The 576,716-nt window shown below is 34.7% G+C and overlaps 31 protein-coding genes and 3 long non-coding RNA genes across 58 annotated transcripts; 16 read left to right on the top strand and 18 right to left on the bottom strand.

The window, feature by feature from the left end:
• Nucleotides 1-18,775: 18,775 nt before the first annotated feature.
• LOC106135880 (glutamate receptor ionotropic, kainate 2) lies at nucleotides 18,776-31,845 on the top strand. The gene is made up of 16 exons (XM_060945399.1): nucleotides 18,776-18,848; nucleotides 18,969-19,124; nucleotides 20,131-20,315; nucleotides 20,610-20,767; nucleotides 21,939-22,080; nucleotides 22,440-22,607; nucleotides 23,462-23,614; nucleotides 23,746-23,964; nucleotides 24,295-24,545; nucleotides 25,113-25,292; nucleotides 25,749-25,880; nucleotides 27,465-27,663; nucleotides 28,272-28,503; nucleotides 28,856-28,971; nucleotides 29,600-29,755; nucleotides 31,322-31,845. Exons 1-16 carry the CDS (start codon nucleotides 18,782-18,784, stop codon nucleotides 31,472-31,474), a joined length of 2,667 nt encoding a protein of 888 aa, XP_060801382.1. The 5' UTR covers nucleotides 18,776-18,781; the 3' UTR covers nucleotides 31,475-31,845.
• A 23,166-nt stretch (nucleotides 31,846-55,011) lies between these two features.
• LOC106136456 (uncharacterized) lies at nucleotides 55,012-57,920 on the top strand. The gene is made up of 2 exons (XM_013337009.2): nucleotides 55,012-56,278; nucleotides 57,784-57,920. Exons 1-2 carry the CDS (start codon nucleotides 55,345-55,347, stop codon nucleotides 57,843-57,845), a joined length of 996 nt encoding a protein of 331 aa, XP_013192463.1. The 5' UTR covers nucleotides 55,012-55,344; the 3' UTR covers nucleotides 57,846-57,920.
• Nucleotides 57,921-63,310: 5,390 nt separating this feature from the next.
• LOC106134961 (glutamate receptor ionotropic, kainate 2-like) lies at nucleotides 63,311-71,737 on the top strand. The gene is made up of 16 exons (XM_060945403.1): nucleotides 63,311-63,389; nucleotides 63,498-63,641; nucleotides 64,577-64,686; nucleotides 64,982-65,138; nucleotides 65,339-65,547; nucleotides 65,790-65,975; nucleotides 66,208-66,360; nucleotides 66,704-66,910; nucleotides 67,202-67,432; nucleotides 67,735-67,958; nucleotides 68,046-68,183; nucleotides 68,727-68,925; nucleotides 69,214-69,445; nucleotides 70,429-70,538; nucleotides 71,162-71,317; nucleotides 71,555-71,737. Exons 1-16 carry the CDS (start codon nucleotides 63,326-63,328, stop codon nucleotides 71,735-71,737), a joined length of 2,703 nt encoding a protein of 900 aa, XP_060801386.1. The 5' UTR covers nucleotides 63,311-63,325.
• A 93-nt stretch (nucleotides 71,738-71,830) lies between these two features.
• LOC106135773 (glutamate receptor ionotropic, kainate 2) lies at nucleotides 71,831-78,099 on the bottom strand. The gene is made up of 16 exons (XM_013336154.2): nucleotides 77,871-78,099; nucleotides 77,658-77,795; nucleotides 77,404-77,507; nucleotides 76,948-77,110; nucleotides 76,660-76,874; nucleotides 76,429-76,578; nucleotides 76,053-76,250; nucleotides 75,695-75,898; nucleotides 75,216-75,440; nucleotides 74,744-74,967; nucleotides 74,389-74,526; nucleotides 73,867-74,065; nucleotides 73,134-73,368; nucleotides 72,945-73,060; nucleotides 72,591-72,743; nucleotides 71,831-72,264 (listed from the first exon to the last, which is right to left on the bottom strand). The coding sequence occupies exons 1-16, from the start codon at nucleotides 77,965-77,967 to the stop codon at nucleotides 72,061-72,063; spliced, it is 2,763 nt and encodes a 920-aa protein (XP_013191608.2). The 5' UTR covers nucleotides 77,968-78,099; the 3' UTR covers nucleotides 71,831-72,060.
• A 538-nt stretch (nucleotides 78,100-78,637) lies between these two features.
• On the top strand, nucleotides 78,638-88,286 carry LOC106135648 (glutamate receptor ionotropic, kainate 2). Of its 2 annotated transcripts, XM_013336008.2 has the most exons (16): nucleotides 78,638-78,790; nucleotides 79,029-79,169; nucleotides 79,432-79,803; nucleotides 80,276-80,367; nucleotides 80,533-80,652; nucleotides 80,994-81,179; nucleotides 81,890-82,042; nucleotides 82,296-82,496; nucleotides 82,912-83,157; nucleotides 83,397-83,620; nucleotides 84,035-84,172; nucleotides 84,339-84,537; nucleotides 84,868-85,096; nucleotides 86,117-86,232; nucleotides 86,574-86,729; nucleotides 87,738-88,286. In XM_013336008.2, the coding sequence occupies exons 1-16, from the start codon at nucleotides 78,697-78,699 to the stop codon at nucleotides 87,918-87,920; spliced, it is 2,850 nt and encodes a 949-aa protein (XP_013191462.1). In that variant the 5' UTR covers nucleotides 78,638-78,696; the 3' UTR covers nucleotides 87,921-88,286. The 2 variants fall into 2 exon arrangements, with proteins under 2 accessions (XP_013191462.1, XP_060801537.1); XM_060945554.1 differs by lacking the exons at nucleotides 78,638-78,790; nucleotides 79,029-79,169 and adding an exon at nucleotides 79,174-79,283.
• A 1,465-nt stretch (nucleotides 88,287-89,751) lies between these two features.
• LOC106136946 (uncharacterized) lies at nucleotides 89,752-103,221 on the top strand. Its single transcript, XM_013337640.2, has 7 exons — nucleotides 89,752-89,866; nucleotides 95,136-95,287; nucleotides 96,301-96,545; nucleotides 97,737-97,949; nucleotides 100,908-100,995; nucleotides 101,616-101,850; nucleotides 102,557-103,221. Exons 1-7 carry the CDS (start codon nucleotides 89,803-89,805, stop codon nucleotides 102,898-102,900), a joined length of 1,341 nt encoding a protein of 446 aa, XP_013193094.2. The 5' UTR covers nucleotides 89,752-89,802; the 3' UTR covers nucleotides 102,901-103,221.
• Nucleotides 103,222-103,380: 159 nt separating this feature from the next.
• On the bottom strand, nucleotides 103,381-108,803 carry LOC106136953 (palmitoleoyl-protein carboxylesterase NOTUM). Its single transcript, XM_013337653.2, has 3 exons — nucleotides 108,644-108,803; nucleotides 104,945-105,048; nucleotides 103,381-104,597 (listed from the first exon to the last, which is right to left on the bottom strand). The coding sequence occupies exons 1-3, from the start codon at nucleotides 108,710-108,712 to the stop codon at nucleotides 103,454-103,456; spliced, it is 1,317 nt and encodes a 438-aa protein (XP_013193107.1). The 5' UTR covers nucleotides 108,713-108,803; the 3' UTR covers nucleotides 103,381-103,453.
• A 4,906-nt stretch (nucleotides 108,804-113,709) lies between these two features.
• LOC106136387 (protein unc-13 homolog 4B) lies at nucleotides 113,710-156,191 on the bottom strand. 5 transcript variants are annotated; one of them, XM_060945545.1, is made up of 20 exons: nucleotides 156,051-156,191; nucleotides 143,970-144,950; nucleotides 129,140-129,404; nucleotides 126,223-126,387; nucleotides 125,550-125,731; nucleotides 125,110-125,157; nucleotides 124,045-124,204; nucleotides 122,816-122,995; nucleotides 121,935-122,136; nucleotides 121,344-121,770; nucleotides 120,780-121,037; nucleotides 120,161-120,452; nucleotides 119,550-119,782; nucleotides 119,143-119,233; nucleotides 118,587-118,796; nucleotides 117,586-117,657; nucleotides 116,064-116,370; nucleotides 115,781-115,904; nucleotides 115,481-115,674; nucleotides 113,710-114,912 (listed from the first exon to the last, which is right to left on the bottom strand). In XM_060945545.1, the coding sequence occupies exons 2-20, from the start codon at nucleotides 144,866-144,868 to the stop codon at nucleotides 114,800-114,802; spliced, it is 4,422 nt and encodes a 1,473-aa protein (XP_060801528.1). In that variant the 5' UTR covers nucleotides 144,869-144,950; nucleotides 156,051-156,191; the 3' UTR covers nucleotides 113,710-114,799. The 5 variants fall into 5 exon arrangements, with proteins under 5 accessions (XP_060801528.1, XP_060801527.1, XP_060801530.1 ...); XM_060945544.1 differs by lacking the exon at nucleotides 156,051-156,191 and adding an exon at nucleotides 146,344-146,484; XM_060945547.1 differs by lacking the exons at nucleotides 143,970-144,950; nucleotides 156,051-156,191 and adding an exon at nucleotides 139,771-140,114.
• Nucleotides 131,118-133,249, bottom strand: LOC106136432 (glutarate-semialdehyde dehydrogenase). The gene has a single exon (XM_013336986.2). It carries the CDS (start codon nucleotides 133,079-133,081, stop codon nucleotides 131,564-131,566), a length of 1,518 nt encoding a protein of 505 aa, XP_013192440.2. The 5' UTR covers nucleotides 133,082-133,249; the 3' UTR covers nucleotides 131,118-131,563.
• LOC106134971 (uncharacterized) lies at nucleotides 152,166-155,762 on the bottom strand. 2 transcript variants are annotated; one of them, XM_013335128.2, is made up of 3 exons: nucleotides 153,740-155,762; nucleotides 152,831-152,969; nucleotides 152,166-152,266 (listed from the first exon to the last, which is right to left on the bottom strand). In XM_013335128.2, the coding sequence occupies exons 1-3, from the start codon at nucleotides 154,491-154,493 to the stop codon at nucleotides 152,245-152,247; spliced, it is 915 nt and encodes a 304-aa protein (XP_013190582.2). In that variant the 5' UTR covers nucleotides 154,494-155,762; the 3' UTR covers nucleotides 152,166-152,244. The 2 variants fall into 2 exon arrangements, with proteins under 2 accessions (XP_013190582.2, XP_060801532.1); XM_060945549.1 differs by lacking the exon at nucleotides 152,166-152,266 and having other exon boundaries at nucleotides 152,276-152,969.
• On the bottom strand, nucleotides 155,852-158,716 carry LOC106135900 (ribonuclease H2 subunit A). Its single transcript, XM_013336305.2, has 5 exons — nucleotides 158,490-158,716; nucleotides 158,066-158,295; nucleotides 157,828-157,971; nucleotides 157,024-157,171; nucleotides 155,852-156,194 (listed from the first exon to the last, which is right to left on the bottom strand). Exons 1-5 carry the CDS (start codon nucleotides 158,632-158,634, stop codon nucleotides 155,926-155,928), a joined length of 936 nt encoding a protein of 311 aa, XP_013191759.2. The 5' UTR covers nucleotides 158,635-158,716; the 3' UTR covers nucleotides 155,852-155,925.
• A 4,710-nt stretch (nucleotides 158,717-163,426) lies between these two features.
• On the top strand, nucleotides 163,427-169,105 carry LOC106137288 (protein FRA10AC1 homolog). 2 transcript variants are annotated; one of them, XM_013338104.2, is made up of 5 exons: nucleotides 163,427-163,540; nucleotides 166,389-166,673; nucleotides 167,783-167,942; nucleotides 168,238-168,471; nucleotides 168,977-169,105. In XM_013338104.2, the coding sequence occupies exons 2-5, from the start codon at nucleotides 166,401-166,403 to the stop codon at nucleotides 169,045-169,047; spliced, it is 738 nt and encodes a 245-aa protein (XP_013193558.1). In that variant the 5' UTR covers nucleotides 163,427-163,540; nucleotides 166,389-166,400; the 3' UTR covers nucleotides 169,048-169,105. The 2 variants fall into 2 exon arrangements, with proteins under 2 accessions (XP_013193558.1, XP_013193551.1); XM_013338097.2 differs by lacking the exons at nucleotides 166,389-166,673; nucleotides 167,783-167,942; nucleotides 168,238-168,471; nucleotides 168,977-169,105 and adding an exon at nucleotides 163,625-166,323.
• Nucleotides 169,106-169,353: 248 nt separating this feature from the next.
• LOC106136816 (cytosolic purine 5'-nucleotidase) lies at nucleotides 169,354-189,320 on the bottom strand. 6 transcript variants are annotated; one of them, XM_060945663.1, is made up of 13 exons: nucleotides 188,971-189,320; nucleotides 187,841-188,050; nucleotides 178,754-178,827; nucleotides 178,528-178,645; nucleotides 178,251-178,346; nucleotides 178,020-178,166; nucleotides 176,635-176,911; nucleotides 176,078-176,252; nucleotides 173,465-173,687; nucleotides 173,062-173,209; nucleotides 172,346-172,500; nucleotides 171,781-171,877; nucleotides 169,354-171,081 (listed from the first exon to the last, which is right to left on the bottom strand). In XM_060945663.1, exons 2-13 carry the CDS (start codon nucleotides 188,017-188,019, stop codon nucleotides 170,968-170,970), a joined length of 1,803 nt encoding a protein of 600 aa, XP_060801646.1. In that variant the 5' UTR covers nucleotides 188,020-188,050; nucleotides 188,971-189,320; the 3' UTR covers nucleotides 169,354-170,967. The 6 variants fall into 6 exon arrangements, with proteins under 6 accessions (XP_060801646.1, XP_060801645.1, XP_060801647.1 ...); XM_060945662.1 differs by having other exon boundaries at nucleotides 169,354-171,084; XM_060945664.1 differs by lacking the exons at nucleotides 187,841-188,050; nucleotides 188,971-189,320 and adding exons at nucleotides 182,334-182,575; nucleotides 184,025-184,237 and having other exon boundaries at nucleotides 169,354-171,084.
• A 778-nt stretch (nucleotides 189,321-190,098) lies between these two features.
• LOC106137015 (BRISC complex subunit FAM175B) lies at nucleotides 190,099-193,417 on the top strand. Of its 2 annotated transcripts, none has more exons than XM_060945396.1 (3): nucleotides 190,099-190,306; nucleotides 190,864-191,832; nucleotides 192,176-193,417. In XM_060945396.1, exons 1-3 carry the CDS (start codon nucleotides 190,253-190,255, stop codon nucleotides 192,284-192,286), a joined length of 1,134 nt encoding a protein of 377 aa, XP_060801379.1. In that variant the 5' UTR covers nucleotides 190,099-190,252; the 3' UTR covers nucleotides 192,287-193,417. The 2 variants fall into 2 exon arrangements, with proteins under 2 accessions (XP_060801379.1, XP_013193206.1); XM_013337752.2 differs by having other exon boundaries at nucleotides 190,103-190,471; nucleotides 192,176-193,405.
• Nucleotides 193,418-193,467: 50 nt separating this feature from the next.
• LOC106134983 (BLOC-3 complex member HPS1) lies at nucleotides 193,468-203,672 on the bottom strand. 2 transcript variants are annotated; one of them, XM_013335140.2, is made up of 12 exons: nucleotides 203,636-203,672; nucleotides 203,395-203,554; nucleotides 203,114-203,257; nucleotides 199,979-200,091; nucleotides 199,110-199,331; nucleotides 198,752-198,861; nucleotides 198,313-198,448; nucleotides 197,835-197,958; nucleotides 197,376-197,656; nucleotides 195,336-195,483; nucleotides 194,723-194,922; nucleotides 193,468-194,527 (listed from the first exon to the last, which is right to left on the bottom strand). In XM_013335140.2, the coding sequence occupies exons 2-12, from the start codon at nucleotides 203,488-203,490 to the stop codon at nucleotides 194,356-194,358; spliced, it is 1,746 nt and encodes a 581-aa protein (XP_013190594.2). In that variant the 5' UTR covers nucleotides 203,491-203,554; nucleotides 203,636-203,672; the 3' UTR covers nucleotides 193,468-194,355. The 2 variants fall into 2 exon arrangements, with proteins under 2 accessions (XP_013190594.2, XP_013193215.2); XM_013337761.2 differs by lacking the exon at nucleotides 203,636-203,672 and having other exon boundaries at nucleotides 195,336-195,447; nucleotides 203,395-203,621.
• Nucleotides 203,673-205,350: 1,678 nt separating this feature from the next.
• LOC106137144 (dihydroorotate dehydrogenase (quinone), mitochondrial) lies at nucleotides 205,351-207,098 on the top strand. Of its 2 annotated transcripts, none has more exons than XM_013337925.2 (5): nucleotides 205,351-205,449; nucleotides 205,649-205,858; nucleotides 205,998-206,392; nucleotides 206,474-206,811; nucleotides 206,887-207,098. In XM_013337925.2, the coding sequence occupies exons 2-5, from the start codon at nucleotides 205,712-205,714 to the stop codon at nucleotides 207,096-207,098; spliced, it is 1,092 nt and encodes a 363-aa protein (XP_013193379.2). In that variant the 5' UTR covers nucleotides 205,351-205,449; nucleotides 205,649-205,711. The 2 variants fall into 2 exon arrangements, with proteins under 2 accessions (XP_013193379.2, XP_013193370.2); XM_013337916.2 differs by having other exon boundaries at nucleotides 205,365-205,569.
• LOC106137165 (ATP synthase subunit s, mitochondrial) lies at nucleotides 207,094-208,625 on the bottom strand. Its single transcript, XM_013337950.2, has 4 exons — nucleotides 208,460-208,625; nucleotides 207,906-208,197; nucleotides 207,525-207,788; nucleotides 207,094-207,223 (listed from the first exon to the last, which is right to left on the bottom strand). Exons 1-4 carry the CDS (start codon nucleotides 208,484-208,486, stop codon nucleotides 207,192-207,194), a joined length of 615 nt encoding a protein of 204 aa, XP_013193404.2. The 5' UTR covers nucleotides 208,487-208,625; the 3' UTR covers nucleotides 207,094-207,191.
• Nucleotides 208,626-211,646: 3,021 nt separating this feature from the next.
• On the top strand, nucleotides 211,647-216,046 carry LOC106137156 (ras-related protein Rab-4B). Its single transcript, XM_013337937.2, has 4 exons — nucleotides 211,647-211,905; nucleotides 211,988-212,068; nucleotides 212,151-212,483; nucleotides 213,555-216,046. Exons 1-4 carry the CDS (start codon nucleotides 211,890-211,892, stop codon nucleotides 213,767-213,769), a joined length of 645 nt encoding a protein of 214 aa, XP_013193391.2. The 5' UTR covers nucleotides 211,647-211,889; the 3' UTR covers nucleotides 213,770-216,046.
• On the bottom strand, nucleotides 215,024-237,568 carry LOC106136177 (hexokinase type 2). 4 transcript variants are annotated; one of them, XM_013336659.2, is made up of 9 exons: nucleotides 237,452-237,568; nucleotides 226,921-227,083; nucleotides 226,644-226,825; nucleotides 226,387-226,560; nucleotides 225,243-225,342; nucleotides 224,323-224,512; nucleotides 222,779-222,984; nucleotides 220,080-220,306; nucleotides 215,024-218,095 (listed from the first exon to the last, which is right to left on the bottom strand). In XM_013336659.2, exons 1-9 carry the CDS (start codon nucleotides 237,458-237,460, stop codon nucleotides 218,006-218,008), a joined length of 1,341 nt encoding a protein of 446 aa, XP_013192113.1. In that variant the 5' UTR covers nucleotides 237,461-237,568; the 3' UTR covers nucleotides 215,024-218,005. The 4 variants fall into 4 exon arrangements, with proteins under 4 accessions (XP_013192113.1, XP_013192105.2, XP_060801485.1 ...); XM_013336651.2 differs by lacking the exon at nucleotides 237,452-237,568 and adding an exon at nucleotides 235,563-235,720; XM_060945502.1 differs by lacking the exon at nucleotides 237,452-237,568 and adding an exon at nucleotides 231,191-231,412.
• Nucleotides 237,569-240,820: 3,252 nt separating this feature from the next.
• On the top strand, nucleotides 240,821-275,029 carry LOC106134990 (proto-oncogene tyrosine-protein kinase ROS). 2 transcript variants are annotated; one of them, XM_060945514.1, is made up of 39 exons: nucleotides 240,821-241,167; nucleotides 244,633-244,692; nucleotides 256,244-256,303; nucleotides 256,395-256,485; nucleotides 256,687-256,904; nucleotides 257,328-257,576; nucleotides 257,836-257,983; nucleotides 258,111-258,230; nucleotides 258,307-258,631; nucleotides 258,975-259,184; nucleotides 259,341-259,539; nucleotides 259,962-260,164; nucleotides 260,727-260,821; nucleotides 260,948-261,086; nucleotides 261,760-261,967; nucleotides 262,129-262,318; nucleotides 262,640-262,758; nucleotides 262,898-263,093; nucleotides 263,241-263,407; nucleotides 263,985-264,169; nucleotides 264,439-264,631; nucleotides 264,777-265,046; nucleotides 265,406-265,602; nucleotides 265,836-266,653; nucleotides 266,999-267,139; nucleotides 267,646-267,883; nucleotides 268,050-268,246; nucleotides 269,436-269,571; nucleotides 269,922-270,046; nucleotides 270,359-270,568; nucleotides 270,958-271,094; nucleotides 271,406-271,573; nucleotides 271,768-271,962; nucleotides 272,217-272,436; nucleotides 272,740-272,837; nucleotides 273,150-273,259; nucleotides 273,585-273,751; nucleotides 274,167-274,220; nucleotides 274,315-275,029. In XM_060945514.1, exons 1-39 carry the CDS (start codon nucleotides 240,982-240,984, stop codon nucleotides 274,701-274,703), a joined length of 7,431 nt encoding a protein of 2,476 aa, XP_060801497.1. In that variant the 5' UTR covers nucleotides 240,821-240,981; the 3' UTR covers nucleotides 274,704-275,029. The 2 variants fall into 2 exon arrangements, with proteins under 2 accessions (XP_060801497.1, XP_060801498.1); XM_060945515.1 differs by lacking the exon at nucleotides 274,167-274,220.
• Nucleotides 275,030-275,064: 35 nt separating this feature from the next.
• Nucleotides 275,065-284,644, bottom strand: LOC106136679 (smad nuclear-interacting protein 1). Of its 3 annotated transcripts, none has more exons than XM_013337314.2 (12): nucleotides 284,144-284,643; nucleotides 283,504-283,594; nucleotides 282,737-282,871; nucleotides 282,000-282,122; nucleotides 280,836-280,924; nucleotides 280,669-280,753; nucleotides 280,499-280,585; nucleotides 278,557-278,619; nucleotides 277,362-277,607; nucleotides 276,958-277,149; nucleotides 276,399-276,613; nucleotides 275,065-276,115 (listed from the first exon to the last, which is right to left on the bottom strand). In XM_013337314.2, the coding sequence occupies exons 1-12, from the start codon at nucleotides 284,508-284,510 to the stop codon at nucleotides 275,871-275,873; spliced, it is 1,938 nt and encodes a 645-aa protein (XP_013192768.2). In that variant the 5' UTR covers nucleotides 284,511-284,643; the 3' UTR covers nucleotides 275,065-275,870. The 3 variants fall into 3 exon arrangements, with proteins under 3 accessions (XP_013192768.2, XP_013192761.2, XP_060801500.1); XM_013337307.2 differs by having other exon boundaries at nucleotides 283,504-283,597; XM_060945517.1 differs by lacking the exon at nucleotides 282,000-282,122 and having other exon boundaries at nucleotides 283,504-283,597; nucleotides 284,144-284,644.
• A 95-nt stretch (nucleotides 284,645-284,739) lies between these two features.
• LOC106136694 (armadillo-like helical domain-containing protein 3) lies at nucleotides 284,740-292,947 on the top strand. The gene is made up of 13 exons (XM_060945516.1): nucleotides 284,740-285,497; nucleotides 285,997-286,157; nucleotides 286,438-286,605; nucleotides 286,863-286,974; nucleotides 287,896-288,066; nucleotides 288,450-288,591; nucleotides 289,055-289,134; nucleotides 289,214-289,346; nucleotides 289,415-289,499; nucleotides 290,102-290,334; nucleotides 290,588-290,714; nucleotides 291,077-291,231; nucleotides 291,544-292,947. The coding sequence occupies exons 1-13, from the start codon at nucleotides 285,229-285,231 to the stop codon at nucleotides 291,760-291,762; spliced, it is 2,055 nt and encodes a 684-aa protein (XP_060801499.1). The 5' UTR covers nucleotides 284,740-285,228; the 3' UTR covers nucleotides 291,763-292,947.
• On the bottom strand, nucleotides 291,797-297,973 carry LOC106135622 (coiled-coil domain-containing protein 149). Of its 2 annotated transcripts, none has more exons than XM_013335979.2 (7): nucleotides 297,505-297,973; nucleotides 297,120-297,365; nucleotides 296,677-296,853; nucleotides 296,235-296,522; nucleotides 295,890-295,968; nucleotides 295,358-295,496; nucleotides 291,797-293,787 (listed from the first exon to the last, which is right to left on the bottom strand). In XM_013335979.2, exons 1-7 carry the CDS (start codon nucleotides 297,571-297,573, stop codon nucleotides 293,412-293,414), a joined length of 1,374 nt encoding a protein of 457 aa, XP_013191433.1. In that variant the 5' UTR covers nucleotides 297,574-297,973; the 3' UTR covers nucleotides 291,797-293,411. The 2 variants fall into 2 exon arrangements, with proteins under 2 accessions (XP_013191433.1, XP_060801501.1); XM_060945518.1 differs by having other exon boundaries at nucleotides 297,922-297,967.
• A 940-nt stretch (nucleotides 297,974-298,913) lies between these two features.
• LOC106136715 (protein Daple) lies at nucleotides 298,914-309,741 on the top strand. The gene is made up of 7 exons (XM_013337346.2): nucleotides 298,914-299,136; nucleotides 299,821-300,237; nucleotides 303,338-303,621; nucleotides 303,803-303,973; nucleotides 304,237-304,453; nucleotides 304,645-307,255; nucleotides 307,331-309,741. The coding sequence occupies exons 1-7, from the start codon at nucleotides 299,080-299,082 to the stop codon at nucleotides 307,681-307,683; spliced, it is 4,110 nt and encodes a 1,369-aa protein (XP_013192800.2). The 5' UTR covers nucleotides 298,914-299,079; the 3' UTR covers nucleotides 307,684-309,741.
• Nucleotides 309,737-313,421, bottom strand: LOC106136723 (threonine aspartase 1). Of its 2 annotated transcripts, none has more exons than XM_013337366.2 (4): nucleotides 312,736-313,421; nucleotides 312,524-312,652; nucleotides 311,499-312,313; nucleotides 309,737-311,248 (listed from the first exon to the last, which is right to left on the bottom strand). In XM_013337366.2, exons 1-4 carry the CDS (start codon nucleotides 312,761-312,763, stop codon nucleotides 311,105-311,107), a joined length of 1,116 nt encoding a protein of 371 aa, XP_013192820.2. In that variant the 5' UTR covers nucleotides 312,764-313,421; the 3' UTR covers nucleotides 309,737-311,104. The 2 variants fall into 2 exon arrangements, with proteins under 2 accessions (XP_013192820.2, XP_013192812.2); XM_013337358.2 differs by having other exon boundaries at nucleotides 312,740-313,420.
• Nucleotides 313,422-316,119: 2,698 nt separating this feature from the next.
• On the bottom strand, nucleotides 316,120-317,000 carry LOC106136328 (HIG1 domain family member 2A, mitochondrial). Its single transcript, XM_013336851.2, has 2 exons — nucleotides 316,677-317,000; nucleotides 316,120-316,396 (listed from the first exon to the last, which is right to left on the bottom strand). Exons 1-2 carry the CDS (start codon nucleotides 316,810-316,812, stop codon nucleotides 316,233-316,235), a joined length of 300 nt encoding a protein of 99 aa, XP_013192305.1. The 5' UTR covers nucleotides 316,813-317,000; the 3' UTR covers nucleotides 316,120-316,232.
• A 310-nt stretch (nucleotides 317,001-317,310) lies between these two features.
• LOC106136314 (uncharacterized) lies at nucleotides 317,311-335,779 on the top strand. 2 transcript variants are annotated; one of them, XM_013336820.2, is made up of 7 exons: nucleotides 317,311-317,497; nucleotides 318,322-318,645; nucleotides 326,474-326,712; nucleotides 329,205-329,290; nucleotides 331,234-331,442; nucleotides 333,643-333,785; nucleotides 334,126-335,779. In XM_013336820.2, the coding sequence occupies exons 2-7, from the start codon at nucleotides 318,578-318,580 to the stop codon at nucleotides 334,299-334,301; spliced, it is 921 nt and encodes a 306-aa protein (XP_013192274.1). In that variant the 5' UTR covers nucleotides 317,311-317,497; nucleotides 318,322-318,577; the 3' UTR covers nucleotides 334,302-335,779. The 2 variants fall into 2 exon arrangements, with proteins under 2 accessions (XP_013192274.1, XP_013192292.1); XM_013336838.2 differs by lacking the exons at nucleotides 317,311-317,497; nucleotides 318,322-318,645 and adding an exon at nucleotides 326,114-326,367.
• An 18,432-nt stretch (nucleotides 335,780-354,211) lies between these two features.
• LOC106136757 (cytochrome P450 6B7) lies at nucleotides 354,212-357,869 on the bottom strand. The gene is made up of 2 exons (XM_013337402.2): nucleotides 356,385-357,869; nucleotides 354,212-356,018 (listed from the first exon to the last, which is right to left on the bottom strand). Exons 1-2 carry the CDS (start codon nucleotides 357,715-357,717, stop codon nucleotides 355,840-355,842), a joined length of 1,512 nt encoding a protein of 503 aa, XP_013192856.2. The 5' UTR covers nucleotides 357,718-357,869; the 3' UTR covers nucleotides 354,212-355,839.
• Nucleotides 357,870-358,358: 489 nt separating this feature from the next.
• Nucleotides 358,359-364,236, bottom strand: LOC106135010 (cytochrome P450 6B7). Its single transcript, XM_013335173.2, has 4 exons — nucleotides 364,217-364,236; nucleotides 359,576-360,106; nucleotides 358,767-359,266; nucleotides 358,359-358,545 (listed from the first exon to the last, which is right to left on the bottom strand). The coding sequence occupies exons 1-4, from the start codon at nucleotides 364,234-364,236 to the stop codon at nucleotides 358,382-358,384; spliced, it is 1,215 nt and encodes a 404-aa protein (XP_013190627.2). The 3' UTR covers nucleotides 358,359-358,381.
• Nucleotides 364,237-365,636: 1,400 nt separating this feature from the next.
• LOC132902032 (uncharacterized protein K02A2.6-like) lies at nucleotides 365,637-369,686 on the top strand. Its single transcript, XM_060945618.1, has one exon. The coding sequence runs from the start codon at nucleotides 365,637-365,639 to the stop codon at nucleotides 369,684-369,686; it is 4,050 nt and encodes a 1,349-aa protein (XP_060801601.1).
• A 7,593-nt stretch (nucleotides 369,687-377,279) lies between these two features.
• On the bottom strand, nucleotides 377,280-378,832 carry LOC106135608 (uncharacterized). The gene is made up of 2 exons (XR_009656977.1): nucleotides 378,344-378,832; nucleotides 377,280-377,913 (listed from the first exon to the last, which is right to left on the bottom strand). It is a non-coding gene; the product is annotated as an uncharacterized LOC106135608 (long non-coding RNA).
• Nucleotides 378,833-379,547: 715 nt separating this feature from the next.
• On the top strand, nucleotides 379,548-380,461 carry LOC106135952 (uncharacterized). Its single transcript, XR_001228643.2, has 2 exons — nucleotides 379,548-379,754; nucleotides 380,166-380,461. It is a non-coding gene; the product is annotated as an uncharacterized LOC106135952 (long non-coding RNA).
• Nucleotides 380,462-383,058: 2,597 nt separating this feature from the next.
• On the top strand, nucleotides 383,059-384,058 carry LOC106135584 (uncharacterized). The gene is made up of 2 exons (XR_009656980.1): nucleotides 383,059-383,172; nucleotides 383,720-384,058. It is a non-coding gene; the product is annotated as an uncharacterized LOC106135584 (long non-coding RNA).
• Nucleotides 384,059-414,225: 30,167 nt separating this feature from the next.
• Nucleotides 414,226-565,965, bottom strand: LOC106136767 (protein couch potato). The gene is made up of 9 exons (XM_013337413.2): nucleotides 565,783-565,965; nucleotides 424,665-424,742; nucleotides 423,724-423,777; nucleotides 423,574-423,636; nucleotides 422,473-422,617; nucleotides 421,600-421,727; nucleotides 420,932-421,119; nucleotides 419,282-419,492; nucleotides 414,226-418,713 (listed from the first exon to the last, which is right to left on the bottom strand). The coding sequence occupies exons 1-9, from the start codon at nucleotides 565,840-565,842 to the stop codon at nucleotides 418,678-418,680; spliced, it is 963 nt and encodes a 320-aa protein (XP_013192867.1). The 5' UTR covers nucleotides 565,843-565,965; the 3' UTR covers nucleotides 414,226-418,677.
• Nucleotides 565,966-576,716: the final 10,751 nt, after the last annotated feature.

Here is a 576,716-nt window from a genome sequence, read left to right on the forward strand (position 1 = left end):
TAGTAATAAATTTGAAAACACGTAACGAATTTAAAGGTTCACGAATTTATGCCAAATAATAAATTTGTTCAGATACACTAAAATATGTATTAGATGTATTTCAGCGAGTGGTCGACTCAAGTCTTTAACTTAATTACTTAGTAAAGTTTGTCTACTTTTTGGTAAAGATCTTCAGAAAACTAAGATCCATAATAATAATTTAAAAAAACTACACAATTATATTTCACGCTTCTTTGCTATCAGTGTAGACTGCTATACTTCTTATTAGCCTCGACCCCTGCATACTTTTTATTCAAATTTTGTTCTCAGAACGATGAACTTAGGTTTTCGAAAGTACAACAAGAGCCCTCTCTCAGACCGAGCTGTGACAAGTTCGCAACGTAGCCTGAAGAGCTCTGGAATTACGCCTCTCGCCTAAGGGCAGAGTTGAAAGTGATTCGAAGAAAATGTGATAGAGGGCGCTTACATTCACTTTGATTTCTTTTTCGTGATTTCATTTGGATTAAAAATAGTTAAAAAATAGACAATACTAAATTTGTTGAGGTTTGCAAACAATCAAATATTAATAGATCAAAATATGAACTATATCACGTTAAGATTTTATAATTTGACAATTGAGTAATTATTTTAATTTTATCCTAAAATAAGAATTAATTACTAACCACTCACAGAATGTCTATGACATCATCTTTGGTACTTGGCTGTTTCATATGAACTCAAACACTTTCTACATGTTTCCATATTCCTATGATTATACCTACAATAGATTCCATTTAAATCGTAAGTTAAAGCATCGCTAATTTAATAATAAGACGCCCTTAAATGGTTATAAGGTACATTGAAGAGGTCGAAAAGTACCTTCAAATTAACAAGAGCCAATGGACTTATTGAAGCATCCATTGGACATAAAAGTAATCAAACTTCTGATGTAATTCTTTTAGGACTTTGTCCACGATCTGACCCTCATCAAGCGGGAATCCTTAAAAAACCTTTCATTAGTTTCCGATGAGAATAAATGACAAACAAACTTTAATATATATTGTAATTAAGAGTATATAACTTCAAATATTGCAAGAAATAAATGTGATCAATCAAATCTGTCATTCCACAAGATTTCCAATTCAATATATGTACCTATTTATAAATTGGTCATGGTTGTAAACTTCTTCTAGTGAAAGATTTTCGTTAAATCATTTTCTTTTCAAATTTGTCACAAATATTTTTACTTCATTTGCAGTTTGGACAGATCTTAGAGGACCTATATATTCAAAGAAAATAAGTAAAATTGCGAAAAGTTTTAGAAAAAATTTGATTAAAATCATTTTTGTTTAGACTAGGTGGTAAAAGAAATCAGAATCTGTTATCAGTAATAATATTTCGCGACCAATGTTGGAGTAAACACGACAAAAAGTTGATTTACGGACGTAGTGACAAGTTGGAAAACGGCAGAAAAACATTGATTAATGCTCTGCTTTTGGAGAACAAACCGACGTTTGACTCAACCCACGGCCAGTGCTCTCGAGTCCATATAATTTTATCCCATTTGCTTGTATTGCTACAAGTGGGTAATGTTATTTTTTCGTTGTTTTGAAGATTAAAGTAATCCTTCCACACGTTTATATATTATATGGCCTTTTCATCACTATAAATGTTAATAATCGTCCAATTGGATAACGATCCAATTTTTCTAACAGTATTTCTTATGGTGTTTGCGTAAAAGTTGATGCCAATATGAAAATTATCTCGGTGTTAAACGGTAATTTTAATTTACTGTCATCGGTCAGTTAGTACTTTGTTTCATATGAGTGATTCCATAGCGTACCTTTCTGTGAAGATATAAATATGGTTTCCATATCAGCCCATGAAATACCTCCTGCTTGTGGATTATAAACTTGCTCTATGTCAAAATATTGCCGGTGTGTAACCCTTATCAGCCTGCTCGGCTTTGTACTAAATAATTTATGTAGGTGAGTTCACATTTCTGAATATATTGTCCCTATAACCGTTGGAAGACCGTGGGCTATCTGATTTTTTATTACAGTATCATTCATTCATTCATAAAATCACGTCTAAATCCCAAAGCGCTAGTAAGAGCCAACATTCTCATAAAGACTGAAATCCACGTTCAGTTGTATTAATTAGCTTAAATATGAAATTGTGATCCAAATACTGACAGGTTGCCATCCGTGGTTTGGTTTCCTCAGAATTTACTTCATTTTAATTTATTTATTTTGCTGTTAATAATGTTTTGAACATTAAATTTAATTTTAAAAAATTTATCAATATAGGGAGACTGGGGATACTTGATCCCCAGGGAGACTTGATCCCTTGTCAATAAATCGATAAGCACACGGTATTTTTATTTTAAAGACTGGCAATACTGTTGCTTTTAATCATTGTCTATGGCTGAACGTAAATTTGACGGTTCACAATTGACAACTTCAAAGCAGTGGTGCCATTTTGTTTTCGCCAGGTGAAAATATTTTTCTGTGAGTATTTAAATCATTATCTATAGTTATTATTAATTATAAATTAGTAACCACATTCTAAAGACTAGAAAAGTTGTTAATTGATGATTGTATTGATGGGTTTTTCATCTAATTACCGCTTTATTTCTTTAACAAAAATTTGGTTTTTGAAAAAATCAGTTCCGGGTACACTTGATCCCTGCGAGCGCGGGGAGAGTTGATCCCGGGATCAAGTGTCCCCTATATTTGGTTAGGTATAGATAGCTCAGTAATTTTACTTGTTTTAGTAGGAAGAAAAATATTAACGTATATTACGTATTAAGAGGGCGCTAAGAAACCATAACCATAGACAAAACAAAACTTGAATTAGCGGTTAAAGAGATTTTGAAAGGAAATACTATCAAAGGAACTGCAAAACTTTATGATGTGCCTTTGATGACACTAAGAAGATACGCCAGGAAACAACAACGACAGCCAGATGTTAAATTTCCCTATAATGATGTAAATCATTGCGATAATAAAAATAAGATAAAAAGTTATAGTAGGTACGCATTTAGTAAGGATTGTGATTATTAAGACTCAAATTATCTTTAAGTAAACACATAGGGGTCTAAAATAATAAAACCAGTGTAAGTGTTGATTTTTGTTATGTTTATATGATTAAATAAACAATTTTTATATTGTAAAATGCATTATTATTATTTTATAATGACGTAGGTACACTTGTTCCCCTATAATCAAATCTAACCTACACAGGGATCAAGTCTCCCAGCATAGGGGACACTTGATCCTTTTGTAATGTCGTAGTAAATTAAAAAAAAAAGTAATAATTATTAATTAATTCCATAATTTGATAATGTACAAAGTTAGATGAATAGTTTTTCTAGGTAGTCACCAAAAATTTTCTGAAAGCCATTACTATAGCCTAAGATATGGGCAATAAACTAAAATGGGGATCAAGTGTCCCCAGTCTCCCCTACTAATTTTAATCATTGCATTTTTTAACTTCTATAATTACTACCGGTGTCTTCAAAACGCCAGTGGAAGTTGCAAGAACAAATATTCCTTTTTATTTTTCACTTCATTACCAATTTCTCTACAAGTTAACCTAGAAACTACGTCTATTTAAGACGAATGAGTTCTCAAAGCAAACGTTAACAATGTAGTGCTAGTTAGCTTGAGGTCCTTAATTAAATCACGTGCAGGCTGCGGAATAATTACTTTAGATGCACGAAATTAGTCTTGAATTAACAGTTCGAGCCAGTAAACAGCGGTTCAGGAAATTAATTTGTACATTTTGTTTGTTTTTCATTTACTTTTCTAAGAACTTACGTGTAGGAAGTATAGTTGCAAAGTTAATTATTCACTACAGATGATAGAAGGAGAAAAGAGGAGAGAAATAATCAGTTTTAAAGTATTATATTGTTAGTTGTATGGCGTACGGCGTACCTAAGACCTAAAGAAGGTTGCCTACATACGCATTATTTTAGTATCGTTGAGTACAATGTGAACGCTTCATCTCTTCTTTCAGAAGTTTTCTCTCTCTTAGTTCAGAAGCCTGACTTCTCCAAGAGCGTCAAAAGCGATTTGATCTCGTTCAATTGCTTTGAAATTGCTACTATGTTTAATGAACTTAATCCCGCGCTGCTATTAACTCACGTTTGGTGTGTAGAAGACTAAAAAGTAACAAGTAGTGGATCGAAACTTCCTTACTCTTACAACTTTAACTACCCAATTTAATCGGATGCATTGTTTGATATGTATGACTAAAGAAGTACGCAGTTAGACTATTAAGTAACTAAAAGTGTTGTGTTTAATCGAAATCAAATATACCTACATCTCAAAACTCAAACAAGTAAATTTAGACTAAACTGTTATGGATAAATCAGAGAGAAAGGTCAAAACAACAGATGTTGTACTGGTTTACATACAAATGTCTTCGGGCCGATCGTTTGAACCCGAATATATCAGATGTTTAGCATAAATTGTTATGGAAATAAAAACAAGGCCGTTCCCAAATGCGAATAACCTGCATATCAAGTGATTTCATAAATTTTAAGGCGAAATAACAATATCTCAACCAGTTTACTTTCTTGATAATGAGAAGAAACGTTTTGATATATCTAACTTGAAATTCTCAAAATAGATTATACGCACACTTAATATGTTTTGTTACAAGCTTTGCCTAAACGATATAAATAAACTTGATGGTGCCCACATAAACTAATAATTAACACCGTCTAGCCGTATCGCTGTCAATTATTTTTTTTTTTAAATATTCGACAAATAAAAATAACAAAAACATTCAATCTTTCTGTGGATGATAAAGAAGGCGACTAAAGTACAAAAGCTCTACTAAAATTTCTGGGCTGGTTAATATCTGGTAGATATAACGTATCGAGTACACCAACCAACCGAGCCGGGTGGTTCCCGGCCCCAACAGAAAAAAGAAAAGGACCACTCCGTCTCTTTCCCATTGATGTCGTTAAAGGCGACAAAGAGATAGGCTAATAAACTTGGGATTCTTCTTTTAGGGGATGTGCTAGCAACCTGTCACTATTTGAATCTCAATTCTATCATTTAGGGCCAAACAGCTGAACTTGGCCTCTGAACGTAGACATTCAGTCTTTTCAAAATTGTTGGCTCTGTCTACCCCGTAAGGGATATAGACGTGATTATATGTATATATGTACACCAACCAACATTATGACTCTACCAATGTTCCAGTAATACGAGTCAAATCATGGAAGGGCTTCTCTTGAGTTCGCATTCTCTAACAGCGATCCCTTTCTTCGCTTCCCAAAAAATTAATTTCTTTAGTTTCCCTAAAGTTCTATATTACTCACTCCCTTTTCCAGGGCAAAGGGAGTCAGGTAGTGGAGCGTGTAAACTTTTACAAATAATATTCCCATGCAATCTCATGCAATCCCATGCTTCAAAGCCGCAAGCATACGTTGAGTAGATTTATCTGAGATATATCTATGATACAAATTATATATTATCATAAAATATGTAATCGATAATCCAATCAACAGCTTGTAATCCTCGGGGCCAGTACGTGGCATTGTTCACCAACTCATAAACTGCCAGATTACCCGCACCCAGAGATAAGCCTCAATTTATAGAACCCCCTATTATGGGTAGTTGCAAAGGTGGAGTCGCGTTGGTGCTTTTGAGTTTGATCCTATAAGTTTTCTTTATAATTAAAAATTTACACAAATATTATTTTCAAGACAACAATCGTGAAAAGACTGAAAAGCTGCTTTTAGCTGAATGGCTTAATAATGGATTTGAGATTTAAATGCCATACATATAAAGTCGATAAGGGAAACGTGATAAGTGAAAATTATGTATTTTTTTTTCAATATAAATATTCTTTGTTTGTGTCAAAAACAGATATACGTAAAGAATGTAGGTATTACCATTTCTATTATACAGTACTATCTGATGTTAAAATTTTATTTTCGCCATTTTGTGGCTATACAAGGAATAAATCAAAATTACAGGAGCCTATCAAAGTAGCTCTATAAAAGAAATAAAGTGTTTTTCGCAGAAAATTAGTCCCGTAATGTCCTTTTTGATCCTAATGCTACTATGTCACGTAATTTGGTGGCCTAAGATGAAAGATATGGGGCTATAAATCCTGAAAGTAAAACCAGTCAACCAATACGTATTATCGTAAGTAGTAATAAATTTCTTTACGGAAGTAATTTTATTTTTGACAGACCTTTAGTGAGGTTATACGGCGTTATATTGCTCTCTGTATTTTCCTCACGATAGTTCATATTTTCTCATATTGGCTGTGGAAATAGAAACATAGAAGAAGAAATTCAAAATTTCAATAAATACGTGTAATCCTAACAATTGTCCTAGTGCCATATGCGATAGTAAGTTTGTTTGTTTGTAACCTCTTCACGCGTTATCTTCTAAACCAATCTTTTTAAAATTTTATCGCGCAAATAGCGTGTATGTATAATTAAGATTCTGGGGAAGGACATACCTTTCGTCACGGTAAAACATAAGCTCAAGCGCGCTTTTTTGCGAAAAACGTACATTATTTTGCAGGTGATGCTAAATTCAAGAGAAAATGCTAGTATCATATATACGATTCTTACTTCAGCAACTGTAAGAATATACTCCAGTAAATCCTTCGCGCCGAGTCCTTTATAAATATCTAATTCTTTATTCATTATTATCCGTCGTTGTCCGCAAATTTCCCTTCTCCGGCATTAATGTTAAACAATACAAACTGACCCAAGATAGGTCCTTCCTTCTTTTCATTTCTCTAACCTTTTTGTTGTCAAATTTCATTTAAAGCTTCCGGGTAGAAGGTAGGTGTAGGTAATCGTGATGATTAGTAAATTTCAAAATGAAAATTTTGGTTTTCTTAAGGTATCTAGATTTCAAGCACAAAAGAAATTATAATGGATAAGGGCGTTAGTCGGAAAAACTTTGCTGTAATGCAATCAATGCAATATATATAAGATCGGTTGCTTTCCTTTTGAATATTAAAATAATATATATCTAAAACATGGTCTTTGACATGATTTTTCCTATTCAGAATAAGTCAGGCTGTAAAACAGGCTTGAATAGCTCAGCTCTAGCATATGGTACGTGACTCGACCGTATATGAACAATGCACGGAAATGCATCATCCATATAAATGGGAGAAGACTTAGGAGTTTTACCCTGATTGCAGATTCATGTGCAGTTCCGATTTCTATGCGGGTTTGTTTTAGCGTTCTCGTTGAAAAATAAGTTCTGGTTCTCGCCACTTTTGAATAATACCACTCAGGACAGGATGTCTTAAATCGTGACCACTGGAAAGGTCAATAAACTTGGGATTCTTCATGTAGGCGATGGGATTGCAACCTGTTACTATTTTAAACTTAATTTCATAATTTACAGCTGGACGTGGCCCATCAGTCAGTTCAAGACTATCGGCTCTGTCTACCCCGTAATGGTGAATATATGTTTATTGCACAATATTACCAGCTACTCTCCAAAACGCGGTCCTATACCTCTATGTGATGTCATTATATAAATGATATTAATATTTAATTAATTGACCTGACTTTAACACATAGGTACCCGTCACAATTATTTCTGGACTTTTGTAACATTTTTAGGCGAAACAAAAACAACTTCATTAAAATCCACAGTGAAAGCAAGTGAAAAGCGCACAATAAAAAATTTACGCCGAAAGGGTTTCCTGGTGGATTCAGTAAAAAAATCGACTGGTCCGAAACGCAGACGAAGTTTAATTTGGACGCTTTATGAAATGTGTAAAATGCGGCGGGGACTTGAAATTAAAAGCATGACAGGGTCGTGTCAGACGTGACTCGTGATACGAATTATATGGAATACGACCGCGACCTGACTCGACGGAACGCTAGCGCCGGCTGGCTGACGCTAATGAAAACGTGTTAGTCACTAAAATATCATTTGTCTATATCCATATTTATATTATCAATGTGACCAGTGTGTTTGTGTGTTTATTTGTCCGTATTTCACGTTAAAACCACTAAACCGATCTCCAGGGATTTTTGAATACATATGCATAGAGTACGAAGAAGGATACAGGATATTCAAAGGATTAATTAAAACTGATTAACTGACAGGGCAAGTTTGTGTCAAATGTGACTTGTGATACGAATGATATGGCATACAACTGCAGCCTGACTCCACGGAAAGCTCACGCGCCGGATGATTGACGCTAATGAAAACGTGTCTTTCAATATATCATTTAACCATTTGGAATAATCCATGTTGTTCTCGTAGCAAATAAAACATATGTGTTAGTTGCTTCTATTTCCGCGGAGGCTGTAAAGTTAATCAAGGCAAAGGCTTATATTATAAACTAAATATTCTTCTTTTAGGCGATGGGCAACCTGTCCACTGTTTGAATCTAAATTCAACTATTTAGCCATCCAACTAACCAAAGTGAACCAAGTTAATCCAAAACCCTAGATCAAAAATATTGTGTTACGCTGAAAAGGACAAAGTCAAAAATATCAAACAACGTCGTGAGGCGATGATGAATTTTAGCGAGAAATATCTTGAGGAAATAAATAATATGGCCCATTTTACTCATTTACGGCATAATTATGATAAAGGTATTGTTTCTATCTTTATACATTTCCAGAGAATCAGACGTTTTTCCTCGTTCCCTCGTTAACACTGAATAAAGTTACACTAAGCTTTCTCCATGACGTTATTCATGCCCGTAAATGTTAAAGACTGTATTCCATTATAATGTAGGTACATTTTTACAGAAGATAATATTACGTTTTACAATTCACAGGTTTCAAATGAAATTGTGTATGGAAGCGTATTTATTTATACAGTTTTATTGCAGTGAGACAGTTGTTACAAAAAATGTTAATTTATACATTTTAAACATCAGTTTTACTTAAGTATTTATCAAATGAAAGATAACAATGTACTTACCTACCTATAGAATGCCATGTTTAAGATTTGGGATTAATTTCTTTAACGCTCTTTTTAAATTTTAAAATAACTTCAGTGTTTGCCACAGTATGCTGCCAGCCAAGTTAACTCGGTGCGTAAGGTTGCTGAAGATATAGCACCATAGCTTAGCAATGGAATTAAGCCCTAATGTGAACTTAGGAGTGAAGTGAAGACACGCCGAGTTATTTATTCATTAGCAGCGAGCCCGAAGCATCGCTTGTTTCCTTTCTTGATATGAAATCTCATATTAACTTGTCTACTTTCTCAACTTGTGGAATTTATGTAGCAAGGAAAATTGTCCCGTACCTCGGTGATGTACGACTTTATCAAGTCTCATATGCATAACTCTGCTTTCTTCAGTCATTGTTGCTTTATTTATTTTACGTTACACGTGCGCGACGCTGGGAGATTTCCACAATGAAGATATATTACCTTAGTGTGTTGCAAGAGTGATGTTTTAAATTAAAATGCAGTCAAATGGAAGGGGGTTGTCTAAATGTAATACAAGTAGATGTTTTTTAACAGATAAAACTAAACTCTCATGAATTCTTGGTAACTAACTTATCTGAACAAATTCTTCTTGAAATCAAGTTACCTTTAAGTAGTAAATAGTTGGAGACAAACTAGAGGTCAGTCTTAAACACAAGCAGGAAGTTGGACATGGGTCAAGCTGCGATTAATTAAGGCAGACGTAATACCCACATCTTGCAAACTGCGGCCTGGCCAGAACTCCACAGGTCTGCATTATATGCCCGGTTGGTATGGGATATTTACTTTTTTACATTTTGTACAAAAAACAAGGATATAGGGTAAGTAGGCCGTTAGGGTACACGCACAAGACAAGCTGGTTTAAAAGAATTAATACATGTATATGATGAGGTACTGGCAGCCGCGTTTTCCTCGTGGATCAACTGATATTCATACCTGTATGGCACAACTAGTAACCACATATTTGTCATTAATTTTTATTTCCCTAATCCGAATCCCGAAATCTAAATAAGTAATATTATGTAATAATGTCCTGGAAAATTATTAAATTGTTTGTTACTTGTCCAACTCCACCTAGTTCACCTATCTATTTTAGATGAAACTAACGTTACACGACCATTTACAAACCAAATGTGAGTACCTGAGAGAACCATCCTCTCTAATGTTCAATGCAAATAAGTAATAAGGTCTAACTGCACCGAACACTTAAAGATGGCCACCTAGTAATGTCGTTACAGACATTGGGTAAAATGCAAGAGGATAATGGCCACCGAGATTAAAGTATTTATTGAAGGAACCTAAAACCTTTCGAGCCAGAGCCTAAATAGATGCCTTTTATTATTAAAAACTCGAAATTCTAATCTATCTACAAAGGTAAGAAAAATTCCGTCAGAGTTGCTGCAGGTATAAAATTTCTTGGTGCCCTGTGGTTCTCGATACTTTAGGAAAGGACCACACCATCTCTTTTGCCCACGGATGTCTTGAAAGGAGACTTAGATTATAGGATTTTTCGTCCAGTGCAGCTTAGGTATATCATGATTCAATATGGGTTAGGCTCCCCTGCAAAGGTTGCGGAGATCAGACAGGAAGGGCTTTCTTATCCAAATAAAGATCATAGTAAACGTAGCCACATGCTTTTCTTCGGATAGATGAGGAAGTAACCGAAAGTAAAGCCAAGACGGGGAAGGCTTTTAAATTACTGTTCCTCTTCATAGAGGTGAGGATGTACTTACGTCAGGACAAAGAAGGCTATTATGTGAACACTGTATTATGTGTATTGTAAAGTGCTATTTCAAATTCGCAATCCTACGAACCAATATCGCATAAGCATCAGCATTCACACAGGGATTGCGTAATTGGATTCTTGATCGAGCCCCCTTACTAATGGCTCGTTTCAATTTTGGAGCCCAATAACAATTGTTGGTTTGGTTCTCCTTGGTAACGGAGGTTTTTGGAGGAGGGTAATACAAATAGAAATAGAATGACCTCTTTTTTTTACGTTGTAAAAATGTATCTTTAGGACCGATTTTCAACACAGATTTGATACTTCAATTTAACATTTTTTTCTTTTTGATTTCATTTGCGAAGCTAAACGAATAACGAAATATAATCCAAATAAAGAAAGTAAAGTAGTTAAATAAATAGATATGTGTCACTTTTTACCTTAACGTTCTGTCCTTCTTTGTCAGTCCTTAAAATTTGAATTCGTAATTTATCGAAGTTAATGTTTACTGACAGATAGTTTCTGATTTATTATGATTTAAGAAAGAGAGAGCTCAATTCCACTTACACCATTTCTGCGAAAGAATACCATTTCATAGGTTAACCGAAAACCAAAGTGTGACTTTACATTAAAAGCCTTTGATTTAAAATTTTACCTACAACGTGTAATTGCGGTTCACTCTGGCGTTATCATAGTGCAATGTGCAGACTCATGTGCGCATGTCGCACATTTAGGCATCATTGAGATTACTGTCGCAGTCAGCGTTGTCGTAATGGGATCCTAGTGAAACCTCAACTAGATCGGTGCTATAGAAATTAAATTACGCCTTTGCTTAAATTCATGCATCATTAATATTTAAATTTTGATTAATATTACATTTCATGGTTAAACCGTGTCGGAGCTCACAACAAATAAATTTTACATGGATGAAGTTAACTAATAGTAAAGATCAAAAAGCCTTTTTCTTGAAATTTCCTACGGAAACTTATATTTCATTACTGAGTTAGATTTAGCAAAACTATTATTAACTGTTAACAAACTTTTTAATGATTAATGTATTTTATTACGCTAATCTTGTGTTAGCACTTTCTTTGTCTTACTAAAGCTTATGCCTACGCAAATATCTTATTTTTAGCTTCAACGCGCTAATGAGCTAGTTAGCGAACAAGCGAGTGAAGCATCCAGCATTTCTTTGAAGAAGTACTCACCTAAATAAAGCAACTGTACAACAATGGTGTCGTGCCTTAGCTCTGAAACTGTAACCAAGTCGTTAATGTAAAATATAAAGCTACAGAATTAACGAGTGCAATTAAAATATTTTTGACAACAAAATACAATGAGTAAGTCTGTTTAAATCGGATCGTAATTGGTGTACCACAACGTGAACAAGATGATCAAGGATAGATCAGGAAGTATGAAAAGTAGCAAGGCTAAAATCAGTACTCTTAGACTAAGCTGATTTTAGTTGATCATGCAAAAATATAGGTAAATTACACGGGACAAGTTACAGTGATTGAGTTAGCCTCGAAGTTAGTTCGAAATGTGTGTTACAAGTAACAAATAGAATTGAGAATGAGTATTTTTTGTTTATTAAAGAAATCGTTGGTACATTTTTAGAAGAAAAATAAAATGTCGGTACGAAAATACAAGGAGTAAACTTCTACCCTCTCTTTAAATTGAAACGCCCCCCTCCGAAACTTTGCAACTTGAACTTTTAACAAAAGAAGGTTTAATGAAATTCAGTCACACTTTAAAACTGAAACAAGTGTACTTATCTATCGAAAATTTCTTGCAAGTTGAAGGATTACGTTTATATACAATAATTGTTAGTAATTTTTTTCTTGCTCACTGTAAAAGCTGTGCGCGAGCTGACACCCTGGCTGTGATCTAACATAACGTAATGCAGTTGCCACATAGAAAAGTATACCATCTTCGTGTTTTTCGGGTTGGTGTGATCTTAGCTTTAATTTTCTATGTGGCTTAATGTATGTTCGAATACTAATAATAAAGCTAGTTAAAACAATTTCATTGGAAGTTTCAATAAAAAAACCTACAATACCACTTAGAAATTAAGTACGTCAATAGCATATCATAGCGTCATAGTTTATAATGTATATCAATTCGTGGCCCTTCCAATCTACCAGTCTTTATATAGAACAAACATTATCCCGTTAAAATGTGACGTTGGGTTGCGGCCTACATCTCCGCTCTTTAATTCCAGGAAATTGTCCGCTGTATTTCAATCTCACCGAGACGTGATTGTTTTCTATATACGGTCACGATATTTGTTCTGCTTTTGTGATATATAATTGAAATTTTATTCCTCATCATAGAACGCATGTTACATTGATTACTTTGTTAATCTATATACAAAAAAATTTATCATACAGACTATTGTAACTTTACATACATACATATATTCACGTCTTAATCCCTTCGGGGTGACATAGTTTAACTATAATTCATTATATTTACATGTCCCCATACACTTATCTATTAAACACTGAGAACCGTGTTGATACTTAATAGGTACCTATATATTAAATTTAAAAAAAAAACTAAATATTAAGTTTTATATATTAAGGTAAGTTATTGAAATAAAAAGTTGACTCATTTTCAAAATACCACAAAAAGAACAAATTATGCGACATGTAAAATCCCACAGATTGAGGTAAATCGGGTACACTTCTCTCCACAGTCTGGTTGCGGTCAAGTTGACTTTTATCTTTTGGAGGGAAGCCAACGGGATTGGCACTCGTATCAACTTGTCCTACGAGACTAGCACTTCTGCTGTTGAAAACTTCGCTTAAAAGCATAACTCTCAAATATTGAATACATATCCTTTTTGCAAGGTAGATTTGTTTTTTAAACATTAAATTTTGAGTATCTTTTATTAAATGTAGGTCTTGTAGGTCTTCGTCATCTCGTTAGTTAAAAAAATATCAAGTTCAGTATTACTGCTTCCATTGGGTGAGCAGTTATACTGTATATGTGCTTGAACGTTTTATATTATTTAATAACTTTATTACCTAGTACACATTTCTATCACAATTTGAAAAAGCGAATAAACATTTTCGAGTTTCATAGAGAAGGCATTGAAAATCCGTTTGATATCAAACAAAGGTAATTTTGGGTCAATTTATAATTTAACCAACCCTTAAATTTCTGTCTGTAGAGACCTAATCTCATCTCCATTGGCGGGCTTCCAACATAAAATTGACGGCGGTGAGAATTGTCGATCGCATTTTATAAATCCTCTCTTTGTGGAAAGGGATAAGCGTGCAGTCTACAATGAGGACGAGTTTCCTATCGCAAACATACAGTATATTTTTAGCGAGGACGTTGTGATAATGATACTTATGACAAAAATCTATCCTTTACTTAGCTACCCACTGGTCTAAGTGGAAAATTGGTAAAATTAGAAAATATGAAATTTTTTTCTTTGTGAAATTCGATGTAAGCACTGACTTAAAACTGTGAAAACTATTTATATAGTAAAATAAATGAAATTAGAAATTGTAATAAATAAAGATTACTTAAAAGTTGTATTCTAAATGACAAAATAGAATGTTTAAAAGTGTCACAATTAGATTTGTTTAGCTCTATCCTTAACGTTACTTAGATAGCAGTCGACTTCTGATGTGCTTCCCGTTAATTTACCTGTGAATTACCAAAGAAACTATAGGGGAATCTATTTTGTGAGGCAGGCAAAACTATTCTACGCAGAACTGACCAATATTCTGATAAAGGCGACATCCTCGTTCGAAAAACTTATTGTGAGATGTCAAAGAACGAAATAATCGCGGTGTGAATAATGAAAAGACAATTTGCGTTGACTACGCGAATCCTCGCGCGAGTTCAACGGACGACGCGGTGCGTGCGAAGTGGCAGCCACTGAGCCGCCCTCCCATCCACTTGATGTTTTACTTACTTATAATATGACTTGGTTGCTCCGATAGATGAAAGCAATTTTTAGTTGTGACCTATTCTGTTCTGTTAAATGTTTTGCAGCCTAGATCTAGATATATGAAATCAAATTTGAAAAAAAAAGAGTTTAGAGTAAGAGAGAATTTAAAATTGAATAATAGTATCGGTAGCATAAGTCTGATCAAGGTTGATTAATAAGGAAAAATGCACCCAACTTACACAGCAATAGCCACGCAAAACCTAAAGAGAATAACTATGAGAAGTTTCAACATTTCATTTCATCCATGTGGATGGCATCGTTTTCAGGGTGTACGCACGCAGGCGCGGTAAGGCTTCTACGCCCCTGCCCCCCAGATGTCAGCTTGCTTACGCCAGCCGCGCGGCCGGACGCTCGTCGCTCGTCGTTGGCCCACACTCCATATGACTCGATTCCAATACAAATCGATACCAAATTGATCGACTAACCGACATCGAGTCACACGTGCCAAAAATTAAGTGCTCAATGAGTTAAACAAAAACAAAGCGGAACAAATACTGCCCAATGACAACGAGATATAGTAATGAGTAGTGTTCTATGTTAGTGAGTGTTTCATTGATGTTTTAGTGGTAAATTAATTAGTGCGTCTCCAAATAACCAACGTCTATGTGTGCGAATAAAAAAATACAATTGAAAGCAGGTAAAAAATTAATTATTTGAATAATTAGTACGTACATAATTTTTCTTGTAAATAAGATAAAATAAAAAATATCTACCAATTATATTATATCTTACTACTTTGTGATTTAAAAGAAAACCCAAACTTCATGAGAGTTTTCCATTTGCCTTTCTTTACTTAATAGCGCTATTGTTGGGTTATGTTTTGAATCAAATATATTATCATAACTGCAAATAGTACCTAGGTACAGAAATACTGCCAGAATAATGTTGTTGTAAATAATGACAATGAATTTTTATAAATCTTGAACGATCTTACTAATTGTGATTAACTGTGTCTTAAAGACATCGTAGACCATATTTATTTTAATTAAATACCTCCGTTAACTAGTAGTCACAATGCCAAAGTGAAAATCATTAGGGCATCGGGTTATTATAACTAATCCCGATCAAGTGGAGGTAGGATTTAAACAAAAAATAAATAAATATTAAAGTATTTTTATTTTGTTAAAAAAATGATCTGAGAATAAAAAGGCATAAAAATATACAGGACAAAACTTGAAGAAATTAATGCATACTCAACATTGACTTTAATTGCAAACATAAACATTTCAAAATCTTAATAAATTCGGGGAAGGTCCCTAGTATTTATGTTTTTTTTTTCATGGTTTTGTTTACTGTTTACATTGCCTCCAATTTAAGTAAATGTCAGATAAATATTTCTATTTCGTCATTATATCGACATAATAGTGATCTGATTAGTGATAATCCTACAATATACCTAATAATGTTTAGTATACCAACATAATAATATGTAGATAGCTATTGAATTACTGATGTGCATCGATGCACAAGTTTGGCTATGTAACCAATGACCGTTTTCTTTGTTGTGTACATAAGATTTAGGGTTAAGCGATGCTCTTACGATAAGGGAAAACCTTGTGATATAATCTACTCTTTCGGGCAACTGGAATTGTGTAACCATGATCCAATACGGATTCGGTTCCCTTGAAAAGGTTGCGGGAACTCAGACGGGAATCGCTGACTTACCCAATCCGAATCCAAAGACACACCCCGAGCTCTTCTCAAAAGAAGTGAAGATGTAACCGGGAGTAATGCCGAAACAAGAATATGGAATTACAGATATTTATATAGTATATATTTATATATAGTCTATAAACAACATTGTACTTTGTACCAGTATACGTTCTTTGTGGACATTTATTTTTGCTTTTTTACACTACTTAGGTACATACATTTATTTATAACCCTATATATATACCTAGATCCCTTGTTAAAGATCCATAAAATAAATTGTTTACTCATATTACTCTCATAGAAACCTGAATAAAGAAAATCTTATTATAAAAATTTCTAGGCTAAACAATAGCTTACTGTTGACTAACTGTCTGACTCCCACCTTCTTTGGGAATTTTCAATGAAGTTTCCTACGACGGTTAAGTTACATTAGCAGTTCTATTCTCTTAAACACATTTTATTTATGCTCAACAAAAAAACATTTATCCCTTACTTATTAGTTACACTGCGACAAAGAAAATTAATTATGCGGTCCACTAAATGGCTGTGAATAAATCGTAGAAAATGGAGAAGCATCGCTGTCAAGCTTAGTTAGTACCTTAGTAATATTTCATTCTAAATTGTTTGTGTCAAATCGCTTTGGATTTTTGTTTTAGTCAATGGTAAGAAATACAATAGATGGCCTTTAAAATTTCACAAAGATGTAGAAATATCACTTATACTATGATGATAACGTATAATTATAAAATATAATTATTCGCTATTGCCGTGGCTTCGCCCATGATTTATGAAAGAAAATAGCCTATGTTATTATTGAGGACCGAAAAATAGGCTAATTTCTTCCATAAATTCCCAGGGGAGCGACAGATATAGACTAAGTAGGTGCATCACATCAGAATGATTCTAGTAATTTCTCACTTTATTTTTACAAACGGAAGCAAGAATCTTCCTATTATTTTATCTATGGATGGATTATCAGGTAGTCCTTTTCCATACTCGGCTTACCTGAATGCCAACCTTCACTAATTTCACCTTGGAGAAAATTCAACCACGACCAAATGTTGTATACGATTGCATGTACGAGTATGCATGCAACGCTTAAAGTGCTTAACGACGTTCTTCGAGAGTCTTGCAGGATATAATTTTATAATGATTAAAATAGTCGCCCTAGATTTTATACATTCACGACAAACTTAAACTTGTAACAGAAACTTATTGACAAGGAATTTTCTGCTATTTTCTATTCTCATAAATTGAAAAATAAATCACTCACTCAAAATTGTACCTCTATATCTTATCAATCGTAATTTTTGTGTGCTTTATGTACATTATATATCATCGAATAAAGTATATGTTGGAAAAATCAGCGTATAGGATAAACGTGTCATGAAATAATTTGACAAAGATTTCACGGTCAACCTCTCCTGTAACTGTCACTGTCCCTGCGAGGGAATATAATGGCGTCATTATATTGTTATATTGGTGTTTCCGCTATATGATCTGACACAAATAAAATTATAAAAAAAAAAACAGAATAAGATAATACTTAGGTTTATGCAAGTCAGTCAGTCGTTTTATTTTGTAGAATAAAGAAAATAATATGATAAAATTTACAGGGCATTGGCTATGAGAACTTACCTATTGTTATCGTCATCATTCTACAACCACACAAAACCTTTCGTTTTCCATACGAAATGAAATGACTACTAAACGTATTCCCACCAAAATAAACAAAGGCTTTGAATTCATTGTTTGCTCCATTTTTAGCGACACGTGCACAAAGATACGCAGATCACGTATTTTGTTTATTTTTTATTAACAAATCCTCATACCTACATATTTCAAAAATATATTCATAGGTAATGTATAAAACCAACGCATACACTTCGCTATACTGTATGTAGTTTTATACATATTATTATTACAATCCTAAGTACCTATGCCATTCTCAAATTTTTTCTGCGGCTGGCCTACTTTCTACTAGAAGAAATTTCGCAAAAGATTTCTTTTTCTTAAGCTTTTTTATGTTTTTGCACAAAAATGTATTTAACATGAATAATAAACCTCGAACCGGGTTACTGCGAACTAAATATTCAAATAAAATAAGTAGTTAACTAAAATTTTAAACACAATTTAAGGCTATGTTTTACAGCCCTGTTGCTGTAAAACATTGCCTTAAATTCGCTGTTACAATCTCATACACTTAATTTACTCATTTGATATTTTCATTCCACTGAAATCACATAATACACATTAATGAGTGTTTGGAATATGCTATTGTGATAAATTTATTTACTACCAACTACTTAACTTCCTCTTACCTGCCTCTCTATTATTTCTTATACCAATTCATCCACTTTCAATAAACTCTTATCCACAAAGTTAATAATAAATTCTACCTTTATTACACTTCAGTGGGCTATATCGGTCAGATGATACAGAACGGCCCTGATGACTGCACCAAAACTTTCTATATTGTAAAAGTTTCTCCGTTGTTACAGAATGAGAGGAATGAAAGCGATTCTGTTCGTTTTATTTTTTGGACGCCTCTCTGCCCTGCCAGATACAATAAGAATAGGTAAGTGAAATTTAATTAGTTCGAAGATGAAACTCTTTTATGCCATGAAAACGGTCATATAATTGATAAAATTATATTAATATTAAATAAAAGAATGCTAAAAAAAATTATCTATACTAGGTGGTCTCTTCCATCCTGAAGATGATAAACAAGAAGTGGCATTTCGATACGCGGTAGAACGCGTAAACGCAGATAGAGCTGTCCTTCCAAGAGCCAAGCTATTGGCGCAGGTCGAAACCATCTCACCTCAAGACAGCTTCCATGCTTCTAAGAGAGGTATGTTATGTTATAACTAAGACTATTTTATAAAAATAATCACATCGAGAAAAAACAATAGAAGAAGAAAATACTAACCCAGTTGCGTCTGTAACGAAGCCATTAGATGGATCTTATCTATAAAGGTGCCAACACTCGATATTTGAATACAAGTTCTTGTCAACTTCATATATCTACTAAAATTTTAATGTTTGAAAGTGACACTTTTCTTTACAAGATTATTATTTTATAAAACAAAATTTGCAACAGTAATGAGTTTATTAAAAATATTTGTACATATCATATAATGGCGAATACGTAAAAAATATGCTCGTCCTAACGATGACGAAACTTCATTACCATGAATTCACTACTTAGAGCAGTCCTGAATATTAAAATTTTGATGTGGCTTTGCTATGGACGTGTGATTCATATTAAATTTTGTGTGTTGACATGCCGGGTAAATTAATTTTGCCTTATGAAAGTAAAGTAAAAAGAAATGGTATAAATAAATTTGGCAGTTCATCGCAGAACTTTTTGACAAAATCTACGATCCTTCTATAATTATATACTTGCTCAGTAACCGAAGTAATTCATATTTATTACGAGCTGTGCCCGCGACTTCGTCCGCGTGGAATAATTATTTTGGGCATTATTGAAGCCCTCAAGGATAAAAAATTTTCCCCGTTTTTTTCACATTTTCCATTATTTAGTTGCAACGTGATCTTATATAGCCTAAAGCCTTCCTCAATAAATGATCTATTCAACGCAAAATGAATTTTTCAATTCGAACTAGTAGTTCCTGAGATTGCTTGTACTTGTATTGTACAACAAACTCTTCAGCTTTATAATGTTAGTATAGATATAACGAACAGTCATTATGTATATCTTAAAATTTTGACACACGACTAATTTTTAAATTCCATTAAATCAACTGCTGTAAAATCACCATACGAAACGCAAAATTCGGAATGCTATTACAACGAACAAATTCAATGTTTATACCGGGTGTTGTTTATTTATACAGTGTGTCATTTACTGCGGAGTGGCGTGGCCGCAATATTTGGACCGCAATCTGCCCCAGCCGCTGCTCATGTGCAATCTATATGCGACACGATGGAACTGCCACACTTGGAGACCAGATGGGACTATCGCACGCGACGGGAATCTTGCCTTGTCAATCTTTATCCCCACCCGGCGGCGCTCAGTCGCGTAAGTACACGAGGCACTATCGCAAACTAAATCGAATACAGAATAGATACTTGTCAGTCGAAAGGAACTAAAAAATCCGTTCAAATATTTGTACGTACATTTTATTATACTTTCGAATAGTGCTTCTTCAAATACCCAATATTCAAAAACAAAATTTGCTCAATCACTTCGTTAAAAAAATTCAGTTACTTTTTACACAAGCACAAGGTTAAGTTAGGTTCAGTCAGACTCGTTTTTATATATTGTTGTAAACATATCGAAATGACGTTGAAAGTAATCCGAAGTTTATTTTAGGCCTATGTGGACTTGGTGCGAGCTTGGGGCTGGAAATCCTTCACCATAGTGTATGAAAACAGTGATGGGTTGGTTCGTCTTCAAGAGTTGCTGAAAGCACATGGCCCTTCTGAACTGCCAGTGGCAGTGCGGCAGCTACCAGATTCTCATGATTACAGGTAATTGATTTATTAATTGGTGTGCACTAAATCTAGTTAGATTAATTGTTCAGGGTCTCACTGCATACTGATACACTATATTGTAATGTGTTTATTAATTATTGTGTATATGATACACTTTGTAAGGGTTTTAGGTCCCCGGTTAATCAGAAAAATTACTTTTTCTGTATTGTTCGAGTTTTTGAGTCTAATGTAGTTAAATTATTGAAGGTGCAAATTTTAACCTAAAAATTTAAGCAAGTATAAAAAATTATAAATTGTAGAATATTCCAAAACAACAAGAAGAGCATATTTAATTTAACGTAAAAAATAAATATAATGGTAAAAAAGAAATAAGTCAACCAGTCAGAAATACCTATTTGTACGGGGAAACAATGTTTTCTCCATATTTCACTTCTTGTTTACTGAAAAAAGTTCTTCAGAATCCTAAGCCGAATCTACCCTAAAAATACTAATTAGCACATACTTTGTACGTACTTTACATAATGTAAACATGGTTGATATCTTAATTTTTTTATGAAAAATCATTTCTCTGAAAACTTTTTCATTCATAACCTGTAACGACCACAATTTTACTTATACTTGAGAGCATTACTGCTGAATGTTTGAAGTTGTACAAAAAGTTGCACATTATTCACACTCTGTTGTTCCTTTATTAAGTTAGGATTCTCCTTTTAGGCTACATGCTACTATGCGAATCGCATCACTCCATCATTAAGCCATTCAACTTAGCGCGGCCTTTCAGTCTGTTGGCGACTTATACGTTTGTGTAAGGTTGCCTCTGTGCGCAGCGGCAGTGAGCTTGTTTGTTAAGACATCCCGGGTTCGACATCATGCCCAGCCAGGGCATGATGGAAAAATAACTTTTGTGATACGCTTGGGTCTTGGATTTTTATCCACATAAGTATTTGTTTTAAAAAATAGTGTTGTTGAGTTTGGTTCTCATAACAGAATTGTCCAAATTAAATTGATGCTAACTCAATCCGTGTAATTTGTCCCGTATTTATTTATTGGCTTTCGCTCACGGCTCTTACTGCGTAGAAAGTACCCTATGTCTTTCTCCGTATTTCAAATGAATTCATAAAGATCGGTTTGGATGTGATTAAAGGTTAAACAGACACACTTTCACATTTATAATACAAGTATTGTTATGGATTAATGTTGTTCGCAGGCCACTCCTGAAACAAATAAAGAACTCGGCGGAGTCCCATATAGTCCTGGATTGCGCCACGGAGAGAATCAGGGACGTCCTTCAGCAAGCACAACAGATTGGGATGATGTCGGATTACCACAGCTATCTTATCACGTCACTGGTATACTTCTTCGAAATTGATTACAAACGTTTCACTAATATTATGCTTCCGCTTTTATAAAATCACAACTTTGAACTTTTTGTTTAATGAATGAAAACCGCAGCTTTGCCCGCGCGAAATTCGCGCAATCTACACGCCTCACCTCCTCACCTCCAAGACGAATTTAGCGCCACCAACAAAAGATTACATCAACCAAATTAATTTACTTTAGTATTTAAAGGAATGGTCAACTAACGACAATATTTACCAAAGCCGCCACAGCTTATAAAAGCAGCAACAAAAAGATTATCACTCTTTTTGGCATGTTTATCCTATAATTAAAGACAAATTATATTCACATACATTTTATTTTCACACAGGACCTGCATAGTGTGGATTTAGAAGAGTTCAAATATGGGGGCACCAACATCACAGCTTTGAGGTTACTTGACCCCGAACGAAGTGATGTCCAAAAAGTCATAAGGGACTGGGTCTACGATGAAGCTAGAAAGGGCAGAAAATTACAACTAGGACATACTTCGGCTAAGGTATTTAAGAAATATTTACATAGGACAATCAAAGTAAACCAATAGGTTTACTTAGTACAGGGTAACATTAAATTATTCGTTCTGTTTGCAGGAAAATATGACCTTTATAAAGGTGAGTGAATTAATCTTGTGAAAATATTTTTGGTACAAATATAATACATAAGTTAACAAAAGTAAATTTATTTATATGAAGCAAACATAATTCGATAAATTCAGTTTGTAAATTTGCTGAAAACTCTGTGTTAAGTTTCTTAAGTTGTATTTTCATAAAAATTGTATCGTTCAAACCATATTTTTTTATATGTATTATAAGTTTGCACTTACTTATTATGACGCAACTTCTCATAATCTTACTTTAAAATCCATTTTACAATGGTCTTATTCTAGAAAGGCAAAAGTATTGTTAACTAAATATGAACGGAACCAAAGTGATCCTTTTCCTTTACTTAATTTCGTTTGTTTAGCTATTCCTTTTCTATTCCGATCTCTGAGTGTTTTCCTTTGATAGTAACAGTTCACTTATTGACAATGTTTCTAAGATTCTTGTTATGTGTAAATTTTCCTTTACATCGTGTTTCCAGTGATTCGATTCAAAATAAACTAAAAGCGCGTCTTTTGAGACACAGTGTGATCTCTTATACCTAACATCAAACTTCTAACAAAATTTTCATACGAATTTTGTTAGAAGTTAGAGAAAACAAGACACTTTTGCTGAAACCTGGCTTGTGATTGAGAATCACAGCTCTTACTCAAAATAATATCACACACACTATCCAAAATATGTTCTTCTATATTTATTTACCAGGACATGAAATCATGTTAAAAATTTACTTACGTATATTTTGTATCGACAGACGGAAACAGCACTTATGTATGACGCAGTACATCTGTTCGCAAAAGCCTTGCATGATCTAGACACGTCTCAGCAAATTGATGTGAGGCCTCTCTCATGCGAAGCCGAAGATACTTGGCCACATGGCTACAGTCTCATCAATTACATGAAAATTGTAAGTCGATATACTAACTTGATTGACTTTTACATTATTTATACAAATTTCTATATTTACCACAAAAAAACTTCGGTTTATTCAAAATTCTCAGACAATTTAATACGAAACTCGTTTATTTCAATGAACAGGTTGAAATGAAAGGCTTAACCGGAGTTATAAAGTTTGACCATCAAGGATTCCGAAGCGATTTCACTCTAGATATAATTGAACTGACAAGGGACGGTCTTCAAAAGGCTGGAACTTGGAACTCCTCAGAGGGGGTAAATTACACGAGATCTTACGGCGAGAATCAAAAACAGATAGTCGAGATACTTCAAAATAAAACGCTTATTGTCACAACAATTTTGGTAAGTATTAAATTTGATCAAACAGACAGATTAATTCTCGGGAACGTTTTACGGTTCTCTTGGGTCCCACAAACGCGAAATTAGCGTATCCTACACGTATATGTTCATAAATTATGAGCGTCGTGAAGATATGAACGTGGGTGTTCTGTAGACTTGCATGCATATATAGCAAAAAAAATATTTATAGAGGGATTATTTTCACAAGAGAGTCATTATTAGAAAATACCGTCATTTAAAAAGTGCTTAAAAAAAATACATGATACGATTATTCGAGCTTACTTAATTATCATTTGTTGCAACAGTTTTAACATTACAATGTTTGTTCCCCAGAGTGCCCCGTATTGTATGCGCAAGGAAGCCAGTGAAAAGCTGACTGGAAACGCGCAATTCGAAGGGTACGCCATTGATCTCATTCACGAGATATCTAAAATTCTGGGCTTCAATTATACATTCAAGCTGGCGCCTGACGGTCGATATGGCTCCTACAATCGTGAAACTAAAGAGTGGGATGGAATGATAAGGGAATTGCTGGAACAACGAGCCGATGTTGCTATCGCAGATCTAACCATTACTTACGATAGGTAAGTACCTACCTAGAATATTTGAGCGGTCACTATCGGTAAAATAACCGTAATATCGCAAATAATATTACTTCTCATGTATTAATAGAAACTGATATTTTCATTGCCTGAAAAAAAATTAGCGGTCTGAATTCATACACTTTTTTTTTTATTATTTCATAGCACTTTTAAAAATATTCGTAATTCGTAAACATATAATCACTTCTTTATCCTTTGCGAGGATACACAGACCCAACAGTCTTGAAAATTGAGATTTGTATAGTGACAGGTTGCTCCACTCACAACTAAAATCAGAAGTTTATTACTCTTTCCTCTAGTCGCCTTTTATGACATACATATGAAAAATTAAGTGTTCATATTCTAAAGTGTCGGCAACCACACGACACTTAATAAATCAAAAATATTTGTGATAGCTTTCCTGTTCCGAATTATCGACATCAGTAAAGTTCGCAAATCTTACACTGTAACGCTATACCGAATCCAATTATGCTCGAAATACATGCGCGGAATTTAAATTCCCGGCGAAACCGCAGCGGACGAATCATGGCTAATTTATTTCACCAACAGGGAACAAGTGGTGGACTTCACAATGCCGTTCATGAACCTGGGAATTTCCGTGCTGTACCGCAAGCCAATAAAACAGCCACCTAACCTGTTTTCCTTCCTTTCGCCCTTGTCACTGGATGTTTGGATCTATATGGCTACAGCGTATTTAGGTGTGTCGGTATTGCTGTTCATTTTGGCAAGGTATGTGATATCTATTATAACGTTGAAAAAGATTAATGTAACGTAAAAAAATTGTAGCGTTTAAAGCCGTAAAGAAAGAAAAGTTTAATGGAAGGCAAAGACTTTTTACATCATATAATCTTCATCTTATGATTAAATTAAAATATTATTCCCATTTATGTTTAAATGTTTATACGTCTATATAGGAAGATGGTGCTACTTCATGTCTATACCTCTATATATGGAGATGCTGCATAGCAACGTGAATCTTCTTGTATCGTTCTAACGAGTATTTGACTCTAGGTAATCTTGTTGAGAACTTGCTCCGCTAAGAACAGCCGAGATCGAAGAAAAATCATTAACATTTCGGACTAAAACAATATTTTTATGTATCATTTTTAGTTAGATTATTTATTTGCTTTAGCAAACTTTGATCATTGGGGTGAATTGGTTTATAAATGTTCTTCACTCTAATAGGTTTACTCCCTACGAATGGCATCAAACGCACTCTTCAGATGGCGATAAAATGGAGAATATTTTTTCCCTCGCCAATTGCCTTTGGTTTGCTATTGGATCCCTCATGCAGCAGAGCTGTGATTTTTTGCCCAAGTAAGACATTTTAAAGTCCCCGTTATACCGGCGGATTTGGAAACTAAGTTTCTTACATTCGCAATCTGTAGTGAACTCAGCGAAGTCCACATGTAAAGGGGGTATCAAATTTCACCAGTACAATGATACGAGTTTCGGAATAGGTATTACAAAGTTGTGTTGTTTGAGTTTCCAAGAAGCAAGTCCGATCTCTGATACGAAGTTTTGACAAACTCGCAAATGTCTGTTGATAATGGTGAAACAGAAAGTGACGTGAATGACGGGCAGTATTTGGGCGCAGGTTCAGTCCGTACGAGTGGGACAGCCCCCGGAACTGCCTGGAAGACCCGCCGATGCTGGAGAATCAGTTCACATTGTTGAACTCGCTGTGGTTCACTATCGGATCATTGATGCAGCAAGGTTCGGATATCGCACCGAAGTAAGTCCCCTACTCAAACGAAACAACCGACGGCTACTATTCCAAAGGCAAACTTAGCTTTGATCTCAAATATCGGTTCCATTTAACTTCATCTGTACAATCGATAGCTATAAAGATACTATAATAAGGAAATGTAGCCTTCAGTTGCAGACCTTGGATGAAGAACTCCCTTCACTAATTAGTTTCAAAGCGACCACAGCCCTTTGTGAATTTCAAGCATCGGTAGTCGTCGAGCGTCCAATTTAAATAGAGACGTGTCGGCAATTTCAACTAGCTTTGTTTTCCACCATAGTTGGCTAAAGACTTTGTAATTTAGTTGCTAATTGAATATCTAGGGTAATGTGTTTTCCACCGTGCACCAGAGGTACTTCTGTGCTTGAGTAGTGTCCATAGCTTGCTGCATCAAAGTTTGGAATTAATTTAGTGTTTAAGTTACAGAGATCGATTTCGCACTCTCGTTTGAATTTGAATTAATTTTACAGTTTACTTGCTATAATTTTCTTGTGAAATCCATCTCTTTATTGACCTACTTTTAAAGTGGTTCTTAATTAATTTAATACGTTTTATTTAGCATAATAATACCAGGTCACAGAGATATCAATAAAGGCTTCCAAGGCACATTTTGATGACTTATATTTTCAGCGTAAGATCACTATTAAATAGACAATTTCTTGAAATCGAGGAAAAATCCATTTTACTGCCGTAGACATGTTATTTGATTGGCAATTATCTTTCGATTTATCGAGATTGTTCTTCTCTTCTTTAAAATAAATATTTCTTAGTATATACGTGTTCGCGTGACCATTTCAAATAATCACTACATAGTATAAAACAAAGTCGCTATTTTAGTTTGTGTGTCTGTATGTTTTTTGTAACAGGTAGAGTGATTCAAGAGGAAGGTTTTTATGTATAATTTTTTCTGAATTTTGCACCCGTGCGAAGCCGGGCGGGTCGCTAGTTATGAATAATTATAATAATTACAGGTTTATAACCTGCTGTCTATCAACAAAATGAATAAATAAAACAAAAAATTAATTCAATAAAATAAAAACATCTTAAGATAAGACATAATGATAACCAACTTTTTTTTCGCAATTACCTATTTAAAAGTCATCAAATTTCCATTCTCATAGTCATAAAATATTAACTAATTATTTTTCAAACAGAGCGGTTTCAACGCGAATGGTGGCGGGTATGTGGTGGTTCTTTACCTTGATAATGATATCATCATACACTGCCAACCTCGCTGCGTTTCTGACCGTGGAGAGGATGGACTCGCCCATAGAGAGTGCTGAAGACCTGGCCAAACAAACTAAAATCAAGTACGGTGCACTCAAAGGCGGATCTACGGCTGCTTTTTTCAGGGTGAGAGCAAATAATGTTAATTTATTTTAAGACTTAACGACGGACTTGCAATATTAAAATTATCATTGTAGTTACTCGGTTCTTTCAAAGCATTTGCGATGCAACGTAACGCTACGCATTATCATTATCGATGAAAAACAAAAACAAAAGAAACGCATTTTCTTTATGCGACTTCTGATATCGGCATTAAATGTAATCATAAACTTTTATTGACTCTTGAATCGGGCTCGCAACATAATTGGATATTCGTCAAAGAAATTTAATTATGTATTAGGAGGAAATATTACTTTTTTATTATTAAATCTATAACAAAGGGGAAGATAGAGATATACCTAAGATAGATAGAAGAGGATATTATGAGGCGGATATATAACTCTAGTGAGGTTAAGATAAAAATAGAAATATATATTATATGATCGAAGGATATTTTCATCGCAGAAATTAAAAAGATAATTCCAAATTTATTAAAAGAAATATAAGTCTAAAGGAATACAGTAACTTAAAATTCATATTATAACGAAAGTAATAAATCTGGGTGCAATTAAGGAACAGGTAAAGACGGATCAAAAGACAGAAAATAACCTTGCTACTATTTTACATCAAAACAGGACTCAAACTTCTCCACATACCAGCGAATGTGGTCGTTCATGGAGTCTGCTCGACCTACCGTCTTCACTAGTAGCAACAAGGAGGGCGAAGAGCGAGTTATGAGGGGCAAGGGCGCTTACGCGTACTTGATGGAATCCACTACGATCGAGTACGTCGTCGAGAGGAACTGCGACCTCACTCAAGTGGGAGGGATGCTCGATTCCAAGGGATACGGGATTGCTATGCCGCCAAGTAAATTCTATTTTAGTTTTGATTCATTCAATTTTATTTTGAAGTTATTTATTTTTGTCGTAGTTAGTTCGGAGATTTCAGATTTCCGAGAAAACATTTTTCAAAGGACAATTTTCCAAGGATTGCTTGTACATTTATAAACTTTTTTCAGAAGTATGTTGTTGCATTCAGAGGCTTGAAAAATCGGACGCTAACATTGGCTACTGTCATATATAAAGATGAAAAAGCAAATGTAACGTGAATATACGAATTCTGTACAAAATAAAATTAAAACGAATTTTCAATTTTCACTGCAATATTTTGTTTAGTTTCATTTTAAAACAAAGGCAGTAACAATATCGTTTTGTTTTAGATTCTCCATATCGTACTGCAATAAGTGGGGCCGTTCTCAAACTACAGGAAGAAGGGAAATTGCACATTCTCAAAACAAAATGGTGGAAGGAGAAACGTGGCGGCGGCTCGTGCAGGGTAAATGCGGTCAGACTAGAACGTTATTATGAGAGCTAATTATATTTTACTGGGGATTTATTATTTTTATGTAATGTGTTTAGTTAAAATATTTTGATGATACGGGATAACATTCTGAGTAGAGTTACTTCATGATCTCATATTTTTTCCATAGATTTAAAGCGATAATAAGAGAAATTTTTGGCAAATTGAACGATCACCTGATAATGATGAACTTTTACAAAATCTTATTTGAAGTATATACATACATACATATGGTCACGTCTATATCCCTTGCGGGGTACACAGAGCCAACATTCTTGAAAAGACTGAATGGCCACGTTCAGCTATTTGGCTTAATGATAGAATTGAGATTCAAATAGTGAGTATCGTGAGTGAGTATAGTAAGTGTTAATAGTGAGTGGTTGCTAGCCCATCGCCTAAAAAAGAATCCCAAGTTTGTAAGCTTATCCCGTAGTCGCGACATAATTACAAAAAAGAAGTAATTTGAAGTTTTCTTTTTAATTGCATTAGAGCTGAATTTTTTTGATCATGTGACCTTGATCACTTTTCTCTACCAGAAGAGTGGCCTATATTAGTAGTAAAGCTGGATAAAAAGTCAGATATAAATATATTATGTTTACTTCAGGATGAAACGTCAAAGTCATCATCAACAGCCAACGAGCTAGGCTTGGCGAACGTTGGCGGTGTGTTTGTAGTGCTCATGGGAGGTATGGGGGTGGCCTGCGTCATCGCCGTCTGCGAGTTCGTCTGGAAGTCCAGGAAAGTCGCTGTGGATGAGAGGGTATGTTCAACACACGGACACACATACAGACACACACGCATAGACACATTTTTTAATTTTAGGAAGATGAATTTAAATATTACAATTTTGTACGAAAAACCAACAAGCATTTTTCATTTCTCCTTTTTCTAAAGAAGTTTATCTTCTTTCTCACTTTGTATTTTGCTGGATAACAATTCACTAAATGTAGGTATGATGTTGTTTTTTATTTCTAGGAATCATAATTGAAATCAACAGTGGTATAGTATCCAGAATACTGGATTGTTAACAATGATAATTGATATTTTATGTGGTTGAACTAATTAATTTCCTATAGGTAGATGAGGCTTAATTTGACAAATAACATTTGATAAATAAACTTGAACAATCACCTAATAAAAGTACGTTTCAGATAATCATTAATATCGTTTTTGATTTTATAAGATAAGGTTGTTGCCTTTTTTATTTAACTCAATAATTGTTTGTTCTAGATTTACTTTTAAATATAGGTAAAATTTGTTGGGATTTCGTAAAATTGCTCAGTAGTTTGATCCATTTTAATATAAAATAATATATCTATTTTAATGAGATCTAGATTTTTTTGTGTAGTAATTTATGTACTTTGAGTATATTAATAATCATGTAAGTGTATTTATTGTGTGTGATAAAGTATGTCACAATAAGAATCCTACGAATGCGCTACGATCGCCTACGACTGAAACATTTTATATGCAGAAAGACTTGTATTAACTACGAATAACTTTTCACAAATATTTCCTGTTATATTTCTATGTAGTTCTCGAACAGTATTTACTAGTTGTGTTTCTATTTAGAACAAATCATGTGTTGAAATAAGCTAGAATTTATATTTTCATAGTAAATGAATTAAATAGTAGCTAGAGGTATACATATGAGGCACTTTATTTTCTATGTAATTGTTAAAATTTGCTTAATTTTCTTGCGGCTGGACTTAGAAGGAAGAGGTAATTGTTCTGTTCCTTATTAATTTATGTATACGTTCTATAAAAATCCACTTATTTAGATTTCTCTGAGAAAGTCCCAATCTCAACTACCTTATAATTTTTCCAGTGTTAACTCCGAGGTTCGGATATAATAAAATCGGGCTATCCAAAATCCATACTATTATATCTCAGTTTTGAGACTCCCAACCATGTGAAATTATCCACAAATTAATAACAAAAACAAACATGAATATTCATTACAAAATGCCATAAAATAGTTGGTAATCGTGTTAAATGCCGTCGCAGGCTGCAAAGATTATTGATGGGCTTTACCTCACATGTAATTTATGCATGAAGAGAATAATGAATGTGGTTAAAGCGAGAGACTTATTTAAGGATAGTGTAGCAAGTGTAAATACGAAGTTTCTGACTACATGAGAAGAGCCATGTTTTTATGTATGCTTGTATTAAAATTTATGTAAAATCCTAACTTACCCAATCTAACAAGGGAAATTTTTTGCAGGGAAACTTGTCCCTTATTGGATCATAGTAAAGCTACACGTGGATGAATGTACCTATTCCTTTAGTCGCCTTATTAATTAAACTATATGTGTCATGCGCGTAGGCATCGCTGTGTTCGGAAATGGCATCCGAGCTGCGTTCCGCGCTGAAGTGCCCCAGCGGGGCGGGCAGTGCGGCGGGCGCGGGCGGCGCGCGGGATGGCGCCAGCTCGCCCTACCTTCACTATGGGTTCACCACCAAGAGCCAACTACACTAGCGCCCAGCTTCTGCCTCCTCGCCACCCAGCGATGTGTAGGCAAAAAACTTTAAGTGAACTGTGACTAAATAAAAGAATGAAAAGGGTCATAGACAATATGTAAATAAAATCATATCCTAAAGTTGTTGTGCAATGTATTTCACAGCATGAACAATTGAGTTTTCAGAATTTACACTTCATTACTAGAAAAATGTTTCAAGTAGTTGTATATGATATTTACAAAACTCCGCGCGAGCCAAAGAAATAAAACTTTTGTGCCAAATTTCTCATCGCTGTATAAATTCTCGTTCGAGTTTAGAAACTCATCTAATGTTTTTTGTAAGTACGTTTTGACTTAGAATAATATACTTAGAAATTGATGTTTTATACATATAAACTTTAATTAGAAATACGAAGACATTTCATAAAATAGATAAGTAAAATTAAAACAAAATGATATATATATAAGTAATTGTAAATACATGAAATAAACTACTGCCGTAACAATACTCTTTTCTGCCAAAGTTGAAATTTAGATTAGTTATTAATATTTTTCAAAACTTTATGTTCTTTTAGAAAATAATATAATGATATAAATTGTTTTATTGTTAAATCAATCTAAGTATTATATGCATAATATATATATTAAAGACAATCTAATCGATTTGTTAACAGCTCAAATTGTGCCAAAGCGGTCTGATCTCATTCTATATAATGTTTTGTAAATTTACATTTTTAAGCTGAATAAAATAAATTGTTTTACTAAAAATTTGTCTTTTATTTGTTGTTTCTCATGATTTATTAATAATTCTAAATATACTTTCGATGAATTTCAGCCAATTAATTAAAACTAAAAAAGCATGAAATTGGAAATACTTTATAATGAAAAAGAGATATAAAATCACAAAAAAATCACACAGAGTCTATTCAATCCAACCATATCGTAACTCAATCCTATCTTGTTTATTATTGCCAAAGTAAGTTTATTTATTACCTCTTGAACCGATCTCGATGAAATGTTGCATGTACATATAGTACGGACAAGGACATTTGTAATAAGGCTCGTAATTATAAACAATCCTTTAACACGCATACATACATACTTATAATTACGTCTATTTCCCTTGCGGGGTGGAGAGCCAAAAGACTAAAAGGCCACGTTGAGCTGTTTCGCTTAATGATAAAATAAAAACTCAAATAGTGACAGGTTGCTATATCCTTCTAATTACTTAAATCCTGTCTTGGCAGCCGGCCGCAAAATCTTTGCCTTAACTTTTTACAGTCTATAGAGAACGCTGAACTTATAAGCTTACAGCTATAGAAAGCTATCAGGAATACTTCTGAATACGCTAGACATGACATACTGTTAAAAGGTTTTACCGGCCGATTGGCTGTGTTTCAAACGGATCTGATAAAATAATGGGGACAGAATAATCTATATCCCCATTCATTCAAAATATGACAAACAAAAAACAGATAAAACGACGATAAAATAGACATAAAAAAAACCAAAACTATTTAGAAAATCAAATCTATCTTTCATACAATCCAATGACAAAAAAACTGATAAACGATGGCAAATACTCTCATGAAAACAGTAAGGAGCGAAACGTCACACGGCCATTTGAAATGATAACCCGTTGGATAGGCTTTCCGGTTTCCGGGAACCGTGCGCCGAGAGGGATTTTTCGGGTTGGATCTGCGGTGATAATAATCCCAGAGCGCCTACACGCCCTTGTAGCACCTGCTACGACGTAGCCCTGCTACGAACGCTACGCAATCCACTTTTTTATAGCTTATGTTTTTATTATTCCTCGGCTTATCTATTTATGTCAAATTGGACTTTTTATTGTTTCATTTATATGAGCGCTTCGCGAAATTTTGATGTTCGTTTTCACATCGACTGTGAACAACTTTTTCTTTGTAACATGATAAAAACTACAAACAATAAACCAGTTACAAGATAAATAGCTATTAGATTTTTATGACTCAAAGATAAATTCTATGACAACTTTTCTTGTTATTTACAATACAATAAGATCAATCTAACCCTTTATGCAGATGTCGTAGGAGGCGACAAAATAATAAAAGCGCTGATGTCAACCAGGCAGCCGACCGTAAAACTTTGTCAAATTTGTGTGACATACCTACAATTGATACAAAATTTGTGTCGTAAAATATTCTACAATGTAAAAGATTAATGTTGCCAAGAAGCTCGATCAAAATGGAGTTTTATGGCTCCTGCAGAAATCGCAGATTAGACTCAAGTTCGTCGGAGCGGTATTATTTCCAACTCAGTGGCTTGATCAATAGCTTTGAGAAAGGAAACATTTTTATAAATTTTTAACGTAAACCAACCGCGATAGCATAGTTAAAATATATTTGTCACAATTTTTTTTGTGTTACCAATATGAAAAGTTCAACATTATAATCTCAGAGAAAAGCAGACAACTGAAATATACAAGTTATTGAAAAAAATAAAAAAATATCCAATTATTTTTTAATATTTTTTTGGATTTTTGTTATATTTTGCTACGAGTATAAACAATTCTGGCTTTGTCAACGTTTGTTTGTGCGTGTTTGGAGTTACTCGTAATTTAAAAATCAGCTAACATAATAATAAAGATTTGTTTAAAACGAACGAAGAAAATGTAAACAACACAAGCATCTTATAACTTATCTCTAAGAATATACCCAAAGGCTTTATTTATAGTAGGCCAGCGTCAAAGAACAAACACTTTATCGTTGTTGTCGCAGTCTGAAAGTTTAGACTACGCAACAGTTCAGTTAAGCGCAGATCCCGCCTGTTTGGAGTCAAGAAAAATCCTACCATTATTTTAAACTGAGCTCAATTTAACTTTCAAAATAATTCCGCCGAGAATTCTCTCCTTTGCCCAAACAAAATTTTAAAACAACCGCTTCATATAAATCGCAACTGGGGCAGACACTGAGCTTTTTCATTCTTTTGAATACGCTATAATGAATGAAATATCTGGTTGCTATCCGCATATTTTACAGGTAAAAATGAAGGTGCTTTAATAAATTAAAAAGTCTAGAAAATATAGTTGTGTATATATAGTTTTAAGTCTGGCAAGAAGATGATGCCAAAACAGGTCAACAGATAAGTAAAATTTCTCAGAAATCCTTATGATAGCAAAGCTTCGGCTGAATAATTTCTTAATGAGCTTTAATTTTCTAATAAAATCTGTGTTATTGTTTCTTTGTCAGATTGATGATAAGTTTGAAATGATTGCGCATAAGTTACACCGAAAACCCTAAATGTACCCGATTTTCAAGCTTACTTCTAAATTTAATCCCCTATGCAATACATTGACAGAAACTCAAACGTTAATTATCAATCCAATTCTTATTTTTATTTGTTTTCTCATTTTGCTATTATCATAAACAGACGCATAACACCACACTTTTCAATAGGGCATTAATAAAATCAACACCCCACCGCCAAGTTGCTAAACGAAAAGTCCCCAAAATGACGTCAGCAGTTGCTGAAAATACGAATCATACGCAGGGATGGAAACACGGAAATTAATTAAAAAACGCAAGCTTTGTACCTGCAAAGTTCTACTCAAATTTCATCAAACCAGCTTTTTTATTCGGTTCCGTTTTCCTCCATCTACTCTTAGTATAGAATATGATTGAAATTAAGAAAATTTTAAATAAAGTTTTCATGATGTGATACTATGCGCACAAAGCACCTAACTATTATACTAATTATTCAGATTTACTAACCAGTATGTGGGTAAAGCATATTAAAAAAACATGTTCAAACAAACTTGATTGCACTTAAATGGATATTTATTTAATTCTTAAAACAGCATCTAATTTATAAAATGTTTGATAGACTAGTTTATGGATTAAAATATTTTTCTTAATTTTATATAAGTAACTAGGGATGCCAAAGTCAGCCAACCACAATTTAAAATTTACGTAATGTTTTACTGACAGGATTGTTGTATACTTCTTTCAAATTACGAATTTCCAAGAAATTGTATAGGTACCATAAAATCAACGAAGAATTTAAATTTTAATTAAATTAGAAACATTTGAGAGAAACAAACATAAATTAATTACTACAAATCTGGACAAGGTGGTTCATTTTTTGGTTTACAGGAAACGTTTATTTTGGTAACGGTATTTGAATTTTATTTAAATGTTTGTAGAAGATTAATAATGTAATTTTCTTAAGTTTAGGGGACATTTTCCTTAGACAGTTACATACCTTAGATAGTTTTTAAATATAATTTTCATAAAAATCTGCCCTGTATCTGACTCTTGACCAATAATGAGGAAAAAACAACGATGCACATACGAAACTAATATTCCTAAAAACAGGCCTAGATTATTATTTGTATGTATCATACGTAGGAACGAAGAACTTATGACGAATTGTGACATTAAACCGTAAAAGGCAGGAAGTGTGTGGGTAGATGAAGGCAATTTCTGTGGTGCCGCCGTGCTCTCGAAAGTAAGATAAATATGAGTACTTAAGACGACTTTATCGCAGTCTTTACCAAATAGTAGATTTTTTTACCAGTACGTTTTTGTTACACTATCTGTTTTTATTATGTTAAAAGTAGTTTAGCACAGTATTTTAGAAATATCCTCCATTCGCTCCATCACTTGCCAATTCATTAGACACGCCTTTCAACTTCATGGTTTCTTTTACACTTTCAATATTTTTCTTTAATTGCCTACATATATTACATACTATTATTATTACATAGATACTACATACTATTATTATTAGAAATGATACACATTTCTCTATATTTTCTAAAATTAAAGTCAGACATTTAATTCAAATCCAGTAACTGGCGTGAATAGTCAAGTAAAAATACACTTCTATAACATTCACGACAGAATATATTGTATATGGATCTAAAACAATAAGTTATGGCGAACTAAAACTTCCTCTTTGGGGTTTGTGGTTACGTCTGTTGATCCTGTTATTTCTAAGTTTGTTAGTTTTGTGGATTTCGGCACAATTATCTTTTGTTATATCGTACTAACACGTTATATTGATTAAAATAATATTTCTATCTGTGTATAATGATGTTTCATTGACATTTTGATTGTGATTTATTTATAAAAATTGGGGTTTCACCTCAGTCGTCCAAAAACAATTCTTAGTAAATGATGAGCGCCAACCCTACCCATATAGCCCCGCAACAGAGATACGCAAAGTAGCTGGTTTGAGCAAAAGTATCATGAAGATACTTTGTCTAATTTAAATAATCAAATAACGATACGCTGCTAACACGTAAAAATAAACGAAAAATATGTATGAAAACCGTTTCACATTTATTTCATAAGAATCAATTTAATTTAAGATAACAGGCAAATTTAATATTTGCTATAAACTGAAGGGATAATGTGTCGTTATCTTACATCGCACTACCACTACTATCGATTTCACCATCATAAATTCGCGATATTACATTCACCTTTCCATTTCTATTATCTTATTTTGTTTCGTATTTTATTGTTTATCCTCAGTTTTCAGCTGCCCTGAAACCCATTAAAGACAGTCCATGAATACCTGTACTATACCTACCTCCTCTCCTTCTTAAATAAAACCATTATGCCCATTAACTGTAACATAATGAGGATGTAAATTGTCTGAAAATGTGATATTGTGGGTCACCAGGCTGCAATGCAGCGTCAGAGTGCGAGGCATCCTGATTTACATATAAAGTACCTTGCAGCAATAACTAGACGTGGGCGTTATTTAACGTCACTCGTTTTAGTTGCAACTTTTCGTTCGGAATACCTTTTGTCTGGACCACCATGGCCGACTTGAAAGTCTTTAAATACACTCAGCACTCTAATTGATTGTTGCAGAAAAAAAGAACGGTTCGGTGCCGACAGAAGTGAAAACTTGAATTTCAAATTAAACTGACACCCATAGATATTTATCTATGCGGACACCGGTTGCCGGTCTTATGAATTTTTGTTCCGTTTACATGAATTGAAGCGAGTTCAATATTTTTTAACAATCAAATATAGTCTATAACGCCGCTGAAGAAGTTTTCACTTCAAAAATCGTGTCCAGGTGCGGTCATAGCACGGAAATGGGTTGCCTTTGTGGCCTACATCCTGCCATCTGCACACTGAAGGATCTGAATGATGCATATGATGGTGCCGATGTACTGATCCACAAAAATATCATCTGCCAGAGTTGATAGCCAAGAAGAAGTAACCAGCTACGTGTCAAATAACCAAATTATTGGTTCCAGGGTGTTTAACGAAATAGTGATTTTGGTAACTCGTTATTTGGCTACTCAAACGTCTTTCTATTATTTTTAAATATTAATTTATTTCTATAACGAGCTCCGTTACCCATCGTTATATTGATCATGTTATTACTAAAATATTTTTTTTCCTAAGTTAAAAGGTAATATCTATTGCAAAAAATTACGAATAAAAATAAACAGTAAAATCACTCGTTTCAAACCGGTGACGTAAATGCCTTTTTTCCCGCGTGTAACAATAGCAGTTTTTTAAGCAGCACGAGGTTCGAACCCGTATGACGATATAAATTAAACAGATTGAAAACAATTCCAAGGAAAGCCCGAGCTTGGCTATATATTACGAACATTTGTAAGGACGTTACAGTAAAGATTAGTACGCGGCATGAAATGGAACGGTCATACTGCATATTAAAAACCTAAAGGTATCTCTAAATATGTATTCACGCGAGTAGAGTTGCGGGTGTAGTTCAATATATACAGAATTTAGCATCTAAACTATGTTCAAACGAAACAAATCATACCTACTTAGATAAAACAATTACTTAAAAAATGGTTTCATTTATACATAAAACTATCTAGTTTGGTTTTATATAATAAACAAGCCTTTTAACACTTACTTCATCAATTTTGTATTAAATATTAAATTATCTCTAATTATATTACTCATACTATTAATTAATTAACTTAAGATTAATATTTATTTTACTCTTACTCTATCATAACCTATGTCCTAACTGCGACCCACGTGATTAGTCTATTTAAATTAAAATCCTTTTCCCTAACCTAAATACATCAAGAGGGGTTTAATTACATTTTTAAAATGGTTAGAATCTCTTTGTCTGGTCAACAATAATTTATGCTAAACGATGGTGGGTGTAACACAATGGTATCACAGAACAAATGCTACATCAGAATATTAAATTGTAAGTACTAAATATTTCTTGTCAATTCTTTTTATCGAATCTAGAACAAATTTCAATTATTTTAGTTAGACAAATTGTAACACTGTTATATTGTTAACACTGTTGACAAGTACCTAAGTATAATACCGGTTTTACCCGCTTCCGTTACGTTACCACAATCAAAACAATTAGGTAATCGTACTCGAATCTAGAATTTGGCACCTATATAGCTTTATTTTAAAACTTTCGCCGAATAACTAAGACGTCTAATTCGAGTATTCTATTCTATTCGATAAACGAGAACAAAATAAGACAAGATTACTATTAACGCCGGCAAACACTGCAAAACATTTTAGTATAAAAAACCGTTCAGCCTAACAATAGATCTGTGGACACTTCTAATTGTCATTTCGACACTTCGAACAAGGAAAGTAACGGTGCGAAGCCCCGTGAACCAGATTCGCTATATACCCGTGGCGTCCCCGGGGCAATAAAACGGATCAATGGCGACGATTCGTCCGCGGATACACTATAAATTCGGCTCCATGTTACCGATGTGCGACCATTTGCGACGTCACTGCATGCAGCAATGCAAATCCATTACCGATCCCAGACATTGCCGTTTATTTGTTTACCTATTTGACATATATATATAGTCACGATTTTATCGCTAACGGAGCTGACAAGGCTCGCAATGTTGCACAGACTTTTAGATGTATGGCTTAATAATAGAATTTAGATTCAGATACTGGCAGGGTTGCTACTCTATCTCCTAGAAAAGAATCCCAAGTTTATATGCGTTTTCCTTAGGTGCCTTTGACGAAATGGTCGGATTTGGTTACTATGCTAAAGTTAAACAAGTTTAAAGAAAAAATTAACATTACCCAATATGTTTTTAATACAATTTCCCAATCCAACTACTTTCTCCGATACTTAAATCCTATTCTTTCATACTTTTATCTTTCAGGGCAGCAAAATGCTAAAACAGCTTTTATTTTTTGGAGTTTTCATTAATAAAATTTCACGTCTTTTATGAAACTGAAATAATAACAATATAAATTACTCACGATAAAGTAAAAAAAAAGCTTCACTATTTTATGGGAGAAAAAAATATGGCGAAATTTAACTCATCTAATCGATTTATTCGTGGTAGTTTGCGAAGGGTTAATATTTCACACCAGACGTATGACGTCATCACCCGATGATAGGAGGAGAGGACGTAATCATGACACGTGCATAATTTATCAAAAGGGATTACGCCATACGTTTCATATAGTGTTGGGTCTACCTCCCTTGATTTATAGTGAACTTAAATAGCCTGCTTGGCTGTGTCCCTTCATTAGTACCCCAGATATGTTACCCTTATGCCATGAAATTGTGTGAAATTGTTTAACATTCTACATAGACATAAACTGATCCCGAAGACCTACAGGTACATTTTTAACTTTTCAAATGAATTGAATTCAAATGCCTTGACTTCATGAAATATGAAGGAATACCCATTGAAAAAGTCAGCTTTTAATCTCTTTTTAATCACAATGAATCAACGTCAAAATAACAAAAAAGCTTTTACGTTAAAGTATTTTAACGCCATTTTTGCGCCATTAAGAGTTTTTATCGGGGATATACATTATTTAGGTTTGATCAATGTAAAATTATATACAACGCTTGTCAGTCACTGTCGTGATTAGTACCGAAAATGTTGGCTAACGGATAGTTTATTATGAGAGAGAGAACTCTACATACATTATAATAAAGCATACAAATATAATAGAATGACTTGATCGTGTTGTTCTGACATTTGGCTCTGCCTACTCCACAATGAATAAAGACGTGATATGTGTTTGAGTGAGTATTATTTGAAATGAAACATTGAATGCAAAGCAATTTATTTTAAATCCTTTTTAGAATTTTATGAACTTTGGAGACATGTGAAATGGTTACATAACCATTTTACAAACATGTGATCAATGTGCCACCTCTAGGTGTCTTAATTATCTCGATTTTGTTTAAAATATTTATTACCTGCTTATCTACTCATTTGAATCAATTTTAACTAATAATGTCAAAACACAATCGACTTATCAAAGCATTTAGTTTTAAAGCTGTACTTCTAAGCTTTCGAACTTTTTTAAATTTTAACGAAGTATTTTTTTTTTATTATATATTTATTTTTTTTATTTAGTATTCTTGATTTAGCACGTATACATTTTCTTTGGCACTGTCAACCTAAACGTTACGACACAATTTACAATAATTTTAACCAATTAATTTAAAAAGGTTTATCCTAAAGCCAAGGTAATCTCCTCGACTTAAATTCCACTCCTGTACCATTTACCACCTTTGTAGATTTAGAGGATTGAACTGAGGCTCGATTTTCTCAAATGAACGGATAAATGGCGAGACCACAAACAGTCTGACCAGAAACAACAACCAGTTTAATCATTGATCTCTCCCTCTGCGATTACACTATAAAAATCTTGTGAAATGCATGAAGTTGAGAGCTCAGTTTATATTTGCTAGTGATCACATCGGACGATCACTCCGCCCCAACTAATCAGGATATTTTGGGGTCGGATTTGGTTACCCCAGTGGTCAGTGAAATCAATCAATCTATTCAGCTTTTACTCATGCATCTTGACTAATAAATGACAACGGAAACCGAAGGTGAATTAATCAGAACAAATGATCCGCAACCGTTTTCCGGAAATGGATCCATTTTATATATTCAACACAAACACATATTAATACAAGGAATAATCGTTCATTTATTATTTAATAGTTTTATGCAGATAATTTTAAATTGTTGTATATTATTATATTTGCCTTTCTTATTATTTACTACACTCAGAGACTTCTAAAATCAAACAATCAGTAACTCTTTGTATCTCACCTCTGCTTTTTTGGGTTAATGTTCTATGATTCACTATTTTACTTTATAACAATACTTTTACAATAAACCAGTTTAGTTTTATCAAACGCAAACTTAACAGCAAAGCTTCAAAGGTCTACTTTAGGAGAGTATAAATCTTTTCGACACCATTACATTTTGCGAACACGCACACTTACGTAAATGCCGCGCCGCTAAGCTCTGACACCGACACGAAGGAGTCGTTTAGCATCTGACAGATTCGCACTATTGCTTGAAACAAGACAATCATTGAGATTCTTTTATAAATAGTCATATTCATTGCGTTTGTTTTCAACGTTTGTCAGAATATTATTAGTCTTTTCTGTGCCAAATTGTGACATGTCTAATTTTTGATTATTGAGGTTGTAGATTTTTTACAAATAACCTCATAAAATATTAAAAGGTTATTAAAAAATTTATATATTGATACTACATAGTTACTCTTAATATACTGCCTTTAAAAATTACATGGCATTTTAACTATACTTAGGTATACAGGAAAAAGAAATTGATTTTTAAATTTCAACTAACCAACAAATTAAGTTGTAATTTTTTAATTTGAAATAATTAGTCTACTTTTGCCATACATAAATATTCAATAATACTCATGACTTTTATGATAATTGACTATGAAAATGTCATTGTCTTAAAAAATTAAAAATTTGCTTTATTTATATGAAAATCAAATGTTAAATTATGATCAATTCTATTTTGACTGAACAAATCAGCGACAGAGAAAATGTGAGCTTTCTGTTTGTCGCACAGCACTTATGTCTAGAATGTTCAGGCGTTACTAATTCGGTATAGTAATGTGATTTAGACAACCCTCCCTTCGTCTTGTTCCCCTTGAGCACCATAATGCATAAACTTAGGTTCGCTATTTGGAAATATCCTGGAATATACAATGATACTTGATACATTAAATTGTCACTACGTAATTATTGTACTAGACGCTTTAGAGTGTAAAGGATTACTACTATATAAATTTTACTGTAATTCTATGTTGTCAAAAGTAAATCTTAACAAACTAATTTTAATTGAAGTTAAGGAATTGAAATGCTTTTTTGTATATATTTTAATATTAAAATACTTTTAGATCACATGGGGCCCTGTGTGATAACAAGACTTACACCCTCTTAGATCGCTCAAAGGCGGATCCCGGCTCCTCCCCAGGGCAGACGCAACTGGGACATGAACCAGACAGATGATATAAATTTCTATTTCATCTGTTGGCCATTCGATACAGGCGATCAAGGTGAAATCGCAGACACATGTAGTCCCAAAGGAGGAACCGAGGATTTCAGATTTTGAAAGGTCTAGCGAAACTTATGTTACATTCAAACTTAGGTTGAACTGAATTAGTTAAATCGTAGATTTTCTCCCAATTTTAAGTTGTGTAACCAGATGTGTAACCATGATCGATCCAATACGGATTAGGTTTCCAAGAAAAAGATATGGTGCTGACGGAAGTCGCTTCGTTTAAATATTTGACTCACCCAATCCAGGATCCATGGTCAAAGGCATACCCCGGGCTCCTCTCCAAAGTGGTAAGACCGCGACTAAAACCAGGATAAAAAAAAAATTTTCACTTAATATTTACGAATGCACAACTGAAATTTATCTGTGTTGGTAGGCGTGCTTATGTTATTTATTATGTTTTTGTGCACTGGTGACTTGTTTCTCTATTTGTTTTTAGAAAGTCACGAACTAAACTGATCTAAAATTCGAATGCATTTTTATGTCTAACATGCTTCGATAGCACGTTTCGACAATATTTCAAATAATACGGAATTTCAGAAACTTTGCGAACTTAAATAAGCGAAAAATATCATACTTATAATCTTGTTTATCTTTTAAATATACAAACTTATAAATAAATATTTACATTCCCATACATCACATACAGCCCTTTAATGTTAATATTTATTTAAATATACACTTAACTTCGGCGTTAAAACCTCAAAATATTAAAAATTGACTTTTTGTCTAGATCTTATATTAAAAACGGCACAACAATTGAAAACCTATTGTACGGATCGCAGTCAACCTGCCAAGTAATCCCGTGGGACACAAATAAATAAATGATTTGTACTCTTTGAAACATTCCCACGGCACAAAGGTACACTTCCATAAAGAGATTTCTTCGTCCCGACGACGTGTGTTTAGAGGGATGCTATCTAATACCCCTTTGACAGAAAGAAGGATTGCACTGAATACATTCAAAGGAGAGCGTAACGAATATTACACACGTTTTTTCCACCTTTCATCCCCTGAGGTTCAAGGGTCGAGTTAAGGGTAAAACACATTGACACTATACATTACAAATTAGAGTTTACCTAAAGGTAAATCGTATCGCATAATCTATGTAACTAGTGATATCTATAGCTAGGTAGTCTCTAAATACTATCTACTTCCTGTAGATAGTATTTAGAGACTATATATATATATCTACAGAAATAAAGTGTACAACCATTTACTTTATTTCTGTAGATAACAATTAGAGCAAATCCTATTATGCTAAATAAAAACTGCCTAATCTGAGATGGCATGTAAAGTATTACCAACTAAAGTGTCTGGAAATGTTCCTTAAATGAATTGAAGCTAACAATGCAAATAGGAAGTAATAATAAATAAATACACTATACCTAATATTAAACGTTTTCCTAGGACCACCAAAATGAGCACAGGAATATAAGATCTAGTTTTTTTTTAATATATAATAATTTAATGATTACTGACTTACAAAAGAAAAAAAGATGATTAAAACTAAAAATAAAAACACAAGACCTGGTTTTGATAGTTTTGCACCAAAAATAAGAGCAATGGTATTTCTTACCTTAAAAGCTTTTAAACGTTCTGCGAAATATCTTTTACCATAACAAATGTTGACATCGGCTTTCTGCCGAAAAACGACGTAAGCAACATCGACATTCCGTCGCATTCACACGGAATGTGTATGTGTTTCGGCCCTATGAATATCTTGCCAGTGAAAGCAACAAAACATAGCGAGCTATTTTCGGAAACGCTCTTCAGAAATAAAATTTATTTTATCTTCAGGGAGTTGCGAAGGGAAACGTTTCAATTTTGAATAAATATTTCAGTTTTCAATTACGTGTATTTGAATTGAGACCTTTTTTCTCGATAGCGTGGGTCCTTTTTTTTTAATATATTAGGCACTGTATACACGGGTTAACATTTAATTAATTACGCCTCCATTTGCCTTTTGAAGCCAATTACGAAATCGAAAGGTACTTACCAAAATGTTTACATAGTACGTAAAAGGTTTGAGTCTGTTACTATGATGCTAAACGTTACTCTGCGACTAGAGTGAGAAAATGAAGGTATTTCGATGTAGAAATCATCGAAATACCTAAATTTTCTCACTTCGCTTTGAACTCAAGTTCTGTGTTTGATAGTCTCTCACTATAATAAAATGCAGATTTTTACAGAACATTAGACTTTAGTTGCACAACATTTTATCAACATTTACTCCTTTGAGATCACCTAAAGCCCACTTTACCTCACCATAGCATTTCTATCCGCAAAATTTATTCAGAGGTGTCGGTTTTCCTTGAAAGATGTGTCAGTCATCTTCGCGTTTTTTGTTTAATTATATACCTATAGATACTTTATTGTGAAGTTTTCTTCTTATTAAGCTTCCAATATTTGAAATAATTTTACCTGTTCTGTTTGTGATACACCTGAACGTGACATTCGAATCTTTACGAGACTAGGCTCTGTCTTCCCCGTTAGAGATAAATACGTAATTTTTTTTTTGTTTATCATCCAGATCAAACCAAGTTTTGTTACACTACAGCAAAATTTTAGACAGCCAGTTAGTGCTCAAAGTAACTCGTAATTTTAGGTCATTACATTAATTAAACCCGTGCTCGTACATAACTAACTACTCCGCGAGTGCCTTCCCGCTGTAATCCTTCGCCGTAACCTTGTACAAACGGCCGAATTGCGCCAAAATTAAATTATACTGTCTACAAGTGTTATTAATATGGACATTCCCCGAAAATTGCGCAAAATTTAGCGTTTGTAGTTGGTAGCCGACTAGTTTTGGCCTCCTTTGGGAACTTACCCAAACCTACCTAACGTGAAATTGAAATCTTTTAAGTAGTTACTTTTGGTTGGGCGTCGATTAGATATACTTACTTATTAAGAGCTTACTTATCTTCTAACTCAATAATTAATGTTATTATCTTAATTTTGGCCGAAACCACATTCTCGCAAAGCGTTACGATTTTGGAATGAAAATTCATACAATTACTTTATTTCACAAGTTCAAAACAAAATGTCTGGGCAAGACATACACAAAACGTGTTCTATAAGGCTGGTTTGTTTGAAAGTAGTGTAAAAATGGTGTGGATGCGTTTTCCTGGCTCCGGGCCAAGCGGCTACCATCGCATGTCAACACTGATATTAGATTTTTTATATCCACCAATTTAATTAAGTTTTGGTGCAGTTTTTCGGTGTCAATGAAACTTATTGATTATCTACGTGATTTTGTATAATTTCGTGTTAAAAAAATACCTATATCTTTAATACAAAAATGTCAATCAAGTTATACAATTTGGATTGCATAAAGATGAGATTAAATCAAATATAAAGGGATATGGTAACTACTTAGGTATTACATAAACATTGTTGTAATTATGAAACTTACCGAGCAAACATTTCTGTTCTTTGATCTAAATTAACAAATTACCATCTATTGATCTATTAAAATTTGTTAATTGAATTGTTACATAAGAGAGAGTTTAATTAATTTTCAGTATCAAAGAGTTTTGTTAAACTCCGTTTGTCGGTATAACAGTGAATATGTTATATATGTTAACACGCTTGTGATTAATAAGGGCTTGACGAACGTACCATGATCAAATCGGAAACGTTCTGCCAAAGGTCAAGTCAAGAGTATTCTGAAACTGACGAGCTTATAAGAAAAGAGTTATGAATGTGGATAAAGCCTAAAAAGTATCCAGGGATGGTGACAAGTGAGAAGATGTAGTCTCTACCAGGCGTAATTTTATGTATGTACATATGTAATTAATAACGTCAACAACACTAGAAAGATCACAAGAAGCAATTCGATTCGGGGAATTCATTTATTGTTCTGTTGATGATACGTAGATGAAACGGCTCAATTGTTTTTGCGAATAGGTTCAGTTAACTTACTTCAACTTGTCGTTAAACTCTTGGATGTCGTTTATTCTGAATTATTGCGCCCAAAAAGTTTCTCGTTCGGAAAGAGCAGCTTGGAAAATTATCTCGTTAAATCTAAATAAAAAACCTCTTCACTTGTCATGTTCACGAACGAGGTTCAAATGCTCTGTAATGAAAATTATAGGTATTTAAGTTCACAGGTACAACACTAAGAACAATTTCGTGCTAATATTATAAATACGAAAACTAGTCTGTCTCAAATTTTAATAATTCAGTTTAATGCGTACGCAGCTACCAACTATATCTAGTAAAAATATTGGACTTGAACTAGACCTTTAGTGAGCCTTTACGTGTAGACCACGAAGAGCAGAGGTTTAATAGACACCAATTTTGTTTTAAAAACTAGATCAAAACGTAGCCACTATCTCAAGTCACCAGGATGATAACCAAAACAGCTGTTTATTGGCGAAGTTTTCTAAATAGTAGTCATAAATAACTTCAAGACGAAACACTTTCAGTAAAACATAGCCCTTTTGTACTCTTGACGCCAATCATGGAGTATAATATCGTAGTGGAGAAGGCATGTGTACGTATTTTAGATTTAGATCACCTTTCCATATAAGATAAGAGGAACAAATTCAGTATCGCGAAAGTATAGCTGATCCAAAAACCGTAAGTAGGAAAGATTACTACCAGTGAAAAGGTTGTCTTTTCACTGGCACTTTGCCTTGGTTCTGCTTGCTTTCAAAAACTTCAGTTAATTTCCATCTCGATGGCAAATTTGGGAAATAATCTTACTACCTACCTAAGGCACCTACATACGGTTTTGGTTATGCGTTTGGTAGAAAATTAGTATCCTGTTTTATATATTTAAATGAAATTTTCCTTTAATATTTTTGTGGTAAAGATCAAGAAATTTGTTGTAAGGCAGAATTTTTATTGAGATCAACGAAAATCTCTCTCATAACAAACGCCTTATTCCTGCATGTTCCCTCCGCCAAACCTTACCCTCAAAGGGCCCAAAGGCGATGCGTGGGTCGAGAGGCGGAACCGTAACTGATTTACGCCGGTCAGTAAATTGGTTCCATCCTAAAAACATTCACACATTAATGGCGTGAATTGTGAAAATGTCCCTTCCAATATTTCCAGTTGTTATTCAACGATTAAAGCCACTGAAATTGGTACGGTTATTGATTTCTATAGAATGAAGATAGAAGTTTGATAAAATTAGTTCTTTGGAACTAGCTCTAGAATAATAAAGTAAGTAAGTGAGATAAGACAGCTTAAAATTCCATAATATATTCTTCGTAAGATAGAAGAATAGATCGTTCAAAGATCCTAACTTTCACCATACGCTACGATTACTACCTACCAATATTAAATCAATATTCGTATATTTAATATTACTCTGCAATGACAATTTTATTACTCGTACCAAGAAAGACTGCATAAGAAAAGAAGAAAATATGAACTTATTTATTAAAAACTTAAAATTACTTTTGACCGATAAATGCTACTATACACTGGACGAGTTTTTAAACGATAGAAATATTGACATTTAAATTATTTTTCATTATTATATACATACATATACTTTTATCAATTAAATACATGTTATAAATTATATTCATTTTGAATTAGGTACTTATTAATGTTCTCTCCAAATATAATACGACACATTTTTATTGTTAGATATATTCAACACATTAGTCGACATAAACCTGCCCGCCGTTCCATATTATTTTATAATTGCGATGCCCAACAGGGTTCATATTGTACCTATTTATAAGCAGAATTGTAATTTAACTGATGTACTTCATGATATGCAATAAAGAATTTGAAATTGAAATTGAAAAGAAGGGGGGGGGGGGCATTTTAGTACAAAAGTTGTTATAGATTACGGTTTCTGTTCTTGATATATTATTATGTACCAAATAAACATTTTTTCTTTCTTTCTTTTATTTGGATTAATTGAGCCATATTAATGTTTGCGCGGGAGCTATGATTACGACTCGACCGCCACCAAAGGGAAGATCTTTCGTCAGGCTAGGCTAGGGAACCGTGGCTCCAACGATGTACAGTCGGAGGTTGTATTTATGCTCCAATCCGTGAAATCTTTGTTATTAGATTCTCCGCTGCTACCAGTATTGGCTTAGCGCATCATTTTCTTCGCTATGATTGACAGTTGTTGTGTGCCATTTTAGTTATGTCGCCAAAAGTTTAACGGCTAATATCTCGTCGACTTTTGATCATATCTACCATAAACCAATTCCTTGTACTCTAGTTCTAAGTATGCTCATATAATATATCAACCTTAGCAACAGTCCGGGGACTCTCCAAGTTATTCGCACCGCGTCGCCGAACACCGGGCTTACCAACTTTTTATGGCTCAGATACTTCTGCTGTGAATGTTCCTTTTACTCAAACAATATTCGAGTGTAGGAACTTGTTTTGTTAAAGAGACATATCGTTTTATCTCTTGCGGGGTAGACAAAGCCAGTAGCGGATTTATTATAATGAGGTTCAAAATGTGACAGGTTGTAAAAAAGCCATTGCTTAAAAGAACAAGCATACTTACACGCATATCCTAGAAGGAAGACATAAATACATGTTACGTTTTTATCCCTTATGGGATAGACAACAAAGCAAGGATAAATTTATTTAAGTAACTATATTATTATTTAGGTAAAGGGTCAGGTCAAAAGTACCCGAAACCGCCGAGCTTGCATGAAGAGAGTTATGAATGTGGATGAAGCGAAGGAAGTATGCAGAGATTGTGGCAAGTGGAAAGTGGTAGTCTCTGCCTACCCCTCCGGGAAAGAGGCGTGATTTTTATGTTATGGTATATTATTATTCCAATTACAAGTATTCGAAAGTGTTAATAAACAACCGAAGTTGTTTTTGCCGTCGACTGTACTCTACGGGAATTAATTCTGGACAAGAAAAGCCTTTTCAATCATTGTTCTCGGCTATTTATCTCCCGTCAGGCGGCGGATTACTCCATTATTGTTTTTATTGCGCCTTTATAGTTATGAAAGGACGGTTAAGTGAATTAAATCACATTGGTTTGGGTATATATCTTCTACTTGCAGCGAAGGTAAATTGAAATTTGATTATCACAATACCATCATCAAGCCATCATAGCCTTCGAGTCTGCTGAGTGTAGAAAGACTACCACTTTAAGTGATAAAAATAATGATTTAAGTGTTATGTATGAGTTGAAGGAGGTGGACACCAAGTTGGTGAAAAAGGCTTTAGTAAAAGTCTTAAATTTAAAAAAATTGGGCATCTAAGTAACTGATTACTGTAGTGTTTACCAATTAAATAGTGAAAAACAATTATCTCACCTCTAGCAAAAACCAGACAACAACAGGAAAACAAATCCACCAGGTTTTCATGTTTATTAACTTTCTTCTTATGAAACTGAAATGAAAGAAGCAATCAAACGACTGCGAGCTCACACAAATGGATATAAAAACATTAGGCAATGTGTTTGCCCTCAGCCATATACTTTTTCTTTCGACACCGAAGTTGAGTAATGTCCCTATTCACTAACCTTAAATTGAGAGACCTTTGTCTTGAGACCTTTTCGCTTTTTCATTTTCGGGTAAAAGAGTACCAATATGATAGGTTTTATTAAAATATTTTGAATATGTTTCTCTTAAACAAATATTAATAAAATCTTATATATCTCAAATCACTTAATCTGGATTTTTACAACAAGCATAACACAAGCTAAGCAAGGTATTAGTAATATGACCACTTTCGGGGAATTTCATCTCCCAAGAATAATCTAGTTAAAATCACAATGGGGTAGTAGAATTTATAGTATGTTTATTTCGTTAGACAATTTCTGTCGAAATTAATATTTGATCAAGACTTAGGGTACCCTAAGTGCTAAGCTTGCATAATATACGTAACTCTACCTATTCGTCCGAAATAGACTAGGGATCAATATGTAACATATGAATGTTACTATACATATACATGATCAGATCATGTAGGTAAGATGTCACGCAGCCAGCCAAACCGATAATTATGTTAACAAATGATTTCACATTAAGTACCTACTTATCACTAGTGCCGTGTGGTTCCCGGCAGTGCCGTGTGGTTCCCGGCACCAATACAAAAAAGAATAGGACCACTCCATCTCTTTCCCATGGATGTCGTAAAAGGTGACTAAGGGATAGGCTTACAAACTTGGAATTCTTTTTTAGGCGATGGGCTAGCAATCTATCACTATTTGAATCTCAATTCTATCATTAAGCCAAATAGCTGAACGTGGTCATTCAGTCTTTTCAAGACTGTTGGCTCTGTCTAGCCCACAAGGGATATAGACGTGACCATATATTATATATACTTATCACTAAAATGATAGGTTTTGTGTTAAGCAAACTAATGTGTGAAGCGAACAGCTGAGAAGCTAGTGAAGCCACTTTCACAGAAGTTTCAAAAGCAATAAGTTAACCTTATCTTAATTGCAATCTTATCTATAGTGTAAATTAAAATTATTTTTTGAGGGCATGAAAAAAGTTAAAGATAGAAATACCATTGCAATGAAATTAAAAAAATACTTACTACTTGTACACATCGTGTACTCTGTTTTTGAAGTGGAACTAATTAATATTAATACATGTAGTAAAGGAATTCTCAGAAATTTCGCCAATAGTATGTAACCTCGTAATAATTTTCAGAATTCCGTAACTTTCTACATCCTTTTGGGGAATTTCATATCTCGCTTGATTAACGATCAAACCATGTTAATCTGAAAGGATGGTTCATTCATCTTAAGTTTCGTAAAATAAAATTATTTTTATTTGATAAACTTAGATTTGCAGATAACGGATTATATGTCACGATGTCAACAAAAAACAAAGAAAATGTTTATACCATTTTGTTTCGCAAAAATTTTACAACATGAGGCTGAAAATCCTTTTGAAGATATCCAATATCATTCTGCTAATTGGAAAACATGCGACATGTCATTCTCGAGCGAGATGGCTAAAATATTTTAATTAAAACAGCGGAGAAAAATATCAAATGACAGTTCCTCATCAGTATTCTTCCTCTTTGCTTTAGTCCTGGATATTTAACCAGTATATTTAAGTTATTTAACCCTCCTCTTTCGACCATGATGACATTAGGGAATCAGTTCTCTTAGTCACCTTTTATGACATGGAAAAGCGATGGAGTGGACCTATTCTAACGTGCCGGAAACCACACGGCTCTCAGAAAAATATCATATGGCACTCGTACCTTATCAGTATTCTGTCACATATAATTGCAGATATGTTGGAAAATTTGCAAAAGGAAATGAACCCACACCCCTCGCCTTCCATACTCCCCGCGCGGCGGAAAATGTTAAGTGCACGGAAATTGAGTTGCGTCGAATTACGTGCAGCTTCGTAGATGCAAATGTGTGCTGCTAATGAATCATTTATTCAAAATGAGTATAGTCTTTGGTAAGCCAGAAATAACGTAGTAAATATATAAATACCAAAATAATGCTTAAAAGCAACTAGTAGTTACTAACTTTTCTTACGCTCATTCCCTTTAATGATTCAAAATTTGGAAAGTTTAGAAAAATGTTGTGTTCTAACAAAAATTATTTGTAAACATTACTCAAATAACCGGAAATACACGTAAATCTGTAGGTATGAAAAATGGATACCAAGGTAAAGTAAAACTAAATAAAATAGATCCATCCATTATTCAACAGGTAAGGGCTTATTGGTACATTTGGGAGGATATCGGTTGAACCCCGGGTCCGACGGATACTGTCCTTGAATTGCGATCTAATAGAATATTCGAGATACAGATACGAGTATTCATTGTTTTTTACAAAAATATTGTTGGTTTAATAGGATTTTTTTAAAATAACTCTTTCAAATAAATCCCTAAAAGTTCATTTTCCATCATTCCCTGACCTGGATTTGAACCTGGGACATTCTGTGTCACAGACTGCGCACGCACTACTACTGCGCCACAGAGGCCGTTGATTGTATAGTAGGTAAATTATTATCGCCTCCCCACATTGCCAATACTTTGATAAAGTTTTTCTCGATTTTCATTAGACTCCAATAATCTTTATCCGTGTCAACAACCTCCGATAAATTTCACAGTTCACGAGGTGTATTTGTCGTGGCTGGCTAGTAATTCGCCCTGGTCCGAGTCAGAAGTTCCCCGTAATGAAGCCGTTAAGAACGGTATAAGTTCCAGCATCCGGCGCCGCTGCACAATGCTCGGAGCAGACCAACTCGCAAACTTTGTTAGTAAACACTTTGTTTCCTGCTAAATAAAAACTTTACGATTATTAACGATGAATGGTTCTTTACGTAACTTAACATTTTCGTTATGTAATTTTTTTAGGATTGGAAAGGCTGGAATAAGCAAGTAAACCTAAAATCTACGTTAAAACATTACTTTACTTCGGGGATAAATCCACTTAATTTAAGTATAATCACAGAATAGATTTTGATTGGAAAGACAATGATGTTACACTCACACATTTCATTTATGAGATGTAATTGAATATAAGTAAACAAAAATAACAAACTTTATTACAGCATTTGTAATTGTTCTTCTGTATAGGTAGCATACGGCTTTTTTCAGGCTTCTCCGTTTCCATTAATTATTTAAATTTTGTCAGTTGACTGGGTTTTCTAATTTGGACGACTGTTTAGTACAGTTAGTAAGAAATACCGAGGAAAAGGTAAAATCTCTGTAACAAAACTTATTTTTATTAATAAGTGAAAAAAAAACTCTGATAGTGCCTGAAAGACGAAATACTGCTGTCGGATCAATCTACCTTTTGTTTCATCGATTATATCGAAATAACTTTGAAATAAAAACACTAAAGATCCTAGTGATCTCAATAAATTAATATTCTATTTAATAGAATGCAATAAATTACATTAAACACATTATACGAGACTTTTCTTATAATCATTTTTATATTTGAAATTAATTCCATTCCATTATTATCATTCTTATATTTAAAATTAAATCCAATACGATAATATTTTTGCGTTTACGATTTTCTCAAGACTGCTCGTACAATATGAGATGATAATAAAACAAGGCACTATTTTATTTCAGAAAACATTTCAGACCAATGTTTTCCAGCTCCGATGATATTCCACAGAACCCTAAAGAGATTGAGGCGCGACCATTAACGCCTCTTGGACTAGAATACGACCGAGTTTATAAGTCTTGAGGGAAAACTGCGACTTTATAAAATACTCCATCATGTCTTTATGATCAGTGCGCTTTTATTTTACCTCGGTTATGAAAGTTTCGATGTTATGGTTGTAAGCATCTTATTATTTAGTGTGCTTATATTAAATTTTATTTTTTAAGATAAAATAAAGAACTTTCTTATTTACAGAAGAAATCCAAACCAAAACAGGAGCTTTATTATTAAAACACTCCCAAGTATTAATATGATTAGTTGCCAAGGAACCAAATAAAATCGAAGCGGTACCTCAAGTTTTTAATTTACGTTATTGTTTTCAAGAATAAAAAAGTTTGCTTGAAACTTATCAGGCTTAAATCGAGTTGTTCAACATTCGAAGTTTGGAACACGTCTATATACCTTTCTTGTATATTGTTTGGTACGAAGGGGAGACGACAAGATCTAGCCGAAAACATGGATTTGTTTCAATTTGAGATTACGCTTCGTCGTAGAAATTAGTTAAGAAGTTTATTCTAAACTAACGTGTATACTTATTTAGTAGACAGTTCAAAAGAGTTCATAAAACTACTCGTACATATACTTACTACTCTAAATATAAACCTTCTCTTTCCCATAGATGTCGTAAAAAGCAACTAAGGATTATGCTAATAAACTTGGAATTCTTCTTTTAGGGGATGGGGTAGGAACATGTCACTATTTGAATCGCATGTATCATCAAGGCAAAAAGCTTAACGTGGCCCATCAGTCTTTTTAAGACTGTTGGCTCTGTCTACCCCGCAGGGACTAAAGACGTAATTATATGTATGTATGTCTAGAAATCGACATAAGATAAACAATTTAGTCTACCTTTGCGAACGAAATGTGTTTTGTTCATATTTATGTATGGAAAGGTATTCAGGTCAAGAGATGATTCCCAACATCACCCATGTCAAAAGTTAAAAGCTGTTGCGTAATTGAGTGTCAAATTCAGGTGTCTAATCCAATACGTAGAGGTATCAGGTATGCGAAACCGACGGAATGAGAACAATTAGGGAGTTCGAGCGTTTTATTTCACACACCAAAGTTAACCGGCGTGAAGACCCTTTACAAATTTGTTCAATTAAAAAAAAAACATAATATTTGTTGATGGCAACATTTTTGTTTTGCTGTTTCCTTTTCCGTTTCTATTCCGCTTTGGTGTGCGTCGATTTATCTTGTTAAATTAATAAATAAAACATTTTAAAGATTTCAAACGTTTTTATGTTCTTTCCCGAACATAAAATTGGTGCCGAAACCCGGGAACATATAAATATAATCTCAAATTTAGTAAAAAACACAAAATTGTTAAAAAATAAAAATCCGACGCCGTGCCGTGCCGCCATTTTTGACGCCATTCAAGGAAAAGCTTTATAAAACACGCATACCAACAATTCGGGAAGCCAAGGCAATATTATAATTATAAAATGGCGCATAAATCTGCGATTTCAAATGATCCAGCATTCCAGAGAACCAAACTAATAGCCCAAATTGGACAATTTAAAGGGCAGCTAACAAGGGCGCAAAAATTCGCCATGGAACAACAAGAACAAGTACTCGTCGATTGCGAATCCATCGAGCTACGAATTAAAGGTCTCCAAGATTCGCTGGTTTCTTATAGAAGCCACAAATTGAGTTTGCAGCTTCTAGATGATAAAATTGACGACTCTAATTTTGAGGAGGATGACTTAGAAGAACTGTGCTTATTTACAATAAGCAGCATGAAGAAAATATTAAATTCTGCGAAGGGGCCTGAAAACCACAATAGCACGATTTTTAAGGATACCACGCCGGAGTATAGCGCCATGACCAGGAAGTTACCTCAGCTTGAAATACCATACTACGATGGAAAGGATGTGGTGCAGTACAAAACCTTCATGGATATGTTTATGGCAGTAATCGGTGGTGATACTAACCTTGCTCCTATACAAAAGCTATTCTATTTAAGAAAATATTTGAAGGGAGATGCGCTAATGCTGGTTGAAGGTCTACCTCTAGTAAATAGCTCTTATGATGATGCATTAAGGTTGCTAAATAATAGATATGACAATAAATGTATTCTAGTAACTCATCATATTAATAAGCTGCTAGACATACAAGCAATCTCTAAAGGTACTGCGCAGAACTTAAGACAGTTTGTTTCATCAGCTCGTCAACTACTAGGAGCTTTAAATGGGCTTGGTCAAAAGACGGAGCATTGGGACATGATAGTTATTACCATTTTAATGAGAAAGTTAGATTCTTATTCTTGCAGGGCTTACTTTACAGATAGAAACCAAGATGCCTTACCAACCTTGGATGATTTTTTCAAGTTTGTGGAGAAGAGAGCTTTGAGTTTTGAAGAAAGTCAGCATTCAGAAGGTAAGTCTCACATTCTTTCTAAACCTCATGTCTCAAATCATGCAAGTACATCCCCATCTTGCAAGTTTTGTCAATCATCTGATCACAAGTTGTTTATGTGTCAAAAATTTCAATTATTAGGCATTAATGAGAAGCTAGAATTTGTTGAAAACAATAAACTGTGTAAGATCTGTCTTAACCTTCATAATAATAGATGCAAGTTTTTCTTTAAATGTGGTATTTGTAAGAGTAAGTCGCATCATACAGTATTGCATGAGGATGATAAGGTGTGCTGTCAAAATAGTGCTTCTTATGGGAGTATGGTGTTGTTGCCTACAGTCAAAGTTAAGATTTTTAAAAGCGATGGTTCCTTTATATTAGCAAAAGGTCTTTTGGATTCTGGGTCTCAGATTTCATTTATTTCTTCCGATTTAATGTGTGAGCTAGGTTTGCCCACATTCAAACATGAAGTTAATGTATCAGCCTTAGGTCAAAAACAGCAATTAATCACCAAGGCTGCGAATATTATGTTAAATTCATTGCACAATGATTATATATGCAATGCAATGTTTTCTGTGGTAGACAATATAACTACCTATCTGCCACAAAACAAATTCAACTTAAAAGATATAAATTTGCCAGACAATATTAACTTAGCTGATGATGAATTTAATATACCAGGCCAAATATCTTTCCTTCTCTCCTCTGACATATTCTTTAAAATTATGTTACCGGACAAAATTGAATTATGTGAAGGAAATTTATGTCTGTTATCAACTAAGTTTGGCTATGTTCTTTCTGGAAATATAAAAAGAGACGATATTTGTCTTGTCAATTATAATGAAAACCCTGTTGTTTTAAATGCTATTTCTAGTAATAATGAGAGTGTAGATTCCCTCCTTCAAAAATTTTGGGACGAACAACATATTCCTGAAATTGAGAAAGAGGGTATAGCAAAGACCGAAGTGTGTGAAGCCGAATTTAAAAATTCGGTACAGATAATCGATAATCGATTTCAGGTGCGGTTGCCACTCAAAATACCAATCGAAGATTTAACATTGGGGAACTCATTCAATTTAGCATTGCAACGATTAAATAGTTTAGCGAAAAGATTTAGCAAAGATCCTGAACTAAAGAAGAATTACACTAAGTTTATTCAGGAGTATTCTGACCTAGGACATGGCAGGTTTATCGATTTAGCATCATCAAAGATGCCCATCGATCAATATTACTTTATGCCCCATCACCCTGTCATAAGAGAGCATAGTCAGACAACCCGTCTCCGAGTTGTTTTTGATGCAAGTGCCAAAACAAGTTTAAATTTAAGTCTTAATGATGTTCTTTATAATGGGCCCACAGTGCAAAGGAAGTTGTTCGAGATATTAGTATTATTTCGCTCATATGAATTTGTAGCTTTGTGTGATATCCGTCAAATGTATAGGCAAATAAGAATTGATCCTTCACAAAATCATTTACAAAATATCCTTTGGAGAAGTAATGTTAATGATCCATTATTGTGCTTGCAGCTTCAAACTGTTACATATGGTGTCAGGAGTTCCAGTTTTCTCGCCACGCGATGCCTGGTTGAGCTAGCAATAAGGTATGGAGACAAATATCCATTAGCAGCCAGCGTGTTGTTGAATAATACCTATGTCGATGATTGTCTTTTTGGGTCTTACAGTATTGAGCAATTAAAGCAGGTATGTAATGAATTAATTACTTTATTAAGGCTTGGAAGCTTTGAGCTACATAAATGGAGCTCAAGCAGCAATAAGGTATTGTCTGATATTCCAAAGGATAAGCAAGTATTTTCTGAACATCATCAATTTGATAACAATGAAGCTGTTTTAAAGGCTTTAGGATTATCTTTAGATATGAAAAATGATCAATTTAGAATATGCAAGCCAGAAGGTAAACTCCCTAAAGAGTGGACGAAACGAACTGTCTTAAGTTGTATTGCGACATTTTTTGACCCTTTAGGCCTCGCTGGCCCTATTGTCACAAAGGCAAAAGAATTTATACAAAAACTATGGATTGAAAAACTGTCTTGGGATGATCCACTACCTGATAAATTGTTATTATCTTGGAATAATTTCTTTTGTGATTTAATGAATATGGATCCCCTTATAATAGACCGAAATCTTAAAATATGTAATGCTGACCATGTAGATCTAATTGGCTATTGTGACGCATCAAATATTGCATTTGGCAGTTGTGTTTATATAAGAGCTATACATGGAAAAATGGTGCATGTATCATTAGTTTGTAGTAAATCAAGAATTGCCCCTGTTAATGCAAAAATATCCATACCGAAACTAGAGTTAAATGGTGCAGTATTGCTGGCCAAATTGTTTAAGAAAATATTATCATTATTTCATAATGTTAATTTTAGATATAAGTATTTGTTTACTGATTCTCAGATAGTACTTTGGTGGTTGAAATCTGATAATAAGCCACAATATATTCAAAATAGAGTACGTACTATCAATGAATTAACGAAAGAATGTAATTGGTTTCATGTTAATGGGTCAAACAATCCGGTTGATTGCTTGTCTAGGGGTTTAAATCCCACTCAATTGGCTTCTTGCCAAATTTGGTGGCAAGGGCCACAAGAACTTTATGATGTAAATTTCATTCCCAAAGAAATTAGTTTAAATAAGGTTATATCAGACGATATTGATGATCTCAATGTTGTTAATTGTAGCATACAACAAGAAATGTTTCCTATTTCAAATGTATCAACGTTAACTAGGTTGCAACGTATATATGCTTATGTTCTTAGATTTATAAATAACTGTAAACTTGCTAAAGATGATAGGAATTTAAGAAATCTCACTGCTTCTGAAATTAGATACTCAATGTCACGCTTGATTGTGTACATTCAATCTTTACACTTTAATCAAGAACTTAAATGTATGGCAAAAAACATACCTATAAAAACAAATGTTAAATCTCTTAATCCTTTCTTAGACAAATTAGGGATAATGCGCGTTGCGGGAAGGTTGGAAAATGCCAATGTGCCTTATAATCAAAAGTATCCAATAATTTTACCAAATAAATGTCATTTTACAACACTTATCATACGCAATGAGCACTTGTCACTATTGCATTCAGGATTAAAATTAACTTTGTCTAGTTTAGTGCAAAGGTATTATATTGTAAGTGCAGTAAGAGAAATAAAAAAGGTAGTTCATAGATGTACCATATGTTTCAAATTTAGAGCAGAACGGGCTAGCCAATTAATGGGATCACTACCTGGTGCTCGAATTACTCAGGATAGGGTGTTCAATCAGATTGGAATGGATTATTGTGGGCCATTTCAAATTAAACAGTCAACTCTTCGCAGATCCATTATTAGTAAAGGCTATGTGCTAGTAATAGTTTGCTTTGTAACTAAATGCATTCATTTAGAGTTAGTATCTGATCTCACTACTGAATGTTTTTTGGCAGCTTTTAAAAGATTTTGCTCCAGGCGAGGAATCCCAGCTACCGTTTTCTGTGATAATGCATCAACTTTTAAAGGTGCTAATAATAAGTTAAGGCAATTATATCTTTTGAATAATTCTCAAGTCCACAAGGACAATGTTTCAGATTTTTGTACAACAAGGGGAATTGAGTTCAAATTCATTCCATCTTATAGCCCTACTTTTGGAGGACTTTTTGAAGCTTCTGTTAAACTTTTTAAATACCATTTTAAGCGCGTTATTGGAGAAATTTGCTTCACATATGAACAGTTCTACACATTAATGGTTCAAATTGAAGGAATATTGAACTCAAGACCTTTGACATCATTATCACAAGATGTTAATGATTTTTCTTTTTTGACTCCGGCTCATTTTTTGTGTGGAGCTCCAATAAATAGTATTCCTGAACCAGATTTGACCTCTAACAGTAACACAAATATTTTGAAGTTCTGGAGAAAATGTACAAAGATCCAACAGGATTTTTGGAAGGCGTGGCATAAAAATTATTTGTCTCAGCTTATATCACGGCCCAAATGGCATAAGGCTAAGCAGAATATTAGAATGGGGGATTTGGTTTTATTAATTGGAGATAACTGCTCTCCACTTAAATGGCCTGTTGCTAGAGTCATAAATTTATATCCAGGCTCAGACGGTAAAGTAAGAGTAGTGGAGGTCAAGTATGGTCAGAGTGTTCACAAACGAGCCATAAACAAGGTAGCTGTATTGCCAATTTATGATGATTAATAAGTTTAATATTAAGAATATATATGTCAACGCTAAGTTTATTAGTTTATAATTCAGGAGCGATTAGTTTTATTTTTTTGCAAGGCTCCTCGCCAATTTATGTTCAATTAAAAAAAAAACATAATATTTGTTGATGGCAACATTTTTGTTTTGCTGTTTCCTTTTCCGTTTCTATTCCGCTTTGGTGTGCGTCGATTTATCTTGTTAAATTAATAAATAAAACATTTTAAAGATTTCAAACGTTTTTATGTTCTTTCCCGAACAAATTAAGGAAACTCGGATGTTAGCGTTAAGTCGTATTTATTGAAGACTTATACCTAGTTTTTTTAATAATAAAGTAAACAAGATAATCATGAAATTTCTTATCAAAAACGTATTCTAGCACCTGTAGTCACGACTTTTAGTTTTACGCTAAACAAAAAGAACAACATTGTAAAGTAAAAATACCGACTCTACAAAAAAAAATTATACAGCTAATTAACAGCATTCGTCCCATTTGTACGAACTAAGAAGTGAACTGTGTAACAAAACATAAAAAATGGTTGTCATTTCTTCACCAGATATTAAACAAGTTTGAAAAGCGACCGACATCACAGGTGGTTGCCATTTAATTTATTTTAATGAGGGACCCAGCGTTACGGCCTAGAGCCCCGAACCCGAGGATTCGCAACTACCCCCATTACACGAACTTCTTTAGATTTATCTCATTAAATTAAATTGCTATGTGTCGGCATTTTTATAGATTTTAATAACATTGCCTCTGTGTATTCTGCGTGGTAATTACGTGGGCGCATTTATTCATTGAATTTTCTTTTCTTTTTCACTTTGTTTAGATAAAAGTTATGTTACGATGTTGCTATGCAGCTTTTATACATATACATTATAAACATGGCTTTTAACGACCTTGTTTTTGTTAATTATAATGTTCTTATTTTATGCCCTAAAAATCGACACCAATTGTTTAAGAATCGAAAATATATACTTACGTGTGTTTGGCACCAACTCCATAAGGTATAATCGTGATAAGTAAGAATTATAGGAAACAAAAACGTGTCCGGCTGTGTGTTTGCCAAATTCAAAAAGCTTTTTTTTTTAATTTTATAAATTCTCATTTATTAGTATGATCAAGTGCATATTGATACCTATAATAGCACCGATAGTAGGCCACCCTATTGGAACGACGCCAAAACGCAGAGTAACCGTGGCGAGTTGCTTCACCTGCTGTTTTCATACGTTAAAAATTCCGTTGCTTAATGAATACTTTTGTTATTGAATTCTAGAATACTACTATAGAACAGAAGGTCCTTCGTACTTGTAACATAGTATAAGAGATTTGAGTAATGACCGTAGCGCCTCATATTTTTTCCTTCTTTTGAGATCCACATAACTATTTTACGTGATAAATAAAATTTGTATATTTTGGTTTGTAAAAAATGAACTTGGGCCATAAAGGTATAAGACGAAATTATCTTACCATTTCGTAACCGAATAGTATAAATATAGATAATGGTAATGTAATCATTATAATTAAATATGATCGTTCTACATTGGTCGGAATTAAAAAATTAAAGTAATTGATAATAGTGAGAAATCCCTCAGAAGCAAATTAATTCAAATTTTGATTTTACGCAATCTGATTAAAGCTGTAATATTTTACTATCAGTTATACCGTGCGCCGACCAAAGGGAAATCACGCATATACACGCGATACCATCCGCTTTTCGCTCATATGACTTTCAAAGGATGTATTAGTTTTCTTCTTTTAAATTCTACAGCAGCTACCATAGTTTTTTTTAAATCCGGATTTTTTTGTACATAAAAATGTGTTCTCAAAATTTGTTCGTATTTAATACAATATTTTATTTTTCAAGTCTTTGAAATAAAATTATACAATTTAAAATTCATTATTCTGATTTTACTCATTTCAGCAACACAATTGTTAAGCTAACATCATGTTTAATTCAGCATATAAGTTATACAAAAAAGCCGACCTAATATCTGAGAAGTACTGTTCTAATTACGTATTAATAGATACAATTGAGTTGGCAAAACAGCTGTTGTGATAACGTATGCACCAAACTGTTGAGATCAACTAGCGCGAAATTTCGCGTCGCGCGCGTACTCAACAATCACGCTACGTACTCGTTTATTTGGTACATTTAGTGCATTTTCGGTGCATGCGTTTTGGAGAATCCGAAGTGATGTTTGCGATGTGTCGAGTCGGGTAAACAGTGGCGAGCTTGTAATGCGACAGCTGCGCTCGCTGAATCCCATTGTTCCAATTTCACTACTTTTGTTCGCAAAATCTCCGCTAGAAAATGCTGCATCAGGGCGAGTACCTACTTTTAGTACAGTCTAAGGCTGAGACGATGATATGTATGTTCTTCAAAGAAAACGCTGAATGATCGATTGAAGATAAACACCTGTATATATAATTTAAAATATCTTTTACCACATCACATGGCCGGTAATACTAAACGGATTAAACTAAATATCAATTGTATTATTTTCTCCAAACCTGAACTTATTAATTAAGGATATACTGAGGATTTTATCTGTAATAATAATATAATAATAAATTATACATTAAAAAATACAGCGCTATCCTAAATCTGTTTGTTTCCAATAATAGAAAAAATAATTGTAAAGCCGAAACTCGTGAGAAGACGAGGTTCCTAGTAAAACTGAAAATCCTTAATTAATATGATGACTGTACATCTTTATCCCCATCCTCACTTTACTACTGTTGTAATTTATATTGCCAAGTATTAAATTGTCGGGACCGGGTTTCAAAACGGGGTTTACGGCTGTTTCTTATTTTGCAGGAATAAAATACGTGACAGTCGTATTAATAGGACTTATGTTTGGTGGAGCAAAAGGCGTATTAAAACATTTTGAATCACCTAAAACAATAATTAAAATTGGTGAGGATTTTTTATCAACTTTGTAGCAAATATGCTATCGGTGAACATTGAATTTTGATTATCTCCAGTTATATACCAAAGTATCGTGTGATTTCTTCTTTCTTTAAGGTGCTATATTTCCACAAGACACTGTCACAGAAGTAGCATTCGCGTCTGCCCTTGCGCAAGCGACTATGGAGAGCGAACATTACAATTTTGAAATGGTAGTGGAGTACTCTCCTTACGGTGATAGTTTTACGGCTTCTAAAGCAGGTATATTTTTCTAATTTTAACTGGGTGTAAGTGCTGTGAATTACCTCCTACCTTATCAACCTCTTGATGTCTCGATTGTGTACTCCTTAGAGAGTAGCCCGGGGTGTGCATGGCAGAATTTAATTTCATTGATTGTATTCAAAGATTGCAATCCAGTCATATTAGTTCTAATGCACAAAATATTTTAATTTGTCTTGTGTAGCAATCCAAAATGCGTGCATATATGTTGTATATCGAAACAAACCTACATATCAACTTTTCCATTAAATTACTATACCAAATGAAAATATTACCAGCAATTTAAGCTGACAGCGAACAAAAGACCTCATTATCGAGTATCAAGCCTGTTAACGTATAATAACGCCACAAATTCAATTGATAGTCGCCAAATAATCCATTAAAGCGGCAATGGAATATTGAAATTGCCGTGATTCACGAACCCGATGATTGCTTTTATATATAGTATTAGCTTGTAGTGGTATTATGCTTATGTAGAATTAAACATTATGAATTACATAGTTACCAAGCCAGCCCACCTACGTCATATGCGATATTTTCAGTCTGTTCTTACCAAATAAGGTTTAAGTTAAATAGAATAAGGTCGCAATAAAACTTCCTCCATATCGGTATCATTACATGTTCTGTGCATTTTTTCGATATGTACTCACATATACAGTAAAAGAGTTCCATATCATCCTCATTATTTCCGATTGCGTCCGCACCTCTTGAGAGGAGACCGAGCCGATCACAAAGCGACTTCCATCAAACTTCCGTAATCTTTACAAGTGAACCATATCCATATTGAAGCTTTGTTGATTAAGCATGCTGAGCATGCAGTTGCCTGAATATGTATGTTATCTCGCCGTTTGTCTCGCCAAAAGAGCATAGAATTGTCCTCTTAAATTCGTTTGCATAAAGTGATATATTAATTGCAGCTTGTAAACTTATCTCCAGCGGAGTGGTGGCCATTTTTGGCCCCACCGATGAGACATCAGCAGCAGTAGTTGCTGCTAGAGCCAGAGCCGTAAAGATACCACATATCCAGGTAAGTTTTTATATATTTTTAAATACTATTAAAACAACAGAAAATAATTACCATGAATTAGTTTCAACAAGGTAGCGTGCTTAAAAGCCTGATTGAGCCCGTAGGACTCAGGCTCAATAAGACTGTATAAAATATTTTATATCTTTAAATCGTTCTTCTTAAATTATTAATATTACTATCAATAATTTTAATTTGGTTTTTTTTTTATTTTAATTAATTATCGGCCAAAGTATGTGCTTCTAAAAATAACATATCAACTCATGAATATTTTAACACATCATATTATCCAATCCAGGCTGTATGGCGACCGCCTCCCGTGCGTTCCTTGGAGCGTCCCAACCCGCCCGGCGTCAACCTATACCCCGAAGCTGTAGCGCTTTCTAAGGCGGTCGCGATTTTCATAAAGGACAGCGACTGGAACACCTATACGATGCTATATGATGACGATCAAGGTATTAAAACCAGAAGATGTCTTAGTTTTGTTAGTAAGTAGGTATACGTATTTAATAATGTCTCATTACAACTCAATTAAACATGTTTAATTTAGTAACAATACCCATAGTAGAATGACAAAAGCGCAGAGAAGTGAGGATGTAACCGAAGGTAAATTGCTTTTTTAACCTTTTAATGCAACTCTATTGTACTTATGTAGGTCTCATAAGATTTCAAGAAATTATTAAGCGCGCGGATCCTAATCATAGATGGATTATAAAAAAACTGACACCTGGCGAAGATAATCGCCCACTTCTTAAGACTCTGAAAGCTACTGGAGAAACCAGGGTTATTTTGGACTGCGCAGCTGACAGAGTTCTGGACTATTTACGACAAGCGAATGAAGTGAAGTTCTTTGAAGATTATATGGTATGTATGAAAAGATATCGTAATTTTTGTTTTGAGTTTTGGATTTTCGTACCGCTATGAAACTTTTGCTAAGTCGTAAACTTTATCAATTTCAATCACCGCAGCTCCATAACTTCCGTTCAGTACATTTAAACTCCATTTCTTTTCGTTTAGGAAATGTGTATCTCTCGCATGTGAAAAAAATCGTATTGTTTCAAAATACTCTAATTAAATTATCCATGTTTAATATTTTGATTTTTCAGAGCTACGTCCTTATGTCCTTGGATGCCCACACATTAGATTTGGAAGAACTTCGCAATGGTTTATCCAATGTTACTTGTCTAAGGATTTTTGATCATTCCGATCCCAGAACGGAATCTGTCCTATTAAACTGGAAAACAAGAGAATCTTCTAACGTGAAAATACCTAAAGAATCACGTAAAATAACCGTAAGTTATACGTTTCAACATGCTAATTTTACCATTCAAGTTTGCATTAAATATTTGGTCTATTTCTATAATCATACTTATAAACTTAAACGTCACATCATTACATAGAAATCATAAAAATAGCAATGGTAAAAAGTGCGTTGTTAAATTGTAAATAAACAAATATCATCATGAAATATGTTACTCCGATTTCATCAACATAGCACCAATAAATGGTTATATGTTTATTTAGGTAGAAGCCGCTTTAGCTAATGATGCTGCTAGACTTATAACGGATGCTGTAGAAAGTGCTCCAGAAGAGTTTAAAATAGAAGCGCAAGAAATCAAATGCGGCTCAGAAAATAAATGGAATATTGGGGACGATTTCTTAAAACATATAATGACGGTACATATTTAAGTACATACTTACTGATACAGAAATGTTTCATTCACAGGACCATACATATTTCACGTTCCCCTTATCAAAAGATACGAGTCTCGAAAATATTTAAATTCCATTAAATTCCAAAGTTAATTAATCAATAGACTGAATCTCAATTTTATCATTAGGCAATATCATTATATGCGTCACAAGTTACTTTTCTATCGTCTAAAAGAAGAAAGTCAAACCATTTCCTTGATTGGATTTTTACGGGAAGACACGCAGCTACCAGAAAACACAAACACTACCAGATCAATAGGGAAGTTTCTTCTATAAAAACATGTTAAAAAAAAAATAACTTTTTCAGAATCCGATCACAGGAATTACAGATAAAGTAACAATAGACAGCGTAACAGGTGAACGAACGAATTTCAGTGTAGAAGTGATGGAGTTATCCAATAGTGGATTTAATAGCATAGCGAAATGGAACCCTGATAAAGGTTTTGATTATGGAAGATCTGCCAGTGATGTTTCTAATCTTTTAGCGGAAAAATGGCAAAACAAAACTTTTAAAGTAGGTATAGTAAAAACGTTTGTTTGCATGAAGATCAACTACGTATAACCAATCTAGAATGTTTTGTATTTTTACAAAGCTACGGATTTTAATTATTTTTTCCAAGTAACATTTGTAGTAGCGTATAGCTAGGTACTTAACTTATTATTCTTTCAATTCTGTGTATATAAAAGTACTCTGTAAGGGATAAAGACGTCACTTTGGGTGTGTATGTAAGTATGTATACTAAAATAATTAGATTAATTTTTTTTATCCTTAAACATGGATTAATTAACAATTTTTTTACCAAAGGTAGTTTCTCGTATTGGCGCGCCATACCTAATTGAACGGAAGCCTAAAGAAGGAGAAACCTTGACTGGAAATGATAGATATGAAGGATACTCGAAAGATCTGATACATGAAATATTAAAAGAAACTTTACACTTGAATTACGAAATTGAAATCGTGCCAGGAAACGGATATGGCTCTTATTCTAAGGAGAAACAAAAGTGGGACGGCCTAATCGGACATCTTTTGGAAAGGGTTTGTACTGATATTTCTTATGAGTTGGTAAGAATAAAACGCCTTCTATGACAATGATTTAGGGCTACAAAATTAAAATGTAACGAAACGTTGACTGAAACTTTTATTTTGTACTGAAAATGTCAGGGTTCTATAAGTTTTATATTCCGATATGGTAAAAAATGCCTATTAAAATACGTACTAAAAAGTTTCACCTTTAATCTTACAGCAATTAGTAAGGTTCGCTTTTATAGGTTGCATCCTGAGCTGTTTCAAACAGAAGTCCGACTATTTTTCTAACAGATAACTTGTTTGATTTCCAGAAAGCAGATTTAGCAATTTGCGATCTAACCATCACCTATGACAGAAGGTCTGTGGTGGATTTTACTACCCCTTTCATGACATTAGGTATAAGCATTTTATACGCAAAAGCAGCACCACCTCAAACTGAACTCTTTTCATTTCTTAAACCATTTTCTGTTGATGTGTGGATTTACATGGCTGCTGCTTATTTGATGGTGTCTTTGATGCTTCACATCTTAGCCAGGTAAAATATTATTTTAGGGTAGGATACATATATAATATTTATAATGCTAATTATGAAGCTATATATATATAACATTACTCCTTTCAGATTGGCTCCAAACGACTGGGAAAACCCTCACCCTTGTGACAAATCACCAGAAGAGTTAGAAAATATATGGCATATCAAAAATTCCTGTTGGCTAACGATGGGATCCATTATGACACAAGGCTCGGATATTTTGCCTAAGTAAATATCATTTTATGTTTTTATACATAGTATTATCATGTCATTATTGCGGTTTCTAATATAACAGCTTGAAATCTCCCAATAATGCCAGAAGATTTTGTTAGATTGGAACACATTGCGTAGTTATCGCTAGTCAAAATTATTATTTTATAAACAGTCTAAGTCATCTTATTCGACTTTCACGGAAATACGGGTAGTATAATATTTGAATCTCAACTCTCTTATTAAGCCACACAGCTGAACGCGGCCAATCAGTCTTGATAATATTGTTGGCTCTGTCTACCCTACAAGGGATATAAACGTGACTATATGTATGTATAATAAGTAGTAATCAAATTCTCATTCTTAATCTGTTCAGTCTTGATAATATTGTTGGCTCTGTCTACCCTACAAGGGATATAGACGTGACTATATGTATGTATAATAGGTAGTAATCAAATTCTCATTCTTAATCTGTTTTATTTGTTCGAAATATATTTTTAATATTCAATGAATTGGTATTATTTTTCTCACTTAGCATAACAATTGTAAATGTCCTTGCAGGGGGTATTCGACCCGCTGGGTGTGTGGTCTTTGGTGGTTCTTCGCCCTGATCATGTGTTCGTCCTACACGGCCAACCTGGCCGCCTTCCTCACCAACGCTGCTATGGACGACTCCATCAAGAGTGCAGAAGATCTGGCTATGCAGACTAAAATCAAATACGGCACCGTTTTGGGAGGATCGACGTATTCGTTTTTTAAGGTATAGTGTGAATCAGTAAAGATTTAATACTGAAACAAATTGTCACAAACCTATGTATTTGACATTATAAAATCCAATATCTCCGAACCCGAAATAATAAAAATACTCATTCCGAATTGTATGAGTAATACACGTATTTTCAGGACTCTTGAAATAAGCTCTTTCAAAGTGGAATTTACGAAATTACTTATTTTCACTTGTTTTGGTTCTTGAAAAAATTATATTTAATTTTTATGTCCTGTTTTGATGTCCAAAAAGTGTTTTTTTTTAAATTACATTACTTTGCAGAAATCAAACGTATCCACATATCAAAGGATGTGGGCGGCAATGGAGTCTGCTCGTCCGTCTGTTTTCCTAAAAAATAACGACGAGGGTGTGGACAGGGTGTTGAAAAGCAAGAGGACATACGCCTTCCTAATGGAATCCACAGCTATAGAATACCAGTTGGAGAGGAAATGTGAGCTGATGCAAGTGGGAGGTCTACTCGATTCCAAGGGCTATGGAATAGCAATGCCGTTTTGTAAGTTAACATATAAATTGCATGTCCAATGCTTCTTACTATCCGTTTTAAATGATATAAAGGTTCTTATTACACTTTACAAACAATTAAATAATTTTAAACGTCATTAGGGAATAGTTAATGGAAATAATGTTTTTAAATAACCAATTTAATTCATAGTAAAAACATCCAAATAAAGGGTTGATCTATGCAAAATGAAATACTTTTATGATTTGAATAAGTTAGTCACCAATATACCTTTTTTGTTTTTTATTTGAAGTACTTAATAAAATTACCAACAGTTATTTCATTTTCGGCCAATTAATGCAGAAACGTCCATTATGTTATTTCCTTAATACTGACCTGTTCAACATACCCTGGGGCTTCGAAAGCTTAAATTTTGCATGAAAGTTTCAAGAGGTTTCGTCTATAATGTACTCAACCAAAATACCGGCTTTCTAAAACTCTCTTGAGGGCTCCGCACTGAAAACCTGGGCTTTCCTGAGGGAACAGAATAAGGTTGCGTTACGGGTATATAATCTATAATTAAATTTAATTATATACTCTCTATTTTTTACACATACATACATAAAATATCCCAGAGAGGTTGGCAGAGATATCTATCCACTTTCCACGATCCCTGCTTACTTTTTTCGCTAAATCCACACAACTTATTTTGGAGGTAAATCAATCTGCCTATTTTGACTCTGGCTCTTTATTAAAAATGGTAATAACATAGTAGAAAAAATATCATCTTAAAAATTTATATTGTACTACTAACGCCATCTATGATTTAAGATGTGCAACTGTAAGAGTAAACTTAACGTACTTAGTAATTTGTTGGGTAAAATAAAACTATTTATAAAAACCCACCCATATTAATAATATAGATATACAGAAAAAAATATTTATACCGGCTTAAAAAATCACGCGAGCCCCTATCAAGCTGCCCTTTTTCGCTAGTAAAATACCTAGGTATGTATGACAATTTTTGTTATTTTCAGTTTCTTCGTACCGCACAGCCGTCGATAATGCTGTGTTGAAGCTAGCAGAAAGCGGCAAACTGGTTGAGCTCAAAAACAGATGGTGGAAACCTGAAGTGGAAGTGTGTGTGGTAAGTAATGCCAACCTATTCAAATCCCAAATGGAGAAAATAAGGTAAAATTTATTTATATTTGTTATGTACATTTTCTATTTTTGTATTGTACATTTTCATATTCAATTGCCTTTTCAGTAAAACTGCTAGACAAAGTTCGTTGCAAAAATGTTCAATTTATATTTAATATTTCTCCAAATTCAAAATTTTTATTCATTACTATAGGATACTTCATGTCGCTTAATAATTATCAAAACGTATGGTTTAACAACATTGGTTGACGTCACATTTCTTTCTCCCTTAGGGAAGCTCTATGGACAAAAATAAATCCATAATACCGTTTGGCTAAACGACAGGCTGTTGTTGACTACGACCTACAGAGTATTTTGTGAAACGAACGGATGATTTTAGTAAAAGGGTTATCAGTAACTGGATTTCGCATCGCAGCTGAACTCGCATGAAGCTTATAGGTATTCCTAGTATAATCGTTTTCAAAGAAATATTCGGAAAAAAGTAACCTATGTTTAACCTCGGGTAATTAAGAATAATCATATACAATTTTAATAAAATCTTGGTACTGGTTTGAAAATCGTATCAGACAATTTTATCATTTATATAATCAATATTTTCTCTAATCGCAGTCCGTGGAGGCCGGAGAAGAAGGAGCAGCGGCCGAGTTGGGCATAGAGAACGTGGGCGGCGTGTTCGTGGTACTCGGCATTGGATGCGGCATCGCGGCGGCCATGGGATTTCTTGAATTCATGTGGCATGTCCGGGAGGTTGCTATAGAGCAGAAGGTACATACATAAGACCATATCCCTTACAAGAGACAGAGCAACGAGTCCCGAAAATCTTTTAAGGCCGTGACTATCAGGAGTAACATGTATTTTAACAGTTTATTTTCTAAACTCGGTATTCACTTACTACTTCAGTTACCTCTTACATCTCAGACTAAGTCTACACTATAGAAACAACACTGTTAACCACTCATTACTATAAGTAGTATCATTACCAACATTTAAATAATATTACAGATGACCCAGTCCGACGCATTTTGGGCAGAATTGATATTTGCTCTAAGTTTTTGGGAAACTGAAAAGCCAGTTCAACATTCGCGTCCTTCTTCTTCGGCGTCTTCATCAAAACATGGCTCCAGAGCTTCATCCGTCCTCAGGTCAGCTGCAGACTTGTTCAAGATAGACTTCTTAAATAAATAGGTGTTTGATTCATTAATAGGTGTTTTATTAAAAAAAAATATGATTTATTTACTTTGGTAGTATAATTATCTTTGGCTACACAACATGCTTCCACGTAGTCAAAAGACGATGAGAGCGGCTGCCGCTGTAAAGCGGAGCGTAGCGCGCTTGTCTTAGGGCGCCTTTTTGCTTCCTTATTTTGTTATTTTTAGTATATCTATTTTGTTAATCGATGACTTTTCAATCAACGCAATAAGTAAAATAAAATAACTAAAAGTTGTAAATACCGATACCTATTTTTAACTTATTTTTACCCACTATAAAGCCAGTTTATTCTTATTTCTTTAATAAGTATCCTCGAAGTTAATAAACGACGATGCCGCCCGAATAACTGACACCGCTCGTGACTGAGAGCGCTCGCGGAGAGGAGACGGCGAGCCACTACCGCTCGAAGGCGGGGCGGAGCGCGGCGGCGCCACAGGCTTGTGAAGCACACGTGGGTCGCATGACGCTTTCCACTCGCTCTTTATTGCTTCTTTAAATGTTACCTGGAAGTTTATATTTTCATTTTAATCATCTAATTGAGCGCTTCTCTTGTGGTGACTAGTTGAAATGGGAATCAAACAATCTCATGTCAGACTTTTCAGAATTACTTATAAGTAAAAATAAAAGCTTTTAACAAATAACGGAATTTGATATTTACCTTATCATAATTTATGTATTTGTACTCAATTTGTGTAAACCTTGTATTTTATCTTAAATAAACAGCTTAAATGAGAAGGAAGCGAATATTCTACCAGTATACAGAGAACGTTCGAACAATATCCCCAAAATCCTCGTATTCTTGTTGAAAATTATCATCTTGTCAACCTACCTTCTCCTTAACAGCAATTTGCCTTGCATGCAGCAAGAAGTCAATGATCGCAATGCAGAGACCCAAGAAACCGCCCAAAGCCAACACCATGAAAATACCACTGGTGTTCTTCATTTGCAAGGAGCCACCGTCATCCTCCACTTTGGGCCTGTCCTAGTATAACAAAAAAAAACAGGTTAAATGTCCGTATTTTATACAAGCATGACTTTTCTTTATGATCAAAAGTATCTTGATCAGTACAGAATAGCTTTATCTTGCCAGCCCTTTTAAATACCAATCCATATCTATCCAATTTGAGGGATTTGAGGGACACAAAGTCAAATTTCTAAGACTGGGGAATAGTTAAGGTTCTACCTGACACCGCTTTTCGTTATCCTCGTCTTCCCACCACTTCTTCTCCAGAGCTGTCAATACTCCAAGTTCTTGTAGAGATAAAATCGCATTATCGATCCATTCTTTACGTGGGTAATCTAAAACAAGGATTATTTACTAATACTTTCTCGAACTTGCCCGTGAGACATAGACATGTAATTAAATACATACTTTTCGGCATTGCAATTCCATATTCCTTGGAATCTAATTTCGATCCGACCATCTTCAAATCACAGTTTCTCTGTATGTAGTATTCGATAGCTGAGGACTCCATGAAAAATGCAAAGTTGCCGGTTTTACTTCGTAATACACGTTCTTTGCCTTCATCGTTGTTGTTAAGGAAAACGGAAGGTTTCGCTGAGCTCATTACTGACCAAATTTTTTGATACACGGAATCATTAGAATTCTGAAAAAGCAATAAATTTACATTAGCTGACGGCCTCTGTGGCGCAGCGGTTATACGCTTGTCTGTGACACCGGAGGTCCCGGGTTCGAATCCCGGCCAGGGCATGATGAGAAAAAAGAACTTTTTCTGTTTGGCCTGGGTCTTGGATGTTTATCTATATAAGTATTTATTATTAAATTAATATAGTATCGTTGAATTAGTATCTCGTAACACAAGTTTCGAACTTACTTCGAGGCTAACTCAATCTGTGTAATTTGTCCCGTATATATTTATTTGTCCCGTATATATTTTGTTGGGACTGAAATTGCCTTTTTCATTACTCAGTGAATGAAAATATAGAAACTGTCGTTGCTTCACCAATAAATCAATAGCTACTCGTGTCAGGCAACTCAAATAAGAAACCATCGACACGAAAAAAGAAAAGTTGTTTCAAAGCACATAATACAGAGTTTGATAGATACCTATAGATAAAGTAATATAAAAGATCGTTTAAATTACCTTGAAAAAGAAATACGTAGAAGAATTATAGACAGCGCCATATGAGACTTTATTCTGCTCAGACAAACTCTTCACGTCAGTAATATCATTGCTTCTACGGTCGTTACTGATGAAGGTGGACATATTAGCTGTGTACGAAGCTGTAATAATCATAGCGAAGAACCACCAAACACCTGATGTCCAGCGAGAACCCACTCCACTAATAAACAATTAAAATAATAAAAATTATAACTAAGTACCTATTGCGTTAAAGAACCACAGACACAAGCTAATACTGGTCTATTGAATGTTCAACATTTTATCAATTGCAAAAATAGCGTTATTTATTTGGGTATCTCATAAACAAAATCTACTTTAGAAAATTCTTAAGCAAAAGCTGGTTTAGAAGTAAAAGACAAAGTATGAATTGAAAGATTTCAATAAGCATAAACAAAATGAAGTTTGATTCAGGAGTTATGTTATAAAAAAATTGAATTAATAAGAACAGTCGAGTAAAATATTCAGATATTATGTCGACAGTACCGAGGCAATATATCGCATCCCTGTGTCATAATAGAGCCCATAGTGAGCCACATACAGTTATAAAGACTCCAAATATTCTGCAAGTTCTTAGGATCTTGATTACAAGGGTGAGGGTTCACCCAGTCGTCTTGACTCATTCTGTAACAAAATATAATACAGATTAAAACTACCTTAACCATGTAATCTTCTTGAGGAGAAAGAAATGATTTTATACATTTATAATGATTTTATACTTCTTTATTTAGATTTTGAAGAAGTTATTTAGTTATTTCTTATTTAATCTTAACCTCTAAAGCTACAAGTCCAGTCTTTTCAAAAATAAAAAATAAAAGAGTATATTTATATTAATAGTTACCTGGCACACAGAAGTAATACAAATGAAACGATGATATAAAACGTCACTAGGTACAACCACACATCCAACGCTAGTGGTTTGATGAAAGAGAATTTGTTGGGATCTTCTGGTGGAGGTTCTCTAAATAACATGCTGATCCCCAATGTCATAAAGGGTATCGAAAAGTCAACCACAGCGTTTCTTTCTGATGTAATAGTAATATCACATATTCCCAATTGGGCTCTCTGTAATAAGAAAATGAAAAATAAATATTAACTGAGACATTTGCTCAAAATCAAAGTCTATCATCAAAGACGGTCTTGTCAATGTTGATAAAAGACTTTAATTTTAAGCATCATAATATTTTCTGATATTTGAAACTAGTATATTATCATTTTTTAATTAAAGAGCCTTAAAGGTCTGTAAAAAAAATTGTTCTCTACTAAAATAGATATTGGTGATACTCGTAACTTAATTTCTTAATGTTACTTACATGGTCCATTAACTCGCCAATAATTCCATTCCACTTGGAAGTTCCCTCAATTTGCTTGCCATAATTGTCGTTAGGCGCTCTATAAAACTCGTATTCCAAGTTGAGACCCTTCTTACGGTTTATCTCTTTGAAAATAGCGTCCATCAAATCTATGGCGTATCCACGATACCCTTCTGTACTATTCGGAGAATCGTAATAGTAAGGTTTACCGTACCTAGTTACGATCTACAATAACAATTGAAATTTAAATTGTTATGTGTATTAAAAAATAAAACTATATTACACAATATGTTTTCTTTTAAAAAGCCTGATTATGTGTTAATTGAGACGTTTAGCTTAATATATTTAACATTCTTTTAATGCGTAAAGCAACATTTTCTAAGTTCATTAGTTTAAAATAAAAGGACAGTATTCATATATTATGGTTTCTAAAATTATATTAGTAAACCCTTTTTTGGTTTGATTTTTATTTATCCCACCTTAATTACGTTGGATTTCAACGCGGTAGAGCGATCCGAAACATTCTCGTTTACTTTCGTTATGAGGTCAGTCTTTGAATCCCAGTAGCCGACATTTATAAAATTCATGTCCTGGTTTAACTTGGAATATTGTAGAACAAAGTTTGTCCGTTTTCCTTCATCGTCAAATTCAATGTTGCCTGTGAAACCTTCTCTAAGTACTGTCTGAAAGTGTTCAAATAATGTTTTCTTAAAAAAGGTATGTCGATTTTATACGTTCCTTTATTTCATTATGCATAGACTTGTCTTAGGAATAATAAAGGAACGTATTACGAGTAGTACCTAGGTATTGGATAGTTTCAAATCAAAATTTTCTTACGTTCTTAAGTGCCTGCCTTAAAGATTCTCCCATAGACCACGGCGTATAATCTGCTTTATTTTCTTTAAAACACATTGCCGGTGGGTCTTCCAGTGGGACTTCTGAATAATATCTCATGCCGCTATCACCTTCGCCTTGCATACTTCTTATTGCTGTTTCTACATGTCTTAGTGCGTCGATAAGAAGCGCTGTTTCTAGCTGCAAATGATTTAAACCAACCTTTTTCAGAACATTTACAAAATTCGCTTCTATTAATTGCGAAATTTTAATGTTCATAATAGGTAAGCGAAACTTTCAGTGGAAAGTAAAATTGTACCATATAGTACAAATTTACTTCCCACTGCAAGTGGAAGTAATGATGGTGGTTAGAACCTACCTTTGTTGGGTCTTTGTCTGGATTTATTTTTATCTCTCTCCACCTATCTTCCCCAGCGGTTGTCAAATAAAATGTTGATACATTTGCTCTAAGCTCAGGAACTTCTGCTAGGTTAATTTTGTACGAGTCCAAGTTGGTTAATATGAAACTCTGAAACGTAACCAAAATATGGGCCGTTGTTTGTAAACGATATAAAAATAAATTTATGACACAAGTTATAAAGAGTCTTACCAAATATTCTGTTGAATTTTCTACTTCAATTATTTGTTCCATATATTTATTTACATTCTCAACTTTACAGTCCAAAACGTGGTAGCTCATGTGAAGCACTTTTATCACGTGCTTTAACGTCTCCTTATTATCTTCTTCTGGGTCTAATTTTCTAAACAATATTGGAGTGCGATCTTGAGGCCACGTATTTACTATTTCTTGTAAACGTATAAAACCTAAAAAGTACATTATATTGGACTCGTTAACTAAATAATATTGTATTAAATAAAAAAACAAGTAAATACTTACTACTGTCATCCTCATACAATATAGTAAATTTGTCCCATTGTAAATCCTTTATAAGTCTCGCGTATGCTTTCGATAGTATTTCAGGTGGTGGATGATAAGAAAAGGTAAAAAGATTTTGTTCTATCTTTTCAATCGGTTGCCAGCCTAAAGCCAGATGTGTAATCTGGAAAATAAAGGACATTTTTGTAGCGAGCATTTTTATATTAGATCCGTAAAAATTTGCTAAAAGTATGAATGTAAAAGAGTAAGTACTTCAGTCGACTCAATATTGATTTTTTTTTAATTATGAACCTTAAGATCGAAAATGTTTTGACTTCCCAATAAAATCGGTTGGGCAAAATACTTGATTTGCATTAAAGCGTCGGATTTTTGATTAGAAAAGCTGTTTAGTATTCTCTACCAAACCCAACCTTAAGATACTTGTAATTAGTTTGATTTTATTGAAACAGTACTTACATTTAATCTATTGCATAGTAAACAAGACGTATCGCAAATTCCTTTGGTGGGTCTTGAATCAATTAAGGCTACGATACCTTTGTTACCAGATGTCCTGGGACACACTGCAAAATTATAGTAGATAATTCCTCAAAATAGGATTTTTATGGATTTGATTGGATTTAACAGTTAAAAACAAAATAATATTATTTAAATAATTATGGAGGTACATACTATGATAAAGAACATTTTTTTGTTGTTAATCATAAACTTACTGTCTAATGCAATAGAATAACTATCTTCAGCAACCGAACTCATTGTTCGCCCATAAATGGCCTTAGCCCCACTCGTTTGTGTAATAATCTCAAAAGCCCTCTTGGAAATCTCATTTGATTCACTATTAAACAAGCCACCTGTAAACAAACAAACCATGAATAACTCAATATATTTAATACATTTAAATTTAAAATATTGAAGGAAGAACGTACCGATGGGGAAACTACTAGTGGTCATGGCTTCTACTTCCATCATTTGATGGAACAGAATGATAGATAAAAGATTTAACAGATACATGTTTATATTCATTCATTTATAGTATTGTTAGCCTACAGATGTGATGCGGCTGCCGCCTCCACGGCGTCTGAGATATTTTTGGAGAACAATTTTAGGTCGCGGCGCTGCGAACACACGCCGGCGTCGCGACGTTTTCGTCATTAGATGCTGGGATTCCAATATTTGGTGACCGCGGAAATTCTTTTTAGATGAATGAACTTTCAGAGAGCTAAAATAAATTTTAAAATTAAAGATAAGACTTTTTATTACTAGTTATTAATATCTACACAGTTATCCCTAAATTGTTAAAATCACTGGCTTCAAGATATCATTCTTCAATATAAACAACTCTTACATTCTTTCAAAATATTCTTGCATATTGCTGGAATCCTAGAGAATTTCCTTGATAGAGTTTTGTGACAGTAATTCTTCACGTTTATAAGTATTTAATAACATAATTATATTATTAATATATTCAATTAAATAATGAAAATTAATATAATAAAATAATAAGTTAAATTATCGTTCCAAGTTTGCATATGACTATTTATATATCTTTATTATAAGACATTGCACCATTAGCAACAAAAACAATCGTTTAACTCCATCTGCCTAATGTTTCCGCCATTGTGGCTTCGCCACTTCCAAATATTCCTAACTCTATAACCATTTAATTTTGTTTAGTCGTCTGACCAAACTTCAGTGCGCTCCACCGTTTCTAAGAGAAAGCAAACTCGCATCAATTATGATAAACATTAAATAATGTGGCAATTATTATTTTTACTTTGTTTAGTAAACAAAAGTGCATCTCAGATTATAACTAACGAAAAAAAGGAGGAGGTTTCTTATCAAATAGGTGAGTAAACAAATACAATAAGTATTTGTTTTGAACATATTCTACTTACTCCTTACACGCATTAAATATTATTTTGATAGCCCAAAACTCGTCTGGTTTATATGGAATTTTTAGAAAATTTAGCTACGTCGCAAATGAAGTGTTTCAATACAACCACAAAAGTTGTTTATCCCCCACGATGAAATTTACGTTTTGCAATCAACTAAATTTATAATAATTTTATTTATTTGTATTTCAGCTGGTATATTCGAGCCAAACACCTTAACTCAGCAGCTCGCGTTCAACGAGAGCGTTTTCGACGTCCACCTCCCGGACTACCACCTAACAGCAACCATATTGAATTCGTCCAGATCAGACAGCTACTCCGTGTGGCAGACGTGTATGTATTGTTTCTACCATTTCCCCATAAATTTAAATCAAAAAAAAATTAAGAACTAAAGCTAAAGGTTTGACCAAGAAGATCGGTGTAGTAAGAGTAATGCATTTATTTAATGTGTGTATATGTTTATTGTATATGTAAGCGCAGTACGCGTGTAAATGTTATGCATAATCAAATTAAAGTATTAAAAATATAAAGATTATACTAAGTGAAAAGGAATTCAACATAAATTGTAATATGTTGATTTCGTTTTTAATTTTAGTATGTTCAAACAAAGAAATGCGGCCTATAGTATTGATGGGTCCTCAAGACACCTTGACCAACGGAGCGGCTCGAGATCAATGCTTTGTCGCTAACATACCTTACATCCATACCAGCTGGCAGTTTCCTGATCCTGACTTTGACATTGAAAATATTGAAGAAAAAGATGACCAAGCCAATGAAAATCTAGATACAGAAGAAGAGGAGGAAAAAAAGGGAGACAGTGAAGAAGGAGATAGCGAGGAAGAACTTATTTATAAAAATATAACGATAAATTTCTATCCAGATCCTGACGAAGTATCCGTAGCATACGCAAAACTTCTAAACTATTACAAATGGGAAAGCTTTTCAGCTCTCTACGAAGATGATTTTGGTGAGTATGATATGCTTTTGTTTACTTTAAAATGAACATGAATTTAATGCAAAAGCTTTTCTGGGCGGAGTTTATGTATTTAGCTTTGATTTCATTTAAGATGCGTTATCACGCACGCATTTTGAGTTATGATATTGTAACTTATCTAATGTTTACAGTAAGCCTGTCCCCAGATATGTAAATTAGCAAATTTTATGCCTACCTTAAGGCAGGCAGTGTATAGATATTCGGTAAACTGAATGTTTATGTTCTACACTACTTCACTTAGTAATTACAATAAATTAAATGATTTTAAAACAACAGTCTATAACAACAACAATGCATAGAAAACGGAATATAATTATGATCCATGACTATGAGAAACAGACCAACCAACGTGAGTTTGAGTTGATTTATGGCAACTACTTGTAAAATCAATCAAAAATATACTCGAATTTTTTTTTATAAAATATGTATGTTTTCGGTGTTTCAGGTTTGATAAGGATTCAAAAAATATTAGCCGAACACACCGCGAAACACCCTGTATATTTACGAAAATTAGATCCAGAAGGAGACAATATCAATGTAAATACCAATTTTTATAGTTATTATTTTTTCCCTTACTTTATACTTTAATCCTTATTTATTCGTTCTCAAAATAACAAAAGACGTATACGACATAAACTTATTGAAATAAAAATTAAATCTAGGTTATACTTTACATAACATTTATTAATACTTAATTCACAGGTATTTAAAGACCTGAAAAAGTACCAAGATGCCAGTCGTTTTTTGATGGACTGTCGCGCAGATCGAATTTTGAAGTATTTAAATGATGCAAGTCAGTTGAAAATGGTGGACCATTATCAAGTAAGCAAAAACATTGATCTTATGTTGTTGTTATCAGAATTCGTTTTCAAATTAATTTACTATAAAATGTTACATCGATGGGAAAAGTTTTAGGAAGTGAATTAGAGTTTAATGGACCTGTTAAGTGCTTGAATCTTAGGTGCTTTATATAAACACAGACACTTGGGTACTTTATATAAGCACAGATTGCCGCTAATCCCATTTCACACCATCACTAGTAACATGAAAGAACTTCCGAACATTTTTATAAACCATAGCTTTTTGCTGCAATTTCGCAAAGATATTATAAATTGAAGTAAATTTAAGAATTGATAAGAAGTTAAAAATATATATGGTTGTAGCATTACATTTTAGTATCTTTGGATGCGTCTACTGTAGCCGATAGTCTGACCAAGTATGTGTCCAATATAACTTGGCTGAGCATCACAGAGCACGACATATTGAGCAATGCCCAGCATTACTTAGCTCCACGCGTGGCCAAGTGGTCCAGCCAACGATCGCAAGCTCCTCTGGTGACCAATTTTACGGTATGTAATTCATTCATTCCTATAATCACGTCTACATCCCGGCCCATAAATACGGTACATATTATATGTACAATACATTTTCATCCTCAACTATATAACATAAATTTACGAAAGCGCAAGATCAAGCTCTGAAATAGCTCTTGAAGTACCTATATTAGTTTTTTATTGTTTATATATCACTTCTTTGCATTTCATGTATTTAATCAATCTTCTTGAAGTTTACTAAAGCATGACAATGGCATTCTTACACCACAAAATCTGGTACTTTCACCTGCGATTTGAGATAAATCACTTTTTCGCGAGCATTACAATAAATGATGAAAGTTCTTCTTTAACATAGGGTTTTTGAACTGAATCAAATTCGTCTCTCAAATGTGTGTCTGTATGCAGGTCATACCACCGCAATTTCTTGTTTGCCCGAGAATTTCCAAAGTTATATTTGAGTACCAAACTGAAAATGCAATACTATGGGATGTAAAATTTTCGTGTTTCTACTGTCTTCCTATACTTCCTTTAAAAATTAAGCCAATTTTTATATTTCTTAACTTCATAATACATTTTTGTTAGCAAATCTAAAATCAAAATAGAGGCCTCATCATCATTCGGTTCCCATACAAAATCCCTAATGAATGGACATTTCTCCGCCTCACACCTGTCACATTATACAAAACTGTAATAATAAGAAATTTACTATGTACTTATTTTTAAAGCTCGAGTCGTTAATAATGGATGACATGGCAAACCACATTCTGAAAGCGGTACAAACACTAGGCGATGATTTTGCAGAACCAGAGAATCACGTTTGCGATGCTGAAGCCACTCCTTGGGTTTATGGAGCGAAACTTCAAAATGCGACATTACAGGTAAGTGGAAACTTTTTTGCAATTGCTATAGATATAATACTTGGCCTATGTATATATATTCATAAGACAATATTTCAAGCTAGATGACTCCTCGACCGCAAATATGCCTAATAAGATTAATATTGTAAACAAAGTTATCATAAATACTATGTTATTACATTAATACAATTAATAACAATATAATTAATATTAATATAAATAAAAATGAATCATTCACCTCTGTCTGATAACACCAATCGTCGATATATTTCAGATAACAACAAAAGGTGTAACTGGAAACATCACGTTTGATGAAAATGGAAAACGTGCTAACTATACCCTGTTCATCAATGAGATTTACGGGTCTCAACGAAGAACAATCGGTAGGTGGGAGTCTAATAATGGTACGGAGATCATCGAAGATCGTCCCACTTCCGATATCACTACTAGCCAGCTCACTTCTAAACATTTCATCGTAAGTTCCAACTAAATTGATAATCTTTACAATTTCTTTATTACAAAAATAAAAAAAAAATGATTCTATTATTGATATGATCTAGTCGCATGATAAAATGTTTTTTTGTTTTGGTAAAGATATCCTAAAAATATTTAGTAACAAGACTGTTACTAAATTAAGGACGTCCTGGTAAAGGGTCAGGTCAAAAGTACCCGAAACCGCCGAGCTTACATGAAAAGAGTTATGAATGTGGATGAAGCGAAGGAAATATGCAAAGATCGTGGAAAGTGGAAAGAGGTAGTCTCTGCCTACCCCTCCGGGAAAGAGGCGTGATTTTATATATGTATGTATGTACTGTTACTAAATTTTAACATACTTTTCCCTATCACCATTACAGACTAACCATTTTTACACGTAACAACTTTCTCTTTAGGTGATTTCAAGAAAATATAAACCATATTTTTATGATAAAACACCATGTGAAGGAGAAGGCTGTGATGACAGTGATGAAAAATACGAAGGTTTTTCCGTAGACCTAGTGAAAAAGATCTTCGAGCTACTGAAAGAAGAAAAGTTCAATTACACTTATGAATTTGTTCACGAGAAAGACAAAGGTTATGGCAAGTACGATCCAAAGACGAAAAAATGGGACGGCCTCATTGGAGACTTGCTGGATAAAGTAAGTATCATATTTACTCATTGTAAAAATGCTTGTTCTTAATTATTTTTCTTTTGCAAAGTTTATTTTAAATAATAATTAGATACCAGATCAGTTTATGGCTGATACCATGTGGCTTCTACTGTGGAATAAAAGAATCACATTATCAACTAAAATACTTTAATAGAGAATAATCATCACTTTTAGCAAATATGGGGATTGAAGTAACTGAATATTTACGAAACTTATAAATATTACAGAAAGCAGATTTAGCAGTATGCGATTTGACAATCACAGAAGAAAGGAAGAAAGTGGTTGATTTTTCCGTACCATTCATGTCTTTAGGAATAAGTATCTTGTACACAAAAGAGAAACCAGTTCCTCCGCCAATGTTCTCTTTTCTTCTTCCCTACACATTTGAGGTTTGGATGTACATAGCTACTGCCTACTGTGTTGTCTCTATCGTGCTATTCGTTTGTTCGAGGTAAACAACTATTTTTTAGGCTTTTTATGTTTGTTTGGAAATTCTCATTTATTTCAATAAAAAAAACAGGATCTTGAATGTTCTAATAGTTGTTAATATACTAAACACGTCTTGGTCTTTAATATGATGTGATAATAAATACTTTTGTACTTAAGTACTATTCTATATTTTAAATTATTTCATAAAAACGCGTATACTTACAAACGCCTGTTCTGATAAAATATTTTATTCTTACCAATAAATGTATAGATAATGTTAATTTGTTACGAGTTTTTTGCCTATTTATGACTTGGTTATTTCTTCTAAATAAGAAAAATTCAATTCTTTGAAATTCATAACTCTGTTAAGAGTAGTTAAAAAAAATCTTAAACTATTTCTAGCAATTTTTAGCAATGGTTTTAAATATGTTTTAAGGATATCACCTGCCGACTGGGAAAATCCTGTGCCGTGTGATAAAGATCCAGAGGAATTGGAGAATATATGGAACTTCAAGAATTGCGCCTGGCTCACTATGGGCTCCATCATGACGCAGGGATGCGACATTTTGCCTAAGTAAGAAATAAACTTCACGACTTGTTATCGTTATTATTATTGCTGTTGACTTGTTCATACTCTGCATGGTAGTTTATTTTAACAAATAAATCCGTCTTCTAGACTATTAAATTTTAATTAATTTCGAAAGTAGTTTGTATAAAGATCCATATATTCTTTATTTCAGAGCTATCGGCACTCGTTGGGTGTGCGGCATGTGGTGGTTCTTCGCCATGATAGTGTGCCAGACTTACATAGCCCAGTTGTCAGCTTCCATGACCACAGCCCTGGAAAACGAACCAATCAACAGCGTCGAAGACCTAGCCAAGCAGAACAAAATATTGTACGGAGCCATCGAAGGGGGATCTACGTACGAATTCTTCAAAGTGAGAACACCCCTACAATTTCGTACCTCTTTCAACATTTTGCAAACACTCAAGTAATTTCTATACGCTTTTATTATTGGTGGTGCATTTTCGATGAAACGATAATCGCTTTAGTGCCCTGCGATCTAATATTTATATATTAGAATTTAACGTTCTACTAATAAAATAATGTCATTCTGAATAAAGAAAACTAGTGGTTAATATTGAAAACTTCCCAGCCTATTTATGAGCGATTTCAATATAATAGTAATAGCAACAACTAGAACTATATAACTCTAGTATTCAATTAATAATGAAATCTATAGTCAACTACATTTAATTCTCTTTTAGTCATCCAAAGACAAAATATACCGTAAAATATTTGAGACCATGGAAGCCAACCCTAGCCTCCTAGTCAAGACTAACGATGAGGGCGAGAGTAGGGTGCTTAAGAACAACAACAAATATGCATTCTTTATGGAATCTTCTACCATCGAATATAAACAGAAAAGAAATTGCGACCTCCAAAAAGTCGGAAGTCAATTGGACTCTAAGGACTATGGAATAGCTATGCCAGCAAGTAAGTTTACAAAACAATTTTAGCATAAAAAATATATTAATCAATATTCTATGCTGGTATGGTATCAAATATTATACAGTATTTGCTAAGTGCAAATTGTAAAAGTCAATCAAGGTAAAGGTGCCATTTAGGATTCGCTAGCAATGGGCTAGCATTTCCTGCCACCATCTCTGAACCTTGATTCTATCACGGGCCCATCCGACTAAGTGACACTTTCTATTCTTCTAACTATTCTATTATATCTCTGTCTATCACGTAAGGTACAGCGACGTTACATGTGTGTGTGTGTTAATTAAACTTTATGTCTACCCTGTTTTGGTTAACTCTTCATACCAATGGAAAAAATGCCTCTCCCTTAAATAAATAAATCATGTTACTAGATTTTGAATTATTAAATAAATCAAGGTCAAACAAATGACATTCCCTTCAATTTTGCGAATGAAGCTTGTTATGAACGGTGGAACAAACACCTAATTCCAGTTTAATTCTTCATAAAAGCACCCAATTATCATAGCCTCAGTTCGTCAAACATCAAAGGCAGCATACGTTTATTCACGAGACCACATTATGAGTCTGATGGAATGTAGGTTACGGAGAAACAGTTTCAATTTGATGTATAAATAGGTTAAGATGTGATAACCATTTCAATTAGAAATGACTTTATTTAGGTATTTATTTTTTTACCTAGTTATTAATTATTACCACCACCCACCACCCACACGCTTAATTGATATACAATTATGTGCAGTGCAATGATCTTCTATATTCTTATCCATTTTCTTAAGAAGAATGATATCCACACCCTAGCCTGAAAATTGATCCTACTATTCTTCTACTACACAATTATTGTATAATTACACTTCAAAATTCTTGCGTAAGTTGAATTCTGGTCAAATGTGAACTACATTTCAACTAAATAGTTTTGTTAAAAATTACATGTTTGTTTCTTCTACACCGAGTTGAAGAAAATAATACTTTAAAGCTAGAAGTATAGTTCCATTATTTCTATTTGTTTTCCAGATTCACCGTTCCGAAGTCACATAAACAGAGCCATTTTGAGATTAAAAGAATTGACGATTTTGGAAGACATAAAATCGAAATGGTGGGACAAAAGCTACGGAGCTACCGATTGTAATGTATGTTGCTTGCTTTGCTGTTTACTCAATAGATATTAAGATGTTATAATGACAGATAGATAAACCTACTCTCAGGGGTATTTTTATCTTTACTGGTGATTCGATACATCTCCATCAATTACAATGCGAAAAAGTTTTGTTATTTTAGCTTTTCAAATATTAACTTTAACATTACATAAATTTTAGGGGTAATAAAAGTGTTGTAAAAGTTTTGTCAAGAAAAGTATACAAATTTTCCTATTACGCGAGCTTTTCTATAATTTCTGTCGAACAATTAGTATTATTTAAAAAGTCTTATATTTGTCATATTCTGTAACCTCGATTCATTCATTTTTTATCAGGAAAAAGAAAATGAAGACACTGATATAGAAGGTAACCTTGAGATGGAAAACCTGATAGGGGCATTCGTGGTCCTTATCGTAGGGTTGTTCTTCTGTTTGTTTGTCGTGGCCGCGGAGTTCATGAACGAGATTCGGAACATTGTCGTTCGTGAGCAGGTCCGTATTTCATCATCATCATCATTTGAATCGTGCATGAAGACTAATTTTTGTTTTGGCGTTTCAAAAAATTTGTTTCACATCAACTCAGAAATGAGTGATGTAATCACATCAATTAACAAAAAACTACCTGAGATATAACGAAGTACATAACACATTATTTGAGAAGAACAAAAGGCCTGAGAAAGTGTGACATCACAACTGAATTTTTAGCTAAGTAGGTAAATCTTTTTCTTAGCCAATTTTTTTTAAGACAAAGGCCCTATATTTTTATATCACTGATTCAGGAAGTTTTTAGTCATAAATAAATAATTTGTGGCGTCGCCGTGTGACGTTATTTATCAAGCTAATTTTCGGGACTTGTTTTCCTACGAAATACTTGCTTATTAATTCAAGAAATAACAAGGGCTCCTAAATAGAAAACACACCTTAATAATAGTTTGTGAATTGAAGTGTAGTTGACGATGATAGAATGCAAAACACAATGACCTGCTAAATAAATTATGTCACGACGACCCATTCGGTGGTCCTATCGCTTGGCTAAATCGTGCCTCTTATAAAGCACGTGTTTGCCGTGTGGTTCCCGGCATCAATACAAAAAACATAGGATCACTCCATTTCTTTCCAGTGAATGTCGTTAAAAGCGAATAAGGGGTAGGCTCATAAACTTGAGATTCTTTTTATTAGGCGATGGGCTAGCAACCTGTCACTATTTGAATCTCAATTGTATCATTATGCCAAGCAGCTGATTGTGGTCTTTTCAAGGCTATTGGCTCTAACTACCCACAAGGGATACCTATAGACATGACTTTATGTATGTATGTTCCTTGTCGGGATTTGAACACAGACATTTCAAGTGTTACATTACGCTTTGACTGCTTTGTCTCCAAATGAGCTTACCTATCCATTTTCGTCATGTCATAGCGCATTTTGAATTAACGCAAATTGAATAACTCTTATCAAGATTAATTCAACAACTATGAATTAAATAATATTAAATGAATACAGGTAACTCACAAGGAGGCTATAATCAAAGAGTTGAAGGCGTCACTGAACTTCTTCCAACTTCAAAAGCCAGTTCTCCGCAATCCGAGCCGTGCGCCCTCCGCCGCGTCCCGCAGGAGTGAGAAACAGGACCACCTTGCCGCTCTCACGGAAAATTTCATGGACTTTGAGAAGGAACTTCGCTAACTTGCAATGTACACACATCCCATACACCAATCAGTTCGAGATAGCCCAGCTCTTTAGCCCTTCAGTATCTTCATTCTGAGTAACGCATTAGAAAATTTATCCTTTATGAGGTCGGCACCGAGTATCGAACAAATTGGAATTTTGCATCTTTCTCGAGTAAGTAACCAATATTGGTTTCAGTTTTTTTTTTAGGCCGCCATAAGACATGCGAAACCGCCTGTCTAGTATGACCAACTTAACAGCTTTAAGTGTCCTCCGATGCCTAAGTAAAAGTTAAAATTATTATCCGATGTGTAACTTTTAATATAAAGACATACCTTAATTACAACTTATGTGTCGAACTATACCATAGCATACAAAATTTATATACCGTATATACATAATAAATCTAAATGAATATATGAATTTTTTAATAAATCTGCTTTGTCTGTTTTTAATATTTGTTTAAATAAATTATTTGTTACACTATGAAATGATTGTTTATTGTTAATTGTCTAAATAAATCGTCGTATTCTTGATCGCATCAAGTTCTAAAAAGATGCAATGCATCGCGTTGAGCGGCTGATATGGTTTGCAATGTGTAATCTTAAATATCATTTATCCGACCACCTTGATCTGGGAAATTCTTATCACAAAAACAATACGCAATAACTAATGCAAAATACCTAAGTCGTTCGTATAAAACCGATTGACTCGATCGCAATCTCAGCCACCATTATCGTTGTTTTTAATGACATTCGATCTATCTTGTACCCAAAGTTAATATCACATCACATCATCTTGTCCAAATTGATTAGAATTTGCATACATATAATTATATCTTTACTCCTTACGGGAAGAAAAGCGCCAATAGTCCCGGAAAGACTAAAACAGTATCAAATAGTGACGCAGTTAACAGACCGTCGTCTAAAAGAAACTCAAGATAATTAGCTCCTCCCTTGATTGGAATGTTATTAAATAAATAGATTACACTAGCATTAGGATTAATAAATGAAGATTTTTAAATTAACCGTGATAAGGACCTTATTAATAATAACGTATCTACCTACTGATACACATTCAAAAAATTTGATATTATGAGATGGGCCAGGATATGAACCAAAAACAAATAAAATAATATTTCCACACCACGAATCCTTTCTTCAGTAATTATGAAATAAAATAGATAAAGAACTCAAACATAGAGATTATATACATTAGTGTGAGTGCTAACCGATGCTCTTATGGTGACTTAGAAAAACCTGCACATTCGGGCACCTAGCAAATAATTATGACTCAATATAGGTTAGGTTTCCCTGCAAAGGTTACAAAGCTCAGATAGGAGTCGTTTCGTGTAAAAAGGCAACTTCGTGCTTCTCTCCATCCTTGGAGAGAAGAAAAAAATACCGTCACAAAATGACTGCCAAGTATAAAGTTTTTTTTGAACTCATTAAACAAAGGGTCAGACTGTACTCACACTCACTTCACAATTACAATCAAAGAAACAAAACCATTATCTCATACGCTAAGTTATGTACTAATACTACTTCTTATATACTACTTAAACATTTCGGCCGTAGATAGGTCACATCCGGGGACCTGCACGTGCTGAGCTGAACTCTTCAAACGTACGCGACTCCCGATCGGAAACGAGGGTTCTGTCGGAAGCCCACACTGTCATTAATACTACTGGAATCAATACAACTACGAACATTGATTGACAAGCATAATCCATTGATTCCTATAAATAATAATTCAAAATTGTAAGAGCTTGAAATACAGCAATGGGCTGTAGGTTTATCGGTTTAAACGCGTGAGCTCATCGCTTGCGCAGTCAGTCAATTGTAGCGAAAGAACGCTAAACAAATCTGCTGGTTCAGTGGCGCAAGAGACACCGTGTACAATGGCCGTGTCGGTGATAGCCGTGGTGGCACTGGCTGCCACCGTGCTTGGCGCGACCATAGTGCGTAAGTTTAAAAATTAACAAAATATTTTTCTTTTTCTGCTAACGATTATCCAAATATTTGTGTGGTGAGAAATTAGAAATTAAAATACACCATAGTATCACTGAACTTAAAAAAATACGCGCTCTGAAAAGCCCTGTAGCGATATTTTTGAATTATTTGGTGTATTTTTTTCGTTTATACTCGGTAAGTACTGAGCAATTTTAAAATGCAGCCTCAAGATTTTAAATATTTGCAAGACTAAACAGATACTTTGATTTGTTGTTATAAATTTATTTCATGATAACCTTTGATAAAACTGCGATCATTTAGAGCAGCGACGCATTTGCCGACGACAACCAAAACATTTCCCATTATCACTCCACTTTGACAGTTCAAGGTTACTGTTATATCCTGATATAGCGCCTCAAACTAATTTGTGCCGTGTGGTTCCCGGCACTATTACAAAAAAGAATAGGACCACTCCATCTCTTTCCCATGGATGTCGTAAAAGGCGACTAAGGGATAGGCTTATTAACTTAGGATTCCTCTTTTAGGCGATGGGCTAGCAACCTGTCACTATTTGAATCTCGGTTCTATCATTAAGCCAAATAGCTGAACGTGGCCATTCAGTATTTTCAAGACTGTTGGCTCTGTCTACCCCGCAAGGGATATAGACGTGATCATATGTATGTATGTATGTAACTAATTTGTACCGGGTTGTGGTGATACTAGGACTTACCTTGTGATAAAATTTGATTTTCACTATAAGAATTATACTTAGTATATTTCAACTTCCAAGTGCCAGCTGCTTCTTTTTCCGGACAGACGTACTTCACATCTCTTAAAACATGAGACAAAAAGAAAATACTTAATAATTTTCGGAAAAAAATAAATGCAGTTGATATTTCAACGCGATTGAGTGACGATTTCCCCATCTAAAATGTTCGACCAATGAGTTTATTTTTACTATAATACCATATTAATAAAAAGAAGTCCTTTTTTGTGCCTTTGCCTGGTCGCGATGGGTTCGCGCATGGTAGTATAAATAAAGGCTGAGAAACGCTTAATACTATTTATAAATTATTCTTTAGCATTGTTTTCTTGGTGTAATAAAACTTGAGCAATTTATGTTACATAAGAGTACGTATATGAGTACGTATTCTGTGGTGTAAGTCACACACGCTCGCTAGTCATAATTAGATATTGCTGAGACACGCTTGCTAAAATAATTATACATAATATTCGCGGATACGGATACACATACAGTACAGTCATAAGTATCTATAATTAAGCACGCTGGTCACTTATGGTTTAACACGGCTGTAACAGAAGAAGCGTAAGGTGTATCGGGTATGTCTCTCTTGCATATTCTGAGGATAACTAAAAATATACATATAACAAATCCCTTGTCTTTTTAAATTCTTGATGATCCAAACTGGGTAAAGTTATCAGTGTTACACAAGTCTCTTCGTATTAAGTACTCTTCATTGAATTTTGGTCACAGAAATTTAGACATTAGGCTAGGAACCGAAAGGAAAGCGTTTATCAATCTTCTCTTCTGCTTTACATCAATTTATTTTTAAATTTCTTTTTTGTAAGCACCTATTTTTTAAGTTTACCGCTCAACCAACCCAATTTTTATTTTTTAAACATACTTGGTCAATGGACACAATTTTCCACTGACCAACTTTATTTAACCTTTAACGAGACATATAAAATACAAGCTATCGTAAACCCTCATAAAAATATTAAGTAACCGTAAACACCGTGTTTTGTTTATCTGAGGTTTCTCAATGTACGAGGTCATAATTCTTATTGTCTGACTTCTAACGGTAGATAAGAATACATGCGATGCAAAGTTATATTATTGTGAATCCTTTTTAGGTACTATGGTTAGGGTAGATTTAAAAAAACAATTGAAATATTAATTAAAATAATCAAATTAATAATTATAAGTTATGAAAATTTTATGCTATTTAGTATATTTTATTCTCTTTTTGTCACATTTTATTCATCATCATCCGTTCAAAATCCTTTAATCTTGAAGTAACGCTTTGCATGTTCATTTCCAACTTGCTAGATTAGTGATGAGAGTAAACATTATACTAAACCAATCGTTAGATAATGAGTCGATTGCGCTCATCTATTGCATCAGTATTACCTCAGATTGCAATAAAACACATAATCAACTAGAACCATCCACAAAAAGCTAACGCATTTCCGCAAAATGGTCGTTTAATTAGCACCCACTTGATAAAAAGTGTGTGTGTGTGTTCTCCGTTAAATAACTTTTATAGTTTACGACAGATTCTGTCCTCCATGCCATTCTGAAACTGGTAATAACAGTTAAATGTTCACCAAAAATTACTAATAAAGGTTGACTTAAGGCGGGCCTTAAAAACTTTTCCAAAAGTTTCTAAAATATATCATCACGACTTTCTATTCTCAGTACAACCTCTTCCTGATATTTACAATAGAAACAAATTTATCATTTTTGAACATTGTCCCATTGGTCAGCATTTCTCTAATACGAACACTTAAGTACATAATATGTGTATTGAATACATACATACATAAACTCACGCCTCTTTCCCGGAGGGGTAGGCAGAGACTACCTCTTATTATTATAAGTGTATTGAATGTTAATAATTATACTTAAGAATATAGAGAGCAACTCTCATAAGTCTCTTAAGAGTGATGAATGTGGGTTAACCGAAAGAAGTTCCGTGGCAAGTGGAAATATGTGGTCTCTACTTACACCTCCGTGAAAGAGTCGTAGTTTTTTGTAAAACGTATGTAAGAAAGCTACTACGAAACTCACTAAGGTAGGTCACGAGGGTGGCACTCCAGGCGAGAGTATTCTACAAAATAACAATCGAGCAAATGTAATGTACAACATAAAATAATGGCAAACAATATGCTGATGATATGGCAGCTGGTGACAAATAACTTCATGCAAATAATTTTCAAACAAAAACAAATGTTTCATTGCGCTGTTACAACAAAAATAAAAAAAATCCACAATTCAATTTGCACAGATTTTCTTCAAAGATTTTACTTAGATTATCACTCACATATACAGCCTGCAATCTAATGCAACAGAGGCGAGAGAGAGAGAGAATATTGACCAAATTATGTAATTTGGCAATGTGCAAACCAATGTGAATACATTAGCCCACATTCTTCGCAAATGCTGAATGAACGAAGTAGGGTACCCCTAACAGTCAAGTGCAATGGGCATGACGCGGACACGGAACGTCAAAGTTACGATATCGACGAGCGTTGTATAACAACGCTAGTTTGCGTGTTGCATACCGATTATCGTTTCCAAATAGAATGTATCGACGATTCAATCGGACTCTTGCTTTGACATAATAGTTGGGAATTTTCTAGATACGTACGCCTGGTTGGTTTGAACTGAAAGGAATAGTAACAAGGTATTGCTAAAATCATCAACACTTGGTAACCCAACGTGCCTCTTCAACCACGATCCTGTATTGAATAAGTCAGGTTTTTACACGAAGCGATTCGCGCCTGACCTCCACAACCTATGCAGGGGATTCTCACCAATATTGGTTACGTCCAGCAGATTTCCTCTCCTTACTGCAGTAGGGAAATGGTTAAGCAATCAAACGAAAGTGCAAAGTTATTGTAGATTAAAATAAGGGGCCTTGACGTCACATTTGCATATATAATTTTAAAATCCTTAATGTTATCCACAATATCATCAAAATTGACGTTCAATCATAATGTCGTTTATCTACTTATCGTTAGAAATCACAGCAAACAATTTAATTATCCATGATGAATGTGTTTTTGTATATTTCCCTTATTATTATTATTTAAATATTTATCAGGATAAAGTACTATTATTCCGTTGGTTACAAGGTATATTTATTTTCAATTTGACTGCAATTTGCGTATAATTTTAATGAATAACAGATATTATCAGTTTGAAACAACCTGTATAAGGTTCAAGACCACCCCTCTAATCTCTCAATAAAAACATAATTATTATTACCTTTTTCTGATAGCAAAATCCTAAGTCAATATGTCACCTTATAAGTACAAAAGAATTTTAATTAAAAAAATCGTTTGCGCATAGAAAAAGACTGTGTCAAATACAAAGGTCTCTACAGACAGGATACATGTCCTCGAAAGCCTGTCTTAGCTATATAAAGTCCAGGTTTAACCTGCAAATAATTCAATACATTTCAAGAAAATTATCCCAAAGTAGACAAATCACATTTATGATAGGATAATGTAATTTTATTTAATTCTTTAGGTAAATTTAATATGAACGAAACCACGGTATATTTATATATTCGCTTAGTGGCGACTCTAACACAGAATTTTGGAAATCATTTAAATAAGTATATCAAATCATTAATTTAAAATGTTCAATCGTTTCTTTTCCAGGTTTTCACGTCATTAATCATTTCATGTATCATTTCAGTGTCAATGCTGCCACACCGCGCTCCGCCCTCTGATTCCGCGGTAAAAACAAGCCGGTTGCTAAATCTCGAACGTGTATGTACGTACTGTAAGCTGCCCAAGGCTTACATAGGCGTCTAGAAAAGCACAATTGGTACTTGGTGGCACTCATATAATTCACTTTATTTCTACTAACCTGGAACAATCTGTAAATTTCGTCATATTTGTAGAGTAGTCTCTGTTCTAGCTTATTTATGTGATTTTTGTGCGTCAAATAATCTTCAGAAAGCATACTACATTCACGTGCCGTGTTTAGATCGTCAACTACGTAGGTAATTAACATAAATTTTGTAATAAAAACTTAAATGTAGCCTTAATGCTACTGATAAAGTAATTAGTCGTTCCCATGCTTTTTACTAATATATCTGTTCAGTGTAGATCTTTCAAAATATAACGATGTAAGCAATAAAAAATTTAATTACCGTTATTCACGTTATAATTTATTGTAAAATTTGATATAAATGATCTAATATAGCACATAACAAACATCCATCTACTTTCGCCTTTTGAAAAAATATTAATTACATTAAGAAACTTTTCCAAGGGCAAAACAATTCCTAAAGTTCTTGATGCTTGAAATTTTTATATTAAATCTCACGTCTTATTTATTAATCAAGAACACAAACCGGCCCTTGGTCCCGACCGGTCATTGCGGTAACTTTTTCACAAAAATATTTTCATTTCCTTTGATCGCCGAACAATAGAACAAAAGGTACCTTCACCATTTGAAATACTTGCAAAGAAAAATATTTCATCAAGTGTAATAGAACCAGTTTGAAATTGTTTATAATTCCAGCGTCAAGAAATGATCCCTTGGAGTTTTCGACATGTGGCCGAGTGTGGGTGACTGTGCACTCCCCGGAGATCAAACAGACGAGACAGCCCGACCTGATTGACGCTTTGGAAGTCAACTGGGACTTCAGCAGCTGCTCGTCAATACCAAAAAATGTAAGTTACTAAATACACCTGTTCTTTTCGAAGAATTATACATACTTTATACCGCAAATTTTAATGTTACGTCTTTTATGTATAGAAATTTTTTAATGGAGTCGTAGAACTCTGATTCACAACCAGCCTACAAACACAAGAAAAGTATATCATCGTGATGCCTCAGTCATCCTCTGATGACTTTACCTTCCAGCAGCCTACAGCAGTTGGCTTACAATGAAATTTTTGCAATTTTTTTTTGGTGATTTTGTAAATATTCCCGCTTACTTCGTCCCTGATATTCGACGTACTTTTTGAATCAGACCCCGCAATTGATCTAATGACCGTTCAGAGTCATTGTACTCGTCCGTGTTAACTCTTTACGAACAATTTTCTCAGCAGTATTACTGCTAATTGCAATAACAGAGAGACAGTTTTAAGAAAATCAAAATTATTATAACTTCACTAAATTAAGGTACCGGTCTTCACGTTGTTAGAGTAGACAATCTGGAATGGATTTCTTTTTATTATTTTATAGCACATTGACCATCAAATTGCATATGTAGCATTTTTTCCTTATCTTTTACATACATATCATATCTATATCCCTTGCGGGGTAGATAGAGCCAACAGTCTCGAAATCTTCTTCGAAAATGAGTAAGTATCGAAAATATTTAGCAATTCAAATCGTATTATTTGTCTTCTTTTTATTATGCAATAACTTGTTCATCATAGCTAAAACAAAAACCAGTTTATTAAATTCGTTACCCAGTCGATATGTAGGTAACAACATCTATTTGGCAATTACTCCTATTAATAATTTTACTGAAGTAATATAAATGTGAAAAAGTGCTAATGAAAATATGAAATCTGCGCGTTCTGATATTTTTTTTACTTATTTTTGTATTACTGATAATTTCCATACTTTTCAAATTTTATACACCATTTTGATCATTTTTTTTTTCTATAATTTTTTAACAATCAGTTCAGTATTTAAGTAGGTATACAATACATTGAGACGTTTCTTTCTGCAGATAGCTATCTTCAAGAGTAGGCCATTAGCCTGGAAAGATGCGGAATGGTTCCACTCCATCAACACACCCCAGGGCTACATCCTGACTGATGTGACCCTGGGCGAAGGCGCTCTGCCCGGTGGCTGGCTCACGGGCCCTGGGCTCAAGGGGCCCCATTGTCTGTGGCCCTGGGTGGCTGCTGGGGACGATGAGATACAGGCCTACAACTGCTTGAAGATACAGCCAACTTGGATGGAGGATCATACGTAAGTCAACTTTAGATATTTTTATAATTTATTACCATTATCTTGGTCACTATCTGAACCTTATTCCATCATTAAGCCATTCAGCAGAACGTGGCTATAATTCTTTTCGAATCTGTCGGCTCCGTCTACCCCGTAAGGGATGAAGACGTTAATAATTTGTATGTATTTATTAGTATGCATGAATATTCTATAGCCATTTCTCCATGAATAATGATCATCTGACTATAACTCAATTTGATTATATAAGGTGAGAAAGTGACTTAAATATTTAAATAATGAAGTTTCCCAGATATTGCTTATTTTAAATTACTAAATAATTTGAATCTCAATTCCATCTTCAAGCCGTACAGCTAAACTTGATCTTTCAATGTTTTCGAGACTTTTGTCACTGTCTACCCCGCAAGGGATGTAGATGTGACTGTAAATATGTAAGTAGGTGTGATACCCAATACATCATTCCCATTTGAACTAGACAAGAAGCCCAATCAAAATATCTGATTACATTAATTTCCATCTAAAATTAGGGCACACGCTAAGTAACACATGCTTCGTTCAGTTGCAACCAGTCAATACCACAATTTGTACTAAGCAATCATTCAATTTAGGCTAACGTACCTTGATCAAATCGGTGACGTTCTTGTGATACATCAGGTCAAAAGTACCCTAAAAGCTTACGTGGGAAAAATTATAAATGTGGATGAAACAGAAGATTTTGCCAAAATTACATAAATAGAGTACACAATATATAAAATTCCAGAGTCTGCCCTAATGAGCACCGGATGGGCACTGAACTTGATTTAATTCTGTATCGCAAACTCAAAGCCCTTCTAACTCCACACTGACTGACTAGAGTTGGAATGTTCTTGAGTATATTCCATAACGCTTATAAAAACTAGCATTTGCGCGAGGCGAGGGACTGCCCTCGGGAATTTTCTTACCTATGTTACTCCTGAAGGTCTATTCTATTTACGTGTTAATGTTCGTCAAAATCGGTTCAGTAGTTTTTGAGTTTATTCGTTACAAACAAAAATAAAAATCTTTTCTCATTGTAATGATATGGAGCGGATGGCAATTAAATAGCATAACTATTACAAATTGCGCTAAGAGAACTTCCAAAACTATAAGTAAATAATCTCGGTTTAACCCTCCGGAAATAGGGTATGATTATTATTATTTTATCATTAAATCAAGGGACAAGATCGGCCACCTGCGTATAGGCGAGCTGGCCATCGCCGGGACCCACAACGCAGGCGCCTGGAGATTCAACACAGAGATCAGCAACCTGGCCCGGGACAGCTTTGTTCTATGCCAGGACCGCTCCGTTTGGGCACAGCTCGTCCACGGCATCAGATACCTGGACTTCAGAATCGCTTACTACGAGTTCTACCAGAATGTGGACGATAGGTGAGTGTGACAAACATTGTTTAGAAATATAGACTATTTTAGGTTTCTAAATAACCCATATGTTACGTTTATTTAAACTACATTGTACAATATAAGTACATGTAGGTACATAGCACAATAGGTGGACAGCATTATCTACCAGTCGCCATTGGATCTCAAAGAGAACTTCAGAATGCGACCAAACCAAAAAACTACTAAGTAGTTAGGTACTTTTTACAGAAATTAAAACATTAAATATTAATTATAAAAGTTGATGTCTAGAAATGTACTTTAACACGTGAGTACGTTGTGCATATCATAAATTACAATATACGATTATTGCTACAGAATTAAATGTGAGCAACTATATGCATTAACGTTAATAAGTATTCAGGCAATGTTAATTAGAAAAAAAACTTAAATGTCGTATAATTTTATGAGGTGACATCGTGTGAAACTAAAAAAATACCTACTTCTCCAAACGTTTCATTACTATTCTTCTGCCTAACTGTACTCCCGGACTGTATTCTCATCAGAGGATGGGGCACCACCACCTCTGGAGAGAAGCCCGAGGTGTGTCTTTTACCATGGATCCAGGATTAAGTGAGTTAGGATTTACACAAATCGGATCTCATCTGACCTCCGCAAAAAGCTTGCGGGTAAACCCAACCCGTTTTGGATCGATTATGGTAACACATCCAGTTGTCTGAATGTAAGGGTTTCCCCGTGATGTTTTCCCACACATTACGAGCATCGTTTAGCTTATTTAAACTTATTTACATGACTATGAAAATAGTCATTGGTCACATGGTCGGGGTGTGATTCGACCTTTCGGCGCATCACGCATTTTAACAGCGCACCTTACCGATTCGACTACCGACGTTCCTTAACATTACATTACATTTCAGCATAATCGCAATTTCTCACTAGCATACCAACTATATCTGATAAACATAGCTTAATTGCCAGTGGTTTCTCATTACTGCCTATAAAATTGTTAAAAGGAGAACAAAATAGCCTAAGATCTCGTAAAATATTTTCACCGCAATAATGAACATGAGCGCACATAAAACATACAGTTGTAATGTAACTAGACAGTTACGTATCACAATACATTAAGCTGTAATAAAAAAATATGTTATTACCAGCAAATGATAACCCTTATACTTTAAGTCGAGAGTAAAATTTTGAGTAAAATTTCGAGAACGAAAGTAAAATTTTGCTTCGTAAAAGATGAAGACACAATTGCTATAATTTTATAGATAACTAGCTTTCCGCCCGCGGCTTCGCCCACGTGTAATTCGGTTATATATAGCGTTTTTTAATGATCTCGACAGGGCTTTTTCTTCCACAGGCTGAAATCTTGTTACAACTGGAATTAAATATAGCCTGTGTTACTCAGGGATGATGTAGCCTCGTGATAGTTAATAGAAAATAAAATTCGGGTGTTTTATTTATGCATACCGATTACGCCGAGATTTATGGACCGATTTACGTGATTCTTTTTTTGTTCGGTAGAGTATACTTTCAAGTTGGTCCCGTTGTTACCTAGTCAGGATCTGATGATGGTATTCCAGGCAAATCAAGGGCAAACCTCAAATTTACAGGCAATTATGTTTTTGACAATTTCATAGATCTGTTTAAGTATTTGCGTCTGATAGTCATCATCCCATGTGAATGAGCTGATGATGGAAGGTACAACTCCTCAACGGTTAGGAGTTGAAAGAAAATTCTTACGAAGTTATACGTACATGTGAGGCTATTAGGTTGACCTGATAATAAAAAGTAAATCTCATTAACGTTAAGAATTTAGGTGAAAATGGATGCGGACAAATTTCGTCTCTTCACTTGTTTCCTTTTAGCTGTTTGTATGGGTAGTGTTAACACAAAATAGGGATTTAAAGGCGTGATGTTATTAATGTTATGCATGTATGTACATAATTATGTATGTTATTATGTATGTTAAAGAGACGACTGAAAGTTGTCATACAAAGTCTTTTTTTTTAAGGATGGGAAATCATCAAATGACCTCTCCCGCTCTGGGTGGAACGGAAGGGAGTGTCAGACTTTTACTGACTAAAACCCAACTCGTTCCTTCAGTTGCCCTTTGCGTTCCGGGGCCTCGGTATCTCGTTAGAACTTTCCCGCAGCCCCGGCTCAGTTTATCCCGTTTCCCCCCCTTGGGGGTTGACATTTCAAAAATCCCTTCTTAGTGCTCACTTATGTTACTAAAGGAACCTCTGTTCAAAATCTCAGACTCCTATACCGAGCGGTTTCGGCTGTGCGTTAATAAATCAGTCACCCAATCGCACCCCCTAAATCACGATTGGAGGGTAGTTTGAAAAAACTTATAATGTCAAACATATTTACTTGCCTATGTACGTGTTCATGCCAAGTTTCAAGTTTATAAACCCAAGGAATAAGATTTTTCATAGAAACGTTTTTACCCCTTTTCCCCCCCTTGGAGGTTGAATTTCCAAAAATCCTTTCTTAGTGCTCCCCTACATATCCCAAGGAACCTACATTCCAAATTTCAGCTGTCTACGACCAGTAGTTTCGACTGTGCGTTGTCTGTCAGTCAGTCACTCAGTAACGGAAGAGTTTTATATATATAGATTAACTTCGTCCCATGATTAATTCCCGTAGGATCCACAGTAAGTTAGAAATTATAATTATTTTCGGCATAATATGATAGCTACAAAGGCACAATACATATAGTACTCGTAGAATACAACCAGTGGATAGGAGGCAATTTTAGGACAAAACTAGGTTCAATAACTAGTAAATATCTATTCAAAACTCGTAGGTTGACACCTACGAGAGAGGCAGTCGCCCGTAAAACATTACCGAGCCTTTTAAAAGCCTGAAACATTTTTAGCTTCGAAGCTATAGAGAAAGATGACCAAGGCTAACACATACACCTACATACTTTGTAAGATAAGTAAGTATGTATTTTAATGACATTAACCTTATTTCCAGATACTGGCTGAACCATAACTTAGTACGAGTCCGTCCGTTAGTACCGCTACTTAGAGAAATAAGGATTTTCTTAGACACAACTAAAGAGGTTAGTAAGTCATTCAAAACCAATATTAATATTCTGTCTTCCAAACATCAAAAATTCTTAATATTACAAAAGTGCTCTGAATTTCATAATTAAATGTAATATTATCTAAACGTAGACATTATTGGTATAACATTATAATTTTCGGTTACGCTAAGCCTAAAAAAGATTATTATGTTGTATCAGAAATTGGGTAACATGTCTTATGTTAATATATTTTAATGGATTATTTCCTAATATTACAGCAACAACACAGAAAATGAGCGAAAAAGATTGTCAAATAATGGTTGCAATCTAGAAAATTACAAACATTTCCATTCTATTATTAAACGTTCTCGCGGGAATCGGTATAAATTTATTTAAGTTGGAAAAATCTCATCTTCTTCTTAGGTCTCGTAAATTAAAAATAAAATATTTTTCCATTTTAACACTTTGCGATTAAGTACGCAAATCAAGTGTTATGCAAGTACCTAAGAACTATATTTTCCATACATACAATCGCGCCTCATTCCCGGAAGGGTAAACTACATATTGCTTGCCACTTGCCATGATTCCTGCATTTTTCTTTTATTTCATCCACTACCATATTTTCCATTAACTTATTAGTCTATCCTTTATTTCAGATAGTTTTCCTGGATGCCCACCATTTCCCAATGGGTTTCTATGACCAGACAGGGGCTCCTTTGCAGCACGTGCACGCTGGGTTACTTGAGATAATCCAAAGAGAACTTGGGCCCCATTTGGCATTTGCTAATGATTTTGCCACAGGAGTTGGCACTAAAGGACCCACAGTCCAGACTTTACTTGACGCTGATAAACGACTAGTCTTCAGCTACGTAGATAATAGTGTAGTAAATCGTAAGTAACCTTTATATAATTTATGTTTTTATATAACAAGTTCACAATACGAAAGTATACTTTCCTATGTAGCCCACTGTACACTGTACATATTTCAGCGGTATACTCTCTCTCTCTCTCTCTCACACGCACACATCATAAAGTATTTAATAGATGTCATACTCAACCCACGAGGTACGTTAAATGTGATAGTTTACTTGCTCCACCTAAAGATTTGGCAAGGATTTGATGAAATGGAGGATACATTTGTGAAGTGAACCAAGTCAAAATGATTTTCTTAGGTATTTTGTACTTTTACCGTTTAATAACGTTTGACTTCCTTCACCTCTACTGGCTAAGGTTTTTATTGATCCGTTCAAACAAGCAAATACATCTGCATCGATATCATCTCGCCCTATTATGTCAGCATGACATACCTACATCAACAAATGTCTTGGGTCTCAAATAAATATATCCGTAACCGTAGAATCACCTACAGTCTGTAAGTGTGGGTACTACTACTGTATACTCGTATATTACATACGCACTAAAACATGAAACATAATAAAAAATACTTACGCAGCTTGAATGAGTTTTTTACGAGCAACGTATTATTTTTTATTACACTTCCCACTACAAACCATTTCACCATTATATTTTTATATCTGAGTTAACAGTTGCTTTTTTTACGTAACGTATTTGAACAAATAAACATTATTTATTTCAGAAAACAATTGGTTGTGGCCAGTTCTACCTCACCTGTGGGCGAATACAAACAATCCCACGCAACTGTTCGAGTACTTAGACCAAGCCATCGCGAATTCCCCGCAGCCCAACGCGCGGTCACCTTTACACTCCGCCATGGCGCAGACGACTCCCACCATATTAGACATAGTATTCCTCCGAGGGTCTCTCAGACAAAACGCCGATGCTGTCAACCGCAACGTCACGGCCCGTTTAGCGACCAAATGGCGACAACAGGCCAACATCGTGTCCACAGATTTCTTTCTGGGCGACGACGTCATAGACCTGTCCATTGCTATCAATGTAGAAAGAGGTAGCCGATTATGACGTACCAAATCGAGATCAAGAAGCGGTGGTTTGAACGTCAAACAACGCAGTCGCTTCGCCGCCGCTATCCGCCGCTCACCCTGGCTGCCCTTCCGCAGCGGATTGAGGTCCTCGCGGGGTCCCTATTTTCCACGTCTATTTATCTAATCACAGATTTCTTCCACGATACGTCACTGCCAAGGGATAACGTGATGTGTATATAGTGAGATAGATTTAAGAATTGTTATTGTATTATAGACTCAAACTAGTCCATCCCTGAGACAATGTCTTTTGTAAATAATATTTATACTTGCGTAATATACATAACTATTTATTGAATAATTAAGAGATTTTATTTTTATAAAAAAATCAAACATGTTATTTATCCTACATGGAAGACTTAATGAAAAAAGAGCCATTAAAAATCGATCTTTACTTCTATAAATAAAAATACAGCATTATTGGTAAACAATAAATAATAATCTAAACATAAGTAAATTGTACTTCCGCAACAAGTAACGAGGTAGATTCACCGTGCCGTAGCACAAAAAGTCTTCTAAAACATAAGCCTCAGTCAAGTGTGTGGCGCTAAAAGCGGTAGAAGTTCTGCGCGACTCATACGAGACAAAGCCCGAGCATCTAAGCCCATAGCAGCAGCGGCTCCACTGACGTCCAAGCCAAAACTTTGAAGTAAAGATGCCAGAGCCACTTCTTCGCCCGTCCTCGGATCACGAAGACGAGGGCATGAGCCGTTGCATTGAGGCCATGAGCAGCGTTCAATGAGCCGCCGCGGAGCGCACCCCTCTCGCGCTCGCCGTCCTCCATTCCCCAGTCGCTGCTCCCAACATTGTATTGCTTTCGGCAACGATATTCCAGATACGTTTATTGCCAGCCACTCTGGTCGAGCTAGTGCACCGTGCGCCAAACAAGCAGGCGCAAATGTTGCACGCACACTTTTGAGACTCGATCGTAGAGCAGATCCAGTAGCGTGTACGGCATCCCACTGTGCCCTAGTCCTTGGAGCACGAACACCTTCAGCCGCTAGTTGAGCCGAATCAAATAAATACTGAAATACAAACAGTGGGGTTCGTATATGTGGATATAACCTATATCCAAAATAACATAGCCACGGCTCCTTGGGGTATTTCCGGACGCAAGATGACGGCGGGTTACCCTTCCAAAGACTGTGACCAAGTCTAGCGACGGTGTCGGCCGAGACTCGCCTAGCCCTTGCCGGTCGGTCTAGAAACCATCCTGAGTCGGCGATTGCGGCTACTCGAACGCCGTGTGATCGAAGCATTCTCCTCGCAGGATCGGCATGGAACATAACGCCTGCGCCCCCAGCGCTGGACCCGACCAAAAGCAGTCGGCCAGAGAGTCCGTGCTGAATCAGTTCTGATAGTACTGCACGAACGATATATCTTCCAGCAAATGCGAAGGTACTCGTTGTATTGAGCTTGCTGACGCGAGTACCTGCCCACATGTCGCTAGAGCAGTAGGGCAGTAAAACATGGTTAGAGTTGTGCCACAGAGGGTTGGTGGCTGGATCTGAGGAGAGCAGGGCGGGGGCTCGTCGTGTGCGGGGCCAGCGCGAGGAGGACATGAGCCCGGGCCGGCGTCGCCAACGCGCACTGCATGACGTCGAGTCCCAGCAGTATCCACCTCCTTCTAAGTACACTACCCAATGCTGCGTGTCGCTGCCCCTTCGTATGTAATACCTGTAATTATAGATGTTTATCATTGATTGGTCAACTGCTTGGAGAAAATAGTACATCTTACATCTTACGAGTATCTTTACTAACATATTGTCAGGTTCTCTGTAATGGATTGGTGTTTAAAACTGAATACTAAAAGACACATTCATCTAGTGTTTTTACAATAATCCAAAATAGGTAGATTATGTTTCCATGTAAAGTTGCGGATGTTAGACGAGAATGGCTTCGTGTTAAAACCTGTTTTAACCAATTGAGAATCATGGTTAAAAGGCACACACCGGGCTCCTCTGCAGGGACATGAGGATGTAACCGGGAATAATACCAGGAGGAAGGACAAGAAGAAAACATACCCAGCCGGAGAGCCATCATTGCAGGTCAGCGAGGAGTTTGAGAGCCAGACCAGCTTCAGATTATCTGGTGAAGCCACGCTCCCGCCCACTACACTCAACACTGCCTGGAAATAACAAAATGGCGTTTCATTATTTTAAAAGATATTTTATTATTTATAGCCTGGGGTAAATCTTTATAAAAAGAAACGTTTCTTCTGTTAAAAAAAGGCAGAGTTTGTAAACTTAGTTTTTGGTTTGTAAGTGCTAATCTTTGTAAATAGTGAACCAATCATGAAAATACTTTCACCGTTAAAACAATAAATTATCTACGATTTTATAGGCTCCGCGTTATAGGCGAATCCTTGGTGTGCCTCTAGTCTTAATTCATAAAAGTGGAAATTATCTGACTAATTGGCAGACATATCAACGCACAGCCCAAATTGCTGAGCCTAGGGATTTAAAATCCGGCATGTATACCTTGCAGTTTTAAGGAGAGCAGTTCCCGAAATTCCGGGGCGTACCTACCTACTCTAGCGTAAACCTACATATAAAACATAATATAGGTATTTAGGATCATCGTGACTAATAATCGTATTCTATTTAAATCGAAAAACTACTGGTAATATATATTTATATATTAAGTATCTGTAATCCATGGAGAGTGGTATTTTAGATTCACGTTATTTATGTTACAATTGCCTAATAAAGCTGATATTATGAGAAACAGATAAATATGGATCCAAATTACCGAATTAAGTAAAATTGGGAAAAATTCCACGCCACACGGCCATACCACGAGAAGCAATGCAATTATTGATAACATTGACAAAAAAAACATGGTTTAGGTATTTGCTTTGCGAGTTATTGAAAAATTACTGATAATCCGAATTGCCGTTAATTTGAGTAATACCTATGAGCTAATTCCATTGTATATGAAACAAAAGCTGCAACAAGCGGGATTATAAACAACATGTGCAGCTGAACCTGAGCTGCGAAAACAACCTACGATTTTCATATTCGTATTTTCATATTGCTAACATTTTCGATATTTGAGAGCGTCTTTGGTTGAATCGGTAAGGTTAAATGCGTGATGCACAAAAAGGCACAGGTTCAAATCCCACCTCGGCCATATACCAATGACTCTTTTCAAAGTTATGTACATTAGTTTGAAAACTAATCGATGCTCTAACGGTGAGGGAAAACATCGTGAGGGAACTTGCACATTCTAGCAACTGGATGTATAACCATGGATCCAATACAAGTTAGGTTTACCTGTAAAGGTTACGGAGGTCAGATGGGAGTCGCTTCGTGTAAAAACCTGACTCACCCAATCCAGGTCAAAGACATATCCCGGACTCCTCGCCAGAGACGTGAGGATGCAAGCGAGACTAAAGCCAGGAGGAAGAAGAACATTTTCAATATTTACCAAATACCTACTGCGTCATAAAAATGTAAATTGTAGGTATGTATAGTCCATATCTTTAAGTAAAGGTTAACAATCTTCAGATATTTACAAAAAACTTATTTAACTCGTAAAAATATAATGTGGTCAAAGGCAAAAGTAACATCTGTTATGTTAATTTTTCTTTGTTATCATGGTTTAGTAAAGCTTTTTTCAACAAAAATACATATGAAAATTGTTTACTTTATTTTAGTAACCTACCTTTGTATGTAATATACATTAGGTAGTCTAATTATTTAGGTATATAAATTAATGAACTGTAATTTATATTACATAATGATGTATATTTAGGTATCTAAATACTATAATGATGTACTAGACTATAATGTATATTATAAGTACATAAACATTACAGATAGGGGATCTGTTTGTTATTTTCTAATGAACAGACAGTCATTACTAGGCAGATAACACCTAAAATGATAATACGATTTGTTAGTAGGATTTACAATGATATTAGCAAAATTTTACATTTGTTTCATTCCTACGTATATTCCCGTTTAATACCTACCTACTTATCTGATGAAAATGATTGAAAGATTCAAAGACAGCTCTCTTGACTAATTAAAACTCCGTTTAATACCTACTAATGTACTGAAAATGATAGAAAGATTCAAGGACAGCTCTCTTGACTTGACTCATATGATATAAATTTTATGGCAATGATAATTTCTTTTACTTTAGCCTTTTTTAATTTTTTTGACTATCTTACTAATAATTTTATTAGGTAGGCAGCTACTCCTTTACCCGCTTGTGTAAAAAAATATTAATAAATATAAAAAATATGGAATACTTGATAAACGACCTTTAAATCGAGTATCTTACGCATTTAATACAATGTCTATTGCCGCCTTATTGATTAGGCACAACAAAGAGCCAGCTGTGTGGCTCAGTGACTACTAAACACACGGCACTATCGCTCTTAGCTGTGATTAGGTTAATTATTATCATAATTGCCAACGTCTAATACATTTGTTGCGGCCGTTGTTAATCTCGAAATCTTTAAAATTTCATTGCTTTAGATTTATTATTGAAACTTATCGAAAGAAAATAAGAATAAGTAGGTATGTTCCCGATCAATAAATTGTATCTACGTAGGGTAATTGCGTCGGTTTGGCGTCCAGTTCTACTTTTCGTCCATTTAACTTCTAAACGCATATAAAAGGAATATAAACACACCTATGCGCGCATGTTGCATCTTGTCACGATCTTTCATACTTAAGCAACAGTTCTAACAGCCACAAAATCCAATTTGTCAAGTGAAAACTTCGAAAAAATTAAACTCAGTGGCCGGCGGCATGTGTTCGTGTTTTGTAGACGTCATTGCCGATACAAAAAAAATAGCTGGTGCAGGAACACTCCGTGGTGGGTTTTATGACTATTTCACATAGATTGAGTAATATTTTGGCATGTAAGGATATTTAAGAGTATAACTAACATTATGTTTAGGTTATTTTACAATGTTTTTGTAGTAATCTTAGCAAAAGTTTGCGGACGAATACTGACATGCCTATTTTACCAATTATTTGGTATCCGTCCACGTGGACGGAAACTAAAACAGCAAGCTAAATATTTGGAATGTTCATTTTACTTTTTCAGACCTATAAAAAAATATGTGTTTTTTTAATTTTTTTTTGTATTAGTTTTCGTCCATAATAGTGTGGAATCTACTTCTAACACATTTTCTTGTTACTTCGTACAGGTTTTTCTAGTAGGTACTAAACTATGAAATTAATTGTTATAGATGGATTCGGGGAAATAAAAAAAGCAGGAAATCTACTGCTGAAGAATAAATATTTTTGTTGATTAAATAAAAGATTAAGAAAACAGTTTTTATTTAACATTGCACTTTTACTCTTTTTTACATACTGGACGGAAACTAGATCACACCAGGGCGAAAACTAAACTTTTTTGGACGAAAACTAGTGAAATCTGCCATTTAACATTTAATTATTTTTATAAAAAAAATGTAGTTATAATTAAAAGTTTCTTAATTTTTATCAAAAATAGACTATATGAGGTGTATATAAACAAATATGAGCTATTTTAATTAGGATACTTTATCATATTATTTTTACGTCTGTAAGCTAGCAACTCCGCTAATTGGACGAAAACCAGCGCAATCACCCTATTGTATGTACGCACTCACAAATGCGATATTGAATTAAATCATATTGTTGATAATTAAAGTATTCCACGTCAACATGCATGTCACTAAAATAAGGTGAAATATCACAAAATATAAGAATAATGCGTACACAAAACGTCCAAGTGATCCAGTTCCAATAGCCGCGGCAAGGTCCGCCGCGACGCCGGCGCGTCTTCATCGCTCCTGGTGACCTCCGCGAGGGTGAACGCAGGCAACAGTTCGCAGGCGCGGACGCAGGACGCGAGCTACAGCACACCCCATACTGACCAGCGCGCGCACGCCACTGCCACAGTCCCGGCCTCCGAGCGTACACGGTAGCGCTCCCGCTGTTTACAAACTAAAGCCTCTATTTAGAGCGAGGGCGAAGGGCCTACGACTCGCCGCGCGGCGTCGAACTGAATAAAGGTGAGCGCGGCTCGTTTGTAAGCAGGGGCAGCGGGACCGGCTCCGGCGGCGAGATCAAAGACGCCGGAGATCAAAGGAGCCGCCGCGCGATCGGCATCCGTCATTATTATTATGCAAGCATTACGAGGCGCGCGTGACTCGGGCGAGAGGGCCACGCGAGCGGCGCGGGCGCGTCCCACCCCGCAGCGGCGGCCCTTCATCTTCCACCCTCCACCTGTCATCGCTGGAACAAAACAACCGTCCCTGAGCCGCCGACCGACCTGCCTCTTACCTCTCAGATTAGACGCGCAACGTACACGTGTTATTTTTTCCCCATAATAATTTTTGCACCTTATTCAATTTTATAACTCTGTTTGGCGAGCAGTGCTGTGCTAAAAGCGGGTACGGAAATTGAAACATCGAACTTGTTTGTATTTTAAATTTGTAGTCCGAACCTGATGGGTTTACATGGTGGTTGCAGACTTGCTGATTGCTATTGTTAATATTATACGTTAAAAAATATAAATATAATAGAGGCCTACAAAAAGATTATATGCAATTTAATTAATTTATTATCTTTGACTTGGAAGTATTTTCGGATCTGCAAGATTTTTCATCAAGAGTTCTTAAAAATGGGAACGAATTATATACTGAAAATGCTCTTTGTTCATATTATCTTGCCCTTATAAACCAGATACATACTTGTTCTAATGAAGACCACTTCATTAGAACAAGTATGTATCTGGTACATACATAGTATCTATTGGTAAGAAAATTAAACAATTTCGTGGAACATAACGATGACGGGTCAAAAGTATTTCGTAAAACCCTGATTATTCAGTGCAAACCTTGATTTTGTGGGGCACCCTTTATGGTCAAAACAGTGGAAATATTCGACAAGAGGTAACTTTTCCAGCCCATTACCTCCAGGGCCATTTCCCCGCATTCGACATTTAATATTATAAAAGGAAATAAATGTGTCGAGTCGAGTCCGATGGCTGGGGTGTAAGTTAAGTATGGTTATCCGTAGATCAGTGATCTTAGCTTGGACGCAAGTTAAGTAGAATATAATTGCCGGTCGGCACGGCAGGCGCTCAAAGCCAGTACCTGACTGTAAAAATGCCATCATAAAGGCGAACCGGCACAATAAGCCCTTTGACAGTTGGTACCTTTATGATGCCGACTCTGATATACGACCCCGGCTCATTAAACTTATTTTATCGGCTCCCGATATACCATCTCTTCAAGATAGTAAGGCAAAGATGCACAACATATGGGAACTAACAGATGCGACATTACGATGTTGTGTAAATTATCGGTAATCGGCCAACTGCTAAGTCAACAAGTACCTACGTGAATATGTAACAATAGTATAACATCATCCACATCACCACACATCTATCTTTGTAAAGCACAAACATAAATCTTGTCCAGTTATTCAGCTACTAATTTCTGAAAATTGGCGTTACATCTCACAACGTTATATTTGTTAATTATCGTAGGAACGTTCTGCAGGAGCTCATCCGTCGATTCCATACGTACCAGACTTTCAAGAAATCAAGAATTGGTAACTAGTAATAATTATGGGGATGACAACAATCGGTGGCCAAACACAAAGGAAAGAAAAACAACTCATATTTGATATACACGTTGGGCGGAACCTTACATATATATTCAATTTTGTGCGGGAGGCTACTACTTCAAACCAGCCAGAAAGAATAAAACCATTCAAAAATCTTTATTGCTTATTATTCAATCTCATTAAGGACTTAGTGGAACGGCTCTTTTATACCTCTTTAATATAAAAGACTATTATACAGCCCATTTTCCACAACAATGAACATAATATATTTTTATTATTATTTCGGTTCAATCGTTAAATGCCGCTTGTATTAAATTATCATGAACTTTAATGGATCTTTACAAATTGGTTACGCCACAATAAAAGATTTTGTTAAGGTAAGTACTTTTCATATAGCTTTTAACTATATAATAATTATTATGATGATTATGGCTGTGATAAGAATCTCATTAAAGCTATAAACTAAATAGGTGAACAATACTACTACTAAATCGCCAGTCACCTTCCACCGCGGCGCAGGCGCAGACGGCGAGATAATAGCGTATTTTTTTACAGAAGCCACAGATTGCTACCGGGGTCCGCACTGATTGGAACAAAAAATACAGTGGTCATTCTCCCTCGATGACGATGCCACCCAACGGTACAAAATAAATATAATACAGATAGATTTTGCAACCGCAAAAACGGTAACACGCAGAGGTTCAGGTTCAAACCGCACTGCGGCTATGTACGAATGACTTTTCTGGATTATGTATGTAAATATATAAATAAATATAAATATATACGGGACAAATTACACTGATTGAGTTAGCCTCGAAGTAAGTTCGAGACTTGTGTTACGAGATACTAACTCAACGATACTATATTTTATAATAAATACTTATATAGATAAACATCTAAGATCCAGGGCAATCAGAAAAAGTTCTTTTCTCATCATGCCCTGGCCGGGATTCGAATTCGGGACCTCCGGTGTCACAGACAAGCGTACTACCGCTGCGCCACAGAGGCCGACTAAATGTAAATGTACATATGTATGTATTTGCTTATTTGGCTACCGATGCGCTTACTGTGCAGGATTCCCTTCAGTTGTATGTAGGTAATTTTTGTTTATCGTCTACCAAAATAATTTTGTAAAGGTAACAAAATAGCCTTTGCAATATATTCAGTTATAATTTTACAAAATTCCGATGGCTCATTAGGCAAGGTATAGCATCTGTGAGTTTGTAACTTTCCTTAATTTATGCTTGAGGAGTAAGCACATGCCGATAAAGATGTTTTAGCACGCGTAGATGTCGTTTCCAATTCCAATAACATTGGAAAATTCATATTAATTGTATATTGCTGGTCATTGAGCCATATTAAGAAAAAAATGATCAGTAGTTTTAAATCTTGTTGGTAATAACATTTTACTTGTTGTTTACCTTACGTTACGTTGGTTATTTATAACTCAACTCTTTAATTTTGAAAAATTTACTTATTCTTAAACCAATCAGATTAGCTCTGTGCAAAACTATCATAGTCCCAAATAAAGAACAACTCTATCTCTTCCCCTATCCAATTCCAGGGACAAAAGGACTTTTACCAAGTAAAAAACCATGATCCAAGATTTGTTAGGTTTTCCCTGGTAAGAAGGTCACGGAGGTCAAAAATGATTGATAATGCTGTGGTTCAACGGCAAATGTACTTATATGCCTTATGACCCGAAAGTCGTGAGTTGAAATCCCACAGGATGCGTACTTTATTAAAACTGTTTTCAGTCTGGTTTGGTAGAGGCTGTATCAAAAATGTAGAATCAATTTATATGTCATATATTATGTATATGACTCACAATCATAGAAAATAAGAAGCATGAACAAATTATAGAAACGGTTAACGATTTCTACCTAACATTTGCACCTCACAGCCAGTAGCCGGAACCAAAGTAGTATCCCAAGAAGAACATAAAAAGCATTTACGAATGGCCAAGTATCGTACGTGCAGAGCTCCCCACGGGCGCAGCCTCCAAATCACAATAAATCCGAACCGATAAGTAGTCGGCAGATTGTCGGCGCGGCGCGATCAAAGGGATCACATGAAAGACGCCGCCCGCGCACTCCGGCTACATGTTTCATTTGACGCTGTTTCCATCGTAGATATACCTATATAAGCCGCTTGCTGTTTCCACAAACCGTTACGATACGACTGGGACCTTTGTGAACTGACGTTTTAATTAATTTGATCATATTAAGGCTATTAAACTGTGACACGGGGCGGACGCCAGAACTAATCGAGGTTGTTCGTAACGATAAATTCCTTTGCGAATGTTTTCCATGACATTTAACAAACGCCTAATGTATCTTAAATTATGGTGCCTAAATAGATAACGCATTTCATGGAATTTTCCATTGGGGTTTTTTTTAATTAGGAAATATATTTATATTTTTAACTATTTTTAGTAGGAAGTAAATAATATAAAGTATCTACTAACATAACCGGATCACGGTGGTCTGACGGCTGTAGCATTTTACCTGAGCTGACCTTTCCACTGCTGGATAATCCAATAGTGGAAAAAATAAAAAGTGATCCTTGGTTCAAATTGAATGAAAGAAGTGTCACATACTAAAAACATAAAAATGCCTATTTTTTGGCTCCTAAAATATACTTAAATATTTTTATGGAATTTGATTGCGTGGGACTTTTTGCATGTCAAATAATGCCTATTTATTCTTTTACCGCACCGTACACTACAACGGATTCGCGCTTTATTGCTAGTAGGTGCAATTATTACTTTATATGCATGAAGCAATAACACTAGCTTTGAGCCGTCCGCTACTGGCGTCGCGTAATTAATTTGCCATAAACTAGACATGTACCTACCTACATGGTTGAAGTAAAATGAAGCTTTAACTATGAAGTGAGTAGTACATACATTATAATCACATTGTTAGTTCTTTAAAGACTGAATGTGAGTGTCTCTGTCTTTTGCCGCCACAGCCATTTCACATAAGTACTTATGTCATTAAATAAATAGTTAATAGTCATTTTAAACATTATATTCTATTCTATTCTATTCTATTCATAGGTTGGTATGTACGAAAACGTATAGCCACTTTAAAGTGAAAGTTCGAAACCGTCAAAAACTTGACTTTCCTATATCTAGACCGTCGTCATTAGTCCCCAGGGAGGATGCATTGAAGTATCATGTACATTCAATCAGTAACACAACTGTGTATATCAACATGACTTTTATTATTTTATATGACAGTTTAAACTTTTAAATGATAATACATAGCATTTCAACATTCAAATAATATTTCCAATTATACATAGGTACATACATAAAAATTCTAAAAAATACAAAAACATACACATTCAATGGAATATGATATTCTAGGCGAAAAAAAGATAAATGTTGCGACAGATTAAATTAATTTAAGGCACATTTGTCTATCACAGACGAAGCTACATATTAGTAGATTAATGAATTCTTGGTTTAAAATATTCAAATTATTATGCGACTAATTTCTTGATATTTACAACGTCCTAAAAATTGATTTTGAAGTGCCAATCCGAAAGATACTTTCTACTTTGATAAGCCTTTGCTTACACGACACAAATATTTACTTACAGACAAATATTTACTTAATTCTTAGTAAAAATAAACTTTTTCAATAATTTCAATATTTTATTTTGCGTAGTTTCAACCAATCAAACACATTATTTAAGGGACAACACATAAGTAGAACTGGCCCCGAAGTAAGTTTTCTCCATATTATATTATACCTATTGTATATCTCAGTGAAGCGAAAAATTATATACCAAAAAGTAATCAGAATAACTACATTTTAAAATATTTATTTCGAGATTCCATTACCGTATCTACTCATGTATTTAAATTTTACGCAAATAATAGGTAACAAAAACGTTGAAAAACGCTACGGAATTAAATTAAATTATTTTCCAAACACATTTTAATGTGTTTCTGATTTCTGATACAAATAAATATTATTTATTGTGACATTAACTTTTTCCAAAATAAGTAATAATGCACTGTATTACTAATATGTATCAGTCTAGTTTTTATTGCCAAAAACACATAAGTGACAACATATATTGCTACTTTAAAATTTAAAACTTTAAAATAGATATAATATCTACCTTAGTTAAATACAAACATACATCAGCCTTTTAACACTTTGACAGCTTAGATACGTTTTAAAATCAACCATTACTTGGTTGAATAATAATTTAGAACATTATCTTACGCTGTCCTGTAAGGATTTTCGTAGTATGAAGGTTGAAACTGCTACAACTATGGGTTCAACCAAGTGAGAAGAATTGTTTGCTGGGCAACTTTTGTCTCTGTTTCTTGAGGAATTCCCGCGCTTGTTTGTCTCCTTGTCTTGATTCTAGGGCTTTGATGGCATCTCCGTCTGAAAAAAGACGAAATAAATAAAAAAAATTAAACACGACGATGTTTATGTATTTAAAAACTCATAATTCGGCGGTGATTTTATAACTAAAAAGTTTTTTTTAATATAAGGGGCTCCCAAAAATACTTTAATAATAAAGGGCAAAGGCGTTTTTTTACTACCTACATTATAGGTATAATGATATATAAAAAGTGGGCGCTAAGAATTGATGGTAGGACCCGCTATGAATTAAGTCTGCCTGTTTGTAACCCAACTCTCTTTACCGGGAGGTCTCGCCTGTTGTATTGCCCACAGAGATGTTTAACGTGTCTTTTATTATCTGTGCCATTCGTCACAATACTGTTATCCGACCACCAGCCCTCCGATGCGCCCTTCTAGCCCAAGGCTCTACAAAACTTCTGATTATACGAGTCGAATCAAGGGATGTGACTACTAATAGCTTTTACTTTATCTAGCAGCATACCCTTGACTCCCTACGAATTCTTTTCAGTCTCCTTAGTTTTGCATTACTAACACCCTGTACAAGGGGACGATAAGAGCTGTTGAAAATTGTAAAACATACACTTACCGATACTATTAGGCTTAGTGAGTGGTAGATGTTGCTGTGGCAAACTGGTGATGGGCGCGGGAGTGTCGGGCACCTCGCTGAAGTGGAGGTAGGCCTCGCCCACGAATGTATTGCTCACGCTGAACATATCCTTGTCTTTGATCACCATGTGTAGGAGGCCGTCTTGCGTGTTACGCTGCTCGTGTGACAATGGGCTGAAGAAAAAACAATAACAATTATATATAACTAGACAAAGCCAAGTAACTTTTGTGAAATATAGAAACGTTCACTACTAATTTTTACTTGGTCAGATTTACTCACATTAAAAACATTTCATCGTACAAAGGGAAGAGATTCTTGTTGTGTGTTTGAGTTTTTGGCTTCACAATATTTGCGAATGTGTCCTCGGGTAGCAACGCAACTCGTACGTAGGAATCACATAAACCTGAAAAATGTATTTCGTAAATCAAAATTGCATGATAAAGGTAACGTTGCAATCAACAATATAGGTATAAAAGGGCAACATTATACATTAATTTTTTTTAATTTTACAACACAGCACTAGTCCTTTTAAAGTGAACTCCATGATCGTAAGACAACTCACCATTAGAATCCGTGGGCACTAAATTTCTAGCATTCATAATTTCTAATTTCAAATTGTCTTCCATGAACTGCGCTCGCACAGTCAGCATTCCCATCTTTGGTTCAGTGATTGCTTGCTGTTCCTGCCATCTTTCCAAATGGTACTGATGAATTAACTCCCGTGTCTCCATACCATGGATTTTAAGTAGATATTCAACACGTTTCAAAGTCTCTGACGTGTAAGTCTCTCTACTATCTTGCCGGAATGATTGTATCATAATTTTCAAACATTCGTGCAGATTTGAAAAGAATGACGGCGGTCGACGTTTCTGTAAAGTGAAGGCATGTGTTACTTTACATTTTCTAACTACTTACTTGAAACAAACATATTGGACATATAGGTTTTCACAATGCGCATGACATTACATGGTTAACCCTTTACAACACTGTTCTCTTCGATCTTACAAAAAGAACATAAAGAAATAGGGAAATAAAAATGCTTATAGCTTTTGTCCCTATCTTGAACAGGGTAATACCCATCATAAGAAATTACTATGCTTGACCTATTTGAAAAATATTTATATATGATGAATTGATCACACTGTATGTTATGATTATCTAGAATAGCTTTGGAAATAGGTTTGACATTTTACTTACGTTGTAATTTATTATTGACTGTCCAATGCCAAGTAACCATATTAATTACCCATTCTAGGCATACTTACTTAAAGCCCGTTAATTTTTCCAGCTTTCCAGCACCATGATTATTTCCCTGTTTCCTAATTTGATCGACACCACCATAAAAAACTAATAAATGACTCCCATACATGCACCCACCACCACCATCACAAATGAGATAATCATATCTATTTATACATATAGTTACTACTTGCATACATTTTCAAAAATATATATCTAGGTAACGACTTCAATAGCTGTTGTTCTAATTAAAGAATCATGCACAGAAACAGATGATGTATGTTAACCAAATCAAGGATCTATTTTCGATCGATTTGATAATCTTTCGAGTATTTTCAACCAAAACATACATCTATGTACTTGCAATATCTAAAATAAATGTAACACCAGACTTCACAAATCCATCAGTGCCCCATTCGTGGATTCAAGTGGGTAAGATAACATCTTAACACATGAATTGAAAAGGAACTGAAATTCATAAAATAAGCGGGGACTTGACTTATGATAGAAGGTATCTTCTAGGTAGGATATATTCTAAGTAAGCATTGCAAACACTTCACAAAATTCATATAACGCAACAGCATTCACACAGAAAGACCTCTTTGTTTTTAATATTTTCAGGCTCTGTCTGACCCATCAAGGACAAAGACGTGACAATGTTTATAAATGTAGAAAAGCTACGTCTACCAGTTTTTAAATACATTTCATTCTATCAATAAATATAAACTATAATATGCATTTCACGAGACCTAGTAGTTATAAAGATACTAGTAACAAATACCAAGTGAATATTGTTGCGTTACCCACTATACAAAAAGCGTGTGCTATCTAAGTGTTCTGTTTACCGCAACCAAGAAGGCGGCTGTTGCTTTGCTCAAACGGAGACCTTTAAACAAGGCTACCTTGGGCCTTCGGTTCTATCAAACAACAACAAGTAAATTAGGTTAAAGTGATCAGTGGCCAAAACTCAGCATTGTGTAGGTGATTTAGTATCCATTGGAACATGCCTTTAAATTGTGCAAAAAATGTGATCCTTTTTTGAAGTCGGTTAAAAATAAGAATTTATCACAATAAGTTGTAAATACTTTATGTATTCTGTCAAATTCCAAATCTGATACTCTACCACCATTTATGTAGTTTTAATTTGTCAAAACCAAGCTAAGAAAACCATGGATGTGATTGTTCTGATGATGATTTTGCAGTTGACACCCTCAATCAGTAACTGAATTTTGTCAACATTGAACCCGTAGATTTAATAACGATTAACGTTAATATTTCTAAAACACCCAATAGGTATTCAAAATATCTTATTAAATAAACCATATTACTGACTATAAATAAATACTAAAAAGGTACACTAAGTGTATAGGTAGGTAGCTAAGTTAGGTGTCGTGCATTTTTTTTATTTGCGTGCGTTACTAACTCAACGTTATTTACCCGAAACAACATAGATTTATCAATACAGCCGGGGTATACTTTATTTTTTCCGAAATATCTACGCCTATACAAGCGAATACGGGTGACGAGAGTTTCTTTCTACAAAATGAAAAATTAGTTATTAGTTTACAATAAATAACCAGATTCCGTAATATATTTTGTCAATAAAATACTAAGTTCTTAATTGCTGTGACAAATTAATAAAAAAGTCTTAGTAATAAACACATACAAAAACATCTCAAAATATACCATGAAATCCAGTATTAATAACGAAAAGAAAATTAAATATTAATAACTGAAAACGCATAACACAGAATAGCCAAAGAATGTTAAAAAGTAAATTCCAAAACATTAGTTAGTACTTCTGAGACCAAACTGTTCTAATTTTAGGTTATGTCAAAATTCTTACCTCGAGATTAGACTGTATAAGTTCATACAAAACGTCTCCTAATTGTTCCCAGACAATATCTAATGTTCTGGAGAAGTTTTCGTTGTTGAGGTGCTGGTAGAGAGTGTCGAGGTTGGCCTCGATGTAGCGCATCACGCGGTCCATACTCGAGCAGTCCTGGTGCAGCAGCTCCGCGCCTTCCAGCAGCAGCCGCGTGATGGACGGGATCATCTGGCAAGGCGTACAACAATTAGCCTAACATGCCAACCTTCATAATCTGATTCCGGTTGCGTCCTTACCTCTATGTGATATATGTAAGTACCTATACATGCATACATAGGTACATAAAATAAAGCTTCTTTCCGGAGAAGTAGGCAGGGACTCATTTTTCCACTTGCTACGATCTCTTCATACAGCATATCGTCGCTAAAGTGATATTTGTATGAATATGTGGTCAAAGGACTGGGTGAAAGTAAACACCTGTAGGTAAAGCTTTAAACTATGTGATTGTCAAAATTCGGGCTCCTAGAGCCCAACTGATGTGCATTGATACGAGTAAACACACATAAGCACTTACCCTTTTGACCATCATAGCCAGCAAGTCGACAATATTATTCTTCACCGTATCGATGGCGTTACTAATGACGTTGTGTAAGGTGTCTTTGCATCTGCAACGAGAAACTGGACTTTAGTCATCATCATTAACAGTTTTTGAATTACACCGCGAGATCAAACTCCTTTTTTTGGGAAAAAGAGATAATGTTATAATAATGTTTTAAAGTAGTTTATATTTAATTTTGTTTTTATTGACCTTTCTTATTATACACAAACGCCTCACCAACCCGCCAGACAAAGGCTGTCATGCGGATTTCAAAAATTACATATACCTACAGAACCGCAACTTTCAAATTTAAGCGGGATTGTTGCTAAATGTATATTAGCCGTAATACTAGTATATAAAAGCTTTTTTATTTTACTAATCACCTCTGTGCTTCAGCCGGTGTTCTTGTTTCGCACATCTTCTCTATGATCTCATCCATCCCCAACTCTTCTGCGAAGGGTCGCAGACTCTGGCGCACGTAGTCAATATTGTTGATGGCCACGCACCATTCCGTGGTCACCTCGAAGCGCTCCTCGTACACGGTGGTCACCACGCCAATGTTGTCCACGCGACCCGCCATCTTTTCCGAGTAGAATACGCAGCAGCGGCAGATGTCCTGGATTTTTTTATAAATACTTTACGTTTATGATTAAACAGAGCAAACAGTCTTAAAAAGATTAAAAATCCACGTTTCGAATCTTAATTCTTAACCTTCGATCATGTTAAGCAGTCCTAGGAACTCAGTACTTTTGTTTGTACATACACCTCTTTACAAAAACTTACCCTTTAAAGCGATTCTTAAGGAACATTTTAACACAAAAATTACATCTCAGTATGCTGTAATAGCCCTCTACATCGGGCCACACTTATTGCATCAAAAAAATTACATCTTGATTTTGAACTTTAAGCATCAAGTTATCAAGTTCCACAGTCTTGTCGATATTTCTAATCATTGAGCTATTTCTAAGAAGTATCAAGCTAAAATAGCACTTACATCAATAATTTTGGCCACAAAAGTGTAACAGCCTTCCACGTCAGGCCATGCCAATTGCTGCCAAAATATCTTGATCTGATAGAAGATCGCGAGGGTATCGACCCCGGAACTGCTGTATTTGACATTGGCGTCCACTGGCACCAAGTTGTCAAGTTCTACAGCTTTCTCCACGCGAGTCAACGCCTTATAAGCCGCGATCTCCAACCACTGAGCGACCCCTCCGAAGAACCACGAATGGAACTTTGATATGGCGTACGAGTTCCAATCGGTTTCGTTTAAACCTTGACCTAACCTGGAAAGTAAAAATAGAAAAATAAACTAAACATCAAATTTTTGAAAGTCGTTCGATATGTAAAAAGCAATAGCTTGTTTAAAAACTACATCTTAAGAACAGTCAACGGTTTGAGGCATGTAAGAAGATCACGTTTCATAAATGGTTTGAATTAACCACCATAAACTAGCGTACAGGACAACATACTAGCTTAAATAAGTACATTCAAATATATTTCGTTGCCTACTGTTATGAAATCTTTGAAAAAATGTAGGGACGATACTTGTTTTTTTTTTAACCTGTAGAATACAAATTTGATATAACATAGATATGAGGAGTAATACTTACGTCAAAAATCTCTGCAAAGTCAGATACAATTGGAATAGTGTTGTACCCATTGCTAGCGGCTCATTGTCGACTTTAGGGTCTCCAAGTCTGGTCTCTCCGTTGATGCCTCCCGCCAGGTGTACGCTTTTAGTCGAGCCTTCATCGTATTGTAATCTTTTCAGACTTTTACATACTTCCTTCGCTTCGGGCTCTACAAGCGAGGCGATTTTTTGCTCATATAAACCATACAGTGCTTTGGAATATGGAAAATTCATTGTTCTGTAATAGAGAAAAGTGTTTAGATTAAAATAGTTCCATTATTTAAACAAAGAAATTTAAGACCGAAACATTTGTACCTTTGATAGCTACAAACTTTTTTTACCAATATGTATAGAGCAGTAATATAATTTTACTATTAGTTCTTACTTCTACTTCTTGCGTAAATTCGGTTACATTCTCACCTCTATGGAAAGGAGCCTGGAGTATGACTTTTATCCGTAAAGCGCAGCCACAAGTAAAATGGCATTACCACATCAACTTTTCTACCCTACTACTGAGCTATCTGAATTTTGAAAAGTAACTTACTCAACAAAAACTCTATCGTAATATTCGAGGGCTCTCTGCAAGTCCGACCGCACCAACTGTATCACCCTAATGAGATGTTCCAATCTTGATTCCTCTGTCTTCTCCTTACATTCGTTATTGTCTAGAATATGCACGAACCAATCAGAAGCCCCTTGCAACACAGCCTGATTCAAGACTTCATTTATATCCAATTTTTTCCCTTCAGTTCTCAACCAACCGTAAGAATTTACAGGGAATAACTCTATGCTCTCTGGTGCGTCTAATACTGATAAATTGTAAAGAATGTGTAACACTTCTCGTAAAGTCTTCATGGCAGTTTTCTCGCCAGCAGTCTTTTTCCTCAGTTTCCTTATGTAACTGAAACAGGTTGGAAGCAGTTTCTTCGCTCCATCCCAGAATAGCTTGACGTCTTCTTCCTTTACTAGACCTGAAATGAAAAAAACTTTTCTTATAGTATCTTGACTTTTCAAATTTACCAAACACTAAATGACGGATTGCATGCAAGGATCATAGCAAGTTGAAATGATCTAGTGATCTCTGCTTTCCACTCCGAGAAAGAAGAATTACGTATGTATGTACTCGTATATTTACCGGATTGCAGCGGTTTGGTGATCTTCTCCAAGAGTTGCGTAAAGAGGGCGAAGCTGAGCGGATGGTCGACGGTGACGGCGCAGTACACTGCCCACTGCGCCAGCGCATTGTCGGCGGCGGACAGCCCGCTCTGGGCCGCGTGCTGGATGATGATGGCTTCAGCAGGCGCGCTGAAGTTGCCGCACCACCAGTATGGAGCCACCTGGAAATACGTATTTATTCGCTTTTAGTCCAGACGGTGGACTGGCAGCGAAAAAAAAAATAGTATGTGCCGGCTGCTCTCGCGCAGATTGTAAAAGTCAATCTGGAGAAAGGTTTATTAACTTAAATTTCTTCTTTTAGACAGTGGGCTAGCCATGCCATTGTCACTATTCCTGAATCTAAATTCCATCAATAAGCCATCCGACTGAACGTCGCCTTTGCTCCATAAGTAATGTCAAGTCTTAAGTGGGTTCTAATCTTTCATATTTTCCCTATGACATTAGCAAAAAATACAATAGCAAAAAATAATTGCAGAAATCATTGGTTAAACCATTAATTTTAAGTCTATGTTGTAATTTAATAGGTGATCGATCATCTTGGGTAATTAACCACACGCGAGTCATTTTGCTGGGTTGTAAACATTCGGCCTTCGACCATATGCTGGTTACTTAATTAATTACTCCTCCTTTTTAACAGTAGAAAATTAACTGAGAATGTGTATACAGTGATTAGTGAAATATCAACTTAATTTAAAATAGAAAAAATCAATGCATTCACTACTATGAAATTACAACTAAACGATATAATCAAATATTTCATTTCAGCTTAATTAAAATCAGTGTTTATCTTTGTGTTAATAGATATGTATCGTTTCACTTATATAGATTACAAATGCCTACCTTTGAGTTCTCCAACTCGTGCAATAACAGTATCCTGAGCAGATGTCGATGCTCCTGCGCAGCCACTTGCGAGTTCTTCTCTGAAGAGAAGCCTAGTCGTACCTTCACGACGCCCTGTCGCCGCAACTTACTCTTCTTACTTAGATTGAACCACATGGTCATGCCGTGCGCGGGGATCGACTGAAATTTTCGTGGTTTAATTTAAATTGGCATTGCATTTGAATTGATCGAATAAATTAAGCTAAATATGTGAGTTTTAATCAAAATTTGGCCGTTTGTTACTTTAATAGTAAGTTTAATAGCATGGCACTATTAACAACTAAATGAACATCGTCATTTAGCCCTATCCTGGTCCTGTTTGTCCCGATTATATATATGTATGGACATACGAGTCCAAATCCACTTTATGAAGTGGTGATAGTTTTTAAGAAGAGCCGGTAACCACACGGCATGAAGGTAAATATTTATAAATTCAAATAGGTTCATGACAAAAATATGAATGTAAAAGCAGTTTGCGAGATTATAAGGCATTCAAAGGCAAAATAAGCAATACATGTAGGTACTTAGTATTTTAATAGGTATGCGCGATTCGCATTGCTGATGACTTATTTTGCATATTTCTGACTTGTTATCATCACTATTTGAGTTCACTCCGTCGCATATCGTCGAGGTATAATTAAAGCTAACCACATTTGTCCCGTATATATTTATTTATTTATTATAACCACATAACAAAGCATTCAACAAACAATAGAAATAATATACCTACGCCAAGTTATAATTAAATCAAAATATTTTGTGAGCACATGTTCATTTAGGAATTGGTTATTTAACTACTCTGTCTCAACCTTGCGTTTGAGCTCATAATCTTCATATAAAGCGGATCAAATAAAACTACTAAGATGTTTCATATTACTTCGAACAGCCAGGAAATAAAAAGAGAAACCTTAAATGGTCCTTTGATTTTTAAACATTTTAATTACTTTTTTCTAAAATATAACCTGCCTCAATGCACATAATATATACCTAATTTTTTTTCACTAGGGCTTATTTTTGAACGCAGCTATTAACATCTATTTTTGTCGCTACGTAGATAGCATTGGAACTTCTCTTTTGGGAAATATTCAGTAAGTTATCCAACAAAGAGTCTTGTGACCTATGGTCACAAACAAGGTCAAGAGTCCGTATTCTATCTACCCCGTAAGCGGTAATGACGTGGAGTGGCTTACATTGAGCGGTATGTTGGCAGTGCCTATGAGTTCATTGTCGTGTTTCCCCGTGGAGGCTGTGATGGCGATTTCCTTCATCAACTTGCGAAGACCCTTGACGCCCTTAACATCGAACAACTTCGTCATTTTCTCCTTTACCGTTTCAGCTGGGTCGAAGTCCCTGTAAACAATTCATTCCATACTTGCCAATTTATTTTATTTTTACTTTACCTTCGGGGACCTTAAAAAGACCAAGAGAAAAGACTATAAATTGTGGTTAATAGGACTTTTTTATAATATAAAACAACTTCGATAGGCACGAATGCGAAATGGCGAGAAAAGGCGTAGGTAACATTTTTTAAACCAATAAATTGAAGAAAAGTTCCAACGACTGAAAACCAATCAGCCTTATATGATTGAGGACATTTTGTTTATTTCGACGCAACATTACAGCTATGATATATTTATTCTGTAAATATTTTATAAAAGAACTTTCTATGTCTAACTTATTTGCGTAGTGTATATCAAAGTACTTGACTCACCATGAATTACTTTTCATGTCTCATACTATATACATACATACATACATACATAAACTCACGCCTCTTTCCCGGAGGGGTAGGCAGAGACTACCTCTTTCCACTTGCCACGATCCCTGCATACTTCCTTTGCTTCATCCACATTCATAACTCTCTTCATGCAAGCTCGGCGGTTTCGGCGGCTCATACTATATAACTGACATATTTCACAGACAAATTATACGGGCCAGGCTCTAAAGATTTTTCAAAAGATTCTGCCTAAAGAAATATGTCTTTACAATAATACCGTTCCTTAGTTATATTAAATTTCTGCGGAATGAACCCATACACCAGATATTATTTAAATTTCATGAAATGAACCAAGTTTATGGGGAAGTTTTGAAAACCTATTCGTATGAGAAACGAAAATCATGTATTCATAAACTATTCACGGCATACAAAAATAAGGTGTACCTACTCTTGCATTAAACACATTTAATAAAACTGACTAGACAAACTCAATACATATTAGGATTTATGAATCATCATTGGTTATTCCAAAACTTACCAGACTTCTAAACAGAGCGAGTCCTCCTGCAGGTTCCCCGGCATCGGCCTGTAAACAAACGCATGTTATTGCTGCGCAGGCGCACCGATTACAACTAATTACAAACGGAGGAATAAACTTCCTGAAACTGGGCCAATACCAAGGACTCGTTTATTATTACATCTTAGAAGGTTACAAATTAATAATAAACCTTTAATTAAAACAAAATAGTGTGTTTAGGTAAAGATTGATCGTTTATTTTAATTAACAGTTTAAAAAAGTAGATTTCATTTATTAACATTATTTATAAACAACCATACATTTGAAAAGCTTTGTCGAAACCTTAAAAAATTATAAGCACTTTTTCTAAGGACAAGTCTAAATGTAGATAGTTTTATATGCGTGCCAGCGTAAAAAGTTTTTCTGCAGTTTATTACAGCCTTTACAAAATGAATACTTACAAAGAGAAATGTTCTTCCCACACCGGATTTAAGGTGGTGGACTTGACAGACGTGTTGTATCTGTGGGCCGTGTTGGACATCAGGTAGATCGTGACGAACGGGTCGCTCATGCCGTTGGGGTCCTTGGGCATCAGGTCCTTTGCTTCCACCACCTCCACATTCAGCATCAGCTCTGGAGGTTCCTTTAGTTATAAACATTATAGTTCTTCCATAGCCTAGTAGCTGGTAGGTAGGTACCTTAACAATTATTATATTCCTTACGTCTGTCTCGATTTTCTTAATCTATAGTGCCACAAATAACTTTGCTTTGCATTACTTAAACAAGATTATGTATCATTAAATTTAACTTCTACCACAAAAGGGACTAGGCGACTATATGTATATAAATTTAACTTTATAATGGAAAACGTAATAAAAAAAAACGTGATTATATGTAATAGTATGCGTTAATGTATGCGCGCACGGGAAAAAGGGGTCAAAAGACATCAACGCGTGTCTTTGGAAAAATAAATATGTTTTTTCCAGCCTACGATTTCGACTCAATTATTATTCGAAAAAATCAGTCTGAAAAGTTGCGTCTTAACAAATCGGTTAAACTTTTAACCCTGAAAATGAGACTAACAGAAAAACTATTTGTTTTTAGAATTAGTATGAATGAAAATTAAGGGTTTACCTTAGCTTCTGCGGTGGTGAGAAGATGTTTGTGCTTGTCATTGGAAATCTTGAACGCTTCCTGCACGTAGGATAGCATGGCTGTGGGGCCCACTTCACTGGACGCGTCGCAGCCCCCCACATTGTGTAAGATCTCATATAATATTTCCAGGTAAAGCTCATCGATCTGAAATTTCAAAACAATCAAAATTTTAATTAATACATTTTTATCTTAATACCTACTTAATTCCCTTTTTTAAAAAAATGTTGAATTAATTTATTATGCAAAGGTAAAATACGTTTAAATAATAATAAAAATGATGATTAAAAGTTCATTTTTTTTAATTGAGTAGGTACTAATATATAACTAAGGTGGATATAAGTAATTTCTGTATTAGGTATATCAACCAACCGGAAGTAAACTTCAATTACGATCGTATACGAATAAAAGCTTAGTACCTACACCTAAATGTATCTACATACCGAGGCATCATAGTAATATCTTAATTTCATCGACGTGTTTACTGCAGTATCATACAAGTATCCCACAACCAACACCCCCAACTACTGAATCAAAGGGTAACACCGTAACCACGGCACCACTGGAATCAAACGAACACGCGCCCAAATTCGATAGTCACGACATGAGGAAGCGACACTTTATCGTCGCAACACTCGTAAACAGACAGGGTTACTGCGCCGCCGTGGGAAACTTATCGATCAAAGCTGTGGTGATGTTTCCAATTTGTCGGCAGACTAGCTACTGAACACTCACAGCTTGTCTGTGCCTAACAAAGCAAATTCTTTATAATAAATCCCGGGATGATTGTATTCCAACTAGGCACCCTTGTATCAGTCGATGACATCATTGTAGTCAATAAAAGTTACCACAATATGGTTCACTATTCAATAGTCGTTAAAATTTAAGCTCAAGTCATTAATCGACTCGATTGTTTACTGAGTTTAAATTATGCAATGGGTAACCTTAATAGTGTCGTTTCTGTAGCCGAGAGCGTCATACGATTATCGCCCTAGAACTTATGGAAAAGTGACAAATTTCTGTTGTTATCGTTCAAATTATGCAAGATTTAGGTATAAAAGCAAAATATATTTCTTAGTTCACATGCATTAATATTTGATTCATACACATAGTGATGGACATCAAGAATCCCTAATTTCAGGAAAACTAAAAAACATACAGTCATAGACTGGATGATCAGGCTTGTCTGTCTCTCCAACAGCTCCTTCTTAATGCCCCTGAACTTAGTCCGAAGTGTTCCGGTCCCCATGCCATTCATTTTCGGTGATTGCACTACACTACACTCACAAGACTCATATTTTAAATCAGTTACACTTCGCGCGCTCAACATATGAATTATGCGATTCGCTCTATGGGAGATACGGGAGCGAGTTCTGAAACGGAAATGTGAAATGTATTTGGTGGGAGTGAGATCTACACTGCGAAGTCGACCGGCGGGACTCCGCGGGCTGCTCAAAGCCAAATTCTATTTTTGCAAGACGCCGCCAACACGAATGCAAACCCGAAACAATAAAAAAAATACCCAAACTTCTTGTCTGGAATAACTTCCGTTAAAAAAAGTGTTACTTTTTAAATTTCCAAAAATGAAACTGTAGAAATTAGAATTGATAGAAAGATAAACATCTTCTGTGACTTACATCAGTCTATGAAACATCCTTGTAGGACTCGTAAAAGTCGTATTTTTTCTTCTGACGTGTCCATATCTTTTATCGCCTTAATGCAGATGCTAATGGAGGATTTCGATTTATGAATTGCTTCAGCCACAGACATAAAACTATAAAGCAGTATATTAAATGAAGTTTTATGGAGTAAGGCATTCCAGCCGGGCAATAAAAATGAGCACATTAATCATAATCCATTCATCCTATCTCGTTATAGTAAAAGCACTAGAGTTGTACATTATAAAGCTGGTATATCTACAGTGTCTTTTCAAGGATTTACCAGCAAAAACGGTGCAGTAGTACTATCAACGCTTAGCTATATTCATATCAAGATGAAAACTTCCAGAGCAACTAGCTTACCTATACGTAGTTACCTAATCTCTGACATAAACAGCGGCTTTCAATTTGCACATGCAGGCAGATACAAATTCACACTGTGAAGTTTCTTGACCTCTACTCTTACAATGAACCTTGAAGAACAGCATCACTTCGTTCCAATTTTAGCTGCAGGGGAATGACATTGGAAGTAGACACGATAACGACACTGGTCATTGAGACCAGCCTTGATGAGAAGTTGACAAAATATAGGGGAACAGTAAAAAGAACGGCTGGCAGCGTGCCAAAATTGACGAAAGTTTTGATGGCTCTTCAACAGATTCTCTTTGCTTCACAATACGACTAATGACACAATGCATCGTAAAGCAACATAATGTAGATTTTCTTCCTTTAAAATTCATGCTTACCTACCGCTGCATATTTGTTTGCCTAATACAAAAATAATATTTCCTCAAACTGATTCGACCACCTACAACGGCTATTTTTTTAGTCAGATGACACAACGACATTCTCTTGGAAGTCTGCCCGACGAAAGTAAGCAGGTTACGTCGCCCAAACGTCTCAGGAATCGCGACCCACTTTCCTTAGAATAACTTTACCCAATGTCTAGTTCAGTTAGCAGCAACGATAAACCTGACCGAGATTTTCGCGTATATCTGCCTAAAAATACTTGCAATTGTTATTGCAACAGTCCCTTCAGCTACCCACGCGCCGAGTTTAACACGGCGAAACGTTTAATGTTTTATAACAATAAACACATCGACAGCTATACTGACTTCGCTCACCTATTTAAATTGAGTAAAGTGGAATATCTTTATACCCACTCTCCAAAATAAGGAGGTTCTGGCTAAGTATGTTAATAAAAATATCAAAACAAGAATAGGTTGGTATTCTCTACTTACATTCCACCCCACAGCCTCTTCATACAGATCTATTTTCTCCAAGTCCCCAGGCTCGGAGTCGGCATCCACAAGTGTCCCGAGTCCACTGTCAGCCAGGCTCTGGCTTTCAATTTGCGAGTCCTCGTCAACATTCCGCTCGGAGTCTTGTTCCTCTACTTCTTTGAAAGGCGCCAATGGGGTGGCCTCTTCTAGGGCGGCCCTTTGTGACGCTTGCTTAAGAATCGATCCGAATTTCTCAAAAAAACTGTCGTCTACTTCTTGTATTCTGTAAAGAAGAATATTTTTATCGTTGATTATATACCTATCTACCTCTGCTGCATTCATTCACGCCTCTGTGCTGCCCGTTACTTTGAAGGCAGCATATTTCTTGGGGCAGATAATGATAAAAGCATTATAAGAAGTTACCTACATCATACACACTTAAGCAAGTCTTGTCTTTTATCCCTTACAAGGAAAACAGAGCCAATAAATAGTCACAAGACCCAAGGGCCCCTAAAAATCTAACCAAGTTAATTACCTTTCCCTTGATTTTTCGCAGCGCATAATATTTACAGTTAAATAATTTACTAAAGAAAAGAGATCTGTTCCCCCACATTCAGGATACCGAAACGGTCGCCTCCCTGGGCCATGGATTCGTTTTCTTCCTTTAACAGCATGTTTGCAACCAATGCAATGTTTTGAACCCTTCGGGGGAAATTGTGAGGGAAAGTAAAAAATTCAGATGATTATATTTTTTGCTGTTTTTCTGCAATCGCAGATCGTGTTTGAGTGTAACGGTATAGAATCATAAACCGAATATAATCTTACGTTGAGGAGAAATGTAGCTCAAAGTTACGTTGCAATGATTATCACTTCACATTACGTAATTTAAAATATGGCTCAGGACATATGTACCTACAATGTTTTACCTACTGACTTGTTTGTTATTCTAATTGATATGATAACTAGCAAACCGGATTTACTTCAGTGTCCCTTCCGAAATAAATTGTCTTAATTATCATGCATATAGTACTTTAGTTTTATTGGTACTAGGTATGTTAAGGGCTTCAAAACCTCAGACTCAAAAGGCACCTTTCATCCTGTAAACATTATCTAAATGCAGTGTTTTAGTTAGGGAATCGTTCGCATGTCCTTTCTTCCGTACTAATATCGATAGTTATTTGCTTTTTTTTGTAACAAATAAACTCTAAAAAACTTAGAAACTACGAGCTAAAACTACTTAGTCGGAAATAAAACAATTTTTTTCTTCCTATATGTTAAAGAGCTCCAGAGTAATGACTTGACCATCCAACATCCTTGGATTGTGATCACAGGCGAACACCGAACCTAGTCCGGTGTTCGCCTGTGACCACAATCTATACATATAATAAAACAGTAAAAATATTTTGTCTGAACATTTAGTATTTTGACTGAAATGAATAGATTTTTTTTTCATTCTTTTTTTCCGTCTTTTTGTATCTGACTATATCAAGATGATGATGATGTATGATCAAGATTCAACTCGAAATTTACGCGGACGAAGTCGCGGGCAAATCTCGTCGATAAAATCCTCGGATTGCGCATCATATTCTCTCCGACCCATGTGATCTATTGAGTACAAATGGTTATATTAAATTGCTTAAGTGAACTTGGTTCAATTGAAACTGTGCCTCTACAATCTACATATATCACCAATCTGACGGTTTCATTTCGACACGCCGTCGTAATTTCGTCGTTATTTTCTTGCCCTACTAAATACTACTAATATATAATTGTAAAAGTAACTATGTCTGTTTGTTTGTTGATTTTGATGAAATTTGGTACAGATATAGAGTTGACCTTTAGGAACTACTACTACTTTTTATTGCTAAAAAGGGGGAGATGGAGCTAAAACAGGGGACTAAAGATTGTCAGTGAACTTTTACGTCGAACGAAGTGGCAGGCAACATCTAGTAGGTAGTTATATTGAAATACAAATGAAAAATAAAAAATACTGCAATGATAACAAAAGTGTATATTTAAAACTCAAATTAAATAATAACAATGAATAATATTATTGAAAGGAATCTTAATTGCACATTTTTTATGTATACATTACAGGTAATTGTTAAAATTATATTTCTAAACAATAGTTTAGCAACCTTATAACTAATCTTAGCGCTATGACACACATCACAATATAATGGAAGACTGGAATGGTATTCAGCTAAAGCTGTGTTACTGAATGTTGCTACAGAACTGACAATCACACTACTTCATTACGCACTTTCATTCATGCATGCTTACTTTATGTTCCCAGATTTCTGTATAACTTTAATTAACATCATTTTATTTGTATAGTATTAAAAGTTAAATAATGAATAAATTTACTGAGTACAAATAAATTGGTTAAATACTTAAATTAATATGGCAACAAAATTAGGCAAAACCTAAATATAGTGACTTTTATTTGTCCAAACCAGACATGAGAGTGTATTTCAATTCAGTGTATTCTTCTGCCCCATGTTTGCTGCCCTCTCTACCAATTCCAGATTCTTTAATTCCTCCAAATGCTGGTTCCGCAGCTGATAATAACCCATCATTGATTCCAACCATTCCAAATTCCAATTTGGTAGACATTCTAAAGGCTTGCCCAAGATCTTTAGTGAACACATAGGAAGCCAAACCACTGCGGGTACTATTAGCAATTTTCAAAACTTCTTCTTCAGTACTGAATTTGACACAAGACACAACAGGACCAAAAACCTCATTAGTAAAAACTGACATACTTGGTTTCACATTTACCAATAATGTTGACTCATAAAATTTGTCACCAAGTTCTTTTCTTACTTTCCCTCCAATCAGTGCTTTGGCTCCCTGTGAAATAGCTTCATCAACTAACTTAGACACATTTTTAACTTGGTTTAAATTTATCAGAGGGCCACAGGTTACACCCTCTTTTGTACCAGGGCCCAGTACACATCTGTCACTAATTCTATCTTTCATACCCTTCACAAATTTGTCATACACATCTTCATGTATTAAAAATCTATTTGCTCCTACACAAGCTTGACCATTATTTCTGAATTTAGCCAACATAGCTTGATCTAGTGCATGCTCAATATCAGCACTTGGAAAAACAATGAAAGGTGCATTTCCACCTAATTCCAATGCTACTTTCTTAATTCCATTAGCAGCTAAGCCATATAATATCTTCCCCACCTGTGTAGAACCAGTAAATGATATGCAACCTACAGCATGATCTTCACATAGGACTTTACCCACTGATGCAGCATTCTTTCTGCTTGTTGTAATGACATTAAAAATTCCTTTGGGCACTCCAGCTTGTTCAGCTAGTTCAGCAGCAGCCAGGGCAGTCAATGGGGTGTCTTCTGATGGTTTCACAACACAAGTGCATCCGGCTGCCATCAATGCACCTACTTTTCTCGTTATCATAGCAAATGGAAAATTCCATGGTGTTATCACAGAAACCACTCCAATAGGTTGACGGGTCATCAAAATATGCTTGTTGGGCCATGGACTGGGTATTATTTCTCCATTAATGTGACGAGCGGTATCAGCATACCATTCGAGGAAAGAATTTCCATAAGCAATTTCACCTCTTGATTCAGCTAAAGGTTTCCCAGATTCGGCTGTGACTAACTTCGCTAATTCTTCGGTATTTTGTTCACACAAGTCATACCATTTTCTTAGAATGCGCGAACGTTCCTTAGCAGTAGTCCACCGCCAAGTTACGAAAGCATTCGCCGCAGCATCTATAGCACATTTTGCATCCGATGCATCCATATCCGGTACTTCAGCTATCACACTGTCATCCGCTGGATTTTTTATAGAATACACTACGTTACTACCGGCCTTTGCCCATTCTCCATTCACGTAAGCTAAATTCTTCAGTAGATGCATTTGTCTGTATTGAGACGAAGTTATAAGGTTTTTTATGATTCCAACTCGTAACAAAACCATTTCTGAACCAAGCACACAGTATAACAGTTAGATATAACGTTTATCAATATCACGAATGATAAGAAAAACTGGTAATAATTCTTATCACTGCAAAATATTTTGTAAATAATCAGTCACACACATTCGCAAAAGTCAAAGACTAAGAAACTAAAGACTTAGATAGATAGAATACAAATGACTTAGATAGATAGAATACAAATGTTATAAGTCAAAAGTACATTTAATGAGTGAATGTGTGTGATCGCATGAATGTCAGTGTCAGCTGTCAACTGTCAATGTGAATGAATTGAACGAGATGGAGCGAACTATTGAATTTAGAATAGGGATAGGATAATAAATCGATACAATATTTTTATCGATTCAATATTAAAAAAATATGTATCATTAATCCCAACATTTTTATGTAAAAAATAATCGTTACTAGGTTTTAACATTTATTTACAAATTATACAATTTATTAAGCTATCACAAGACCATTGATCAGCTTTATCCACAAAACATAATAGGTTCTCCAATTTTAAGGTTCGATATAATTTATTGTTATCGGTAAGTATATCGTCGAATAAATAATATTGTGTTCTCTGGATATATGCGACTGCGAGATCTGAATTTCTTATTTCGCCTCACTTGCATAATTCGTGCCAGGAAAACCAACTTTATCCAATCATGAATTTTTGCTATTTATGCCGTGTGGTTTCCGGCACGAAAAAAAAAGAAGAGGACCACTCCATCTCTGTCCCATGAATGTCGTAAAAAGTGACTAAGAGATAGGTTTATAAACTTGGGATTCCTCTATTAGGCGACAGGCTAGTATCCTGTCACTATTTGAATCTCAAATAAATAAAAAAAAAAAAAAAAACGTTTATTTTCTCTTCACAAATAAATACATAAGGAAGGAAGCGCTATAGATAACTTAACTAAGTTCTGAAGTCAGAGACTTGAACGAACTTGAGAATCTCAATTCTATAATTAAGCCAAACAGCTGAATGTTAACTTTTTAAGACTGTTGGCTCTGTCTACCCCGCAAGGGATATAGACGTGATGATTTTTTGTAATGCGAATAAATTTTTTTTACAATTAAATTAAACATCATGAAGCCGAGCCACTCGATGAGTTATCGCTAACATACATTTAATCACATCTTTCTCTCTTACGGGGTAGACAGAACAAACAATTCTGAAAAGACTGTAAAGCCACATATAGCTGTATGGCATAATGATGGAATTGAGATTAAAATAGTGACAGTTTGCGAGCCTGTTGCTAGTCCATCGCCTAGAAGAAGAATCACAAGATTATTAGCATTTACAGTCTGCATGGGAAGAGAAGCAGCTGGCATGCACTACTTTTAGCTACGCTACCGGTATGGAAACTTGCACCGTAAAAAGCGACTAATGAATGCCTATTCTATTAGTCTTCTTTTGACCAATTATGAAGTAGGTAGTATACTTAGTTATTTTATCATACACAAGAATAATAGGTAGGGTTACATGGAAAGTTTTGTAGGTTACAATACTTTATCGTCCTTTTACAGATTTTTATGTCGGTTATAATGAAGATTTCATATTCTGTAATTAAAATTTCTTATGAGTGGAAATGTGAAGAAAAAAAAGGAAAGCAATGCACATTTTCCTCACTCACCTACTATCATGAACTTGTTCTTCTACTGATTTCTGCTGCTGTAGCTTTTCGTAGAAGCCTTTCCACATAGATTCTTCATCCATTTTGTTAACTGCACATTCACTTACTTATCCTTAAAACTCTCTTTAATATTTATCACGTTTAACTCTTGTTTAACTTTAAAAACTACCTTCGGCTTTTCATTGTTTAAAAAAACAGTCAACAGGTAGGAAATGCCTACATTTAATGAATCATCAAATCAGATGGAGTCATAAAGTGGGTTGGAAAGCTGGATGACGTCAGATCTCTAAACCGGCAACAATAATACCAAGAGCACGGAACAAAATAACGTTACACACTGCGTCTGAGAAACTGCGCTAAGGTCACTGACACGTGTGTCCAAGTCTCGTCTTTATCAAATGTATTTTCGGCTGAATATAATGATAATATTAATTTGATATTTTATTTTAACCTTATACCGGCGAATATAACCGAAATGCGTATCTGACTAACGATAGTTTTGCTTTGCGTGGCTATGGCTAGTCGGCAAGCGGGAGTGACGTAATCTTGGCTGGGGCACGTAGGTCGACATCCAGCCGCTACCGCGGAATATGAACTAGCTGATCTGCATCATGGCACGTGCTTTTGTAATGTCCCATCAACAGTGTAAACAATACGTATCTATTGAACATCAAACAAGTAATACTATCAAAATATTTAAATATTCTATTTTTAAGCAGTCAGCAGCAGACGCAGATAGAAATAGTGCAGCAGAATTTGCTGTATTGTTATATCTGGCGACTAAACAGAGATAGTACAAAAAGAGTAATTTTATTTATGTTCAAAACAAAGAACACGTGATTACAATGTGAAGTACAATAATTTTGTTTACATTTATAGTTATATCTGGCAAACATTAATGAAGAAAGTATGAGAAAATCTATACTATACTAATATTATAAAGCTGAAGAGTTTGTTTGTTTGAACGCGCTAATCTCAGGAACTTCTGGTTCGAATTGAAAAATTACTTTTGCGTTGAATAGACCATTTATCGAGGAAGGCTTTAGGCTATATAACATCACCCTGCAATTATTAGGAGCGAAGAAATAATGGAAAATGTGAAAATAAAACAAGGGCTTGAAGGCATCCTTGAGGGCTTCAATGATGCCCAATATAACTATTACACGGGGTTAAACGGGGACGAAGTCGCGGGCACAGCTAGTACTATAAAAAAAGATTATATCCACGATAACAATATAATCCTAGTTATAAATACTTTCTATCTAATTAGATGAACTTTTTGTAACTGCCACTGGTAAATTGCGTATAAGGTACAAGACCTACTTACTCCGCTGTGCCTGTTCTGGACTAGGAGAGAATTTGCACTATATATATAAATAGGTAGTATTTTATAATTTTTTAGCAGTTTTTTTTTCGAAACTAATTAAGTAGAGTGTCAATATGAAATCATTTTATATCAGTTTGTCATATCCAAAAAAACCGACCAATTGCGAGTCGGTCTAGCGCACGAAGGGTTCCGTACTATTATCTATCAAAAATGACTTTGTTGTATGGGAATTTTATTTTTAAAGGTAGATAATGTACAACATAAATATGTATATTCAGTAAAAATTATAAGAGTCTAACTGTCATCGTCATTAATTTTGTACAAAAAAAAACGAAAATGAACGAACGTACCTATTTGTTGTTATAGTGGCAACAGAAATACATAATTTGTGAAAATTTCAGATTTCTAGCTGTCACGGTTTATGATACAGTCTGGTAATAGACAGACGGACAGGCAGCGGAGGTTTAGTTACAGGGTCTCGGTTTTACGTTTCAGGTACATACTCTTATGCAAAATATTAGATAACTCTAAAAAGGCGGGAGCGGGATTTTTTTAAGGTAAATTAAATATCTGACTACTTAACTGTGGGGTACAATACATCCAAAAAAGCAGCAGCAAACAAGTGCAACATCTACAGATATACCTTTCTTTAGTTACTTAGAACTATTTGCATTTATAGAGAGGTCTTAAAAGGCAAAGTTGACCAAATATATGAATATGCTCGTTTACCAAAAGTTATCCCACCCACTTCATCTCTTCCTCTATTCACCACGATATTATAATCATGATCTAAATAAAACATTGATGACAAAGGCTAAGATCAAGTATGAATCATATTATTCCGTACATCATCTTGTAGCTTTAGTAACGTGCTAATGAGAACCTAATCACTGTATCTTGTTTGCTCCAGTAAAGTATACAGCATTATCATTTGGCACTGATAATGACATCAGGGAGGTAGATGCGTGATACCACATTTTGCCCATGCTCGTCAAGGTAACGCTGCCTCAGGAAGGGAGTTCAAACGCACGTATTACAAAGCCTTGAGACATACTTTTTGTTTGTTACCTTTTTTATTACGCAATCACGATAATCACAATAAAACCTGTTGTACCTATTTTTTATGGCTTTAGTTTCAAAACTATTATTGTATGCCATATTTGCGATTTGTATGTGTATTGAGAAACTCATTTATAGGACGATGCAAATATTTTCAAAAGTATCCTATTTGTTTCTTTGTCTCTTTCTTCCTGCCGATCGTATCGTATGGTCATATAAAAAACGTATTATTTTTTTTATGAAAGTTTATATTGCAACTTGTATGTACCTACTTAATATTGCGCGAAGAGTCACTAAGTCAGTCATAAGGTAGTTAGCAGTAATTAGTCACGACATGACTAGCTTAGTTTTAAATAATTGCTATGTCTAGCGTTCTTTTTAGTTACGAAGTGACACGACGGATCAAATCAAATGTATGATAAATAAATTGACATAACAATTTATCTCTCTTTTCATTATTTTGTAACAAAAACGCGTACAGTTTTTATAACTATGTACTATTTCTTGGAACTGTGTAAATTTCTGTGCACAAACTAAAATAAAAAGTAAATAAAAAAGGTCTGACAAAAACAAACGCATAATTAACTGTCTGTCAGGTTCTTAGGTAAAATTGATAAACTGAATTTTTTGTAACATTCCGACTCCACGTTTGGTATACTGAATGCAATCGCATGAACAATAAGACTTATCTGTCTAACTAAATATTGAAGTCATTTTATTGCATTTTATCTGAACATTTAATTATGTAAATAAGCTATCTAAAGTATAGCAATGATCTCATGCATTTGCGGCCTCTGTGGCGCAGCGGCAGTGCGCTTGTCTGAGACATAGGAGGTCCCGGGTTCGAATTCCGGCCAGGCCATGATGAGAAATAAACTGTCTCTGATTGGCTTGGGTCTTGAATGTATCTCTTATATATAAAATTCTCGTGTCACAATGTTTGTCTCCGTACTCCTCCGAAACGGCTTTTCCGATTTTAACCAAATTTTGCATGCATATTCAGTAGGTCTGAGAATCGGCTAACATCTATTTTTCATACCCCTTAGTGATAAGGGTTGTCCAACCTTAACAATTTTTTTAACTAGAAATTACTTATATGGCAAAACAACGTTTGCCGGGACAGCTAGTATCAATATAAGTATTTATTATTAAATATAGTACCGTTAAGTTAGTTTCTCGTAATACAAGTCCCGAACTTACTTCGAGGCTAACTCAATCTGTGTAATCTGTCCCGTATATATTTGTTTATTAAAGGCTTTTATTTAGTTTGTTTTATTAATACTTGTTCACCTAACACGTGAAGGTGAAGGACAGATCGAAATTATATTTATCAAAAAAAATCCTTTTTATTTCATAGTTGTACTACTTATTCACATTTTAACACGGGTAAGCAATATAACATCATAACATCATGACTTCTTTACCGGACCGGACCTTTGTCCGGCTAAAAAATTTTAGCTCTGTGGGGTTTTTCAGGTAGGAATTACAAATAGTTTCCTATTTTTCTCAATCAATCAGTACATTTTTAATTACTCTTACTTCTCTATTTTCTGTGTCAAACTTCATCAAAACATATCCTTGGGTTTAATTCCTTAATACTTACAAATCTTTTCTTTTTGTAATATAAATTTCAAGTATGATTTGAAATCAGATGGTTATAATTCTTTGTTACAACTAGTATCTACTATAACTTTACAACAATGCTGGATGTTAAAGAAAAATTACTGCATTAACATACTTTAGTTACTTAGAAATTTTAACGATATTGCCTATTAACCTTGTTTACCAAATATCATAGTCGTAGTATTTCGGTAGTGATTAAATACAATTTACACGCACTTCGCATGTAGTGAGAAATATGCTGGCACTCTACAAAGTTTTAAAAACGTAAATATTACAGGTCCTATACACGCAATGAATAATGACCTTTGAATTTCAATAAGTACATCATTTTGATATTTAAATTTATTTAATCCTTTAATTTAGCCAATTACTTAAATATTTTTAAACGTAAGTAGCCATTTTTATCAATCATGTTAGAAATGTACTCTTGCTATGAGGGGCACGTTCAAATATTCATATGCACATGACTCTTATTAAATTTACCAAAATTCATCAAATTAATATAAGGAAATATGTATTAAAATTCCAATAAGGAAAACAAAAGTGTGGCCCATAACGACAAAGTTAATCTGTAGCTAAACTTGTTATTACAGCGTCTCTCCCATTGTCCTGATGAAGCGATATAGGTAGGAGGGAAAATAATTTATCGAGAGATCGGAATCGTTATTATGAAATAGTATGTAGGCATGAATTTTAGAAATGGTTTCTAGGAAACTTTACTTTGCAATTTAATCCAAAATTTTCAAGACTGTTTTAGGAATGTTTTGTGTTTAAGGGACAAGTTTTGAAGTGAAATATATGTGCTCAACTCAAGGCTTGCTGCCTTGGGCATCGCAACAAATACGGCCAACAAATACCCCTTTCTCGTGTTCGAGAAAAACTAGTCCGAATTGCTTAAATTACGAATAGCATACTCGTAAGGTAACATTGTATGTTTTGAAGTGAATTACTTCTGATTACATAAAAGTAGAGTTATTAATCACAATAACAAAATTTTATTCACAAAATGACTTTTCTATTATTTGGACTATTTTGGACTTACTTTTTTCGACTAATAATTTCTTTTTCTTGGAGCTTTTTGTACACGAATTTCCAAGGATCATGGTTCACGTCAGCCATATTTACACCAGTATCATTTACACAATCAGTTAATTAGTACTACAAAAAATTTCAAACACCCGTTTAAGATATTTTTTATAAAAGTCACTACCTAACTATGCCAAAATTTAAAGGTCACTTTATAAATTGCTTCTAATTTTTCAGGCTTCAGTGCGCACGCCCCTACAACCGTCAGTCGACTGTATTGTTGGTATGCCGCTATAAGCTTTGTTTGTCAGAGTATTAACTTCTCAGTTTTTTAGAGATCCAAGGCTGGTAAGAACCTCATTTGTCTGTAGTTTACTTATTTGGTATCTTTTATCTATTCCCACGGCTTAAGTTATACGATGTAAGAAAACGTACAAGTCAAACGTTGAGTCAAAATTTTAAGATAAATATTTGAAACTCTACCTACATTTGCTACTTAGCTTTTCAATAATAATAACCACAATTCAAAGAATTTGTAGAAGATAAAGTAATGCAGTTATTTAATTAATAAACAATTTTCAATATTGCGTTGAGTTTCGCTGATAAGTAAAGGAGATAAGAAGTGAGGAGATGAGGGTGGAAGTCGTATATCCAGGTGTGAATCAAAGTTTGAGTTTGAACCCAGTCCTGGCCGATAATTTATGCTCTTACGTCAAGACCTGCATATTAAGACAACATAAGAAGTAACTATGATTCTATCTGTTTAGGTTCCTTGTTAATAAATAAATTTAAAAAAAAATAATGTAAAAAAACCTCAAACAGATTTTCTTTCTGAACCGCCCCGAACCGTATCCGAAGAGGGCGCGTAAGAAAATCCAAGAAGATGATCATAAGCGATACTTTACAACAAAACCCATCTGAAATGCTTGTTATAAATCTTTTTTTAATAAATCTATTCTTCTGATGATTTTTTCCAATTACCTTTATCAAATTAAAATTTATCATATGGGATATATTGCATTATTTTATATATTGCATTTCGTACAAACATTTAAATACGTATTCCTTGAGAAAACCGGTAAAATAATATATTATATTTTCATTTCAGTCTGCTGCTGTGAAATGAAAGTGAATCTGTAAGATTTTTTCATGAGACTAAAATGTATCACACTCTCATCAATTTGAAATTAAACTAAACTTTTACCAAACTAAATGTACAGAACCCAGTGTCCAACCAAATTGAAATACTAAGTGTAAATATGTGTCTGGGCGTAGGGAAACCCAGCCCACGTCTTGCAAAACTTGATTCACGCAGCTAAGGCGCGAAACAATAAGAAAATTGCCAGTATGCGCGTTATATTATCCCACGGTATTAACTATATTAGCATACCCAACCAGGTAATTTCTTTTTTCCTGTAAAATACCCGATGGCATATTGGATTTCGTGCTTGTATGACAAAGCGTCGAATTTATTATTAACTTACCTACCGTGGAATGATAATGCTCTAAATTCGTTTCATGAGTCACTTATATTTTGCATAAGAATAATTTATTAACTTTTAACAATGTTATTCCTGTGTGTAAAATACACTAACTGAAAATAAGTAAATATAATAAAAGCAAAAATAAATTATTCTGCCCAATTTTCTGAATTTTTCATAACAAAATAGTCTTTTCTGTAAAAAGGTAAGTGCATATTTATTATGGTCTATATTTATAATCATAATTCTGATTTTTCGTCTTTGGCTTTTGTTTCACACTTAATTATAGTCATAAGCATCGCTTCCTTTTGTCCACTAGAACAATCATACGAAGCAATTATAGATAATCGCACGAGTCGAGAGGCGGTTTCCTACTTACTCGCTCTAATGTGCAACGTCTGGTTAGTGATATCACAATACAAGTGCACTCGCCCAAGAATAGGAACTAGTAATCTTTGCACCACAGCATCACACAATTCGACTTGATTACACAACTACCGCTTCTTTGTAGATATAAATGTTATTTAGGTAATAGCACCATGTATACAGGGTGACTTTTAATTCAACTGTATAAATTTAACTGTTAAGTGTACTCATCTAAAGGATATTTAAAAACGTTAAAAGGAAAATATCGGTTCATATTTCAGAAAGTACGAAAAAAAATAAAAGTATGAAAATCCACGATCCTATACGTAATATCACCCCGGCCGGTGGAAAAGCGACGCGTAAGATTCAGAGGTCAACGACACAAATCATTCACCTGAGCGATCTCGACAACTCTGTACTTTACTTGATCTTGATACTAGAAAAATAATTTATTTTTCAGATATTTATTTACATGTTTAGTTTTAATTTATTTTTGGAGTATTGGTCTTTAATAAAGCGTGTGACGTAGTTTTTGAGGGTTTCTTAAATGTGAAAATGATGACGTTCAATTTAAATAAAAATAGGCTCAAACGGCTCAGAAGCATGGGTATAGTCTTTGTTTAAAAGGATGCAGTTGTTTTAAATGTCACCCTGTATATAATAATCATAAAATAAAAGAATTAAATGACAGTAAACATTATAAGAACCAACATAAACAAGATTACAAAACACAAGAGAGAATGGTACTCGTAACGAAAACAATATTGAAATAAGAATCAATAAAAAAAATAATCAATATTAAATACATTAAATCTTGGTTCTGTAACAAACAAGATACCAAAATGCAACATCGCAATTAAGGAAACAGCTACATTTCAATAAATCCTAAATTGTGTTATCTTGACGATAAGTCAAGAATATACACGTCAATCATCAAATGCTAACTCCAGCTGCAATAAACGTCAAAGAAATTGTAGCATATTGTATAAACTAAACTAATGTAACTAGTGCATAGTAATGAGTACCTATTACACAACCACGCACAGTTCAGCGAGTGCCGAGTGGATGACCACACTCAGGGTCACAAATTAGTCAGACAGCAGTTAGCGTTCTTAATTTTACGCTGTTCAATCTAAATAGGCATTTACTAAAATAAAAGAAGATAACTTTTAACATTACGATGCTCTTTATGAAAATGCGCCTGAACTGCCAATTTACAAATAATGAACCAATAACTTATTTGGCAAACCACTAAATAATATGGATCTCAAAAGCTGATTTTTCCCAATTTTCACAACAAAGATTAATTTTCTTTTGCCAAAATTAAATTTTTGTCAAAAGTTTGAGTTCAACTATTAGCAAAATAAACACGTATTATTGTGACCAAATATATTATCAAAAAATTTAATATATAAATTATTAAGATCTACAACATTACCGCCATCTACTAAATTTTGTTGACTCTCCGAATGGTTTGAATGTGTACACAAATGCAATTGAGTCAATGATACTTGTTACAAGAACATTGCGTTAGATGGCGTTAATAATACTAGCGAATATAAAATTTAAGACCCAGTGTATTTGGCTGTACTGAATTTTTTTTTTCTGATAACCCTCGCGATAGAGCTTAAGCTTACTATGTAAACTTTTTCAAGAGTGTAAATAGACGAACTAGGGGATGAAAATGCATAAGACATGAAAAAGCTGAATAGCAAGCTGATAAAGTATGACTTCCATACAAAAAGGGATAGATCAGGTAGATTAAAGAAGATGAAGTGATTTTCTACACAGATACGCATTCAAATAATTAAATATTAAGTTTTTTCGTTTCACAATTTATGATAAGTATGGGTAACAAACAATTAAAACGATTAACCGATCACTTGATCCAAATATCTTTTCTCAAGTGCATTATCGTCACGAAGTAGGTATTTTATTTTAATATCAAGAAGATTGATAAGCTGCAATCATAGTCAAAGTTGACACTGGACGCTAGATGAGCGTATGCTTCATATCTGCAGAGTAAACTGAAGGTTATAAAGAATTGTTTAAATAAGGACGACCTGAATTTTAATAAATGAGTCATTACCTAAAGATTTTATCATTCAGAAACGGTAAGAACTGTTAGCTTCAGTCGATGAAAACTAATTTATGTGGAGCTGATAATTAACATATGTAGGTAAATTAAACCACATCAACAGATTCCCTGAACGAATTTTCCAAATCATCTTGAGTTCAAAGCCCCCGGTAAAAGCAGGTAATATATTTGTCTTCAGACATATATTATTCTTCTTATAAGAAACTTAAATTCCTTGGCATTTTAACGTAAATACAAGTAGGTATTAATGATGTGAATAAATATACTTACTTACGAGAACTCTCTTTGCGCTCTTCTTTTCTTGGTTTCTTTCCTCGCCACTTTAATATAGCGTCGAAGGCCGCCCTTGGAAACTGTGGCCGTAAAAGAGACCATCGTTTCTTATCTCCATTTTTTGATGAGTCTAATGTGTCCCTTCTGCTGTTTATACTTAAAATGTCCGGTTCGGAACTTCCTTTCCTTAGGTCGTTCACACTATTGTAATTGGTACATTTTTCAAAACCGTTCACTGGCACTGTTTCACTAACCGGTGGACACGATTTACGTTCTGACAACGGAGTAGATGTCACAAATTCATTCTGTTTATTTACATTCACGTTTCGGTCACTAAACACTGAATAGTCAAATTTGTCTTCACTTATACTATAAAGCTTTGGTCTTATATTCTTTGGCAATTTTTTCTCATTCAGAATACTGTTTTCTTTAAAATTTTTACTTTTGACGTTACGGTCAACATCAACAAATGCTGTTATATCTTCGTAACTTTTGGCATTATATTTGAAGAATGATGATTTATTTTTAGTGGGAGACGAATGGGGCTCCATAATATCTACGACATTGGCTAAATTGTCCTCGCTTTTCGAAAATATCTTGCTAATTCTCTTAGTCCTCGGCGGTCGCGTCGGCGGAGTTTCAGGTTTATTAATGGAAGTGCAGTATCGTTCGTCTGTCCTCTTGATAGGTTTGGAGTACTTTGCGATAATTCTATTTATTTCAGCACTGTTTTTGCGTCTGTTTGTGTGTCGTTTAAAGTTGTGTGATTGCTGATAAGACTCTGCTACACTTGCGCCTCCGCTGACCCGCGCCGACCTCGCTCGCCATTCGGACACTTTGTCTTCGATTAGCCTCTGCAATTCCAGTGTGCGCATCATAGGCCCTAACTCTGGCATTTTGATTTGAACCGCTGCAGCACTGAAGATATTGCGTAAAAATGAATGAAATACCGACTCAATAAGGCTTCTTTATCGGTCTCTGTAATAAAATAATAATAACAAATTATTGTGTGGGATAATGCATTGAACATCCGCTTATGTCAACATTTAAACAATTATGTAAGATAAAAAACTAAATAAACCAGACAATCTTTTATTTTCACAGAATGTTAACAAAGGTCGTTTGTAAACATTCTATGAAAATTAAAATCATTTTTTTTTAATTTCATATCTGCCAGCCTTCTGGGCAATTACCTCGGAACTCAGATCTGCCGGGACTAGCATTTTTCTAGCATAAGTGTTAATTAATATTAAGGTGTATTTGAAGTTTATATTTTAGATTAAATGTTATTTAGTTTAGGTTTATTTTAGTTAAATTTTTAGTTTTAATAATTATCATCCAGATATTTTGTGGAATTTGGTCATTAAAATTAATCTTAATTTTCATAAGTAAATATATAAAAGTAATTACTTATTTTATATTTCGCATCCCCTGTGTCCTAGTGTTTCAGCTGCAAAAAATGAAAAGCCAACGAAAGGGATTAAACTAAACACCTACCTCCTTTCGTTGTAACCTTGTAACGACTAGTTAAGAAAAGAGACATTGTAAGTACTTCGGAGCGAAGTTAATTTATTCAATTAATCTCACAATTAAAACTGTTATGAGGGGCCAGTGAGGTACAAAAAAGTTTTGAAGAAAAATGATTCATTTTTCGATTCCCAGTACTAAATCAGGAAGACAAGTGTCTAAATAACATTTGTTTCAAGTTTTTATGAACTAAAAAGGATTTAAACTCTATATAGCTGATTAATGTTTTATAGTACAAAATAAATAAAAAAAATTATGATATCAATGTATGTAGCTGAATCGCTATGATTAGACTCAGACTTACCACTATTTCAATTTTATCAATTATACAATAATATTTTTAGCAAGCACAAACTTATCACTACTTTTACAATTAACACTGAATAAATAAAGTTTCCAACACTCTTTGAAACACAACGCATTAATGTATGCGTGTAGAGAACATGAGGAGAGTTACGGACGCTCGGATAGCGTCCTTCCGAAAACAGTTATTTTGTATCCGTCTTGATAGGCAACAGATCATTATAGTGTTTGCAACAATCGGATATTACAAAATCCTCGAAATTTTACATGATTCAAGTATTCAATTTAATAGTTTCCCTCAACTTAAAGGGACCTTGTTCAGTGATTATATTTCCTGAATGTTATTTACAAATCTTACGTTATATAATTGCATCATTTTCAAACAAAAATTGAATCAAAGAATTAATAAAATTGATGTTTATATTAACCGCTGCTTATCAGTGCTGTAATTCTAATCTCAAATATTTAGGTACGGGACAAATAAATATGACCCACCACAGTTAGAAATTGCGCAAAGAAGACCCGACAATTTAACACTTACCTTATTAATACTTATTATTAACACATGCAGATAAATTATACTATTTATTTTTGATTGTTGTTAACGAACCGCTTTCCGAGTCACAATCTTTCTGTTCTATGCTATGTTTAAAATACTCAAAACTACATTCTTGTTGCTGCTTTAGCGAAATACTGGAGAAATATTAATCAGATAAGTCTGATATCCGAGCAAGATTTTATCAACAATGAGATATTTGAAGGGATACTACGATACATTTTTCATTGAGCTACCTATCTACTAGATACCCAGTTTATAACAAATTTCATCTAATGATTCCAATTCAACATTCTCAAAATTATTTAAGACAATGGATCTTTAAATTTTACTTTGTTCCACAAAGTAAAAATCTTAACCTTAATTAAAACGTCACATAGATATTTATATTAAAGTTATTTTTATTTTCGTACGAGCTTTTATAATTTAAAAAGAAAGGAAAGTTTGTTACTACATTCGAATTATTTTTTTGTGAAAAGTTATATTGAACCATTTATGATTTCAAAATTTTATGAAAAGTTATTACCATACCTACGTAGAATATTAGGGTTATTCTGCAAAAATATTTCTATATAACTAATTTAGTGAATCTATGAGGTAATCAAACAGAATGGGTTATTGTTAGGTAATGTGCGTTCTAAGCTGATGAATATATAGGCTGAACCTTCAAAACTACAATAGTACCTACATATACAATCTCCTTTTTTATACACCTTTATTATAGTATAAAACAAATATATCCAAGTTTATTAGTAGATAGGTTTATTTATTACCAGCCAGGCCAGCCTTCTGGGCAATTTACCTCGGAACTCAGATCTGCCGGGACTAGCATTTTTCTAGCATAAGTGTTAATTCATATTAAGGTGTATTTGAAGTTTATATTTTAGATTGAATGTTATTTTGTTTAGGTTTATTTTAGTATAATTTTTAGTTTTAATAATTATCATCCTGTCATTTTGTGGAATTTGCTCATTAAATTTAATTTAAGTTTTAATATAAAACAAATCTTTCCAAGTTCATTAGTAGGTTTATTTATTGACTAAGTTTTAACAAAATTTTCGGCTAAACTTGTTACCAAAACAAGTCAAGCATGTGGGTATGGCCAAATACTCTACTGACATAGATATGAATGATAGCAGATAAGATGGGGATAAGAGAACTTTTACTTACTCGAAATATCTAGACGCAACACTTCACCCCTAACAATCACGACTGCTATATCATTTCACTGTATACCAGAGTTCCTTAGCGGCACTTGTTACACTGTTAGACGCTGGACTACACTACAGCCTCATTCTCTATCGCATTGTTCCCTTGTTGTGGTGCGTCACAGCACGTGCGGTATCGCCACGTGCGGGTTCCGTAGTGAGTTACAGAACCCACGTTCCAGACGGCTGCTCCTGCACTTGACTCAGACACCGACCAGCCCATCCGCTCCAAGCACAATACTTTAAATAGAGCACGGTACAAACACCGCATTATTACCATAAAATGTGTCAGTTTTCCACGGCGCGTTTGCTCGATGAGCCCACTGCGCAGGTGTTTTCCGTCATGGTAAAGCAGGCTTGATAAGCAACGGTACTGTTCGGAAATATTGATAGATAATGTGTAAATTGCGTTGGAATAGAGGCTAAGGGCGAGCTTTCAGCTTTGTCTGATCTTAAACTAAATATGGAATGACAAAATTTAAAGAACTTTCTTCGAAATGCTGTCGGGTAAAGCCCCTTTATTTTATTTAACTTGCAAGTGTAACTATTGTTCTGAAAAAGGTAAATACCATAAACAAATAGAATCCAGGATCTATGAAGGAAAATTTTCCACCTATGGTCTTCAAGATAGATAAAATTGTCATTCTATTGATCTTGTGACCCATTAAAGTCTATTCCAGTTCCATTAGAACGCTAATTAACTAAAATATGTGAAATATGCATTGCATAATTATGATCACATACGGGTGCCTATTTACTTGTACGCATTTACCTACAATGGATTGTTTATAGTACGTCAATGTACAATTGCCATACATATTTATAATTCACAATAATTTTTTATAAGCGCATCTAGAAAATAAATAAAAGAAGCTTTCTCGATTTATATAGCCTAGTTAGTAAAAAGCTTTGTATAGGTACCTACTTACTCAAAAATGATAGGATTATTCTAAGTCAATCAATCGTCTTTCGTAGAGACGTACCGTACACGTCTCTATGAAAGACGATTTACCACATCATCATCCTTCTGTCCTAAAAGAAAGCCTTAGTCACCCTAAATGACTTAAAATCTACGCGGGAAGAGAAGCGCGGCGGACTTAAATTCTTTTTCGCTACCAGACTAGCATGGAAGCTTGCACTAAATGAACTTGCTTATTCCATTAAACGACTTACGACCTTTTATGTCCTAGTAACTCAATAATTGTCGCTATTTAGTTGTAGTTGTATCGGGGCATTGTTCGCCAGTGCGGGCGTGACAAGTGCTTCCGCCAAGTTCATTGTCGTGCGCTGCATTGGTGTCGTACCCTGCGCCTGCGCATCCACTCTACGTGACCCTGCCTTTTTTTCATTTTACATAATAATGTGCAAGTGTTCGATGTCCACACCCAATTAATTCGCTAAATAATTTTAATGCGATTCCTAATAATTTAAAAATTTATAATATTCCTTGTGTGTCTATTCCACGATACCTACAACTACAGCTTTCTTGTTCCACCTCAGACCTCATCTTGCTTACCATCAGGCAGATTATGGCCAAAAGCCAATTCTCATAAAAAAAATAATGGGTGTCGTCATTTTATTTTAGTTTTAGTTCATTGAGTTTTGGACTCCCATAGGAAAACGCAATCAATATTAAGGTATAGATACAAACAAAAACAAAAGAAATGTCTGCGTCATACATACATTAAATCACGCGTTTTTTCCGGAGGGGTAGGCAGAGACTACATCTTTCCGCTTGCCTCGATCTCTGCATACTTCTTTCGCTTCATGTAGTCACCGATCAGATTATTTCAATAGTTTGCACCTTTTAATTGTGTAACCATTGTTGGTTAGTAGAGAACGTCGTCGGGTAATATTACTAAAGGAATAGTTATGTTTGTAGGGAAATAATGGTATGAGTCACCACAATACAATGGCATGGTGCGCACTAAACCAGAACTGCAGAGTTGATAGATTACACCGGATGGGGAAAAATCTGTATAACTTTCACCAGTACAAATCGAAAACTAGAACAAATTAAAACGTAACATCCTACTAATATTATAAATGCGAAAGTTTATGAGTATGTCAGGATGTTAGTATGGATGTTTGTTACTCTTTCACGCAAAAACTAATGAACCGATTACGATGAAATTTGCTATGTAGGTAGCTGAAGACCCATAATACCACATAGGCTACTTTTTATCCCGGAGTTCCCGCGGGATTGGTTGTTACGTTATGTTATGATAGGGTTTTAAAGCGGACGAAGTCGTGGGCGGCCTCTAGTATTTCATGTAGAAGCTTCCTAAATGCAAAACGCATTCACTACTACTATTCTTAGGTATATAATCTTCTATCCTTTTATTTGTACAAAAACATAAATTATGTATTTTTGTAACATAAACAAACCTAATAAATAAAAGATGTGTTCATGCCACGTATGCTCCTGTTTTGTATTTTATACTTTTACATCTCTCACCTCTCTCTTATTTATCCTGTCCTTAGGTAGTTAGTCCACTCCAGTTACTTAGATAATATATAATCTGCTTAGGATTAAATCAGAGCAAGGCTCCAATAAAACTGTGTACAATATGTCATCGATCGCGTCAACACGTGATTAATTGCAAGGCTAAGCATCTGCGATAATATTAGACGTAAGAGCATACGTCGCGGAAATTTAGGTGGGTCAAGTGTGCCTCACGTAAAAAAGATCTAGGTACAATTTTAATATTTACACGGAAAATTTTTACCGAAATCATTTCACGGACTTTTTAAAGAACGATTATATCATGATCATTTCAGAACGTAGAGTTCGAAGCAAAAAAATCCTCTACATAAGAAAGGCGACTAACAGAAAAAGTCACTAACAACTATACTGGATCGGAAATCAAGGAATATCCCATAAAGAAATTGAAATATTTCTCATCACCTAAACAAAATTTAAAACAGGGATAAATATAAAAATAACAAATAAGCCAACGTAGGTAATTGGTATATCCGTCACCATTTCATCTTAACCCAGTGCAATGAACGAACAGCCAGTTCAATTGTTTAAATTGTCTTGATAGACAGATAACTTCGCCCGTACATGTTAGGCCCATAGCACACGGCGTATTTTAAACGCGCAGGCGAAGCGCGTATTACGAACGCGCGTTTTCGGCACCGTATACGCCGATTGTTGCGTTTACATTGATGATATAAAGCAGCGATACAAACGCGGCGCGAATAAAGGAGCGGCCTGAGAGGGGGAAGGGGGTGCGCGTATACGTGCAGAAGAGGCGCGTATCACGATCGCCCCGTGTGCTTAGGTTACAAAGTTGCGTCCGAATCGCGTTTGAAGTGCTTATACGCGCGTCTCCTGCGCGTCTTCTGCGCGTTTAAAATACGCTGTGTGCTATGGGCCTTAGCGCTTACATCATTATCAACTTTTATTAACTTGACTTCTACGAATTCATAAGTACTTCTGGGAAAGACATGTAAATATTTTACTTCTTTAGCCCTTTTTAACCATTTTGGCGTAGGCCTCCTTCAACTTTTTATTCCTTTTTACATTGAGTTCTCTGGATCCAATTCGAGCCGGCTTTCTTTTTTACGTCATCTTTCTACCACATTTGTGGTCTTCCCACGATTATGACCCCTCGGAAATTTTCATTCGAGAAGAAGTTTGCACCACGACTGTTTCCGCAACATGTCCAGCCCATTTGAGGTGGGTTACTCGTTTAGTCACATTCACATCTGCTTGTTTGCTTAGCTGTCACAGTGATTCTGCATTGTCAAGTGCCAGTTTTTTTTTCTCCTATAATTTATTCTTAAGTGCATTCTAAGTTCTTAGTTTTAAAGTTGAGGTCCGCTGAGGCGGCATGTGAATTGATTTTTGTATGAAATGGTCGAACCAACAAAGTCTTTATGGCAAGCTACTAACTTTGATATCGCAAAGCTGAGTTGACCCTCTGCTGACTTAGGTTCTTCGTTTACTTATCAAAACAATGTTAAGGGCATTGATTAGAAACCACTTAAACAAACATGAACCTGACCAAGTCGCCACTTTCCCCGTAGTGGCACGTCGCCCTCGTGGCGCATACCAAGCAAGGAATCATAAAGGATCACCCAATTTTCTAATTGTCTCTACTTTGTTCGTATTGACAAGTACATTAGTATGCAGCTCGAATCCTGGCGAATCGTGAGAGGCATTTTAAGTTTTCGACGCATCGGTCTTTGATCCCGAATTCGATAAGGAGAAAGTAGAATTTCTCCAAAATAGAACTCTCGCTGGCGCGCCTAAATGGCGTCCTAAAAATTTTTGGACCTACTCCAACTTACCTGACAAAATGACTTTCGCTCTTAAGTTGTTGTTTTATTTCAAATCGAAGATGAAATTACAATATATAAATAGTACCTAACCTAATTTTGGAAAAAGTAATTTGGTTTCCTGGAAGAGAAAGCTTGATACATCACCTTAGGATAACGTTTAGGAAAAAATATTTTTAATTTTATGTGCAATAAAGGGTATTGTATCAACCTATCCACCTAACGTATGTCATTATGGTATCTGTCACGTTTTCAACAGGATCAAATAGAAAACACACCATAAATTATCAAATCTAATTTATTTATAAAAATTTGCTATAGCTAGAATAAATAAACATTTTCAGACTATTCCAATGGCACCTATCTTCACTTTCCCGCTTAATTTACGCACTTAAGCTGAGTCACGAATCCCCCTGAAAAAAAAAACACGTTACCACTATTATCTATATATCATCCTGTCCCGGTTGGATCCTCTTTGGAAAAGAGCCCATGTACACCTATACCTTGTTACCTAACCTATTACCTTGATTCTGGGTAAGATTTTACACGAAGCGACTCCTGTCTGACCTCCGCAACCTATGCAGGCGAACCTAACCCATATTGGAATTACTCTAACATCCTGAATATGCAGGTTTTGTGAGGTAGACATTGTGAGGATAATTATGTTTTCCCTCTCCGTAAAAGCACCGGTTAAAGGAGAACTAATGTACGTACGTAACTCGAAATCATAGCTGTGGTAGGACTTAACTATGCATCATTTTATTCGGGCACGTTAACCGTTCGACGTGATCACCACATTTTAATATAGATTAATATAGGTATGCCAAATAAACTTTAACAACTTTGATTAAATACATTATTACTTTACAGTAGCAACAATTACAAAAGAGTATAAATTATTTACCTACTGATTACAACAATTTATCTTCAACAATCGACCCTTTAAGCTTTGGCGCCGTAATTTAATCGATATTCACCTGAAATAGGGTTGGAAATCGTAGATATCGTCTACGACTCGGCTCACACGACACGTGACTCCGCAGCCAGGCTCTTGACGCCCGTACACTGAGAGTGCTCGCTCCAACAACTGTTGCATCGACGTCAACTCAACCGGCGCTGGAAGATAAACATACTTAATAGTACTTATATCCGTACTAATATTATAAAGTAGAAATATTTAAGGCTGGTATAGGGTTAGAACCTTAAAGAGTAACATTGGCTATATTATACTATATTTAACGATTTAACGATCAACCAAATGAAAAAATGGGCAAGTTTACATTTTCTAAACTATGGTTTATTTTTTTTACTTTATCCGAAAAAATCTACCTTTTAATTTCAGAGAATTATATGATACTATTCAAAGGTTAGAATAGAAGTTAAAAGATTTACTTTGTAAATATATCATTATCTTGCTTCTATCTTGATTTCATCACAAATATCGTTATCTTCATTGGATGTATGGAATGTTATTTATCTTGGCCGCATAAACAAATAGGTATATTTTGTGATTTATTACACACCAACAAATATGTCCTACACTGAGTTACGTCAACTTTGTTTGGTGATAAAAAGTAGCCTGTTGTTCTTCCTTAGGGTCAACTCTATCTCTGTACCAAATTACATTAAAACCGGCTTAGTTGTTTAGGCATGACAGCGTTAAAGACAGATAAACAAAGAGCGTCACTTTCGCATTTATAATATTAATATAGTAAGGATTTTCCATCTATATAATTCAGCAGTTTAGATTTAAATTAAAATTTCGTATCACGATATGTTATTGAAAACTCCCAAACTACTGAACCGATTTTGATCAAATTTTACACGTATTAAGCAGTAAAAAAGTATCAGTAATGCAAAATAATATCACTACACTAGGTACTTACAGTTTCTTTTTCCAAAAGTTCGTTCATCTTCATCGTTGGAGTTCCCGCCATCTTTCTTGAACGAAATTAATTTAGGAATCACTAACAACATGCACACCACTGCCAACATAGTGACTAGCTTTTTGAAGATAAAAAACTTCAGTAACAGCTTGGCAATCGTCAAAATGTCCAACTTCAGAGCCAATTTATCAAAGAAGCCCAGGCTCGGAGCGGTGTATGGGACACCGTATACCGGCTTCAATGGCGGGCCCGGAGGACCATAAACAGGAGCTAGGGGTTTGTGGACCGGGGGGCCATACACTTGCGCTGGCGGTCCGTATGCCTGTGCGGGGGGGCCGTACGACTGCGCAGGAGGCCCGTAGCTAGAAGATGGTGGGCCATAAGAATTCGCCGGTGCATTGTATGTGATGTCGGACTCGAATTTAACTGGCGAGTAGCTTGACGGCGGTGGCAGGTAATTATTCGAATTCGATGGCCCGGAGAAACCCGATCCCGAGGAACTGTCCCCAGCGTACGGCGGAGAATAATCGTATCCAGAGTTGTAGCTGTCGTCACGATTCGATATCCTCTTCTCTCCGTCCTTTGCGGTTATTATAACGACACCTTGTTTTGCCTTCTCAGCTTCTATGCGAGACTTTGAATATGCATCTAAATATGTGTCTGTTTTCATAGATTTTGTGCTGTTGGGTCCGACGATAGCGGAAACACATACACATAACGATAATACGACAGCATAATAGCGTAGCAGCGCCATGTTGCACTAATCCGGCTGTCGTGTCAAGAAGCTGCCTCCATCGACTGCGGCTGACGAATGACAGGCGCCGGTGACTTCCATTCAGTTTTCACTTTTGACTTACAGTAAAAGAACCTTAATATGATAATGGAACACAATTAAATTCTCTGAGCGACCCTTGCGTTCCGCATAGCTCATGGTAAGTAGGTGGCGTGCACGTGGTTTGCATGCTAATTCTCTTTTGAGGCGCACGCGCCTACCTTCTTGGACGAGCCACCGAACCCCTGGACATTTCATCGCTAAAACGGATCTTTAGATCGAGTAAGTAATTGCTGGGGAAAGTTTTATATTATTCTTCGTTATTGTTATGGACATCCTAAATAAGACCTCAATCCTTATTTAGACATTATAACTGTAGGCAAGTGCACGCACGAGCAGTACCTAAAATCAGTTCCCCGAAAAAAACAGCTTAATGTTTGTTTCAGTTTGATTCAAACCTTCCAAAGTAAATTAAATTTTATCCTAACTTTCTCACTTTCAACTTCAAAAAATAACGACAAAATGTGCCTGCACTATGCTGCTAACATGTCTTTAAAACCTTTGGAGCTATCAGAGCTACCTACTTACTTTTCGTTAATGTTTGTAAAATTGGATTACGAATCACAACCTTGTAAAATTCGAGTGCCCTTTTCTAAAAAAAACAACGTAAATAGCAGTCTTTATTCGATTTCTACTAATCTGCAATGCAACAAGTCATTTTCACTTGCTAAGAACATTTCCAAGTGACATTCGAAAGAATATAAGCATGTCAATATTCACTAATTCACCATACGTAGCGCCGCTGTTTAAATACGCATAATTTATGTTGGAAGAAGGTACAAGTAGTTAATTTAAATATTAACATTAGTTTAGTATATTACTTAGATGGGTAAATTTGTGACTATGTGGCGTGTCGTTTATATCATGAAAATAGAGAATGATATCTGCGCGCGCAAGACGCCGCTCTGAACATCGCCGAGCCGATCCGACAATCCACGCCAAGCTCCCGTTCATGTCGCATGTCTATATCATATTTCTCTGTCTTGTTTTTGTTAGAAGGTTGTGAAACTAAAACCTAAACTCGAAGCATCACAATCCTTCTACAACTAAAATCATTTTATAGGTAGGCTTACTTATTTTGATTTGTATTGTTTTCAATAAATTTATCAGAATCCATCAGAACTATTGAATAAAAATTTGACATTACTTCTTTAAGATAACTACACCAGCATTTCAAAATAAAACTGTAGTCAAAATATTGATAAAAAGACTTAAAATGAATCAAATAATGCTACTAAGTCGCGTTTCTAACTTGACTAAAAAGCAACAAAAACAGTTAGTATGATTATGATCAATGTATATTTCATAAAATTATCCTTAAAAATACTATGAATTATTCTTAATATAACTTCACTCATTCAAAAGCGTTGCCTAAAGTCAAATATCTTTCTTCAAAAAATTTATGTTTCTTTCGTTTCCGTTCGTTACTACTAGTTGAGAAGAATGAGCTGATTGATTTAGTGGGTTTCTTTGTGGTACCTTCATCATCTACTTCCTCGAAGGTACAGATGGCAGCTTTTTCTTGCAGCATGAGCTCGGCAGTGGACCAACTGAACCTGACCAGCAACGGATAGCCAAACACACGGTCAATTTGCTCTCGAATAAACTTCTTAGTCAAAGGATCTGTAATGATGAAAAAATATATTTTTGATTTGAATAATGCAGGGCGCAGCACACCTTATTCCCGGAGAGATAAGCAATTAAAAAGCAAAAAGACTGCATCTTTCAATTTGATATTCATAGTTATTCTGCCTAATCAACATTCAAAAATTTTGTACATGATATTGACACTTTTACAAGTAACATGTCTAACTGTAATAACCATAGAAATCAAAAACTACTGGAATAATGTGTCGTCGTCATGCATAGCAAGCAGTTTTCTGTGCAGTTATAAAGCTGTCCAACTCAGAATTTAGATCCAATATGAAAACATTATAGTTCCTAGTGACTGATTTTTTTTTTATAAAAATTTTTATAAAAATTTTTATAAAAAAAAAAAAAAAAAAAACTGATAGTGGTGTTTACACTAATTGTGACGACACATTTCCCGGTAATTAGGAACAGTACTACTGCTTTTAAAAGTCGCATCTGCAATATTCGAAGGCGCAACTTATTACCAATCTTACTGCGAATCGAAAGAAAACTCAATAAAATAAAACTTTTACAAACAACATGTCTGCTGCATCTCGCTCGTTACTGTCATACAATAGCGGCAATGTTTAGTTCACGGATTTAAATGGCGTGCTCTGATAGCTTAAATATTTTCGCGCCACACAAAAATTTTACTTCAGCGCAGGTACATTGGTGTCACCTATAAAATGGATACCTACTATAGTGCATACCATTTTTTTTATACTTATATTATGTATTTTGAATTATATGGTAGTAACAAAAGCTTTAAGCAAAAGAAACATGCAGGTACTACATAAGTGTGAATATCTTATTAGCTTGCCTCCAGGATATCCACTCCCGAATTCACTACAATCCATTTCTAGGCCTTCTAGAAATGTCCACACCTTTAGAGCATGATCTCTTGTCACTTTGGCTACAATACTGGCAGCAGATACTATGGGGTATATTGAATCGGCTTTCTTTGCTACCTGAAATTTTTTAAGATAACAACTATCTGTACTAAAAATATTTTTCAAGAGTGATGTGAGTACAACAAAGAGACAGGCAGAAATTCTAAAATTCACATTGCCATTTTCATCATCAAACAAGTGCTGTTGAAAAGAAACTGATAGATACGGCGTCGGGTGAGCTACAGGGCCTGAAGTAAAAAATGTATGTATTTATGTATGTCTGCGCTCCCATTAGGGTTAAATTATTCATGTATTGAGATATAGCAAAATATTTTAAAATGTTTGTAATGAATAAACTCAATATTTACTAGACCCATTCTGATACTTGGCACAGAAACAGACAAAAGAAATAGGCACATTTTTTACACAAATGCTAGTCTCTTATGAAAGCGCATTGAATGTTCAAATACTACAGAATTTATTTATTTGTGAAGCACTTATTTTACTGAATATAATTACAATACCATTTTGTGATCATAGCTTTCCTCAAAAGGCATGATAAATAAACCCAGATCAATTCAAGGACATCCTGACAAAAGATCAAGACAAGAGGGACCTGAGCTTACATAAAGAAAGTGATGAATGTGGAGAAAGCTAGGGATGTCCATAGAGTTCACAGGAAAGAGGTGTAATTCTTAAGTACCCATGTATTTATGTAAAGTCATAATACTAACGGTAATCTTTTTGTCAGGAAATATTAAAGCAAGTTTAGCTTGGTACTTCTCAGGTGGACCAACTGTATCTACATACACTTCAGTTATATTTGCTCCAGATGCACATACTTGTTTTATTAAATCTATGGCGGAATTCATAGATACCTGAAATGAAAATATTTATTTCATAAATTAAATTGTGAATTTGTAAAGTTAGGAGTCTAAAGTTCATAATAACAACAAAATAACTCTAACTTACCTCATTCAGAGAATGCTTTGCTCGTTTGTACATTGAATTAGATATGTAATTTGGAGATATCACTTCTGATGTCCACCCAACATTTTGCAACGAATCACTTTCTGTTAGCATTTTTGTTAATATGTCATCTCTTTTTTCTTCAGTAAGTGCTTTAGAATCAGCACAGCCAAGATCCACTAATACACTTTTTTTATCAACTGGGCAATATGCAACTCCGTACACCATAGGACCTGCAAAAATTAAGCTAGGAATTTCTATATTTTACTAGAATTTAGCCTGGACTCTGCCTATTTGTTTAAACTGGGCGATGTTCTTATTAGATTGTAAATTCATAAGCTCTTGAATCTTCTTAAAGGGAATAATAAAAATTCAAAATATTGGTGATTGAATAAAAAAGAACACCTACTAATTCATGAATACCTACCTAGAACTGGACCACGTCCGGCTTCATCCACACCAAGCATACATGGTTGACTTTTACAATTTTCCGGAACAAGTGACGCGTTGAAGAAATTCTTAAAATTGTCGTTGGACTTAATAACATCTTTTAATTCTTTGAGCGATTTCATATTGTTTTATTTTAACACTAGGTAGGTACGACAAAGCAAACAAACATAACATGTAATATCAATAACAACCACAACGCATTTCCCGCCGTTTATAATGTTTACCTATCATTGTCAATGTCAGAAAACTAAACTGTCAAAATTATTATTTTTTGTTCCAGCGTTTAAACTTAAAAATAAAAAATTTTTTAGAGCCACGGACATTTGTCGGAAGTGGTGTCTCAATCTTGTTATCTTGGCTATTATTTGTATATATCTGATGTAAACGGAATCTTTGTGGCAAATTGTCAATATTTATGCAGAATATTGTTTTAAGTGTCTCCGCACATAACAGTGCTGGTCCGTACCGGTCAGTACGTACGACCGTCAGTATCAGTTTAAAAAATATAATGTAACATACATTATATACGACACTATTCATACTCGTTAGTCACAAGGAGTTCGACGCGCACAGTTACTGATACACTAACAAATTGCACTGCTACATTATTACGAAAAAACCTAGTACATAATGCTTGACCATAACATATACCTCGCCATATTGCGGCATATTAATGTATATATTTGTAAATTGACATCCGGTGTAAATTCTCCAGTGTAGTTTGTTTCGTCGTTTCTTCTACACCTGCGCTTTAGAAGCGGTAGTAGATTTAGTAAAAAAAAAATACTAAAGTTATGTTATTAAATTGTATCCTATTTTAAAAAATAAATCTATTTATAATTATATACGAATCTCAAAAATAGCGCCCTCACTCAATGACGGGTATGTGGCGACATCTCTCTCTACAAGTCACAACAATAAATTACGCATCAGTCAAAATCAATGAAAAAGTCTTAATCGCACAAGCAAAGATTTAACAAAAAAAAAAAAAAAATTCAAAATTTTTTATTCATTATTATAGGATATTATTATATCGCTTAATAATTGTCGTATGGTTTAACAACTTGGTTGACGTCAAATATATTACTTAAAAACTAAGTTTACTGCCGCTTCCAAGGCGTCAGTGCAGAAGAAGCGGTAACAAACTGCACTGCAGCATTTTCTTTAACAACGTCAACTTCACAATATTAAATTATACTTAGAATATAATGTGGACGGGAGAATACATTGTTCACGGTAGATTTATATATTTATGAGATTTAATATTGAAAAAAGAAAAAAAAAAATATATATATATATATATATTTTATGGATTGCCAATTTTAAAAAGATTTATGTACAGAGTGTACTGAAATTTTGATTTAAGTTCAAATTAAACTACAATTAATTACGAGGTTCCTGTGCCAAGCACGAGCCAGATGTTTTTATCATTAAGGTAATCATCAGTCCTATAATAAGCCTTCTCACAAAGTACTTTCTTTACATACTCTTTGAATTTTCGGTAGGGCATATCAAGAACAGACTCCGGCAACCTATTATAAAATCGTATACAGTTCCCCATAAATGATTTACTGACTTTGCTAAGCCTATGAAACGGCATGACTAATTTATGTTTATTACGTAAATTTCTATCAGTTGTGGCACTAACTTTTTGAAAAAAAGAGGTATTTTTCCTAACATACATTATAAGATCAAAAATGTACTGGGACGCTACTGTAGGTATGTTTATTTTCTTAAAGAGTTGTCTTAACGAGTCTCTTGGTCCTAAGCCGTAAATTGCGCGAACGGCCCTTTTCTGAATTATAAAAATAGTTTGTATATCAGCCGCGCTACCCCATAAAAGTAAACCATAAGATAACAAGCTATGAAAATAGCTGAAATAAACAAGCCTAGCTGTAGCTACATCTGTCAATTGTCGGATCCTCCTAACAGCATAAGCGGCAGAGCTAAGTCTATTGGATAGTTTAGAAATATGAGCACCCCACTGTAGCTTTGCATCAATTATAATTCCTAAAAACTTTGTATTTTCAACAAATTCTAATTTCTGGCCTTCCAGTATTATGTCAGTATTGGCCTGCCTTACGTTTGGAAGGGTAAATTTAATGCATTGGGTCTTATTAGCATTTAAAAGAAGATTGTTGGTTGAGAACCAGATAGATATGGCCGACAGTATATTATTAACCGAACTTACATTTTCGCTATGGCGATCTAATTTAAATATTAAAGAAGTGTCATCGGCAAACAGCACTATACCCGCCTGTTTTTCCACCATAAAAGGCAGGTCATTGACATATACCAAGAAGAGGAATGGTCCTAAAATTGAGCCCTGAGGAACACCCATTGAGACGCTTGATCCGCTTGACTTTACTCCATTAATATCTACAGTTTGAAGCCTATCAGTCAAATAGGATGCCATTAGTTTAGTTGATTTGTGGTCAAACCCATATTGACGAAGTTTACGCAAAAGTGTCTGATGATCTACGCAATCAAATGCTTTAGAGAGATCGCAAAAGACTCCAACTGAATCCTGTGAACTCTCCCACGCGTCATAGATTTGAGTAACAAGTGCTACTCCCGCATCAGTGGTGGACTTCCCGGCAGTGAACCCATATTGTTGGGAATGGAAAATGTTATTGATTTTAAAATATTGTTGCATTTGATTAAGCATCATCTTCTCAAACACCTTGCTCAAAACTGGCAATATAGAAATAGGTCTATAATTGCCAAGGACTGTTTTCTCCCCTTTTTTGAATAGAGGTATTAATTTGCTACATTTCATTAAATTTGGAAAAATACCCTCATCAATACATTCATTAAATATAAAAGCTAGATCAGATGCAATAATATCTATGATTTGACTTATGATACTAACAGACATACCCCAATGGTCTTCAGACTTTTTCAAATTAAGTTGTTTGAACGCCTTTAATATATTATCAGAGTTAACATATTTAAATTTAAAGACAGATTTGATGGGAGTTGTGTTATTATTAAGTAGGGTTTCAGCGCGCAATGGACAAGAGTCAACGTCAGAAGTTAGCTCCACAGGGATTTTTGCAAAGAAATTATCAAAAGCATTTACTATGTCCTGAGTTTTAGAAATACTTTTGTTACCGGATGATATTTGTTTAATACTGTCTCTATCTTTGATTTTGCCAGATTCTTTATTAATAATGTTCCATGTTTCTTTAATTTTATTTGGTGCGTTGTTTATTTTACTACTTATGTGAAAAGACTTGGCTTGCCTGCAAACTTTTTTAAATAATTTTGAATAATTTTTGACATATTCTACAAAACTGGGGTCAAAATTGTATTGTTTCTGGGCATATAAGTCATATAACTTATTCCTACTCTTGTGAATACCTAATGTAGCCCATTCACTGAACTGTAATCTATTACGAATATTGACTTGTTTCTGCTTGAACCTTTTTGAGTATTCAGCAGAAATCATATTAAATAAATTGTTATAATGGTCATTAGGATTATTTCCAGAATATAACGGATTAGATCAAATATACAACCTCCAACACAACATCATCGGAGCCGCGATTCCCCAGGCATGACAACTAGCCTGACGGAAGATATTCCCTTTGGTGGCAGTCGAGCAGAATTTTAGCAGCTCCCGCTACAGATTTATTGTATTTAAGCGAGACTAGCACAGCACGCGCGACGCCCTTTCGTCATGTGATGAGCTATTTTTCTTTCGCTTTTTTATGACGTGAAATGGGACAGACAATGTTAATTGTGCGATTTTTTATGGAACAAGAAACAATGTACTATCGCGCATTAAAGTACACTTTTATTCTACGTACAGATAAGACAAATAAGTCTTAACTTTAGCACGCTCGCCACGTCTATAACATTTATTATATTATAGTTCATTATTACAACCAAAACCAACTCATTCAAAGACAACGCATATTTATAAGCAAATGGATGGATATGACCATAGACAAGAATATGTACTGGCGTAGATATGACAACAAAAAAAAAGAGCAGAGAGCATAGGGATGTGACATTGCTGATAAAAAATCGATTTTTATATAATCGATTTATTTTTTAAGTATGAAAAATCGTATAACAAATAATCGATTTTTCTTAAGAAAATAATCGATTTTATTATATTGATAGATTTTTCCTAATTTTTCAATTTATGTCAAAATAAACGCCATATAAATTATATCAATAGATTTGTTCATTAAAAATAAACAATAGAAACAGTAAGTTCTTATATAATCAACACAAATTAAAGTTTTTAACAATCAAGTTTGAAAAATGAAGTTTCAGCAACGAATAATGAATAAAATATCAACCGAATGTCGGTAAAATACTGTTCATCGACTAATTCCATCTAGAGAATGTTTGATTAAATAAATAAATAAATATAAATGTATACGAGACAAATTACACAGATTGAGTTTGCCTCGAAGTAAGTTCGAGACTTGTGTTACGAGATGCTAACTCAACGATACTATAATTTTTTAACAAATACTTATATAGATAAACATCCAAGACCCAAGCCAATCAGAAAAAGTTCTTTTCTCATCATGCCCTGACCGGGATTCGAACCCGGGACCTCAGGTGTCACAGACAAGCGTACTACCGCTGCGCCACAGAAGCCGTCTATAAAGTAAATTAATCATCTAAACTGTTTTAAGAGCACAGAAAGAATGCACAGATGGCGTTAATGTAATATTATGGAGCTATGATAGTATTCTTTGGCAGTTCGCGTTCTGGGCTCCAAGCCAGAAGACAAAAACGTAATGTTGGAGTGCATATTTTGTATGATTATAAAAATCGATTTTAAATCGATTATTAATTTAAAAAAAATCACATAAAAAAATCGATTTTTACTTTAAAAAAATCGATTTTTAATCGATTTTTTCCATAATCGATTTTTTTTTCACATTCCTAAGAGAGCAGGCTTGCCCATAGTCAAAGTTAGAGCATAATATTTTTAATTTTAGATGTAGAAAATAAAGGTGTCAATTGCTTATTTTTTCAGATTATTTTCACCGTGTAAATAAGGTAAATGTATAATTAATTTATTATTATTTTCCACAAAAGGTTAACAGGTTGTTACAGTCCAATAATCGCTTAATACGTTTGTAGGTTAGAATAGTACGATCTAATATGCAGAACAACCCCCAAGAGCTTTCATGGCAGGCAATACAGGCTATCGTGGGGGTCAAACTTCCACCTAATGTGCTCCGTTTTGACGATATCGGATTTCATTTAGTAAATAATTCTAATTCGAGTGCAGAAGATTCTGATTCAGATGTGGAGATTGTGGAAAATGATTGGGAATCTGACAATAATGTATCCTCGAAACCCGAACATTCGGACAATGAGAAGACTTCACCTGACAGAGAACAAAGTGAGTCGCCCGTTCTTCATCTCGTAGAGCCTGATAACAATAACTCACGTAAAGACTCATTAGATTACAGAGATTATATAGAAAGAATGGATACCAAAGAATCTCTTGACAGAGAAAGATTGCCCCAAGTACCAAATGACGATGTCGACAGCTCTAGTGGAAATGTCATGTCTATTGAAAACTACTTGGAAGTTACTCTATCTACTGAATCCGAGACTAGTCATACTTGTGGCCAATGTAACCAAATGTTTTCCAGTGAGCAGTTATTATCTGCACACAATTGCAGTGCAAAATCAACTGAAGAGAAAAAATATCCTTGTAATATGTGTGCAGAAAAATTCCCCAGTTACTGGGAACTGAGGAAACATATGAACAGTCACTTTCCTGGGATGCTGGACTCTAAATCAAGCTTTTGCCATCTTTGTCAAAAAGATTATACAAAAACAGGGTTTATGAATCACTTGAGAAAGCATACAGGTGAAAGACCATTTGTTTGTGAGCTGTGTCACAAAGCATTCTCTCAGTCCAGCTCCCTTTCAATTCACATGAAGTTCCACTTAAATGTGCGGAAACATGCTTGCACAGTTTGTGAGAAGAAATTCGTGACTAAAAGTGAATTGTCCCGTCACATGACCGTCCACACAAAACAAAAATCATACTACTGTGGTGTCTGTGACAAAGCGTTTACTCGTTCTGATAATATGAAGAAGCATGAGAAAACTCATGGGTAGATGAAATGTGTAATCAAAGTGAAGTGCATCATGTTAGCCAAGATTGAATCAAATCAATTGTTCTAAATGATGCATTTCACAACTGCCAGATTCTCTTATTGCCAAATATTTAGTTTTATGTTTATTATTACTTGCATTGTTTTATACCAAATCCAAAAATATGATCTAGTTCATAATTTAGTCATTATGGTGTGTTTATGAGAGTGTTTCACACTCTGTGTGCTGCTGTAGTTGCTTTTTCTATTAGGGATTTTATTTATGCAATGTTTTACTGCATGTTTGGGTTATATTAGTAATATATAATTAGTTTTATAAAATGCCTATTCAGGTGCTCTACAATAAGGTCATACATATCTCGATCCAAAGTTGCCTTTTAGATTATGATAAGGTGGAGTTCTAGTTTGTGGACACAGGTTGGATATCCTAAATTTGATAGACATAGTATATATTTACATTAGATAACTGACACTTTTCAAAAGATTTGAGGCCTTCTACTAAATATCACAAAGTATAAACTTGTTCCTGCTATATTTGCAAGCTTTAATATAAATAATGTGTAGATATATTTTTGACCTTATCAGGTATTTAAATACCAGTTGTAAAGCATACCTTTACCTAAGCCAAATTTTAGATTAAGTATTTAAAGTGATTCATATGAACTGTGTTGTAACCAAAGCAATAATATTGTTAAATGTGCCTATTTTTGCACATGTATACCAAAATAACTTCTTAGATATTAAGGTATACAAATTGCTACTGTTAATTAATTCATTCTTAGAATCAAATCTTTATCTCTTGAGGGGTACATAGAGCCAGCAGTCTTGAAAGACAGATGGACCACATTCAGCTGGTAGGCTTAATGATGGAATTGAGATTCAAATAGTGACAGGTTGCCAGCCCATCGCCTAAAAGATGAATCCCAAGTTAAGGCGACTAGGGTATATAAACCTAGTCGCCTTTTACGACATCCACAACAACTACTGTACTTAAATAATGTATCACATTATTTAAGTACATTATGTGAAAAATAATATTAGAACATTGATTAAAATCTTGTGCTTAAGGCATTATTTCCTTTTTATGGTCTCAAAAACTAGTTTAGCCATTTCGATCAAGTAGAATATTTTTTATATTAATGTAGCACCAGTTGAAGTAAAGAATTTAATCATCACATTGTTATTAATAATTCATGGATTAATTTAAAATAGTAATTTACTTTTTAATTATCACATGAAAAATAATGCCAGGCACCTTAATGTGCATCAGATATTCCAAAGATAAATTGGCAAAGAAACCAAAGTTTATTGTTACTTTTTTATGTGCCACTTCTAAATTGGATGTAGAATTTGGTCTAATGTTTATTTAGCTGTAATAATCATATTTTAATATATTTATTTTACTATTTAATTTAGATATTTAACTGCATGATTTTTTCATAGATTTAGAATTCTATGATGAAGAGCCAATTAAAAAAATTTCGCAAAAATCTACAAGACTGACAATAATATTCAGAGTAGATATTAACTTGTGCACAAACATTATTTATTATTAATAATACAAAAGATATAAATAATTTTGTAACTATTTATCAAAATGCACTTTGTTACTCAACATGACAATTAGAAATAAGGGCCATTTTAATATGTTTATTATATACTGTGGAATATTGTAATAATTTGACGATTTTATTAAAGAGTTGTTTGTTGAAAATTAAGTTTTATTTTATCTGTCTGCATTAATTATATAGGCGGTTTTCCCTTTGTTCTAGGTTACGCTAAAGATGTCTTCAAGATTGCGTAATTTAAATCCGTATGAATTGCATAAGTATTTAGTTAATGTGTATTGTTTGAACACGAAAGGCGCTACGCGTTTATTAAAACGCGACACCTCCAAAGACCGTACTGATCTCGACGTTATCAGAGAAAACCATAAATTCCTTTGGGAAGAAGATGACGTAGCAGATACTTGGGAGAAGCAGTTGGCTAAGAAATACTATGATAAGCTCTTCAAAGAGTATTGTATTTGTGATTTATCCAGATATAAAGATAACAAAGTAAGTTTGACAATTTCCTAACTACCTACCTAAATGATCTTGTAATGATGTATTAAGTAGTACTTAGGTATGGTAGACTGATAATATTACGTCGGCAAAAGTAAGGTTTAATCTCAAAGCTACATTTCAAATGATAGGACAGCTGTAGGGAGGGGCTTTTGATCAGAGTGTAACTATTTACAACAAAGGGTTTGTAAAGGCACCGTTAGAGATAATTCATGAGTTCAATGGTCCCCCAAACTAAGCCTGAGATAGGGACGAGCGTCCCCCTCGTAACTTGATTACGTTTTTTTAACCACGAGACCTTTCTTTGTGTGATATACTGGCTGGGGAGAGCAACAAAGGCCGCGCGGTACTGCCTTTCTGTAATCTAAATATAGCGGCGCATCCACGCCCGGTGGCTGGCCTGGCTTCGCTCTATTACAATAACAACATGCGTAGTCGCACATCTGCTCTGTCGATCTCCTTAGTTCGTGGCATTATTATGCATGTATGTAACGTACACGGATGTATATTTCTATGGTTTGGTTGGAAGGTATAAAGGTGAAATACATACGGATGAAATTATTTTTAAAGATTTGATTATCGTGTCAGATCGTTCCAAGTAGGTAGATATCTTCCTAAGAAATGAGTTATCTGAAAAGGACTGAATCTTGTTTTCTCGGGACGTCAGTAATTTATGCCTGAAATGTCCTGTCTGAACGAGAAGCAACTATTCGATTAAGGTATATGTACTTATGTATGTTCTCCGAATGCTTTGAACTCGTGACCTCCGGGTCCATTTTTATATAGAATGGATATTTTTTATCCAGAACATTAGGTATAATTTCTGGGAAATATCTTGGAAATAGTAGGTAATCTAGTCTTCGACCAGAGGTTTGGCTTCACCCCAAAGAATTTCCAGAAACTTAAGTAGCCCTAGCCAATGTTACTCCTGAAAATCTAAGAAGTCTATAGCATGACATGTTAAACTGTTCTGTCTTTATTAAAATAGTATGGAATGGACTAGGCACTCGCACTTACTAATGACACTATTTGAAATGCATTCTGCATTGTTTTTTTGCAAGCATTAAAATAAAACTACGATAAGTGTTAACTCCAATACTTAGGTGGCTTTGAGATGGCGTGTGGAAAAAGAAGTGGTGATGGGCAAGGGGCAATTTCAATGTGGAAACAAACACTGCAACAGTGATAGCGGCCTCAAGTCGTGGGAAGTGAACTTTGCTTACGTGGAAGACAACGAGAGGAAGAACGCACTAGTGAAACTGCGTAAGTAGATGCAAACCAAAAAGTCGTTAAAACCGTAGAAATCGGAATATATCGTTAAGACTACATCAGCTAATTGAGACAGATTAATAAATCGTCGTGAAGACGATTCACTGTATTTGATTCCGATTGTATGACCATCGCTCCGGATGGTTCAAAGGATTTTTAGTTAAGAATCAATATTCCGATTACCGAAACAAATCGGAATATTAATTCTTTCGCAACTGAAGTACGCTTCGGTACGTCTGTTGGAGCCACGACACAAAACAATAGCTTAATGGAGCTCTTTTTCCACCAGGTTTATGTCCAGAATGTTCAGACAAATTAAACTACAGATCAAAGAAACGCGAAATAAAAAGACTGAAGAAAAGTCACAAAAAAAGAAAAAGAGGGAAATGTAGCGAGCAGCCTGATGAGGAAGACGAACAAAGTCACAGCCCGCATACTCCGGAGCCCGAACAAATATCTGAAGAAGAACCATCCACCTCCAAAAGCGTCAAAGATACTAGTGCTGAGTCGTTGTGGAAAAAAGGTACCATCCTTACTAATATTATAAATGCGAAAGTAACTCTGCCTGACTGTTACAATTTCGCGCCTAAAGCACTGTACAGATTTTCATGAAAGGTACGGAGAGAGGTGATCCCTTTTGGACTCTAAAAGTCTATATTTTATTGCGAAAAAATTTGTGGTTATTATTTTTGGGGATAGGTTAGCACTATCTGAATCTCAATTCCATTATTAAGATAGATAAATAAGACTCTTTATTGCACCATAAGAAAAGAAAAACAGAAAAAACATTACAGCTGAACGTGACCTTCGAGTCTTTTCGAGACTGTTAGGTACCCCTTAAGGGTAAGGCACGTTGTTTGAATTAAATGAGTTATCTTGTAGTGGTATCGACCTTTCTCCACTGACCAAACAAAAATTGTTATAGGAAGTAAGTAGGTAGTTACATTTTTCAATAGAAAGGCTCAATAGGAGATTTGTATCAATAAACGCACGATGATTTGCAAGCCAATATTTGTTTTTGTTTTCAGCTCCTCAAGAAACCGAAGAAAAAACACGTGAGGAAGAATTTGAAGAATACTTGGAAGACTTGTTATTGTAATCATAAGAAACACAATTGTTAAATTTCTATTAAAACGCAGTTAACATTCTGATATTAATATTTGTTTTATATTAAATCGTTCTATTATTATGAAACTACAAGTAAATACCTAAATCAAACAATTTATCATGACAGCATGTCACAAACTATTTATCTGGGGTGCAAAATCTTTACAGACATTCCATTTTGCAACCTATTTACCTTGATGAAATAATTAAGAACCTATTACGCAAATCTTACGCAACATTAAAATACTGTCACGCTTTTTTGAAGGAACTTGAAAAAAAAAACAAATAAAATTCCAAATAAAGTAACAAAACATTTAATCACTGATTAACATAAGCAATATTATATTAATTTATTTATGTACATACATTCGAATCATTAGTTACCTACATTTTACAACACACGTCATCACAATGTTGGGAATTGGCTTCACCAAACCTACGAAGTTGTAAGTTCATAACAACTGAAACTTTCGTTTCCTAAGTGAAGAGCTACAAACACGATAATATCCAATCACAACTCAAGGTAACCCTGTGGTTTCTTACCTGACTAAAAAAGGTTACAGAACGGATACTATGATCGAAACTTCTGCTTGTTTTAGGAAATGGTTCACGATTTAGTTACAGGGACATCTCACATTCTTCTTTTGTGTTTTTGCTTCTATTATGTGTATATCGTGTCGATGCGGCAGAGATCGTATCAAACCTTAAAGGTTATTCTTTTTAATTTAACAAAAAGAAAAAAAAGCAGGAAGAAAAAACAAGTTTGAATGGCTGCGTGGGTGATTGCGCGATAAAGAAACATGAAAGATAAGGTAAATGCTTAATCACTGTGTAAAGCCCCATGCCATGAACTCATGAAAATTCTAGAGTCTTTGCTTGAGACAATTTTTTGGAAAGACTACTGTTTCATGTAAAGAAAAGAGATACAGAAAGAATTCATTTCGGTTCCTAGACTATCAAACAAGTAGCCGTACCGAACCGATACGATACTGAGGCAACAGTCGATTCAAATTGTCATATCAAGACAAAATAAAGGCTAACAGTGTAAATTATATCGGTAAAAAACAATAGTTTATAAACGTGTACCAAAACAAAACATTAGAAGTATTAACATTATTGTGATGATCTAAATATCTTTTTACTTGTTAAAACATCTATTCAAGCCTCAAACATTTAGTCAAATAATAAATACATTTTAATGTCAAAGAACATTAAAGTACCAATTATGTAACAAAAATCAATTGAAAATGTTTCTGCGTGGGTTGGTATATTGTATTGATTAATTTTAGTAAATTGACATAATAAACTAAACATATTAGGATCATAATTTAAAATTATTTTGACTCTTACTGTAAAGCAGAATTGATTATACTGTTACTGAGCTAATACATCACAGAAGTGACTTACCACTTAGGAATTGTTTACCAAATTATCTCTGATAGGATTTTAACCATTTGTCAGTATTGAATTAACGCCACTTATCAAGCCCATAAACTTTTAAAATAGATTCAATGCATGAAACAACAACTCCAATCAAAAATTCATAGTCGAATCAGAACTTGAAATGTCAACTAGCTAGTAAAGGAATTTTTCGGCTCCAGGAAAAAGTTAGTTTTATATGTATTTAGGCAGCATATATATTCATTTCAATCTAAGCTATCTTGTGCTTTAATTATATCTTGACGTAAATTGAATAAGGAACATTTCATGTTTATTGGTTGTATGTTGGCAAAGCCAGACCAGAAGGTCAGACCTTCATGTATCAGCATTCTGTTCTTTTCTTTTTTTATTATCGCAGCGTAAATTGAATAAGGAACACTTTTAGGGGCTGCATCTTGGACAAGATGTTGGCCGTCATGTGTCAGCGTGTTGAACAGTTTCAGCAACATGTCGGCGATGTGTCGCGTGTCGTCTACTTGGCGGCGGCGGTCTTGGCGACGTCGTCGTCGTCGGAGCAGTCCTCGTCGTGCGTGTGCGTCAGCTGGCGCGGCGTCTCGGGCCGCGCGTGCGGCACGGACGCTGGCGTCTGCTGGAAAAAATGTACAAATGCTTATTTATTTGCCAATTTATTACAGAAAAATCCATATTATTAATACATACATACATAAAATCACGCCTCTTTCCCGGAGGGGTACCTAGGCAGAGACTACCTCTTTCCACTTGCCACGATCTCTGCATATTTCCTTTGCTTCATCCACATTCATAACTCTCTTCCTGCAAGCTCGGCGGTTTCGGGTACTTTTGACTTTAATACAGTAAAGCTTATTTTAATAGATATCCGTTTCGGCAGACCAGTGAGTAGAAGTTAAAGTTATCAACACCTGCTTTCAATACACTATTTTAATACTCTACGCCGGTGATGAATAATCATAAGTAGTTATTTAATTAAATAAAATAGTAAATCTTACTCAAATGCAAACTCATAATAGAAACACAGAAGAGCTGCATAAAATTTTAAGTGATAGGTACTAATATTCATACTATCTATCATTATACTAAATATAATTCCAATATTTATTTTTTCACAGATTAGCATCAAACTTTACGCAGTGACAAAGCTTCTATATCAGAATTAATAAATATTACTTTGACTACCACAAACAAAAATTGCCCTTACCCCACTGTAAGTTGTGAAATTGTGTGTCAAGAATAAATTACACAAACAATAAAATTTACATTGATGGGAAGCGACGTGGGGGGCAGGTGCACTAGTATGTTAAAGTACCTTAGCATCAGGTAATTCTGGTGCAGCCACCACGTGGTCCTCGGAGGAGTCCTCCGATATCACGTTGTAGGCGCGCACCGCGCTCGGGTGCCGCGATCTGTGGGGAAACATAACATTGTATTTTATTATAATAAAGAAAATCACGATCAAATCGGGTACGTTACGGCGAAAGTTCAAGGTGACGATTGAACTTGAGTTTAGTTCATCATCAGGTACAAGAGCAGCGATCTTTTCACGAGGTATTGAGTTCAAACGGTGAGACGAGACACTATTAGACTCATCGCTGGACTTTTTATCCAAAAGCATGAGCGTTGGAGAGTATTACGATTACGATAATACATACATACATACATACATAAAATCACGCCTCTTTCCCGGAGGGGTAGGCAGAGACTACCTCTTTCCACTTGCCACGATCTCTGCATATTTCCTTCGCTTCATCCACATTCATAACTCTCTTCATGCAGGCTCGGCGGTTTCGGGTACTTTTGACAATAATTTCGATTACGATAATACTGGATTAAATGTCTTTTGATGCTGTCCCACAACTAGAACACACACACACCTGTCGATGGTGGGGGTGTCGACTGTGAAGTGTTGCTCGTGGGCGACGGTGGACTCGTGCGGCATGAGCATCGCCGGGGCGCGGAACATGTAGCAGAACGGGTAGTACATCAGGTTCAGGAACGACGCGGCGTATAGGTCCGCGTACCTTACCACCTAAAGTAAAATGTAAAAAATAATTGCCTTACAAATGGAAGTACAGTTTTTCTCTAAATATACAATTTTTTTTTTATTGTGTTTGAAGTTAGACTAGACTAGATCACTAGTGTTAGATATTTCAGGCCGCATAAAGGCATCTGACATCGTTTTACGACTGCCATCAAACGATGATAGCCGAGATTGACGCTTTAATGTGCTTTCAGAACTTTGAGGAGGCCGAGAAAATTAATTTCGATTTATTTATTGCATATCATATTGTACAATTCAGTTCTAACTACTACAATAGTCACTGGTATATAAATGGCATATAAAAATGATCATAAAAGTAAACTGAATTGATGACAGTGCATACAGTCATGTGACTGACTGTAACCAGATCAAATGTGTCTATGATTTGTTTCTAGATAATGATTCTGCGAATCATTCGTCAATCTTCATACAATCTATACAGTGGGCTTATTCACAAACATTAAAAGGCAATATCGTCTCTCTCTAGCTTTGAGATTAATAAGAGTGGTAGAAAAGAGAGAAGATAAGACAAATTCGTGACATAATTACCTGTGAAGAGAAGAAGGTCTGCCTGGATCCAGATCGGAAGAGAGACCCGAGCATGCCGTACGCGAGGTCCATTTTGTGCGTCACGTCGCGGATCGCCATGCGCAGTTTAGATATGTCCGGCTTTTCCTTAGTACTCGAGTCCAAATCTCTGGAAACGAGAACATTTTATTGATTTTCAAATCCGTTTTTGTTGTTATGCTATTTTCGTGTTGTTTCATTGGTAGATCATACCTCCAAACAGAGATTTATTATTTAAACTAAGAATGTAGGACTTAATGCCACAAGGCATTTCTGCCAGTCGAACCCTTTTCCAATGTGGAAAAGTATCGAGTTCGTCGCCGTATCTAATCATTGTTCAGCTTTATTTTTAACACAGTCAATAATAAAAGATGAACCTACTCACTTGTACATATCTCCTAGTTGTACATCCAAGGTCTGCAGCTGTGCGAACAGCGAACATTTGTCGGTCCACACATGAAGCTCTTGCACCAACTCCGGCACGATGAGGAACGTGCGCCAACCGCCGATCTTCTTGGACTTGAGAATATCGCCGAATATGTGGTCGCCGATGTAAAGGACGTCTTTGCCTTTAGCGCCGATCAGCTCGGTGAAAACGTCGCATGAACCTGCAAGAATAAAGAAATAACTTTCTTGATATTATTGTATTAGCTGCCAATATTTTGTCCGTGTGACGCCGGCAGAGTAGAATAGCATCACACCATATCTTCCCGTGAGTATCGTAAGAGATAAAGATAAAGATTAAGCGGGAGGTGGGCAGCAGAGCCTCCTACACTGATATGACAACATAGTCCAGAATCAATAGACACAGCGGTCACCAACCCGCCTGCTCAGCGTGGTGACTATAGGTAAAATCCCCCTATTTCACAATATAGAGCATTAGGACGAATCCCAGAGACTAAAGATAAAGTCCTGGAATGTAAAATTGTCGTAATAGAACAAAATAAAGTTCTTGCGCGGAACAATACCACAGGTGTAATTTAATTATGAGATTTTTATACAAAGTTGGCGATGGGAACTTACTCCCTATCTTTCATCATGGAATATTTTAGTTAAGCTGTAGTTAGCCAGCACAATAATATATCATAGATAAACACCGATAATAGATTTTTGATTACATAGATCGTAGATATTGAGTTATACAACCTAATCGGGGGTAATAAAGTTTTCCTTCTCGCTATATATTTGACTAGCTTTCCGCCCGCGGCTTCGCCCACGTGTAATTCGGTTATATATAGCGTTTTTTAATTTCATAAATAAATTTTAAATTCGTAAATTTCAAAATTATAAAAAAATATTTATAAAATTAAAAATTTATAATTTAAAATTTACGATAAATTAAAATATTTTACGCTACCTAGCTAAATGACGGTAACGAAACCATAGCGCGATCTATCTCGATGCCAACGCCATCTATCGAGCATCGAGACAACTCGTGATAGTTAATAGAAAATAAAATTCGGGTGTTTTATTTATGCATACCGATTACGCCGAGATTTATGGACCGATTTACGTGATTCTTTTTTTGTTCGGTAGAGTATACTTTCAAGTTGGTCCCGTTGTTACCTAGTCAGGATCTGATGATGGTATTCCAGGGAAATCAAGGGCAAACCTCAAATTTACAGGCAATTACGTTTTTGACAATTTCATAGATCTGTTTAAGTATTTGCGTCTGATAGTCATCATCCCATGTGAATGAGCTGATGATGGAAGGTACAACTCCTCAACGGTTAGGAGTTGAAAGAAAATTCTTACGAAGTTATACGTACATGTGAGGCTATTAGGTTGACCTGATAATAAAAAGTAAATCTCATTAACGTTAAGAATTTAGGTGAAAATGGATGCGGACAAATTTCGTCTCTTCACTTGTTTCCTTTTAGCTGTTTGTATGGGTAGTGTTAACACAAAATAGGGATTTAAAGGCGTGATGTTATTAATGTTATGCATGTATGTACATAATTATGTATGTTATTATTTATGTTAAAGAGACGACTGAAAGTTGTCATACAAAGTCTTTTTTTTAAGGATGGGAAATCATCAAATGACCTCTCCCGCTCTGGGTGGAACGGAAGGGAGTGTCAGACTTTTACTGACTAAAACCCACCTCGTTCCTTCAGTTGCCCTTTGCGTTCCGGGGCCACGGTATCTCGTTAGAACTTTCCCGCAGCCCCGGCTCAGTTTATCCCGTTTCCCCCCCTTGGGGGTTGACATTTCAAAAATCCCTTCTTAGTGCTCACTTATGTTACTAAAGGAACCTTTGTTCAAAATCTCAGACTCCTATACCGAGCGGTTTCGGCTGTGCGTTAATAAATCAGTCACCCAATCGCACCCCCTAAATCACGATTGGAGGGTAGTTTGAAAAAACTTATAATGTCAAACATATTTACTTGCCTATGTACGTGTTCATGCCAAGTTTCAAGTTTAAAAACCCAAGGAATAAGATTTTTCATAGAAACGTTTTTACCCCTTTTCCCCCCCTTGGGGGTTGAATTTCCAAAAATCCTTTCTTAGTGCTCCCCTACATATCCCAAGGAACCTACATTCCAAATTTCAGCTGTCTACGACCAGTAGTTTCGACTGTGCGTTGTCTGTCAGTCAGTCACTCAGTAACGGAAGAGTTTTATATATATAGATTGAAATAATACTCATAAGACTAGAGAACCATTTCTCAGAACTAATAATGTTCATAAACGAAACCACACCCTCAGATAAGGCAAGTACAATGAGTTCGAGTCGAGTAATGTAATCGAATCGGCAATACGTTATTTCAGGATTTATCATCTCACTCAAAACCGGCAAAACAAGTAGTTCCTAAACGGACTTACTAAAAAAGTTCAAAAAGTACGTCAAGTAAAGTCAAATATTTTTTAATTAATTTAATTCTTCATGAATCACCGACGAAATGAGACCAGTACGAGTATTATGAGCTATTTCTAATCTAAACAAGGCCAGTTTAACCCTTCGTTCTAACTATCATCGCATCGAATCATTCCCATACCTCCGGAATAGACGTGCTTTTCATGCAAAGGTCCGACGTGGTGACCCATCTTGAGCGCGCCCGTGCGGGTGTCCACCTGCCGCAGGGTGGTACCCTCGCCGAAGAATAAGGGTTTCTTCGCGTCCACTACGATCCAGTCGAAATAGGTCTTCCAGTTCCTGTGTGGGTCTTCGGGCTGGAAACAAAAGGTTTTCGTTTTCTTTATAACCAAAAATACATATTATTCGTAAGTCCACTACTTGTTAAATTTATCTTCACATTCATTTATTCTTTTTATTGCAGTTGATGACGCAAATCTAATCCAATCTAGTGAGTAAGGAGTAATGTTGATAAGCCATAATCAAAGTCGACAACTGGCACTACAAATATTTTCCTTATCATTAGACGCGTAATTAAGAAAAGAAAAGCAACGCGGAAGTCGGTTATTTTTGCGCCGAATACTGCTAAAGCAATAAGAATAATATTTAAGTGCACATGTTTATTCACGAGCCTAACACGTGTATGCTATATATAGAATAGGTCTATATGTCATTATACAAGTCTGTTGCATCACTAACCTTGGCACCGTGAGGAAAATCAAACAGGTAATTCATAATTTTGTCGGTAAAATTGTAATCGCTGTTAGTTAGAATGAAGAGCTTAGCTCCGCTTTCTGTGATCCTAGACAGGAACATAGGTAGCCTCTCGTCCTTCTTCAGATACAAGTCTAGATTCTCTATGGTTTTCTTTTTCAGGTCCCCGTGGATGTGGACGTAGTCTACGGCGCTTCTCACGTCTTGGAAAATTGATCTGAAGGACATTGCTAGATCGCCACATCGTACGCCTGTTTTCTCTCTAAAAAAGATGTTTCTATTAGTGTGGTGAATCTATATTATTTAGTATGGGTTTCTTATATTCTAGCAAGAAAAATTCAAAACGAAGGGATAAAGATGAAAAATGTAAACCAGTTCTCAAATAGCGCTTCGGAAGTAATGCTCGTGAACCTTAGACTATCTCAAAGATACGGAACAAGTATCAATATGAGGATAAATTTATTTCGTATAATTACTGGAATGGTATCGTGAACGACAATGACAAGAGATTACAAGAAACACCTTAATTATCAAAGGCTAGCCATATTGTCTGAATATTGGACTAGCGTTTTTAGGAGGTTTGCATGATATTTTCAACCTGAAGTAAAAATACATATCGCCTAGTGTAATGAGGTTCCGGCCCACCATGAAAATGTTGGACAAAGTTTGCAAATGTTGGTAAAATTACTTTCAAAGGTATCAAAAGTATGTTTTTATCTTGACAGCCTAGATATGTTTTATTTAAAACAAGCGAGATACAAGCTCTAGAAGATAAAAAAATGTTAGATTGGTTATAAAATGTTGAATATCTAGAAATATACTTGAAGATTAAGATTTGAAATGGTAATCTATATCTAGAGCAGGCAACAAAAAGGGTCTTTTATCATATGAGGACCTCATACCTCATAATGAGGTACTGCGCAAGTTCATTGACCAGTATTTTCAGAGGATTTCCTCTGGCGCAGTAATTAAGGTCACAGTTTTCCGAGCCCTCATACTCAATGGTGTAGAGATTAATATCATGGGCAATGATATTGTAATGAGTAAATGAAAATAGTATAATTTCTGGAAAGGCAAAATATCAAGCGACTTATTGAGCTTTTGTGAGTTTTCATGAAGATTTCTAAGAAAATCATTCGACTTAATTATGCAAGACTTGGCAAAGAAAATACTTTGTGCGAAACCCGTAGATATACCCGTTTCGCAAAATTTCAAAATGTAAAAGTCAATGAAGATTATTTATACCTGCTTCTGTAATTTCTTATTTTGACGAATATTTAGCCCTTTAATCTTATTGAGACCGTAGACTGTTTTACCTTGAGGTTTCCCAAGTAATAAGAAGTTAATTTACAAATAAAAATGACACTTACCTCGTATACTGTGGTGAGTTGGTGAAGAAATCTATTAAACACGCTATGAGATATGTTTCTGGCAAGTTGAATAATGTGTTCAGAACATAAACTCTCGACTCGTCCAACGTCAAGAACTTATTTGGATATAATTCGTATACTTGTGAACTGGAACAGAAATACAAATTAGAAGAAAATTCTACAAAAATTAAATGTACATATGTATTATAAGTTTTCACGCATTATACTTACTGTTTAAGAAATTCAAAACCATGAACACAAACTAATATATTTCCGTATGCATCTACTTTTAATAGATTACCATATAAAGTGTCGAACCACAGGCCTCTGAAAAAATAAAATTTATTTACTTGATGTGTATAATTGATCTAATTACAATGATGTGTTTGTTGTGCTTCGTATAAACCTCTTTATGACTACAATACGGTACAAAAAAAAACCTTATTTAAGACTTATTTGTGTTGTTAGCCTAAAGTAAAACATAAATAATTCATAAGAAATATCTTACCTTACTGGGAAAGATGGGTCGTATTCAAATTCTAATATTTCTCGAGGGTATCCTTTGGAAACTAATCTTTCTTTCGTTAAATTAAATCCTAAAGTTTCATACTGTGGCGATTTATATTCTGAAATAGAAATTATGGAAAATTAATATCCATAACAGCATTAATTAACGTGTCTACTATCTTATCACTACATAGTTAAGTGCATTTCATAACGTGTGAAGTACGTACCGGCCAGTGTGTAGTCCATATCAAATCCGTAAAACTTAACATTTTCTAAATGTAGAGATCTATTTACGAAGATTCTGCAACAAAAAAATGGATTTATTCATAGCTGCTCTATTTATGAGTCAAACATTCGTAATTAGTTTGGAACGTCGCTGGAGCGTGATGTAACCTAATACCTAGTATTATTGTTTAAACCATACTAATTTTTAAAATTCGAAAGTGAATTTGTTGTTTTGTTTATTTGTTACCTCTTCACAATTAAACCGGTGAACCGATCTGCATGAATTTTGCATAGTACCTAAGGAGAAGGATATAAGGAATTTTCACGCGGACGGAGCCAAAAGTAGAAGCTAATAGATAAATCATATGCTATTAGATCTTCAAAACTACACTAGGGATTTTGATGCAGTTTTTTATAATATATGGAGTGTTTCATACATATATGTATACATATAATCACGTCTTATATCCCTTGCGGGGTAGACAAAAGATTGATTGCTTGAATGATCAATAGGAAGGTTTATATATATGTATAAACGCTCCCCGAGGAAGCCAGGGAGGGGCACTAGTATTCATTAGAAGTTGGTATTGTTCATTTAGGAAAACGTGGTCTAAAATCTCCAAAACTAGAGCAGCACACGCAGACACAAATAAGTATATCTATTTATGGAAAGTAATTCATTATGCTAGTTGCCAACTGACATGTTCTGTTAGCAGGCGCAATGCCATTCACAGAGTTCATTTATCATTGTTCAGCTTTTAAAATATCATCTATTTAATTACCCAACAGGTTATACAATTTGAGAATTTATTTGGAACAATTTTAAAAATAACGAGAGTCCAGCCACATAGCCATAATTGGCGTTAAAAGAAGCATACATTTAATGGAAACGAAATTAAATATGAAAAGAATATAGTTAAGTATCACTACCAAGACGAAATGGGAAATATTTAGTAACCTAACCTAAAATAGCATTCAACACCTAAAATCGGTCATGAAAGAATGTTTATTCTTAATTTTATTTTCAAGGCAAGGAACGGTTGTAACTGAAAGTTTGCATTGTTGAGTGTTGACCATGAATTGTACGGAAATTCTATCCAACAACCAATTAAGTACTTTCAGTGAAAAAAATCTTTATCATGTGGAGTTAGTTCACACTTCTTTTGATTTTAATATGTAGAATATAGGACATGAATGTCTTCATTAACCTACGAAGATGTTAATTACACTGGTATAATGCAAAAAAAAAAATATTTAATGAAAGACATAAAATACAAACAATTTAAGCTCAAGCCCCTTAAATTGCTATGTCGTAACTTAGAAGGTGAATATTTTAAGAAGCTAACACTTTAATAGCAGCATTTAGCAGTTGAAGATTAACTACATCAAGCAAAGCACGCGATGGCTAGCGGATATCCGCCGACGCATGCCTGCAGGCACTAACTTACGTCAGACTGAGCCACGATAAGGAACATGTACGGTAAACAGTAAAGTAGGCCAAAAGTCACAGTAATTTTACTTGTGTCACCAGTACATAGAAGTTCGTGCGGGGTGCGGCCCCACCCACCCTTGCAACGTTACATGCACACGAAATATTTCAATTCAAATCGAATATTATATCGTAAAGTGTTGGGAACAGCCCCGCAATGATTGAAATTTGTCGTTCATACACAAAATTATTTTTCTACTACATAGCAGCTTAAGTCTTTCTATGTCATCAGATTATATGGCTTTATTCAGAAGCCAAATCTTCCATCGTGTTAACGATTAAAGATGCTTAGTTCTAAATACAGGATGGATCAATGTGTCATAAATATTTTTCATGACGCGCTTGCCATATTATTCTAAAACTGGAGAGTAGTTTACGTTTCTATTTTGTAACTATGTTAGTCCTCAATTTTAAATTTCTGGTATTTTTTTTTTACTACTATACTGATATATCATTTACGACTATTAAAATTTAAACCACAACAAAGTTACGACTATGAATGGAACGTGCGAATATAAAACTTTTTTTGAAATTAAATCAACAATACATATAAAAGGGTAAATAAAAATCTTCATTATGCTTTGAAACGATTTTAACACTGCACTGACCTTCGACCTACATTAACTACTTTCGGGTAAATATCGTGACGTAACGTTAACTACGTGTTTCCATAGCGGTAAAAATTTCCATTACAAATCTTTAGTGAAACACCGCATATCGAATAAATATAACTGGCATTGAGAAGCCGGCAAGCCAGGTGTTATCCAGAATTAAACCTTGGCGCCTGACCGTAATGTCCAGATTGGTGACACTGTGTCCCACACTCAGCCCAATACGAATACTCTACGACATCAAATTCCAGCAAAATGCCAATACTTTTATTAGATGAACATCTGCCAAGATATTAGATATTGGAATTTACGTGTAATTCGATCTGATAATGAAACCGAAAGAATCACATTCTGTAAGTACCGAACGTAGCGGTACCACACCCAGATAAGTACTTTCTTTATAAACGCCCAATTATATAAAACTCATAACATGAGAATTTTATAGTACTGATAATGGCATAGTATTTTCTACTCCTTTGTTTTTAAAGAAGAGGTTGCCCCTTGCATTCTACTATTTGTCAAATCAGTCACTGCGTATAATTCACAATAAATAATTCAAAATTAATGTATGAAACCTAAAATCCTAGTTTTAATGGAATGTCCACATTGGTGACACTGTGTCCCACACTCAGCCCAATAGGAATACTCGACGACTTCAAATTCCATCTGCTGATGACAAGATATCTGAAATTACGTGCAATTTTGTCGAATACGACCTAACAATGAAATTTCCCCTTTTATTCTTCCATTTGTCAAATCTCTCAATGTGCATTATTCCATTAAAACTAGGATTGTATATATGAACGTGCATTTTAGGCATGCGTGAATCATTCCAAGATGTAAATTTAACCATAGTTAATAGGCATGTACAGAACCTGTTTTCACCTTTCACAAATTTATTAAACTTTTTAAATATTTTTTATAATTGCTGTAAAACTTGAATGTGAAATTGTCTAAGATAAATCTCAGAGTAAAATGGTTAAATATCATTATACGTAAAAATGTATTTGTATTGGTGCCGGGAACCACACGGCACAAAAAAGAAAAGGACCACTCCATCTCTTTCCTAGGGATGTCGTAAAAGGCGATTAAGGGATACTAAGGGATAAGGGATAGCAACCAATAGCACTATGTGAATCTCAATTCTATCATTAAGCCAAACAGCTGAACGCGGCCTATCAGTATTTTCAAGACTGATTAATAGCCAATTAAAGTCCAAGCTGCATGGAATTACAAATATTAAAAAAAAAACATTATTTCCAAATTGTGCCGCAAAGTTTAAAAACCTTATTTCAACGTCAAATAGTATAAAATAGACATCAAAAATATTATACACGATTTTTCGAATCCATTAATTATTATGAACATCATGAATTCGGCAAGTTCCACTCATGAAGTACCTACCTTTGTAAACATTGCATTGTATTGCTAAAACAATGGTTTCAAGGACGATATACCTACTACTATGAATGATTTACTCACTCGTTGGGTGCTGCGGTGTATCTGTCTCCTGTTCCATATGATGATGCTTTATGGTCCGGCAAAAAATGGACCAACTCTGTTCCATTTGCCATTGTACCGAGTAGCTTCATGGCAAAGCAAATGCTATAGTTTTCTAACACGACCTACTTACACTAACTTTGATTCACAAATGTTTGTTAAGACAGCCCACGTTTCGGAATGCTAATTACGGTTAAGCAATTCTTGGTATAACTCCTGTATCACTAAGTATAAACAAAATAGTTGTTAAATATAGAACGACGTGTGTAATATTTGTGATTGCACCAACATATACCGGCGTGTGTAAAACGCAGGAAGCATTTGACTGGATATCCTTGACAGTAACAAGACATGTAACAGGGTCACGCAGCAGACCGGTTCAGATTACTAAATTAGGTACTATGTTAAGTACGTAGTTATATCATCTTAATTGATCAAGGCTGGGAAAGTCTGAAATAACATATTCGGATAGGTATTTTACGGTATTTTGGTTTATGATATTAGAGTACCCGGCTGCCCGGCACGAAAGTTGAACAAAATTCCACTCTATGAACGCTGCGCAGAAGATAATTTTAATATGAAAAATTGCTACTACGCATGCCGTTAGTGTCAACTTCTAGTCTACTTATTGCCGAAGATCAACATTAAACATCAAATACCCTCATAGTTTTATCAATAAGAAGCAAGAGCACTTTCACAAAATTAACAAGGTATAACCATTGGATTCGGAAAAAATATTCTGGTATTAATAAGGATTGCATAATTAAGTAATCCCACGTCTTTTACGCAGCTACGCCGGACGACACTTGTTGATGACGATGGCTACAATAATTTAGTGTGACGTAGGTTCATACCATAAATTCCTACCTAAACTCGATATAGGGAATAATATAATGAGTTGTCGGGGAGACCGGGATGGGATGCAAGGCGCATGGGGACGCGGGTGCCAGGAAGGTCGCCAATCGATATAATTCGCCGGTTAGACACCCACGTTTACTACTATATTTTAATAGGTACATCAATAACAGAGCAATTTTGTTGTTAGCTCGATTTACGAGTTATTATATACTTTATCATCTATGCGGGAACTCATATTTGTTGTCTTCCTGTTGACGACGTGTTTTAGATGAAGTGATTTATATTGTTATGATAAATACATCTTTTCATGCATTCTAACTTTCGCGTTTATTCCCGTTTGCATACATTAATAATCTTTTCATGATTATTTTAACTTGATAACTACTTTTATTTTGATTCTGCTAGAAAACTCGCGGTTGAATTAAATAATAGAGGTGAATATACTTTTGTTTTATATTCAACCGTCATCAAAACAAACATAAGAATCGTAGAATTGAAAACAAAGCGATCTAAGACAAAGGAAACAAATACGTAGGTAATTCTTGACTCATAAAGTGATTAACTGACTTCTGAGAATATAGAACGGAACTCGTAGATATTTATTAAATTTAAAAACTCATTTAGGTGTTACACTAAGGCACATTAACTTATAAAATTAAAGTGCACAAAAATTTCTTAATAACTTAAATTAAACGCAGAAGCGAACTTTCAAAAGCCCCAAAGTAACAATTTTCATGAACTGAAAATGTTTGTAACTGTCAAAGTATCCAAAATGCAAATCATCGTTTGGTATTCAACAAAGCGAAAATAAACACCGTCGAGAAAGCGAAAATGCTTGAGTCTATACACGCTGTGGGCGGATGTTCGTTAGCGAACAAAAACAGAATTGACAACACTGAAGGGAAATCGCGTCACAAAGTCAAGATCACAGTGATATTGATAAGAGATAACAATTATTGGGAGTAGGTTTCGATGGCGACGGCGGCGGCGTCGTCGCAGACCATCACGTATACACTGACGCTTTGCCGGTGTGGCGATAGCATATAGCCTACATTGCCGCTTCCCCCACGGCCCGCTGACTCCTAACAGCTGATTCATATGCCGGCGCACTCATTCAACTAGTTACGTAGCATGCATAGTACTGTATTTTTTATATATATTTTTTTTTATATTTCGATAAGTATGTGTGGCAGTTCTTGTCATCGTGTGGCACCGTAGCAATAGCAACCAAATCAAGTTCAAACCTATGGACCCGACTTTGACATTTTTTCAATCAAAAGCATTCTTTCTCGGATTCATAGTTCTTGACTACTTATAACGACTCCCATAAGCGGTTAAAATTATGATTGAGAGAAATTAGAGAAACGAGAAACAGTCTAAAGTATGCGAATAGAGTGGAGTGAGGATCTAAGTATGTGGAGGAGGAGTGACAACAGGAAAAGGTGAAGGAAAGGGCTGATATTTTTCTTTCTTGACGATATTTTTTCATGAAAGTTTTCATGTCAGATTTTTTGAAAGCCATTTAATTACTAAATTCTAGTCTAATCCCTGGGCAGAAGCAAACTGGATATTTCCATACGGAACAATTCCTAATTAAATATGGAAAAATTCTCAATGCGTGATGAAACATTGACTCAAAAGTTTAATGACATTATTGATAACCTCGTTTGATAAGGGTAATTCATTAGAACATTTTCTTACTGTCTGGTCTCAGTCGAAGTATGTTGTACGAAGTGGTCCCAGGTAACACAAACTTTTGAAAATCTATCGCACACGAGGCCCTTTAATAAGAATAAACATGAGTTTGTTTATCACTAAACGGATACTTAACTTACGTAACTAGTTGATAATGATGTATAAATTCAATGCAATTAGATACGAGTACTTTTTTGATTTCAACAAGGCTGTAGTTATGATGCCATCTATTTATTTGATTTTCAGCAATAAATTTTAAATGACTGACCTAAAGCGGCAATGATTTTAGAATTACCAGACAAACAATAAGGTTCTGCGAGTGAGCTATTTGAAAAAAAAAATTAGCTAAGTTATGTAATAAAAAAAATATAAAGAACGGTAACATAAAACGTATGTGATAGGCTTTGTGAATATGTATCCATACTAATATTATAAATGTAAAGGCGTATATGTAAGTCCGTCTATCACGTTAAAAACCACTAAACCGATCTTTATAAAATTTTTATAAAGAAATGGGTAGTATTAGCCTTGTCTTCGGTTTATTTTATAGTCTTAATAAAGCTTTCCTTTGTTCAGGACTTTTCTCAATAAACAAATGCCCATTATGTTAAAAACTTGCTGAGTATGTAAAATAATTTGGCACGAACTACAGAACTTGCTTCCTTTGCCTTATACTCGCCAAAGTACTTCATTTATCCGGCTGCCACTCAAACACTCTGTCCTGTCTGTAACGTTAGTCAGGTAAACATACCTTTATAGTCCATATCGATTAATTGACGGAAGCCGTGAATTTTAAAAACAAACATACTTACATAAATAAAGTCTCGTCTATATCCCTCGTGGGGGATAGACAGAGCCAACAGTCTTAAAATACAGAAAGGCCACCTTCAGCTGTATGGCTTTCTGATGAAATTAAGAGTTAAATAGTGACAGGTTGCTAATGCCCATCGCCTACGAGAAGAATCCCAAGTTTATAAGCCTACCCTTTGTCACCTTTTATGACAACCATAGGAAAGATATGGAGTAGTTCCATTCTAAAGTACCGGAAACCACACGGCACTCTAGAGTAGCACTCCGGTGGAGTTTAAAATTTTATAGAAATACTAGCTGTCCCGGCAAACGTTGTTTTGCCATATAAATAATTTCTATTTAAAAAAAATGTTGAGGGTGGACAACCCTTATCACTAAGGGGTATGAAAAATAGATGTTGGCCGATTCTCAGACCTACTTAATATGCTCACAAACTTTCATGATAATCGGTCAAGCCGTTTTGGAGGAGTACGGAGACAAACATTGTGACACGAGAATTTTATATATAAGATATTGAAGACCAGAACATAGCTATAATGGCAGATGATCGAACGACACAAACACCGACCGCTGAAGAATAAATTCATAGAATAAGTATTCCAACAAGTTTATTATTATGTACTTTGTCCAGTAAACTGTAATCAAAAAAAAACCTAAAGTGAATGATGTGACTGAATGTAGTATGACCTTTTGCCGATCACGAAATCTGACTAAAATAAACTGGAATTTTAACAAGATAAAATAACATGACATGAATATAAAATTAATAGGCATACCCACGAAGGTTTATTCATATTTAAATACGCGTATGTAGTAGGTATCGTAATATTCGTAGTCTCCATCCAATCTTAAATTAATTGAAAAACAAACCTGTGTTCGAGGGCTCTCTTATCAAACCAAGTGCTATGCATAGTGGTCAGTGACTCTGCGAAGCTGTCCAATTCCACCTCGCTTTTATCGCTTCTCACTAACGGCTTGCTCACACCAACTAATGATTTGTCAGGTATTTCTACGGATTCATCGCCGGCGATGAACGCAACCACTGGCCTCTTCTTTTTAGACGAAGAATTTGCGCGTGCGCGAATATCTTCCGGACTCACTGACGGCGACAACGGGTAAGCACTTTCAAACCCGTCAGGCATTTTTATTAGAATCTTTTATATTTTCTTTTTATGAAAAATCTTCAACAACGACCTCCTTGTAAATATTCTGTAATAGAACTGACGAGGACGACGCTCGCGCACGCAAAACAAGCTAGTAACGCCTTGTGACCCCACACTGTGATAACTTTTGACTGGTCACATCTGATGTAAACAGTTTAACAAAAGCAATATGATATCTTATCAAATAAATTTATTGTACGCATCTATTCAGTCCAGCTAAGCTATATCGACATTTCATAAGAAAATACATTTGTCTCCGTGACGAGTAGCCACTTGAGATAAACAATGTTATTTTTCAAAGTTTCAATAGCCAGAATCATAAATTGCATCTAAACAGATAATGAAATTTGGTGTTAAAATTGTAACCTATATATCCCAATCCCAACTAATATTATAAATGCCAAAGTTTGTTTGTGTGTTAGTGACTTAATATAAAGTTCCCGTGGGAACCTGTTGCGAAAAACTATTCTTTTATAGATGGCGCTAATTTCGCGCGGAAGCCGAAATTTGTCATGTATGGTTGAGAACCAACCAAGAGAACCAAGAGAGGATTTCGAAAAATTTCCGCGGGAATGGGAATTATCGGGACTTTGGGCGGAGCCGCGCACGTCCTCTAGTTAAACATAAACTAGAGCCAAACATTTCATATTTTGAGGGATTAAAGCCATGATTTAATTGAATACTAGATATTTTTAAAATATGAGTACATTTTAAGTCTAAGGCCAATATAATAATTTAAGATTGACATAAATACCAAAAAGCTTTAAAACATACATATCTTGCCTTATGATGATGCGGGGTAGGCTGTTTATTTTACTGAATTTCTTTGTCTCTTGTGGCTTTATATTTGACAACATTAAAGTAGTGATGAAAAAAGGTCCTCTAATCAATAACTGCAGATGAACTACATGAGTGATTAAGCTAAGATTAAGATGTTTATGAACTAAAATTTCACGAACTTACCTATGTTCAGCACGCCGATAGTATTTCTTATAGACATATGAGTTGTCTTGATTCATCAGTGCCGAAATTGTGTTCTCCATTTCGAAAAACCTTTGATGTCTTCTTCGTTTAGAAATTAAATAGAAACAAAAATGTTTTGTGCTTATCTGTTTACTCAGAATTCCTGATAACCTAAACATGCACTATCTTGTTATCTCCGAGTGTCAATATCTGTAAAGATGAAATACTATCAGAGGTAACTAAAATAGTAAGAGTATTACTTAATTACATTTTAAGTGCAATTACTTCTGCCTTAGAACTCCAAATGGTTATGAAACACTGCTGAAAAATCTCAACATTTTATGAGTTTTTAAAAAAAAATTATTGTTGGGCCACAACAACAAACTAAAACAATGAAATCTGCAGAAAAATCTTATTTGTTTTCAATATTTATGGGCGTACACACTGGGTAGTGCACACTTTGTATGATGATAAACGGCTCTCTATCATTCCATTCAACATACAAGTAATGTTATAAAGAGAAAGTCGAGTTTGTTTTCTGTCATTGCTACATGTTTCTTCTCAGAAAAATAGCACTATTCTATTTGGCCCTGAAAAAAGTACTGATCCCTTAGGGTTTTTAAAAATGAAAATGGAGTGTATTTGACCTCAATTTTACTGATGGTCAAGATAACTAAGGTTATACAGACAAGGTCAAATAATGCATTGCACTTGCTCTCCTTGTATTTAAGAAAATGCCAACAGAAGAGAAGCCACAGTAAAAAGAATATAATATGAACTGAACTCAAAAATGTGATTAATAAATTCTTTGTCTGCTTTTTGTACAATAATCATCGAAAACCCCTACAGCCACACAGTTTTTATTTTTTATCACAGCAAAACATACATAATATGTACACAATAATGCGCGCGAGCAAAACCGCGGAGTAAACCTAATTGGTATTATAAGTACAGCTACATATTTGTCAAAGAGAATATAACCACTACGTTTTTAATAATTGTATTCATAACATAAGCGATGATATAACAGAGACACTTATTTTATTGCTAGAAGTAGACAAACTTATTGTTTTGCTATGTTACCTAGTAGGTACTTATACTAAATAATTCAGTATGTATTTGTGTCTTACCAATTTTCTTCGCAAGCTTTATAATTAAAACACATAAATATTGAAATCACATACGCATATTCACGAATTAAAATAGCACGAATTGATGAAATAGGTTTATTTAACTGAATCTGCACTGCAGTGTACTTAAAGGGTAAAAAGGTTATCGATATTAAATAACACTGTGTATTTCTAATTTTGTCACCAACGCAAATGGATGGAATAATTAAAAAAATCCCAAATAATTGTATGTATCTTACTATCTCTTGAAAACTGACTAAACTAAAATTACTAAGGTACTTTCAGAAAAAAAACAGAACGGATTCGAGATGTGAACCTTCTTTTTGTACAATCAAGTAAAACGTCAACGAAGAGAAGTGTCAACCAACCAAGTGTCAAAACATTAGTGTTGCTACCCGAGGTTTCCGTTTGATAGACTTCTTATCGATAAAAGACTAATCAAATCTATTATCACGAGAAATAACCAATTAAATATAAAACTACTTATAAAAAAGATGATTACAACTTAAATAAAAACTAGGGCACTTTACGTCAAGACTATGTGGCGACATGTTTACGCTTGGCGTAATCTTCCGTGATCTTCCGTGGCGGTCGAGCCGAAACATCGCTTCCGCTTCAACTCCGTCCGAAGATAATCTGCCGGGACTTGCATTTTTTAATAAAGTGTTAGTTTTATATTTAGGCTTTTTTCGTTTTATTAAGATTTATTTTAGTTTTATTAAGGTTACTATCACTTATTACTAATAACTACTTACAAATTTTAATAATTAATCATAATTATAATATTAGATGTATTTATTATTAAAATTAAATTTACAAATTGTATAGTCCCTGCATAGTATCAATCTGCGGGAGTGTGCCCAGAAGGCTGGCAGCATTGCCATTTCGAATGGCAATGCTGATTCTCTGCGCCAGATCATTTCCAGCCCTCCGGTCTCGAGATACCTTAATCAGCTTTTTTTGACAATTGTCGGAAAAGACATTATTTTAAGTCAATATCATCTAACAAAACAGTGATGTGATACAAGGGAATTAAAAAAAAACTAACTAGAACTATTGGATGGCTTCGAATTAAACATTTTTTGTTATGTAGCTATTGGGCCTGGATAACATTATAGACTTAAAACTATTGATAGTGATATCTATTGTTTACCTTATATAGCACAGCAGCAATAGTATCGTTACTATCAAATTGGTTAAGGACAATGATCGATAGGTCATCAGTAGTGGATGGACTTTCGTCGTAAACAATCGAGGGACAACACTAATTATACAAAAAAAAATGTGTCAGTATCTCAAGATTGGCCGAATATTGTCGAAAATTACTAATAATCAGGTGTTTCTAACAATTTTTAAGTTCTGTTAACTTAGTTTTATAAGATAAGATATCTTTGTCGCATCAGTTTTTAGTAAAACAATGGCATACACGGAAAAAGTGTCACTAAGTGGCACTGCGCTGTCGTTTTTGTTATACGAATGTGCAAATTCTGTGAACAGCCAGGTAAATATTTAAATAATAATATATAAACCTATATTCAGCTATACTTACATAGTCATTATATTTCCGGCGAGCTCCACTCTACTCCAGGCAGGTAAGGCAAACTGCCTCAACCCGAGCCATGTGATCGCGATCCTGGATTAGGTAAATCAGGTGTTTATACTAGACGACTTCCTTGTAACTGTAACCTTTACTGGTGAATTTTCACCATAAAAAATTATATTATGAATGATTTTACATCCTGTTGATTAAATGTGCAGGAGTCCACACTATATTTTTACTCAGTATAAGTTAACTCAGAAAGTGTTTTGTACATGATAGTAATGGAACAGGTGCAAATGCAATGTTTCCATTGGAGATTACATTAAGTCACAATAATGTTATATTGGTTTCAGGAAGGATTTCTCATTGGTGATATAACTTCTGAAATAACTAACCACATATCAGACTCACAAAGTGATAATGCCCGACTTGATACTCAAATAGTTATAAGGACTGTATTGCCATTACCTTCAGTTTCATTATTTTATCTGCCAACTGGCAGGATAAAAGAGGATATTTTATCTGGTTTTCTTTCTAATACAGCAAGCGAAGTGGTTGGATGGTACAAATACAGAAAGAATACTAATATAAAACCTACTTTTCGAGATAAATTAATATCTAAAGGGCTTCAAAAATATTTTGAAAGACATCACGGAAAGAAGACATTTGTGACATGTCATTTATCCAACAAAAGTTCTTCATCAGGATCAACTCATACATTTACATATAGATTTGGAAAAATAAATTGTTATGATATGTATGAGTACATTGAGGATGTGACTGCTAATTTAGGTGAAAAATTAGCTGGGTATAAAAAGCCCCATAGATTGCCACCTCATTGTGTATTTAATAAGATTGTAAAGGAAAGCTTACAAGAAAGTTGTGGTTCAGATGCTATATTACATATTCAGGAAGCTGTAGATGTCAGATTAATAAAAGAAGCCAAAATTGCTGCCAAGAATGAGAACATAATTAGGGATTTAGAAGCTGAAATCAAACAAATGACTGCTATATTGGCTGAAAAGCAAGCTGTAGATTTACAGTCTGCATACAATAAAGCAATGGAGGAGAGCATCAAAAACAGAGAGGCAGCAATGGCAGAAGCTTGTATTGATGCCCTGAAAACAGTGCATGAAGTAAATATACTGGATGTTCCTGACCTAGTACTGAATAGCAACCATGTGTCATCATTTAGAGAAAACATGGAATTTACAAATGAAAGTGGTTTAAAGGAGAGTCCTATTCTTATGCCATCCACCTCCAGTGAACCTGTCAAATATGCTTCTGTTTTAAAGAATAAGAAGGAAGTTGCATCTACCAGTGTAAGTATCAAATACTTGAGTATATATTATTCATGAACATACTTTGCATAATTCAGTTTCTTCTTCAGACTAGTTAGAATCTCCATGGAATCCTCACGGATGCAACCTAGATTACCACCAAAAGGATGATGATGTATGTAGGATAATCAATATCACAGCCACATTGTATACAATTGATTGGTTTTATAACAATAATAACCTTAAAGATAATAGTAGAGTGTTTGCTGTATTTTTTTCTACACTACACCAATAAATGAAAACAGTGGTAAACTAATATTAAAATTAGTATTTGATGTCGATATATGTATGTATGAAATCAAAAATGTCTTAACTTCTTTTCCAGAAACAGAACCATTGTGATGACTTGATTTGTTTTTATGTGGAAGACAAGAAAGTGAAGAAGCTAAATGTTGTGAATGACAATTGTTTAGGAGACAGTTCACCAGAATATTGATAAGTGCCTTAAGAGACCATTTAAGTTACCATAATTTGGGATATTAACATACTTTCTGACCACTTTGTTATCTATGTAAATAAAATTTGTTATATTACTTTTTGAAATGTACTGTTCATATCTTTCTATATAGCAAACGTTTCTGAACTCTTATGTAAAGATAAAATCATTGTTATAGTTAAAAAATTAAACACAAATAACTACAAGGTATTTTGAGTGCATATTTGTTAATCTGTACTTTAAGTTCAAATTCAAAATAATTGTGTCATGCTCAATCTAGACTAAAGATGACTATGTTGGGTTATTTTATTTGAAAGTTTTAAACTGAAGTTTCATTGGTTGGTAGGTACTTAGTACTGCTTGTTTTCAATTCAACGAAACTCGTCACATAGTTTAGATTTCCTAGTCTACCACTTGAACTAACATGAAGATTGGATTTTGATATAACTTATATTTGATTTCGCCGTACTTGTCACATACTCCCAGCAGATTTTAGTACCTGCCTTTTCTAACAGCCACTGACTAAATAAGTAATTTGCCTTAAGCATTTCATTTCACAAGTTTTGATTGAATTGAAAGTTTTACTAAATAAAACCTACTTGATACTACACAATTATTTATTATATAAAATATTTAGGATTTCCAAAATAAACTTTTTTTTTAAATTGCCGATTGAAGTAAGAGGTATTGAAAAAGATTAAGAGATTAGTAACTTAAAGGCCCCGTTCAACTTAATGATGGATTTATCTTCAAGAAATAAAATGGAAAAAGTTCTGTATAATAATTGAAAGTATGAGAAGTGTTTTGATGCTTATTCTCAATTTTTCTTAACGTTCCCCCGTAGCACGGCATGCTTTTATTATGACGTGATACACAGCAGCAGTTAATATAATTTCTACTTTATTATAATAATGGCTTATTTAGACAAAATTACCAATAGACAAACTTTTACAAAACGTACCATTACACATCCATATGATTGTACCAAAAGGCTTTGTCTAGTTAATCTTTAGTCTATGCTCCCCGCCCATTCATGTTTTAATTTAAAATAATTACAAAATATTATTATAGTATTTTTCACTAAGATGTTATTAAATCTCAATTCTTTCTCTGTTATAATGGTAAGAATAATTATATTTTTGTAATTACTAATATTAAACATACTCTGCAAATAAAATATGTTTAAAATAAAGGTTTTTTTTTATTATTTGTTAATTACAATTTTCTTAACATAATGTACAAACATTATTAACAATATGACAATAAATTAGTAATTTAACCATACTTAACAAATACAATAAAATATAAAATAAAAAAAAATATAACTGTATTTCAGTGCAAATATAGATATAGATGAAATATATAAATAGCAAACTTCATTCATTATAAGCATTTAATAAGTACTTACGCCTACGGAACATACTTATCTAGATAGGGAAATATCTGTGGAAAATATTGTTATTTTTAATCGAGATCCTGACGGAATTTGAGCAAAAAAAGAAAACAAAAATCTTTATACATTTCTACTTAAATTCTCTATTTACTTAAACTTGTATTTTTGGCAAGAAAACATAGGGAGCTGCTCCTAATACCAATAAAAGGTTTATATTAATAAACCATTAATCCACACTCATAAAAAATATTTCATAATTTAGTCAAGTCATTTTGTCACCTTAGTCAAACTGCTTATATTTATCCTCGCCACATGTCCATAATTACTAAGCTTATCTTTTCTCTCCAAAACATCTCGCTCTTCCTTACTCTCTCTGTTACTGTTACTGCCTATTCTACCGCGTTTATTACGGCTTTTCTTTATTGTAAAGTGCCAACCTCATAGGGAACTTCAAAGAGCTGTCATCTCGCAAAGAGTAACGCTCCTTGATACATCTCCACAACAAAAAAAATAATTTTGCCCTCTGTTAAAATGGCTCACTCAACGTAATGTCAAGTTCTCCATTACCCAGAGGGATCCAGTTCTCCATTATTCAGAGGGATCCTGGGTAGAAGTTTGTTAATTAGATCTTTGTGTCTTTTATTATATTTTTATAAGTATTATTGTAACTGCAGTTCTATAGCAGTGTCGCAGCAGCGGGGTTGTCGTGCGCGAGTTCGAGCACGGCGTGCGCCAGGCGCCGCGCTTGCTGCACGGCCGTGGCGGCCGGCAGCAGCCCGAGGTGCACGCAAATTAACTCCTTCAGGCTGACTCCCGTGTCCCCGGGGAACGATAGTTCCGTTAGTTGCCTGCAATTACAGATTTATTAGCGTGTCAAGAAAGCGTAGAATACAACCGAAAATAAAAAAATATCGATTCGAAAGAGATGGCGGAGTACGGAATTTACACAACTTTGATCAGCAAAACAAAAGGATTTCCCGCACTACTCCCGCCCGCGCAGGTAGCTACACACATGGAACAAGTATGTGACAATACGATCAGACCTGTAGAAAGCCCCCCGTATATCTCCGGGCGGCGGCAGCGCCCGCACGGCGGCGGGGTGCGGCGGGCAGGCGGGCCGGAGCGCCGCGCCGCGCCGCTCCCACCACCACACGCAGCACACGTGCAGCGCGCCGCGCCGCCACGTGGCCGCCGTGTAGCCCTCGCGGCACACCGACAGGCTGCGCGACACTATCTGCTTCACCTGCGACGATTGTATTGTAGGCTTCAGTCGATAAACGTCACCGCGCCGCACGCACGCAATATATAGCGCGGTGCGCGAGGTTGCATACAACTTCATTCATGTCAACTGTGGTGCGTGCAGCGCGGCCAAATGTAGGTAATTAAATAAAAAAAAAATCATCAAATGCCAAAAATTAGATCAGAATCAGAATATCTTGCTTTCTGTTCTTCCTTTCTTAAATCCTTTATTAATCTTACATTTATTTTCTTTTGTTTACATAAATAAATAAAAAAAAAGTTTTCTCAACTAAAATTTTTTGTTGTCTTGCTTTTAATTATTATAATATTTACATATATTATATTGTTTGGTAGATCGCTATATAGTTTTGACCCCAACACATTACTCACTATCATCCAATATATCTGTTCACTCACCGTTTGTGGTGACAGCATGTCCACGCAGTCGGCCATATCAGGCGCGAGGAAGCGGCCCGCCGTGCGGTCCACGTGTATGAAGTGCACGAGCCCCGGGAACTCCTCCACATACTTGTGCAGCGTTAGGGAACTCACGTCTGTGTCGCCCGTGCATCCACATACCCACATTAAGCGAAATAATTTGTTCCATGACTTGTTACATTGGTGAGATGATACAAATAACCCGCGTTCGTAAAACAATATTATGTAATTTCTTTTATAATAATTAATATATAAACAAGTTCTTTAAAAACTGTGTAATACAGGGAAAACACGATTAGTTTTATCACAGGCAATTGTAACTTCCATATATGACATCATAACAAATGTTTAAAAAGCACATGAACAAAACAATGTAATGATTATTGTGATCTGATATTAAAGTGATGATGAACTTTTACCATACCATAACAAAATTTAGATGCATTTTGATGCATCTTCCCAGATTTCAAAGCAGTAAAATATTTTCTGTCATCATTCCAAATTATTATCGTGACCATATTAAGTTCAGAGATTTAAATTAATTCATACATCCATGTATAAAATCGCGCCCGTTTCCAGAAAGTGTAAGGAGATACTTCATCTTTCCACTTGCCTCGATCTCTTATAATTAACCCTTTCCATGCGGAAGCATTATTTCAATTTCGCCGTCTCTGTACGGGCGGTTTTGTATTAAGGCCCTTCTATAAAACGATGGGCGAGATATTACGTCCTAACAAAACTGGTTCTACTGTACGGAAGGCGTATTATTGCGTCCTGTAATTTTTTTCGCTAGACGCGGATGGCGTATTATTTCGTTTTCAAAATTATATAGACAATTTTGGTGTTGCCATACCTTGAAACAATAACGTCTTTATAAGCAGAAATGAGCAAATTGAATTATGATTAAGAATAATGAACATTTGCTGCAAAAATACAAAAAGAATATCAAATATTTATATAAAATTACTTGCATATATATTTTTTTTATAAAAAACTGAAATATGTAGTAAATTGAAATCAAATTTTTATTAATCATAATAATTTTTTGGGCAACTGGGTATGAGCAAGCATATAAGCAAATTAACACTCAGTTTTTTACATACTCATTTTACATTTTTTTTATATTACTTTATCATGCTTTTAAAAAAAATCTATGGTTATAATAAAATGTAACGAGGGTAGCTTAAAATTTAATTTATGAGGGTACAATAAGTAACTGGCTAGTTGACATATCTTGTACATTGTATCGTGTTTTTATTGGACATGGTGTTATCGGATTTGGAGAGTCATCATAACATTTCACTTTATTTTGTAAAATTCGTTGCGGTATGTTAAATACTTGAGATTCTTTGACCTCGTCAATAGTTTCGTGAGAAATTTCATTGTTTCTTCCTCGTTTTCTAAATAAAATACTTTGCGACATCTCATCATCGTCGATAAAATTTGGTTGCGAATATGGTTCATGCTCGTCAATTTGAGTCTCATCTGAAGATTTATCTTTAAAAATATTATCGTCGAGGTAAAACACATTATTAAGAATTATAAGTAATAGACTTACCATTTATATTATTCTCCTTTTATTAGACTTTTGATATAAAAAGCTTACAACACTATCGGCGTAAACCATGCACTCGTATCTACATAATAATAAGTAAGTATTTTTCCACCGTTTCACGTAAGGTTGTTGAGTTTATAACTACAGTACAGGGGAACCAACTTTCATATTGGTCTAATCGTTTAACACAAGGATTTGTTTTTGACGCAATAATACGCCCACCGTGTGGCCAACGGTTTTTAGTTATACGTGATATTACGCCAGCCGCATGGAAAGGGTATGATCCTGAATTCCCATTTTCTCATGACAATAGTTAGTGAGAAATATAAAATTCGGCCACAACTTATTTGGCAAACTACTGATTGACAAAGCAGTCGAAGACTAAGACATCACGCTAAGTCATAGATACATCTGTCATATACTAACCTTACCTTTTAACCAAGCAAATTAATTGAAAAGGATATGATCCCAGGCTGAAGTATCTCATCGCTTTCACTCGGAGGAAATCCACGTACGGGTCCATAGCTGCAGCGAGGCCCTTCAGCGGTTGTGTCAACTTAATACTAGGTATATCCGGCTTTAGTTGTTCTATGACAGCTTCTAATGCGGTGTGCATCGCTGTGGCGGTGGTTTCGGGAGTGAGGGGCGTGGTGGTGGTGCACGACTTGCGCAGTTCTAGCATTCGTGAAGTGACGCGCGCGCATAGAGCAGTGTTCGCTTTGTTTTTGCGAAGCGCGTCGGTTGTCTGAAAGAGATGGATATCTTTATTTTTTAATGAAGCCTAAAATATTTATACTCAAATTCATACTTATGTTGTTTTACCTTTGTCCTTCCTACACCATAATCATATAGTTGTCGTGCTTTTAAGCTAATCAATTATGAAGTGTTTTTAAAGAACTGAACAACAATAGGTACCTACACACCTTTTTCAATGAAGCCTCCAGAGCGTCCAAAGTACTTGGAAGCATTTCCAGATTTCTTTGGAGCAAAAGCCTGCGTAGATTCGAAAGGATTTGACTGGACATATAAGTAGAAACTCCAATTTCCCTGAAAGAATACGCCAGAAAATAATAAAGTTACGTGCGTTATTAGTTCAACAAAATTTACTGTCATTTCATAAAAAATCATCCTATTGGTGTTTTATTCCAGTTTGCTTCTCCAGGATTTTTATTCTTGGAGAAACATTAAGTCTCGTTATGACTTTCATACTGGAGTGGTTAAGACGGCAAATTTTCATAAATTTACATCACTGCAAAAGTAGCTTTTGCGTGAAAAGTGATCAGCAGGATGGACTGCGGCATTTCTGTCGAAAGTTTCAAACTTGAAATCAGAGTTAGCTAAAATTCAAGAACCTGGCAACTTAATACCAATAATGTTTTGATAATTACAATATGTCTATACCTCAAGTCCATATCGATAAGCATCGCGAAGGTGACCCTGGGCGCGAGCTCGGCCACGTGCAGCGAGTGCGGCGCGCACGGCGCCCCGCCCGCCGCGCCCAGCAGCTCCACCACCGCGCTGTTCTCGCACGACAGCCCTAATCACATTCTATATTCTAGTTGCAACATTTATTTTTAAGTACAAAGCAAAGTTATTTAGCGACTATGTGCACTTTTCGTTATGGGTTAAAAATAAAAATAATGATATAACATTTTGTAGCATGCGCTGCCAGTCTATGACCATAATCCAGGAGGGATTTAATTACTTAATTTATCATCGTAACTTAGGCAATTCATTCAAGTGGCTGCTGTCTTTCTCGCTGACCAAACTTAATCTTTTTGGAACATGGTTATTTGTGCTACTATCATAGTCATATTTTAAAAAATCTGCGATAACTTACAAGGCAACCTGCTATTGGATTCTTCAGTATCTTTCCAGTACTCTTGAGCAGCAATACACTGAATACTTAACAGTTTAAGATCTGGCGGCGTCAAATCTTCACTGCCACGACTGTAACATTTTATGAACATATAAGATTACTTTATTTTAAGTATATGCTAAAATCAAAACTAATATTAACCCCAAGATAGATACTTATCTAACATTAGGAATATATCCTACATCGATGATATGCAACATACAAAATATTTTTTTTCACCACACACATCTTATAGAATCTTTTCCACATATGTGCTGTGATACATGAAAAGTATTTTTTTGTACATTTATCCAAAATATATAAATATATATAAACTTGCCTCGAATAAAGTGCTAAGATTTTGTCGCCAACAATAAGCATCAGATGATAGTGTTGATACGGCGACGTCTTGATGTCCTTAGCAGTTGCTTTTAAAGCGTTGAGCGCGGCTGTGGAAGCGCCACTCTCACCTATGAGACCAATGGCACCGGCGATAGAATCTCCTTTAGTTCGGCTCTCTAACAGCACTGACAACCAGTCTTGATACACTGGCGATTGAAGACTGTAACATAGTACATATAATCACTCCACTACTCTGAAATAGGCAGAGACAACATATTTTAATCCCGGCTAGTCTGCTCTTCAGAGAAGTGTCGTTGAACCAGGATAATTGACGGCCTCTGTGGCTCAGCGGTAGTATGCTTGTCTGTGACACCGGAGGTCCCGGGTTCGAATCCCGGCCAGGGCATGATGAGAAAAGAACTTTTTCTGATTGGCCTGGGTCTTAGATGTTTATCTATATAAGTATTTATTATAAAATATAGTATCGTTAGTATCTCGTAACACAAGTTTCGAACTTACTTCGAGGCTAACTCAATCAGTGTAATTTGTCCCGTATTTATTTATTTATTATTTATAAGTCCAGGACAGGTAAAAAGAAGACAGGGAATATGGCATCATATATTTTTTCATTCAAAATTGTACCATTATTTTTAAACATATGATATGATGAGGCTACTTAAAAAAATACTGAATATGTACTTAAAAAATACATATATTTTGAGTAACAACTAATAATTTGGAGTTTGATAAATGTACTTTGATTTTCATGATTTACAGTCAGCCAATTCAAGTAGCTACTTACTAATTTAAAGTATTTTATAAATAAAACAAAATGATCAAATTAATTGATGGAAAAATTTTACTTACAGATTGATGTTTTGTCCACATATGTGTTGCAAAAAAGTCTTGCAATCCATTAACTCTCTATGAGCTTCATCCACACTATCTTCGCAGATAATCATGAAAACATGATCTAACCACTGAAATCATTATAAGGATATCTGGCCTTTCAGTCTTTTTAAGGCTGTTGGCTCTGTCTACACCGCAAGGGATATAGACGTGATTATATGTATATATTAAGGGTTCTTGGGAACTTCAAAAACAAAAGAACATTCACGTAGACATAAAATTTTCAGCACTTTTCAAAATGCCAAAATGTTAATGTTAATATGTATGCACTAAAAAGGGTTCTAATATGCATAATAAAAACCATTTGTAATTAGAATTTATGTTTAATTATTCATAATTAGCATTTTGCACAGGCTAGCGTTCTGTGGAAAGTTCAAAAAAAAGGTAGCCTATTTTATTCCTGAAAGGTCTGTTGTATATTTGTGCCAAATTTCGTGAAAATCATTGCAGTAGTTTTTTAATTCAATTGCGATAAACATAAGAAATACGAATCTTTTCGTTTTTTAATCAGTGTGGATTTATTCTACTATTATCTTATACATGTGAAAGGTTGTGAGTAAGTATGTATGGAAAGGGTTCAGCCCGATACGTATGACGAATCGGCCCCCAAATGTATATGGGTAATGGAGCACACAAAGGAGCATAACATATATTATTTTTGTGATTGTAAGTCACAGAGAACTCAGAAAAAAAATTGATATTTTTAATTTTTAATGTAATTTTTTTATTCTAAAATATATAAAAAAATATATGTTATATACTCTGTAATGTAACCTAACACCTCGCGTTAGTTTCACATCTCTATCTTAATTAGCTTCAGAGATATATATCACATTCAGTAATAGTCAAGCATACGGATATTTTGCTCTCTATCTCAATTTGCTCTCTATCTCAAGGTCAAAGCGGAAGTCGGTCGCGAAAAGTACATAAATCGTGTTTTAACATCAAGTTGATATTAAAACAAAAGTTTCGATATCGATTCCCATTTGGGGGCTGACTCGTCATAAGTATCCCGCTAAAACCTTTGTCTGTGTGTTGTGGATATTTGTACTCTTTCACACAAAATAAATATAAATGAACCAATTACAATGAAATTTGTTATGTATGTAACTGAAGACCTAGAATAACACAACATACATACATACATACCGTCACGTCTATATCCCTTGCGGGGTAGACAGAGCCAACAGTCTTGAAAAGACTGAATGGCCACGTTCAGCTATTTGGCTTAACGATAGAATTGAGATTCAACTAGTGACAGGTTGCTAGCCCATCGCCTAAAAAAGAATCCCAAGTTTGTAAGCCTATCCCTTAGTCGCCTTTTACGACATCCATGGGAAAGAGATGGAGTGGTCCTATTCTTTTTTGTAATGGTGCCGGGAACCACACGGCACTAACACAAAGGCTACTTATTATTCTAAAGTTCCTGGGTGATTGTTATGATAAGGTTTCCACACAGACGAAGTCATGGGTGGCCCTGTGTAAGTTATATTAACATAACTAATTAATTATAATTTTTGTGACACACAAACACAAATATATTTTCCCAGGTTTTCTACAGAAAAGTTGTACATTTGTCACTTAATATCAATTTATAGGCTGAAAATGACATATCAACATCAAGTGCAACTGATATTACCAAACACGATTTATGTACTTTTCGCGACCGACTTCCGCTTTGACCTTGAGATAGAGAGCAAATTGAGATAGAGAGCAAAATATCCGTATGCTTGACTATTACTGAATGTGATATATATCTCTGAAGCTAATTAAGATAGAGATGTGAAACTAACGCGAGGTGTTAGGTTACATTACAGAGTATCACTACATAGTATAAAACAAAGTCGCCCATTTTGTCTGTAGTCCCTTCGTATGCATAAAACTTTAAAACTACGCAACGGATTTTGATGCGGTTTTCACTAATAGAAAGAGTATTTTCTCCGACAGGTTTTTATATATAATTGAAATACATTGAAACTATATTAGCTGAGTTATAGCGATTTATGTCCAAGAAGTCAGAAAAAAATCTAATTGAAGATTGCATTTGTGCGTGCGCCGCTTATACCGTTGGATACAAGTAAGAACAATGTATAGCAAAAACATTGGTCTTTATTAGTTCTACAAAAAAGTCCGCGATGACATATATCCAGCTTTTTTATTTAAGTCACAAAAACTACTTTTCTGTATTAAAAAAACATTTAATTCGTTGGGTGATGTTTAACTGGTGATATAACCAATAATACATATATCCTTATCAAAATAAGTAAGTTCATCATCACGAGCATTTAATTTAGATTATTTTTGCAGTTTACAGTGTGTTATTTAGACATATAGTTTAGGAGATATCACGATATTAGTATTGCGGCACGGTACGGGCCGGCCGCGGCGGCGGGGGCAGCGTCCCTATAAATAGCGCGTCGGCGGCAGGACTTTGATCTATACATATAAGACAAAAAAAAAATCTGTACATTACTTAAATATTTTTTCCAAAAACTGATAGGGGGGGCGATCAAAGAAGAGTCACAGAAACCAAAACACATTTTAATATTTTAAACGCGGTTAAGGGAAAGAGAAGTTATTGTGAAATGAAAATTAGTATCCAATATGTGTTGGTGCGTTGACTGTATTTGTCGAAGTAGCGGGGCGGGATACACGCAAACGAAGTTGCGCGGGTCAGCTAGTATAACATATATTTTTTTATATATTTTAGAATAAAAAAATTACATTAAAAATTAAAAATATCAATTTTTTTTCTGAGTTCTCTGTGACTTACAATCACAAAAATAATATATTTTATGCTCCTTTGTGTGCTCCATTACCCATATACATTTGGGGGCCGAACTTGAAATTTGGCACCATTCTTCACCATTCTTAGGTAGATAACTACCTACTGAAATAAACACTGCATATAAGCACTGTTTTATTTGCATATAAAGCAGACAAAGTTCCATGAAAAATGATAAGAATGTGGATGAAACAAAAGAAGTATACAGGGATTGTAGCAACTGTAAAGATGTAGTCTGCCTACCCCTCCAGGTAATAGGAGTGATTTTATGTAGATACCTATGTAGATTTAAATAAATATGAAGATACCTCGTCAAATACAATAGTTGTATTGTCTTTGCATTGCATGGAAGAATATGTATTTCCAAATTGAGCAGCCATAACTCTTTGGGAAGTTATAATTGGAGACAAAAGCTGCGACACAATGTGGCTATCCGTAAGACATTCAGTATCCTGCAAGCATCAAATTAGATTTCTAATTTTATTATGAAATATTATCATAAACATGAATGTGTGGAATTCTTTGTTATAATTTTAATTCTATTTTCTATTTTTTATCTTAAAAGACCTATTCTATTTTCAAGACTGACCTGTTCGTTTAAAGATTTCAGACGCTGTATAAATAATTCATCCCATTTATAAAACAACAAATTGTTTACACTGTCGAATATCAAAGCAGCTTTCATTTTGTTTCGGATTATATTATAATCGGTCAGTCCGATAATATATCTAATATGTATTTGTAGAAGACTGAAACAAACAACAAGTCTTATTTAAAAACCAAATTGTTAGAATTTGATTAATTACAAATAGCAAATTATTTTAATTTACCGAGTTCTCCGGTTCCAATAGTAACAATCAATAAGGGACATATACGTCAAAAGTATTTGACTTTGACAGACAGCCATTGTCAGTCATACATGCCTTTTCTCAATTTTTAAGGCTATTTAACAAAGTTTATCTTATAAAATTTTGGAATAAACAAAATTAAAACTACTCATAAAAATAAAATAAGATATTATTATATAATTTGCAAATTGTACAGTCCTTCGCTGCATAGCATCAAGTTGTGGTGTGGGAGTGTGCTCAGAAGGCTAGAAGCATTGCCATTTTTACTACGCTTTTATTAGCTTGGGTTGTATCTATGTATGTAACGGAATCTTTGAGCTTAATTTTCACTGGTTTCTAAACGTCTGATCAACTTGGAACTTTGCACACGTATCAAGGACCGATGACAATGCAATATTTTGATAAGAGTTTCTCATTATCCTTATTGAAACTGCCAGGATTAATAAATTCATTTTTAGATAGCTCTGTCTCTACGCTTTTTACTCCGATTTAAATTGTTTTGTTTATAATTTAATTTTGTTATAATTTTAATCGGAGGTAATTGACTATAACTGATTGTTCGACTTGCTACTACTGTTTTATAATTCCTTTGTCATTAATTTTTATTTTCTATTTTTTAGTTTGATTAGCAATAAAAGCGTAGATTTTTAGTTTTTTTATTAAGGCAAATTTCCTCTTTGCGCCAAATAACAACATGGAAGTCAGCTATTTTTAGGAATGTGAAATCGATTTTATTAAAGTAAAAATCGATTTTTATAATCATACAATAAATGCACTCTGACATTACGTTTTTGTCTTCTGGCTTGGAGCCCGGAACGCGAACTGCCAAAGAATACTATCATAGCTCCATAATATTACATTAACGCCATCTGTGCATTTTTTCTGTGCTCTTAAAACAGTTTAGATGATTAATTTAATCAAACATTCTCTAGATGGAATTAGTCGATGAATAGTATTTCACCGACATTCGGTTGATATTTTATTTATTACCTATTCGTTGCTGAAACTTCATTTTTCAAACTTGATTGTTAAAAACTTTAATTTGCGTTGATTATATAAGAACTTACTGTTTCTGTTGTTTATTTTTAATGAATAAATCTATTGATATAATGTATATGGCGTTTATTTTGACATAAATTGAAAAATTAGGAAAAATTCTATCAATATAATAAAATCGATTATTTTCTTAAGAAAAATCGATTATTTGTTAATCCATTTTTCATACTTAAAAATATATCGATTATATAAAAATCGATTTTTTATCAGCAATGTCACATCTCTAGCTATTTTTAAGAGTTTTATAAAGAACTAGAGGCCGCCCGCGACTTCGTCCGCATGGAAACCCTATCAATCCCGCGGGAACTCTGGGATAAAAAGTAGCCTATGTGTTATTCTGGGTCTTCAGCTACCTACATACCAAATTTCATGGTAATCGGTTCAGTAGTTTTTGCGTGAAAGAGTAACAAACATCCATACATCCATACAAACTTTCGCCTTTATAATAGTAGTAGGATATTATTAATTAAAAGGCTGAGAAACAACACGCGAGGCATCGACGTAGATGAAGATGCGACGTTGGCGAAGAACGAAGAACGCGACGAAAATCCTTGTATTCATGCTGAGTTTTGGTACAATTTCTATATTTCACAGTAGAACCTTTCATAATCTAAATTGTTACTGTCATTCATAGTAACAAAAACAATTGTCTGTCACAACGGTTAAATAAATTGATTGCATGCAACATTGCGGGCAGGCAATCAGCAGATTTGTTTGTATTTGTTTGATAGAATTGAGAAGTAATATTTTTATCTTACGACTATAGTTTTATGCATTCTATGTAATACATTATATTTTGTGCGTTGGAAGCTTTATATTTAATTAAAACAAGTAAAATGAGCTCCAAAACTCAAGCATTGGTATCAGAATTTCTAAATTTTGTATTCAAGAACCTAATTATTTGTTCTATCTAAGATTAAAATTGTTAAATTTCCGCAGAAGAAAATCAAATCCCTATGTTATTTAACGATTGGTGGATCTGTGGCCTACCAGTTTACATACATGAAAAAAGATTTTAATGGTTACTATCAATCATTTCTGCAGCCTGCTATCCAGTATTTAAGCCCTGAATTAGCACACAGACTTGGAGTATCGGCTGTAAAGTATGGTTTCTTTCCACCAGAAAAATATAATGACCCAAATATACTTGTAAGTACATATTATTTCCATAGAAAAGGTTCAATCTGAACGTGAAGTTATATATATGAAACAAAAATATCAAGCATCTGCTACATCAGACTTCTTGCATAATACATATCTAAGTACCTATTATTACTTTTTTTTACAGACAACCAAATTTTTAGGATTTGACCTTAGCAATCCAATTGGTATTGCAGCAGGTTTTGATAAACATGGGGATGCCATAGTTGGTCTACGAAATATTGGATTTTCTATAATTGAAATAGGGTCTGTTACACCAGAACCTCAACCTGGAAATCCAAAACCTCGTGTTTTCCGTTTACCAGAAGATCTGGCTGTGATCAACAGATATGGGTTCAATAGCGAAGGCCATAATGAGGTTTATAGCAAAATCAAAGATATTGATAAAACCATTTTGTCAAGAGGAGTATTGGGAGTTAACTTAGGAAAGAACAAAGAGTCTAATGATGCAATTAAAGATTACACTTTGGGAATTAAGAAGTTTTATGATATAGCTGATTACTTTGTTATTAATATCAGCAGGTAGGACTATATATGTAAGAAGAATAGTGCTTTTATTTCAATCTTACAATGTTAAATTTCACTATTGTAATTTTTTTACAGTCCTAACACACCCGGCCTGAGATCATTACAACAAAGAGGAGAACTAGAGAAACTTTTAACTGAAATAAATAAGGAAAGAAACTCTATTCAAGCTAAAACTAAACCTCCATTGCTCTTGAAACTAGCTCCAGACCTCACAAATGATGAACTGAAAGATATCATTGCTGTTGTTTCTAAGAAAGAATGCAAAGTAGATGGTCTTATAATATCTAACACAACAATAGATAGATCTTCTCTAGTGAATCAAGAGTTTTCAAATGAAACAGGGGGACTTAGTGGGAAACCATTGACCAAGAAATCAACAGAAATGGTGAAACAAGTGTATAAATTAACTAAAGGTATGTATTTTATTTTTACTTTGTTTTATTAAAATTTTATATTTTTTTATATGTTAATCATAATCATTATTTAAGGAAAAATACCAATAGTTGGTGTTGGAGGGGTATTCACTGGCCAGGATGCCTATGAAAAGATATTAGCTGGTGCAAATGCAATTCAGATCTACACATCATTTATTTACGAAGGACCACCTGTAATCACTAAAATAAAATCAGAACTTGCTGAATTACTGCAGAGAGATGGCTACAAGAGTGTCAACGAAGCAATAGGAAAGGCAGTGAAATGATGCACACTCATTTATTTAGATACATAAAACATTTCTCAATACAGGATTATTCTAAAGTAATTATTTCTGTACAATAAAAATATTATCTTTTGTTTATCTTTCATATTTAATTTGTTCAGCATCATCTGAAATTTCATCAAGTTTTGGTAAGTAATTTAACATAAAACATGAGATTATTTTGTGAATATATGGAAATGTTTATTGATGAAATCAGTTTTCAGTAGATTAGTACTTTTATACCTAATTCATAACTAATCTACCTCATATTAACTATGTGTCATAGTAAAAGTTTTAATAAAAGTGTTAGAAGTACTAAAACATTGTCTTTTCAGAGGTATTGTAATTAATATTTTTATGACCCATTGAGGTTTATGGATATAATTGTAAAAGGCAAGTCAAAAATATGAAAAAAAATTTAGGACCTACCTTGTATTTTACAATTTGGCAGTTGTGTTTGAAGGAATTGTTTACATTCATTAAGATTTGATACATTTTCTAAATCAAAAAGTATTAATGTCTCCAGCTTATCCAGTATCTTTATCTCTTTGACCCCAGCATCAGTGACACTTCCACACTTAGATACTTGGACATGAGTGAGCGTGCTTTTTCCATATGACAAACCTTTCATGGCTCTATCATCTATGTAGTTATCATTGTGTAGTATAATTCTCTTCAATTTTGTACATCCACCTGTAATATATGCAACAGCCTCAATAATTAATACATAGCTCAATACTCAATATTCAATTGCATTTCATTAAGCTCACAATGTAAATAAAAAGAGTAAAAAGCAATTAACAAACATACTTAGGTGTGGAAACCCATAGTGTGATATAGAAGAGTCTGATCCATCAATTTCTAAAAGTTTAGGTACAGTTTCCTCCTCAGGTGGTAAACTATTGTAATCAGCCAACTTTCTCCCATCTTCCCAGACAACACGGCCACCATTTCTAAGCACCCATTCAGCACAAGCTCGATCCGGGCCCAATAATTCAATTCTTTTTGGGTCAGGTTTATTAAACATCATGTTCACATATTCCCAAAAGTGCCGTACTTGGTAATTAAATGAAAAACCAGTTTTCGTAATTGCAGATTTATTCTGTAACAAAAATGGGGAACTAGACATCTGGTATTTATGTAAATCAAACTATCTTTTTTTGAGGACCAGTTTTCTTTGGATCTTCATTAGTTGAATCATCCCAGATGAGAAGCCTTGCCTATGGAGTCTAGTAGATATCACTAAAGGTTCCTGGATTTCCCTCATAGATGCAGCACCTCTAGTAGGAGATGGTTGTAGTTTCGTCAATCTCATGCAAAATATTGCGACCAGTATTTTTTTATTTACTACGACTAAAACTTACGTGACGTAAATTCGTAATTAGTGACATATCAAATTATTATCAATCAATGTTTATTCGGGACAAAATTTTATCAACATTCCAATTTCCACAATCAGCCAATTGATAAGGTCGCCAGTCGCCACTTTGACAGTTGCCGACTTCACCGGGTTTGGCAACTGTCAAAGTGGCGCTATACCTATAATAGATTTATTTTCAAAATTCAATATCATCATTAAAATTCATCATCATTCATATCATCTAATATAACTACTACCGCTTCCAAAGCGCATGTGTAGAAGAAGCGGCGGAACAAACTACACTATCTATACTGCAGCATTTTCACCGAATGTCAATTTCCAAAAATAGATCTCTTAAATCTAAATCGTGGACGAATGCACATTGTCTTCATTAAAAAACATGAATGAATGTAAAACTAATTATTTCAATACGATTATTTCGTCAAAATACTAAGGTCATCATCATCAAAGTAAGCTCTGAAGAACTATCCTAGAGAAGTGCCCTATGCAGGTAATTTTCCTGTATACCTAAATAAACAAACCGGAATACTAACATGGCGGACTAGAGTCGATAGTCGATAATATTTTATCGATAGATAAGGGATTTAAGATTGTTCATTGCCAATCACAGTTGTAAATATAAAGTTAAATACGTCTGTGATTTGGTTCTACATCGGGAATCCTAACTATCCTGGCTATAATCTATGGTCCAACAATATTTTATCTATCACCTATCTATGATTTAACTGGGAATATTGATTAATTATTCTACAATTTTAATTCATATATGTTGTACTAGATGCCGCCCGCGACTTCGTCCGCATGGAAACCCTATCAATCCCGCGGGCACTCCGGGATAAAAAGTAGCCTATATGTTATTCTGGGTCTTCAGCTACCTACATACCAAATTTCATCGTAATCGGTTCCTACTGAACCTACTGAACTTTTTTGCGTGAAAGAGTAACAAACATCCATACCGACAACCTGACACACTCACAAATTTTCGCATTTATAATATTAATAATAGGAATTACATATTTTTGTGCGCCTTATGTACTGAAATTATTAATTATTCATTATATGTTTCATAATAAGTCTGAAAATAATTATAATGGGCACAAAATGTTTGTCGGATGACTCCGACATTCACGTATAAGGGTTAAGAGATAAATGATATCAATAAATAATAGAAATTGTTCGTGTGTTCTTTGAAATATTTATGTTCTTTTGAATCTTCGTGATTTCGTTTTGACTAATTTATAAAAACTTTATGATAAGCGATTGCCAAAAGATTGTTGTAAAGTCGAGTGCTCTTTCGTGGCCCTTAAAGAGACCTTTAGCGGGAGCGATGATTCGGGCTTGCCCGCCACCAAAGGGAAGATCTCCCGCCAGGCAAGGTATAATGCCTGGAGAACCACGGCACACATGGATATGTTTTGTTCCTGGCCAGATATTTTCTATGCCAATCATTTATATTCCCTTCGCCAAGATTCGTTCCTTTGTAAACTAAAACGAGAAAAAATACGTTAACATTACAAAGACCCTAATTTCGATAAGATTTTATGTTCGATGATGTTCATGTTTATGTTTTCGATGTGAATGAAATATTGAGATTGTTACAAGTTTCTAAAGCTCACAACAAAGGAGATACACTTTATGATAGACAATAATTTAACGAAATATTTACCACTTACCGGTGAAAGGTTAGGTTCGGCCTATTTTTGCTTTGGCATAGGCCACAATATGCTATAGAATACTTCATCCTATAGTTTATTTTTTATTAATATTACCACAGCTTCGTACAAAGTCTAAAAACACGGGAAAACGTAAAAACATCACGATGACAACTTTCCACATGTAAACAAAGCGGTAAAGTTCGATGGCGTCAGCGGCAGTAAAAGCACATCGAAGTCAATGAAGAGGGTGCTGATAAAAGAGTGTAAATGTTTTTTCTCCCGTAAAACCACTGTTGTGAGAAAGAGACAGATATATCATTGTTATTTCTGAGTCAAGTTGAACAATTACGGCATTTCCTTATGATAGTTATTCATTGACCAGAAGCCTATAACAAAGCACATTTTTCAAGTAGCAAGAATTTTTCTTTAATATAGCGAAGTAACACTGAAAAATGTTACAGATTAACAGAAATGTTACCTTAATTTTGTAAACGAAATTTTCGCGAAGGAACGTCGAGAAAATAGAAATTACGGCGACCTCTGATGTGCAGTCAGTTGTATCGATCACTAAGTTTCGAAATATGATCGTATTTACGGAGACCGAAAATATATCTAATTCAAACATTTGTAAACAGTCCAGTTTATTGAGAAGCTCTTCAGACGGATCCAAATAGACTATACCCTAGTTATCAAGATGAGGTAGTAAGTGAGCTAGCCAGCTTCATATTTCAAGGCGTGTAACGAGTAGAAAATCTTTTGACTTATGTCATTGATCTGAGGGACCTAGGACAAAGTCTGATTAATAAAAGCTTAATTTTTTTACTTAATCAGTAAATGGGATAATTACACCATTTAGTAGTACAGTCAGATGTTGAGTACCAAGGATTAATAATTCAATCTACTAATAAATTTTTACCGATAACAATTGCCTGAGGTTTGTACGCGTTTATCGTAAGTTCAAAACTCCGATCCTAATTCACATTGTTAACGCCGACGGCGTTAAACTACTTCTTTTGAACTACAACAAACCTCAAAACAAACAAGAGAACAAGTTATAAGAGCGCCATCTACTTTTATCACCGGCCGGCCCCGTTGTAGTCGAAAATAGGCACACGAAAATAGAAACCGCTTTTGAGGAGTTTGTGCTTGTGATATAAGTAACACTTATATAACTACTAACTTTAAGCTATGAGATGAGAGTGAGTGGAATGGATGGATTTTAAAATTTTTATGATTTTATCAAAGACAATTTGGAAAAATTAAAACTTATTAGTTTTAGGCAGGGCTTGATAACGTTACCAATATAACAATAACGGTAAATAATGTTATTTAAAAATCGGTAATGTAATCTTAAAACGTGAAAAAATGACATTAAATTACGTTATTATATCGTTATCAATTCATCCAAAGATTTGCCAAAATTATTTCGAGAAATCTCGCGTGTGTGGTGTGACAAACTGTCATTAAGAACTTTAAGCCCGCTCGGCTTAAAGTTCTTAATGTCAGTTTGTCTTGTCCATGTCTTGTCACGTCAAATGAAAATCAATGAAATGTTGATATTTTTTGTTTATTGTTGACGTTAGTTTAATTCCTCCACTTTTTAACATTAATACCAACTTATTAAGTCATCAAATTTCGGAATACGATTTTCTTTTTTCTGCGTATCTGAATTTGATATAGTCATTTGTGCTAAATTTACTGTACTGTTATAAGCTATTTTTCTGCGACCTTTTCGTCTGTGGTGAATTTTACGCAACCATGTCGGAAACTTACGGTATGTATCTTGACCATTCATGCAAATAGTTTTTTGGCATCACCTTTGTTTTGAAATCATTTAATAAATGTCAAATTTTCAGAATACCTTTTCAAATTTCTGGTGATTGGTAGTGCTGGTACAGGGAAATCAAGTATACTAAATAATTTCATTGGGAATAAATGTAAGTCTTTTTTCATTGGAATGCTTTGTTCATACATATATTAGTTTCATTTATTACAAATTGCTTTTTAATTTTTTTATAGTCAAAGAAGATAGATGCCACACTATTGGTGTTGAGTTTGGTTCTAAAATAGTTAATATTGGAGGCAAGTCTACAAAACTACAGATATGGGATACTGCCGGGCAAGAAAGATTTAGATCAGTAACCCGTTCTTACTACCGGGGTGCAGCTGGAGCCCTATTAGTCTATGACATAACTTCCCGTGATTCTTTTAATGCACTTGCAAATTGGTTAAGAGATGCACGAACGCTGGCTAGCCCTAATATTGTCATCTTACTTGTTGGTAACAAAAAGGATTTGGAAGAGTCTAGAGAAGTGACTTTTACAGAGGCTAGTCAATTTGCCCAAGAAAATGGTAAGTTTAAACTGTTTCAAGGAACTTCTGTATGACAAATTTTGTAATTAGCTGGGTACAATAGTTATTTGCTAGTACCATAACCATATTTTTTTACTTACTTTAAATCTATGTTGTATGAAATTAGAAATTAAGATTACTGAATTAGTAATAATGACATAGGTACAAGATATCATTTAACTGATTCAAGAGTTGATCTTTTACACTAATGGCAGCTAGTACTATAACTTGTAAAGCCTGTTTGTCTCAAGTATTATAATAATACCAACAACTTATTATACTCACAGTAAATAATTATTAACTGTGAGTATAATAAGTTGTTGGTCCCAGTGCATCAGCTGGCTAAGGTACAGAAATAATTTCTGATTAACTGTGTATGATTTTATAATAAACCAGATCAGATGAAATAAAGGACGTCCTGGCAGAGGGTTAGGTCAAGAGTATCCAAAATTTCCCGAGTTTGCATGAAGAGAGTTATGAATGTGGATGATCGAAAGAAGTATGCAGAGATTGTGGCAAGTGGAAAGATGTAGTCTCTGCCTACCCGTCTTGGAAAAAGGTGTGATTTATGTATGTTTGAAATAAATTACCAAAAAGTGTTCTTGTAATGAATGATAGAAAATTATAAAAGTACATTAACGAAGAATAATAATAATGATAAACATGTGAGGCGGGAGCTTGACATAGCAGCCTTTAAATGCATGTGTATTTTTGACATGGTATTGACATAAGCAGTATCTTATTTTATCTATATCCATATTCCAATCATTAGTTTTATACTCATTCACATTTTTAATGTAAATTTAGATTTAAAAGATCTATATTTTTAAATTAACGTCCAGTGAAAATGCTGCAGTGTAGTTTGTTCCGTCGCTTTTACTCATGCACTTTGGAAGCAGTAGTGGATATAACTAGATTTAAGTGATGTGATGTCAATAAGTGAAACCTTGTATCCAATTTTGAAAACAAATCTATTCTAATCTTTTCTATTTGATGCTGAAAGTCAGTAGGTACCTTTTTTCATTTTCTTCCAATAGTTTTATGATGAATGCTTTCCCTTAACATTTTCAGAGCTGATGTTCCTTGAGACCAGTGCTAAAACTGGTGAGAATGTAGAAGAGGCCTTTTTGAAATGCTCCAAAACAATTCTAGCTAAGATAGAAACTGGAGAGTTGGATCCCGAGCGCATAGGATCTGGTATCCAGTATGGAACTAGCACATCCAAGAGATTGAGTGCGCCCAAGAAGCCTGCAAGAACACCTTCCGAATGTGCCTGCCGTGTCTAGGGTAATAACATTAATATTTTTAAGTATTCAAAGGATCTGTTTTATATTAGTTATTATTTCCTCCAAATTGAGTTCTTTTTATTCTTATAATAGATGTGATAAATATTAAAAGATCAAGTTTACTCTATATATTTTTGGTATACTCTAAGTTTGTTTTATTTATGTATGAATGAATATAGTCTTTTTAAGACTGTTGGCTCTGTCTACCCCATAAGGGATAAAGACCTGATCATATGTATGTTTGTATGAATATATACTGATACTCGTATAAACAGAATAATGATTTTTTTTAATCTTATTTGGATTCAATTTATGTGTAATATGTTAAATATATCCATACCAGTGAGCATCTGAATAATTTTGTAAGTAAAGTCAACATAGACGTGGAAAATTACTTAGATAACAATATGAATTGGGAATATTACATAAAAAGAACCAAAAAATATTGTTCATTCATTTTCCGTGATACACACAAAATTTGCTTTATGTATGTAAGTATGGTAGTTACCTATGTCTTAATAAAAATGATGTATATATTGAATTTCATTTATTATTAGAAATGATCACTTGACTCAATTAATTTCTAGAATGATCTCAATTAACAATACATTTTTAAATTGATGTCTCTCTATATTTTTTATTTTATTATGTCCAGTATGTATATGGTAACAGTTATTGATTATTGTTTTCCTTTAACTACTGTAAATGATATTGATATAAAGTTCATTTATGCAACTTATTTTTTTACTTCCTGATTATGTGGTTAATTGGAATATTGTGGTCTGGTTATCATGTTTTTATGATTGTAATTTTTTGGATCTTCAGAAGCTATTTTTTACATTATTTTGGTTAGTGTCACAATAAGTAAGTGGATCATCAGCTATCACCAACATTTGTATAAACTCACTAGCACTACTCATAAGTGTAAAAGTGGTGTAAAATTTGTAATTATAATGGTAAAATGAATTTGTTTGAAACTAAGTATTCAAGCAATTTTTAGAGTTTATTATCACGACGATCTATAGCCGCACTTTAAGAGTACCTAAGTGTGACAATAAAGTCTTGCAATGTTTGTTGGTATTTTAATATATGTCCCACAAATTAATAAAACAATTAGTTCAGACTAGACATAATTTTGACGTCATGATTTCCTAGGAGTTTTATTCATTTTATATTTATTGAGTTTAATTTGGCGAAATTGTACGCGTATGTAAGCGTTGTGGTAAAGGGTTTTAGAAATAAAATATGGTAACATTCTCAATATAAATTTATTCATGATTAAGTAACATTGCTAATAGCTTTACAAGGGTAGAGCTACATTAGTTTTTGCAATAAACTTCCTAAAGTTACTCAATAAAAATCTTTCCAGTTGAATTATATATAAAACTTAAAAATAACATTCAATTTCACTATGAGTGATAATATCTGCAGCTTTAGGCTATATCTGTGGATCGACGTTTCAACTACTTGGACTTACTGTTTTCAAAATCATAGGAGTATAATATTCTGATATGTACTGTAAGTTTTGTTGAACTTACTACTTAGTAATTTACCCGTGAATTATTTCAGACATACATTTATTTGTATATTTTCATATTATCAGTGCCGACCCTCTTGCGCTCTGAGCAGACTAATAATCCATAATCAGTACACTGACTGACTGACAGCTCTATACTTTTGAATTCATAACAATTACAACAATATTTTTCAATGTCAAATATTTCGTATGTATGGTAGGTACTCCATTTCCACCTCAATTTGAGCAAATAAAAGTTTGTATGTCAATAATAAAATATATATTTTTCGGACTAAATATTGTTATTTCTCTTATCTCATTAATCTTTCAAAGATGGTCTTAATCATTTTGAACTTTGAATAATAATAGGGTTTTAACATTCATCAAATAATATATATTCAGATTCATAAGAAATAATATAAAACAATAATATCTATGAATTATAAATATAATGTAAATAATATCTAAAACTATGCTTAATTTTAACTGTTACATACATACATAAAATAGCATGCAACAAAGAAATATTGACAAACAGATTAATTAAACAAAATGCACCTATTAATAAAATCTAGGAACTATACATATTCTTGTGTGGGATGTAACTTACAGTAATTTCAAATGACTAATATTTGTCCGACATGAAGTAAAAGAACATTTAGGATGAATTTGTGTGTAAAATAAATACACGTAGCAAGAACCAAATAAAACTTGCGTGTACTTTCCTATTTCCGTTAATATTTTTAACCGATAAATGATAATGTCGTAGGAAAAAAATATCATTATAAGAGAAAAAGTTTTTTTCCATCATAAATATAGTCCTAGTTCTATCACAGTAAAATATCAAAACACTTAGATAACAACAATCTTAGATTCCAATAATTTATTTTAAACGATTCTATATTTCCACTTCGCGAACTTTCGAGAATGGTGATATCAAACTGTTTCCGTAAAAGCTACAAATTATACTAAAACTTTGTGATCCATAAATGGAATGATCAAAATGATACACTACATGCATACCTAATGTGATTTTAAAGAGGAACCACCTAACACGAACAGGTTCCTACATGGTTGTTATTTTTTATTAGCGTAAGATATTTCAGAGTGATTTTGCTGCAAGGTTTCACTCGAGATATTTGGCATCATTTTCTGTTGTTTTGAATATCAGCACCGGTGCTGCAGAACTACCCAATGGACATAGGATTTTATTTACTTGAACTAATTTTTACACACCACAGGTGATTCGTGTTATTGTGGTAGAACTTGAATAAAAATCACGCGTATAATGCTACAGTCAAAATATAGTGGCGTATTTATGTGCCGTTTTCTGTGCATAATAATGTAACTTATTATTATTAATACAAATAGCTGTGTATAAAAATTAATTACATTTTACCTCTTTGCTATATTTTAATCTAGGTAGATAAATAATAAGTTTTCCAAAAACAATCGTCGTTTTCGTTTTCACATTTTGTACATTTAGTGTATACAGAAAAACAATCGTGCTTTTATTTTTATTGCAAATAGCAAATGTTTGTCCACGTGTATTAATTACTGTAGGTATCTCTTCTAAGTACATACGTATATTTTATTGTTTAAAAATAACAAGATCTTTCTATTATTAATTAAAATTAAAACAACTTATTGCTAAATATCGCAACAATGTAGTCACTGAAAGCTATTGAAGGATTTAGCCAAATACCTACTTTTGTTGGCTAAGATAGGCACTCGAATCGCGAAAGATGCGTATTTGCATTTTTACCGACATAAAAATTTGAAATCTATAGTGTTTTCATTGTTTTACTTTTATTTGTGAATGATTATTTTTAAAAATGATCAAAAATCAGTCTTGTTTGTATACCAGATTAAGTATGTAACGGGACAAAATATATGAAAACGTCTATAGACAGAAGTATATATCAATAATTAAGTAGCAAACTCCTATAACCTTTTTGTGACTAGACAGGTTTTCATATGTAAGTACACCTGAACCCTAATTTGATATAAAAGACGTCGACCAAGTTACTGTAACTCAGTGCCTATCTCCATTAGCATTACTATGTATAAAAGTAACCTTTGGATTTCCCTGAGAAGAGAAGGTACCTGTACTTTGTTTTCAAATAAAAATGTACAAGCCATACCGTTGTTGTATGACTACAACTAGTTCTACGCCCAATTAGTTACGCGATTACTTGCACGAATCGTGACACCATTTCAGAGTATCAATACAAACGAACTAATATTATCAACCTAAAAGCAAACTATTAAAGCAACTAACCAATCAATCATCGTGGAACCCGGAAATATCAAATTTTGGGCCATTATTCACGGTTACTTATTCTCACCAAAATAGTATAAATATAAAATAGTACGTAATAAGTAACATTTCACAAAAGAAGGAATAATCCGTAATTGGCTGATGTAATACTTTCTAGTGTCACGATAATAAAATTAAAAGCTTAGAAGAAATTCGGCTTTTACGGCATATGTAACGTAACTCGTGAACATATATACATACATATATCACCAAAATAATAACACTAATGCATTTCACTACGCCATTGCTTGCAGCTGTTCAAATTTAAAGTAGGTGTGCCTATTTTATTATAGATTACTCATTTCTGGTGCAATTGGCGTAGTGAAGGTGCGTTTCGTGTCTCGTGTGACATTTTTGGTTCACAGAAATGGGTCGTCTCGATGAAATGTTGTTGGAGAGCCTACGCGCATCCTAGGCTCTCGCGACAAGCCACCGCCGCTACCAGCGCGGCGCCACGCCCGCTGCCGTCTTCTGACAGCATCAGATCAAACTGAAACAACAAAATGATGCAAGTGAGGACAAAGTAGTTGTAGTAGCTATAATAAAATTTTGGGTGACTTTATGAGCGTCATGTTTTAATATAAATCTTTCAAAGCATTTCAAATTTAATTTACCTGTAGTGTGGTGCTCAAAAGGTCAAAAGTAGATCCTAGTATGTCTGAGTAGTGAATATATGTATGTACCTAGCAAACTAGACAAATAATCGTTTAATATTCATAGGATATTTGAAGAATAAGTTAAAAAAAATCAATAGAGTATCAACTCTAAATAGAGTAATAAATAGTAAGTACTTAGTCTGCATGTATACTTATAGCTTAAATAAGCCAGAGTTTGATTGTATAAATGAGCTTGTCCGTGATTCTAAACTTGACATACTTTTCTAAAAGGCAGCGGCTACGCCACAATTACGCTAATACCAAAATCACGTGGAAGAAACCGCAGGTAGCTAGTACTCGATAGAACTGTACTGTAATTTGATGAATTGTATTCCTGTTTTTGGCAAATACGAGCTTATGTTAGTTATATTACTTAGGTATTTGATCTACATCACGTTTTACCTTTATTAAACTCATTAATGATTGCTGGTGCGTCAGTGGCGAACATGATGCAATCCATTCTAGTAGGTAGGTATAGAACTTTTATAATTGACTTGTAAAAAGTAAGTTTGCCGTTCATGTTTATAAGGAAGCTCTACATTTTCTGTTTATTATATGTACCTACTTTAACATACTCTATCAGTCATTCTATACCTAGACTGAAAGGGGATGTCAGCATACCATCACAATACTTCTTTACATATTTTAAAGAACCAAGAATAGTTTTATTTTACATAGGTACATATACAAATGTATCACGTTATTTATCTCTTGTGGGGTTAGGCAGAGCTAACACTATGATCAGCAGCATAGCTTAAACGATGGAATTCCAAGTTTTCATTACACTACCAGTTTTTGCATTATCTTAAACAACAACCAATGTGTTTAAATTTGTATCTATTTCTTTTAAATAAATTAACGAGGGTGTGTCATGATACCGAGACAAGATCCGCCTGCTAAGACGTCAACAAGATAAAAATTGTTTTGAACTTGATAAACGACAAAGTTCAACATGTCATCGAACCAATTTCATACAAACAATGTATTATCTGTAGTTTGTACTGGCCAGCAAGGACTTGCAAAGAAGGGGGCTCGCCTTTGATATGTACATATTATCTGTAACGCAACTTAAATATTAATTGATGTACCTACCTACTTACAAAATATCTTTGATAACATAAGCGGTATGATATTTCTACAATAATGTTTTTAGCATAATTTTTTATGATCATTAAAATAAGCTTAGCACTATGTGGGATGTTTCAAATTTCTACATTGACGTGATTGATATAGTATATTCAAGTATGATTTTGTTTTATTAGGTACTACAAAAATCATATTTTTAGGTAAGTAGGTACAAGCTACCTTTAGACACCTCCAATTCTTACTCCAATTGTACCTATATCTAATCATTTTATTGATACTAAATGTGCAATTTATTAAAACCATAAAGTCACGGTGACGTGATGTGCGATGTGGCTAAATAGATATCTATAGTCAAGTGGTGCTACTGCCACACATGATGTGGCAGACCTTGAACTTTGTTCGTGGTGTCGTTGACTGAACAAATCTGTTCTTTATTAAAGTTAAATCTATGTACTTTGTACCGGACAATAAATATAAAACAAGTTTTATTTGATTACCGAATTGAAAACCCTATAAATGTACCTAATATAAATATGTAGCTAGGAGAAACCATTTTATATAATGCTTATTTATGTTTATAAAATAATATTAAATACCTAGGTATAAGTTAGTGTTTTTAAATCGATCAAAAAGTTGTTAATATACCTATATATTCTTATTACGCTGTCACTTGAAAATTTCCAATTGCGCTATAAAAAAAAAAAAATGGGTCTATTAAGAAAAAGTACTTACTGAAATACCAGGTTGGACCAACTGCGCTATCTTTTCGCACATGAGCGTGTGGAAATGTGGGTGGAAGCGGTAGACAGAGCCATCAATGCCTACGGTGACTCTAGGTTCGTTCATCTTGTTGAGCAGGGTGGCGATTCCGGCCGACACCAAGTGAGCGGCGCGACGCGACACGCACTCGCACACGTGTCGCACCGCGGCCATGTCCGCCTCCGTCGCGTGTGATAACCCTGCAATGTAAACATTGGTGTTGAGCAGAAACCCTGGCTTGGCCTCGGCAGAAATGATATACAGTTTTACGTAATAGGATGTATAGATATAAAAATATTATTAGCATAAAGAAAACCGGACTAGATGGAAAGATAAATATCGCAAACTGTAGCTTGGGCCCCGATGGCTCAGAAGCATAGCAGAGGAGGGTACAAATAATAATAATAATAATATATATTTTAATTTACTGATCATCGCGAGGTTTCGTAGACCTAACTTCTTTTACAAAATATGGTAATCTTAACGATTAAGGGGCACTTAATTGGAACGGACTCTGATTTAGGTATGTACTTAATAATTACAATAGGTGATAGAGCACATGATAAACTTAAACATATAAGCATTCGCTGGCTATGGTAGGTAGATTAAATGTACCAACCGAAAACAATTTGCATGCTTAAGTAATAACACATTTTGAGCTGCAGATTATTTTAATTAGAGCTATATTTAGATCTTAGGAGCAATAACTATTTGGTTAAACAGTCTGTCATGAGATGTCGAATTTTGTAACATAATTGCCAATGACCATATTCGAAAAGGTAAATGATCGGGTTTCTTTGAACATCACCTAGAGTAGGTGGCAGGTAATACCTATTATGGGGCCCGTCATTGAGTTACACGTATGAAGGTTACTGGAAGCACGTGTCTCTACACTATCGTTGTTTATGGTATTGTTATGGTCAATTTAGGTTTTATCAAAATTTTAGATGCCGATTGTTTAAAAAATACGAGTCTACCTATATGTTGCACAAAGCGTATTCCATTTTAATTGCATAAAATTTTCAATATATTGTTATTTGTTAGCACGTGATACATGCATTGCATACACACGAGGAAAGTAAAGTTTACTGCAAACGTGAATGTGAATAAAAATAAACAGTAACTTCTTGTATGTTAACAATGTATGTTCTATGCGATACGGAATGATTATTCGGATATTGGTTGATTGTAATAGTGAACGCACCCTTATTAGCCTTATAGTTTATGAGTAATATAGTTAATGAGCTGTAGGTATAAAATATACTGAAAGTAAAATAATTTCATAAATATTTTACTTGATTATCTTATACACAATTATATAGCTGTAGGTATACTCCATTTACGGAAATCAGTCTCAGTCATAAAAGTAAATAAAATAATATATGATATCGAACTATAAAACTATAAGTACATTAATTAATTGCAGTCAAAGATCAAATGCAAATTGAACTGTCACCTCATTATATGATTTCTCTTAGATAGGTATGTTTCAGCAACACCAGCATATAAGTAAATTGTAATTTTTATTGTAAGTGCTTTTTCATTTGCCCAATTCATATCAAAATAATATACGAACTATCAAAATTGTAGTTCCTTTCTTATTTTTTTTCGGTTTTTATCTATGTTGCCAAAAAAACGAAAGGAATATTTTCTTACGATTTGACAGTCTGACCCGTTTTTAGAGTGGTTCACATTTGATAAGTCCCATTTATTAGCTTCAATAAAACCAATTACTACTTAAAGACAGGGACAAACAGACAAAATATGTACGTAAAATGGTTGCCGTTGGCTTATTTCCTCTTTCATCGCTTATCCTACTACTATTATAAAGGCGAAAGTTTGTATGGATGTATGGATGTTTGTTACTCTTTCACGCAAAAACTACTGAACCGATTACCATGAAATTTGGTATGTAGGTAGCTGAAGACCCAGAATAACACATAGGCTACTTTTTATCCCAGAGTTCCCGCGGGATTGATAGGGTTTCCATGCGGACGAAGTCGCGGGCGGCCTCTAGTATTTAATACTTTTGTGATGATTCATTTTACAGGGTAAATCGTGTTGAGAAAACTAATATTTCTTCTGGTATGAATCTTTACTACGATCAGATGTATAAAATTATTTATTATAGAAGGGTTATGCAATGTACAAAGTATGTGTTCTATGCGACGATCAGGTTGCGCGTTCAGTTTATTATCATACAGTGTCGTCATGATTGATGAAAGTTTGGGTGTCTGAGTGATGGAACTAATTTACGTTTTTTTTTGCCAAGCTATCATTATGATAAGATATCAAATTTAGACGCCATTGCCCGAGCACGTTGAAGTCTTTTATAGGTTTTTTTGCGATCAACCACATTGCATCATTCGGGTATAAATTCGAAGTTTTGATAATTATGATATCTTGTAAATAATTATTTGATTTCTTAATTTAAATCAACTTTTTTTAATTATCTGAAAAACAGAACTGATTACTTATCTTTTCATAAATTCTAAGATCGGTTCGGATTTCATCAGTTTTAATAAACTAGGTACTCATTGTTAAATAATAAAATGTGTCATGTGGGCCAAACTGTATGCACAACTAGCGTGTAACGTGTTCATATTTAAAAAGATATCATAAAAATAGTCATTATTATTTTTTAGAAAGATACTTATATAAATTGCAATTACCGAGTTCCTCCAGTACATCCATACAGCTGGTAAAGTCTCCGGGTTTGTCGGACTCGATCTCAGATACATATTTGGTGTAGAAGCTGTTCCTCTGGAACAGAAGGTCGGACCCTCGTCCCCCGAAGAGCAAACCCATCCTGGTGAATTTGACCAGCGCCAGTCGTACCAACTCCCCCATGTACATTCCTGATATCATTTTTTCTTGGCTGAAATAGAAAATTTTAGAGCTCTCAATTAAAATTTCAACGAGTTTATCGTTGGCATAAAAAAAACTTATTCCGCAATACTTTGGATGGGTACCATAACTATAACACACGAAGTAGGGCAAAATTATGTGTTATCACTTCTTGAAAAACATTATACCTACATACATACATACATACATATGGTCACGTCTATATCCCTTGCGGGGTAGAGAAAGCCATCAGTCTTGAAAAGACTGAATGGCCATTTCATTTCAGCTATTTGGCTTAATGATAGAATTGAGATTCCAATAGTGACAGGTTGCTAACCCAACACCTAAAAAAGAATCCCAAGTTTGTAAGCCTATCCCTTAGTCGCCTTTTACGACATCCATGGGAAAGAGATGGAGTGGTCCTATTCTTTTTTGTATTGGTGCCGGGAACCACACGGCATATCATGAAAAACATCATTATTTTAAAATTTATAAATTTTGGAAAATCCAATCTTCAGTATCTACTCTCAGAAAATTTCATAAGTACTTAATTTCAATACGCGTAGGTATAAAATTATGTAAATCAGTACTAAACTGAATATGTAAAACACTACAGAATGAACATGTATAGATACCTACCGATCCACCTTACAGTCATTGAAATGTAAATATTGGTACCAAGATATTTTAAATATCAAATTACTATTAAAAATTATAAATTAAACTAATATTTTCAAAAGTCTCACTTGTTCAACGTTAGCAAAATGTTTATGCTGGAGTAACTTAAGGTCATTTTTGCTGATAGAGACGCTGCAAGTAAACTGCATCATTTCGTTCTATAGCGATTGTTATCGATCCACTGACCTTGTTGTTGTTTGGTCGTAACAAGTACCTTCAATTAATTAGTTAAGCTAATTGTTCAAACAACAGTTAAAATTGTATGATTAATTGTAAATCTGTGTTTTCGCAAAAAATGCTGCTGCAATTAATTGTTTTTAAACTATGACCTTTTTATCATGATTCTGTTACGTGCAGTTTAATTGTCATTTTATTACGCAAAACAAATATATTTTATGTGACATTATATTTATTTTTATTATAATTACCTTTTTAATTACTTATAACAAAAAACGGGTAATTTTTACAGTAGTTAAGGTGGTTTTAGGTAATTTGACTTAACAATCCTCATTTTATAAAAATAATTTATAAGTTTTTACATACCATACGCATATACGCTTTATTCCTTACGAGTTAGACAGCCAGTAGTCTTAAAAAGATTGAAAAGCCCACATTCAGAAGATGGCTAGCGATAGCGATGAAGAGATTCAAACAGTTTAAATCGTAAATTAAAAAAAATAAGATCACTTACATCTGTTTTCCAGGGTTGATGGAGTTGGAGTCGACCTCCCTATCGAACTCGGTTCTTACGAAGTCTAGAGCACCGTCGTCTCCAAAAGCGCCCCATTCCGTGTTGATCAGCATATCCGACTTGGACATGTCGCCTTCAAACAATTCGCACTGGCCTGTCTTCTCCACGTAGCAGGCGTTGCTTCCAGTACCTTCGGAATTAAGGTAAGGTTAACCACTGAATCTTTTCATGACTTGAATAAACACAACTTGTTATGACAGAAGACATAGCGATACGCTTTAGTTAAAAAATATTAAAAAGAGTTTGTCAAGAAAGTTCAAAAGTAGCACAGGCATTTATAGTATAATTAAAATATTAAAAATACATTGAAAATAATAATATTAATAAGGATGCAGAAGATCGTAGCAATTACAGCAGAAATAGTTCGTGATGGTCATTCAAATGAAAAATGTTGTTTCAGGATGACTTTAAGCCTTTTAATAAAGTCATATTGAGTTCTTTGTGTTCATAAAGAAGATTATACTTTTTATATATATTATAATGAAGTCAATTAAATATCAGACATGCAATTTTAAGAGTGTAGTTAAATAACAAAAACAAAACACGCCCAACAACACAAAATGTAAGTAAACAAATTAAGTATTTCTTGGTGTTCAACAACAGCAAATTTATGATTTTATGATAAAATTAAAACAAATATTTATATAAGACCTACTGACTTCAGTTGGCGAGGTATTTCCCAACGAGAAATCAGCTGCAGTAAGCTCATAATAACACCAACACCACTTGCGATTGAGATCACAATAGCCCACAACCGAACACAAAAGCCGGATAAACCAAAAATTATTATTACCAACACACAATTATGAAATAAACTAAACAGCAAAAGCTACACAGCAGCAATAACCAATGAAACCTACCAACGATGAGTCCTATTTTGCAGTTGTGGTTTTTCCACGCGCAGGACATTAGAGTTCCCGTCGTGTCATTGAGAATAGCGCAAATGTCAATCTGTACATCCTACAAGATTGAAAACATGCTATCAGTTTATGATGAAGTTCTAGATTTATTCCAGATGTTTAGTGTGATTAGACCAGCGATACGTTGATGATGATAAGAGGCTTTCGTGATCTAGGTGGCACTTTCGTCAGTAAATTTTATGTTCATTTTTGTAACATAGTCTACTCTTACCATCAAATCAAGTATGATCTGATACCTTATATTTATTACGATTGGTATTAATGACAAAATTGTTACGCTGGTAATAAATATGGAAGTATTTATCCGTTCTTTTTTGTAAAAAAAAAAACAACTTTACTGAATAAAGAAGAAAATAAGCATTGGTTTTCTTGACGAACTATTGAAAATAATTAAGAATTTTACAAATGCTTTTCGAAAATAGAAAATAATAGTCACTTTAATACTTACATCCAAGCGCGTAAATTTACGATAAATTAAAGTATACTAATAGAACTTTCAAAATCAAGCCCGTAATATTTGTCCGTAATGAAAAATCTAGTAAATGTGTGACAATGTTAGAATGAAAAAAAAAATGTTTACCCTTTAAATGAATACCTTTGGAAATTGTGATACTAGAGTTAAGAAGTTTATCTAAGTAAGTAATTATATGAGAAAAAAAAAGATCGTCATGATCGATTTTTTTATTGTTATTTTGTTTATAATGTGCTCTTTCTTCAATTAAACCATAAAGATCACTGACTAAGAAATGAAAGCGAAAGCCTCTTTCTTTGCTCTCATTAAATCTTAAGAAGACGCATGCCTTAGTTTTCTAGAAGAGAGCTCTATCATCGTCAACTCACCAATAATAACCCCTACTCGGCAATTTTTTTCTTTGTGTGCACATGACATAAGGGTACCAGTAGCATCATTAAGAATACCCGTCACTGATAATTTAAGGTCCTGTAAAATCACTATAACTTATTCTTGTAATAAAAAAAAAACTGCAAGTTCATTCAGTAGTCAAGTACGAATTTTTACCAATATTTGTCAAGTGTGCCTGTATTGTATTCTTTTAACTTATATAGTAAAAGAAGGAAAACTTACTCCTCTCCTTGCAATAGCATCTTTTAATCCTTGAACAACGTCTTCTCCAATAGCGCCGCTGCATGAGAAGCCTTTGGTCCAACGTTGCAGGATTCCTTTCGTGAGACCCATTTGTTTTAGAGGAAAACTAAAAGTGAATCCAAGAGCCAACCTTTCTTCATATACATTATGTTCCTATAAAAGATGAACACAATTAATAGAATCGAATAATGTATGAAAAATTAAAAGATGTAATAAAATTAAACTTAGCAAATTACCTTCATGAAATTAGCTAAGCACTCTGCTATATGATCAAATAAAGCGATGCCTGTTCCGGTCATGATGTGATTAGGTATGGCATAAATTTTCGACTGCATATCGAAATGATTTTCTCCCAAGTTTATTATAAGAACTCTGAAGTTTGTGCCCCCTAGATCTAATGCGAGGAATTTTCCACGTTCTGCAAAAAAGAAAAATATATTTTACCATATGTTTTAGTATATACCTAGTAGGTATAAATGATATAATTTGTTGTTCGATATTTGAAATATTTACCTTTTCCATTTGGCAAGTCTTGTATGTAAGTTAACCAACATTTTACAGTCGCCGTAGGATGAGTATCTTTACTAAGTCCTTTTACTAGATCGTTATGTAGTCTAGTCATAATTTCTCTGAGCTGCTTGTCTGTCATATGTAGTATTTCGCATTCTTCGCGAATCTGCAACAAAAATGTTACATAAATAAATAGCATGGCACTCGAACCACACTGCTATTGACGTTTGAAAACAAGACAGTATCTAATAATAGATTTCGTTAGGAAGCCTGTGATGTAGGAGCGCTGTGATAAAAAAAAGGAATGTACGAACCTAAAAAAAATTTTTTCCGCTGTCCTGCTCTGTAATTCAAGTCAATAGTTATAAAGAATTTGCTACCTTTATTTATTTTTGTTAAATGGCTTGACATTGATGCTAGTGCAATATCCTTACATATAAAACTAGTAGTACCTAGTATGCAACCCGTTCATTATCGCCAACGAGTTTCACAAGGTCAAAGCGGTCATTACAACACTACCGTTGCTTTCCAATTTAATGCCGGTTTTGAATATTGAAATTGTTAAAAATATTACTGTACTCACCAAAGGCAAATTATTGATAGCCATACCCATTTTGTTATTGTTTATTTTACAACACTTTAACAACTATAAAAATTTTTGTTTAATAAATACACTGCATGAGTTGCAAGATTTGCCACACGTCTTGCCAATGCCACCAGTAAATGAGGAATACGGCCACGATCGGCGAGCGCGGTATAATACTAACACGCTCTTTTTCATTCATGATAATAAACTGTTGTTGTCTCGTTTCTATGAGCACACGTACGCATTTGACAGAACGGACAAGCTATAGAGGATGAGACAAGCTAAATAAATAAGGAGATTGTCAAAAAACTTTGAACTTTGAATAAAAAAGTTTGAGCATGTTAAAGATTCCCATTATTCAATCTTGTATTAATAATCATGGTTTTGAAATTCTAGAATAGATATACTGACAAAATAGTTTATGATTTGCCAAGCCTCTCGACGTAGGGTTCTGATTGGATGACGCGTGGGCTCGCTTATGACGTCATGAACATTCTTCGATTCCTATAATTACCTACAACTGCATTCGTGCCTGTGATTTTTATAAATATAAAGTACGAGTAGCTATGAGTGCGTGAGTTGGGTGGCTCACATTAGTGTTATTAACGCGTATTATTAAATAACATGAATAACGTGTAGTAAGCTATTGAAATGATTTAGGGTCAATATAAGTCTTATGTACTACAGGAATAATTTCGTTAACTTTTATTAAAGTTCTGTTTAATTTTGTTGTCTTGGTTATCCTTTTCACATTTTTAGTAAATTTTAGTATTTAGTAGACAAAACTCAACTATGATTTTCTTTTTAATTTTAATTTATATTTCAGTACATTGTCATTTTACTTCAATTAGGAGTATCCCCACTTTTTCTTGGCAATATGTGTTGTTTGTTTCTGCTATAGATTAAGGTTTTATTTGACGCAGACAGGACGCAATAGATTTGCGTTTAAAAATAGGTTATAATATACCCCATATAGGTTTCGTCCCACGGAAAATAAAAAACCGATATTTGCCATTTCTGCAGGAATTTTGGGAATCTTTTAGATCGACAATATAGGTACTTATAGACTAGCATAGAGAAAAAAATCTGAGCGATGAAATGAGAAGTGAGCTTAAATGATAGAGATATTACAAAGTTTAATTGTCAATACTGGGCTAAGCATGTGAATTGCCTTTTTGCTACGCTGCTTTAACTTAAAAAGTTAGTATCATGCCACTTCAGCGTAAAGTATCGCGATAAGTTTCGTTCATTTGTATGAGTTTCCAGATAATATCAACTTTATTGCGATTGTATCTGATACGGACACCAAACCCTGTGCTAATCTAACAATTACTATCCTATTTACTGACATTGTAATATTTTTGTTTTATTTGCTAGATTGCGATTATTATGGATATATTTTTTATTAAGGTGTCATTTTGAATTAAAATTTATTGCACCAAAAAAACCATACAATAGGGGTTAAATTATGATATATTATATTATTTGTATGTATAATAGATATAGATAGACCGTACAAATATTATTAACTTGACTTATCTATTTTGGTACTACATTTCGTATTGTTTTTTTAATGATGAGCCAAATAAACAAAATAATTTTTAATGAAAGGAAAATATATTTGATTATTCTATAAAGCCTCAACAGGATATAATCTATTTTGTATTGATCAAAATTATGAAAACATGATAGTTATCATGCCAAATAAAGAAAATGTCTTTATGTGTGGGATGTCAACTATCATGTCCAGCAACACAACACTTGTATAAATCAGTATGTATATTACTCGTTGTCATTTAATTTTCATAGTTTTGCTAATGACGGACTACTAGATTATCGTATGAACACCAAGTAGCGTCATAAAGTAAACATTGTAACTGGTTATATCCCGCGCGTGTACGCTCTAACTGATATGTTAATTGGAGTATATAAAGACATCGTGAAATCAAAATCAGAAGACAATTATTATTTTGTGGCAAAAAGTCTGTTCAACAATACACGCAATTTTATTTAGTACGATCTTGTAGAAAATCATGTCATGGAAATTTTGTTAAGTACTTCAATTCCAAGACTTGGAATCAATCAATTGGAGTCAATTAATAGCGACATCGAATTTTAAGTAGTACTCATGAATATTTCAGAATATTACATAATGTTTTGTAATTTATTGTATATTGTCTTGTAGGTATTTACGAGTAGTCCAAAAGATTTTTAATCATTTAAGCCACCGAAGTTCTTAGGCATTATTTATACATTACTTGACATTTTTGTTTGATAAGGAAAAAATCCAAGGAATTTAATAAAAAAATCTAACCTAAGAGCATTGGCAGTTTTTCATGGTAGATACCTGGCACGTAATGAATGTATATAATATTAATAATCACAATGTGTGTGTCTCTGTATTATTATTATATATATATATACAAGGAATTTACTACAGGCAGTCCTTCTCTATTTGTCACAAACTGAACTGTAGTGACCAATGGAAGTGACAAAGACCTATGAAGTTACTGCTAAAATTTACTTTCAAATGCTAAAAATGCCTTTAGCCTTAAATGTCAGGGCTAAACAAGGAGATTTTGACGCCCTGAATTATCAATAGCCGAGCTATCGATCCGAGCAATCTTCGTATGTTTATAATTTAGATCTGAATGCCACCAAACATTTTTATTTTAAATATATCGTATACAAGGTACACAAAACAACTTGTCCGGTAATGTGAAGTGATTACAAATAAAAATTATATTTATAACCCAACAATTTTTAGTTTAAAAATCCTAAGCCTGAATATTGTCATCAGATTATTGTAATCCACCGATCCTGTGGTGTGTTTAAAATTTCTATATCATTATTATCTTTTTATTTGTTTTCAATGGTGCAGCTAGTGCAACTAGGAAAACAAATGGAACAATCGGGGGCTCTTTAAGATGTTTCATGTATGTGTGGCCTCTAACGATAATGGGACCTTGTCTGACCTTGTGATAACTGTGATCAATGAATATATTTTGTTATGTCTATTTATCCTTAGATCAATTCAAATTGACAGACGTAATAACGTTTAATTTTTGAACCTACTAAAGAAATATTTTGTCCCGGGTTAGCACACCAAAGGACCTACGGTTATTTTTTTTCAGCAAATCCTTTGCTGGATGGGAATGATCACCTATAGATAATGAGTTTTTGAAGTGCTTTAATAATGATGAAAATCCATTATTGTCACGTTACTGGGCATAAGTACCTATACTGAATTAAATTTTATATTGCATTGTGTTGTTGAAATGCAACAAATAGTAAAACTAAATAATCAATTATTTTATTACAACAAATATTAAAACATTATTTTGATCGACCCTAGTAGAAATAAGATTTTTTAAATATTTTTCATCTTTATTTTTACTTATGAGGGAATCCCATATAATCATGGCCTTGTATTATAGTGTTTTGTGTGTAACCTCTAGCCGACATAACCTAAGTAGTTTCCTACAAGGAGCACTAACGACTACCTTCATTCTTGCCGCCAAACGAATATGCGCAGAATGACAGCAACTGCCTCGTATCAGCCACATTGTGACGAACTTTATGTTATAATGAAGTATGTATCGGCAACGGCATCACCGTTTTTATACTGTATTGAGTTGAAAGGAAATTTTGTAATTAATGCAAATATTTGATGTGATATGTACTCACAATATCTCTCGCTTGACGCATATCGATTTGTCTTGTCAGTCGCGACGACTGAGATAAAAGGTGATGAACGAGTAACGTTGGCGTCCACAGCGTGCTGGCATATAGTAACACTGGTTTAGCGAAGATATCCGCGTTCTCGCGAATACCGGTATCGGAAGCCGTGCGAAGTGAAAGGTATACGATGTGGTATGAGTTGCGACTGTCTGAAACACGCGGGGCACTCGTTAGGCGAGTCGCGTTGAGGTCACCTTGAGACTACGCGGCTGGCGCATGTGCACCACACCCTCAGACCGTCCCTCCCCTTCGCCTCGGTGCCGTGACGTCACGACCCCTGCCTGGCCCGGCCCGCGTCGGCAGTCGGCACCGCTCACGTGATGCCCTTCACGCACGCAACCGACCAACGATGTACGAAATACTTGTGCAAAACTGAAAGATATAGCGAAAAAACCACGATCGATCTTTAAAATATCAAATGCAATGAAATTCTCCTATAAAGATGATCAAAATTCTAACGACAATTCGTGGATAAGGAAAAGTCTCGAAATCCATTGTCATATAATTTTCCTCGTAAATGGGTACTTTTAAAAACCACGACCGCACTATACAAAGCAAAGAACATTGTTTTATACGTTTCTAATATTTTTATTTTTCTGATTCATCAATAAATTTCCTTATACAATCGATATTTCGGAATTAAACAATACATGTAATAACGGACTGATGCCCTCTATTGCAATTACTAAATTAAAAAAGGCACTTGTGTCTTACTATTTCTTTTACAATATTTTGGTTGAAATTGTTCCAATATCTTCACCAGTTTTAACTGGATCATATCTAAGAACAAAATTCGACGTATTTATGGACGATAGTAGTTGATAGGATTATAAATTTAGCTTCGGTTAGAGCCTCCTCAAGGTTGTTCACATTCTTACAGCGTATTATGGTTTATGCATGCAAAGTACTAAATAAACCGAAGCTATGTTGACAAAATGTCAACTGACCAAAGTAGGTGGTGTTTTTTTTTTCTTTAAATTGGAATTAATTCTAATATTTCAAAAAAAAATATGATCATAAAGTTTCCACTGTCGACCCATAACCATGTCCGATTAGATAAGTACTTATTTGAGTACGGAATAGTACAGGGATGTCCACAATTAAGTTTTCTTTCCTTTAGTAAAACCTTTACATATAAAGAAACACATTAGTTCTAGTAAGTATCTCCAATATTGAATATATTACAGTGCGCAGGTTAAACTAATACAAATTCTACATACGTGCAGCATTTCAACATGGACTTAGATCAACTCTGCAACTGGTAGTTGGTAACTGACCGGTCCAGTCCAGTGGGATGATGTCATGGGACGTGCCCCCAAGCATGTAGATAACTGGTGTTGGTCGTGGTGTGTGAATCAGTAGGCGTATTACTCACAGCTGTTTAATGCTTAGCAATCTCGTACAGTCTGTAGGCAAGGTCCATTTCCATAACACGCATACTGCGTTTTCCATGAACGTTGCTAGTCATTTCATCAGATTTAAAGAGGTTCATTTGTTAGGGATTTTACAAATTTTTGAGTCAGTCCATTTTTTATCAAGTCATAGAAAACCTGAATGCTTTCCGAATTACACTGTATCACTGTTAAAAATTGCATCAGTTTTTTTTATTATGATAGTAGGAGAAATGAGCCATCAGATAATTTCAGCTTCAGCTGCGCATTCTGATGAATAATCCATATTCCATATTAATAATTTATGTAATCAGATGATTATTTTCAGTAATTATGTCAAAATATGTTATTACCTTTCATCAGCTACCTATCTGAAAGTTTACTCTTAAACAATAGTAAAACTGCATATTCAAGATTTAATGACATATTTTTGAAAATGCGTTATTTTCTTATTTAAATGAGAACATAAACTTTTTTAATTTAAAAGTTCATGGATCAACTGAAAACTGAAATTTACAAAAGGATTGACGCAATGACAAAACGCGCATGCGCGTCTTTGAACCGTCCATGTGCGCACGCGCGTATTGTTTCATATAGGTAATTATCTGAAATTCACTTATACCTAAAATAAACTTCAATATATAATATTCAGTAGTTATTTCTTCTTTTTATATAATCGTTCTATAGAATGCAGGAACATAATTGTAAACCATCGCAGAAGCATAACCTGTGTAGTATATTTTATTTATATTTTTATTATAGGTACTTGATTGATATGTAATTATCGTGTTTGTAAATTATTTCATTATTACAAGGAAAATGAATTTTACCTGCTAATGACTCATACATACTGCATATCAAAGACCGAGATAATTTTCTTGGGGATTCCCTTTAATCATATCATATTTTGAAAGGTTATTATATTAAATTTATCTTCCTTCGGGTTCTCTAGGATGTATGGAATTAGGGAGAAAGGAAATATTGTATGCCTATTCAACAATAAAAAAATAAAAATATAAATTTGTATACATACATAGAATCACGTCTTTATCCCTTACCGGGTAGATAGAAACTCTACACAGTCTTGAAAGACTGAAAAGCCACGTCATACATCACCATGATGGAGTTGAGATTCAGATGTGCCCTGTACGCATGTTCACCAATAAGAAAAAGAATAGGACCTCTCCATCTCTTTCATGGATGTCGTAAAAGGCGACTAAGGGATTCCTCTTTTAGGCGATAGGCTAGCAACCTGTCACTATTTGAATTCAATTCCAACCAGCTGAACGTGGCCTTTCAGTCTTTTGATGACTGTTGGGTCTGTCTACCCCGCAGGGGATATAGACGTGATTATATGTTATGAGATTCAGATACAGATTGCAGATACAGTAACAGGTTAGAATCTAAAGCTTATTAGCCTTTTACTTTATTGATTTAAAAAATATATCTAAGTACGTATTATTTGTGTAAGAACATTGTTTTTACTAATTCTATGAAAATGTTGTTATCTGACTATTTATGTATCATATCCTATATCTTTATTACATTCGACTAATAAGTCGAGAAACAATGTCGGAGATAGCCAAACAAAAATATGATACTCTTGTCATGCAGCGTAGTGTTTTCAAATTCTTAAGTTCTAAACTAGTCGTAGTGATTGTATTTTTTCAGTTCGACTGTTCGATGCAGTTTCGAACTTTGAGGCCTCGAGTATAGCTTCTAAACCTAAGCTGGATACAATACATCGGATTATATTTTTTTTATTATAATTTATTTTTTATATATACCTTTACCTTACGAAAATTTTATTTATGAAATACTAGGCCTGTTGCTAGCGACTTCGTTCGCCGTTAAAGTTCACTGACAAACTTCCATCTCCCTCTTTTAGTCCTTTATCCTACTTTTTTGTCCCATTATTAAAAAAACCTTTGCCCTTCCTCAGGGTTAACTCTAAACTCTATCTCTGTAATAAAATTCATCAAAATCGATTCAGTGGTTTAGGCGTGAAAGCATAAAAGACAGACATAGATGTTATATACAATTAAAATATAAGGATAAAATATATAAAACCTAAGTTTTGAATGTGGAACACAATAAGAACAACATACATATATAAGGAACCTTGCTTTCATAATTGTACGGAAATGTCATTCAGCGGAAACGTATATTCTGATAGATATTGCCAAAATTAGATAAGAAAAATTAAAAGGAATCCACATTTCCAAATCTGGGTTTGGATTATTGTAAAGTTGACGTTCTGAAGAAAATTCTGCAGTGCAGTTAGTTACCGCACTGTTTTAGCACTGGTGCTTTGGACGCAGATAACTAAACTTTGCTTGAATTTATTTATTCGACGTTGACCAATGTGATAACTATCAAGTGATGTTCTCAAATGTCCCATAATAATGATTTAAACAAAAATAACGATTTGAATACGATAAGAAGAAGACTGCAGATAAGAAAAAGAAACTTGAAAAATTAAACATGAACAACAATTGCTGTAAATAATCTAAAATCTATCTGCCGCTTACTAAAAGCGATGATACACTTCAATGATTATTTTTTTTTAACAAGGGGTTTACCTTAATCAAAGATTACAAAAAAAAAATCAAAAATAAATCGAACTAGTAAATATAAAATGGCAAAATTTTCAAGAACAGCTGTTTTATTTTATTCGCACAAGTTTTATTTTCAAACCTACTCCAGATATGCTATGTCAATCATTCAGAAAATCATCTAGTGAAGTCTTATTTTCTTTTGTAATATATACACCTATATTATATCTTTATAAATTGTAGTTTATTTTAATTTTCATTCAGTTACTTAATACATTCAGGTACATACCTACATATATGATATGTTACCTACCTGCGTTTGATGACACCTGAATATGTCGTGTGTGGTAGAAAAGTTTAAGAGTAATTTACCTTAGAAGGCACCATGTCGTCGGCCATACTATCCAAGTGACGAGCGAAGCACCCAATAAATAACACAAGCAAACGCGAAATGAGCTATGTAATATGCCGTCACTTATATTCTAAGAAACTCTTATCATTACCACAATAATACCTATCTTTATCTAAAAACAAACTGAGCCAATTACAAAGGCGCCGTTGTAATTTAATATAATGGAAATAAATGTTTTATAGGTAATAATAAACTCATTCACTTTAATATAATGTTATAAATGATGACCGTTGTTTAATGGTCAGTGGAGTACTGGATATGATGCATGTTGTTGACTGACGTTGGTGGTGGTATTTGGCACGTGGTTCAGGCAAATTTGGATATGTACCAAACAACCGTTTAGATAGGTCACATCTCATTTACTCAAGGGTTTAATGCCTGCCTGCATTCGGAGTTTCCATTCCCTTTCAATGTTCGTTCTTTATATGTTCCTATCGTAAGCCTAGCGTTTTAGTTAAATGTTGATTCGTGCAATTAGCCAAGGTCTTGCATATCTCTCTTTGACGATAATATCCAACAAAGTAGTTATTTAGAATCTATCTAGTAATGCTGTTCTTACAAAGTGAGCAGAATAATTATAAATCCTTAATATGATTTTTTATTTTGTTTTTTAAGTCATTAAGACTTTAAATTAAAAGACACTATATTAAAATCAATAAATTAAAAAAACCTATTGTATTCACCTATAAAATAACCAATTTGTTAATCTTATCCGCAGTTACTAATTTAATTGATTTTCTTTGAAATGAATTAGGTAAATAAATTACATAAGACTACCAACATTGATGTATAAAAAACAAGAAAATTACGAATTGTTTATATATCTTCAAAATATATAAAAGCGCACACTGACTGAAAATTACATCCCTTCTGAAGTGGTGGGGTACTCATAAGAGGGTTTCCTGAAATTTTTGTGAGATCGGTTTATAAGTAGTTTTATGCGGACGGATCCGCAAGTGTAGTCTAGTACATAATAATATTTTGTAATTGCTCCCCTCCTGCCGAGACCAGTTCATGGACATATCGTTTATTGATATGCCCGGGAACGGGTTTTGGCAGGAGAACAACATAACATCAACTTCTCCAAAGGGCCTCTACGTGTTGGATTTATATCCCCACGCAAGCCTCCCAAAAATCCGGATTGTATAGACCTGTGACATCCAAGAGGAGAAATTAATACTTAATAAGTAATATCTATTTGCATGCATAGACTCTGGATGCATTTCTGCCAAATAAGTAGGTATTTCTGGTATTTAAAAAGTAAAAAAAAAAGAATTAAAGCGCAGAAAATCTAAGTAGGTAAATAATTAAATCTATGAATAATCAAACATAACAATAAATTGAGGTGATTGGAGAGGGGCCATTTTTTATCGCATAAATTATTTGTCCTATTGTTTTTTAGCATGATGATTTCGGCATAAAAGTTCTATGGCAAAATAGGCTTACATATTTTGGCATAAATGTGACACAAAACTAAAAAGGCGAAGTAGACTTTTTGTTAACTACCACAAAGCGGAGCGAGCGAAACGAGCGAAGCTTCAAACTTTGCTAATAAAAGAAACTAGGATCAAACAACAATATTAAACATAGGAACCTTACCTAGGTTTTATATTGTTGTTTGATTACGCTTGGATATTATGCTTCAAATAGTTTTGCGAAAACCGTTGTGCAAAAGAAAGTTATGCTTATAAATCATTATGCCCTTAATCGGTATGCTACATTACACTATGGCTTATTTTTATGCTAATAGATAGAACATAGAGAGACACTTGCTCAACAGTAAGTTACAAAACCATGAAGCCATATGTATAAAATAAATGATTTAAAAAAATTGGGAATTCAAACGTACCTTAGCCATAGTTATTTTCCACTTCCGTTACCCTCCACCAAATGCTATAAAGATTCAGAGTCAAGTGTCGTATATCGAGATAATGTTTCGTGATAATGTTTCATGTAGGTATCAGAATGTGTATGATAATTTTAAAATGTTATATAGATTTACTTAACTTCATTATCACCATTTCCGCAAACCTAAATCCTGTTAATCCAAGTCCCATACGTCCACAAATGATCATGTAACAATTTTCATTGTTCAGTAAAATCACTGAAAAGTTATTATAAAAATGTTGAGACTAATAAAACCTATTCCATTTCCACTATAAAACTTTATTACATTGCGTAAGTTTAAATAAAATTTATATGGTCGACCCCAAAGAGCATGGCACGTCACATCACCTTTTCAACCGATTACCAAAAAAGGAGGCTCAATTAAACTAAGTAATTCCTTTTTTCCTTAAACGGTACCTTTGTGTGATTTAGAGTCAACACTTATTCTGTTATAGAAGTAATTCCATCAGCTTCCATTTCTACATTCTTAATACCAGCTTTGGTGCGGGATTAGCGCCCGTGGTAATTTTCAGAAAAAAAAATTGCTTATTTATATAAAATTAGAGGCCGCCCGCGACTTCGTCCGCGTGTAAAAAAGTATTATTATGGGTCATCAGCTACCTTCATACCAAATTTCATCGTAATCGGTTCAGTAATTTTCGCGTGAAAGAGAAACATCCATACTGACATCCTGACATACCTACTCACAAACTTTTGCATTTATAATATTAGTATGATGTAATATGTAATCACACCTCCACAGAAGTGTTTCGGGGCCCGGGGTCTGCGTTCAGACTTTTCTCTCTCCACTTGGTCCGGTTTTCTGTGTCCTCGGATTTCAGTCCATTGACTCGCATATAATGTTCTGGGCTTTAAAACTTCAATAGTAAAAATATAAAAAGGAATACTATTTCATAAAATTGTGCTAGTGTTTGTTCTTGGAAGATGTAGCGTCTATAGTACGGACATAGTAGAAGTATGACTACGTCGGATTACGGCTAACTAAATTGTGACTAACAATTGTCGCAAAATAAAAAGAATCAATTTTCAATGGTAAGGGGGGACAATCGCAGGAGGGTGACAATCTTATATAGGTAATATAATATTATGATATTAGATAATATAATGTTATTAGATAATTACTATTAAAAAAAAATTAAAAAGTTTTAAGTTTCTATGAAAAACCTATAAATAACTAAAAACAACTGAAATTTTTAGTTATTTATAGGTAATACCAGGATTGCCATCTCTTGTACAGTTTGGAATTTATTTATTGCTGTCATACTGGATAACGTACAAATCTTAAGCGTACGTAGCGCCATCTTTCCATCTTGTGGCAAAATATGAACCAAATTAAAGACCGTGCTTCTTTTGCCTTTATAAGATTGTTGTAAAATAACAGATAGAGCTACGTGTATGTTCGGCGCTGTTATAATTAACTAATTACTTTAAAGAATTTCTTTGTCAAATTAACGAAAGGAACACTAGTTTCGACATGCCCGTCTGTCCATCTGTACGCGTCAAGCGCTACTATAAGGTAGAATTTGGGGAGGTATCTACCTAAGTACCTATTATTGAACCGATATAAATTACCCTACATGCTAGCTGCCACACTCAAAACTACAAAACGTCGCGGCTCCGCACGTGTAAAACGAAAAATCACCATAATTCCCGTTTCCTCGGGAATTTAGAGAAATCCTCTCTTAGTGCACATCTAGACCATATAAACAACCTATACGCCAAATTTCAAGTCTCTAAATCCAGCGGTTTGGGCTGACCGTTGATATGATGTCAGTCATTCACTTTCTTCTTTAAAATAAGAACCTTAATAATTGAGTGGGATGCGAAATATAAGCCGAAAACTGATTTGCCCAAAATCACTTAGTTCATTTATGAGATATGCAATCGTTGCGATACAAACGCATACAATCATCTCATATCCGTTACAAGGTTGATAGAACCAACAGTCTCGCAAAGACTGAAAAGCTACGTTCAGTTGTATGGCTTAATTCTGGAATTGAGATTTATATAGTGACAGCTTGCTAGCTTATCATTTAAATGAAAAATCCCTACCCAAGCTAGCCTTTCCCTTAGTCGCCTTTTTATATCCATAGGAAAGAGAGGTAGTGGCTCTTTTCTAAAATGCTGGGAACCATACAGGACTTATGCCAGTAGGAAGAAGAATAATTCTATATCAGTATAATCTTATTTCCGGCCATTAAGACAAGGCTGTACAGACAGTTCACATTATCAAAGCTTATATTTAATTTTGTAACTTATTTGTAGCGCGTTCGTTGCGGCTCTACGGAATAGGTCTTCATTACGATAATAGATTACCTCATCAAGACATTGTAGAACTTTACTAATCAAATATTTCAACACAAGCATCTGCCCTCTCTTTAGTGTTGATTGTAGGTAGTCTTTGTGTTATTTTGATGTATGTATTTATGAGTAGGTATTATAGCTTTTATCAGGAGATTTCCATGATAGGGTAACTAATGTTCTCACAATCATTACAATTTATATAGAGTTTTACAATAATTATACCTAGAATGATGCATTCAATATCCTTCTTGCAAATCTTTACAATTAAAAAATTTAGTTATATGTACTCCTTAAGTGGTTCGATTCCATCTAGTCCTATCGATAGTTCGATAGTCGAACTCGGCTATTTTTTATAATAATCTTTTTAAACAAGTGTTTTATCTTTGAGCCAGTCTTCTCCCGTCGACACCATCGCAGTTAACCTCTTTGATCCTAATGTTCGGTTTATGGCGCCGTTTATTACAGCCAACAAGGTCGCAATGATACCGAGATCTCTGCTCCTACGGCGGTACTAGCTCATTCAATTTAACTGCACCAACAAGATATAACTTCCCACGTCTTTACAGCATTCCACTGAGCAGATGATTTCATCTACTTTCATGTAGCGTTATTCTATGTCCTTTATAACATTTGCAAAAGGGATGCTATTCTATCTGTTTAATGAATTTCTGTGTAAAACAAACGCCAGATTTTTGGTCACTTTTATTGATATATTTCTATACAAATGAGATATTTTGAATTGCAACTATTACATACAAAGGCTAGTAAACCTAAATCGAATGTACCTCTTAGTACCTACGTGGAAGTAAGTTTTGTAAAAACATGTTCGTTGGCAAAGTGATTTTTAAAATGAACGTACAAAAAATAACCAGTAACGACAGAGTGTAACAAGAGCAATATACAGGTATTGGGTCATAATAGCCGTAGCGCCCAACCGTAGCAAGGCTTGTAGCGCGTGCGGGCTGTGGCGGCGGGCGGATGCGCACGATTCAGTCCGCCACTAACTTTCGGTGCGTATGCGCAGGGTCCGCGGAATAATACCCGCGCTCTTTCAAATACGTTACGCCGACTCGTATACCGCAATTTAACACCCCTTGAGTGGAACACTGATTATGTTGTGATGTTATCTGACTTAATGAATGTGGACATGTGTGGTGATTTACGTGGATGACGGTGCGCAGTGATCGCCTCTGGCTGAGCACAATGAGCGAGCTGAATTGGCACAAATGGCTAGTGTTGTCGGTACTCGGATTGGCTTTGTCCGCCTGGCCAATTGCCTGCGATTACAGTTCCATCACTGAGAAATTTGGAACGGAAGCTGTCGCTCGATGCTATGAAAAATGTCCATTTCAGGTTAGCTGCATGCTTAATTATCAAATAATCCTTATGATACACCTACTCAATAAGAACAACATTGTTTGTACCAATGTTGTTTTCGACAATCCCAACTATTACTACAAATGCGAAGGTAAGTTTGTTGGTCATCTCATAGTTAAACCACTGAACCGATTTTTGATGAAACTTGGTACTTAGAAATATAGTTTATCTGAAGTTGGTCCACTCAAAAGGGCAGTGAGAGCGGCTCAATTGCGGATACACTAAGTCCTCGAGGAAGGCAGGAGAATAAAAGTACATTTTACAACTTGGAAAAAGACATGCTCGAAGCTGCGGGCTAGAACTAGTCGATTAAATATTTTAAAATAAACAAGATAGGCACCCATAAGTGAAAAGATAAAAATTCATTTTAGTATTATGCACAATTTTCTGTGTCACTATGCGTCGCGAAATATTTTTTTAACGTTTATCAATATTATTTTAAAGCTATATATTGATATGTTTTTGCTTCAAGATGTTCTCGCTAACCATACGCGACGTTTATGATAATAAGTAGGCTATCGTTGTTTGATAAGCTGATCTTTATGACCGAGGTATCATTAATTTTTAAAGTTAATATAAAACATAATTGTTAAACCATTGAACTTACTTGATATTTAATTTTTATACTTTAATTAATTATTTTTCAAATCGCGGACAGGATTTAAAAAGTATTTAAGATGATATGAAAACGATCAACGTATGTTGAACGATATGAACATGGATAATCGCGGTTTTTATTATTTGTTTGCGGCGCCCGCGCAGGTTCAATGCACATCTAAGCAATTGTGAACAATTAGCCATCTTTTAATCAACAGTACGCTAAATATAGAGTGTCACTATACTACACCCACTAGGTTTGAATTATTTTGTGGATCTTTCGAAGCCCCGGAGCTAATCTGTTTCTCTATGCGGAATTGGCCCTTGAATTAACAAATAATTCAAAGCTCAAATATCTTTTACATGGTTCACTACACTAAAGAGTATTTAGTATATAGTCCGCTATTGTTTTATATCCGCAGATATTTTGATTTGACCTGTGGATGCATACTTATATATTGGGTACGTACGTATTTTTTGTTTTTGGATTCATAGGACTCGCCCCACAATAGGCGCGTATTGTAGACATAACATATTTTGGTCATGGTACCTTATGAGGTTGGTTTTACACTGTGAAATTCTGTATCCGTGGTTTTGTTGTTGATCCGTCAATCTCCATTATATTGGGTATAAAATCCAAAACGCTGGACCGCAGGGGATCACATTTCGGCGTGAAGCCCCGAGTGTGCGGCCAGACCAGTCGGGATCCGGTCGCACGCTCGCAAAAACTACCATACCAATGAATCATATCGATCGAAACTGACAGATTTTGTGTTCACGAGACTTACCCCCTCATTTACGAACGTTGAAAGGTATACATATGTCATTTTTCTAATTCTACCACTCCCGTTACCCTCAAAGTTAAAACGAGAGGGAATTTAAGTGTTTTAAAGTTCTTGTATAAGTCCCCAGGTTGATTTTTTTGGCACAGAAAGAAATCTTGGAGATTCTGAGAGATCTGTATTGGAATTAGTATCAAGCTAACACAAGCAAATGTAATAGATGTGAATCGATAGCTTTACTAATATATTTATATATTATTATACCTTCGCTTTATTTGCAAATGATTTTTACTTCGACATCAAAGTCGATAAGAACATTCAACTCACTTAATTTTAATTGTATTTGATGATATCTACCAGATGTAAATTTCTTATAGATTAATAGTTATTCTTATATTAAAACAACTGTTTTAATAAACTATGTAGCATTTATAATATACTATGGATAGAAAATTTTTAAAAATGATTTCTCCAATCTTGACGTGATGAATATGGGGCCACATTTAAACCACAGTTCTAATTTATGGATTGACTTATTAGTACAAACATACTCATTTTAACAATATCTTTAGTCGATTTTGTTATACATATAACCCTTTCTTCAATAGTTAAGTAAAAATTAAAACATGTAGAGCCGCAGACCGCAATACCTACCACCAAAAACACTTGGTATTGCCGCTTGGGACAAAATGGCGCGAAATAGTAAATCAGTTATTTATTTCTACATATTCGTTCCATCGGTATTTATCTATTTTAATTAGGAAGGTAAGTTACCTTACCAAGTACCAACAGCCATCCCCTCGACAGCTTTGTTGGACATTCGTAACAGTGAACGTCGAAATATCCGGGAATATTGATATGTCGATATATTTATTTTTACCTTGACGTGCATTAATTTAGTTTGGGCTACAATAATATGAAGATAAACCACTAATTAATTACTTTTTGTTACGTGTAGTTAGGTACTTATTTAATAAGTGCATATAAGATAGAGCTTTTGGAAGCGAACGAATAATGTTAATACAGCATGAAGTGACTTTTACCCTTAGATAGCAGACATAAAGCAATGTTCAAGACTAGTGAAAGCAATGTTCAAGACTTAGTTTTAGGGTTTTGTACCTAAAAGGTTAAAACAGGACTCTCTTACTAAGCCTCTGCAGTCGTCCGTCCGTCTGTCTGTAACCAGGCTATATCTTATAAACCGTGGTATAATTTTTTTTTATTGAGGGGATACATACAATATACGTGTATTATTCGTATTTTTTGCTCAATATTAATAACAGGTAGACGCTTAAAATTTTCACAAAATATTTACATGTACAATGTAAAGTACTTTAAAAAAATACAATTTAGTAAAAAATATATGTACTTAATTACAACTAATCTAAGGTTCTACTTATGTAGATTTAATAGTTATAAAACTATTAGGTTTTTATTAGATATTTATCAATAAAATACCTTGATATTGTAAGTTAAATAGAGTACTTCGCAAATAAACAGTTTGCAGTTTCACGCACCGTAAGCACCTATGGTACACAGAGTCTAGTTTGACTTTAAATAGGTTTAACCCAACAATATTTTTACATACTTTCTTTTCTACTGTGAAGCCTTTATCAACCTAAATCATAATTATATCCTAAAATACTGGGGAAAAAATGTTCTTGCGGCCATTAGAGCAGGTAGAGTCAGGGGGTCTGCCTTGATTGCTACGCTTCGCTTCGGTGCGCACGCGCGTCGCACCGGAAGCAACCAGATCAAACCCCGGTGGCGCATCCTATGACCAAAGCGAAAAAACATTACACCTTCATTTGATGAAACGGCGTTTAAAATCTGTCTTTAGGGTAATCAGTATATCATGCGGAAGGAGACCGCGTCTTTCTCTCAATTTCAACTTAATATGTTTTATTATTTACAAACGACAATCAGATTTTAAATAAAAAACATTATAAAACAGCAAACGTTCGAACAGAAAACATAAGTTGCCGTGTTAGGCTAAAAGTATTATTTAGTCAGTCGGTGTGTGTGAAAGCTTTTTATTAAATTAAATTTTATTTTGTTTCAGAATCGAACTGGCGAAGGACATTTTGATGTCAATTGTGGTTCCGTGTGCAGTGTTCAGCAGGTTAGTGTTGCCACGTAAGAAGTTTTAGCAATGTAACATTCGTGTATTTTTTTTTCACGAATGGTAATGTTATGGTTTACATTTATTTATATAAGTAAAAGTGTATGTTTCCAATTAATCACATTTTACACTTCCTATAATAAACATTACAATAACAACTGGAGATCTTTAGCTGATGTCATACTACGGATGCAAATTACGGATTATGTAGTATTTCATATCAATGTAAACATTTTTTACGCTGTGCCGAAAGTCGTCGTAAAGAGTACCTCGTGTCGATAAGGATTTTATATTTTAATATTTATTTTATTACCAGTTTCCCAACTGAAATAACTTAAGTTTTATTGTCATGTCCATACATAGCGCTTCCGGTAGTTGGCTTATTATGTTTTTATTTTAAATATCCGCTGTCTAATGTTTCAATTTTAAAGAAATTAATTTCCGTGTGGTTCCCGACACCAATATAATAAAGAATAGAACCACTCCATCTCTTTTCCATGGATGTCGTAAAAGGCGACTAAGGGATAGGCTTACAAACTTGGGATTCTTTTTTAGGCGATGGGCTAGCCACCTGTCCCTATATGAATCTCAATTCTATCATTAAGCCAAATAGCTGAACGTGGTCATACAGTCTTTTCAAGACTGTTGGCTCTGTCTACCCCGCAAGGGATATAGACGTGACCATATGTAAACCCCATAGTTATTAATATTCTTATTTTCCTTTCTGACTCTCTCAATCTCTCTCCCTCTCTCAAAATATAAAATTTTTGGCATTTGATTTTTACTTAGTTCACAATTACTACCAGTAAAACGCAATAATATATAAATATTAGAGCTCAACCCCGAGGCTTCGATCCAGCTCAGTTAGTAATCAAGAACGTATGTAGTATAAACAACATTTTGACTTAGAACTCGACGCAGTATTTATTTTCTATTTTACCAGATTGAATAACATATGCTCAATTTTTTAAAGGGTCCTCCAATATTCTTTTTCACTTATCTCACTTACATTGTCCGTCAATATTTCGTAAAGTACTTACACGTGTATTCAAAACATATAAAATAATCTCAGTAGGTGATAGAAATAATTGTTTTGGTATTTCTTTTTTATACAAAGAGATAAGTAAATTGCACATTTCAACTGCGACCTGTTAGCGACGCCATATTTCGCATTTAATGAAGTCTGATACAAAAACAATGAGATAAATTACACATTAAGATATCGTGGTACCTAACTAAATATCAATACTTAGTTGCGGAATTAACGTGATGTGACTGACTTGACTTCCCTGAAATATAGTAACAGATTTATTTTGTACCATGATGTACTACAAACAAATGCCTGCCTACAAATTTAAAATATATTTTGGATATATATTTTGGATTATTTATAAAATTAAACCCATAACAGAATGAAGAAAGGGATTTAGTGATTTCCTGAAATTCCCGCAGGAATTGTGGTTATTTTTGTTTTACGCGGGCGCCCTCTAGTTATTATTAAAAAATAAAACAAATAATACAATCTGAAAAAAAAAACAACCCTGAAAAAGCTCATTTTATTTAGTTTGCCCGTTGAAAAATAACGTCTAGCTTCGCAACCAAGAGTAGCTGTGGTGATAATAATATTATCTTTGTTATCGATCACCCAAAAGCACAAAAACTGACATAAACCGTTTGGTTCCCGCCAAACTCTGACAGTTACTGCTGTTTAATGTCAAAATTATCAGTTATGTCCAATTTACGCCACTGTGCGTGCGGCGCAAAAAATTGAAGTGGCCAGACAAGGCGGGCGGCGCGCACCCCTCGACTCAAATTTAGAATAAATGAAGTCAATTGACTTGTTACCATTATTATTATTACTGCCACCATTTCAATATTTCAGATGCTTTTGTTACAACGGACACATTTATACAATAATTACGACATTTCACATTTTATTTACTCATACCAGTCTGATTTAATAGGTACTGATACCACCTACGTTGCGTTTATCTTCAGGAGATAGCTAGGTATGTTCTATGTGTAGGTACTAGGTATACTCATTTGTTTTTAAAAGCAGAGATAGTAAAGCTTTGGAAAATTAATTAATTACGAATACAATGTTTTTATTATGCTTATGATAATTTCATTATCATTGAAAAGCAAGGTAGTACTTTAATTAGTTTGTTTTTTCCATTTCCAGTCGCCACATAAATATGATGGCACAAGTTAATGCTTAAACACGGACTACAAGTAAAACGTCTAAAATTTTATAACTTTATATCCCAACATAAAGTAGGTACAAGCTTTTATTCAGAACTTACTACTCTGACTGAGTATTAAAATAAATACTTATATAAAAACCTTCAACTGTCATGTTAAATTCTAGATTATTACGTTAATTTGTTTGGGAGTGTATCGATTAATATCTCAGTCACCTTTTCCTTTTACATATACAAAATCATCAGTCTATATTTTACGGAAACAGATCAAGGAGATAGTTTGTTAGGGTGTTGGTAACATCACTCGTCGGCTTGCAAAGGTGTGGCGTTGCAGTGTTCTGTTCTGCGCCCCTACAAACTTGCCCGTGATGCTTGTTGCATCTCAACTTGTTTACGCTGTTGCAGTTCCTGTGAAGTGTTCCTATATTTTAACATTCACCTTCGTTTAAACAGGTTATTTTTAAAAGTTACTTCTGTAGTAAAATTATTTCAACTCAGTTAACTTTACAAAGTATACTATAGGCGAAAGAATTAAAATAATATATTTGTAGGCAACCTTCATTTAATATCTTAATTATTTATTGTAAATAAATATAAACAAGCAAAGCCAGCTGGCATACATATGCATATGTATGCCATGGCATCACTTGCCATGACTTGTTTGGTGAGAAAAGAATACCTACCAGATTTTTATTGTTAAATATTTTTATTTGATTGCCAAAAATATAGAGCTTTTCATTTCATTATTTTTCACCAGATTCACTGTACTGTATATTTCCGATATTTCCACTATACGTACAACAATATTTTTAATTTTTAGGTCAGTTGTAATAAACAGGTTGAAACAATAATATAAAAAATAAATATTTAAGTAACCAACGTGACGATGGTACGGAACCCTTCGTGAGCGAAACTCACGATTACGATTTAACATTAATTATTGAATTTGTTTTAGTAATAAATTAAATTGATAAAAATTAATTAATTATAATTGTATTGTTATTATGTAGGGAAATTAATAATGTGTTCGGGTTAATAAACTTAATAAACCATTGGGATACACTAACGAACATTCCTCTACAACTGCCAAAATTACAGGGATTTACTTGGTCTAGGTCATGCGAATAGTGTAACTGTGTGCATCTGTGTGTATAGCGCATGTATGTATGTATGTTCCCCAGGAGGTAGGTCCGTGGTGTCGCCACTCACCAACGGCTTCGCCACAAGCGGAGTCGACTGCACTGGGAAAGAAACCCTGCCTATTATTATTATAATTATTTATTCTTTACTAAAACAAATTCTCATTTATCAGTATTTTATTTATAATTATCTAAACATTATGATTCAATTATTATTTTTTTGATTAGGTACAATTATATTATTAATATCATTTTACTTCAAATTTTTCAATCGGTTGCGTTGTGGGGTTAAATAAAAAAAAAAGATAGATAAATAGAATGATTTCAATTACCAGCCGTTAGTACTGCCCATTTATGCATATCGCAAGTGGGATCGATTGAACTATTGCGTTTACCCTTTAATCCATTGGTACATCCTGGTGGTGGTCATCCACCATCGCTATGGCACGGGTCGCGTGAGACCCGCCGGCCGGATGGGCGCAGGAAGGAAGCTGCTAGTTGCCAGCACGCTCCCCTCGAATCTATTTTAGAGTTCGTTTATTTCACTCCATTATTTTATAGATAGCTTTATTTGCATATATCGATACTAGCAGATAAAAAATACACCTTGTGACTAGGCGTCTGTTCTACTTTTAGCCTTTGAGAAGTTTCGAGAAACTTTCTTTATAATTATAAGCAGTTACTAATTATTTCCTTTATGCAGTCTCATTTTTAGACCTCAGACGGTACTTACCACTACTTAAATTATACATGTATCTCTATTTAAAGTGTTCCTAAAAATGTACATTGTGACGAGTTGTCCGATCAGATTTCTACTGTTTGTCCTTTAAAAGCCTTTTCAAAAACTTTCCAAAATAGTATTTTTTACGGTGGCGAGCATCGTTTAATATGTAGTTCCCCATTGAAATCAGTCATGTAAAGGAATTCGGTCCCCATCGCGCTCCGCTGCACTGTATTAGGAAATGGACAATCACACATCGGAACTAAGGTTAAACGGCTCCATAATTTATGTGTGAAAAAAGTAACGTTCCTTTTTATATTTTAAAGGTATTTGCCTTTGTTTGGTAATAGTGTTAACAAATACTTATAAAATGTGTTATAGATATGCCTGGACATACATTATAGAGTGATCCCTGTATTATATCACTACGTGTGTGTACTCTATGGAAAACATAACAGTTGAGGCTGTATTTAAACCCGTACTAGTGAAGTACGGAAAAAGACAAGTGTGGCTTTATTAAGTGGAAATTTGATTTAAAAATATTGATAAAGCACAAAGAAATCTTACTACATAAATTGGGTGTGTATACTGGTAATACTATTTATATTGCAATAAAATTTCGTAATATGGAGTAAATTTTATTAAATTGGATCTTTTTAAAAATGCATATGAGACAGTTATGAATATGTAACTAGAAGGTAGTGTGGGAAATATGATAACATATTCAAATGTCGGAGCGATTATAGTAATTTATTCGTCAAGCCAGTAGAGCAAAACCATCAAAACAACGTTCAGCATTGGCCTAATGAGAGCAGCAAATGCGTCAGGTGAATTCATGAATATTCCAATACTACCATATTGTAACGCAGATTGTATTGTAATGCAGATCCATTCTGTTTACATTATTGTTATTATTAGAAACAATATTATATGATATTTTTAGAAAGTTTCTGAAAAACTAAATTACTACCTTTATCTATAAAAATACCAAAAAATATATTAAAGAATAATTAAAAGAAATACAATAATCAAATCACCAATAGTTGTAAATTTTTGAGCTACTGAATGTAGAGCCAATACTCCTACTACTACTACTACTACTACCCTAAAATTTGGCATTTTCATTCTTAGTGAGAAAAGTAGCACTAAAGAAGGATATCATGTAATTAACAAGGGATCGGGAAAGTTCGAACTCTATCCTGTCCTGTCTGTTCGAAGTCCAGTTGTACATGCATGTTCAATAAGTAGATTTAAATAAATAGTATTTTTGTTAATAAATAATTACTTTTTTGCAACTTTTAATTAAGAGAAATGATAATATATTAATTTCTTAACTAAGTACTTAAGAGATAGTGGAATTAAATAAAATTACGGCATAGATGCAGCCTGTTTCAAATGACAAGCGACGACGGGTCAAATCTTATGAAGTTATGATCGTTTTCTTTCACACGAGAACTTTCACCAATGAAGCGTACAATGCGCAGCGCGTGAGCCCTTCAATTATGCTGCTAATTGAAATATACGCGATATTAAAGGACTCGATGGCCCTTACGAACGCTGATTACATTTAGTTATTTTTAGTTAAACTGACAGACAATTGCCAGTGCAGTAATATTACATTATAACAGCTGTCAGTGTTCCGATTCTGACTAATTATTTACGAGCTTACATCTCGTTACTATTTGAATAAAAATAACTTAGATTAAATATGTACCTATGTTGTTCTGCTACAGTAAAATATATTTTATATACGGCCGTGTGGTTCCCGGCACCAATACAAAAAAGAATAGGACCACTCCATCTCTTTCCCATGGATGTCGTAAAAGGCGACTAAGGGATAGGCTTACAAACTTGAGATTCTTTTTTTAGGCGATAGGCTAGCAACTTGTCACTATTCGAATCTCAATTCTATCTTAAAGCCAAATAGCTGAACGTGGCCTATCAGTCCGCTCAGGACTGTTGGCTCTGTCTACCCCGCAAGGGATATAGACGTGATTATATGTATGTATGTATGTATGTAAAATATATTATATGTTTAAGCTGGCAGCTTATTAATATGTCCAGTGATGTTGTTTTTTGTAACTTAAATATTTATTTTCTATATATTTACGTTTAAATACTTGTTTATTAAAATCCACTGATAAATTGGTGTTTGTATGGGAGCTCCCCTTTAATATATTTCATTGTTATTAAATTACAAATTTTGAAAGTATATTATTGCTATCATTAAGTAAACCGCTGAACATGGCCTATAAGTCTTATCAAGACGGTTGGCTCTGTTTACCCCGCAGGGGATATAGACATGATTATGTGTATGTATATATATACAAGTAAATATTCTGTGCAAATTTTAAGCGTCTATCATCGTCGTCTGTTGCCGTTATTAATATCCTAAGCAAAAAAATAATACGAAATAAATCACGTTTATTGTAAGGGGACCGTAATTGGTGATATACCGGCAACGGAATTACAAAATTTATAAGAATTTGAGCTTTCTAGTTTTCACGGTTTATGAGATAAACGTGGTGACAGACATACGGGCAGATAGCGGAGGCTTAGTAATGGGGTCCCGTTTTGACCATTTGATACGGAACCCTAAATAAGGAATATTATCTAAGTACCAAAAAAAGGTGCAAAATGTATGCCAATCGTATTTTGTTGTAATTGGGATTGCACAAAAACGATAAGCAATTTTTCGTTAAACTAAAGCTGCTAATTTAAAATGGTCTCTCGATGCAGGTACCGCCAATAATTATTTATTATCAGTCTTAAATAAATACTCGTATTTTCTAATCGATACTACTTTTTGGTCTTGGTTCTTTTTTTTTACAGATAAGAAAACGTCTCCGTTTAGGTACTGATGCAGCCTAAATTTAGCTTCTACAATTTAGGCTAATCTAGTAGTTTCGTCACACAACATTCTTGAGTTAGTTCAGAATTGTCTGCTACTGTAGCTTTAATTGAGAGCCAGACAGTATAACTCTAGATGCAGCTTGATCTAGTTATTTTGTAAACAATTTTACATGTGTAACGCCTTAGTAACTTTCGGGTTGCACATATTTTATTTAGAGAAATAAGTTCAATACTTATTTATATTATTATTCATTTGCTTTAATATAATTACTTTTATTAATACCTATTCACTTTTTGACCCAGATTTCTTCTTAATTGGGTAGTAAGAAATAAAAGTCATTATAGCTGTGGAACAAATAAGCTATTGCTGATGGACACTTAAATTATATTAATAATTCCTTTAGGATTAAATTTTCTTTATAGAGACTGGTACCTAGTAGCCTTTGGTAAATTTTATCGTTTCTAAAAGACTTATCTTCGTCATCGAAATTATTATTTTCACAGTGTAAACAATCCAACCAAAAAAGAATCTCACATATTCACGCGTAATAATCTGCCTTCACATCCCTTCTGTTCGATATAACTGCATAGGTATGCAGTATAACTTAGCACGTTGAAATGATTGGTTATCACGAAGAACTGCAGCAAACTCCGTCGGCCGCTAATTCCTATTTCCTCATTAGATGATCTCCACTTGCCGAGTTGTGCCCGCGCTGCGCCCATTCAGACTTCGTTCCCTGCCCCCCGAGCCCATTACCCAAGTCTGCCCACGTCCCCCAACCTCACAAACCATCCGCTGAGCGAAATTGCCAGAGTGCACTCTACCATTGTGAAGTGTTTTGATTTATTGTCCATTTATTGGACTCTCAACGGCTGCAATGTAGTTTGGTTACACACAATCTTTTATTTAAAAATTGCTTTCTTCCTTTAAAATACTTGTTTATTTATAGTTTTTAAGCATTGATGTATTTTCTATCAATGTAAAAAATCTTTTATTATGGTATTGAAGTTTCAACCTTTCGTCCTCTCACAAGTGATGGCAGAAAAAGGCTAGCAGTGAACAGTACTAGAGAGCCGAGAGCCCTCAAATGACAAGAGGTTAGACGGCAAGCGCACCGGTGGGCCCCAATTCGCCTCAGCATTATCCAATTGCGGACGCAAGTGGTTGGCGTGGGCTAACGCGTGACCTGATGCCGTGTTTGGGACGTTTTCTATAATATAAAATGAAACTTGAAACATTCACTAATCTTACGTCTGGCAACATTAATTTATTCAAATAATTTTAATTTTGAAATAAGTCTTAAGTTTGAAACCAAACTAAACAAAATACATCCTTTACAAAGCACATATAATATGTGCTTACACATATACAGCTCAATAGTCATTTATTATTAATTACTATTATTATATGCGAATCTAATTAGAGCATTATCTGTTATTAGTCGGATCGGCTTAACACGCACTCTCAGTATAACTCATAGCTGATGGACTCGTGTAAATAACTTGCCAACAATCTGTCTGTTACATAAATGTCTCTATCTCCCGGTTTATCTGGGGTCGGTATTACGACCGTTAGGAAAAACAGCATCGTTGACACAGTCTGCTCTCCGCTGGCGCCAAGTTGTTGAGAAAAAGTCGTAGTATCGGATCTTTCCGCAATAATAAACGAAATAATAAGATAACGTATCTAAAAATATTATCAATTGTTTTGAGTTTCAAATGTTTATCTTGAGAATACATTCTAACAAAGCTTACTTTTAATCGACTAGCTACTGCTCATCTGCTGTTTTCCGTGACGAATAATTTTAGATGTATTTCATAATAATAATCCTTACTTTGATTATTTCAGACAAATTTATAAAAGTAATCCTTCATTTGATTACATCCCCCTTTTGTATCAAAAGAATATACATATATAAATTAGTAGAAGGAAGTAGCCTATAGACATAACTTTTCTGCGAGACATCGATACGCTACTGCTTCATTGTTTTGCCACCATCAATAATTTGGTGATCTTAATATCCGGTTGTGTATGGTGATATTTCAAAACTGTCACAACTATGCATGTACATAACTAAACGTGACAATTAACAAATAAATGAGCGAGTGCTTTCACAGCGCCCTGCATCCGGCGTCGTCTGGTCCCAATTGGACTTCCGACTCGCTTCCGAAACCACCGACCATTAATGACTCCAAAGGGAGAACTATTGTTTTGTTATTATTACGGCACGAGACAGGATGCTGGCTAATTAGACACTAATTTACTTAGCTTTTTATTGTTTTCGGTAGTAATTGTTTGATTAAAGAGCAGCGCGTGCCTTTTGAGATACATGGCCAGGAATAATCCAATTACAACTTGTAAAGAAACAAACGTGAGGTGTAAGTGTAATCGGTTGTTTATAACTGAAGTGTCCTATTCCAATTCTATTTGGTCAATGAATTAACAAAATCATGGGATTATCTACCGGCGTGCCTTCTTAGTTTCTATTAGCAATGTTTACATAGGTATATATTGAAAAATATCATCACTTAAAAATGCTTATCTCCTATAATATAATAACTAGAAACGGTTAGCCTGCTACAAATTGTTGGCCCGATAACTATGATTAATATGGATTGACATGTTACATGCCGAAACGAGCTCTTCCGACGGACATCTATGAGTTGAGGGCCTGGGCGTGGTGTTGTGACAGACAGCGGGCGGATGAGCGTGTTAGCGAGGGATGCAGCACGCGACTTTACGACCACACTTAATGTTAATAAAGTAACATATTTAAATGATACAAGAAAAAGCCAAAAGCGAATGTTTGAAGATTCGTTAATTATAAGTATAAGTAGAAAGGTTTCATGATGAATGGTGGCTCTAAGTTGGTATTCTGAAGACAAAAAATGATTCTAAACGCCATCCTGGTTTATAACATTTCTTGCGTTGCCCCCTGCATACTGTAGGATGATCGTCATAATCGCACTGATTTGTATGTCTCAGTTAGCCATATGGGAGTGCGGCCGGGGCGCGACCCGCAATTAGCAATTACGCGCCCGAAACAACCACACTGATCACCGCACTCTCATCTACATATCTACAGGTTTATTCTTATTTGAACTTACATTGTTCTTAACTTCAAGGGCAATTTATTCATATGCTTTCGTTATTATTTTATTTTCTGTTACTAATAAGTATCACCACTCGCCCAATATTATAATGCGAAAATCTGTAAAGTGTTTAAGGTCATAATACCCTTATGGACAAATTATTTTGAAAACGAAGCTCAAAGTTCAAGATCCGAGGACAAACTTATTTTAATATGTATATTCTTATGTGATTTAAAATAAAAAAATATCCCCACCGAAATCGAAGAAAGTAGTCGATGAAGATGAATTAGACTTTGCACTGAACTCTTTATGTTGCCTCATATCGTTACGGTAGGTACGTTCCTACAACTCCTACCAACAGGATTTTTTAAATGGTCGTCGCTACGTCTCCGATTATCATGTTTATTGGGAATAAATGAGATAAGCCGTGTTACAGAATGTCCCGGCCGGCACAGACTGGTATGTCCGTTTTAATTGTCCGCCGCTTTGTCCCACGCGATGAATGGATTCAAGGATATCCGCAACCCAACGAGATCTGAATCAACCCAATTCAATAAAGTTTATATGTGCCACATTCAATTGATTAGCATTTCATATTTTGTAAACAAACATTATCTATTCGTGATCCCAAATAGAATAATTGGTCACTGACAGTTGGTTGATATCTTCATTAGCGAAGGACGCCCACTGGGATGCTAATTGAATTTATCAAATAAATTATTACGACACGCAATACTTGAAATATCGGTGTCATCACGACATTTAGTTTATTGAAATTTCACGATATCTATATAATTTGTCTGGTCGTTAGATAAGTAAACTAACTAGCAAATGAGTTATTTCAACACATTTTTACGTATAAAATTTAACAACCTGTTAAATGACATGATACCACTATGTGCATTATTATCAAAAAAATATATAATTAGAGAAGGAGGGAGCTATCAAGACAGGTCCCACCTGCAATTTCCTGTCCGTTTCTCGTTCCAACTCACTATTCCGTAAAGGACGTCCCTCGACCGTGAAAATCCGTTACAAGTTTTATGGTGAAGGAGTATATTAACATATTGCGACTTTCTCACGAGGTCACAAAAAACAGCTGAAAGATAAAATAACCAGACACCATACACTCGGAGTCAAAGCACTTAAAATCGTCGAATGTTTTGTGCAGATTGTTTACAAAGTCGTAAGTCGAACACGTGTACCGGCTTCGACCCAAACACACGCAAATTCTCTTAGAAGTGATTACCGACACATGAACGAAATTACAAACCTGGAACCAAACAAACCTATTTAACACTCTTTGACCCCGAAATTTCATATTTTTAAACACATGCTGTTTAGTTAGATTCCAGTTAATTGGATTAGAACCCGCACCATTAGGTGTTAATTGATGTAAAGTACAAATAACTTACATCCTGTCATCATTAATCTAAAAATTTACATTTTATCTGAAATGTTTCTTCTCAGAGTCACAATTGATTCTGATTGTTGTCTAACTTTTGAGTACATGTTAAATTTTTATTTATTAAATATTTTTTCAGTGTACATTAGGATGCAGCCTTTGGCGGGAAGGACTAGAAAAGTCATGTCAAACTATTTGCGTAAGTAAATAAATCATTTTGTTATAAATAAGAGCTCACAATATTTTTGTTTATATTCGTAAGTTTCTAATAAGCTAACTTTCTCTTTCAGAATGTCACATCAGAAACTTCTATTTCCCGCGAACTCTACTGTGTAATGGGGTGCAATGAGGCTCTCAATACGTACTTTCAAAAACTGAGAGGTAAAAATTTTTAAGGCCACTTGTAATAATGTTTTTGGTATTATATATCTCACTTAACCTGAAAGGATTTCTTCGCTTGTAAATGAAGCGAAGAAAACCTTTCAGGTTTCAATAAGTTACATTGTGTTAATGTGGCGGCCAATAGCAAAGAGCGATTTAAAAGTTTACTTATTTACCTCTGTTTTTATTATTTCTCTACAGAGTTAATAGGTACGCCGCCCGCCCCGGCGCTGGTAGCGGATAGCCTGACCGCTACGTCCCTGTCCCTGGTGTGGGAAGCGCCCACCCCCGGGAACCTGAGTTTCCTACTACAATGGCGCTATGAAGAGCTGCCAGGCTCGTGGCAGTATTACTCCAACACCAGCCACATGGGCACCACTATACATGTCGACAATTTACAGCCCTATACTAAATACAGAGTAAGTAGGCTTCTTTGGGAGTTTTGAATAGTTATTATAGAACTGTTTTATTTTACAAGAATGCTCACAAAATGTAGAGCCACTGCATGATTTTTACTAGCGGCGTGTGACTGTTAGTCATACATTGCTCTATTGATTGACAATGCTGCTTTTTGGACACTGACTATTGAATCGGCTATCCTTCATTTCATGTGACGATTTCGACAGTTTATTTAAGTATTGTTTATTGAAAGCAATTCTAAATTTTAAATAATAAATGCTTATTTTTTTTACTCATGTTAGGCAAGACGCAACGCAAGCACGCAAACTGCAGTAACTGCACCTATTTACTACTGCCTTGAAAGTTTGTTGTCAGTATCGGGAACAGAGAACGATACACAAATGTATTAATTAATCATGGTATATGTCTTTTTTATTTTACAGTTTCGGATAGCAATATTCCTGTCAGGTCGTGGTGGAACCAGTGAACCATTTTACTCTGCCCCTTCAGTGGTAATTTCCACCCTTGAGAGCGGGAAGCCGAGTTCTAAGCCATCGTCTTTGCGGGCCGCTGCGCCCGATCCTAGTAGAGTGTCGATATCTTGGGAGCCCGGACCGTTTCCCAATGGACCGCTTGTGTCTTATGTACTGCGACTTACGGATACTCAGCCTAACACCATCGACGCTTTGGAGGTAAGAAGCCTTTTTTGTAAAGCATTTCTCGTAGTTCTGTTGTTCAAAGAGTTTTCTTTATAAACCGTCTTATTAGATAGATGAGAGCAAAATCAAACAAAAAAGGTTTGGCGCTTCTCTGAGATGATAATGTATCCTATTTGCATTATTATGTGTAATTTTACCTTGCGAAAGCTTTCGTCAATACCTTACTTTACCGAAATAAATGAAAAAATCACGAGAAACAATAAAAGGTAAAATGAAAAATATTACTTTTTAGGATATGCCAGCATCAAATAACACCTTATTCTACATGTTCCAAAACTTGGCGCCGGCTCGCGAGTATGAAGTTTCGGTGTCGATGAGAAATGCAGCCGGCGAAGGACCGCCTACTTCCGTCAGAGTATCCACACCGCCTTTACCTAAATGTAAATCAACCTTTAGATTCTAAAGTAATATTAGTCTTATAATTTTGTTCAAAATAAATCATAAAATCTATAAAAAAGTGCGTTATAATTACTTGTATTTCCATTAAAAAAAATATTTTTATTACAGCTGTTCCTAGTCAACAACCTATTCTTATTTTGGGAGGTGAACAAAATGTTTTAGCAGCACCGGCAAATGATATGCTTTCTGATCCTGTGGAATTATACAGCACTGAATTCAGGATTTCTGGTAATTGTTCGTTTTTTATTTCAAAATTTTTTCTTCATTACAGCTTTACCTTAATAATCTTAAAATATTGTTCTAGGTGTCGGCCTCGATATGTCCAGCGATTCTTTATTTGTATCTGTGTCGAATGGTTATGTCTACCGTACCTCACTATCTAAGAAGAGCGCTTCTGAACCTATACTGACGCCGAACAATATATCATTTACTCCACTAGACCTTTCAGTGGATTGGCTAAACCATCATTTGTATGTGCTAGGCCGTTTGCACCATACACCTGATGGATTGAACGACTCGTATTCCATATGGGAAATTATAAGATGTGATTTCGACGGGAGGAATCAGTTAGTCGCCTATTCTGGGTTTAACTCTCAACCTATACATTTCGAAGTAGATCCTTACAATGGGTAAGTTTTATTGACTTATTTTTAATGTTATTGAAATTATTTGGTTTATTAAGGGTATTCAATGATTTTTGAATATTGAATACTGGTTAGAAATCTTTTGTACATATTTTCATTACTGATGCCACTGAACGAATTATTTTTGAATTTGGCAAATGATATACACGGAAGTCTAAACGTATGCTAAAGATTTTTGAAAATTTGCTCGAGTGCAAAGCCTGTACAGGACAGTTCCGCGCAACAACAGCGTTTCTTTAGCGTCATAGTTTTTTTTTATTGTTTGCTTATGTTGTAGGGGTATTCTTTTTTTTAAGCACGCTTACTTCTACGCTTAAAAATATTACAGCTACATATTCTGGGCTCTTCGAGGGGGAGATCGCGACGGTTTGTATCGCCTCGACCTGGCAAACATTTCTAATGGCGTACGTCACAATTCTCCTCCTGAGCTGATAGTGAGAGACGCCCATCTGGGAGCATTCACTGTGGACCACGCAGACTTCAGGCTGCTGGTGGTCCATCTCAAGAGGAATACAGTGCTGGCTGTCTCTCTTGATGGGTAAATATTCAGTTTTTCGCAGAATATAAACGATAAAATAAAATTTATACATACATGAACTCAAAATGAGATAAACAATAATTTCTTCTGTTAAATGAAAGCAATCTTTAAAAAAAATATGAAAGTAATTGTATTATTATATTTATTGTTTTTCAGTCGTGACGTCACTGACTTCCGAAGCAACACTCAAAAACCCATGTTTCTCTCGACAAAATCCATAGCATACGCCAACGGCCTCTTCTACTGGACTAATGGAAGGGAAATGCTGACTGAAGAATACCACGCTCAGACCGACAGTTACTTCCACAACGAATATCCGCTGGCGTTTAATACGAAAACGATAGCTACAAGACAGGTGCGTGTCACTTTTATTATAAAAACGTAGTAAAGTTTAAAAGAAATCGACTGTAACAAACCGAACTCTTTAGGAGTGTCTCATATCTAAAAAAATACTTCTCTACGAGTTTTAATACCTACCTCTATTCATCAACATTTCCAACGCTCTTTGTACTCGAGGTAAACTCTTTTCGCCCACTTTGGTAGATAATACGGTAATGTTTTTTTTAGACCAAATAATTGACGATTTCACTTTTGGGCTAACAAAGATCTCTTTCTCAAATTGTCTAGTCATGGTCTAAGGTCTAAGAGAAAACACCTAGCATAATGGATCCACATTATTAGTTATAATATTATCTTTTATGTCTTAGGTTCAGAGCTCTAAGGAGCGCAGCTCACAGCTGTACCATATTATTTTTATATGTAACCTTTCGTCCTTAGGTTCTAGTCGCTCTCAGGAGTTGTCAACCCATCCCAGTGCCAGTGAACCCTCCCATCGGCCTGCAGAGCGTGCTGGGCATCAACCGCGCCAAGGTCTCGTGGTCGGCGCCCCACCTGCTGGGCCACCAGGGCAGCGGCGCGTGGCAGCAGTGGAGCTTCCACTTGCAACTGATACATGCGGTCACTCGGGATGTTATCGATATGTCAGTACACTATGATTTTAAAGTATTTTAGCACATATTTAAAGTGGCGCTACCGGCGACTTCTTCTTTTATGAGTCCTTTGGTTTCAATTAACTACATTGAGAGTTTAATTTAATACACATACATAAAATCACGTTTATATCCCTTGCGGGGAAGACAGAGCCAACAGTCTTGAAAAGACTGATAGGCCACCTTCAGCTTTTTGGCTTAATGATAGAATTGAGATTCATATAGAAACAAGTTGCTAGCTCATCGCCTGAAAGAAGAATCCCAAGTTTATAAGCCTATCCCTTAGTCGCCTTTTACTACATCCATGGGAAAGAGATGGAGTGGTCCTATCCTTTTTCTATTGGAGTCGGGAACCACACGGCACTTATTAATTAAATATTATTCAGCGATTTAGCTATATAAAAGTTAATTTAAAATATAAAGGAAGTGGTATCGATAAGAGTGAATAAAAAAATTACTGCATGCTTTTACTAACCTAATTTATACTTCCCAAGAGTCGATTAAAATATATGTTAAAGCTACCCAATATGTTTCAAAATAAATTTATTTTCAGCAAAAATATAAATGAATCTACCCACATTGTGGACAATATTGAACAAGATACTGAATACATAATCAGAGTAGCGGCTGTCACGAAATCTGGATCTGGTGAGTGCCACTTCGCAATACAAGTTCAATTAAAATAGTAGAAGAAAAATGATTATTACCCATATAAAAAGTTCAAAGTTCTATACAAAAAACTACAAGAATTAATTTAAACTTTTTTTTTCTTAGGCCCCTGGTCATCAGAATTTGTGGGAAAGACCCTGGCGTCTACGCCCACCACTTTGCACAGCACATTGCTGTGGTCAGGCCCTGATGGACTACTGCAGACTGATTTGACTGGCGATAACTTACAAACTTTGATACACGGGTATGCCTTCATTTATGATGATTTCATCTAACTAATATTATATAGCTGAAGAGTGTGTTTGTTTGTTTGTTTGAACGCGCTAATCTCAGTAACTACTGGTACGCATTGAAAAATTCGTTTTGCGTTGAATGGGCCATTTATCGAGAAAGGCTTTAGGCTATATAATATCACGCTGCAACTTTTAGGAGCGAAGAAACAATGGAAAATGAGAAATAAACGGGGGAAATTATTCATCCTTGAGGGCTTCAATGATGCCCAAAATAACTATACCACGCGGACGAAGTCGCGGGCACAGTTAGTATACTTATAAACTCGGTAGTATAATTTAGTTACCTTAACAAACAGTGTAACTTTTTAAAGGAAACTCCTTTTATTTATACTACGCTCAGTAGGGAATGCGCATCGCCGAGTGCCATGTGTATAGATCCTGGCATTTTAGAATAGGACGTCACAATCTCATGTCGTATAGGTGTAAGAACTTTTACCAATTTAATCATTCTTCACCCAAGCTGAGCTAGTTCCTGGGTTTCTTATTCTGGGTTACAATAGGGCTCTATAGGTCAGACAGAGTCGCTAGAGCCCTGTTATTATCTGACATTACCAACTGCGTTATAAACGGATCTCTGGTTAACGGGATACGCCAGAAGTCATAAGCAATATTATTTTGTTTTAGTTCACATTTCCGGCTAAAGAACTATCACATCACCGACATATCCTGGTACCGTGACAAACTTTACCTAGTAACGAATGCGTCGACTGTCATGTGGTATAATACGACCGACCACACGATGGGCCCGATGACGAATATGGACAATGTGGGGAGCTTGGCGGTGGACTGGGTCGGGAAGAAGATTTACTGGTCCAATCCTAAGCAGCAATTGGTAATCATAACTAACTAATCATCAATCATTTACTAATAATATTTAAGAACGACCTTAAATTTGTTATCATTTTTTCTTGTAAAAATGAAAAGGAAATTTTGAACTCCTCATTATGGAATTTAATCCTTATAATATGTAAGAGAGTTATTACCTATGTGCAGATAACAAGAGGCAATTTCGACGGCACCAATCGCGAGCCAGTGCCCATAGTGACCGTAGCAAAGGAGTTGACCATAGACTCGCTGGGGGCTTACATCTACTGGAACACGGGCCACGCCGTCGAGGCCGCCAGGCTCAATGGAGAGAACAAGATGGTGTACTATCCTGCGCAGTTGTTTAGCGGGAAACAAGGTAATTTATTTCGACTTCTTTGTGGGTTTTCAGACTTATATGAATTATGAATAGCTGTACCTACACTATTGTGAATTTGACGACATTTATAATAATGTCATCGTTTAGTTTCTTTCTTAAGTTGAGATGTTCCTTAACCTGTAAATATCCAATCTTTGTTTTGATCAATACAACCTGTCGTTGTCGTCAACCTGTCGTAAAAATCAGATACTCTTACACAGAGTCAAACAAATATTAAATAAAATATTTTGAATTTAAAAAAAATGGGGAAGGAAGTTTTTATTTTTCATTTCTGGCTACTCATTTAATTTTTTGTTTTAGTAATGGGTCTTACGACTGATTTGGAGAACAAATGGCTATACTGGTTAGTCAGAAGTTACGACGGTTCTGAATTGCATAGAGCACCCACCGCGGATCAGTTCACACAGAGTATTACTGAGGTAAAACTATTTACATTTTCTAAAAAAAAAATCATAAAATATTCTTTTTTTTTTGCATATTTTACCTTAAGATTTGCATCATATTTTATGTCAATTCATAAATGTTCAACCATTTAATTTAAACCTTTTCTTCCCACAGGTGTCCGGTTCCTTAATAACGAACTTGGCAGGCACGGCCACTTTAGGCCCGCTATGCTACTTCAGCGGTCGACTGGTGTGGGTGCAGGATGCCTCCCGTGCGGTCGTGTCAGATCTGCAGGGGAAGTATACTGCGGAACTGGTGCCCAGGGTACACGTTATTGCTGTGAGGGACCCCACGCTACACGCGGACAGTGGTAAGTAATTTTATTAGGTACGGTCACTGTGGTGGGTTATTTGGACTTAACTACCTGCGATTATCTCAAGATTTCCATTTTTTTGATAATGACATAAGAGCAGACTTTTTGTTGTCATGTCATCAAATTGATTGTTATCTTTGTCAGAATCTCTGATAGCGATCCCGGAAACGATCAACGGTTCGACAATAGCGGTCGCTGGCAAGTGGGACCGGTTCAACGTGACGTGGGCGCCGGCCTCGCTCGTCAACGTCAACAATAGCAAAGTGTTGTACGACGTCAGTTTGGACTTCGATGGACAACACAAAATTGAGGTTTTTTTTTTTGCTTTTGTTTCCACCTGCAAGCAAACTCGCAAAGTCTTGCATGATTTCTTTAGAATATCGTTTCGTACAATTGATTTCTGCAATAAATGTCTTGTGAGAAATTAGCCAATTATATTTAATACACCATAATAACTAAGAACATTGTTCTTAAAACTAAAAACGCTGCAAAGTGCACACAGTGTTGTAAAGAGAAATGTCAGAATGCAAATCCCAAGCCTCAATCCATTGTGGCGGAGGACGCCACTTTGATAGAAACACGCAAAGATGAGAGGATCCCTAGTAACTATATTCACATGCATATGGGATCGTTCTGTTACGTACGTACTTATGCTACGTAATGTTGTTTATGAATAATCCGAAAAATTTAATCCTAATGAGTTAATTTTTTTACAACTACACGAAAAAGACTGGGTAAATTTATTTTAAAAAAATACCTACTGTATTATTGGAAAAGAAAAAAGTATCTAATCTCTTCGATTACGGTTAAATCGCTGGAGTTACATTTTTATCAAGGAATAGCTAATTTATTGTAAGAGTAAGTGAGCAGCTGTCATTTTAAATCCAGAGAACCGTAGACGTGCCGTGGATAGAGGTGACATCGCCCGTGCCGGCGTACAGCCCGCTGGAGATCGCCGTGCGCGCGCACTCGCCGTGGGGCGGCGGCGCGCCCGCCAGCGCGCGGCGCCGCTCGCCGCAGCACGTGCCCGCCGCGCCCGCGCGCCCCCGCCTCTATGTGCAGCCAGAACGCAGGTATCACTACCTCCTTTCTATAAAATCTCTTTACTTCATTTTTTCATTGGATGTGGTCATATGGTATGTTTGTTTCTAAAAAATAAGATATATCCAACTAGCAACGGTCTCCTCTCGAGGTGGGGTGCATAATGCAGCACTAAAGAGACCTTCCAGTGATTCAAATTGAATTTTGAACAACTAGCTACGGCACAGCTCAATAGATGTTATTTTTCGTACTTGATTTAAATTTGTTCGTTATTACAATATACAAATATGTTTCCACCAAGCTCCGGGAGCCCGACGGCGATCTTCCGCTGGGACCCCCCGCGGCGCAGCAACGGCGTGCTGGCGGGCTACACGGTGCAGTGCTGGGCGCGCGGCCCCGCCCGCCGCTCGGCCTGCGCGGACGCCGCGCTGTCGCCGGCGCACACGCAGCTGCTGCTCAGCCAGCTCGAGCCCAGGAACACTTACTACTTCCAGGTCGGCTACATACATATTCCGATTAGAAAAAAATATATCTTTACGTATTTATTGATCTTCCTTTGTTAAAAAGTGACCTTTACATCTCTGTAAATTTAAACTACATCTACGACTAGTTGCTGAATGTACAATCTTCTCGCCTTAGGTTCGAGCTTACACCGACGCAGGTTTCGGCCCATACTCCGAAGTTGTATCGGCGTCATCCGACGAAATAAACCCCGTTCCTAAAGTCATGATGTCCTTACAAGAATCCATTAAGATAATAGATCTAGACTCTAATGACGTCGAAACTATACCAAAAAGTACCGGGATACCTATAGATTTTAGTGTCTCAATTGAGGAAAATATAGTGTATTGGGTCAACGACTTGGACGAAATATTTTCGTCTAGAATCAATGGCAGTGGACATTACAAGGTAAGTTAAAGTAGTCATTTTTTAAATATCATTTATTGGGTTCGGGATACAAGTTACAGCAAAGGACTAGTTCTCGTAATCAATTGTATAGAAAACTTTAATCAGAAACACTAATGAGAAAGTTATATCATGAGCGACATTAACCAACTAGTTCTTTATGATATTTACATACATATAATTACGTCCATAACCCCTGCGAGGTAGACAAAGCCAACAGTCCCGAAAAGACTGAAGGCCACGTTCATTTTTCTAGACTTTCATGATATTTACTTGTTTAATTTCAGCCATATATGATGTTTTTCCATAAAAATATGGGTAAAACTACTTTATTATTTTACCGTTATTTCTTTCTTACACAGTTGACCTCAATAAATTCGAAAGCGACCAGTATCGCAGTGGACTGGGTAGGTCGGTCGGTGTACTGGTCGCAAATGGAGAACTCTGAAGTGGTGGTGTACCGGACAGCCCTGGGCATCCCCAACTCTCGGCCCAACATCACGCGCCTCTTCGCTAGGAAACAGAGGATTTACAGCTTGCAAGTAGTCCCGATGCACAGGTTAGTTTGTATGCTTATCCATTAAAAATCTTTGCTATGCCTTGACAAAACAAAACCTTATTAATATTTGATCAACTTGAACAAAGATAGATAGATATATAGTAGATTTGGTTTGACGAATCAAAATAACTTTGTAGCTTGATTAACATATTTGTTTCATTTATATTTATTTTTGTATTTTTAATATTTACAAGCAGAAATATCAATAACATTTTCTTATAAATTATTTTAAGGTCCCTTTTTTGGTACGAGGAAAGTAAACATCCAGGATTTGGAACCCTGATGACTTCAAGCATTAACGGTTCCAGCATACGAACTTTCTTCAGTAATACTTCTAGTCAAGAGGACTGCAATTGCCCTGAAAATCCACACATCGCACCGCCGTTTACTATCGACATGACTAAGAAACCATACGAGATATACTGGGTGGATCCGTGGCAACACCACATAGTCGCTACAGACATGACAGCTTGCAAATGCAGAAAAAGCGTTGTCGCAACCGAAAAAAGCAAATACGGTTTCACTCCAATGTCTATAACCGTCGACAGCAAATACATTTACTGGTTCAATTCAACAGACAAAGAAATATTTTACACGAACAAACACAAAAAGAGTAAAGTGGAACAAGTGAAAACTTCTTATGGATACAAGATAATGTCTTTGGACTCGGCCAATCAGCCGTATCCTCCTCGACAATGCTTGTTTCCACACGCGAACGACCTTCATCCGACACTAATGTCTCATTCGGCAAACAGTTTAACTCTAAAATTACCATCTGTAGGTAAACCAAAGCCTTGTTCTCATTTAGAATACGAAATGGCCACTGCGGAATACACGATATTTTACCGTAAGCAATCTCCAACTGATTTTGGTGTGTGCACCAAAGAAACTTGTCCTTACATATCGACGACCAGTTCTGAAGTGACCATCAATGACTTGAAACCGTTTACAAACTACACAGTGATGTTACATACTACAAATTATTATGCTAAACTTCATGAAGTTAAACCGATCATTGGTGCTCCGTTGGTATTGCAGACTGATGCCGAAGGTAAGTTTAAGGGAAACCAAAAATTTCTTCAATTACATTATGCCCTGATACAATTTTGATGACTTCTAGTTTAGTTTGTTTCTTTCAGTCTTTAGTCATGTTCCTTCGATATAAATTAATTTGCTTGTATACATTTTATTGCTTCTCGCTTATTTACCTACGTAACTGCAGCCACATACTCGCTCTCACCTTGAAAGTTGTAAGTAGGTAGATATCGAGAACAGAAATGTCTTCCTCCATTGCATATTTGTTTTGGCCTTTTTAATCATATGTAACGCGGGGATCCAAAAATACTCAAGATTTAAAAAAAATCATTAAGCAATTTGTTTGTTTGTTGGTCCATAGCTCCATCAGCTCCCACCAACGTGACGGGCACAGTGCTGAGCCCGGTGCTGGCGCGGGTCACGTGGGCGGCCGCGCCCGGGGTCCGCTACGAGCTGCACTGGCGCACTGATGACTCGCCCACTCTTACGCACAGGCTGAAGGGTAAGTACCCACTGTGCCCATTTCTGTGGATATGCAATTACAAGTAGAAGATGAATACACTTTTAACGTGCGTAGTATGCAGGGCTGACCTTAAAGCAATTCATCCATACATATAGTCACGCCTAAATCTTTTGCGGGGTAGACAGAGCTAACAGTCTTGAAAGGGCACGTTCAGCTGTATGGTTTTATGATGAAATTGAGCTTCAAATAGTGACAGGTTGCTAGCCCGTCGTCTAAACAAGGAATCCCAAGTTTATAAGCCAATCCCTTAGCCACCTTTTACGACATCCATGGGAAAGATATGGAGTGGTTCTATTATGATGGAAACCACACTGCCCTAAAGCAATTCGTAATAAGCACATAGTATAAATGTAAACTTTTGATTTAATCTTGGCACATTATTGCTCATAACGAATTATTTTTGTAGTTGTAGAAGTTGTTTCTTTATTTCAGCGACAATAGCTTTCACATAGAAGAAGTTAACATAAACTTTGACCCTTCCACAGAGCACAACACGCTAATCGCTGAAGCGGGCGCATCATCTGCTACAATGGCGCGTTTATCCCCTAGCAGTACATATACCGTGTGGGTTCGAGCCCGGGGCCCGCATTCGGCACAGAGCGCAGACTCCAACACAATTTCCCTAAGGACGTTCCCTGCTCCGGCGCCACTTCTCCTACACAACGCGACCGCCTACACGCTTCTTGTTTTGTGGCCGCCGCCTACTTCATACAAAGTACACAGGTCCGTATTAAATAAACCGCTTCTCTTTAGAATACAATACACGAAATAATACACAAGCCCGTATACATCTGCCGAAACACAAAGCTATAAGGAAGACAATCCCAGAATTTTTTCTGATTCCAATATTTTGTTTTTGTATTCTGTAAGTTCTTTTTTATCCTAATAGATATACAATGGAATTCACGGAAGCGGTAACATCGCTAGGCGTTTGGAGAGCGTGCAATGTTACAAGCGATAGCGGATGGCAGGCCGGCGGGTTGTCTCCGAAAACCCGCTATCGCTTCCGCCTCCGTCTGTGGTACATACCCGACGGGCCCGCGTACGAGTGGCCGCATGATGACAGATTCACATATGAGACTTTGGGTAAATTAAATATCTATATTAACTTACTAGGTGGTCGTCACAAGATTGCAGTCAAGGCAATATATAATGCTTTATCATTTTAATATTAGTAGTATGGATGAAAATATTTGCGTCTCTTTGTAATCACAAGCAAGAACTGCTTTTGAAAAAATTTTGAAGAAGAAGAGAAGAAGATTTACGAACCTTCAGCTATAACCTAGGTAAAGGAAAGCACTTGTGTGGTCCTATTTAGCTCTATCAAAAATCCCTATGGTTGGAATGTAAAATTATAGAATAAAAATTTTACCGTGAATGATCTTTAGAAATAATATGCAGAAAGTTATCATTAGAGATTAGACGATTCATAATCATAAATGGGGTCATGGCCAAACAATAACAGCAGCGTAGATACCGGGGATCATAAATAGGGAAAAACATTCACTCTAATTAATACTGAATTAATGCTAGAAGACTATTACATACTTTGTGTCTATTAAATTACTGCAAGGTTAAATTTAAATGAAAATTTTCAACCAAGTGGAAAAATATTTGATCTTTAGCCCTACTGGAACAATATATATAGATGAATAAAATAAGACAAGGATGCCCAAAGTTGTGTTTTCGTGGTTCCGAATAGGATAATATTATTTGCTACATATCCTTCGCAACCTTTATCTTACCTATACGGGATAATGGTGGTTTGATTTTAACATAATGATGTACTCTCAAATCTCTTAATCGACAAACTTGCAAGAAAATACCAAATGTGTTTGAAGCAATGCGTAGGCTACTGGGTTCATGGCAAGTCAAAGATGTTATCTCTGCCTTGAGAGGAGAGGCCTTATTCTACATACATACAATCACGTCTATATCCCTTGCGGGGTAGACAGAGCCAACAGTCTTGTAAAGACTGATAGGCCACGTTCAGCTATTTGGCTTTAAGATAGAATTGAGATTCAAATAGTGACAGGTTGCTAGCCTTTTACGACACGACACGACGACACGACCACTCCATCTCTTTCCCATGGAGGAAAGAGATTTTGTATTGGTGCCATTCTTTTTTGTATTGGTGCCGGGAACCACACGGCCTTATTCTAAGATGTCATTTATGATAACCCCTATGGGAAACAGGTGGGTCAGGTTCCAAGATGTAGTAACACCTACCCTTCTGGAAAAAAGGCGTGGTTTAACGTATGTCCGTGTATGGCAGGCGACGTGCCCGGGCCGCCCGGCGCGCTGAGCGTGGAGGCGCTGGGCGAGCGCGTGCTGCGCGCGTGGTGGGCCGAGCCCGACAGCCGCGGGGACCCCGTGCTGGCCTACCGCGTGTGGGGCCGCCCCAAACTCAGGTACACACCATTACGTTCATCTACAACTTGTAAGACCCTGGTGTGGTGCATATTTAGTATGTGTAGATAGATAGATAAACTCTTTATTGCACCAAAAGAAAAATAAATCTAAAAAAAAAACACGGATTATGAGTTACAAAGGCGGACTTATCGCTAAAACAATACCTTCCAGTCAACCTTTGGAAACTTAGCTGTACCTTCTCTTTCGTCTTCCGCTTGCCTTTTAGTTCCGGTTGTCATCTTCACCACTCTGGAGAGCAGCCCGTTTTTATGATATCTACATAGCTTTATGACTCTTATGAATAACTGTTACAAACATATATTTTAAATGATAACTATATTACTTTTAGATCAAACTACATCAATGATACTACAACATTGAACGAAGTACCGGAAGATCTTCCATCGGATCTTCCCGATGATATAAAAATGGAAATCATACGCGAAGGCCTGGATTTGCTTCACAATGGAACAGGTAACAACAATTAAAGAAATAATGTTTCTCAACACGTAAATATCATATTTGCCTAGTACTGTAACACAGTGGTTTGATATAGCTAGCTTGTCACTAATTTTTATTATTTTTTCACGTTATTTAATTCTGAGTGAATTTGACCCAAATAGCATGAGATATTGTATTTTAAAATCGTTGTGACAGGTTCAACATTGAAAGGGAATATATTTTGCAGACTACATGTTGCTGTATCTAAATCTTGTTGCTCTAACTTTTTTCGTAGTTTCCCTTGTTAATAGTTGAAATGAAAATGCTTCGTCCTGCCTCCCACAGAGTCGTACTGGCTGCTGGGCGCGGGCGAGGTGTCCCCGGGCTACGAGACGCGCGTGCAGGCGCGCAACGTGCACGGCTGGGGCGCGCTGTCGGCGTGGGCGCCGCTGGCCGCGCCGCTCGCCGCGCCGCGCCCGCCGCCCGCCGCGCTCGCCGCGGCGCTGGCTGCTCTGGCCGCGCTGCTGTTCGCTGTGGCCGCTGCTGTGTTCTACAGTGAGTTACGAATCATTGAAGGGTATCTGCGGGCTAGTCTCATGTTAAATTGAACTATTGCCGCCGCCGCACTCGCCACCCTACTTTTTGCTGGAAAGTCCCTGCCCTATTTCCATAAAAAAATAGGTAATCATCATGCATCTTTTTTTACCTCTAGACTGATGCGAACGATCCTGTTATGATCGTCGTTCCTGAATGACTTGATGCTCAAAAAAACAAGGTAGAGTTACATATTCGGTCACCAACTCAGTCATTCGAGACCTGGCGCCCAATGCGGGAAAGGTGGTGAAAGACCTTCCGTTATTTAAAAATTACAACAGCAAATTCCTCATAATGAATTTTGCAGAAATCCTTTAACAGCTTGATTTCAATCAATTATTTTATTACAGCATACAACAACCGAACTAAGAAAAAGGCGGCCGTCGAGAACCAAACTACCATCGCCGCTAGACGAGGCCCTGACGTGGAACTGGCTACTTTACGGCAACTGCCCATCAGACACTCTACCAACATTCTCTATAACCAGGTAGGTATTATTTTAAATTTAAATGAACTTACTTTTAACAAATAGTAATAATATAACTTACTTTCCCACGGGAAAGGATTTTAGTATTTTGGTTAAAACTAGATAGTTGTTCAGGAGAACTAAGTAATATCGCATTATAAATAGATTTGTTATTTTTGTGGTTATGCCCGGGTGATTACTCAAAAAAATACCGGTTTTCAATGGGGTGACAAATTTTCCCAACTGAAACACATTAGTGGCTATGGATTCTTCACGGCAACTAATACCGTGCTCGGTATTCCAATATAAATGAAATGTTTCCGTTTGCCCAGGGCGTCGTATACAGCCCGACAAACTCGGAATTGTCTGAGTTACCCCACATCCGACGGGAACAGATCACTTTGACCAAGTTCCTGGGCTCTGGGGCCTTCGGGGAGGTGTTCGAGGGGGTCGCTAGGCAGATCAACGGCACGACCGCTGATACTAAAGTGGCCGTCAAGGTAATCGAATTTCATACCTACATATTATCTATCATGTCACACATACCTAAATAGTACTACTACAGTATAAGGATAACGGAATAAAATATTTTTTCATCTGTAGCAAAAGAACTCAAACTTACTACTAAATGTATGTTCTAATTAACGTTTTGCAAAAACGGCTCTAGCTAATCTCATGAAAATTCCGCCTTCAGACTTTACGTAAAGGCGCCACAGAACAAGAGAAAAACGAGTTCCTGAAGGAAGCCGCTCTGATGTCCAACTTTAAACACGAGCACATCCTGCGACTTCTGGGCGTCTGTTTGGACAATGACCCCAATTACATCATCATGGAACTCATGCAGGGAGGCGACCTTCTCAGCTACTTGAGGACCAAGCGAACTTCACTGGTAAGTCGCTTCACTATTAAGATACTCTTAAATTTGTTTGGAGATTATGATAACGTATAACCTTTTGCTCATCTACATTTTTCATGCAAGCTCGTCGGTTTAAGTCACATGCAGAAGCTGCATGCGTTCAAAAGGGCAATTATTGCGATTGCCTTTTTCGAAACACCCTTTGAAAAATGATTTTGTGCGACTGTGATAGATCGAAACAGGTCAAACGACTATTAAAATTACCAATAATTTGTTGTGATTTCCAGTACACGCCCGAATCCTTAACCCTACTGGACCTGTTCAACATGTGTGTGGACGTGACCAAAGGATGCAGATATCTGGAAGAAATGCATTTTGTCCACCGAGACCTGGCCGCGAGGAACTGCCTCGTGGCTCCCAGGGGAAACGGCCGTATCGTCAAGATTGGAGACTTTGGACTAGCTAGAGATATTTACAAGAATGACTACTATAGGAAGGAGGGGGAAGGTGAGAAACATGTTTACTATATAATAATGATGCGTGGTTCCCATGAGAAACGGCGGTATTCTCAAGTTAAATGAGAGTTTGGACTACTGATACTGACATTAAAAAAATGACTAAGAAGGAGGGGGGAAGGTAAGAAACATGTTCATGATACAATTCGTACAGTTTCTACTTCATGTTATACAGAGAACAACGGTTTTGAGCTTTATTTAATAGTTATAGGGAAATCTGTTATAACTGCAACAATGAACAACATATGTTAAGAGTTCTAATTTTTTTTAAAACTTGTTTACATTTTTTTAACAGGTCTGCTGCCAGTGCGGTGGATGGCGGTGGAGTGCCTGGTGGACGGCGTGTTCTCGTGCCAGTCCGACGTGTGGGCGTGGGGAGTGCTGTGCTGGGAGGTATGTTTCTCAAATATAGATTTGTTTACAACATTAAAATTTCGCTCATGTAAATTAAACTGTTTGTTTGACTTTGTATCAAAAACCTCTAGGTACCTTTTTTATTAAATCGATCTAGCGTGTTTCCGTGGAAGAGTAACAGGCAGATGTTTTTATTATTTATAAGTAGTTAAATAAAATAATAAATAAATAAATATTTCGAATCTATTGTATTAATAAGTATTTGGATTTATTTATGAAGATGATACTGCCTAAATTGGAAAGATATACATAGATACATATAGATCTGTTGCAACAAGTGTCGGCCCGCAGATCCTGTCGCTGGGCCAGCAGCCGTACCCGGCGCGCACCAACCGGCAGGTGCTGGCGTTCGTGCGCGCGGGCGGCACGCCCGACCGCCCGCCCAACTGTCCCGCCGCTTTGTACGTACACTATGCTAACCACAGATACCTATACATTTACATAGGTAACGCAACTATGAGTAAATCATTAAATCAGTTTTTTTCTATCTTGTGACGTTACGAGTAATCCCAGTTACATCATTACTTAGGTTGGGGCTAGCTCAAGTTGAATGATTTGTCCTGAATATATTAATCTTAACGAACTTAAGGTACGCCTTTCCACCCTGATTCTGGTTTTAACAAAATCTCCAAGAACAAGCTCAATTCAACACGGAGCAATCTTTTTTTTGTCACCAATTCACATAGAAAAACAAAAGAAATTTATAAAGAGCTGTAACGTTTGCAGCTACGACCTCCTGCGTCAGTGCTGGAGCTACTCGGCGGAGGCGCGGCCGTCGTTCCGCGAGTGCCTGGCGCTGGTGACGGCGCTGCGCGAGCGCACGCCGCCCGCGCGCGCGCTGGCCGCCTGCGCCGCGCCCGCGCCGCCGCACTACCTCACGCTGCTCGGAGACGGTAAATATGCTCGGTCTCTCTCACACATATTTACGCGTCTTTCATCCTTGCGCCTTTGTCATAGCTATGCTTCTAAGAGCATACCTATACTCATTTGTCAAGTTTTCACTAAATCCTCATCAAGAATGAAAAAGTAATCTAAATTGAATTTAATCTTTTTGACTGGCTGGACTGGACGGATTAAAACGATAAATTTTATTATTTTAATAAAAAAAGCAGTTGCAATTATTTCTATAGCGTTTACTGGCCCATTTGCATGAATATTTTTGATTGTTTCTCATTCTCTGTCATAAAATATGGCATGATTCCACGAGTCCAAAATCACCAATAGTGTTAATTAGATATAAGCGCATTATGTTAATTTATAATCATATTCTAACTAACATTATGTATTGCGCATGGCCCGCATGATCAGACGCCGTCGACAACCGCACCTACCTGCTGGACGAGAATGACAACGCCTGTTTAGGTTCGTGATCACCAATTTCATTGATAATTCATTATATTACATAGGTATATTTTCTCACAATTGTTCATTTTTTATTTTGTTCCAAATTTTACAGACGAAGATTTCCCCGAGAATCAGATGGAGCCATCGCGTTTGCTTCCCGAGCGGACGCCCAAGTATTTGGAGCTGACGTACGACAGCGACTCCGGGCCCGGGAGCACTATCTGCGACGGCTACGAGATACCAAGGGCGCCGATGTCGTACGCACCTTTCTCCAGACACAGCATAGTGGGTGTAGCGCCCAACAGACTGATAAAGCCGCCACTTTACCGCACGCACTCGCTTCGAACGAGTACTCGTCCTCCCAACGCGACTATAATTCCCCTTAGAAACGGGATCGTAAAACGAGCGTCCTTGTGCGAATCCCGAGGAGGACTATTCTCTGGCGCGCCCGCTGTACCACAGCCCACGCTCGACTCCGAACTAGTTAACACTACCTTCTAAACTGTGATAATATTGTATAGATTCGTGCTATTCCACCGAACTGTAATTGATCGTATTGTAATATTATTTATTTTATTGTGTAATAATGTAAATAGCTGTGATGTTGTACATATTAGAGTAAGTGAAACGCCTATACGGAATTATGAAACTTAGATTTGAAATGTTATTACCTATGCATTTATAAATTATTCCATGTACATTTCGCCCAGACTGATGTATATCCATTAAATTTTGGTAAAATGGAATAAAATCTTTTTATATAAGATATTAATGTTTATTATTTAATTTTAAATAAGAGTGGAGAGTGGGAAAGACCCGTATTTCAGTATGTACAGATTTGGTCAATTAAATAAAATATCGATTTAAGATTTTTGTTTTTATTATTAAAAAATACTAATAAGTAATATTTTATGTCCCAAGATCAAGTAGTATCATAAATGAGAAGTATCATCTGCATCCTAACATATTTTTATTCTATTCATAAATCTTCCTACGGATTGTGAAATGAAGAAGTAGGAACATATGCTATAAATTTACAGTTTTATATAGACTAACGTTACATTAAACTAAAAATTATAAACACCGATTTTTAAAACTAAAAAGGAAAATCTCACTTAGCCGCTATAAACTCGTTAAAAATAATTTAATCTGTAATACGGTAGTAATGCAACAACCATAAAGGTTTCGTGCGTGCTTAATAATCAAAATAATCTATCAATGGATTGCTAAACATTAGAACAATTGGGTTAAATGCATTTAACTGTTGTCATGCAGAATCTGTCTCATTCCGCAACACATTATCACTGCAACGCAGCGTCAATATATGAAATACAACCTGCGTGGTTAAGGAAAGATAATAAAGTTTAAGTTAAGACAGATAAATGAAAAATGAAGATAATGAGTTGTAATATGCTAAAGGGACGACTTGCGTCTTTAACTTTGAACGCAATAAGCGACACTTGACATGCTGTCCTATATTCCCTATCTTTTGGTTTACCTAAGAGGTGATGAGAAGGAAACACAAACATTATATGTCCTATACATATAATGTTTGTATTCCTTGTTAACTTTCTTAAATAAATGTCCATCTCTATTTGATATGATTCCAGTGTCACCTAATGCATTAAAATCTAAACCCAAAAAACAAACGACAGCTATAAAACGCGATCACTCCCCGTCTTCCACAATCTCTTGTTTGACTCTTTTCTCTGCCTTAATTTGGTCGGTAGTGGTGACCTGCGCGCCGAGGCCCGGCTCTTGGTCGTCATCTTGGGCGTCGTCTTTGCTGTTCTCGTGCAACAGCACGTACTCCCGCTGAGAGAAACCGAACTTCACGACATCGCGCTCCAATAGTTCCACGTAGCGACGCGGCTCTATCTTTTTGTTGTTCACGAATGTGCCATTTGCTGAATCTGAAAAGGGAAGAAAATATTATTGACACACTTGAAATAATTTGAACAAGTTAAATAGCCCTACCGTAGCGTCTTCGCGGCCCCAAAGATAGGACAGTCATTTTTAGATTTTGAGTTTTTAACAAAGAAGCATCAATCATCGCAACACATAATAAACTATAAATACAGCCAGTTAAGACTCTAGAGTCTGAACTTTGACACACTGACCACGCCCCCAACACATTTCTAAGAGTGTTTATGGATAATACACATTTTATTATATAATAATTGAGACTAAACTGACCCAGATCAATAATGTACGGCCTGACGCGTCGCCCCTGCGAGCCGTCGGGCCTGGTGAAGGGCGTGGCGCGGTACTGCAGCGCCGCGTGCTGCTTGCTGATGGACGGGTGCTCCAGCGAGATGTCCGCCACCTTCTTGTCGCGGCCGATCAAGAACGCGGACTGCCGGTGGATGTATAGGATCGGGAGAGCCTTGTCACCTTTGAATGGGTAGAACCTGAAATTATAGTATGATCTATGTATAATACAACATAGTACCAAAGGCACGATGCTCACAGCCGAAGAACAAACTGGTTACAGAAACAGTGATCTTAAAGTGTAGCAGAGAAACGGACATATTCTTTTAAGGTACTCAAAATGAACGGACAGTGCTTATGTAGTGACAGTGCATTTTTAAAGAACTTTTTTAAAATTTTTTCTCTGGAGTGAATCCCCAAACAGGTTAATAAACATCTTTAAAAGTCAAAAAGTAGAATTGATAATTGACATGATGAATCATATGCAAGGTTTTAAAACTTTTGTTAAATTGCAATTTTTTTTCCAAAGAAGAAACAAGTATACCTCCATCTCCTTTTCGGTTGCTTGGCGTCATCAGGTTCACTGTACTTGATCACCACTCCATTAACAGTATTTGCGTCTGCCGTCAACTTTCCGGAGAGACCGAAATTAGGTTTCTCTTTGTCAGCGGTCTGGCCTTCCTTCTTTACCTCCGTCTTGCCCCAACTATACTCCTTATCGTCAGCATCAGCAAATCTGTAATTCATTGATCGCCATAATAAAGTTTATCGTTATTGCGGCGTTAGACCCTATGTCTAATCTGTAATGCAGGTCTATGAGGGAAACCTTACCTATATTGGATTGTGGTCATTGGTACATTGTCCGACGTAGGATATGAACTAGGACATTACATGGTTTTAGTTATCTTTGTATATAGACAGACGGACTAAGTTTTTGTAATATGTTACCTGGATTTACGCTCCTTCGGGCGGTCCGAGCGTTCAGGACGTGCGTCAGATCGGTCGGGCCGACTCTCAGGGCGGTCGGAGCGGTTGTTGGGGCGGTCACCGGGGCGGTCTCCGGAACGGTCGGGGCGGTCACCGGGACGGTCTGAGCGGTCACCGGGGCGGCTGAGGCGGTCACCGCCGCGTGCAAGGGGCTCCCGGTCGCGGGGATGCTCGTCTCGGCGGTTACGATAGCGGTCTTCGGAGCTTCTATAAAAAGAGGCGGGGCTACTTCGTACGGTCAACAGCATCAACGTTACCAAATTCAAAGCAAATTCGCCTCTTTTATCGCATCATAGTTTGATGCGTGTTATTTCCAAAGATATTTAACAGATAAATAAATATATACGAGACATTTACACAGATTGAGTTGACTCGTTAAGTTCAAAACTTGTGTTACGAGATAAATGAGAACAGAAAGTATAATTGTATGTACTAGCTTTTACCCGCAGTTTCGCCCGCGCCAATTCACCGCCACGAACAAAAGAATACAGATTTTTCGCAAATACATAAATCTTTATGTACATTGTACCTACTGAATTTTGATTTAGGTTCAAATCAAACTACAATACTATACGAGATTCCTGTGCCAAGCTCAAGCCAGATGTTTTTATCATTCAGGTAATCATTAGTCCTATAATAAGCCTTCTCACAAAGTACTTTCTTTACATACTCTTTGAATTTTTGGTTAGGCATATCAAGATCCGACTCCGGCAACCTATTATAAAATCGTATACAGTTCCCCATAAATGATTTACTGACTTTGTAAAACAGAAGTATTTTTCTTAACATACATTATAAGACCAAATTCAGATGAATTAATTAGATGGCGCTGTCGATAGACAAAATATTTTTGTTGTATAGGCATTTGGCCCTCTTACTTTATTGTTATTTAATTATTTATATTGAAAGGCAACATCCAAGTAAATATTCTCAGAAAATAATTAATTTTAAAAAATACTTTTATTGTATAGGAACAATCTTTTTATTATTTGTTGTTATAGCTGCAACGGAAATACATAATTATGAAAAAAATGAGCTTTCTTGCTGTCACTGTATATGAGATACAGCCTGGTGACAAACAGACGGACATACAGACAGCGGACAGCTTAGGTACGGAGCCCTAAAAAATAAATGGCAAAGTAGAATTGAAACAAACCTGTCACGCGTATCCAATGGTTTGTCTGGCCTGGCCGAGCGGTCGCGCCGGTCATCCCGCGGCCTGAGAAACACGAGCGACATTAATACCGTTACTTTTACCACAATCACAAAATATTTACACTTGATGTTCGTTTGAATAACACCATAATAAACACACTTACTAGACACAAGTTTAATTAAAAAGTATACAAAATAAATGTATATTTTTAAAGGATTTCGTTCGATAAAAAAAATTACAGCTGAAGTAAAAAAACACATTTTAACAATGCTTTGCCTTATCAATTTCATTATCATTATTACAAAACTTGAAACTATAATTGACTTTTAAGTGATTCCAAAGTTATTATCAAAGCAAAATGTCGATTTTAGTTCTTATTTTGTAATAAATCAGTGCAACTCGAGCTTTCATTTCAAAATTCACGCCGTTAACTATTTCATTATTAAAAAATATATTAATTATGAAATAATATAAGAGTTAAAACAACCAGCAACAAATTATTTCCATCACGAAGTACCAATTATTTTGACACGCCTAAACATACACTTACCATTACAGTTTCAAAATACGTTGGTTTGACGTAGAACGGAGATATACCTACAGAATAAGATCCATTCGTGGATTTCTCAAAAACTTCGATAGATGTTATCCAATCGCGGATATACATAATTTTCTTGCTCTTGATCTGCTACTCGCTTGAATGTTACCCATCTTTGGATGCAATTTTTTTTTATACATAGTCTTTGTACTTAGTTTATATATATGTAGTACAGATAGAATAGTTACTATAAAGTATCCTTCTGTGAATTTCTGGGAGTTTGGATCTGTTGCACTTCACTACATATAATTCTTAACTATTCCAAATTGTTCAGTTTTTGAACTAAAATATATATCGGTATTCTATGAATATTGTCAAAATTTATGAAAAGCACTGAACTTTTCTTAATGTTCTAATTTCTTCTTTATTCCATACATCTATGCTTTTAATAGTTTAGTTGCTTACTTTATTTCATTATAATCTGGTCTTTCTTCAGGTTCAATATAACATTATTAGATATTCCAGAAATGGTGTACCCGTAAAGACATCCTTACAAAGGTTTCTTTAGATTTTGTTTTCAAAAAAATTATTCAGCATTAGTTTACACATCAGCATTATATATACCTTTACGTTCATTAATTGTTAAATATTATTCTTATCTGTTTAATTTCTTCAATTCAAAGTATTTATTGATACACTTTTTAACATTGCAATAAGATTTACTTCTCTGGCTTTTCTATAAAATTGCTTCTATTATGTATTTCTTCATTGCTATTATTGAAATGTTCGAAGAGAAGAACAGCAATATTGTATAAATATTTTAAGTCCTATATTGTAGTTATTTCATAAAATCTTTTATATTTATATTTTCGTTGTGCGATAAATCAAAGAAGCAAATCGCGTAAAATCTTTGTATTGTTTAAAGGGCGTGCCGTCTATAAACAAGCCCAAAGGCATGGCGATAAGAAAACCATATTATTTTTGTGTAGCATTCCGACTAACACAAAGCTTGGTTGTCACTTGCCGTTGTCAGGCGACCAACGATTCAAACTTTCTCATGGTCAACACATCCCGCTTAATCTACGACTGACGGTTCACACATGCCTAGAGGAATTATCGTCTAAGGTGCAAATAAGTAAATATCTTTGCAACAGCGACATTTTCTGATCAAACTCATTACAATTGTCTGTAGATATTCTGTAAAAACAAATACAGTGGTTTAACGTCGCGAACAAGTGGCGAAGACGCAAGTCAGCACACACATGCACACACATTTCTATTATGAAACAAGTAAATTGAGACTCCTTGTTTGCAAAATAAGTTTAAAAAAATTGAGCTGACTTTATCCTAAAGAACGAGCTATGATTTGTGTATCTGAGAAAAATTTTAGGGCAGCATACATACCTCTCAGGGTATTCTTCGTCGCGATACTTGTCCCTTCTCTCAGGATATTCCTTCTCACGGTAACGCTCAGCCTCTCCAGGGGGACGTCTATTAACAAATCAAATAGTGTTAAAAATTAAACATTTACGCTTGAAAGTGTTGTCACTTGGAAGTTATTAAAAACCAAATACCTTTCGCGATAATCCGATCTGCTTTCCTCATACACTCTTCGTTTTGGACCCTTATCCTCATACTGATTGTAACGATTGCCATAGCCTGAAGACAAGAATGACCAAAATTATTTTATTTTTAATTTGATTATACTTTAAGAATAACTTTAGTTTTCTAATAAATATACCTCTTGTCTCTTCTTTGTGATAATAGTTGTCTTCCCTTGGCTTTCGCCGATAATCTTCTTGTGGTCTCTGGTGTTCAAACTTAGGATGCCTAAAAAAATAATGAGAACTTCATTATGATTAAAGTTAAAATGTGACTTGTTTAGTGAATGGCTACACAATAAGCAAGCTCATTATTTTTACATGAAAATTAAAATGAAAAAAATTATGTCAGCTTTATCTATATCAAGCACAACCCTCCTACCATTACAAGGGACATACTTAGAACAAACAGATTCTATTGATGACAGCATTATTTGCCTTGTATTGAAGGCAAGTAAAATAATAATAGTAAAATACATTGGTAACTATTTGGCCTATCATATTCATATTTATATATAATTGATATAAGTATTATATAGAGCTTTTCTGGTCTGATCACCCAAACGGATCCACTGTTCATTATTATGTTTCTCCTCTTGGATTTCACGGGTCTATACACCCCGGATTTTTGAGAGGCTTGCGTGGGGATATAAATCCAACACGTAGAGGCCCTTTGGAGAAGTTGATGTTATGTTGTTCTCCTGCCAAAACCCGTTCCCGGGCATATCAATAGATGATATGTCCATGAACAGGTCTCGGCAGGAGGTGGAGCTAATACAAATTAAGGAAAAGGATGATGGGTTATGGAGTTGACGTTTGGATGGACCTAAACTGGGCTATTGCTAGAGAAATTCGGACACCTGTTACTTTAGTATTATGTCTGATTTCTGATTCACTCTGGAATATTTTCTATTCCATTCTGATCCCCCATCCTCACTGAACAGGGGATCAGAACAGTATAGAACTTAATATCAAATAAAACAGATCCACTAAGGTATCAGATTTTGGGGATCAGAATGGAATAACTCCTTATATCTTTTTAACCTAAGCTGTGCCACATATGAAAACAAAATGATATCACTAATTAAGCATACATTATACAAAAGCAACATTTAAGTACCCAATATAAAAAATAATAATATTTACATTCTGTTAACTAACCAAAAGTGATAAATATTACTCATAAATTATTCAAACAATACTGTATAAAAGAATAGAAAATGACAAAAAGCCACATTTGGAAAAAATAATAAGAATGGGTAATGATTTAAGTGATGCCCAGAAAAATATAACATCGGGTGTACCTTTTGTACTCATCATAATCTTGCTGCCTTCGACCAAAGTCCTGATTGGGCTCACTATACTGACTGTTTTGGTTGAACCTTTCTTTATTTCTATAGTACTTATCTTGATTATATGAAGCATATCTGCAATAACATTCCAATAGCAGCTACTATCTTTTGTTATTCATAAGACGCTAATTATAAAAATCTACTTCATAACCTGTTTCTTAATCTTACCATTATTTGTTTGATACAAAATAAATAAGAAGGTACAGAAAGTTACCGCATAATTTTTTTAAATCTACCTACTTATACTAATATTATAAAGAGGAAAAGTTTTTAGTGCCGTGTGGTTACCGGCACGAATACAAAAAAGAATAGGACCACTCCATCTCTTTCCCATGGATGTCGTAAAAGGCGACTAAGGGATAGGCTTACAAACTTGGGATTCTTCTTTAGGCGATGGGCTAGCAACCTGTCACTATTTGAATCTCAATTCTATCATTAAGCCAAATAGCTGAACGTGGCCATTCAGTCTTTTCAAGATTGTGGGCTCTGTCTACCCCGCAAGGGATATAGACGTGACTATATGTATGTATGTATGTAAAAGTTTTTAATATTGACTGTTTGTTGAATCAATCATGAAAAATTCTTTAATTTTTTTTTATATATTAATGGGAGTCATTATACAGAATGTATGTACTGCGGGCAAAGCTGTGGCGGGCCACTAGTCATTGATATACAGAAAGTGGAAGTACCTGTCATTGCGATCTCTATCATACTGATACTGTTCCTGATATTGCCTCCGGTCCTTGCTAGATCCCCTATAGAACCGTTGTACCTCCCGCTCCCTATCGTAGTCTTCACCAGAGGCTGAGTTCCGGTATTCTTTTCTAAAAAGATAGAACTATATGAAGAAAGGGCAAAAATTTTCAATTATAAATTCTTTCATAGCATATATTATTCATCAATAATTGTACAATGATGATAACTGATAATTTATTATGGAGAAGTTTCTGAATGTCAATGTTAATGTTATTGTTAGTATCTTGTAAGAAAAGTATCAAATTTACTTTAAGGCTAACTCAACTTGTCCCATATATATTTATTTATTTATTATACATACATACATTTAGTCACGTCTATTTCCCTTGCATGGTAGACAGAGCCAACAGCCTTGAAAAACTGAACGGCTACATTCAAATGTTTGGCTTAATGATAGAATTGAGATTCATTAGTGTCCGGTTGTCAGCCCATCACCTAAATTAAGAATCCCAAGTTTATAAGCAAATGCTAAGGAAATCCCTAGGATGGGAAAAGCTGGAGAGATCCTATTCTATTTTTATATTTAATCTTAATTCATTTATTATATTTTAATCAAAGTAATTTCCTGCCTGAAGATATAAAACAATACCTGTTATACATTTGTTGCATTGATTTATGATAAATATGTTTACCTTCTTCTGTATCTAATCATGTATAATTATTAGAAAAAGATTTAAGTACAAACACAGTGAATACTTACTGATAATATGTGCGTGCAGGGTGGCTTACTTCCTCCGATGACGCTCTACGCTCCTTTACAACACTGTGTAGGCGGCGATCACCATGTTCCTCTACTAAAACCAATTTAAACTTATAGTAGGGTTATAAACTTGGGATTCCTCTTTTAGGTGATGGGCTTGCAACCTGTCACTATTTGTATCTCAATTCTATCATTAAGCCAAAAAGCTGAACATGGCCATTCAGTCTTTTCAAGACTATTGGCTCTGTCTACCCCGCAAGGGATATAGACGTGACCATTATGTATGTAATAAAGTAAAATAAGAATGAAGGGATGGTGAAAAGATGTAGTGTCTGCCTTACAGGAAAGTGACTAACATAATATTGTTAACTGAGAATTTAATTACATATAAAATCTATCTCCTTGTTGATATCACAGTAAGCAAAAACTAGGCTTGCTTTATCATACAGACAAGTAAACATGTGGTAGGAACCTAGCAAGTTCTTTATCTGTGGCGTTGTTTTTGCTGACTGAATTTAAGTCGCCGCCATTTACATATTGTTTATCAGCAATAATAAGCAAGTTATGTATGTTGCGAAAAATATTTTTTTTATTATTTCGCAACATTCATAAATAACAAATGTCAAGTAAGAATACTCACCATCTTCACTAACAGAAGACTGACGGGATCGTTTGCTATGTTTGTGCTTATGCTTACGCTTTTTTTTGGAAATTTCTCCCTCACTTATCGAAGACGCATCGTTTTGGGAATTACTGTCTTCATCAGAAATGCGCCTTTTCTTCTTCCCATGCTTCTTTTTCTTCTTTTTATGCTTGCGTTTTTTACGTTTTTGGTCATCCGATTCACTTTCAGATTCAGAAGATTCAGGTCGTTTTCTTTTCTTTTTGTACCGGCGCTCCGATGCTGACGATTCCTCGCTTTCGCTATCTGACGAACTGCTAACTATGCTTTCTGCCGAATGGTCAGATTCTTCAGAAGATTCTTGTATACGCTTTTTAGGTCTCATGATTATAAATAAGAGGACGATACACAATGATGACGCAAAATTTGATCAGATCAGATTAACGTGAATTCTCTCTATAAAAATATATAATTTAACACAAGACAACAGCAGCGAAACAGATCCACTCACAAATCCAAAGAAAAGAATGAATGATCAATGAATTACCATGACGAACGAAATGAAATAGGAATGAAATGGATCTTGAACGGATCAGAGATCTTCTTTGACGTCAATGTCGCTGGTCAGCTCAATTAATCTCAGAGTTAAATGGTGTGAACGATATGTGATCGTGTGTATGTAACTAGTTAATTTGAAATAACTAATAACGACTGATGGAAATGATTGATGAATCTAACTGACTGGTGACTGATGAAAGTAATTCAGTTGTAATGTTTACGTCAGTGATCACCACACACCAGACATCGTCACGTCACTATCAGGCAGGCCGTGTTCTGTCAATGGTGTCAGCTGTCAGCTACATGTACAAAGTTTGGGTTGGCGTTTTTTTACTTTTCTCGTCGTGAATTTAAGTATTTTATTTTAAAATAAAATAATTTTGATATGAGGAGTGACATAGGTTTTCATATATGTTGGTCTAGAATTGATTGATTACGCATAAAGTTTTTATAACTATTGTAAAATTATATGAAGCATTATCTGAAAGCTGTGTTTTGATTGTACAGCATTTCTACAACCAGCATTTTAGATTAGTTTGCTCACAATGGCCACTCGAAAAAGAAGTGGTTCTGGATCTAAAAGACATCTCAAGGAGAAAGTTGTACAAATTTATGAATCTTTCTTTAGAGGTGAAGACCTCACAAGTGATAACCCTACATTTTGGGATGAGTTTTTCCTTTTGAAACCTAAGATTCCGCAGCTAGAAGCCGAAATCCTGAAGTTGTCGGTGGAACAGCTTATGAACATGAAAGAAAGTATAAATCTTCTTGTTTCTCAGTGCATAGAAATGTTAGGACAGGAACATCATATCAGGTAAGAATTCATTTACTTTCAATATTGATCTTGTCTTCATCTATCTCCTGTCTAAAGTCCCGGTTACAGCCTCTCCACTCCATAGAGGAGTCCAGGGTGTGTTTTCAACCATGGATCCAGAATTGGGTGACTCAGGTGTTTACATAAAACAACTCCCATCTGATGCATCCAGTTGCCTGCTGTGCAGGTGTCATCACCATTACAGCATTACATAACTTTGTATACAGTCATTGGTACATACCCTAGGTGTGATTTTAACCTGTGCCTTTATGCCTCACACATTTAAACTGGGCACCTTACTTATTCAACCACCAACACTCCTTGTTTTAATGCTATGTGAAACGTTATCTTGTCTGTAAACGACAATATTTATTTTGACAGACATGATTTCATTTCATCCCAAATGGTTTCAAAATGTATTAATGTAGTTTAAAAACATAAATAAAAAATAGGTTCGTAGCAATATAAAGCATGGAAGAAAAAAATATTATAATTTTAGATTGGTGTATGCTTTACAAACACTAAGTGCCCTCTTGATTACAATGTATCAAAGAGTGGGACAGGATTCAAGTTTGAATATCAAAGCAATATTAATTGGAACTGATAATGCTGATGTCAAGATGCAAAAATTATTTGAGCACTGTAGCACAATTCTATCAGGTGAGAACTGTTTTATTACTTTCTCATTTTCCTGGTATTTTTCCAGTTGCTGCCTAGATTCCAGGATCTGTGCTATGCCAAATTACCAATCAGATATTAATTTTTTTTTTTTTTCAAATCTGTGATATCCTGGTGATAAGTCAAGAGTACCTGAAATTAATGTGCTTGTATGAACACAGTGATTACTGTGAATGAAGTGTGTGAAATTGTGACAAGTGAAAAGATGCAGTCTGTGTTCCTCTGGAAAAGAGCTGTTTTTATGTAATTATGAATGTTTTAGGTGATGTACCTGAGAGTTTGAAGTCAATGGTACTAAAACTATTATTAGTGATAGCAACTGGGATAGACAACATTGATGACAATCCTCTAGTAGAGTACCTGATGATGAACTCACTGTTCGAGCCCTTAATTCAGTTATTATGCACTTCTACGGAGAGGCAACAACATGGTAAGGAATTTATCATTTTTTAAAACATTAAATTAACACAGATTTGATAAGAAGTATTATTTATTTGTTTAACCTGTTATAATAGTTTAATGTTTTGCCATATAGCATCCACATCCAAAAGAATCCCAAAGGAAAAACTGAGATTAAAATATTTATTGTCTCTGCCTCTAAAAAACCTAACTAAGAGATAATTTTTTTCCAAATTTTTTTTCAAAGTTATTATAGAACAATTGTCAACAAATATGGTTTTATTTCAGGTTATGATGTTGTTATGCTTCTAATGTGTTTAGTAAACTATAAAAAGCAGGAATCTGCCAATCCCTACATTGTAAAACTATCAATTCTTGATGATGAACTAGCTTTAAATGGGTAAGTATTTTTGATGACATAAAACAGTTCCATTTAGTTTTTATACATTACAATGTAGAATAATTGCAGATTAAAATGTCAGAAAGTGGACCCTGGTTCGATAGTGTAGTGGGTGTAACCAGGAACTCACAATGATGAAAGTTTATGAGTGAATGTTTAATTTTATAATTGATACATTTAAAAGCATACATTTAATGCCACATGGTCGCCTTTTCCGCATCAGTTACACCAATCACTGTAATGTTCTCATACTGTATATTGCACATTACCGATTCGACCACCGACGCTCAAATATCAGTCGCTGTTCATTGTCAAGTGCCTGTATTTGCGCTAGATTTGGCGGAGTCTGAAATTTCAAGAAGATTGGTTCAGTAGATGACTCATGCACTAACATGACTGATATTTGAGCGTCGTCGCGTCGGTGGTCGAATCGGTAATGTGCAAACGCGGTTGCGCATAAAGGCACCGGTTCGAATCTCACCGCGGCCATGTACCAATGACTATTTTCGAAGTTATGTACATTAGTTTAATAACTAACCGATGCTGATGCTATTACGGTGAGGGAAAACATCGTGAGGAAACTTGATCGTTCAAGTAACTAGATTTGTACGGGTTGGTGATATTGTTACGGTAACTATAGGTATGATCAATACGGGTTAGGTTCCTCTGCAAAGGTTACAGAGGTCAGATGGAAGCTTACCCCGGGCTCTTTTCCAGAGTGGTGAGGATGCAACCGAGAGAACTACATATAGTCAGGAAGAAAAGGAATTCTCATATATGTGTGCAATAAAAGTAATTTTCAGATATGTTTTATTTCAGATATGGTCAAGTAATAACAGCATCCTTAAATGACTTTGTGATGTCAACATTTGGGGGTATATGTGTGCAATAAAAGTAATTTTCAGATATGTTTTATTTCAGATATGGTCAAGTAATAACAGCATCCTTAAATGACTTTGTGATGTCAACATTTGGGGGTATGCAGGGCGGCGGAGGCGGCGGCGGGTGGCTGTCCTCTCTTACCAGCATGGTGGGCGGGATATTCCTTACCAGTGACGATACGCAGCCAGTAGTCAGGGGGCAGAGGAGTAGGTAACGTTCATCTTATTATTTTAAATCTGTTGATGTAAAGTGTCATGGAGATTTATGAATGACAGGACTTCATGTCTCATAAGCAATATTGTAGGTATAGACATAGAGGCAACACAACCGCCGCACTTTGCTGTTTGTTTATTATATGTTAAGAAAAGCATGTGACATGTTCAATCAATTATATACTAGATAAACAGATTAAAGCAAATACAGAGAGCAAACTTTTAAATTTGGAGATTGTGTTCTTTATAACAATCCATTTCGGAAACTGAGCGGGACTGTGAGTTATATTGTGCAGTTGGCTCAGGAGATAGGTGCGCCACCTGGTCTCTGGGATTGGTGTATGGGAGGTGGCATTTGTAATGTGGCATCGTGTGTGACAGCGGCGGCGAGGAAGGCATGCTGCTGTCGCTGTACGAGGCGGCGCACCTCAACCGCAACTTCATGACGACGCTGGCGCACGCCTCGTCCGCCGCCGCGTCGTCCGCGCCGCCCTCGCCGCCCGCCACGCTGCCCGCGCAACAGGTAACGTTAACACCGCTTTTGTAGGACTGTTTTATATTTGTGTACTCCTTCATCCATTGTTCCAACAATTAAGCAATTACTTACTAGTTGTAACCCGTTAAATTAATTACGTTCTGGAACTTAGATAGAATCACTCCATATCTTTCCCATGAATGTCGTAAAAAGACGACTAAGAGGCTTATTATGTGACGTCAATAAGTGGTACCTTGTATCCAATTTTAAAAATAAATCTATTCTATTCTATAAACTTGGGATTCCTCTTGTAGGCGATGAGCTAGCAACCTGCCACTAGTTGAATTTCAATTCCATCATTAAGCCATGCAGTCAGCAGCCAGAACGTGGCCGTTCAGTCTTTTCAAGACTGTTGGCTCTGTCTACCCCGCCAGGGATATAGACGTAACTATATGTATGTATGTTGTCTCTTCACGCGTCATCTACTGAACCAATCTTCTTGAAATTTCAGACTCCGCCAAATCTAGCGCAAATACAGGCACTTGACAATGAACAGCCTACAAATCTATTAGTCACATTCTTCCAATATTGGTAAGTTTAATAAGAAACGCGCACAAAAAAAAAAAATAGATGACATTAAAAAATTCTACACAACTTCTTTATTTTCCAGTTCCATAGTAATGGCGGACACCCGTAGTGAGTCGAGCCTCAACAAATGCAGTTTATGTTTCATCATATTGACGTGTATAGTTGAGGAACAATTCGCTAATTCTATTATGCACGACCAAAATCTAACGTTTAAGGTTAGTAACAAAAACAAAATGAAATTTAGAAAATTATATTTGTATCTAACAATTATAATATGTTTTAGGTCCAATTATATAGACTTCCAATGAGGCATAGAAAAATAGTACCTGAAGAACCACCATCACAGCCGTTAGCATCTACGTTAATAGGTAATATTCTAGTATAATAAGAGCATTGAGTAAATGACTTGTACAGAATAAGGGCACAGAAGATTATAAATACGACAACGAAATATAAAGCTGTTCTGTTTAGTCTATACAAATCCGTCGACAACCGTAATTTAGAGCGCCGACAGCAGCATTTCCCTACGTCGAAAGCTTTCATTTCGCTGCGTCGACAGCTTGCAGCTAGGTGATCGACAGTAAAGTAGTACCTATTGTTCGTTTAAAAGTTTAAATGGTGCCTAAACATGATTTCCCTTTGTACATAATCTGTTAATAAATCCCTTATAATATTAAATGCCAAAGTAACTCTGTCTGTTACGCTTTCACGATTAAACCACGAAACTGATTTTGTTGCAATTTGATACAAAAGATAGTGTTGGAAGAAAAGAGGGGGAGAAGGGGTTAGAGGGAATAAAAGATTGTCAGTGATCTTTTACCGACGAACGAAATTGCAGGCAAAAACTACTCTTTTCAAAATATACATTTTCCATTCTCTGTTTGTCTGGATTACGTTTGACGTTTATTTTATCATGGCCATATCTTCATAACATACCTATTGATTTCCTTACCGTGTTTCGTATCCGCAGACCTGCTGGTGGAATTCATGATGTGCCACCTGCTGAAGAAGTTCCCCGACGCGCTGTACTCGCTGTGCTGCGGCGTGCTGCTGCGCCTGCTGAGCTACCAGAAGCGCGGCCGCGTGCGGCTGGCGCGCGACTGGCGGCCGCTGTGGGCCGCCCTCATCGCGCTGCTGCGGTTCCTCGTCGCCAACGAGACCGCCTTGCTCAGGAGACATAACATCTTCGTCATGGCGCAGCAGGTCACTACAGTTATACAGCTTTATTAGGTTCCCCTTGCAGATGGGAGACTAAAGTCGCTTCGTGTGAAAACCCGACTTAAACCACTCGAGAATGTTAATGCCTGACTTTCTCACTCGAAGATCGTGATCACAGGTGGACAATCGGTATTAATGTTGGGTGGATGTGGATTTGTAGTCCTATTTAATCATACATTGCACCCTTTAACGCCTTCATATTGCGTCAAATTCAATATTATGTCAAAATGTTTTTCAGGTGGTGAATATTTTCAACTTATTTATTACATTCGGTGACACGTTCCTGCCGACGCCCGCGTCCTACGATCAGCTGTATTACGAACTGATAAGAATGCACCAAGTGTTTGACAACCTTTTTTATATGGGTAAATATAATCTGTAAAATTATTCACAATAGGTCAAGAGAACTAAAAACCAATAAGTATGCATGAAGAGAGTGCTGAATATGTATGAAGCGATCGTCGCAAGTGGAAAGATGTCAATACCTATTAGACTTTTTCTTTAGGCAGCAAAATATTCAAATACACAGCCAAACTTAGAATGCATTAATTGATTCAAAACTATCGCGTTGCATTATACTATTAACAAATAATACAGGTATTAAAATCATGTTACAATGATCCGTAATGATGGCGCTAGTCGCTCGGTGACCACGGATATGTACATCCCTTTTCTGTATCTCTCTACAACACTAGTTAGTATGACTATAGTTTTTGCTTGTTTTCAGCACTACGCTACTCGACTGGCGACGGTGAGTTTAAAGCGGAAGCGTTGCGCCTCGCCAACTGCCTGGTGAACGTGCGCGCCATCATCCAACACTTCTCGCCCAAGATCGAGGTTTGGCTGGTTTCCCAAAACCTCTCCACGCCCACTGAAGATCAGGTAAACGTTTATTAAAATCTTCACCCACAGTTAAGTTATATATAGCGAATACGGGGGAATGGCGCTTTTCGGAATAATAATTTCCCGAAAAATTCAATCTTTTAACTATCTTCACTCTAAATAATAGTTAATTCCATGGCTCTGAGTAAACATGACAGACAGACAATAAAACAAACATACTTTCCCATTTATGATAATATCATGTAGGTATATCTTATATATACGAATAGCTAATACAATATATAAAAGCATGGATATCTATCTGGTTTTATTTGTAACATTTAAGTTCTTATGGTGTTTTTGGTTGTACAGATTTTAGAGGTCGTCCGCAAAAACTATGACAGTTTGATCCTGAAACTGCAAGAAGGCCTGGAAAGCTACGAGCGGTACTCTGAACGGAATCATCGTCCCTTGCTGTCGAAACTAGTGTTGTCTGCGATATCGTCGGCAAGGAACCGCGGCGACGCCGCCGCTTTGAACCTTAACACCGCAGCGGCCGCAGCGCTGTCGCATTATACCAGCATCGCCTGAGCTCTTAAATGTATCGAAATTTTTGAAAGCAGTCACGGCAACAACAGTATTTGTCTTCTATGAGGTGGCTGACACCATTTCTTAGGTTAAGACACCATGACAGCTATGGATTTTGGAACTTCCCACGCGAGTGAAGCTCCTATTAAAAATTAGTTCAAATATCGATCGCAAATCGTGTTAAATAAAACTTTTTGAGATTGACTGGTTGTTAAAATGCTACAGACGAATAAGAAGAAACGAAAGTTTTTTCATGTTTCAGTTACCCTTATGAATAGATTTTACTTTGTTTAATTATAATATTTATAATTGTTCCCATATAATTAATTACCTTGCTGAGTGTCCATAGATATATAGGTAATGTTAATGTAAGATGTACATTATTATATTTGAAATATAATAAATTATTTTATGCAAAAGTGAAATGTAAATTTTATGATTACCTGGAACCGACGAGCTTGCATGAAGAGATTTATGAATTGGAGGAAACGAAAGAAGCACGCAAGGATCGTAGCATGTGGGAAAATGTAGTCTCTGCCTATGCCTCCGGGAAAGGGGTATAATTTTATGATTATATGTATTTTATGCAAAAGCAGTATTCGGATCAAATCCGTGCTGATTATAAGACAAACGCCATTTGGAATTTTTAATGGAATGGTTCAGTTTTTTCTTTGACTGTATAAAAAAAATAGATTGTAAACGCGTCATTTAATTTATTATTCGTTTAAAGGTTTGATCTCGTACTTGGAGATAAAAGCAGTTTAGAAATTCAGTTTGTTATTATAATAGTATCGTACGGATCACTGAAGAGTATTAACGGATGTCGAATTGTAATAATCGCTAAAGATAATAAGACTTTGTAATTATTTTATAAAATGAAAGGTAACAATAATTTATAGAAATATAGTGCTAATTAATGGCCAGCGCGTGGCCGTCTATGATACAATTTGAATTAAACATTCATTATGAAATGTGTTATTATTTACAAATAACTATTTAATTTTGTACACTTACAAATATACTTAAGAGGCCAAAGTTTATTTAACATTAATTTATTCTTTTGGTTTATCTCTTTTTGAGTTTGCGAAATGGATTTCCTTACTATATGTTCGTAGTAAACCCATAAATATTGTATGTTATTCTATACGTTATAGTAAATATGGAAATAAATTATTTTCATGTAACATAGTATAACTTTTTATTCGCCCCAATAAAATAAACATTATCATATTAGGTACTAGTCTTATAAATTGCTAGTAGCTGCCACATACTATTATTAAAACGGTGTATACTACGAAATATGTTCCAGAATTTCCCAGAACTATGTTAGTAGTGGAAATTGAAGACGAAACTTACATAAAGTTTGCCAATCCAATAAGGTCTATATTTTAAATCGCTGTCAACTTTATTGAATGAAATAAATATTGAAGAAGTCAAAAGTATTTTGAGGTAAAATTTTAATTTATTCAGTAAATACGTTTTTATAACTACACCTACTTATATTAACTTTGGTTTAATTAACATTGACTAGACAATATAATAGACTAGAAAATTGTTGGAATGTATGAATACATAAATCCATTTGACTCATAATAATTGTACTATTGGACAGCCATGCAACACGTAAGCTATGTAAAACAAATAATCCAGCTTCAATTGGCTGGCTTCAACTCGGCCAATGCCTCTTTCACAAGTTCTTCAAGTTCCACTGGCAAAACTGTTTTGGAATTCTTATTCAGACCTCCAAATTGATAATTTTCATCAGAATTACTCCTATCTCCTGAAGAAGTATCTCCATCACTATTATCCTTCATCACATCTTCGTCACTATCAGAGAACCTCTTGATATTTTCAGAGCAATCTTGCGATTTAGTAGTCTCGTCTTTAGTTTCATCAGATTTCACCACAACAGTGTCAGGAAGAAATTCTTCTAGTAACATCTGTGATGGAAATATTGGAATATACTTTTGACCATCGCACCAACTCTCCAGCGTTTTTTCCAACTCTGTTATTCTATTTGCTAAAATTCTGAAATACAGAAAGGTAAACGGTAAGGAAGTTCATTGTTCATCCAAAGTGTTAGAGTTAAACATATAAGGCAAGATATGTACAGTATGTACACATAGTAAGTACTTAGAAGCAATAAGTCGTTAATAATTTTATGATGCCCTTTCTATAATATACTACTGTGCTACCCACTGAAATATCTATATATATAAAACTCTTCCGTTACTGAGTGACTGACTGACAGACAACGCACAGTCGAAACTACTGGTCGTAGACAGCTGAAATTTGGAATTTAGGTTCCTTGGGATATGTAGGGGAGCACTAAGAAAGGATTTTTGGAAATTCAACCCCCAAGGGGGGGAAAAGGGGTAAAAACGTTTCTATGAAAAATCTTATTCCTTGGGTTTATAAACTTGAAACTTGGCATGAACACGTACATAGGCAAGTAAATATGTTTGACATTATAAGTTTTTTCAAACTACCCTCCAATCGTGATTTAGGGGGTGCGATTGGGTGACTGATTTATTAACGCACAGCCGAAACCGATCGGTATAGGAGTCTGAGATTTTGAACAGAGGTTCCTTTAGTAACATAAGTGAGCACTAAGAAGGGATTTTTGAAATGTCAACCCCCAAGGGGGGGAAACGGGATAAACTGAGCCGGGGCTGCGGGAAAGTTCTAACGAGATACCGTGGCCCCGGAACGCAAAGGGCAACTGAAGGAACGAGGTGGGTTTTAGTCAGTAAAAGTCTGACACTCCCTTCCGTTCCACCCAGAGCGGGAGAGGTCATTTGATGATTTCCCATCCTTAAAAAAAAGACTTTGTATGACAACTTTCAGTCGTCTCTAACATACATAATAACATACATAATAACATACATAATTATGTACATACATGCATAACATTAATAACATCACGCCTTTAAATCCCTATTTTGTGTTAACACTACCCATACAAACAGCTAAAAGGAAACAAGTGAAGAGACGAAATTTGTCCGCATCCATTTTCACCTAAATTCTTAACGTTAATGAGATTTACTTTTTATTATCAGGTCAACCTAATAGCCTCACATGTACGTATAACTTCGTAAGAATTTTCTTTCAACTCCTAACCGTTGAGGAGTTGTACCTTCCATCATCAGCTCATTCACATGGGATGATGACTATCAGACGCAAATACTTAAACAGAAGGAAATCCTGTAAGGCCTCTCCGTCCTATAAATCCTGTTTTTTTTTTTCTTTTGAGACGATGATTTTGTCTCGCTTTACTTTTTCTATATAGATTTGTATGTATACTAATATTATAAAGAGGAACAATCTATTTTTTTATATGTTTGTTTGTTTACACATGTTATCGATAAACTCAGAAACTACTGAATCGATTTCAAACATTCACCATTAGAAAGCTACATCATCCCTGAGTAACACAGGCTATATTTAATTCCAGTTGTAACAAGATTTCAGCCTGTGGAAGAAAAAGCCCTGTCGAGATCATTAAAAAACGCTATATATAACCGAATTACACGTGGGCGAAGCCGCGGGCGGAAAGCTAGTTCATGCATAAGGATGTTAGCTTAATTGAGGAACATACTGATTTGTTTTTCTCTGGTGCTGCAAAGCTATAGACTTGTCATTGAGTGCTTCAAATAGTCCTAGACATATAGACTTCAGCTCCGCGGCCGAACTTCTTTTCATTCCTGACTTGGAGTTTATGTCCAAAAATTCCCTCACTGAAATTATGAACATGTTTTAAAATGTGAAAATAGTTACAGATTATCTAGTTCTTTTACCTTCTGGCTTTAGTCTCAGTTAGATCCTCAAGCGAGGAGAGCCCAAGGTACGCCTTTGACCATGATCCTCGATTGGGTAAGTCAGGTTTTTATACAAAGCAATTCCATGATGATTTATCACACTGTAAGAGATTAGCAATCATACTAATGTACTCATAGAAGAGTCATGACCCAGGTGGGAGTTGATGCTGTGCCTCCATGCCAATCTTCCTTTTATGACATCCATGGGAAAGAGATGGAGATGGAGTGCTACCATTCTTAGTGCCAGAACTACATGAGACCAATTTTGTTTGGTTAGCTAGATCAATTAATTTCATATATAAAGTTACCAACATTGCTTTTGTGTCATGACATCAGAAAATCCTTTTTTCAGTTTAACAGAATCATTTTTGTTTCTGTTATCAAGTAGTGTCTGGAACAAAGAAGTGTTTTTATCATTTCCTTTCAAACAGTGCTTAACTACATGACAATGTGATGTATGTTAATTTTAAAATGTATTTATATTTTTGAAATTCAAATTTTACAGGTAGCCAAATTTTTGTATGAAAAGAATTGTGCCTATGGCTTTATGGGTTTTGTTATAATAATTTGGCAACTTTTATTGTATAAATTTTATTAATTTGTTTTGTTTTTACAGCATATTTTTGACTTTTCTATTACTTATTACAAAACATTTACCTTGTATTTTGTTAGTGTTCGTTTTATTATCTCTTTTTCCACTTCCAGTTGTGTAATTCTCTCATGCAAATATTTATTTTCCATGATTAGAGCATCAATATCCACTAGCGGTTTTGGAGGGTTGATATTACTATCGTTATCAGTATTCTGCGCTTTGACTCTGTTGGACAGGATGTAGCTAATCTGTTGGTTCAGCCGCTGTACTTTGTTTTTATAATAGTCCCGGTCGGAAATTAACTCCTCCTTTTCATCTAACGTAGCCCGATAGTCCAGTTGAAGTTGCTGGTACTGAAAAAAAAAAAACAAAATAACAAACAAATTGACATCAATAAGTGATACCTTGTTTGTATCCTATTTTGAAAATATATATATTTTTCTAAATTAATAGAGGTTAGAGTAATTGTAGGCAATTAATATCCATAAACAAAAGATATATGTATACCTTCTTCTGGAATTTTTCCAGTTCTTGCACTAGTTGCTCATAGTCTTTATTGGAATAAGAATTTGCAAATGTTGTCTTGTTACCCTGAATATCCTCTAATGTAGTGTCCTTCAACTGCTTCCTCAGAGCAACAATATCACCTGTGGCCTCTTCTAACTTACTGCGCAACATTTCCACCTGAGGACATCACAATTTATTATTTATAAATTGTTTCTGTACACAAATTGTACATTAGTCTTGTAAATAAACTTAATTAGAATGATCAACAACTTTCTTAACAAAAAACAACAGCCAGACACTCATATTATATGTGTATGTATCAGTAAATTCCTTTAATTAATTTAACCAATGTACTGTATTCAAAATGAATTTCACCATGATAATTTATTTGACAAAATGAGGCACAATATTTTTGCAGGTGTAGAAAAAGAAAAATATATTACCTCTAACTTAAGCATGGTATTATGATCCCGTGTTTTAGTTAACATATCACCTCCACTGATGGTATTTGTAGGAGTAAACCTGTACACGCTATTGTTTTCCTGCTGAGTAACAATGGGTTTCTTACACTTGAGCTGTTCAACAAGAACCTTGTACCGGTCCCTCTCCATGCTACATTTGTCAAGCTCCTTGCTCATTATCAGCAAAGCATCAACTTTACTTTGAAGCTTGCTTTTTAAAACTGAATTCTGTAATAGAATATACATAAAGAAATAAATAGTAGCACAACTACACCATGATAAATCATAATTGGCTTTGAGAAAATCTTGGGTATGTTCCCCTTTACAAAGTTAATAAAAACAAAACTTGTGTGTGAAATTACAATACCTCCAGGACATAGTCATCCAACTGATGATCTTGAAATTTCACTTTGGTATTAGAAGCTTTAGTAAACATGGCTTTTAAAAAGGTATGTGCTTAACACTTGTATTTTCAAATATGGTTTTATTTATTTTTCAAGTTTTTTTTTCCGCGGTCTCGTCTCAGATTATTTTCTTTGTCAGTTCGTTTAATTTTATCGTTCGGTATATTTGGTTGAAACATTTAATCCAGTGGAAGTATTTTCAAGTTCACCGTCACATTTCGATTTGAATATTAATAATTTTTTATAACTTCTATTTCAAAAGCTTTGCACCTACATTGCTTTTCTTTAATAACCTAATTAAAATCTCAGAATAAAATGAAACAGAATTACGACAGAACACAAATAAATCAAAATTAACCACAGAATATAAACTAACTAACCAAACCACAGCCACAACCACAACACAACACTTACAAAACACACTAGTGTTGCCGATCGATAGTCCACAACTATCGAAAGAGTATTGAGATAGGACTATCGATAGAATCGATATTATTTCTGATGAGTATTGCAATTACTATCGATACTGTCGTTTCTTTCGATAAATCAAAACTTTTAGTACATGTCTAAAGTAAGTACATATCTAATAATTGAGGTTGTGAACCTCAAGACATCACAGTCCTAGAAGGACTGTGAGGTTCACAACCTTTGTTTCACATCATTGGCAACCCCGACGTGATATATAAGGAGAGGGGAGTGTGCGCGCAGACATAATTTTAATTATACAAAATCACGTCGGGGTTACCACTGTAGCGGGTGTGATGATTTGGCTCGAATTGAATTCTTCGGTCAAACCTATCGATTGTATTAATTGAACTTACTAACGATATTGTACCAAACTGTGCTATCGATTGTTTCGATACTTAACACTGACTGACATCCTCATCGGATGAAAAACTGACTTTGACATATCGGTTTTGTCTTACATTCGGTAACACTAGGGATGTACATTAATTATTTCAAAAAATATCTACAATGGTGAAAATCGACTTTGATTTATCATATTCACATTGAATTGAACTAAATTAAATACCCATTGAATTGATACCAAATTACCGCATTCAACAGTTTAAATTTCTGACGGAATTTTGATTTAGACATGAGAGGTTTTTATGACGCATATAAAATAAAATAATAAGTGTTGACAAAAAACAACACCACATAATAGTCGCATGGATTACTCTTCGTAGTATTGTAGTATGTATGTACATACATTCTTGAACCTTAAATTTCGTAATTAATTTCTAATTTTTATTTTTATCAAACCTTTATTATGTTGTTTTTTTTATCGATAAAACATATCGATTATCGAAGTCGTATTTACTAATTTGCCATTCGTAATCATTAAATTACATCACTACCTTGTCAAGGTGCTAAATTCGTGTTGTGTGTGGTGTGGTGATTACGGCTTTCTTCTTTGTATTTTACAGATGTTGAATAGATTCTCTAATCGTTTTAACATTGAGGATTTATTTGATGCCATGCGCCCCGTTCAAGACCAAAGCCGTCGGTTTCGCTCATCCTAACGTTTGGCAAGAATGGCCGCGTCGGCCTCTGAAATAGAAGACTTCTTGAGTGGGCCCCTAGTTTCGTGGGTGAGTGATCAGTGATCCGTGCATCTGTTTTTATTAGGTACTTCTCTCAGTAAGAATGAAGCGTGAGACAAAATACCTACTTAGCCCGTGAACCGTTCCGTATGAATGAACTGTTATTTTATATGTCTGTTATAATATTCTGATTATATAGGAAATTATAGAAATGACTAAACTGTTACTCTGAAACCATTCGATACGATATATTTTTAAGCTTTTGAATAACAATCTTATGTATATAAGTAACATAATTCTTCAATATGGTTTGTTTAAAGTTCAATCAGCCATTGATCAATATTTTTTGTATCAATCATAATAATAAGTATTTACTGATATTGTGTGAAATGATCACAGAAAATAATTGTTATATGAAATTTTATTGACAGTGCTTTGGTTCTTTGGGAATAAAGTCTAATTCACTAGCACCAAAAACATCCTACTGTTTTTTTTCAACTACATATACCTGGGAACATTAATCAAAACTTCAACTCAATTCAAGTTAATAAAATTTTAAGAAACAATGAAAACAGACTGCCATGTGAAATTTATTATGTTAACAAGAAAGCACTTTATGTAAACTATTAAATGAAGTGGTGAAGTGAATGAGGCATTGCAAGTCTTTATATTCAAAGTATTATTATACAAGTTTTATTGCGGTGTACAATGAACATTGCTTTTCTATTTCAGCTGAAATCATGCCTTCCAAATCCAGACCTTGTCACAGAATATCAATCCCTCTTCGATGGCGATATCTTGCACCAACTGTACCTTCAGATAGACCCCGAACCATCGTTTCACATCACAAAACTAGCTGGTTTGGAAGACCAAGCTCTTATACTTGGTCAGATCAAAAACTTTGATGCTATAGTGAAAAATGTTAAAACATTGTATGAGGAAGAACTGGGTATGACTTTACTTGTTGTCCCAGAGTGTATTTGTATGGGGAAAACTCCTGAGTCACGGGAAGGTTTAGAAAATATGAAGCTTCTAATACTACTTCTGTTAGGAGCAGCTGTTCAGTGTCCAAATAAAGAGTTGTTTATAACACAAATCAAGGAGTTGGATGTGGAACTACAGCACAACATTGTGGAATGCATCAAACAGGTATATATGTTTAATCTTTAAGGATCTATGAATACCTTTACTAAAATGTTACAGCTTTTAATTCATAGATAATTTTTGAAGTTGGCAGCGTCTACAACTCTCCCCTGTTTGGCAAGGGTAAAATCTCTTTTAAACATAGTTCCAAAGCTTTAATTTTAAATCTTTTTTAATCCATTTTTGTCATTATTCTCGTCCTTGATTGTACCCTCTTGGAAAAGCCCACTGTGGGCATGGGATATTTAGAATCCCTACTGACGGCATAACCTTGTTAACATATGTACATAAATATATATACAAGACAAATTATACACACAGTATGAGTTAGTCTCAAAGTAAGTTCGAAACTTGTGTTACGGGATTCTACTCATATCTCAACAACACAATATTTTATAATAAATAATTGCACAGATAAATATCCAAGCAAATTAGAAAAAGTTCATTTCTCATCATGCCCTGGCTGGGATTTGAACCCAGGACCTCTGGTGTCACAGACAACCGCATTTACCGTGCGCCACAGAGTCAGTTTAACAGGAGAACCTTTCCTTATAACCAGGCTATAATGCCTGTTTTCATGTTGGCACCTTTGGGACATCCATGGAAATGGAATGATGAGGTTGAAAATGTTTTTTTTCATTCATACATACATACATAAAACCACGCCTCTTTCCGGGAGGGGTAGGCAGAGACTACCTTTTTCCACTTGCCATAATCTCTGGATCTCTGCATACTTCCTTCGCTTCATCAACATTTATAACTCTCTTCATGCAAGCTCGGCGGTTTCGGGTACTCTTGACCTGACCCTTTACCAGGACATCCTTCATATAATATATTGGCCTAGAAGATGAAAAATTTATAAGCTTATCCTTTAGTTGCCTTTTACGACATCCATGGAAAAGAAATGGGGTGCTCCTTATCTTTTTTTATTGGTGCCGGCAACCACATTTTTTTTTTTGGTCATCTATATTATCAAGTATTTTATGGCTCATCAGTTCATCACACCAGTTTAAAAAAATGAAAGTCTTAACTGGTTTATCTTACTCATTAACAAGTGAAGCACGACAATAAATGTTTCTTGAGCTTTCCACCCGCATTGTATTACAATACGTAGATAAAAGTGTGAACCGGCGAACCATTAAAAAGATAAAGACTTCGTAGTTTTTGTGTAAAGATATGCTGGTTTTGTGTAAAGGTAGAATGGTTGCGTGGTAACAAAATGTTTGCAGCCAATTAACGCGGAGAATTTGGGCGTCATACTTTAGATTGCTTGCAGATATAAAATGTCGATATCATAGAATTTTTTGTAACTTTAAAAAATTCAAGTCATGATAAACTCTGAAACTACTAAAACGATTTTGATCACCATGTTTTTGTAATTTAGTCTAAAAGTTCAAACAAAACTTTAACCTAAATAGTACCTAGTAGGTATGCCTTGCCAACCCAATCCAGGATAATGGTCATAAGGCGCAGGCCTAAGTCTAGTCTAAGTCTTCTGATCCTTTCCAGGCAGGTCAGGCAGGAGCCTGACCTGCCTGCAGGCAGGAGCCTGGAAAGGATCAGAAGACTTAGATGAGGATGTCATGGAATTATTGCCAGGAGGAAAAAGAGTAGTTAGGTACTTCCTACCTATATATCAATAGTAAATTTATTGACAGGTTTATAACCTGGGATTCTTCTTTTAGACTATGCTCTTGCAACCTGTCACTATTTCAATCTCATTTCCATCATTGAGCCATACAGCTGAACGTGGCCTGCAGGTTTTCGAGAGAGTTCGGTCTGTCCTACCCGTAAGGGATGTACATTCACGTCCCCAACCCTTATAAAGAAAAACTGAGGTATGCTATTGATACATAAATCACGCCTCTTTCCTGGAGGGGTAGGCAGAGACTACATCTTTCCACTTTCCACGAATCCTGCATACTTCTTTCGGTACATCTACAAATGCTATTGATATAGGTAGGTATACCATTATGACGCATTTTGAGGGCGGTCGGCGCGGTGACTCATCTGAAGACTCGATTTGTGTTGTTTCGGCTAATGTTCCATTGATATTTAAGTATGGCTCGGTGTGTCCACTAAATGTTGGCCTTGTCCGCAATGAGGTGCCAAAAATGTTGTAACTAATGTTGTGCTTACCATAATTGTGTTACGCGTTTGCCCAAGTGACGTCATAACTGAACGTTACTAATTTGTTTGGCTATGGTTCTTTAGCAGTCTACCAACCAAGTAATTGGTACCTACAAATAGTTATGAATTTAATCAAGTGAGATTAAATGTATATTATTAAAGTACTTAAGCATTCCGTTTCTTTTTCTTTACACGTTATAGACGCTACACGCAGTACATAATCATTCTCTTCTCCTTATCCCACATTATTTATGTAAGTGTGCCGTGTGGTTCCCGGCACAGATGAAAAAAATAATAGGACCACTCCATCTCTTTCCCATGGATGTCGTAAAAGGCGACTAAGGGATAGGCTTACAAACTTGGATTATTTAGGCGATGGGCCAGCAACCTGTCACTATTGGAATCTCAATTCTATAATTAAGCCAAATAGCTGAACGTGGCCATTCAGTCTTTTCAAGACTGTTGGCTCTGTCTACCCCGCAAGGGATATAGACGTGACCATATGTATTTATGTAAGTGAATGAACAAAAAAATACAATAAAGATAATAGTGTGGTCACTATGAATTTTGGTTTCTTTAGACGCTATTGGCTTGCTGTAGTGGCGCGATTTAAATTTCATTAATAAGCAAGAGCGCTTTGTTGAATTCTTTTTTAATTTCACTAAATCTTTAACCACACAATATATAGCATAACTCACCGTAGCCAAGTGCAAGTTGCTGCAAAAATTCTATAATTTTTGCAGCAACTTGCGTAACAAATGTAAGACCATTCGATCAAATTCTTTTAGCGTAAGGTTTTGTCTATGAATGCTTTGTATCGTAAGTTGTATTTAGCAGAGAACAAAATAAAATATTTTCCTTTTTCAAATCTGCCCTGTTCTTTTTCTTTTATTGAATACAGTATGGGCCATCTTCTGGCAGTTTAAGCAGCACGAATTCAACCGCTGTTAATAAATTTATATTTTTTTCTTTTTAGGTGACCGACATGCAAACCGTTGTGCTTACACCAGACGCGATAGACCTTTTTCAGTCGCCGACTCTGTTCAATCACATGCGGCGATTGGCCAAGGAGAGAGACCATTACTTGTTAAACTGGGCCTCTTTGGTCCTGAACGAGGGTTTGTGCGACACTGATAACGAGAACAAGCAAGCAAAGAGTCGCTCGACGCAGAATGTCAATCAGAATAATGGGGAGAGTCAACATCTGGCAGTGGAATTGGCTGATTGGAAGGCGCGACTGCGAAAGCAAAGACAGGAATTGTTAGTACCTATTCATACTGTTTGCAAACTTCAATCTTTTTTTTAGAGTCTAGGATTCCGTCTTGGAAGTAAAACTAATTGAATAAAATTTATTATAAAATAAATAAATAAATTCATACGAGGCTGCAAATGGTACTGATTTTAAGTTCTATGTTCATTAAAAATTATTGTTTAATTTCAGGGAAGAAAAATCAGAGCAATTGTCAGAATGTCGTGAGGAACTGGAACACACTAAACTGGTCTTGAACAAACTTCGGGCCGACAGTCAGGAATGGTTCAACGAAGCGAGGAAATCTGCAGGATACAGAGATGAAGTTGATGCACTCAGGGAGAAAGCAGAAAGATGTGATAGGTACCTAATTATATTCTTTCTGAAGCCATTCAATTTACATGGTTTTGGGATATACGGTTATTGTCTCATTTCTTATATTCAAATAAAATCATAGCGCATTCCTGGTCGCAATCTGAATTTTAAAAGACAGAAAGTAATTAACTACAATTGTATGATTGGCTGCCTGATTGTGTCTGTACTTTTTTATCCTACAACAACACAGGAAGATAATCAAAGGTGGAAAACTACACGCTTGTATTCTAAAGAAGTATATTTGTTTGCAGATTAGAGCAGGAGATGCAACGCTACCGCGATCGTCTCGCTGATGCGGAGTATTATAAGACAAGAGTAATGGAGCTGAGAGAAGACAATAAAGCACTAATGGAAACCAGAGATGCCTTAGAGGAACAATTGCAAAGGGCGCGGAAGCGGGCAGAACAATGCCTGACATTGGAAGCCGCCATGATTAAGTTGAAAAGAGAAGCCAATGATATAGCTTTGGTTTGTATTTCTTTTGTTCTCTATAAATTTCTCAGCTATTGCTGCAAAGTTCGGCGTCAACAAAAGACAACTTGGTAAGTTATAAATAAGATGCTGTGAAAGCATGGCCAAGGTTTCGAAGTCGTTTGCCTGTTCGATATCTCTTTTGAATATATTAAAAAAATATATATATATTTTTATCCAATTTACAGGAAAGGGATGCAGATCAACAAAAGATTCAGGAGCTTATTGAAGAAAATAATCATTTACAGTATATTACTAAATCTGTACTTAGTGAGAGCAACAATAGCAACTTAGATACTGATAATGAATGCGAGAGCACTCTAGAATCTGGTGAAAATAGTTTATCTGAGCAACTCACAAGCAATGCACAAGCAAGGGCCCTAAAACTTGAATTAGAAAACAAAAGGTTATTGTCCACCATTGATAACTTGAGAGAACAGTCTCTGCTAGAAAGCAGTGATAAATTATTGGAATTAGAAAAAGAAAAGAAAAAGTTAAGTTTGAAATGGGAGCAATTACAAGAGAATTGTAATAGGTTAATGCAACAAAATTCTGAGTTGGAAGATGTTTTCAAAAATGCGTTGGAAGAAAATAGGAAATTACAAGACTCATTGGATAGTCAAAAAGCATTTATAGATCGGCAGTCTATTGATAGAGAATCAGAGAAAAATAAACTACAAGACTTTGAAAAGCATTTAGAGTCTTTGACCAAAGATAAACAACGAATTCAAATGTTATGCGATTCGATACAAAGGAGAGCTGATGATTTAGAAAAAACATTGGATGCGAGGACGAAAGAATTAAACATTTTGAAACCAGAAGCCGATAAAGTAACAGCATTAATAATACAAACTGAAGAGCTAAAAACTAAATTAACTTACAGCGAAAAGGAAGCACATAACCTTCAAAGAGAAGTAAATAAATTAAGAGAAGCAATAGAAGAAAAGGATGTAATACTTGATAAAATTTCAACAGAAATTGAGTTGAAGAAAAAAGAAATAGAAAGACTTACCAGAGAAATAGAAATTGGTCAAAACACTATTCATAAACTTCAAGATTTAGAACAAAAAGCTCAAGAATTAAAATCGCAAAAGAAAGTAGATTCTGAAACTATACAAACATTACAAAAAGATTTAATTTCCGAAAAAGTTAATTTCGATAGATTGAGAAATTGTATGGAGAAAATTGGTATCAGTGTTTCTGAAATAATTTCTAAGGAAGTAAGCGTGGAAGATTTACTAGAAAAAATTATCACAAATGCTGATCATGAAGGTTTAATATCAGAAATAGCTGCTAAAGCCAACTTAATGAAATTGGTTCCTTGCAGTTGTGATGTTAAAGAAAAATTGGATGATATAAATGAAAGTTTAGTCAATCCTCAAATAGAGCAACTAACTTCAGATTTAGCAGCATTGCAAGCTTCTCTAGAAAACAGTCAAGCCGAAAATGCAAAACTACAAGTAAATATTGCCACATTAAATTCTCAAAATGGTTCTCTAATATCTCAACAAATGACCTTACAATTAGCTAATAGCCAATTAGCTGCAGAAAAAGAAGAAGTTATTAAACAGTTGGACGTGTTGAAAGATAAACAAGACAATTTGTTAAGGGATCAAGTTGCTTTACAGACTCTTCATGAGCAATTAAACAGTGAGTATGAATTATTGCTTAGTGAAAGAGAACCAGTGAAAATTTCTCTTAGAGATATAAAGTTAGAAAATCGAGAATTGAAAGAAAAAATAGAAATAGCTGAAAAAAGATTGGCAGATTTTGAAATGGAAAGAGAAAACTTGAAAATAGAATCACGTAATTTAACAAATCTCAGGGCTGAACATTCAAAACTAAAGGACGATTTCAGAAATCTATTTACAGCTAGTGACAGACTGAAAAATGAGTATAGAAATATGCAAGAAGAATACAGAAATCTTAGGAGTGAAGTTACACAACTGAAGTTAAGAAATACTGAAATGTCCGGAGATATAAATACTAAGTTAGAAATAATAACAAGTATGGAATTAGAAATAAATAAAACAAATCAACATTGTGAAATGTTGGTGCAAATGAATAAAAGCTTAGATGCTGATAGGCGATCTCTGATGGATCATGTATCTCAACTTCTGACTCAATACCACGAGTTGCTAGCACATTCTTTGAAAGACAAACAGCATTATCATGAGGAAGAAAAGATGTTTGCTGATAAAGTGAACGCCCTGTGCCGCCAGAAAGAAAAATTAGAGGAAAAGATAATGGAACATTATAAAAAGCTCGATAATTGTACAACAAAACGCCGCGGCTTTGGCGCTTCGTTTGTCAAAAGAGTTCGTAAGGCTGGTACCGATTTGATAAATAAAGTACCGTCGAGGAATAATAAGAGGATAGACGATGCGAATCGTTCCAAATCGCAGTTGACCTTAGCCGGGTCTGAATCTGGTGAATCGGATCCGGGTAGCCAAGATATTGAGAAGGTATCCAAAACTTCTGACCAAGATCCCGGATCTTCAAATCCGAGCGTGGAATCGCCTAGGCACAGTTCAGACTCTAGTTTTAGTCGAAGGTTCGAAGAGAAGCTTCTGAAGAAATCCGACAATGCCGATATTAGTGGTTCTATCCCAAGTTTGGACTCAAGGCTGACTAATGAGAACAGTTTTGTTAGACGGCTATCGACTACATCGATGCATAGTGGCGGAGGGGACGATGCACTCATAAGAGCATCTTTGAGGAGGCGACCGCATAAGAATTTGCCGTCTTCACATCGCAACAGCTATCAAGGACTGGAAGGCGACACGGGACTGCCAGCAGGTTAATATAATTCTTTGTATAAAAATTTCTTATTAAACTACTCCAAATATGTTAACCAAATCCTATTTTTCGTAGTGAGTACGCCTTCTCCGGTATTCGGCACGGCCGGCACTCGGCGCACCGTATACGTGGCTGACGACAATCCCGACGTCACTTTGAACTCCAAGCCGCAGAGCACCCCTATCAAAGAGAATCCGACGTATTTAGTATACAACCGGATTTCCACGGTCATCGGCGACGGCGCGTGTCAAAACATTAATAATAGTTCAAGTGATCTTCAGAGAAATGCTTCAGACCACTCGCGCGCAGTCGACGATAACATACAAGATTCTGAGATACGACACGACAGAAGAGCTCCCAGCCGCAACGAGAAAGAGAGGGATAATTCAAAAGAGTCCGCGATATGGTACGAATATGGTTGTGTGTAATGAGATGATTGGGAATGCTTAATCAGACTGATAAGTTGCCTTGAATTTTGATATCTTTACCGTTTACGGTGTGATTGAATTGATGTGATTGGAATGTTGATATATTGGGAGTTATATTGAATAATAATGTGATGGAATAATGTATCGTAATGACAGTATTAGCTTGGCATTTAATTCGAGTTCTATTTTTAGACCTGCAATTTTAGCTATTTATCCCTTGACATATTTTTTCTATTTTATGTGAAATAGGTTTTGTTCGATTTATTGCATTATCAACAAATACAAATAATTAATAATCTGTTTGTATTTTCGGCGGAACCATCAGGTGCAAAGCATCAGAATATGATTGATTGCTTGTAGGTATTCAAATTGAGTACCTGTTTATATATTGTCCAACCATTTATTTTAATTCAGCCGATAGTTCATTTAGTGTCAGGTAAATAAGTAACGATATTGGTAGATAAATGAGTTTCAAAATATTTATAAACATGTATTTAAAAGTTTATTTTCTCCAAACGTTAAACAAACGTAGGACGTGACTGCAGCCAGAGCTTTCAAAAACCAAATGAACAAATGGACAAGGTACAATTATAGCTGATTTCTTTCGGGTTTCATGGTCAATGCAAATTTGCTGTCAGTTTAATTTAAAACAAATCTTACATTTTTTAACCTATACGTAATTATATTTTATATGTAAATAGTCAGTACATGTGTTTGCGCATGATGAGAACACTCTCTTTTATGCTTGTGATCATTTACAATATCGATCACAAGTTATCAAATCGTTGCTATTGAGCACTTAGATGGAACATCACGAATGCAATTAGAAAACAGCTTGACACAAATATCTCTCTATGACGTAAGAAAATGTATTTAAAGCTACCCGTTTCAATTTAATGACATTCATACTCTTTACTCATAGTACAATTTATGACTAATTGATATTATTTTTATAATCAAGTAAAACAATTACATGTATCATCCGTATTCATTAAGATTTTGCTAATATTACCTATCCTAATATCATAATAGTCCAAGTATTTTTGAACTTCCGCCAATAAACTATACGAAAGATCTATGCTTCATTAAATTAAGTTTACGTTCTTTTTGAGGCCTTTTCTTATGCTTTTTTTTTGACAAGACTGCATCATGTTCCGCACCCATTATAGTACTGTTAAAATATTAAAATAAAATAACAGAAATACCCTACATGTTAGGAGGGATCCATAGGAATTTTCGTGAATATTCCATACTTAATCGCGCTTTAGGTTTTTAGTTATTTACACAGATATAACTTTTATGTTCGCGGTTATTATTGTTTTGATCACGCGAAACTAGTTTAAATAGGATCTTATGATTTCGAGGCTCACAATGCATTGTAAATAATATTAATAGGTATTATACTTACACTTGATCATAAATAAAGACGCCCAGTAATATATTGAGGGGTCCCTTGCCAGTGATTCTGTGACTTAATTTTTAAACTATTTTAAGTTTTATACCAATCGAATTCTACTCAAAGGCATAATTAGTACTTGCACAAATATTTTTTATTATTATTTATTTCGTAAAAGTGTTTAATTATAAATTAGTTATTAAGATGCGAGTACTTAGTTTGTAATTTAGTTCAGTACAAAAAATAATTATTATTATGGCCTTACGTATGTTTGAAATGTATTTATACAATCTCTTATACTCATTGTGTTAATGTAATATAAAATTAAATATGTAGTGATATTATTTTCATTTTCGCTGCAATTATTAGTGCCTTATATTTATAACTCTTGTAAGCACCATTACCAAGACATTCAGTTTTTTTCAAAAACTATATTATGTGGTACTAAAATGATGGTGCTCTTCAGTATTTTCCATTTCCTTTAAAATATGCAACTGTTAAGTAAATGTTAAAATATGCTTTTATGACAATTAGTTTTTTTAAGATGTTTTTGTCTATTAAACATTGTATTTCTGTACAATAATAAATAGCCTCTCACCGAATTTATGTAAAAGCACATGACCTTAATACAGGATATTTCGAAATAAAATCATAAGATAAGATTTGATTGTTTATTTCTTAAAAAAGTGTCTTCTGCACAAATCATTATTATTTCTACTTTAATGCTATGATTCAAGAGATCAACACTATCTATAGTATTTGCTTTTAGGAACTAAGACTAAACAAAAGTTATGAACACTTCTTTAACATACCAGCACTGCAATCTATTTCTGTCATATGGCATGTTGAGTAATTTTTGTTTTGGTGTTTATTAATTTAGTTTTAAAACAACTAACAAATTGGTGACATAATCGCCTCAATAAACAAATAGATATAATGAAGAACGAATAATGTAGCGAGTCAAAAACGCGACTTACAAAATGCTACTTAAGTGACGTTACACCTGAGCTTTATGATCGCATCACGAACCTTATTTGTTCGGCAGCTACTGATGCGACATAGTAAAAGTAATTTGATTTTTTCGTATTAACTGATGGCATAGAATTATTTTTAAATAATTTTGGATTTAAAAAAGTTATTTTCTCATCGTTTTTCGTATGAATATAAAATATTTGTGACGTCAAAATAGCATTCTATTAAGTAATTTATATTGTTTTAAAACCTGTCATCATGCTTAGTATTGAGCTCATATTTTAAAGAAATTTTTTCTTGTATGACGCCAGCCTGCGATGCTTATAACTTCACTCATAGCTCTCATGAACGTTGATAAGACTGTCCCAAGTTCACCGCAAACTTAGAAGAGAAAGGGCAGTTGTATTAGTTTACTCTGTTAACCACGCGTCCACCACAGTCCGAAAGGATAGCTAGTTGGAAAGATCTTTACGCGCCAGGACCTAACATACTTGGTGGCATCTGGCATCGCTTCCCAGACTATGGTATGGTATATACACTTATATGTCAAATTTCTTTTAGTTTATGATAAAAAAACCTATAATATATTTTTATCTTTGGCAACATACTGTTTGTCACAAATATGCTCCCCCTTGGTCAACACAATATGACAAACGTATAATGTATATAATGCAATCTTTTGTGTTTTAATATAAAAATATGTTGTAAATGACCACTGCAAATGTGTATCATTTATGACCATGAGGAAACAGCACATACATAGTACTTGTCAGATGTCTGTCTAAAGAAGAAACTTTGACAATGGTTCTATTCCTAACCTAGTAAATAAATTAGCTGTTTTTAATGAATTTAAAGTTAATGAACACTGTGCGCATTTGACTATAAAAATGCACGCCAAAAACAAATGGGTATCAATTTAGTAAAATCACCTCACTTGTGTCACCTTGAGATAACACAATGGGACTAGTGGGATAGACAGACTTTTCTGTTAATTCAGACCTTTAACATAATCGATGTCATGCATTCAATAGTTGTAATAAAGTTTAAACATAGTCAAAGAGATCCATTGCAGTTTAATTCAGTCTTGATTTCCCATGTGACGACAGGACACTGTTGAATGGGAACAATGAATGATTGCCCTGACACTACTGCCTTTTGTCCGGGTTCCACTTTAGGAGGAAGGTGTGAAATTATACACTGAAAGAAAAAGTTTATGTATCAAAATAATATATTCTGTATTATTCTAAAATAGAACTATTAATAAATCTGTGCATATACTCTGTGACTATTTAAGAATATATGTATATCCCTATATTTTCTTTTATCCTAGTACTTTCATTTCATTTGAAATCAGTTTGGGATCTATTATGACAAATGTTGACACAGATATTCTCTGTGATACAAAGTAACAGACAAAAATTGGTATTTATTTATACATTTATATTACCTTTGGTTTAGCATTATCTGTTGACATATACCCAATGCACATGGTCTTAGTTGTGTGGCCCCACAACAACTCTCCTTCTCCAACTTCTGCATCAAATCTCAGAGCTAATGCACCACCAAGACGCTCAGGGACATCCCACAAAAATGGAGACTCAATGAAATTCTCTTTGAAGCATTTATCTAGTCCTAATGTTGGAGATGATGATAACAAACTTTCTGCTGCATTCTTTGCCAACTCTGTACGAATCAAATGTTCACCACAGCCTGATGTACAGGCAGCTACTGATGGCTTCTTACCATCTCTGCTCATCACAGCCCACACTCCACTGCCAAATGAGGCTGCCTGACCTACTCTTCCTTCATGTTTTAAGGAAACTCCACCTGAACTGGCACCAGCAGCCACTACACCATTTGAATCTACACATATGGCCCCAACAGTATCCAATGGGCTGAACTTAATATCATTCTGTATTGAATACCTTTTTAACTTTCTTTTACAATGTTTGTAATTTCTATATGAACGTGCTGAGATCATTTTCTTATCATCAACAATCTCCAAACCCATCCGTTCTGCCCAGGATCTAGCACCTTTCCCAGTGAGAATGCATGGTGGCACACGACCAAGCGATAAGTTATCACACTGTTTGATACACAGGTGTTTTGCTAAGGTAATTGGGTTCCATACATTGGACACGGCTCCACATGCACCAAAATGTAAAGTTTGACCATTCATAAGTGAAGCATCACATTCCACCAACCCACTCCAACTCAAATTAGATCCAAAGCCTGCATTTGTCAGTGGGCTATTCTCTAATTCTGGAAAGAAAATATTCTGTACTTAATAAAAAAATATAATAAACAAAACTGTTTAGATCATTAATTTTATCATGCTAAATAAAAGAATTCACGACTCTTCTCCTTACTGGTAGACAGAGAAAAGTCTTGAAAAAGTGGCAAGGCCAAGGCCACTTAATCAAATATATACCTATTCTGTATTTTTATTTATTTTATTGTTGTAAAATATACCTATGATTGCTTTTTCTACAGCATCTATGGCATTTCCTCCGTTCTTCAATGCTTCGGAAGCGCTACGGCATGCAGAATAACATGTCCTCTGATAGTCTTTCTTCAAAGAATCACTATGGTAACCGGCTCCTGCAAAATAAAATTTATGTACTTAAATAGAATTTAAATCAAGTGTATCTTCTCGCATCAATAAAATTTACAAATATATTTACCTACCACAATGTACGGCGATAAAGCCATTCATTTTTATGGACCGACAGAGAACTACAATTATTATTACTGTGATATTGTTTAGTAAAACGTTTGTAACATAACTAATACTAATAGGTTATTTTCATACAATTCAACATAACAATACATCTGATTGATAAAAGAATAAACACTGAATCTTGTTTCCTAGGTGAATAATAGTACCTATCTCTTTTTAGTTTGTGGGTGAATGCTTTAGTTTTCTCTACCTAGGTACCTAGGTACTGTTTCTTGCATTTTTTCAATTAAATCTTTGCCAGTGATGACATTGACAGTATTTACTTTTATACTGCCCTGGCATAGACCATTCAAAGAAATGACATATACAGGGGCATCGCGGGTATCAGTATTTTTTTTTAAATGTCATGTATTAGAAAAAAACAATTTTGCATGTAAGGAAAGAAATAAAAGTAGGTATTTTTTGAATTCCAGTCTTCTCTCCTGATTCTCCTAGTAGGTATGCATCTTCAATGCTGCTTTGGAAAACTGCACTTTTCTTAACGCATGGAAAAGTGCAACCGTCATTGGGATCCCCAAGCCGGGTAAGGACCCGGCAAACCCATCCTCCTACCGACCCATCAGCTTGCTCAATACCATGGGCAAGATCTTCGAGCGCATTATACTAGCTCGGCTGAAAGACTACATAGAGTCTAAAAAATTTGGCTTTAGGGCCAAACACTCATGCGTCCAACAGGTGTACCTACCGCCTCTCGGAGCACATCCTTTATAACAAGGACAGGGGCTGGAAAACGGGATCAGTCTTCTTCATGGGCATGGGACTGCCATCCTCTCTCGTGCGCATCTTACGAGACTTTTTGTCAAACCGCTCGTTTCGCTATCGTCTGGAGGGCTGTCTCTCGTCGCCCCGCCCCATCCGAGCAAGAGTTCCGCAAGGATCCGTGCTATCCCCGACCCTATACTCGCTATACACTAGCGATTTTCCGCGAACCCCAAATGTGGAAGTAGCGCTCTACGCTGACGATACGGCACTCTAAACAATCGGCTACCATAGTGAAACGACTCCAACAGGCCATCAAGGCTCTGGAGGATTGGTCTCAACTATAGAGGATCGAGGTAAATCCCGCGAAGAGTACAGCAGTCTACTTTTCAAGGGACCACTCTATCACCACGAGATCCCGCCGGGGAGCGTCAACGCCGATCGTTGGCACCCTTCAGATATCACCCTAGACAGTCGCATGCCGTTTGGTCCTCTCATCAAACGCGTCAAAAACAGAGCCGCCTTGTACCTCTACAAGCTCAGCTCCATGATCGTCAACCCAAAAATGTCGTTTAGAAATAAACTGACATTATACAAGTTGTGCATCCGCCCCGTCCTCTCTTTTGCCAGCGTGTGTTTTGCCCACGCGGCAAAATCCAACATTGTATTGCTCCAACGCTTACAAAATAGATTCCTTCGAAAGGCTACCGGGGCCCCCCGGTACACCAGAATGAGTGATCTTCACAGGGAACTGGAAATCCCATCGATCGTTCGCTACTTTAAAGAAACGTCCCAACGATTCTTTGATCGAGCTCCCTCCCACCCGAACCCACTTGTAGTGCAAGCTGCCAACTATGTATGTCCCCGCACCCAACCCAAGGTACAGAAGACCAAGGGACATTCTCACCTATACGGACGGCCCCATTACGGCCGCTGTCCCCCCCTCAGACCCAGCAGAGGCACCGTGCCGACATTCTCGCGTATATAAGGTACCCGCGGGTATCAAGGCCTAGCTAAGGAAAATTTGTAATAAAATGAAAAATATCCAACATAATCAACAACTTTTATTATTAATCAGTCATGTACTTAAATTACTACAAAGTTTAAACAAAAAATTGCTTCTCTAGCTTAAAACCAAAACAATATATAACTTTTTTTAAAACGCAATCTGTAGGCCTTATTATACTAGTGTAAGATAAAAAGGCCTATACTTTAAACTATTCGAAAATCAACTTATACTACGTAAATTGGTATTCTTGAGATTAATAATCATTAACATAAAGCAATAGGAAGCAAAGTATTCTTAGAAAATTAAATAAATTGTCCTTATTCGTATCCATTAGGACATTGAAAGTCATCAGCATCTTCTGCAGTCAAACCGACACACCCTTCGTGGTACCACTTGGAGCATCGCGAGCATTGCATCGTCCATTCTATCTTCTTTCGCACTGAAAACAATGATAAATAAATTGAAAATGTATAAATACGTACATAATACCCACCAAAAAACATCATAAAAACACGCTTCTACTTATATAGCAGTTTAAAAAAATAATAAGGCCTAAAGTAAAATTTTATAGGCCTTAATATCCGCCAATCACGTGTTTACAGAAAAAAAATATAATAAAATTTTCACAACTACAAGTCCTTTAATACGGTAACCTACGAACAAGCATACATTAATTAATAAATGGACATTAAATAATGGTTTGTTAATATGATATTTTCAAAATAACTTACGTTTTATTGGAATACATTTTTATAATTCGTGCCGCGTGACCGTCGCCGCTGAATGATTTCGACGACACTGGCGGGGGGAGAAGTGCAAGGATTCGTCCGCTATTTCGCAGTGACTTGTATACGCTCTGAGCTTTTGTGAGTGTAATCTTGATCGTCGATTACTGTATTTAGTGCGTTTTTAGTTCCTTAGGCCTCATTGCCCGACAGGCCTAAATACCCGCGGGTACCTTACACCGCGTTCGCCGGCGAACGCGAAGAAGTAGGACTAGTGGCCGGTTCACTAGGTAACGCCACGCGGCGGCATCCGGTGGATCTGCTACTTAGTTAGGCCCTTATGGCAGTTGAACACTAAATTCAACCTGTGTGGCGTCAAAGCCGAGGTTCGTCCCACTTTGGGAACCCTTTTAGCAGCCACTGCGTCGGCCGGAGGCCCGTCACGTTCCGCCACTAAAAAGCCCAGTTATGTTGCAAAGCCCTTCAGGCAGTAACAAGAATAGGTCCATAAAAAAAAACCAGTCTACTACACATATGATGATTGAAGAAAGCCTATGTTTGTATCATAACTTGTGTCGAATTACTACTCAGAGGTGAAACAAGGTCACCAAGAATTTTAGCTAGATGATGTTTATCTGGGTCGAATAAAAATATTTCTACATACATAGTTTAATCCTCTTTCTGTAGTTATTTGGAAAGAATACTTACCTAGCAATAAACACCTAAGGTCATAAATAGAAACTCTACTTAGGGGAACAAGGCTAATAAACAGGATTCTTCTTTTAGGTAGACCATGAGCTAATAACAGCATCCTGTTCATTCAGTTTTGTAGAGACAAATTAAATGTGTGTATCACAGTCACAAAAACTAAAAATTATGAAAATAAACAATGGTCTGTCAATTAAAATATTATTTACTACATATCTAATCTAAATGAATATATTTCTTTAACATTAGTTTAAAACTCTGGTAGAATTGCCATACTTTTCTTTGAGCTTCCTCCATTACTTATATGTTTTTTCCTGCAGTCATCATTACTCCAACCACAAGTGCAGTGATAGTGAAGCCTTGCGCTACAATTCTAAGACGCATCATTTGCTGTGACATTTTAGTTTTCCCAGTTCGGAAACACCATAGACCATATGAAAGAGCTCCTGCTGTAGCTAAACATCCTAAAAGGAAAACATAATTTTTATCTTGAGGGTGAAGGTGGATAATAAATTATGTAACAAAAATTATAGTTATTTCAAAAATAAATATAGATCCACTATTGTTTTAGAGTGCATCTTCACTTTCACTTTTAGTTGACAAGCTGTAATTTTTAAATCAAATCCAATATATGTTTTGTGTGTTGAATTAGATGATCTATGTTTTAGGCCATAATGCTGGTAGGAAAATTGGAACACAATACACATGTTTTTTTATATTAAAAATTGTTGAGAAATGTCATACCTATAGGTACAAATGGATTTTCTGAAAACTTTCTTTCAAACTTCTGTTTGGTTGATTCAACATTCACAGCTGCAGTGTTCATATCACGACGTAGTTGCACCCAGTCCAAGTCAGTTGGTTCTTCTTCAGTAGACATCGTGATTTTTTGTTATGGAGACAAATATAATGAAGTTTACTATTTAATTTAACAATATTTTATCATTTACTTTTTCCAAAAATCAATTTGTTAAATATGTTCTAATAAGTTTCATTCATGTGTATTCAAAATGCAATTTTAAGGAATGCTGTTGAATGACATGACATTGAAGCTGTTGACTTGACAGTTGGTTGATACCACATACAGACAGATGTCACAGTTAGTTTGTAAGTTGATCGAGCGAGCTTATAAATGTAGTTGAATTATTTTTCTTTTCTCATTCTATTTAGATCTTGTATTAGTTGACTACACATTGATTGAATCTTTCGATAGCATCATTACAACTGACATCACAAATCAATTCAACATAAATCACATTATATTTTCTTGTCTTTGCTCAATTTACCTGATGCAGAGCTGTCATTTGTCACTCACTGTAAAGTGTCAGTATTCATGTCAATGACAAGACGAAGATTGCTTGCCTGTTTGCTGCGCGTTTTGTTTGCGTTGCGTCCAATGGTTGCGTCTGCCTGTCTACCTGCCATTTGCCAACCTAACGCCAAGTTCTTTGTCGTGGTCACGTGGTAATTTTCCTTGTGGCTTGTGGATATTTCTATAATAATATTTGCCAGTTTTAGTGTTTAAAATGAATATTTTTTGTGTCTTCATAAATTTTTTTAATGCTGTAAGTATTGAATGTCGATTTATCATGAAAAATACAATATTAATCGAATTATGAAGTCATTACTATTTTATATTGCTTTTGACATACATTAACACTTGTAATAATTAAAAAATGTTTTGATATTCTGCTGGTAAATATAAATAGCTTAAATGCAAGATTAATTTTCATATAGTCAAATTTTAACACGTTGTCACTTGCTAATCGGTTTATTATAATTGTTGTCTCTGGGGTTAATTTTATTTAAAACCTTTAAAAATATTTTAATCCTATGTAACCTTAATATACATACAAATCAATATATAATCAGATCATTTTTCTATTCTCTGTTAGTGACACTACCATGTGCCAGTTGCTATTGTTAAAGCCAAACAAGGGAACATATTATAATCAATACACAGAGCGTCGGTGGTCGAATCGTTATGGTGCACAGTTAAAATGCGTGATGCGCAAAAAGGCACAGGTTCGATACCTCCTCGGCCAATACTTTTTTCGAAGATATGTACATCAGTTTGAATACTTACCTATGTACTTACAGTGAGGGAAACATCGTAAAGAAATCTGTACATTCAGAAACTGGATGTGTAACCTGTAGACCTCAGGATTGGATAGAACCTATAGTCTCATGCAGGGGGGTATCCCATAGCCAAAAAGAAACAAGACCTTTCCCTTGATCGTAGATGTGTAATGTGTGTGTCATTTTCCATCTTTGCTTAACCAGAGGCATTGAAACAGCATCTGTGCCAAAAATATATTAATTAAATATGATTTATACAAAAGAGATTGTCTAGATATTTAAGTGTAATTAATTACTGTCTTTGTTTCAGATGTCTTCTCCCCTATGTTTAATATCCAGTGAATCCCAAAGAGTGTCTTGAGTAATACTTAGTCTCAGCAATTTGTTAATAGCATTAGTTAAATTTTGTATATATATTTAATTTCCAATGTCGAAGCACAATACCTTCTGAGGCAATCTTATCTTTCTGCTCAAGATAATACTATTCAGTAGTTCAGCCAACGTCACCCGTCTCATACATAAATTGGTTTACTCTGCATTTGGGAATATTTGGATATTTTATCAATATGGCTTCTGACCCAGAAATCAAAGGAGGAATATCGCTCCCAGTTTGGATGAAATCGAGGCCCACAAAGTAAGTATATTAATTTTTTTTTGTAAACTTTGTTTTGTTTTACTACACTACACAAACAAAATCAAAAATCTCTCATATTAGCATATTGAAGGGCCACACTATAAAAGATTGGGAATAGAAAAAAGTAGGGTAGTATGAATATACTGAATATATACTATAAAGAATTTTATTTAATTGTTTTCTGAATTATTTTCCCTTTTTTGATGCATTTCTGTGAGTCATAGAACCAATTGTTATAACAATAATTTCAGTCAGTCAAAAGCGGACATAGTCGAAATGGCTGATTTGTAAGGGTCAACTGCCTCTTCTGTGCCTGTTCTGTTGACCACATCACATATCTTTGATTCTTGGGAATGTAAAATAATCATTGGGACGCAGGTTAGGGCTGTATGGAAGGTCCATCAACTCCACGTTTTCCTGATTAAAAATCGCGATCGTTTTGCCAGTTGTATGTTAGCTCGCATATCAAGGTGAAGGATTATAGACGGTTCGGATTATTTTTTCGTAGTTCTTTTATGACTTCCGGCAAATAAACTGTTGTGTACCAATCTCCAGTAATCGTTCTTTGTTCCTGCATCGTAAAAGAATCGTAGCCACGTGTCCATTTTTCGATACAAAAGAAGTGACTTTTTTTTTTGATACGCTACGTCAGCGAAAGACCCATATAGCTAGTGTTTTCTTTCTGGCTCATATGAATAAATCCATGATTTATCACCAGAGACGATGTTTTATACTGCATTTGAGAAGACTTAGAGGAGCGAATCAGCTCGTGTGTCACATGTCTGTCTTCCATTTGTTTTGTCATGGAATTGTGTTTAGAATAATATTAAAACAAGTATTATCTATCTTTATCTCCTTTCCCTACAATGCTCTCTTGTCTGACTTGACGCGCTACTACTTGGTTGGCTGCAATTATTTCTTTCCACCTTCTAGATTGCATGTTATAATTAACACATACAATGTCTACTCTACACTCCTTCTCACACACATATAATATTACACCAAAGAGGTTTTAGTCTAATTTATTCCTGGATATTCTATTGTCGGTCTTTTCAGTGTGGCCCTCATACATTATGTTCGGACATGTAAGAGATGGCTTGTAAGTAATGCTTTTCATGATTTAAAAATATGTACTTTGCAGTTACCTTTCACTACATGACCTGCTCTGAAAATATATAAATTGTAATAGTTATATCTAGGTCATTCTAGGTGTATAGTTTTATAAATAACTAGCTGTGCCCGCGACTTCGTCCGCGTGGAATAGTTATTTGGGGGCGGTCAGGCGGTCACGCGTATTAGAAAGAACGCTGGTTCGCCGTATTAAATGTTTCGCTGCAAATTGCTTATAACGACTATATCTCAAAACCTATTCGTCTGATTTATATACTGTAAATGGCAATTTTAGTCTACATGAAAAGCCGAAAGTAATAAACATATTTATTTGGATAAGGATTAATACTGAATTAAAGAAAATTAGTTTCAAAATAACTTATGTTTATAATGAAAAAATAATCTTAAAAAATGAACATAAAAGTGGTTATTGTAAGTAAACCTTAAGAGATAGATATATGCTCTCGCGGACTTTTTTGTGGCAAAAAATGAGTACTTCACATCTTTAGTACCTTGTTTTACTATATCTTCGTTGGTTTGCGCAGCGTTCGCGTGGAAAGCTCGCAGATGGCCGATTCATTCAACTTTCACCTGCATTGTTGACGTTTCCCGTAGGAAATCCGGGATAAAATGTAGCCTATAGCCTTCCTCGATTAATAGACTATCTAACAGTGAAAGAATTATTCAAATCGGTTCAGTAGTTTCTGAGATTAGCGCGTTTAAACAAACAAACAAACAAACAAACAAACAAAACAAACTCTTCAGCTTTATAATATTAGTATAGATATAATATAATTTTGCTACAGCTATATTGCCTATGTGCATTGGAATAGTGCCGTGTGGTTCCCGGAGCTTTATAATAGTCCACTCCATATGTCTCCCGTGGATGTCGTAAAACGAGACCGAGGAAGGAGCTTATAAGTTTTTGTAGGCGATGGGCTAGCAACCTGTCACTGTTTGAATGTCAATTCCATCATTAAACCATAGAGCTGAGTGTAACCTTTCAGTCTTTTCTGGACTGTTGGCTCTTTCACCCTGCAAGGGATATAGACGTGATTATATTAAATTGAAATGCTTTTCTAAACTTAGCATGAAATTGGCAGATACAACTAATCATATAGAAATGCTCAATCAGTAAGAAATTATTTTTAAACTTTATTTAAGTTGATGAAATAAAATAATGTTGTGTGCTAAACCCCGGCACTTCATTTGAATGCTTACATTGTAAAATTATCTATACTAATATTATAAAGCTGAAGAGTTTGTTTGTTTGTTTAAACGCGCTAATCTCAGAAACTACTGAACCGATTTGAATAATTCTTTCACTGTTAGATAGTCTATTTATCGAGGAAGGCTATAGGCTACATTTTATCCCGGATTTCCTACGGGAAACGTCAACAATGCAGGTGAAAGTTGAATGAGTCGGCCATCTGCGAGCTTTCCACGCGAACGCTGCGCAAACTAACAAAGATATAGTAAAACAATGTACTAAAGATGTGAAGTACAGTAAAATCTCTTTATTCGCGGGGTATATGTTCCATAAATATACCGCGAATACAGAAACCGTGAATACAGAATGGTAATTTATATGGGTTTATGGGGATACGTTCCTAGATACTCTCCAAGGCGTAAACGATCAAGCATTTCTATTTTCACTTTAAGCGGTAACAGAGATTTTTTTCGTGTAGAAACGCGTTTCTCAATTTTTTTAGTTGACATTATTTATTACGAAGAGAGCAGAAGAGACTCGATCACAATTTTTGTAACGAATGTGAAAGATAAAACAATAAAATAGGCAAAGCGGCTTTTACCAAAGAACGGGATAACATCATTAAAAAATATACTTTATTTTTTCAGAAATAAGGTTGCTTTCTTCTGTTTGTTTACATTTTCAAAAACGCCAACCGCGTTGTTTGCGGATAATGCGACAAAGTTGGCGGTACCATTTGACGACACTTGCAAAAGATATTGCCTTAAACACCTATTGGAATTTTGTACGAAATTTTAGATCCGCGAATAAAGAAATTTTTAGCCGCGAATAAGGAAATTGGGTTGCATTTTTTTAAACCGCGAATAGTGAAAACGCGAATGACGGAAGCGCGAATAGGGAGCTTTTACTGTACTCATTTTTTGCCACAAAAATGTCCGCGAGAGCATATATCTATCTCTTAAGGTTTACTTACAATAACCACTTTTATGTTCATTTTTTAAGATTATTTTTTCATTATAAACATAAGTTATTTTGAAACCAATTTTCTTTAATTCAGTATTAATCCTTATCCAAATAAATATGTTTATTACTTTCAGCTTTTTATGTAGACTAAAATTGCCATTTTCTGTATATAAATCAGACGAATAGGTTTTGAGATATAGTCGTTATAAGCAATTTGCAGCGAAACATTTAATACGGCGAACCAGCGTTCTTTATAATACGCGTGATCGCCTGACAAAATAACTATTCCACGCGGACGAAGTCGCGGGCACAGCTAGTAATACATAATACATATATTATAAATTTGCATGAAGAGGGTAATGAATTTGCAAGCTGAGAATTCTAGAACCTCCAAAAGAACATTTTATGCAAGTTGTAAATGAAGTTCCCAAAAAGTATTATGATAAACATTTCTTTTGGAGTTTATAAAAAGTTCATGGGAATACATTTTTGGCAAGCTCCAAATATTTTTATTTTGAACATATTTACCAACTTTGAGCTTTGTGCATAGTGCGTAAGCTTTGTTTTGGTACGTATTGGTCTTAATCGTTGTTGGCACGGCTGTCAAACTCTGTCAAACTGGTGGAAATTTTACAGTTAGGAAGAATGGTGTCTATTCATACATATAATGAAGAGATAATAATGTAGTCACGTTGACACTTAGTTAGGTACTTATATTATTTAAGTAACGAACACATTTCATGAGTTGGTTTTTTTGGGATTTAGTCATGGATCCAAAAATGTGGACGAAGCTTTAAATGGATTTATTTACAACTATATTGCAGAACTAATGATAGTTGACCCTGAAAATTAAATTGTAAACTGTAAGATAATGCAATCGCAATAGATAGGTAATATTGCGTATTTTTCAAGATCACCGAAGTATTTACTATAGAAAGACAATTCTTAGGCTGCAACAGTAATACCGAAATATCTACTGATAAGTTAATCATACCAATTGAGTGACCACATTTCTTTTTTCACCAAAACTCATTTAGCGTTACCAATGTAGATAAATTGAAAACACTTCATGTGTTGTATATGTAATATACGGTAGACTCGTCATAATCTTGTTTCCGAGTCCTGATAATTGAAATTTATAATCATTGGTTTCATAAACAAGAACGTCAAGGGTAACAAAATACAAATCATACATGAAATGGTTGATCACTATCATTACTGTCAATACATAGGCAGGTTAAAACGTAAGTTGCTTTACCCTTATTACATTTTTAGCACTACCCGACGAATTTTGTTCCGGTTATAATTTTAAGGAAGTTTGTATGTGAAGACGGTGTAGGTAGAGGACAACTGTTACTATTTAGACAAGAAAACATATTATTTGACGTGTGTAAGAAACGAATATTTACTGGATGAGTGAGTTTGAAAGTGTTTCTTCTTTGTTTTTAAATTAAAACTAAGTTATCATTGTTTTCGTAACCTTTTGTTATGATAAATATTTTTGCGATACGTAATGTGAACTGAATCACATAATCAATCTTTCTTTGCATCTTTTTAATATGTTATAGTCCTCGAGACTTCGACAGCCTGCGTAGGTAGGTATAACATTATACTTTCAATTGAAATAAAATTAGTTAATAAAACTTTATACATAGATTATATTAGATGTAGGATATAGGTAGAAAAAACGTTCATACCATTGACTGTATTTTTTTTACTAAAAAGAATTACCTAGTTGTAAGTTAGAATACAAGGCAGGTACTCGTAGTAGAAAATTATAGCGACTTCGACTCATGGTGCAGTATAGGGATACAATGGTAGTTCGTCGTAGATATGTCGTTTCACACATGTGATCGACGCGTCTGTTCTATCGCGAGGTCAACTCAAACATTCTCTATCCAATATAAATAGGTATGTTAATTTTAAACCAAAATAAGCTCAAAATTACAATACAACAAATTACATTTTCGAGTAAAATTTATTTTATTATTTATTAATTTGGGAAACATACAATTGTTATAATTCTGTAACAATATACACATATTACAACACATAAATCAATAAAGTGTCTACTAGAAAATACTACATAGAAAACGTTAAACAGACTTTGATAATTTCGATTTAATAACAGGTGGTTGTAACACCCCACACATTAAGAGAATTATCCTTCAAGATGTGTGGAAATAAAGTACACTTTTTCTTATTCTAATTTCCAAAGATGCTGTACCTGCGACACATTTTGTTGATACCTACTGTGCTAGTTGCTTAACTAGTTATCAAGTTGCGTGACGTCACAGTTCTGACAACACGACCGGTTGCATTGCGGTGGGTGTGTCTCATTTTGAAGGTTACTCGCGGTTTGCCTCTTACTTTGCCTATGTAGCTTAAGTATCTGTAGTTAAGTTATTCGTGAGCTAAGTGCGAGGTGAGATTTTAGAAATTTAAAGTTACCACATATACCTAATAACCTATTAAAAAAAATTATTGTGTGCCAGCTGCTTTTCTACCCGCGCACATTGGAATAGTCATTTTAGGGAAAGGTTTATGCATTTTGGATTCTTGTTTTAGTAAGGCGATAGGCTAGCTACATGTCACTATTTCTGATTCTCAATTCAATCATTAAGTCATTCAGCTGTTCCATCCTAAATGACTATTTGGTTTATCTACTCCATAAGGAGACGTTATGTGTGTGTATTATAATTTTTTCATCACTAATTATTATAAAGAAAAGTCGCGCTTTTTTCTGTCTTTGTATATGCGCTAATCTGGGGAAGTTGTGGACGGAATTTGTTCCGTTTGAAAGGTTTCCTGGGGACAGTTTACTTATATCGGCGGGTCGCTAGTTGTTTATATTTCTTACTTTGATTTCACTAATCAGCATTTCATCTACAATTATGAGCGAGTTTCATCATTGTTTAAGTTCATTGGTGCTCTAGGCGATAATCTGAAAGTCAATATTTTTGTAGGTTTTAAGATAAACTACCATCGACCCACACGCACTCTTTATCAGGCTTTGTTGTATAATCACCTAACGTAGCAACGTGGACCCGGGCTTAACACAACAGAAACGCGATGTTATTTTTAGTATTAGGTAGTTGTATAAAGTTTATTTTTGTTTAGTTAGGGAACCCTTGCTTTTAATCGTTACGTAAAATTTTTAAGTAATCTTAAAACATCTCCTTAGATCAAATTAGTGTGATTTAATTTAATTTAAATGGCCGCACAGCATGGGGATTAATATGCAAAAAAGAATGAATAATTTTAATTTACCAAAATTAAAATGGAATAAAATTAAAACTGATAATATACAATATGCAAAGTAACATCCTGATTCTATTTATGTCATTGATATAATCACACTCAACACTGTTACCAAACATAACAAGTATTTTTCCGCGAAGATAAACAATCATACCTATTAGTTTAGCATAATACATACAATTTTCCATTAATACACTGTATTATCTAGAAACTGTGACGTTTTAAAGCCGTGTTGGTCATCGGCAGCGTAACTTAAGTCCATTTCGTCTATTGTTTGGGATTTAACTTTCTAAGGAGGTGATTAAAGTACAAAACCACTATCAACGTATATTAAAAATCATCAAGTCAAGTCCCAGCTTTGAAGGAAATGGATTTAGACATAAAGTAATTCCCGATGCGTGCGGGCATTCTAATACCACTGTATCCACAGAAATCGGATTAATTTATTATTTATACCCTGTATATTGTTACACGAATGTTTGCATGGTTTGGAAGTTTCTTCCTAGGAAAAATTGCTTGAAATGCAATTTAGCTAAGTACCTACCCAATTATATTTTAACAATTATTATACAAAAAATATGGTATGCAAATGAGCGAGCCAGCTAATCGCCTCTGCTTTGCATATAATGACGTGACACGACTTATGTTGTTTTTGAAAAATTCGTTCACTGCCAAAATGTCTACGCGTTTCGTGTCTGTGATATTTGCGTAGGTTATTGGACGCTCTATCTATGACCCCTACACGTCGTACCAATCTCGTCACAGTCGTCATGTGCTTTTCAACGAGGGAGTGTGGTAAAAGAACAAATCCTATTGGCTTACTGATCGTGACGTAATGACTTGTTATTTTCAACAATGTTTTGCTCATTTATCATGATAAGATTAAACGCAATCGTATTGCATATATAAAGGAAATTCGCGTATAGTTCGTTTTCAGTTTAAAATCAGTTTACAACCAACGCCATCTGGTGGGAAACGAGTGCCAAAAATTTAGTTAAACAATCCGTGTAAGATATAAATAAAGTAGTTGCTCTTCAACGCAAGCAGTGAGATCGAAAGATCATTTAATTCGTATTACTTGTATCAAGTGCAGACTGATTATTTAATAAGTATTTACTTAAATAGTTAAAAATGTTTAGAAAACGGAGCATCGTTACACAATTCAACAGTTATTTATCGTGAGTTGTTATTAATAAATTAATTCAATCAATAAACTAATTGAAATCTAGGTAAGTAGATTAATGTAATGGGTGTAATTAACTTAATTATATAACATTGTTTCAGGGAGTTCGAGCCATTTGCGGCTTCCCCACCCGACGATATATTCTACATTCGTTATCCGAAGACCGACATTCTCTTCGGGAAGCCCAAACTCGACCAGGACTTTGCCAAATCTCTGTCTGCGGAGACTAAGGAAGTGGGAGCTGCGCCGTCGTACAGCACCGTGAAGGATAGGGACTGGTCGAAGCACACGAAGCCCTGCCAGGACGTCTTGCATGGCATCACGCCAATCAACACAGCTGGTGAGAATCCTCTGCTAATTTTGTACTGTGTTCTTTAGTATTTGTGTTTTAGCAATGTGATTATTCTTCTTGTTAACCTTCTTTTTCTGTTTATGTGAGTGTCGGTTGTCTCTTATATTTCCATTTCCTCATATTGTTTGCCAAGTGTTGTGTGCATTTAAATTGAAAACTCAAACTATAAAAAATATTAGGCAAGTTCTACAGAAAAGCTATACGTAAAACACAAAAGATTTGCCCATGATAAACGTCATCATAGGCGTATCGTTATAGAATATTGCCACAAACATAAAAAAATCACTATTATCTAATTGAAGAGATCTATCGCACCATATTAGTATTTTATAGGTAGACATTTTCTCGTCGCATATCTATCAACCTTAATTTGTTTGATATTTGGAAAGAAGTACAGAAAATAGGGACTTAGGGAAAGGCTTAAACTTGGGATTCTTCTTTTAGGCGATGGGCTGAAGCCAAACAGCTTAACGTGGCCTATTGGTCTTTTAGAGATCTGTCTACCCCGCTAGGGATAAAGACGTGATTATATGTATGTAATTACACAACAATTAAAATACGACAAAACCATTTATCAGTTTTGTGACGTAATTGTTACATGCCTGTTTTTCTAAATTAGACCAAATAACAAGGAAAAAGAAGTATAGCTCGTTTAGGTATTGGTTATAAAAATCTTTTTTTTTTATTCGGGAATTTTGTTGTGTACCCTTTCCGTGGTGTTCTGTTTGGAAACAGTGTGATATTATGTGAATATATCATTAACCTTATAAATATTATCGTTATTAAGCGTTATCATGAATACACAAAGTAATTTTAACTTTTTTTCGACTGCCGTCTTGGTGTTCAAACTAAAATGTTAAAACGATTGGTATAAAGAACCACTTCCCAAACTTCTTTAATTTGTGTGACCAATTGGACCATTCCACGAATAACGTGCGCCATTTGCATAACGATAATATCGTCAATATTTACCTGGGCTTCCCGCTACGTTTCTGCAATTTTTCTTCCGATTTATTTACTTTAGTTATCATAGAATCGACAATAACAATAACAGAGTTAGGTACTTACATTGTTTGTTGTTGGTCTATATTAGGGTGTGTCATTCGTTTGGATAGATTATATTAGCAATTTTCAACGGCTTGATTTGTAAATAAATACGCCGTGTTGAGCACCGATTTATATTTGTAAATAAAGGAGAAAACTGATTGACCAGTCAGTCAATCAATATTATCAATTTTTTAATCTGAAAATACCTATCGACGAATATAACACCTTCGGTTTTAAAGACTTGAAATTTAGCATGTACGTTCCTTATGTAGGCTTGGTTTGGGTGCATTCCCGAAAAGCCAGCAAGAACGGAATTTTTATTTTAAAAATATGTTTATTAACTTGCTGATAGATGGACTATAGCAGTTTATCATTATTTAGTTTAAAACTAGGTGTAATGTTTATTCCTCATATCTTAAACACGAGCTCTGTAGTGACAAATTTGATAAAATTACATCATCGTGGTTACACAGAACACTCACTGGCAAAGAAATTCTAGATATTATTGCTAACAATTATAAAATCTCTGTTAAGTGTTAATAGATACTGATGATAAAACTGTTCAAGGAAATTCTGCTACTCGATACTTTTATACAAATTGTACCAATCTTTGTATAGGTATTTACAATAAATTATCAATGCAAACTAGTTATTTAAAATGTTGATTATCATACAACACTATAACCCTTATTCTTCTTTTTATCTTAGGTCATTATTGAAATATATCTAAACGTTTCTGCTATGACCTAAAGATATCACAATAGTTCTGCGAATTGATTTGATGTCATTTATTGACAGCATGATGGCCATCTCATTTATTTTCGCTACTTTGTTTATTTTATTTTTTCGACCTTTAAGTGACATTTCTTGCATCCTCGTACAAGTTAATTTAGCTACCTATTGGAATGCGGTGCAGTCTCGTTTTAGTCGCTCAATAATGTTTTTAATTGTATATGATTATCTTCCCTTTACAGTCGAGTTTCAACCATAAATAAATATGTACTAATTTTATTTATTTATTCCTGTACCCAGAAAAACCATTGGAACTTATTCATTTTTGGAGAAAACTTATTGAAGTAGAAGTGGTTTAGTGGTTTACTACTTGATACTGACGTTGGCTATATATAAACAGAGAACAAACAAGGTTTTCAGAAAATGACGTAGCATTAAGCGTAAAGCATTTAATAATTGCAGAAGTCGTTAATTCTTAATTAGGACATTGCGCCAAGCTATTAGTATTTAGTACTGCACAAATGACGTCCGTGATTAAATTAGTCATTTTTAATTTATTCGGTTTTGTTAAATCATTAGTTACCTATTTATAATAGTTTTGCATCGTTTCATTTGTTTGTTTTCATTTTGTATGTGCATTGATTGGTCGTGGTAAAAAACGATTAAAAGAAGGTGATATATATAATTATTGTGACTTTCAGTGAATTCCATTACCAAGCCGAAACCAGCGGGAGTGGATGATGGGTTCAAAGGCGAGGGCGCGGCTTGTGGCACTTCTGTTGTCAAGGTCAGTGACGATATCTTGTCGCAAATAGTGAGATAACAAAGCATAATTGAACTGAGCAATTTGAGCACCAGACAAAACAATCAAATAAATAAATTACTTCGTTCTTTGGCAACATTAATCGTTGTTCTTACTTGTGAACCTACTCATCTCATGATAGAACACGCGTCTGGTAACTTTGGCTATCGCAACTTGAATTATTTGTTGACATATTTCCATATTAAAAACAACGCCAAAACTGTTGACTTGTTTAACATCCGTGGCGGCGTCTGTATGACTTGTCTCGTCTGGTCTAGAAATAACCACAGAAAGATAACATATAATATACTCGTATGAGTTGAGTACTTCAGGTCAAGCTCACATGAGCTTGACCTATGCACTCTTGCTATTTTATCATCTGCTTCAATTTTGCACTTAATTAATAACAACCAGGGCTGCACAAGTTGCCTTGGACAACTGTAAACACACAGACAATGAGGAAGTGTTTACAACTGCATACAAATGTGTTATGGAAAAATCTATTGTATGCAATGAGTCCGGTATTACAGTGCAATATTATATATTTTTTTTACTGTCCAATCCATCATATTTAAGTAATATAATGTTAATATATTGTCGCTCTCTGTAGTATTTCTCTGTAGTAGATTTGTTTTTCTAATGTCATTTATATCTATTTTTAATATGACCAATATTCTCGACGAGGAAAATCGAATTTAAGGACATTCAGCCCAAGCTTAAAATGTTTTGTATTGAAATAATAACGTAAAACGTTTTTTTAAAGAGGTGACATCCCTGTCGACATGGGGGGTCTTTGTTAAAGTAGAGCGGTCAAAAGTTATTCAGATATTTTTCCTAATTGGATCATCTTAAATCTAATTAGCGGCACGTAAATGCTTTTATATATTGCATCATATTGTTTTCATTTTATGTGTTTATTTTATTTATGCTATAGCAGTATTTGGCAAACTTAGTAGTAAAAAAATACACGCACTAGCTTTAGGCAGCTAGTCTATCTATACTAATATTATAAAGCTGAAGAGTTTGTTTTGTTTGTTTATTTGTTTGTTTGTTTGTTTGTTTAAACGCGCTAATCTCAGAAACTACTGAACCGATTTGAATAATTCTTTCACTGTTAGATAGTCTATTTATCGAGGAAGGCTATAGGCTACATTTTATCCCGGATTTCCTACGGGAAACGTCAACAATGCAGGTGAAAGTTGAATGAGTCGGCCATCTGCGGGCCATCGGAACCAGCGTTCTTTCCAATACGCGACCGCCTGACCCCCCCCCCCCCTCCCCCCCTCACCCCGCATATTTCGATCGCCCTGCTACATATAGATAGGTATCATTCTACTTATAATACTTCCTTTGTATGTTTGTCTGTTTTTACCTCTTACCTACTTTTAAACTGATTATGTCTATCTTTTAAGATTGTTGTTGATTATATGAGCATTTCGAGTGTTGATTATATCACTTAATTTCAATGAACATCTTAGACTGTAAGATCCCACTACTGGGCAAAGGCCTCTCATCTCACTATACGGTCTCCGTTCCGTCGCGGGTAATGATGTGGGCCAAGTCGTCGCCAAGTCGCATAACAATTAGCAGCTATAATTGATAAAGCCGAGGAGGATGTTTGCAAAAATAAATATGATGCCCAAAATAACTATTCCACGCGGACGAAATCGCGGGCACAGCTAGTAAATAAATAAAAATACAAAATGGCTATTAAGTATCTGTTATATTCGATCTTGCTGTGGTTCATATGCCGAATCTGTAACTTACACTAAAGTAGTACATTAAAAAAAAACAACAAAAGTACAGACTTTGACATCCAAATCCACTGGACTTACATCCAAAAAATATCACTAATACCTGTTAAAAATATCAAACTATTGTCACAAGTCACTTTCAAAAAATTTAAAAATATAATTTTCCATGCGCAGGTCGCTCATCAGATGATAACCAAGGGTGCTTCGCCCCGGGGGTTTACAGTCGCGTCGCCCGAAGAGGACGACACGTTGCCTGCAGCGCCGCCGACCGCCGAGAGTCGTTATATGTTATCAGCGCGCCGCGGCAGTAAAAGTCTGCCCACCACTCCTGCACATTCGCCCAACTCCAGCCCCACAAGCCGTCGCAAGATGATTGGCAATCGGTATGTTTTTTTACTGTAACTACGATTGATGCCAACCAAGAAATAGTTACGGGTTAAACGGTATCGCGCCGCGGTAAAAAAGGTCTTAAGTGAAAATTCATAGTATTTTTTTACCCCATGGAAATGACTGAATGATGACAGCTAGAATGTTTACCTGTTAAAACTAGATGTTTTATTATATTAACAAGAAACTGAAAGACAAAAATCTTTAGCCAAATAAATCAAGTCAAATGATACTGAAAGGCAATCTCAGAATTATTCTAACAGTCTCACGGCCTCTAAAGCGATTAACGGTGTACATGCAAACATGAAGGAGCATGATATCAAATTTATTAACGATTATTACGCAAAATTAAATAATTCGTGATCCATATATGCATATCGATATGATCTATTTGCACATGTTTTAAATATGACGTCAGCAGATAGTTGCAAAATCATGATTATTTTGATGCGAAGTCACATTTATCACAAGATTGAATTTCTTTGATTGATTGTGACAATGACGGAACACGGTATTTTGTGCACTTGTTTATGTTCAGTACGTGAAGAAAGTTTCAATATAGGTGATTATAGGTACTGGCAATTTCTAAAAGTTACTTTTGTATTTCATTTAAACATGGCTTCACCGTTATTTTATACTTTACTCTTTTGTCCTTATCATTTGAATGTAAATTTTGATGTGATTAAAATACATGTCCAATTGCCAATATGCGTCATCACAATTTCAAACTGGATGTTGTGCATATGTGCATATGGTTATTTGGCGCGGTCAAATTGCTTCGATCTTTTCGCAGATCTCTTTGCTAATGATATTGTCCGAATTTATGATATTTGTTTTTATTGTGACGTCCTTAACAGCGACTGACAGTGTTGCCTGTCACATAATTTGACAGAAGTTTACTAAATAAAGGTTCAGTAAAATTCCATTTGTCACTAAAAGGCACACAGACAAATTCATTGCTTTCTACATATTCTTAATTGTCAAGCTTTTAGTGTCAGTACTTCGAAAAGGGAAATGAAAAATATTTTTTAAAATTTCTGTAGTTGTAACATTTTTTTTAAAACCCTTTTTTATAATAATGAAAAATAATGTTCAGGACCTCGATTTCGACTGAGTGGCGCTGCTGTAGAGTATACTCTCTAGCAGCGCCCTATAAAGTATCATTTTTTCTTGAATTTACTGTACGTACATACTAAATTGTTTTTTGTACATAATGTTCTTCTGTTGTACATTATATTGCCATAGGTAGAACAAAAATTCAAACAGGGGGCGTTGCTGCAGAGTACAACACGTAAATAGTATAAGTATATCTAAATGATAATTTTTTGAATTAAATTGCCACGTGATACTGTAGGCTTTCCTTGCGTGTTATATTTGTACAGCCAAATTATTATTTACATAATGATGACAGGGACACTACTGTCTAGTGAAAGTGGCATGAGGAAACATATCTTTTGTTTACAAATCTTAATGAATTGTTATTTTAAAATATAATTACTTTTATTTTCATGTAAACACTCAGCTCTTAGGTTTGAACTGATAGAACAGCGTCGTATGTAGTTGACTGTTGGTTCTTCTAAATGACTAATCTTACTTTACTTTTTTCTATAAAACTGTCGCACGTTTATAGTTTCAAATTGAAAGAATAACTTGAAAGAATAATCAATTTGTAAGAAAATCTAAAAATACTATTATATCCATACAAATCCACAATAGATAAACGTATGCCATATTTTGCAAGTTAAGGCTTTCTATCTCGTTATTTATAGAAACAAGATAAATATTCTTTCTAAATATCCATCTCGTTCCCATGGTGGTCATAAAAGGCGACTAAGGGATAGGCTTATACACTTGGGATTCTTCTTTTAGGCGATGGCCTAGAAATCTGTCACTATTTGGAACTCAATTCAATCATTAAGCCAGGCAGCTGTAGGTGGCCTATCAGTCTTTTCAAGACTGTTGGCTCTGTCTACCCCGCAGGGGATAGAGACGTGATTATATGTATGTATGGATAAACATTATTACTATTTTTTTAAAGATAACATCGTCTCTTTAATGTTTTATTCATGACTGACACATGAGTATATTTTTTAAATAATCTTTGTCCTAATATGCTTACTCTGTTCGTACATTAACTGCAAAAAGAATTATAGAATTATAACAGTTACTATTAACATTTGTATGTTTTTGTTCCAGATACTTCACATCCCCGTTCGAGCCGACAGCCGACGGCTCCAACCGGTCATGGCTGACCATGGCTCTGCTTGGCTTCAAGAAAGATCTGAACGCTTCTACGTCCACCTTGGCCGAGGAAGACGCGGGGGAGCTCCGATTGAAAGGTTTGCACATTGACTTTTGTTTTGATAGGCCAATATAATTTGCTGCTATCTCAGGCTTAGCTCACATGGAAATTAAGTAATACTAAAGCATAAAAATGTACAGATTTTGTATGGCTTAGCTTGACATTAACCTTTTTTAAGCATGTTTGTGACATTTTTTGGCTTGTACAAATACCATAGTTGACAGAGTTGTCCTATTTTAATATAGTCACAAAAAAGATGCTTCCTGTTTTTAGACGCTAAGGCGTTGAGTTTGTTTACATTAAAAAGACATGTTTTGTACAAACAACGAGATCATCAATCGTACATTTAAACCTAACGTATCTATTGTCTTCTTCAGGTACTCTCGCAGAATCCGTCGAGAGCTTAGGCCCAGCGCCGAGAGACGCCCAACCGAAGTTGGTACCCAACGAGCCCTCCACACAACAACCCAAACTCGTGAAACCTTCGCACACCTTACGCCCCAAGCCTAACGAACTCAGGGAGATGAACTTCTGGTCTCCCACGTCCATGTGAATGAACATACACGCTTCCTTACTGCGTGTTGATATCGAATCTTGTTGACTGACGAAGTGTACGGAGTTGGTCCTTCTTAAGCCCTTTATAAGGCATGTGTAAAAATATATTTTATTCTCTCTTCAATTGAATGTACGTTGTAGCGACATATCGGTGTATTGGTATTGAATCTTGTTTATTAACGAAGTATGTTTTAATCCTTCCACTTCTTTAAGTGTGTTTCAATCTCTTAATTTAATGTGCGGTAAGCGACACTTCGATGTATTGGTATCGAATCTTGGTATCTGACGAAAAAAGGCATGTATTAAAAGTTAATTTAGTGTATGTATATCATAAGCGACACTTCTGTGTATAAGTATCGAAAACACATAATAGCCAAACCACAACACACAACACACAACAAACATGACTACAAAGAAGCTAAACCAGAAAAAAGTAAAGATAAAAGAAGAAAAATATAAGCCCAGTCCAGAGTAGACTTGTCGTGAAGCCCTTTTCCAGGCATGTGTAAAAATATTTGTATTCTCTCTTTAATTAACTGGTAAGCGATTAGAACAACAATAAAATTATAAGTTACCATAAGCATATTATAGTTAATGTATTGTGTTTTTATTAGCTTGCCCTAATTAAGAGATTCCATTTTATAGATATGAGATTAAAGTTCACGAATAAAAGCCGCACTGATCTGAAGGAGAACTTTCGGTCCTACAATGTTCATTTTGATATTATCCAACAGAGTAGAGATGAGTAAGGGACGGGAGACAAGATATTTTTGATAAGCGATACAAGTTGATTTATTATGTTTAATTTCATTTTGAGTATGGGATTGTTTGAAACTGCATTTTTACATTTATTTTGAATACTACTTAATAGGCGTAAGGCCATTTTTTACATCGTCGTGTATATAAGAGATAAGTTAAATAGATGCAGTTTTAAAGATATTTGTCTGTATTTAAATGAAAAGGTATATAATAGATTTTTGTGTCGATTAAACTATAGTACAATCGGTTGAATGTTTATTCCATTAATTGTAGGAGATTATTGATTTATAAAAGTGTAATTCTATCATCTTTATTCACTTAAGTACAAATTGCATGATACCAAACATTTGCATGGTAGTAACATTATTATATATTTCATTATATTATTAAGTAGGCATTGATCATATTTGTAGTTTTATGTTAAAAATTACAAGTGTAACCTAATGGCCTAGTATAATGTGGATTATAATGATAGTTTAGCTACGTGAGAATGCATGTTTGCTGAAGAAAACTGTGTGATAATTGAAAAAGTTACATTAAGTCTCTTTAATTAAAGTATTATCTATTTTCTGAAATTATTGATATTATAAATCTATTTTTACTTTGATTTTATTCTGAGCAGAAATCATAAAATTGTATGAACTCGGTTTACTAACCTAAAATATTTTTTAAGTCTTACAACATATTTTATGAATTAATAAATATTGTTGTATTATATCTTCTGTCATTTCTTTCTCTTGTTATTATTTAAAAAGTATGGTTTTGTTTGATCAGATTTCCCTTTTGACCTTGCTGAAAAATCTGAGAAGCCCATAAAAATCCTTATCAGGCATTTATTCTATGGAGGAGCCTAATTTGGCACATTTCAGGAGAGTTGACATTAAAAAAAGAATAGGACCACTACATCTCGTTCCCATGGATGTCGTAAAAGACGACTAAGGGAAGTACTTATAAACTTAGGATTCTTCTATTAGGTGATGGGCTGGCGACCTGTCACTGGGTCTCAATTCTATCATTAAGCCGAGCAGCTGACATGGGCTATCAGTCTTTTGAAGACTGCTGGCTCTGATTGATTGCATGTTGAGATTCACTTTTCAAGTGCATAAGACATTCGTTTTTGCGTGGTTGTGTCCATAATAGTATGACGAGCACCACATTTTGAGTTGATCTTACGTAAGTACATTCGCCACAGAATTCAAAGATAGCATAATAGTCTCTAAATTCTGTTGCGGATGTGCGTTGTGCTTAGGTAGTGTGTGAGCTGCGACGAAAAAATCTGTATGGTTAATTGACTACTAGTTCTCTAGTATTCACATTGAAAATTAACAAAAATCTTCTTCGTCGTTACCTTTTCCTACTTTCTACGTGGGGTCGGCACAGTATGTTAGTTTTTTCCAGTTACTTCTGTCAATTTCCATCTCACAGGTTACTCCCTTTCTCCGCATACTATACTCCATCCATCCATCTCTTTTTCGGTCTTCTTTGAAAATTAACAAAAATATCGTGATCTAATAAAGGTACCTACCCCTTTAACATCATGAAATCGTAGCAAAACACCAGAGTAATCATAATCATAAACTGTGCCCGAGCGTGTTGCACGCAACGGAAATCCGCGGTAGCTTTACTAAGTTGTAGAATTTGACATTCTTTATTCTAGATGGGTTCGATTGAATTATACTATGGTTCAATTGAACATACATACATACATATGGTCACGTCTATATACCTTGCGGGGTAGACAGCCAATAGTCTTGAAAAGACTGAATGGCCACGTTCAGCTAGCTATCGCCTAAAACGAGAATCCGAAGTTTATAAGCCTATCCCTTAGTCGCCTTTTACGACATGCATTGGAAAGAGATGGAGTGGTCCTATTCTTTTTTTTATTGGTGCCGGGAACCACACGGCAAATTTTTCGTTCACACGTTCAATTGAAATAATAATTAATACGAGTATTTTCAGACTATACGAGTGTTTGTCACGAGATGAAATTTGGGACTAAGGCGTTGGGTAGCAACTTGCTATTTAAATTTTAATCAAACTTCCTACCTTTCTACTTTAATAAACACAATTGCACAAACTTTTCTTTATTGAACAAAGCAATTCTATTTTAAATTTACAATGCTATTTTGTTATTGTTTTTCTTTGTAAAATAGCGGCTGTGGTCATCTATCCCGCAGAATGAAATGAGCTGTGAGTCCCAAAGTAAATAACAACTCGAAGAAAGCCTTGTTTTCCCACAATTTCTCTTCCGACTTTTTAATTAGTCTCGTTTCATTACTCAAATCGGATTTGCGTTCGCGCCCGTGGCGCTTTTAAGTACAGCCTAATTTTCGCCGGCAAAAAATTAACTTTGAAAGAAATTAAAGTTTTTTTACGTTTGTTGATTCCAGTCTTTATGTCGGTTGTATTTTTGCCGAATTAAAGCGAGCTATTAATAATTCAAAACATTTAAGCTTTAAATTTTTTAACAGCTCATAATTTCATAAACCAAATCTACGTTATTTACATATTACCTATTAACACCTATCGAATTGTGAAATCGTTAAAAACTACCAAAAAATATTTAAGTATTTCCAGCAAATTCCCCGTTTTATATACTTACAATGTTTTATGAAGAGATAAAAAAAGTTTATGTAAGGTATTTCAGCGAGTACGTGATGTGAAATTGAAAAGCTCCTCGCGTTGAGATGACAAATGCACCGGCGTAATAATTCCAGGCTTAGCTCGTCCGGACCCTGTGTATTTACTACGCGATTGTACTATGTTAACAACTAACGAGATTGTACGTATTGCTCAGATCATTGTCGTTTTTTAACGAAAAGTATTTATTAAACCAATGAAAGGAAATTCTTTTAAATATGGAATTCTAATTTAAGGCGATGGGATATGTCACACTGTCTCTATCTGAACTACCAAACCAACCAAAACCAAAAGACAACTTGATCTTAACTCTGACTAAATAACCAACCAACTAAAGTATTTGAATCAATTTTGTTCACTAGTTGAAGCGTAAAAGGGTAACAAACATCTACAGCAAAACATTCATTTATATTTCAGTGATAGGTATGCTGGAAGATTTAAAGTTTTGTTTATTTTCGGCCTTCTACTGTTTTGTAATACACTTAAGTGTGTCTTACAATTTTCTATTTTTGAATCATGGTCATAGGCGGACAAATTGAGGATGCAGCCAAGTCGATGATGATTATCGAGGACGAGGAGTAAATTATTCTAAATGTAAATTCGGAAGCAAAGACTTTAAGACTGTGGCGACATGTCTACGCCACACGTCACACAATAAAAATAAAATCACGCGACGCTATCAGTCAAAAACAGCGAAACACCTAAATTGCGCAAGCAAAGATTTCACGGATTGGAGCATATATACGAGTACAACTTCCGACACAACATTGTCGGAGCCGGGGTTCCCCAGGCATAACATCTAGCCTGGCGGAAGATCTTCCCTTTGGTGGCGGTTGAGCCCGAACTATCGCTCCCGCTACAAGACTAAGACAAACTCATCTCTATCATTTACTAAATCGCTTTTCTGTAGGAGTGTAGGGAAGTAAATCAGTGATGATATTATCGGTTTTAAAGTATTCTATATTGTTGTATAACTAACCAAACCATGGGAACCGTTGCTATGGCGTTAATAAATAAGGTTGCCTACAGTATCTAGCAATTTCCGATTTTGTATTTCCTAAGAACCACGGAGGATCAAAATCCAGAACGATAGGACGAGACCTAAATCTCACGAAATTGAGTGATACTTATAAGTATCTTATGTTTCTATAGGTATTTGTAGAGATTTCTGTTTCCACCATCCGTTTATACACAGACACAAATATTCCATGCAATATTGGGTAGTGAAAATTAATTAAACAATTTCGGGGTTAAATGGCAACAGCTGCTTCAGATATTATAATTGATATTGAAACCCTTTGTCTTAGTTAGGTTGATTATTAGTGACATCAAGATTAGAGGATAGGTAGACACCATAATTATGTTATCTGCTACTTTGACAACACCAGGATAGTGCCTTAATTTCTGGCTTGACGTATTACGATGCAGGACTTCATATGATAATGGCATATAGAGATGCATCTTCATTACTTACAAGTTTGATGACAAGCGTGCCTTTGAAAGCTCTACACAATTAGGTAAGCAATCTGGTATAAAATAAATGATAAACCGTGGACAACATATTATTGTGAAATAGGTAACTGGGATATTAATTAGGTAATACCTAACGAATAGTATAACGTAAGCTTAAAGTCGATTTATAATTTAGGGGTAATAAGTATTACTAAATTGCAAAGCGTAATTTGGGTTCATATGAAATTTAGATCTAATCTGAAATTGATTTGGGCTGATCGGCGGACAACCGCGCACCCAATCGAATTTCTTGCGATTCTGATCACGTAGTGAGACGTAGCATACTACCTACGTCTGTATACCACCCTTGACATGGGATCCCGAGTTTTATAAAGGATCACATGTTTCACATGATTGGGTGTGGTAATCCGGTGGATTGATAACACAAACAGTGAACAAGAATTGCAATTCGGCATGAAATCACAATTGTGCTTCTACAAACAGACTCCACATTACAAAACGATGATATCAAGTTTGATGTTTGTTGGAAACTGCTAGTTTTGATTTTGATTTTGATATACCGTACTTAAATGTTTCATTTGACGGCCTTTGTGGCGCAGCGGTAGTATGCTTGTTTGTTGACACCGGAGGTCCAGGGTTAGAATCCCGGTCAGGGCATGATGAGAAAAGAGCTTTTTCTGATTGGCCTGGGTCTTGGATGTTTATCTATAAAAGAATTTATTATAAAATATAGTATCGTTGAGTTAGTATCTCGTAACACAAGTCTTGAACTTACTTCGAGGCTAACTCAATCTGTGTAATTTGTCCCGTATATATAAGTATATTGGTATGAAAATTTTGGAAAACAATTTGTCAAACTTGTGGCAATCTAATGGGGTATCTTGCACATTCCATCACTTAAGTTAATCTTAAATTCTTTTCGCACCGAGGAAAGTATTCTTTTTGAAATGAGCTTAACTCGGATTTTCGTCTTCTCGGATATACCTACTATGGATATTTTCAACTCCTTAAAAAATCGGAATGACTTCGATCTCGAAACGGATGAAGATTATGTACCTTAACTAGATTAAATTAAAATACTTATACCTAATTAATAACTTTGAACGACTGCCTAAAACTTATTTTAAAAAGTAGGAACTGTATAATGAGATGAACCAATTTAAAGTTGGTAATGAAATGACTTGGTTGGATGAGTTCGTCTGTTCGTTTTTAACACGGAACTTGTAATAAATGTACCTCCCAGCGTCGGGGCGGAACACATCAGTTTAACTGTCACTTGCCGCTATTTCTGACTCGAAACAATTCCAGAAATGAAATATTTTTAAGGCCATTTGCTAGAAAGCCTTCCGCTAGCGCCAGACACTACGTTATTTTTTATTTATTTCTTCTGTAGATAAAATATGAATTGAATTACTTTACCTACCTTTTCTTTGTTTTGTTTAGCTCATCTCATTATTGGGTAAAGCTTATTTCATTCCAATTTTATTTTAGTCGTCTGCTTTTCTACATGCACCTGCATTCTATCAGCTTTATTATGTCATAGCGTTTTCCTGATTGCATCTATTCTGTTGGCGTTTAAGTATGGGGTTCGTAAAGGACACGATGTAAGCTTACATACCGTGAAAAGCTTTGGCAGTATTTTCCGCCGGCTATCGGAATATTTGTATGTTCTTGTTGTAATTGTTAAGTGCATTTCAGTACCGTTTTTTCGATGTCCACCTTTCCACAATAACAGATGGCGGTAAAGAGTGATATGAAGTACTCTGTTGGAAACCCTAAGGCTAAATTGGCTAAATCCTTTCAGCTTTTCGGCACTCATATTTATCAGGACACACAAGTTCTATTGGAAATGTAAATACGTACCTTAATCAGTAGCTGAAAATAACCGTGCAGAAAGAGAATTTAAGTATAGTGAGCGAGCATTACAGTCATGAACAATAAAAAATCTCATATCAACTGAGTACCATGACTACAAACCTTCATCAGCATTATTGAAAGGCAAATAAGGGCGGGCGTACACGATCGCGGGGCGCGGCGTCCGAACCGGTCAATACGGTCGGATTACCAAGCTTTGTCCGTCTGATGAATAATTGTGTCCACCATCCGACCCGGATTAAACCGCTTTCTGCTGATTTAATTGACAATCCTGGTATAATTGTTAGCTATTAATACGACACACAGGCCTCTTGTAATCGGATCAAGGGTTATCCTGATCATTTAGTTACGTCTCCGTGTCTAGGAAATCGCATGATTAAAATACATAAATTTTTCATTTCATTCACACACATACAATTATTTTTCTGTATTAGGAAACTAGTAAGAACTAACATGCTCATATCTGTGTATGTGTAAAGTTATAGTAAACGAACCGTTTCCATCTTTGTAAAATTTTTCCTTTACTTCTATTTGATATCGCAGGTCTCATGCATTTTAAAATAATTTAAAAATCCAACTAAAGAATTTCCCTAGGTGGTTTACTTAACTTATGCATTGGTAAAAGTAAACAACTCGTCACTAAAGAACCGTACAAAAAACCTCTTTTTGTCCCAAAACATAAAGTTGTTAAAACCGCAATGACTAAAATTTAACCTCTCATTGAACCTGAATTAGTTGAAGTCACTCATCGAGAATGACTTCAGCTAATTCTGTTATAAAGAACCATACCCTAGCAGTACTTAGGTACCTATAGTACTGTATAACCCATGTATTATCCACAGTGGTCGCCAGAAATGGCCGTGGTTGAAGCAATCGTCGCGTTAATTACCCCGAAACCCGACAAGGGACGAAAGGGCCCGAGCATAACTTGACCGATATAATTCGCTTTGGTTATATTGTAATCGGCGCAGCAAGTAGTTGCGAAAGGGTTTACTCCGCTTTGACCGAGCCATTGCGATGTTAGTAATAACTGAAATTATAACGGAAAAAATCTACGCGAAATTTCATTTGAATCAAACTCAGGTAGAATAATGTTAGCGAATAGGCCGTTTTAAGGTAAATGATATGATAACTTTGATTTATTTTATTGGAATTTTTCAAATTTAAAAGTTATGATGTTCAACGAATGATTTAACAAGTCTGTAACTTCATGTGACGTTACCTATGGATATTTAAACAAAACAGCTTGTCCTTGGTACCTACATCAAACAAAACCACAAAGCTAACACAAGGCTAGCATTCCACCATAGAATAACAGACACATTTTAAAGATTATTTTTTTTACTGAAACCAGTAGGAACGTCAAATTAGCCTTTTTTTTGTTTTGACCCTTGGTTTGAAAGATATACCATTACACAGACAGGAATATCCACAAATGATAAAACCCGAACCTAAACATTCAAATATAAAGTTAATTCCACCTACTTAATCTATTTTCGATAGTGCAGATACTTTTTGCTTCTATTTTGCGCCAAAAATATGGTTCGCGGTTGTATTCCAACCGAATGATTTATCCAACTAGACAAACTATTTCTCAATTTCCTCATACTTTTAACAACATTTGGGACGTAATGAAGGAAACTTGAGCAGTATTTCATCCAACAATACTCCAAGAAACGCAGTTGCGGAAACATTGCCAGCGCCGGGTAATTGATGGCAAATCTTTAAAAACTTCCTTATAATTTGTTATTTCTTAGACGTGCTGTGACTGACTTAATAAACATTGTTAAGTACTTATGTTCGCGCAGTTATGGAGTTTTAAAGATTATTTAGTTACTTGGGGTGAAGGCACGTGAACTTGTGTATCGTATTTCCAGAGCTCTTAGTACAATTGTCTTGGGAGCCCGCCGGTGTCGAGTGCAAGACGTTTCTACTTGTAACAATTTTATTTTAACCTTAAAATTTGTTAATATATCTGCGTTGGTTTATTTTTATTGAATAAATATCTCTTAACTCGCTAAATATGAGCTGGTTCGTGTAACTTCTAGGAATGTACCTAATCCTAGCTGTCCCGGCAAATGCTGTTTTGCCATATAAATAATTTTTAAGTAATTTTTAGTTAAAAATAAATGTTAAAGGTGGACAACCCTTATCACTAAGGGAATGAAAAATAAATGTTGGCTGACGATTCTCAGACCTACTCAATATGCTCACAAAATTTCATGAGAATCGGTCTAGCCGTTTCGGAGGAGTACGGGAACGAACATTGTGACACGAGAAATTTTTATATAAGAAGTAAGCTCCATAGGTATATCTAATATAAATCGGCGTAAAATATGAAAGCAGCGGTTCTCCCGCTGATGATGTTTAAAATATTAAATCTTACATGACTACTGTTCAGAAAGGTTGAAATCCAACTACGGATGCCTGCAACGCCAGGGGCACGGATTATTGCATTACATCATCGGATATTCTTAATTGAATTAGCTGATTGACACGTCTGTGCCGCCGTGCTCCATATAACCTATTTATCTCCATATAGCCAAGATAAGCTACGGCAAAATAATATATACATATACCTATTTCAAAAGGGCTAGCATGGCAGACGCAACGCCGCGTCGTTTCAATCGCGCGATAAACTATAGCTGTTCCGTTGCTACCGGTACCCACAATGTGTAATTGTTACCAAAATAATGTGATTAAAACTGAACTAGTATCCGGTATTAAATGCGGAACTGGATAAATATTAATTACAATTTCGAACTAAAGCTTAGTTTTGACCATTTGAGCGGATTTGTTTGATTTATTTGCTAACCTTGCCATTATTTATTGAATTGAACGTTAGTTACACATGTTTGTTTTCGCTTAGGTACTGAACTCAATAATTATTATCGTGTAAATATTAAATGTGATGATGTAAAATCATTTATTATTACCCCCAAGTAAGTTATTTTGTGAAAATCTTTATTAGTTTTCGTAGAAAAGAGGTCATTAAAACCTCTGAAACTAGCTGTCATGCTAATGGTGTTGGATCGAATGAACTATTCCAAAATTACAGGAAAAGGAAAGAATACGGCATGTTCTTCATGAATTGTAGGAGAACAATAAAAGATGGGGGTCCCAAAATCCCGTAAGAAGACAACGATATTTGTAGCGCACGAAGCCACGATCGTAACCCAATACCTCAAAGTGTACCAATACGCAAAATGTTATATTTGTCTATACATATAGGAACTACATCATGCTTTGTTTCGGCTTAAGAAACTCAAATTAATCAAGGAAATTAATTGTGTTTCATGTCCGTCTGTTTTACTTCGCTCACGAACACTTCGCAAATCTCCAATTTACACTTTTGTTCGGTAATTAGTAGCTACAGTTCGTAACTCGTGCCTCAAATAACAAACGGAATACTTGAGTTTTGTTACTGACACAGTTATGCGTTCAACATCATTTATTATGCTATGAATTATTCTCCCAAAATGAAGGATTTCGCAACGTTTTTAGCTTTTCCGCTTTATATCTTCGTCCTTAATTAGATATTAATAATTTTTGTTATTTTTCTATCACTATTTGAATTTCATTCTATTATTAAGCCAAAAAGCCAAACAACAGGCAGGCGGCCTATCAGTATTTTCAAATTGTTGGCTCTGTCTAGCCCACAATTAATATAGAATATACAGTAAGATCCGCATTTCAATCAATACTTATAGGTAGATTACGCAATTAATTTTCAATCGTGATAATTGACAGAATTAGTTCTATTGTAATTATCATTGTGCAGAAATTTGTCAAAAACCATCTTTAGAGTTTATTTGGACATGAAATGAAGCGCAACAGCTGACAGAGCTACTAAAAACACCCAATGATGAAAGAAATAAAATTAATCTCATGATAATATTTAAAAGCTCCTTTTTTGCTTAGCCCGCTTATAAAGGTAATTGACATTGCTTTATCCTTAAAAATATCTAAAATTGAGGGAACGAGCCGTATGAAAATGAGATCGTTTAGGTTTCATCGAGTTAGTCGCGTGTCGTCTCGAGCGCGGCTCGCGTGATTTCCCCGCAGACTTGCGTAGCTACGTCAGTGCACTCCGCTGATTAAATGTAAATGTATAATCAGCTTTCGTTTCATTAAGTCCGCTCCCAAAATCAAATGTTGAAATTATAAATGCGGGTCCAACTGCTTCTGGTATCGTTAAGAGAAGCGCACGGATTTGCTCGTTAGTTTTGCTTGTAAAGTATTCTGTTCATCATTTCTGAAATGTTAGTCATGCTTTATTTAAAATTTATAGGGTTCCTTACAATTTTTTGACACCGTAGACGACACGTATTTGACATTAAAATATTTGTTCTTTAGACTTGCCAACTGATAAACAGAAAAAATGGAAGAATAAAAAAATGGCGAGGTAACTGATAATATCTAACGCTCAAAACTTAAGAATTCACAAGGAATTTATGTACCTACTTATTTCCCTGTATTCGAGAAAATTATCGTCAATTTGAATGGAACGTGCTCGAGTCTATAACAAGATCGGATATAAAGTAGATCAAGCATTTCCGAGAACCACTCGATCAATTAATTATGTCCTCTGAATGAAGTTCCTAAATTATAATAAATGACAAATCAGAATAATTTTCCTCCGAGAGAAACTGGTTAAAATAATGGTAGAAAGACAAACAAAAAGTATTATTAAAATGTTATGGTTAAGTACGTAATAAAATAATTTATTTAGAAAAAAAAATGTATTTTTGTCTTTTTTTAATAAAAACTTTTTTATTTTATTTATTATTCTTCGAATGTTGTATTTAATTCTTACGGAGTAGGCTGAGTGCGAGGCGATCCAGGATTTTCATACAGTTAATATATTCTCCTGGTGTTTATTAGTTACTCTGCTTGAGCCCGGGGTATGCCTGTGACCTAAGGTCAGAAAAAAAAAACAATTGCAAAAATCCAAATACAATAGCAGTAACAAGTGAAAATATAATTCCGTTCATTTGGTCATTAGAACTTTATGGTACAAACATAAAATAATTCTCATTCAAAACTGAGCAGAGAGGGTTCATATTCGAGGGAATTATAGCGTTTACTGTTCAAGCGTTAAGCCAAATGTTCCAACAGGCAACTCGGGATACCAGCTAGTTAATTTCGGCACGATGTAGATACGACACGTAGTTATTTGAGCACAGCACTCTCCTTCCACCACCGCGGTAATTTTTATTTAAATGTACGCCCAAATAAATATTGGCCCACCGGTTTGTTACGTTAATATATAAAAGGAAAATGAGGATACATTTTTCCAGGAAATATTAATTCCGAGGTTGATTGATGGCTCAGACAAATTACAGGTACAGTCATTGTGGATAATGATACGTTTCGTGTGTTTCAATAGAACTCATTGTGGGTATCTGAGGTGACTTGTTTTGTATCGATTTTTTACATGAATATTTTTCATATTTTTATTGGTTTACCTAAATAGATATACTGTTATTATAGATGTCTTCATAACATGTTCTTCCATCATTACAGCAATTTAAATAAGTACATTCTATGGCTTATTTACCTACCTGACATTCTTATTGTATGCGATGGGCTAGCAATCTATCACTGACTAAGCCGGGTCTGCCAACCCCGTAAATTATAAAGATGTGGTGGATTTGTAATGTATGTATGAGTTCATATATGAACGTGCACTTTGGTTTTAGGTATAGGTATTGTAGTCATTATTTATAACCTGGGCTACTAAAGCTAAAGATTATTCTATAATTTGTGAAACATTTTTGTGAAAGTGATGAAGTAAATTTAAAATTGCTTTATAACATGGTAACATGTTCACTTTTGTTCATATAATGATTTATATCATGTATTCTCTCAATGTTCATCTGATGTATTTCATCCGTACCTAGTGGTGCGTGGAACTTGTGTGTTCGTCAGTACCGAGTGAACCGCTGTCGTTTTTTCGCGAAGCTATTGAGCCGAGCTCTCAATCACCCGCCAGATTTCACACTGATTGATCGATTGGACTTTAATTTTGAAATGTTAATATCGCCTCGGTTGCCACGAGGCCTTGAGCGTTTGAAAAATGGCGAACTTGAAATACGCGGTTAGCTTAACTGAAACAGTTGCTCTTTCCTAAGCTTATAAGGTAGCCAGGAAGATAAAAATGCGATAAGCATTAGTACTCTTTATATTATTGGCTTTTATGTGTTGTTGTATCATTATTTACAACATAAAACAAAATATAAAAATACTAACAAAAAGAATGTACTACAACAAGAGACTTATCCCATGAAGAGATCTCTTCTTTTCAGTTTTTCATTTTGCTGTTTTGACTTAATTAGTTATTATATTCTCTCTCCTTTATCTTTGATAATAGACATTATTATTGCTAGAACCTGAATGAACCAGGAGAACGCATGTTTTGTTTCAGGTCCCGTTTAAAATACTTATCGTATTTGAGTCCCAACTTCATAATTTGTAAAATATAGCTAATCCGTCCCGGCCGTAACTCAAAAGCGTATTACTGAGAATCAATAGGGTATTGTGATAGGACGGCGCTCCGGGGCACTATAACGACCACGGGCAAGGCATTATGAACGTAATTAATTATCTCACTTCAGCAAAGGGTTGCTTGCGAACCCCAATCTGATTGGTTAGAAATTGGTTCAAGCTAAACTGAAACAATCGTTGCTTAAACTCTGTTACGGAACATTTTTTTTTATTTTAAATGTTTTATAAGAGTTCAGTGAAAATGTGTTTTTAATACGTGAAGAATATGTAGAATATTTAATACAGTTTTTTTTTTGAGACGATAATTCCTAAATTTGTGTATAAAATTTTTTACGAAGATGATAATTGTTTCCAATTGAAACCTCTACCACTGTGCACACTATTTCTTTTCACCTAAAGAGATGTGAACATTACACACTCACCATTGCAGTTAATTATTTATTACTGTAGGTACTTTAGAGACCTCATATTTATTTTAAGAAAAACACAACAAATTGATGTTATTTACTATGGAAACAGATTAAAATTATGAGATAAAAACAAAATAACTTTGTGAAGCCTTTGTACCTGAGTTATAGTGTACAATTAAAAAGCCTTCTTTGTTAATGCGAAGGAGTTAAAAGCTAATCTTTAAATAAGTTACTCTTTCTGCAGATAACGCTGCGACAGGATTAAAATAAAAGTAATTTTATACTCTCTTTATCCTACTTTTTTTGGTGCAGTTAACAGCATATTTTCAATATAATAGTGTTATACTCAACAGAACATTAAACAGATTCTCATCTTAGTATTAGCTAGGTATCTGGAGTTTTTTAGGTAATACGAGTAGTTAATTCTTGAAAATTATGTGCTTATATTGGAGGTTTAAGTAAAAATGAATGTTATAAATGTAACCAAATCATTAATAGTATGGTATCAAGACGGAAAATGAGAGTGAACTTGTAATAAAATTAAGTACAATATATGGAAACAAAGAAGTTTATTATTTTTTGTGTTGCTGTTGTAATTTCATAATTTTATATTGTGTTCAACAAAATTCACGTTTAAAGGGGGCCATACCTTCCAGTCTTACGAAGTGCAACAAAAGAGCTAGGGATGCGAACGCGATTGAGAACACCCAAAGATGAGAGAGAATGTTCGTATTGTTGTCTACGACCAAAAGAGAAAATTGTAAATACATTGTACAAAACTTGTACGGGAAAGTTTGGTAAAGGCGCACCAGTCTGCAAGTACTACAAACCAATGAAAACAAGACTTGTACTGAGACTAGGAGACCACAGATGTGTCTGGAGTTGTGGCAGGAAACATTCAATGAATTTAGTTGCGTCTTTTGATTCGCAAACAAAAATATATTTCGATATGTCGACGAAACTTTACCCGCAACTTGCTTCGACTTCTTTAGTGTGGAAATTCAATGGTTATATTTATTTTGTGAAAATTTTTGATGGGAAGGCTCTACACCCGATACAGAAATATTAATACGGCTTAATCAACTTTGCCTCAAAGCTTTTGTTGCTTTTGAGGAGAGTGTAATAGGTAGTTGAACAAATGTATTGAAATTTGAGGATGTTTGTTAAAGTCACATTTTACTCTAGACTAGAACATATAATTTATCCATGCAATTTATTTCTGTACTTTTTGTCTACAAATGGGTTAAGCGTCACCGTTAGTAAGTAAGTCCTTGTTAGAGGGACCTCATTATCCAGACTTTATTTCCTTTTTTTCTAGACACGAACTAATTACCTATAGCACTTTACAATAGTAAGTGCTGCCTTTCTTCCGGCAGCCTTATACTTCGAAACGCCAAGAAAATCTTTGCTGTTTCCTTCAGAATGGTTTATTTCATTTTCTCTATTTGGTACCTTCTCATTTTGCTAATTTCAACGATGCGAAAATAGGGGTCATTATATAAATATCTCAGGGGCAGAAACTTTACAAAACTTTATACGGAGTTGATGCTCAAACAATCAAAACAAGAAGTTGGTTCCTTTCAGACATCATTATTTAGTCAAACAGGGCTTAATCAAATATTTTACTTATTTGTACAAAAAGTTGTTTATGCAAATATAGTTTTATATCATTAAACAAATAATATACATAGGTATTATACCTGTCGGAACAGTTTGAATCTAGGAAGGAACCTCTAAGTTGTTATTGTAAAAAAGTTTAAAGAAAGTGACCCCTCGATTGCTACAGATTAAGAGGACCGAGGATTGTTTCTACGGAGACTGACAGTGACTTGATATAGTGGGCGTAAAATTTGAGCTCAATATGTGGTCTATATCTGGTAGTTTAGGATAAAAAATTTGGTAAGAACAGATTCTCTGCTGTACTGCTCTAGTTTGGTCGCTCAAGAGATTAAGTGAACAGAATGCTCAGTTTTGCTACCAAAATACCAAAGAGTCTATATTATTGGTTGCTACGAGATAAAGCGAAAGTAGCGTGCGTAGAACGCGTTGTTGCTACGAATTTCTACGCGACCGGTACGAGAGAGGTGACGTTTAGATTTAAGTATGAAAAGTAAACGCTACAAATTATTATTTAAATTTTCTTTGAACGGTAGAATTTCAAAGATAATATGTATGTTTTTAAAGGTCAAATAAAAGTATAATCATCGAAATTGTGTATAGAAAAGGAAAACTACTATTTTATGTAAACTCAGGGGCAAAATATGTCTTGAAGTCAATACAATCATAATGCCAGCAATAATTCCTAAAAACAAACTGTATTCAATGCCTGCTAACATAATGCCTTCTGGTAATTGAAGTATTAACTCAATATTAACATAGGTTTTGTCTTAACTCTGCAGTTAAGAACTTGAGAAGCTGGGAAGTTGCCCTGGCAAGCTCATGCGAACATATTTTGATACCAAACTACTACATAAGTTTGTGCCTTGCCGCAGAGTGGATAAATGGGTCGTTTACTAATATATTTCACACGATAGTTAACTGTTCATTGGAAATATTTAAAATTTTTCTTAAATAAAAAGGGCTTGTGTTGTTTTTAAATTAAAGCAATATTTTTACCTTTCTAACTTATATTAATAGTGAACATTAATTATATTCAATAGTCTCTACTGCCAAAGACCTAAACCAAGAATAATGTATTCTCAATATTTGTATAAGCATCTATTATTATTTGTCTTTATGTAGAGTTTATAATGTTTTATTGTTTTTAATATACCTACTAGCAAGTTAAATGAATATCTACAAATCACTTATGACTTTTTTCCATAAATTGAGGGTATAATTAGCAGTCAAGGGACTTCAATAACATAATATATTTATCGTTGTTGCCGAAAGTTCGAAACTCTAAGTTGGATAATTGTCATCAAATACACCCTCTGATAACAACGAGCCGAACTTCTGGTGATAAATCGCCCACAGTATGTCATTACACAGATAGTAGAAAGATACATCCAAACATCAGAAATAGATATAAATCCTTGTGTTAATGGCAAAGGCGACTCAAACACATTAAATACCTATTAACTCTACACTTAATCAAACCATTGAAAAGATTTTGCTCCGATTTTGCGTACTGATATGTAAATAAATATTAATTTGAAGAAAAAGTCCGGGGAATTAGCAAAGTCACAATCAACATATTCTAACATTTCCTTAATGTCTAAATATTTCTAAGACTGAAATAATAATTGCATTTAAGGACGTCGATAAAACTCAGTACGCTCATAAATCAAAATCTAAGTAAGAAATATGAAGCAATTTTTCAACTGTCATGTTTTGAGAAGTCTGACGGGATCCGGAAATAGGTTTTGCATTATAGAGGAAGCCCCGCCGCCATTGCAGATATAGCCAAACGTGTCAAAATCAATTTTCACATTTACAGTCGTCTATTTTCAGTTTAGTCTGGATCAGCTTTATTATAGTCCGGGAGACTGTATTCTTATAATAGAAAAATATAATTTATTGTAGCTGCAAAACTTATTATTACAAAACTGGAGAATGCCCGCGAATCCGTCCGGGTTAGATGATTTTTTTTTCTTAAATATAGAGGGCTTTTCGTGTTGACATGTCAGCCCTGGCAATGTTACTTCGCCATAGTGGGATTCGAACCTCTGCATGACGCTACCTGATTCGTTTACTCGATGCTCGGGGTCCTCTGAGTCGGGTGCTTTTAACAAAATAAACTCACTATACCTTACTATGAAAATAATAGGGATAAACCAAATACGAATTAAAATATGTGCCGAGCTCCCAGATAACTAAAAGCCGGTGTATTTTGAGAGCAGACAGGTTGGGCCGACCTGTCGGACTGCAGTCTAGCTAAATGCAGCCGACACTGCAACGACAACGATCTGCACTTTACTGAGCTGAATTTTTAACAGACCTGGTTATTTCCACGCTTCCCTAATTAGCTATCTCGCCTCACTTTGCCCAATTAAATATTAAAACTTGAGATCAAACCCGTTAGCTGGGAGCTAAAATACTATGTTGGAAGCAGTTTTCGGTGTATGACATAGAATCTGCTTCTTTGTCCAGGCTTTTGTTAGTCCTGGTTTAATCCTCACCTCTCTGAAGAGGAGTCCAGGGAATTGGGTAAGTTGAAGTGGTTCCCGTCTGATATACCTAACCGTAAAAAACTTGCCGAACATGTTGTAATCTTGTGATGAGGACCGATATATGGTGTATGGGTACAAAAGGACGTTTGCTAAAGTAATGAAGATCCCAAAAAAAGTTTCTGATTCGAGTATATAAACAATTTAATTAAATTTAGCCTTTCTTAGAAATACTTCAATATCAAGATTAACAAAACAATTCAGAATAATGATCAAATGAGCATTATATCAGATATTGAAAACGAATAAAGATACTTTCGTATACAAACGAAAGGTTAATGATTTAACCAGGTGCTTCCGAACAAATAGAAAAGCCAATCACGTTCCGTTTTACTCTCAATGCCACGACGAAGTTCCTTTTTCTCGTATTAATAAACCGAGCATTCGCATATGAGACTGATGTTATTTTTTTCCATTGCCGGACGACTGATCTCAGACTAAGTAATTAAAGCAGAATATCATGAAAGGAGACGGGGAATTGGGATTCCTAAACAAATATTGATATCTTACCCATGTTTGAAAATATGTTATTTTGTTCGATGTTCCTGAATATTTCTGTCTGCCGTAATGTGGTATGGCTCATTAACAAATTAACCGATTTTGAATAACATCTTACCGGTGAGCTCGATGCAAAAATAAAACAGTGTTTTTACTGAAGCAAAATGAATGACAAAGTTACGTACTGCTATTAACTTCAAATTCAAATATATTTTATGTGTATGCATTGAATAGTGTTTTAAAACATTTATATCAGGTGGATATACTCGTAATAAGTGGTGGTGTATTAAATGACTATAAAGTCATTTCCTCTTTACAGATATATTTATCTTATGTGCAACCAGAGTGTATTGTTTGCGCATGCACAATTATAGTTAGTGCTCTTACCGGTTTTGCAACTCATATGGTAACGAATGACTATCCCAAGAATATAGTTACACCTGTTTAATAGAATATCTGTGACTATCCACGCCACACTATACATGAATATACATATATTGCATGCATAGTGTGGCGTACGGAGAAGGACATGGATACCTTCCATCCTGGCAAAAGCTAAAGCTCCTCGTAGGATATTTTGAAAACCCCGTATTCTTTTCTATGAGGCCCTCAATTGCTAAAAAAGCTGCGGATAATAGCTAGTAAGGTTTTAATTGCAAAAAATAGCGAATTTTTTTTTGTACCTACTACTTACTAATGGTAATGCTAACATATTTTCGTAATTTTTTATTGTACATAACTGTCCCAACTTTATTGTAGATTTTTCACTGTTTATATCCACCTACCCTTTAATTTCAAAATAAAAATTTGCTGCTGTTCTCAAGTTTTAGCGAGACTAACTGATAGCAATTTATGTTTTTTAAGTACCTAAGTATAAACAATACATTTATTAAATTATCAGTTGTATCGAATTGAAATTTGGAATGAAGTATAAAATGTGTTTTTGGTAAGTAGTTGACAAAATAAATGTCAATTAAGTGCGTACTTTGTACATTTAATTAGTAACTACATACTTTACTTATTTGCACGTCTATAATGTTCCACGTGGAAAGTCAAGCAGATGATAATATTAGCTGATAATGAAAATACTAGTTACTTGTCTGATAAGAGCTCTGAGGGATAGTTTAAAAGACTGTTTAATTCTACTTCTACAGCTCAATGTGGCCTTTCGAAGTTTTTAAATATAATTTGATTATTTGATTATTTGATTAGTTGACTTATCTTTATCCGTATCGAAGTAGACATGTTTTTATACGAGCTGTGGCCTAGAGCTTCAAAGACAATTTTAAATATACTATTATAAGAAAGAGATAATAATGGATGTAATGAATGTAAGTAATACCAAACGAAGAAGAAAAGGATTGGAAATTATACGCCGTCATGTACACATTATTAAGTTGCATGTTTACCATTTATTATTGACATAGGGAATAAACAATAGAGATCCGAGATAGCGTTATCTTAGGAACTCCATATTACATTATATTTATGCACACCATTTAGTAAGTCGGTCGCCTCCATCTCGACCAAAAAGTCTCATTATAATACTAGAAACTCAAAACCATTTCAAAAGTGGTTACGAGCTACCTAACTACTAAATTTGAAACGAAACGATTCCTAATAAGAATTGACAGTTAACTGTTTACCGCTTCCTAATATGACGTGAACAAGACAGCAATATACACGTCGTGCTAAAGCAAGACAATGACAAAAGAGATCCTTCGTTACACGTTGAAATTCCTTCCTCATTGATCAAAGCGCGTAAAGCCTTTAAAAATCCTGCAATTTATTTAGTCTGTAACAACAGCTTACTTCACCAGTTTGTTTGGTAGCAAGAGACGCTGCCAAAATTATACACTTTGACATAATCTTTTTAAGGTTTCGGGCGCTTGGAGTTTATTTTAATTAATATCGGCTTTATATCAATATTTGGAAACATAAAGGAAGAGAGAGGATAAAAAATAAAGAAAAATATGTTTTTTTTTTATTCTTTGTACTTCCTAAATGAACGTAAATTGTTTATATGAAAATTCTCAGAAGTTAAAACCTGTCTAAATTTTTCTTGAAAATAAGCAGAACATGCGCATCTTTTCAGAATAAACATTACGTTTCTAATGATGTAATCTGAGCAGCTTAATGATCGCTATTTTTTAAGTTATTGAAGCCTCAACTTTGTGGAATTCTGTAACATCCACGACGAGGTTAGGAACTCTCATTATCCAGAAAATTCATAAACAAGAGCCGAGTCACCGCACAGCCCCATCACAAAATATGGAAAGCACAGGAACAAGCATACCTTCATCATGGAAAATAACAAGGGTCGCTTGAACTTTTAGACAGATGAAAACAACATCAAGATTTTCTTATTATGCATATTTGGTACTAATTATTATAAAATGGAATAAACATTCTCTTTTCAATCATTCAATTACAAGACAAATGATTGATTGTAAATAAATAAAATATTATGTACATAATATTTTTAAATATAGCTACATAATGTTATGTACATACATATACGTATATTATATTTTAGCGACAGGACAGAGACTACTTACTTATTATGTACACATTATGATAGCAATTCCTTTGCTTTTATATATTTATGTACATTTTGAATTTATTAATAATGTTTTGCCTTATAACAGGTGAATAGTTCTATATTAATTTTATTTGGTAGCCCGGCTCACGGCGTTAACGAGGCGTATTAAATTAATCACATCTCGACATTACCTACCTTATGTCCCTCGTTTCCCTTGAATTTGCGCACCCTTTAATATGACGATTCGCACCTTTTCAACCCGTTTTTACTTTTGTTTTTACTACAAACCGTTTTTTTCTTCTTGTTGGTTATACTGAGTGTTTCATTTCACATTATAGTTCACGAATAATATTCAACTTTTCTTTGGAGATCATTTTTGATATTTCTGTAGGTACCAGAATTGAAAAAATCAACAAAATTAGGCATTTAAATCTAGAGGAAGTTGTCTCAAAATAGGTAAATAAAAGAAACATTAAAAGAAAATCTTAAACGGTAAGAAGGTATTTGGAACTGGAATGTTGCCTATTTTATAATTTGTTCGCTTAGTCTAGTTTTGAAATAAAATTGGTTCAAGCAGCCTCTTTATTTAGCGACCTTTGAAACTTCCAAGTTCAAACTCCAAACATATACTTAGGCCACCGGAAATGGCTATCCAAGTGATTGTTATTGCGTTGCTGGCGTTCGTTTTACAATTTTCACCCATATTCCGTCTTTGCTCTCCAAAGTTAATCCTGTTGGTTTGTAGTCGAGTGCACTTTTGGTTCTACTACTTGGCTCTACTTTAAATTTCCTGAGAAATGCGGCCATTCCCATCAATGATTGCACTATTGCAAAACGCATACCTGAAAGAAACAAAAAAAGTTTCAAAATATTTATATCGTAAATATAATACTTATATCTAGATTTGAAATGATGAGTAGTCCGGGAACCTATGACAACGCGCGCCTTCTATGTGTGTACAAGAAAGTTAATTATAGCATATAGCTCCTACCATCTAGGTTCATGGTCACACATTCAGATACTCAAATGTGTATATAACTTCAATCTGTCGCCGTTTATATAGACACACTGCACAAAATTACTAGCCCTGATATTTTAATATTTAAATCCTGTCGAATTTAGATTTCTCTGTTTGATCGTATCCGATGATTATCCATCAGAATCAGATCCAGGTGTACTAAGATAACTTTAATAAGTTCAGTACTTACCAATACAATTGCGTGGTCCGTCTCCAAAAGGCAGATAAGTACAAGGCGGGCGTGCGATTTTTCTTTCTGCAGAAAAGTTTTCTGGATCGAAAACTTCAGGATTTTTGTAATATTGGTCATCCCAATGTAGTCCTGAAACGGATATTAATACTGGTGTTCCTTTAGAAATGGACACATTGACGCCCGGCAAAGTGTAATCTGTTAACGATTTACGTATCAAGAGTCCTGCCACGGAATGTTTACGCAACGTTTCGTCGAACACCATTTCGAGATACGTCATTTCCTTAATACAATCGTAATTGATTTTGCCATTATGCTTAGCAGTTACGCTACATATTTCATCATAAACTTTGTTTTGTATATCTTGATGTAACGCTAGTTCATGAATCATGAAGGACATTGTCGCCGATGATGTTTCAAATCCTGCAGCATAAAACACTAATGCTTGAGCAGCTATCAATCCGTCATTCATATCTATTTCTAATATACCATCTTCACTCTTTCGGCTTACTTTACCTTGTTCTCTTAATTCTATCATAAGATCCATAAAATCTTTGCGCTTCATTGGTTCATGTTCTCGTTGTTTGATTACTTTTGACACAAGGTTTAAAAAGAAATTTTGTAAGTCCGATGCTGTATTAAACAATTTTCTAACTCCAGGTATTATCATATCCAGCAATATAAGAGCTCTTGAAAAAGTTGTAGGATTAAATATTCGTTTGGCCATTATGCTAAATTCATCTTCATTATCATTATAAGTATCTAATTGCAGTCCAAAAGCACACGAGCCAATCACTTGTAAAGTGTACTTTGATTGCAAAGATCTAATTTCGTGGTTGATATTATTTTCGGTCAGATGTTCCACATATTTGATGTAATTCTCAACACACTGTTCTACAAGTGGTATCATGTCTTTAAGTTTCTTCGAGGTGAACACAGGGGTTAATTTTTGCCTTAGTATTCTCCAGGTTTCACCATCAGCTTCAAACAAATTTTTACCGAGTTTACTGCGGCTAGTGCTCATGCCCCTGTCTTGAAATAACGGAAAGTCTTTAATTAACACTTGCTTTATTAATTCTGGGTCTCTTAATAACAGCATCGGTGTAAATCCTCTATATAAGCCAACAATTTTTTCATTTGGGTATTGTTTATACGTGTTTTGAAACAATTTTTGCACAGATTCCTTGAGTAACATCACTTTCCCAAAATTTCCAACTACTGGCATAGGATCGGGACTTTTTACACCTTTTTGTTTCCAATAATTGTGTTTTCTTTTTGAAAATAAATAAAAAGCGTAAAGTAATACAAAAATACTTAGATAAAACAGTACCATTTTGTGCGCTCTCGAGTTACTGTTGAGTTGTGAACGTACTCTTCACAGTTTATATGAAGTCACTATCAGTTGTTATCATTGCACAGCCATACAAATACACTAAAGCTTTATTTACTTGACAGAATAATGTACAAGAACGGTGACATACGGCACTGTATTGTGGCGTCAAGCCGGTCACTGTCAACATGATTGTGAGTACTTGACGAGACACAGCCGCCGAGTCAGGTCAATTAGCGCGTCCGTAGTTAGAAGGACTACGGGAAGGGAGGGAGAATGTGATTTTAATTTGATATTGTATGATTATTTAACAGTACTTCGATAATGATGACAATTTAAAATATGGGTTATTGTTTGCTACACTTTATTAGCCCCACGAACAAAATTGCAATGGTCCCCTCCTTTCCGAATTAACATTCTAGCGTGATATATATTTTTGTAATTTAGGTACTAAATCTAAGAATACACAGACTACATAAGAATACAAAATTACATAAAAAAAAGAAAAGTAATTGCCATAGTAATTTTTATTTAATTTTTTGATATTTTTCATTTGCTTTATTTCATTACCTTATGGTATATTTTATCTAATTGTATAATAAAAATATGATGCAATAATGAATGTAGTGTAGTAGGTAGCCATTTTATCTTGGTTAAAATTGACATATTAACGACGTTTCGCGTGTAGCCATACGCCATCTTTAGAGGAATAAAGTAAAGAATAATCTTCGATGTTGAATTCCAGCTTAGTTTTAGGAGACGGGCTCAATTTGAACGTCTTGACGAACTCTGCTACCCCGATTTTTGTCATGATGATAGCAAATCGCATACCTGCAACATTTTCTGATTAAATAACAAACAAAAAGTACTTACAATAATACAGGATATAACGAAAAATCCTGCCTATCGGATGCCTACAACGTAAACCAAATAAAAATAGATATCCATCTACATGCCAAATTACAGCCCATACGGTCCAGTAGTTTAGGATTACCTTGGTAGATAAGCCAGTCACCTTTGTTTTTATAGATATACATTACATAAGTACATACCTATACAGTTTCGCGGTCCATCTCCAAATGACATATCGATATCACGTAGAATATTGTTTTTATTTTCAGGAGCAAAGTTTTCAGGATTGAAAATTTCTGGATTTTTTATAAATTTTGGATCATTTTGCAATGCACCAATAGAAACAAGAATACTCGCACCTTTGGGTATAACTGTTTTAGTTCCAGGTATTTGATAATCAGCTTCACATTTACGAAAAATAGTTGTGGCAATAGGGTATTTTCTCAAGGTTTCGTTTACAACCATGTCTAAATAAGTCATTTCATTGATGGCGTCGTATGTAAGTTTGCCCTTATATTTCGTAGACACTTTACATATTTCTCCATAAAGACGATTTTGTATGTTTTGATTTAGAGATAATTCGTGAAAGATATATGAAATCAGCCAAGAGGTTGGTTCTACGCCAGCAAAGTAAAATATTGTTGCCTGAGCGAGTAACAGTTCTTTGTCTACTTCTACTTCAAATACTCCATTTTCTCCCCTGTTATTTAATTTTTCTTGATTTATTAAGGTTATTATCAGGTCCAAAACATCATTTGATTTTTGGGATATTTGTTTTTTTTGCTCAATTATATTATTCAGGAGATTTATTAATGCCTTTTCCGCTTTGCGATTTGTGTATATATACTTTCTAATCCCTGGAAACAAGGATTCCAGAAAAAATGATATTTTGGAAGAGGTAGTTATTTTGAGCACATTTTTTGTTATATAATTAAATTCATTATCATCGGAACTAAAAGGGTTTGTATCCACACTGAAAACGCAAGAAGTGGTGGCTTGTATCGCGTACTTTTCTGATAGCTGTTTCATTTCCTGTTCACTTTGTTTATGTGTCAATTTCAATACAGCATCAACGTAGTTTTCGGCACATTTCTGTATAGATGGACACATACCTTTTATTTTCTTGGATGTAAATACTGGTGTCAAGTTTTGTCTCAGCACTTTCCAAGTATCATCTTTGACAACAAACAAATTCTCATTGATTTTACCCCTGGACGGTGTAAGGCCTCTGTTTCTAAATATTTGAAAATCCTTTATCAGAATTTGCTTTATAATTTCCGGGTCTTTCAGAAGGAGTATAGGCTGATAACCTTGGTATAAACCGACAACTTTTTCCTCTGGATACTGTTTGTAAATTTTCCAAATAAAATCAGGAAATGTCTCAAGCGTAAAAGTTATAGCAGCAAAGTTACCAAATATAGGTATCGGTTCGGGCCCACTTACACCTCTTTTACGCCATATTGAATGCTTACTTTTTAAATATAAATGAATAAAATAAATTAAAATTGCCAACAATATATACAACATCGTGATGATGATTCTTTATTATGAGAATACTTTCCAATGGTTTAGAGACATTTATATACCTCTTATTTAATAGTTTATGTAGGTTTACAGCCAGTAAAGAATTTAATAGACCATTACATGCATAAATTCACGCCGTTTTCCCGCAGGGGTAGGCATAGACTACACTACATCTTTCCTAAATAGACCATCACATGCAAGGAAACTAAAAAAGGTGTTGTTCTCTGTTATAAATTATTACAGTTATACTTGAAAGACGATAGGCTGGTTTAGAAAGCTAAAATTTTTGATTACGCAAATTTGTCTGAAGAAAAATAAATTCTCAAACCATCAGACAATGTCGAGGTGCAATGTTTTGTAAACTAAATGCCAAACCGAGGTTTTGCATAAAATAATTGGTCTGACGGGGCACGGGTGAGCGGTGCATCGCTAAAATAAAACAGTCCATCTTCAACCGAGTGGTTACGAGAAGTTATTGCGAAACTTGTAAGATAGAGGCGGGTCTTGGGCGAAACTTTCAATTATTTAGAGTATCCCAAATTATGTACGTTTGTTGGCTCTTTTCAATTATTTTAAAATAATATGTCTATGTTTTGCAAGTTTTGTTATATTGGATGATCTTATTATTCATTAATTTTTGGAAATTATTATTGTCTAGTAGGTAATTATCCCTCACTACGATTTTAAAGATTTCTAATCTACAGAAATGTGGTGTTAATTTCTTAAGGATAATATTAATATTTTTAGTCCGTTCTGAGTCCGAGTCTTAAGACAGTTAAGAAATTTATAAAAAATAACGCCTACTAAAAAAGTGTACTTATGTAAACAAACAAAAATAAGAGCGCACTTTTTTTCGTTATAATTCCATTCGTTTTCTTGAAATTACGAATAAATAAAACGATGTTATAGTGAAGCTTTTTGAAATAAATATACTTATTACTACTGGGAAAAATAATTCGACGTCTACTCTTGGGGAGAGTCGTTGCAACGGTTTCAGGCGTGAAAAATGATTTTATTAAAATATAAAACGAAGCTGTGGCACTTTCACGGAATTTAATAATCTTTATTAGATTTTTGCTTGAAGATCTGAAGCGTCATAGTGAATATCTCAAATTTAAGTTAGTATAGTTAAAAAAAATTATTTCAGTTGAAAATGTTTACTAATTTGTTTATATATTATTAACACGCCTTTATCCATTACGGGTAGACAGAGCCAACAATCTTTTGAAAAGGCTTTGACCACGTGCAGCTGGTGTATTGTGTAAATTTATTATTTTATTTTAATTATAAACTTGACAGCGGTCAAATTAAATGCAACTTATTTAAAAAAGGGTTTCAATTTGTGCGTTTTGTCCGAAAATTATAATAGGTTTATGTAATAATATGAAATTTTATTTATCAATAGAAAAATAAGCAATAAGTAGAACCGCGGTATATATTAATGAAGTGCGAATTTAAATACTTTGTTCTTTTTTATTGTTATTTCACTTATAGAATCGTGATCGGCAAATAAATTATGCAATAAAATACTAGTATCTCATAGTAGTTATTTTTCTTTTCATATGCCTATTTTAAACCCACTGGTTAGAGCTGTTCGTTGATATATCAGTCAGTTTCCTCTTTTATAATAATATATATAGCTATGTTATTTATTACACTTTGTTTTATTTTGTGCATTTATGTTAAATATTCTTAAAAATCCAATTATCGTTTTGTAATTTGTTATTTTTTTTATGTGCAATAAGAAATTTAAAAACAAACTAACTATACTAACTAAGGTGAAGTCAAACTGGCATGTAGTATGGGAGTAAATTTACCAATAGTCAATGGACAGTCACGGTATGGATCGTATTAACCAAACCACTACACTGCGGTTGGCCGGCACATTTCCCCGCCTCAGACAATTATGTCTGACGTCACGACCACATGTATTTCACTATGCATTGACATTTGATGCAAAATACTATTGACTATGCTATATACATATACTTTATATGAGTGAGATGAACTGACTACTACATATGATAATCTTTAGTGAATTCGCTAAAGATTGAACAGGGTATTCGTAAGTATATACGTTGAAAAGTGCACTGTTATCATCAATAAGTATAAGATGAAATTAGTGATTGAATAACTGATTGACAGAAATATAACCCTAAATTTGTTCTAGGCGAAGGAAGCTGAAATTTGTTCTGTTTGTTTCCGAATATCTTAAAATTTACACGGGGACAGCAAAAAGGAAGAGCGGTGGATATTACCTAATTTCCTAAAAATAACTACAGGCAAAGTCTACTACAGATGGGAGTCGCTTCGTCCAATCACCAATTTAACTCCAAACTCATCCAATCTAGGATCCATGGTCAAGAGCTACTATGCAGAGTGGTGAGGATGCAACCTTGACTATAGCTACGAAGAAGACGGCACTGAACTAAGTAAGTAACTAACTGAAAATCCAAATTTCTCAAGTCTATTAAGATATTCCTTTATACTTTTTCAGAAAAGCAATCGACAGACCTGAAAGATGCTGGCACGGCACCGCTACGAGTACCTTCACCAGGCTGTTTACTTAAATTTATGATTTCATTTGGTGTCGCATATTTCAGCGATGCGCCATTTTGCATCGAAACACCGCAATATCATCCACGAAGCTTACGGTTTTTTGTTACTTACAGTCATAATAAATCGTTGACTGTATAATGTTATTGTTGGTGACGATATTTTTCGGTCACACTCGTTTGTGAAGGTTTTGTGTTAAATTCTTAAGATTAAGCTTAAGCAATGTTTAACATGTCATCGTAAATGTGTATTGGTTGATCTATCATAATTTTGTATTTAATAGTCTCTGTATCACATTTGCGTGAACCCTCCGCCTGGGGCCACTTTCCGATATTTATCTTTCCACCTCGTCCGATCTGTAGCGTAATTAGTCTTAAAACCATTACGTGATTACTTAATACTTATTTCTGTAAGTACAACCTTTTTGTTGTGTGTTCATTAGTTAATATTTTCAAAAGCAACTGTTATAGTAAAGGTAACGTATGCAATATGTCCTATTCTAAGTTTATCTTCATTGTACCTATTTATAAATCCTTGTTACAATCGGAAATTCGTTTCAAAGGTTTACTATAATGTAATTCATACAATACTGTTTAGTATTAATTAAATTTGTCTTTAAAGTAACTACGATGGTCTGATGTAAATGAACATCTAACAAGCTTTTGTATTAAGTGAAACATGTTCTCAAATTAATTTAGGTATAATCAATTGTCGCGTCTTCAATTACGTTAACGATTATTATTATTTTCATGACACAGGAAGCGTTCTAACATGAATTGTACATTTGTGGCCATGACATTATTAATTAAACCTTCAAGTAAACAAGAAAGCCTTTTCGCGCGAAAATTTCCTGATTTTTTATGTTGGACATATGAATGTGTTAAAAACCTTGCTGTAACATAAAAAGTGGCATACATTTTTTTCCTCATGCAGTTTTTTGCTTAGAGGGCTAAGGAAAAAACTGCACTCAAATCAGACTAATAATTTTCAGGTGATGCTATTTTTTAGTGATTTTTTAAGATAATATACCTAGAATCTAGCTGATATCCGCGAGAAAATTGTACCCTATTGTTAAAGAGTAACATTTATACATAGACAGAGACAGACGTTCGCATTTATTGTGCTTTTCAAAATCACAAATTCAGTTTTCGCTAGCACATACCTACTAATACAAGTTCTACCCCTACAAATCCTACTTAACTTTTTATAACGTGACAATATATTTCTCTCCCTTATATTACCACATATAACTACCAACTTCTTGTGAAAACCTTGTATGAGAAAACCAAAGGCACGCAATACGTGTTATCGTGCCTTCGGGTGTAGTTATAGTAAAAATCCGCAATGCAGCTACATTGAAACTTTTACTTTTTGGAGGAAAACTAGTATACAGTCATGGAATCGATATTAAGGTGTTTATAATAACGTCATCTTTAATCTTAAGATTAAACAATTAATATTTCGTCATCCAACGTTAAATCAAAAGTCGCTTGCAAAATGATTACAATAATAAACTTTCAAAGGTAACAACAGTAGGTTTACGAATCAACAATGCCTTAATAACAATTACATCGGTCTCTGTTCGTGCATAGTTACAAGTTACTACCATTTATCTCTGATTACAAAGATTCAGTGGCGGACCCTTTGAGGCATAGTTGAGGAACATAAACTATTTTATGTATACGGAGCTTGTCATAAAGCGGGCTTGAGATAGGGAGTTGGTGCGCCTGTATTGTTTTCAGTTTGTCGGCGAAACGGCTAACTGAAGCGACGGTTGCTATCCTCCATTTTAATATAGGTAAATTTATGGCACTTTAAATATATTTTAATTAACATTTATAGTACCTTAAGGTAAGTTGATTAAAGATTATGAAAGACTGCAGGTGAACCTACTAAGTAATTTTTAGATTAGATTTCTAAGATAAGCAAATTGATTTCCCTACGATTTAAATAATTCGATATTAACAATATCTTAACTTCATAAGACATACTTATTTTCAAATACTACAATTTTGGTATTCAGGATTCAAAACAAGATTGTGCCAAAATCAAACAAATATGAGAGCTTTTAAATGAGTTTGTTTCGGAGTACCTACGTGGCATCGCGATGGTTCCTTGTTAGTAACTGCATCTTGCTTCATAATAACAAAATCTTTTTATTCCACACTCGACATCGCCGCAATATTGTGGTTTTGCAAACTTTGTCCGCATTTGCATGTGTGTTTGTAAGCATTTGTATTTTTCCTACGAACAGTAGGAAGCCACCTGTTGTAAAGTTTTTAATTAAGTGTGGGGATCGGGTAGCGTACCGTTTTTTCTTTTTGTTGAATTCTGTTTCCCTCTGAAATAACTAGTTTCCTTAGCTTAAAATTCTAATTAATGAGTACGTTTCCTTTGTTTTCATAAACTACTCGCAATATGGGTTGACTCCATACGGTGTCACTACGGCAATAAATTGTCTTAATAAGTAAAAATGAAAATGACATCAAAATCATAGAACAAAAAAGTAGTTTGGTTTAAAAGAGAGAGAGAGAGACAGGGGGGGATGACGGCATTGCTTTATACAATGTTGTAATAAAAATATAATTATGAATGCATTGCAAGTTTATAATAAAAACCATGCTTTAGAATCGGCATTTTAGTACTTACTTTGTAGAATTCGAAAACACAGTGAAAAGAAGCGAAAAACACGTTAATTAATTTTAGACAATTAATATAATTTTTTTCGTATCTATTTTATAAAACAAACATAAAAAGAAAACAGGATATCTCTTAATTTTTCAACCGTGACAATTGTTGTGATTATTATTGGTGCATGTCATTTATTTGTGGGTATTGAATAAACAAATTAGTCTTGGTTCAACCTGCCTTTCAATTACGACATGGTGTCAGGTGTCGTCTAAAATAATTAATTTTCGGTATAAAAAGTCGACTTTAAGCTAAAATTAAGTGTTCGTACGTAGAAAAAGTGATAGTGTTTTATTATTACTATGGAACACGCGCGTCCGCCATCGGAATTATGCCTAGAGGGCGGGCCGGCAAACCGCGCTGACGCGTGGCGAAAATGGTACAAGCAGTTTTTGGTGTTCCTGAAGGCCTCGGGAGTCTATAAAGAACCGACAGATGTACAAGCCAGTCTCCTCATTAACCTGATAGGCTCAGAAGGTTACGACGTATATACTACGTTTAAATTCGAAAAGGAGACTGATCGGGAGAATTTCGACAAGTTGGTCAGCAAATTTAATGAGCATTTCGGTACGAAACAAAATACTACCATGGCTCGTTTCAAATTTTTTACAAGAAATCAAGAAAATGGTGAATCTGTCGATGAGTACGTCACAGCATTGAAAATACTTTCGCAGCATTGTGAATTCGAGCATCTCGAAGAAGGTCTGATACGCGATCGTGTTGTTTGCGGGGTCACCGATGGAAAAATACGTGATCGATTACTGAGAGCTGAGGATCTGACCCTCGCACGAGCTGTGAAGATTTGTCAAGCTAGTGAGATGTCTACAGAGGAAAAACGGCAGATAGAAGGAACCAAGGCGGTAACCGACGGGGGCGCGTCGTCGGCAGCCGTGGACGTGGTGTACGGCGGCGCAGGCGGACCGTCGCGAGCGGCGCGTGGCGGCTGGGGCCGGCCGCGGCCGCGGGGCCAGCTCCGTGCGGCCGGCGCTCGGGGAGCGGCCACTGCAGGCGGCCGACGCGGGGCAGCTTCTAGGAGTGCGTGTCGGGCTTGCATGAAGGATCAGTGTGACGGAGACTATAAGTGTGCGGCTAGAAATGCTCAATGTTTTTGGTGCAGTGAACGGGGACATTTTAAAAGTGCATGTCCTAAGTTAAAGAGCAGAGTATACCAAATTGAGGAAGAGTTATCAACTGACGATTCAGATTTGTACTACGTCTCCACGGTCGACAATTTCGGTGACGGTATGGACAGCCACAAATGGTATGAGACTTTATTTTTATATGGTAGTGATTTAAAAGAAAGATTTAAGCTAGATACTGGTTCGGATTTAAATGTAATGTCCTTGAAAACATATTGTAAATTGGGTTTGAACTTATCAGAGTTAACATCAGATAATACGAGAGCTTTATCGTTTTGTGGCAATTTTATTCCTATTGTTGGATCATGTTACATCAATTGGTTTTATAAAAATAAAGTGTATAAATTACGTTTCATAATTTCTGAACACGACTGTCAAAATGTGCTGGGCAAATTTTCTTGTGAACAACTAGGCTTAATAAAACGTTTATATTCAATAGATATTAACCAGTATGATGATATTTTCAAAGGTTTGGGAAAGTTGCCTGGCAAATACAAAATAGTAACAATTCCGGGCGCGCAGCCGTCAGTCTGTCCCGTTAGAAAAATACCCGTGGGCGTACGAGATAAGTTACGAATCGAATTAGATCGAATGGAAAATCTAGGCGTTATTAGAAGAGTGACGCACCCGACCCCGTGGGTGAATGCAATCGTAGTGGCGGCGAAAAAAGATGGCAGCATTCGAGTGTGCCTCGACCCGCGGCCGCTTAATAGGGCCGTGCGACGCGCACACTACCCGTTGCCGACGCTCACTGATATCGCGACTAAATTAGAAGGAGCTAGGTATTTTAGTAAATTAGACGCTCGATCTGGATTTTGGATGGTTCAGTTAGATGATGATAGCGCTGATTTATGTACGTTTGGAACACCATATGGCAGATACCAGTATCTACGTTTACCTTATGGTATAAACTGTGCATCTGAAGTTTTTCATCAAAAAATACGTCAAATATTAGAGGGCTTAGAGGGCGTAGATTCATTTGTTGATGATGTCATAGTTTGGGGGTCTTCAATTTCAGAACATGACGAGAGGCTTAAGCTTTTATTAAATAGGGCACGTGATGCTGGTATTAAATTTAATAAAGAAAAATGTGAATTTTGTGTTCAAACGGTAACTTACCTTGGACATACCTTTAGCTCCAAAGGTATGCAAATAGATGAAAGTAAACTTAAGGCAATTCGTGACATGCCGAATCCGCAAGACAGGAGTTCATTAGAGCGTTTTTTGGGCATGGTAAATTATTTATCAAAATTTATACCACATTATTCAGAGATAGCGGCTCCTCTACGTATCCTTTTGAAAAAAGACTCTGTATGGAATTGGGACGAAGTACATGAAGCGACCGTGCGGCGTTTAAAAGAGTCAGTGTGCGCCGCGCCTGTACTGGCTTTGTATTCTGCGCGCGAGCCGGTGCTGTTATCAGTAGACGCGAGCTCTCGCGCGCTCGGCGCAGTGCTCATGCAGGGCGGCCGGCCGGTCGAGTATGCGTCATCCACACTCACCGACACGCAATGCAGGTATGCTCAAATTGAAAAAGAGCTGTTGGCGATCGTGTTTGCGCTCGAACGATTTCACCAATATGTTTATGGCCGTAAAGATGTCACAGTGGAGACGGATCACAAGCCATTGGAAACGCTATTTCATAAGGCGTTGGATTCCGTTCCAGCCAGACTGCAGCGCATGATGTTACGTATACAGGGATACGATTTCAAGGTTACGTATAAACCTGGAAAATATATGTTCGTTGCAGACACCCTTTCGAGGGCACCTTTACCTGAACAGTTACAACAAAAAGTAAGTGATGAAATTTCGGAGCAATCATGTTTTCTTATAGAAAATGTTAGGTTTAGTGACAGTAAATTGAGTATGATAAAGGAGCATACAATGAAAGATGAAGAATGTCAGTTAATTATAAGATATATAAAAAATGGCTGGCCAAATTATAAGTATGAAGTGGATGAAAGAGTAAAAGAGCAGTGGTCGTATAAGGAAAGTTTTGAATATGTCGATGGTATAATATTTAAAGATAATTTGGTTTATATTCCATTTAAGTTAAGGTACGAAATGGTAAAGCGAGTTCACGATGGGCATATGGGTATAGATAGATGCAAACGGCATGCGCGGGATGTGATGTTCTGGCCAGGGATGTCTCGAGACATCGAGAGTGCAGTACGCCGCTGTGCGACGTGCGCCGAGAGGGTGGCGCGGCCCGCGCGGGAACCGCTCTTGCCACATCCTATCCCGAGCCTGCCGTGGGCTAAAATAGGCTCGGACATATTTCAGAACGGTAACAAGTATTTTTTAATCTTAGTCGACTATTTTTCGAATTATATCGAAGTTTGTCCACTGCTGAACATTACTAGCAAGACAGTCATAACAGCGATGAAGGATCAATTTGCAAGGCACGGCATCCCACAGGAACTGATAACTGATAATGGGCCAGCGTATGCCTCGAAGGAATTTGCTACATTTAGTAAGCAATGGGGGTTCAAACATGTTACGAGTTCGCCGAAATATCCGGTATCAAATGGACGAAGTGAGAAGGCAGTACACATAGTTAAAAATATGTTAACCAAATCTTTGTCATCTGGTTCTGATTTCTATTTAGGGTTGCTAAACCTTAGAACAACTCCCAGGGATGGAATTAGCTCACCATCTCAGTTACTTATGGGACGCAGGCTTAATTCCAGGCTCCCATCTCACGACTGTAAACTGCAACCCAGCCGTGACAACCGTGACGATTATAAGGCTATCACAAGCAAGCAAGCCCGCGACAAACAGCACTATGATAAACGAGCACGAGCGTTGCCGGAGCTGCGGGCTGGGCAACGTGTGGTGATGGTGGACGCCGGAGACAGGAAGCACGCGCGCGTCCAGGCGCGGGCGCCACAACCACGCTCCTACTTCGTAATAGACTCAACAGGAAAGCGGTACAGAAGAAATAGACGCCATTTAATTAATGTGGAGGCAGCTCTTTCTTCTCCATCCCAATATACGCCCGAGGAGCAAGAACATTACGAGGAAGAGGATTGGTCCATGGCCGAAAGTGAGGACAACGCAGATGATCCTACGTTTGTTTTAACCAGCGGGGATGGGTCGCGTCTCTCTGAGGACTCCCGGGGTGATATTTTGAAAGGCCGGTTAGATCGCGCGCGCAGACCGGCGGCTGAGGCGGCCCGCACTATTATTGCCAAACTAAATAGGGAAAAATAAATCATAATGCAATCTGAGCTTAAAATTAGAATTGTATAAAATTGGTATAAAAGATTGTACTATGTTACTTCACCCAAGCTGTTATTGTTAATTGTCCGACTTCATAAAATTAAATGTATGTAAGTATTTTTATTTTTGTATGTATGTTCACCAATTTTCTTAGTCATTTTTTTTTCCAAATTTTCGATTAATATATTTTTGTTTAAAAGGGCTTATATATATCAGCGGTGATCCCATAAAAATTACAATGATAAGATTAGCCTTTATAAAAAACTGTAAAAATATACATTAATCTAGATATATAATATATATATATTAAGGTATGTAGTATTGAAGTCGGTTATATGTTTATTTTTCTTGTTTTTTTTTTTTTTTTTTCTATGTATATTATTGTTTAAGTTGCTGACTCATAACATAACAAATTATTTTAATTTTTTTTTCTGTTAATTTTTTTTTGTGAGGGAAAGATGTTGTGATTATTATTGGTGCATGTCATTTATTTGTGGGTATTGAATAAACAAATTAGTCTTGGTTCAACCTGCCTTTCAATTACGACAACAATTTCGAAGGAAATATTAAATTTACAATTTACGACCTCCCCCGTCGTTAGGCGGTAAGTACTGAAAATTTAATTTTATTAAGGTCATGAAGCATCTTTGTTGTTGCCTATCGTATTTTTAAGATATTTACTTGAGTATGCTTGTAAAAGTTTAAGGTATATAAAATTAATTATGATAAAGTCTTTCATTCGTGCATTTTAGTATCTTCCATATATAGAATATGCGACAAAACATTTATTGCTTTTTTTTAAATATATTTGTGAGTTCTATGAAAATAAATCGGATATCTCTAATACATAATTATAGGCATAACATCCGTTTACATTTCTGTACATTTCTTGTTTTATATATCGGACGACCCCTATAACCGTAATTCACGTACCAACTACCCGACTGCGTCCAAAAGTGATGTTACGTGTTCACTATTTATGTACAGCCCACCATTCGATTGATGGCGGTATAAACTTGCAAATGTTTTTTCTATAGCTGTAACATTTCTCCTCACTACTGCAGCTCCAGTAAAATCCAGAAACGGCCAGTATGATTTAGTTTTATGTGAGTTTCAAAACTGGAGGGATTCCGTAACATTTTCTATGGCTTTTGTGATCTTATTTAGGGGTTGAAAAGTTAGTTGTACATTGTCATCGTCATTACTTGAGTGGATTTACATTATTATATACTAGTACGTTTTTGCTTTACCTACCTATGGGTAATTTGTCGAGATTTCTGGTTTTTACAAAGACCGACTACTGCCTGATTACGACAATAGATATACACTGGATAGCGTGTATGTTTTACGGTGCCTGCCGTTTCTAAAGATCGGAATGTTTTTAAATTCGGGATTTAATTGATATTTGGTCATAGGAACATTTCTTGCCAAGTGAACCACGGAAGTAGTATAAAATATGCGTGTTTTACTACAGTGTAAATAAATTGTATTCTTTTATTAGTTGGGGTATAATTAACAGGTTGTGTGCACACGTAAAGCTATTTCCCAGTAGCTGTGGCGTGTTCCTGGTTATTTTTGTGGAGTATTGTAGCGTTTATACGATGATTGATAGGCACAAATGGACTTTTGTTCCGTTTTGTCGGAGCTGGAGAATCTTGCCACATCCCGAGCTTTTATTTGCCGCCCGGATCAATGCGTTAATTACATTCAATGTGAAAATAAAACTTTAACAGTGTTCCACTTAAATATACGTAGTATAAATCATAATTTTGATCAGTTTCAAAGTCTATTAGCATCCTTGAATATAACAACCGATATTATTGTCCTAACCGAATGCTGGATATCGAAAGCACCTTATTTACCTGTAATTGACGGTTACAATAGAGATCATACGCTTAAAAATGTCAATCAGAATAGCGGGATTGTTATCTACACTAAATGCAGTCTGGAATGTAGAATATATGAGCCCAGTAGTATTAGAGAAGCAAACTGTTTGGTCTGTGAAGTAAATAGGCAATTTGCAGTTATATGTATATATCGTTCACCATCTTATATCGATGCTGACACTTTTTTGAACACTCTAAATGACCTGTTTACTAAGTTAACAAAATTTCAAGAAATTAGTCTCATTGGAGATGTAAACATAGACATAAAGCAAGGCTCTACGGATAGTCATCTTGATGAATATCTGGACCTTAATGCTTCGCATGGCTTACTTCCTGCTCATACCTTTATTACACGAGGGTTTAAGTGTCTAGACCATGTAATGCTGAAGTCCAGGTACTTGTCAACTACTTTAATTGTTGATACGTTCTTGACAGATCACAAGCCAACTATATTAATGGCAAATCTTAAAAACAAGCGTAAAATTATACCAACATATACCAAAATAAATTACAATGCAATTCATGCCGCTATTCTGATGACAGATTTTTCCGATATATTTAAAACTAAAGATGTAAACTTAGCTGTCGAAACCCTTATCAATATAATATCTAATATATTAAAATGTAACACAAACAGAATTAAATTAACGAGATCAAAAAGAAAAATTAAGCCTTGGATCACTCCAGGACTCATTAGGTGTATCAGAAATAGGGACAATATGCACAGAAAATTACACAAAGAACCTGACAATCTTATACTAAAGGCTACGTATACAAGATACCGAAATTTTATCAATAAGCTTCTCATAAACTTAAAAAATGATTATTATAAGCAAATGCTGTATGATGCAGGAAATAATATAAAATCGACGTGGAGAGCTATCAATACTATAACAAATAGAAAATCCTCAAACTCGCCTACAAACCCACTCCTTAATTTGCACGAAAATCCCAACATGTCAGTAAATTTAGTAAATAATTACTTCACTAACATTGGTAAGAACTTAGCCGAAGCTATACAAAATAGTCAAACTCAAATCGACGCAGCACCGATGTCAGCCCCCGTACGTGATTCAATGATGCTATAAGAAGTCGATGAATATGAAATAGATTCACTCATTACTGGCTTACGATCTGATTGCGCTGTTGGGTGGGATGGCATCTCTGCTCGTATTATAAAATCAGCGCGGCAAGTTTTTGTCCCAGTTATGACTTATATATGCCAACTTGCTTTGTCAACTGGAACATTTCCCAGGGCTTTTAAAAAAGCAATAGTACATCCTATTTTTAAAGCTGGCGACAAAGAAGAAATAGCTAATTATAGACCGATATCCATATTAACTGCTCTGTCTAAAATTTTAGAAAAAGTGCTAAATGATAGGCTGGTAAAATACCTAGACTCTAAACATATAATAGCAAGTAATCAGTTTGGTTTTAGGAAAGGCACCAGTACCGAGGATGCAGTCAATGAACTCGTAGGTACGGTTGTCAGAGGCCTTGATGAGGAGAAAAGGTGCATTGGTATGTTCCTAGATTTCTCCAAGGCCTTTGACACTATTTCAATACCTCTTCTGCTGTCAAAATTAGAAAATATTGGTGTTCGCGGCCTTGCTCTTTCTATATTTAAAGACTATTTACATGAACGGACCCAATATGTGAAGATTGGGGATTTTATTAGTAATGAGAGTAACTTGTCCTACGGTGTACCACAAGGCTCGGTACTGGGCCCTACGCTTTTTATAATATACGTAAATGACCTCTGTAAACTTGATATTCCAAATTGTGAGGTATACGCTTATGCCGATGATACAGCCCTCATAGTAAAAGGCTCAAACTGGCAAAATGCTTTTGCTCATGCTGAACATTCATTAACAACCGTTATGTCCTGGCTTAATAAAAATTTGCTGACCTTAAATGTTCAAAAAACTATGTGCATGACATTTTCGATAAATTCTTCGACTTTGCCTTCTGATAAAGAAGTGAACATTAAAGCCCATACATGCAGTAGAAATATACCTGATTGTACCTGCTTATCACTTGTTAGAACAAACAGTATTAAGTATTTAGGGGTACACATAGATCACTTTCTTACATGGGAGAAACATATAAATTCATTAGTGCCGAAAATAAGAAAATTAATTTATCTTTTTAAAAATTTAAATATGTGTGCTGATATGAAAACCTTAAAAGTTGTTTATTATGCTTTGTGTCAATCTGTTCTAGCATATTGTATAACCGCTTGGGGTGGTGCTGCAAAATCCAAACTTCTCCCGCTGGAGAGAGCACAACGCGCTGTTCTCAAGGTCATGATCAAAAAAAATTATCGATATCCTACTGAACAACTTTATGCTGATACCAAGGTCATGACGGTGAGGCAGCTCTTTATTCTGCTGACACTCATAAGAAAACATGCCCAACTCCCATATGACCCCACACTTTTCATTCGCCGACGCAGGACTGTTCGTGTATGTTCAATCCCCCGACACAGAACAGTTTTTGCCTCTCGGTTCTTTGGAATATTTAGCTGCAAGATTTATAACAAGGCACACAAAACTATACAAATCTACCCATGCACCAAAAGAGAAATAAAGCGTAAAATACAGGAGTGGTTGTTGAAACTGAATTATACTGAAACTGAAAATCTCATATACAGTAACTTTTGAAATTTCTATTTAAAACCAAGATAGCACAATTTGATTAATGATTATTGCAGTATGTATACATCATAGTTGATAGATTCTTTTCTTGCTGAAGTACACAGACGTACACATATATTAGTAGTGCTCAATATATAATAGTATCATAAATGTTTAACGTCGTATACAAGTATAAATATATAAGTATAAATATATGTATATATACCTATATAAAGATATTTAAGTATATAATTATAGACACTAAGGCGGCTGAGAGCATTTCCGTAGCTACATTGTATGTTATAACCTCACTGTAGCTAGAACACAATTCCCAAAATACAGAAACTTCTAGTTTGGGAATTACTACATTCAAACCTTTTGTTTTCCCTTTTGTATTGTTTCTAACAATTAATTCTTAAAGATGCAATCGTGTCTCATCCTACTACTCGAGATACAGGTTTGTTCCTAGTTCGATGGTAGGGAGGGACAACAGAGTTGCTTTTCTCATTGTTACTATGTACGCAATCTGATTGTAACATTATTGTTAAGAAGCAAGTTCAATAAACTTATTTTTATTTTTTTATTTTTTATTTTCCTTGGCTGAGTAACGAAGCACAAACAGATGATTATGAACTCGTATTCGTTTGTTTCGTATGTACTGACATTTATTATTTTAAGGCAGTTAAAAATATCAAAGAAATAAATTAATGTTATTAAAGGGTATGGCATATTATTGTTGAAAAAATTTTTTGTAAACTTATAAAAAAAAATTGACATTTTATTTTTTCACTCACACTCACAAGACTAGCAGATGCAAATGTCTAAAAAGTTGACATACATTAAAACAGCCATGGCTAAGATTAAAAGAGTTTTTTTTTATTTCTGCTAGTTCCCATCATCAAATTTAAGTTGAAAGAAGGAATATTAAAATTGAATATCAATTGGAGATATTCGCCAAGTGTTTTTCCCACGGAATTGCGTACCTGTATTGGTACGATCACAAGCAAATCCCGACAATAGTTTCTTTGATTACTTTCTGAAAAGCGTGGATAGTGCGGTCGTGCATGGAATACTAACATAGGCTATCCTATCTACGAGCACACCACTCACTGATTCTGGAGAATAATACAACTTTGAAGAAAATCAACAGATACACGTATATTTTTTCGTGCTTATATCAATTATAATTGCACGCCTGTGATTCCGCCCGCGTAAAGCGAAATATCCCGCGGGAATTTCGGAAAGTCCTCTTAGAGCACCTCTGGGCCACTGAAGAAACCTCCATGCCAAATTTCAATCCCTATAATTTGAGGTTTGAGCTTCTTTTATTTTTATTTAGATGCCTTTCGATAATATAAGGATGCACTGAACATAAAAACATTGTGGTGACTGCGGTGGTGCTCGCTACCAGAACATGGTGATTGATTGTGATACTCACCACTAGTTTGGGAAGACACTACTTATCACTTTTTGAGTTTAATTTGATTATTCGTAAAACTTCTTTCTTTTGATGTTAGTCCCGGTTATATCCTCACCACTCTGGAGAGGAGCCCGAAGTGTGCCGTTTTGACCATGGTCCGGGATGGCGTGAGTCGGGTTTTTACACAAAGCTACTCCGATCTGACCGCCACAACCTTTGTAGGGAAACCTAACCCGTATTTCCTCAAGATGTTTCCCCTCACCATAAGAGCATCGGTTAGTTCTCAAATTAATATACATAATTTGGATAAGAGTCATCGGTAAAAGGATTCGACCACTGATACTAACATTCGAATTTATTATTCCGTATTCGATGGATATATATTTTTTAAGAAAATATGATGACTTCATTGTGCGCATATTCCACAATTATTATTTTATATCTGTCATGTCAATAATGGAAGTATAATTGCTTATGCACTTAAATTATCGTGTTTAAACAGATAATTATTTTGCCGATTCATTGTGTTGTCGCATTTTATAGCATGCATTTAGTATTTAATGATTAAATTGTTTTCTATATACCTATAATAGAAACTAGAACAACTTATCAGCTAATATTCGCTTTACAAGTAGAATAATGAACATTGTTAGAGAATTTTCAATATTGATAAGATATATTTTATCTTATTACTGTTGTTTTTTGCTAGTAGGTACAATTTGATTTATAAAGTTTTCAATCCTTTACAAAAAATACTGTATTTATTAAGCTTTTTAAACGTTTTTCTTAAGATTTCAATTTTTGTAAGCAGTTAAAGTGTACGTCACGTTTACACCATCCGTAGATAAAATCACGCCTTTCTCCCCGGAAGTAGGCAGAGACTGCAATTTTCTTCTTACCGCGCTCCATAAACACTGCGTTGGCCTCATCCACATTTATTATTTTCTGACCTGACCTTTTGCCAGGACGTCCCCTTGTTCATGGTAAAACTTACCTTTGAATTGGAACGTTCTGACGTCATATTGAGCTTCCTCACTCTCGTTTACCCGTGTTCTCAGTTGCACCTATCACCACCATGCCTCTGGTATATTTAGAGGCCTCTTTCCAAATTTTCTTTTTCACTTCAGTTTAAAGACCAATCGTCAGCTTTATTAAATTGTTTCAGAAAAATAACAAACAAACTTTAGCAATGACCGCTTCTTCAAAAGTATTTGCACCAAGCCCTATCCAACACATCTGGCGTACGTAATCTTGTTATGAGGAAAAACTTTCTTAATAAGAGCGCTGTTTGGTTCCTAGTTACTTCCCGCTACGGCCACTGCCACAGATACACAAAACTATGAAATTATTGCTGTCTGTACATTTCTAAAACTTGTGTTTCGTTATACTTTGGTTCGTTAGATGATGATTTTATATGAAAAAAAAAACCAGGAATATGTTTTTTTTGAGTAACGTACCCAAAAAGGGATCAATTTCTTCCGTCTACTGCAATAATATTCAGTTATCTAAACACTTAATTATACCTTATACCTTGTATGGATGATATATTTGCAAGATTTAAGAACTGATAAGCAGAGTTTGATTTTTAAACGAACCACTATAAACCCCATAGGTATCGTAAACTGTAAAATCAAACAATAGGTAGGTACAAATATTACTTTATATATTTTTAGAAAAAAATTCATTAAAATTCTTAGAAGAATTGACGATATTTCTTTTTAATGAATAATAAGTAGGTATACATAACAGCTCAGATACAATGAGTAAAATAAGAATTAATCAGCTGCATCTCAGGAAAAAGAAAAGGGATAAAGGAGAAATAAAAATAAATTATAATCGTTCAAGCATCGTGACAGAAAGTATTAAAAAAGAGATTACTTTTAATGTCCATAAATGTTCATAGGTATATGTCTATAAAAGGACGGTTAATCTTTCTATCCTTTTGTCAATAAAAAGTTGTCGTCAATGTTATGCTAGAGGTATTTCACAGTTTTCATATTAACGCAGCAGGCTGTGGAAAGGAGAGTGGTGGGGCGGTGGTGGATGATGCGGGGGTGGTGGATGATGCGGGGGCGGTGGAGGATGGAACGGAGGTGGCGGGTGATGATGATGATGATGTGGTGGGGGATAGTGGTGAGGTGGGGGCGGGGGATAGTTGTGATGCACCGGCGGGGGCGGAACGAACGTATGGATTCTGTAGTGGGAGCAGTGGGGTAGGCAGTGACCTCTGCCGCACAGTGGCCCACAAGGTATCATGTGAGGAGGCACCTCCATTTCTGTAAATAAGGAAAATATTCTGTAGGTAAGAAATTAAAACTTAAAATCATTATCACGATAACAAAAGGTGAATATCGTGATAAAGAATGTTCCTAACTTTAAAATTAAATACTTAAATTTGATTCGTCTAAAATTAAAAGCACTCTTTACAAGTTAAAAACAGTTAAATTTAATCTAAAACAGATTATTCTAAATTTAAACTAAGAAAATGGTATTTGAAATAACATAATTGATGTAACTAATTATTTTATCAAGAAATTGTAAGCTTTAATTAAAATTTCTTCATTTATTAAATTTTTGTTTAGGTAATTTTCGTGTTCTAGAAAATAACCCATTTTGTTGTGGATAGTATATAAATATATACATATATCTTTTGAACTAATAACCTTCCTAGCGAATCGAGGAATCACTAACTTAATTATAACTTACCTTGCTTTAAAATCACAACACAAATTCTACTTTTCAAACAAGAGACAAACTCAATGGCTTCTCTTCGGCTTCGTAAGTTCGATTGATGATATTTTTATTGGCCTGTGTTTATCATCGTACCTGTATCAGGTGAATTCTCGGTACTGATATGTACTGATAAGCTTGACACGTGACTCATGCGGATATAGGTACTAGTGAATAACATTGTTTACATAGATTTGACGGACACTGAGGTGTAGTACCTAGCTATTAATTTGCTAACGAATTCTACAATACAATAATGCAAAGTTAATGGATGCTTTGTCTATTAAAAATTGATGGGTTTAAAACCTTTTTCTAAAATAACACCTATAAGTGTAAATGACTAATTCTCAGGGCTAAAGTATCAGGGGTACCTAAGGATGGATACAGGTATTTAGAAAGGTAAAAAAAGGAAAATAAAAATGGTTTACTACTTACTTGGTTTCAAAATAAATTTACCAAATTATATGTTTTGAGATTTAAAAACGCTCTGATAGTATAGGCATCTTATTATATTGCATACCTTATATTTGTCACGTAGGTACTTAAGAATTGTTTTGACGCGTAAAATGCCACGAGCCCTGATATCGAATTAGTTGTCTGTACCTAAAAATTTCGCAATAGATGACTAATAGTTTTTTTTTAGATATCACTACTGATGGAAGTCCCACTACTGATGGAAAGCCCTGCCTTTTCTCTTCCGAACATCCGTAACTTTTTTTATTTGACGGCTTAAAATCGTCGGGAAATCTTGTCCTAGTGGTCTCCCCCCTTCTTGTATTTGAATCTTCTTTTCACTCCGTTTTCATCAAGTGCTGAATGTCAACGCATACCATTCTTCTCGGTCTTGAGCTTTCTTTATCCATCTTCTTCCAGCAATTCTGTTTGTTTGTTTGTAATAAATTTATTCTAATATAACATAATAGAGCGCAGCAGAATCTTTGTTTAATAAGTTTATGAAAGTATTACTTGTTGTCGTGATGTGAAATGTTCAAGATATAAATTTTACAAAAGATAAACTTATTCTTTGTAAGTAAAACAAGTTCATATTTATTTTTTGCAATTTTTCAGTTGAAAATTTTGCTAATGCTATAGCAAAAAAACACGACTGATAAGATCGCAGGTACTTGATAAAGGTTAACAACGTAGATATCGAGAATAGGAATAATTCTAGCCGAAAATTTAGTAATTTAAAACTTATTTCCAAGGCATAAATATTTATTTGGGTCAACTCATTTTAAGTCAAACTGATAAAATAAAACCTTTATTAAGTAACAGCAGTTTCAGACTTTTATTAGTTGTGAAACAAACACTAAAACTGCACAACGCGCAGTGTAAACAACAATAAAAATTTAACCACAATATTTGCGTAAAGTAATCTAATATACCGGTATGTATTAAATAGTCTTAGATTTGTTCAGGTTGCTGGATCATTTATTTTATCTTTTAGTTTTTTCTTACTTAATAATAATTGTTTATAAGTGCTTAGAAGGATACTTATACACAATATTTGTTTTCTATTTATAAGCCTTTTGTTTGATGTAATCTATCTCTGTATATGTGTGTGTTATAAGATTTTTGAGGATGAACCAATTCTGATGTGGCGGTTTTCATCCTAAATCGGTTTTGTTTCCATTTAGCTTTTTCTTTATTTTTTGTATCAAAAGCATTGGTAGGGTTCCTTAGTTTTACGATGAGCTTATCATTATACTTACTTTTTCTTTTAGTTGAAAGTGGGCCCGATCTGACGACAGCTTAAATCGTCAGGCATGTCTTAAACTCCTTTTTCTTCTATTTTCAGTAATGTACGGCCCACCAGGAGGACCTCATCACCCACCGCATCATCCTCATCATCGCCCACCCCCTGGGCCGCCTCATCATCCACCACACCATCTCCCACCGCCTGGGCCCCCACATCATCATCATCATCATCACCCCCCACCGCCGCATCATCACCGCCCACCGCCGCATCATTACCCTCCGCCACCGCATCATCACCCTCCCGGACCGGGGGGACCATTTCTACGATGAAAAGCGGAGTCTTATTAGATCTTCGAATTTATTTAAATTACTTGAATAAAAATTAATGAAATTTGATTACGATATTTAATTATTAAGTCTAGTCTTAAATCCTACCGAAATCCTCTGTCCTCTCTGTCTTACCGAAGTTATATTAATAAAAACACTCCCTACTTTCCAAAAAAATTTAAATAATAATACCAAATACCAAGTTGTTATGGCGTAAAATTTTATAATACACTCTGTACATACACATGTGTATATATACGAGTATATATTCTTCAATTCACGTGTACTGATGGGATCATTAGGAAGAAATACATAATTTATAATTTTTTTATCACTTAAACGAGTAGCTTCGTCGGTGATGTAGTGGTGAATGTAATCGACAAAAAAAGGGCTCAAATCCCATAGCAGACTTGTTCTAATGATTATTTTCTGAGTTATTTTCACAGTTTAAATGCTTGCCGACACTGGTTTCGTAACCATATACTAAGCTTGGTAGGTTCCTTTAATGTTTAAAGGAAATCAGACGGGAGTCTCTCCGTGTAAATTCCTGACTTTCCCAATCCTGGATCGTAGGCGAACAGGTGAACTCCGGGCTACTCCTCACAGAGGACGTAACGGGAACTAACTGGAGGAAGACGGTCTTAATTAAAAAAGTTATGGTAACCATATAAGTCAATAATTGAAAAACCAAATGTGACATTGAAATGATGCACTGGGCTGGTTGCGAAGAAGAAACAGTGTGTGTCTGCTCTTTTTAGTATTATTCCTTTGGGAAATGGGTTAGCAACCTGTCACTATCAGAATTCAGTCCAGCTGAATGTGGTCTTTCAGCCTTAATGAGACTGTTGGCCCTGTCTTTTCTGTAAGGAATAAAGATGTGACGTAAAAAAGGAGTGGTTGCCTTTGTAAACATTTGCATAACTTATCTAAAAATGTTTTTATTTTATCCGAATCCCTGATCGTAAGGTGAATGCTATTTGAACCGTTCAAAAATTGCAAGCAGTATTTTGCACTTCGGTGTCTTTGCATCTCTTGTAATAAATGGCGATGTAGTAATCGAAGTAAACATTGAACGTGCTTTGCGATAGCACAGCAAAGAAGTTTACCAAAACAGTAGAAAAAAATTATTCGAAAAGAAAAATTATAAATTTTGTAGTATCATAACGTCGTTTGACTGAAAGGAAAGCAAAATATTTACATAGAACTGATGAGAAAGCGCGATGACGGGATTTGTATTTTTGTATTGTAAAATTATCGATTTTTATGGGGTTACCATTGAAATGTCATTTGATGATAAAATAAAATATATACCTAAAACTTAACCCCCCGCATATCATTTCTAAAATAATCAGATTAGGTTTTTGTGTACATTGAGATGGGTTTTACCCTGTATTTTATTATGACAGCTGATAAGTGAAAAGATGTTAGAATATTTTAATAATACTAGCGAAAAACATCGCTATCTTGAGAATGTTCTATATTCTGAAGGTCTAGAAGTTAAATCTGATTTAAATAACCGGTTATGTTAACAGTAGTTGAGTAACTAGTTTAATAAGTCTTAGTATTCTTCTTTTATAAATATAGTTGAATATTAAGACTAATATTATAAAGATACAAAATGCAGGAGTAGGAGTACACTATTTAATAAACGTTCCAGGTGCCCAAGGTAGGCCCAAGTAATAGGTGGGTAATGCACAATAAGGCAATTTTTATCAATTCGAATATACAATTTATTATAATATTTAAATATTTTTTATTTATTTTTAAGTGAAGTAATAGTTTTCAATTACGAAATTATAGTGTCCTACAAGGGTTTCATGCTGACCCATTGTTAAGAAAAATGAACTTTATAAAAATACAATATCAAACACTTTTCTTTTTTAAAAACTTCTACAGAAAAATTATAAATAGACCAAGTTAAATATCTCAATAAGTAATATTTCGCCACAACACAGCAATCTGTTAAAAGTTGTTTAGAGTTTTTCATCGACCGTTTGTTTTGAAATTTCCGCAAAGGGGAAAATGTTATTTACTTATTGCGCTTCGTTTGCTTACAAGGTATTTAGGTTTGTCGTCTGTTTCCAGTTTTGTATTTGGAAAATGGAATTTTCTTGTCGGATAGCGGAGGGAAGAATTCCCAATCGATTTCAAAACCATGTTTTGTAATAGCTCTCTTGTTTTGTTTAATTCGGGGTTTTAAGTGTAAACCACATTGTTTAGAATGAAAAAAATATTTGGCGAATAAATATTTGTATTTAGAACAAAAGTTTAAAATACGAATGGAGCAGTGAAATCAGATCTACAGGAGAATAAAACTAGCGTGGGCTGCGAATATTAAGGCAAAAAAGCACATGTCAGATATCAATAATGACAAAAATTAAATAATGCAATTTGTTTTATTAAACAAAATACAATTCTAGTTCAAGTATTTAATAAGGTTAAGGTTCTATCTATGATCCATGGATTCTATAGATTCAAGTATCTATGGATTTAAGATGATACACCTACAACACAAGTTTAAGGTGTAGAGATTATTTGATCTGACACACAATTGGTAAGTTAAATAAGTTTGTATACTAACCCTTATTCACCTTTATTCTAAGTACCGATTTATCGAATGGTCAAATGTTTTATCAAGATAATATTTCCCATATTATCGCAAAAGACTTGAAACGCGCCCGCCCTGATAACTCGAAGTATATATAATATTGATCCGCATCAAACAATCCAGTTATAAATACATTCTTGCTGTTTTCGGTCCTTTGATTTGTGAGAAAAAGGTACGGAATGTTTAAAGGGCGGGTCTTTCTGTACTGGTATACTGTAAATGCTAATTGCTTGTTATTCTGATATGAAATTATTGCAAATTTAAAAAAAAATCATACTCATGGTGACTACTAAAGATACATTATTATTTATCCCTGAAAGTAACATAATTTACGTTCTAAAAATAATTTATGTTCTCCATTTAAAGGTACTTTAATAACTATTTCAATTTGAAACTAACGTTAATTTGGTTGTCTAAAAAATAATTTTGTACTTACTAGTACTAATACAGTAGTATAATCGAATGAATGTTTTGTAATTATATGTTATATACCTTTTTTACGTGCAGTAAAGAGTTAACATATAAACAAATAATTAAGACTATTAGAACACAGTTTTTCGGAGGGACATTTACTATTAAAAGTAGTGGGACGTTTTAGGCGAGGGCCTTCTAACTGCCTTTTCAGGAAAAAAGTGTAGTTGGCCATTGGATTAACTTTGCCTTATGGCAATGCAAACTCGTGACCGGTAATGTCAATACTTATTTATAATTTGTTTCAGATGCCGCCCCCACCAGGCCCTCATCATCCCCCGCATCACCCCCACCCCCCAGGCCACCCTGGTCCACCACACGAACCACCACACAATCCACCGCATAGACCACCACTACCACCTCACCATTAAATAAGCCCATATGCCATTGCCTGTAAACGTTTTGTAACTTTGGTAGCAGATCTCGGATCACAATAATCCGGGAAACTATGTTACCGTCTTACTTTCGTCACCAACTTTACTGCTATTTACGTGTGTTTATTTCTATAATGTTCTTAAGTTTTCAATATTAAGATGTATTATCTAAACATATGACAAGATAATATATTCAAGTTGTCCAACAACAAACCCTGTTTGGTATTCAAAACATTCCCGTGACTTGCGACCGCCTTGAACTTATCACCACATCTTTCAAAGTTACAGCTGACTTTACATATCATATAAATATATTTTTGCATTTTAGAACAGTGCAGTAACGGAATACTGAAGATATGAGTTTTGAAGTGAGCATTTTGGATTTAGAATTTTGAAAAATGCGATGTGGACGAAAATACTTTACATTTATTTTTAGTTTAAGTATACTTGATAAAATTTTTAGAGTGTCCACTTAATTTATGTCAATGATATATGAGTATACTTTTAAAACATAATTAGTTTTATTTATTATTAAAATATTTTTATTCATTAAAATATTTAAGACGTACTCGTATTTATAAATATAACATATACCTATTTCAACGTTAAATGTGTTATAAAGTATGATATTCTTGTTGTAGATTTTCAGCAGATCAATAATGTTTTATTGTTTCAAGCAAATGAAACGTTGCAAAAATAAAAATAAAACTGCTTCTTTCGGAATCATATTTTCCGGTCAATAGATTTTAATATATAATAGGTACTAGCTCTCTAATGTGTAATTTTAAAGTACTAGTCCGCATCATACTACACAAGTTTTCATAGACAAGATAGACTATTTTACACGGAATGTAGGGCGAGCAGATTTCTCGAACAAACATGGGCTGAAGACTCGTCATGGATGTAGATCCCAAGTGTCAACTTCGTTGTAAATGGAGACGTCACTCGGAGTTCTACAGGCTTAAAATGTAGATCCTAAATGGACTTGTCTTTGAATTATGTAATGTTAGTCAACTTATAATGAAATACGTTTATTTATATGATGAACGGTTAAAGGGAAATAGGTTTATTAAAGTGACAATTTATAACTCAGATAGCTGAATGAATGATGAGACAAAAACTTATACTCATTTCCCAAAAAATTCAGATTTCCGAGTTGAAATGACGAATCTGAAATACCTATGTGGAATATGACTTTTAAAGAGTTGTAGGTATGTTCTAGCAATACAAATTATCTTGTCAGTGCTAGGCCCGTCATTGATATCTTAGAGCGAACTATTTTCTGAATCGTTGCCCCTGACCATTTCGGGTAACCATTTTGTCAAGTGTAGTATGGTCGTATATAATAAGCTTTATTTTATACTATAAACCTTTTTACTACTTTGTACTACTTTATCTTAAAAAAATTAAATGAAGTAAGTACATAAGGTATCGTAATCTGCATTTTGTGATAAGATCATTGTGAGTTTTCTTATGTTTAACGTTTGTTTGTACACTACAAAACTTTTTCATATAGCCAGGATTTGAATCTCTGACAGAAATAAGTTAGGTACCTTCCACTCTCTTAATTAAGATCAGAGGTCAACAGATTTTTCAAATCAATATACATATGTATATACCTCCTATTGTAACTGATGAAAAGGTATCTATAATGGCATTTGTGATAAATTATTACTAGTTTAACCGATCAAATAACCGATAGATATTTGAATTTGGTTTATAAAATAAATAATATCTAAAAAAACATAATGTAGAAAAAGAGTTTCAGTTACCCGTCCATTAACAATTCTAAAATTGGCTGTTTCTATTTAAAGCGTTCCGAGCTTTGATTTAAAATTACATTTTGTGCAAAAGGGTCTCAAAATAAACGTATTCAATTAGAGAGTTCACAGGCCGGGAATGCCGGGATAGGAGGAGAGCACAAAGGAAGGCCGCCAGAGCGGATTCACCCTCGCTATAGAAGGCCCTTCGCAAACTTAGTGACGAGCGTAAAATCATTTATCAAAACTTTGTTGAATGTATTGATTTATTGATGGATGGATGATTAAAATCCTCACTTATGTAAAAAATGTAGAAGACTACGTGTTTATTTATGGCTTAAACGCTGGATCCACTTTGATAAAATTTAATATGTATTTAGTGAGACTCGAGTGCAAACAGTTGTTACAGACATACATATGTATGGAAAAATGCTTTCAGGCCTAAACAGGTACGTATACATATAACCATACACGTCTTTATCCCTTATGAGGTAGACAGAGCCAATAGTCAGGCTCAATTTCACTGGACATTAATTTTATAATGGAAATGACATTGAGCAGTACACAACCTTTTGTCTTAAAGAAGAATCCCAAATTTAAAAGCTTGATTGGTTTTTATACCTAATCTGTGACGGAAGAGAAGTTGACATTCGCAATTTTTTTTTCCTCGCTATCAAAGCATGGAAGTTAGTGTACTAAACCCCTTAAAGTATTATGCCCTCGGTGACCGGACGAGCGGAGTCTGTCTTTACTTTTCATTAGCACGGGAACCGTTTGTTAGTATTTTTACATTTTTATTGCGCTCAGCGTTAGCACTAACTGCCCTAATAAGCTGGAACATTGTTTGGACGGATGAAGAATTGCAATAGTCACGTTAAATATTGCGAGAGAATTTTCCGGTTAATAAGACGAAGTAATCGCTTTATAGTCGGATACGAATTTTCTCACGTATAGCATGCAATCTTAAGGAAGGCACCATTCATATGTGTTTTACCATACTATTTCATATGCATCGTATATATTGATAAAAGTATTAAAGAAGAAATTATTGTGAACGGGCAGGCGATAAAAGAATATTTATCTTGTAAACTTAATACTAAAATTAATATTCCTTATTAAAACAGTTACTAGTTATATTAAGCTGTGAAACATAGCTTAATATTTCATATTTTGCAGTTGATTAAATATAATTGTCGGAGTGTGTTTCTATTTAGATTCACTGCTAATTAGACTAACGAATCGGATCACGACCCTTTGAAGGGCTTACTTTCACTAAACTTCAAATTAAAATTATTGCCAACTTGCTGTATTTATTCATGGAACGATATTTCTGCAGTTGAAATGGAGTTTGTTACAGACGTAAAATGTTTTTTATACCTACTGCAATGTACTTATTTATTCTGTTAGAGATATGGCTTAATTTTTATTATGTCTTACACCTGAATGTGGCCTTAAGTCTTTACGAGACAGTTGGCTCTGTCTACCCCGTAAGATATATAAAACCACGGATCATTGTAAAATGATTCGAAACGTCCGAAATAAAATAAGGGTAGGTTTTGTGCGCGTCGAATACCTGTATTATTTATAAATCCCATCGTCTTTATTTATAAATACATTATATAAAAATACGAGTATTTTAGAAACAGAAGCAATTAATAAATCAATTCAAGTCATACCAGAGCCCTGGGCTTTGTTCACATTTAATAGTCGCGAGCAGCCACTGTCACTGGCATAAACATTATTTACTTTTAAAACATTTTTAAATATCGAACATGGTATTCCAAAAAAGAAACCTCTATTTTCCTCAATGTTCAATTCACATGTCCATTGTGTTTGAATAAACATTTCAATCGGGGGGTTTTCATTGGGTGTGGTTATTCAAGCGCAGCATACATTCAGCTCTTTTTTCCGCTACACTGGTTCGCGATGAATGAACTGTGGTTCGAATATTAGAGCTCACATGTTGGCCTAATAACAAAAACAGAATTGATATAAGTTCAGTGGGGCCAATCGGTTTGACATGCACTCGGCCCCAACTCAACTCGTGTTTATTGAAACAAATGCGCTCCATTTGCTTGGTTTGATTTTGAGTAAAACAAGAGTTTGTGGCGAAATGTATTGATATTATTTAAAGGTCGGTTAAGATTTTTAGGCATGAAATGGCATGGCATTAAGCATGAAATAAAATATGTTGTTGTGTGTTGTCACTCTCAAGAGTTTTAAAGAATTTTAACGCGTTAAAAGTTTCAGTGAAAAATGTAGTTACAAGTAGAAAGTTTGAAAGATTATTTAAAATAACAAAAATGATTTAAATTATTTTGAACTTTATATAAGAATAGGTACTTATATGTGCTTTTACTTAAAAGTTTTAAATCTGTTGTGAAACGATGAAAGTTTAACCTTTCTACCTGTCATTCAAGCAGAGACTTGCGGAGTTTATCTTGACAAGTGGTTTTAAACTTGTAAAGACTCAGTAATATCTGTAGTTTGTAAGACAGGATTTATGACATTAGTTTGTGCTTTGCTCCCACGAGGAAGCGGTAATACAATTCATGTGGGAATTCCCAAAAAAAATCTCTAAGCGTTCCCCTACTATTTGTTATCTCAGCTTTTTTGTATTTTATTGCGAGACGTTCTTCACCTCCTTCGTCATAACTCCATCCTTCTGAAGCTTTTCTTTAAAAAATGTCTATGGTAAGAAAGTGGTATACTTTTCTATGTGGCCCATAGTACAATTTGAACTGAATATAATTTTTCCGGTGCAGTGAATCTGTAAGTACCCAAAATTCATTGACTTATATGAAAAGCAGCGGCGCCGGTAACGGTGTATTTAAGTCGTCACTCATCTCGTGAAATAAAACACATATTGTTACTATAATGTTTATTTTTTAAATATAGCCCTAGTTTCAACCTATCCAATGATAGGTTTGGAAATTTTGAAGTAATGAACTCTATGATTCTTTTTTTTAACAACGTATATGATACTTCCTAAAAAAAATAAAATACAAGTTGTACTGTGGGTCACATAAAAGTTACATAGTTTTTTTTGAGCCACAGTACAATTTGGAGATAAAATGATAAAAGGAAGGTAAACTGAATATAATTAATTTGGTGCGGTGTAAACCTCTACACAAAATTTAGTAAAAAATACATTGTCTATTCGAGGTAATGCCGCGGCGACGGTGCGGTGTATTTAACGTCACTCATCTCGTGAAACACAACGCGTTTTGTTGACTTCTCTTGAATTATGTTTATTGTTCAGAATATTGTCTTCAGTTTATTGGATAGGTTTCAAAATGTGTTATGAATTATGGCCTGTAAGGATATAAGGATAATTAACACTTTCGATGCTCTAATTAATTAAATAATAAGGCGTTAAAATAAAGGTATAAAGTGTTTCAGGAGTCTGTTCATCTTCGTGTCTTATTTTATACGTTTGCGGTAATTTGTTGGTACATAGTCAAGCAATCAAATAGCTTTTAGGAGAAAGTATAAAAAAAAGTACGCCTGCTGCGGCCCCCCCATCCGCGTAAAGCGAAATTGCGTGGGAATTCCGGGGAATAATTTCTCACACCCCTAGATTACATAAGGAACCTACATTATTAATTTCAAATCGTTGAACCTAGCAGTTTGGTCTGTACAATTAATATGTTAATCAGTTAGTGTCCTGTTTTACATATATAAGATAGATGAAACGAAAAGAAAAACAACTTAATGAGGTTTCAACACATTTCCAACAAAAATGAGATGTTTTTACCACAATAATATGATCCCAGGGATTCAGCGCGCTCCCCAAGGACTCTACTTTTAAGTTAGGTTTAAGTTAGAGCCTGCTCAGTCGCATTCTATGTGCCCCCAGTGGCACATCCACGGGAACAAATTTGGACAAATCCCACTTTTCAGTAAATAATTCCGTACGAACTCTGAAATTGAATTATATATTACAAGTACGATATGTTTTAGACAGACGAAATCCTGTGGAACGAAAAAACGGTCAAGATTTAGTTTACTTATTTATTTTTATTTCCAGAAAAGCCTTTTCACCTTTGTAAAATGACCTGAATATCGTAGAAGTTTTACTGCCAAGAAATTTCGTAACTCGTGAGATATTCAATAGAAACTACAATGTCAACTTGAAAATATTTTATGCGGTGCCCAGCCCGTATCACGTCCTCTCTGAAATGTACGGAATAAAACGGCAAACAAAGAACACGTATCCATACTGCAATCGTAAAGTAGCTTTCCGCGAACCTATGCAAATAGAAAATTTAAATTTCGAATTGATTTATTCGGCGGAGTGAAATAAACCGAAATAAAGCTTTTCCATTAGCCGAATAGCGAGCAACACTAGAAATGTCAATTTGCTTTATTAACTAGTCGGGCCAAAATAATTGCAATTAAATATTCAAATTTGGAAGTGCAGAGCCGTGTCGCTGCAGCGAGGTAGCGCGCGCTGTCAGGAGTTGCATTCAGCTTGTCGGTGAAGTGAACATGTCTGGGCCGTGGTATGCCAGGAATAGCGTCGAACGAGACAGGTCAAACGGAAATAAAGCTTGCTCTCAGCGAAGTTTGGACATGCCTGATAGCTTACTGGCGGCTCGTGAATAAAATATGCCCTATTTCTGTTTGAATTTTTCTTCTTCTTTTTTCAGGGGTTGTAATTGTTTGCAAAATGTCTTTTGAAGAACTAGCACTTGGACACTTGGTTTAATTGTATCTGATTTTTTTTTTAAATAATAAGTGAAGTATTTAATATATGAGACAAATTACACAGGCTGAGTTGGTCTCAAAGTCAATTCGAGACTTGCATTTCGAGGTACTACCTCAATGATACTATATTTTATACTAAAAACTTATATTTATAGATAAAAATCCAGGCCAATCAGAAAAAGATGTATTCGACCTTTTGGTTCAGAAGCTAGAAACCGACAATAGCGCCAAACAGGCTTTCAAATAATCTGTGTTGGGTGTTGCAATTTGTCTACACGTATAATTTTTATGTAAATAGATAAATACAGTTAAATAAATAAAAACAATAATAATTTCATTCATTCTGTTTCACTGTGTTTTTGCCACAATTTTTGAAATATCCGTACAAACGACTTGCGGCAAAGCAATAACGACAAGGAGTACTAATAACTTTTACTTTATGGGCATAGTTCCTTTTCATTACCGATTTTATCGATAGTACCAAAGACTGCCAATACTCACGCGAAGAAGTCGTAGAATCAATTACCCTGTGTCATCTGATAACAATTGCTGAACAAAATAAACTTGGCGGATGCAGGAAAGAATGTATTATGAAAACGAACGGTTTTACCGTGTGGCAGTAAAGCGACGAATTTGCATCGGCAATCGAACCAGACACTTTGCAAATCGACGATCGTAAAACGATCCCGCTGTGGTCACCGGGTTCATGAATAAAACCCACCTTTGAGAAAAAGGAGAGGAAATGAGGGCGGCTTGTTAAAATATTTAGGTTGACACTGCGCGTTGCATGTAGGTGTCGTTTGTTGGGCAAAATTCTATGCAGGTAAATATTTAGGTATAGTTATTAAGGTTTTTATATAATGTCTACCTTTTGTTGCATCTCATGTTTATTAATTTGACCTAAAATCTTACAAGAAATTATGCTAAATATTAAAGATATGTATGTATTTAAAATTGTAATCCTATCAACAATACAGTAATATATTACGCTCACTTCAGCAGAAGTTATGAGTGCATAATAAGAATTCAATGCAGTTGCAGTCACCAAAACTCAGAGCCAAACTAACAAACATTTATATTTATGGCTCTTTTCAATTCTGTACAATTTAGTTGAACTATTGTGCCTTAAATCACAATATGCAAATGTACTCGTACGATAATCGTGGAACTGTGACTAATGTATTTTTATATTCACAGAAAATATTATCAATTTCTCAAAATTCTCAACAAAAATATTTTTTTTACACTCGTGATACCCATAATTAAACTTTAAACTCAACGATTTTTCACATCGTTAACCTAGAAAACGAAACGGAGTTATATATTATGAGTGTTGGTGCTAACTTATAATTTTTGTTTGAATACACTTATTGTACATTTTCTGGGAAAAAATGAGACGTGAGGAGAGGTATAATAAGATCTTTCTCCCTTTCATTGGCAAACGCCAATGAAAGGGAGAAAGATCTTATTCCTTGTATTCCTCACTAGCGAAGACAAACGTCTTCGCTAGTGAGGAATACAAGGTCCGCCAGTAGCGATCAGTAGTGGGCAAGTGAGATAATTATATCGCGAAATTATGTGTAACCGTTGTGACCCTTTTATAAAATCCGTGGTAAAGAAATGGAATCATTTTAAGAAAAGTGCTTGTAATCAAATGACAATTAGTAATTATAAAGAAAGAACATACGGTAAGCTTGTTTAGGTTAGTTTTTATTTAAATTTAAATTGTGAACTTGTTCTATTTTATTGCAGAACAAATAATGTATAATGTGAATTACAACGTATAAGGGAATATAAAGGCCTATGTAAACAGAAATAGATTTTTGCGGGCTGTCCATGCAGGATGCTGCGGAGGTCACGTTCGGGAAATATTTGCGGGATGAAACTCAGCGGCTGAGTCGGCGGTGTATGTGAGCCTAATGTATGCTGACTCATCACGCGACACCGCTTCGTCTGTTATTACAAGTAACTAAGATTTTGACGCCATATTTGGTGCAGTAGTTGTGGTTCATGCCTTCGAACCACAGGTTGGATTCTCGGTCATGTCATGATGTAAAAGATTCATTTTTTGTTTGGTCTGGGTATTGGTTGTTTATGTATAAAGATTTTTTTATACAATATAAATAAATAGTATCGTTGTAGATTTCATTATATAATATATAAAAATCCCATTTTTTAGATAGCACTTGCAGGAAGGGTGTACTTATCTTTTAACGAAATTTTACCATTATTTGTGAACTTCACTCAAACTTAATGTTTAAACCCTATGTTTCTCGACTCTCCGGGTAATAAACATATTTAGATATAATCATATGTTGCCATAAATTTTTTGAAGAAATAAACAAAAGCTTAATAGTATTCCTAATATATACATGTAATGCTTTAATCCTTTTTGTTTAGATTCAAACTTTTAATCTACCCAAATAAAACCAACTCAAAGAGCAAACATAAATTCTTATACGGTACCCGTTACAAATTCTGCTCCCACTGCTACTTTGATAAACGCGTGAAATGCCCTTTACAGACCCCTTACTAATGTGTTACCATATACCATTCTGAAGTAAGTCGGCGTATATTTACATAGGTCGCTCTGGCTATTCATCGCGATTATACTTGGCGGCCAAAGGGCGAGTACCAAAGGGCATACATACAAACACTTGGTCTCAGATCAATGCGAGTCCCGGTTCTCGTTAAGCAAAGAAAACTTTTTAATTGCTTCCTCCATTTGTGGGCAAGTGTGTATCGAAGTTGTTGTAGGTTGCTCAATTGTTATAATTCCATTAAGGGTTAAGGGCAAACCCGCAGTCTAACTAGCCGGTGGCTATAATGAAGCTTCGCTGACTACATATGTGACCTTAAAATTAGGGTAAAAAGATTTCCTCTTTGAAAACAAAAGAAAGGTCGAGTTGATCTTTTAACATGATTGCGTTCACGGAGGCCATAAGAGGGTCACTCTGCAAAATAACCTGTCATTCCCACTCCAGGAGCACAATCATAGATCTCTTGCCCATAAAAATACCTCCTTAATAAGGAGATGGATGGATGGACGCCACATTGGAGACGATAGCTTGTGAATATTCTTCTCTATCTTAGGTATGTTGCTTACTGAGCAATCGAGGTCATTTGTTGCTTGAATGAGCGCAATAATTCTGACATATCAATTTCTGTATACCCTTAGAAATTCAAAAGTGTATGAAAGATGAAGATGTAGTCTCTGCCTACCCCACCGGGAAAGCGGCGAATTTACGTAGGTATGTAAATTTTAAATGAAACTGGAAACAGTCCATTTAGTGTAACCAGTACTACAGTAAAAAATATAAACAAAATTTTGGTAAAATAATTACTCAAATATATTAGCGTGCGGAACTTTTTCGCCTACTGGGCTTTATTAAACTGTCGGTATTTCAGCCCAAATATTGTCACAACGTGACCACATACCGCTTTGCACTCACCGTGTGTGGGGTTCATCATAACTTTCAGAATGTAAAGGATTTGCCACTTAGAGCTATGATCAACCTACATGGAGATTGTTTTGAAATATGAACTACATACACATAATCACGTCTATATCCAGTACCGGTTAGACAGAGCCAACAGTTTTGCAAAGCCTGAAGGCCACGTTCAGTCGTATAGCTTGATGATAGAATTTAGATTCAAATAGTTAATATGAACGGGTATTGAATAAACTGTTAAGTACACTTACCAAAAATATTCTTCTATTCAACTTTTTTCGTTTTATGGCAAAAGCCGCGAGCTACAGGTAGTCTGTTTTTATAATAAGAAATATAGCCTACATATTTACAAGTTAACTCATAAAAATCATAAGGATACAACATTTTATACCAATACGTTTTTAAATGCTATGTAAAACCCATTTTTAAGCTTTATAAAACATTCACTTGATATTTTAGGCATACATTCATGCGCTATATGAGAAAATGTAAGTACGCATCTTATTTGCTCATGCTTAAATGTGCGCTTATTTTTTCCACTTTTCCAAATTTCTGTCTTTTTTCAACAGCATTTCGAAGAAGAAGTGGAGTCAAAAGCCACAAAGGGTTAAAGCGCCTTTAGTGATAAGTTTTATTAAAACGGATTTGTTTTCTATGGAAATTAATTTCGTACCTACAGAGAACTTCTACGAAAACCTGCCTCCTTTCAAGTCAAATGCGTAGGCTGCTACGAAACTCGTAGCAGCCTACACATTCCGTTGAAATATTAGTACATTTTATAATTATAAATAAAAGATAATTTATAAAATATCTAATTGAAATTTAAGTGTCGTGTAATTCATGTAAGTTGAAATAAGACAACTTCTTCTTGTTCCCGAGAATTTCTTAAGAGGCGACTAAAGGCTACTTTCCAAACTCACTTCTAACAGAGTTACGGAGGTTGTGGTCATTGGCCTCTTGCTATCTGAAATACAAGTAATAATGAGTATACTACTTATCTCTCTCTTCTGTATTTTTGGATTGAAAATACTTTGGTACTGCCATATTAAGATACCAAAACTACATATGTATATTTCGGTGAATTTTTAGATTTGGAACATTTCGAGTTCGAAATATTTTCAAATAACTGTAAACTCGTGAGTCGTGAGTCGAAATATAGTGTTACATATCTCATAAATTTATTATAGTTTTTAAAAGCTATACACGTTTATATACTTAACATACATACATATGGTCACGTCCATATCCCATGCGGGGTAGACAGAACCAACAGTCTTGAAGACTAAATGGCCACGTTCAGCTATTTGGCTTAATGATAGAATTGAGATTCAAATAGTGGCAGGTTGCTAGCCCATCGCCTAAAAGAAGAATCCCAAGTTTATAAGCCTATCCCTTAGTCGCCTTTTACGACATCCATGGGAAAGAGATGGAGTGGTCCTATTCTTTTTTGTATTGGTGCCGGGAACCACACGGCACTATACTTAACAAGTATATATATATAGTTAAGGGTATTGTTGAAAGCAGAATAAAAAAGAACTGTGCGTGCTTAGTGTTTGAAAAATCACATGGACGATATTACTTGCGTTTTGCCTGAGCAACGTTTACGATAGCTGAACTATTTCAGTTAAATAATAAGGCTGGCTGCTCACGGAACAACGCACATTAACGTGGCACGCAATATTTGGATTTATTACTAAGGAATAATTTACCTTTTATAGAAAACGATCATGCGATATCCATCGGTGGCATTAGCACGTAAGTCACGCTAAACCTTTTTTAAACCCATTTATAAATTGGGTGGTTGGTACTGGTTACTGGGTTGGATTATATCATTAGGAGCTTTTCCATTTCAGGGAATAATAACTTGAATAAGAAACATAGTTCGTTATCGATATATCAATTCAATCAAATATGTGTACCTATGCAAAAGCTTACCAGGTACCAAAGGGTATTTTTATATTGTTATAACTTTTAAGTTTAATTTTTAATATCATGTGCAACCAATATTAAACTTGCCTATTCGAACTAATTTAAAATTAAAAAGGTTTGGCAATTTCAACACAAAGTTTCATAAACTTAACCCTTTGCAACCATTTCAAAAAGATGAGTTAGGTATAACTGTTTTATGCCAAGAAAGTTTTCGCTCGTTGCTTATTTACTTTTTCTTGAAGTTTCAACGAAAATATTTTGAAATGAAATTTTAATAGCAACTAAAATAAACTGGTCGGACAGATTTTTGGGAAAAAAACATGGCTGAAGGATTTTTTTCTCAAGTTTTATTTAAATTTATTTGATAAAGTACGTTTATAGTTACTACGTTTGCCGTTTATTTATTTATTTATATGTATTTATTTACCATCAAGCGAGTAGTTATCAGTGGGTTTCATTAAGTAATAAATTAATAAATTGTTTATAAAATATTTGAGTACTAATATAAAGTTTCAAATAAATGTACCGTGTTGTTTATCACTGTATATTATTTATCGGACGGCTTAACTTAAATATTTAAAACTTGATACTCATATGTAAAAATGAATACTATGTCTTTGTGGTTTAAAAAGACAGGCCACAAAAATGTTCAATAGAGCCAAAACTTAGAGAGCTTTGTTTTTGGTGCTCAATTAAAAAAAAATCTCTATCACGTTCTTATTTTACTCTTACGTTTAGATATTTTTTTATTATTTTTTTCTTTAAAAGTTTTACGCACCCACAATAACAAAAATTTATATTCCTAATCGAAAGTACTTTTGAAATCGAGTATTGGTAAATACGTGATTTAATTTACGCAAGCTCTTACCGCGTAATTTACGCAGCGGCTCCTACCGCGTAATGCGGATAAGAGCCGATAATTTATTGCGGTCCATACTTGATTTACCTCCGCCATATTGATTCATATACCATAATCATTGAACATTTGTCTAGATAGTTTCCAGCGTATTGAATGAAGCGAAAGTAGTGTGCAGGGATTATGGCTAGTGAAAAGATGACGCTACATACCCGTCCGAGAATGAGACATGACGTGATATTAGGTAACAACGTGATAAATCATCGAAATAATAAGAAGTGGACGTAACTATTTAACGACTGGCTCTGTCTACCCAGCAGAGGATATAGACGTGATTGTATTTATGTACGTTACTCCTGAAGGTCAATTAAGTTTATTTCTGAGCTTACAAATAGGTGGGTATGATAATCAAAATAGAACAGTACTTTTTGTCTGAATGTAAGAAAGAAAAAAACAACTTTCTTCCTTTGATAATATTAGTGAAGATTAAAGTGTGTGACAGACATAAACTTCAAGACAATTTTAATAAAACTATGTTTCGGTACCTATAAATGCTCAATTCTAATACGAAACCCATTCTTTGAAAGCTGAAAATAGACAAAATAGAAGCCTATTACATCGGGGATAATTTAATTCGCAAGGACAGTAAAGCGGGCCTTTACCGGCTAGATGTACAAACTAAGGAGTGCACAAAGAAGTATTTCATGTACAGTGAGCAACAGAGATATGTGTACCACCAACGTTACGTATACCATGCAAAGGTTTACTTTGCTATGTGGCCGTAGGCCAACTGAGTAGAATAGTACTTCTATTTTTGGGCACAAATGTATTATACTTAATAGCTGGAAACTGTCTACGTATTTTATAGAAATTTCATGTAAAAAAATTATTATATTAAAATAAAGGAGTCTTTTCGCGTCATTTAAAACGGAAGGAAAAACCCGTCTCCAAACTACGTACGAAAAACACCGATTGCCTACCTTTAATATAGCAATGAAAATGTAACAATTCCATAATCTCATTATTTGAGGCAGTAACTCATAACCAGGTGGTCGGCTTTACGCCCAGACAATATGTTATAAAAATCCTGCCCATTTTATTTTACGGACCCCCATCATAGCGTTTTTATTTTCAGCGCGTTTGTACGTTGATATTTATAAAATATGATGTGGAATCGAACTCATAAAATGTTCGTTCATTTCGCCAACATCGGTGTAAAGTTTGATGTCTTTTGACGTTGTTTGATATAAGATATGGATGAGAAAAACACATTTCTCAATTTTATAACCGACTAGCTTTTTGCCCGCGGCTCCGCCTGCGTGTAAAGTGTCCTATGTGTTTCTCCATACATCAAACATACATATGTATGTATGAAAACTACAGGAGATTGTTTTTGACGTGAAAGACTGACATAATTACAAACTTTCAAATTCCTGAGATTATAGAATGCTGCAGATTTTCAGGGTCGCTTTCTTTGTTAATATACGATCAAAAGTTATGGCCGGTCGGAAATTTCTACCCTCACACTCATTATAACCTTAAATCAGAGTCACCGTTCGGAGTTAAATGAAAAATATGAGGAAAATCTAATAATTTATACGTGTTTCTCGCTTTATTCTTACAAAGTTCTTCCATCATTATAAACTTAAATCTAATGTCATAAAAGAGACTCGATGTCTCATCAATATGTAGAGTAAGTAGTGTATATTGTAAAGTCTGGAGAGTTGGTAATAATTGAATTGATATAATCTACAAAAACTTCTTTTGTTTTAGCCATTAAATAGCGACACAATTTTTCTGTTTAAGCATAACATACTAAGTAACTACGGGAGCGGCGAGCAAAAGCAAGTGTTTCCAGTTTTCGCCGGTCTTTCAGAAAAATCACTTACTTAATTATTTGTCCTGCGTTTTACTCATAAAAGAGTAACATCATATTTACATATAATTAGTATGGAAGGATTATTTAAAAAAAAAATAATATTGAACGAATTAATAATAATTAATTCATATTACGTAACTAACATATTATTATGTATGTATGTAACTCAGTGCTCGTAAGGAGATTCACTCACTACTTGCCTGTATTATTACTTAAGTGCAGTGTTCCTTACCATGATTTCTGCGCAATTGTATAGCGGTCAAAAAACCCAGAATTGAGATGCAATATAAATCGTCTTTCGCCACAAACTTAGACCTCGTAAACACTCAATATTTACAAAATTGTGACTATTTCGAAAACTAATTAACCTTCTCACCACTTCCATAGTCCTATATTAATCTAAATTCTATAGTTACGGTAGAAGCTAGTTTGTATGTATGCTAGACGTGAAGCCATTTTCTCAAACACACAAGTCAAGAGCGGTGTTATCCGAGCGGTCGGTTAGCAAGCCTGAAGGTTGCATGAGGTCTGTGTTTACCCTAACTCAGTGCTCGTAAGGAGATTCACTCACAACTAGCCTGTGTTAGTTTAGTGCAGTGTTCCTTGCCATGATTACACATTGGTTGGTTAGCTATGATATTGCAGTGTATTTGTATCTCAATTATCAGATTCTAAGGGGATTTACTTGTGGAATATTTTAGCAGATTCTGAATCATCTACATAATAATCTGTGGAATAAACTCAAAACGTGTGTTCCATGGTAGACAGGTTCGAATACCTATGTAAATAAATAAATAAATATATACGGGACAAATTACATAGCCTCGAAGTAAGTTCGAGACTTACGTTACGAGATACTAACTCAACGATACCATATTTTATAATAAATACTTATAGATAAACATCAAAAAAGCAGGCCAATGCTTGGCCGGGATTCGAACCCGGGACCTCCGGTGTCACTGACAAGCATACTACCGCTGCGCCACACAGGCCGTCAAATGTACCATTGCGTCTTTTCATAGTTACGTTAGGCAACTGTATAGTTAGACGTTACTAGGAATAACGCTAGGAGAATAATATTGTTAGAAAACTTTTCAATTTGTCGTCGTCTTTTTAATATAGGTATGTTCCCCGATAACTCATTTACGGTGATTTCTTTATATATTTGATTTAGATGCACTACTTAGGTACTAAGTACTAATCTTTATCAAAATGAGTTAAGTTAACAGAAACATTGTATATATCACCTACTTTTGTAAATAAGTGTATGTTTAGTAGCTCAAAGTAATTTGGCTCTTATAAATTCATCTCGTCATTTCGCCTCGTCAAATGTGTTATATGAGCGTAATCTGGCCCGCTGTAAATTATAAATTACCACATTTTGTCAGCCGGATTACCATTACCTAAAATTGAATTACCTGACGCGGGTATCCCCTTACATTACTGTAGTACCTACATAATGAAAGGTTTTTTTTAGGAACCTGAAATTACATATTCATCAGCTATATGGTACTTACGATGTATAAATACAATTATTTACATTATTTTTTACTAAGGAGAATAATTGTGTGTTTTTGTGACACTGCACATTCAAGAAACTGAATGTGTAAAAACGGCTTTGGTTCCCTTGCAAAGATTGCGCAAGTCAGATGGGAGTCGCTGCGTTTAAAAAGAAGAGTAAAAACAGAACTTGGGATTCTTCATTTAGGCTTTGGGCTAGCAACTTGTCACTATCTGAATCTCAGTTCTATTATAATCAGCTGACTATGGTCTTTAAGTCTTTTAGTGACTGTTGGCTCTGTCTACCTCGTTAGGGATATAAACGATATGTAATGAAAAGAGTCGCGTCGGTGAGGCAAAGGAGTGTTGGGAATAAGTTTAAATTTTCTGAATACATTTTGTGCCATGTGGTTCCTGGCACCAATAGAAAAAATAATAGGAACACTCCATCTCTTTTCCATGGATTTCGTAAAAGGCGACTAAATGATAAGGTTAACTTGGGATTCTTCTTTTAGGCGCCGGGCTACCAACCTGCCACTATATAAAGCTCAATTCTATCATACGGAAAGCTGATCGTGGCCTATCAGTGTTTTGAAGACTTATGGCTCTGTCTAACCCGCAAGGGATATAGACGTGATTATGTGTATGTCTGAATACATTTTTACCTTCACGATTCTGTCTAAGTACTTGAATCGCAATTTGGTGTTGGAAAATAAAAACAAACAATTTAACCCCAATTTGATTGTCCCAAATGTAAGCTTAAAAATTTATTTCAAAGAACAAATGTATTACAAAAGTTATGAGAACTGTTTACCATGTCACGGTTGTGACAGGCATGAATAGTAGAATCATTTCAAATGGAAGCGTCTTTGAACGAAATCATTAGAAAATAGTTGTGACGTGAAAGACTGGCTTTTAGCCGTCGCAATTGGGTGTTTTGAAAAAAAATATTTAATTACAAGTATGACTTAATCGTTACACATACATTAACACTCAATGGAAAAATTTTAAATTCGGCGTTTTAATGTCATAATTTAATTTAATATTCTACTTCTTTGTCGTCTGCTCTTGACAGTCCATTCGTAGAAAGGCGCGAAGAATGGTCAGAAATATTGCTTGGAGGCCCGCATCATAGTTAAATACAGGTGTTTGTATAAGTTTTTATTTGAGAAATACATTTTAGGCGCTCATTCTTATTATTTAAAAATACTACTCACTTCTAGCTGACATATTTCCATGATTCGACAAAGAATTATTTGGAAAAGCATTTAGGAGCAACAGCTGCTAGATAATGGTTTAACAAAAGTACCATTTTCTCGTATTGTTTACACTTCCGAACGTTTTAATAATAGCTGGAGGTAGGACGGTTTTTACGATACTTATTTGTTCTTTCTTAAGTCTGATTTAACAATGTGAAATGTTAACTTCCTTGCTTCTTTAGAACATGTAAGTATAACTTTTTTGTTTTGTGAGTAAGAGAAGAAAGATATTTTTGACCTTTTAATGTATTAAATAATTGAATATACTTACGAATTAATTAAAGTGGTTCAAGGGGAAAAGAGAGTCATCTATAAGAAACAACTTCTGAACTCATAAATAAAAATTACTGAAACATACCATAAAAACTCAGTAAACAAAACAGTATTTGTTATTTCTAGAAGACTACGATGTAGAAATGGATAAGACATACCACTTAAATAGAGTGAATATGATTATAATTCATCAAATCTTACTCTGTATCTGTATCAATTTGTTGTAGTTTTTTATCCATATGAAACAAATTGAGTGGCTCTATATAAAAGGGCCGGGAATAATGCACCTCCACACGCAAGTATTGTAGGAATTTAGTTTAATAAAAACATTATTCATTTAATATTATACGTATAGGTAGTGTAAGGTACAGAGCCGGCCTCAATTAGTTTTTACTGGCGGTAATTAGGGAGGCGGATCGCGCCACTCGCTGCTAGCCAAATGCAGAGTTAATAAGTGTGTAGACCCGAAAATAAAACCTCATTAATATACTTACATAGTACGTCTGTCGACAGAGTCAATACTTATATTCGAAAGCCACGTTCAGCTGAGTATGGCCTTATGATTGAAGTTCAGAAATAGTAACAAGTTGCTAACTTATCCCCTTAAAAAAGGAATCCTAAGTTTAAAATCCTTTATCTATTTAACTTTATGTTTGTATCCTGTGCGGCAAGAGAAGCCGTTGGCATTCACGACCTTGTAACCAAGGCCGCCGTTTAATCCCACCACATAAATTAGCACCAAATTCCCTCTTACATACATATAGTCACGTCTATATCGCTTGCGGGGTAGACAGTCTTGAAAAGACTGATAGGCGACGTTCAGCTTACGGTATTACGAAATTAGGCATTAGTCAGACATACTATAATGCATACAAAAATAAAGGCTGACTAATAAAAGATTTGCTTATTTACACTAGGTGTAGGAACGTTACCATAATATCGTATTAACAAACGGTTAGTAACCGAAAATTCAAGTCACACCCATATCTAGATCTGACTAGAACCTCAATATGTAATCAATGTATTCAGTTACTCATACATGTAAATGTTAATAAAGTTAGGTATATCTCTTAATCCCAATTCAACTGTATTCCGAATTTCAGTTTTGGATTTTGTTTTAAAAAGTACAGTCGTATTTGAGGTTAGTTTTAGTAATTGGAGAGATCGGTTCCATTGTTGCGTGGGCCCGACAGCCTGATGAAAAAGTTGTTTCAATTTTGTTTTGTGTACACATCAATTTTGCAGCTTTTCCGTTGATTGGTTATAGCAACATGTTCATGTCAGAACTCTAAAGGCAAAAGGTAGAAATTGAAATTAAAACAGAGATATGAGAGAAAACTGCATAACCTACAATTTTCGTAAATTTTTAGTGCTAGCTGGGATGAATTTCTTACTCGACAATAAGATGATACCTGAAACAATGTCCACGAATAGGTACGAAACTCAAAGTATTATGTTAAAGTATGGTACTCATTTCAAAGTACGGTAGGTACTTGTAGTATGGTTTTTATTTTACCTTAGTTCATGAAGGATAAAATGTCACTTTTCATAGTTAGTAAAAAAAACATTGAACATTATCCAGGAAAAATATTTGTACTGACCGTCTTTTCGTTTGAATTGACAGTCAAACTGTAGGCATTCATAGATCTGCGCAACGGAGGAAGTACCAAAAAATAAAAGTTGCCGTCATCGCCACATGCGAATCGGAATTAGCAAGAACTCGATGTATCGGGAAAGAATCAGTATTTTCAGGGGAAAATGAGCCGTATTGTGCTCATTGTAAGCGCCACATTGTCGATATTAGGCCATATCGATTTCAATTCGGCACTTGCCCGAAATGCGAGGTTCAATTGAGCGAAATTATATTTTCACTCTTAATTGCTTTTAATTGAACAGGTATCTGCAAATGGACAGGAATAATTTTTAAATTCAATATACTTTATATGGCTCGGGAAATCATCAACAAACTGAATGACGCGTTTGTGTAGATAAGTTTTTAAATTTCGAAGAATATGTTGGCATGTCTATTGGCATTTAGTTGCGCCGGTGGAGGTGGAGGATCTATGACCATTATAGATTGGGTAAGTCAATAATTGGGTGAAATAACTTGACTGGTTTCTATGACGCTGTTAAAAGTGGACTAATTCAGCTTAAATTATAATTTCATTTTCCTGGCGTTGTTTCCGGTTTCATCCTCACCACTCTGGTGAGGAGACCACTGCGTCAGCTAGCATTAAAATTTAGTGCACTATTATTTTAACCATACAAAGCAGAAAATATAAGTTAAATGCTGACTGTTCATTGGTTATTAAACGATATACAAACAGCACCCGGTTTGAATAGCTCGAAACGTTTCGTTTATAATGTTTTGTTACCTAGTTTTATTGTAAATTCGAATAATAATAATTTATTTACGAAGTATTTTATTTGTATTTATAGTATAGTATTTTTTTTTGTTTTTAAACAGTTCTAAAACTGAAAAGTTTGCCGTATTGTTTTAATTTGCCAAATTTTCATACTAATACAATTTTATTTTTCAATAGCATGGATACTTCCAAAATCAAAACAGTATCTTGAAAATAGCAAATGAACCATTGCTCTTCCAATGTCTGCATAGTGTACCAGTTGACGATACAGCGGGTCGCGGTGCGCGCGTGACGTCACGGCCGCCATTACACGTTCGGATCTAGTACTGCATCGCTACTTGGTATTCGACTCCACGCCCCACCACATTTCAGGCGGCGCCGGCTGCTCTTAGGATCCTCAACTTTGTTATTTCACGTACGCCCAACATTTCTGGGTTTCGTGGGCGAATTTTTATGCGTTATTTTCTATGTGTAATATTTGTAGCCTGTGTGGCGTAGTGGTTGTGCTGGCTTTCGAGTTTAAGGGTCACTTACTACACACAAAAGCAAAAAAGCGCAAATATATATACTTATATATATATAAGTATATATATTTTATTGTTCAACAATATTTCTCCAGGAATATTATGACTTAAATGTGGAATCACTTTAATTTACATTTCTGGAATACGATATTTGTTGGTCTCTGCACAGTTTAACTTTACTTTGAGGTCAAGTTTTCGAACATTTCCTGATAGGTTTCTGGGAAGTTTTAGTCAATAATTGCTATCATAGATTTGTTAAGATATCCTTTCACCGGTATCGTCTAGTAAGTAAGTGACTTGCCCGCTCCAGAGGATCATGGTCTTAATCGGATCCCGGACAAGAGTCCTCTCGAGGGTCTTCTCCGGGAGAACGCACAGTGACGGCGGAACCATTGCTAAGGTTGAGTTGGTTTTATGTCAGTTATCACAAAGTACTTATTCCGAAATGTATTTGTTGTTGGCGTAAATATTTATTAAGAAGTTCAAAGTACTTCATAATAATAAATTCAGTTTCTGGTCAGCTAAATCTGTGCGCATTGCCTTTCTACATTTAATCTGATTTTGTTTAAACTACTGGAAATTACCCGAAACCGCCGAGCTTGTATGAAGAGAGTTATGAATGTGGACGAAGAGAAAGAAGTATGCAGAGATCGTGGCAAGTGGAAAGAGGTAGTCTCTGCCTACCCCTCCGGGAAAGAGGCGTGATTTTATGTATGTATGTATGTACTGGAAATTCAGCATACTTACAGATACGAAACAATAAACAAACGTACTTACTCGCACTTACATAATTAAAACATCCCGATCCACTCGCAGACGCGGCCGAGTCGCCGGAGCTCAACAAACGAGCAAACACGTAAACAGAGTTTTCAGTTAACCCCGGCTTCCGACCTCTTTTTCATTCTTTTAGTACTGAGCAAACCAGCCATTTTAGATGTTTTAACAGCGTTGCTTCTTTATTGTCAATGTTACTTTTTTTTTGATGATACTTTTTTAATTATACTTTTTTATTACTTCCTAGATGTTCAATTTTTAAACCTAATCATAACTATCCTTCTATATGTAATCCTTCCGCACACTCTTCTGGAAGTGCCGTGTGGTTCTCGGCACTTTAGAATAGGACCTATCGTTGCCATATCTTGGATGCCGTAAAAGGCGACTTAGCTAGGGATTCCTTTTGTAGGCGATGGGCTAGCAACCTGTCACTATCTGAATTCCAATTCCATCATCAAGCCATATATTTAAACGTAGTCTTTCGCTGTCTACCGCAAGGGATATAAACGTAATTATATGTATATTTTAGGGGTTATTTAGTAACGTTGATAAGACGGAAATATATCTTTTCTTTTCTCTCATTTTATTTTTCGGGCAACTGTCGGGGTAACCTCAGCGATAAGAAAAGACATTTATTTTGGCTTTGCCAAGTTTGTAAATAGACCCGCAGGTGGTTTCAGTTTTACTGAACTTGAAATTGCATTTGATGCTTTAGCTAAGCGATTGCTTTTCTTATAGAAACCACACAATAGAATTATTTTCATTGCATATTATCTGATAGGAGAATCACAATTGTTACAAATATTGGTTTAGAACCGAACTTAAAATTTAATAGATATCAAGGAAAAATGTGTATTTTTCACAGATACTCGACGCATCAAATAATCGCAAAATCGCTGGCCACTGAAAGTATCAAGTTTGCTTGGTCCTTATACCCAACTTGATTTGTAGCTGTTGCTTGTTGCCTCGATAGATTTTCCCGTAAATTGCAATCACGCGTCGCATTTTTAAGCTGTGGCATTTTTTTAGTGTCTACGATGTAAAGAACGACGTGGGTGATTATTTGAAACGCGGACCGTTACGCTGTTTCCTACGCAATGTTATTTCTTTATGGAAAATATAGATATAGGTAACAATTTTTTTTTAATAATTTCACATTACTTTTGCAGGGAACATTGCTACCCAGGACTGGTGCAGTAAGTTTTTATCCCTTTTGTTTAGGCGTACTTCTTTTCAAGCATGAGATATAAAATCGCTAAAATCATTTATTCAAAACTTTGTTCAGTCGTAAAGCTCCACTGGCGAACTTAACGTATTCTCTGCCAGTCAACTTTTCGAAAATGGCAATGCATGGCATGACAAATAAGTAAACCGAGCAAGACATAAGTCACATTTAAATTTGACATCGAAATTCGGGAGATGAAACTGTTTCATCACAATTAATTAACATATACCAGATACGAAACAATAGTCAAGCTTATTGGCTCTCTGCCTTTCTCAGACAACGAGAAACGAGCGCACATACTACTTGTGGCGTGTTCACACTGACTTACTCGTAATTAGTGGAGTAATTGGGCCGCCCGTGAGCACTTGCCTTTATGACGTGCTGCCAGACTCTTTTGAAGCGCCTCTTTTGATGTAGCCACTAACACTGGCATGATTTATAGTTCATTACCAACCCGTAACCCTTATTTATTTAGAGCGCCAAAATTATTTAGGTTAACTGGTGCATGATGTATAGCGAAAGTGTTTATTCGGCGTCTAAATTGTTGCAAGTATTTTTTGTTTGAAGTAGAACGTATGCCACGTTATACATTCAGTCAGAAAAGTATCGGGAATGGATTATTTATTTATGGTTCCAAATTCAAATCTTTGTTTTTTTTGTTGTTGTTAGATTGGCACAACTGTTTTCCATTTTGGCGCGGAGTTTGAGTTGCATCTGTTGTTTACATTAAATACAGTGCTATTTTTAGTTATATCATATCTAGTGTGTATTGCTAATTTCATAATGGATAAAAACATCGAACAAAGAGTTTGTCTTAAATTTTGCATTGCCAATGGAATATCGTGTTCGGAGTCACTGAAAATGTTACAGAAGGCTTACGGTGAATCGACTTTATCAAAAACTCGTGCTTATGAGTGGTACAAAGCGTTCAAAAGCGGTCGAGATGTGATGGAAGATTTGCCTCGCTCTGGTAGGCCATCAACGTCTGCAACTGAAGTTAACATCGCAAAAGTGAAGGAAATAGTGACTGAAAATCCTCATTCAACTTTGAGAGAGATAGCCACCGAACTTTCTGTATCTCACGAGTCGATCCGTACCATTTTAACTAATAATTTGGGTATGAAACATGTTGCCGCTCGGCTAGTCCCAAAAGACCTGAATTTTTTTCAAAAACTCAATCGCATGAGAGTCGCTGAGGACATGCTAGAACGAGTCAATTCCGACCCAACATTCATGAAACGCATTGTTACTGGTGACGAGACGTGGGTTTACGAGTTTGACATGCAAACTAGTCAACAAGCTTCGGAGTGGCGCCTTCCAACTGAACCGAAACCGAAAAAACCACGCCAAAGTCGTTCAAAAGTCAAAGTCATGTTGACTGTTTTCTTTGACTATCGCGGTGTTGTGCACTCGGAATTCTTGCCGGAAGGTCAAACGGTAAATAAGGAATATTATTTGAGTGTTATGCGGCGTTTAAGAGAGCAAATCCAACGAAAAAGGCCAGATTTGTGGAAAGAAAATTCTTGGATTTTGCACCATGATAATGCACCTTCGCACAAGGCCATCATTGTGAACGAATTTTTAACCAAACACTCAACAAATACCATCGAGCAACCACCATATTCACCAGATATGGCTCCAGCCGACTTTTTTCTTTTTCCTAAACTCAAATTACCACTTCGTGGCACCCGTTTTCAATCGGTAGAAGACATAAAAGAGAATTCGCGGCGAGAACTGACCTCAATTCCGGAAACAGCGTTTAAAAAATGTTTTGATGATTGGATTATTCGTTGGCGTAAGTGTATCGTTTCTAAAGGAGCATATTTTGAAGGTGATAAAATAAATTTGGATGAATAACAAACAGTTTGTGTATTATTGATCTTTTCCTGCTACTTTCTTGACAGAGTAGTACTTCAAACCGAATGCGCTGGTTGCAAAATATATACTTCATTACATCAAAATATATTTAGCAAGAATATTTAACGAAAGTGTTCTCACTAGTTTGGTAGGTAGGTACTATTTAGTAAAAATCAACGGAGTACGAATAAAAATTAATATCTAAAAATAATCGTAATTACATCATGTTTTTTTACAATTACATATCAGTCATACTCAACAAAAGAATATAACTTAATTTATATGTCTTCATTTTAAGATCTAGGTTTAAACTTTTAAAGTTTCTCATTACATGAAACCTCCCAAAGTTTGAGGCGTATAGTATGCAGTTGCAATCATATCCTGAAATTGAAGAATCTTCTACCTAGTACCAGAACATCGTATGTTGCAGACTTTATGTTGACTCGTGACGTCACGTCCGCAACGGGTAAGGGTCACACAACCCGATATATGTATGATTCTTTTATCATTTCTTATACTGCTCTCCTCATAACACTCTTCTTTCTTATGAATGATACTCGCATTTTTCTAATAAGACATTTTTCTGGGTGATTTTTGAGATCTATAGGTACCGTAATTTAGTCAGCCACCTTTTTCTTGTACGTAATCGCATTTTTCATACTCGTAATAGCATTTTTAGTTAAGCACTAAAGCTCAGACTTGGTAACTTTTATTTATTTAACCTTTATGCACGAAAAAAGAACACATGTCGACTAAATTAAAAAATAAAGTAAAATTAATTTCTAGCCATGAAAGAAAAAGCATAATTACATGTATTGTGTATGCACAATTATGTGTACATAAATAACACATGTCAAAATGAATTACTTGTGGTATTATCCATACTTTATTCGAGATATGTATAATACATTGGAAAATTTTATGATCAGTTGCCTGCGTAACACCAACACGCCTTGGGAATCATTTTCCTTTAATACCAGATGATACCTTTCACCATTATTTGGACCCTGACTACCTCTGTGCCCCATAATGCCATCAGCTTGTGAAATTAAATAATAATCAGGACATCGTTAAGGTCCTAATTACCTACGTAATAGTACCCCACGGCTATTATGTCATCGTTTTGTGAAAAGTCTCTTGTATTAAATTTATCGTGTCAGTTCTGTCCTGGTTTTGTTCAGTCATCGAATTTGATCACTAAAGTTAGCAAAGTTAGTTCTGAAGTTGTAGAAAAATTCATCAATTGACGTGAAGCTTAAGCGAAAGCTTATTATTTTAAAAGTTAGAACCGAGACCAGCCGACTGTATGGAATCATCTGTATTAAAAAAGATAGAGAGTCACCGTCCTTTGCGAAAAACATACAAGTTTTAATTCCATTTTGGAACTGGGTCTGCGCTTAATATGCTTGCTTCCAAACTTTTATGCGTCAACTTTGTGCATAACATTCAATGCGGTCCCGTTTGAAGCTTGCAGTTTTTATAACTGCCGTTTGCTTAGTTTTATTTATTCATTTTATTTTTTTTAGGCTAAAGGACGACCAACCACTTATAAATCAAGCTAAAAACCAGGCTTAGTTTTATTTATTATTTTATGGTAATTTGTAATGTTAATTAATGTATCATAAAAAATATAAACGAACCTATTTAAAAGTGGCAATTTATCGATGCATAGATTTCTTGTTGTTCAAATTGGCATTATCAGAATTTATTTAATATTCAACAGTTAATATCTGGAAAATGCAATATTGTAACATTTATTCACTTTGTTATAATGGACAATATGCTATCAAGCTTAAAACTCGCTGTAATGATTACGCCTCGCTGAGCTTATTAAGTCAGAGTTAATTAAATCGCAAGTAAAAATGTTTTTATTACCAAACCATAAACCTGCGCCTGGTGCAAGCGATCCATTAATTAAATTATTATTATACTCCATTGAATTTAAAGTATTGAATAAAAGTATATTTCAATCGAAGCAAACAAACAAAATTTATTAAAACTATAAATATATTTGTTATATTTTTTTACTCTTAAATTTATGTATAAAAATCTAATTATCCTTATATTCATATAATTCTAGCGCTTGCGCGTAGCTTGGCCCGCGCCCCATTCAACAAAAATACCGCGGGAACAGTACCTCTCCGGGATGAAAAGCAAAGAAGACGCTTCTTGTTTTGGTAAGTAGAGGTTCGTAAGAACACATGTGTAAAATTTTATGAATTTTATTCACGGAAATAAAGCATTAAGATGAGACTAACAAACGCGTTTTTCTAATAAAATATTAGTACTTATGTACTTACCACAGGGATTAACTAATCTTTTTCTAGTCAACGTGACTTCGGTCCCCTATGATAATATTGACCCCAGTCATTCTCAGATAAATTGCAACTAGTACAATTGTCTGTGATGATGATTCATAAATCATACTATTATAATAGAATAGCTATTTTATTTATACCGACTACAAGATTCCGAGCCAACAATACGTCCAATAATATGCTTAAAATAATGCTGACATAATGCATTCCTCGATTTTACATTCCTAGACAAATTGGGTAACTTTGTTGATCTATATTTCAGCATTAAGGATTTATAAATTGTAATTTGAATTCTCAGAATGTTCCAATGTTCGAGACAAGTCTTTGATGTGGCAACACTCTCAGTAACATCTGGGATATGTCTTTCACGTGTCGAAGCGACGAAACGATAAGCGATTTACCGGATCAACGTTTTGAGCCAACATCTTGCGGAGTTATGAAGGAACATAAATAGTGGGAAATATCTAAGCAGATTTTCCTGTTTTTGACATGACTGTGATTTATAAATGTCCCTTGATTGGGAGTTTAAGCAGATTGAATAATAATGCTTTAAATGTATTTGTTGTTTAATATTGGGATTTAGTACTACGCAAAATTGATTTAACATTTTTGGGATACTGACACATTACAGCTAAAATGAAATTATAATAATTGCTTCCTAAAATAATATCCAGGACAGGGTCAGGCACTAACGCCAGTAAGATGACTGATAAAAATTAAATTTGAAAAAAGCTAATGATTCGTGGTGCCAAAATATTAATTAATTTTCTAATTACACCACAGAAGTCTTATAACGATTTCAAAATAAATGGAAAAGCTAAGGTATCGATCGCCTGCTTACTAAGTTTATCGAAATTAATTAATGGGTGGCTCTAGAAAATTTTATTAATTAAAACTTCAATTCAGCAAATGGTTACAACTTCAAAATTGTAAATGTCAAACGTAAGCTTTAATGATGTAATTAATTACCTTTGAAATTTCTTCGTTTTTGCATGTACTGAGTATTTACAAATTCACTACAAAAATAAAGATTAACAGTGTTAAAATGAAAAGTAATTAATTAGTATTAGGCATATTTTTCTTTTTTTTTCAGTTGTAAACTTATAAAAACAATAAGTGTCTTCAAAAGTTCAAATCTGGCTTCTTGATTTTGATAATAAATTTCTGAATTTCTGAAATATAAAAAAAAATACAGCAACAATTCTTGAAGGGCCTGTAAATAACCCAGTCATATATTAAGTAGAAGTTAATTAAAGTACACATTGTAAACGGTTTTTACGAGTGTACATAATGGAACCTAGGCAATTTGCGAAGCAGAAGTCCTTTAAAAGTTAATCCACGTGGGACACATATTGTGGGACGAGGGAAGCGGAGTTCTGTGTTCAAGTAAAATTGTCAGGCAACTATGTATATGTGCCCAGAGAATGCCTAATTGTTCAATTAGGGGATGAGGTAACACAGGAGTAGGTTCGCATGTCGGCAATGTGACTATTCTCAAGGTCATTTATAAGTATATAAGAGCCCCAAGTTGATTATTTATTTATCTAGAATCATACTGTTCAAAACATTGCTAGATTGTAGTAAAAACAAACACAAAACTATAAAATAGTGTGGTGCGATAAAGGGTAAAGCGCCAAACCATAAATATCATTGGCGTATTCATCGTAAATTACTTTTTAAACCGACTTAAAAAAAGAGGAGGTTCTTAATTCAACAACAACATAAATCACGCCTCTTTTCCGGAGGGGTAGGGAGGACATCTTTCCACTTGCCACGATCCCTGCATTCTTTCGCTTTATACATAACTCTCTTCATGTAAGCTAGTCGGATTAGGGTACTCTTGACCTGACCTTTTGCTAGAACTGCTTCGACGGCCTCTGTGGCGCAGCGATAGTACCTACGCTTGCCTGTGTCACCGGAGGTCCCGGGTTCGAATCCCGGCCAGGGCATGATGAGAAAAGAACTTTTTCTGATTGGCTTGGGTCTTGGATGTTTATCTATATAAGTATTAATTGTAAAATATAGTATCGTTGAGTTAGTATCTCATAATATTTATTTATTTAGAACGTCTCCAATTTCAACAGTAGGTATATACATTTTTTAAATATAAATGAACAATCTACACTACCAGATTTTGAAATTGAACTAAATCAGACCATCGGAAACTTCTAAAACTTCTCAATGTGACATTAGCGTCATTTGGAAAGTAGCAGTTCAAAGCAGAATCACAACTTGCAACTATACAAACTAATTATCACTAAGCTAGTCTTAGTGTGCACAGTGCCGTCTGGGAGCTAGTAATTATTTAGCGAAAACTTGCTATGACCCCGTTCTGCGGCCTCGAGCAAATTAGTGCGAATATCATTAATATCACATTAGATCCAAACTATAGTTGGAACGTTAACTGATGTTAATTTTATGAATTTGATAGCATCCTATATGAGTGTTTGTAACAATAAACATAGGTAATTGCTAGTTATGGTAGCGATTGCGTGAGCGATAATGAGTAAAATTATTAATTTAACTGTTTATAATCATAGTTCATAAGATAGGAATGCTGATTGTTATTGGCAATATGCCTATTGATCTGATGGTAGCCTGGTAGGCTGATCAGTTCAAATCGAAAATATATCTTTTTCTGATGCAACCAAGTCTTTTACAAATCCAGGTGCTTTTATATAAAAGATAGATAGTTTAGGTATATAAAATTATCGAACAAGAAAACTTTCTTAGGAGCTAGCATTTTGTTTTGTCCCTTCTTTATCCTTCAACTACTTTGTTAATTCCGATTTCAAATTTCGTTTTACTCCCTTCCATCACATTTATCTTGATTACATTGTTAGTTAGTAGATACTTCATATTATGCTCCTGTGTTGTTAATAAGAACTGCGCACCAAGGCGCCTTAAAAAAAATTCATAAGTTTTGGGACGTTGTTCTTCCTTATTAAAATACTTACTCTTTTAACTATACTTACGGATCTTACGCTCTCTAATCCACCTGCAACACCTTGCAGTCCTTTGAGCAACTGCTGGCCCCTCAAATTCTTCTGTGCTTGGCTATTATAGTAAGTGATACTAAATGTCATACTATCGTTGACATTACGATATAAGGAAGCACCATGAAGACAATATGTCGTCTACAGTCATACTCGGCTAAGGAGCCTATTTGGTTCATGATTTTGTATGTGATGTTTCGATAAGTTATGATGAAATGTTTATAATGAGGAAACCTGACTTAAAATTTATTGAAACATTCGGAAATTATTCAGGAATATTCGAATTCTCTTACACCATTGTGATGTATAAAAGTCTTAAATTTATTTCCAGATATATCTAAATTTTATTTTTCCAGTTTGCTTATTGACCAAACATTATGTGTAGGTCAATAATTATTGCTGCACTTCACCTGAATCATTCGACTTTGAGCCATGTCCTCTGTTTAATATATACTAATTATTATTTTTAAAATTAAAAAATAAAATCTGAATGTTAAAAAGAAAGCTGAGAATTATTTCAACAAACACTTTAAAGTTCACCTTTAATAACTCGCTAAACATCTAAAATTATTATATTTTCGTGTTAATAACACACTTAAATTCACTTAAATTTAGTAGGTATTGATGATATCTTTATATTATTGTTATAGTTTTTTAGTTAATTTAAATTTATAAAATTAATGCGAAATAAACAAACAAGAATTTAATTTGTCACATATGTTTATTCCCAATCTTTGGACCCTATAATGCTTTAAAACTAATAATAACATAAATACAACACTGCCATAAGTTATCATTGAAATTAGGAGACCTCATAGCAACTTCACTGAAAGATTCATTTACGTCGACCTCGTAAAATGAATGTATGGGACATATCAATACAAACAATAATATTTCAATGCAATTCCTTTTACAAGGCGACGTATGAAGCAGATAAATCTACAAAGCAAAGTTTAAAAGCTCAACCATCATTTATGTCTAATCTGTTATCCTAAACTAGACACCTACAATTTAGAACTAAGTTTCGAATATTACAAGATTATTGACAGAAAGAATAAACACGCTGACGTGTATTGAGAAACATGTCTGCCTTGAGACCATTCATCTTGATAACAGCGGGGTAACTTCGATATTTCAAAATCTGAACGCTGGAACTAAAATAACAGATATCAAGTCTGTTCTGTTGGAAACTTTTACTTGGAGACTTGTAAAGTCGTTAATCCGAGACAGGGTTATCAAAGAATAAAAACTTCCATTGAGGATGAGCTCAATTTATTTGAATTAACAATGACGTCTCCAATGCCACATACTCCACGAAGTAAGAAAAGAAAATGAATGAACATCTATAAAAGTTGTAATAATGATAATTAAGCTAAATTTATCACTATTTTTACAATGTCATTATGTCTTCCTTAAACCACAATAACACTTTACCTCTGCTCTAAAAGCATTAAATAATTCAAGTCACACAAATCTAACAATTAATTACTAGCTATATAGTTTGTATGGTTTATTTTGCTCGATATACAAATAAGTCCTCAGCAATGCGCAAGAATCTCCTTACAGAAAATAAAACAACGACTTTAATACTGAATTCAACCGAACTGTTAAAATTAATTTGGTAATTAAGCCATATCATTTATGTATTTAAAGATAATAACAGTTAAAATAACATTTAAAAATCTACAGCGACATTAAATAAATGGAACTTGCGCGACACTACTCGGGTACTATGCGTAATGATCCACATCTCAAAACACAATCTAATCGATATTACTTTACCAACGTACGAAAACAACACTTAGTATGTATTTGATACTCCAAACGATTATTTTGTCTCTTTATTCTATTCATATGTATCTCTTAGAATAGTATTTAACTAAATTTATAAGGGGCACAGAATTGATATGTTTTTGATATACGGTGTTTGTGTGATACCGCTTCACTTAACCTAACTTGCAAGGCGATGCTACACCCCTACTCTACCCTATCACATGCGGGCCAATGTCACACTCCGAGTCCTTTACGGACGACGATCCAAATACCATTTAGTCGATTTCACAGTAAACGTTAAGAAAATATCGCTTTAGGGCATTTCGTGTCGGTTGTTTACATTTAAACGAAATGAGAATGTTAAGCGAAAATTGATTTCTGGCAAAAGACATAATTGCAAGCGAGTTATCTCAACCCAAATCGATTTTGTATATAGCGTGACATATAGCCGATTGCATTACAAGTAGTAGACGAGATTACAGAATAAACGTCTCTATGAAACCGCTCTTTACTCCTAATTACACATTAATATTACACGATGATATGTATCGAGTAGTCCCGCAAAAGGTGACGTAGCCGTGTCCGCAGCCACTGGACGTCTCTTACTCGCTATCTACGGTTGTTGGACGGAATCATGGCGGCGTCAGCGTCCCCTACGAATATTGCGAATCCTGGCCGCCATCTTAAATCGGATTCATTTTGTAAACATATGCAAGATGGCGATCGCAAAGATACCGCGTAAATCAAAATTGCTTAAAACATTTGATGGCTGTAGAATTATAAAATAAAACAACATCTATTTGCTTTTTATAAAGAGAGCTTAATACAACCATCAAATGATCTATAAAGCGACAACAGAAAAGAAAAATAAACTTTTCGTTGTATTTTAGAGTACGATCGGGGACGCTTCACGCCGAAGGTATGGGAGATCACTACTACATTATTACACAATTACTTACATACGAATTAGCATTATATCGAATTAAATAAGTAAACATTGACTTAGCTTAATTATTAAAACAGACAATGAATTACGAATATATAAGAGAATACTCCAAAGATTTTGAAATGACTTGACGTCACGGACAATATTATTATTTATCTGATGAATTATTTAATAAGACAGTTTTTTGAGACGATAAACTTAATAAACCTCTAAAATATTATAGGTCATTTCAAATTGGTGAATATAAATAGCAATGGTAGGTAACAATTAAAAATAGTCTCTTAGATACCTTATTTAGTTGCCACCCGTATGTAAATGTGGGTTTCGGTCTCACCCTGCAATAATGGAAACCATGTGTCGCTAAAATTGACAGTGAAGATTAAAATCCCAACATATAAAAACGAACATGACCAGCACTAGACTGCCTACAAAATACAAGTTTGGTTCGGTTTGAGGTTAGTATTATAATTATGTAAGTATATGCTTTATCTTTGGTCTATACGCCCGACGCTCGGTATCTGAAAGTTACAATATAAACAACGTATAAAATTTTGCTAAGTCAAAAATTGACGAAATTTTTATTTAATATTGACTAAGAGATTTTCATAAGAATTCACATGCGGAATCTCTTTTGCAACGCCAGCGTGCGCACGCGCAGGCGCCGGAGTTCGTGAATGCCTCATAGATTTGTCGCGTCAAGATTTTAACCCAAGAATATCCGTAACCTTATTTATCTCATTATAGCCTAAGCAGGGATATTTTTTTTTATTTTTTTTTGTATAATTTTTACATGTTTACATCAGCAGATTACGACACTAGATACCTATAATAACATTTAGATTTCATTTTTGGTTTATTGCTATCTCGCATTGATGTGTACTTAATTGTCACTGTGATCAGTGAAGGTAACTAAGTAGTCGATCTGTTTGCGAAAGTCAACTAGCTAAAAATAAAAAATATATTAATCTTCCATTTGATTAACCCTAACACTTTAGTAATTAAAATTTCATTACATTGTTTCATTATTATGTACGAATAACTTTCATTAAATAGTAATGCAACTATGCTGATTGTCTACAATAAATACCCTTACCTAGTATTATTCACCTAACGATTACACAATTAAAGTAACTACTAAAGTTTAAATTAGATTATTACCAAAAAGCTCGTCAAAGCATGCAGATAGTAGAATAATTGTTTCACTATTCAGCGCAGGCGCGCACGTCGCCAAGTAATTAGATACTATTAATTAATATAATGATTACATTTAATTATTTAACTCTCATAAGGCCAAGGCTAAATTCTCGCAGCAAGACTGAACTCCTCTCGATTGCGTCGCATCGTTCACGAACGGGATCAGTGAAGTTTGACAGAAACAAAGGGACAGCTGTAGGGAATTATAAATGTTATCATCAAATATTCCTTTTCGTCACAATTTTGCAAGGCACAAGAAATGTTTGTGTAATTTTGAAATAAAAGTTTCAAAAAATAAATTGGTTACAATAGTTGAATAGAAAGATACAATGCGATGAGCGATAGTTCAGTGATGCAATGCACTCGACAGTCAGCGCAACGAGGCGACCGTCTTCCGCGTCAAGTCATAGTATTTTTAAATAATTATTGCAATAATTTCATTTACAGGTAGAAAGGATCGTAAGACCAACACTAGAGTGCCAGTGCTTTAACGAGTGATTGAACATTATATAAAATTACTAAGAAAGTATTAGGTAAATATAATTTGAAATAGTCATGAAATTTATTTAAATACGCTAACATTATCGAGGCTAAAACAAAAGTATCGTAATAATTACATACAACTTTATTAAAATCATTCAACTTGAAATATTATTTAACAAAACGTAATGTTTCTATGAAGGGCACCTTTGGTTTTTAGCTTATTCGAATGAGATTTATCCTAAAATGTTTAATTTCTGGCTATACGCTATATCATAACAAATCCTCTCAGTTGTATACATCGGTCATGTTGAAACAAATATACAAACTTTTCGAACAATAAGTTAGTTGTAAATAAATCTTATATTACATAATAAAAATGAATAATATTAAACAAACATAGATTAAATTTACTGAATAATAATTTCAAATTATATTAATTTAATTATTTAAGGTAAACAATAACTTGGAATGTTAATAATAATACAATAAACTTGCTAAATTTGGTATTTATGATACACCACACCTCTGACGCTGGTAAACGGAAAAGATTAACAAAAGAGGAGACAGAGCTTATGTTCTAGACGTTACTATGCGGTCTACTAGACCTGAGGAATCTTGATCCGAATTAGCCGTAATGCGGACATACGTAGGTGTTGCCGTAGTAAGCTCCGTCTCCCGTGGTTCCGATGCGACTTAGAGGATCAAGATTGCGCGTCCCTCAGTTAGCTGGTTGTCAAGTGCCGAGAGCCACGAACGAGCTAATGCTGTTCGGCCTCTTCTCCGCCTTTGGCTCCCTGGTGGATAAAAAGATATGTTAAAAACCTTATCGGTACTTTTTGTATTATAAGATAATTTGAATGTTTTTTAAAATTATGCAGGCATTATGCTATGAGTGCGAGGTGCATAAGTGAGAAATTAGTAGCTTTGTTTTTAAAATAAAAAATAAAACTTTGGAACCTAAATTATTTATTAAATACTGTTCGATCACTGATTTTGAAATAAGTGATAGTAGTAATATTTCTTTACGTATTTAATGCTTGTTGGTCAAAGGAAGAAAATTTCAGGCTTTCCACAAATATGAACAAGATATGAGTAACTATTTTTCATAGTCCTTTTGATAACATTTTAATTAGGGTTGATTTGAAGCCCCGAACTAAACCAGGAATGATAAGATTTAATTAATACTTTAGATTTTAAGATCGTACAGTGCAGATATATACTATGCGCATCGCATTTTTATAGCGCAAATTGTAACAACAATAAAATATCGAAATTCCAATACGTCTAACTAAATGTGAAATACCCAAAAACATAGGATCCAAAGTTATACTAAGTGTGAAATGAAAAAGTGCGCGTGCATACTTCATGTGCGAGAATCCAGCCGTTGTGTGCCATCTTATGCCTTGCGTATTCCACGTGGATTGCCCCCTCGGAGCTGAGGAGCAGCGCGCCCTGCAGCCTTGCCATGGCGGCGCCGGCGTCGGCCGGACTAGCGAAGTCCACGAAGGCCACCGGCCCGGTGCTGCCGGCGTTGCCCCCCGACAGCAGGCGGAGCCGGGTGAAACCCGGGCAGCTATATGTATCATCATAGAGTTTGTGCCCGCTATCGTACCCCCCAGTTTTGACATTGTGTATTTGGCGTAATTTACTTAAAATAATTAACTCTGTATATCAAAGCCGTACGAGTTAATGTTATGGTAATTTTAATGTTTAATAAACAATTTGAATTGTACAACCTAGATTAGATAGAATAGCTTCCTCCTAACGTGTCAGTTGTGTCCTCACCTCTCTGGAGAGGAGCCCGCAGTGCGCTTCTGATCACGATCCTAGATTGGGTAAGCCAGGTTTTTACACGAAACGATTCTCCTCTGACCTCCTCGACCTTTACAGGAGAACCTTACCCATAATGGATCATTGGAGATATAATGTTCTATCTTATCTAAGTCACACATGTCTGTATAAAACGTGTATTATTTAAATGCTTATGAACAAAAAATAATGAGTGCAACATTGAGAACAAACGTTTGATAGTGTACATTAATGATATGTTTGTACTGTTAGAGTGCTGATATCATACGATACGACTAATTGTGATAAGTGTAGACATTTCATGTTACCGAAGCGTTAGCGCTGTTTGCGAGAAAAATGTTTTTCATTCGTAGCAAAATTCTATTTCCAAATAATACAGCGCCATAGAAATCGGGATAATATTAGACGATAGAAATGTCATATAGAACTTGAAATTAAAGGGATTATGGGTTTTCGTTTTGCGACGCACTGAACTTTCTGCGAAGCTGTAAAGCTGCCAATACAACTCGTAATTAAGTGTAATATGAAAACCTCATGATAACCATCGGTTGCAACGACACATTCCCCAGTACTTCCACTTCTATAGTCTTATAATAATTCGATTTCTATGTACATCGCTAATGTTTTTTCGTTCGGTATAACGAAATGGCATACAGTTGTCATGCCGGGCGGTACAAGTGCAGGCTTCAGTTCCCACACTAACATTTCATACGGCAAATTGCTTTGCAAAATGGTTTGTGTGAGACGTGATATAATTGAAAAATAAATTAACCCAACAACGTTCAGGTGTACAGTGATTCGGTGCGACATGCACTGCGGAGAACAGACAATCAATATTACTCATATAAGTAGTTGTTATGATCAATCTTATAATGCTTGTTGTAATCACGTTTGTTTCTTAGTACGTAGTGCGTTATCATGCACATTAAATTAACGCTCAATTCGGAAGAATTATGACTCTTCAACATAGTTTGAATGTAGGTATCACGAACGTTCTGTTTAAGCAAATTTTAAAACTTCATGTCTCACTAATTATTGAGCGTCAGTTTTTAAATTTAGTATACTTTTGGCTGGAAATTAATTTATCTCAATATAACCAAACTTTATAAGTTGGGAATCCGATACGTCAATGCTTTTATTGAAATAAATAACCTCCAGCCAATTATCATTACAAATGAAATACAAGACAAAAAACTAATATACCTGCTGAAAATTTCCTTTAGTTCGTGTTCGGATACGAATTGTCCAAGATTAGCGACGAACAGAGTGGAGCAAGGCGGGGCAGGGTGCGCGGGGTGCGCGGGTGGCGCCGGCGCATGGCCCGGGACGGCCGCGCCCGGGGAGCCTAGTGCGGGCGCCGGGAGCACGCAAGCGCCCAGCGTCAGGGGAGTCTGCAAGTACTCCTATAAGTCCATATTACGTTGAGGTTGAGCCTAGGCATGTATGGCAGTAATTTATGTAAGATAAAAAATATTTATAATAAATTGCAGCGAGGCAAGCAGTGATGATAGCGAAGTTACTTTCAAAATACTTAAGATATTTTAAACCTACAATTAACTTTAATATGTTCTTTAATATAATAATTCACAACAGCATTGTAGCCCAATTGTGACCTCCCTTGGGAACACTATTGGATCCGCGTCCGGCTAAGATCACGATTCACTACGTGGAAAAGCCAGTTGGAGTGATTATCTGATTTCTGTAATGTGGCCCTGTTTCTCTGGTATATAATAATCTCAAGCTTCTTAAATGTTGATGATCATGCTTTTTGGAATAATTATAGAGACGCTTTTATTCATTTTGTGTAGGAATGTAGATCAACTTACGTGGTGTGGCCTATCGGCGGCAGCTAGTCAGAGGTAGGATCGAACAGGAGCCATCTGCGGGTGGATGGCTGGATGCACCAGTCCGTGCGATAGCGCTGGCAGCTCGCCACCATACGCTAGTGGGTGGTGCCACAACTCAGCGCCTCCGCCAGGGAAGAACGGACTCGTCAAGTCTGTACATATGACTAAATATCATCGACAGTCCTACAAACTTCCAATCACAAGCAAAGGCAATATAGCTGTTCAATCTATTTCGTGGAATTAGAATACTAAGAAAATCAATATTTACATCTTCTTTACAGACGTTTTCACTTAGACTTAGGATGTCTCACATCCTATAAAAAATTTAATATACTACATGAAAACATATGTAAAGTTGTCAATAGTGTTAAAGAACCCGACAGATCAATCGACAATAGCTTCGCGGAGCTAGGCCTTGCGGTGGTACGTGTAAGCGATCACAGATACTTGCCCTCTGCGTTTGCTCGACCCTGTATCTCTCTCGTTGATAGTAGAAAGTATGACAGTAAACTTGTTAACATCGTTATCTAACCCACACGACAGCGGCAGCTGTTCAATGTGTAATTTATTTATCTAAATTTAGACCTAGAAGAAACATACCGAAAAGCCTTGACAACAAATGTGACAATCTAAAATGGCTACGCACTTCAGCTTTAGGGCTAAACCTTGCGCTGTGCGATACTAAGTCACTGACGTATTTGAACATCAAGCCTACTACAATAGATATGTTGTCAGTTTCTACCTTACTTGTTTATCGACAGCTTCGGGGGAGTTTCGCTGTCGTGTGGATGATTTTAAAGGATGGTTGAGCGAGAAGGTCGTGTGATTAGTGTTGAGAAGGAGGAGTGTGGGGCATCGAGCTCGCGCCGGGCGGTGTGTGCGTTCGGCGGTACTTACGTCCAGTGAGTGGGTGCATCAATGCAGGGTGTGCGGCTGGCGCGGCTGTGGCAACTGCCGGCTTCGGCTTGCTGACCTTCGTGTTGCTTTTAGCGAACTCCAACCGAATCGTTTGCGGCATGTCGGGGTCGAATCGGACGCCCTGCTGTGAACAGCCGCGAGCGGTGCGGCGCTCCGATATAATGACGATGGAAGGGTCTATCGTGTGCTCCCAGCATTACGTGTAGCCACTGGGGCAGTGACGCGTGTTGGGAGGGCAACGGGATGAGGATACTGCATTTGGTAATTATTGATAGAATCGACTGGCCATTTGCAGTATCCCCAGGAATTTATTACAAAAGGTCTGGACATAGAGTAACCGTTTCAGAACTGTATACTTTGGAAAACGCGATTTCAAATACTTATTTAATATTTTTGGCCTGGTGTTTGGATAAATGTTAAGACCGCGCCCGCGCCTGCTAAGGTGTCGGAACACAGTGCTCGGGATGTGACATCAAAACCTGTCAAACAGTGACATGCATTTGCGTATTTACACCGTATGTAGCCGATAACGATCAAATATCAAACGGCTATGTCTTCTGTTGATGACCCCTGTGGTCTATTCGATATGTGCATAGGTTTAGCATAACTTACGATGCGGTTACTCGAGTCAGGAAAATGTTATTCCAAGTCTACAATGAGAATATTAACTATAGTGCTCATTGGCTGTGTAGAGGCATGTGATGAGAAGAGGTTTAGTAACACCGTGCGTTTTACATGTTTTAGTATTTACAGTAGCGTTGTAAGTTTATATGTTTCGGTATCTCGGTCTAATAAGAGATACTTTTGTATCGAGTAGTGATACCATGTCGTGTCAAGCCATTCGTATTAATTAGGCAATATTTTGTGTAGGTGATTTTATTACCCTTACGTGTTCTTGAGTTGAAGTATGTTTTGTTCATTTTATTTAATAAAATAACTCTGCTCGTCTACACCTATTCCAATGCTTTATTAGTCGAGATTTTTTCAGCTTAAATCAAACTAAATTAACTTTCGGCACAAATTCAACGAATAGTTAAGTCGTATTATTAAATTTTGACAAAAAAATTAGGTAATACCAACCTGAAGATCCTGTTTAGCTGCCTCTGCCCCCGCTCGAGTATGGAATGTGACAAACCCGACAGGCTGAAAGTATTTTTTATTATTAGAAAAAGCTAACATATGTAGGTATTCTTTATGTTCCTGAAAAGAATTAAAAATGTCTTAACTTACCGATGCTGTTTTTCCGTTCTTACTGGTAACCTTTAGGAGGGAGCCCTCGTAACCCTGTACAAACAAATTACAGTAATTACTACTTGTTGCGAAAACCATTTGCTTTCACAGTCGGTTTACCTAACAAACTTTTTAATATAAGACTTGGGTATGCCTTCTAATGGGCACAGCATTATCAAATTACCCGAATTTACGGTATCATCATGTCACAGCGGTATTCTATTCAGAACGATCGGTTTAACTACCAAAAAAAATGGTACTACTCGGTGCTCGGTACCAAAGAAAACACGCGATACACTAAAACTAACCCCTTGTATTAACTTCAGCCACCTTTATGTCGGCGGTGCCATCCGTACCAGCCTAGGATCGAGTGTAATTCCCCTTATCGGTAGACAGAATCGATTCAATCCGAATATTACGAATCGGAGCATGACATTTGATATTTACGACGGGGTAATCCGAGGCGGGATCTTCTCGTCGCGTGACGGAAGCGATGGTGTTTTACGTTTTATTTTCTCCTGAGCAAATATTTGTACGTTTTAAGACGCGGAATTTCACTAGACTTTACATATGTTGCAGCTATTTGTTTGTTATTACGCATTTAATAAAAGTAAATCATATATTTTATTTATTAGTAAAAAAATTGTCTTTATTCTGGGCTTGTCGTTGACCGAAACTCCCTTCGTTTTAGTTGAGAAGGGTCGATTTGTAAAACTTGCTTAATCATCACGCAACTATAAGATAAAAGAACTAGCTATTTTTATGTTTTTGCTTGAGATAAGTGACTAAATTGCTTTGTCTTGCCTTGGAAGGACTTACGTAGATTTTATGGCAATAGGATAAAAAGTAAATACAATGCAATTTTGTATGTACTAATGAAAAATGCTTTAAAGAAGCAGAACCTTTATCTGGATTATTAATTTAATTGACCAATGTTTCACCTCATATGCTCGAAACAGAAGATATAGTTCGCGAGGTTTTGCATCCATCGGCAGTCCACTCACGAACAAAGTCCGGACCTGAAACAACGAAATCAAAATATTAATATTGTTATCTTAAATTTCGTTAGTGCCGTGTGGTTCCCGGCAGTGCCGTGTGGTTCCCGGCACCAAAAAAAAAAAAAAAAGAATAGGACCACTCCATCTCGTTCCCATGGATGTCGTAAAAGGCGACTAAGGGATAGGCTTATAAACTTGGGATTCTTCTTCTAGGCGATGGGCTAGCAACCCGTCACTATTTGAATCTCAATTCTATCATTAAGCCAAACAGCTGAACGTGGCCTATCAGTCTTTTCAAGACTGTTGGCTCTGTCTACCCCGTAAGGGATAAAGACGTGATCATATGTATGTATGTATGTATGTTATCTTAAATCTCCACAATGATTGTATTGAAATAAAATGTTGCGGTATATTTGAAATTCCTTCACACTCATTCATTTGAGATTAGCCATTAACTGATATTTCTTAAGGGGCCATTTTCTCGCCTCAAACAAAGACACCGACGTTTTTCACAAGTCCACAAAAGAGGCATAGAAATCTTTCAATGCCCCTCTTCCCGATTCTTTCACGAGCTTTGTAAACTGTGCAGCACATTAATTCGGCGGGTCCATTTAATGAAATAAAACAGCTCGTAATGGCGGCGCGATTTGGCGCGTGCGGGAAATGGAGATTAATTGCTGGCAACACCGGCCACCGCCGATGCTGGCGCCATCTTGTTGCGCATTTATTTATGCGTCTGAGTTTCACTATTTATAAATACATTTTTTGACATTTAATTAAATTTATAGTATGTCAATTTGATGACCTATGAATCCTCTCCCTATTTTACACGTATTATTATGTAATCAAAAAATTATAATAATACATATAGTCATTACATATTATGATAAACAAACGTTAAAAACACAGTAATTTTCAAGCACTTTATGATAGAGTGACCTTTAAAACAGATGTACACCCAGATTGGAGAAGCAGTAAGGGTTCCCTCGTTTATATTTTATAGCGCCGCGTGTCCCACTGGCAGAATGTTGGCTATTTTCCGGTCGAGCACATAGGAATTCCTCGATACGTATTCGATAGTTTTTACGGCATCAATTTTAAATATTACAAAAATATTTTTGAAAACTAACCAAAAGAATATCTACAAAATATTTTCTGAGGTACTTACTTCTACAATTATTTCCCAGTATCAATATTTAAAATTTTCTTTTTTCGGGGAATAAAAAAAATTCAACCTTATTTACTTATTTAAAGATATGGTGCGAGGTTTATGTTAAAAATATTCGAAAGAAATTTTTATTTTTTTGTACCGTGTTTCTGGGAAAAGTGTTCTGTTTCACGAACCGAGAATTATTTCGCCTTTTTGTAACAATCGGTATTTATGTAACATTTTGTCAGCGGTCAGTCTCAGAATACAAACGTTCCTTTGTCGTTTTCCAGTTGAAGGCTCTTCTTTGTTGATGGAAAATATTTTACCCGAATAAGCATCATATATAAAAAATATGAAATCCAACATAACATACGATTCGGTGACGGGGCCATAAAGTATTTTTGAAGAATAAAAGATAATAATAAAGGTATTTTTTTTATGTACGAGTATTATCATTTCATAATGCCCTAACTAAAGTTACAGGCCGTATATGAAATAAAACAATGTCGTACTTTCATAACTCAAATTTTTACCTATTGTGTGTTATAAGCCCCAAATTTAATTTTTTTATTAATTAAATTATTAAATTATGTACATAAAGTAAGAAAATATTTATAAATTGAATAACTTAAAACAGGAGTTTTCAAAAGAATTAAAATAATTTGAACTTTGAATACTCTCACACCCAAATAATACGTCACGTGATCGCATAACATATTTCATAGGGCGGGCCAGAGTCCGGCCGGCCGAGTGTCCGGTCAGTTTGAAAATACCCCTCCATGTCGACCATTTTCCACTCGGTTGGCTCCGAATCCCTTCACCCAACTATTGAGTTATGTTTCATACTCGCTCGACGCAAAGCGCTGGGGAATTTCGCGAGTATATGAGTATTTTTGAGTTAAGATTTCCTTTTTTTTACGTTGACCGTAGATTTGCGTTTGCTTAGATAAAGTTGGGAGACTGTTGAGGACTTTTATATAAAATTGTTTTAACAATAAGGCAAATTAATTAATTAAAAAAGCGTGAAAATGATTGGTTCCTAAACTCGATTTGTGGCATGCCATGTGTCTATTTTGTAAAGGTAATTTATTAACGTCTATATTTGAAAAAATCTATGTTACGATTGAAATACCATGAAGTATTTACCGACAAAAAGCGTTAGTAATAGATGTAAATGTCGTATCTTGGTCTATTTTTACAGCTTATCTCAATTTTCCGCTTTCGCAACTCCGAAAGCGAAACGAATATTTGAACTGTCTAGGGGGATAACATCTACAGAGCGACGTTAATGCGACGAACGTACGAAAAAGAAAATGATTTTATTGTAGGTATCTGGATGATTTCTTTTTATTCAAACAGACAAAAATAGGAATCACATTTTTAACACTTCAAAAAAGGACAAGGAAAAAGATGGAGATATTGTGATAAAAATAGAGCATAACAAAAAATTGTTTTGATGCTGGGGATAGTTGGCCCCGACATTGTTTAGCTCAAATAATTCTTTCTATTTTCTCAGATTAACTTGGGCTATAGCAATAGGGAATACTTTTTTTACATATATATTTTTTTTAATTATTCTATGTATGAAAATCTTTTTCGAATTCTCTCTTTCACTATTCTGTTGCTTATCAATTTTCAGAAGCCTACTTGGGAACAACACATGCTGTGCAGACAAGCATGACTGCACTGTTGTAAAATGGTGATTGAATAATCAAAGTGGAATTACTTACAGCTCATCGAATCAATGGATGCATTAACACTATGTATAAATATGTATGGGCTGGGCTACATAAATATTGTTCAATTATATTTCAGACAAGAGAGTGCCAGCGGCACCGCTCGCGTAAAACGAAAAGTACCGTTATTTCCCGCGGGAATTTACAAAAATCCTTTTTTCACGGATTTCTCCTTGTTACCTTCCTGCCATTTTCAATTTCATCTTTAGTGGCTCAGTATAATAGTTTTTGAGATTTCGTGATTATTGAGTGAATGAAGTGAGTGTTTTATACATATATTTTGATAATAAGATTCTTATTTGCAGGAAATATTATACCTCTTAGTGTGGAAAATAAGTAGGTATGCAAGGATTTAAATTGTCTATGGCTCATTAATATCTTGATTGCCTATTGCAATTAGTTTTGATTGTCATTGTAACAAGTAGGTCATACTTCAAAGAAAAAAAAGGAATTCTTTTAAGTAGGATAAGGTCTTGCCTATAAGTCTGTAAGTGGTGAAAAGTCAGCAAATTGAAGAAAAGGACCTTGATGGAACAAGAATAAATATTAATATTATAATGTTTCGGGCCACACAAGTATCTAATATTTCTAACAGCAGACTAGTCTATTCAATCGGATGACAATCCAATAGATGGGGGAAAGCATTTGAAATCACATCGAGTGGACATCGAGAGCGGCGGCCTGTTTCAACGACGCAATTAATTTCATCACCCATTTCATTAATTTGATTCCATGAGTGTTAGCCCAGCAACAAGATTGATAGGAACTCGAGATAGGAACTCTTTAAATATAATAAAACTCGATGTGATTCAACTCAAGCAACAACTATTAAAACGAAAGGGTACAAAACAAGAATCGAAAAAATATTCCAAATTAGTTTTACTCTTGTCTTCATAATGGGATGTTCGCCCCGAATTTAGACCTTGTGAACACTTAAGAATTTACAAATTTGTGAATACTCGTATTTCAAAAATTATTTAACCTATTTTGATGCCCCATGATCTTAGTCGGTGGTTGAATCAGTAAGGGGCCGGTTAAAATGCGTGCTGCGCAGAAAGGTAGAGGTTCCCGTCTCGGCCATGTACCAATGACTATATTCGAAGTTATCTAACTACGTGGTGAGGATGCAATCGGGCCGGATGCAATTGACTGGTCCTACGTTTGTATTTAAATATCTTTAAGTTTTTTTTTCGCCTGAATTATTGTTCAAAACTACCAGTTTTGATCCGAATAAAACGCTCATTAGAACCTTGTTCATTTGTCCATAATATATGACATTAAGTATTTAATAAAAAGTAACCGACCATTTTAGAACTTAACTATTCTCTAATTCATATTTTAAAATGTAAAATTTTGAACCATCGAATAAGTCCTGTTTCAGCATGATAAATGGTTTAACTAGAAAACAGTGCTAAATCAGCGTGTAGGTACGTTTCAAACAAGAGCTGTATTTTAGCTCTGGGAAATGAAAACTAATTTTACACCGGTGCACCGTGATCATTATTTTGATTCGGTGATTCATTACTGTATCATGAGATTTAATTCTAATTTCTCTGCTTATTTCCGTTCGCGCGGGAATTTTGGGAAATCTTCTCTTACCCGCCTACCCTAGACTACTATAAAGAAATAATCTACTTGCCTTCATTATACCCAGCGATTACGTCTGTCCGTTGATATGTCAGTCAATCGGTATCTTCTTTTATATATTGAGACTAGCTGTCCCGGCAAACGTTGTTTTGCCGTTTAAATATTTTTTAAGTAATTTCTAGTTAAAAAAAATGTATGTTGGCCGATTCTCAGCCTTCTCCAATTCTCAAAAAATTTCATGAAAATCGGTCAAGTACGGGAACAAACATTGTGACACGCAAATTTTATATGTAAGAAGTTACGTTCTAAGACTAAAAATAATTTGGTTAAATTACGGTTCATGAATTACCTAATTATGATTATAGATTGAAGGATAAAAGATGATAGGATTATAATGGATAATCTTCATTGTAAAATCCTTTGAGGTACCTACAACGACGATGTAAAAAACTTCTTGCATAGTCAATATATAAGGGACTGGCCTATAAATAAAAGAGAAATAAAAATAAAACACGGATAAAGGTGTATACACACGATCGATCGCGAGCCATGCATCCGAAGCGAGTGGAGCGGAAGAGCCCGGGGCACTGCACACTGAATTTATCATACAAGCCTTGTGTTTGCCTTGCGAAAGAAATTTTTGGAAAATTTTATTGATTATCTAATAATTGCTACAATTTTTTTTTATATAATTTTTGAACGTGTTCTGCCGTGTGATTCCGGCACCAATAGAAAAAAGAATAGGATCACTCCATCTCCTTCCCATGGATGTCGTAAAAGTCGACTAAGGTTTAGGCCTTTAAACTTAGGATTCTTCTATTAGGCGATGGGCTAGCAACCTGTAACTATTTGAATCTCAATTATATCATTAAGCCAAACAGCTGAACGTGACCTATCAGTTTTTTCTTGACTGTTGGCTTTGCCCACCCCGCAAGGAAAATAATCGTGATTAAATGTATGTATATAATCGTTTTCTGTTATTAATGGTTATGATTCATGTCATAAAAAAATAAACTGTGATCGCCATAAAATAGAGTTAAAAATTAATTCAGAACTATCCTTAAAATGAAAGAATAAAGCGTGCATTATTATATAGTAAAATTATCGCCAGATTGTTTATTCACACACGAGTAACTATGACAGGAATAATAGTATATGTTATTTAAGGTTAATTTAAATAGAAAACATTTGTAATTCCGCTATTCACGATTTACATTCAATAGCAGAACGAAAAACAAGAATGGTATACGATTTTTCATCCGTATGTAAGCCGATCTTTGTCAGCTGAAAGTCTCGATGACAAAGTTCCATCGGGTACAAAAATGTAAAGCGTTTTGGTCTGTACGTCTGCTGTTGGCCGTGTCGTTTCAGTTGGCACAAAAAGGGGCAATAATGGAAATTGTTACTGGTCGACAATACACAAAGGCAAATTTAAATTAAACGTCGGATGTGTTCTACCAATAAAAATAATCAGCAATATATCATAGCGGACAACGATTGGTTTATTCGCATTGCGGTCCATTCGAGTACCTACATATTTTTAAATTTAGAATTGTTTGTTTCGTTTTTTGAGATATTCATCAGTGCTTATTTATCTAACAAACTGATTCCATTATAACTTCTGTATTTGTTACATTTTTCCGCTACTGAACAAGAACACCGATTCTTTAGAACGGCATTCAACATGCATCAAAATTTTTGGGATTCTAGTGCCTTCACCTGAATATTTTTCTTTGATTTTATAATTAAATACAATCTTTATTAATAATATTCTTCAAAAAATAATAAATAAATCTATCAAAATATTTTTCTAAAATTATATTATTTTAACCCAAAAATCCTTCGTATTTCATCCTGTCGTGTTATTTCCAACAATGAACATTTTGGGGCTCAGCTGTACAGCCCTTGTATGTAATTAACGCATTTTTCCTCGCCAAAGGGGATTAGATGCATTACGGCATTCGTTTTTTTCGTCTCTTATTTGTCAAGCTAAAACTCCGGTTTACAAATTTATTAAAACGCTTAAAAATAAGACTATTTTATTACAATTAAGATTTTATCAAAGTGTTATATGTACCTTTATAAATGATAGTTGCAGAAACTTACATTAAGGCTGGTTCAAGGTTCATCATTGGTTTTATATCATTTCCTTTAATTTTTAGTACAACTTCGATTTGTTACTATGTATATCTTCTTTTTTTACGCATGAAACGCAATACAAATTAAATTTAATTAATTTATAGACATGTGTATACATTGGTTATTAAAAAGATTAAAAAATTCAAATACTAAATTGAATTCGGCCCCGTTAAATTTGAAATCCCGTCCCATTACTGTGGGAATTTCGGGAAATTCAGCATCACGCCCAGTTGGTAATTTCATCTTTACGATATTATCAAGGATCCGGGATGTAAGAGCTTTATATATATTGATAATTGACAATTTATTGAACATCAATTAGCGTAAAATAAAACACGCCGTTTAATCCTAGGACAGTCGCATCATTCATTTGTTACCGCATTTCCCTTGATTGAAACAACGGTGTTGTTGAATAGAAAACCGTAACTTCCATTCAGCCATCATAACGAGATCTGTGGCTATTCATTTGTTACTTGTATTAAGGTTCAGTGGTTGAAAAAGTAAACAAGCCGAGGGGTCATGTTATGCTGGTAAAGATAACGCTTCTGTGGGTCACCGAATGAAATTGTACTCTTGGATTTGCGCTGACTAATGACTGATTCATTGGTTAAGCTGCTTTGAAATTGGTTCTGTGAGTGTAAGCTAAGTGATTTAAATCGAGTATATGGTTAAAGAAAAAGAGGAACAATAAACATTTGTTTGTTTATCATAAAAGTTGTAGTTATGAACCACAGGTGTTGAACACCCTTAACAAGATTATAATCTCTTCATCTATGTCGAATAAGGCTAGTTCGTAGTCGATATATGTTCAGATAAAATTGTTTCATGTTATGATCGGTACTTATCGTTATAGGATCTTTGGCCCCAAAAGCATAATGGCGGAGGATGTAACAACGAACGTGCAAAAATTAGAGAGAAAGATAAATTTTATTTTTAAAATGAATTAAAAAGGGAACAAAAGTCTCAACAAACAAAAAGAACAGCACTGCTATTGTATGAAGCTGAATGATTTCGATTAACGGCCAGCGGATGGTTTGGATAGAGATATTTCTAATTTTGCGGTTGACCGCCGCCGTCCGCCGCCCGCCGGTCGCCGAAGCGCTAGGAAAATAGATAAAACAAACGCAAGCAGACTGGAAAAGGAGGGGAGAGGTCGAACCAGAGACACTTTGGAAAAATATGGAGGAAATGTGGAATGACGTCAAATATGTGTGTCCCAAATTATGAAACACTTATTGTAGGACCTGAGTAAGTAAATCGTGAGCTAATAATTATACTAAAAGTCCTGCTTCGAACTAAGTATCATTAATTGAAGATATAATTAAGAGAGAGAAAGCGTAGAAGGCATTTGCGTTCATTCATCAATATTTTGTACGAAAGCAAACATTTTATAACAAAAACTACCTACCTGATTTTGAGTCTCGATAAATATCTAGTGTACGTCAAGTAAAATCTTTCAAATTAGCAAGTGTTATCTTTTGCGAATTGGTAATTACTCTATCCCTACTTAACTTCATTTCTTTAAAGTCAGCAACAAAGGTAAAGAACAACGGATTAATCGTGTAACTGGAATCCGTGAATACGCTTCAAATATTTACCCTAAGTTGGTACTGCGTATTATTTTCAAAGTTTTAATTGAACTGGTCTGAGTTAAAACCAAAGCTGATATTGAATTTTAACCGAGTTATTATATTTGTTAATTTTAATTAAATAAAGATTTTTGAAACTTACATAATTATGTAGAATTAAAATTGTTGTGTAGAAGTAGTCTAATAAAAAAATATAATTAGATTTTTACTCATTATAAAATCTGTAAAGGTCTAAAATTTGTAAAGGTTTTCTGAAGAGTTGTTAAGTAACACATTCGAGCAAAAAACGTATTTCATACTAAACGTCTTAATCTAAAAACTATATTGAAACGGTTATGATATTACGTGAATAACCTAATGATAATACATCAAACACAACAAAGAAAGTAAATGGCTTAAAATCTACGCTTTAAAGCGAAAACAAATTGTAAATTAAGTCAAACTCGGGAGAAAACAATTAAAATCGCAGAGCGAAAGTCAAGAAAGAGTTCCAACGGGGCAATATTGGCGACCACCTGCTCGGGGAAGATAGGGATCATAATGTTAATTTAATTAAAGGACTAATCTAAATTGCAGACGCCCCGACACCCCGGCCGCCATTAAAAGGATATTTCGTCGCCAACAGTAAGTCGGGCAAAGTTTGCGACTATAAATATCTCGGGGAACAAGTCGCAGCCGATTTTACAGCAAAAACATCAGGCTAATAGGAAAGTTTGAGTTTAGACCCTGATGGGAATACTTTGTATTTACATTATGTACATTTATGGAAATATATTACAAATGCTGTAAAGTCGATGTGAGGTTCAGATAGGAGAGCGGATTAAGTAAAAAGGTGTTTGATTTAAATGTTAAAATAATGATGACAATAAATAAGGGATAATTGGTAGTTCATTTAAATTTAAAAATAACTATTCTGATAATTCATACTTACAAATAAGTTCAAATTGTCTTACAACATTTCGTTAAAACAAAATTGACTTTATAACAAATCAAACAAATCTTTATAACATTTCGTTAAAACAAAATTGACTGAGAATTCAAAATCAGAAGAATAATGGAATGGCCGTACACTTATCTAAATCACAGGCAGTCAGTTTAAGTTTCATTAAAGGGGTTCCGAGTCTACACAGGCAGAAAAAGTTTCGCTGCAAGATAAAGATGCCTTTCATCTGAAAGGAACTTGTTGGGCGGTGGCGGGTGGAAAACAATTTATTATTTCCTTTGATAGTCAAACATCTTTGGGATCTTGCTTATTTTAAAATAAGAGTATTATCTATTTTAAATTGGAAACATTTTTTGCTTGATTGGTTTATAAGTAAGTTAAATCAAATAAAACTTATAAATAACAGTAGAAAATTTCCTAACGTGCTGTGCCATCTTGTTACTGAATTACCTTTACTCGTGTGACCTTTCCTACAAGTTCTAATTCCTACAATTTCCAGTTAAATTTTATTCCATCAATCCAAACTTCAAATCGTCTTTTGTATTTTCTATTTAAAATAATCCAGCTCATTGATGAAGATGGTCTGTTTATAACAGCGATCAGACATAATGAAGAGACAATAGTCTGTGTCGATTGAATCGCTGGTCGGCTACAGCGGTGAATAGCCCGCCCGAATTATGTTCAATGGATAATTGATCGGTTCTGTTCAGAACACAATGCCAGCTAGATCATTACGGGGCTAAATTATTTTGACAATGGTCTTATGCAAAGATTCAATAACATTTTTAATATTTGCAAGGATCGCCTGCTTAGCCGGGTCACAATCTGTGTGATTTGTACAAATTATCATCATTAGATTTAAATAATCGAGTAAACATATCATCTGACTTAGCATTTTCGCGAGACTCTTTAATATTGTTTCCTAAAATAAACGAAGGACGGTATGCTATGAAATTAGCTTTTAAAAAGCCAGGAAAAATTTTATGATAAAAAGAAAACCGCTTTTTTGATAAAAAGAAAACCGCGGCGGTTAATTGCGCATAAAATTCTTAAGTTGATGACTGCAGGCTACAAAAAGTTCAAATTTACTTTTGATTGTGAGGTTTGCGGACTCCTTTCTAAATCTCTTGGTCGAAACATACTTGCGCCGTGTAATATCATTTAATGGAACACCAAAGAGGGTGAATTGCAATAAAAATTTTTCCATTTTATTAATTAACGAGTGAAGTGCGCCATGTAACCATGGCGTACCTTCTAAAAACAAAAGTTAAACACCAAGAAATAAACATCAACTACAATTTTATGTTACATTAATTAACGATATTATTATTTATAAATTAATTATTTATTTTATGTAAGAGCATTTATTTTTTCTGGTGGTTTAGTTTTCAATTCTTGTTATTTAAACAGTATGTGATCATGTACCATTCTGGGAGTTTGTTAATCCTTGACCAGACCTTTGATACGTGTTAAAATCGAGTGAATTATTGGTAATGCCTTTTTTCAATACGAGTAGCCACACTGTTGCATGTAGCAGTTTAAATAAATTTAAGAATATTCAATGCATATAAAGTTAAATTATTAGTTACTCGTACACAACGTACTAAAACTTGTACAGGGTTTAATTGCTAACGAATTCAATTCAAATCAAAAACCTTACATATTAAGGCAACTTGATGTTGCCATTATGATCCAATATGGGTTCCCCTGAACAGGTTGCAGAGACTATCAAACTTATACAGATAATATTACGCAAATAATTTTATTAGATACCACCAAGCAAATATAATCGCGACACCCTCACATATTCCCGAAACGTCTGAAACTATCGGCAGTGATAAACAGACAGGGTTACAAGCGAACCGGGTTTGTCTCATCTTATTTGAATTTCAAATTCAAATGCAGGTGAAGACCCGATTGGGCCCAACTTCCTATACGGTTTGGATTTGCCAACCCCAATTGAATTTACACGGAAACTAGTACTTCGTAACTTGCGTATACAGATTTGAAGCATTTCTTACTTTATTGGCAGTGTGCTGGCATTTTGAAGTGAAAACATCTTATAAATATATAATACAACAGTTTTATGATGTAATACAGAATTTTATCATTGATTATACACATAAAAAAGCGCCGCTCATGGTAAGGTGTGGATTCAGCATGGTATCAACTCATTGTTTCGACCAACGGTGACGATAATTAAATATTACATGAAACCTCTGATAAGATTGGAACTCTAAGTGTAATAACAATTTTTGTCTATTTTAATGACTTCATTGTACGCGGAGCGCAGACCCTTTATTTAATTTCTGAATCGGCATTCTTTGCTTAAAGTGGGACTTTTTAAGCATTCAGTCCAAACTAAGGCAGCCATAAATAACGTTTCCTTAAGCACGATCCATGGCACGATTAAATTCTTTATTGTGGAGCAGATGGGAGCAGAATTTCCTCACCCGACGTCTACATCTAGAGCAATTTTTCACAACTCTTTCACTAGACGGTGCTTTGTTTTGGTACAATGATGGAAAAATTAATTTGTTTGTAATACTTTACTTCACAGATAATGATAACAATTTTGATATAAGTGTATTATGTTGTGTGATTAAGTTCAAATATTTTATTTAAAATATATTATTACTGAAATACTTACATATAAATTAATTCAAGATTATAATGGCGCGAGTCCAATAAACATGTAATTATCTGCTTACAGTAGACGTGAAGGTAAATAAACATTTAATAATTTTTTGTACTGCGAAATTAAAATAAATATATTAATGTCAAAAATATATGTATGTGTATGTACAGAAGAATAATAAACATGACATTATCCGCTCACATCTTATACATTTCGCCGTGAGAAATATCTCCGCAACCGCTCTCTAAGTATACATCTGATTGATGAGTCTAATCTCTACAACTATAGAATTCGTACGAAGATAGATAACCAGACTAAACTACTTGGTGCACGTAATATTTCGCGGGAAATAAAGCGGCATCATATATTTGAGGGTTTACTTGTTATACCTTAATGAATCACACTCGGGAATTTCCGCGGGGGGTCGTTTGTGCCGAGGCCGTCAATGGAAATGAAATATTTCTTTAAGGTATTCTTGATTATGAATAAAGTTAATAAAGAAAACTCTTTGCAGACATTAAGCGAAAATTTAGCTTTTGTGACGTTGTGGGTTATACCTACATCCAAAAACCTGTTTTTGTGGATGGCTTGGTATGGTAGTTTCAGATTATGTTTTATTTAAATGTAGGTATTCATTAACAAAATCACGCTTCATAATTTAGGTAGAATAACATAAAATGTTTGCATTAAAAACTTTCTACGATTCGGAATTAGTAACTCAAACGTTCAGAACGCGTCAAGGATGTTTGTACGCGAACATTTTAAGAGCGAATTCAATCAGTCCAAACAAGCAGAAAATCGAACCCCAAATCATCCAATCGTGTTAAATCTCAAATTCCGAGTACGAAGCTAAGGAGCCGGCCCGTCCCGACCAAGGCCCTGATTTAAATTGCAGATACCCCGGGGAGCGCCGACTGCCGCGATATGCTAATCATAGTCAAGCCAGGGATTATCCCTGTTTACACTCAACAAACTCACTTAATTTTCTACTGGGCTATGTCTCCTGAAGACCATATGTCTGAATAAGAAATTACTACTAGGGCACTGGATTCTGCATTTCCAAATTCGTAATCAGCGAAATTGGTAATCTATTAAATGGATTTCTGGCTTCGTTGTGGCTTTGACAAAGTTTCTAGACCCATTTGCCAATAGACATAATCTATGCAGATTCAGTACAAAATGGTTCCAATTTGAAATGCGGAGATTTCCACATTATTCTTGTAGGTTTTTTCGGCGGTAAGAAAATAGTAATTAAGAGCTGCCACACATCTTCGAGGTCTACTCTAAAAGACATAGTGTGTCCCAGCAGCTTCTCTTCCCGTGCAGATTGTAAAAGTAATTCAAGGGAAAGGCTTTTAAACTAAGACTTCTTTTTTTAGGCGATTGGTTAAAAACTTGTGACTATCGAAATTTCAAATCTGTGGCCTTTCAGACTTTCCGTGATTATTGGCTGTGTTTACCCCATAAGGAATACAGACGTAATTATATGTATGTACGTACTAATGTAGAAGTATTTAGTTCTGTATTCAATAACGAGAATGATAATACGGAAATAATATTATTATATCTCATATAGATTTCTCTAAGAAGATTGTTTTCTCGAACAATAATCAAAGGAAAATAACTTTGAGGTCAAAGGTCATTCAGATAGATAGTTATGTTGAGGACAATTATTACTTAGGGACTCGTTTCAAAGTTAAAGGGACAATTCCTACCAATATGGAGTTTCTTGTGGCCAAACGTATACATATTACTAATTGTTAGTTTTGCAGTTAGTTGCACAACTGTATTTATTATAAGTATTCTACATTCATTACTTTCACTCTAAATTTTTAACATATATTATTAACTATATTATAAATTGATCAAAATTGGTGATTTGATCAATTTATCAACAATCAACTGAAGTTACTTTATATATTTAATTCACTTTTCCCACGATGTCATATTTTCTCCACAAATTAGTACTTAATATGTCGACAAATTTTTAAATATTAATCGTTTAACGCTTTTTCATAAATACCTACCTGCTTACATGAAAGGAAGAAAAAACGTAAATGTACCTATAAGTATTTTCTACGACCATAAAATTTGTTAAGAACAGCAAAGAGGATTTCAGGTAACCCTATACGGCATTATTTTTATATTCGGTAAACATTTAACGTCCCGGGCAAATATCTAGACGGGGCAATAAGTACGCTTGAGGCGTCGTAAAGTCGACTAGAGGTGGCACTAATGCGAATTTATGTCGATGGACCCACGCCGCCTCGGCAATATCGATCCATATAACCTATAAATGTTTCAATTTTCAAACCGACCGTTTTATGCTCGCCAAGATGGTTAAAGCGGTAAGAAATGTTTATGTTTTGAATTTGGAATGTCAACAATCTGTATTGTATTAAGAAGATAAAAAAAACTATAGCCGTGGTACTAGCCAGTGCGTTGATATCGTAAGCTTGCTTTTATTAGTAAGTTATCTTTTGAAATCTGGATAAAACTGATACAGTTAGATAATGAACCATAATATAGAGGGTGTCATAATGAAAGTTACCAAAGTATTTAAAAATATATGCGATAGGATTATGTAACTATCCAATAAAAATAAACCTTTATACAAGGAGTCAGTGGTTTTCAAATTCAGTTACTGATACCGCGTTTGTGTATAACGGTATCGGTAGAGCAATAAAACCGGCTAGAAATAAAACCTAGATAGTAAAAACTTAGGGGCGAGACTCGATATTACATTTGTATTTTATCTTTTCTACAATACGCCCGAAATATTAAAAAGTTTGCCGGCTGACGGGGTTGACACTCGTAGACTTCAGAAAATGTAGAAGGGCAATTTCGAAACAAAATATCTTTGTTGTTATTTTTATTTTAATAAAGCTAAGTTTGAATAATACCGTTTTTTGTTTGAAACGTACTGTTTGCGATACGAAATGGAACCTATGTCCTTCTTTGTACGCCTAAATAAAGTAAAACCAAAAACGTCAATGGTGATCTGGGGCGATTGGCCAGATAGATAAAGCGTGAAGAAAGAGAAGAAGAGATATAGATAAAGGTTTCAATAAATAAAAAGGGTCATGGTCAAAGGCGCATCTTGGGCTTCTCGTCAGACAGGTGAGGATGTACCCGGGGCTAATACCACGAGGAAATATATGATATCTTTACTTTTACAAAATTTCATCTGAATTAAAATTTAATTCCGACATAAGCTGACAATAAGTCTATATTAACAAATATAACAACGTTTAACTTATACATTGAGTTTTGGAGAGAAATCTGAGAAATTTACATGAGAAGGCTCGGGAGAGGACGCGTTCCCGAAGACGTCTCCCGATCCCGAATCTAACAAGGGCCGGGAACGCCGCGGCATCCGACGCAGGCACGCGGAATACGACCGGAATATTTGATTGAAATCGCTATACCATTTAATATTGAAGTTTTTCCTACTATGTGACAGACAGGCGTGAATATTGGATTGAGATGATATTTTTAGTAATATAACGGTTATGTTGATATGACATGATTCGTTAAACATAATTTATTGTGGACAAATTATAGATCATTGTTCTAGCAATAAATAAACACAATTAGAAAGGCTCCTTTATATGAAACCCGACATTGGTGGCTCAAAGGTTTCAATAAATATGAAAAAGATGCAAAATACTTAAGACATAAATACACAGTAACCAAAAAAATAAAAAAAATAATTAATGTCACTTTGTTGCTCTTTCTGGCTAATCCTTTACTTAATTAATTCTGTCTGTAAATTATCGCAACAAACTTGACTCACCCAATTTACAAAATAGTTTTTCTGCCACCGGCAACGGAATTTAACTTTCTATGCATACTTAACTATCATATCATCCGTGATCATAAACTTTTTCTATTATCAAGTTTGTTGGCAAACAAGATCAGGCCCCCGCAGCTGACATTAAAAGATAAATACAGCAGCTTGCCCCACGTTGGGCGCCAAAGTTCGCGATATGTGGCTTGCCACATGAGTAGTAATTAACACCACCCCGCGATGTTCCCCCGCTCCCCCCGCGCCGCCCCCCTCTTTTCTACTACACTCCCATCCCACACAACACTCAGTGGGGCTCACCGATTGAATTAAACTTCGGCACAGTAACGAATTATCCAGAATACAGAGGGTTAACTTAAACACGAACAAATTAAGCAGCAACAGGACTTCTTACATTGTTTGCATAAGTTACTTAAAATGCAGAATAAGACATAATTCTTTCATAATCTTCAATATTGTTGAGATAACAAAATAAGTATATTTACAAAAAAAATTTTAGACCTTTGCGTTACTGGATGACTAACTGACAGATAACAAATAACTGAAACTATTAAGGCTTAGAACGCTGCAGTGTGAAAATGTTTCAAATGTGGAGGGCAAAAAGACAGAATTTTAGAAAATTGACACTTAAACTAAATTTTTCGTTTAACGCGAAAACTACGTGCGATACTGTGGGCGTATTCTTTTTCACCGATTATCCTTATTTTCACGTTTATTCTGTAAATTATTTATTTGTGTGGTTGTTGTGGTGCGGATCCCAGGTCGGTTTTGTCGCTCCCGTTTTGTGCAGCTGCGATTAAACTAGCAATACTTGTTCGACGTTTATTAGTTTTGCTTCCACGTTTTTGTGTGTCAACCGGCTAAAATTAAACCCATGTGACCGAGCCAATGCAACTATGTTAATAGTATCAACAGTTTGGCAATTCGCTGTGTGAATTTGCAAGCAATATCGGAGTAACAAATTTTGGGCACCTATTGCACTGTATTCTATAGGTATACATTTTTTTCTTTATTTTAACCAATTTCTTTTACTGAAGATTGTTTTTGCTCATAGTTCATAGTGATTTCGACTAAGCATGTTGCTAAACGAATTTCATTTGAAAGGTACTGTATGTAACCTTATTATAATTTAAAGGTTTTAACAGTTTTGACAAGTCTGAAACGCCACGTACAGTTAGTACCTACGTATTTATTCAACAAAGTTTGGACGTAAATCTAAATTGACAAGATCCTTTTTGCGCGTTCAATGTCAACAATTAAAAAAGTTTTCCTGGCACAATGAGGGTGCCGAAACGCGGAGTGGCACTAGATGGCGCTAGTCACAGGGCACAATTAGCGAGCGACTTGACACCGCTCGAGTATAACAAGCCTAGCCTTGGAGTACTCGGCATCATTCACGTAATGCCGTGGTGGGGTACACCTTAAAGGAGTTGAGTTTGTTTAGATAGAAAATAAATATGTGAAAATAAGCGGATATTATTTTCTTACTAGGTAATGAAGTAAAGATTGAATGTAGCGATCGTGGCAAGTGGGAAGATTTAGTCACGGCCTACCTCCCCCGGGAAAGATGCGTGATATCTATACGTATGTAATGAGAAATAAAAAAACTTAGTTTTTGGACTGTATCAATTCTTAATTTGTGTAATGAGAAAAAAAAACCTTAGTTTTTGGACGGTTTCTAATTCCTTATTTCTAAGTATAATTATAGCTCCATTTCCTTCTGTTGTTTTTTAACCTGCCAAAGATGCCATTGGCTTTCGTTGAATGTGAAAATATTTTTATTTGCCTTAAAGAGATAACTTTGAAATACTGAAACATGTTTGAATATTACTAATTATTAGCTAGTCGCTTCTTTAAATAAAAAAAAATATCAAATAACTTTCTTTTAAACAAAAAAGAGATAGTAATTTAATTAATGCAAGTACCCCGAGTGTGAATCTTTCATCTTAAGGTATATTCAATGCAATAATTCTTCCCCTCGCTCTTGAAATCTAATTGGAATACTAAGAGCAGATAAATTTCTACTAAACTAGAATTATCAATTTAACAAGGACTGTTGTCAACTTTAATTCAATTCTTGTTAAGGACATAATACTCGTATTTATATTAAGAAACATATTGATTTTAATATTTCATGAGAAGACTTACAACGATAATTTTTTAGGTATGATGTGAGTTTAAAACGAATTACATATTTTGGGTATTATGTCAGGATCATTAAGACCATTAGTATTCTTTTGGTCGAGACACAAATGAACCAAAAAAGAAGATGCGTATGAATAATTCTTCAGCTTAAGTTGTCTTGTTACGATTTAGCAGAACATGCAAGAAAACGCATAGCGAATGCAGTTGTAATTAGCCATTAGTTGTGGAGATAACACGAAACATAATCTCACATTACTCCTAAATCTAACCGGTAATTATCGCCAGTTTAGCCGACACATTAAGCCAAAACACAAAATATTTAAAGTATAGAATATACCTATTGATAAAAATAAATTATCATCCTTTAACTTTCATTTTTTAGAGGCTGATCTAAGTATCCCGTGAGCAGAGCACTGACAACTTCTTATGTCAAAGTTTAAGCATTCAACGTGGGAACGCGATCAGCCTTTTAGGGACATTGGCGCGGGCAAACCATTTACACGGACTACACAATTTATAAATTTAATATGAGAAGTTTCTTTTTTTTTATTAAAAATGATAATTTTAATTATACATACATATAATCACGTCTATATCCCTTGCGGGGTAGATAGGGCCAACACTCTTTAACAGACTGATAGGCAACGTTCAGCTGTTTGGCTTAATGGTAGAATTGAGATTCAAATAGTTAATAGTTATTCAAATAATTTTAATTAAAAGTTATTATTATTGAACTTTGTAAACTATCGAGGTGTAATCACAGTTTTTAACATTTTTTGCTTGTGGGATGAAACTGACCTTGCAAGTGCAAAAAAGTAGGAATAGTTTGTTTACGGACACTAGTGTACGTCTAATTTAATCTACCTACCGAATTCATTTCTTATCACACTTTTCCTTATTATTTGCTACTTCATTATACACAACGACCGGCAAATGACACTTCTACATTTACTTTAATTTGATCCCAAAGACTATATTTTACTGGGTATTTGCAGAAACAGCTAAACTACGACTGTTGGCTATACTCACCTAAGTTAATACCAAATGTATTAGCAATAGAATAACTGAATATTATCCATCTATGAGCATAAGAACGGTATATAAGTTACATGCTGTTAGGTGATCTCAGGCTTTGAAGGCATAATGCAACCGATGATACGATTTGGAAGTGGGAGAGAGTAGGACAGTAGCATTATAGTTAATACCTACATGACAATATTACATAACTTCTTGACTACAAAACGGTATGTGGCACGGTGGTGATGATATTGCTCAAAGATATACCGAGTCTGACGTGGGTACATACATAACATCACGCCTGTTTTCCATTGGGGTAGGCAGAGACTATAGAATTCCACTTGCTACGATCCTTACAGACCTCTTCCGCTTCCTCTACACTCATTACTCTTTTCATGCATATTCGACGATGACGTGGGTATATATTAAGAGAAATTAGTTTCTAAGATCTAAGTACACCTACAATTATTCAAAAGAGATTCAAATGATATATTTCGGAGGCTTTCAGCTAACGATGTTGTCTGAAACTTGCGTGGGAAAGGGACTATGCTTTGTGGGTCGCCTTTGACGGCCTTGTGGTCCATTCTCGCATTCCGGGCGTAACGTTCGGTTTAATGTCGCAGCCCTAACAAGCCCTTTTCACAATAGCTGGAAGGGTACAGCTTAATTTGATTAAATTTAATAAATGAATCGCTCTATAGTTGTGTATAGAGTGATGGCGGCTTATTCATGCTAACCAACGGAGGAGTTGGTGTTGCATTATTATTTATTACATTATTATTACAATATTATTTTTTTAGTTAAACTTTAAAATATTCAGATCAGGATTTTTCACGAAGCGACTCATTTTTGAACTCTGCAACTATTAATCTTACTCATGACATATTAATAGACATCCATTTAATTGAGGACATCATTTTAAAATAAAACTAAGTGACAACTTAATAGTTAATAGTGTGCTATCGACCACGGACAGTTTCGCAATGCTCCACACAGTTGCTCCAATTAAATCACATCTGAAGTTCCGCATATTAATCCTTAGAGACTACACTTTGGCGGTAGTAATAAATTAAGACAAAAGTAATGGGAAGTCGAATGAATATTTTATTATCCCCGATGACTTCACTTTTACGGTTAGAGGATATAAAATGAATGAAGAATTATTTTTAGCTTAGGAATTATAAGAAATTATAAAACACTGACCATTTAGTTAGTTTATTAAAAAAACTTGGGCAAGTAACAGGATAACCATAATACATCAGCCGTTATAATTTAAAACGAGATTATTCATTAGTTGAAGTTATTTTTTTATTGATTAAAATATAACAAACACAAATAAACATAAGTCAAATTCACAGTTAATTTGTTTAGGTTTAATTTTCATTCGTTTTAAGTGAAACATGAATACAAAAAGCGTGTCAGGTATCATTACACTAATAGTGTGTAAGTAGGCCGCCTAGTCTGGTACACTGAAGGAGGCTCGCTTTCGTTGGCGCCTTGCTGCTAGAAAAGTTTTCATTTAGGTGCACGCGTAGGTATATGATAATATGTGACACATGTGGCAAGCGTAGGATTTCTTACTTCACAACGCATCTTGTTTTATCTTGTCACATACAAAGGAGTTATATAAAAATGCCAAAACCATTAAAAGTATTTCGTGGCATAGAATAATACAATTGGGAACTCCCAAAAAAATAGTTTAATTGTGATCAATATGATATTAAAATATTAATAGATATAATGTACAATAGCAACATGTGTGTCGAATTAAAAATGCATTAATAAACTTACTTAAAATGTGCAAAGCGGTCAAATTAACTCCCAGTGCAGATAACTATGCGAGTTCGGAATATGGAGTCCTCCACGACACTCGAGCTATAAAATAATGAGAGCATAGAAGTCAGATTTTTGAGTGCATCAATGTTCAGTGCCCCACAAAATAAAATTAATTGATCCGAAACAGTGAACGCAAATAAAAAAGGCTATCTCTCACGAAGGTTTTAAATTATTTTATGCCCAGTAATTTTTCTTTGTGCTATATCATGGTTAACAATAACACATACTCATTAAAATATCAAATAGAAGCGAATTCTCAGAATATTAAAAATTCAATGTTGAGAAAAAGAATAACATGAAATAAAACTGTCACTTACGAAGCAAAAATTAAAAACGCTCAAATAAAGTTGTATTATAATAGCGTTTTAGTGTAACATGTATCGCCTCTTTGATTTGTGTCGGAGTGCGCCGACTACACTCCAACTCCTTTATAAGCCGGATAGCTACGAGCGCTACGCTCGCACTTGCTCATTTACGTGCTGAAGAGTTCTGTTTTAATGTTTTCACTGATTCGACCGCTAACTACGAGTATGAGTATGCATTAATCATTTTTATAAAGCTTGAAATGAAATAATGCCATTTTTTCCTTAATAGGACATAGACGCAAAACGAATGGTATCAATATTTAATAAAGCGAATACTTGCGAAAGGCAAATGAGATTATATTCGTTATAAATATTAATTAATATGCAATGTAGTAAATTTTAAATTACAACATATATCGCCTCTTTTATGTGTGTAAGAGTGTGCTGACTACACTCCAATTTTTTACTAAGCTGGATAACTACGAGCGCTTCACTACCACTTTCTGATTTACGTAGCGAGAAGTGCACACTGTTTTAATGTTTTCACTATTTCGACCGCTAACTACGTCGTTATTACGAGTTGTAAAATAATTTCGTTAGTGCGATTTGCCCGTAATAATCGTAGATAATTTAAATTGATATAGTGAGATTTATCCACGATGTAATTCACGAGTAAGATCGTTACAATCTCAGTAAACGAAGTCGTATGTATGTGTATTTGTGGAAAAATAATTATATAGATTTTCGATGTAAATTTATTTTTGTCGTTTTTAGAAGAAATTTTAGTTACGATAGATAATTTCTGATACGGTATCATTATATTCAAAGTCTAGAATTATGATGAGAAACTCTAAGTATTTAAATAACAAATTAAATACTCTTAGGAAAACGAAATCAAAAAATAACAAAGTATCCCAAATAGTTACTAAAAGCCGAATACTCTAAGAAACAAATTACTGATTTAAAGCCTGTTAATCGTTCTCTACATACAATTTGATGTACCACGCCCAGTGTTTATGTAAACAAGAACAATGTTGTTATAACATATTCATAGCGAACTGTGTTACAGTCAGATGTGGGAATCGGAAATGCGTATTATCATTGTAAATGTATCCAGGAGCCTGGATTACGTAATGTTTTATGCTAAGACGCTGAAGGCTTCCCGGTATTGTTTATTACGATAAGGGTTATTATTGTTTAGAATATTAATGCCTTTTGCCGTCAAATGTTCTATGAAATTGATGGGGCTACGCACTTTGAGAGGTCTGGGAATTTCGTTATATACATAGGTACTTCATTAATCGGAATTCATATTTTCACTACAAGTATTTAAGTGACTTATTTATTTGTATGGTAATATAAGGTATGTGGTATAAAAATTAAATCAAAAATTCTATAAATGCGTGCGAAATGAATTTTAAGAGTCTACGAGCCGATGCTACGATATCGTAGAAGTGCTACGAGATTCAATGTCTACTAATTAGATTTAAAGTTTATGCGAACAGACACAGGTTCCATTTGTTAACTGTGTTTATGAATAGATACATATTAAGGAACCATTATTTTTTTTTAATTTGCAAAGTCCACAAAACAGTGCTACGAGTTTTAATATCTACGAAGTGCTACGAAGTCAACAATTTTGTACTTTTGTAAGTACAAGAGATTTTTTTGTTGCATTTTATGGTACGCTAAAATTATATAAATTACAAACAACCCAGAGTTACTGTAGTAAAGTAAAAGCTATATTTTATCTAACTACCTTTATTCATAACAGAAAACTAGATGGTTCAAAGAACTATGTATATCTTAACCTATAACATCAACAACGAAAGTAAAGTAAATAAGTAATTTTTTCTCTTACTTCAGTACATGAAGGTAGGAAATATAATGTCTATATTCAATAGATCCTTCCCTCGAGGCTAGGTTTATCTATGTGCCTTGTTGTTGTTTACTAGGCTTATTTCGTATGTTGTTCCTTATACCCTTAGGGTAAGGAAAAGTAGGCGAAGTAAAATAGTTGCTATTTTCGCTCCTGATAGATTTTACTGCTGGAGAAAGATTCTGATTTACAAATTTTAAGTTTCCGAGAATAAAGAAGGAAATGTTTATACATACGTCTGGCAAATCAACTAAAACATAATGGATTTATGCAAATAAAGCACAGAAATTCTTTTCTAACACATTAAAATATACCTACGTATAAAACTATTCTATACAACCTCGTGAACTTCTACAAAACTTAAAACAGAGAAACAAGTTGAACAAAACAAAAGGCGACGCCAGGACGTCTGATCCAACAGGTCTCCAAAGGCTGCTTTCAATTTTATATACCCTCTACCTCGTTGGCTTGACTATTTAACTATTAAACGAGGCCGCCAGAGTCTAACATATTCATGACTTCGAGAATAGCTACCCCGTTTTACGAGCGGTGGTCTCCGAATCCGAAAGGTAACCTATTCGGCCCCCGAACTATGTGAAATATTACGTTACCATATGCTGCCCCGTAATTCGAGGGAGCCACCAAATGTTTCGGAAGGGTTTCGGCTATAAGTGGCTTCATTCGGGGTGAATCTTTCGATCAGGCATTAAGGGAACTCAAGTGATATGTAATCTGGGTTATATAAATGTATAAAAGTACCTAGTCCTTCCGTAAAAGTATAGTGATAATTTTTTAATTATTAACGTATATACAGCAGAAAGTATTTCCGTAAAAGTTTAAATTATAAAACATAAAGTAAAAACTAATCTTCTTGAATTTTTTTTTCCTCTTTTTATTTGTGTTAGTGTTTTCCAAGTTAGTACGCGTACGTAGTTAAAGAATACTCTTTATCATCGATTTTTAACAAGGTCTACTGATTTGTCTATGGACATGGGTTGACTGTTAGTTTTGATATTTTGAACCCTCGTCCGTCGCATTAGCTATTAATAATTCTGTGGTATTAGTTTAACATATGTAGTTACGAGTTTACTGTGATCGCTGCACGCTATAAATTCTCAACTACGTGATATTCCGGACGAAATAAATGTATAATTCTGCTAGAAAATATCAGCATTACATCGTATTATCACGATATCCTTTTGAGTTCCGTTCTTTTACTGTACTAGTGTGTGTGACTTCTTAAAACAAGAAATTTATTTAGAAAACTTTAAGAATTCACTTGAGCGTGTCAAAAATAAATGTTAGAAGGAAGCAAAAGGCAGTGTTTTTTTTATTGTGAAACATGGAAAATTAAAGAATCTACGTTTCACTGCACTATCCCAATATTGTTTCAAGTATACTAGGGCAGTAAAACATGTTTATATTTAGAACGAACTCTCAACCAATTAGGAATACTGAATTCAAATTGGCAGTTCATGTTGACAGTTACCAGGTGGCGCTCGGGTGTGGCTGACGTCTGGCAAATCGGAATTTATATTGGCTGGAGTGTGTGTCCTCAAACATTTAATGACCTCCTTTGAAGTGGTGCAAAATGATCGTAAAGCTATTTCAGGGACTCGTGTGACGAGTTCAGACGCCGTTTACTGAGATGAATGTTTCAACATACCACTAACCACTGTCAAACAAAGACGGTGATATGACGGTTTCATTACCTGCAGAAGAAAAACACGAGTTATTAGAAATTTAGAACAGAGGAAGTTTAAACATCTTACACTATTGATGTTTATAACTGGCACATATATTTATTAATAGATTTACGATTAAATCCGGTAGTCAACAAGGTGTCATCAAGAAAATAGATTCACTGATATGTATAAGACGTTTCCGCGAAGTGAAAATGTCACCTTAATTATAGACTGGAGCTTGTATCAATAAATTATGAAATACCAACATGTTTGATGTTTAACTAGACAAGCTATAAGCAGCAGTTATAATCTGAGAGTAGAGTTTAAAATTAAGTACGATATTAATTTACAATCCCTCCTCACCCATCGTCCCACTGGGAGTCAGACATTTAATATTAATTTGCTTGGTATGTAATTTAAATTTTATGTCTATTAATCATAGGGAAACCTTATGTAAATTAACAAAGCTAAGATAATATTAATGTAAATATTAATGTGTACCTATGTCAATAAGGACGTGGTTTCAGGAATAATAGAACATAGAGGACTTTTCGCCTCTTACGTTTATGGGAAGAGATGAATGAAAAATCTAGTTGAACGTTTAATTGCGTATTGTATTATGATGCCGAATATATAAGACTTCCGATATCTATGGTGACATTAGTTCTACACATAAGATATAAAAATAAGATTTTTGAGTAGGTACCAAGCTGTTCAAGTTATTCGACGTTGGTCGTCATGTCATGTCGGTACTTCATAATGTTTTTTCCGCAAATTTTGTAAGATTGAGATTAGTTTACGAATTTATGAGGCTTCAATGAATATTTTCCCTCAAGGTGGAAAACAAACAATGTGGAAATAAAAAGCGAGAGGCTGACTAACTGCTACAGACGACATCTGTCTGCGGTGGATTTATCTCGGGACAAATTGCATCGAGTCGGCGAGCGCCGCCGCCGAGCCATCCTTTGTGCAAATGAGACATGTAACAATGCCGAAAACAGTCTCGCTAAATTAATATGTTTGCACCATCTTGAATTTACTAAATTAAATGTGGGCGCGCTTGGGATAACAAATTAACAACGAGCGTAACGAGATTTCCGGTTGGACAGCTGCATAATTTTAGGAGTAAGTATTTATGAGAGATATTGGAGAATTTTAATTTCGAAATGAACAAATTTTGTTCTAATTTTTTTCATCTGTTTTGAAAAAACAAGAATAAACAAAGTTATAACAAAACTTATGTCAGTCATGCTGCTGTTGATCCTATTAAATGAATGAAAAGCTACCCTAGTTGCTTGGTTAGTAATACCAAATTAAAAATACTGGAAATTAAAGATTACAAACAAAGCAGTTAACCACCGCAAATTGCCCTGAAAGATTTTCGTAACAACAAGAACAAAGTAAGAAAACATATTTTATTCAGAGCGCGTGTTTAACTAATTAAAATATCAAGTTGTTACGGCATCCCAACAAGACAAACCTTAAAGTCACGAGGAGACAAGTTGACAAAATTTATCCCTTCAGCTCGGTTTGTATAACGTTAATTATCGTTTTATTTATGTTAGGAATATTCTAATTTACCCGGAGCTAATACCCGGCCGAGACGAGACAAGACGGCGCCCGTCTCGCTATCTGACAGGTGTCTTACGCGGCCGGATTTATCTTCAGATGAATTGCTACACCCTCCGCGCGGTTGCGGACCTCGCATGACAGCTGGGTTGGAGTGTGAATCTCAGCGTTGGTTTTTTTATTACATAAATTAACTAGCTACGAGAGTGTTTGTAGATTTGCTTGCTTGTCTTCTCTTTTATAGTATAATTATATTTAATTTACTTTTTGAAGGAGAATGCTTGCTTGTACTCGTAAAATTGACCTGTGTAACAATAATAATTCAAATTTCAAGTTTTTTTGAGTACCTACTCCTTCGACATTTAGATCCTTTTGAAGGACATTGCTATCCTCCCCCGGTCCATTGTTTTAAATATGCATCGCACCGTCTCAGCGACCGAAGTGTCTCAGAAGTACCCGGGCACTTGCTTGAATATTTTAAAAAGGGAACTCCGATGGAGCCGCAATTTCATTGCTACGTTTCAAGTACTCTAAATCCCACTCAATTTATATCTTTAGTGTTTCGAAATTGCAAAATTATGCAATGAGTTTAAACTTCATCTGCGTGAAAAATTGTGTAATACAATATTGAGTAGGAATACATTTCCCGCTGTTCGTATAACATTAAATGTAAATATATCAACTACCTCATTACATTTTTATATTTTTAGTTTAACCTAACAATTTACGTACTTACATAAGGGATAACAGATGTGACTATTTTACATTTATAATCACTTCTATGTTTCTTGTAGGGTAGACAGAGCCAAAAGTCGCGAAAAGACTGAAAGGTCACGTTCAGCTGTATGGCTTCATGTTGGAATTGAGATTCAAATTGTCACAATTATTTTAACATGGTTACAAATATAAGGTTTTGTTATTCACTAGCGATCAACCCCGGCTTCGCACAGGGAGCATTTGTCCTACATTTAAACCTTTGATTTTTATTTTGTTTTTAGTTTATATATATAATTTACGAACGAGTATTTGAGTGTGATTCTTTAAGGGCTTTTTAAATTGAAATAAAACATAATGTAGTATTTTAATATAATTGCTTAATTGAATTCAACTATAAATGCCGGCTGCGTTAATGCAAATTACGTTCCATTTGCCACAGTATTTACAATACACGCGTTTTAAATGAAGAGTATTGTGAATTTTAAAATTGATATTCACATCACAATATTTTAATAAATATCATTTAATGCATGATTTAGTATGTCCACCGTGTTTTTGTGTCGATTATAGCCTTTGATTCCAATTAATTGAATACTTGCATAATAATTAGTGGTGTGTGTTTAAAATTGTAGGTATAATTGACAGAGATAAATTTGATTGATGTAGAATTTTTTTTTTTAATATACCATACCTATGGCTTATTACATTACATTCAGCTATTTGTTTGAAGTTTTTCTTGATTGGCAAAGTTTTAAGATCGGCTGCCTGTCTAACAACACTTATGTAACAACATTATGTCTTGATATATTTGGTAAACTATTTCTAAATGTTTTGGTTTTTTCTTAATTTTACACATCAAAAGGAACGTGATTCCACATTTTAATGAACTAGTGATTGGCCTTGAGAAACAAACTCTTCTATAAGGAAATTTGTCAACAAAATATTCAAGAAATTTTTAAGTAATATTGCATGTAAGCATAAAACGCAAAAAGCGCCGGTATTAAATAAAGTAAAGCTAATGCGGTAATGCCGAGTGTACTATGCAAGTGGCAGAGTTGCATAGTAGTGGCGAAAGACGCAATCTGCATACATTAGCCTAACGTCTCTTAGTTTTGACACCTGCTCTCTGGGAATATGAAAATGTGGTAGATGGATGGCGTAAACATGTCAAGAGTACTAGTTTCAAACTCGGAAATGTCGGTGCATAAATACAGTACCTACCTACAATGTATTTTGTTCTCCCAGGAAGTACCTAAGTGTAAAGTTTGTTACATCAGTTGTATTATAAGTAGGTAGTAAGTTCGTTTAAGATTGAAAATGTTTCACTTCTTACCATTATTACACGAGATATTCCTGAGAAAACAATATTTAAAGCAATCTATTGTTTCTGTTATTATAGGTATACTTTTACTGCTTCAAGAACTTCTTTTCATGTCATCCATACAACATGACGTCAAAATATTACGTTATTCGTATTCATAAGCTGTTTTTAAATAAACGATTTATTGCATTGGTTATCTAGTTTTAACTTAAGTCCCTATAATCTAATACGTGAAATTTCACAGCATAATTTCGTCTCAACACGCTCACGGTTAACGAGAAAATTATGTTCCTCGCGACAAATTCACAAAGATTTCGTGTTTAAAACGTAATGTGCGCCAGCCCTATAAACTGTTATCCCAGTGCGGCAAACGCGCTAAATACTTAACCGTTCAGTTACCGAGTCAAGTTTAAATGCTCGCCGAGGCTCGGGGTTGTCAGCGTTGTCACGTCAGAGCACATTTTAATAATGCACCCGCTCGTTTAGTATGAAAATTAGCTGGCGTGGCGTATTTTATTGATGACGTAGCGTGGTTAGTGTCTAGATGCCACCATTCGGGTGTTTGGATAATTAATCGTCGTTAGCTTTGGTTGAAACTGAATTTACATTTTAGAGCGATGTAACGGTCGCACTTATGATCGATGCTTTGATTTATATAGGACTATCTTGTCTGACATAAACTGAAATTGTTTCAAAGTATAATTTATCATCACATTTAAATATGTGAAAACTATAGCAATTAAACTCCTCTGTCGCATTTTTATTTCTCCAGTGGCACAATACGGGTGCGACTGGAAAGAAGAGGTAAAAGTTTGATATAAATTCTCAAACTTGGTAATTTAATATTTTATTTTACAAAAACACCTTAAAACTGTGAACCTAAGGGACTGACATTATGTCAGAAGTCAACGATGGACGAGCGCCTTTAGGGAAAAGTAATCATGTCGTAGTACAAAGGTTGGCGGTAGGTGGAATTTTGTGAAGTTACACTGAAAGTTCGCGAAGTTTCGACACCGACATGAGTGATTGGGCGGTATAATGGAACGGTTATTGATTTAGACTTTATGTTTTGCATCACTCGCTACGGCTGCTTTGATTGAGGTTTCACTATATTCTGAAAGTTATAAATTATTCAGGCTATCTAACCACAATTTGAATTATACACATATTTACTTCTTACTGGCTAGACAGTATCAAATATCAAAATAAGAAGACCACGTTTAGTTCCGTAGCTTGACCGCTATTCCATCACTATCTATGCCAATTTTCCGTATGTTTCTGATTCTATACTTACACTACACCAGAGAACTTTAACCCATTAATATTAAATAGAGATTATCGAGACAAAGGACTAAGGAAGGCTTTAAATCTTCAGGTTCGGTGTTTTCCTACAACTGAAATCCATTTATCTTAACTTCTAATGCGATTAATTCCTGCGGAATACATTTTGTTGGTTGCCAGTTATATTTTAAATCTTATTTGAATTTGACTTAGTACAACATAAAAAGTTAGCAGCCTCTTATTAATTACTAATTTTTACAACATTATCTTGCTTTTAAATACTTTTAGAGTGAGAATAAAACACAATTTTTTAATTTTCGATTTAGATTTATGTTTACTATAAAAAAGTTAATCAGATTTCAACTCTAGAATTCATTACCCGTATAAATAAGATAAAAATAAAACACTATTCCCATAATCTCTTACCCTAACATAGATCCACTTACTGGAATAATTTACCGCGTGATATATTATCACTATATTCCCAGAGGGGTTGAAAGTTAAACTGTTTCAATTTTTTCAACCCCGGTTTCATATCTTGCCGTGGATCTGCAGGCAATCGCGAAAAAGTACGTTCGCGCTAGCCGGCGGCACGTGACTAGGATCCTAATGGCTGAACCAGAAGGTTTTAGTAGAACTTGTATGCAATGTAAGTAGGCTACGAACAAATTACACAAGGTATTTGCGTTCCGAGTGGGGCAAGCGCAATGATAGTTAGGTATTTAAGGAGAAACAAAAGCAGTAAAGCGGTTTTATTGAATTCAAATCACATTCATAAAATTATAAGTTCGAATACAAGGTTCTTGAATAATGATAAATAAGACCTGCGTTTTCAATTCGACTGTTACTTATTTGGCAATGAACCTAAATTTTAACAAATCCATGAGTTTACCTAAATCATCTCTCCAACCCTCACGTCTATTAATAAAACCAAAAGTGCAAAAGCTGCCATTACGTTCGCTTTTAAAAACTAAAATTGAAATGGGAAAACAATCAAAAACATTTCGCGGCTTGAATTCTCACTCATGCAAGCTTTATAACATTGTAATCCACTGTATTCCGAACTTTAAACCTGTGTATTTACATTACAAACGTTACCTATAGTGAACCGCGTTTAAAGTCAACAGGGAGGGTTTAAAATATTCACGTGGCTGAAAATTCAATTTCAAGTTTTTAACGTCGCACTATAGTTTAGTGTTTTTGTTATAATAGATGAAGCGACCTGTAAAACTCGTTTAGTTTAAAATTGTTCTATAAGTTTCATATAAATGATAATGATTAGGTATAACATCCCTAATATTTTTTTTATTTATTAACAGAATGTTTCGTTTCGTTAATTTTTTTGCAAAACAAACATCCTTGATCATTCGTGGTACAAAAGTTATGTTATATTAATATTTGTAATACTTAGGGTTCACGGCACCTATACAAAATAGAATAGGACCACTCCTACCCTTTCCTATGTATGTCGTAAAAGACTTAGGGATAGGCTTATATACTTGGATTAGATTCCTAATTTAGGCGATGGGCTACCTGTCACTATTTGAAGTTCAATTCTAACATTAAGCCAAACCGCTGAACATGGCCTACAGTATTTGCAAGACTGTTGGCTCTGTCTAACCCGCAAGGTATATAGACGTGACTATATGAGTAAATGAATGAAGGTTTTGGGTCAAAATGTATCATAAAGCTTTTTAATTTTAATTAATTAAAAGATAAACCTTAAATAGTATAAATAACATCAGATATCGCAGTAATTATTAGTTGAGAATATTGGTCAGTATACCTATCTAAATAAAACGCGCTAAAGCGGCTGTCTGCCTGGAATACTTAATGTAAGTACTGGTACATTTACTACTTGGCGGGATATACTTGTACACTGGAGTACCAATTAGTTATGTATATGATATTATAATACTAGGAATGAAATGCAGGCGTATCGACAAGCGTACAACTTCTTGTACCTGAGATAATGACGAGGAAGCATATTTTTTAATAATGGCACATTTAAAGACTTAAATAATGGTTTAATAAATTGATAAAACTTAACATAAAAAATTGAAACGGTTATTTATATTAATTTTTATTACTAATTTTAATGCTACAGTGGTAATAATAAAAATCTAACGCTGTGAATTCTCTACTGACACATGATGGAACTCTTATGAACATATTCATAACGTTTTAATATCCTTCTCGCGGAATATTTGAGAAATCCTTTCTTAGTGCACCTAAAGACCACATCAGAGACCTTCACGCCAATTTGCAAATCTCTTTGACCCAGCGATTTGTGTGATAATATAATATATCAGTCAATTAATATATCAATTTCTTGGTTTATATATTAAGATACCTTGGAAAAATATACCAGTATGGTAGAGACTCAGTCTTCGTACTCTCGAGACCGTTACTGATGCTTACGGTAAGTTGGGAATTCAATATGGTTTATTGAAACTCGACCTCGTTCGCAGGCAGATAGCTCGTATGTTTATTTTAAAAATGCAAAACTTTTATACTTTTCCACGTTACACACACAAGGCGTATTGGTTTCTTTTTGATATTACTGCAATATGATTCTAAGAAAGTATTGGAAAGAATAATTTAAATTTTTATTTGTAAGCTTTTATGTCTGTATTATATAATTAGAAATATTCTAGTTATTAGAATACAATACCCGCAGTTTCTGTAGTAAAATAGTTAGTTCTAAACACTCTCAATCATAAGACTCTTTACATATTTTTTTCGAGTTCTTTACAAAAGAGAATCAAGTATTTTCTCTCTTTATGAATTTTATACGTTCATGCACGAAAGTATACGTACAGTCAATGGCAGAGAAACATGAACCAATTTTGATACAAGCTAAAACCACAAATTGGTCAAGTTTTTGCAGTTGATTGTACATATTTCTTCTTGTACTATTGTATTTTAATTAGTCTCTCTGTCTTTCTCATTATTGTGTGTTCTCAGTTACACCCTCCCGTCACAGTGATTCTGAGCCTGGGGTTGGCTTTACCGTTTTATTGGTTTCCTTTTATAATACAAGGACACTTCAGAGGTATTACAGTTCATGATTATTTAATCTCATGTTATGCATTAAGCATAATATGTTTTGTTAAACAATGGATTTAATTAGTTACTTTATTGCTTCTTTGGGAGTATACTTCCGATACATGTACAAGTGAGATTTAATCGACTTTACTTGGGTTCTGGCAAACTTGCACATAATTTCACTGTTGCCTTATCGCTTACATATTGTTCGCGGATTTCGGGGATAACCTTATTATAAAGTTCCAAATTAGTTTTTAGTCCCCTTGTTACAACGTTAGGTTTAATGTAAGTGATCACATCGTAACTTTATATTCATACTTAATTCGAGCACTTTCGATAATTAATTATTTTATGACGAAATGGAACATTAAAATATTAATGTTAGAAGTTAACCAAAGAGTTAAGTCTCTACAGTATTAGATAACCAAAATAATATGTTACGAGAAAGTAAAAAAAATATTAAATCACAAATTTAATACATACGAGTAAACGCAAATTACCTTATCTTGTTCATTGCAACAAATCCGAAACTTATGAGTAAATTGTATTCGTGTTATAAAATTTCGTCCCTATTTCTTAAGTAGCACCTCGTCATAAATCATGACGTCATCAAAATCAATAATCACGTACAAGTATCCAATCGCACGTCACGGCTGGCACCGTCAGAAATTTTCCGGGTTCTTTAGCGGGATTCATTCATAATTCACGCCCGAGCGGAGTTTCGAATATTTCAAGCTGTAAGGGCCACCCCTATAAATTCCGGGCGTAGGGTTGCCAAATTAGGCGCGAGGAGCGTACAGTTATTCCCCCCCATTAACCGTGCCGCTGACTGAGACTTTCGCGGAGTTTCCACGTATTGTCGCAGGTGTTCCACATTTAAAATATAACTGTTGTATTCGAGCGCTGAGGGATTAAAGTATAATATTTTCTCATACATTCATATCACACAAAGACGGTGCCAATAGTCGAAATGACTGAAAGGCTACGTTCAACTGGAAGGCTCAGTGATGGAATTAATAAAATATTAATTGTCGTGTACTTTTCTGATTAATGGGATAAGTTCTCTATAAAAAGGGTTTATTCTCTAAGATGGAGATGAATTGATTTTACTATAACATTTAAATTTAACATCGCAAAGACTATTATAACGTTGTGTATAAAGTCTCAGTTTAAACTTTTACTCGCATTAAATAATGGCTCGCATAAAATGAATTTTATCGGATCAGTGCAACGTATTTTTAGTAAAAGCAATGCATTTCAATCGAATAGCAATTTCGAGCGCAACCAGGCACTTTCTAGAAAGCATTAGGGCTATGAAAAGCTTCATTGAGATGAAAAATTAGCGGCTCACTTGTATATTTTAAAAATAACATCTACTTAAGAATTAATGTCGGTATTACTTTTAAAAAAATGTATACCTGATTTTATGTATGTATTACTTACATACATACATATGGTCACGTCTATATCCCTTGTGGGGTAGACAGAGCCAATAGTCCTGCAAAGACTGATAGGCCCCGCTCAGCTATTTGGCTTAGTGATAGAATTGAGATTAAAAAAGTAACAGGTTGCTAGCCCATCGCTTAAAAAAATAATCCCGAGTTTGTAAGCCCATCCCTTAGTCGCCTTTTACGACATCCATGGGACAGAGTTGGAGTGGTCCTATTCTTTTTTTATGTATATGTATTATTTTTTTATTATTAAAATATGTAATTATCTATGGTTCTTATGGAAAAATAAATGTCTATCTGTCGTGAGCTATTGTTTTATTTTTTGACTGTACACGATCTATCTGATAAAACTTATGTTCCCAGATCCGAGAAGAACTGAATTCATTTTAGGTGTTCTGTGACAGTTTTTCGAATGAAATATCAAAAACATGTTAATATAGGTAAGCGTGTTAGTAAACCAGCAGAGAGGTTTGGCTATGGAAATGTATGTTTATCCGGAAAAAATGATTATGAGTGGATGATTGTTTACAGGAAACAGGATATAAAAAATCTGTTTATGAACCATGTTTGTATGCAAAGAGGTCGGGACAGGACGGAATTCAGTAACTTCCACAGCTCTATTTGTTTTTAATTTACAGGAGCCATAAGAGATTTTTTGGTTTATTTTAATAATTGGTGGTAGGTATTGTTTATTATTAAAATATGTAATTATCTATGGTTCTTGTGGAAAAATAAATGTCTGTCTGTCGCTAGCTACTGTTTTATTTTTATCATGTATGAAGTACCATAATTGAGATATGTATTTCTAAAACTTCAGACATAACCAAAACGTGCCCTTAAAATACATTTTACCCACATTATCAAATATAACAATCCCTTCAAACTTTAATGTTTACGAGTACAATATTATATTCCACCTAACCACCACACTAGTTTCCACTCAATTTGATTCATGTATAACACATTATTATAATTGGCATACAGTTCCAAACTCCCTGGTTCAGTGATGTGCACCGGGGTGGACCAACTCAAATACAAATTATGAAATTTTAACTTCCAAGTTTGCCCTTTTAGGGAGCAAGTTGAAATTACTGTTCCAGCATTGTTCTAAATAGGGGCTTTATCTTCATTTACTTAATTAATATTTGTCATTTAATTTTATTTTTATTGACGGATTTTGTCAAAAGGTATTTTATTATCGGATAGATAGATAGATAGATAAAACTCTTTATTGCACCATAAGAGTAAAACATACAAAACAACACAAAGCAGACATATATGGTACAAAGGCGGACTTATCGCTAAAGCAATCTCTTCCAGTCAACCTTTGGGTGGAAGGAAATCAAACAGGAGATTGGCGTTGGCGCAGAGCAAGAAAAATAAATGTTTGAACATAATAAAATACATACATAATATATATCTATATATAATACATACAAATACGCATAAATACAGATAAATACATAAAAATAACATATACCTAGGAAAGAGTAGAAAGATAATGAGACCTAACGAGATTGTCGGACTGTTTCATATTGACCAAAAGATTTGACGATATATTTTCTTGCCTAAGAAAAGTAAAAGTAACAATGTACTATTTTTCTAACCAACTTCTAGTTTAAATGCAAAAAAAGGAGAAAGGTTATTACACATTTACAAGATGTATAATTAATTTAAAAGATTCCTTTTTCTAATCATTTATTTTCATTTCGCCGTTGCTTTGAGAAAGTGCAGCTTTTCTAACCTAAGTGCTTTCCTATTCTCCGATGCTATAATGGGTTTCGATTCCTAATGCGATCCCAACAGACTGCTTTAACGGCGCTATCGTTTTCACGTTGAGTCCAGAATAGGAAGGTAACACAGTTTTTACTTGGTTTCTTCATCGATTTTGTGAATCATAAATTCTGTTAAAGTGAAAAAAATAATAATTTAAAATAAGGATTCATTTGTAGCTCATATGGTATTGACACTTTCAATCTTAATACGATTCTGAGGCCTGTGTTTTAATTTTCTTTATATAATGTAAACGAAACGTAAACTCAGATTGAACATTTTTTAACCTACAATAAGTTCAATGTTTATTTATTCTTCTGAAAATTTATAAAATTCTTTTATTGAATACTTAATCAATAATTCCGTATATCAATATTTAGCGTTACCACCGGTTAGCGGGCGTAATTCTAACGAGTTTACTATTATATTATCGCAATGTGGCGTGAAATACCATTTAATCACGAAGATCGCATACTCGAATCAGAAAATGAATTTAATTGCATCTGAAATTTCTTTCATATTTGAACGCACATTTTAGTTTCTCTAACAACACGCATAACGTCCTAATCCTTTTACGATAGCTAATAACAAAATAGCTAAAAGCTACTTTCATAGCACAATATAAAGTGAAGGTTACAACGCTGTAAGAATACTTAAAGCAAATTAGAAACGTTAAACGCTGTAGGTTCGTCAATCTTTGGTGTTACAAATCAGGGGACGAGCCACGAGGAGAATGTTCCTTACCATTTGTTTCGGGTGAAACAAGGCAATAGAATTAATTCAATCGACACAGTTTTGCATTCATCCAAAGACAATGTTCTAATTCGCGTTGGTGAAAAGGAAAATCCTGGAAATGTTAAAGGGTTAAACGAATAGAAGTATAAAATTAATGACCAGTTCGCTTGGTTTCTTAGGTAAGTGCTTAATCTTTAAACTTAGAAGTGAAAATTCTGCTCGGAAAGTATTGTCTCATGCCGTTGTTAATCAATTAGGTTATGAAAATGCATGTAAGTACTGAAGTAAATACTTACTTTATTGTTCATACAAAAGAGTACATCAAAAACGTTAGTTTGTTTTAAATTATGTTGAATTCATAGCCACTGTCTTCCTTTTAATTAAGCATTTGACATAGATTTTTCATTTGTGGGAAATCTTTTTGAAAAAATTTGGTTCAGTCTGAGTTCCACAAAAAATTCCAAACATTTCGATAAGGCTTTGTTTATTACAAACATTATATTCCTGGGCGCATAAAACCAAGGATAATTATGCATAACTAACTGGAAGATTTCACACAACGACGCGCGAAGCTGCATTACATATTAAGTCATATCTAGTCAAATTATAGGCTGTTTGCTTTGCATTTCCTTCGCGTCTGGGAAATGAGGAAGCTTCTAGCACATTATTTGATTTATCTTATAAGATAGTTTATTAGTAAGCTCAACTTTAACAACATTTTTTTTCTCTCATGAGTTTAAGTGACTATTTCTATATAGGACTTTCTTATTATTTATTATATGGCAATTACAAGACAAGAAATACATGATAATTAAATACAATTTCTGTAAATTCCTTTATTTTGGTATACAGAAAATTATTTCACTACACCTATCAGTCATTCCTAAGTACAATAATTTAATACCTAGCTCTATTTATTGCCAAAAAATACCATTTCATTATTTCAAATGCATAAGTTTAATATAAATGTCGTCATAAAGTCCTACTCCTTCAGGAATACCATACTAAGCTCAGCGCAGCGCCAGCTGCACAGTTTTATCTGAAGATTTATAAAGAAATCGACACGAGCCACGAGCCACATCAAGAAGACGATACAGCTTGTCTAGTTAAGACGCGTCTTACAACCTGAAGTCGGTCTAAGGGCGTAATAAAACGGGGCAACAATGCGGATCACGTCACTGTGGAATTATCTCGCAGCGGCGGCGACGATCAATTACACTGACAACTACCACGTGGAAAAAGGGCAGATAACACAAGGCTTTTATTTCAGAACAATTCGCCAAACAAATTTGAACCGTAGGATATTCGAACAGAATTCATTCACTGGTAATAACAAGAATACAGCTGTAACTCTAACGATAATTAGCCAGTAGAAACTTGAAGAGAGTTTTAGCAGGAAGATTTTAAACTTTGCATTAAGGTTGACAAATCTTTTAAATATGTTTCTAAGTTGTGCTATAGTCTGTTATAAAGGCTAAATCAACAAAGTATTACGCGATTAAATACTTACTTGCATTTAATTTAATTTTGCATTTATTAAAATATATATCTTTCGAAATCAAGACAACCTATCTTCCCAAGTAAATGTAGAGTAATGTAGATCAATAGTAGGGATTGTCGAGAGTTAAGGGATAGCGGTAACCCATGAAATAGACTGAGATTTATATGGGTTCGGTTTAAACTTCGTTTCGCTGGCTGATAGTAAATCAGTACAATTACATAACATCCTTCAATTAATTGCACAATAATGTAAGAAAATCACAATTATGCGATAAATTAATTTAACGCACATAAAACATTTTAAGTTACAGCATAATATGGTGATAATATACAACGATAAATTATTTGTTATATCATTCTAATCATTGATTTTTTTTCGTGTCGTTTATGATGGCTTAAAATAAAGACGATAAAACTTATCTGTCATCTATCTATACCATTGAATTTGGAATAATACTATATATTTCTTTAATATAGGATGTTTGCATTTATAAATCTTTCCTAATACTATATCCTAATAGATCGTAGCGTATTATTTATGTACAATAATAATAATAATTACAATCAAAGCATTTATTAATATTACCCAAAGTATAATTTATCGTTATTCCCCGTCTAAGGTTTGTAATTAAGGTACGCTGTCGACGTTTTCTCTCACCCGTAATCTATTTGTTTGGAGACATTACAGGAAATATTATCCTCGGGGGCACTAATCAATGGCCACGATCCGCAATTAGGGACTGGCTTATTTATAATTGGGCGTCTTAATGGAACCCTTATTTGTACAAAATAATGAAAATATTATCTAAGTACGAGAGTGATTACTAGACATTTGTCTAAAATAACACGTTTAATTTAATACTCAAGAAATGTATAAAGTGATCTGCTATTAAAAATTTTAATATTGTCTTTAATTTAATTAAACAAGTCATGTACTTGTTTCTTGCTTATTATAGTTAATCGAATGTCTGATATCTCTGTCCAATGATTATACGTATGTTTGTAAAGTCTTCTGCTTATTCCAGATTCAGGTCATAAATTACAATAACTAACAAAATATTTCAAAAGAACATAAGTACTTAAAACAAATTGCATTAATTAATAGTTGTAACCTAAGCACATACAAATAGCAACGTTTCAAATTAAGTTTTGATTATTTGAGTAATCTATGTGTAAATTGCCGCGTATTGGCAATTAATTTCTTGTTAAGGAGTGCGCTAGGTTCAGGGCCAGCGCGGGTTTGGAAAGACGCCATCGAAGGCGCGGGCCGTGATTAGAATTCTGGGAACGAATCGACAAAATTGAGCCCCCATCTTTTCTTACATTGCGTGTTTTTACTCCCTTAAGAGAGATATTTTAATATTTCCTCGGCCCGGGGGAGACGACCGCTGTTTTGATCTACGACTCACAAAATACACTTTTTCTGTACAAACATAGAATATTCCTCTTCATTCCTTTCGGGCATATAACTTTGTGAATACGTCGCTGAATAATACGAAAATCTTTTATGAATGAGATTTTTTCAGGGGAAAGTGAAGGGCCGGCTCCTAAATGGGTGAAATATTTTTATAACTCACTTACGCGTACGCTCTCACGAGAGTCATAAGTTGAGGAGTTAAATATTACCTGCAAAGAAAATAAGGCATATTAAAACAGAGTTATCCAATAATTAATGGACAGAGATTCATAATATGTATAAACATGGACGTTTACAGTTTGCCTTACATAACATGCGAAATTTAGTTCGAATTTATGTCCATCTAAACAAGTTTTAATATTATTTTTTATTTTATGAAAAGATAACATCACGCTTCTTAGTAGCTTTTGACTCAATAAATGAATGACCAAAATCCTTTGATTAAAAAAAAAACACTCTCATACATCCATGTCTACAGTATGTAGGTATGGGATTCAAACTGAAGATAGGGTCAAGTGCTTTAATTATCAGCAGCCATGCAAGCAATGGTTATCACGCACGCGGTCGGTGTCTGCCTTTATTACGGGACCAATAAGCCATGCCCCTGTCTCATGCATTACAAATTAACTTGGCCTATTGCTTCAATTCTACTCAGAAATTGAGCTGAAGTGACTGATTTGGACAACAATGTAGAATGTTAATCATAACCAAGTAATAGCCTTGTAAAGGTATATATAAAAATAGTTGAAGAAATATAATTATGCCTGAAAATAAGTTAAGTATTTTTTTACACTGAAAGATTGGTAGCCGCATTTATAAGTACCTATATAACATGGATCTATGGATTTTTTCACGTGAAAATATCAACAAATTTATTTTTAATAGGTGAAGGTTCTTAAAATTACATGAAAAAACTTATAAAATTTGCTGAGAATTGTTAGCGAGATTACTATATCCCTATCATGTTTCAAAAGAAAAACAATTTCCAGCGGACCAAAGTTATTCTACAACAACAATGAGGAAATTGACGACAAAAAACGACCTACATGATGTGGTGTCAACAATGATAATATATATCGGGATATCAGGGCATCTCCATCGCTATTGTTGTCCCTTGACGCGGCCATGATCCCGGTTTGCGAGCCAGGACTCCCCGGGACTCGTTTGTCCGGGATTTCCTTCGGCAAACATCGACAAAACCCGAGATTCACTCACTAGACCTTAACACAAGTGTTTTGTTAAAACGCCCCGTTAGAATGAAAAGTTGTAAATAAAAATAGTTCTAAGAAAAAGGATGAAAATTTTAAAGTTTTAACTTTTTAAATTTTTTTACCTTTAAATTGAACAGTTTGAAGTTCAAATTAAAAGTGATGAGAGAGAGAGAGAGAGCAGAGGCACGCACGTAGGTACACCGTTTGTTTTCTGCTACTTACTATAAGTTTGCATCGATATGCTGGTGTTGGTGTCATAAAATATATCGAACCAGCTGAGATATGAGACACTATACTTACCTGAATATTCGTGATTTCATAAAATGGAACATTGTCAAGCAAGTATCGGAATACCGCTATCACAAGAATGGCACTTCAGAAACAGCGTTCAAAGATCACGTCTTTTAGCCTTGGAGAAGTGTAAAAAGTCGCCAGAGGGAACTTTGTACGGAAACATCCAATAAAACGGAGTGTGCTGTGCGCCGTCGGTTGCACCAAAAGTTTTCTGCAACTTGTCGCCTGACTAGTCGGGGTTATGGTCGTCTCACACGGCTTGTCGACGCAACTTCGATATTAGTTTGCGCGTGATCGATTTAGCGGACCAGTTTGACAGTTGCGATAGTGACAGATGATGCAGACACCATATCGCGTCGGCGATTTGTCTAAAAGTTTCACAGCCCTTATTTTCGGGAGGCAGTGAGGTGCTGGAGTCTGAACTTCTGCAAATGTTTTTCTGATAATAACGATCCCACTGCTAGCCTCAATTTTATATTCTAATCAAGATTGTTTGAAAGCCTGCCCATCAAACACTTTAAGCCTAATACATTAACTTTTTAAACACGTAATATTTACAGATCTTTTTAAATATTGCATATTGCATGCCAATGTCTTGTAGTAACGACTAATTACTAACAATTCATTTACGTCATAAGGATCCGTCAATGCTACTGTCAATTTACTCTATCAATATCTGATTTAAACCCTGGTGCTTCGGAACAGGTTCGATATTCCGATATTGGCTAAGTGCTTCTACAGTTTGAACAGGAAAGTGTTAAATGTCTTTAGTGTCATTCCCGTGATTAATTTGTGTCGGGCCTGTCGTGTTAATGGGCTAAAATAATTTAGTGGGCGGCGGGGTTTATTTATCACTAATGCTTTGGCTGTTAGGGTTGCTTTTATAAATTGCTGGTTTCTATGAGCCGGTAGGAAGTCGAAATGGATTACCAACAACCAGTTTGCGAATTGGGAAGGATAATTGACTACTTTTATTGATAGTAACTTTTAGAATAATGGTTTATAGTTTTTTAAATAACAGCGCTTTCTTGGAGAAAATACACGCTTGAGTGTACGTATTTTCTACTTTCTTTGACAGTTATCACGTCTTGAGTTATTGCGTCATTACATTACATTATCATTGTATGTTGCTTGTATTACTATCTAAACTTTTTGTTCTTAATTTAGTATATCATCTATAAGAAGAATCCCCAAGTTTATAAATCTTGATTGATTGACAACCTACGCAAAGAAAAGCAGCTGGCACACATAATGTTTTTTTTCGCTACCAGATCAACATGGAAGCTTTCTGGAGCAATTTGAAATAAACATTGCTTAATACGGTTAATTTACCAATGATATCAAGTAGTTGAACACTGATTAGTACACGGTCAACGTGTTTATGCAAATGTTGTGTTACTGATTACATTGTGTTTGCTTAGTGCTATTAGTGATGGTCGTTGATATTCTTAATTGGCTTATGATTATAGTGATAATATCTAAATGATACATAAAAGTTCTGTTACATTAATGTTATTTTTTTAGCCTCGGTAGAAATCCAGAAAATATTTGACGATGGAGTGCGTAACCAAACTTTATTTTTATAACGCTATTCTGTGCAAGCAATTTTAAAGACTAAATTATTTATGCAATGAACAAAAGCCAAACAAAATAATATGATAAATTTTTAAATAAATATTTTCTGTCTGTTATGAAAATTGAGGATACAATTTTTTATATTATCAAACAAGTCCTCAAGGTGACAAATAATTACTCCACTTATATTTTGATCCGCGGGATCGCCGAAGGAAAAGCGGATTATTCCACTTAACCTTTGTCAGTTCGGAACGTCTAATCGTAATTTATCTAAAGCCGTGCCGAATTCGAGTGCCAATAGTCAGCGCAAACAGACTTATTTGATGTGTAACACAAATACAATACTTTTGAATTACAATAAGGCTTACTCCTTAAGACGCATCCCTTTTGTTCCACTGCCTCTGGCTTTGTCCTTACAAAAGGCTGCGAATAATTTCCTAAAGGAAGACTGTATTCTAACGCTTTTTATTAAATCATCAAAGAGCAGAATCATTGTCTATGTATTCAAAAATGGAAACTGATTGACTAACTTACATATCAACGTATAGCCCAAACCGCTTGGTTGAGAAATTGTAAAGGCAGTAGATTCCTTGGCCTAAGGGTTGCACTAAGAGAGGTTTTCCCGAAATTCCCACTGGAGCGGAAACGAAAGGGAATTTTCGTTTTACACGGGCGGACGCGTAATCTGGTTACTGTATAAAAATTCTAAATTATGCTACTACCTTACTCCTAACTCTGACGTGTGCAATAAATATAAGCTTGGTAAACTTCCTCATACAAAGCCTGGCTTTGTAATAATTTTAGGGCTACGCTTTAGGGGCTTTATGTTGTGATTGATCGACTACTTCATACGTAAGCTCTGAGCAGTCAATAAGATACTGATTGAGATGATGTTGCAATGAAGCAAATACACATAATTATGTACTTGGTAAGCATTATACATAAAGAATAGGAATTACAAAAAAAAAGGTTGGAAATAATTGGAGAGCAATTTTTTTAAAAAATATGTTCATCTATAGCCCTGGTATGGTATATATGACTGAATTTTATACAATTGGTATCCAAGACAATTGACAAAAAAAACATTAATACAGTATATTAAAACACTTTGGAATTAGAATCAAACACAAACAAGCACGAGTAACCCAAACCAAACTGATAAAGAGCAAACTTATGGCGCGTTACGCGGTAGCTAACTTGGTACGGTGGTACGCTACTTGTCCAATCGGAAACTTGCGCCAATCGGAGGAACTTCCTTCGGCAGACAATGCTCGCTGAAACAAAAGAGCTCTTCGCTGTGTAAGGGCACTCCTCGGATTTACACTGGCGGCCCATTTCACATTTTACAGCATTTTGTTGACATGTTTGTATTATAAGTATCGTTAATAGTTTTTGACATGGATATTAGACGTGTCCCCAGCTGAACGACCTTTGGAATATTATTAGAAATTATTGCCCTTGTGTATTGTGTAAGATACAAAGACGTGATTTAGTGTGTATGTATTAGCTAAACTGCAGAAGATGTATTTTGTAGTAGTTCTCCTACCGCATGCAAAATTAAATAGTACTTTAATTTTAAACTTTAATAGTAAACTAAACGTTTGTAAAAAATTCGATCAACGTTTCCGGATTCAAAATTCGGAGCAAACATTTTTTACGGTAAACAAATTTATAATGATTGAAGATGAAATGTAAATAAAAAATAAATATATTCAATTATTGAACTCAAGGTAGGTAGAATTATAAGAAGAAACCAAAAACCATCTTATAATCTTGATAAAATAATGCAATAGGTTTATACATAGCATCAAATAAGAAAAAATACAAAGGTAATATATTGCGACAAAATAAACCTGAATCAAAGATTTTATTCGCCTTCAAGTTAAACGATAACTTTCTGTGGGCAGCATTAAAAGAGCATCAAGTTTAATTTTAATAGCATTATGATGTCAAGAGCTTTCAAGTGTAGCGTTTCGTTTGCGGTTTCTCTTAACTTGAACAACTTGTAACATGGCAATCTGACATTGATTTATACTAATTTTAAGGTTTATTTATCCAATTAAGCTCACAGCATTTATTTTTGTCCGTTTTACATCTATTCGTCTATGAATTATATTATTACTATAAAAAAAGTGTAGTATACTTGAAATTAGTCTTAATTCTTAGTTTGGGTTTGTGGAGCAATAAGTTTGTAAGTGCATACCGACCACCGTGATGGAGGCGTGATATTAAATCACATCTCAATCATGGTAGGCAGAAAGTACATCTTTCCACTTGCCACGCTCCCCACATACATCTTCCGCTTCATCCACGTGCATAACATTTTTTAGGAGATGTAAAACGCAACAGCACTAATCTATTTCCATACAGCGGACAGCAGGTCCTACTAATTCTTTGACGCCCTCGCGTTCCAGCGCGTATGTGATTAAACGCTTCGTACCTCCGGTATTCCCTTTGTGAAACGGGTTGTCGTGTTTTTCTCGCCCCCTAAGACTCTAAGGGCAGCTTAAGCCGGATTTACACGATCGATGATTGAGGTGTTCCATTGTATCCGTAAAACACGGGGTGATTCGAGCCCCAAAAAGGGCTTTGTGGGGCTAAACGTGAATTTTATAAAACACGTAGGTTTATGTAAGATATTCAACGATTTGCATAAATTTTCCAGAATTCTCAGTGGGACAAACCGTCACAATTTAAAGTCGTTTCCGGTTTACGTCGATGCATGATTACGTGATATTATGCTAAATTACAATCAATGCTTGGAGATCATTGACATTATTTTAGCCTCAACTTTGTTTAAATTTGATCTTATCTGAGCTTTAAGCATTATTGAAAAAAAGCTTTGACGGGAGACAATGCCATATGGCATTATGGCCACCTATTGTACGAGTAGATCAGTTTTGGTACAGTCAAATTTTAATAAATATGAAAATGAAATCGATATATAAACTGAATCATGTTCAAAAAATATTGGATAACATTACTATAACTTTCGATTTCGCGTAAACGGCCCAATAAATCTCTATTATTTCGTTCCAATACTCTGCGAACGGGAACAAAGTATTTGTTCCACTCGTTATGGAGTTATTTCTATTGCTGGACCCTTGTAGGGCCGGCTTAGTGAGACTGAAGATCGATGCTTCATGTCAACAACGACTTCTTTGTATCGTTACACTTACGAACATGGGAATCGATAAAATATAGTCGACTTTTTAGAAACATAAAGCTAGTCTATTACCTATAATAATACACGTGTATATGCCACAGACAATTTCTAATGAAATAACAGTAAATTTGAAGTAAATTTACATTTGAGGAAAATAATTTATCTTTTTTTACTTTCAAACTGAATTATTGAATTAACTTTATTTTCCTGATATTTATTCCGATTAGACATAATATAGCAAACAAAGAGAATTTTATTTGGAAATTCATTCATTAGATTTGCATTTAGCTTTCGCTTTGAATTGTATGTGTCATATTTTAACAACTTGACAAAGACGTTAATTATCTGCCAACAAAAGACGAGTAAACTGCTTAGTTTACCGGCTTTTATTAGATGTAGGGTGTTTATCCTACGTCTAATCCTTGTGGAGGCGGGGTGTTAGTTTGCTCCATATGAAACTATAGTTTTATTTGCCCACTCGTACCTATATAGAATGCAACAAATGCTCAATTGCTCATGTCATGCCAAATGAATATTGACCTTTAAATGTCTTCGAGACTGTTGATTTTGTCTACCCCGTGAGGGATAAAGACGTTTATATGTATGTACAAACTTGTTACTTGTAGAGAGTACTGAGGAGAACCTTTCATCCTGGAAAAAATGTCAACGTTAGATTTGTGATACACAGTCAGGAATGAAGGCGAAAACATAGCTGGTATGTATACAATAAAAAGCAGACCATAGAAGTGCATATAGGTAAAAGCAATCAAACACAACATCGTATATAAATTCAATATAGAACAGCTATTCTAATAAATTTTAAATTTCGAGAAGATGATTGACAACTCCGTACTGTAATATTCAATCCCCTCTATCATTCCTGAAGCTACTTTTGTGTCATTATACGAATTACTAAGTAAAATCAATAAAGGACGGGACACAACACACCTGTCGGTGTTACCTGGTAACGGTGGTACAAACAACGCGTCCATTGGACCAAATTGCCAGTTCTGTATAATCGAGGTTGAATACTAAGGGCCAATTGGAAACTATCTTTAACAATTTAACACGTGGAAACTGAATAAACAATTCACATGATACAAACGTTGTGCTACTGGAATATTTAAGTGTTCCGTCTTTGTGGCTCTAAAATAGAAAAGATAGTTGGTGGTTAGTTTCTTTTTAAATATTTTATGAGGACGGTTTTGTGAATTTTTTAAGCTGATTGTTAGTAGTTTAAAGATTATAATAAACTTTGAAAATGGTAGAAATGTGTCTGATATTTGGAATTTGTAAGCAATGACTTTATTCACTTTTTAAAAAAAATTGAAATTTATCAAATATTTTTCACCATGAATTATTACTAATATTCTTACTTTAGCAGACCCCGAAGACCTTAAAGCTTAAGGTTAGCATATAACTGGGAATAATCTATCATGTGGGATACATATATCAAGAATATTTTAAAATAAAAATTGTTATGGAGTTCCAAATCTTCTTCATGAAATCTACTAAAGTATATTTATTTTCATATTAAATCTACTCACTTCAAGTGATTCTGAAATACTTTTGTCACTGTTATTAACAATTACGTCCTAAAAAAAATTCCAACAAAAACTGCATTTGAATTTTTTCAAACTCCAAATAAAGGGCATGTCTGCATAGTTCAAATGATTAGAATTCCAAACATACATCCGGCATTCAGTAGATGAAAACACCGATATCTCGATACGTGAGAGGTGGAAATAAAAATGTAGAAATTGTTGCAGAGAATTGCACACATATTTAACAGGGTGTAGAAATCTTACCTTATATGTTGTGGCCCGCTTGGGATCTTCGGATCCAGTTTTGTTCCGAAATACCTATGTTTGGTTAAAGCAATAAGGTAGTCGGTTTCAATAGTATGAATTAACATCATTGCAATCTTTCTCGAAATTTAAAACTGCTCTCTATCAACTTGTTGAACATTGATTAACTTATCGCTTCGGAATCTACTGCGGCGTAGGAATTTCGGGACGCATTCCTTTTCCGCTCACTGTCACTCTGTCGCAGTCTTCATTTAGCCAAGAATTGATTAAGAAATAATATAAGACAACTCGACTAGTGCTGGTAGGGTGGATGGACGAATTACCTAATTTAGAAAATATGAATTTTGCTAAAGATATATTATTTCAAATCACAACTGCTAAACAACGTTCTCTTAAAGAGATGATGATAAATAATGTGTCCAAGTCGTAGTATGTGTCGAGAATAACATGAGTAACCAGTAGGTATTATCGCAATGAGGAGTAAAAATGATCCTTTGGTGCACAAAAAGTAAGTTATTTATTCAATACTATATTAGAAAAAGACTGGGTTAATTTCCAAAAAGATTCGCTCTGAATATTGTGAGACCACTTCCACCTTCTTTGTATAAAGCCACCTAAATGGCGCTCGGTAATGTTTATGGTTCTAATGTTCTAATGAACTTTCGCTAACTTCTATTTAACAGCGTAATTCTTAGCGTCTCTTTGTTGCCAAGTAAGAAGTCATTAGGAGCTTGGAAATGACAGCCACTCGTAAAGTTCAGATGCGATGTCGCAGTGTATCTAGATAAGCCCAATTTTATAATCCATTAATTTTGGGCGTGTTCCAGCTATTTTAAGATAATAAGATAGATTTGCTTTACGCCAAATCAAAAGATTTTGACGACGACTTCTTCAAGTTTATCAGCTTCTGATGTCTCACTACAGGACAAAGTCTATTCTTTTTGACTTCAAGAATAAAGATATTTTTAAAAATCCATCTTTAAAAAATATTTTTGTAAAAAGAGATTGATCTCGAATGCTGCAAATTGCCCATAATCAATTAACGCAAAATATCTGACCATTTTCCGAATATTTAAGCAAAATCGGTTATTCATTGTAGATTTTTACGGAAAAAATATCCTGTTCACCTAGCAGAGACCGTATTCAAACACCGTGTTTAAAGGCGAGAAAAAAGGCCAAGTCCATTATGGGACACACGTCGGCGGAGACCACAAAAGACCCAATTATTCTGGCGCATGAGGCCAAAAGGGTTGGACTAACACCAACCAGCATTATGTTTCACTTTGCAGATTCGTTAATCCATGAACTGAAAGGATAAAAATTTATGTTGTGAAGAAACGACCCAACCGTAGTTGCTTTAAGTTTAGTTGATTTGCAGATGCATATTGCAATAACTTATCAGCAATTTTTTTTTTATTTGTCCCAATTTATGAGTATAATCTGGGATTCGCATCACATTTTATAACATGCATGTAGCATCGATGCTAGTAAGGGAATATTATTCCTTTTTTTCAACATAAAAAGAACTGATAAAAAAGCAGTTTTACCAACCAAAAAGTGATTCATCACCTTTTAGCATTAACTTCTTAGGAGGGCTAAGGGAGAACCCTGGAGCATAATATTACCACGATTTAAGAGTGGGGAGGTCACTTTCCCAAAATGTCATTGATCTTAGTAAAGTTGAGGGGAGAAATGCACATTCGCAGTATAGCAATGTTTTTTTTGGAAAATTGTAAATGTGAAATAAATAGGGCTATAAATTGAAATTTACGTTCCAATAAATTTTTGTTTACTGGTTTCGATAGTAATAAAGTTCGGTGTACAATTTTTACAAAATGGCAAAGAGTGGGCAATAAAGCACCAGACACAACATAAAAACTATACAGAAATGCACGTTATAACTATACACGTAAAGTGAAATTCTAGGTAGTATTCATTTTTTTTATATCATAACCCGTATAATTCAATAGTCCCACCAGAAAAGTAACATACATACATAAAATCACGCCTATTTCCCAGAGGGGTAGGCAGAGACTACATCTTTCCACTTGCCATGATCTCTGCATACTTTCTTCGTATGTAGAGATCGTGGCAAGACATTCATAACTCTCTTCATGCAAGTTCGACGGTTTCGGGTAGACTTGACCTGACCTTTAGAAAAGTAAAGTGACTAAAATAATAGAAATAATCAAATCTTTTAAACTACAGTATAACTGATTCTTATGTTACTTTCTGTAACAAAACTATTTTGTGGCTACATATTGTGATTTAAGCCTTAATGTATTAAACTCTGAATAACTAGTTGGTCGAAACAAGACTTAAGTTATTCAGGTTTATGCAAATCATTTAATTTAATACATAATCCCTGAGTGTTGAACGTTATTTCAGAATTGTTTTATGACTAAGTGGATTTAAATTAGTTTACACTGTGTTAACATTTAACATACATACTCGTACATACATACATAAAATCACGCCTCAAACATAACACCACATAACATTTAAAAACAATTAAATTCCAATACTGTGAAATGTGTCACCTTATTGTTGTCATTCTGCGACAAACTTTAAATGAGAAGGCTTTATTTTTCTACCGTGCCGTGCCGTGTGGTTCCCGGCACCATTACAAAAAAGAATAGGACCACTCCATCTCTTTCCCACGGATGTCGTAAAAGCCGACTAAGGGATAGGCTTATAAACTTGGGATTCCTCTTTTAGGCGATGGGCTAGCAACCTGTCACTATTTGAATCTCAATTCTATCACAAAGCCAAACAGCTGAGCGCGGCCTATCAGTCTTTTCAGGACTGGTAGCTCTGTCTACCCCGCTAGGGACATAGACGTGAACATATGTATGTATGTATGTTATTTTTCTACACCTATGTTGATTTTAAAAGCAAATCCAATAAAATTTAAAAGTTAAATCGAGATCTGATAATCCAGAAAAAAAAACAAAACAACCATTTTGTATAATCAGGAAAATGACAAACCTTGAAACTTTGAACCGAGAATATTTATTTGATAACGCCGTCTTGGTATCTTTTAAACTCGCAAACAATTAATGTGGTTGAATATTTTGGCTTTCGGCAACATTAACTTTACTGGTGAATAAATCACGAAGAAACTTTGAGCGCTGGACGGCCTGAGGAAAAATACGCCATTTTCATAAGGGGGAAAACAATAACTGGCGGGGTAGCTAGGGCCGCTTTTAGGGCCCATAAATCAAAGCGGACGATATTTTCAGTACAGCGCGGGCACATTCGCTGTAGGATTTTCGAGACACATAAGGATTAGTGTTGGTTTTACGATTTCACTTCTACTTTCGTCGACTTTATTGTTTATGCCGTAATAAGTTTTTCCTCGGGCAACTGATCTTAAGGACCTCTTAAGCACATAACTTACATACATTTATAGTCACATCTATATCCCTTGCGAGGTAGACAAAGTCTTAAAAAGACAGGCCACATTCAGTATGGCTTCATGATGGAATTATGATGATAATTATTTTCTGTCGGATTTCAGACCTACAGCCATGGGCGACGAATTTTAAAGACGCTGTACAATTTGGGAGATTCGCCATGGAAGGATTATCCTTCTTTAGCCGTGCAAAGTCTCAACGTATATCTAGTTTATTTTATTTTATTTGAATATAAATCGGCTGTGTGTATTACGTAAGTATTTAATTTGATATTTTCTAAACTTCTAGCACGGAATGTTAAGTATAGAAAATTATTCACTTGCAAATTGAAATGGCTCCGCTTTGTACAATTTGGCCTCGTATACTCAACGTGTAACATTTCACAAACTACGTGGCTTCAGGCGGCGTGGATAAATGGGGATTCTATGCACTTACGAAACTTACTCACACTAGTAATGAAATATTATATTATATTTATTTAAAAAAAAGTCATTAAGTTAGATCGCTATGTTGGAGAAGCAGCATGTACACGCTAGTAAATTTTTCTACGCTGATAATGATGAATGATTCTGAAAGTAAATGAAATAGTTGGTCACGAATGAGCGTAACAAGCCCATTCAAAACCGAACTACTAAAGAGGGTAATATATTTGCAAATTAGATACCGTTTACTAACCAAAAGCAATGAAGAGAGTTCAATTGAGGTGTGACGATCTTCTTATCTGTAAGTGCTCCTTAATTCCTTAGAATGAAACAGATGTATTCTTGTTCGAGACAGAGAGAGAGAGAGAGAACAAGTTAAGAAGTGCCGAAGAACGCAATTGATCACGCTAATTCTCGGGGCTTTGGGGGAAAAAATGTCGCCAATTTGTCACGATATAACGACCAGTGGATTTTTAGTAACGTTTTATTAGCACTACCTTTCGAACTTTCATTTTTCCTGTATGGTGTTCGTAATATTACATTGAACATTATTATTTTGAGAAAAGTGGGCATTTATATTCGCAAAAATCATCGTTAGTACATTAAGTCGACATTTGTCATTATGACAATTTAGTCAGACTTATAATTACATACCACAAAAAACTAATTTAGCAAATTTGCCCTGTCTTTTTTATTCTCTTTCTCTCTCTCACCTTCACGGCCTGGGGTCCTCTGCTTTGTCTGCAAATTTATATCGTTTGTTCTACAGAGGCTCTACAAACACGAATTCCATCAAACGTACATTACATAGTATAATAAAACCGGCTATGTTCGTAAACCGTGCAAATTTGCGTAGCAATGCTTTTAAATTTACATTTACTACCTGTATTAAGCAATATGCATCTCTGGCTTTCACCAAATCCGTTTATGCTGAATTATCTGGCGTGCTATCTGCAGCACTCTGGACTAAATTTGGCCGTAGTTTTACCTGTGTGCAGTGGCAGAACGTTGTTAGTGTCAGGTCAGACGGTTTTGACAAACAAGGGGAGTTGCTTTACGATTTTTTAACATATTTACCATATGGGAAAAGCCCATAAAGAGCGTCATAATCCTTCGGTCTTCTTAATTATTTTTAAAATAACTGTACAAGTTACTGTACACTTACTAGGAAATCTATCGTTTTAGTTAAATATTACTTAAACCAATGAAATTACGGCATTCGTTCGTTAGGCAGTGCATTGGTAGGTGATGTCATATTTTCTTTTTATATACCAGTATTTGAATATAGCGATAAAAGAAAAAAAGCAATATTTATTTTACGAAGAAATATTGACTGAGTCTCCGAGGGCTGAAAGTACAACGCTATACATTTGGCGTCCTTTGACTGATCACAAGTGGACATAAAGGAGGGAAAAAAAAGAAAATCTGAAAAGGAGGGTATTCCCCTCCTGTACACAGTGTTATCACAACGAGACTCGGGCAAATTTTTGGTGTTTCATCAAACGTAGGTACAACTGGTTCTCCTTGTTATATAAACTGAAGCAGAATAACATTCGTAGACTCCGTAGGCCGCGTTGTTATTTATCTCGTTATACTAGTAATCGTTATCACGATGACTTAAAGACTGGAATAATTTTGAAGGTGTATTAAAAGGTGGTCTTACAAATAACTTAACAAGGTCTGCCTCCTTATTCATATCTGTATTTAGTAGTAATTGTACAAAGTAAATAAGCCGATTAATAAATTATCATAAATGAGCTTAATTAAAAATAAAATGTAAACGACAACTAAAAAGTATGTTTAAGTGTTGAAATCACATAATAAAAATGAATGAAAATACTTCTTTTGAATAATTGGTGATATGACATCTCGACATGATTGCAATTCGACGAGATCACATTGTCGTCAGCTACACAAATACGGTATGTAACTTATCAATAACGTTACATCCTGAAAATTATGGAAGCCGCCGCTTTCGTATCACTTTATTGGCTTTGATTGAATTATCGCAATTTTTTTAGCAAAATTATCTTATTACGATGATTTACATAATTTTTTATTCCAGTACCTTTTTAAGAATAATATCACTCTATCTTTTTCGCATGGATGATGTAAGTGACTAAGGGAATGAGATTTTTACCTTGTGAAATAGGTACCTAACTAATTTACGTTAGGTTTCCCTGTGACCAACGCAGACAGAGAGGTCATAATAGAGTCTACGTTTAGTTTCCTGACTTAATCACTGTGGGATCGTGATTAAAACGGACCCCGGGCTCCTCCCCAGGGAAGACGTAATTAGAACGAGCTCAAATGATGATGATATAAATAAATTTCTATAACTATCGTATTTTAATAGTAGGTAGCATACAAACTCGGGCTTATGAATAGCGAAACTATAACTTAACTAAACGACCTTCTAAGTTATTACGTCAATATATTTCTCAGAATACATCCAAAGTACAAAATAATACTAGTCAGTGAATCACCTACCTACCTAATAGTTTGAAGGTACTACCTTCAAACTATTAGGTATGTGAACAAAGTTCTCAAGTTATGAAATATGTAATGTAATACTTCTTTCTTCAAGCTTTAGTGCCTGTTGCATCCTCGCCACTCTGGAGAGGAGCCCGGGGTATGCCTTTGGGTGAGTTAGGTTTTTACGCGAAGCAACTCCCATTTGTTTTTGAATCTCTTTTTTCTATCGGTGCCGTATGGTTCCCGGCACCAATCACTACAAGTCATCCTGTCACTATTTAAATCTCTATTCTATCATTCATTATATCATCAAAACAGCTGAACGTGACCTTACAGTCTTGATGACTGGTGGCGTTGTCTACATCGCAAGGGATATAGACGAGATTATATGTTATGCCTGTATATCTATTAAATGCAAGAAATAAATAGCAATCCTTAACGATTCTGCCAGGCTGCTAAACAGCTACAAGCAGCTAATTTGCAAGCTGAAGTAGCACTCGTATCATAGACGAGATGGGATCAGGCATAGAGGTGGTATGCATCTTTTGTGTCACGACTTTAGAGTGCGCATTTTTTAAGTTTGAATCGTAAATATCGCTATTCAAAGAATTAAAATATTGGCGCGATAAATCTCGTTAAATAAAGGTAGCCTTTGGTAACGGTAACATCTACGTAGATACTATGCTCATGCTGATTTCTATGGATAACTATAAAAATGTACCTATGTACGTAATTCATCTTCTAATTTGCTTTAAACTTGGCATCCTAGTCCGGGGTTTTGTGTACACACACACGCACACGCAAGAGTACAAAGTGCATCCACTATTACCATTGTGTTCGTTGCCTATAGAACTAGGCATATTTCTTAATTTTTTAATTGAGCCATGATTTGTGCATTCATTTACTTTAAGACCGAGCTTTGTATTTTTAAATTTAAAAAATTCTTTACAATTTTTTTATTTAAGTATGCAATGCCGTGTACGCGTATTCATCAATTCGCACTCTATGTACTATACAAGAAACTCGTTGGATGTACTACATCTCTGGTTCTGATGTCGCTGACAATTATGAGCTGTGTTATGGATAGGGCTGGCCCACTCGGAGGCCAGATAACGTAATTACTGGGTTATTAAGCGAGGGACATTATTCATTGCATTCAACTGAGGGGACTGAACAATATTTTCAGTGGAAGGATACTGTATTATTGTGGCAGCGACCATCTTCCTTATATTGTGTATTTAAAAATATTCGATAAGTAAGTATCTCATAACACAAATCTTGAACTTACATTGCATGGCTAAAACTATAAAGTTATTTGTTATATTTGTTTTCTTTTTTCCAATATTTTGTTCTGATTGTATACATAACATAATTATTTAAGAAGATTATGATGGAAAATAACTCTTAGTTAGTGAAGTAGATTTACGAAGCTTATAGGAAAATACTGATTCAATTTCGGTAAATGAAATAATTCCCTAACCCTTAATTGCCGATATCAATTAGTTTAAGCTCTCGAGCTAATTATATATATTAAAACGTTAATTATAATCGAAGTTCTAGTTAATACGACTATATCTATATATATAAAACTCTTCCGTTACTGAGTGACTGACTGACAGACAACGCACAGTCGAAACTACTGGTCGTAGACAGCTGAAATTTGGAATGTAGGTTCCTTGGGATATGTAGGGGAGCACTAAGAAAGGATTTTTGGAAATTCAACCCCCAAGGGGGGGAAAAGGGGTAAAAACGTTTCTATGAAAAATCTTATTCCTTGGGTTTATAAACTTGAAACTTGGCATGAACACGTACATAGGCAAGTAAATATGTTTGACATTATAAGTTTTTTCAAACTAACCTCCAATCGTGATTTAGGGGGTGCGATTGGGTGACTGATTTATTAACGCACAGCCGAAACCGCTCGGTATAGGAGTCTGAGATTTTGAACAGAGGTTCCTTTAGTAACATAAGTGAGCACTAAGAAGGGATTTTTGAAATGTCAACCCCCAAGGGGGGGAAACGGGATAAACTGAGCCGGGGCTGCGGGAAAGTTCTAACGAGATACCGTGGCCCCGGAACGCAAAGGGCAACTGAAGGAACGAGGTGGGTTTTAGTCAGTAAAAGTCTGACACTCCCTTCCGTTCCACCCAGAGCGGGAGAGGTCATTTGATGATTTCCCATCCTTAAAAAAAAGACTTTGTATGACAACTTTCAGTCGTCTCTTTAACATACATAATAACATACATAATTATGTACATACATGCATAACATTAATAACATCACGCCTTTAAATCCCTATTTTGTGTTAACACTACCTACCCATACAAACAGCTAAAAGGAAACAAGTGAAGAGACAAAATTTGTCCGCATCCATTTTCACCTAAATTCTTAACGTTAATGAGATTTACTTTTTATTATCAGGTCAACCTAATAGCCTCACATGTACGTATAACTTCGTAAGAATTTTCTTTCAACTCCTTACCGTTGAGGAGTTGTACCTTCCATCATCAGCTCATTCACATGGGATGATGACTATCAGACGCAAATACTTAAACAGATCTATGAAATTGTCAAAAACGTAATTGCCTGTAAATTTGAGGTTTGCCCTTGATTTCCCTGGAATACCATCATCAGATCCTGACTAGGTAACAACGGGACCAACTTGAAAGTATACTCTACCGAACAAAAAAAGAATCACGTGAGCGGGAGAGGTCATTTGATGATTTCCCATCCTTAAAAAAAAGACTTTGTATGACAACTTTCAGTCGTCTCTTTAACATACATAATAACATACATAATTATGTACATACATGCATAACATTAATAACATCACGCCTTTAAAAACTGTTTTGTTTCATGCAAGGTGACTTGAAATTAAAACTTCCACATGGACCATGCATCATGTTAGATTTAACGATTTCATACAGTTTTGGGTCTGTTTTTTTTCTTTTGAGACGATGATTTTGTCTCGCTTTACTTTTTCTATATAGATTTGTATGTATACTAATATTATAAAGAGGAACAATCTATTTTTTTATATGTTTGTTTACACATGTAATCGATAAACTCCGAAACTACTGAATCGATTTCAAACATTCACCATTAGAAAGCTACATCATCCCTGAGTAACACAGGCTATATTTAATTCCAGTTGTAACTAGATTTCAGCCTGTGGAAGAAAAAGCCCTGTCGAGATCATTAAAAAACGCTATACATATATAACCGAATTACACGTGGGCGAAGCCGCGGGCGGAAAGCTAGTAATATTATAAAAGGATTTGTACAGTACTTAAAAAACGTCGGTGGCAAAAACAGGGAGTCACATATAGGTACCACCAGTTCTAATCGTTCCTCTGCTATGTACCAACGACTCTTCTTAGTTATGTCCTTATTAGTTTGAGTGCTTTAGATGTTATCAATTAGTAATAATTTGGTTTCATATCTTTCATGTTCAATAAGTATTCATAAAAATATGTTTCCACTAATTTCAAAACAAGATCCACATCTGTTATCAACATTCAAAATAAGCGCCTACTCGTGATTCATGATCTGGAATCCAATAAAGTTAACTGGAAATTAATGAACCACAGATTGACAGAGGGTTATGGAGTCTACGATAAGTTGCCTAAATATTATTGGAGCGTGGCGTCATTAAGATACTGGATTAGCTGGAACTAAATTTTATCTAAACTCCGATCACTTGCCTCACATACTTTAGGAAATGATATTTTACTTAAATTTACATTTTTTTTTTAGTTTTTAGTATTAAAAATTACAGTTTTATTTTTTTTTAACATTTTTAAATGTTTTAAACCTATTTAACCGTCGATATAAACTAACTCTTCATCTGTCCACGTGCTTTTAATTAATTAAAATTTAATGAGAGGTAGGTACAATCACTGTTAAATTTTGTAAATACTGTTACCATACCAACTTTTGTCCCTTAAGTCGCCTGGTAGAGAAAGTTATGTGATCTTAAATACACCCTTTTTATTTTAATGTACAATACAATTTTGGACAAATTCTAACAACTGTTATCTGTATCAAGATAACATCGGAGTTAATTGTATGTCGCTATTCTCTTAGGTAATAAAATTATACGAGGAAATAATCATTATGTACACGATCATTACCCGGAACTGCCCGTTTAGTAGGTACGTAATAGGTTTAGGAAATTAGTAGATTGGATTATATGTACACAATTAATATGAACATATTATATTGATCAAGTGTAAGAATCACACCCAATATATGTTTCTACAGTTTCAATAGGATTCAATTAGGTTGGGTTGCAATTTCAAAAGGAAATTGGTATCCCAACCGACTTTTAAGTTTATTATGATAAATAAAGCTAAGTCATAAATTAGTATGCGATTCTACGTATTGATGGATGAACTTTTAAAAAGTTCCGTAGAATTCCTCCGAAAACTTGTGCAGAAAAAATATGTTTTCATTATAATCAATATCCTAAGAATATAATTCGGTGGCAACACTCAATGTCGCAAGTATTGTTTGTAGATATTATGGCGGGTAAACAAGGTCCGTCCCCTTACACAATTCTGTCAGTTACTCGGGCGACAGGTCATATCCGGGGTGGCCGGTCAACCGCCGCCCCAATCGATTCTATTACACTGTGCCCGACAGATTGAGGCAGAGCAACGCGATGACTGACATCGATTTGTCTAATAGATTACAAGCTTTATGTGAATATTTATGCTCTAGTCTCGCGTGGGGTAAAACATCTCTTTCTGACTAGAATACAAAGGCAAGATGAAATAATGTTCTATTGCATCCTTCGATTCTCCCAGTCTTGTGGGATTTCCTAGACTTCAAAATTTTACATGTCATTGCACTAATGCGCATTTTCCTCTAATTTTACCAGCTTTCTGGGTCACATCCAAGGTCTCAAAACACTCAAACACACACACACACAAAATATGGAATAAAACAGGTAGAATTATTCACTCGGGCGACAGGTGCCATCCGGGGAGGCCGGTCAACCATCGCCCCAATCTATTCTATTACACTGTGCCCGACAGATTGAGGCAGAGCGACGAGATGACTGACATCGATTTGTCTAAAATGCTAGATTATAACTTTATGTTTGTTCGTGCTTTGAATTAAATATAAAATCTTTTGCAACCTATGCCCAGCCCAGCACCCAGCGATGCTCCCAATCCTGTGCATGTATTATCATATAAGTCCCTTGAACTTTTACATATTCAACTGTTCTTGCTTTGTGCTAAATGCAAAGCTTTTTCACTACGATTTAAGTAAAAAGATCGAACGATGTACAGGTAGATAATTATTTACAGGTCAATTCTGAGGGTGACCAGTCAACCGCATTCTCAATTGATTCTATTACACCGTGCACGACAGATTGAGGCGATGGAGCGACGCCATTGCTGACATCGATTTATCTAACAGATTATGGTCCTTAACTGAATGTTAGTTCGAGCAGAAAATTGTATTAAAATATCGGAATATGAAGTCGATAATCTTACTTAGTCGTGGTCAATCGCCACTTCAATAGATTTAACTGTGCCTGATTGAGGCGGTCTTCCGATGAACGACATCGATTTATCTAAAGATAATAAGCCTAATAGGAATAATAACTCAACCAGAATATTGTAAAATAACATCTGAACTATAAACGTGTGTAAGTAATAACGAAGACGCAGTAATTTTTTTATTGTTTTCATAGTTGAATAATATCGTCACTATTGTTGATACATTCATCAATATACCATTCACACAACAGATTTGACAAATTTTGTGTATAAGTGGCTGTGTAACAAAATAACAAAACATAATAACATTGACAACGTTCTCTTTTCAAGTCGCTTGAAAAATTAAACACAAATGTTGCATTAAATCTTGTCAACAGACTTACACTAAATTCAACCCGTGTAAATCTGTAAACCAAAAATCTGTTGCTCACGAAGTCTCTAAACTATCTGTGTGACTACACTGCGGGGGTTTGGGCAGTTAATTGTTTGAGGGGTTGAGCGAGGGACAACTATGGACCCGCGCGTCACCCTAGAGTGTCCGTCAGTACATTGGGCATTCCCGGCTTTATGAAACCCGGGAATTGGACCGTGGAGTCATGAATCTGTTTCGAAAGCATAATTTATCAAGGATTTTTAAGGCAAGTGACATTTACATTTGTTTTCATAGGAGACTGAACTGGTTGCAAAAAAAGATTAATGTTAACACAAGTTAAAGGGATCGCATGTTCTTTTTTAAAACTTGATTATTTAAAGAATAAGAAGATCGACTACCTTAATGTCATCAAACAAACCGATTAATCTATCAAGTTTTAAGAATACTTACTAAAAACTTTTTTTTAAAGAATACTTTCTAACAAATTATTACAGACGCTGAAAATTTTTTACCAAAGTATATAAATTCTAATACATACAGCTTTAACTACCTAATAACAATTTAAATTAGAACGTCAACCTTGATACTTAGCTAAGACTATACTTGATAAACTGGGATCTATTTTAATCAGCTAACCGTTTTTGCTGGTTTCACACAAAAGAGCGATCTTATGAATATGGAATAGTGAATCTCATTTTTCTTGCGTAAAAATGTTTGAGCTTAGAAAACAGAAACGAGATAATTAAAATGCTGCGAATAATAAATACGGCGATTTAATTAATGTTTGGGTAAATTAAAAAATCTCAAATTGAATAATTTTGTTTTTGTTAAAAATCAGGTGACATTTTCTGTAAAGAGAACTTACTCGTACGTGCTAGGTACTTTTATTTGGTGTGCGTAGTAGATTTGCAACAGCTCTTACCTGCAAAAGAAACAAAAACTTAATTAGTATCAGGAATGTAAACAACAACATAATTTCTACTCAAAAGAAACACTTTCAAAGATAAAAATTAAATCCTATTATAAGACACTTTACGCAATTCAGTCTTTGGGAAGTCTCAATGTTTTGTTTTTTATTTAGAGTCGTTGCCTAAAACGGATTCACTTCACTAAAGAGGATAAAGAAATAATTCGCACGTTAATGCTCGACACGTAGACAAAAAGAGCATGTTTTAACGGTAAAGTGTTTCAGCAATTTCTTTTGTTTATATTACTTGTTTGCTGTTTTATTAGGTAACAACCAAAAAGGACGGACCGTAAATCACGCTTTGTTCTTCTATTTTCGTTAATGTTTGCCAAACCCCTTATATAAAGAAGAGGATATATTGTTTATTTACTTAGGCATTGTATATTGAGAGTTTTTGTAAAAAAAAAATACTTTTTGTGTGTATGGTACATTCGGCCAATAGACTTGGAATTAAGAAGTAGGGATGATTATTTTAGTGATATGCGCAAGATAAAGATCGATGATCGATATCGATGAGCGTCCAAAAAGTTCCCGATTCCTACATCCCGCGAAACCTCTCTGATCCCTGGCGGACATCGCGTGTCAGTTGATTGGACAACGGGCCTGACGTGAGTGGATTGATTCACCCCCCTCCTCCCCCTCCTTTGTACAGAAATTTCGCGACAAAATGTTATTTCTGAAACTATCTCCGACATTTATTGACCTACATCGGATATTATTTTTATGAATTTGTCAATTTAGACGAGTTATTATTTTGGGTAATATAGTTTTATTGGTTCTTTAAGAAAGGCCATTACACTCATAAGTTCTCTATAAACGGTATCTCTTCTTTTATTTTAAAAATAATGGTTTAATAATACAAGCAGTAGGTTTATGACAGTGTCAGGAGTACAGGACACATATTGCTAAAACTTTTAACACCATTTCGTACATCGCATAAAAATGTGAATGGCGATAAAACCAGTACAACTAAATCTATTCCGCACACTGGAGTCACGAAGTCGCAAACTAGATCTGTTTCATTATAACTCCTCAATAACCCCAGTCATAGGCGAAAAGTTGGATTTCCGTATTTTGTATTGACTTATCTGCTTTTTGTATATAAATGCTTAAAGTTAACATAACATACCCATACATTAATCTGGTCTTTATCCCTTACGGGGTAAACTGAGTCAACATTCTCAAAAATACTACACGAATGCCACGTTTACCTTAATTTATTGATTAATACATAGTAGTTTTTTAACGAGTTTAAATTCTGGATAAGAATAGTAAATATTATTTTATAACAACAGATTAGTACATTAATTTTCAGGCATGATTTTAAAGAATCCTATGCATATTATACTCTTATAAAGGAACACCTCTAAAGCTTTATTTACCTTTTGAGTTATAAAGAGCTGCTAAGGCTTGTAGAAGGCTTAAATAGCTCTAAGATTTGTAGACTTCGACGTCATTTATGTAACACGGAAATAGTATATACTGCCTTGATTTTAAATTAGCAAAGAAATATCATTAAGAAAGCCTTTCGATTTACACTATATATCGATAAATGTGGCTCTATATTTAACTGGTTCGAAACATACCTATTATATAACAATAAAAAATAAAACATATTTACATTTCGAGAGACCCAACTTCGATGTCCATTTTTTTGTCCTATACTAACATAGTACTGATATTTTACTCCGTATTTTTACCGTTAGGCATTTGTCTTAAGCCGTTCTTGATATGATCTATAAGGGTACGAGAACCACGAGTACGTTCATAACGCTCGCCAAATTCGAATAAATCTTTGTAAGTAGACCACCTGGCCTGTCCCTAATCGCGGAGAAAGGCCATAAATTCTCGCACATTCAATCTGCAACATTTCAATTCCATCAGACAGAGGCCTCACATCACAAAACATAAACAGTACAGATACAATATGATAATGTTTTCATATGTCTAAAGAATTAGAGATTTTTAAATTACGTAATTTATTGTAGGTTTCTTAAATGTAACTCAATCTGACAGTTGAGGTACCTTTAAGGCACTCTTATTTTATTTGATTACCATTATAGATAAGGTTTAAGATGTAAAGGTTAAACAATTCTAAGTAATGTTTTTAATTTTACCTCAATTAAAGATTGGCCAAGTGGCCACCTGTACTGTCACTAATTAACAAAATTTGAAAAATAGCTAAACATGCCCTGCACATTTAATCAGCAACATTTCATTATAAACTTTTAAGCCTATGTCTCACTACCCAAACCTGCCACCATTAGCCAAAATAACATTTTGAGAACTCGTCAAATATCGATGCATTCAAATGCATAACAACCTTTATTTAGATACATTTTGTAGTTTGTGTTCACATCGTCAACTCACCTGTGACACAAATCTCGCTCATGTATCAAAAGCTGGCAAATAAATCACGAATCATTTTATGGTATGGCAATAGTGGGGTGACCATATTTCAGTTGGGATGATTTCCTGCCGCGGTAAGCCGTGTGAAGTCAATACAGCAGATATCACCGTTTACGCATTTTTTGTAAAAAGAACAGCAGACGTAGTTTAAGTAATGAACAGTTTTTGGTTTATTATAAAATCCTTCCTTAAGGACATACCTACATACATAAAATCACGCCTCTTTCCCAGAGGAGTAGGGAGATATTTCATCTTACCATTTGCCATGATCCCTGCACACTTCATTTAAGTAAGATGATTTAAATTATAACCCAAATATAACAGCTAGTAACATCGACCTTTGCATCTCATTCGTACAGATAAAGTTATTATATCCATGAATTTTAAAACGATTGGTCACATTACTAGACGTCGGGCGGGCGGCGCCTTTGAACTGGCATGTGAAAAGCCGCGCCGCCCTCCGCGGCACCTCACATTTTTCGCGAGAATATTCAAAAATAGACGCCTCGCTCCTCGGAAGTAATGAAGCTTACTTTATAAACGATTCCAGTGAATTTCATAGATCGTAGAATTTTATTGGAAAGGTCGCAGTTCCACGTTTTCCCTCCCAGTAGACACGCTACTTAGTAGCTTAGGAAAATGAGTCTTACAAGCGTATGGGAACATTAAAATTTTATGAAAAACAATTTTTGTCTTAAAAGGGCTTTCTTTAAATTCTTCCTACGTCATAACTAATGGTATTTTAACGAAATCATGTAATTTGCCTGGTAGATGTGAACTTATATTATACCTACCTAGTTATTTAACATCATAAAACTTATGAAAAGTTGAAGAGCTGTTATTAACTATTTGAAGCTGTACCAGCTGCGGTACGGTAACATATCTTGATATATGCCGAAATATAGAATATGTAAAACCTTAAATGTAAATAAAGATCGTTATGTAGGTAGATATGCTATATACATTCTCGTATAACTATCATCAAATCATCGATAAACATACTTTCACATTACTTACGAGGGAACTTGTGAGCTCCCAACTGGCAACACCCTATTTGTAATTAGAAAACATGGCCGCCCTGGCAACACTTATCAGGGTGACCACACACGACTTGTTTGGTTAGGACTGTTGTTTTAATGGACATTGAGTATGTTATGCTCGGGGATTTCCCCCTTAATTGCCAAATCCGATACTTTGGACCCAGTTGTTTGATTTTTGCTCAGTTCCAGCGAATTATTTTGTGACTGTCTTTTGCACACGACTTTATACATGCGAATACTTGGCTTTTGTCTAATTTTTTTTTAAAAAACATACGCATCAAATCTTAATTTATCTGCTTTTATTTAATAATTCGAAACAACGCAAAAAATGTTTAGTTCCATAGATCCATTCATATTTCAATATGAAACTTTTTGTTTTTAAATTGATGTTAAAAACAAAAAAGTTTCATATTGGTCAATATTTAATTGGCCACGTGTTCAGGAAATTCCTTGTACAAAATGAGAGAGCTAGCAGAAACTAGATCTTAATTGACCAAAATAACGTAACTGTAGAGGGTCAAAGGAGGCATAAACGAAGCGATTAGTAGAAAGTGGATAAGAAATAAGCTTTTAGTGTTAATTAGTTACGAATCAATATGAAGAGAAAGCTCTAAATTAACACAACCAACTGAAAAATAAAAACGAGGAACACGCTTTACTTATATATTTCGCTTCGAGGCATAACACCGAAAATGTTTGACAAAAAATCCTTCCGTATTGACTTTATCCCGGATAGTTGGCCGAGGTATCCGCAACTCGTATTATTCGCCAACACGCCTGAGACACGAAACTGCTCGTCTCGACACTTACGATACATCCCCAATTCCCGAGAGCGCTCTATTGCCTTACTGCAAGCCGAAGGACTAGTCTTGATACTTTAACGTGATAATAGCTAAAATAATGTTTATTAACGTGACAATATCTAACATAATAGTCATTAATGGTACCTACTAATTAATTTATTTAAATCAGTCAACAAATTTAAGCAAATCTTTATTTTACGTATAATTATGATATCTGAAACCCCTAAAATTATTTTCGATACATAATTTTTTTTTCATCATATCTGTACCAAAATTCATCGCATCTAAAAAATAGGAACGTTAAAAAATATTTTCGGTTCAATTTGATCGCTTCACCAGCTCGCTCTAAAAACAGGTTAAGAAATTCAGAAAAATATTTAATACAAGATTTTACCTACAGTTTCACCTACGCGAATTTAGCTCTACCTATAAAAGAATACAGTTTTTTCGCATATCCCAAGGGAACTATAGTTTTTACCGGAATGAAAGATACCCTTTGTTCTTTAATCTACATTGTATGTATGCAAAATTTCATGCAGATCGGTTCAGTGCTGCAGTAGAACAAACAAATTCACTCTCGCGTTTATAATATTAATATGGATTTGTCTTCAAATATTTAGACAGATCGCGCAACAAGTTTTGTGAAATCGCGACTATCCATTCAAAGCTTAATGCCTCTATGAATTAAAAAAAAAATATTGCTGTTGATGAAGTAAAAATGTTAATAAATAACCCAAAATTTCAAAATCCCTAGGCGTAGTATACCGAAAAACCGATAGATAAGAATCCACAAGTTCTAGAAACCGCAGACTAAAAGTTTCACGCGCACACGTACAGAAAACTGCGTATTTACGCGCGCACACACACACACATACATACACGACTGTGTAGGTGACTACCTAGCAACCGCCGAGATCCCTCAGGAGTGAGCAATAACTCGCGCCCTGTTAATAGGGTGTCGCGAAATTAGGGAAAACAACGCTGGTTCGAAGCACTAGCTGATTAAAAGCGTGGAAAGGCGGAAAATTACTTAAATACATGATGATAGTCGGCGTCGCTCGTTCCCGCTGTAAATATTTACTTTCCCGCCATAAACAGCTAGGTAGGCTGCTATACCTACAAAGTTTGAATTAACGACGTAAGAGTAAACACATGTTGCACTAAAAGCATTTTATGGTCTTGCATAAAAACCCCTGTTTAAACTGTCCCCTTAACCAGAATAAGTACAATGAATTAGGAAACGTTAATTACAATGTCCATCAAAAGTGATTTAGGTTTATGTATGCATGATGAATAAATAATTGAGTAAATAGATTACTTATTTATCTAAACTAGCAATCCGGCTCGACTTTATTAGTATTTTAGACTAGACTTTAAAGATTTTTTTGATATCTACCACTATTCACACTAATAATTAAGAGAAAAGATTTGAATTTTTCAATGTTTGTCACGTATACCTAAATAAAAAAAATACTGAACATACTTTGATAAAGTTTGATACACAGATAAAAATAGACCGTTAGGACTTTAGGACATAGGCTACTTTTTTCTGGAAATTCCCACGGGAGGGAAGCCCAAAAGTACAAAAGCTAGTACCTATATTCGTATGCATCCGTTTAAAAGAAGCAAACATTTGCGTACGAGTACATTTAGACGGTTGTACGTTTTATATAATATTGCGATTCGTTTTCATTATTTCGATTTCAAAATGATATTTTTATAATTAATGAAACAATTTACTCCGCGTTATATTTAAGGGATTCCTTTTGTTATTGCGCAAAATTAAGCAAACGCCTGGCTAAATACAATAAGCAAACATTCTTGCCACTGCGACTGCATTAGCGGCAGGCGGTGCAATAAGTACAGAGTGAACTGTAACTGTCACAACGTTATATTAATTCCTTAATTTTGTTCCTAGTAAATATAAACCACAGTTACATTCCATTTACCATTACTTTTCCCAATCCAGGATCATGGTCAAAATGCGGACCCCGGGCTCTCACCAGAGAGTTGAGAATGTATTTAGTACTAGAAGTAGTTTTTACTACTGGAAGTAGAAAAAATAAAGAAGCAAAATCTATTTCAATAAATACAACCGATTTACTTATATAGTATCGTTGAGTTAGTATCTCGTAACACAAGTTTCGAACTTACTTCGAGGCTAACTCAATCTGTGTAATTTGTCTAAAAAAAAAAAAAAGAGCTTAATAAAAGAACTACAAAGAACGGCATAGTTTAATGTTTTTTATTCCTGGAATTTTCAGAAAAAATCAATGGTTTAACAGAAGTAACAAACAAACTCACATTCGCATTTATAATATTAGTATGGATTAAACAAAATACTTACATTATTTGCCATTTCAATAATTAAAGCCGAGCTGTTCTCGGGAAAGGCGGTATTTCATGGTTTAGGAATAAGATGAGTAATTACTTGAAACCAACGCAGAAGTTCGGAGTTCTCAGTGAGTTTGAAAGGATTTCGAGACGGCACCAAACAGTCAAACGAGCTTCCAGATTGAAATTTAGCGTCAGTAGATTCAGGCTCCTGACGATTTCTACAATTCGTTTCATTTGAACGTTCGTTCGTTTGGGTATAATTCCACACAAGTTAAAACTTGATACTAAATATAAGTTTTTTAGGGTCACTCACTCATCATTATTCAGTCAAAAAAGAACAGATAAAATTAACGAACTACCTATCTATCGTATTTCAAAACCTAATTTCTAAGTACTTAAAGAGTTCAATGACACAACTCGTTGGCTCATTGAGAATTTCATAATGCAAATTTCATAATTATACTTAAAATTGTTTCCTTTGAACGGGGAATGAGTAATGTAATTTTAAGCACAGCGTCGGCAGCGCTATGTAAGCGACATCTACGTGCTTTCTGCGATAAAGTCGCCTGCTTATGTGATAAAGGGTATGAAAATTTACTTACAGTAATTCTCAGAGTCAGCTTCAAATGCTTTATTCTTATTCAGCCCGACTTTGTTATTTTGTTTTTATTGTAATATGTTTGTGTATATTTTTTATTGCTAACGAAATAAAAATTTTACTACACCCAAAAGCGACTTTTGTAAATTTCGGTGTCACGTAAAAGGAAGGTGGATTATTTAATAATCCGAACCCACTGAATGAAGCGCTGAAATTTGGAAACAGTTACTATAATAAACACCTTAGACACAATTTAGTATAAAAATAATTTTAAATTAGCAGGTATAATTTAAAAATAATTAGGTACTTTTTATTATAATTTTAACAAAATTCACTAACATCAGTGCTTCATTTATTAGTATTATTTGATAAGAGGTTAATATTCCACCCAAGGTCAAGTCAAGCAAGATTCGTCTGTCCCCATTCACTCGGCAAGAATACTACTCAGTACCCGGACAAGTTTCAATTCAAACTACCAAGATGGATTTAGTTTGACGAGAGATTTGAGGTTGAATTTAGTTATACAGAAATACATATATTGATCGCTCTTTTGTAACTGTGTAATTTTAAATTTAGGTATGTTTTGTTTTTCCCTAGTTTCAGTAATGTGTGATTGCGACATATGACTTTGGTCTATTAAGTTTCTTTCAAATTGTGAATTGAAATGGTAATGATCGTTGTATTCTTTGTATGTTTTTAATTATTGTTTTTTATATGACCTACGGTTTTGCTCGCGTACAGTTGTCCTTTATAATTATATCATAACGTAATGAAATGTACCTTATGTTTTTCTTAGTACAAATATGCGAATGCCAAATTTCAAGAAAAGCTTAAACTTGGTTGGAATTTCCTTTCAAATGTACTGTTCAAAATATTAACCCAGCAAGTGTAGAAAATAGCCATGAACACAATAAACTTAGATATAATTTTAGAATTCTAAAATTAGCAGTATTAACGAAAGTTTCATAACTGCTGCAGCTTAACAATGCGGTCGCAACACATTTATGCTGGAAGTGCTAAAATATGCAGCTGTTTAACTGGAAACGTGCGAGAAAAACATAATATAAGCCAACAACCCTCTGGTGACAAAACTTAAATTGTGATAGGAATAGTAATTTACAAGGAAACTTGAATAAAAATAAAGCTATGATCAAGTTTTGTTATATAGTGAATATAAAAAAATTACACGATTTCATATAATATTGAATTAGTTATTATTAACTTAGTTATAATTAACCATAAAATATTTTGTAATAGCTGTCAGGTACAGCTACAGCAGCTTGGGTACACTTATAATTATTATAAGTAATACATTCTCTTATTTTTTCTCATTTTTATGCAATTCCAGATGCACGATCGGTCGTGCTGCTATTAAGAGCCAATAAATCAAGTTTAGTTAGAATGGAACTTCAATGGTATAATTCAGTACGAATGTCAGCAAAATGTTTCTAACATGAATAATTTACCCATTTTTTTCATCGAGTCATCGATTCAGCGTTCACGAAGAAAGTGTTTTATGGCATGTTCCCTTTTCGGCCTTTTCATTGCGCGCAGGAAGGAAGGGCGTCTTCCTTTGATAAAGTGAAAAATAGCAGCTCCAGAATGTGACTCGGTTCACCCTTTACAAGTACTATAAGAGCTTCGTGTGGTCTTTGTGAACGGTTTTCAAAAGCCTTAAGCTTTACCTGTAATTCAATAATAGAAATTGCTAGCTATTCCCTTTAAGTATCGAACTAAAAAGAAAGTTACGTTTAGACTTTAATAAATAGAGAAAATAAAAATAGCTTTTAGTTTTATAAAATATATTTTTATCTATCGAAATCAAAACCAAAACTTATGGTTCGGCGAGAAAAATTCTCTTCATTACGTTAAAATTTTAAAGTAAAAATTAACAAGACATTGCACCTGTTGATGTAACATTTTATATTTATGCACACGACGCGCGCCCGGGCAAGTGTCGTCATCAAAAACCCTTCAGCGTGACACGCAAGTTAACAATGCCACCCTCGCCCTTTGACCCGCGGGCTTTGTCCCGGCCCAGATGAGATGACAGCCCTACGTGTGTACTACTGTACTTAAAATTGTAGTTGTAGTGTCGCAGCACTAATTAGAACTGTTTTTTATTCGGTCTTTTAAAAGACAATACAACACAGTTTTCTAATATTTATATTTTGAGCATAATAGGACCGATAATTTTTCTTTTTTCTTGATATTATGACGGAAGTTTAAAAAGTAAGTTTGCAAGTTTTGATAAAACTTGTGATGTACTTAATCAATTTCTTGGGAATGGAGCGGACAACATTTCACACAACACGGCTTTTTTTTCTGTAAATTCCTTTAGATTAAAGAACTCACAAAGTAACAAGAACTTGTAATTTTCTCAAGATCTTTAACATTTTTGAAACACTTGTGCCACGACCCCTGCGTGAATCCTACGCAGAAGAACCAAAAAAAGTAAACCCCTCCTGTTTTCCTCGTTAACCTGAGCGAGAGGAACATATTTTCACCCATAGTCTCTAAAACCAGCCCATACAAAGTACAGTGGTATCTTAAAGACATAAAACCTAAATTTGTTTAACATTTTCTTGAGGTACTAAAATTATGCATATTTGCTCCTCGCCACAGTCCTCAGGAACGCATTCAAGTGAAATCTACCGTTTTCAGAAAAATATATGTATAAGGGGTAGTACTCTGTAGTCGTTTTTTAATGACCTGGCTTCATACATTTAAAATATTTTTTCTAGACCCATACCATCATTCTTAGTTTTACTGATGTAAATGTTGAAATCATCTTACAATTTTGAAGTCTTTGAAACATTTAATTTTTTCGACATTATGTTCGATAATATAATGGAGATTCTATTTATGGGGATAAACAATGCGTTCCTATAACGATAGAGTTTTCTTACAAAAATAGATTCATCAACAGGCTTAAAAATCGAATGATTCAATTTTAAATTACAAAAGAACAAAAAATGACCAAAGTTTAGCAAACGAGGCGGATGTGGCAGACTGTGTTTAAAAAATGATAAAGCACTTTCCGTAGCCGACGTGAATAACTCCGCGACCACAGATAACCAAGAGTGCGGAGAATTTTCAGTTTTGTTCTTTGTAATCAATTTTTAAAACAGAAATAGACAAGAAACAGATTTACTTCTTTTTATTGTACCGTACAGGGAATTAAATCGTATAGATATGTAGGTTGATTTTAGGTATATAGAATCATTTATATATTAAAATTAATTTCACTTTTCATTTCACCATTAGTCTTCCAATTAAAGTATAATTTTTATGTATACACGAGTAGAATATATATATGATAACGAAAGTATGGATCTTGGCAATGTCCCCATAAAAGAAGAAACGTGACTTGTTGGTGTTGGAAGTGGTGGTTGTGATCATTTCTTAATTTGCATGATATTTATATTGTTCAAACGTGAAATACTGTAATTCTCTACCAAACAAATTTCTTTTTGCAGAAAAGTCATAATTTTATTCATATTTCAAGGGAAACATTCGGATCACGTGTGCCGACTTGATATCATATTTGGTGGCGACAAAAAACGGGTTGTACAAAAGACTGAAGAAACGCGCTAAGAATATATTGTCCGCAATGACGTCTCTACCAAGGGACTTGTGGGATTTTCCACACACGATAGCAATAATGAAAATGACGAACAATAAAATTTGTCACTTTGATATTAGTTATTTTTAACCAAACCTTGCATGAAGAGAGAGTTAGAAATGAGGTTGGATCGAAAGAAGTATGCAGAGACCGTAGTAAGTGGAAAGAAGAAGTGTTTTGCTGCCTTTAATTATACTAAAATTTCAACTGTGTTTGGTTTCACTTTAGCATAATTATAGACTAGGCGTAGAAATGCTAGTGCGAACTCATCATATCATATAGTATCTTATAATAATATAGTAGTGTAAGAAAACACGTAACTGTACCTAGTCAAGGTCATAACGTGACTTCCTGCAATAAGTGATGCGTGCCAATCTTAATTATGCTGTGTATTGCGATTGTGATACATTTAATAGGCAAGAATATTTGAACACTTTTAAATAATTAGACCCACCAATGATTATATTTTAGTTTAGCTGGATGGCTAAATGGTAAAATTTGATTCAGATAGACCTTGCTAGATAATTGCCTTAGAGAAGTATCCCAAAATTACAAACATTTCGCTTGGTTGAAATTTATAATTAGAAAAAAAAGTAAGAACAAGAAGTATAAATCCAAAATACCTTTTTTGTTTTGTTTGCTACCATATCTGCAAAATCCTTGGCAATCAACTATCAGTAAAACTAATCCTTAATATACGAAAGTCGCTTAACCAATAGTATTGAATTCAAATACTTCTAGTTTTATGTCGTAACATAACTCTCATTGTCGATACAATCTTGGCCACTTGTCGTCCCTAACTAGTTTCTCTGAAACAAAAACACTAGGTAGTGTTCACTGTAAAAAGTTCACTTTCGTTTAAGTATAAAACTTTCACTTGGCGTGGTCAAGTGGAAACTAGAATAAACGGTTCCAATGCAGATATTTTTATTCGGTCCAAGTAGCGTCAATGCAAAATATCATTAGTTTTGAATCTGGCTATTATAGTCGGCAATAAATTTATTTTATATCTATTTAAAATATTATTTTTTTGTTTAATTGACTCATAAAAACTCAAAGTTCGTTGGACCGATTAAGCTGATTTTGATTTTGCAATGTTTGTAATGACAATAAATATAAATTATTAAAAAAACATATTAAATAAAAATAGTGACGTGTGGTTTCCGGCACCAATAGAAAAAAGAATAGGACTACTCCATCTCTTCTCCACGGATGTCGTAAAAGGCGACTAAGAGATCGGTTTAAAAACTTGGGATTCTTATTTTGCAGTGGGCTAGCAACCTGTCACTATTTGAATATCAATTCTATCAAAAAGCCAAATGGCTGAACGTGGCCTTTCAGTCTTTTCAAGACGTGATGTTATTTATGTATGTATATTAAATAAAAAAATATCAAAATATCGAGCAACAGTCATTGACTCAGTTTAATGGCACAACAGCCGTCAATTTAATGGCGTATTTATGATTTATGCCCGTTTTGTGTGTATTTACACACCATAGTTACTGCATTTGTAATAAATCCACCTCAACTTTATGTCGGTGAACATCAAGAGTCATAACCTTATTAAATAAGTAATATTTAAATGAACAAATGTGATTAGACAAGAATTGTCAATTCAACATTCAGTCGTGATTTTCTATAACCATAGCAATTTGTTATGGAATAGAATAGTCCATTTATAATTATTTAATGATTAAATATGTTAATTATTACAAAACTACTTTAATTATTAAATAATAATAAATAGAATTCATAAAGAAGAAACTTTAGAAAATCTATCTTAATAAGTAAATATAAATCTTATAAATAAACTGATAACCTCCCATCGAAATAATTGTCATACAACAACTTCAGAAATAGTAAAAAATTTGGAATGTAGAAGAAGACACGCTGCGCGCAATCTGCCGGAAACCACACGGTCTAAAAATTCACCACCTACGTACTTAACACAAAATTATTTTATCGATTACCAGCTGTCAATATTTACATAAACCTTGAAGCTTATTGAAAATTCTCCAATAATTCATTACCAGCATGATAAATGTTTCGTCCCGCGGTACCATTCAAACGCCCTTTTTACTTCCACGGTGATACGCAAAAAGGGGTGGAATGAGACCGAAGTGGGAAAGGGGATGATATAATCAATCTAGGGTTGTCGCCTGCCGGATACGTATTGAAGTAGACTGAGTGATGTGAACCCCTGATACAGCCTTTGACTTTGTCGATGTGTCGAGATTTTTAGGGCTTCCTCTTAGAACACGTGATACGATCTTTCCATAGCATCATGGTCCTTAATGTTGCGGGAAATAATGAGACTTATGGTGCTCAATAAAATTTATCTCATACTACAAGGAAATATTTATTTTAAGTATACATGTTAATATAATAATAATATTATGAAAAGAAGGATTGACATAACACCTATGCGGATGCGGTAAGCACACATCAGACCAATAAATACATCACCTTTCCCGCATAGGTGCAAAACGATGAAATCAGTATTGGCAACGTACGCGACCGGTATGCGGGTTCAAAATGGCACAAATATAAATCTGTACGCAATGCATGAATTATTATCTTTACAGAGGTATCACTCTAAGATTTTAGAACACTTTTTTAAGTTGAAAATAAAATAAATTATCATCTTGGGCAGAACCGAGGTGTAACAAGACCTATAACGGGAAGATAATTAAATATATATGAATAAAAAATTTAAGGTAGGGATTGTTTCAGATGTGAAGACGTGTTGTCAAATAAAACTAGATTAAATGTTTCGGAAAGGAATTAATTTTCTACTTTGTTTTATGTTTCAATATTTTTTGAAGTAATGAAGACTCTTATCTTACAAGGTGAACTTTTTTCTAGTGTGTATATTTGACCGTGATGATGGTAAATTGGTAAATTTATTGATGTAGGTAAATCTGCTTGATGCTTGCATAAATTATACTTTTATACCTTCGTTATTTTATTCAGCGCGCACTGCACAAAAAGACTACGATGCCCCTGCAGCCCATGTCAGCAACATTTCAATAGCACGGTTTACACGCACCACACATGCGATAGCTCACATTTGAATTATAGCTGATTCTGAAACTATCTAGTAGCATATTTTTTATGTAAAAACTTTTTATGACCTGTTATGATGTTACAGTACACCTGCGGGGTCCGAACGCGTTAAGTGCAAAATCCCCACGGAAAGGGAATCCCCGTGGAAGTTATGGGAAATCCTCTCTTAGTACATCCCTAGACCACACAAGGAAATAACATTTCAATTTCAGATCTTTAGATCCAGAGGTTAGGACTGTGCTTTGATATCAGTTAATAAGTCAGTCAGTGCTCTCTTTTAATATTATGTTTGAAAGAATTACAGAATAGTTTTGATAAATTATTATTTTTTATTGCAGATACAGATCAAGAATACTGCAAACGTAAGCGTGCTGCGTAGACATCGTAAGAGATGACGTTAAAAGACAGTATTATGCAATATTGGGTGCAATATAACATAGCTAAAGAAAGTAACGACATTGTTCACTTATAAGTATTGACATAAAACTAATTTAACATAATGCTTAAATGACTATAATAATGGTATGCATCTAATATAACTAATAATATCTTAGGAGGTGCCTAAGAAAAATACTTTTAACACACAGTGAATACAAGATAGGCCTTGGTCATAGTTTATACAGAACCATTATTTATGACATAAAACTTCAAAACAACTTAAGCTCAATATGAGCTTAGATTTACTACATTTATAAAGTTAAGTCCCCTTATTTATCTATCTGTATGTATGCGTTAATCTCGGAAAGATATGGACGGATTTTGTTCCTGTGAAAGAGGGTTTTCTGAGGAAGGTTTATATACCTATATAAATGCAACAAGATGGTAGTCGCTAGTAGAAAATTAAAAATGAACACGAGACTCAAAACTTTTGTCATTCCAATTATTTTACAAAACTTAAAAAACACCGTTGATGCCAACGGTGTTTGAAAAATCCATGAAAAAATAGATACATATAATTACAGTGCGTAACGAAACCAAGCAAAGAATAATAAAACTGTATACCGTGACCAGGCGCAAAATATTTACTATAACATTTTGTATTAAAACGAAATATTTATTCGCGAACGTTCCGATTATTGCAAAAACATTTTCTTTCGATACGTTATTGCAGTTTACGTTATGAAACTTTCGTAAGTGTAACAGAATCGTTTTCATTACATGTTTATTGGTCTTAATATAATTGTCTTTCCGGTTTTATTTTCGACAGTAAGCTTTTCTTATTTAAAGTAATAAGTAGCTGATCTAAATCTAAGCAAGTACCTACTTAGGTATATAAAATCAAAGACAAATGAAAATCATTAAAAATATTTGCTCATACTGAAACTGAATGAAATAGGAGATTCGGAAGCTCTTTTTAAATTATGCTACTAAATTTCGTTATCGCAACTGATAGATGCCCAAAAAAGATAGATAACTAACTGGACAAAAGAACTTTATGAAACACCAGAATTCAACAAAAACGTACGTCTACCGTATATCAATACTATGGATTTGTACGCTCAAAGAGTCGTGCAATTCCACTGATGTCTGTCGAACTTTAATCCTGAATAGTTTCGCCGTTTCGCCATAGCTTCACCCTACCGAAACCGGAACAAAAATACATGCACATTGTTTCTCACGGATTGCCTGCAAACAATTCCATCACATCGACTTTCCGCGTTTTCCTATTTTGTTCGGATATTCTAAAATTCTAACTCCCTTAGTCATGTGAGCATTCACTCATTTTATATGAAACAAAAAATCCCTTAAGGTAGGTAAATTATTTGTTTTTGGAAACCTGAACCACTTTCAACCCTCTTCGAGAATTTTTTGAGTAAGATATAATAAACGTGTAAAAAAAAAGTTCTCCGTCTGACCCAATGGTTGACTGGTAATATAATGCTTCTAGAATTAAGTCCGCCAATTGTGCAATACATTTGTATATTGTACAATAAAGTTTAAATAAATAAAACCATGTTTAATATTAAATATCAAAAATGGTTTTTCATGTTTTTTATTACTAAGAAAATATAAAAAGTTTGTCAATTCAAATATCCTCATTTCACCAAATGGTCACGAGGTCTTACCGGCTGGAGCGAACTTTACACATACTAAACGCAACACAATAATTCGGCTGCTAAGAAGTGGCGTCACTCAGTTTATAAATCAAAACAAATTGCACGCAAATGTCGGTTAAAATGATACGATCAGATAGGTGCTCCTGTCTCAGATTGTGCCGTAATTAGGGAACCGACGTCATTTAATAAATTTCCGGGAAAGTATGTAGGTTACATGCGCCTAAATGCGACCACAAACATAAATTTTATAGGGATTTCATGTTCTCAGCCCACAGATGTTTTGCACATCTAGAAAATGTTTACATCAAGTATTTTTATGAATATTTTTTACTTCTTGAGTTCAATTTCGCTGTCGTATTTCATATTATAAAATTTATAATATTTCTACATACTTAAAATCATACATCTTTCCCCGAGGGGTAGGCAGAAACTATATCTTTCCTTTTGTCGCGATCTCTGTATACTAGTTTCACTACATCCATTACACATATCATTATTTTGCTCCATGCAAGCTCGCCAGTATAATTATTATTTCAATTAATATATTAAAAAAAAATTGGACCAAAATAATATCACTTTATTTTCCCAGACATCGAGCCCTCCCCAGACATCTAGAACGACCCTGACAGCTGACCAGAATATCAATATTACGTCAAACCCCTAAAATAAAATGTCGAATAGATATTGTGCTGGACCTATATAATAATCTTCGACGTAATTCTGTCATCGAGACACAATTAGACACGGTTGACGGGGCGTCACAGTCCAGATACTTTTGATAGGACCGGCGAGTTGACGACACGTACAGCGCCGATGGCCCGGTGTTGTGACAGGGATTTAGAAAGGCATTTTGGATCACGATTGTAACAAGCTATTTATGCAATAGAGTTAGAAAATGGAGCATAAGATTAATTAAAAAAATCTCTACCGTGAAAGCGTCAACGGCTCTTCTTTATATTTGTTCATTTTGAACTGCTGTATCGAATGTTATTAACACCAATTTCTTCACCAATTCACCACTTGATTCACCAATGAGATATTTGTACACTTTCCAGGAAAATTTGTAACAGCTGGCATAACTGATTTCCAGCAAACGTAGTTAAGACTCATTGAAAAAAATATGTACTATCGTCAGAACCGTATTCGGAGAAAAGCCGTTTTAAACTAAAATGCTCTTTGAAATAATAACGAAAACAATTAATCTAGTAAACAGAGTTCTAAAATCTTGTTGTGTTTATGACAACTTATCTAGTACTATAACATTAAAGTTGTTATAACGTTTCACTTTTACATAATAGGTATTTGTTTAAGTGAAAAGTCATGATTGTCATCAACCATGAGGTCTACGCAGTCATAAGTGGATTTCGTAAACTCGAAAGATGAAGAGAAGATTATAGGTACGTGAATTATAAACATTCCAGTAACATTTTACCCCACACACGCAAAAACGAAAAAATATTCTATGAACTCGCCTAATTGAATTCACAAGTAATTCCGATGCTTAGGAATTTAATGAGCAGGAATATTCCCGTGGCGACAACGTACTCTGGATACCGGCCGGCGCATAGCAAGGCATTTATGACTTCCCGTGTCAGCGACGCGACTAAATTGTACCGAAAAACCATCAAAATGGTGGCCTAGAATATAATCTAAATATAATTATGACGGAATGTGTCACGGTTTATCGCATGATTTTTAGATCTCTTTGCGAATTTCCTGAAGTTTTTTAAAGTTTTTTTTAGCGATAATACGATATCATCATCATTATCTTTGAGACTTTGTTACCATGGTTGATCATATCATGCCTGAAGTTATTGGGTAAGGCTACAAACTAATTTCAACGCATATAAATTCTGAAATAATATTGCTAAATCATCAGGATGCGTAGTAACACCAATCAAAACAGGAAGATGCATGATGTATGTCCTAGTAATTACGTCAGGTGACCACATAATTCGGCAGACGGCGCACGCGCAACGACGCCGTAAAGGATGAATCATGCGCGGTTCATTATGTCATGTTCTGCGACTGCCACACCACGCCGCGACCTCGAGTTAGTGAGTGACAACTTAAATGTCGAAGTCGATAAAAAAATCTAAATAAAGGTCAATCTAAATTTGTATCGAATAGCAACGGGTAGTGGTATGGGTAACATGAAACCTAAGCAGTAAATAAAATACGTTTACCAAAAAATATAAGCCAATTTTCTTACCTAGTAATAAAATTTCAGCACCAGCTATAACTTGCTATAACTTGATACATTAAGACAAAGACATAAATTATTCAAATACAAAGTCCAGGAGAACGTTTATGGACAACAAATTGTATTCGGTCTGCACCGCAAGAGTCAATAAATTGAGCTCGAAGTACACAGTTAAAACAGTTTCAATGTGCTATTAAATGCATTTCTACTATTGCTTGACTTCCGCCAGACAGATACGAGTATTATGTGACACAACAGAACAGCCGTGGTGACAAAATTCGGTTTTGTTTTCAGACATGTGAATATCTCAATAATGCGTATGTAATGCTGAATCTCAATTAAATCATTGAATCATCTTGTATAAATTGACCTTCGACTTAAATGACTAGTGCTTTGTCTACTTCATATTGAACAAAGACGTTTAGTATATAAAAGTAGACATTTTCATTACGCTTTATTGTTAATTATTAAATATTAAAATTATTGTTATAAGAATAGTAACAACAATTTATCTAAAAGTGGTTATTTGAAAAAAATGTGAAAAATATCGATACACATAGATATCATGTGTATAACATCACTATCGTTATGCTAATCTGAAGCTCGGATACGATGTCATCTTGCGCAACAGGCGACCACGGCAAGTGTGTATGCGGCTTAACTCTGTTCCAGTTAATTCTCTACTTGGAGCCTTAGCTTTATGGTATCACTGGCGTAGACAACACTGAAATTATTTTCACTGACTATATTTTAACAGAGAACAAAGGATTATCCGTTCGTGAAATGTATTCACATGTAGCTTTAAACTTTAGCAACAAAATGTTTTTGGGATCTTTTGTTCATATAGTAGTAGTTTCATAAAAGTTATTTAATAGCAGTAGGTAACTACTAAATTACTTTGATTAAAATTTATAAAAAGATACATTTTGATCCGCAAAATTAAAGAGCCCGAACTTACTTAGCTATCAAAAAGTATCAGAAAGGAATGTGCAGCAGGATCACAACAATCTGGTCTTTAATACTTTATCATAAATGACCGACTACAGGTTGATTTCAATTTCTGTTTTTCACAAAATCCTCAGAGGTTACTATTACAATAGTTACATATTAGATTTTCCTTAAATGTTTATGGGTAAATTGGTCGACGGTACCTGACGAACGGACACGTACCGCCGGAAGTGAGCAGTTTGGGGGCACGCCCTAGTTCCGGTGGTCGCGCCTCGCTGAATGCAAATAGTCGACGCGAGCGTGCGCGGGCGCGGTGGCCGGCCGCGAACAATAAGGAGGATACAGAAGTATAGGCCATGTTAGTTACGGTCAAGTATTGGAGCCACATCTGCTGATGACGCAGGTGAACGACAACGACGCCCTGTAACCTTTTCAAAATTGTTGGCTCTTTCTACCCCGCAAGGGATAAAATCGTGATGATATGTATGTATGAACTTATTCTTATCAATGGATAAGTGTCATTGTTTGGCTGGTAAATATAACCTAATTTCAACTGGTTAATAAGCGTGGTGGTCATTTAATTAAAATAAAGAGATTGCAAATGGTAAAAGTCATCATTGTATCTGTTTATTTTATAAGCTTTATGTATATTTCCTCCATCTTGGCATTTTTGTGCGGTTGTATCTTCGTAGTGGACTTATAAACATTATATATTTTCAGTAATTAATTTGAGCAGTTGCACTTCGGTATGGATATGTGGTCCCGCGCGGCGACCGGTTAGTCGACGAGGGAAAGGAAGAGGTGAATTTTTTACTGTAATTGTCAATTTCAATAAATATCACATAAATAATCGATGGTCCATCGAGGGACTTAAGGAATTTGTTCTTTAATATTGATTAAAGATTAAATGGTTTTTAGTTATAGTTAAATTCAATCAGAATTTGAGGGTGTTTTAGAATATTGTACATCAAGATAACAAAGCTCAAACGAAGCTTCGAGTTCACTGCATCTGTACTGTCAAAATCAGTGAACATCTCAAAATAGAATAGGTATTGGAATTTAACTATGTTACTTCAATATAACATATACAAGGACTTTGTAATCTGATATAAGATTAAATCATGTTAAAAATATATTCTTTTATTTTATGAAATATAAAATATTACATTACACTATTTTTTTTTTTACTGATTTCATTTTCGTTTTAAAATGTCTTTTTTACGTCAAACACGGGTCTGCCGTAAAAGGTTTCATGTTAAATAAGCTGAAATAATTATATATTAATATATTTGCAACACGAAAGTTTAAAAGTATTAATTGTATATTTATCTTTGACATACAGAACGTCATGTTGTGTCATGTTCATAAATTTTTAAACTAATAAAATCGAGGTAATCAATTCTTAATGCTTATCACCCAGGCTGTTGACCTCATTGTCATTTCACTAGGTATGGCTGTCACATTTCCATTTCCGTGCGCCGTATATCCGTTCGTGACGTACCGTTGTTTCGTCGCGTTGAATTTTTTATCCTCGATTAATTCCCTTCTCGGATATTTATCCGGTCTTTTTATTTCTTTAGGTGCGCTGATTGCACGTGCCCCATGGTGACAGTCTGCACCGGTATCGGCTCGTACGCTACGAAAAGGTTTATTGATGTGTACAGAACGAACTTTAGCTGTAAAAATTCCTTGTTTGCAAGATTAACGAGTAAATTGCACATAAGTAATTAAAGATGACATTCGATTTTCCATAATATTCAGGATCGTGATCCTAGACGCCTGAAAAGCAAAAATATGAATCAGAACGTTGTAAACAATATTAAAATGGCCGAGATAATCTGCAATTGCAAAAAAATAGCCCACAATAACGATTTAGGATTGCGTGCGAGAATCTAGCAGAACAATAGGCGGCCTTGGGCGAAACACAGTAATCAGTGGCTGGACAGCAGAGCACAATGGAGCACGGAACTGGTAGCACTGGTAACAATGAAACTGCAGAAGGATAACTCATTTGATCCTTTAAAAACGACACAAATAATGTTAAGAATAAATTCAAGAGGATTATAGCTTGTGTTAATGTTTTGCATGCCTTTAGTTTAGTTACATTTGATATACTTTGTAATCAAATTCACGAAATTATATGAAAATTTGAAACCCTGTACTTACATTAAAATTTCAAATGCGAAAAATTCCGTACAACTGAGCCATGTATGCCCAAAGGTTTTGAAAGTGTATAGTATGAACTCTTCACATTTTGTACTTATGGTTCATTCATTCTAATCGTGAAACTACTGCTGGGCTGATTGCTGACATTTTAGATAGTATTAGATTCTTACAGCTCTGTTTTGTGGGAAATAGCTGAGAACTATCAATAGAAACTTGTGTTTAATAATGAACTAATGAATTGGTTTTGTCACTTGACAAAAAGGGAATTATGTAAGTCGGGATAAATAAACTTTAGATACGTGACACGAAGAAAATCTGTATAATATGAAAAAAAAATCTAAAAAAAAACAGCCACTAGATTTCCCAATATTTATTTAGTATATTTAACAATATAGCACTTGAGAACTATTGTGAATTAATAGTTTTCAATTATTTTCACTAGTTTCCTATATGAAAACAAAATATTCATTTTTGCAACTGGCCAGTTACATATAAGGAGGTTTTGTATAAAATTTTACAAACGTATTTGGACAACTTGTGCTAAAATTTCTCATATTTACTGACATGTAGAAGATACAGCTACGTTCTACAGCGTTAATAATATGGATAGAATAAGTCAGAACATAGGACGGCCGTGGGCAAAACACAGTATCATATCAGTAATATCGAGTATAGTGGTTAACATCGCGCACGTTGAAAATTCTAATTACAACGGTGAAATTGAATTAGTATGTAGGTTATTAATTTTCGAAATATGTTGATAATCAAATTATTATTAAATTAACGGGAAAACCAAGTATTAGGTATATTTTAAATACATCACCTACATATATCACGTATATTTAACATGTCTAAGTGATTTGTTTGTCCTTTTTCTTGTACTGGTATGTCCTATGACGTACTCGTATTAAAAATATTTAATTTAGAACTTGCTAAACAGCATTTGTATGGAAGACTAACCTAATACTCACAATAATCTAACAGAAATGTTGCAGTTAGCACGTTTAAAAATGCGTTATATATAACAATTTCGTGTAATAGATTATTATAGCACGGATGGCAACAAAAATAAAGATCGCCAAGGTAAATAAATGTGTGGGCGATGACACTCTGTAATCAAATGATTCAAACGTTAGGCAAGAAAAAATAAAAACACGCTAAAGAAAATGATCCACTTCTAATATTGAGTGAGAGTTAGATCAATCATTAGTGCTCGCCCTGGTTTATAAAGAAATTGGTACAGATTATATCCTACTTACTACTACTATTTATACAATTTGTTTCAAGATACGTACTTAATTGAATTTGGTTAAGCCTAAGACCAAACATAGGTACTTCGCATAATAATAGAATAAAAGACACACGTGATGTAACGTAAGTCGCTGATATAATCTGGTACGTGAGTAGGGAACCAGTTAGTAAGGGCATGGGATAAATCTAGAAAATGTATGAAGCATTTAATATGTTTTTACAAGATTCTAAAGTAAACAACTAAAGGTACTTTCAACATATTATTTACCTAATATTTATTTACCTTGCAACAAAAAATAATTATATCTGTTGTTGAAAGACTTCTACGTCTCTGTGTGTGTTTGTTGTTGAACGATTTCTCATATCTGTGGAATGGTGAATTCCACAACTTTAATAAAATCAGGATTTTATCGCTTACGGTGTATGCAAAGCCAACAATCTCGAATAGACCGAAAGACAACGATAGTCGTATAGCTTTATGATGCAAATGGGATTCAAATAGTGACAGTGATATTTTTCATCTATTGCGGTAAAGTTCACCAAAAAGTATACAAATTCACAAAATATTGCGGTGTAATTTTTCATAAATACTTCGATGTTTCTGTAGAAGTATCACAGAATTTCAAGTACGCGACGACCGCGGCAAATAACTGTAATTTTAACCAATGTCGTGAGAACTGTCTTGTGCAAGGAGCTGCAAACCGCTGAACTAGTTCACAGATTAATCTATGCTAATCTTAACAACAATCATTAACATCAGCCAGTAAACCACGATCTAACGATAAGTTAAGTGTTGTTATGCACATTGTTTTATCACAGCCTGTACTGTCGTTATCTTTTGGTAAGTCACATATTTCTTTTATTGTGTTTCATTTGTGAAATAATAGAAAGAAAATAATAATGACAGACTCTCCACTTACTTCAGTGACACAAAATATCTCTTAAAATAAAGTATTAGGTACCTATAGGTAAAAAAGTAGTAGTTAGGTATAGGTAGTATTAGGTTAGGTAGAATAGCCAAAATTCGAATCTATGATGAGAAAAATATTTTAGGAGAGGTATTTTCATGTACATTCTCAACTTTGCAAAGTACTAAATAAATAAAAGGATGACATGGGAGCAGAACAGTTGAAAATAAATTAGAGCTACATGTTTCAGAATTGAACTGGCAAAATATGAATTGTGACCGTGTGTTAAGAGTTCCGCCAGTGAAAGACTTCATAATATTTAAATCTTTTAATATTTTTTTATCGTTATAACATTTGAATTGTATCAAAATAATTTCCGTTTTATTTAAGAGTCTCTATGGGAAACAAGAAAACTATTTTTGGCAGAAGACAGATACAAGTAAAATATTTAGTAAGGACTGATTTTGTAACAACATATTCATTTAAATAAATAAATATATTCTTCGCATATGACTGTCGAGCATCAGAAGATACTTTAGAAGTTAAAAAAAAATATAGAAGTAGATTAAAATTAATGACTGAGTTAAAGAATCATAGCTCAATAAACTGAACAAAGTTGTAAATCATAGTTTTCAAAAAAAGGAAGAAGAGGAATATGAATTGAATGAGAAACATTGGAACGATGTAAACACTGAAACAATATAGCGAATGGATATTGAACACAATATCGGCGGGCAACAATGTAACTTTGGGAGTGACATGTCAAAAACTTGATAGCCCTGTGTGCAGAGTTCAATCAGAAACTCAATCAGCAAGCTTACAAAACCGATACTATTGAAAGCTGTACCTATGGGTGAAATTGAGAACATGTACAGTCCACAACACTGTGTTGTTATTGATTTTAGTTAATTGTTGTAATAAAGTATTAAAGATCCCCAATAAACATTACTTACTGTCTTTCTTCAAAATATTTATCAATACAAAATTCAGTCAACTTAGCCCAAATGTGTAAATAAAAATTACATTTAATTTTATTTCTCATCATAACACTATCGTGATTTTAGTCCCATTATAACTATCATGTCAGGATTTCGATTCAAATCATAATTATTATATTTCCGCTTTCAGTAATCACTGTATCATATGCGACAGTCATAATTTTTATACCATTTTCTAGTTTATATTGAAAAATGGCCATATATTATTTGGTTTATTGGTTTAACTTTATTAAAGGGGGCTACAAAAAAAAAGCGCAACAAGAGAGAGCCTCAAACGAAGTTGATTTTTAGCCTGTGCTAAATCGTGTTGAGATGCTCGTCATTCCGCATATTGAGCTAAAATTCTTGGAGTTTTTAATCATGAAATTTTATCTTTCATCATCTTATTCGTAACGTTAGATAGGCGGTAACCCTTTCCTTTATTTAACGGACTGTACTTGGTTGGCGAGTGAAACCGTACACTATGCAACTTCCGTCCGTGTTGATAGATATCCGATGTCTAGTTGGTGCCGGTACGTTGCGGTTGGTCACGTCCGCTTATTTATAGAGAACATACATACATACATATATATATATATATATATATATATATAAAATTACGCGTTTTTCCCGGAGGGAGAAGAAGCAGATACTACATCTTTCCACTTTCCACGATCTCTGCATACTTTTTTCGCTTCGTCTACATTCAGAACTCTCTTCATGCAAGCCCGTCGGTTTCGGGTACTCTAGACCTGATCTTTTGCCAGGACGTCATTAAGGACAAATTAATTTAATCAAAATACGTTCATCTAGGCCTTCCCACTAAAAGATACCCATAAAATAATCAAAATCTAGAAATCTAACAGTCTTAATAATGTGTTAACCTTTTAAAAAAATAACTTAAGGGAAATTTTAGCAAAACAAAGCTTAATAAAAAACAACCTTATAGTTATTGTTGAATTTAACCTTAGTGGTTACGGAGATCACATGATAGAAACTATGTATGTCTAAAAACACCAAGTAATCTTGTCTAGTTGTCTAGTTACTTGGTAGTCGCCTACGACCTCTAAAGTAACACAAGAACACACAAAGAGGATGATGAAGTATTATATTTATTCAAATTAATCTCCAGCTCTAAATATTCCCTACTATTTATTCAATTAACTCGTGAGATATAATTATAACGTTTAACAAGTTTAAAAAGAGGACATATAAATCAGTAACTAAAAATAGCAAGAAGGCCGAGCGTATTTAACACCAGCAGTACAGTTTGAAAACAGTCTGCAACGTTGTAGTAAATCTATAAACAACAGTCACGTGCTTTCCTAACCTAACCTTCATGTGAAGTGTTCAATCGTAAAATTACTTTAAACTGTAGCTGTAAGGGTTTTGGTGGGAAGGTAAAATAAGCGTGGCTAAATGAATAGTATCTAGTAGTGTTATGTGATAATGTAAAACGCTTTATTCACTCAACTAAATGTTTTATTCAATACCACATACATCCTAGATTATTCAGTAACTTATTCAAACAAGTGAAATATCATTGAGGTAGTAATTAGATTTCACGAGGAGCATAAGATAAGATATCCACCCGTTACAATGGCCTATTGGTGTTTTTGCGACTGTTGGCTCTGTCTACCCCGGAAGGAATATAGACGTCTTACTCTTACCACTTTGATTCCTTGGAAACGTCGGTTACTCCAATACCACGTACTCATGAAGTTAACAGACAACTAAATTTACCTGAAAAGAAAAAGAAAATTGTTTAATTTTGGCCTTTCTCACACTAATAATTGCATTAATGAATATTATCTGTTTAAAAAATTTCTAGTCTTCAATTTACCTTAAAAATAACTGAGTAATTTTTTTTAAAACATTTTTAATTATTTTTAAAATAATATATATTACAGTAAATTAATAACAAATATTTGAATTAAAATGAATGTAAAATCTACTTGGAAATTTTTTATAAAATTCACAGAAATTTGAATAATATAGCGCTATATTAAAATTATTTCTGTGATCGTGTCAAAATTTTTAGAACAGCGATATAAACTACTATTAAAAAACTGTTCACCTCTGCTGATGTTAATAAATGATTGTTACTAAACAAAACACCTTTTGATGAGAACCAATTGGATGCACTCCTTTGGCATGCAGCAGTGCTAAAATCAACACATTACGTTTAGTTCAGCGTATGTGGGTATCGAAGGATTTATATCTGAAACGTGCTCGCTTTAGTTTTATGTCAAATAAATGGAAATCAAACATAATTTCAATGTGTTTATGCTAAAAGCATCCACTTACATTGTGCATATAATACAATTAACGTTTCTGTTTAACTAATATGATGCAGTTACGCATTATGAAATGTTTTCATTCACACATATAACAATGTATTTATCATTAAGAAGTTAGCTAGACCCAATGGCCATTAGGTTCAAAAGCAATGTTCAACTGCATAGACCAATAATGGAATTGTGATAGAGAACTAATGACATTGCCTTGAAGAAGAATCCTAAATTACATGTTCATTGAGATGTGCGTGATGGGGTCGGGTTTCATCTTCTTACTTACTAATCGTAAAATTAGATTAATTACAGTTTACAGTTAAATAAAGTTCTTAGAAGATACATATCTATTTGTAGGATACCCACTCGAATATATTTTGAAAGAGGGGAAAAAAGAATCGGGGACTGTAAAATTTCAACGGTAGCTGTTTACGCCCAACCTTTTTTACGATGTTGTTAACTGTTGATTCTTTTTAAACATCTGTGTTGGGAACTGTAAACTACATTGTTCGCGGCTTCAGCTCTAAAATGATGCTACGATTTAATCTTACTTATTCTACTTTCTTCATTCTCCTTCCGGGAACGCTTGTTATTTTTTTTAAAGTAAAATAATAATATTTATTCAATGTTAAGGGTTTTGCCGATGTTAGGCACAAAAGATTCAACAAGAGCCGACAACTGTGTTGCAACTTGTGTAGGAGTAATTGCTTAGCCATCGACTATTAATTTGAATAATTAACTGCATTTGAATAATTCACGTTCTTGTATTTTTGCAATGCAACATTTTAGTACCCCAACATATTCAAGAGATGTTTAGAGTCAAGTGTTTCTACGCTTAAAAACCGTATTAAGTGACGATTGACAAGATGTTTCTTTTTTCGATGTGTAGGGAAGTGCTTAATGACCTCCAAGAGAAGATTAAGAAAAGATTTTAAACATAAACAGTGGGTACCTACATAAGTAGTTGGTTTGATAAATATAAACATCTAACAAATACAGCACAGAGCTCTTTTTCTATGAAAATAAAGTAAAACTATGTGACCGTATGACGGAATTGAACCTATGCTAAAAATATACAAAATGTCGAGATTTTTTACGATAAAATATTTTCAGTCAGAGGCAAACAATATGGTATTCAATAGACACGTTCGGGAGGACACCAGAAATCCGGTGAAATCCTCTCGACGTGAATAAATAAATGGCTGTAAATTTTTCATTTGTCGCCCGCAAAAGCCGTATTCATTTTCTGCGCCTGTGTATTGAAACGATAAGCGATGAATTTCAAGCAATCGAAAATAATCACATTAACTTTGATAGGTAATAAAATACAATATAAAACAGTGTTTAAACCATTGAATAAAGAAAAGTGGACATAACACTTCAAACGGTTGTAAAACAGGTCGATTCTTAGCGTAAGGTATTTATATCTTTTTTCTCCGCATCACCAGCGGAAACCTTAATCGCCCTCAGCATCGATACAATTTAAATCGGAATAAAACGAGCAAGGCGAATCGATCTCTATCCTATCGAGAGCAAATCGCACGACTAAAGACGTTCTCTCGGGCGGAATGCTCGGAGCGATTGGAAATACTCGTGTCTGAAGTTCGGAAGAAAAAAGTTAATTGGTGCTGTTTTTGTCACAGCAACGTTCCGTTAATTCTTCACCTAACCTCTCTAATTATCATCGTGGCATTTTATCCACTTCTTCATGCTTTTATATTTTCAATTTGAAAGATGCAGCTAATTTGAGACCTGTTTGCTGGCGGCTATATTAATCAACGAGCAGAAAATTGATTGAACTTATTAAAGCAGATTATCAAAGATGAAAGGTTTTCTTTTATTATTAAAAAAATTGACTGTAAAATAAATGTCAAGAACGAAAAGTCTTACATTGATTTTATTTAATTCTGGAAACAAAATGTAGAATATTCTACTCCACTGAACGTATTCCCGACCTCTTGAATAATAAATCATAAGCCAGCGCTACGCATATCAAAGGGATCTTCAAAGTGCTCACTTAACACTATTATTAAAGAGCGTGTAAATGTGATGTTTATTGAAGAAGGTATGTATTTTTCTAAAAAATATAGACTTGTACATATATTAATTTCACGCGTTTGATAAAACTTTAAATATCGCATATGTATATCGGATGTTTTTCGAAAACGTTAGCTTTTTTATATTTGGATACTTATTTGATATATAGTATTTTTTTAGGACCACATTATTTAAAGGCACTTCATTTTGTCTATTAAAATCCACTGCTTGCATAATGCAGTTAGTGTACATTTTTTAATTGTGCTACAACGTTTCTCAAGTATTTGTGTTATCAAAATAATTCACCATTAAAACCATATACGAATATTACTGTGCCCATTCTGACAGATTTCAAAGAATTCCAATACAATATATGGTAGTATCAAGTAAGATTTTCTTTGCAAGGTCTCCTTCGCAGAATCACCTAAACAATTTGAATCAATATTCTCTTTGAAGTTGATTTCATAAGCATGTAGAATCTTACATAAAACATGATATAATTTTATACTCCAATGTAATACGTATTTGATTTCAATATGTAACTTATACGAATACGAGCTGACAACCACCTGCATAGTATAAGTATAACTGCGCAATTGCGATGCGCAGTAGAGCATTGCAATACAATATTCGTTGTACACAGCGGAGAGCTTATATTATATTTACTAAAATAAAGTGATTTCCTAATATTGTTATAAAGATATTAGGTATTATTCCATTAATAAATCTAAATATATTAAGGAGAATCCTGATTGCTAATTGACTGACATATCAATGAACAGCCCAAACCGAATCGGTGTACTAAGAGAGGAATTCCCGCGGAAATCTACAAAGTTGTGGTACACCATCTATACTATCACTTTAATTGTAATACTTAGGTTTGGTACATAATTTAAGAACTAATATTCAAATAGAATTATGCTCTGAAATTCAAAGATAACTACCGAACAAATATTTCAAATTTATGAATTTTTCTCGTTAATCTGTTAACTTTTCACTCGGAAACTCGTTCTATACTTTGCGAAGCCGAGGCGAAATTTTGAAACCTTGATTACATTTTCGCGTCACTGTCAAAGCAAACAAAGACATCAGGAGAAAGTCATCTGTCATTATCATCCGTAGAACAATGGAATTGCCAGTCATGTCGTTAAGTTTACCCTACAATGCGAAGACAGGGTAACCAGATCCTGAACGATTCCCAGAATGTCGGGAAATCTGGACAGTCATGGCATCCACTAAGTATTACGGCAATCAATGTCAAATCTGGTCAGATTTAAATACTTCACGTCAGTCATTAGCAGCTCTCGCAATTTGCAAATCATCAGGGTAGTTGTCATGGTATGGTGAGTATATTCTTGAGCACAAAGCAGAATATAGGTACTCTTACAAGACAATTTAATATTATTATGGTTTTCTTATTTTCCGGCTTAATATTTTAAACAGATATAGTTAAGACATTATAGTTAAACAGATAAGTTATTTAAAATTTTATTCAAACAAATAATAATTAATTTAATACTGATAGTAAGCTGTTATTTTTAAAAAAATTAAAACATTAATATACGATTTTACAGATGGCAAAATAGAATGGCGGCCTATTACCCTCTTTGCCGTGTTCAACGGTAGACAAATAAAACTAGCGTCTTAAGTGACCAAACAAATTTTCACCAATAATTAATATTTCCATATATTTTTATGTATTTTTCATATTAGCCCAAATCATTAACCCAAATAGCTGGACGTGGCCTATCAGTTTTTTTAAGACTGTTGATTCTGTATCTTAAGGGATATAAACGTGATTATAATGTATGTTTTTTTCATATTGCAACCCAAACAAACAGTCATAAAATGTTGACTGATTCCTAAAATCTAGGGAACTTTGTTCACTCCGAGGAAATCCATTAGAATGGCAATACTATAATCCCGCCATCTACAGAGGTTATGATCAGAATTTTTTTTTTAAACTCTACATTTTGTTCTCTTGTAATTTTATTTATAAAACTGTGTTGAAGTCTTACGAACAGTCGTTTTATTTAGCATATGGAAAAAACTGTTGCACCTTTTGTGTAATAATTATCACCTTTGTACAGAAAAGTGCCGTGTGGTTCCCGGCACCAATAAAAAAAAGGATTGGACTACTCCATCTCTTTCCCATGGATGTCGTAAAAGGCGACTAAAGGATAGGCTTATTAACTTCTTCTTCTTGGCGATGGGCTAACAACCTGTCAATATTTGAATCTCAATTCTATCATTAAGCCAAACAGCTGAACGTGGCTGGCCTATCAGTTTTTTCAAGATTGTTGGCTCTGTGTAACCCACAAGGGAATATATGTATGTATGTACAGTAAAACTTAATCCACGTTAGTTTTGTTCAAGCAAGCCACATTGTTTGTTACTGCAATCCCTTCACTAGGTAAGTTGACCCTCTGATTATTAAGCCTGAGGCTTTGTCTTCATCTTCCCACATATATTGTGTATGTAAATCAATCGGATAAGCCATTGAGGCTAGCCTGTATTGTGTAAGCTTTTGGCCCTAAATATTTGTTCACCAAATAAATCATTATTCCAGCTAAAAAAGGCCCTCTTTCAAACAAACCACAAATTGAAAATTTGCTTCCGATCTAAACATAAATTTTTACCACAGCACTGATAGCAGATAACAATGTATTCAAAATGAATTGTACGCCGCTCTTCAGGTACCAATTCTTAGATTGCTTATCTAATTTTAATAAAAATCTCTTTACTACATTTGACATCTAACTTGTCAACTTTACCCGAGCACGTATCCTTTTATTATTGGCAAAAAACAAGTTTCCGCTTTAAAATATCACTCAATATTGAATTTTGTTGTATTTACTTAAAGGTCGACTTTCTTAAACTGTATTACCATAAATATACGGCATATAAGCCCGTAGAGTTGTCGCCAAGACCATTACAGTAAATGACTCGGCTGTGAGACGCACAGTTGAGCCAAGAATTTGCGTGGACCGTTAAAATGAAGGAGATTTTCGTGACTTGATGGTACTGGTTTAATTAGGCTACAAACTAGCTACTGGGCCGAGCTTTGACTATCTTCAAGCATAATACGAGCGATAATTTGTGAAGAAGTATATCTACCTATCTACAATTTAAGAATTGTAGGGCAGACAACCGTAATAATTACCGCATCTTACGGAAGTATCGTGCATGTAATTTAGGAAAACGTGTTTAAATAATCGTTACCGTAAGCAAAACAAAAATCTTGCTTGACTGCAACCTTAACACTTAATTTAAGTACACCAGCAGACAATTCTTTAACTTTGTAAAATAAGTTATTAAACTTTAATTCATCATAAACACAAAGGAAATCTACATATTTAAACTTAACACAAGATTTTTTTGAAATAAAGTTTTTCATTAACATTCTTTATGTTTACAAATTGTTGTGAACTGAGAAAATGGCATTTATAATCTAAACCTATTATTAAAAATACAACTAATATTATACAATAAATACACAAGATTATGAAATATCTCAGTAAATTCTAACACTACAACTCGTTTGTACAATTTTAACCCGAGGGATCCGAGGACGCCTCCGTGTTTCATATAACAAACATACAAGCTGAACATTCTTTTGATATAATATTAATAGACGAGCAAGTCCACATTTCGCTTCATTTCTATAATCCACATCGGGGCGAACCCAACGCGACTTAGACACATAACATGCCGAGCATACTCCGACGAGGTATCCATTAATATAATGAAATTTCTGTTTCTACGGTAAATTATTTTTATGGCCGCTGTCAAATTCACGTCAAAGTATTCCGTAATGTCGTTCTGCCACGAAGGTATGAGGTAATGACCGTCAATGATGGTCAAGACTCTATACAGAATGGGCGTAGAACAGCTTTGCCTACAGATTATAGAACGCACCAAACGAAGAACCATTAACAGGCGTATAATTAAAAAAACCTTGAGACTAAAGTAAACTCGAAATTTAATTTAAAGAAAAATATGATCTTTTTAGTGGTTCAAGAACTGTAATTTTTATTAGAGGTACATACATAATAATACTATCCTAAAATATATGCATTTGCCACCTTTAGTTCATATAAGCATTTTTATTCTAAAAAAAATTCATAAATTATTTACATAATCTACAAATTGAGGTTGCAAAGTTACTAGCTACAAATTTACAAGCAACGATGAACTTCGAGTTACTTTGAAACTATCTTCTGGTAGGTAACTGTAGGCTGTAGGTAGTTACTCTAAGGTTGCAGCCAAACGAGTTTAGTAGTCGTGCCAGCTAAAAAACGCCCGCATCAATCATTGGAGCACTTTCTAAACTCTTTGTGGGTATTGTTGCCTTGGCCTTTGTTGAAGCTTTACTTATTATCGCATCGTATGATGGTTTTTAAAATAAGGCCACCGTTATTACTTAACTTTGGATGAGGTGAGATTAAAAGCTTCAATAAACTTGAGTCTTTAAGACCATAAAGAGATTTTAAAGAATTTTTTTGGTGAACTGTTTTACTGTAACCTTAACATAGAAATCGCATATTTTGATGTTAACATAACAGCGGAAAGAGCATTTGGTAACAAATATTTTGAACTCATTATTCATTTATTTTAACCCAAACAATATGCTAACATCACATTCAACGTTATTTTATAACCAAACGAAAAATGTTTAAGTATAAATTAAATAAGGAACGATGAGAAATTCTTCATAATTTTTTTTTGTTAAATTCAAAGGCAAGGTTATCCGCAATGGTGATTAATCAAATAAGACAAAAGTCTTAAGGGTTGAAACCTTTTTAAGATTTGGTACGTATACAGATCTAAGTATCTCGTAGAGAGGTCGTATATTCAAGTCTCAGCAGTACCTATTTATCAAGTGGACTGGACTGATAAATAGACGCTGGCGAAGCAAAATCGTGGATAAACGCAACCCGCAGGGAAAACTGAATTTAAATGGGCGCCTTTCACTTAGGAAACATCAGTTACATTAAAATATTTTTCTATTGAATGTTCAAAGTTACGACACAAAAAGTGCCTTGATATCCGAAATTAATGTATCTCTTTGAGCCGTCAAAATTTCACTTGGGGTCTATATTTATTTTGTTTAGAATTTCGGGCCGTTTTATTTATCTTCTTTTCGATCAAAGAGTTCTTCAACAAATAAATGCACAAATAATGTAATTTCAAATGAATAAAAATTCATTTTTCATTATCATATCTGAAGAACATAATATAATCTAAGTATACAGTATATATATATATATAGCATTTTGTGTGTAAAATAATTTTTTTTAAAACATTTTTTATACAGTTGAGTAAAATGATAAAAGAATTTCATTGCATTATATGACATTAAAATTTTAAAAAGAAAAATGCACAATGGAGGCCTTATCATAGAGAAGGATCGAGGTGACTTGCATTCGACATTCAATAGTTAGGGAATATGCACAGGTTAATGCCCTGTAGAGTTCTAGTTCAGGCGATAGTGGATAAGGAACAGTCAACATGCTTCGGCACAAACAAAGGACGCACTTGTTTTGCTTTATTTCGCAATGTGCACTCTTTTTGGTCGCATTTCCTCTAATGTATAAGGTAAATGTTTGGTGTAGTGGTATTTTAGGATACTACATCTTTAAAAGTACGTCTCACAATACATAAGTTTACAATTGAGTTATACATTTTTCTCTTAGTATTATAATTATATATTTAAAAAGCTTGCAGCAGTGAACTGAGAGTCTTCTGTTAGAGAAACGAAAGGATAATTCCATATTTTGTGAAAAATTGTACAAAGGACGGCAGCCACTCTTAACATGCATTTTTATTTTGTTTTTAAAAACTGCTTTAATTTATCAAAGTTCATCGCTATACCATTTAGCTCGTTATAATATCTGTACCATTAAAACGACTGCAATTACAACAACAGCCTGTCTGTGTCATAAAACACACGTAATTAGGTGCATAGTAACAGTTATTCTTCAAAAAGCCTCCCCTTGCCCCGCCACCGTTACTCAACAACACGGCTCATTAGAACCGGGCCGTGGGAAATGATAGTGATGGGATAGTGACACTATTTTATACTATCGATGATACAAAAAATATGACGGCCTCTGTCGCGCAGTGCTAAAACGTTTTTTGGTGACACCGGAGTTCCCGGGTTAATATCCCGGCCAGGGCGTGATGAGGAACGCACATTTTCTGATTGGCCTGGATCTTGGATGTTTATCTAAGTACGTTTTTATTATAAAATATAATATCGTAGTTATTATCTCGTAACACAAGTTACTATCTTACTTCGAGGCTTACCGCAATGTATGTAATTTCTCAAAAAAAAAAACTTAATCGCTATCGCGGTTGTGTTGCAAGTTTAAAGTTATCACGTTAATAATAGTATTTATAGGTGTCACTTGGTAAACAAGTCACAAGCAACGTTAACTCGGTGATAGAAAAATTGTGACGTCGCAAAATAAAAAGTTTTACTACTCTGAATGTTTTTAACAAAAACAACTTTTATCATATGAACGTATTCCTTGTATACAATATGTTAAAAATATTCAATTAATTTTCGTTCGACAATCAAAATAGGCATCGACATTGTTTACAGAGTAAACGCCGACGCTGCACTAGTGATGTAGCGAGCATTTACAAACAACGGCGAACTAGTGAATGCATACGAACGGCCTGTGAATGCGACTCTTACATGCAGTGAGATACGACGTCAGAGGCAACCCGCACAAATATTGGAAAAAATTGCTCAAATTTCCCCAAAAACTGTTTGTGAACAAATAGGGAAAATATATACTGAAAACAAGTATATGGAAAGTGTATACTTATGATACTTATCAAAAATTACTTTTTATCTAATGAATTATTCTTGCCACAGTGTATGTAGCGTACGTACGAACGTAGTTAACAAAATAAATGATGTCTTCCATAGCATATATTTTTTCCATATCCCAGGCATACTTAGGAATCTGATGATGACTGATGACGATGAGATATTGGGACATCAATGTAATATATTGTCTCTTCAGAGTGTTTAAAAATTAGACAAAATAGTGTTATCCAAAATTTACATACATACATACATATGGTCACGTCTATATCCCTTGCGGGGTAGACAGAGCCAACAGCTATTTGGCTTAACGATAGAATTCAACTAGTGACAGGCTGCTAGCCCATCGCCTAATAAAAGAATCCCAAGTTTGTAAGCCTATCCCTTAGTCGCCTTTTACAACATCCATGGGAAGGAGATGGAGTGGTCCTATTCTTTTTTGTATTGGTGCCGGGAGCCACACGGCATACAAACATTATCAAAAATTTTGAAGCAATTAAAACCGCGACAAGATCTAAGACAACCAATGCCGCTCATGGTGTCCTCGAAATGAGACGTTACTGAGAAATTTAATCTTGTTTGAGGCAATCGTAACTTTTTATGGCCCTAGTCGCGGTCCGCGGTTATTTGGGTAACAAGTATCAGAAGTTTTTTTACAAGGGGACCTTTGAAGAAAAGTGTGCGTAAAATTTTACATCAGACATAAACTAGCAAACATAAAATGTAATGTTTAATACACTGCTTTATGAACACAGATTTATTTCGTGTATTTCTACATACACACCGCATTTTTACGAACGGGAGTTTTATTTTTTAACTGTCACTTAGTATTTGGACTCAATCCAAAATATAATCGTGGATTATAAAGATTATGATAATATTATGTCCAATATAAATAAAATGACACATGTGTACAAATTCCGCTCATTACACGGATGAATGCACAACATAACACGACATAAATTCTCGTAACATTAGCTTATCCTCAAGTAAAATATACCTATCCGTTCCAAGTATCAAACATATGGAGTGGTATCAACTCACGGGTCTAAAAAACGTATAACATCTGTTACACGCGGCGCGGCATATGTCAGAGTCGGACGTCAAGACGTCGTCAAGACACGCCGTCGTCATATACTTTTTTCTTATTCTCAGTTCTATGCACTAGCGGAAGGGCTCGACCACATTCGAATTCTCCAAGTTCCTTTAAACACCCCAATCCAATTTGCAATATGGTTTCCACATTTGTTGAAACGTAACGTACGTATCGATCGCATAAAATTATATCACGACTTTAGAAATAGGCTCTATTCACAACAGAATGGGTATGGTAAGAAACTGTATGTCTAAAAACCCTATAACATTTATTTTTTTCATTTCCTTAAACTGGTGTTAGACACATAGCTAAACACGTAAGGTGTTTATTTGAAGATTTGACATGCAGAATATTATTTCAGATAAGCCTGTGGCAAAGCATCGACTACGGTTATTGCTATTACCAACCGTACGCATTCCGTCGCATCAAAAGATATGTCGTAGCGCAAGATAATCTAATATCTGATGCAGATTACATCTTGGCATCGGTTTAAGCTTTATCGTCTTCTAAATTATATAACATATGAGTACTTTCCTCTAAGTATTTGGAAAATTGGCATGCATTTCATAAGTACTATTTTATAATACCAAACAGGTATGGAAGCATAAAATAGTACTTATGAAATGCATGCCATTTTGAAAAGGTATTAAACTGACCCCGAAACCAAATTTTCCAAATACTCAGAGGAATATTTTGAAAAGGTATTAAAATCACAGTTTAATACCTTTTCAAAATGGCATGCATTTCATAAGTACTATTTTATGCTGCCATACCTGTTTGGTAGCAAAGAAAAAACGTAGTGCGTGCTAGCTGCTTCATTACTCGCGTTTAAAGACATGTTTCTTATTTTGCATTATAAGCTCTTATTAACAAAAGAAATGACACTGTAACTTATTTCCTTTTTAGATCATTAACTAATAGTTAATACTGGTATGAGAGTTTCCAAACTGCTGTGTATTCTATAACGTACTTAATCCTATCGCTTGTGAACACCTGAAGCAAGACTTCAGCGAATTACCTAAACACGGGCGGGCAACCTTGCGTTCCGTTTACACAAACTTCTGAGAAACTCCCGCCTGACGCAATTCCGGTCATGATCTCCGCACGCCTCGGTTCGAATTCACAACTCTTCGAGCTAATTTCCGAACGTCACTTCGTTCTTTATTCAATTTCCTCTATTGATTTATTCATCGCTCCGAATTTCAAAAATCGTTTTTTTTTTAATTAATGGCGAACACTTCGGCTCCTTTTGCAAACAACCTTCATTTAAGTTGTATGCTGCATATTTAATGAACGGAAATAGGTACGCAATACTGAAGAAACTGGTAAGTATATTCGGCTTCCTAAATGAAATTCTTTGCCGGGATTAACTAGAATTACGCAATTAGGGAAAATAAATTACTATTAGGATTCCGAGGATGCCGGACGAAACAGGAAACTTAATATCAAGATCAAAACAAGAACACATAAATAAGAATCTAGTTACCTACCTAAATGTATAAGATGATAAAGACATTATAAGTGGAAGAAAGAATGTTTGTAACTCAATAAACTACATAATGTACCTATAAATGTTTTTAGTATTTAATCAAAAGGGATATCTTTCACTCAAATAGTTATATAATTACCTTTATTAATATTTCTACCACATAATTATAAATGTATAAGTATGTTCTCAATATCCCTTATTCAATGATAAATACGACAATACAACTCCACTTGAATATGTAGCGAAAGGACACGCTCGACTGAATTTAGCTTTATTCGTTTTCTTTGTTTGGGCTTTCACTATTTTATACTTATAAATCAGTCTAAATTAAAAATAAATATTGTATAATCTACCCTATCAATACAACTCAGGTGTAAATTAAAATAAAGGAGACGTGATTCAGAAGGGCGAGCAAAAATGACAATGATTGATACGCAACAGCCTAAAGAAAAATTTAGCATTTCGTTCTGAAACCCCCACCCATGCCATCATAACAGCCTCCTCGACTGAATATTAAATTTACTTCGCTAGTATATAGTGAGTTCATTTCGCAATATTATGACTTTTGGTCGGGTTTTTATTTATATGGTATATCATTATAGTAAAAAGAACTCAGAATTAATTTAAATGTACAATTTCACTCACATCCGAACTTACCATGTCCTTATATCATAGCAATATCATATCCGTGCTTACCTGAAAAAAGAAATATATTTAATTAGTCACAGTATAAATTATTGAACTCATCTATCTGCTGGTATATGAAACGAGAAGTATATGAGTCATCTCTTCGGAATTACTGAAGATTGTAAACAGAATATTTCGAATACCAAAATCTGAAACGCGGGACGACACTTGGAATTAATATAATATTGAATCGTCCCACTCGTTGGAAACATTCAAATTAACGTGATTTCCAGCGATTCATAAAATCCTTGTTAGGTATTCACAGGAAAGAAAAATATATTTTATTTTTTTCATAAATAGATTGACTGCCTAACTCGGTAAAATTACATTTTATGTTCGTAGATTCGTAAGTAAATTTGCGCCATTAGATTTGTACATAACCATATCATATGAGAAAATACCTCATTACGCTTACGCTAGATTACATGTGTTAATATTACTTGGTCTATCTGTATTTGAAAGGGAAAGTTTACTGAGATGTCTATCGAGGAATAGCACAGGCGAAACTACTGAATTTGACAAAATTAAATCCCAACTAATATAATGCGATAGTAAGTATTTTATATGTTTGCTCGATACCTCTTTACGGGTTATCTACTGAATTAATCCTCTTGAAATGTCACGTACGTACATATATATATACTTATAAAAAAGAGAGAGAAAAACACAGGGTTAAAAATACCTTTCATCCCGGTAAAAACTATAGCTCCCACGGGATTTGCAAGAAACCTGAATTCTTCTGTAGGTGGCGCTAAATTCGTCGCTTTTTGTTGGTGGCGTTTAATACGTTCCTTTTTGTAAATGGTCATAGTTTTTTTACATGGCGTGAGATTCGACACTTTTTGTAGATTGCGCTAAATTTATGAGAGCGAAGCTGTGGGTAAAGGCTAGTAATATATTATTCATCCGGTTAAGAAGTATCTTCGGAAATTTCCACGGCAACATAATCTCCATTAAAATCGAGATGTACCTATTTAAGTCCGACTTTGCCATTAGAAACTAAACTACGAATGTTTTCTATATTTTCAACGTAGTAACGCGGAGAAATTATTTATTGCTTTAAGATGCCAGATTTTTTTGTAATAACACGCGAAACGCATTAAAATATTCCGAAGTCTCGTCCACAGACATATTAATAGATCGCAGTTGATTGATTATATACTATTTGTAAGACACTGTCAAGAAATAAGTGAATATCTTCATAATTTCTATTCTTAACTTTTTTATATCACACTGAATCACATGTATCCTGAATGTGATATGGCTAGTTAAGAATTAGGTTAAGTTTATAATTAAATGTGACACAGTAGTTATAAGATGCTTTATTGCAGTTGGAAATCTGAATATCTTGACAAATGCGATAGTTAAATTGGCCAGAAATATCTGCAGTTCGGCACAAAGCTATAATTTGTATAGTAATTTATAACAGTCAGCGGCCAGCCTAATTTATCGAGCACGTGAAGCATTATTTATTTAATATTAAGCATTATTAATTATTTCATAAATATAAGTACTGCACCTTATTGTTTTTTCAATGTAAAATAGTACATTTGTAATGCTTAACATAAAAAGTTTGAGTTAAACGTTTTACCTTTTCTCTTAAAGGACATTTATTCTTATATTTTTGTTAAAAAGAAACCTTGAAGTTGCCAATAAATTCATCAACATTAATCATTCACTACATACTTTTTTATCAAACTATCATAAGTCAATGCAGTCTGTTGCCGCGCAATTAGGAAGTAAAAAAAAGCGGACGCAGGGAGCCGAACAGATGCAGGCAGCGGCGAGCGATGGAGACAGGTGCATGCGCATCTTGCAGGGTTACCACACCACTCAAATTAATTACACCACACTTATTTATATTCACCGGAATCGGTAATTGCACTGCATTGCATACTCGTTATTGCTATCGCCATTTCAATTTTACTGATTAAATTAATTAATACATTCGTTGGTGACAATGTTAACGAGAACAGGTACGATAAACACATTAATTATAATATTGCAGCGATAACATTTGCGGCCAAACAGAATTTATGATATCCGATATTAATATTAGTTCAATACAGTAAAGTATTATAACATTTTATTTCTGATAAAGCAATATAAGAATATACAGCTCGTAACTGTATTTAAAACTCAAAAATAAAAATGTCATGAGAATGGCTCTGGTAAGTTATTTTTTTTATGGGTTTTGATTTTTTATTTTAACAGAGCTCGATCTCTAAAACCAATTGAATGAAAGTATACTACGATAAGAGAGAGGTTTAAGTAGTATTTTATTAATAGCGTTCAATAGTTCCTTTAAATGGTGATTTGTTAACGCCCATGGCCCATAGACACGGCAATTTGGGAAACCGAACAATTATCGCTAATCGGTATAGTTCGGCAATTTGGACAAATGACGCGTTAGCAGGTAGACACTTCTGATAATGAGCTCTTCGAATAATAGCTGTTATGAACCCTAAAAGGCTGGAGATGAAACGCGAATATATATATATATATATTTTTTTTTTTGTAAAAAGAAATCTTGATTATTTCACAAAGTTATCCTAATTATATGTTAAACGCGCTGTATTAACTCAGAATATAACAGCAAACATGTAGTATATTCTTACTCGATTTAGAAAATTATCTACCTAAATCTTGTAAACCAAAATAAAAAAAAAACGAAAAATAAAAAAAAATAATTAAAAAACTTCTTTCTTATTCCAACCTCAAATGTAAAAATAACAAACGGGGATATAACTTTTTTCCTTTGCAAATAAGATCTCATCTGCAAATTGGTAACCCTACTGAGCCATCCAGTCATCGACGTGCCACGTTTCTTAACCGCTCACTAATCGACCTACTAATCGCCGCCACCGTGGGGTTGGGGTTAACCGAAGACCCGAGACTAATTCTATTGCTCTCCATGATAATATTTCTTCGTTGATTTAACTGACCTCAAATTTTTCAAACATTATAATTTTTAAAACTGTTTTACTTATGCTTTTTATTTTAAATTGTAAAACATTTTTTCTATTAATATTTTGAATACAGAAAATATTTAACTTTCATAGTGTCACTGTGAATTTTATGTATGTAGTAGTAGTAGTAATATTGACATTTTAGCGCAAACGTTTCCAAGACAATTTTTAGGCGCTAAACGATGCGCATATTTATTTTAGTTATAGGAAAGTTAACATTTCTATTGTCTGTTTAAGTTTACAAATAAATATTGCCTGAATACTTATTTTCTTTCTCTTCTCTTGAGATAAGATCGTAACATTTATTCAATGTGAAGTGGCAACCCTAACGTTTGCGATCGAGATATCGACGGGAGATACCGCCACAGTTGTTAATCGCTCACTAATGACCTACTTACTAATCGCCACCCGCAGTCCAGTTCAGTTCGAGAGTAATATCACTAATCCATTTATTTCAATCTTTGTTTAATCAGTTCATATAAGCGCCGTAATTTTTAGCCTCATCGATTCCGTGCGAGGTCGATCGTTCAATTTTCTGATTGTGATTTGCAGATATAAAAAATATAATTTTTTAATAATGCTTTACAATGTATGCAGAATTTTGTTCTTTCTATCTTTTCTCAAAAGTGCAATAAAAGCAACGAGTCACGACTTATTAGCTTTTATTAAATAAACCTACTCAATACAATTGAAATTATTCTTTATATTATTGAGTAAACAATATCTAGGATTTTATAAAATGACATATTATTGACTCTTATTAATGCTTGGAGTAAACGTTGGAAAATCAAACTAAATGAATTTCACCACCGGAGAATGAAACTGCCAATTGAATGTAGAAAATTGTGTGGAATTGTTAGTAGCAACTCCGACTCTCACTTGAAAGCAACACTACAGCATTACTTTGAAGCGTGCGTCAATGACTCCTTTACACGAACTCAGTTTACACTACATAATTGATTCGGATTCCTTTTTTTTTATTATGCATCTGAAGACGACAGAACTTTTAAAAAAAATATCCTCGCGTCAACGTAGTAACAACCTCTAAAGTCAAAAATGACGCCGAAGTGTCTTAAACTTAAAACAAAAAATTGGTTCAATTATAGGTTTCCAGAATATTATAAATTTGCAACTTAACCTAAAATGTTAAAGAATCTCTGAACTCAAGAATTTTAAAATGAAATTTGAATAGTTTTGAGAATTTATTAAAAAACTTCGCGTTGTTCTTTCATCCAAAAAATGGTTTTCGCCCGCAACTTCATTCGTAAAATATTTTGTAATTCGATCGGTAAGATATGTACATATTTCTCTTTCAATTATCTCGTACTAGTAACGTACCTACCAGCCAAACTACAATTATCTACGGAAAAAATAACATTTAAATGTTGTTTTTCAGGTAGTCATTAAAGCAGTGACCTACTGAAAAGTGTATATATGTACCTATATTGATTAATTTATTGTGCTACTATAGAGCTAAACTCATATAAAAGGAGCATAGCACAAGGCAGCAAATGCGGAACTGCGAATTGGATGCGCTCGCGCCATTTCCAGGGATGCATGCATGCATGCAAAATACTCATAAAACCAAATCACCATTCCTTCAACATTTCTCACGGATTATGAACAATCACAATGCATGAGATGAAAATGAGGCCATTCAAGATATTAACATATTTGAAACAGGGCTTATATTTAACAAGATATTGTTTTTGAGACTCAATTAGATCTTACAATTTTACATCTCTTCTAAGTAGGTAATATCTTTAGAAATTTTAATTTACTTAAATTTTAATTTACGTAGTTTTTAAGGAATTAACTAAAATTATATCTAATAAAAAGGAAATATTCATCTTATTAATTGAGTTGTGTACTGTGATGTACCGAACAAAACGTTCTATCACAAAAGTATCATTCCTATTAGACAACCAGATGAGCCTATGCAAACTACACACAGCAAAAAACAAAATAGTACGCAATCATAATTCAAGGATAAATTGTGGTCAGGTGTAACCCTAGAACCCACGTACGCATAGCACGTCGCACACGCATTCCTTATTTGTAAGACTATGCCCGCTGATGCATTAAGAATGCATTTGTTGATTGTATAAACACGATTACCTACCAGTTTAGCTCCTACTCAACTACAAGAGGAGGGTTCCAATTTTAAGAAAGAATAATAGATTTAAGTACATCCTTTTTGATCAATTATAGGTTCTGAATCTGCTCTTTTTACGAGTACTCGTAAAAATAGCAGATTAATTCGAAATCAATTCGTATCTCTTGGTTTTACTTCCCGGAAAATTTTATTGACTCATGGATAAAATTGGTTATATTTATTTGATTATGTAATATATAAAAATATTACCATTCGATGTCGAATTGATCACAAATACAAAAGTCAATATGGAAGCAATCAATTAAATAGTCCCAACAAAAGCGAACTATCCGGAACACGTAATTTGATTTATATGCGAAGTCTGTTGTCAATTTGTTGTTTATTGATTAACATCAAACAACTAAGTTTGTTAAGAAACTATGCTGGAAAATTTGCCGGCAAGCAAACTCTGGTAAAGTGCCGTTAACGTACATATTAGTAATTAGTTGCATTACTTACACTAATAGAGTAAGTTAACTCTCACTTCGATGGCTGTCTCAAGGTTTTAGTGTTAGAATAACTATTTGCTAGCAGAGCGCTAACTCATAAGACGTAAACATTAGCTACTATATTTTCAAGCTCATTTCGATTTTATCCCTTGTAGAAAACTTATAGTTTTAGAAGACTTTGAATATCATTTAGCTGTAGATTACCGAAACAAAAAAGTAGCTCATATAGTGCAACTGTTTACTGTAATAATAACTTTCCCTTGAACTATAAATTAATGGCGACATATTACAAAAATTGACCTAGCTCCAAAGTATAAAGTTTCTTATCATAAAGAAACCATATTTAACGATAATTTAAAATATATAGGTATAAAGACCCAGTCAAATCAGTAAAAAACCATATTTTACCTGAAGAAGCTCGATCAGTACTAAATACAGCAAACTGTTTATTTACGCCTACGTTTGAAGATTATATGAAATGTTTCCTCCACTCCCGCAGAGCAGCCCTCGGGACGTTGTTATTACTACGTCGCTTGCCAACAAATAACGTAATTTTATCACATCGACAGGGGAAAACAGAATATTTTAATGCGAAATTAAAATTTTCTCCTTTTGTATATTCGCGTGTTTGAATGCGGATGTTACTCGTATTTTCGAAAATATGTAATAAGAATTTGGAAACGAGACCCGCTTTAGATAATGCTATTTGTTTTAACGTACATTTGGTTCTGGTATTTCAATATTTGTCAAAAGAAATGTTTTCATACTTGCTCAGGTAAGTACTAAATGCTTATGCAAATAAATCAGAGTTTAAAACCTGTATATAGGAAATTTAAAAACGAAATACTCGATTGCGTTGTCATCTGTTGGGCTCAAACCACGGAATCCACTGAAGAGATCGTGAAATATTATAAGATAAAATTTGATGCCTAATGCCATTGTCTTTTAAGTTTTGACGCACTACTCGTACTTGTCTTCGTAATGTAGCTGTTGCTTATTGCTACTTACAGAATTCTTATCTTATTTCGCTAAACCGTTTCCATCCATTGTCATGTCAACTTATATTGCTCCAAACATAAGTAAACCGAGAATAGAGGTGTGAATAAGATACTATAGAGTCCTTTGTAAACTATTGCCTATTAAGTGAGAAATCGTGTCGGGAGTTTGAGCCAAATGAGCTGCTCGATTCCGCGACTTGTCGGCAAGTATTTCAATTTAGAAACGTCATTTAAACTACACTAGTGTTACTTTGACAGTTTGCTTACATGCCGCTTCTGTGGCAGTTGGATTGAATGGAACTAGTTGTCACACGAAATAGATTAAAGGGGCGCAGGTTTATGGGAGTGCTTTAAGGGTCCCGACACGTGTCACTTTGTGTTTCTAAACGTTCGTGCCTTTTTTGTTTCACGCAATTGTGTTTGTTTACTTCAACGATTGGATGATCAAATTAGGTATAATAAAAATCATTTAATTTTAGCCTTTTCAATACAGTTGGCTCTATCTTTCAATATAAAAGACGTGGTTACCTATATATATATGTATGTTTATCTTTTTAGATTTTAAGAATTCATTTTGTTTTAGAAATAACATTGGCTTTGATTGTAAACTTATTATCATGATAAAGGCTACATTCGCATCAGAAGCCATAAAGCAGTTTTTGTTAGAAAATCTCGACATCATAATATGGAGTAAGTAACAGTTGATCTAACTGCCATACGAAAAAAATAATTTTATTGATAAAACCCTCACCATACACATCTGTAATTATTAAAAATACCCCACTTACTTAGAATCCATGAACACGCAAAAGCCCCACGCCATCTGTCCTGGGAACTAAAAATGACAATAAATAGAGGTGATGTAATGGCAAAGGCGAAAGATTGCGTGTCTCTTGTACGGCATTTTGTTAGTAATCCAATAGTGGGGAAAGATAAAAGCGGAAAAAGATAAAAGGGGTGGTTTAATGGAATTAAACAACGAGCTTGAGGGGGGGGTGGCCGTCTTTGTAGCGATTGCCTTATATTATACTCGGGTGGATGAAGCGACCGGGCACAAATAGTGACTCATTATGAAGTAATTACTTAGTTGTCATGTGTTTTATGTAAGGTCGTACCTTTTTATTATGAATTTAATAAAAGTAATATCACAAAATGGTGAGTTTTGGTATAAAAGTTGTGTAAACAAATTAAAAAATACTTTTTAGATGCTTTAATAATATTCAAGAAAAGAAGAGACAAAGGCCAATCAAAGTTCATTATAAAACTAACTTCTAGGTACCAAGCAAAGATGATACCTTTACAAATTTGAGTTCAGAATTAGGCGAAATAATAAAGAAGACCAAATATCAACTGAATCAAAATATTATCAATTGTTATGGAAAAGATTTTACTAAAAACAGTTTGCAGTTTATAGGAAGCAGTGTTCAGTCAATTGCGATATATTTCTCAAAGACCTGACTTTCAAAGGCCAGTAAGATGGCTGAGTGAGCATTTCTTTTCACGAGTCATCGATACTCGACTATCTCTAAACCTACTTTGATATTTATAATTGAACAATGTATGCAAAAATAAGTAAATTTATTCTTATTTACGTTATAAAAAAAAATCTTCCCTTGATTTATTAAAAGTTTTCGCTTCCGCTGTTTTTTTCCTTGTAAAGATCATGAACCTATGGCCAGGGGTGAATTTTTAAATAGCATGTCGGTACCAGTCTTGCGTTTTTCATTATTACTTCTTTCACTTTGTATAGCGTCCGTAAGTTTATTTTCATTCTATCACTACCTTACTAAGTTGTTTAATATATACTAACCGATTTAACAGTGAATATTTAGATTTGTCCCTAATTTCCCTTCAACACCAAATAACCGATTTGTAGAAAATTCTCTAGATACAAAGAATGATAAATTAAATAAACAAAACCAATTATTCCAGCAATTAATTACAGATGAATGATAAATATTAAATTGTGCCAGTCTCCTTGAATCAAGAGATTGATCTTCCAATAAACGCCCCAACAATAACCACAAACAAATCGTAATCGGAATCTTCAATCTTCACAAATCAAACTACAAATGAAGCATGTCATCGAACCTTTGAATCGAATGGAACTAACACTGGGTTTGCAATTAATAAATGCTGAAACCAACCCTCGGTGACGCGTCGTTTTATAACCCTTTGTGATCGGAATCACTTTGATCGACTAGTCGCGAGCAGGAAGGTCGTAATCAACCGATTGTGACAGCACTATGCTTACACTAATCAATAATTCGGGTCGCCTTCCTGCGTTGGCACGCTTTGTTTTGGTAACAGCTCCGATAAGATTGACAGTGTCGACTGGTTTATAACAACTTACATTGTATTTTGTAACACTTGCTTTGACTTATTAGTTAGATAATAATAATCAGTCATATTGCCTTATTGTATTCGCTTAAAACATTTTCTGAATGCATAATATCAACTATCAATTATTTCCAAAGAAGATTTTAGAAGGATATTTGATAATTGTCTTAAAAACAAAAGCCTGGCCAAACCTAATCTAACATAGAGATGCAAAGAAATGTGATACACAAGTAGCACCGCAGACAATTCGTTAGAAAATATTATTCATTTCAACTGAACTTGGGGGATCAAAAACGAAGTCATTTTTCTTTATTACATAGCGCCATAAGAGGCGTCAAAGTAATAAGATTTTTAATTTAATCCTTCAATAAAAGCAAATAGGGTACGAGTGCCTATAAGCGGGCTGCATTAAAGCACGTCCAATTTCCATCGGTATGAAATGACGTTGGTAATGTTGCCGAGTCATGCATTCTATAATCTGTCGGTTTGCTGCAGTGGCGGGCCACAATCTGTGCTGATTGAAACGTAGAGAAGTGCTTACTACGCGTTTCGTCTCTTCGTGGCTATTGCTTCATAGATATTATACAGATTGCTTTTTTACGTAACACCATTAAGTTTATTGACCGATATAAAAATACTTATTTTGATCTTCCCATGATGTATTAAAGTTTTCAGTAGAGTAGATTAACCACAAAATTTTACCCTGGGTACCATAAAAGGCAAATTAAGGATACTAATGGTTGATGTTAAAAGTGGTTTATCAATAACTCGCAAAAGTTGCTATCACTTGTTAGTTTACTTAGCTACGTGTTAGTTTAAGCGAAAAAGGATTCCAATAAACGAAAGAGATCAAGTTTAAATGCATAATACAAAGACTGTGACAACTTCAAAAATAGCGGAAACACATTTGGTCAAAGTATTGGGTCTAATTCGTAAGTTCATGGAAACTATTTTTTAAATGAAAATAAACATAATGAAATAGTTTAGTATTGATAAAATAAAAGAAAGAGTACAGAGACAGATTTCCTTAGACTTAAAATTCAGATAAAACGATGTAAAGAATGGCAATCGCTTTCAGATCATTTCGGAATCGTTAGCTATCTCAAATCGAAGAGCTGTCGTTTAAGTAGCGAATAATTTATTCCACATCCAGGAAAAACCGGTCTCGATCCCACGACACAGCCTTAATCCTTTGATGGATTCTACCTCAGACGCCGGAAATACCGGAAAAGTGCACTCCAGCACGGAATAACACAAAAACTTATCTTTTAGGGATTTGCGTATGCAAACGTTTAACAGTAGAATGTTGGCGTGAAGTGTTATTTTATGGGTCCAATTGCGTGTTTGTTGTATATTTACTGTAAATGTGGGTGCCAACGGAGTTTGTAAGAAATGAAAATGGTTTCGGATTACAGTACCTACAACTCCGATTTTCGGTAATCTTAAATAATTTTCTGTTTCAAAAAGTAAATAAGTTAATCATCAAACATATTTCAATTATGAATTTAATAAGAATTTGTAATAATCTTAATTATTTAATTCGCTTGACCGAAAGCACTTTCATACAGTAAAGTAATTATTTTAACTGTTTTATCTTCAGCAGAAATAACTGTTTCAGTTAGTTAAACACTTAAAAGGCATCCGCATTAACTTGCGCACGCGCCGTCTGTCATGTTCATGTGCTTAGCCAACCAATGATAATGCTTCCCGCCGAGTCAACGACCGCTGCCCGGCCAATCAGAACGTGTTGTACTTTACATCGTCATCCGAATCAAATCGGTTACTTATTCTCTCTTTCGTCACGATGCCAACGATCTGACGAACAATTCCTAGTTTATAAATTTTATATTATAATTAAACGTTAGTTTGCGTTTTCCTAAACAAATTTCATATCAAATTCAAGCAGGTCACAAATAAATTTGTAGGCATTTTCATGTTGATGTGGTAAACATTCTTAAATGGCTAACCGTGCTCATCAAATCAAGAAAATCGAAAGTGATATTTTACAACATTTTTAAAAAGCGCACGTAAACGAACCATTCCGTCTAATTATTGACTGTTGCAGTCTGTTTGCAATTACCGTTTACAACATTTTCTCCACCATTAACTCTGGAGTCAAAGATTATCATTGTTCCTCCTACTCTATATTATGTAGAAGTTGAGTACATTACTTAAAACGCTTTAGATATTAAAGTATTTTTTACTGTAATTTACTTCTTAAAATTTAATTAGGTTAACTTCGCCACGTATGTACGTACGTATTCTTTTGAACCTAATGACTGTTTTATAATTTGTGACATTTCTTTTTTATGTGCAATAAAGTGTTTACAAACAAAAAATGAACCAAACTAGGTCTGCTTTCGAGGTTATATGAATTTTAAATCTATGGAGGATATATATAACACAATGGAAAAAGATTGAGGATTGAACTTTATGATATCATCTTATAATTATATTTAACCGTAATAAAACATAGGATAAAATGAAGCGACTTTTGAATATCAAGGAACATGATAACACTTTAGAAAAATTCCACTTATGAGGTTGCATTATGCAGATATGTTTAATTTTAATTACTACCATACCTTAATGTTACAGATACGGTGACCATAGTTTCTAATAATGCGTCAACATTATAATGTGTTTGATCACTAGAATTCATTAGGCGAATCTACTGGGCGAAAACCACCAGTGTCAGGCGAGAACGTGATCAAAGCGGTTGTCAAATGAATGCTATCGCTACTGATTTTCCACAATGACAACGTTACAATTGTTTCATTTACAAGACAGGCATTATTATTGGAAGTTAAACTGTAATTATTCTTGTTAACTATAAATAACAATGGATTAATAATGCACGAGAGTGTACGAGTCACAAGACGCATGTTATGAACTAGGGCCAAAACTCAGCAGAGCGGGTAATACGCGCCCATTCTGGGATTAACAATTTGGTAAGCAGATAGTTTGTGAGATGGTCTATATAATACGGCAAATTATTTAGAAGTTACTTACCGATTTAACGTAAACGTCGAATGCCTCAAGCAGTTGACAGTTGAAGTTTTGCCAACTTGTTTTGGTCTTAAAGATTTGAAATCTTTTTATTTGAAAATTAATCTTCTTTCCTTCCTTTAAGGATAAACAATATGTTTGAATAGAAGAGTAATACCAGTGTTGTACTCTCTCTTGCTCATTACTAAACAAGTAACAAATGCTGTTTTGACTATTGAAATACACAGGGGTTTCGCTTACATCGTTAGCTGAATCTGGTTGCGCCAGTAGCAGTAAATGAATGGAATGATAATCTCATTTACACAGAGTATATCGTCCATTTCACATACAAGCAGAGCTTCCACAGTTGCAATTACTGAACGCTCTCTAATGGCCAGTCTCAATGTTTTAAATTGTGAGGCATTGAAATCATTCATATTCACTCATTAATACTTTCCTTCTACGAGTAGAAGACACGAATTAAAGAACTGAATATATCACAATTCGTCTGGTTACATATAATTCCCACCCTTCTGTAAAGAAAGCACCAAAATATTAAACCAACTTTATAATATATAGGAAAATAATCCTTACTTACGATGATCAAAAATTCAACTATAAATATTATGGATTCTTCGCAAATGGGGAATTTAACAATCTATCAGAAGTTCGCGTAGCAATCCGCCGCAAAGCAAACAGCCGCCTCAAAGACAGACACTGTGTTATGAAAACAGGCAGCTGCGAACAAACACAAACAAACAGAAACAATTGATGAGAATGAGGCAAGGTACGTTACGTAATCATTGCTTGTGCAGAATTCTTCACTGTTAAGGTGCAACTCCATTGCTGAATATGTATTGACTACGGATTGCAACGACAACGTAACGACAAAGAAGAAGTCGATACTATATGATCCCATTACTTGTGAATTGTTGTTTGTGTTAACCACTCTCTTGATACTTGGGAACATAATTATGTCTAGTCAAAGAGTTTCATTTTGGTACTTTTAAAAGTATGATTGTTTTTGCAATGTGAGAAAACGTTGCATAAAACTATCGACTTGCGGCTTTAGGTAATTCATTGCTTACGAAGAATTCTTCGCTGTAAAGCTGTCGACGCAAGCGCGCCTTTGCAGAATTAAGGCGTTTACAAACATTTCGCACAGGGAATGGAGATGAGATGAAATATAAAAGTTATATCGATTGGTGTCGTAAACTCTTTATGATATCATACGAGGTTGGGATAATAAAACGTTTGTTGACATTGTGACGAATATTAAATTTTAATGCAAACTTCCGATGACTCGATTGTTTCTTAGTTAGAGAGATACTTTCTCTCACATCTTTGCGTATTCATCTTGCATCTAGCACTCTACACTACTCAATTTTCTCTCTTCAGTTTGTTCGGTCTTAAGTCTCAGTTTTAAGTCCGTTAGCTCGCATACAATCTATCGCGGCCTCTAGCCTTCTTAAAAATACCTAACTGTGAGATTAATTACTCCTCTTCTAAATATTTCTTTTACGAAGGTGCTAATCCAGTTGAATAATTTTAATTCTGTAAAAGTCGAAACGAGTTCTTGTATAAATTTAACTGATACGTCAAACATAAAAGCGACACGACACATTATACGAAACATATTATTTAATACGACAAAGGCGTTGTGACAACTAACCTGTCTTACGTTATTGAAGTATAAATAATTCGGGCAGTGCTCAATTTTAGATTCTAAGACAAAGTAATAAGGTTCAAGAAGACTAGTAGAAACATTACAAACAAGCGATATTTTATCGGCAGAGGATGTGGTGCGTCGAACGGAACGACGCGAAATTGCAAATTGCGTTTAGGCTAACTCGATAACGTAAAATGGAGCAGTACGTATTTTTTTCTATCACTTAGTAAAACAAAATTATAGAGTTCCCCTTTGCAAATTTATTCACGTGACAAAATGGAAATGGTTTTGTAATTTATGTATCAGTTAATATTAAAGGTGTCATGCGCTTTAAAAGTGCCTAGGTATACGTACTGACTGTACCTTTATCTTTATGACTTACAGCATAAGTAAGTAGTATTTGTTACTATGTCCTAATAATTGTATAAACTTCCCGACCTCAAAGCTAACGACTGGCTGAAGTTGGTAGAAGATAGCTTAATCCGGAGGACAACAACAAAAAACACTTACCAGGCAAACACAAAACCAAAAAATTAATAACGAAATAATGTTAAAGATGAACTATCACACTTTGTGATTGCGATAGCCAAGCATCCATTCCCAAATATGCTCCCGTCATAACCTCACTTTATCGGGTCCATTTGGCCAGTGCCACTCTTTTTAATAACGTGCTTTAATTTTATGTCTCTTTATCTCGAGGATTAAACCACTTAATTGGGGCGTTTCAGGCACAGGTTTACGTTAATTCGTTTTAGTACCGAAATGCGGTCGAATACACTGATGCGTAATTAAATGTAATATTGTGGTAATCCGTAATGGATTAACATTCACATATCCGATGTAATGTCATCATTTTCCGGACATAAACAGTGGACATTAGGTAATAATCTGTGACAACAGGCACTGATGATAGGATCGCGTCTACAAAGCGCATTACTGATGTATGTGCAATTGTTCATGCATCGAGTGGATCATTAAATAAATTACACAGAAACCGAGCTCTTGCTGATTGTCAACTAGGTACTAGTTGTAATGAAATGTGAAATGGAAAATGCTGGGAGAATTAACAACCCATAATGTTAACAAAGCCGATGCTAAAGAATAAGGTGCAATACTAAATCTTGTCTAATATTTACAATTCTATAGACATATAAATAACAAAAACACAACATTTTCAATATTTTGCAGATCACGATGTTTACTTTCGTAAAAATTTTACCGGATTTGAAGTAACTGTGACTATTTATATTCCAAATAAAAAGAACTAATCCAGTTCCTTATTCATTTAATTCTCGACGAGATTTCAAAGTTCATAGCAAGCAATATTACAAAAGCCGTGAGTGTAAAGCCGTAAATTATTGTTATGTGAATCCATTACTAGATGAGGGCGGGCACGCACCGTGGGTTCCGACCGTGGAAGAGCGATGGATGTGTTGTGCAGTTATGGCCGATCTCAATGAGCCTTCAACTAATACATTGGTGAATATTACAATCTCGAGCTAGATTTAGCTTGTATTTTAAATTATCATCTATTATATTGTTCTAAATAAGTTCAGGTTTTACTTAAAAACTTTTAGTACATTGTTACGTATTAGTCGAAGATGGATTAATATAGCAATTAGGTTATTACCGACTCGTGGTAAAATATGAATTTACTGACCGCCATGCGCTACTCGTACATCAATAACCTCCAATATTTTTCTCGCGATATAACCTAGATCGATGGTGAGATGAATCATGTCGTTAGTTTATAAATAGCATTAAATATAAAACAAAATTTATACGTCATTCTCATTTAATGTTACTGTCTTACTTAGCATCTAACTTTGTTGGTTAACTCGTTCAATGTAAACCTATTACGTCAGAACATAAATCGAGATAATGTCGATTTTTACTGGCCGAAGCGAAGCCTAATGAAAACGTTGAGTGCTCGGCTCATTTGATTGTTTTCCTGCAATTAATGAATGTTGGTATAGCACCGATACAGCGGATTAAATGCCATTTTATTATGCCTTTATTGAAGCGCAACGCTTTTTGCTTTGCTCATCATTTGTACGGATTATACTTAGTCATTTAGCCTTTTTATCTACGTAGAACTACCTAACAACTTATTTTCAACTCAAACATTCTGGGATTCCTATAATTATAAAGACATTTTACTTCTAAGAAAATAAAAATCTTAATAATAACTTTTAAATGTTTTTTTTTTTTTACATTTACTACACACTTTACATTTACTTCACAATATAGTCAAGCAGTTTACCATGGTTTGTGAAAAAAATTAGTTGATAAAATACATTTAATTAACTTTTTTTTTTTCCGAAAATATTTAATTTAACAAAAACATTTTCATGATATCAAAAAATAAATTTGAAAAACATAATGAAAATATCTATCGTTGGCACTAATTGACTATCTAATCGTCATGCAATTAACCTTTCTTTGCCTTCTCGAAATAATGCATTTGTTAAATGTGAATGAGTGTGTTTTTTATCTGAATACTTCTTCAATACTTGTAATAAAAAATAAGGCAAAAAGTGCTGGAATTAAAGGTTAAAATCATATGCTTTATTATCTAAATTTGATATAAGTATGGCCAGATTCAATAAATTGTTGCTTATTTTCTTTTTTGCATTAAAATAATTTGATCTAAAGATTTTGGTCGAGTAATCTCTAACTAAATTAAACACCTTATCACGTGAAGAATTTAAGCGAGAATTGAATGTTCACAGAAATTAGCTAAAAATAGATCTCTAATCTCCCTCTCCCTTTGGTAAATTTACAAAATATTTGCTTAAAGATTACATGATCCCAATTCACACTAGGATTATCCCAAAGGTAAACTGGTAGATAATGCTTTAACATTAAGTTTTACCTTTTTAATAGGATTTTTAGAAAGAAATAAATAAATGACCGTTCTATTGTATTAACTCTCTGTAGCGATCATATTTCGATCCATTCCTGTGACGCAAGCAACCACATGAAACAGTGTAAAATGTGCATGCACAGTGCAAACACGTTACCGTTCAAAGTCAAAGGAGTCTGCGAGGCGAATCTCTACGAAACGCTATAAATTTTTAGTAAAACAAACACAGCGAGGCGAACAAACAAACATACATACACGTGCCGAGTTCTGCAACTTGGCAAATGGCTGGACTGCAGTAACGTTTCGTTTTAGGGCAATAGGCGAAAGTAAATCAATTTAAAGAAGTAGTTATGTTATGATTTAAAGATATTTTTTTAATAGTAACATTTTCCTAAATGATGGTATAGATTTTTTAATAGTAATAAAAAGAAAAAAAGTTCTCAGTGTGTGTTAAAAGTTAGTACATACCTGGTATTTGTTAACATGTAAAATCTATTTAAAACAAGTAGGTAAGTTAAAAAAAAAAAATTTGTTCATTAGTAAAGTAATTATTATTACTTTGATAGCTGTATTTATATAACGACTAAATTTATAATATCTGTTCTAAATCTTCATTCAAATAATCACTTCAATATCCCTTGCGGGGTAGACAGAGCCAAGATTCTTAAAAAGACTGAAAGGCCACGTTCTTCTTCTGTTATTAAAATACAACAGATTCTAAATCTACATTTTCATAAATTGTAATATGTACATCCAAAAGAAAAATATTTTTTAAATTATTGTAAAGTACAATGTAAAGCAAAGCATAATCGTATCAACACAATGGATGAACTCGTCGCATGCTTGCTCGCAGTACACGAGGTTAAAAAGTCCTAGCGATCACTGAACGTCTCTATTATGGAGGTGAAAATGTCTTAAAATTGAATAAAAATGTGCATTTGAATACACAATGACACTTGAATGATGGTTCATTACTCAACGTTGTACGAGTATATTTTGATGTATACAATTCGTGTACATATAAATAAGAGGATAATGATATCGACTCTAGTACGAGAAAGCAAGAATATAGAGGCGCAGAATTCCCATGAAGTTTGAAGTGAGAACCTTTGAAGTGACACTGCTAAAACATGTAGTTTATTTGACAAAATTAAAAAGTCCTATTTCAAATAATTCAGTAACAAATTTAGTCAAATGAAAGTGAGTACTTTAGGTTGAAATGGAGAAACATCCTTAGATGATGAATGAACTACTACAAAACCAAATAAATTTTAAACTAATTATAACGTAAAAGAAGTTAATATTTCACTTTAATCCACTAACTACAACTATATCACATCGCATACGCACAAACTACTAGCATTGTGTTGTTGCTGCTATATTCCGAGAACATGCATTACAGTAAGCACCTAACATGTCGGCCTTCAACTACTTTGGAGTGCTCTGCTATGTAAATGTTATGAAGTTGATGCAAATAAAAGAAATTATAATTTAAGAACATTTGAATAGATTATTATAATATGAATAGGTAATAAAGTAAGAAATAATATCAGATGGAACTATGCATATAAAAATAGAAATGACAAAAATATAATAAATAGTTGAATATTAATATGACTTATACAATAAATATCCATGTTGGTATCATATCATTTTCCATCGTGTTTCATGTAACACAAAAACACAATAAGTTTTTAAACTGGAAATAGAGTTAACATTTCTTAATAATATTCAACAGAAAAATTAAATCTAGAAACTATTTGAGTCAAAGCCACTTCAAATATTGACAAAAGTAATCACTGAATTTAGAGATTAAGTAGTAGGTTGTAGTTCATATATCAGATCGCTGACAAGCCATTTTTCTCCTGCATCCGTAACAGAAGAGTACAACGTGAAGGAATGTCCGGGGCGAGTACAAATTTTATTCGAACACCAGGTTTTATGCCTCGGGTGCCTTCTGTGGTTACTAGGCTGATATTACAAGGCACATCTTGATTATTTATAATACCAACCTTAAAGAGATAACATCAAGAACGATCTTATCAAATTAAGCAAATATCATATTTTAATGACTAATACGTATAAGAATTTCTAATTATTCCTCCGCGACGTTAAAAATTTATACAGAAACATATGTTTTGAACAAAAAAAATAAACTGTTAAGAATGTAAGAAAGAAAAGCAATTATTTGTCGTATTTCACGATATAATTTGTATATTTTTTAAAGGTTAACCATTTAGCCTAACCATACCGAATGCACTTCGATCTAGTTCCCACAGACTAAACGGGTAACGAAATAGTATGACAGAAATAAATTATTCATAGACCATTCATTTGCAAACATTTGAATAAGTGAATTTCATTGTTTATTTTGAAATGTTGCCATCTCAAGGTGTCCATTGGGAAGCAGTTCATCTTGAAAGTGAAACGTGTTATGGTAGTCGATTGTTTCAGATAATTGGTTTGTTTGCGCTATGCTAATGACAAAGTAGACAATTTGTTTTTAATGATTCACATGAGGTTAAAGTTATGAAACATAACAAATTTATTTTGCTATGTGGAATAAGTTTTAGTCTTCGATAGTATTCGATCTTAGATTAAATGTCAATAGCACTACCATTTAATTTCGACAAAATATCGACAATCTTGACACATTTTTTACAGACTTAACCCCCAAATTGAATTGTAAAACACAAAAGCTGCCAACAAACATATACATTTTCAGTCTTATATGAATATATGTATTATTCGAAATACTTTAAAGTGATTCTAAACATTTATGCTTAAGCATCGTTTTTTGCTATTTTGCTTATATTTGTTACTTTTTTCATTTAGTTATAAAAAATGTTTTATTACCAAAATATTCAAAACCTCAATAACGGCATTGAAGATCTACCGTACCTAGAACATATTACGCAGAATTGCTCGCTATGAACATAGCTATATATTGAGTACAAAATCTTATTCAATTCCCCGACATTTTCGTCCGTTCCGAAAATAGTGGACGGGTGAATCCACATAACTTACCGAGCAAGTAACATTTAATATTTCTACCTTGGGGAGGGTAGGGGGATAGTGTGGCAGGTGACTTCGCATATGCCTCCCTAAATGCCAATGACCCCGGCACACATGGACGTCCTAACAGCTGATCCTCATATTTGAATTTAGAACCGAATTAACGGCTAATTATAGATCTTGTTCACTACAAGACTGATGTCTGTATTTATTAGTTGTGGTGTCTATAGGATCTTGAGACTGCGGAGGTCAAAAGGTCGGATTCGTTTGATATCAAAACCTATTACCCTATCCCAGATTCAGAGCTTGTCTACAAAGATGAGAAAACGTGTATTTTCCTTGAACAAACAAAACATGTTTAGTTCTTTGGATTATATATTAAATATCTACTTCTATGATTCCGTTCCAACACAATTTTTTTTCTACATTTATCAAAAATGTGAATGGTGATCGTTTTGCGCAGTTAAAGCGAACAGTAATTTGGTGCTGATGAAAAGTAAACATGCGTTCAATATAGCAAACATAAATCGTGAACTATGAATGTTTTATCCCCCACCCGATTAGAATAAAAAGGCTCAGAAGAGAAACGCGTAATACGCCATTAACAAAGTGTATAGTGTCTTCTACGAGTAGTACTCGTATTTAGTTACATACATTACGAATTTGTAAGCTTAGCGAGCAGGTTTGTTTTAGGGCGAATTTAGGGCAAGCCACGTTGTTTTTTCTATTACTGATAGTATGTCTTAGGAACAGGTGTTTAAACTTCAATTTATGTATGACAATTCATAAACTTAATAAATTTACTTTTGTTAAGAGATGAATTCATTGAAAATAATAAATGAATGCTTTTAAGTTCTGTGGTTCTTATATTTTGGTACCAGAATTGCGATTTTACGAGAATTCCATGATTCCATAATACAGATAGCTTTTATTGCAAGAATCCATTTTATTGAAATGCTATTGTTTATGTGCACTAGAGGAACACAAATGCCTCTTAATTGCATATTTCGGTATAATCTCAACTTCAACTTAGATCGTGTCTTATCGAACATATACTATCGTATTTTTTCGTTTAAATAATTATATCCATACGTTTCAACTTGAGCTTGGCTATATGAATTTTCGTTAACTTATTTCAAACTTTCAAGAAAAACATGTTTTATCATGATCCTCACATCTTTTGAATAACGAAGCCTTCTGAGATATAAATTTAATTCAAACTCTTATCTCAGTTAAAAAGCGCGGCTCAATCTTTCACATTATATTCGAAAAAGTAATGCCAACAATACAAATCTGCCCCAAAAAAGCGGGTTTCGGAAAAGTTGGCCGTTTCCTGTCGGATGCTTGTGGTCATTAATTAATAACTCAGTTAAGCCGTAGTCCTGGAGCTTAACACATCTACCCGGGTTGTGCAACTTCCGGTCAAATCCCGCGCCTCCACCCACATCCACTTCCGGTCGGCAAAGCTCCACCGAGAGGCGACTTTACTTTGAAACGATAATACTACAATACACCAACTTTGTTGTAACTTACATATCATATTCAAAGTGTAAATTTTAAAATTCACCATATTTACTACAGTTTGAAAAGAAATCTTAAAAAAGTCAAGTTTCGAGACAATTCATAGAATTATATAAAGAAGTAGGTACTTTTATCTTCCAATGAATGCTAATTTTCATATATGCGTTTGTCAGCAATGGAACGTACGTGTTAAACAGCCCGCATATTTTTAGCAGCATAAGATTGTGAAAGTTTCACCCTCATATTAAAGTTTTAAATGAACCTTCTTTCAAGGGAGGCAAAGGAAACGCACCCGATCCCTCTTAATGGGGACACACGAGGCCAAATTAAAAATACTAACAAATATGACACAAAAAGCAACGATGGCTACCCAAAACCACAGATTAAATACGTCATCTGTGGTTTGTGTGGTAAATGAATGTTAAGATTGAGATTTTTTAACTAATTATATAACTGTACCATCTAGGTAACTACTTTTACAGCAGATAAAATATTTAAAGATCTCAGGATATATTGAGTTACGTAAACACACTCTCAATCTGCCTTAATATGAAAAACATACGACGGGGTGTAAGGACAGGACTAGTAAAAAAATAATGTAAAAATTGTTCTATATTCAATTTTGTGCCGTAACACTCTACTTAATTCCAAAATTGCCGTCTAAACAAGGGTCACTTCTGTATATAGTTATTTTGAGACACGGGTGACTTTTTTCGAGAATCTTTCATAACTCATATAAGTATGGTATTCATGCTGCGTGAATGTACGAGGGGAATTTAAAAGTCATGGACGGAGAAGTTATGCGATACATGTATACGTTTTATGTAAGGCACTGAATATTTCATTGCAATTACGATGCAGCATTCGAAGCGGTTGAAATGTAACGTTCAGTATGTAGTATGTCTAAAGTAAATTAAAATATTTTAAATGAGATATCGGTTTGCTTATTTTGTTAAATTTGAAATAACTACGAAGATTCCAAATACATCATACATTTAGAAGTTTCATGCAAACTGAAAGCATGGTAATCAAGATCATTTAAACAATCTTCACGAAAAAAGAAAACATTTTTATAAGTCATGTTTTTTTAAATTTGTCACCTTTCTTCATGATATTTTTAACTTCTACTTTCAAACTATTAACAAAAGTAGACGGCCACGAAGCACTTGCAAAATTGACAGTCTGTCTAACTCGCATGATAAGGCTGCGTGACAAGGGTTCATGTTTCCCTTGGCACTGCAGCGTCCTAAATATTTAATACCGCGGTAAAATAAACCAACCATTTTGCGTACACACTGCTAGCCAAAAGAGGTCGCGAGTTATACCAATCTTTTGCGGTGCGCCGTCGACCACAGGCTTAAAATATATTGGCCATTCCAGATACGTATCTATTTTAATATGTATTGAATTTACCCACCATATTTTGATGACACGTTTAAAATTAATTTTGTGTCTGACTTTGCGTGGCCAACCTCGGTTGAAATCGGAAAGTTTTCAAAAGTATTATAAGGGATCATCAAAACGGTATTATTTAAAGCCTTCTACTGAATAAAATTATGGTATACAGCAAACCAAGCGACAATTTGGTATACTTTGAGAGTTGGTGCGGTTGCGAAGTTGCGATCTCTTGCGGTAGACCGCTGGCCTCGCACTGAAATACATCGGCCATTGAGACGGGACAACTAGCAATATTTAGCTAACTTTGAGTTAGTTTAAGTTTTAACCCCCTAGAGATTATCGCGAAACTATTTCTAAGTCATCAGACCATTTAAAAGATAATAAATAAATTAATCCCTTAATTTTAATATTTATATTTATATTGAACGTGCAAGAAGAAACGAAGGTACACTTTACTACTTATTCCAATAAAAGTTCATGTAAGTATTGCATCCTTGCCCAAAGAGACTGAACTGGATGAAATAATGGCTAAGTCAGTATTCCAGCAAAAACATTGTTTGTTTGTTTGTTTGTAATGTATTTGTTACATTGTTATGGTACTTACAACTTAAACTCATGTTCTTTTTCAAAACATTATTTCATCATCGTATCAAACAGTTTCAATTATGCGATGTATTAATGATAAAAATGTCCGAAGGCTCTGCCTAGCTGTCGAACGTAAGACGCCTAAGACACTGGACGATACCACTGGAGCTAATGAAGTCATAAACAACGACTAATTAATGCGACCTTTAAAGGTGAGCGGCTATAACAATGGAATGCAGAAACAATATCATTTAATACTGTAGGCGAAAACGACGTGTAATTATTTTTTTTCTTATTCGTGCCAAAATATTACCATTACTAATAATCATGATTAATACAACTAACCAAAATTACCATTGTAACAAATTTGCCAAGCAAAGTCTAAAACGACCAACGACGAAAAATAATGACCACAATTCTTTTACTCTACTCCTAATAAAAGCAGGTACCTACAAAGCTTTGTTAAAAACATATGCAACATTAATTACTTAGTTATTTGGCGACATGTAATTTTTTATAGTAATAAACAAGGGTACAAAAGGTCGAGTCGCTTCTCGGAAATGGAATTTTTAATTCTGACAAAGCACATGTTACACACATTACGTGCTCTATGAATTTTAAATCCTCGTAGAGTTTAATGCAGGAAGCTTTTAGAAATCTGATTATACGGCGTGAACACTTTTTAATGGATATGAGTTTTTGATATAATGCAATTCACTTGTAGCTTTTAATCTTTGGAACATACATCTTTTGTGTGTAATCACCGCTACGAGTATTTATAAATTTTTCTACAATTCTCATTTTTTATAGTCATATTGTACGACATGTACTACTTTATATCCATAATATGAAATATGCACAATTTGATCTGATGATATGATTTATTATTTTTAGCAGGTAAAATTTCAGTTCTATTCAAAAAAAATATTTGACACATTTTGAACCCGCTAGCGGTATTCATAGTTAGGGTTGCAAGTTGCAAACCCAAAAAAAACCTAATCAAATATTAACGAAGCCCGCGCCATGCCAGGTGACGACTGGCAGGTGTTGAACAATAGCCCTTTGTCTCTATCACACCTACGCAGTTTGCGAGACCGTACTCCTCACACGTTGACATACTGTGTCTTTTTTTTTTTATTTTGCGTGATATTAAGTTTTCGAAGGGTAGATATGGATCGCGTTGATATACATTGCCGTTATGACATTTCATCCGAGCCTTTGCATTTCAGAAAATTGGCTTTCGAGTTAGTTGGCGGCATTGTCGTTTCGTTTCGCCTCGTGCTAGTTTAACGTCACAGTTTCCACATATTATATTGTATACCTATCTGTCATATCTGAACGTTGTAAACTTGTAAGTTTATTAAATATAACTGAACTGGACGAACTGAAAATTATATAGAGATACATTAAATCAGATTGTACACAGTTCTCTCAATAAGATATTTTTCAATCATTCCCTTCTTTAAATTCTCCATAAATCGAATGAAGAGTAAGTATTGCACCATTTAAATATTAGACGCATATACAACAAAGGCAAACTAAGTATTACGCATACTTAATACACTATCCACTAACACGGGCCGCGATAAATGTAGGCGATAAGCTATCAGTGGATCAATAAATCATTTGAAACTTTTGTGTTTGCCTCGAACCGTGGAGAACCGTGGGCCTGAATGGAGAAGCCTTCACTGATGGCGAAATAAGCAACTGGGTCGTAGGTGGAGAGATACATTAACGATTACACAACAATTATAAAGCAATTAGAATAGAATACTGCTTTAAGTAAAAGATCTATATCTTCCATTCCAGCTGCAAACATACCTACATACAAACATAAAATCACGCCTCTTTTCCGAAGAAGTAGACAGAAACTACATGTTTCCTCTGCATACATGAAATTTAAGGCTGATGCTCTAAAATCTATCAATATTGGGTACAACAAAAAGCAGCATTCGGAAAATAAATGTTTTGTGGTTTTATTCGAAATGAACTGGATTAATTGAGCAAATGCCTTAATGGAATATTTAATGCAATATAGATATATCTACATGACCACAACATATATTTGAAAAACGAGATATGGAATAAAACATAAATGAACAATGTAAAATATGCTAGGGAAAATCGAGCGTACGGACCCTTAAAAGTCCAAAATATTGTATGTGACGGTATCGGTACTACCAAGCGAAAATAATTGGGCGTAATAATTTAATTTTGTCATTTAATTAATAGGTCTGCCATTAAATGGACCCTCGTAAAGAAAGTGTCCGGGAGTATTATCGTGATTATCTACTGCGGCTGGACCGTTAGCCGGCTCAGATTTCTATGCCATTAATCTCAGTGTTATTCAATTTCATGGGTGTACTCAGCAAACTCCTAATTTTAATTATGTTTCGAAAGATAATCTGTGTTATTATACCTAGACTACGATATTAAGAAAAAAAGGAAAAAAACTCCTTTAATACATTAAGCCCGACTAATACACATACCAAAAAAATAACATTTTAGTCTGACAAAGTGTCATAAAATGTGGACACATCACTTACATATTATATGAGCGAGAATGAAATATAGTTGGCGTTATGTCTAATGGAGTGATCGCGTGTGACCGCGCCTGTACTACGTCTGCTTGTTTGGCGCAGTGTGACCGCACCTTTATGTTTGGTCTGCTTATGTTTAGAACCAACTTTTTTTTGATATTTCTATTAAACTTAGGTTTAACTTTAAATGATGTAAAGATTAATCTAAAAGTATACTGAAAATATAAATTATGATGAGACCATAGAAATACCATTTTTTATTTAAAACTACAAGAATCACATGTTGCCGCCTTGCAATGCACAATTTTGCGTAGTTATAAAGCTGTCAAATAAAACTTGAATTGAGATGCAATATGAAAACTTCGAGTTGATAGATTTAGTAATTACCATCAGTTGCGATGAAGATTTTATTAACACTTAGGTACCACTTCTATAGTCTTACATTATTCCGAATTCTATGACTTAAAGGAAATGCAGTATTGTCAAAGAGTTAATACAGCACAAAGTATTGTTCGTAGAAATCTTGGCGTCTTATAGTTAAATTATTTAAAACAGGCTTCGTACTGAGCGCAGTTGCTTGGCTTCTCTTTTCTTTCATTTCAAATTGAGTTTGTAAGGATTTCGGTTTGATTTCAATCCCTGACTTTCCTTTGAATAAGTTTGTATTGAAATTTTGAAACGTGGTCGGAATGAAACTGAGGTTAACTCTGCTCGAAGTATTAACATGATTTAAGAACTATAAGCAACTGAATCAAAAAATAATGAAGGAATTATCACAGTATAGCGTAGGTCTAGAAATGTAACGGTTGGCATATTTGAAATAGTAATAAATAATTTTAAGTTTTCAACTGGTCAAAATTAACGTATGTATTTCATATATACATTCAATGAGACCCACATTCTGGTAAATTCTTTTGATTTCTTTTTGATTACTAAACTCAGTCATAATTAAAATATCTAATTTTTTACAGGAACAGGAGATAAACGTGTTTTTATGGATATAATTAAGTACTTATCAAATAAATATATAACAACAACAATCTTTCGACACAATTATTTCATTTTCTTATGATGCTACAATGCATGATACTAGAACAAGATTCTGAACATAAACGTAAAAACAAAAGTGAAACTTAAACATAGTTGTAAAACTAAAACAATGGTTTAAGATGATTTTAGTAAAACTAGGTCAGTAACGCCAAATTTGGTGTTATTGCGTTTACGACAGACGAAACTGTGGGAAATTCTGTTTATACGTCATTTAGATGACATGTCAACACGACGCCATTGACTTTTTGTTTGTTAGCATCTTGGAAAACAAAGGAGATTATGTGTTTATATGACAACTGTGCTAACTAAGTGGTTAATATTTGATTTGTATTTTAAATTAACATAATTAAAATCGTCAACAGGAATAGTCAATATGCCATCCAATTTATTTATATCCAATTTATATTTGGAGCTATTTGGATTGCATTAAAATTGACTAAAATCAAAATCGATGAAAGCGCACTAATAATATAATATTGAAAAGTATTGAACCTTTAAACAGAATTTTCTTAAATCAAATAAATTAAATATCAACAATTATGGTATGTTTAATTAGAAAAGCGAATAAAATATAAGTTATGAAGTTATTTTGTTTTTAGAAAGCAATGCCTCAAATATACACAAAGGTTAAAGTATAAGGCCATTTGTACTTCTCAAATGAAGGACTTTGAAATAGGAACAATAATTATGTGAAAATCTTGTAAACGCCGGTATTTGTAAATTTAATTTAAACATCGCGTATTTTAAATACGCGTTCGTGCAAATTTAGCTCTTTTGTTTTACATTGTTCTACAAATAGCTCTAATAACAGTTCAAATAACTCTTTAAGGCCGAGAAAGATTGGATCTAAATTGAATTACAAAGAGTTATTCTCACTATTGTGTCAACTCATTCATTGGTGAACGACTACTGCATGCGACACACGGTCAGAGAGTTAAAACAACGTTACCTTAGAACTTTGTATGAACTTGGAAGTTCCAAATTCACACAAATGTAAAACAAAATAAAGTCCCAACTGACTGACCATTAATATCCACACATACCTACATACCCTAGATTCTTTAAAAAAAGGGGTTTGGTGTATAAACAATATTATCATGATATTACAATTTTGTTCACTGAGCCTTCAAGGATCTCACTAAAACTCTTGTCTTCGAGGTGTAAGTATGAAATAAAATAAAAGTGCTCAGAACTACCAGAGTTAAGAGTTAAAGGTTTCTCAAACAAATACGAAAACATCACATATCAACTAATGGTTTTGATAGCATTCCATATCATAAGACAAATAATTCTTCTCACACGGAGTAGCAGTGATCACCAAACGCAGTAGTGATTCTCAGAGTATTGTTTAAAGCACAATGTTGTTTTCTTGTGTAATACAGCTGAATTCGCGATTGCAAAACTCATGTCCGTCGGTCTTAGCATTATTGTGATGTATGGAATCCGTGAATGCCACCAGTAAAGCTATTATGTGTGAGGTATTTTGTTTCTTTGACAATTAAGATCTGCGAAATCTGCCATTATTATTATTTCTTCATTTGAGTGAATTCCACTCAAGAATATTTTAATTTACAGTAAACATCACAAAAAAAGAACTTAGATGTAAAAATAAACTAAACATGACCTGAAACTACTCATAATGTAGACGTTGTGTATCCGGGCGATTCTCAAACTACTCTACCTCTTGTTGTGAGTGTCGTACAAAACGACAAAAGGAGTAGAATAAAATAAACTTTGATACAAACCGGGCGGCGACCGTCAAAACTTTCTAAACATGAAAATAAGTACTTGCAAGTTGCCTGAGGCAGACCCCTAGCTAGCTACAGTGAAAGCAATCTAGAGTACGGTATCATGAGGAGAAAAAACGGCAGCATGTAAAAGCACCTAATACATTTAATTAAGATAAAAACCGACAGAGTTCAGAATACAAAAATGATTGCCCTGTTATTGGTCCCAGTGCGAATGTAATAAATATTGTTTGCGAAGGGCGAAAAGGTTAACGAGCAGGTACACACGCGAAAAATTATATTAATTAAATGCCGAGTTAACTAACTGAAAGCAATGAAGTAACAAGCCAGATATATTCTCGGAAATGAAATATCGTATAATTGGATTCCATCGTCATTTCGAATAAAGAACAAATTAGCTGTTTACAAGGTTCTTATAAAGCCGCATTCATACCAGGCTAACGAACATTAAGTAACACGCAGTTCTGTTGGTTGTCGAATACGTAACTAAGTAAGCGTTGGCGTTTGCCAAACCATCCACAAAGGATCAACGAAGCGAACCCCATTCGTTCGACTTGGTTGACCCGATGTGTACCCAACTTAAAAAATAAAATAAATTTCTCTAGCCATTCTGTTGACAACGTCAATAATTTCAAATACATATGTTAAGTATTTATACATCCCTCGTGGGGTAAACAGGACCAATTCACACATTCGAAGGCAAGAATCATTTCGTAAGTTTATATTTTGCCAAATGGTATTCACTCTTGGGTCTAAAAAGACAATAACATAATTACCGTTATTACGCCGGGAATCAGCCTCGTGCTGTTTTTTCAAGCTCGGATTGCATTGCAGTGCACTCAGGTTCGTGCATTGCATATTCTTTGTTTGTGACCTGCAGTATTTCCGCATTTTCTATTTGCACTGAGGTTTTTTTGCATCTTGGAGTAAGGGTTTTAACTGCCCTAGTTCTATATATATGATCAGATTTTTTGTAAACAACCGACCTGTCAACCGGCTGCTGAGGGGATAACCTATGTACTGTTCTGCTTACCAATACATCCGCGTCACAAGAGAAGCTATAGGATACATACCTGAAACAAGGAAAAAATATACAGTAAGTCATTTACAGAATAGCATTACAGCACTAAAAATTATATATATATATATATATATATTTTTTATTTATACAATAATAAGTATTTTTCAATTTGATACACTTGTAAGCAATAAACGAAGGGTAACAAGCATGTAAGTATTATTTTGTATAAACAGCAGAAACCACTGAATAGGATAATGATTATATATATGTACACCTATTTATTATATTAATAGGTGTACATATATTACGTCCTTTAAACCTTACGGGATAGGCAAAGCAACCAAAAAATTGAATTTCTTAGAGTTGCTACTGAGAGGTTACTAGCCCATAGCCCAATAGAAGAATCCCAAATTTATTAACCTTGCCCTTGATTGACTTTGACCAGAAGAGAAGCAGCTGGCTCACACAATGTTTTTAAGTTTGCTACAGGCCAGCATGGAAGCAAATAAAATGTACGTTTACACTTAATGCGCTAATTTCCCACAATTTCGCTCCGGCTCCCAAAATTACCAACACGGGTACTGCAGATAAATAAAATCTGCACATTACCGTACAAATAAAATAAACACATAAACTGTATTAAAATCTGTGAAATTCAGTTCAAACTAGCTTTTACTCGCGACTTTGCTTTGGTGGAATAGATAATGAAAACGCCCTTTTGCTCTGAAAGCCTGTTTATAAAATATAAGTATGTATTTGTTACCGAAGGTCTAGTCTACCTAGTTAGTTCTTATACTTAGTTCCCTCAAAAATCATTTCAACGGTTTCGATAACGGATTCAGCGGGTCAAAACCTGTCAGTAAAATCAGTGCAAATTTTCGCTAGATTTACATAATAAGTAGGCATAGGTATCACGCGGTCACAACTAATAATTAGTAGTAATACGGATATGCCCTACGACTAACCATCAATGTGTGCAAAAGGAAATTCGCTTATGAAGCCAGTGGTATCCCGGTCATATTTACCCGCAGCCCATCGCGAATGAATCCTAAATGAGGCAAATAAGCAATTACGCGTTCATATTCGGCTCGGATTACGCGTTGCGGCAAATTTTAGATGCATGGTCGGCTTGGTGATACGCGGCCGTCGAAACGGATTTTTGGACGATTGGACATTTTTGGACAGGTCATCGAAATTAAAGGGTTCAGGAAATGGTGGCGAAAATAAGTACAGAAAAGAAATGGGCATTAATTTTCTGACTTACTTCTACTGACGGCTAATTTCTGTCTTACATCGGCTTTGACATTGCCGTGTAATATTTGTTTTGATTAAACAGTAATTAATGATTTCTTCTTTAAGAACCTCTTGGAAATTCTACAGGAAGGAATTAAGTTTTCAATTCGCCACATAGTTAGCGTTGTTATATTTTGAATAGTCCAATCGATATTAGTACTAGGTATTTAAAATGTCCTTCATGTAAGTAGCCACCGGAACTTAGTTTTCCAAAGAGCAAAGAAAACATGTTCTAATGAGTATTAAGCAGGGAATCACCTGTCCTTTTGCTCCTGTCCTTTGACTACACCTGCTGTATACACCTTGGTTAACATCTATGGTATTATATCTATAGCATTTCGCCCGCGGAAAGCACCCTATGTCTGTTAACGTACTCCATACGATATGTACGCCAAATTTTAGGGAAACCTGTTCAATGGTTTTATACAAACTTTCTTTCACATTAAAAATATTTACATTCCGTAGTAAAAATCATTATAGATAACAACAAACAGAGACAAATATTCAAGTAGCACTTCCCAGACAGGCACACTTAATGTCTTAATCGGCGTGTCCTGACACGTGCGCGCTGAGGACTGTATGGCGCCTCTGATAATGAGATAGCAGCAACCATTTTAAAGAAAATAAGATTTTTATACAGTGTTTGAAGGAAATACACACGCAAAATATTTACTTAAAATTATTTCAAAATTTGGAGTGTAAATGTTCCTTTCATTACTTATTCAAAGTTACATTCCGATTTATATAACGTCATATCCAAATACCTTATTATATATTTATTATTTATATATACTTATTTATATATTATATTGACGGAACTAACATTATGCATACATAATTCACAATAATGTATGATTAGATAGATAGGTATGTAGGTAACTAATAGCATCGATTGAATTGAACTACCGACGAAGTACAGATTGATAAATATGCAGTTTGTCATGTTTGCTTATATGCACTTGTAATAAATATTAATGAACGATGACCAGTTTGGATACTTGACGACAGTTGATATCCACCTAGTCGGTTAAATATGTACTTATATCACTTAACATATTTATTATGCCGCGTGGTTCCCGGCACTTTGGAATAGGACCGTTACATATCTTACATATGGATGTCGTAAAAAGCGACTAAATGATAGGCTTGGGATTCTTCTGGTAGGCGATGGGCTAGCAACCTTTCATTATTTAAATCTCAATTCCACTATTAAGCCATACAGCTGAACGTGGCCATTCAGTTTTAAGACTGTGTGGCTCTGTCTACCCTGCAAGGTATATAAACGTGAATAAATGTATTTATTTAATCAAAAAAGATAACAGTGCGATTGTTATATGAGTGCATACATGTAATCAAATAAGCAACTCTCGATATCAAGATCAATCCAAGTTAAATTAAAAATAGGCAAATATCGATTGGAAACGATGTCAAAATTACTGTTGGGAGGGTAACCCACGCGTCTACAATGTTATCAACAAAATACAAGAGAGATCGCATTTCCATAATATCCCGCATACGCAGTACAAACGCAACGCCGTGTACCAGATTTCGGTTATTATTTTACCGCGTTCCCCCGGCTAAATTATATTGTTTACCCGAACCAAACGCTTTGATATCAACAAGGTGTATTTAATATTTATGTACGCAATCATACTTGGAAATAAATTTTGGTTTAACAAGCCGAATTGGGAAAGATCGGATTCATTTTGTTTGACTAAATCATGTGGGTTAGAACTGACAAATAAAATTATGTGATGAAAATTTTTATCTCTATTACTTAGAAGGTACGGTATAAAGTCTTTTTTCTCCTTTCTTTTATATTTTTTTATATTAATATATTTGAGTGCGTTTGACCTCAATCTGGCCAGTGGTAAGTAAGAAGTGGTACACGCAAGCTCAAATAGTGCCTATTCACCCTTGCCTCCTGGCATAGATTAACGATCAATCCTCACCTATGCAGAGAGGAGCCTTGGGTGCGTCTTTTGACTTTGATCCTGGGTTGGGAAATTGAAGTTTTTATATAAAGCAAGTCTCGGCCGGTCTGCCCTCCGTAATCTTTGCAAGGAACTTAACCCATATTGGATCATGATAAATTACACGAGATGCATATGCCTTTAACCTTTGTCGCCTTACTTTATACTTACACAAGTAGTGATTTAAGGTACAAACATACTAAGATAGGTATTCAGTTATTAGTATGCACATATCATCTAACCACACGTTTCTCAATTACTTACAAGTGGCATACCACACATACTTTGATTACATCCTAATATAAAATCCATAGATAACGTGGTTACTTTATAAATGAACCGACATTTAAGAAGTTTTTTAATAAGTTCGTACAATTTTGGAAGTTTTACTATTCTATCTAGAAATAGCTATTGCGATAGCCTTGCCCTTATTAATTTGAAATATATTTTCCGACAATGCCACAGAATAAGCAAAACATTATAGGTACAGTTAGCAAAGGTTGAAATATATAACCAGTTCTAACATCAAAACAAACGCTAACATAAGACAGTGCCAATAATAAAGGCGATAGACTAGAACAAATTGGTCCTGCATAGTTTTGGCGATAATTTAAAGGTCCTGATGAGCACATAAAATAAATGCGAATGGTCAGCGTCGCCAACGACACTACTTTGGTCGAGCGCCAACAGTATAATGACACCTCACTTTAGCGACCAATCGAACTTGCGAAATTCGAATACAAGCTGGTTCTGCTCCCTATTTAGATCAGAATCCGATATTCAATTTATATATATGTTTCTTCATTTGTTTCAATTTATACGATCCATTAAAAAACGAATACAATGTTTACTCTCACCTAATTTTATAAGCTGTCCTTGTGAATCGTCGCGTCTTTTTTTATTTTGATTTTTGGGTACAAATGTTGGTTAATCATATAATAAATCATAAAATATTTACATACCTAAATAATGTATATCCAAATATCACAAAGAGATTTTTTTAATATTTAAATTGTCACGAATACAGTAATAAATACTGGAATGCTGCTACTACTAATTATGATAAGACACAGAGTAAAAAAATATTGAAAACATAGTTTTCCCTCGTTTTGAAAATTCCCCTTGGGGCAATGCATTGAGTACAAGTATAAACAGGATGATGAAATAAGTTTAAATCGAAACTTCAATAAATGTAGCTCTGTAGTCTACATTTTTGCATACCAATAAGACAAATAATAAAATCCTGATCTTCTCCAAATTTTAGATGTTTTCTAACTCTATGATACTTTACCGGAAACCACATACTTATTAGAAGGACAATCGACATAGTATTATTACGCCCTGCACCGACACCGGCAGCACCCCAGAATAAGGCAGACACCATCGCGCGCTTTGAATGTTAATATTCCTCTTAAGTCACTTCCTATTCTTGCCTTAGGGTTGTCGGAATAATAACCTAACATAAGATCATATTATAAAAATATTGTTAATTCAACTAATAGATTAAGTAAAGAATAATATTTTGTACGAAACTGATGAAGCGTAGAAATTATTTCCACTTCATATTAATAACTCTCACGCTGTAACCATGTTTTATGTGAATAAAGAAATTCTTTTTTTATTATTTATTATTATATATTTAATTCACCTATCAAACATTTCAAAACCAAATCCTAAAAAGATTGAAATAATTAATCCTTAAATCATCGATTTTAAATTTATCTAAAGCGTGAATAATGACTATGCGCAACCCTATACACATAAGTAAGACCCATGAATTTACTATAAATCATAGCACCTTTTGTGGCTCAATAGCTGTCGAATATGACTTTGACACAACATTAACGTTATTCAATAACGTTAAGATTAGTTTAATTCTTAAGAAACAATCTTATTTCCATACATTTCACTCCCCGTTTGTAAATCGATTGTTCCCAAACATAAGCTTAAATTAAATCTTATTAGCCACCCAAATAATAACTAATTAAAAAAACATACTTTTATTGTATAGAAATTGACCAACAGATACATTTTCAAATTCGAGTTGAAGAGTGTGCTGTTCATGGCATGGCATGGCAAGTGAAAGTGCAAATTAGAGGCACTGAAAAATTTAAGCAACGCCATGTAAAAAGAAGTGAATTTTAGAGAACCTACAAACTTACCAACGCTAAATATAAACTAAGACAAGGTAACAAAGAAGAAGAATAAGTAATAAAAGAGTGCGACAACAATTTAATCAAATTAATTTGGGCCACTGCAAACCAACATGTACTTCGTACGTGAGTGGAACGTTGCGCAGCGGATCTCGCCCGGCGGATTGTCCGAACACAATACATCACAATTATTACCAGCTATTGTTGGCATTTGAATATTAAGCCAATAATTCTGTTAGCTAAGCCGGTGCACACTTTTATCGATAGTTATACGCTGCTTGGAATTAATTTCTGCTGAAATCTAATGTTAATGGGTCTCTTTAAAAATAAACCCAATATATGATGTATTTATAGTCTGAGTTGTCTATGTCTATTTGGGGTGCATATTCATGAGTTTTTTAATCGTGTGTCTGATGTGTCAAATGTCAAAATTCTATCCTACATAAAATTCTTCCCAGTAACGATAATGATCAATTATATCCATAATTTCATAAACGCTTAATCTTACAAAGGTATAAAAATTTCAGCATGCAGGCGAATCATACGACTAAATTTAGATAAAGGTAGGCTTACCCTAGTAATTAAAAAGTTTTTAAATTAATAACATTTAGAATCATGATTTCAAGTAATAAGATCAGACAATGCACAATCTCAATATTCTCAATAGGACGCGATGACCTCACTCGTCATGGTCCGATGAAAAGTGACGCACTGTGCATTTTAATTGTTTATCGATTGCGACACCTAATTATAGCGCTGTTTATGGACTAGCGAAGGTGTTATTTGGAAACAAACGCGCAATCTATAATTGAGTTGACTAAGTATAACTGTACGATTATGAGATATTTGTTGTTTTTGAAGAAAAATAACGTGGAAACGGAATATGGCGAATGCATATTGGACGTAGGTACTTACACTACAGCGCAGTCCCTGCTTAAAATATGTTCCAAAAAATTCTTTTTTTATTAATCCTTATCGATATTGCAGTTATTCTTCAAAATTATATTAAGACCTTCAACATAACAAGTATGTAATTAATGTTCCTTTGTACATTAAGATATTGATGCGGCAAGTCTAAAAAAGTGTAAAAATGACAAGGTTTAAAAATGTTGCAATAGATTTTGAAATTATATAAAGTACATTCCATGAAAAATGAAAACAAAAAGTTATGAAAAGAAAATCTCTTTAGCGTACGGATCAGGTACTTAACCAAAGTTGGATTAAATCAACTAGGCCTTTTTGGACAGCGAAAAGGGACTTACTCGTTGTTACCTCAAATAATCTGCTCAATCGAGCTCACCCTATCATGAAAAGTAAAAGTAAAACCAAAATTATTTAAACCGCTTAAGAATTTTTCGTCAAAACTTAGATTTTCAGTCATTATATGTACATGTTCCCTTACCATAAAAAAGAAAAGTGTTTACGAATTAAATTGTACTTCCTACCACTTTACCGTCAAACATAAATTTAAATTAATAGAAGCGAAGCAATATCAGAGAACACATGGCATAGAAGAAAAATAATTGGATACAAACTCAAAGACCATAAATCGAAACGGGCGCTGTAGCCCGATGGTTATTATAGGTAGGACAATATGCATGACCCAGTGCTGTTGGGTTTAATATTCAAAGGATGCGCGGGTGCGGCGCACGCTGCCATGTAATAAAAGCACGCTCCAACGCTTAACGAGCAAGACCGATGAGCTCCTTCGTATTCCAAACAAAACGGGCCCGTACGTGACCACATCGGGCCAAGAACTTAATTGTAGGGCGACATGATTGCGAATTACTCCCTGTTTGATAACGGCAGCACGCCTGATATCGTTACTTGTTCCCGTCATATGTAACAACGATCGTGCTAACTAGTCAAAATCTGGGATGTCCCAGCAAAATATCAATCTAGTCAGATCGCTATAATATAAATCTACGAACTTGCATGCATGAAGCGGAAAAGTATACCTACAGGGATTGTCGCTAGTGGAAAGACCCCTCCTAGAATTAGATCTATGAAATTTACTACAAATAATACTTTCTTAAAAAACGTCAATTTACTTAGACTTAAGTATATCAATGAATGAAAACTAAAATAAAAATTTAAATAAATGCTAAATTTCTATGACAAAGTTGCAGATAGTGAAACTAAACGTATAGTAGTAGTTGGAAACTTAAACTTCCTAGACAGCAAAGTGAAGAAAGTTATCAGCAATCGAGGGGCCATTGATTGTGCTCAAAGAACCTTTCGTTTCGCGACATTCGAGTTCGATTTTCCGCTCACAATGCGGGCGACGATTTTCGCCTACTATTCGAGATTATACTTCCACGGCTGGTTCGGTTTCGACATTGTTCGGCCTCTTTCGTGTACCCAAACAACTGTGTGAATGGGAAATACGAGATGGCTCATCCCTACTTATTCTTCTAGCCAGACGTCATTTGTCAACAGCACAACCAATATTGGTGAATTAATTTGTTGTTAGGATTCAAAGCAATGTTCGTATGTACGTTTTGGCAAGTGGCCAAGGTGCCTGGACAATGCACAATAAATATCTAGTGCTACAACTACTCTTTAATTACTTCACTTCCAATTACGGACAGACAATAAGCACGGACCATGCCACTTAGTGGAAAACTGTCTCCGAGGCCTCGTATGGAGTGCTTATATTCTTCCATTTATAATTGAACTACTCTTTATTCTGTATTCATTATTATACAGATATAAAATGATGAGACAACTAAAAATGTAGCACTTACTGTTAGCTGACAGACAATCGCATCGCAATTACTTTCAAAATCATTTCTTACCGTTTTAAGCAACTGGCCTTGAAACAAATAGATAAGGGAGCTATCGTTTAATAATAACAATAACTAGTAAAATTGGCAAATTAAATCTTAGTACCCTTAAATAATAAATGTATGAAAAAAGAACATGGACGTTAGTCATTTACTTTTCGCTTTGTATTCCCTTTTTGACACTTAAAAACATAAAACGAGATTTTTTTTCACTTTTGCTCTCGTAGGGTGATCGCCGGTAATCCGAGGTGCAAAAGCGATAGAGAGGCGGTGCTCAGCGCATCGGAAAACAGTTATTGGGAACGGAGTGCACTGTGCATGCTCCTGTTTGTGTGGTCAGTCTACTTTACAGAGCTTTAGCTGATGTTACGATGGTTTATCATGAATGCAACTGACCGGACGGAGCTCTGAAATACTCTACTAATCTGCTGTTTGCCACAGAGAACATTCCTAACATAACCTTACTAATTCCAATTGTTCGGTTGGATTCCTAAACTTTGAGGTTGAAAATTTAAACATATATAATATTACAAACAAGGCAAGCGTAAGCTAAAAATTGTTGAGAAACCACAACCTGCTCCGTCAAAATGCCAAAATCGACAAACGAAATTCAATTAAAAGTTTTGCACGAGTTACACAATCCGAGTAACATTATCTAAAGCTCGATTAATTATTACTCTCTTAATGGACAAAGGAACTCTTTGCAACTCTCATCAAACAAGACACAAACAAGACAAAAGCTTGAGCGTAAATAGCAATCGTTCATTCTTCGCAGCATGGAAAACTATCTCCCTTTGGTCCGTTTAGTTAAGATATATCCGTCTTTTTCGTGCTGTAAGAGGGAATACGGGAGGAGCTATTTGTTTTTCCAGTCGAGCGCCGACGAACAAATTAGGTGGACAAACTGTTGAAACAGACGAGGTGTCTATATTCCACTCTGCGGAAATACTTCTCTTAAAATCGTTTAAGAGAGATCGTCCCGCGATTGAACCGAAGCGAGGTAATAATTTTCTGCCGCCTCCCGTGGAGATGTTCGTTCAATCTGCGTATTATTGGCAGATGCTTAAGGGATTTTCAAGCATCCGATCTCTTTTATAAGCGTTTTGTTCTTTTCAATTGCTATGCTTTCTAGTGATACTGTTTATACGCCTCCTTAGCTTTTCAAAAGTTTGAAACTTTTTTAACAATATTTTCAAATTATTTCTTAACAAACCAAGACGAATTGTATGGTTTTTATTGTTAAACAAGAACTAAGAATGCATAGAAATTTACGCTTTTACAGTTTATATAAATAATGGCCTTGAAAAACCAAAGTTTTTCTAAGGTTTACATTTTTCTTTTCAGAACGCTAACAATAAAATGTATGAGCTCATTGCCAAAGCGATCGCAGGTTTCAGGAAGCCATATAAATGTCTGCAAGTCGACAGTCTCGCCGTTTGTTTCCAGCTGATAGAACGATTTGCTGCTACACTCACTAAAACATTTTTTTATTTTTTATATAACCGTGTTTGCCGCAAGATATTTATTTTAATTTGCCATTCTTTGCTCATAAATACTTGTTTTGTTAAAAATAAATTTAATAACACTAACAGAAAAGAACAATAACAAACGTCTCGGACCTATTTGTTATTGAAATAAAATATTTAACTCCTTAACTGATACAAAAAAGAAACAAATAATCCTCTATGACAAAAGCAAACTTATCAAATACTTATTTATGCATTTTAGTTCAATGCACAAAACTCTCAATCCGTACATTTATTCTCGTCTCACAAACACTTAAAACAGGAAATGCTTCCATTGCACGCAGGATCATGTCATCAAAATAAACGCCCATCGCATCCCATAGGGCGGCAGACGAGACGGCGCCACAACCGTCGCCGCCACCCGTCTTGCAACTCGCCCCTCGAAGTGGACTGAAGCGAAAACTAAAGGCAACTATTAAGGCTGTGTCTGGAATCGTGTTTGAGCATTTTTAAAGGAATTCAATCACGTATGATCAACTGTAGGAAATAAAATGATGTTTCTTGACTTTAAATAGTTTTGTTACACAACTTATTTTGTTGACGTAAAACCTGACAATGTACAATAAGAAATCAAAGAAATCTTATTTCAGTATAATTGCCTTCTTTATGTTTTTGATTTCTGCGTTAATAAATTTTATAATTTTATCTTGAAGTTATCTTTTATAATCTTCAAACGATTTGTAGAGAATTTGAGAGAAAAAGATGGTCGGATTATCTAAAGGCTTTCGATGACAAATGGATAATGAGGACAGTGGATAGGGATATCTGAAAATAGGGAGAGGAGGTTTTTCCTTAGCAGTGGGGCATAAAAGCTAAAAATATCCATCCATCCAACTAAAGGATTTGTCATTGTTTTAGTCATATGTTTTTTTTTTCTTTCAAGTATTATGCTTTAGTCGCTACACCGAAAAAAGGAAAAAGGGATGGAGTGGTAGTGGACAAACTTAAAATATTTCAATATGGTATAATGATAAGATTTCTGTATTCTTTATGTTGCTCACAATATTAATTTAGCACCACCTCAACATTCGTGTCTTCTGTGTGCAGATACCGCATGAGTGATTGCATTCACGTCATGTGAGCAAAGGTTCTAACGCTTCCCCTTTGCCCAGTGCATAATCCACATCAAAGCGAAGTACATAAACAGTGACTTACATACTCAAACTCTAACAGGTTGGTGATAGGTTGCCTGGTGATATTTATTGGAGTTAATGGCCTTAATATTTTTTTTCAATTGTTTGAAATTTGCGGTCTCCAATGACATTATTTCGCTCAGAAATATTTCGTTCTGCTAGAACTTAAACTGAATGAGAATTTTAAAAGTGGTCCACCAGATAACTTTTAAATTTTCTTTACTTACTTAGATTTGCCAAATAGAAATTACTTCGTTTCCTTCGGACATATGTAAACTACAATGCAGTTTAATTCTCATGCGAACATAAACTTCTTCAAAGTTAAAACTCAGCACTATAAATTTTTGTGCACTTTTATCTTATATTACACGTTATTCGGTACGAAGACCCATTCCTGTGGGAGAACGCAGCTTGCTCCGGTTCAGTTGCATAAGAAACTAGAGACCTACAACTTTATAATAATTATGAATATTTCTTTTTAAAACTCAGCGACTCTACAACAAGTATTTGTTTTGCTACCGAAAAATCAAAAAAATTTTTTTTTTTTTAAATGCAATAATCTTTTAGTTAACGTGTAAGTGTCTAACTGTAGTTAAAAAAATAATTTATATATATTACAAATATCAAAATATATATTATTAATAGTTAAATTATGGTAACATTTTTTTAAGTAAAATAGATAATAAAATTCGGATCTTGATAAACCGCCATATTTATAACTCTGTCCACAAAGCTGGGTGCACTAAGACGACTTCCTTATTTGTCTCGTCCAACACAACACAACCACTGGCCACTTCTCGTCGCATCCTTGCAGTTTACGCTGAGGATTTTATATCTTTTGCTTAAGTGATGTGCCGTTTACAAAGGTTTTCTATCAGGGTTTGGTTTTTTACAAGTCTATTATATGTTGCAAGCGAGTACTAAGAGCATCTTCACTTAGAAAAGACAATAGTAGAGAAGATTATTTAAAATCTTTATTTGTTAGCTTCGATATTGAAGAGATAATGATCAATATTATGGATTTTCAAGTGGTAGTTACACAGCGTTACACCTAAATTCTAAAAGAATTTTCATTGCAATATAAATATTATCGCTTATGTACTTTGAAAAATGTGAATAATTTCATAATATATCGGACAATCTTTCTTCCCCGGATGTCACATGGCACCACATTATCCTGGAGCTCGACATTGACATATCGTTAATGTATCAATACGCGACCTTCACTTCCATACGATAGAACCTAAAATATAATGTACCAAAGGAAGCAATACAATCTTTCGTTTCTCAGCTACTTTTTTCCTTTTATTGTGTTAGCGAATGCTTATTGTATATCCGAACGTTTTCCCTTTTGTAACGGCTATAGAGCCTCGGCTCCTTGGCATTACTTTATAATTTACAGGATGACAAATCGTAAAACGATACATTTAGGCTCAGTGGAAACTCAAATAATAAATATCTAATTTCTATTGAAGTAAATTGTACTGATATTGTAGAGTTTACCAACAATTTGATTGCAGATCAACATAATATAATGGTAAAATGACAGCATGAAAAAGTAGTATTAACTGACCTCTTCCTCTGTTGTGGCGGTATTGACTGAATCCATGCTTTGACAGAGCGCGAGCTCCATGCTCTTGTGCTGAGGGGAGGCGGCCCGCGGCGAAGGTTGCTGCGGCGGCACCAGCGCGCCTTGTGTCGCTCCTGCCGCCTGCTGCACCCCTGCGCCGCCCGTAGCCGCGGGACTCTGTGCCGACTGCAGACCCTGCGCTGCTTGCAGGCTTTGAGCCGCTTGAAGGCTCTGCGCTGCCTGAAGGCTCTGTTGGGCCTGCAGATTCTGTTGCGCTTGCAGGTTTTGCAGAGACTGATGGGCCAGGTTCAACTGGTGCTGCTGTACAATGCTTTGTTGCACTATGCTCTGCTGCACTTTGATGTGTTGATGCACGGCTAGTTGGTGAATGGGATGGAGAGGGGCTGGGGGTGCGGGGTACGGAGGGGAAAGCCGCTGGCGCTTCACTTGCGCACTCTGAAGCGCTTCGTGCAGCCTCTTCACCGGAAGGGGGCTCTGGCCGAGGTTATCCACGGCTGTGGCGGGGCGGGCTGGCCGAGTCACGTGACTCTGGCGAGCACCGACTGTGGCAGCGACAGGTGAGAAACCGCGCGCGACGCGACACGGTATCGATATTGACGTATCGACAACAGCGCGACACTACGCTCGTTGTGGTACGCTTAGTAATTGACTTACAAATTCAAAATGTTTAAATAATTTTTAACGCGAATGTTTATTGATGCTTCAGCGGTTGGGCATCTACTATCAATCTTGAGAATTGATCCTTTGCTTGTAAACCACTCCTGAAAAGAAAGAAAATATAGAGTTACAATTTAATTTATTAAAGAAGTCTATCTAATACTCATAAAAAGGCAGCAGGAGACCGGAGTTCTAAACATTAAAATTGATTTAATAAAGTACAGCTTCTAAAATTCGAAATTCTGAAATTACACCTTTATTAACACTGTCACTACGTATTATAAAGTCCTCCTATTATCGCTGTCTGGTTCGACGCTAATTTTAAAATGTTGTGGATTAGTGGAGTTTTGGATTTTATTCCAGTCTTAAATGTTGGAAAAAGTTTTTTCTGAGGAAATTTTATATCTGTAACTGCTACCATGCAAAGCCGAGTCAAATTCAAATTCAAAATTTTTATTCATTATTATAGGATACCTCATTTCGCTTAATATTTGTCAAAACATATGGTTTAACAACATTGGTTGACGTCAAATAAATTACTTAAAACTAAGTTTACTGCCGCTTCCAAGGCGTCAGTGCAGAAGAAGCGGTAACAATCTGCACTGCAGCATTTTCTGGAGTGGGTCGCTAGTTACAAATATTTTTGATTTTGGTGTTTTTTATGGTTTTGTACATAAGAATAAATATTTGACAATATTATAACGAGATGACCACATGGACCCACATGGAGAGACAGTACCTATTCAATTTATGAAAAAGAAAGTTACAAAATATATTAAAGTTTAAATATCAATTCATTACTAAGGAAGATAGTGTAATGTAAAACTTGTTGCTAATAAATATAGTTATTTTGAAATGTAAAAGAGCGCCGATTGCATTGACGTGGGTGTCGCCAAGTCGTTTAAAGCTGTTAGTCAGAGCAATAAACAACCAAAATTATCTAATTTAAACACTAGGCGGTGACAGTGTCAGTTCGCTAATTCACCAAAATGACCCATTTACTTCTTTGATAATTATAGCACAATGTGTACAAATGATCAATAAAAATGCATTTTACTGCACTCATGTTTGCTTATTTGACAAACATATGATGACTCTATTACAATATGACATCAATAACAATCGTATTGTTTGTAATACTAATAATTGTAAATTGGCAGAGTAGGTTTAGTACAAGAAATTTCTCTTTTTAGAATAAGGAAAGATATTTACAAAATATTGTTTCGTCTATTTAATTCTAGGGAATGTGTGGTGTGTCCGCTATAGATTTATGAAGCATCTTCGTTATCGAATGACTGCCACTTTTATCAATACACTGGTTTACTGAGCGCAAGAAAAATATAAAATCGTCTGTTTACGAGTACATTAGGTAGGGAAGGGCACTAAAAGAGGATAACTCGAAATTACCACGTGACTAAAAAATCCTTAAAATGTATATAACAATTAAAAATCCATCAGCGCTTTCATATATAAAAAACAGAATTCTGCGAGCGTAAAAATTAAAAAATCCATAATCTGCGCTTGGCTTTTGTTAAGTTTACTAATGAGTACGTTGTTGTTTGGCGACGGCTTATTACGTGAGGCGGACGAAACCGGATCGCATATCGTTCTTTATCTCGTGGTTACATGGTGTTACTTTACGGTTACGTGAAAAAATTAATTTTCATAATTATTTGAGTAGTTGTATCTTATTTTAAATAATGCATGCTTTTTAATTTCTTGTAGGAAAAATGCTGATTATCGTTTACGCGGATCGAAAAAGGAACGTTAGCTGCATTAATTTTAACTTAGAGTACTTACGTAATTCAAATTCATCGGTCGCCCAATACTTTATTATATATTTAGTCTTTTGGTAACTACAGTGATTTAAGGCATTAGACTTAATCTGTACAATAAAGTTGTATATAAATAAAATTAAGAAATGTCGTAACAAGGACATTTAGCCTCTGTCTCTACATTTTGTATATTGTACTCTATGGTGCAATAAAGAGTTTATCTATTAACTTTTTAAAAGGTCTTCTATGACCGAAATTAAAAAATATATATAGTATAATTTGACTACGCAGTCAAACTATACCTATATTCCAAAACTTCACATTGAAAGAAAAATATATATTTTTTTATATTTCTTAGCAGTATTATGACAGGTGACGAATATAGATTATCATATTTCACAACATCATTCTTTTTTTGTTGTTTGCTTCGTATAAATTCCCATACGTCAGCCCATGCAATAAATTTAACATTGATTCAATGCTCGCAACCTTCCATATACCTATTGAAATTAACGTATTAATATCATTCGTGTTTTTATACATTAACATATGTAACTTTAGATCAACTAGCTACTTAAGTATACTTAATCCATTAAAAGTACCTCAACCAATAAAGTATAACTTTAAAAATTACATCGATATATCAATATTATGTGGGTTTTGCTAAGATAGACGAAGAAATATTCAATCAGATAATAATACCAATAATAATAATTTAATCTTCCACTGGTCTTATAACCCAGAAGACTGTCCCACTACTTAATGTGGTCGATTAATATCAAGTTGCTGTAACTTATTTTATATCTCGGAAACTTTTAATTAACTTTTTCAGTATTTTGAGAAGATTGATACCATTTTATTTGAAATGTGCGTGATAGAATGTTGTTTATCTGCTAAAATTTGAGCAAAAACTGCTCGAGCTGGAGTTACTCTATATGTAACAATAAGAATCACGTGTAAGACTGTACGAACATTAGCGTCAAGGTGAGCCTTTTTTGCGAAACTCCGTGACTAAGTCGCGGACAAAAAATCTCTAGATTTCGCTATGACTGTCGGTAGATTGCTTTTAAACATTGAACATACTTGGTCAAACTTGTTATTTGAAGTAATTACTTCTAAGCTGGTTTCATTTAGCTTGCTTGTAATGTTTATCTTCAATGTAAGAAAATAGTGAAGTTGTCACCGAATTGATATTACTTTTCAAGAGCCTCATTTTATATCGGCCAATATTATCTCCGTTTATATTTATTTTCATAGAAATAAGTCATTTTAGTAAAAAAAAGTTATGTTAATAAAATTTTGTAAAGTTTAACTTACACCTAGGTTCTTTCACAAGGTTTTTATCCAAGGCATATACCTTTTTATGTGTGTATGTTTTCATAGGCATGCTTAATTTCCAAAAACTTATCTTTAGCGCACGCCTGGTTTACAATAACCATACCAAATGTCAGTAATCTGTCCAGAAACTTCAGCAGAAGATATTTTCCATTATATTAACCTTTCTAAAGAAAAATATTCGAAGTGGGCATAATCCAGACAGAAACCACGATGAAGCCATAGAAATACGCAAGAAAAATAGATATTCTGTGAATATTCTACGGTAGCAAGGTATCCCGAAACATTTGAAATGCCAATGTGTGGAGTAGGTATGTACTATTTGTTTTTTACTGAAAACAGTGCACTGAATGAAGCCCGGAGGATACTTATTATTTGTGAATCAGTAGTTACGTCCTTACCTACACATGTTTATCTAAAATCAAATTGATTATTTTCACATGTATGACTGAGGGATACAACGTATCACTCAGTTCTGGTAGTATTGGTTCGATACCCACTATTCTTAAATATCATATTTCTTTATCAATCCTTACATATATATTTTGTTAGTCTGACAGAATACTGCATTAAGCGAGTTATTAGGATAAGGTAAATTATAACAGAAATACATAAGAAATACAATATATATTTACATATATTAGAAATATGTAAAGTCATTCTATTATTTTCCCCTCAAAGATCATGATTTAAACATATATGATATGAGATATGAGCTAAAATGTAAATGAACGTCTAGAACAACTCAATATGAACTTGGTAAATAATTATGATCAGGGCGCTTCGCGTGTATTCGATAATAATTTCAAGGAACGCAATCACTAACATCAATGTTTCCCGTTTGAATGCAAGCCAGAATGTCCAGAATAATTACAGGTTACGAGAACCTTCCGTGTTACTCTCAAACTGATACGGTCAGTTACTACGGGTATTTCCTACTTTACTCGACTACATAGAGGAAATATGATTTTCACTTCTTCTTCCTCATGGTTATACTTAGTCCCAGTTGCATCCTCGCCACTCTGCAGAGGAGCCCGGATAAAGCCCTTAACCATGGATCCTGGATTAGATGAGTCAGGTTTTTACACGAAGCGACTTCCATCTGACCTCCGAAACCTTTGCAAGGGAACCTAACTTGTATTAGATAATATAGTTGCTCACTCAGTTGCCTGAATGTGCAGGTTCCCTCACAATATTTCCCTCACGGTAAGAGCATCGGTAAGTATTCAAACTAATATAAAGGAATATGATTTTCAAGTTTGTATCATATTAATTTGTGCCGATCTTTCTTTCAGAAACGATCCCTTACGGGGTAGACAGAGCCAACTGCCTAAAAAAACTGAAAGGCCGCGTTCCGCTGTATGGCTTAATGACGGAATTGAAATTCAAATCGTGACAGGTTGCCAGCCCATCGCCTAAAAGAGGAATCCCACGTGAATATGTAACACTATTCCTTAAAAAAACCTTGCAAACTCCATACTTAAGTCAAACTAGCACATCAAAAAGGTACAATTTTATATCAATTACAAGAATCAAAGTGATAAACGAGACAGCAAGGCGATACATGGGCGTTTACAAACCCGAACTTTTCTACTTAGGGGAAGCAAAACACAGAAAAGTACAGTCCTGCGATATTTCCTACCCCGCTGAATACTTTAATCCCGCAGTATATTTATGCTGCGGCGTTGCTCGTAAATAAGTCGGCCAACTCTTACAGTTTCCATTTGTTATAACAACTAAGTCCCAGGGAGATCTCGGACTTCGACGGGGCTTACCGAGGGTACTAACACAACTTTCAGTAAATCGGAAATATTGAGGTAATTTGTATTTTTATTGAGATATTATTTATGGTCTGTGCCAACTACCAATTGTAAACGTCAATTAAATGAGAGACTGGCCTCAAAATCCAAACTGTTTTATTTCAATGTTCAACAAAAGTGGCGATGATAATGATGTGCTATTTACTTCCTAAAAGCTTCTTCTAAAAGACATTACTAAACGTTAACGACTATATACCATGACTATGATAACTAGCTCAATAAGCAACGAAGAAAAGAAAAATATGATTTGTTTGTCTAACCACGCACAACCAAAACAGAATGGTTTTTGCCATATATTTTGGTATTGATTGGCAAGTTACCTACTAGTTTCAACGACGTAAGATACATGCTTGTAAAGAAGGCTTATTGAAAATTCACATTAAAACAAAGTCCCGGATATCATTTTATAAAACAGCACCATTATTTGAGATATTGAAGTAATATTAAATCCTTACGCATTTGAAACAATTGCTACTTCCTGTTTGAACTCGCCAACGTTATTCAGAACGTAGCGCAGAAGCCATGGAAATTTCGCGAATAACGTGATTACCTTACTGGACCATAGGCGGTGCCAAGTATTGTTTATTAGATTAGCCCGTCTGGTCGGCGTAATCATTAACATTCAGAACATAACACATTGTGGTATCATAGGTGTTAATGAGAAACAGAAGGCGAATCTGATATTGATAATACTAATGCTTGCCAAGCAACACTCTGAATTACAGTTATTGATATATTTTTGGAATTGTTCTTGAATTTTCTACAATATGACAGTATGATCATTGCCAAAACTATTATTGTATTGAAATTACTCAAAACAGAGTACGTTGCGCGAAAAACAAAGTGACATAATCTAGTAAAAAACCTAAATATTAAAAACTAATTTGATATTGATTGCATAAAAGGCTTACTAAATACTGAAGAGTATATTATAAAGTAATAAAACTAAAAACACCAAGACAAAGCAGATTAAGTAATTTGTTCTTTTTCTTCTAGCTATAGTACCTATTATAACTTATCTTTTCAACATTCATTTACACGTGCGTGAGATGTTCCACAAAGATAGATTGTGAAAGTGTAGCAGATAATGAACCCACACGGTGCGTATGCTACTATGTTTATGTTATAGGTACAGCACATAGGCAAATCTGATATAACAATAACTTGAGCTATTGTAAGATACTTGGAAGAATTAAAAGGTATTGTTATTTCATCAACTATACACAGTACAGGAACTACTATAGCGTCAACAATAGAATTAATTCAGGATATTTTTAAATCTAAGGCTCTATTCCAATATCATCAGAATAGCGACATTAATACCAGTAGATATCAAATATTTTTTAATTTTTAATAAGCTAAGAACATAGGTTGTAATTAATCTCGAGGCGAAAGGTTAAATATTCTGTTGCCGTGATACCAACATTACTATCCTGTTAGAACCCACTTAACTGCTTTAATTTAATTTGAGAACTATGAGGTCGGGCTCAAAGAAATAGTTTCGTGGGTTCTGCTGCTATCTCAAGGATAGAGATGTTGGAATTTTGTATAAACAATGAAGAGAGATCCTGTAGGTCAACGTTAAAAATAGAAAGCAACATCAACTTACAAATTAATAATAGATAATAATAAAAACTAGCTATCCTCGAATATTCCAAAGATAAAACCTGATTAGATAGATAGACTGAACTGCCAAAATCATAACTCACACCACTAACAATGAACTTAACTGAGTCAGAAAAATCGCAAAGATTTGTACAACCCAAATAAAAAATGGTATCATATTGATGACACACCACACCACGAATATAATTTTAATTACTATCATGTCGAAAAAGCCTAATGTTGATCGCTCGGTGCTATTGTATGAATGTGGTGAACAATACAAACCCATTCAATTAACTACGGTGCTCTGACGACCGATGGAGCCATTCGCGTAATGAAATTTCAACTGGTATACCTATCACCCTGCTAAATGCAGTTAAATGCGTATTAACTTTAATTTACTAGTTAATACAAATTAACAGGGTCTACTTATGAAATCAAGGAAAAGAAAACTAGTATATCATATTTTTTTTATCTTAGTAGATCATCTTGATATTCGTTAGACTTACTAGTCGAATTTTCTATTATTTCGAATGGAGAATTTCAGATTTAAAATTACTCGTCCAATTAGTACTTCCAAACTGCAAAAAGCGCAAATTCGGGCTAATTTTGAGAGAAATGAGCGTTTGTTAGGCGCGGTCCTACATTCATAGTGAGCTCTGCAAATTGATTCTAATTGCCGCAACGAAGTGTTGAATCAGACCGACCAGCCGAGCGCTGGCCTAAATTGTGCCTATTTACCCACTTAGGAAGAGAACAGAACACCCACAGGCCACCTGTTTATAGAGCGAAATTTACAATAAAGATGACATCAGCTGTTGTAAGAAACGTCATCGTGAATTTTCTGCTTAGGTTGAAACTAATAAATAAATGAATTCTTCAGGTTGGGCGAATCGAGCATTCTTTGTTTTTTTTATCAGTTACAAATGCTAATCAATTTTTTTTTTCTAGTAAATATTTTTGGAAATCAATGTTGAAATTTATGACAAAGAAAACAATAGTTATCAAGTAGATCAGAAATAATTCTAGGCATTAATTTATTTAACTTCATATTTCAATGAAATTAAACTTCAGCTTTTATGTGCAAAATATGGTTACCACATTATGTATTTTAATCACAATAAAATATATTATCTTGTTCATGAAAACATAAATCTCTGAAAATTCTCTTTAATTTTAGCAAACTGACATTCGATATATGCTCCAGAGAATCTCGCTGAACCCAACGTGTTTTATTTAATTAATCACGCAAATAGATTTTATTGCAGTAAATATTTACATTTTACAAACCAGAATTCTGTAACAGCTGCTCCATTTTTTAAAGCTTTACTTTCCTCTTTTAAATAAACACGTGTAATATACCTTTTTTGTACGTTCGATTAGAGAAAATTTTCTTCCATTACACCGTAAAAATTTAAATCGTATTGTTATTACAGTAGTACAGAGCACATTTCTTTGTAGTATTATGGAAGACGGATGTGTTTTATGAAGGGCAACGGAAAGCATGACATGTCGATATTTTTATTGTAAATCAATGCCATCAAATCTTTTTCCGGAACATGTCTGAACAAAAATGCTTGTCTGCAAAATTATTTTCCACATATTAAAGTATTAGGTCATGAAATTGGCGTTTGTTGTACTGGCTTCTTAAATCACCAATTTCTCCTCTTTGGTTAGGAATCCAAATTCAAATTTATACAGCTATTTACACATTTATTTGTGGTTCATTAACCGTCATTTATTTTTTCTTCTGTTTTTTCTGTTCGCGTCACTCAGTTTACAAAATGGAAAACTTGAAATATCGCGTTATTTACGAGTACGAGTTCCACCATGGCACTAGTGCTGCGGAAATGGTTAATGATGTGTATGGTGGTGTCGCGAAAGAAAACACAGTGCTTTTAGGTTCCAACGTTTTTGTTCTGGAAATTTTGACCTGCAGTACAAGCCCCGTGGACGGCCGGAGACCCTAGTTGATAATGAAAAAGAAGGCTATTGTAGAAGCGGATCCATCGCAAACCACGTCCAAGATAGCTTCAGGCTTCGATATTACTGATAAAACTATTTTAATCCAAATCAATATGCACGATGCGACCAATAATTGCTTATAAAAAATTTTATGTGACACAATCTTTATTTTTGTTATATATCCATATTTTGTCAGTTCTTCCAAAACAAAAAACTTTGTCATAATGTTGACTGACATGAAGGTTAAGATTTGTATTGATAGACATACAACTGTATCTGCTGCAATTAATTTAACAAGCTACTATTAGTCTCTCATAGCTCGTGGTCTCATAATGTCGTGACGCAACAAAACCGGCACAATGGCGGACCTTGGTACACAAGTGACTATTTGGATTCGCCTCAGTAATTACGCCAACTAAGTACTAGCAGATGATTGTCAGCAAAAAAAAAGTTAATAATAGGAATTTATATAGAACGTAGATAATAATACAACAGCAAAAACGAACTTTAAGACAAACAAGTCCAATTTTATCTATATTTATCAATTCCTTGTTAAAGAGAAAAAGGACCAACACATCGATGTTACATTGTCTTTCATTCCAGACTTTTCAAGACTGTTGGCTATGTCTGCCACGCAAGGAAGATAGGCGTGATTATATGTATGTTAATATCTTATTTATTTAATTTTACTTTGCTTTGCTTTGTAAATCTCATTTATCCCGCACGTTTTTCCAATATTTTAATGAAGAAAGCATTAGTAGGCAAATGATGAAGAACATTAAAATCAAGTACTATGTAAGTGGTCGTATAATTCCAAAATGCAATTAAGGTTGGACCGTTATCGTAAATGCAATAGCCACGAGCTCAACAAACTAAGTAGGAAGGGAATTAGAGCTACAATAAAATGATACGCTTTTTGCTTTTGCAGAACGAAAACGGAGAGAAAAGGTTTATTTATTTTCACTATTGAAAAAGCCGTCGTCATTTTCATATTTTTCGATGTACGTATTAGATGATTCCTATAGTAAGCGAATTTTCAATAGATCAGGAGTTTATATTGTCTGTCCGCTATGATGAAATGTATTACCTATCACAAAAAGGCGTGATATTAGTAAGTATGTATCAAAAATATGATTTTAAACGCTTAGCACCTTATAAGAGTGTCAGAATTAATTCTTCCATTACATGATTTGGTTAACCTCTGCGCTCTGCCACCATGTGCTACAATACGGTCCTTATTCTGGAGATCATTTTGTTAATTGAGGTAAATTAGATAGGGCAATCTTATTGAAAGGTCACATCGCACCCGATGATAATCTAATTAAGCTCCATTTGGTTTCTTGTTAAGTTTAATTTTGTCTACACGTAGACAAAATCTCAATTCTATTGAAGACATTGAGCATGCCTTTTCTTTTTAATTAAGTAAAGAATTTTCTTGCATTAATCTAACAACATTGTTATAATTCGACCATGCAAACAAAATCGGTCGATCATCTGTCTGTGTTGCGTGTGCGCCTCCATCAGGCGTAAAGAAAGTCATCCATATACATCAGCTCTTCAAACAGTATTGGTATTTAAAGACAACTAATTTGTTTTCTACAAGTTGGCTCCAAGCCTGGTACCATTTAAATATTTAAAGGCTAAGCAAAATGTAAATTAGTGCAGGATATTCAGACATAATATAAAATACTGTAACTGATTTTTCTTTGATAATTTATTCCTTCTTTATTAATTTATGATTTGCATCAATTTGAATGAT

The sequence above is a fragment of the Amyelois transitella genome, chromosome 8, assembly GCF_032362555.1.
Source record: "Amyelois transitella isolate CPQ chromosome 8, ilAmyTran1.1, whole genome shotgun sequence".
Classification (NCBI taxonomy): Eukaryota; Metazoa; Arthropoda; class Insecta; order Lepidoptera; family Pyralidae; genus Amyelois; species Amyelois transitella.

Bases quoted from the DNA above. Each gene is read 5' to 3' on its own strand.
- LOC106136953 (XM_013337653.2), bottom strand. From the start codon at position 108,712: ATGAAGACGCGCCGGCGTCGCGGCGGACCTTGCCGCGGCTATTGGAAC. The intron at 105,049-108,643 runs GTACGCATTATT...TGTTATTTCCAG, and splicing joins GGATCACTTGGACGTTTTGT to GCAGTGTTGAGTGTAGTGGG. The intron at 104,598-104,944 runs GTATGTTTTCTT...CTATAATTACAG, and splicing joins AATGATGGCTCTCCGGCTGG to GTATTACATACGAAGGGGCA.
- LOC106136432 (XM_013336986.2), bottom strand. From the start codon at position 133,081: ATGGTTTTGTTACGAGTTGGAATCATAAAAAACCTTATAACTTCGTCT.
- LOC106137015 (XM_013337752.2), top strand. From the start codon at position 190,388: ATGGCATACACGGAAAAAGTGTCACTAAGTGGCACTGCGCTGTCGTTT. The intron at 190,472-190,863 runs GTAAATATTTAA...TATTGGTTTCAG, and splicing joins CAAATTCTGTGAACAGCCAG to GAAGGATTTCTCATTGGTGA. The intron at 191,833-192,175 runs GTAAGTATCAAA...CTTCTTTTCCAG, and splicing joins AGGAAGTTGCATCTACCAGT to AAACAGAACCATTGTGATGA.
- LOC132902032 (XM_060945618.1), top strand. From the start codon at position 365,637: ATGGAACACGCGCGTCCGCCATCGGAATTATGCCTAGAGGGCGGGCCG.
- LOC106135648 (XM_013336008.2), top strand. From the start codon at position 78,697: ATGTGGCAATTATTATTTTTACTTTGTTTAGTAAACAAAAGTGCATCT. The intron at 83,621-84,034 runs GTAAACAACTAT...ATATGTTTTAAG, and splicing joins GTGCTATTCGTTTGTTCGAG to GATATCACCTGCCGACTGGG. The intron at 86,730-87,737 runs GTCCGTATTTCA...AAATGAATACAG, and splicing joins ACATTGTCGTTCGTGAGCAG to GTAACTCACAAGGAGGCTAT.
- LOC106135622 (XM_013335979.2), bottom strand. From the start codon at position 297,573: ATGTTTACTAAAGCTTCTAATACCAAAGTGAAATTTCAAGATCATCAG. The intron at 295,969-296,234 runs GTAAATGTTTTG...TCTTTGTTCCAG, and splicing joins GAACACTAACAAAATACAAG to ACACTACTTGATAACAGAAA. The intron at 295,497-295,889 runs GTTGGTAACTTT...TCATAATTTCAG, and splicing joins TGTCATGACACAAAAGCAAT to TGAGGGAATTTTTGGACATA.
- LOC106134961 (XM_060945403.1), top strand. From the start codon at position 63,326: ATGTTTGGTGGAGCAAAAGGCGTATTAAAACATTTTGAATCACCTAAA. The intron at 64,687-64,981 runs GTAAGTTTTTAT...TATCCAATCCAG, and splicing joins TAAAGATACCACATATCCAG to GCTGTATGGCGACCGCCTCC. The intron at 67,959-68,045 runs GTAAAATATTAT...TACTCCTTTCAG, and splicing joins ATGCTTCACATCTTAGCCAG to ATTGGCTCCAAACGACTGGG.
- LOC106137165 (XM_013337950.2), bottom strand. From the start codon at position 208,486: ATGTCACTAATTACGAATTTACGTCAC. The intron at 207,789-207,905 runs GTATGTTTGTTA...CATATATTACAG, and splicing joins CTATGGGTTTCCACACCTAA to GTGGATGTACAAAATTGAAG. The intron at 207,224-207,524 runs GTAGGTCCTAAA...ATGAAATTTCAG, and splicing joins GCCAAATTGTAAAATACAAG to ATGATGCTGAACAAATTAAA.
- LOC106135010 (XM_013335173.2), bottom strand. From the start codon at position 364,236: ATGCACGAACAGAGACCGAT. The intron at 359,267-359,575 runs GTACGCGATACA...ATTAAATAACAG, and splicing joins ATGAAACAGCTATCAGAAAA to GGGAGAAAATGGAGTATTTG. The intron at 358,546-358,766 runs GTATGTACTTAT...AAAATGTTGCAG, and splicing joins TGGACCGCGAAACTGTATAG to GTATGCGATTTGCTATCATC.
- LOC106135900 (XM_013336305.2), bottom strand. From the start codon at position 158,634: ATGAAATCGCTCAAAGAATTAAAAGATGTTATTAAGTCCAACGACAAT. The intron at 157,172-157,827 runs GTTAGTATTATG...AAAAAATTTCAG, and splicing joins TTCCTGACAAAAAGATTACC to GTAGCAAAGAAAGCCGATTC. The intron at 156,195-157,023 runs GCAAGCTAATAA...TCATCATTACAG, and splicing joins CGGGAGTGGATATCCTGGAG to ATCCTTTGACTAAGAAGTTT.
- LOC106136694 (XM_060945516.1), top strand. From the start codon at position 285,229: ATGGCCACTCGAAAAAGAAGTGGTTCTGGATCTAAAAGACATCTCAAG. The intron at 289,500-290,101 runs GTAATATTCTAG...TCGTATCCGCAG, and splicing joins GTTAGCATCTACGTTAATAG to ACCTGCTGGTGGAATTCATG. The intron at 291,232-291,543 runs GTAAACGTTTAT...TTGGTTGTACAG, and splicing joins CCACGCCCACTGAAGATCAG to ATTTTAGAGGTCGTCCGCAA.
- LOC106137144 (XM_013337916.2), top strand. From the start codon at position 205,546: ATGAGCTCCAAAACTCAAGCATTG. The intron at 205,859-205,997 runs GTAAGTACATAT...TTTTTTTTACAG, and splicing joins ATAATGACCCAAATATACTT to ACAACCAAATTTTTAGGATT. The intron at 206,393-206,473 runs GTAGGACTATAT...ATTTTTTTACAG, and splicing joins TTTGTTATTAATATCAGCAG to TCCTAACACACCCGGCCTGA.
- LOC106134983 (XM_013335140.2), bottom strand. From the start codon at position 203,490: ATGAAAGCTGCTTTGATATTCGACAGTGTAAACAATTTGTTGTTTTAT. The intron at 198,449-198,751 runs GTAAGTTATCGC...GAATGTGATTAG, and splicing joins ATCCAATAGCAGGTTGCCTT to GGCTGTCGTGCGAGAACAGC. The intron at 194,923-195,335 runs GTGAGTGAACAG...CAATCGTCGCAG, and splicing joins ACATGCTGTCACCACAAACG to GTGAAGCAGATAGTGTCGCG.
- LOC106136314 (XM_013336820.2), top strand. From the start codon at position 318,578: ATGGCTTCTGACCCAGAAATCAAAGGAGGAATATCGCTCCCAGTTTGG. The intron at 331,443-333,642 runs GTATGTTTTTTT...TTTTTGTTCCAG, and splicing joins CGCAAGATGATTGGCAATCG to ATACTTCACATCCCCGTTCG. The intron at 333,786-334,125 runs GTTTGCACATTG...TGTCTTCTTCAG, and splicing joins GGGGGAGCTCCGATTGAAAG to GTACTCTCGCAGAATCCGTC.
- LOC106136723 (XM_013337366.2), bottom strand. From the start codon at position 312,763: ATGGCTTTATCGCCGTACATTGTGGTAG. The intron at 312,653-312,735 runs GTAAATATATTT...TTTATTTTGCAG, and splicing joins ATCGCCGTACATTGTGGTAG to GAGCCGGTTACCATAGTGAT. The intron at 311,249-311,498 runs GTAATATAAATG...TTTTTCTTTCAG, and splicing joins CAGATAATGCTAAACCAAAG to TGTATAATTTCACACCTTCC.
- LOC106136328 (XM_013336851.2), bottom strand. From the start codon at position 316,812: ATGTCTACTGAAGAAGAACCAACTGACTTGGACTGGGTGCAACTACGT. The intron at 316,397-316,676 runs GTATGACATTTC...TTTTCCTTTTAG, and splicing joins AAATCCATTTGTACCTATAG to GATGTTTAGCTACAGCAGGA.
- LOC106135773 (XM_013336154.2), bottom strand. From the start codon at position 77,967: ATGAATATAAACATGTATCTGTTAAATCTTTTATCTATCATTCTGTTC. The intron at 74,527-74,743 runs GTAACTATTAAT...ATTTTGTTACAG, and splicing joins GTATTACTTCTGTGTGCCAG to AATGAGTCAAGACGACTGGG. The intron at 73,061-73,133 runs GTATGTATTTAA...TCCTTGTTTTAG, and splicing joins TGGAATTGCAATGCCGAAAA to ATTACCCACGTAAAGAATGG.
- LOC106136816 (XM_013337474.2), bottom strand. From the start codon at position 186,856: ATGCCTGACGGGTTTGAAAGTGCTTACCCGTTGTCGCCGTCAGTGAGT. The intron at 173,688-176,077 runs GTATGGGAATGA...TTATTCTTGCAG, and splicing joins AAAGCACGTCTATTCCGGAG to GTTCATGCGACGTTTTCACC. The intron at 171,085-171,780 runs GTACTTTAACAT...CATTTTTTCCAG, and splicing joins CAGAATTACCTGATGCTAAG to CAGACGCCAGCGTCCGTGCC.
- LOC106136456 (XM_013337009.2), top strand. From the start codon at position 55,345: ATGGCGCATAAATCTGCGATTTCAAATGATCCAGCATTCCAGAGAACC. The intron at 56,279-57,783 runs GTAAGTCTCACA...TTGTGCTTGCAG, and splicing joins AGAAAGTCAGCATTCAGAAG to CTTCAAACTGTTACATATGG.
- LOC106137288 (XM_013338097.2), top strand. From the start codon at position 163,646: ATGCAGAACAACCCCCAAGAGCTTTCATGGCAGGCAATACAGGCTATC.
- LOC106136946 (XM_013337640.2), top strand. From the start codon at position 89,803: ATGGCCGTGTCGGTGATAGCCGTGGTGGCACTGGCTGCCACCGTGCTT. The intron at 95,288-96,300 runs GTAAGTTACTAA...TTCTTTCTGCAG, and splicing joins GCTCGTCAATACCAAAAAAT to ATAGCTATCTTCAAGAGTAG. The intron at 100,996-101,615 runs GTTAGTAAGTCA...CCTTTATTTCAG, and splicing joins TCTTAGACACAACTAAAGAG to ATAGTTTTCCTGGATGCCCA.
- LOC106137156 (XM_013337937.2), top strand. The intron at 212,069-212,150 runs GTAAGTCTTTTT...ATTTTTTTATAG, and splicing joins TAATTTCATTGGGAATAAAT to TCAAAGAAGATAGATGCCAC. The intron at 212,484-213,554 runs GTAAGTTTAAAC...TAACATTTTCAG, and splicing joins TCAATTTGCCCAAGAAAATG to AGCTGATGTTCCTTGAGACC.
- LOC106136177 (XM_013336642.2), bottom strand. From the start codon at position 227,530: ATGGGTATGGCTATCAATAATTTGCCTTTG. The intron at 227,084-227,500 runs GTGAGTACAGTA...TTTTTGTTGCAG, and splicing joins CTATCAATAATTTGCCTTTG to ATTCGCGAAGAATGCGAAAT. The intron at 226,826-226,920 runs GTAAATATTTCA...TCTTTTTTGCAG, and splicing joins AGACTTGCCAAATGGAAAAG to AACGTGGAAAATTCCTCGCA.
- LOC106136715 (XM_013337346.2), top strand. From the start codon at position 299,080: ATGGCCGCGTCGGCCTCTGAAATAGAAGACTTCTTGAGTGGGCCCCTA. The intron at 300,238-303,337 runs GTATATATGTTT...TTTTCTTTTTAG, and splicing joins TTGTGGAATGCATCAAACAG to GTGACCGACATGCAAACCGT. The intron at 304,454-304,644 runs GTTTGTATTTCT...TCCAATTTACAG, and splicing joins AAGCCAATGATATAGCTTTG to GAAAGGGATGCAGATCAACA.
- LOC106136679 (XM_013337307.2), bottom strand. From the start codon at position 284,510: ATGAGACCTAAAAAGCGTATACAAGAATCTTCTGAAGAATCTGACCAT. The intron at 278,620-280,498 runs GTATGTATGCTG...CGTGTTTCTCAG, and splicing joins GACGAAGAATACCCTGAGAG to GCCGCGGGATGACCGGCGCG. The intron at 277,608-278,556 runs GTTTGTTTCAAT...CTCTTTTTATAG, and splicing joins CCATTGGATACGCGTGACAG to AAGCTCCGAAGACCGCTATC.
- LOC106136757 (XM_013337402.2), bottom strand. From the start codon at position 357,717: ATGGTACTGTTTTATCTAAGTATTTTTGTATTACTTTACGCTTTTTAT. The intron at 356,019-356,384 runs GTAAGTACTGAA...TGTTTCTTTCAG, and splicing joins CGGACCACGCAATTGTATTG to GTATGCGTTTTGCAATAGTG.
- LOC106136387 (XM_060945545.1), bottom strand. From the start codon at position 144,868: ATGCCAGAGTTAGGGCCTATGATGCGCACACTGGAATTGCAGAGGCTA. The intron at 125,732-126,222 runs GTAAACCCTTAA...TTATAACTAAAG, and splicing joins TCACCACCGCAGAAGCTAAG to GAACCTCCAGAGCTGATGCT. The intron at 115,905-116,063 runs GTGAGTTGTCTT...TACATTTTTCAG, and splicing joins AGTGCCCACGGATTCTAATG to GTTTATGTGATTCCTACGTA.
- LOC106136767 (XM_013337413.2), bottom strand. From the start codon at position 565,842: ATGGAGCTCGCGCTCTGTCAAAGCATGGATTCAGTCAATACCGCCACA. The intron at 419,493-420,931 runs GTATATTAGTTT...TGATACATATAG, and splicing joins CTAAAGGAAATTTTCAGCAG to CTGCCCGGGTTTCACCCGGC. The intron at 418,714-419,281 runs GTATGCACGCGC...TTTATCCACCAG, and splicing joins GCTGGATTCTCGCACATGAA to GGAGCCAAAGGCGGAGAAGA.
- LOC106135880 (XM_060945399.1), top strand. From the start codon at position 18,782: ATGAAAGCGATTCTGTTCGTTTTATTTTTTGGACGCCTCTCTGCCCTG. The intron at 23,965-24,294 runs GTAAGTATTAAA...TTTGTTCCCCAG, and splicing joins TTATTGTCACAACAATTTTG to AGTGCCCCGTATTGTATGCG. The intron at 25,881-27,464 runs GTAAGACATTTT...TTTTTCAAACAG, and splicing joins AGCTGTGATTTTTTGCCCAA to AGCGGTTTCAACGCGAATGG.
- LOC106134990 (XM_060945514.1), top strand. From the start codon at position 240,982: ATGACGGTGCGCAGTGATCGCCTCTGGCTGAGCACAATGAGCGAGCTG. The intron at 262,759-262,897 runs GTAAAACTATTT...TTCTTCCCACAG, and splicing joins TCACACAGAGTATTACTGAG to GTGTCCGGTTCCTTAATAAC. The intron at 273,752-274,166 runs GTAAATATGCTC...CCGCATGATCAG, and splicing joins CCTCACGCTGCTCGGAGACG to ACGCCGTCGACAACCGCACC.
- LOC106134971 (XM_013335128.2), bottom strand. From the start codon at position 154,493: ATGGCGCTGCTACGCTATTATGCTGTCGTATTATCGTTATGTGTATGT. The intron at 152,970-153,739 runs GTAAGTACCTAG...TTTATCTTCCAG, and splicing joins AACTTTTGGAAAAAGAAACT to CGCCGGTTGAGTTGACGTCG. The intron at 152,267-152,830 runs GTGAATATCGAT...TTTTTTTTTCAG, and splicing joins GATTTCCAACCCTATTTCAG to GGGGATTCGTGACTCAGCTT.